This window comes from Phocoena sinus, chromosome 14 (assembly GCF_008692025.1).
Source record: "Phocoena sinus isolate mPhoSin1 chromosome 14, mPhoSin1.pri, whole genome shotgun sequence".
Lineage (NCBI taxonomy): Eukaryota > Metazoa > Chordata > Mammalia > Artiodactyla > Phocoenidae > Phocoena > Phocoena sinus.
The window spans coordinates 24,303,228-24,879,943 of record NC_045776.1 but is presented as its reverse complement, the minus strand read 5'-3'; the positions used below and the strand labels follow the sequence as shown (position 1 = coordinate 24,879,943).

The 576,716-nt window shown below is 42.3% G+C and overlaps 5 protein-coding genes, 2 long non-coding RNA genes and 4 other non-coding genes across 21 annotated transcripts; 1 reads left to right on the top strand and 10 right to left on the bottom strand.

The window, feature by feature from the left end:
• Window positions 1–25,039: 25,039 nt before the first annotated feature.
• LOC116738990 (protein dpy-30 homolog) lies at window positions 25,040–25,560 on the top strand. The gene has a single exon (XM_032603010.1). The coding sequence runs from the start codon at window positions 25,166–25,168 to the stop codon at window positions 25,463–25,465; it is 300 nt and encodes a 99-aa protein (XP_032458901.1). The 5' UTR covers window positions 25,040–25,165; the 3' UTR covers window positions 25,466–25,560.
• A 9,929-nt stretch (window positions 25,561–35,489) lies between these two features.
• On the bottom strand, window positions 35,490–65,334 carry SMAD7 (SMAD family member 7). Its single transcript, XM_032602643.1, is given in 10 exon segments — window positions 35,490–37,543; window positions 57,689–57,724; window positions 57,727–57,762; window positions 63,265–63,321; window positions 64,685–64,823; window positions 64,826–64,879; window positions 64,882–65,040; window positions 65,042–65,158; window positions 65,160–65,225; window positions 65,227–65,334. Coding segments are annotated over 10 exon segments (1,287 nt in total). The 5' UTR covers window positions 65,311–65,334; the 3' UTR covers window positions 35,490–37,004.
• A 17,878-nt stretch (window positions 65,335–83,212) lies between these two features.
• LOC116764959 lies at window positions 83,213–84,215 on the bottom strand. The gene is made up of 2 exons (XR_004353098.1): window positions 84,128–84,215; window positions 83,213–83,382 (listed from the first exon to the last, which is right to left on the bottom strand). It is a non-coding gene; the product is annotated as an uncharacterized LOC116764959 (long non-coding RNA).
• A 7,283-nt stretch (window positions 84,216–91,498) lies between these two features.
• LOC116739325 lies at window positions 91,499–93,697 on the bottom strand. The gene is made up of 3 exons (XR_004345531.1): window positions 93,615–93,697; window positions 92,498–92,556; window positions 91,499–91,815 (listed from the first exon to the last, which is right to left on the bottom strand). It is a non-coding gene; the product is annotated as an uncharacterized LOC116739325 (long non-coding RNA).
• A 47,454-nt stretch (window positions 93,698–141,151) lies between these two features.
• On the bottom strand, window positions 141,152–523,524 carry DYM (dymeclin). Its single transcript, XM_032653952.1, is given in 19 exon segments — window positions 141,152–143,400; window positions 208,124–208,152; window positions 208,155–208,236; window positions 220,618–220,647; window positions 220,649–220,801; window positions 269,538–269,640; window positions 359,954–360,048; window positions 361,028–361,141; window positions 382,623–382,748; window positions 384,591–384,769; window positions 388,207–388,389; window positions 420,443–420,585; window positions 422,037–422,162; window positions 448,546–448,618; window positions 460,013–460,146; window positions 461,703–461,796; window positions 468,645–468,697; window positions 502,101–502,292; window positions 523,239–523,524. Coding segments are annotated over 18 exon segments (2,007 nt in total). The 5' UTR covers window positions 502,241–502,292; window positions 523,239–523,524; the 3' UTR covers window positions 141,152–143,250.
• A 19,946-nt stretch (window positions 523,525–543,470) lies between these two features.
• On the bottom strand, window positions 543,471–547,557 carry C14H18orf32 (chromosome 14 C18orf32 homolog). Of its 4 annotated transcripts, none has more exons than XM_032603060.1 (3): window positions 547,422–547,557; window positions 544,788–544,978; window positions 543,471–544,187 (listed from the first exon to the last, which is right to left on the bottom strand). In XM_032603060.1, exons 2-3 carry the CDS (start codon window positions 544,950–544,952, stop codon window positions 544,122–544,124), a joined length of 231 nt encoding a protein of 76 aa, XP_032458951.1. In that variant the 5' UTR covers window positions 544,953–544,978; window positions 547,422–547,557; the 3' UTR covers window positions 543,471–544,121. The 4 variants fall into 4 exon arrangements, with proteins under 4 accessions (XP_032458951.1, XP_032458948.1, XP_032458949.1 ...); XM_032603057.1 differs by having other exon boundaries at window positions 544,788–544,975; window positions 547,422–547,556; XM_032603058.1 differs by having other exon boundaries at window positions 547,361–547,523.
• A 987-nt stretch (window positions 547,558–548,544) lies between these two features.
• LOC116739017 (60S ribosomal protein L17) lies at window positions 548,545–552,489 on the bottom strand. 8 transcript variants are annotated; one of them, XM_032603056.1, is made up of 7 exons: window positions 552,463–552,488; window positions 551,689–551,880; window positions 551,457–551,497; window positions 550,790–550,924; window positions 550,434–550,532; window positions 549,316–549,507; window positions 548,545–548,655 (listed from the first exon to the last, which is right to left on the bottom strand). In XM_032603056.1, the coding sequence occupies exons 4-7, from the start codon at window positions 550,889–550,891 to the stop codon at window positions 548,608–548,610; spliced, it is 441 nt and encodes a 146-aa protein (XP_032458947.1). In that variant the 5' UTR covers window positions 550,892–550,924; window positions 551,457–551,497; window positions 551,689–551,880; window positions 552,463–552,488; the 3' UTR covers window positions 548,545–548,607. The 8 variants fall into 8 exon arrangements, with proteins under 8 accessions (XP_032458947.1, XP_032458945.1, XP_032458943.1 ...); XM_032603054.1 differs by having other exon boundaries at window positions 551,588–551,880; window positions 552,463–552,483; XM_032603052.1 differs by lacking the exon at window positions 551,689–551,880 and adding an exon at window positions 551,588–551,640 and having other exon boundaries at window positions 552,463–552,483.
• On the bottom strand, window positions 549,203–549,266 carry LOC116739406. Its single transcript, XR_004345578.1, has one exon. It is a non-coding gene; the product is annotated as a small nucleolar RNA SNORD58 (small nucleolar RNA).
• Window positions 550,624–550,688, bottom strand: LOC116739405. Its single transcript, XR_004345577.1, has one exon. It is a non-coding gene; the product is annotated as a small nucleolar RNA SNORD58 (small nucleolar RNA).
• LOC116739407 lies at window positions 551,312–551,376 on the bottom strand. Its single transcript, XR_004345579.1, has one exon. It is a non-coding gene; the product is annotated as a small nucleolar RNA SNORD58 (small nucleolar RNA).
• Window positions 551,717–551,782, bottom strand: LOC116739408. The gene has a single exon (XR_004345580.1). It is a non-coding gene; the product is annotated as a small nucleolar RNA SNORD58 (small nucleolar RNA).
• Window positions 552,490–576,716: the final 24,227 nt, after the last annotated feature.

Here is a 576,716-nt window from a genome sequence, read left to right as displayed (position 1 = left end):
CAGTTTTTAAACCCTGTAGAAATCCCTACTCTAAGAGATAATGTTCCCGTAGTTGCACATACTGAGGACCAAGCAAGAAGGCCCTCCAGACCTCAGGCTGGGGGAGAGCCAGGCCCCAGAATGCAGCCTGTGACTCCTTCCCGTCCCGTCTCCATCAGAGACTCGGGGTCCCACTTCTTCCTCCTCCTATGGGCTTCGCAGTGGTGAGCTGGGGCCCGGGCATCCCCGCCCCAGCCTCACAGGGCTGCTGCCTCAGAAGCAGGAGCCACACAAATATGCCGCTCAGCCGGCAGGATGGCTTTCCTGTCAGGAGAGACCTCCATTATTCACAGGCTTCTGGCAAGTGATACCCACCCCCCTTGCTCCAGAAGCAAGCTGGAGTGCTCTGGGCACTGCCCCATCCACCCAGCTTTGGCTGTGGCAAAGGGTCCCCTTCACACCCTGGCCACCTCTCCAGACAACCCCCAGCCATCTGGGGTCTTCAGGAAGCCCCTCCCTGGCAAGAGCAGACAATGTTGGGGGACAGACAAGGAACCAATCCCCATACCCAGGCTCTTTTAACCCCCTTCTGGGGGTCCCAGACCTCTCTGAGAATCTGAGGAATACCATGGATCTTTTTGCTAGCAAAACAATCACACGCTTGCAGATTTCTTCTCGAATTTAGAAGGCTTTCAAGTCCATCCCTCAGTTCCATGTGGGTCCTCAGACCCTGGGGAAGGGCACCACAGCACCCTGACATCAAGGAGGAAGTGGTTTTAGATGGCAGGGGACTCAGCTAGATCTCAACACATAAAAGGTGCTGGATAACTCTGAGATGGAGGAATGCATTCCCTCCCCAGCTGTGATGTGAGTGACAAGGATGGTGCACTGAGAGCAAGGACCTGGATCTGGCCTCCACCATGAACAACGCTGGGACCTGAGGCTTGGTTTATTCATTCCAGGTTGGTCGTCTCACCCCCACCCTACTCTGTGCCAAGCATGGGCACATGGTAAGGAATAAGACAAGACATATAAACATGTCCCCAACCTTGCATTGCTTAGAGTCTGTGGAGCACAAGAAAATTAACAAGTAAACAGAAATAAATCTATATTTTTATGAGATGGTCAGGAACTCTGACTAACCCTCAGCTTCCTCATCTGTAAAATGGAGATAACTCCAGTTATTTGCTGGTGTTTCTAAAGGAAGAAGTGAGACAACCTATGCTAAGCACTGAAGCCTGAGCCTGGCACCACAGGGCTCAGTCTGTAGAAGGTGCAGCTTGTGGGTGGAGCTGGTCAGCAGAGAGAAGCAGGCCCGCTCCCCACGGTGGCAGAGGTTCTACAGAAGCCAGACCACCACCATCCTAACCAGCCAGCCACAAGGCAGCCTCCGGGCCATGGATGACATTAGGTAGCAGTCAAGCCCCACGTGAAGGGCAAGCAGGTGCACAGGGCAGGGGGAAGATTCCATGCAGAGTCAGGCCAGCCCCTTGAAAGGTCAAGGTGAAGCAGTGGACTAGAATTATATCTTTGCAGGGATGGATTCTATGGCCCGTGCAGATTTCTACTTCAAGCTACTGTGAACTAGTTTATCTCACACCAACTTTCCCACCAGAACAGCTGGGAAAAAAATGGATACAATATATTTAAAAAATTTGTCTGAAGGCATCAAAGGGGTCTAGAGGCCATGATGTTGGAGAGAAGAGAAATCCAGAGAGATGATTTCAACATTTGGCCTTATTTTTCCCCTAAGCAGTAGCTGTGAAATTGAGAATATGAACAGAAAGTGGAGACTGAGTTTTCGCAGTCTCATGGGATTAGGGATAAAGGGGGCCGGGGGAGTTCAAGCATCTCCAAAGAAGTGGGGGGGCTTATTTTTTTTAAAGGCTTTCATTTGAGACCTTTGAAGAGCACATTAGAAATAGATCAGTCTTCACAAGGATTAAAACCCAACTTCAAATAAACTTAATTCCAGATTGGATTAAGGTGAGTTGCCTCTACTCTAACTCCCTTCCTGAAGCAAGACTATATGCTCTCTTGATCTGTCAGATTACCTCTACAATTTTTCCATACACAGTGTCTTATATACACACAGTCAATAAAGTTTACCAGGCATACCAAGAGAAAAGACCACATGACTGAAACCAAGATCAAAAAAACAAAAAAAGATAATAGCAACAGACACATAGGAGATCCAGATATTGGCATTTCAAATAACAGACTTTAAAATAATTGTGCTAAATGAATTCAAAAAGTAGACAAGGTAAAGAATTTAAGCAGAGAACTGGAAACTTTTAAAGTTATTAAATGGAAATGGAATTCTAGAAATGAAAAATACAATGATCATAATTAACAATGCAATGAATGGGCTTAATAGCATATTAAATGTAGCTAGTAGAGAGTTTGTGAACTAGAAAACAGGCACTATAAAATATTGAGCATTGAAGCACAGTGAGAAAACTTGATAGAAATAAAATCAGGGCATAAGAAGAAAGTCACTTTTTTGAAAAATCCCTAAATTTTCCCCCCTTAAAGCACAGTACACATTGTTTGCATGTACAACATACTGAAGTGTTTGTGCATGTATGTGATAATGGACAGTATGTTATAAAGAGAACATATGTAAAATTTACTTACATCATTTAATTGCATAAAAGTTAAGAAGCTGGAAGTCTCATGCATTAGATATGAATTTGATGGACTCCATGGTATATCAGACTGGAGGAGAGAATGGGCTTTGGGGCCTGTTACGCGAATCCTGCCTCTGTCTCCTACTATGTGTAGACCTTGGCCCAAATCACATAACCTACCTGAAGTTGTTTCATCATCTATAAAAATGGTATGGTTTGTTGTGAGGATTAAAGGAGATAGTGTATGTGCATGGTACCCAGTGAGCACCTAGTGATAGGACAGATGGCTTTGTTTAGGTCATCAGATGCTGACTTCCCCTGGATCTCTCCAGCACAGGAGCTGTTCCTCCATGGAAGTGTCTTGATTTTAGGTCCCCCGCCCCACTGCAAATAAAAAAAACTTTCAGCTCCCCACCCCACCCTAGAAAAGCCTCTGATATATTCATTTATACCTAGTAAGCCATTACTGAAATGTTTTGGAAGGAAAAGTGCAGGGAGAGGGCAACACCTAACTCTAACAGGAATGACTCTCAGATGGTGGGACCTTCGGGCACAGACAGTTCCTCTAGGAGAGGAGCTTTGAGTAAGGGATTCTTCCTCGTGTTTCTTGACTCACAGCACACAGGTGACCTCCCCAACTCCCACCTGTGGCTCTCACCCCACTGGCCACTCTGAGCAGTCACCAGTCTTCTTTCAAATCTGTAAGCTGCCAATCTCTTTTTCCACTTTCAGGCCTTTTTACACGCTGCTCCGTGTGCCTAGGATGTGCTCATCCATGCTCTTCTCACAATCTACTCCTGCTCGCCCTTCAGGTCTCAGCTCAAATATCACATCCCAAAGGAGCCTGCCCTGATGGCCCTGTCTTAATCATGTCCCCCTTCATGATACTTACTACATTAACAAGTCACTTTACTTTTCTATTTTCTTATCTCTTGTCTATTAATGGCCTCTACTACTTGAAACAGCCCCTATGGAGCCCTGAGTATTATCATCACTATTAGTTTGAAACTAGAAGTGTCAACCCTCATTCATTCATTCACAAAATGCTTATTAAGCACTTACTCTGTGCTGGGCATGGGGAAGGCACTGGGAACACAGAAGAAACAAAATAGACAAAGTCCATACCCTTGTGGATCTGGGAAGAGACAGACACAAACAAACATAAGACCTGTTGGAGGTGCTGGGAGCAGTTGAGCAAAGTACAACTGTAGAAAGGGAAGGGGAGATGCAATTTTGCATGCAGGAGACCCCAAGACCTCTCTGATAAAGTGACATTTAAGCAAAATCTGGAAAGAAAGGATGGTGCTGGCCATGAGGATATGGGGGATGAGGCTTCCAGAGCTTCAGAAAGGGGTTGTTATGCTTGGCAAAGTAGGAGATTGTGTTGATGTTTATTTGGCTTCCAAAGCGAATTGTCTCTTGTGATTTAATAATATAAATCAAAAGCCTTAAAATATGCGTACCCTTTGAACCATAAGTCCACTTAGGAATTTGGCCGCAAGAAAAATAATGTATGCATATGTTTATGTATAAGGATACTGACTAGGGAATTTTTTTTTTTTTTTTTTTTTTGCGGTACGCGGGCCTCTCATTGCCGTGGCCTCTCCCGTTGCGGAGCACAGGCTCCGGATGCGCAGGCTCAGCGGCCATGGCTCACGGGCCCAGCCGCTCCGCGGCACGTGGGATCCTCCCAGACCGGGGCACGAACCCGCGTCCCCTGCATCGGCAGGCGGACTCTCAACCACTGCACCACCAGGGAAGCCCGGGAATTTTTAAAGTATGGAAATAATATAAATGTTCAATGTTAGGGAAGTAGTTAAGTAAATTAAGGTCATCCATACAATGGAATACTGTGTAGCTATTAAAATATTTAGAAGAATATTTTAAAATGTAGAGAAATGTTCATAACCACTTGTTAAGTCATAATCTCTATCTAGTACCACTTTGTGAAGAAAAAAATATATGTGTAGAAACCTTTGAAGGCATAAATACCAGAATGTTGAGAGTAGTTATTAACGAGTGATAAAGAATACGGTTAACTTCTACCTTTTCTTCTTTTTACTTTTCTATTGCCTTGAGCTTTCTGCATTGAGTGCTTTCCATATTAATTTAGCAATTTGAAAACGTTATTACATCAACCTAACTGTCCCTAATACATACTCATCTGTACACTGAATGGATGTGTATTGAGTGCCCACTCTGTGCCAGGCACTGTGATGGAACCTTCCTAGTGGTAACGAACACATAGATAACAAATCAACTACGCCGCTCACATACTGTGAAAAGTGCCAGGAAGACCCAGGTAGAGGGGTTGAAAGGTACCCGAAGGCTTCCTCTCAGAGGGTGGAGAGACAGAAACTACAGGGGGTTGTGAGGACGTTGTGGAGGCCAGAAGGAAGTTCTGCTTCTCTTTCCTCAATAAAGTATGAGGCAAAGTCATCAACCGAGAGTGGGCAGGGGGTGGGAGGTTGGAGGGAAACGTGAAGTCTGGAGGGACAGCGAATTTCCCCCAAAGCACAAGACTTTCCAGGCAGTGGTGAGTCCCCGACTTGGAGGTCTGTGATGTGTCCCATCGGCCCAGCTACAGGATTTTCTCTGTCAAAGTTCAACTCTTGGGGAAATAGCTGGATTCAGCTAAGGGTGGGATTCTCCAAAGAGACACAAGAGAGGGAGAGAGAAGCTAAAAATGGCAGGGTTAAAGCAAAAATGGTGAGGTTGAAGAATGACTGCTGTTCAGGGTCAATGGACAGAGTTAGAGACCTGGAGGGCAGGGGTAGGGAGGGGTGGTCAGAGAAAAAGAAGCCTGAGAGCACGTTTCCCGAGGCGAGGCGGTGCAGTTCCTGGCCATGACACGGGTCAGGCTGTGCCCCGGCACTAACTGGGGAGGACGTGTGTGCTGGAGGTGAGGCAGTCGAGGAACTGAGACTTGGACGATGATCACCCCCACGGAAAGTCCCAAGAAGGTTGGTGACAGAGCCAGCATCCCAAGGAATGAAGGGGAGTGACCGTGACCAAGAAATCAGCAGGTAACAGCCAAAAGGAGGCAGAGAGAGTGTGTGACACAGAGGATGGTCTTCAGAAACAGCTGGAGGGAGGAGAGAGGGTCGGAAGCGACAGTGTGAGTAAAAATGGTGTCCGCCCACCTGCTGGTTCTGAGATGGATGTGCAAGAGAGAAAAGCAGCCTCCAGTGGGAGGACTTCAGGAAAAGCAGAGTCCTCGGGGAGCAAGGGACATTCATGGAAGAGGTTGAGGCTACCGGCACGTCTGTGATCACAGATCTTGAGTTGCAGAGTCCAAGGAGGGGCAGGAAGCTGTGTCAGGACAGGGATGTCGGGAAGGGGTGAGAGTCCGGGTGATAATGGACAGTCGTAGAAAGCTGGACCCCTTTCAGGATGGAGAAAAAGAGGGATGTGAGGGAATCGGATGGAATAACCCCAATTACTGTCTCAAAAGTCCAATTCGAGTTCAAGGTCCAGAGCAGGGAGGGGGCTCATAAGGGCTGGCTGCCAGTGGGGGTGAGGGACCTGAGTCAACACTGTTGGCTTTTTCGAGGCTCAACCTGCAAACACGTGCCAGGTGTTTGGATGAATACCCAGCAGCAAGGAGGAGAGCCACAGCCCTTAGGGTCACCCAGAGCGGTGAAGAACTGGAGTCTGCGGAGACCCGGGGAGGTTCACTCCAGAGCAGGGAGCCCAGGACTCTGGGCCCCCCACCTCCCAGGAGAAGGAGACGGGGCATGTACGGCCTTCCCTCTCTCTCTGCGGGAGGCACTGCTGGCCCTGAGGAGGCTGAGCCTGGCAGTCCTGACTCATTGGCCCTAGACGATTTCCCCCCTTCCAAAGCATTCCATTGTGTTTTAATGCGGTGCCAGACTTGTTAACAGAGTAAATTTTTTTTTTTTTTATGCGTTACGCGGGCCTCTCACTGTTGTGGCCTCTCCCGTTGCGGAGGACAGGCTCCGGACGCGCAGGCTCAGCGGCCATGGCTCACGGGCCCAGCCGCTCCGCGGCACGTGGGATCCTCCCAGACCGGGGCACGAACCCGCGTCCCCTGCATCGGCAGGCGGACTCCCAACCACTGCGCCACCAGGGAAGCCCCTTAACAGAGTAAATTTAGCTTTTATGGGGAGAAGCAGCCAGGCTTGGTCAGGGGGCCAGGGGTTCCACAGCAACCCTCAGCCTCTGAGGATGAGCCTGGGAAGAGGCCTCCCGGCCCCTTCCTCACCTGCCACCTCCTTCCCTTGCCCCTTCTCATTCTCCCACTGAAACCTGAGGGCAGAGTGAGGTGAGGGACCGGGGACAGATGCAGAGGGCCCTTCCACGAGGTCCCAACAGCTATGCAACTGCATGAGGACAACCCGCGGCTCCTCCCCGGGCCTCATCTGTAAAGTGGGTAGAATGTGCTGCCACCTAACGCAGGGTCTCCGGGCAGAACTGGAGAGAAACCCCTGGGGCCAAGTCCCCTGGCTTCTCAGCTGTGTGAGTCAGCCGCGGGGGGAACACCCCCTGCCAAGACGGGACTATGATGAAAGAAAATGGGAGAGATGTTGGGAAAGCGTGGGAGAGCCCTTGGACCGGGGTGCACGTCATGCCCGCGTGAGAGTCAGGCAGGAAAGTTTGGGCGGAAGCACCCTGGACCATTGTGATGTCTAAGGAAGGCTCAGCCACGCCGTCAGGAGTCCTGGAGGCAAGGTCAGCCACTGCGAGTCGCAGGCCTCCCAGCGATGAGGCAGGCTGGGGGCGGCCCGTGGGCCATACGGCGGCGAGGTTCCCAGTGTGCAGCCCCTAAGGCCTGGGTCAGTTCTGCTCCTGTAGTTGGAGAACTAGAGTCAGAGGCCCAGATCAACCCCGACCACCCTCCTAACTCCTGCAGGGCCAACAGCAAACGGATCAGCCTCTCCATGCCTCCGTTTCCTCGGCAGTAAAACCCCACCCCAGGGGGAATTAGCGAGGAGTCCATTACAACTAATGAAGCAGCTAGTCTGGGCCTAGCACGTTAGCACTTGGGTACCCCCTCACCCACCGAGACTGACACAGGGGTTCCTCAGCTACGGAAAGAGACCAGTACCCCGGGGGCCACCCCTGCTAACAGGGGACACACAGACCTCTCTCTCAGTCTCTCCCATTTCTTCTCCTCCTCCCTTCCTACCCACCTCGCCGTTTCCCGTCAGAGCATCCCTGAGACCGGCAGCCACCGCCTCTGGGAAGCCCTCCTGGCTTTCAGCCACACAGTCCTCTCCGTCCTCCTTAGAATCTCATTGCCTCTTACAACCCCACCGCACAGGAAGACACCTAAATGCTTTGAGCGGCTCATCCCTGCTCAGCACTGAGCTCCCGAGAGGCCTGTCTGGCCTTCTGCCCACCTCAGCACAGGCGGAGCACACGGAAGTCCCTGGACTCATGGGCAATTCCCCAGCATGCCAAGCCAGCCCTTGGCATGGCCGCTGCAGTGGAGGCAGGGAGAGACTCTTTCTACGTCCTGATTCTATTAATTAAGCTCATCGCCTGTCTCTCTGCCTCCCGAGCCTGCGTCAGTGTTCCAGTCTGCTCCGTTTACACACATTAACACAGAGCAGGTGAGTACTAGGCAGCCCTCCGAGGCCTGGGCACTTTGCCCAACCGGCAGCATCGTCAGGCAGGGGGCATAGCCTCAGGGGCTCAACCTACCCACCCCGTGGGCAAGAGATCCGAGGGCGACGGGCCCCACCTCTCTAGAATGTCTGCTCCTACCTGAATGGGAGGGCAAGCCTGGGGCCAGGGGAGCTGTGAACCCTCACCCCTGCCTTCCCCGGCCTGTGGGAATAGGGCCAGAGCCCTTGCGAGGAGATCCTGGCGCAGGAGGGACCCAGGGGTGCCTTCCCTCCCCTGTGAGGAGCAGCAGGCATGGGCTGCTGGGCCAGCCCTCACCACGTAGGCCCCAGGACACTCTGGGGAGGAAGACAGGAACAGTACAGCTGTCCCCAGACTACAGATGAGAAAACTGAGGCCCAGAGAGGGGAAATCTTTTACCCAAAGTCACGAAGTCGCAAACAGATCTGCACCAAAAATTCTAAATCCAAGTGTCCTTCTGGTGCCCTACTGACGGCTGGCAGGTGCCCTTCACAAGACACAGGCTCCCGCTCCATCCCTACTATCTCTTATTTGCGACTTGTCTGCCCATGGCCTGTGTCCTCACCCGTAAAGCGCTGTTGGCGGCACCCGGGAGCGTGGTGAGGCTGGCATAGAGGAGGCACCTCTGGAGACGGACATTATTAGTCAGAGGTGCTTTGTCCTCCCCAAGGCCGTCCAGCCGCAGCTGGATGCCTGACCTCGGGCTGCAGGGTGGGAGGTGAGCTGTCATTCTGGCAAGCCCGACACCAAATCCGGGGCTGGGGAACATGGCTGAGCACAGGGGACTCATTTCAGCTCACAGAGCTTTGTTCAGGGACGCTGAGAAGACGTGGCACAAGATTTGCCATGTTCTGAGGAAAATCGGGTTCACACTTCACCCCCTGGCCTGCTGCCCACTCAAGAAGGGCCTCTGCTCCACTCTCTCGAACACTGGAAATGCCTGATCATAGGCCGGAGGGGAGGGCTCACTCTTCCCCCACCCTGGGTCCCCAAATGAGGGAGGCTAGCCACCTCCAGCCCCTGCCACAGTCACATACATCCCTATGGAAACAGAACTCTGTTTCTGAGGGTGGGCTGGACCTGGAAGAAAGTTAATGCAGTCATCCCTCGGCCTCTCCCTGGCTGTGTGACCTTGGGCAAGTCACTTCCCCTCTGTGGGTACCACAGGCCAAGTTCCTGTCCCTGTAAAGAGAAGCTGGGGCTTGGTTTGGGAGGCCTGGTGGGGCTTGGGAGGAGTTTCCTCCTCCTGTAAAAGGAGGCGGGGGTGCGAGTCGCTCTCTGCGGCCCTGAGGGTGCAGGCAGCCCGAGCTGCCATCCAAGCCCTAAGGTCCATCGGGCCCCAGAGGCAGGGTCGCTGCTGCTGGGAAGACGCAAGGGGGATCGGGAGGAAAGCCAGGATCCTCCCCGGCCTGAGAACGGCCCGGCTCGCCCGCTCCCTCCCCTGCCTGGAGCTGGGCCTCCCGAGGGAGGGGCTCCGCCATCTGACCCACTGACTCCCTAGGGCTGGCGCGGACGCGTCGCCGCGTCGGTTCCCAGGCAAGCCGGCGGGCCATCCATCACCTCGGCCTCCGCTCCCGCGCTCCGTCCACCCGTCGGCGGGGCGGGCGCACCCGCACCCCGCACCCACTCCGCCTCGACGCCCTTCTGCCCAGGGTCCCAGACGCGCCGCCGCAGCCCGGAGCTTTGCCCGCACCCCGCCCGCCCCACACAGGCCCGCGCCCGCGGTGCCCTCGGGACGCTGGCCGCCGCTGCCGCTTTCCCAGACTACGGGGGTCCTGCCCACCCCACCCCAGCCCAGGCCGGGAAAGGTGAGCCTCAATCAGCCACAGTGGTTTCACTCCTGGCCCCCCGTGGTTCTCAAAAAAAAAAAACACAACAACCCCAAACTGGTTCCTTCTGCCCGGCTCTGATTTGCTCCAGCAGCATCAACAGAGGATTAATTAAGCCCAGTTAAGGCTGGTTTCAGCGCAGCCCCTCCCACTCTCCTCTTCCACTGCCTGGTGTCCCACTCTCTACCCTGCTATCAGCCCCTGCTCCCAGATATCCGGGCTCCTCTCAGTTTCCCTAGTGTCTGCCCAGTCACTGCCCGTGGAATGAATGGATGAATGAATGAATGAATGAGGACATTTACAGCTGAACAGTTTGGGCACACTGCCTAGGCCCTCATACAAAGCTACTGCGTTAAGCCAAAGTAAGTCAAGGTAATCAAACACCAGGGAACTGGGTGGGCCAGGACTGGCAGGTGACAGAGATATTGCGGGGCAGGGAGTGGGGAACAATGGCCTTCTGGAGGAGGGGGTATCACAGTGCAGAGGTACTTGTTTCAAGACCCAAAACCACCTTGTAGTCGAGTATCTGGCCTGTGCTGCAGCAGTTCTGACTCTGCCTAGAATAAAGCCTATGGAACAATGCAGGGCAGCACAGCTAGTCTCACAGGGGACACTGTGAGTACAGGATCCATTTCACTATTTCGTATTATGTTCTTTTCTTTTATCCCACCAGAACTCTGTAAGGTAGGCCTTATTATCCCCATTTACAGATGAAGAAACTGAGGCTCAGAAAATTTACTCTACCCAAGAGCACTCAGAATGGGGTTGAGTCGGGATTTGAACCCAGGTCCCATCTTACTCCGATGCCCTTCCTCTTTCCTCTGTACCTCCCTGCCCTTTGCCTCAAGTATAGTCCTTCTACCCGTGGTTCCTCCCTGTGATCCTGGAGGGCACTGTGAGGTGGTCGTGTGTGGCCTCAGGGTCTGTGGTCACGCTCCAGATGAACACGCTCTGAAAGGGCCATGTTCTCTGACTAGACAGTGGAAGCTGTCTCCACCACGGCCAGCCACAGGGCCTGGGATCCTCCCAGTCTGATGCATAGAAGATCCCTGGGTGGAAGTTAGGAGCCCTACATTCTCATCTCATCTTTGCTGCCAGCTAGCTTTGTGACCTTCCATCTCTGCTGTCTCTTGAAATAACGCCCACAGGTTTGTGGGTGCAGCCACACAAGCACACACATACAGACACACATATACACACACATGCAGGACTTTTCCTCTGGGCAAGCTGGGGTTGTCACTTCTTTAGCTGCACACACTGGGATCCACTATGTGGCAAAGAAGTGGTCTTTGGCACCAAAGGACCCCTCCCAGACCCAGAAGTCTCAGCCCTGTGTGCCTGCAGGTGGAGTGCACCCAGGGAAGGCCAAGGCCTGGGCCGGAGATTGTCACAGGTTCTGGAAAGTTCATGTCTCTCAAACCAGTCCTGAACAGCCAACCCTGAACCGGCAACCTTCACCTCCTTCCTTCCTTTGTGGACAATTTCCTGAGCATCTACTACACCCAAGGCTGCAGGAAGGCAGGCAGAGGAGCACAGTCTCCCAGAGCTCACGGGGAGAGCGTGAGCCACATCAGAGGAGTTGGGACGGGGCGAAGGGGGGCGGGTAGCCAGATCACCGCTTTAAAAAGGCTTTAAAGCCCAGCTTTGCAGGGCCTGGGCAGATCACCTAATTCCACTGGGCTACAGTTTCCTTATCTGTGACACTAATACTAATATAAGATTTACTTCATTTTAGATTTAAATGGTTTCGAAAGGTGAAATGAAATAATGAACATGAAGTATTTTGCACCAGACTTGGTGCATAGTAAGGGGTCAATAAAAGTCGGTCATTAGTAGGTGATCACAGCTTATGAGCAGGCCTTTGCCCAGCCATGCCTCAGGGCCACCAGCGGCAGAGACAGGGCTGGAAGGCCCCTGGCAACTGTGGTGTGCGCTGAGTCAGGCCCACCCTGTGGGGTATGCAGGGAAAGACACGGCCTGGGGATCCGGCCTGTCAGCCCACACTCCCCGAAGCACGTGCTGATGTTCAGATCCCCCAGCTGGACCCGCAAGCTCAGGCCCCAGAGCTCCCTGGGGCTCCTTCGGGCTGCTTTCCCCTCAGGGGCACGCCTGGACCTCACCTCGCCACACTCAGAGTGAGAGGCAGACACACACAAACAGGGCCTGCGCCCTGCAGAGAGGTGGACCCTCGTCTTGGCGGGTGTGTGCGTGGCCTCATCCATGGGATGGGGCAGATGCCAAGATGGTCATGGTGGAGGTAAGAGCGCATCTCCAGACGGCACTGCCAGTCCTCACCATGTTCCAGCTTGTTGACACGGTGATGGCATAATTACAGTTTCAATCACAGATTAATAATAAGTCATTTTTGCAAACGAGGAGGCAGGTCTGCACTGGAAAGGGCCCCATAGGGCCTGTCGCCTCTGCTCTCTGAGGCTGCTGGCCGCTGTTTGATGTTTTCTGCCGAGTTGAGACTTTTCTAAGTACGATCATAATAACAACAACCACCCAGGTAATAATACCCCTGCCTGCCCACTGGCCTCTGAATGGAAGGAGATGATAATGGAATTTGCTTTGGAAGAGTCATCTGCCTGTGTGCGTGTGCGTGTGTGTGCGTGTGTGTGTGTGTGAAGAGCTGGGGGGTGATGCTCATGGGTGCTGGTTTGTGTCTGTTGATGTGTCCGTGTGAGCATGTGTGTATATTTGGGAGTGTGTGTGTCCATGTGACCTTAGCAGTGCCCAGAGGGACCAGTCCCCACACAGGCAGGCTGAGGCCCCTCTCGCCTCCCTCGTCCACCCACAGCGGGTCTGTGCAGAGGACTGGGAGGGACAGGGGAGGCTCTGGACCCCCACGGTGCCCCCCGGAGAGAGCTTTGGGTGTGGCAGGGCTCAGGCCAGCCTGACACTCCGTGGGGCTCCCAGGTAGGGCTGAGAAGCTGCTGGATGGCTCTGTTCCGAGAGGGGTTGGCGAGGAGCTAATAATAACAACAGTGACAATATCAACCGCTTATACGTGTTCCCAGCTTTCTTCTTCTCTCTTCTGTTACCTCTGTGATCTCATTTGATCCTCACGACCACCCTGAAGGGAAGAAGGACAAACCTCATGCCTCCCACTGGCCCCAGTGGAAATGGGCTCAAGAAGCAGGAAGGCCTGCCTGGGTGACACAGTGCCGGGTGACAGAGCTGCAGACCGTTCTGGGTGCTGGGCTGGAATCCTGGCCCTCTGTGTGGGCTTCACACAGGCCTCCACCAGGCCCTTCACCCTCTCCAGGGCAGCTTGCAACCCGGGCCAAGGGGCAGGCAAGGTTCAGAAGCCCGATTCACATTTGCCAAGTTCTCTTTGGAGGCAAAGGGATGCTGTGCCCCTGGGGATGACTGGGCTACTGAGAGCTGAACAATCCTGGGCCGGCCTCGGACCAGCCTCTGCGAGCCTGGCTCTGCACCTGGCTTAGTCTCAGGCCAGCCCAGCTGTGCCACATGAACCTGGCCCCTCATAGGACAGCGACATGGTGAGCTCATTCATTCCCCACGGCCAGGCCGGGTCCAGGTGGTTTTAACAACCCTGTGGGTGTGGCCCCGCCCAGGTGGCTGCCTGCCTGGTGCCTTAGGCGAGAGCACAGCGCCCCAGAGGAGGCAGGGGCCAAAGTGGAGGCACTCACACAGGCTTGGTTTCCTGCTGTCCAGCCCTGCCCACTCCCCAAGGGGCCCTTAGCTCTTCCTGGGGCCCCTAGTTCCCGTGTACCCCTGAAGGTCAGGCCTGGTGTCTGCTCCACTAGCAAATGTCGGACTGCCATGGAGTTCAAAGCACTTGGAGGCAACGTTCAGTTATGCTCAAGTGGAGGGAGGGCCCAGGGAGGCAGGTGGGCACTTCCATTTCTCAGCTGGAGAGACAGGTGGACCATCAGTCAGGGGGAGCAAATGAGTCAGGCCAGGGCCCAGCCCGGGCAGCCGGACGGGGCTCTGTTCAGGGCCCTACCCTGGGGCTGGGGCAGGAGTAGGAACCCAAGCCCAAGCCCTGCCTGAAGGGCCCACCCCAGAGCCCCTGACATAACCAAGTCCCTTCTCTCCCAGGAGCAGACCTGGGGTTCCCCAGACCTCTGCCTCAAGGACTCCGGAATAAAGGGCTAGTGTGTCGCTACCCTGGTACTCAGGGCTCCTCACAAAGTGACCCCCATCCACCCCTCTGACTACACAAGGCTTCCAGAAATTCACATTCTCAGGGCCTTTGCCGGATCAGCTCCTACCACTACCGTCGCCCTGTCCGTGGTCAACAGCGTTCTTCCTCCTGCTCTCCTTCTGCGTGAAGCTTGGCCAACTTGCAGACCACTGCCCAAATTCCCGCTCCTTCCGGTGTACCAGCACAGTGTCTGGCTCGGAGGGGCCTCAATGAGCATTTCCCAAATGAACCAATGAGTAGCCAGAGAACAAGAGCCTGGCCGGTCGGCCCTGGCGTTACCTGGTTGCTCTGTCCTCTGACACCTTGAAGAGAAATGTAAAGTATCTGGAATATTACTCGGCCATAAAAAGAAACGAAATTGAGTTATTTGTAGTGAGGTGGATGGACCTAGAGTCTGTCATACAGAGTGAAGTAAGTCAGAAAGAGAAAGACAAATATCGTATGCTAACACATATATATGGAATCTAAAAAAAAAAATGTCATGAAGAACCTAGGGGTAAGACAGGAATAAAGACGCAGACCTACTTGAGAATGGACTTGAGGATATGGGGAGGGGGAAGGGGAAGCTGGGACTAAGTGAGAGAGTGGCATAGACATATATACACTACCTAACGTAAAATAGATAGCTAGTGGGCAGCAGCCGCATAGCACAGGGAGATCAGCTCGGTGCTTTGTGACCACCTGGGGGGGTGGAATAGGGAGGGTGGGAGGGAGGGAGACGCAAGAGGGAAGAGATATGGGGACATATGTATATGTATAACTGATTCACTTTGTTATAAAGCAGAAACTAACACACCATTGTAAAGCAATTATATATACTCCAATAAAGATGTTAAAAAAATAAGTAAATAAATAAAAAATAATAATAAAGTATCTGGGCTTTTCTCTGAGTGGAGTTAAGCCCCAGAAGCCAGGCGGGGCTGAGTCTCCCTCTCCCTGGGTCATCGGGGGCCCCAGCACACCCCTGCACACCCACAGGGCGCTCCAGATCCACATTCTGGTGAATGGACCCAATAATGGGAGGAGCTGGGCAAGCCAAAGGCGGAATTTTTAAAATTCTCTTTAGTCTCTTCCCCTCTTCATCACAGGCACTACTCTCCAGTCACTACGGGCATTAGATATGTTCTTCTGGGCTTAACTTCTGTTTTCCATTTTGTCTTTGCCCCTGTTCCTTGCCTGTAATAATAACAGTAGATAAGAATTACTGAGTGATTCCTCTGGGCCAGGCACTGTTCTAAGAGTATCGTGTATATTAACTCACTTAAGTCCTGTATAAGCCAGTAGTTCTCAATCGGGGTCAATTTTGCCCCCAGGGGACATGTGGCAATGTCTGGAGACATTTTTGGTTGTCATGACTGGGGGTAAGAGGTGCTACCGGGATCCAGTGCTTAGGGGGATAACGGTACACACAGGACAGCCTCTCACAGCAAAGAATCATCCCGCCCCAAATATCAACAGTGTCGAGGTGGAGAAACCTTGCTCTAATCCTTAAAGTCTAAGACATTGTCTGTGATTATCATCTTATTTTCCCACTGAGAAAACTGAGGCCTGGAGAAGTTAAGTAAATTTCCCAAGGTCACTCAGCTAGTCAGCAGGTTGTTTTAACCCAAGCAGTCTGGGGCCACTGTCTTGCCTCACTTTGTGGCATCTCACGTCTGCCCTGTGGCCAGGATCCCCTTCCTTGTGGGCAGCCCTATCTGCTTACCCACTGACATCACCTCTCAGTCAGAGGGAGGAACGGTCCCATCAGGGCCCGGCTGAGGGACCCAGAGTGTTTAGCCACATTCCACGACCCCTGAGAACCTGGGACGTCCTGTGTCAAGCCAGCCCCAGCCCTGCAGCCCACGCTGACCTCCCTTCCCTGAACTGGGTCACAGCCCCATGCATGATGCCTGGCCATCTTATGTGCAGGGATCTTACGGAGGGCAGAAAGATGCTGGGGGCAGAGGCCACACCTCCTCCTGCATCCCCACGCCTCCAGGTGCAAGGCCCTGCGCCCATACTTGGGCCTTACTCAGCCCTCTGTGGTTTGACATATGACATGAGGGTGTGGGTATGGAGGTTCCAGCACAGACGAAGATAGGGATGACTGGTGAACAGACGTGAGGGCAGCCATCAGACCACCTCCAGGCGCCATGGGGTCTGGGCTGGAGAGGAAGTGGCGGTTGAAATGAGGAACCTGCAAGGGCTTTCCAGACAGCAGGCAGGAGGAAGAGGCCCTGTGCAGAGGGAAGGAGAGGCCAGGACTGACACCATCCGTCTCAGGATGCAGGCCCCTGTTTGGCCAGGCCTCCAGCTACTCTCCCACTTGTGAGACAGTTGGCCAGGGTGAGGGGTGCAGGCTGGAGCTGCACACAGGAAGGAGCCAGCAGGTGCGGTGGGAAATCTCCCCACGTGCTAGCCCATTGCTTCTGGGGGGGATGGCAGGGAGGGAGGCACCCTTCCTTCTCCCCACCCAACCTGATGGGCAGGACATTACACAATCCAAGTGCTCCCAGCAGATCCTGCGGCCCATCCCCTGCCTGCTAGAGAAACATCGGAAGAGACTCAGGCCAAAACCAGGAAAAGATCCTCAAGGGGAGGTGAGAATGAGGAGAAGCCCACAAGATGAAAGATGAAAACCCCTAGAGGAGGAAGCCCAGCCCAGGGGTGGGAGTAAGTCGCTTCCTGCAGGAACCCCTTACAGGCAGCAAGGGCCTCCACTGGGCCCCTCACCCTGGCTGCTCCCAGACCTCCCAAGAATGCCCATTTCCTGGGAGCAGCACCCTTGGCCTCCCTGGAGTCTTGCTCTGGCCTCACAGCCACCCAGAGTGAGCAGGTCTGCTCCCCTTGTCAATGGTCAGGTCCTCCAGCTGCTCCCAGATACATCAGCTCTTCTCTTCCTACAGTTCAACAGCTCCCTCCTGCCTCTGCAGGAGACCTTCTTAAGACACACTTAAGGAAAAGGGGAGAGACAGGAAAAGCAAAAATAAAAAGTACCTTATTGTACTTTAAGATATTATCGCATTCATCCTCATAACATGCTCATTGCTATATCCCCAGCACCTCTCACAGGGCTGAGTACAGTAAGCATTTGTTTGAAAGTGAGTGGGCCATCCAAAAGTGAAATTAAGGAAACAGTGCCATTTACAATAGCATCAAAGAGAATGAAATACTTCGAAATAAATTTAACAAAAGAAGCACAACAACTTATACCCTGAAAATTACAAAACTTTAAAAGAAGTGAAAGAGGATCTAGATAATTGGAAAAACATTCCACGTTTATGGATCAGGAGACTTAACAATGTTAAGGTGGCACTACCCCCCACATTGACCTACAGATGCAGTGCAACCCCAGCTGACGTCTTTGTAGAAACTGGAAAGCTGATTCTAAAATTCAGATAGAATTGCAAGAGACCCACAATAGCCAAGATAATCCTGAAAAAGAAGAATAAAGTAGGAGGACTCACTCTTCCTGATTTATAAACTTACTACAAAACAACTGTAATCAAGACAGTGTGGTACTGGCACAAAGATAAACATATAAATCAATGGAATAGAATTGAGAGTCCAGAAATAAACCCATACATCTATAGTCAACTGATTTTCGACAAGGGTGCCAAGACCATCCAAGCATGGGAAATAGTTTTTTCAACAGATAGTGCTGGGACGACTGGATTTCCACACACAAAAGAATAAAGTTGGACCCTTACCTCATACCATATATAAAAACTAAGTCGAAATGGATCAAAGACCAAGAGTTAAAACTATGAAACTCTTAGGAGAAACACAGGGATAAGCCTTCATGACCTTGCATCTGGCAAAGAATTCTTACATATGACACCAAAAGCATGAGCAACAAAAGAAAAAATAGATATGTTGGACTTCAACAGAATAAAAAACTTTTGTGCATCAAAGGACACCACCAAGGGCTTCCCTGGTGGCGCAGTGGTTGAGAGTCCGCCTGCCGATGCAGGGGACATGGGTTCGTGCCCCGGTCCGGGAAGATCCCACATGCCATGGTGCAGCTGGGTCCGTGAGCCATGGCCGCTGAGCCTGCGCGTCCGGAGCCTGCGTGCTCCTCAACGGGAGAGGCCACAACAGTGAGAGGTCCGCGTACTGCAAAAAAAAAAAAAAAAAAAAAAAAGGACAAATAATCCAATTTAAAAATGGGCAAAGGAGATGAACAGACATTTCTCCAAGACACGCAAATGGCCAATAAGCACATAAGATATTTGACGTCATTAGTCATCAGAGGAATGTAGATCAAAACCACTTCATACCCACTAGGATATCTAGACTCAAAAAGTCCGATAATAGCAATTATTGGCAAGAATGTGGAGAAATCAGAACCCTCATACATTGCTGGTGGGAATGTAAAATGGTGCAGCCACTTTGGAAATTAATCTGGGAGCTCTTCAAAATATCAAAGATAGAGTTACCATATGACCCAGCAATTCCACTAGTAAGTATATACAGGCATACCTTGTTTTATCACACTTTGCCTCACTGGGCTTCACAGATATTGTGTTTTTTAGAAGTCAAAGTTTTGTGGCAACCATACATCGAGCAAGTCTATCAGCGCCGTTTTTCCAACTGCATTTGCTCATTTTGTGTCTCTGTGTCACATTTTGGTAATTCTCAAAGTACTTCAAACTTTTCCATTACTATTATATTTGTTATGGTGATCAGTGACCTTTGATGTTTACTACTGCAAAAAGATTACAACTCACTGAAGGCTCAGGTGATGGTTAGCATTTTTTAGCAATAAAGTGTTTTTTATTTAAGGTATGCACATTGTTTTTAGACATGAGGCTATTAAACAAGTAATAGACTACAGCATAGCATAAACATAGCTTTTGTATGCACTGGGAAACAAAAAATTGTGTGATTCATTTTATTTCGATATTCACTTTAGTGCAATGCACTGGAACCGAACCCTCAATATCTCCAAGATCAGCCTATACCCAAGAGAAATGAAAACATGTGGTCACACAGAAACTTGTACATGCATAGCAGCATTATTCATAAGAGGGAAAAGGTAGAAACAACCCAAGTGCCCATCAACAAGTGAATGGATAAACAAAATGTGGTATATCCAGACACTGGAATATTTTTCAGCCAAAATTAGTGAACCTTAATGGAAATTATGGACTTTGGTTGATGATGATGTGTCAACGGTGGTTCATTGATTGTAATAATTCGGTGTCACACTGTATCACATGGGACGTGTGGGATGGTAGGGGAGGCTGGGTTTGAGGGTAGGGGTATGTGGGAATTCTGTACTTTCAATTTTGCTGTGAACCTAAAATTGCTCTAAAAATGGTCTATTATTTTGAAAATAAAAAAAAAGGTGTTGCTACGTGCTACAACATGGATGAAACTTAAAAACATGATTTTAAGTGAAAGAAGCCAGTCACGAAAGACCATAGTACATAATTCCCTTTATATGAAATATCCAGAACAAAGGAAATCTAGAAAGACAGAAAATAGATTAGTGATTCCCTAGGGCTGGCTGGAGGGAGGGAGTTGGGGGAAGAAAGTGGGTGATAGCTAAAGCATACTGGATGTTCTAAAGTTGACAGAGGTGGTTGAACACATCTTTGAATATTCTAAAAACCATTGAACTGTACACTTTAAATGGGTGAATTCTGTGGTATATGGGCTATATTTCAAAATATAGTTGTTATTTTGAAAAGCTGTTAAGAAAAAGACATTTTTTAGACAACTGAAACTAAATATAGACCGTGGATTAGAAAATTGGTCAATATTAAAGCTTTCTGACTCGGATAACTGAAAAAAAAATTGATGGACAACTCTGTAAAGTAGGCACTATCATTATTCCCATTTTACAGATGCAGAAGGTGAGGCATGGAGACATCAAGTTACTTGCCAAGGATCACACAGCAGTTTAAGAACCCATAGTCTTTACCCTCTCCTTGTTTCTCCTGGCACCCTGATCTTATCCTTTACAGCACTTATCACAATTTGTAATTTTATATTTTTTGTTCTACCAGACAATAAGCTCCCTGAGGGCAGAGACAGGTCTCTTCTTTTTTTTTTTTTTTTTAATAAATGTATTTATTTATTTATTTTTGGCTGCGTTGGGTCTTCGTTTCTGTGCGAGGGCTTTCTCTACTTGTGGCGAGCAGGGGCCACTCCTCATCGTGGGCCTCTCACTGTCACGGCCTCTCCCGCTGCGGAGCGCAGGCTCCAGAGGCGCAGGCTCAGTAGCCGTGGCTCACGGGCTTAGTTGCTCCGCAGCATGTGGGATCCTCCTAGACCAGGGCTCGAACCCGTGTCCCCTGCATTGGCAGGCAGACTCTCAACCACTGCGCCACCAGGGAAGCCCTGGAGACAGATCTCTTCTGTTCATCACTTCTCCATTTTTTTTTTTTTTTTTTTTGTGGCCGTGCCGTGCGGCTTGTGGGATCTTAGTTCCCCGACTAGGGATTGAACCCAGGCCCCCGGCATTGGAAGCACAGAGTCCTAACCACTGGACCGCCAGGGAATTCCCTCCATCGGTTTAAACAAACATTTATGGAGCCTATGTACTATAAGTGAAGCCTGAATGTGTAAGAGTCAGTGAAAATATTTAGTACAGGTCTTGGCTCATTGTGGGTGTTTAACAGATATTTGTAGTTTGGATGGATGGAAGGATGGATAGATGGATGGATGGATGAATAGATGGATGGATAGATGGGTGGGTGGATGGATGGATGGGTGGCTGGATGGGCAGATGGGTGTGTGGATGGGTAAATGGGTAAATGAATGGATGGATGGATGGATGGTTGGTTGGATGGATGGGGATGGATGGGTGTCTAGATGGGTGGAGAGGTGGGTTCTGGACAAAGGCTGACTGGGCCTGCCCAGGACCACTAGTTCCTGGCCTTATGCTTCTCACATAGCTACCCTTTCCCTCCCACACCGACCCTCTGCCTCTGCCCCAATCTTCAGGCTCATCACATCCAGAGACCCCCACCAAGTGCACAGCCTCTCCTCTCTTCCTCCATCAAGGTTATCCAAACCTTCCCCATTTTTCAAGGCCTTTTCAGACCCTACATCCTCCAGGAAGTCTTCCTAGCCTGCCCCTTTCCTACACTCCTTCTAATGCATAATATTTGATGGACGTGCCCTCTCATCCCTGTAGATGTCCCTATCCTGAGATGCAGGCCTGGAACTCGGGGAGGAGAGAGGCCTTTGCTCCCTCCTCCTCTGCTGTCCCAGGGGCTGGTCAGTGGCAGGCACTGGGTAAAGCCTCTGCATTGGCCACACAGGTAGGAGTCATGGCTTCTCCCTTGGTAGAGAGGGAGTTACTTGCCAAGGACTCCCTCTGGAGGGAGGGAGGAAGGCCCTCAGCAGCACCAGCTCCACAGGGACAGCCAGGCCCAACCCAGGTGGAGGCTGGTCCAGAGCCTGACCCCTGGACCAAGCCGGGGTTGGGCTGGCAGGGGGACATAGGCGAGCTGGCCACAGCAGGGGCCAGGCGTGGGCGCCCGCCTCCCCACCCAAGCCTGAGCTGACCAGCCCCCAGGCAGGCTGGAGGCCTGTTTGCCTTGGCCCTGGGCCAGGGCCGCCCCGCCAATGAGTAATGCGTGAGGACTGCCTGGCTCCAGTTCAAGGGAAACGGGCTGGAGACAGGGCCTCCTCGGCCTGCGCAGGGCTAGGCTCTGGGGGCGGCTTCCCAGAAAGTGTCTGCTGAGGCTGCCTCAGGGCCACTGCTGGGCCTGACACACCCCCTTCTCCCTCCCCCTCGTCCCCTTCCTCCTCCAGAAAGACCACAGAGAGGCAGAGCTTGAGTTCCCAGGAAAAGATCCTTGAGCGTCGCCAAGGACCCCAGCAACCCACCCACACCCCAGCAGAGCTGGCCCTTCCCTGGTGCTGTCAACTCACACTTTTAGAGCACCTACTGTGTGTATAGCAGGGGCCTGCTGTCAGGGAGTTCATGGGAGTTCAGCCGGTGGGGCAGGGGGCAGGAGGGGAGAGGAGGCCCCAGAGGCTGTGGGTACTCATACTGGAAGCACGAGTACTAGGAGAGACCTCTCGGTTATCTGTCCATAGCCCAGGCTTCCGGGTGAGGCCCAGAGAACAGGAGTGACTTACCCAAGCCACACAGGGAGTTAATTACAGCAAGATAAGAACCCAGGCCCAGGCCTCCTGACCATGGGTGCCCAGCCCCTGGCTGCTCTGAAGGGTAGCCCTGGCTTTAAAACTGCATGGCTGTCATGGTTGGAGGGACACTGCCTAGGACATTTCTATTTCAAGGCTGGGTCCTCCCGGGGCTTTCCTAAGGGCTTCCGTAACCTTATGACTCTGCCCCTGCTGAGTGGCCTCTGCTTGCTTAGGACCCTAGTGACCACCCAGGTGGGGAGCGTGCCGTGGCCATCATCAGCGTCAGGAGGGGCAGAGATTCCCAGCTCTCCTGTCCCAGTGGGATGGCTTTGCAGCCAACCACGTCCTGTGCCCCTCCCGGCCTCTATCTATGGTCAGTCTTTGGAGTTGCAAACTACAGAAGATCATTCTAGCTGAGTTAAACACAAAAGAAAAGTCCTGACAGGATCCTGGTAGGAGTCCCACAGAATCAACAGTGGGCCAGAGAACTTCTCCATAGCAGGGAGGGCTGGCAAAACCCCACCACAGAGCTGCCTCTTGAGATCCCACTGGCCACCCTCACCCCAGCCCCGGAGCTCCAGATCACTCTCCTCTCCCCGCTGACATGTGCACTGGACACCAAACGCTGGACTGTGCTGTTCGCCCCACGAATGCTGCTGCTCCCCAGAAATGGGATGTGGCCACTGCCCACCCCTAGAATCACTCTCCTGCCTCCGGCGCCTCTGTTCCCTCACTCTGACTCCAACACCAGAGCAGGGGCATCTGATTGGCCAATCCCAGGTCACGTGCCTATACTTGGCCACTAGGGAAGCTGGGAAAGCAAGTGTCTTGCTCTTTAGTCTCTCAAAGAATTTCCCAAGCCAGGTAGAGAGCCCAGGTGGCATACAGGCAAATCAATAACAGACGTCCTCTTGCTCGCATTCCCCCACCTCCCAGTCCTGGCTTACCCCACTCCCGCCCAGACTGTCAAAGGTGCACACACGGGCTTCCCTGGTGGCGCAGTGGTTGAGAGCCCGCCTGCCAATGCAGGGTACACGGATTCGTGCCCCGGTCCGGGAAGATCCCACCTGCCACGGAGCGGCTGGGCCCGTGAGCCATGGCCGTCTGCGCGTCCGGAGCCTGTGCTCCGCAACGGGAGAGGCCACAACAGTGAGAGGCCCGCGTACCGCAAAAAATAAATAAATAAATAAAAATAAAAGTGCACACAGGCACAGAAGGGTGTTGCTGAAGGGCTTTGAGTTCAGTTTGTAATTGTATCATGTATGGAAAATTCTCAGCATAGGGCGTGGCACACAGTCCGTGTGGAATACAGTAGGGCTTTTCTCCCCAGGGGGTGTGCAGATGTAGGAGCTGAGGGAAGGTGACCTGTGGTTTAGCTAGCTGGTGTTAGGATCTGGCCCAAGGCAGATAAGGATGGGGGTTATAAGAAAGTGTCATATAAAGTGCTGCAGAATCTGGCTCATGCCAACAGAAGAGACTGGAAGGCTTCTTGGAGGAGGAGATATTTGAGCTGGACATTGAAAGAAAAGAGTTCATCAGCTAGAGAAGGGGGGAAAGACATTCTCAGCCAAGAGTCTGTGGGAAAGTGTGGAAACGTGAAAGTGCATGGCTTTTACAAACAAAACTCAGATCTGGGTTTACAGAATGCCCTCTGCCATAACCAGGAGTATAAATCAGCAGGGCGACAAGCATGGGTACAGGGAGAACGGCTAGGAGGCCTCCGAATTACTCAGGCCAGAGGCCAGGAGTGCCTAAGTTAAGGTACTGGTAGGGAAAAGAAAACGATTTGATATCCAGAAACTTCCAGGGAATTCCCTGGCGGTCCAGTGTTTAGGAACCCACGCTTTCACTGTCAAGGGCGTGGGTTTGATCCCTGGTCAGGGAACTAAGATCCCGCAAGCCGTGCAGTACAGCCAAAAACAAACAAAAAACCCAACAAACAGGGCTTCCCTGGTGGCGCAGTGGTTGAGAGTCCGCCTGCCGATGCAGGGGACACGGGTTTGTGTCCCGGTCTGGGAAGATCCCACATGCAGCGGAGTGGCTGGGCCCGTGAGCCATGGCCGCTGGGCCTGCGCATCCGGAGCCTGTGCTCCTCAACGGGAGAGGCCACAACAGTGAGAGGCCCGCGTACCACAAAAAAAAAAAAAAAAAAAAAAAAAAGATAATTGGCACCAAAATGATGGACTAAACCAAGGAAGATGAACTCGTGGGATCCAGGGAACGAGAGACCCAAGCCAACAAAGGGGTGGAAGGATGCTTCAGGGTGACTGCTGTGCATCAATGAGGTGCATGAGGCAACCCGTCCAGAAGGAGCAGAAGGATGGATACTTGAGTAGGAAAAACATTGAACTGACAAATTGTCTGATAGGTTTGACCTTAAGGAAAAGTCAAGAAGTGCTTGAAGTATATTGAGAAGTGCCTGAAGTGTATGGAAAGCAAACTACAATGAGCTCTAAGGCAATGAAAAGAACCTAGGCAAGTCTTAACTCCAGGAATACCAGAGTTGTGTAAGGAAAGAAATGCAATCATAGTACACTCCACGGCTCCGCAGTGAACAAGACTGGCATAGTTCCAATAGTGTAAGTACTGACTATTGATGAGAAGGGAAGTAGTATGAAGATTTAAGACAGTGATCCCTAACTAGAAAGTTAATAGAAAGTTAACCAATAATATTTAAAAGTAATGCATTAAGAAATATCAGACTTAGGGCGGAAGTGGTTCTTGGGAGTACGGCGGAGCTTCCGGACCTGATGCGGGCGCCCGGTCGTGGACTGTCCCACCCTGTTCCTCTACTGCTCAGGGCGCTCCGTGCCCAGACTGGTATCCGGGAACTGTGACTTGCAGGGTCCACCATGGAACCAGAGCAGATGCTGGAGGGACAGACGCAGGTTGCAGAAAATCCCCACTCTGAGTACGGTCTCACAGACAACGTCGAGAGGATAGTAGAAAATGAGAAAATTAATGCAGAAAAGTCATCAAAACAGAAAGTGGATCTCCAGTCTTTGCCAACTCGTGCCTATCTGGATCAGACAGTTGTGCCTATCTTATTACAAGGACTTGCTGTGCTTGCAAAGGAAAGACCACCAAATCCCATTGAATTTCTAGCATCCTATCTTTTAAAAAACAAGGCACAGTTTGAAGATGGAAACTGACTTATTGGGAAGAACAGAAAAATTTGGTTTCCACTGTAGATTTACATGATTAAGAGGCAACTTTAATTGCCATGATTCCCGCCCCCCCCCCCCCCCCGCCCATTTTGGAAGTATAAGAAACATCAGGAGAGCAGAACTTATTTTGGAGTTGCAGAAGAAAACACATCTCCCTTATTGATTTAATCACATACTCATTTAATGAGTGTGTTCTGTGCAGTTTTTTCTCAGATTGTCTTTAACTTTGTTTTTAAAATGACCTTCAAAATAAACTGTTAAAACATCAAAAAAAAAAAGAAATATCAGAATATTATTTAGAAATATGGTGATATAATCACAGCTGTAATGTAAATTACCCCTGAACAGCAGCACTGAAGAAACTGAGAAGGGTTTAACATTTTTTCTTAACACACTTTTGAATATTTGATAATGAATATATATTACTTTTACCACATTTTAAACCAATAAAATATGTTTAAATACCAAAGAAAAAAAGAGATATGGTGATAAATACCAAAAGAAAGAGCTGGAGGAGTTGAAAAGGTTATTTCTGGGAAACTCAGGGGAAGAAAGAAAGGGCAGGGGACTGCTGTATTTCATTGTAAGGCTTTCAACTACCTTTTGACTTTTAAGATTTTGTGCATGAACTTGAAAAAAGTTTTTAATTCCTTAAAAATAAACGGTCACAAAGAATAACAAATCAAGAGAAAAAATAGGCAAAAGATATAAAGAAATTCACAAAAGAAATGCAAACGTCCCCCAAATACATGGGAAAAAATTACATCCACACACACCATTCCACTCCCTGATGATGAAAAAAAAACATCAGAAGTAGCTGTGCATTCATGGACCTGGAGCATGATCTCATTAGATTATTAAGTGTCTGGAGGACGGTACAGTTTACAAAACAATATTATAGTGTCATTTTCATAACAATTTAACAACTTTTCTTCGAGCACCTACTACTATGGTAGGCACATAAGAATGTATTGTTTAAAAAGTCTAAAAGGGATGTGCTAAGATGTCAGCAGGTTCAATGTGATTGTGGAACTAAAGATAATTTTTAAAGTTATTTTCCCTTTTTCTTAATTTAGTCTAATTTTTAGTGAACCTAGCTTGCTAAGTTTTGCTGAACAACAAAACAAATGAAGTTTTATTTATCCATTTACCTATTTGGAGCACCCTAGAATGTGAAATAAAACACTGAACGTTGGTTTGGATAAGCACCCAATTACCAACCCGCTCAGACACTGCAGAGAGGGTATCATGCCAATTTGTACACCTCAGGGCTCAATAGAGTCTGGCACATAGCAGGTCCTTAAACGAACAACTAGACAATCAAAATTAAGCAGGGGCTGGTGGGATATTGTAGGCAGGGGGCTTACTGTACATATGTGAGCCTCCAATACGTATGTGGAACGCAATTAACTACATGCTAAAAGGATTAAGAGGAGCGATGTATATAAAACACTTAGCATAGCGCCCGGCGCTTTGTAAGTGCTCAAGAAATATTAGTTACTCTTTGTAATAATAGTTGTAGTAGTAGTTATCATTGTTCTGATAGTAGCTAGGACCCCAGAAATTCCACCACTCATGCAGCTGCCCAGCCACAAGGCTCTTTGTCAGAACCCTAAACAGTCATGGGGACAGGAACCGCTTTACCTCTTCCCACCACTCTCCCTCCTCCTCATTCTCCTCTCCCTGCTGCCCACCACCCACCGGAGCAAGCCTGGGGGGCAGTGCAGCCTGAGTGGCCCCCCGAGGCTGGCCACCAGGTCCCAGGGATCCCACAGCTAGAACGTCTGGCTCATTCTCTCCCTGCCCTACAGGACCAATGAGGACATGCCACACCTGCTGTGTGCGCTCCTTAGGTCCTGGAAGAGAGAGAGAGAGAAAGGGACAAACCTAGGGGAAACAGGACTGATTCAGGGGGAAGGGATTGCATGCCATTGATCCTCTTTTTAGAAAATAGACTCTAACTGAAGTATAATACATACAGAAAAGTGCACAAATCGTAAGTGTACAGCTCAATGAATTTCCCTGTAGAGAGCCAGTTGATTAAGAAACAGCATCCGTCAGCCCCCAGAAGTTCCTCTCATGCCCTTTCCTGACATCTAACACCGTAGACCCATTTTGCCTGACGTGGAACTTTATACAAATGGAATCATACCTCTGTGGGTTTTGTGTGTCTGGCTTCCTCAGTTCAGCACTGCGCCTGTGACTTTCACTCTCTCGCTGTGTGCAGTTGTAGTTCTTTCCTTCCCATGCTGTACGACACCCACTGTATAAATAAACCACATTTAAAAAAAATCCATTCTACGTTTGATGGACATTTGAGTTGTTTCCAGTTTATGGCTATTCAAACAGTGCTGCAATGAATATTCTAATATTCAGAAGGCTCAGGCGTTTTGGTGAATGGACGTCTGCATTTCTGATGTGAGTATGATTAGCTTCAGTAGATACTGACAAGCAGTTTTCCAAAAATGGTTAAACTAATTGATACGCCCACCATCCTCACGAGAGAGTTCCAGTTGCTCCACAGCTTCGCTCCTGTTCAGTATCGAGTGGTATATCTTTTAAATGAATACGAGCATCCTTTAAGTTCAGCTCCAACGCTAGACCAGCATGAAAATGAATGATCTACAGAAATGTCTGTGATGTATCATTAAGTGACAGAAGCAGGTTGCAGGCCGATGTACATAACTTGATTCCATTCATGAAAATTGTGTATGTGCATAGGCAGAAGCAGAGACCAGGTTCAGAAGGGGATGAATCAACGCCTCCTGTGATCACGATCATTTCCGGGGAGTGGCATTGGAAGGCATAATTTTAAACGTTGAGATTGAGGATAATTTTTACTTTTGTGTTTTTCAGTATTTTTTGAAGTTTGGGGGAAAAGCTGCATAAATAAAATAAAATTCTCCATTCCCCATGCCCCATGCCCATGGCACACCGTTCCATTACCTAAGACTGGCAGCCTGACCCCGTCTTTCTTGTTATGCCCAGCATTCTCTCCTGCTCTGGAATTACCCTGGGCAGGGTCTCTGGGACAAGTCTCCTGGGCACGGTAATTTCTCAGGCTGCAGTGTGCCATTAGAAGATCTGGTGCTGGTGACATGAGGCCTGGACGCAGCAAAGATTCCACACCCTGATGGGACAGGACAGCCCAACCACAGGGCAAGTCTCCTGGCAGAGATACCCCTGGAGTCTTGAGCTGCCTCAACAGAACCTGGGCCTCAGGATGTATCTTAACCTCGAAGAAAGAGGCCAGAAAAACTGCTCTTTCGCAGCTGCAGCCTCCCATGGGGGCTCAGGACTCAGAACAAGAGCTGTGGAATTAGGCAGACCTGGGCTCCTGCCCTACTCCTCCCTGGGCCTCCATTTCCTCACCTGTAAAATGGGCTAATGACAACCCTTACCTTAGAGACAACACCAAGTGCCTTGCTGAGAGTGCCTGGCACAAACTTCGCCTTCAATAAACACAGGCTGCTGTTATTATTATGATTGCGGTGGCAGCTCTTACCATCACCCCAAGAGGCAAAGTTCTGCACATACCTTTTGGGGGAAAAAATATAAGAATGCACTCTTTCTTTTCACAAATATTATAAAACAAGTACAAACCTACTTTTCTTGGGGGAAAACTAAATTCATCTGAAACTTGAATGCATTTATTTCAGTTGGAAAGTTGAGTAGTCATTCAACACTGATTCATCCAAGGAATATTTGTCAAGAGCCTACTATGTCCTAGATACTGGGGATATAGCAGTGACTAGCGCTTCCCAAGTACTAGGGGAGTCAGACAATAACCAAATCAATAAACAGGTTATAATAAAATGCTAAACATGTATATAATACAGTACAAATAATGCCAACCAGTGCTATGGAGAAAAGCAAAGCAGGATAAGAGGAGCTATGGGGCTTCCCTGGTGGCGCAGTGGTTAAGAATCCGCCTGCCAATGCAGGGGACACGGGTTCGAGCCCCAGTCCGGGAAGATCCCATGTGCCGCAGAGCAACTGGGCCCGTGCACCACAACTACTGAGCCTGCGCTCTAGAGCCCATGAGCCACAACTACTGAGCCCGCAAGGCACCTAGAGCCTGTGCTCCACAACAACAGAAGCCACTGTAATGAGAGGCCCATGCACCACAACAAGGAGTGGCCCCCGCTCGCCGCAACTAGAGAAAACCCGCACACAGCAACGAAGACCCAATGCAGCCAGAAATAAGATAAATAAATAAATTTTAAAAATAATTAAAAAAAAAAAAAAAGAGGAGCTATGTGCTGGGAATGCTATCTGATGTGTTCAGCTGAGCCAGGGCTCTGCTCTGGAAATTTCTCTCTCCTTGGCTGAGTGAGGAGGCCCAGGAGGCACTGGTCTTGGCCGGGTCTCCACTGACACTGGCCTGGGCTGAAACTGTCTCTTGTGCCCGGGGAGTTGGGTGGGGTTTGAGGAGGAAGGTGAGAGGGGCTGCCAGTGGCTTTTAGGAGGTGAAGCTCCAGCAAAGGGGCATTTCCATGTAGCCTTGGACCACATGGGGAGACTGTGCCCTTAGAGGGCAACCAGCAGTCCCTCCAGGGACACCACTGCGGGAGGCCCCTCAGTTCGTGTCAACCACAGCAGGTAATTACTAAGCACCTACTAGGAGCCCAGAGCTGGGCTTGGTGTGATGAAAGATGTGATTCAAGTAAGTATGCGAAAAAAAACAAAACAAAACAAACAAAAAATGTTAAGTAGGCGAGCTGGTGCCTGACCTCAAGGAGCTCCAGTCCCGCTGGAGATACGAGACCAATCTCCACAAAAAGAAGAAAGCAAGACAGATTGGGTCGAGTGTCTGGGTGGGTGGAACAGGTCACGGGTTCATCAGGATGGCAAATCACCCAATCTCCGTCCGTGGCACCATAAAGCTGTACATTCACACAGCCTGCTGCAAGCCCAGTGGCTTTCCAGGGCAGCGATTCAGGGATCCAGGCTGTTCTCATCTCATGCCTCCATCTTCCAGTTCCCTGCGGCAGAGGGAGAGAGGGAGAGCTGGATCACCTCTCACCAGTTCTTTACGAGGCCCCTCCGCTTGCAGCCCCTCGGCCGGAGCTAGTCACATGGCCCCAAACAAACTGCAAGGGAGGCTGGGAAATGGGGGCCACATAGCTATGGATGAAATGTCTGAGAATGAAATGTCCGGCCTGGGGTACGTGTGTCTATGGGATGACCTCGGAGCTGGGGTCTGAGATCCTGCGGCTCTCAAATCCCAAGGAAGTCCCATCATACAGGCTCCCTAGAAAGACGGCCCCAGCTCTCCTCGTCTCTGTGGCTCTAGTGGGCACTAAATAGACCCCAGAGTGAGCCCAGCCTGGCACCCAGGCCAGGCACCCTCGCCCACCCCTCACCCCCAGCCATGAACCGTTCCTGATTAGCCAAAGCACTTGCATCGGTCCGAACTCACCAAGGGCCTCCTGCAGCGGCCACTTCGTGTTCGCTAGATTAATTGCAGCTGGGGGAGGGGAGGGAATCCATTTTTAGAAAATCATTAGTTTCAGAAAGAGAGGGGGGCGCTTCTGGTTGGGGAAAACCGCTGAGCTGGCAACTCGGGCCTGCTGCTTCAGTGCCAGGCAACCTGGGGCTGTGCACGCTGCTCCACTTGGTGGCACCGTCCGGGGCCCATGCCCCCTCCTCCCGAGGCCGGGCATCCCAGCCCTCCTGCCCTGGCTCCCACCGGCGTTCGCTTCTGCTCTGGCCTGGACTCCGCGGTTTGCTGGCGTTCCGAGCAGCAGAGAATCATCCCGATATTGACCACCCGCCCACTGCCTTCTCTCGGCCCCCTTGCCACGCAGCCCCCGTCTGTGGCCCCAGGGGAAAAAGAAGGTTGGGGACCCCTAATCACCACCGCCTTGAATTGAACATCTAGTAGATTAAATGGCATGAAATTGCCATTTTTGTAGGTCTAAACAGTCAGATAGTAGCAACCCCGCGTGGTTCAGCCTCACCGTGCTATGCCTGGCTCTTCGATGCACTTCCTCACTAATCCCCCTTCTGGCCCCCTGGGGCAGATATAATGCGCATTTGATGTTTCAGAAATTGAGGTTCAGAGAGGTTAAGTGACTTACCCAAGTGAGCACTCCAACCTTGGTCTCTCTGACTCCAAAATCCAGCGCGCTGAGTCATATCCCCTGAGTCACCCACCTGCCCTGGCACTAGGCTCTCGAGTGTCTAGAGCTGTGCTTCCACGTGGTTGCGTTGACAACACGCGGAGGGACAGAAAGCTCCTGGGGAGGGTGAGTGTGCAGGCCTCACCGTCAGGAAGTCTGTTTGCTGTGGGCTTGGGTGCAATTCCATCCTTCCCTCCCCCAGGCCGCATGTGGGTGTCCTGGGCAAATCACTCACCTGTGGGAGGGTCTCCTCTTCCGGAGCTGGCCAAGGCCTGCCTGTGTGGTGCCGCAGTGTGGGCCTGTGGAGGACATGCGCTGGGAAGACCCTGGGTGCACACAAATCTGTACGAACCTCAGGCGCTGTTTCTACTGTTGAGCAGTCCGATCAGCCTGGTCCTTTCAAACCAGAACTGGTTTTAGAAAGAACATATGGCCGATTCAGTCACCCTTGACCCAGGCCTGCCCATAGAGGTGAGATAGCACAGAGGTGATGAAATCTGACGCTATCACTTACCAGCTGGGGGACCTTGGGCAACTCTCTAACCTCAGTTTCTTCATCTGTAGAATGGGGCTCATGATAATGCGTCTACTTTTAGGATAGTTGTAAGGATCATAAGGCACAACCCCAGTGTAAAATGCTTGGAACACTGCTACCACATAGCAGAATACAATCAGTACTGGCCATTATTATTATTACTATTTCCATCCCAAGCACAATTCTGCCTCCCCCTCCCTCATCAGGACAAGCCCTGTGTGAACACCGTACCGGAAATTTTTAAGGTAGTGGATCCTAAGAGGGATCCCAGAGTGCCGAAAGCTTACTGTTCGGTAGGGAAGAGAGAATCCTATACCACTGTTGTCTCTTTAGAGCAGAAATTTTTGAGAGGCTTCCTGGAGGAGGTGTGGTCTGAGTTGCATCCTGAAGGATGAGAAGAAGACAGCCAATTGAAGAAGGAGCTGGAAAGCGCTTGCTTGGAAACGCATAAGCAAGGCGTGTTTGACCAATTGCAAGTTACCCTGCATGCTGGGGACCAAGATGGGGGTGGGGGATGGGGGGTGGGGGTGTGTGTATGTGTTGAGGGGGTGGGGGGTTAAGGCATGAGGTTGATGGAGGCAGATGCTGAAAGGCATCTGGAGTAGAGGAAGGAGGCTCTAGAAGGTCCCAGACTAAATCGTACTAGTGGAGATAGAGCAAGGGAACATACGTGAGGACTGTTTGCACTTTTTACCTATGGATGGAACGAGGCAGGGAGGACAGGATCTTGCTGTTTATTTCATGTCGGGGGACAGGGCAGGGGAGATGGGAGAACCCAGGTTTCTGGCTGGGGCAGCTGAGGCATTGCAGGTGAGGAGAGATGAAGGTACCGGAGTGACGTTGCCACCCGGGGACAAGGTGTGGCCCAAGAAGAGAGGGGAGGACAGAACCCTGTGACACACTGCAAAATCTGACTGGTGAGCTGAGAGAGGAAGGAGAACCAGGTGACAGTAAAACTTCCCTCCAAGGGGGCATCTTCTCCTCCTCTCCACGAATCCAGACTCCTTGGCTGGAGGTCCTCGCTCCTCACTCAACACATTCTGCCTGGGCTGCTGGCCACCCTCAGGCGCGGGCGTCTTGTCCTCCAGCACCACGGAGGACACGTGTCCCCTGCAGCAGTCCTAGCACATCAGAGGTGCCCAAGGGATGTCTGCGGTGACGGCAGCTTAGTGCCGTGTACTGCAAACATGGGGTTTCCCCTAAATGTCCTTCTTTCCCTGACCCAGGGTCAGCCACCCAACGGGGGTCCACACGCCCACAGCCCAGTTCCAACCTTGTGGGGCTGAGTCAAGTCCAGGTGACAGAGGAGAGCGTGAAGGTGCTGCTGCCACAGCCCCTACCTCCTGGACCCGGAGGCCCTGCCCACGTAGCTCGCCGGGCAAGCAGCTCGGGGCCCACCTTCCCGCTGATTTGAGGTGGTGGGACTGGAGTCCCAACAGACTCCACCAAATAACATCTCTACAGGGTTTGGACCAAGGAGTAAGGCCAGAGTCAGCCCGTGAACACCACCACTCCCAGCACTTCCTTGCCGAGTGAACTTGGGCAAGTCTTTTAACCTCTCAAAGCTTCCAGTTTTGCAGGGGGTCCTAGGGAGGATTAAATAATTCCCTTAAACGCTTAACATCATGCCTGGCAACTAGCTAAGCCTTCAATAAATGGTAGCTATTATTATTATTAAAGAGCTTCCTGGCATGCTGATGCAAGTTAGAGCAAACGAAAATGCCTTTGACAGCTCCCTAATGCAACACCTTCCACCCCACCCCTCCTCCACCACTACCACCTGGGAATTAATTATAGCCCTCCTTGGGTGTTTTCCAGACGTGCATTTTACACTTATTCTAGGTTGCAGAACTAGAATAAATGGAGGCAGGTTTCAGTTCAACTGATAAAAAAGCTGCCTCAAGTGGTAGTGAGCTCCCCGCCACCTCATGTGAACAAGCTGGCCCAGATGACCATTTGGCACTAAAGCTCTAAGTTAACATTCCTCGCTATACAATTGTATTAGAATTCCCTCGCATTAAACAGTGGTGCCAGTAAGCTGTAATTCTTTGTGTCATTTGGCAAAATGAAAAATTGGCAATCCTACTTTGGCCCTCCAAAATTTTTTTTCTGAAATTGTACCAGTTTGTGATATCTAAAATCTTAACTCCCACTTCAAAGAGCCCCTTCCTGGGTCTAAGGTTTAAGACCCCCTGACACAGACACCTCAACAGCCCCATTTGGTGCCCGATTTGAAGCTATTTCTTGTGCAAGAGGTCTTGAATCCAAAACGTGGCTCAGGGACTTGCCTGGTGGCGCAGCGGTTAAGACTCCGCCTACCAATGCAGAGGACAGGGGTTCGATCCCTGGTCCGGGAAGATCCCACATGCTGCGGAGCAACTAAGCCTGTGCACCACAACTACTGAGCCTAGAGCCCACGTGCTGCAACTACTGAAGCCTGTGCGCCCTAGGGCCCGTGCTCTACAACAAGAGAAGCCCCCGCTGCCAGCAACTGGGCAAAGCCCGTGCGCAGCAACAATAGACCCAACATAGCCCAAAATTAATTAACTGAAAAATAATAATAAAATAAAACATGGCTCAGATCAGTGAAAATCCCAGGGGCGATACCAGCAAGTGTCACTGGGGCTAAGCTGGGCTGGGCCAAGGGAATGGAGAACTGGAAGAGTGTCAAGCAGATGCAGAGTAGGGTCTGCCCAGACTCCTTTCAGCCTACTCCACCCCCCCCCCGCCCCCGCCCCGGTGAGTGCCCAGTACAGAACTCGGCGGACCCAGATCCTTCCCTCCCACCATCAACACTCAGCCCCAGCCTCATCTCTACTCCAGGGCTTCAGCCCTCAGGGAATCTCTCCTGGAACCCAGTGCGGCAGTGACCTTCCTCTGGGAAAGGTGCAGTCCTCTCAGGACTTAATGTAAAGCAAAGGAGTCAGCAAGCAGGAACTGGATGGACCCCAAGTTCTTGGGACGTTACCTTCCCATCTTATCTCCCAGTGCAACCTCCTTCCCAATCATTCAAAATGATATTCCCTTTTTTCAACTTTTCAGACTTTGAAAAATCAGCTGCCTTTGTAACTCAGGGCTCCCCGAGGTTGACCCATTACAAATTCAGGACACCCACCAGCTGCACCCTAAGGTTCCTGCCTAACAAGAAAGGTGGTATCTGTGTAGGTACGGGTCTTTCTAGGATGCAAGGAAGAGCAAGCCGTTCTGGATCGTCTCTCCCTTTTGTGGTCCCACCAACCGAGCTTCCTCCCCAACCAAGCTCTGGGAGACCCCAGCTGTCCCAGATTCTGATGGCTACATCCCGCTGCCCACCCACCAGAAGAAAAAGGAGCTGGAGGACAACATGGAATCAAGTATACATTTTAAAAATTGTTTAATGGAACATAAACTCCTTTAGAAAAACATTCAGCTAGGTGATAACACCCATAGAAAAAAACATCAATCTTGTGTTTCTTTTTTTAATTTGGCATATTTGTTATTTGCATTTATATTAAAGCAAAGTGCATCTTTTATTTTTGTTTATACACATTGCACAATACATAAATAATGATGCTTATAAAACGTCTTTATATTTACAAGTAATAATATATTTATATATAACATAAAATACATTTTTTCTTTAATAAATCTCAGGGGTTTTTTTTCAGGAGTCCTTTTTCTCTCAAAGCACTACAATGCTAAATTTCCAATGAGAATGCTTCTCTTGTTCATTTAAACCTTTGTAGTTAGAAAAATAGCTTATGTTAAAGTCTAAACATGCTCATTGAGCTAAGAGCAGTGTCAACGTATCATACGAGTGTATGAGTTGTAGAAGAAACGGAAGAGTTAGGTGTCAGCTCAGGATGGTACCTTGGGTCAAGATGGACCGAATCCTTCTTGGTGGGGAGTGGGGCGGCTCCCCTCGCTGGTCTAACAGCAGAGCTCAACACACAGGCTGCAGAGGGGAGGAAAGTGCTGAGCTGGTTTTCTGAGTCCAGGAAAAACCTGATGTAACCAGGGCAGGGGAGAGGCGGAGGGGCCTGAGAGGGCACTGGGTGAGCAATACTGTGACGGGGCTGCCCCGGCAGCCCTCGGGAAGGAAGCCCATCTCAGAGGTATCCAGGAGCAGATGGCCAAAAAGGAAAGACACGACAACGGCAGCAGGGTGGCCAGAGGGGAGTGAGACAGCATGGAAAAACTGGCAGGGTGGCTTCTAAGAAGCCTGCGGACAGGCCAATGTCCTAGAAGGGGAGAGGCGGGATGGGGGCTTCCCCAGGCTGGGGGACAGAGCCTCGCTGCTGGCCGCTGCTGGGACACCCGCTGCCCCACTGTGCAAGTCCAAGGAGCTCGAGGGACACAGCTTGGGAGCGCAAACCTCTCAGCGGTCAACATCCGTAGGAAACACAACAGAGCACACCGCTTCCCCCATCTGCGTACACACACACACACACACACACACACACACACACACACACACACACTCACTCTCACTCTCACACTCTCTCTCTCTCTCTCTCTCTCTCTCTCTCTCTCTCTCTCGTACACCCTGACGAGGGCAACGAGGACCCCGAAGTCGAGGCCTGCCCCCCCATTTACACTGTGTTTGGTGGTACTGACTTTTGCTTCCCCTTTTCACGCCTCGGTGTTCTGCCAACCATACCACCCGCCCCCGCCAAAACCCCGACAATTCTTTTCATAAGCTATTTCTCAAAGAACAAAACAGAACATAAACAAGAACGAGGGGAAGGAGGGGAGAAAAAAGAAAAAAAAAAAAAAAACCCGACCAAAGAGTTTGCATGAAAAGCAAGCACTCAGGAGGAAACTATTAGCAGCAAAGTAGTTTGGACCGGGCCCGCTAGGCTCCCGCTGTCCTCTCCCCACGTGGCTACCGGCTGTTGAAGATGACCTCCAGCCAGCACGGGCAGCTGCTGATGAACTGGCGGGTGTAGCACTGGCCCCAGCCCTTCACGAAGCTGATCTGCACGGTGAAGCCAGTCCACGGCTGCTGCATGAACTCGTGGTCGTTGGGCCGCTGCAGGCTGTACGCTTTCTCGTAGTCAAAAGCCTTGATGGAGAAACCGGGGAACACTTTGTGTACCAACAGCGTCCTGGAGTCCGGGTTGTCCAGTGTGGCTGACTTGATGAAGATGGGGTAACTGCTGCGGTTATACACCCACACGCCATCCACTTCCCGCGTGAGCTGGATGCCACAGCCGATTTTGCTCCGTACTTTCTGCACCAGCTGACTCTTGTTGTCCGAATTGAGCTGTCCGAGGCAAAAGCCATTCCCCTGAGGTAGATCATAAAAGATATCCAGGGAGGGCTCCTGGACACAGTAGAGCCTCCCCACTCTCGTCTTCTCCTCCCAGTATGCCACCACGCACCAGTGTGACCGATCCCCAGGCTCCAGAAGAAGTTGGGAATCTAGAAAACAAAATGGCGGACATGGTTGGTGGTGATGGAGACCGTCCTTTTTCCTCTTCCTCCCGAAATCAAGATCACACACACCCCCATGATCAGCTTGTCTCTCGGGGCAAGACAGAAGGAGGGAATGGGGTGCTGGATGTGCTGCAGGCCGAACAGTCCTCCTACTGGGGCTTGGAAATCTTCACCCAGTGATGGAAGAGCCTTGCCTCTAAGCATGGGGCTTGCTGGGGAGCCTCTTCCCTCCACTCCCCACACCCCGTCAGAGACCCAGGATACCAGCACGTGTGCCCACCCGGCCAAAGGAAAGCCCCATCGCTCGCTGCAGAGCTCAGAAGCCAAGACCACTTAGTAACTTGGCTGGTCCTAGTTTTAGGGCTAGAAAAGGCCTTACAGTTGGATGGTCTAGAATTAACAATTCTTTAAACTGGATGGAACCTTGAAGGCCAACTGCTCCAGCCCCTTGTCATCCTCACGAGAAAACCTGGACTCAGAAAGCTTGTTGCTCAGGCCCCAGGGATGATGGAACCAGACCTAGACCCCAGGACCACCTGCTAAGCAGTCTTTGTGCTTGTTGTCTCCCAGTTCTCAGATCAGTGCCTTGGTCATAGGAGGCGCTATCCGGGAGGGAAAAAAACTTTTTTTTTTTTTTTTTTTTTTTTAAAAGGAGGAGCCGCTGCAGAGTTTATTCCCTGCCACAAATATTTATTTACTTATTTCTTTCTTTGGCTGTGCTGGGTCTCAGTTGCAGCACGTGAGATCTTCGTTGCCACGTGCAGGATCTTCGTTGCTGTGTGTGAACTCTTAGTTGTGACACGTGGGATCTAGTTCCCTGACCAGGGATCGAACCCTGGCCCCCTGCATTGGGTGTGTGGAGTCTTAGCCACTGGACCACCAGGGAAGTCCCATATCCAGGAAAAATTTTAAAGGACGTGGTTTGGGGTAAAAATATCTATCTTCCTAATAGAAAAATAACTCTCAATGTGTCTGTCAGCGGCAGCTCTGTACACGTGAGTTCAGGTAAAAAATGCCAAATCACAACCTGCAAGTTGGTGTCAGCCCAGACTACCTTAACTTCCTCCAGCCCAGACAGAAGACGATGTGTTTAAAGTGGGTACCGCCATGCTTGCAGGGTCCTGCCTGCTGCATCTTCCTTTCTTCCCCTTCCCTACCTAGAAGCATCTAAAGTCGATGCCCTGCCCCCTTCCTCCCCTGGAGGGCCCACCCCGGCTTTCCTAGACATGCTTCTTCCTGTGGGCAGCAGGGGAGACTGGGGTGATTCTGGTAAGGTGACTCTCAAACAGGCGCTCAGAGATCTTTAAAAGGGGGGAGTATATGAAAGGAAAGGGGGCCCTGGAGGCTGGCATTCCGACTCCTCTAACTCCTCCTTTAAGCTGGAGCCGGCAGGGCAGGACTCAGACTGGGAACTGTAAGTCTCCCCAGCCCAGCCGGGCTGCAGGAACACTGTGGTTTGTCGTGGCAGGGCGGAGACCGGGAAGTCTTGTATTTGTTAACGAAAATGGGGAGAGACGGGGGGAAGGCCTGGCAGGCAGCGGAGGCGGCCTCCTGCCCTCCCTGTAGGCCCCTGCTTCTCACTTACTGGGGTGGGGGGCTTGGGGCATGAAGTTGGGGGTGGTGTGTGATGTCTTTGGGTTTGATTGGCCTTTTTGATTTTGGAACCACTGGGTTTAGAGCCTGGATGATGATGGGTTATACAGCACAGCAGCTGGGGGTGAAGGAGGGCTCGGGTCTCGATTGTCCTGCTGCCCCAGCAGGCTGGGTAACCAGTGCAGCTCAGCACACCAACTCCTTCCAACGTTAACAGGCACGTAAGGACCTGGGAACCAGTCAGCTGCATTAACTTTACATGGAGGTGTCCCGTGAATAAGTCTGTACAAAGGCGCTCGGTGACCCACTGAGGCGGCCACCCTGAGCACTAGTCGCCTGGACGCCCCCCACCTGGCCTTCTCAAATGCCTGCCCCGCCAGCTACACAAGACGGGGAAGCTGAGGGCTCCTTCCTCCCCTCAACCACCACCCCACCGAAAATCAACACCAGAAACCTGGCCCATCACCCCTGACCCCGACATTCATCTCTAAAGCACAAGTGTGAAAGAGGCTGTGTGCATGGACATGAGCACACTTGGAGAGTGTGCTATGTGAACGTGTGTTTGCACGCGCATACACAGGAGCATATGGAGAAACGAGAGAGGCACAAGAGCTCCAAGCAGGTGAGTCATGAGGCCTCAACTTGTTTCTGCAAAGTATCCATCAACTGCTAATAAACTCGCGAGCGCTGGCCATCCTCTGAACCCTCTTGCCGAGGGAGTTCAGCTCTGAAGGCTATACCAAAGACCCATAAACACCCACGTAAATAAAAATGCTCTGATGTCCAGGTTTGCCGGGTTGGAGAAAGCCCTCTTCTGGAAGGCACAGGGCGCCCACCTGCCTGCTTGTTTGAGGCGGGAGAGCGTTTCCAAATGTAAGAAGTTCTCACTTATTATCCCAACTCAGGACAACAAACCGGCCTGGAAAGGAAGGCTCAGGAGTCGCTGGGAGGGAAGTTCAGGAGACCCTCAGCGGAGCCTCACAATACTTTGTTTCATGGAGCCCGGCTCCCCTGAAACCTGGCACCCGCCAGAGTATGGGGGTTGGGGGAGTGGGAGGAAGGGGGTGGGAGCCTGAAGATTGAGTTGCCCCGTGCCAGGCCCACCGGCAAGGGGGTAGGGGGGCGTGCCTTGTCTGCCTGGGGGCAGAGGAAGCTGGGCGGGGCGGGGGGGGGGGGGGGGGGGGGGGGGAGACTGGGGCCTGAGGTTGGCCAGTAGAGAGGAGGGGGAATGGGGCGGGGGCGGGGGGGGGGGGGCGTTCTGGCGGGTTTCTCTTTCATCTGCGCGGCCCGACAATGCATCCAGTATAATTTGCTGCCAGACATCCCCTGGAAAAAGAAAAAGCCTTTTTCTGTTGAGGTTAATGGCCCGGCCCAGATAAACGGCAGCGTGTAGGTGCCCCTGGATGTGAACAAGGCCCCTGAAAGCCCACTAGGTGCCCTAATCAGGGGCAGCAGGGCCCCCACGTGTCGCCCCACCATGTCACCCTGCAGTCCCCTAGTGCCCTGATACTCCTTCTCCTTGCTGCTCCTGAACTCCACAGCTCTGAGCACAGAAACAGGCTGTCAGACAAACCCATCACTGGAGCGAAGGCCCCTTTTACACAGCACGCTTCTGGGGGCCCAGTACAACGCCCCAAATGGCCAGTTCAGACTCCGCTCCTTAGCCCTGAAGTACCCGCCGTCTGGGCTCATTTCTAGGAAGCGCTCAGCGTCATCTTCAGAGAAGCACAGTTCCTGGAATTGGGCCCATAGCCCACAAGCATCTCCCCACAAAGGTTAGGGCAGACGCTTAGCTCCTGGGGGCTTCCCAGGCCTCCGAGTGAGGAGCTGGGAGGACCCTGCACAGAAAAAAAAAAGGCCCCCTCGTTACAAGGACTGAGGAAGGGTCTTAGTATCCTGGTTGCCGATACTTAACCTCTGAAGGCAAAACTCGCGGTCCCTTGTTAATTTCCCTCAGCTTTTATAACCTTTTCTGGTATTTTCAACTTCTCCCTCCTCAGAAAACTGTACCAGGGGCCTGTTTTAAAACTGTATTTGTGCATTTTAAAGCATCCAAAAGAAAAGCTGTGTTGTCAAAAGCTACCTAATCAGATGCCTGCTCACAAGTTTTTCTTTTTATTACAGTTCAGGGAACTCGTGGACCAACCCCAGAAAAGCGCTGAATCAGCCTAAAATTCCTTTAAGGTTGTTTTTCCCCCTCCCCTTCCCAATTTCCCTTAAAGCATAAAATCTACCCTTTAAAAGCAAAGCGGGAGGCCGTGTGGAGAAGGAGAAGGATTGTGCCTCGTGTTTGCACTTGCATTAGGGAAGACCACTTAACAAGGAGCTCCATGCCTCATACAAAGAGTTATTTAATTACCCTGGTTGTGAATGAACAGACCAGACCCCCCCAGAAGACCAGAGGCTCATGAATGAATCTCATGCCTGGGATCGCAATGGCACAGGGTGACCAGACCCTCAAGGCCTAGGTAAGAGAGGAACTTCCCCCTTTTAAAATTTTTGATTTGAAGGCGTAGGAGATGAAGAAGAAAAAAACTGGAGGGAGGGGCTCCCCTGGTGGCGCAGTGGTCGAGAGTCCGCCTGCCGATACAGGGGACACGGGTTCATGCCCTGGTCTGGGAAGATCCCACATGCCGCGGAGCGGCTGGGCCCGTGAGCCATGGCCGCTGAGCCTCCGCGTCCGGAGCCTGTGCTCCGCAACGGGAGAGGCCACAGCAGTGAGAGGCCCGCGGACCGCAAAAAAAAAAAGAGGGAGGGAGGAAAGGCCAAGTTCAGTGCCTCGACGGTACCATGTCCGGTCTCCAATTTAGGAAGTTGACCGTGAGGCCAGAGAGGCAGAACTGTTCCAAAACACCCAGTGGGATTCTGAGAACGCTTCAAGTGAGGCCACCTCACCCTAGCTGTGTCCACACACAGAGGTGGTGCTGATGGGACAGGGGTGGGGGGGGTCCCCAAGTTTCTGACTTTTCAGGACAGGGACATACTTGGGAAACGAAGCAGCACAGAGAAAGCCACAGAAGCAGGCACCCGCTGAGTCCAATATGCCCACTGCCAGGGCAACCAGGGGGCTGGAATAAAAGGCAGGCGGGTGTGTGGGGGGCGGGGGTCTCAACCCACTCTCATCTCCGCAAGGCACTTGGATTATAGAGGGATTATTTCTCTTATTCAATATTCTGGTTATCCCACGGTGGGATGGGTCTGCGAGCCCCCTCCCCAGCGGTCCAGCAGAGCACACGGCTGGGGATGGAACCTGGGCAGAAATGGCTGCCTCACGCGGGCTGATGAGGGCAAACGAAGGGCACACATGCAGACCCAGAAGTAAAGCCGGCAACCCTGGAACGCAAACGTGGCCACGCCTCGCCCTCTCAGGTCCAGGGTCCTCCCTCCTCGGGACTCCGGCGCCACCAAGGGTTGCCTCATCCTGTCCTTCCCCCTACATCAGTCGTCCCAAAGGTTAACAGCTTCATCAGCCCGGCTCCCCACACCCCGGTCAGGAAACTGTTGAGAGAGCAACCAGCTCATTTCAGGGACAAGGACTGAGATAAAAGGGGACTTGGTGCCAACCCGTCCCATCCACTCTCATCCCAAACACAAGTAACCAAGTCTCTCGCTGGTCTCTAGTTTTCAGGAGGAAGCAAACACATAAAAACTTGCTTCGGTGTCTGGGCTCAGTCTGGGTTCTGGGGTCAGCTCTAATCAGCCATGCTTACAACCTCACCCGGGACACAAAAGATGACGCCAGAGCCGCCCCCTCGGATTCTTGGGGCAGCGAAGACAGCTCTGGGGTTTAAAGCAAGCTACCATGGGGGTTGAAACTAACTCAAAACGTTTCAGGTTAACTCTCAGTTACCCAGAAAATGCTCACACCCAACCCATCACCGCTACCCCCAAGCTCCTACACCAAACGGATCAGAGAATGAACTCTGGCTGGTAGAAAGCAGGACGGAAAAGTTGGATTTTTTTTTTCAGAGCTCTGCAACAAGGTTCTCCGCTGAGGTGGCTGGGCTGGGGGGTGGGCAGGGGGTGCCACAAGCTCTCCTTCAAAGGCCAGGGTGCTTCTTCAGGTCCCTGGGCCCAACCTCACTCCCTCACAGCGAGTTCTACCCGCCACGGAGCTGACCAGCTACGGAGTCAGACACTCCCCCTTCAATCTGCCTCCCATGTCACCTTGGTGGTGGCTTGAGCTCATCTCTAAAATGGAGCTCCCAGTACTGGCCACGCTGGCATTGTGACAATTTGATAAAAAGCAGCCAGAGGCCAGGGCCCGGCCAGCAGCCACAGCGGAGGGTCTCAGCTCTTAGGGGCATATTATCTCTTAGGTTCTCCAGATGCTCGGAAAATGCTGACAACTCTTCGCCCCACCCCCCCACCCCCAGGTGGGACAACAGTTCTGGGCTGATACCTTCACCTAACGAGCATTTACTATGTATAGTTCTGTTGAAAGGGGCTCACAGAAAGGGGACCCTGAGAGGCTGCACGGTATTACCATTCCTCTGTTAAAGGAGGGGCAATGAGACACACATCACCTGCTGCAAAGCAGAGCTGGGTTCAAGGCCAGAACATTGGCTGGTGTGAGCTGTGTGTGGGCGGCCACCTCAGGCCTCAAAAGCCACCAGTCCTCTCCAAACACTAGAGGGGAAAACAAGTGTCCTTCCCAGCCCACTGTGGAAATGCTATGCCTACCGTGGCCCCCGAGTATGGGGTCCAGCTCCGTCGCCCCAAGCAAGCCAGGAGTGAAACGGCTTCTTTGCCAGCAGGCTGCTGCTCTGTGACCTTGGCCAAGCGGCTTTGCCCCCTCAGAGTCTCAGTCTGACCAGCCCACAGCTGGGGCAAAGGCGGCTGGGGCAAAACACCCCCATGGGCCCCCTTCTGGCTCTGATGGTCTCTGGCTACACTGTGGGTTTCAGTATTCAACAACACAGGTTCCATTTATTTCTACTACCTTCTGGAGAGCAAGAAAATCACTTCGGGGAGGAGGGCACATTTTTGCATTTCATTTGCAACAATAAAACAAAACAAAATCAAAAGGGAAAGGAGATTTGAGTCAGATTTGGCCATGTCCATCTATAAACCAACTTTTTTTTCATTGCAAAGAGTTACAAACTCGTGTTCTTTCTGTGTCGTCATTCATGGCCCCCGAAAAGGTGAGTGTCCGGGGAAGGGTCTCCTGTATCACCATCTTATTTCCAATGCCCACCCATGCTCGGCGCCCTGAAGCTTCTCAGCCACCATCACCCTCCTTCCTCTTGCAAACTCCCCTGGGCTGACATATTTGGCAGGTCCTCCTCGTCTAGAAGACTGATTCGTGACTGTGCCTTACAAACTGTGCCTTACTAGAGCTAAAAAGTACTTCCCTACTCCCCGCAACAGGCCACAGCCCCACCTCCTAAAGCCCCTCAAACAGCCCAAGTCGGAGGCCCCCAGCCCAGGGGTCCCTCCTGAGAGCAGTGTTTTGCCATCAGAGAATATAATTAAGGGTAGCGCCGGGGAAGGGGGGAAGCCACACAGATCAAAAGCTCCCATCTGTCTCGCCAGCCGGGCTGACGCGGCTTCCTGTGCCCCAGCCTTCAGCCATGCAAATTATAGCGTGTACCCGGCTGCCTGCCTTCTGAGGAGGCCAGCTCTGCCCAGCTCCGAGAGGCCTCAGAGGAAGGGTGGGGACTCCCAGCCCGGCCAACTCCATTCATAATATTTACAGTAAATGGGCCTCCCTGGCTGGTCGTTAGCATGCATCCAGCCTTATCCTTTTCAAGTCTGAATTTCAAGTCTCTTCCACCCCAAGCTCCCACCGTCGTCCCCCCCACCAACTTAACTCAGCAGCTCCCTTCAGAAAGGGGGGTCACACACTTGCATACAGAGCCCCCCAGACCTGCCTGCACGGGGGCATTATCTGCTCACCTGCCTGGCCCCTGGGTAGGATCCTGGCCACTCCCCGGAAGACACAGCAAGGAGGCCGTGCACACAACAGAAGGGTGTGCACGTCACATCTCTAACTCACCCACCCCCAACCCGGGGAGAGTCCAGAAATCCCCCCAAACTCCACACGTGGATTCCCAACTGGCGGTGCGCCTCCCCTCGCAAACACAGATCCAACAAAGGAAACTACTCTTAAAAACCACCAGGAAGTCCCTCATTTTCTTCTTTTTACTGACCACTTGTAAGTACGCTGGCTACGCGTTAAAGAAGCTTAATAAACACAGATGCACATTCAGCCAGCTTTCTGAAAGGACACAACCCCCAGAGGTGCAGGTCTGGGGGCTCTGCGGAAGCAGCTTTTGCTGTGGGTCTCAATTTAATAAAGCCCCCGAGCTGCACGGACCCTCCAAGCTCCCTGCAAGGTATTCCAGCCCCAGACGCGGGCCCTGCCCCACCCCGTCCTTCACACAGCTCCAGCTCAACTCTCGTTTTTCTGGAGGGCAGAGAATCCTTCCGAAGAAGAGGAAAAATCCAGTGAGATACAAAAGTCCTTTTCATCCCTCCCCTCCCCCAGCTCCCCTTGTTCCATAACAATTATGAAAACTGTTGGATGGGATGGCATTTTGAACACTTACTGCATTCCGGCCAATAAATTCCAGCGCTGGATCTGATGGAAAAGCCTTCCCTCTCCGGCCAGCTCCCTGGCTCCCCGCCCCCTGCTCACTCCCAGCCCTCATTCCTTCTTTCTTTACAACCCAACACCAGGGCCTGGCCAGGGCCGCACCGTGCTTACAGGGAAAAACAAAGTACGACAGAGTGGAGACAGTGTGCAGACTGGAAAAGTTAATCATTACTTCTGTCTGCCTCCGTAATCTAATCTCCCTGGCTTTGACACACTCACTGCTCAGCCATCCCAGCCCTTTCACCCCCAAAGCACCCAGGACCTCCTAGGCGTGAGGCCCCCCGCGCCTCTCACGGGCCCTCCCACCCCTTAGCCTCCAGTGAGGAGGCCAGGGGTATGAAAGCCCCCCTACCCTGGACCACCGTCACAAGGCCACCGCTGCTCAGTGCCGTGTGCCCCAGATTTTGGAGGACTCTGGGCCTCACGTGAACGCGGGCTCCAATCTGGCCTGTATTCCTGCAGAGAGCCAGGCCACCCCTCCTCCGCTGTCCTCCTCCCCCCACCCCATGCCACTCTCCTCTCACTTCCCCTGCCCCAGGGCTCACCCTCAAGTCCACCCAGTTGCCCCACGGGATCTGTGATCCATCTATGCAGACACTCAAGTCAGGATGGCCCTGCCTCAAAAAACTCAACACAGAATTACCACATGACCCAGCAATTCCACTTCTGGGTATATGCCCAGGAGAACTGAAGCAGGGTCTTGAAGAGATAGATACCTGTTCACCCATGTTCACAGCAGCATTATTCACGATAGCCAAAAGGTGGAAGCAACCCAAGTGTCCACTGAAGGATGAACGGATATCTGTACACATTTAAAAAGAAAGGCAAGTTTGACACCTACTACAACATGGATGAATCTTGAAGGCCTTACACTGAGTGAAATAAAACAAATACAAAAGGACAAATACTGTATGAATCCACTCATATGAGGTACCTGGAACAGTCAAATTCATGTCAGGAGCTGGGAGGAGGGGGGATTGCGAAATTAGTGTCTAATGGGCACAGTTTCAGTTTCGAAAGGTGAGAAAGTTCTGGGGGTGGATACCGGTGATGTTTGCACAAGCACGGGATGGACTTAATGCCATTGAACTGTACACTTGACAAGGGCTAGAATGGTAAATGGTATGTATATTTTACCACAAAAAGAAAAAGGCCCTGCCTCTCCTAATGCTCTCGTGTACACCCTGCCTTCTCGAGTACAAGGGATTCCATGGGATGGGGCTAAAGGACCCCTGGAAATGTATGCACATGCATTTTTCTGGGGAAAGTTCCTTCAGCTTTCATTCGTTCTTGGAAAAGTCTGCAAACCTCAAAACGTAAAGAACTACAGCCTTTTCCTTCGCCGGTGGAAGAGGCCATTAGTTACCCACCACCTCCGCAAAAGGGGTCTTATTCTCACACACCTTCAAATCCAAGAACCGAAGATCACAGGATTTCATTCAGTACTGCACGGGACTTGGAGACCAGGTCCAACTGCTTATTTTGTAGATGAAAAAACTGAGGTCCAGGACACAAAAATGGCTCAGTGAAGGCCATGCAGCCAGCTGATGACTGTGCCCCCATCCTCAGCCCAGGAAATCAGGCCAGCCCCAGGGGACTGAAATTTGGAGGGTGGCCGCTTTCCCTCCCATTGTAATTCTCTCCAAGCCCCCTCCTGGGGCATCTGACAAACACTTGAAATGGGGGTCGGCTTCTGAATCTTTGCAAGCCCCTCCAAATCCAGGCCTTTTCCCAGGAAACACCGCCCCCCATCCACAGTGGGCATTAACTGTGATCCCACTGAGCTGGAGATGAGGCCCATCTGTTTTTAAGAACTGTATACTGTGCACCCAGATCACAGGAAGAACCCAACTCCTGCTTTTCCCTCTTGGTTACTGATTAATGAGGGGGAGGGGCCGTGCAGGCTACGAGGCTGCCCTGGGGCTGGCAAGGTCCCCAGGCTCTTTCTGAGCCGAGCGGCTCTTCCTGGCCCTCTCTAGCCTCAGAAGCTCACTGGGGAAGGTGACCGCAAGGTGGGAAAGGGTGACTGGAGATGGTAATTTAACCCTCCAAGTGGCAGATGCAGAAAGGTGAGTTTACTGACAGTACAGTCTTTTCTTGGCATTGTCTTTTTTTTTTTTTTTTTGCTGTCCAAGGGCCTCTCACTGTTGTGGCCTCTCCCTTTGCGGAGCACAGGCTCCAGACGCGCAGGCTCAGCGGCCATGGCTCACGGGCCCAGCCGCTCCGCGGCATGTGGGATCTTCCCGGACCGGGGCACGAACCCGTCCGTGTCCCCTGCAACGGCAGGCGGACTCCCAACCACTGCGCCACCAGGGAAGCCCTTGGCGTTGTCTTTTTTTGTTCCTGTTGAACGTCCACCCCAAGTTAAAAAGTAAAAAGGCAACACAGAAATGAGCAAACACGAGAGACACCAACAGTCCCTGGCCTGGTGATCTGAGTGCTCACGTCTGAATGACAGAAACTCCCCATTTTGCAAGAGGAAAACTGGAGTTGAACTCAGTTCTTCCCTTACTACCCAGGATCTAACCAAAGGCCAAAAGAGCTCTCCCGACTCCACAGAGGACCAAGGATGATTAATTAAATCAGTGAGCTCCGAACGAGCCACCAGTAGGCCTCGGGGGAATGGCCAGGGGCCAGGGGCAGGATGCGCGGTGAAAATGAAACCCCTTGGTAACTGGGTATTAGATTACCTCGCGTAAACCCACCCACAGGCGGGCCAGAGCTTCACACACTGGCTGGGACCTCAGAAATGAACTTGACCATCAGATTTTAAATTAAAAAGCAAGTGTTGCATCCCCAGATGGTCCTCATGGGAATCAAGCCCACCGGAGTTATAAAAAAAGTCCAAGTCCTGGGCTTTGAAAATGTCCCACCTCCCCTGTGGCTGTAAAGACATAAATGCTAACATTCCAGGTGCCCATGCCACCCCCGCCCTGCCCCTTGGCTGGTCACCTCCACTCTGCTGGGCTCCCAAGTACCACCAGGGTCTGGATTATAACCCTACCTCCTGCTGTTGCAGCTCTTATCTCACAATCAACAAGTGGGGGGGCGGGGGGGGGGGGCGGGAATAGAAACAGAACCGGAGGAGGCAGACCTCTGTTTATCCACAAGCTTTGCTTTATCTCAACTCTCAACAGACCACACAACCGAAGCAGAGAAGCTGTGCTGGCCCTGCGTGCTCAAACAATCTCCCCAGGGGCCCATCCCTGCACCTCCCCCATGTCTTACAACACCTCACCCCATGGCTGAGAAGCTGCCCCGTGCCTGACTCCAGACAGAGCCACATCCTGTTCAAGGACCCTCCATCTCACTGACGCCAGAGCACCTTCAGACAGACCATTACGTCTGCAGAGTCCAAGAACTACATCCTCCATGCCTGGCAAAGCGTGGCACATAGTAGGTGCTCAGTAAATAATCGCTAAATGATTGGACCACAGGAACACGCTGGTTTCTCCCAAAGCAGCTGCACCACCACCGCCCCCCAGGCCCCAGCTTTACACCTGGCAGAGCGAGGCCCGTGAGAACCCACCTGGGAGCGGAGCGTGCCTGCCAGGCAGGGGTCAGCCAGAAAGGCCTAGGTCTGACCCCAGGCTCCCCGTGGAGGCGGGAAAAGAGCCCCTGTCCTCAGCTACTTCCCTGCGGGCTGCGGCTGATCCCGGGAGGTGTTTCCAAGCCAGGCGCCGGCCAGGCAACCTCTGTGGGCTCACCACCTGCCCACAGCATTCTGCCTTGGCGTCCTGCTCTGTTTGGACAAGTTAGCCTCACCGAATGTTCAACAATGCTTTTACACACCCCAGGGCTCTTGTTGTGTTATGAAAACAAAACAAAGCCCACTAAGGAAAAAAGTTGGGGGTTGGGGGAAATGGGGAGCAAGCCAGCCACACACAGATCTCTTTCTTTCTGGCCTCCATCCTAAAGATGGCTCCTTGACAGCCCGGGTCGGGGCACTGTCCCATGTTACGAGAACAATGACATTGTCCAAGAGGGGACTTAGAAACCCAGAGATGAATAAATGAAAACTGTTTTCACACCCAGCACAATACCGCCTTCTGCACATCACTGTGGGGCTGCACAAGCCCTCTTTCTAAAGGCGGAAGCTTCTTGGTGACTGAGGACTGAGTTATCCCCATCCCCCAGGGCTAAGCACAGCTGTACCAGGGGAGCTGTCTTCTGTCACCTCTTTACCGCGCACCAGAGTCCTAGCGATAGGCAGTCAGGAAGCTAAAGGAGGGACTCCTTGGGCAAAATGAGGCCCACTGCTAGTAAATAAAGGCAGCCCCAGCCTGCCAAATGCCAGGCACCTTGGTTAGGGGAAGGTCATGCTGGGGTGAACAGGCTAAGGGTATCCGTAAATTCCCACCCCCCCCCCCCCCGAAAAAAGAGATTTTTTTTTTTTTTTTTTTTTTTGCAAGTTAAAACTGAGCTAATGACACTGGGTGGGGCTCAGTGTCGAAGACTGCAGCCAAACCAAAATTCACTTCCAGCCAAGAGCTGCTTGGCCTCACCATTTGGGGAAGGAAGCTGAAACACTCATGAAAGATTCTTTAGTATACTGGGCAATAAGGCTGCAGTTAACATGTCAACTGAATGTGACCCTTCTGGTAAAATATTTTTTTAAATAATAAAAATAACATAAAGTTCTCAAACAGCCTCTTTCTTAAAGAAAATGGCCCAGAAATTCTCATGGGAGTGGAAGGAAAGAAGGGGGGAAAAAAAAACAAAACAAAACCGGGCCGGCCTCCTCTCAGCCACTACCTTTCACGAACAACTTTTTTTCTGGAGTTCTTCTCATAAAAGGAATGATGCAATTTCCTGTCTTGTCCCAATACTTCCTGTTCACTTACAAGGTGAAAGTTATCACCCTGTTTTAAACAGCTGTCCTAAACTCCACAGAAAGTTCCTTTTTCCATCCAGTGCCCCATCCCTGTCACAAAATCTCCCCATTTTAGAATATAAACGCTATCATCGCCTACACCTTTAATGAGTTGGCTTTAAGAAAAAGCCTCCTTCTCTCCATGGTAGACACTGAATCTTCAGTCGGAGCCGCCCCAGAAAGTGGGTCAGGGCACAGACCCCCGTGGGGAGAAGCGAAGGGGGCTGGGGCATCACCCCCAATGAGCCACCGTGTTTAGGTAGAGTTGCCGCCACCAAGGGAATGTTCCTTTCTTGGTGTGTTAGCCACTAAATTGAGAACCGTGCCTCAGCCGTTAATAATATCTTCCCGCTGAAAATAGCCCAGAGAGGAAGCCTGTCTGTGACAGTAGGCACACAGCCAGACGGGGCTAGCCATTCAGGACTGAGCGAGAGAGATGGTAGGGCCAGTGGTGACCTCCCAGTGGCCACGCTGTACAGTATCCTTTCACAAGGCTCCTGCAAAGGGAGGGCTCCCGGGCGAGTCACCAGCCTCCTCTACCCTGCAGCCCTATAACCTCGGTGAAGCTGTCACATCAACTAGGGTCTTAGGCAGCGGGACCAGAGGAGGGGGCCGATCACTCAGCAGGGTGGGTCAGGACGACTCCAGGCTTAGAGAGGCCCGCCCCTACATGGCTGGTTACCAGTCCCCGGGCTGCCCAGAGGAAAACAGCATCTGAGGCAGAGAAGGAGCAAGGGCGCTCACTTCCCCTGCAGAAAGGTCAGCCTCGGAAAATGAGCCACAGGGAACTCTCCTGTCTCTCCTTTCTGCAACCAGGATGGAAAAGAAAAGGTTGAAAAATCACGGAGACAGACAGGCCCGTGACTGTGGGCCCATCCCTGGAGACCTCAGAGGTGCTCTGGAAACAAGTGTCTATCTACAGATCTCAAGCACCTAACTGAAGTCTCCATTTTCATTCTCCAGAGCCAGTGTTTTTTATTGAATATCTAAATACCTGCATGCATTTAAAAGCTACCACAGGTCACTACTTTTTAAAACTGTGGCAAGATATGTGTAACACAACATTTACCATTAGTGACATTGAGAGCACTCGCAGAGCTGAGCAACCATCACCACTACCTAGTTCCAGAACATCTTCATCACCCTGAAAGGAGACCCTGTCCCATGGGTCACTTTTACCATGTCATCCACTACAACAAAGCCAATGGGAGGAAGAGGCAGAGTTAACACACCTTGTCAAGTTTCTACAATCGAGTGAAAGTCTTAGTTGAGAAGAGGCTCAACAAGCGAGGTACTTGAATTCTTCCCTATAGGAGCACAGGCAGAATCACAGAACCTGCACAGCCACCAAGAGAAGCCACCAAAGATATTCTCCACAAAAAAAAAGAAAAAAAAAAGATACTCCCCCTCAGGAACACAGACCCTTTTACCCCTTACACTAGGGGCTCCCCAACTTGTCTGCACCTTGAAATCATCTGGGAAGCCTCAAAAAATACTGATGCTGGGATCCTGCCAACAGACTGTGATTTGGAAGCTCCCAGGGGTCCCGATGTGCAGACAAGTCTGGGGACCACCACCCTGCGCCTTTTTTTCTCCCACCAGGTTAAGACAACCTGCTGTGAAGTGGCCTGGCGATCACAGCACTGTAGGTGCAGTATCACGGGACAGTTAACAGCAGTAATAAAGCAGCAAAGGGAGCCAAACTTGATCGTGACTCCTTTGGCATTCCCTCCCTTTTCACTGCCCCCCTAGCTCTGGGCCACAGGTTCAGAAGTCCACGCAGCTACTGCTGGGCTCTGCTAAGAAAAAGCCTCCCTGGGGAGAGGGTGTTAGCGCCCCAAGACAGTGGCCAAGAGCTGCACCGGAACCTGGCCCTCACCTGGCCCCTGCCCCTTCGCGGGCCAGCCCTGCTCTGCTTCAGGGACGGGGTGCATGAGGCAGTGGCCCGTGTAGTCCGGCTGGCAGAGCAGCCCCAAGTTGCTCCAGAGACTTTAAATGCTGTCACCCTGCATTTAACCCCTGCCTGACTGCCCCATTCTTTCCAGGATAAAAGGCGTTTAACAGTGAGCCCTTCTCCGGGGTTGAGTGCATGACCTCAAGCCTTGCAGAAGAGGCAAACAGCCTGAGCTGCTGTCCCTGACTGGCCTTCACTGGGGAGTGGGTGTGCACCAGGTGAGCCGGCCGGGGACTGAGTCGTCAGCCTGGCATTTAGGGACATATGGGTCCCTAGAGATTCAGACTGTCACTCCTCACCTACATGGTTGGGGAGAGGAAGGGGAGAGGATAGGTAAGGAGCTCGCTCATGGTTACATGTGCTGGTGCTTCTGCCTACCCCCAAGCCCATGCTCAAGGCCACTTGGATGAACTCAATCCAAGCATTAGAGACTCCAGCGAAACCACAATCTGCTTGTTCCCAGGCACGGGAAGGAGAGATATAAAAACACAGCAACAGGCAGCCGAGGAGATTCCCAGCTTGCCATCAACCATTCCCAACCAGACAACAAATGCAGCTGAATAACCTTCCTTAAAACAGGATGGGGCACTCCTTCCTAAGCTACTTGGTTTGAGCCCAAGTTGACTGTGGACTGAGCCAGGACCACATTTTCAGATTATGTAGGTGTTTTGAAGACTCTCCTCTGAGGCTCTCATAGATGCCAGCAGAGATTAAAGAAGAGGAAAGACCGTTCCTGGAATGGATGCTGATAAGGACATTCCCATCACCCAGGAACTAGAAGCGAGACACGGATCTGAAGACCTTAGCAAAGGAGCTGGCCTCCCTTGGGTTGGTGGGACGGTGTCTCTCCGATAAGCATGATTTTGTCCAGCCAAGAGATGGGTTCCTCAACACCTCCCCCAGACACATCGGTACTACACTTCCACTGCCTCGCACCTCCCCTCCCTGAAATCCAGGGTGGCACCTCTTTTGAAGTTTAAAGGACTACAAATGGGGGCTCCCTGGCGGTGCAGTGGAGAAGAATCTGCCTGCCAATGCAGAGGACACAGGTTCGATCCCTGGTCTGGGAAGATCACCACATGCCGCGGAGCAACTAAGCCCGTGCTCCACAGTACTGAGCCTGTGCTCTAGAGCCCGTGAGCCACAACTACTGAGCCCGCGTGCCACAACTACTGAAGCCTGCATGCCTAGAGGCCCGGCTCTGCAACAAGAGAAGCCACTGCAATGAGAAGCCTGCGCACCCAAAGAGTAGCCCCCACCCACCACAACTAGAGAAAGCCTGCGTGCAGCAACGAAGACCCAACATAGCCAAAAATAAATAAATCATTTTTAAAAATGGACTACAAACGATGCTGGCCTCAAATCCCTGCCTTAAACAGCGAGGCCCATATGTCTGAGGCCCAACCAGCTTTAGACACCAATATACAAAGGAGGTATTGGTCTGCAGCTGAAGAACCTGGAATTCACAAGTGAGTGGTATTTCTTCAAACCCCTCCCACCCCACCCCACTACCCCGAATCAGGACAGCAGACAAGCTAAATGAAAGCTCCCCCCTAGAAACTCCAGATGGAGGCTGCAAAGATGACAGCTTCGAACACATGCTTTTAATTACCAGTGACACAGTGAAAGCTCTGGGAGCAAATCCTTTCCACTTCCACCATCGAGCTGAACCTAGAAGCTTCCCATCTACGTAAGACCTCTCCCAGGTGGGTATTCTTGAGCCAGGATACGTGCCAGCAACGAGGGTTTGTCCTACACGCCTTTCCAAAAGCACCATATCCAGAATCCAATTCAGAACCAATCCCAAACACGCCCCGGGGCCCAGAGCACATATCCTCATGGAGAAACTGTCTCTGAGGTCCACCTACCCCGCGTGAGAGGACCCAGGCCTATCCCAGCGCCTGCCCGCTCATGTGTCAGTGCACGTGTCTATCTGTAGGTCTGTAGCACGCATACACACGCGCGCGTGCACACACACACACACACACACACACACACACACAACCAGGCACCAAGCAATCCATCTGTCCCCGAGAGCCGGCTGTCAGAAATGAAAGTACAATCTCCTGGAACCGAGTCACAGCCTTCTAAAAATGTGCCGTTTTCCCAGACTGAGGAAACTTGCAGGGGTGGGGTCTGTTTCACTGCGAGTCCCAGAGGCCTGGCCTGTCGTCTCCCCGGCCAGCCCCGCGCTGCAAGGCTGGAATTCCAACCTGCAGCCAGCGGGCTGGCTCCCAGCGCTCCTACCCACCCACTCCCCTTCCTCGCAGGAAAGGGAAGGGCCAGCCTTGGAGTCACCCCGGCATCTCGGGAGGGGGCGAGGGGCGTGCCTTCAAGCACACCCTCACCCCCACCCCCGAGGCACCACATTTCACATTCGGCTGTTTTTTCTTTCCCTTCTTCCCTTGCCAAGAGAATCAAGCCCTGGCTCCCGCTGCCGACCTTCCTCCCACCTAAACTGAGCCCCATTCATTAAGCCCGATCTTGGCCAGGACAGGAAGGAAAACAGCACACAGGGCCCGTGAAAGAGACACTCAGAGAGGTGATTTTCCAGCGGGGAGGCGGGGGCAGAGCCCTGTGGGCACCTTCCCTGCTCCCCGCCGTGATGCCCACTTGGCCTGGCGCTCGCCACAGCAGGCTCCCCGCTCCAGCCTCCCTCCCCTCCCTGGCCCAGCCCCCTTCAGCCACCACAGCCCCCCACCGGCCTCATCCTCCGCCAGGCAGACACACCCCGGCCTCGGCCACCTCCACCCGCGCCCCCCCCCACCATGGAAAGATCAACTTCTTGGAAAGGAGGTTTGGGCTTTCTCCATTTGCAAAAACCCTCCGCCCTGGGACTCGAGCCACTACCACCATCTTTTGGGGGGGCCTTCTCGCGGCAGAGGGTGGAGCCCTGGGTTTTCTCAGGGCCTATTGCCTCCCTCCCAGACACCCCCAAACCTCTGGCACCAACCCAAAGAAACAGTTTCTTCAACTTCCCCCCACGGCACATTATTAATAAACTACTCCAACTCTGAACGGAAAGAAGAAGAGTTGAAACTTTGAAGCCTTGGGAATTAGTAAATCAAGAGCTAAAATTCAAAACAAATGCTCTTTCATGTGGAGTCCCCCCGTCACGTTTTTTTCTTCTGGCAGTTTTGTTGAACGACGCTATCCCTTCAGAGACAAGCACTCCTTCCTAGCAGCTCCTCATTCATCGAAATGGCTGCAGTTACTTGGGGGTAGGGGAGGAGTTCATCATTGCTTACCCCCAGTTTCTTTCTAGGACTAGAAAAACTCTTGGAAGCCCACCCGTTCTCAGAAAGGGCTGCGCTGTCACACTTTTGGCTCTGGGGGCCGGTAAGGAGGCTGATGGCTCAGGCGGGTATCGTTACTTCCTCCAGCAGAGGAGACAGACAAGATGTGTATCAATAAGACAAAACCTTCCGAAAAGCCCCCTTTCAAAAGCTACCACTTCCCTTGCCTGTTTCATGTGGTTCAGAGGGGCTGGGGACTCCTCCCTGCACATTCAGAATTTAAAAAATAAAACCCTCTAACAACATCCTGAGTGTGCTATTTTGCCCAGACCCTTTCCTCTCCTTGGCTTTCTTTCTTTCCGGAACTCTCTCAGCCTTAGAAAGCAGAAAAGACACAGCTCTCGTGTCCCGGTATGTTTCTTCCCTCCTCCACCGCCATGGTCCACTCCCATTCTCACCCCAAGCCCTGCCCTTTCTGCGTCCCTCTTTTTCCTACTCAGCTCTCATTAGGAGCTTTGAGTAAACAATACCCTCTGTCTCTGATAACAGCCAGAGTATATACTGCACTGAAATCAAAACAAACAAGGGTCTCCCTGAAGACATTCTCAGCAAGCTCAATTCCTGCAGAGGGAACTGGCTAGCATGAACCGAGCCGAGGCTTGAGCGACACCTGACCAGTTAAAAGTCGCAAAAGACGGTGCACCACGGTCCCCCCAAAGACTTTTGTTTATGTTTTTTTTTGCGGTACGCAGGCCTCTCGCTGCTGTGGCCTCTGCCGTTGCGGAGCACAGGCTCCGGACGCACAGGCTCAGCGGCCATGGCTCACGGGCCCAGCCACTCCGCGGAATGTGGGATCTTCCCGGACCGGGGCACGAACCCGTGTCCCCTGCATCGGCAGGCGGACTCTCAACCACTGTGCCACCAGGGAAGCCCCAAAGACAGTTTTATAGCTTCCATCGGAGCTGCCATGATCCTACACCAATGTCCCAAGGGTCAATGTCCAGAACTCTGCTGGATTTTCTTTTCTTTTTTTTTTTCCTGGATTACTTCCCTCTTGTTTAGCTAGTTCTTAGAAATCCAGTGATGGCATACTGGGGTGGGGAAAACAGGTGGAAAACAGGACATATTTAGAACAGAATGGAAATGTCTCCCCACTTACATTGCTAATGAGTTCTCCAAGTTTATCACTCTGTTCTCCTGTCTCTCGGGGACAATGATGTTTAGGCTCTCCAGTGCCCCTCACCCAATTCCATAACTCCTCCAGCCTGGGGAGTCCAGGCCCCTGCTCACACCTGTGGGCCCTCAGGGACACCTTCCCTGCTGGGTAACAGTATTAGCACCTACTGTCTGCAGTGTCCCCAACCCTGGGCCCTCCCATCCCCACCATGCATTGCAGACTTCTGCACAAAGCTGGACTGGGAAGCAGGATTTTGCAAAGAAGCATCAAGGCCATCTACTCTAAACTCCCATCCTACACTTGGGGGTCTGTCTTCTACAAGTTCCCAAAAGGTGGATCCATTCCCTTCAAGGCAACCCGATGCACTGAGAGTGAGAGCAAAAAAGGGCTTAAACCCGTGACGAGTGACACCAAAGTACACCAAGTGGAAGCCCCTCAAGTCGGGAGCTGCTTAACAATAAATACGAAACGTGCCCAACACCAGCCCGCCGGCTGGCCCCCACACTTCCAGATCTATGGCCCAGAAGGATGAGCTGAAGGGCAACAGAGTCATCACGGATACATCCAGTTTCATGCACATAAAAGGTGAGAATTAATTCCAGACCAGCTGGGGTGGCAGAAGGCCACCTCCATTCCTCCAGTCTCCAGTCATTTCAGGAGGTCTTCGAATTGCCAAGAAAGTAAGAGAAAGCAGCTCACCTGAAAGCCCCCCAGGGGCCAGATAATTCGTTCCCCTGTTTCAGCGGAGGAAGGCACAGCATCTGGACAGTCTGCTGTGGATATGAAGAGAGAAAATAAATAAATTAAAACACCAAGATTAATTTTTAAGCACATTCTAAACAGCATTAAAGAGAAACCACACATTCCAAACGGGTGACTGCCGGCCGCGATGCCGATTATTAATGGGCTGCCCAGGCTTCGCCACCCATCATAAGACAGGACCACAGCACCTTGTCACCCGTCTGGGCTCCGGGCGGCCAGTTAATCATTAGTCAAGACAGACTGGCTGGAATTTCTCTTTTATTGCAAGTCCCCCATTGAGGAAACCAGGTAGTTCCCAAGGTCAAAGGACGCCCGGTTCTTGTCTCTCCACCATCTTTCCCATCTTTTCCCAAAGCATGGCCTCTCTGCTTGGATCCAGTGGCCTCGCTGCCACTCTCATCTTTTTAAAGACAGACTTCCCAGTTCTTTAGGAAGAACTGGTGCTGGGCTGAAGGGACTTCTTCCTTTTTAACTGAGGTATAATAAGTATAAAAAAAATACAAATCTCAAGTGCAACTCGATGAAATGAATTTTACTCACGTACACACCTGTAAACAACCCCTCACGCCACATCAGGACAACAGAGAACATTTTCAGCAAGGCTCCCTAATCCAAACTCCCCATCTCTGGAAACCCTCCCAGGCAACCCCAGGCCTGCAAGGCTCCCTGCCTCAGTTCCTATAAAATCTTCCTGGCACCCAGTACTCGTGACTTCCTTCTGCTGTCTTTATTGATTTTTTACCTTCAGATCCTGTCTGCCTGAACTAGACTATAACCGTCTCTTCAACGCCTTTGTCACCCTCAGGTACTCAGCACAATGACCTATCATGAGGATAATGCCAATTCCAGATGAGAAATATATAGACTTCTCAACCTCCCTCCAAGCAATGAAAACAAAAATAATGGCCACGAACCACAACGAATTAGTCCCTCGAAACAAAATACACAAGACCCCATAAGCATATCACGCACCATTGCCAGTGCCAAACTTACTGAAATCCATAGAGAAAGGCCGGCTCAGGAAAGGAGCGTCCCAGCTCCAAAGCAAAAAACACCAGGTCAGATGGTGCAAAATGCCAGTCCCTCCACCCCAGGCCACTAGCAGGATGTCCCTGGGGGGGGGGGGGGGGTGCGTTACCAGTTTCCCCCTGGAAACACTTGGCCGAGAGGGCGAATAGGAAGCCAAGTGAAAAGAGTAGTCCAGGGCAGGTAGCCACAGAGCTCTCTAGGGGCCCAGCAGCTGTCTCCAGTGCCTGGTAAAAGGGGGGAGGGGCTGGGCCACTCAACTCTGAGGTCCTCTCTCTAATCCCTCTCTTGCATTCTCTCTCAGGCTGGAAGAACTTTTCAAGAATTCTTCTAAACTGGGAAGGAGGAAGACAAAGGAGTGGCAGCGGCGGGCAGGGGAGAGAGAGAAAAGACTGTGTGGGTAATTTCACTGTATCAGGGTAAAGTTTGATTCCTAACAGGAATATACAGGTTTTACAGGATACACTTAATCACATGGAAAACAATAGGGGGGGGCAGGAAATGGAGTTGCTGGTTAAAGAGTGTAGAGCCTGCACTTTCTAAACTACTTAGATGGCCTTCACTATGTTGGAGATTGGCTTCTACCTACCCCGCAAAGGGAAAGACACCCCCATGGTGACTTATCCGCGGCCACTCCCTCCCTCCCCCACCAGCTCTGGCTGGCTGAATTCCCAGGGACAAGGTGTGTTTCAAAGGAAGAGCCCACATCTCGGACAGGAGCTGGGACCACATTCGGGGTTGTCACGCCTGTCTCAGATCAAAGGTTAAGCCAGCTCCACACTGGAACCACAAGCATTTCTATGAAATGGTGCTCTGCCCTTTGTGCAGCGCCTTTGATCTCAGAAGGGATTTACGAACGTTAATTAGGTCTCCTTACCACCCCTGTGAAGTAGCAAGGTATACCTGTTTGACAGGTACCCAGGTAAACTGAGGCATCACAGAGCAGCCCAAGGGGCCACCCAGTGAGCTGGACCATACCCAAGGGTTCAGCCCTCTCCCTCCCAGGGTAGCCCACGTCCTCACTCCCTTCCCTGAAGGTAACTGGGCTGAGACAGTCTTCAGTACCCAGACGGGCCTCAAGCTCCTGACAAGTTAGTATAGGTCAAAGAGGGCCACAGCTCAGCTCTGCTGAGGTAGCTCTCCGAAGGCAGGGTTCTCAGCTACTGCCTTGTCGTCTGCTCCCCAGAGCCCAGGCTGGTACACTCAGAAACTCTAGGCTACTCCTGGCTCTTCTCCACCGCTAAACACTACCAAGCACCCAGTGAGTGAGAGCTTTCAAAGATGCATGCCTGGGGACAGCCAAGGAATGAGCTGCTGCAAAGGGTACAAGGCGACAGAGCTAGGGACCCCACTTCTCTCATTCGGAGAATGGTTTTCCAGACAGCCAGGATATTCCTGTCAACTTAGTTCTGAGCTACCTAAGTACCTACCGTCTGGGACAGAGGAGCCTCCACCACCACCACCATACCCCAGCTCTGCCCCAATCCACAACCCAGGTTACAGAATGCATTTCAGGCAGGCACATCAAGTATGTAGAATGACTGAATGAGTGACCCAATAAATGAGTGAATGAATGAATCATCTAACCTAACTCCTCCTTGATCATGTGGGTTTAAAACCAGGCCTGGAAAAGTTAAGAGTGGCCTGAGTTAAAAGGTAAATGCAGGACTAGGTCCCAGACTTCTCAGCTAGGCTTTGGAGGCTCGATCTGCCAATGGTCACCTGGATCCCCAGCCCAAGCAAGTAAATGTACCCAGCAACATCCCCTCCCCGCCAAGCCATTCTTCAAATCTTTCAGACCTTCCGATACAGAGGACACAGGAAGCAGAGCCTACAGAGCAATCCCTCCCAGCATCCCCACTCCATAAACTGAGAGCTCATTCTAACAGCCTGCTCTCTTACTCCTGGTGTGATGGGGCTGGGGGTGGGGGGTGGGGTGTCCTGACTTCTGAGAGCCTCAAGTCACAGCCACCCTACTCCTACATCCAGCCATGTCTAACACTCCTTCCCAGAAGATCCTGCTGACTTCGAACCACAGAGTACCCAGGCCTACCTAGTCAGGCCATGCCAGAGGCTGCAGTGGATCGGCTTGAACCATAGCAAAACGGAGCTCCCAACTTTCAGCTGGAGCGTTTCCTCCAAGGCTGCAGGGGGACCAGGCCCCAGCCTCTTCCCACCGCCTCTGCCCAAGCTGGAGACTTCACAGAAGAGATTCCCTTAGCTGTGCAACTGGTTAGGATTTTAACAGCTGTCCACTGTAAACCTTACAGCTGGTTCTCACCTAGTAACCCAAGACTAAAAATGCAACCTACGACTTAGAAACTTAAGAATGTAAGCAGCTGATGTAACTTCCCCAGCCAAATACTCTCCCCCATGTGCAAGACAGAGAGAAAAACCTGGGGCAGCATCCCATCTGTGTGTCTGACCTCAACATCTCTGGCTACAGCAGCCAACAAAACCAGGCCCAGCCCTGGCAGCCCTCCAGTGCGCCAGGAGATTCCCACCACAGGGGCTTCACCGGTTAGCACCCTCATATCCTTACACAAAGGTGATGTTTTTCACTCCTTTTTTTTGTTTGTTTTGGGGTTTTTCTGGTTTGGAGGGGGGAGAGGAGGGTTAGATTTTTGCTTTGGAGTGTTTTTTGGGTTTTTTTTTTTTTTTTTTTTTTTGGTTTTGTTTTACAGAAACGTTTTGGGTGAGTAACCAAGCTGTGAGTTTCCGATTGGCAGGTTAATCACTTCCTATTGGCTGATCTTGAGAACTTTTCTCCCCCTTGGAAATGGCACATTCCTGTCTTTGTGGCTTCTCTGTTTGCACACATTTTGCTACCTAATGTCAACACTTGCTAATGAATAAATATATCACTCCACTCGCTGAAAATGAGGTCCTGGCCTGAGAGGGTGACTGCTTGAATCCGGTGAACAGTTCTGTCCAGGTATCTCTGCAGGAAACCCAAGAGAATGTGGTCCTTCTTTCCTATGACTTTAGGAAATTTCTCAGAACACTTCGCCCTAGTCTTCTTTAACCCTGGGGCCAAGGTAACTAGCCTCCCTCTTTCTCACTTTTAAGGAAAACCTCCAAATTTGAAGACTATGGAAGGGAAAACAAAAACAGGATAGAGAGAGCCCTTGGAGAACTAAGCTCATAAAAGAATTCTTGAGTATTGATGCCAAAAACCCAGTCAAACTTACATTCTTGGAGAAAACAGAGCTTGGTAATTCCAGTTAACATTTGTTATAAATACAGAGCTGCTTATCTCCTCATTAATGACTATTTATCTGGTGTTTTGTAAATCGAAAGCAAAATATCACATGCTTTGCAGGCCACTTACTAGACAGGCACCAGGCAAGCAGCAACGCCTTCGGAGACTGGAGGGAATCGTGTAGTTGGGGAGGGCTGGCTGGAGAGCACGGGCTTCTCTTACACCGGGGCTTCTCTTACACCGTTCATTAAAGTATTTAATTCTGGACAACGCCCCCAGCAAGACTTTTAATTAGTGGGGGAAAGGCCCACAGCCAAAACTCATGAGGCGGAAGGACTTGTAGAATTCCAAGAGGGAAATGGGGCCCAACCCTTCACTTTTCCTTCTCCCAGAACCTTGGCAAAATAAAAATGTCGAAAGCGTTGCATTTGTCCGGCACCAGTGTAGACAAAAGTCACAATCCCTACTTTCAAGCAAAACGAACCTCCCGCTGCAAGAAGGGGCTCCAGGAAACAAGGGCCCATCGAAGTTGTCACCCTCGAGTCCCCGTTTTTCAGACCCTCCTCCCCTGGCACTGTCAACCTCTGCACTGCCTGCCAAAAGTTGAACGCAGACAAGCGCAACTGAGGTGGTGCCAGTCTCAAGTGGGGCTTCTGCCCTGGCCCCGTGCCAGCCTGTGGACAAAGCACCAGGCAGGCAGAGCTCTGCTAGAAACTTTTATAGCCCTCACCAGGAACTCCGAGAAAACCAGGAGGGGGCTGTGGACTTTACTTCTTAAATTTTCTAATCTCTTGCTCCAAACCAAGGTCCGTCTCTGCACTTTTTTAAAACTGTCTTCCCTCCCCCATCGGGTTATCCATTCTTCCCACTGAGATACTTCTGGCACTCACAAAGTCTCCGACGTTGCCCATCAACCTGTCCTATTTGGCTCCCGAGATGCTTCGGCGTGGATCAAATTCCACGTGTTAAAAGCTGAGCCAACTTGGGTTATGGAGTGCAAATACATGAAAAAAGGAACAAAATGGAAATATCTAGGAAACAAACACCTTTGCAAAAAGATATATATGTGTACACACACACACACACACACACACACACACATTATCGCCAGCTCCAGTCACAACAAAAACAGAAAAAAACCCACCAAACTTTCAACATCGGCAACCTATAACAACCTCGGGGAAAGTCCAGCGTCTCCCCACGCCGCTGCCTAGGCATACACATCCGCGTTCTAGAGACTCCATTTCTAACTTAAGATAGGAAGGATATTTTTAAAAGCATCTACTCACCAGTTGGTTGAGAAAATCCATCGGGTATCTGGAGTAAGGAGGAGGGGGAGACTCTGGAATTAAAAAAGAAAGAGAAAATAAAGACCGAGCCATGAGAAAGAGATAGAAACTTATGATAACAGAGGCATTCTTTTAGCCCAACTGTTTGTCTTAGCTGTGGGGGTTGGAGGCAGGGCCGCGGGGCGGTGATTGCCTTGATATTTAGCTGTCAGATAACAAAAGAGGCCGCCTGGCGCCAGCCTCGGCGCTCCGCTCCTCCACGTCTGCGGCGGCCGCCGCCGCCGCCGCCGCCGCCGCCGCCGCCGCGCTCGGCCGGCCGGGCTGGAAACCACCCGCTCGGCCGCAGGTCGGCCGAGGCCGCTCACTTCACAGGGCAGCAGGGCCACAAAGCCCCCTCCCCGTCCCAGAACTTCACACCCCACTCCCACCGCCCCACCCCACCCCCGCCCCGTCCCCCAGGGGTGCAATTCACCTCCGCCACCGCTGCTCCGCTCCGCACCCGCGCGGGGATCACGGGCTTCCCCTTTGCCAGCCCACCCGGGAGGTGCACCCCAAGAGCGCTGGTGAACTTGGATTTGTGGGCGCCCGATGTGCACCCCGCCCCCGCACAAAGACGTAGAGAAAAGGGAATCAATGGAGGCCGGGAGGATAAAGAGGAGGAGGCTGGGGTCTCAACCGAGAAGCAGCCCAGGCCCCAGGGGCAGCATCCTCACGGAGGGCGCTGGGGGCAGACCATTCTACAGTCAGTAACTGTGCTTACCTGTGCTGGAAAGAATGGAAAAAGCAGGGGGCACCCAACTTCTCCTGACTGCTTCTTCTCTTTCACCCTGGGGTGGTACAGTTTGGAGCAGATATCCAAGCGCGACCTTCCATCCTAACTCTCTTTGCCTCAAAACCCAAAGCTGCGCCGGCCAGGGCAGTCTCCCAGCCCTTGTGCCCGACGTGACCCTCTTTATTTACTAAAGGAGAGCCTTACTCTCTAGCCTTTACAAACTGCTTCTCCCAGCCTTCCTTGGCGGCCTTGGACCGAATCCAACTCGGCCACACACCTCAACGCCTTTCCCAGAGGGGGGGAGGCGTGACCCCCACTTCTCTCTGCACCCCTTGGCTAATCCGGAAATGAGGACATCTAATCTTTAACCCCCTGTGTGTAGAGTGTGTGCGTGAGCAATGCCCAAAGCCTCCCCTGCGCCCCGGAGCAACAGAGAAGAAAAAAACTGAAAGGGAACCCCCAGGGAATACCTTTCCAGTTTCCCCTAGTCCCTTCTCGACCCTTGCCCCTCAAGTCTCTTCTCAGGGGGAGATGTACACTCCCCTCCGGCGAGGTAGCTGCACAAACACACAGCCCAACGGGGCTTTTCTTGCACCACCTGAGCGCCAGAAGGAGGGGAGGGTGGGCGCAGAACAACTTCCTACCTAGTTCGCAGAGTCGGCTAAGGTGATGGGGGTTGCAAGCACACCAGCTCGGGGTTGATCTTCCGTAAGATTCACAGCAACACAGCCTCTTGACTTCCGAGGAATGCCTGAGATCCGGCCACCTGAACACTTTGCACAGGCTAGGAGGGGGAGCGAATAGGACGAGGGCGGCCTGCGCGGGCTGCGAGCCGGAGGGCGCCCCCAGAGCCCAGCCTGCAGTCCAGGCGGCCAGGCAGCAAGAGGCACGCGGTTGCGTAGTACCGCCGGCGGGACTCCACGGCCTGCAGCAGCAGCTCCAGCTGCCGTTCCTTCAGTTTCTTGAGCACCGAGTGCGTGAGCGCCTTCAGATCCGCCTCGGGCGCCCCCGGCCGCGCCGGAGCCCGCGGCTGGGGGGTGAGGATGGTGGTGACCTTTTGGCCTACCTCGCACCGCCTTGCCCAGGCAGCAGCCAGCCCTGCCTGCGCCGCCGCCACCGGGCCCCATGCGCCCGGCCGTCCGTCGCCCCTTCTCCCCGCAGGTCGCCTCCTCCTCCGCCTCCCCCCCGCGCCCTCCTCCTCGTCCTCGCCGCCGGGCGCACGGCTCCTCCAGAGACGCCGGACGAGCGCAGATCGTTTGGTCCTGAACATGCGGGGGCGAGGAGGCGAGGAGAAAAGTCGTTTGCCGGCTAAGGAGCGAACATGACCTCCGCAACACCATGAAGAAGTCGGGTGCCGAGTTGGGGCAGCAGGCGCAGGCGACAGCAGCAGCAGCAGGGGCCCTGGCAGGAGCGGCGGCGGCCCGAGGGGCGCTCCGTGGCATGCGCCAGTCTCCCGGAAGGCCGGGGCGCGCGCGGGGGCCCGGGGGCGCCCGCCGGGGCTCGGGGGCCTGCGCTCCGGCTGCCCCACCCCTCGCGGCCCGCGCCGTGCGCCGCTCTCGGGCCCCGGCGCACCCCGGAGGAACGCGGCCGCCGCTTCCCTGGGGGCGGCGAAGCCTACCCCGGTCGGCGCCTCCCCAAAAAGAGGTCCCCCCGCAGCGGCTCCCGAGTGTCGGGCTCGCCAGCCTCGGCTGCCTACATGGAAGATCCGCGAGGGCAAAAAAACGAAAGGCGTTCGGCTGAGCTGCTGGAGGGAGGAAAAAGCCTCTTTCCCCCTTGCTAAGCAACTTAATTTGGGGGTGGGGAGAAACTGGCAATTAAAAAAAAAAAAAAGCAGGCACGCGATTTATTTTTTCCTCTATATCCTTAGTAACCGGATCGCCTTGAATTCCGTACACACGAAGGCTCGGGGGAGGGGGCTGAGTGGACTTCACCCCGCATGAGATGTCTGGCGAAATAAGGAAGCTCTCTCAAAATCTAAGAACCAAACATGCAAAGCCCCAAATGAAAAACACCACCTCCTCGCACCCCGGAGGCCTGGGGGCGTCCGGCTTGGACCTGGGGTTTAAAAAAAGAAAATGTTTACAAAGTAGAACTAGACGTTTGAGGGGTGGAAAAAAACGTATCCACGAGTTACATCCCCCTTTTTTCCTTGCAGAGCCCCGCTGGTCTTTTGCCTTTTCTTCTGCCAACAAAAAAAAAAAAAAAAAAAAAATCGTATTTTTTTAATCCACAGAAAGCTTTGGCTAGGCTGCTTCAATCCTTCGCATCTGGGTGATTTAGGGTAGTCTCTGGTCTTTCCTCTTGCGCTCCCGGGGGCCCCAGTCCTCAGCGGGGACTTCCTCGGAGCTGGCGGGGGCGCAGGGGCAGAAGATGCTGCGGCGGCGGCTGCGCCCCGCGGGGCTGACAGCGCGGGGGAGGGCGGCGCGGCGGGCCGCTGGCGGGTCGCGCGCTCTCGCCCTCTGCTCTCTAGTGCGGGAACCGCCGGCGCCCCCTCCCCTGGCCGCGGCCGGCCGCTGGGGCTCCCCGTGTGGGCTGCTCGCCCCGACTCGGCTGCGGCGGCTGGAGGCCCCGGTGTCCCTCACGCCGCCTTCTCCTCCGAGACTCTCCTCGTCGCGGTCGGAGCCTCCTTGTCCCCCGTCCGCCTCTCCTGGCGCTCGGGTCCTTCTGCCGCCGCTGGGGGCTCGCCGCGCCGCACTCAGGGGCTCCTGGGCCGTGCGCTCGGCAGCTCGGCGCCGGCGGGCTGGCTCTGTCTCGGGCAGCTCTCTCCGGCGCGGCGAGCGGACCGAGCACGGCGCCCGGCTGGCTCGGCTGGCGCGGCTCGAGGACAGGTTCCTCCGTGCGCCGAGCAGGCGAGCGAGTGTGCTCAGGGGCTCACAGCCTCCGGCAAGGCCTCCCGCCCCCGCCCCCTTCCCTCCCCCTTCCTCCCCCCTTCCCTCCCCCGCCCCCAGCCGCCGCCGCCGCCGCCGCCTCCTCCCCGCCTCCCCCCCCCGGCCCCCCCCAGCCCTCTGCTCTGCTGGTTCCACTGCGCAGTGGCGCGCCCGGCTCCGGCCTCGTCACGTGGCCGTCTAGACACCCTGTCGCTTTAAAAAAAAAAAAAAAAAAAAGCGATTGTGTTTCGCAAACAACAGATCGGGTTTCTAAAAGCTATTTCTCCACCCCGCCCCCCGCCACCGCCACCCCCTCCCGGGTCTGCAGGGGTGGGGGGGGGACGAATAAAGGTGGGGGAGCATAGAAGCTCCCAGAATCGACTGAGACATGGCGGAATCAGAGGAGAAATGGAAAGACCCAAGAGCACCGAACAAGCTTCGCCGGCGAGTTATGGAGCGAAGCGAGCGGGTCGGTGGCGGATTTAGACCCGGACCGCGGAGCTTCTCAGTGGCTGTCCCGCGCGCGCTCGCCCTAACGCTTCATTCATATCGTTTTGTTTTAAAGGCCCTGGTGACGGATCCCCTGGCCGCCGCGCGGGAGGGAAGGGGGAGGAGAGCGCTGTCTCCGTTTAAAAGACATTTACACCGGACTGGACCAAGGCCCTAGGAAGTGTGCGCTGGAGGGAACAGCCGGGCCGCCGAGGGCAGGGAGGCGGCGCGAATGTGACCTCAGCGGCTGCCGCGCGCTCCCTCCCGCCCTCTCCCGCTCCGGGCTCGGGTTTCTAGGACTGCCTGGAGAAGTGTGTCTTGTGCAAAGCTCTGGAATGCATTTGGCTGGCTGACGAGTTGCAAGGGGCAGCATCCTGGCCGGGGGTGGGGGGGGCTTGCCCGCCCGCCGCGTGCAGGTTTCCTCCGGAGCCCGGAAGACCTCCGCCACCCCGCCTCCCAGCGCAGGAAGGTTACCTTCCGAGCAGACCTGCCTAGGGCATGCATATGCATGCAGGGCCTGTTTCTTCGCCCTCCTCTGCCCCGTAGCTTTCAAGGCGCTTAGAGTCAGAGAGTTTATCCCCTTACCCGAGGCTTTAGAGAAGCGTAGACCCAGCAGGCAGACTATTGCATGGAAATGGGTAAAGCATTGGTGGGGCAAAGGACCAGATTACGTTTACTTCGTGAAAACTGTTGACAGTAGAAACGTAATGATTTAAATATATACGCATCGTTATTGAGGAGGCCACTAGTTGGCATGGTGGTCTAACCCTCGCATCTTATTCAGTGAAATAAGATTTTTTTTAAAAGCCATTTAGAATTGTGAGATCAGGACGACTATGAAACTCACTGGGGATTTTAACGAATCTTTAGAAAAGGTGAAAGAAACTATTTTCATTTTCCCAGCTAAGTTATGCTCCTTTAAAAGGAAAAGGCACAAAAATAATAATAGAAATAATAATAATAAAGAAAAACAAAAAAGGCAATAAAAGTAATAAAATAAAAAGGAAAAGCACAGATGAATCTCAGCTTTATAGCTCAGCCCCTTCCCTTCCAGCAACTTAAAAGGTGTCTGTATGCCATAGGTGCTTATAAATATTAGGAATCAACAGACTTGAATAGACTCATTGGACCATTTCCCCCAAACCCACCAAGAGCACCTTTGGAGATATAAAAGTGAGAGAAAAATCATGATCATCTCTAGGCAAGGGACCCTGAAGCTCACTGACCTAGAAGACCCAGAAATGCCAAGCAGTGCAGAAACGTGTAGGACAGGGCAGCAGCTGGCATTCTAAACCTTGTAAGCCACGTAGGCTGCAATTGTATAAGATCATAATTTTGTTACAAATAAAAATATTGCTTATTGAAAAGGGCATTGAAACCTCTGTGTGTGTGTGTGTGTGTGTGTGTGTGAAATTTTCTGAACAAGCAAGCTGCAAAGACAGCAGGAGAGAAAGCCCAGGAGAAAATGGATTTGGGTGATCCCATCATCATTGGCAGGGAAAGACAAAACAGGCAGAAATGGGATTTTTGAGGTATCTGGGAAATGTATAATACACTCACCTCAGAAAGGCTTACAAAGAATACCTGATTCCTGGCTGAGACTCTGCCACTCACTGGTTAAATAACACACTAGTGGTGATATTAGATGAGCACTTGGCAGGGTTAAAAAGCTTTTCTGGGCAAGTTTCCTGCCCTCTCCGGGGTCTCATTCCCTCTCTCTGCTCTGGGCCTAGCTAGAAGATGTTCACTTTCCTGTCGAGGCTAGGCCAGACTGCAAAGTGACAGGAAGGACTTAAATAAGCAGTGAAAACAAAAGGCATAATTCTAATTAAGCTTCTTGGCTAAATGGAGAATCTGAAGACTGGGAAATCTGGCCAATGGTGCTAGCACTATGGCATACGAGGCCGGAGCACACACAGGGCAGGTAGATTTAGCGGGTGTTTCAGGAGTTGAATCTGACGTCACAACTTGTCTGGGTGGAGCATGCATATTCTTGCAAAGATATGTTACCATACAGTGTAATTGTGGGTGCTTTTGCTTCAGGTGTCACCCCTGTCTTGCCCTCTCTACATGGCTTTCCTCCTCCATTTTACTGCCCTAGGTAGACAATGGGTGGGTTGCTGGGCAAGTACCTGCAGTGGTTGGTGCTGCTTTATAGCTCCCTGGCATCCCCTGAATCAGTTAACATCCCAAGCCTTCCTGAGATCCAGTCCCACCCCATTCATATTCTTATTCCTTCCTTTCCAAGAAAGAAGCTGGACAGTAGAGGAACTCCTGGCTGGCTGGCGTGCCTAGAAAAGGAGTTCCTTTCCTTTCCACAGGCACAAATGAGACTGACAGGCACCGCATTTCAAACTATTCTGATCCTTGGAAAAAAAAGTTTAGGAGTTCACCAAACTATTGTGAATGAGTTTGATTTCTAATCATTTGCTGGCAGGGAATATGGAATAAAATATCTCATTTGCAGTTGTTTATTCCTGTTGTGGCTTCTATTTTCATCTTTTAGTCACTTTGGTGATAGTAATCAACCCTAATCATGGTGCAGCCACAAGTCACAGAGACCAAAATAAACTTGCAACAGAGTTATGACAAACAAGGATGGAGACAGCGAAAGACCTGGCTACTTAATCACTGGCCCCTGGCACCCGAAGGACTGCGGGGGCCGCCATTTGACTGACCGCTGGCTAAGCAGCTAGAGGAGAGAGGAAGCTGGGGGGAAATTGCTCCAAGGCCCCCCGGTCTTGAGCAGTCAGGGCCCCAGGGTGCATGAGGAAGGAGGGCAGCAGACTGCACAGGAAATGGAGGAGAAGCAGGTAAACCGTCCACAACTGCTGGGGGGAAATTGACATGAAAGAGAATGAGGAGGACAGAAAAAGAGAACCTGAAAACCTCTTGAGGACGATAAGCAACTCTAAGCAAAAGCTTAAATAAATAAATAAATACCTCCTGTCTGGGCAAGACAGGATTCTTCCTTTCAGTACTTTTCTCATTTCCAGTGGTTCTTAGAAGAGAAGGGCAGAAGAGGCCCCAAAGGACATGTGGGTGTGTTGATGCTGGGGGCCAAGGGCCGACGAAGCGAGGCAGGGGTGAGGATTTTTCCTTGCAGAAGCCAAAGAAGAAAACAATCGAAGAGGCAAAAAAGAGTGTTGGAAAATATCGACATTTCTTGCACAACCGTCCCTCGAAAAATGTGTGAGTGAGCCCTCAACCATCCTGAACTGGCAGCGATACAAATGGAAGTGATGGTTCATGAAAGGAAGACGGCATGAGTGAGGCTGATGTGACAATCAGCCCTTCTTGGCGTATGTTAGAAGAAGGAGAACGTTAGGTGAATGAAATGCATCTAATTCACAATCAAATAAAGATGCTATAAGCACTGACTCATCAAATATTCTTGTATTACAGACAGGCTGTCAACTGGTCTGTAACATTTGCCAAGGTGGCTTCTCCAGGACACTCAACTGGGTACTGGGGGCTAGAGGGGGAGGGGCAGGATAAAATGAATGTTCTTATGAAGGAGACAAGAGAAACACCCAGCAAAAGTAAAGATCTAGGACAACAGAGACATTCAAATATATAGTCATGTAGATACAGTTTCTCCAGGGAGGGACACTGGATGGCTGATGAAAAATGGCTGGGAGGGAAACTTCACCGTACATAACTTTTTGTACCTTTTCAACTTCATACCATGTGAATTTGTTACTTATTCAAAAATATACAGATTTAAGGTTTTTTTTTAAATCCCTGCTGCTTTTTCTTATTTCCTGAAATTGGCTGTTCTTATGTCCTTGTAGAAAAGGATGAGTTGGCGATGGTCCCATGTGGAAGTGAGGCTGCAGACAGCTTCTCCCTCTGTGGGGCAGTTACTACAGGAAGGCTGATGACAACAGAGACCAATGTGTCATCCCAGACGGCAAGGGTGGAGGCCGCCTTTTCATGACCCCGGCAAGAGTCAGCGAGGAAACGCGCCAGTCCTAATCAAAAGTCATTCTAGATATCAGTCAGGCGCAAGTCCTAACCCGGGGAGGACGGCCTCACACACACCGGCGTCTCTCGACCGCAGAGGCACAGGAAGGAGCCTGCCCCATCCGAGAAAATGAGAGCTGCAATTTTTGGAACAGAAATGTGTTCACATGATTCTCAATCCATTTAGCTAGCATTGATTCAAGAGGTGGTGCCAGGTACCAGGCGCGACCTCTGAGACATATAACGGTATATTAAACAGCCTCTGTTCTCAAGAAATGCACAATCTAGGAGAGGGCTAGAAATATAAAAACAGCCAGCCCTCAAGAACGGAGGCCCCTGCTCAGGAGAACGGAAAGTCAAGGGATTTATTCTGTCTGGGAGGGGGTCTCAGAAAGTTTCCCAAAGGAAGAAATATCTGGAACTAGACTGGCTGAGTTGACAACCAGGCTGAGGTGCTCATGAGGTCAATGATCCTATTCAAAAGGAAAGCACGACGGAAAGAAACAATTGGTAGTTTTCTGTCCACTTCGAGCTAAGTCTTCAAAACTCAAGCCACACTTGTCACTTTGAGACTATAATTTTATAAACACTCTTAAGCCTCAAGGGGTTTAGGGATGGAGGTGAGGCCCCTGCAGTGGATGTTCAGGGAGATCACCTCCCTCAGCGTGAAGTTTTCTTTGTAGAAAGAAATTGCAGGCACAACGCGACATCATCTGTAACCGCAGAGAACTTTCTTCTCGAACGACTGGGAAAATCTCCATGATCTCCACTCCTCAAATCAACGGTCAGGCCTCACCTGTGGCAAACTGCTTCATGTCTGGAGGCGATGCCAGTTTTTAACACAAGGGAAGGGAAGAGCCTCCAGCGTGAAGCTGGCCTGTTGATGGCTCAGCCATGGGGGTGCTTAGGTAATGGCCTCAAATTCCAACAATGAAAAACTAGGATTCACCATTGCAGTATAGATAGAGAGACATACAGTTTAGCTGATTTCCACGGGCATTAAAAACACTGATTTTAAAGACGGCAAAGCAAGAAAATAAACGTTGCGCCTGATTCAGAAGCACCCCCATGAGCCCCGCTGTTATTCCTCACTCTCCAGGCTGCAGACAGGGTCTTCATCTGAACTTCAAGACACAATGAAATGGACTTGAAGCTACCAAATTAGCCTCACTGTTTTTCTGATTTTTTCCCCCTATTTTTCCCCCCCTAGTTTTACCTTTCCCATTCCCCTGTCAAAAGTCTTTAAAGGATGACTTTGGTACTGAATTCTGCATGGTAAGTGCCAGTTAGCATCTTAGTGACGAGACATCCTGTTAATGGTGAATCAGAACTGGGCAGCCTGCAGAAGGGTAATGTTTTGTCTGTAGGAGAGCAAAGAGTCATAGGTGACCACACACGCTGCTCCTGACACGTCCTGGGACCCGCCAAAGCAGCCCGGCCCCATGAGTGATGGCCAAGGCATTTCCACTGTGAGGACCTGTAAGAGCAGACAGGACCCTTAGCCCAGTTTTCAGACCGAAATACTTTTCTGCCATTCCTAGCTCCAAGGCTTTAGGAGAGCTGTTTCCGTAGTCTGTCTGCCTTCCTCATACAACAAACACTGAATTAACAACGTCGTGTGTGTGCCAGACCCGGTGTGAGGCTCAAGGAACAAAGCCTTCACCACGGGGTTGCTCGGGGGCACACCGGACACATCGCCAGCACAAGTGCTATGTAAACTAACTGGTATACAGATGCTAATCATTATGATTATCATGGATTTGGAGGTAGGAGCCACCCAATAAACGAATTTTGCCTAACATTCCAAGCCTAGGAAATGAATTTTTACAGAGATAAACGTCCAAGTGATAGGGTAATGAAGAAGGAAGCCACTCGTTCTAGTGTCTGGGACTTCGTGTGGGTTTTACTAGGACCAGTTGGGATGGTGTCAAAGAAGCAAGTCCAGGATCAGGGTTTAAAAACAAACTCATAAGCCTGGGAAATCTTTTTCTCAGGTTGAGAGAGGGGTAAGTGAGAACACAATAAAAAGTGTTTCTCATTCTTTGCTAACATTACTGTGAGTCATGAATATTTTCCTATGTCCTAGAAATAACTTTCTGGTAATTATGACAAACAAGGAGGGAGTGGGACGGGGTCCACTTTTTTGGGGAAGGATATACCCAGTGCAGTCTCGATCCCACCTTTCTCCATAAACGTTAATTTTGAAGCCTTTCAAGGTGTGTGGAATATGATGTTACCTAGCATTGCTCACGTCTGGTAGACCCATAAGAGAAGACAAGGAAAACTGCGGTAAAATGTGGTGAGAGCCAGAAGGGATTTTAAAGGTTACATGGCTCAGAGTCCTCCTCTCCAGTCCAAACCCCAGAACCTGTCATCCATGGTCAAGTTTGCATAATATATGTTTTCTCAAATGCTAAATTATTGGGTATATTTAGTTTGCTTTCTCTATTTTATTGATTTTTGAATAGGTAATATATGCACAGTGGTACGTAACTCAAAGAGGACAAAAGGGCGTGAAGGGAAAAGTAAGGCTTCCTTTCACCCAGGCCCCCAGCCACACGTTTCTCTCTCAGGAGGCAGCCCCATCACAGCCAAACAGACAAAGTGAGTCATGTGAAAAGGCCCATCTCTGCTTTGAACTCCAGTCCCACGTAGCCACCTGCCTTTTTGACTCCTCCCTTTGGATGTCTCAAAGGCACCTTGAGCTGATTATGTCCCAAATAGGGCATCTTCCTCCGAGAATCTGCTTCTCCTCCAGACCTCGGCCCTCAGAAAACTCAACCGCCTCCATCCAGTGGTGGGAATCGAAACAGAGGACCAGCCCAGACAGCAAACTCTTTCTTCTTCATCCCGCATCCAAACCAGCCTTAACATCCTGTCAGTTTCACCTTTGAGATGCCTCTCAGCCCATCCACTCTTCTCCAGGTCCCCCCACTGCAGCCAGCCGGACACAAGCCACCAGCATCTCCCTGGTGACTGATGCACACAGCGCTTTCCTCACTTCCGCTCTGGCCTCACTCGGACCCACCAACCCCCCTCTGCTGAGGTTGGTCTTGGTGCTGGCCTGACTGCACCACCACCCAACAGTCTTCCTATAGCCCTTGGAACAAAGTCCCTTCCTTGACCTACAAGCCCTGAGTGGCCTGGCACCCCCTCCTTCCCCTTGCTGTCACCTCAGGATCTTCCTCCCGCTCCAGGGCCTGGGCAAGTGCTGTCTCTCAGCCTGAGATGCCCCTCTCTCCTCTCCAGGCTCCTAAGCTTTGAGTTATGTCACCCCCGCCCCGCCCCCACCATTATGCACCCTCACAGCCTCAGGCATCTCCTTGTGCAGCATTTACTACACTGGAAATTTTACCTTGAATTCTGATTCCTTGATTAATGTCTCCCCCCCACCTAGCCAAGTGTAAACTCCTTGAGGGCAGGAACCCCATATTACAGCACATCAAGCACTGTGACTGACATAAAGCAAGCACTCAACCAATACTGGCTGAACAAGTGACTGCTTGACCAATAACGAAAGAATAAATCATTTCTTTTGAGATGATGTCCTTCTTAGTTTGAGGAATCAGTGTGCCCTATCTTTTATAAAATGGTGGTGATAATAGACCGTGTTTACTTAAAGATTTACTTAGGAAAGTTAAATGTTGGCAATTGAACTCAGGGTACCTCAACTCAAAACCGACAAATTACTGCTTAAAGCCCAAGGATAGAATCTCAGATCGAGAGACCCTGGAGGAATCTAAATACCTTCCTGAGGAATAAGTTGCGCCGAAGTTAAGGGGGCATAGTTAACACTCTCAATTACTTCCGATTCTGTGCCCGTCCCTCCTGTCTGAGGATCATCACCTGCATTCCCTCAGCCAGAGCTCCATGAAGATGGAGAGAAGATTCCCTAAAGTCGCCCACCTGGTTAGCGGCACTTTGAGGTCCAGCACTTGCCTATCACTCCATCAATATGTCTCGACACCCAGCAGTGTGCAGTGGTCCCAGATGTCTAAAAGGCAGCATAGCAAATGCACAGGTAAAAAAGAAACAGAAAAAAAAGCAGTCCAGGGGCTTCCCTGGTGGCGCAGTGGTTGAGAGTCCGCCTGCCGATGCAGGGGACACGGGTTCGTGCCCCGGTCCGGGAAGATCCCACATGCCGTGGAGAGGCTGGGCCCGTGAGCCATGGCCGCTGAGCCTGAGCGTCCGGAGCCTGTGCTCCGCAACGGGAGAGGCCACAACAGTGAGAGGCCTGAGTACCACAAAAAAAAAAAAAAAAGACCTTTGGAAAACATGAAGTAGAGTGAGGGACGAGGGTTGGTGTGCGCTGAGAATGGCTGTTTCAGGTCTGTGATCAGGGAAGGCCTGTCTGGGGAGGAACAAAGATCAGGTAAGACCCTTTCAGGAAAGAGAGACAGCCAGGGCCTGGACCCTGAGACAGGTGAGCTAGCAAGTTAGAGGAATAGCTGCGAGGCCAGCGTGGCTGGCATGGTGACAGCATGGCGAGAGGGATCGGCATTGTGGAAAGAGAACTACTGGGGGAGGGGGGCTAGATCATGCAGAGGCACCCAGGTGTTCATGTTTGTTGAATGAATGTGCCGACAAACCCAAGGTAACGGAGACAATTATGGTATCAGAGGAAGCACAAAGCACCCCAGCGCTGGAGCCAGAAATACTGTGTTCAAATATCAACTGTCACCATTAGCTGTGTCACCTAAGACCTTGATTTCCCCATTGATAAATGGGGATAATAATACTTACCAACGCAGAGCTGTCTCGAGATTAAATGAGATGATGTAACATACAATGGAATATTACTCAGCCATAAAAAAGAATGAAATAATGCCATTTTCAGCAACATGGATGGACCTAGAGATGATCATTCTAAGTGAAGTAAGTCAGACAAAGACAAATACCATATGATATCACTTATACGTGGACTCTAAAAAATGATACAAATGAACGTATTTACAAAACAGAAACAGACTTGCAGACTTAGAGAACAGACTTTTGGTTACCAAAGGGGAGAGGTGCGGGGGTGGGGGGGAGGAATAAATTAGATGGTTGGGATTAACATACACACACTACTATATATAAAATAGATAATCAACAAGGACCTACTGTATAGCACAGGGAACTCCACCCAATACTCTGTAATAACCTATAAGGAAAAGAATCTGAAAAAGAATATATATATATATATATATATATATATATATATATGACTGAATCACTTTTCTGTACACCTGAAACTAACACAACATTGTAAATCAACTGTACTCCAACGTAAAATAAAAATAAAAAATAAGATGATATATCTCAAAGAATATTGTAGAGATGAAGCTACAGAATCATGTAGCTTCACCATTTAGGCATTTCTGAACCTAGCATAGAATAATTTTGTGGTATCTAGGCCTTAAGAGGGTCCACTTATACAGGTTGATTGACCAGTAAATGTTCCGTTTGTGGAATCACTGCTGAAGGCATTTGTATATAGTAAATTTGTTATCAAGTCATAGCTATATATATATATATATATATATATATATATATATATATATACACACACACAAATATATAGCTCGTGTCCATTCCTCGTTTTCTCCTTGATTAACAGGAGTATATTAAGTACAATTTGTTGATGAAGATGCTGAGAAAACTCTCTGACACCAAAACCATCTGAAATTGACCATTTGCTTAAAATTGCACAAACTCACAAATTTTACTTTTAAGAAAACAAAAGAAAAACTGCCCAAAGAGGCCTAGGAAAGCAGATATAAGCTCACTCGTAAACACCCCACGTTTAGGGTCCTAAACTATGAGCTGGGTTCCGGTCTTTCCAGGGGAGCCCCATGTTCCTTGCATGTGCTTTTGCATCTAACAAATCCTGAGCAAAGAGAGGGTGGTCGCAGGCACCAGGTGGGGTTAGAGGTCCCCACCTCCCCTTATGGTCCTCCCCGGGATGAGGAAGGAGGCCTTCTGGTACATCAGCCATCTGGGCAACAGCCCTTCCTCCGAGTGGCTCCCCAAGGGTTCCCTACCCAGGCCTCTGCCTCACTCATTCCCAGCCCAGCTGTCCCCTCTCCCAGACCCTGGGCTTCAGGGAACACCAGCTCTGCCTTCTGGAAGCCACCGTGGGCTCAGACCAGGGGAAAGTCTCCAACAATTACCTCTGTGCTCAGAACTGCTGATCTAAATAGACTTCTGCTGGTTCCCTGTCAAGCCAGAGACACTTAACAGGCACCTGCATCCCTCAGGATGCCAGAGGAGGGAGGCACACCCATTCCATTTCTCACCTATCCATCCCCCTCCACACCCCACAAGTTACATTCATCCTTAACCCCAGCCAGCTGTCTCCCAGCATCTCACACTGGCTTGCGACAGACATAGAGGTAGAGGAGGAACAGAGTAAATCCCACCCAGCTAGGAAAATACAGGTCCCAGAAGGCTCTGAACAAATGTGAGTTCCCTTCCTCCTTCTCTCCAGGTGATGGACAGGGGCCCCCAGGGGGTATTTTCCTCTTCCAAGAGAATATGCTCCCTTTGTCCAGGGTATCACTATCCTCTCTGCCTCCACACAGCCTTCCAGCCCAACACTCAATCCCTCATGGAATATTCTTGACACTTTAAAGGATCTGGTCGGCATGAAAGCCAATGTGGCTGCATTCTTTAATTAATATTTATTGAGTGTTCCTATTAGGTACCTGGCAAGCACACTGTGTTGTGTGTGGCTAAAATATCTATTCCCTTTCCTCTCCAAGAAAGTACATTCCTGGACAACCTAGGAACGTTGACATGCCAAGTAAAGGAACAGCACACTCTAGCAACAGCAAGAGTGAGCTGGGAATTAGTGAGAGGACAGGGGCAGTACAGGAATCTGGAGATGGGAACTTGTGTCCCAAACTGGCTGTGTAAGTTCCAGCAGATAGCATCATTTTCTGAACCTGTGTCTACACAAATGTGATTAACAATATCACCCTGCTTGCCTCCTGGGGCTGAGGATGTTGTAGAAACCAGGTGAGATCCCGTATGTGACGCCCTTTGAAAAGTTTAATACGCCATACGAACGCCAGATGTTTCCTCCCAAATAAAATCTTTGGTGCCTTTCTTGGAAGGCACAAAAATTGAATGAGATTTAAAAGAATGGAACTCTGGGAGGTCAAAATCTGACAAATGCCATATGGCATGAGTTTAGATTCCGAGGCTCTGATCCAAACTGTAGACGAGCTCCTTTACCCTTTGATAAATGCTAAATACATTCATCTCCAGCTCTGTGTATGTATATGTGTATCACACACACACATGCACACACACACAAACACTAGGAAGGAAGGGAGTCCTTTGGGGGGTCCCTTTGCAATAACTTGGGGTTGCATATCGGCAAATGGAGAAAACCCTATGCAGGCATGATGTGAGTAAATTAGACCATGGTTACTACAATACAGTGTTAAGTGCGTAAACTTTAGAATTATAATTTCGTGCATTCCTGGCATAAATTGGTGTGATCTTTCTGGAAAGTAGCAGACAATTTGATCAAAACAAAATGTCCCTCTGGGGCTTCCCTGGTGGCGCAGTGGTTGAGAGTCTGCCTGCCGATGCAGGGGACACGGGGTCGTGCCCCGGTCCGGGAAGATCCCACATGCCGCGGAGCGGCTGGGCCCGTGAGCCATGGCCACTGAGCCTGTGCGTCCAGAGCCTGTGCTCCTCAGAGAGAGAGGCCACAACAGTGAGAGGCCCGCGTATGGCAAAAAAAAAAAAAAAAAAGTTCCTCTGGATAAACAAAATGTGGTATATACAATGGAATATTATTCAGCCTTGAAAAGGAAGTTCTGCATCCATGCTGCAACATGCATGAATCTTGAAGACATGCTAAGTGAGATAAAATCATCACAAAAGGACAAATACTGTATGATTTCACTTACATGAGGTATCTAGAGTAGTCAGATTCATAGAGACTGAAAGTAAAATAGAGATTACCAGGGGCTGGGGGAGGGGGGCACATGGAGCTAGTGTTTAATGCGTATGGAGTTTCAATTTTGCAAGATGAAAAAAGTTCTGGAGATGGACTGTGGTGATGGTTGCACAACCATGTGAATGTACTTCAGGCCACTGAACAGCACATTTAAAAATGGTTTAAATTGTAGATTTTATGTTATGTATGTTTTACCACAAGTTTTAAAAAATGTTTCCATTTCTGACCCAGTAATTCATCTAGGAATGTATTCAAAGGACATAATCAGAGAAGAGGGCAAAGACGTTTGTATCATCTTTGACTTAAGTCTTATTGTGGAAAAACTGGAAGCAATCCAAAGGTGAAATAATAGTAGAATGAGTAAATAGATTATAAAATATCTGTGCTAGGAAACACCATGCCACCAATAAAAAGCTTGCTTTTGAAGAATATATAAGGACATGGCAAAACATTCATGAGAAACAGGATTCAAAACGGTCTGCCCAGAGTGATCTCAATCTTGGCATATGTATACCAGTACATGCATAAGGAAGAAAGGTCATAAGGAAACAAACCATTGGTTATCTCCGGGTGGTAGGGATTAGAGATTATATATAGGGATATATTATATTTTTATGATTTTTATGTTCTTCTTCATGTTTCCTAGTGTTCTATGATGAGTATGTATTAATTTTATATCAGAAAAATGATAAATCATTATTAAAAAGACTGTAGAGCTTGCAGATGTGTCTCCAGATCCCCTGTGGATCTGGGTACCCTCAGGAAGTGGGTGGCACAGGCAGTGTTCCATGGGGTATGCTTCCAATAAGCTCTCCTGAGGATGAATCAGATCTGTAATGTACATTGTCTGCAAAATACCTAGGGCACAACGGAGACACCTGTGATAAATATTTGTGATTAGGTAACTGTGGTCCAAACTACTTTACAGTACTTTGGGGCGTCTGTAGCAGTTTTCTTGAAACTTTGGGGATATACATAGCAGTGGCCTAAAGATTATATGTCAGAAGTACGAAAGAAACATAAGGTCGGATATGTATGTCATGTTTGAAGAGGATATGATTCACATGGGTTTAGCTGAAATGTCCAAAATACAATCTTCGTTATATGTTAAACAGAGGTATTAGAAGTTGCCCAACTGAAAGGACAAAATATAATTGAAGAAAAGATCCCATGATCAGCTCAGTGCTGTGTGACCACCTAGAGGGGTGGGATAGGGAGGGTGGGAGGGAGATGCAAGAGGGGCGGGGATATGGGGATATATGTATACATATCGCTGATTCACTTTGTTATACAGCAGAAACTTACAAAAAATTGTAAAGCAATTATACTCCAATAAAGATGTTAAAAAAAAAAAAGAAAGAAAAGCTCCCATTTTCAATGCAAACCAAAAAAATAAAATACTTAGGGAAATTATTCCAAAAATAATGCATGATCTAAATGAAGACATTTTTCAAACACTAAGGAAGACCTGAATGAATGAAAAGACGTACTCTTGGGCTTCCCTGGTGGCACAGTGGTTGAGAGTCCACCTGCCGATGCAGGGGACACGGGTTCGTGCCCCGGTCCGCGAAGATCCCACATGCCGCGAAGCGGCTGGGCCTGTGAGCCATGGCCGCTGAGCCTGCACGTCCGGAGCCTGTGCTCCACAACAGGAGAGGCCACAACAGTGAGAGGCCTGCGTATCGCAAAAAAAAAAGACACTCTAAAGCTTTAGTTATTAAAAGTTTTTACTGATGCATGCATAAATAGAGAGATCCATGCAACAGAACGGAGAGGTCAGACATAGGTTTAAATACATTTTTTTTTCAAAGAATCAACTTATGGCTTTGAAAATTTTGTATATTATATGTCTATTTTCTATTTTGCTAATTTCTGGGTTCTGGGTTCCGTTAGCCTTTTTCCTTTGGGCTTAACATGTGCTTTTTTCCCCCTAACTAATTGAAATAGATACTTAGATCATTGATTTTTTTCATCCTTCCTTCTTTTATAACATATGCATAAAACTATACATTTCTTTCAGTATAATTTTAGCTATAGCCCATAAGTTTTGATATATTTTAATTATCGTTCAGTTAAAAATATTTTCTACTTTCCATTTGACCCATAGGTTATTTTAGAAGTGTGTTGCCTAGTTTCCAAACATTTGGGGGATTTTCTAGCTCTCTTTTTGCATCTTAATTTCAGAGAACACGCTCTGAATGATTTCAAATATAAATATGGAATTTCGTTAAATACAAAAATGGTTCTTCAAATCAGCCGAAAGAGAACGGATATCCAATAAATAACATTGGGACAACTCAGTGGGGACTTGGAAAAAAAAATACTGGTTATTCATTTCATACAGTAAAGGAAATTCCAGATGGATCAAAAATTTCAACATAAAAACTAAAGCCATAATAATATTAGAAGAACACAAGAGGAAATTCTTTTAAAATTTCACAGTAGGGAAAGTTTTTCTAAATCCAACCTTAAAAGATTGATAAATTTAGCCAACATAGAAATACTCAAATCTTTGCTGGCCCAAACTACCATGGACTGGCTCTTACAGGTTAGGTGAGAGGGCATGTCCTGAGAGGAAGGTGAGGAGAAGTTAAGCACTGGCAGAGTTTGGGACTCGGGAAGTTTCGTGGCCAATAACTGGGTCTTCGACCGTAGGATATATATAGACAGGGAGGAAGTGGGGGAAGTATTTCAGATCCTGGGAAATGAGGACAGACAAGCACCTCACCATGTTAGCAAAGCATTCGGATTACCACAGCTTTGTTTTCAACTTGCTAGGAGATCTGGGGCATGAGCTTCAGTCTTCAAGGAAGAGTCATCTCATTCAATGCAATACATTGTCCAGGACCCTAATCAGATGTGTGGGTCATAGGTGATAAAAGCTTTCCACAGTGAGCACATTGGGGTTCCATCCAGATCTACATGCCACCACTCACCTAGCCCTGTGACTGTGAACACATCACTAAATCCCATCGGGTACCATTTCCTCAGCTGTCAAAAAGGGGTGGCATGAGAGGTAGTGGTTAGAAGCACAAACTCTGGAGCCAAACTACCTGGATTCAAATCTTGGCTCTGCCCCTTACTAGCAATGTGCCTCAGTATTCACATCTGTGAAATGGGGACGATAATTGGTCGTAGGATTGTTCTGAGAATTAAATAAATTAATACTTTTATTAGTATATGTAAGGCAGTTAGAAAAATTCCTGACACATGGCTCTGTGTTACCTGTAAAATAACAATCATCATTGTTACTAGTATTTAAATTGACTCATATATGAAAAAGACCCCTTATCTAAGAGGTAGATGACTTCATTTGTAGTTAAAGACGAAACTTTAGATCCTGAAATAAGAGTTACTGGAAAGTCTCTTTCCTATAATTTCTCAGGAACTATAGACTCAGGATTAGGAAGGACATTAGAAATGAACAATAGGAGATCAGATCATCCAGCCTGTTTGAAGGCTTTCAGCGACTGCGAATTCCCTGCTTTCAAGGAAACCTGTTCTTCTGTTACTGAAATTTCTAGTTAAAAGGTTGACCCCAAACTGAACTGGTTTGCCTGCTTATAACTTCTCCCCATCGATCCAACTCCTACCTTCAGCAGCCACGTAACAAATGTAACCTACTTCTACCAACCAGCCTCTTCTTGAAGATTTTTACTATGTCTTCCTTTACCTCCTTTCCTAGGAACTAAACATGCCCTGTTCTGGCCCAGAACAGGATTTCCTCACCATCGTGGTCACCCTGCTCTGGGGGCCCTCAACTGGTCAACATTCCTGTTTAAACTTGGTACCCCGATCACAGCATTTTGGGTCTGGAATGTCCTACTCATGAATGTTGAGTGAATGAATGAATGAATGAATGAAGTTCTCCAATTAGCACCGTAATACACCAGAACTATCATCTCCCTTTTATTATCACAACCTCAGATTACATTAGCTTTTCCAAAAGGAGCTTCCAGAGCTCGTTGACTTGGGGGTGCAGGCATGCTTCCAAAGATCTCTTCCCTCCCTGGAGAGATAAGGCTGTAGGACCCACTGTCGGGAGCCTACCTGCTCTGGGAATCTGCTAAAGAAGAAGGCAACACCATGGGAAAGGTGAAATCCAAAAACCAGCACTCTAGTCATACAAAGAAAGAAGCTTGCCAGTGCCCGACGCAGAAGGTCCTATCTCTCCTGTTGGAGTGAGGGTGACTGGGGTGTTCCTTAATGCTGCTCAACAATAATTTCTGGTTCCATTTACAGGCAAAAGACAGAAACGCACTTCCCGGCCTGCTAAAGTTAGGTGTAGCCACATGACGTGACAATGAAACGTGAGTGGAAGAGACGGGTGCAATCACCGTGTTCCTTTATCCTGCCTTTGGCGATCGCGCGCGCACAGACATGGAACCGCCCCCAGTGGGGACCTCGGGGAGCGGAGCCTGAGACAACGCACAACAGGCATGGAACCTGAGTGAGAAATAAGCCTTTGCTGCTTCACCAGTTGGGGTGGGGGTCGGGAGGGGAGATCAAGAGGGAGTCTACCTCTACCTGCCAAACCAACCTAATCCCAGGTATCTTGGGAAACAAAAAATGAAACCCCTTGTGGATGGAGCCATGGAGGCCCAGAGAAGGAAGGTCCAGACCCTGCCAGTCCCAGGTGTGAGCCTGGGTAAGCCACTTGGCCACCCCAGACCTCAGTTTTCTTATCACTAATAGAGGAGGATTTCTCTAGATGATCTTCCACTAAGCCTCCTAAACTTCAGATCACATCAAAAGACAATCTTAGTGCAAGATGTCAACACTGGGGGAGGTTGGACAAAAGGTAAACATACAAGATCTCTCCAGAGTATTTCTTGCAACTGTAGGTGAATCCACAACGCTCTAAAATAAAACGCAGGGAATTCCCTGGCGGGCCACTCGTTAGGACTCCGTGCTTCCACTGCTGGGGGCCCGGGTTCCATCCCTGGTCAGGGAACTAAGATCTTGCAAGTGGTGCCCTGTGGCCAAAAAAGAAAAAAAAAAAAAAAAAACAGAAAACAGAAAAGTGAAAAAAAAAAAGACAACCTTAAAGCTGAACCCAGTTCTCTTTTTTTCATTTTTATTTTATATTGGAGTATAGCTGATTAACAATCTAACAATGTTGTGTTCATTTCAGGTGTAAGGCAAAGTGATGCAGTTATACATATACATGTACCAATTCTTTTTCAAGTTCTTTTCCCATTTACGTTATTTCAGAATATTGAGCAGAGTTCCCTGTGCTATACAGTAAGTCCTCGTTGGTTATCTGTTTTAAATATAGCCTGAACCCAGTTCTTAAAGCGCTAGTGAGTTTGATGTTTGCTGGTATAATTCTTCCGGAGAAACCCCTCCAAAGGCCTCCATGGGATTTCCTGGGCATAAGGCAGGTTGGCCATGTCCTCCATTCCTCCTCCTTCAGAAGACGCATTTAACTCCCAACAGTGTAAACCAAGAGCTCCCGTTCTCCTGCTTAACTTAGCCACAAAAATTAAATATTAAAAAACTACAGGGACTTCCCTGGTGGCGCAGTGTTTAAGAATCCGCCTGCCAATGCAGGGGACACGGGTTCGAGCCCTTCCGGGTCCGGGAAGATCCCACATGCAGCTGAGCAAGTAAGCCCGAGCGCCGCAACTACTGAGTCTGTGCTCTAGAGCCCGCCAGCCACAACCACTGAGCCCACGTGCCACAACTACTGAAGCCCGCGCGCCTAGAGCCCATGGTCTGCAACAAGAGAAGCCAATGCAATGAGGAGCCCATGCACAGAAACGAAGAGTAGCCCCGGTTCACCGCAGCTAGAGAAAAGCGCGTGCGCAGCATCGAAGACCCAATGCAGCCAAAAATCAATCAATCAATAAACTACAAAAACGTTATGTCACAATAGGTGTTCTTTTGCAATGTAAAACGTTCCAGGGAGGGAGACACAAGAGGGAGGAGATATGGGGATATATGTATATGTATAGCTGATTCACTTTGTTATAAAGCAGAAACTTAACACATCATTGTAAAGCAATTATACTCCAATAAAGATGTTAAAAAAAAAAAAAAGAACACAGAATCAAAAAAAAAAAAAACTTCCAGACAGTTGCATTTTAAAATGCTGGAACAAGTAAATTCTGGTTGTGTTATGCTTTTCACTTTTCTATGTTTTCTATATTTTATTTAATGAAAGAAATTGTGGACAAAAACTTTAAGGAAACAAAATGCAGCAGCCTGTTTAGTCCAGATGTTTCATGGATGGTACTGAGCGAGGAACCTTCAGGGAGCCCATCAGCCAGGTGACCTTGGGCAAGTCATTTTACCCCTATGGGGCTCAGCGATCTCTATGCTGGACTACTCGTCCATTCTCTGAATGACCCTTTGAGGTCATTCTAGTTCAAGACAGAGTCCTGGGAAGACTCCATCCTTTCAGCTCTGGTCAGCTTCTCTCCCCTTAGTCACCCTGAGCCAGAGCTGCTGTCACCAGCATTTCTGCCACGCCCCTATTTTCCAGGCACAAAATTCCGGGGATCTAAGCATGCAGTGGGATCTGAGGATGCTGACAGACCACGACTAGTCTAACTTAATGACAGGGCAACAATTTTGGCTGATCTACACATGCAGTAGTCAAGATCCTCTTTAACAGTAGGTAAACTGAGGCACAGATGAACAAAAGTTTGATCAAAGTCACCCAGGTTGGTGCTGGTGCTGCCCCTCATTGCAGTGCCCTCCCCGAAGATGCGCTTGTACCCAGCCCTGTGCTCTGGTTAAAGAGTTCTTGCTGCTCCACAGAGCCATCCAGCACGAAAGCCCTGGTTAGCAGGGACCCACACATCAGGGCTCTGGGAGGGCCTGCTGCATCTGCCCTTAGGCAAACTATTTGACTTTCTAGATTGTGCTTCCTGGAAGGAGGAGAAAGAGATGTTGGTTTCTCCCAGCATTAAAGCTTAATGCTTAAAATCAACTTATTTTATGATTTATAAACTTTTTCTTGACATATAACCTACGTACGGAAAAGTGCACAGATCATAAACATACAGCTTGATGAATGTTCACAAACTGAACACACCCATATAACCAGCTCCCGGGTCAAAAACAAGAACATCACTGGTACCTAGAAACCCCCCTCCTCATTCCCTCCCAGTTGCCGACCCCAACAAGGGTAACTAACCATTTTCCTGACTCCTCACACCTGGGATTATTTTTGCTGGCTTTTGAACTTTCTATAAAAGGGATCACCACATTTTTAAAAGCACTTTCTTTATAAGCAACTGAAACTTTAAGTTCACATGTAGAGGAATTTGGAGATGGCATTGTTTTTGATTTGGGCAACCTGCAAGCGGCTTTAAATTCACTCTATATGGACCATGAAGCGATTTAAAAACCAAAGTATTTTACTCTACCTGATCAACTCACCAAATGAGTCTCAGCAGTCTCTCTCAGGGTCCCTGGGGCTCCTTTGCTAGTCCTTTCCCCTTCGTAGAATCACCTAAATCCTGTGATTCTAAGACCCAAGCCAGACTAGCTTTATTTTTTTTTTATTTTTTATTTTGGCTGCTTTGGGTCTTCGTTGCTGTGTGCAGGCTTTCTCTAGTTGTGGCAAGCGGGGGCTACTCTTCGTTGCAGTGCGCGGGCTTCTCAGTACGGTGGCTTCTCTTATTGCGGAGTACGGGCTTTAGGCGCGCGGGCTTCAGTAGTTGTGGCTCGTGGGTCTAGAGCGCAGGCTCAGTGGTTGTGGCGCACGGGCTTAGCTCCTCCACGGCATGTGGGATCTTCCTGGACCAGGGCTCGAACCCGTGTCCCCTGCATTAGCAGGTGGATTCTTAACTACTGTGTCACCAGGGAAGTCCCCAGACTAGCTTTAGACAAAAGAAAAAAAACCTTTTCCTTTTAGAATAGTTTTACATTATAGAGAAGTTGCAAAGACAGTGCAGACAGTTCCCATATATCCTGCACTCAATTTCCCCTATTGTTAATATCTTACATTACTATGGTACCATTTTGTCACAAGTCAGAAACTGCATTTGTATATTACTATCAACTCAATCTCATACTTTATTCTGATTCCACAGTTTTTCCCTAATGCCCTTTTTCCCTCCGGGGAACCATCCAGGGTACCACATTACATTTAATCCTCGTCTCCCTAGGCTCTTCTGGACTGTGACAATTTCTCAGCTTTTCCTTGTTTTTGATGTCCTTGACAGTTTTGAGGAGTACCAGTCAGGTGTTTGTAGAATGCCCCTCAGTTGGGTGTGTCTGATGTTTTTCTCATGGTTATGGGTTTTGGAGAGGAAGGCTACAGAGGTGAAGTGCTGTTCTCACATCAAATCAGGAGTACACGCTGTTGACATAACTTAGCCCTGATGATGCTGACCTTGATCACCCGGCTGAGGTTGTGTCTGCCAGGTTTCTGCACTGCAAAGTAACTCTCTCCTACCTTTCCACCCTGTAACCTCAGCAGCGAGTCACTAAGTGCAGCTCACACTCAAGGGGAAGGGGATTAACTCCACTTCTTTGAGGGAAGAATATCTACATAAATTATTTGGAGTTATCTGTGTGGGAGATTTGACTCTTCTCTCTCATTTATTTATTTATTTATTCATTCAGTCAATCAATCAATCCATCATTTCTTGTATCAGTATGGATTCATTCATTCATTCATCAGTATGGATTCATTCATAAACTGTATTTATTTTACAAGGGATTAAAATCCAATATGATGTTATCTATTCTTTTGTTTGAATTGTTTCAGCCTTGGCCATCAGGAGCTCCTTCAGGTTGGGGCTCCTGCGTCCCTTCTGCATGCACCATCCTTTTGATCTTTCAGTACTTTCCTGCTTTCTGGCACTACAGGATTCTCTAGACTTATTTGAGTATTTCCTGCCCCAGCCTTAGAATCAGTCATATGTTCAAAGAGCAGATTGGCCAGTTTTGACCCATCTTTTCCCCTCAAGATGCAAGCAGTCCTCATGGTGGGAAATAGCCCAGCCTTATTATGTGGCACAAACCAGCCATTTGCAAACAACTTTAAATCTAGTTTGATGTGTTGTGGGTTTTCCCCCGATTTTGGTTTGTTGCTATGGTTCGAGTATGTGCTCAACCTGTATGCCTACCGCCTCTTCTCCCAAATGGTTTTCAGTTTGCTTGAAGCCACTTTCCTCACTCACTTGACTGAGACTGTGATGTAGACCTGCCCCAAGTAAGTCAGGATGCAGAGCTAGGAGAATAAATTAGAGAGGGTCTCCTCCTTCAAGGCCTCCGAACTGCCAGCCTGGAAAACTGCTATGTAAAGATAGGAGCCAGCTAGACATACACACACGCACCACACACACACACACACACACACACACACACACAGAAGAAAAGGGAGAGGGCACCACAGGGAGGGCAAAAGAGGCCTTTGCTCAGAGAGCTGGTGTTCAAAGGGGAAAAAACCGGGAGGCGCTTGGGCAATCCAGAACTGCAGGTCTGAGCTGGCCTGGGATTTTAGCACAGGAGGAGTGAGTTCTTCACAACAGGACCAATGAAAACCTTTTAAAGTAAGTGTTCCCGTACCTTTTTTCAAGGCTGAGCACTAATCACCTTCTCTTTCATTCTTCTCACCATTCCATCATTTAAAATTAAACCCTTTGCTTTTCTCCCAATGCTGCATGTGGCCCATCACAAAAGTGATACCACGCATGTTTGCAGCTGGCGGGGAGGGGTGGGGGGGGGCTGTGGAAGGCGTCCCTGACACTTGCTTGGCTTAGCACAGAATGAACATGGGCTCTCTCCCACTCTCACCACCACCTCCCACCCCCGCAGAGCAGAGCAGAGGGGAGGGGAAAAGGAGTCAGACAGGTTCCCAGAGCACATGACCAGGTAGTAAAGCTTCATGGCACTAAAGCTTCACCCGAAATGTGACACATCAAGGTGACATCACCTGTCCACCTTCATTCTTCTCTCCATCTAGCAAAAGTCCCTCCTTTCAGGACCTTGGTGCCCCTCCCAGAATGCCCCTTTGGGGGACTTTGTACAAATGTCTGAAGGTTCTGAAGCCATGTGGGAAATAGTTCTCAGGGGAGGTTTCCCCATAGAGGCAGGGTAGTATATAATTAATGGAACTGCACAGACCCTTGAAGGTTACCTTGACCTTGACTGAGTGATAAACATAACTGGAGTTAGGAACAGAGCGCACCATTCAGAAAGCAAACTTTCACCTTTTTTATTCTTAACCTCATCTCCACTTTGCCTCTCTATAGTAGCAAAGCACTTTAAGAAAGGAAAACCCACCTGCTCTGTCTCTTAACGGTATAGACAGCTCCTCCAACCGCTCCAATCCGGGTGAGGGGCGTTGGCCTTACACACCGAGTCCACTTTCCTAACTGGCCGGGAGGGGCAGCGAGGTGACCCAGTCACTCAGCCAGTTGGTGGCAGGGCTGTGACAGGCACCTAGGCCTCCAGACGCCTCTCACGTCCAGGCGCTTCCCATAATGGAAGGCTTTGCTCCATTAAAAGTTATTTTCAGGATTCCACAAGCCCACCATCATCTCCCCCTACCCGGCCCCTTAACGGAAAATTTATGTAAACCAGTCAAAATACAGCAACAGTTTCTTAATAAGTATGTTTAGAGTTTCACTCTGGACTCAGGCGAGAGGATGAGGACTTAAAGGTTCCAGTGTTCTTCTCTATACGGCCAGACAATTTTTAAACACTTAAGGACGCATTCAGGTCCACACCCCTCAGGTTAAGCAGGGTGCTGGTTCCGCCTGACCCCGGCCCCACCATGCTCGCGGTTCCCACCCGCTGGACACAGGCCCATGGCCGGGTCCCTTCCTTAACTGCATCCTCCCCTCTCCCCACCTCCCCCAGCTCCCACAAGAGACCAGGCATCTGGGGAGGAGTTAAGGAACGGGTCAGTGGCACCGGGGTGCCGCCGTTGCCGTGGCTGGCAAGGAAGCCGGGTTAAAAGACGGGCTCCCCCCAAAACGAATAGAAAAATAAAAAAAGACGGTGCCCAGGGTAGGGGGAGAATATAAGGAGGGGGAACATCATTCACAGCGGGGTGCAAAGGAGGCGGAACCACCAAGGCTGGGGTGAGAGGGGGATTCTCTTGTAGGACTGAGGGAGATGTTCGCTGCACCTCTAAAATAGCTGCAGGGAACATCCCGGGGACTTCCATTCCCCTTCCGGGCTGCGAGGGTCCAAGGCCCGAGTCACCCGTGACTCAGCCGGGTGGTGGTGGTGGTGGTGGTGGTGGTGGAGGCGGCGGCGGCGCGAGGCCTGGGGATCCGGGAGGACTAGCTCGGCGAGCGCCCGAGAGACTGAGTTGGGGGCCGGCTGAGGAGGGGGGCCGGCGGCTGGGAAGGGGGATGGGGGCGGCTGGGGAGGGGAGGGGAGGAGGCTGGGGAAGGGGAGGCGGCTGGGGAAGGGGGAGGAGGGAGCGGGGCGGCGAGAACGCGCCTGCAGCGAAGGCGCCGGGCGGAGACCGGGGCCCGGCCGTGCGCCGTCAGCCCGGCGCCGCGCTCCGAGCGCCCGCGCCGCCTCCCGGGGCGCCGCGCGGGTGGCGCAGGTAGAAGCCGGGGCGGGGGCGGGGGCCACCCCAGGGTTCAGGTTGCAGCCGCCGGGCTCGGCCCGAAGCAGCGCGCTGCCAGCGGGCGGACGGGCGGGCCCGGGGGGAGCCGGAGAAGAGGCGGAGGCGGAGGCGCGGCGGCGCGGGGCGGGGCCGAGAGGGCTCGCGCCCCCCCCCCCCCAACCCCCGCGGGCGGCCGAGCTCCCGCGGCTGCGCTCTGTGCGCCGCTGGGGGAAGTTAGGGCGCCCTCGCCAGGCGCCGAGGCGTGGTGGCCTGAGCGGGGCGCGGGAAGGCGTGCCCGCGGCTGGGACTCGGGCGGGCGGGCGGGCGGGGCGCGGGCCGTACAGCCGCGGTGGCGGCGGTGGACCTGTAAACCTTAATGACAGCAGTCTTGCCTGTCTGCGCCGCTGACTCACGCGGTGACCCAGACTCCAGTCACCCGGCGGCCTCCCTCCCGCCCTCTGGCCTCAGTTTCCCCGGCCGCCGAACAAGGAGGCCACTGTGTCGTTATTCATTCCTCAGAGCGCATTCACTACGGAGCGTCGCCGCCTCCCCGGGGAAGCGACACAGGCGACGAGGTTTTAATTATCCCTGGTGGGGTCGGGGGCGGGGAAGGCCGAGCTGGGCTGGGTAATTGGACACAGGGACTATTCCCAGGTCGGCTTCAGCTCTTTATTTTAAACCTTCCTTTCCACTTCATCATATTAGAGTTTTACCTTCTCACTTCTTCTCCACTCTGGTGGAGCTGCCTGAAAAGCAATGAAGTGACTCACCACCTCGGTCCTGGCGGATTAGGCTTCTCCCAAATGTTGCATGTTTAATTAATCTCCTCGCTACAAACTTCAGCGCCTACTAAGGGCCAGGCCCTGCGTGGTTAACACCGAAGATACAGTTGAGCAGGAGACTGGCCAGTTCTTGAGCGCGCGCAGCCTGTCAGAGGAGCCACCTTGAAGCAACCGGCTTACTTGTTAGATCCTTGTGTAGGAATAAAATGGATCAAATTACTGACGCAAGAAACAGTGGATGAATCTAAGCTAGACACAAAAGAGTACATACTGTATGACCCACTTGTAAAAAGGCTGGAAAAGACAAATCTAAGCCATAGACCACCGTTGGTTGTCAGGGCCTGGGACAGAGGGAGGGAGGTGACTGGGATGGGGACAGGGCAACTCTGGGATGACGGAAATGTTCCATATCTTGATCAAAGCAGTTACATGAGTGTATATAGCTATCAAAACTCACCAAACTCTAAAATGGGTGCATATTATTGTATGTAGATTATACCTCAATGAATCGAGGCCATTAGTCTCAGGAGTCTGGGAGCTTTGTCAGCCTTATGGCTAATCAGCCTTTGGCATCATTCTTAACATTTGAAAATGCATTGAAAGAAATAACTTAAAATATACCCATAAAACTTTGGCTATGGAAAGGGATTGAGGAAGGAGTAATGTTATTTGTTGAGAGCTCCAAAAAGAAGCCTTTGCTTATGTTATTTACTGAAATTGTAGAACTCCTGAATATTAGTGTTACTGTTATTACCCCCATTTTACAATGAAGGAAACAAGCTCAAAGAGATAAAATGATTCACCCAGCCTCACTAGACTAATCCCGGCAGACATCACTTAGAGGGACCATCTGCATTTCTCAGTGGACTTACCTGATTTTATAGCTGTGTGTGGGACACCGAAGTTTGAGGTTCAGGGTCACCTGCAAGGGCTTTGGAAGCAGAGGGGACCCTGTTAGAATGCGGCCCCTCCTCTTTCTAGTGGTGGGACCTGGGGCAAACCATGACCCTCTCTCAGTCTGGGTAAAATGGAGACAGCTCCCTCAGGAGTTGGAATGAGAAGCCGGGAAGTGCTCAGCCGGGTGCCTGGTTCAACACGCGCCCATGAATGTTGGCACCACCGTGACCTCGGCAAGTCCCTTTTCTGTAAGGGCCTCAGTGTCCTCACCTGTAAAATGGGAGGGTGGGCTCTAAATTCCCCTCCACACCCTGACAGCCTGGAGTATTTGCAGGGAGGAGGGTGGGAGTGAGGAAGTATTAAGTAATTTCCAGGGATTGAGAGCAAAAGCAGTTCCTGGGAGGCATCCCGAGAGGCCCTGGTCCCTTTTCAGAAGCTCAGGATGGAAGGGATCTGTGGGGTTTTTCCTTATCCACGCCCTGCCCCAGAAAGGAGAGAATCCTCTGACACCACGGGGTCCTCAGCTTCTGCTGGAACAGTCCTGGGGTGGAAGGCTCAGTCCCTTATGAGGCCGCCTCCTCCACTATTGGGCATCTCTGGTTTCCAAAACATTCTTCTACCTTATGTGGACCCCCAGTCTGTCCTCCTGGGTCTCCTTTTAAGCCACAGCTTTGGTGACCAGGCCCCGTGACCCCATTGGGAACATTTTCCTCCTTTCTCTCTGTCCACACCTTTCCCCTCACCCACTAAGGAATAAGCCGAGGGAAGGCAGGCAGGCTTGTGGCCTGCCCACCGGGGACCGGCAGCCTGCTCTCGGCACCTTGCGGGATCCGTGTCAGCCCCGTTCCCAGGGAACAGGGTGAAAGCCACCGTGACCTCCTCTGAAAGACACCCCGCGTCTCTGGTTCTGGGAAGCAGGACCCTCACACCCCTCATTGTTCAGAGGCCAACCAGCCGAGGAGATTTAGAAACTGCAGTGCAAATTCACACACATCAGAAACACACACACACGCACACCACACACACCACCCTGTGCATACAGCCCAGGCAGCCCCAGAGGATCTCACATGCAGCGCACAGCTTGTGTCCTACCCGAGGGGCCCAGATGAGGGGTCTGGACAGCTCCCAAGGTCCTGGGCAGGGCTGGGCACCCCCGAGGGAGGAAGGGCACCTTCTCTTTTGCACAAAGGAGGCCTCTGGCCTCCCCCGCCCCCCCTTGCAGCACAGCAGTCGCCCCACCTGCAGGCTCTCTGGACTGTTAGACCGCAGGGCCCTAGGACCCCCCAGCCCTCCCCACTGGAAGTCCCTGTCCCATGTGGGGTCCCCACCCCTCCGCTGCTCTGGGTGCCCCCCTCCAGGACCTGGCTCAAGGTGCACCTCAGCTCTTCCCTCCCCAAGCCCCTCTGTCACTCATTACCCAGACCTCGCTGTCATGGTTCACCTGTTTAGCACCCGCATGCGTGTCTGGCGCCTGCTTGGGCCAGGCCCTGGGCTCGGTGCTGCAGGTGCAGAGCGGACGAGGTCAAGCTCACAGTCAGTGGGCGTCGGCCACCTGCAGGCCAATGGTCACACACAGCGAGCTGGGCCATGGCAGAGGCATCTGTGGGAGCTGTGGGAACCCAGAGGGGGCACCTGTGACCTCAACTGGGGGAGCTGTCATGGAGAACTTCTTAGAGGAGATGCACGCCCGTAACTCCAATCACTGTGACTCACTGCATGCTGAGCTCTGTCCCCTGTCACCATAAAGGGAGGCCTTGGCGTGGGCTGGAGACTGGGCTAGAGTCTTTAGCCTTGGGAAAGGGTATCCAGCTCAGCCTCAGTGTCCTCTTCTGTGAAATGAGGGTGTCAACCTTGTCCTTGTGAGAGAACAGTTGAGGTGATGTGGTGAGGTGGGCACCGGAGCCACACAGGCTGCCTTCACATCCCAGACTCATCACCATGAACTACGCTGTTCGACCTTGGGAAAGCTAGCTCCCCCATGACTCAGTGTCATCTGAAACATGGGAGCCAGAACAGGAAGCTAGAACAGGGTTGTTGGAAGGATTTAAAGCATTTCAGTCAGGCAAGGGTTTAGAGCAGTGGTTGACACATGGTGAGCCCTGTGTGTACAGAATACGTGTACTTGCTTAGCAGCCCCTGGTACATAGTTAGGAGCTCAACCAATGTGCCAGCATGGACAGGCCCTCAAAGAAGTCTCTTCATCCCACCAGACCTTTATCTTTATCTTTCACTGTGTCTGAAGGGAGAGATGCCCGGCTGGGTGAAGATGTGTTTGCTGTGCTACTTTCTTGGAGAGTCAGCCTGGGCCTTGGTTTTTGGAGGGTGTGGCGGTGACAAGGAGGTTCCCTCGGTCACTAGGTGGATGGCCACATGTGCTGGCCCTGTGCCCGTCTTCTCCCAGTTGGCACTGTCACTTGGAAGACGGCAGTGGCACTCACAGTGATCTGATTGCTTTCCGAACGCCTCCTTTTCCCAAACATGGGCTCACGTTGGCTCTGAGCAGATTTCCATGATCACTGCCATCTCCTCGTTCGTTTCCTTCTCCTCAAAATAAATGTATAAATATCAAACATTCTGGCCATTCCTCAAACAATTAGAGCTACCTTACAACCCAGCAATTCTACTCCTAGGTATATGAGAAATGAAAACATATGTCCTCATCTGTAACATGGGAGTCATAACAGGAAGGACTTGTATGGAAACTCCTACAAGTTTGTTTACAACTCCTACAAGGAATGTTTACAGCAGCATTATTCACTACAGCCAAAGCGTGGAAACAACCCGAATGTCCATCAAAGGACCAGTGGATAAGTAATATATGGTATATCCATACAACGGAATATTATTTGGCCATAAAAAGGAGTAAAGTATTAATGCATGCTAGAGCGTGGATGGGCCTTGAAAACATTATGCTAAATGAAAGGAGCCAGATGCAAAAAGTCACGTATTGTATGATTCCATTTATTTGAAATGTTCGGAGTAAGGAAATCTATACAAACAAAGTAGGTTAGTGGCTATGTTGTTGAACCCAAGTGCGTGTGCCTGACGCACAGTGAGGCCAAACAAACAAACGCCAGAGTCTGGAGTGGAGAAAGGTTTATTGCAAGGGCCAAGCAAGGAGAGCGTGGTGACTCAGGCTCAAAGGGCCCAAAGTCCCTGATGGTTTTCGAGGAAGAGTTTTTTTTTTTTTTTTTGAGGAAGAGTTTTAATAGGCAAGATTTGCGGGGAGGGCTGCAGGGTGTGTGACCTGCCTCTGACTGTTGGTGGTGAGGTAACAGGGCCGTGTTCCAGGAATCTCAGTCATCAGCCTTCTGGTTCCAACCAGTCTGGGGTCCACGTGCTTATGCTTAGCTTGAAGTTACCAGCCTCCACCTGGGTGGGGGCCTCAGTTCCTGCAGAATATCTCAGAGATCTTTATCACATTGTTATGCACATCCCCGCAGGAGGAACCAAGACCAGGCCCCATGCTGCACTATTGTTTCTTTCTGCATTCCCTCACTCCCTTAATTAGTAACTGTTTGAATCTGCCCTTTGGAACTCTGGGAAGGTCTTGGCGGCTGAAACATTTTTCCTCCAAACAAGAAATGGGGGACACGGAAAGGCTTTTGTACACAGGAGGGCACCCCAGTGTCCTACTTGGTTTCAATGCCCCCCTTTTCTTTGATACTCCTCAATCTTGAGGGGAACAGGTGTTGGACAAAAAAAAGAATAACGTTTCGGGAAGAGAGGTGGATCATAACCTTGGCAGAGGAACTTGGTTTTAAGGGGACTCAGTTTTGGTTCCTTAGGGCCGGGGTGGGATGGGGGTCTGGGGTCGGGGGATTGGAGGGTGATAGCTAAAGGATATGGAGGGTCTTCCTGAGGTGATGAAAATGTTCTAAAACTGACGGTGGGGATGGTTGCACATTATCTGTGAATAGTCTAAAACCCATCCGATTGTACACTTTGAGCGAACTGTATGGTATGTCAGTTATATCTCAAGAAAGCTGTTAAGTAAGTACTGGATAAGTGCAATGTGTTCTTTCCACACAGGGGATTTATGGCACTGACAGAGCTCCCACACCACAGGTGGGGACAGTGTCAGGTGCAGAGGCCCAGCACGGAGTCCCCGTGGTGTGCTCTGGGCACCTCTCCAAGCCCATGGCCCCCCTGCAGACCAAAGTGCCCCCTTCCCCTCTTCTGTGGCTGCGTACACCCCACAGCTTCTGCGACCTTCCTGTTTCCTTTTCTCATCACCACAGCCCGGGAAACCCCTCCTCACTCACTGTTCGGTGCCCAAAAAACATCACCCCTCCGCTGCCAGCCTCACCCAGGACTTGTCACTCCCTGTTGGGGTTCCTGGGTGTTTTGCTGCTGGGGAGTGAGACTGTTTACTTGTCTCTTTCCCCAGCTGAGCAGAATTTCCATGAGACTATCCCACACCCATTCCTGGAAGAAACTAGGTGCTAAATAAATGCCGTTGAGTTGATCTGAACAGCAAGAGACTTAAACTGAACCAATGAATGAAAGCCTTCCACCTGAAATGTTCAATCCTGAGCTCAGATTTTTTCTTTTACTGACTCATTACTTAAATCCATTTTTTTTTTTAACTCAAAAAGTACCCAATGAACCAGTTTGAGTTGGAACCCCAGCTATGCATTTTCTGAATCCGTTCCAGTTGAACCAGAATACAATAAGAACATAATGTTTTCCAGGCTGAAGCTGAAAATGTCCCAACGTGCAGAAAGGTCTACCAGTCCTTTTCTGGGGGCGGGGTGGAGAGACTCCGGTTCCTCACACCCTCTGCAGGTCAGAGCCCCTCCTGGCTCAAGGGTCTTCAAGTTTCTGTTAGGGGAAACACTGACTGAAACCGCCCTCCCTGGCCAGGCAACATGGTAACCACTTGCACGAGTTCTCTTAAACAGTAGGTCCTGTTTAAGGACCACCGAACTAACAAGCTACCGCCAACCGGAAGAATTCGAGAAAGGTCAAGAGGAGAGAGGAGGCGCCCATCCATATGTCCTTCCAACCTCCCAGAATCCTTGTCGCTGGAATCCGTCTTGGCTGAGTGATGCGTGCGCCACCAGGAAGGACCCTGAGTCAGAACGATTGGCCAGAGACAACCTGGAAACTAACCCCATTCCCGTAAAACCGGAGACTGCGAGCCACGTGGCAGAGCAGTCCTCTGGGTTCCGTTACCCTGCTGCTCTCCACCCAGGCACCCCTCCCCAATAAAATCTCTTGCTTTGCCAGCACGTGTGTCTCCTCGGACAATTCATTTCCGAGTGTTAGGCAACAGCCCACTCTCGGGCCCTGGAAGGCGTCCCCCTTCCTGCAACATTTCCATGAAGCTTGGTGGCAGGGGACAGACAGGGAGAGGGTAAGGCTTCTGTCAAGGTCACACAGGCAGGACTGAAGGCCAGATCTTCCCCAGCAGTTATTCACCTTCTGGGTAGGAAAAACATCTGCCCAACAAATTCCTTTAAGAGATCACCATAAAAAGGCTTATGGTATTAGTCCTCTCTGGATTATTTGCAGACAGTCCTTGAGAAATAGCTGTTTGTAAAAAGAGCTCACTGTTTACAGGCCTGGTTTTTTTCTGGTGTTTGTTTTGTTTTCATCGCACCTTCTAAATTCTAAACTCTTGGCAGAAAAGCACCTGCCATTGTTTTTTTATTCTTTACAAGGAGCTTCAGGTGTAGGACCCGGCCCCCCAGAGGTTCAGATTCAGGTGATCTAATGGGTCCGGAGGGGGGTTCTGCATTTTTAACAAGTCTTGTGATTCTGGTGCTCACAGTAATTGAAGAACAATTGCTATGCAGCACGGAACACTTAGTAGGCAATCAGGCTTTGCTTATGAAAAGAAGGTAAAATAAAGAAGAAGGGAGGGTCTGATAGCTCACCTAAGTATTTCAACAGATAAGCTTTTTCTGCTGGGCACAAAATAGGTGCTTAATAACCGTGGCATGTGTAATGAATGAATGCCTGCGGTAGTCCAGGCCGACAAGGCAGTGAGCCGCTTCTCTGCGCAGCCTGAGGGGACCCTGTGGAGTCCCTTAAGGGTAACTGTGCTTTCCGGAAAGGGTAGCCGCTAGCCTCCTGTAGCTATTTAAATTTAAATGAAAGATGAACTTCCACTGTTGCGCCAGCCACGTTTGGAGAGCTCGAGAGGCCCCGGGGCCTGAGTGCGGATGGGTCACTGATGTAGGCTTGAGGGGCAGGAACCCCATTCCTATTCTTGCTTCCAGGGGTGCTTCCGGGGAGCTTGCTGGCATCAGAGCTTCGTGCAGTAAAATTTCTGCTCCCAGCTCGGCTGGAGGAGAAACCTGTTGCTCAGTGAGTGTTTATCCCTTTAAAATGTAGAGCTACGTTCATTGTAAAAAGCTGTGTTCAGTTTTTAATAGAAATCTTTCTTAAATCGGTCACATCCTCCCCTGAGCAGAATGGAATGCTTTCTTTTCTTGGTGACTGTGGTCCCCTATGTGAATCTTGTTATTTCCTTGGGCCATGACTTCAGAGCAACTATGAAGGCGAGCCCCTCATCCTATACCAAATAATCCAGACAGCTGAGTTTGGATCACTTTTTTCTTCTAACAGTACTTTTCTCTCCTTTCACCTTTTACTCATCCACTGGTTTGGACACTAGCTCGCGCAGGCAGTTAACAATTGTATGTAAAGGTTCAAAGGTTTTGACCAAGGTCTCACCAACTAGTAAAGATCTAGTGTTTTGGAGCATGGGTTTTTGACATCTGTTGAGCTGCTCAGAAGTCTTTTCTATTTAAATCCTGTTCCTATGGGGTATTTTGGATACTCGTATTTGACTAGTTGATGTTACCACTCATCATAAATACAGATACTGAAGAGATGTAGTAGCTCCTGCTTGCAGAGCTTATCTTAAACTACCCACAACTACCCTCTGAAAGTGGGGACCAGGCCTAAGACTGTCCTCAGCACCTTCTACCCATCCTTTTCTTCCTTCCTTCCTCCCTTCCCCAAACCACGGGCTTTGAGAGTCTCCTTCCGTACAATGAGCCACCAAATGCTGACTTTGAGTTCCATCGGGGAGAGTTTTGGGGAAGAGTTGGCTCTACCGGAAAGGGGAACAGCCGACCCAAAGTCCCCTGGGAGTTGGGCCAGGACCATCCCATCCTCCTGTCTCCAAGGAGCTCAGTCAGAGGCACATTCTCGGAATCAGCCTTCTCCAGACTACCTGCATTTTCAAATAAGAACTTGGAGAGAACGGTAGAGTCACTCTCAGAGGGTGGAATGTCATGTCAGGGGATAGATATATTTGTAGGCTGAGTCCACAGCCCTCCAGCAGGCCCGCCAGCACTTCAGAGGTGGCAGCACTAAAAGAGGGGGGGTTTCCCTGGTGGCGCAGTGGTAGAGAGTCCACCTGCCGATGCAGGGGACATGGGTTCGTGCCCCGGTCCGGGAAGATCCCACATGCCGCGGAGCGGCTGGGCCCGTGAGCCGTGGCCGCTGAGCCTGCGCGTCCGGAGCCTGTGCTCCGCAATGGGAGAGGCCACAACAGTGAGAGGCCCGCATACCGCAAAAAATAATAATAAAAAAAAAAATAAAAGAGGGGGACCTGGCGCTTCAGGCTCAGGCCGCCCCAGACAAAACCCAGACCCAGAGCCCTCCAGCCCTCTACTTTGTCCTTCCCTTGGAAGACAAGAACCCATCATTGTTTCTTCCTAGAGTTTGGGGTGCAGGGGAAGAGTGCGAATTCACTCCCCACCCCACAGACCCCCTGGAGCCTATCAGGCACCCACTTTTGAGGGAAGGTCTAAGAAATGCAGGAAGTGGAAAGAGGTCACATTCTTGCGGCCTGACTTTGGGGTTAGTTAGGACTTTTCACACCCCAAGATGACTGTCCACACCCTTTGACCTGTAACCTGGTAAAAAGTTGGGGATTTTTGTCCCCAGGCCCCGGGGTGGGGTTTAACTCTGCTCTCCTGCCATCTTCCCATTTGTTCGGACCATCCACCCACCCATCAGGCACACCTTACCCTCCCTGGAAAAGACCCACAGCATCAGACTCTGTATTTCCTCCGTTTATAAAAATCTGTTCCATTTTGACCGGCGAGCCTCGGTTCAACTCTTCACCGTGGCCCTGAGTATTTTTCTGTCTCGGTTTCCCAGCACTCTCTTTTGCCCTTGACTTTCTTAACTGTCACCCAGAGGGGCCTGCAGAGCTGCCGTTGCCCCTTCAGCCCGCAAAGCCCACGGCCCTGGCCGGGGCCCCAGGGCACTGGGCTCCTCCCAGCCTCCACCCCACAGAGATGAGAATTTGCTCAAGCAGACGCGAGGTGGGAGTGTGAGAGCTGAGGGAGGGCTCTCGCCCCAGTATTGTTTCACACAAACAAGACTGTCCAATGGCTCTGGGCTCTGTTCGAAAATACTGGTCTTTCTGCAATTCTTTTTTTCTTTCTTCAACCAAAATATGCTCTCTTCTGTTTTTCCCCTTCCACACCGGAAACTCTACTTATGATTTTTAAATGGTCCTAACGGGGGAGAGGAAGTTGATTGGCTGGGGAGAGAATTCCACACTCGTCCATATCCCACTGGGCTGAGAGTCAATAGAATGGCCCACGGGGCTCCAGGCGGCAGGAGACCGGACAAGCCACGAAGTATTTATTTTCTGTGGCTTTGCTCAGGCCTCTGCAGACAGAGTTTTTATTGAATCTGGCCCCAAAACTGCTGGGATTAGGCCTTGCTTGGCTACTCAGAGAGAAGTAAGTGTTCTCAGAAAAAAAGTTGCCCTCTCCTGCCCTCCCCTTCTTTTCCTTTTCCACTCTCCCCACGTGGTTTCTTTGTTTAAAAGTTTTCCAAAATTTGCTCGTACTGAGGAAGAGAGTCATGTTTTGCTGAAAGCCCAGCACGGCTCCTCTGGACCCGTGGTTGGCCTCAGTCTCAGGAGCTCCCTGCTGCCCAGCGCCAGGAGGAGGGCCTGTCTTGCACTCACTGCATCCGCAGGAAGGCCTGGCCTCACTGCGGCCTGCCTGGTTTGGAGGCCCCGCAAGGCAGGCAGCAGGGTCGTTCCCAGGCCTTCCCTTACAGCTCAGAGCCTGGAGCAGTCCCCAGGCCTCCGGGGAGCCTCAGTCATAGCGAATGCAGCCTCCCTAGAGATGACAGCTAAGGGAGGATGCTGAGGGTCCCACGCAGGTGGCAGGTCTTTCCAAGGTCCTGGGCCCTTGCCTGGCAAGGCCAAGCTCAGAATCAGGCAGAGCTGAGCTCCCCAGCAGGGGTTCTGGGCATTTCTGTTAGAACCTAGAAAGTAGGCTACTGAGTGTTTCAGGGGGCTCCTGATCTGACCTCCCAAAACAGGCTCCCTGGCTTGCCCCAGATCTCAGTGTCCTGAGGAGGTCTCTCATGGCCCCTCTGGGGCCACGAGAGGGGATGGATTCCATCTAGGAACCTCTGAGTTGTTAGGGCACTGAGGTGCTAGGGCAGGTGGCACCCTAGCCCCTGTCTGTGCTTCACGCCCATTCGCTCTTCTTTCACAAACTTGTCTGCATGTGATATGATCACTCTTTTTTTTTTAAAAAAAATTAATTAATTAATTATTTTTGGCCGCGTCAGATCTTCATTGTTGTGCATGGGCTTTCTCTAGTTGCGGCGAGCAGGGACTACTCTTCGTTGCGGTGCGCGGGCTTATCATTGCGGTGGCTTCTCTTGTTGCAGAGCACGGGCTCTAGAATGCAGGGGCTTCAGTAAATGTGGCGCGCGGGCTCAGTAGTTGTGGCTTGTGGGCTCTAGAGCGCAGGCTCAGTAGTTGTGACGCACGGGCTTAGTTGCTCCGCGGCATGTGGGATCTTCCCGGACCATGGCTCAAACCCGTGTCCCCTGCACTGGCAGGCAGATTCTTAACCACTGCGCCACCAGGGAAGCCCAGTATGATCACTCTTAAGGCGCCATCTAGCAACCAGGTGGGTTAACTTCTGTGACTCATTCATTCATTTGTTTATTCACTCAACAAACAACTGCAAACAAAATAGCTCTGGGAAGGTAGTGCTTTGGACCCCTAAAGGGGAGCGGCCTGGCTTCTGCTCCTTCAGGCGCTTGTACCCTGAGACACTCTGGGGAGAGCTGTAGACCATCACCCGAAGGCAGGCCTCTGACTGGGGGACACAGGGAGCCTCCAGGCCCAGGTTGGCTCTCTGCCGGTCGCAAGAGACGGGACAGCATCACTGGAGAAAGCATGGAGGCTGCATGAACACTGCAACTGAAGAGCAGAGAGACTGTCCTGGCGTGTTGGGTGGACCCGCGAACATGAGGCCTCTTTGGATGTGGGCTGTGGCATCAAGCCAAGGATCTGTTACACGGACAGAGCCCGGCTGTGTTGGGTCCGGCAGCTTCTTCATCTGGCTCCTTGCTCCAACCAGGAAGGACTATCTGTGCTGCTCCGGGAGAGGCCGCTTATGGCTGGCGTTGTACTGCGGGGCTTTAATAACGAGTGTACCCCTGCTCCAGGGTAGGGGAGACAGCTCGGGCCCAGCCAGCCAGGTCCCTGGAGCCCCTTCCTCTTGCCCTGCCAGATTCCTCAGTGCCCAGTGGATTAGATCAGCAGTTTCTACTTCGCAAAGGCCCAGGCCTCGAATTCTTAGCCAGCTCCAGTCTCCCTTAACTCAGGTGGAAGGGGAGCCAGCCTGCGAGGGCTGGATGCTCAAAGGTCCCAGAGAGGGGCCGGTCAGGCAGGGGAGACGCCCCCGTTCAGAGGTGGCTTGAGTCCCGAATCCTTGGTGCTGCGCTGCAGAGCCTTCACCCCCCTCCCCGCTTCCAGACCCCTGTTACTCTCTATAGTCACTACCCTAAAGACAATTCTAAAGGTGCAAACCTGGATGCCCGCCCAGCAATGGGCAGGAGGGACAAAGGGGCAGGGAAGCTAGGCCTGCATACAGCCTGAGAGGTCCTGCCTGTCCTGGACCCTGGGTCCTTTCCCTCTCCCTCTGCCCCCGTGTCCCGACAGCTGCTCTTTCTCTAGTGTGGTGGAGCCTGTAGCTGGTGCCCCCAGTGACCGCTCATCTACCCTCTGCCCGCTCCGCTGCTCACCTGGTCTGTGCAAGGGTCCCCTCCTCTGTGAGCTCACGGAGGGCTGTCCAGCAGAGCACCTCCGTGCCACACGAGGCCCTGCCTGGAGGCTTTAGGTTGATTTGTGAGTGTGCAAGAGGGGTCTCCAACACCCAGCTGCTGGCTCCCGGGCTGCACACACACAGACAGACATGCCCCTCCCCTCAGTGAGCTTCTAGGAGGGATGCGGGGCTCAGTATTCCTCGACTGTGAAATGATTCATGTGGTGGTTTTAAATTCCCTGAGAACACACGTCAGGAGCCTGGATTCTAGAACCGGCCTCCCTACCTCGTGCTGTGTGACCTTGGGAAAGTCACCTAACCTCTCTGTAGAGTTCTCATTTCCTACTCCGGGAGTTGATTAGATTAGTCTGTCTCTGCAGAACCTGTTAAGAAGGAGGCCAGGAGGAGGTCACAGGTTACAGCAGAGTCAGGTCTTTCCCAGATGCCTCCAGGCAAGGGAGGAGTGCTGTGGCCGCCCCGCCCAGGGCAGGGTGGGATCCTGGTTCTGCCTACAATCTCCAGATTCCAGCAGACAAGTCTCTCCTGACCTCTCAGAAGCTCTCCTCCAGGAAGGAGGGCAACCACGACTCGGACCCTTCCCCTCTTTCTCTTGAGCCCCTACCCGCCAAGCCTGCTGGCTTCTCAGCCCCCTCTCTGTGCTCCGATTTAATCCAAGGACAGATGTAGGCTGAGGAGCCTTCAGATGATCTTCTACTTTCCTGACACTGGAGAGGGGCACTGGGGTTGATCTGTGGGCCAGCCACGGCGGTGACACTGGCCCGCACAAAAGCCCATCCAGGGAGGTTTTCTAGACGTGCTGGGATTGCCTGGAGGCCTCCCGAGTAGCAAGGCAGGGAAGGGCCTGAGTGGATTTTGCTGGGTCAGGACCCAGGGCTGGGGGTGGGACGGGGTGCCCTTCCTGGAGCAGACAACACCTGGGCTTCTGAGGGTTAGAGGGAGAAGGAAAGGCTGACCTTGCGATACAGCCATTTCAGCCCCTCAAAGTCCTGCCTCTTCTTGGGGTTCCATTGTTCCAGTTACTAAAATGGACATGAGAGGGCTTCCCTGGTGGCGCAGTGGTTGAGAATCCCCCTGTCAGTGCAGGGACACGGGTTTGGGCCCTGGTCCGGGGGGATCCCACATGCCGCGGAGCGGCTGGACCCGTGCGCCACGGCTGCTGAGCCTGCGCTCTGGAGCCCGTGAGCCACGACTACGGAGCCCGTGTGCCGCGACTGCTGAAGCCCGCGTGCCTACAGCCCGTGCTCTGCAGCAGGGCAGGCTGCCGCGGTGGGGAGCCTGCGCACTGCAATGAAAGAGTCCCCCCCCCCCCCCCCCCCCCCCGCTCGTCGCAGCTGGAGGGAGCCCGCGCGCAGCAACGGAGACCCGGAGCAGCCAAAAATAAATAAGTAAATAAATTTATTTAAAAAAAAAAAAAAAAAGTGGCTTCCGCGGTGGCGCAGTGGTTGAGAGTCCGCCTGCCTATGCAGGGTACAGGGGTTTGTGCCCTGGTCCGGGAAGATCCCACATGCCGTGGAGAGGCTGGGCCCGTGAGCCATGGCCGCTGAGCCTGCGCGTCCGGAGCCTGCAGCTGTGAGAGGCCCGCGTACCGCAAAAAAAAAAAAAAAAAAATTGTACACGAGAGCTTCTGCTCACCCCAGCCGGTGGTTTTCAGCCCTGGAGGGGTTGGATCACCTGGTGCCCAGGACTCGTGGTAGAGTCTCTGATTTCATTTGTTGAGAACCTCTGCCTTTAGAGCCTTACTTGTCTCCAAGTGAAGGGTACCTTCTCCATCACACCTCCCCTCCCCCAGTACCTGAAGGTTCTTCCTGCCCCCAGCTCCTGCCAGGAGGACACCTTGCTCACCTGGGATGAGTGTTGACACAGCTGGTCTCTCCTGCAGGTGAGGACCTGGCCACCTCAACCAGGTAAGTGAAGTGGCAGCTTCTGCTCAGGTGGGAGGAAAGGCTCCTCACACGTCTGCCCCTCAGCCTCAAGTCCAAGTCAGACACGTCGGCAGAGTCATAGGTCTGTGCCCCCTCTGCTCCCCCATCTAGCACTGCTTGGATAGTACCCCTGTCCCCCACTCTCCGGACAAGCACCTGCCTGGTAGGAAGAAGTGTGGGTGGTGATGGGCGGCGGCTACTAGGCAGGGCCAGTTCTGCAGCCAGGCCGGCCTGGGGGGGTCCACTTTTCTCCTGGACGGCCTCCAGCCTCGCCGTGACATCATTCAGTGGCTACTTCTCAGGACCTCCCACTGAGGACCTCTCCATCACCATCCCCTCCTCTGGCTCCTGCCTTGGCTTCCAGAATGCTCCCTCCCACAATTCTCTTGATGAGCTCCTCTGTCTCTCCTGCCACTTTCCCCAAAGGCAGGGTCCCCTGGGGACTGTCCTCGGCCCTGTCCTGGCTCCAACTCTCCCAGGAGTGGCATAGCTTCAAATGCTGTGGGCACCCAGACTCCATCTCTAGCCTGGACCTCTCTTCTGAGTTCCAGACCTCCGCAGCCAGAGGCTTACTGGACCTCTCCCCTGGTGTCCCACAGACACATCCAATCCTTCCACACCCAAGCTGTCCCTCTAGTTTCCCTGTCTCAGAAAACCTGGCTTTATCCAGCAAATTGTCTCCTCCTTGCCCTGGCCTCCTTCCTGCCCCACACCCCAACCAAGCCCCTACCTCATTTCACCCCGTAGGTCTCTACCCATCTACTTCTTTCCACCTCCCTCCACCAGCCTGGTCTAGGCCACCATCATTTCTCACCCAGACCCTGCAATAATCTCTTCATTGCATTTCCTGCTTCCCTTCTTTTCCCCCTTCAAACGTTTCTCCACATGGCAACCATTGGGAAGTCTGAAGCACAGGAGCCTGGATCTGCACTTCTCTGCCTAACACCTCCCCAGGGCTCCCCAGTGCCCTTAGACAAAGTCCTCTTTAAGGAGGCTGACCCTTCCTGCATCCCAGCCCTCTTCTGCCTCATCTCCTCCTCCCAACTCCTTCCCCTGTACCCTTCCATTCACATTCCAGTCATTCTGTCTCCTTAGAGTCGGGGAGTGATTGACACTTTGGAAACATCGCCCTTGCTCTGGAATGCCCTTCCCCACTTTATCCGGCGAACTCCTATTCAGTCCTCAAAACCTCACTTGAGTGCCACTGCCCCTGGAAAACCTTCCAGGACCTCCTGTCTGCGTGCAAGAGTGACTTGGACTGTGATGGAGCACATCTGCTCTGGCTTTCAAGGTGGCAACTCTTCTTGTTGCCACAGCCCATGGGAAATTCGGAGCCCTGAGAGGGAACCACAGAGTGTTCAGATGAGGGGAGAGAGATCATCACACAGCCCTTGTGCTGGGCAGCCTGCACTGAGTGAGGCTTATCCGGGGGACTTGTCAGACTTTTGTGGGACACAGCGGGCAGAGCCTGCAGTGAGCTTTGCCCACACATCTCAGGAGAGAAGTTGGTAAGGGGTCATCTCAAGTAAAAAGCAGAGGCCCACCCACCAAGGAGCTTTCTGGGGTGACGTACATGTTCTGTCTCTTGCTGAGGTTTGGGTTACGTGTTGTGTTCATTTGTCTAAACTCAGTGAGTATACACTTATGATTGGTGCATGTTGCTCTCTCTCTCTATTTTACATCAAAAGAAAACACACTTTCAACAAATACTGAAATCTAGTGAACGATATGCACGCTGAAGTATTTAGGGGGAAGTGACCGATGCCTGCAATTTATTTCACAATGTGTCCTGAAGATCACAAGGGATGGAGAGAGGGGTGACAGCGTGAGAACAGTAATGCGTTAGCGGTAGAGTGCGGGTGGCTGGTAAACAGGTATTCCCTGTAAAACTCTTGCCACTTTGCAGTATGATTGACATTTAAAAAACAGTTTCTAATAAAATGTTGGCTCAAGAAAGCGGCGGTCCAGGGCTGGAGATGGTGCAGGGCAGGAAGAGCCACTCTGCCTTCTTCCAGAAGAGGCAGCCCAGGCTCCCGGGTGGAAATCATCCCAGCTCCTCCCTGAGGGTCCTGGAGACTCTTGGGGTTTATAGTTTGCATTTACACTAATGGCCTAAAGTGAATCTGCTTTATCCCAGAGTGTGAGCCCTGCCACTTTCAACAGATCCCTTAGTGGTCCCCACAAACTCCCATGTAAAGCACTGTAAAGCACGACAGTGCAGTCAAGGCCAGGGGAGTGATGCCCCACGCCACGCCCAGCACCCAGCAGAGGCTCTTTATTTATTTATTTATTTATGGCTGCAGCGCATGGGCTCAGTAGTTGCGGCACACTGGCTTCAGTAGTTGTAGCATGCAGGCTCGGTAGTTGTGGCACCCGGGTTTAGTTGCTCCACAGCATGTGGGATCCTCCCGGGCCAGAGATCGAACCCGTATCCCCTGCATTGGAAGGCGGATTCCCAACCACTGCGTCACCAGGGAAGTTCCCAGAGGCTCTTTTAATGTGACTTCTTTCTCCTCAGGGGTGACGGTTACCCATCAGGATTCTCCATGTCCTTGAGTCCCCCCACTGCATGGTGAGCTCCAGGGGGCAGGGGCCATGGCTGATTTTTCTTTGCATCCCCAGAGCTTGGCACAGTGCTGGCATGTGGTGGGGCTCGGAACTGTTCGCTGGGTGAGGGAATGCTCTCAGTTGTTCACGTCACCCACTGAATTCGGCCGGCCTGGGTACTCTGACGGTACATGAAGCTAAAGGTGATGCCAGCCCCCAGTAGCTGCCAGCGACGATACCCTAAAATTGCTTCCTGGGTGGAGGGAGAGGCGTGTTAGAGCTCAGAGTCCCTCTGTCCTACGTCAGGATGGAGCGATCCAGTCTGGCACTGAGTGACTCAGAGCCTGCCCTCGCCTCTCTGGCACGATTCCTGCGGCTCCCAACAAGCTCCTTTTGCCCCAGCGGCACAGCTCTAGTCCTGCCCTCTACCTCGGCGCCTTCACTCGCCCGGTGTGCCCTGCCTGGAATGCCTCCTCCACCTCTCCCTCCTGTCGGAACAGCCTCCTCAGCCCTCTGCCTCCACAGGCCGGGGCAATGATTGTTTCCTTTAACTTGTCCATCGCCCACTGGCCTTTCTGCTGGCCTAGCACCAACCAAACAGCATTATTAATTAGTTATGTAGCATGACCGGTGACTTCTTTCCAGGTGTCCCACTGATCTCCAAGGTCTACCTGTATCCACACCCCTATCCCTCCCCTAGGGCTTAGCACCGTGCCCGAGAGGGACGGAAGACACCCCAGCGAGCCTGGCTGCCAGAGAGTGAATCTTCAGGGCCGGGTTTCAGTCCCAGGCCCAGAACAGAAGCCATTTTTATGAATGAAGCACCTGAGATTGAAATGCGCCAACATGAAGACAGAGCGACGGTGCCCAGACAGAGAGGAGTGGACGGTGGGAGCCAAGGCTCCTGGCTCTCCTTTCTCCAGAGCTTCATCTCCATCCCCTCCTCGGCCTCAAAGGGGTCTCACATCAGCCCGCTCCGCCATCTCTTCCCGAGCCGCCTTCTGTAAAGTGATCTTTCTATATTTACTTAAACTTCTATTTAAAGAGGAATTCCTCATAATTACTCAGCCGCAGAGAGCTGACACTGTTTGGCTGTGTTTATTTAGTTTCTCCTAGTGATTGGCAAAATGTCCTCAGTGGCTTTAAAGAGCAGATATAGACGAATGACCCGCTGGTCATAAAATAAAGTATGATGTCCTTTTCTGTCCTCATGGGAGATGGCATGCGGAGGGGACGTGAGATGCCTCACCGCCTCATCCCATGGAAATGCTAAACCCAGTCATTTCTGAGGTTGGATCAATGAAGAAGAAGTTTTATAATTTTTGAAAGGCCCCTGTATCATCTGGACATGAATATGTATGGGTACGCAGTGTGTGCTCAGCGCACACGCTATAAACACTTCTCATGTACAGACACAGACATTCACACCCACACACAGCGTCACAAACAGCAAAGGGCAGACATGCCAACCAAGGGATGAAGCAGGGATTAATACATCTATTTTTTCTTCAAAAAAAATTTAATTGATATTGGCTTTTAGCCCAGTAGTGGAACTAAAATAGTAAGTTGTTTATGTAGAGATGATTCCCAAGGCGCTTCCCTCTCCTCTCCCTCACCCCTTCCACCGCACTCCGCCACGCAGTGACCTTCCGGCTACAGCAACCCAGAGGCAAGAGTGGGCTGAAGGTCATGCGTCAGACTGTGGCCAGGAGCTGGGGCTCCGAGATGGTTGGCAACTGGGGGGATCTCGGGGGGAGCATTGTGCCGTGTCCTCTCCAGTGAATCCCAGTGAGTTCAGAGCTTGCAGGCAGCAGGGACAATTGTCATGCCTCCCAAAAGTGACCCGACCAACCTAACCCACCACAGCGCCACCCTTCGCTTCCCATGAGCCCTCCAGGACCGTCCCACCACAAGCCCTCCAAGACCAGCCTTCTTGGGGGACATCCTATCTCCTGCCCGGTATCTCCCCTCCAGCAGCCTTGAGCTGACCCCTCGGGCTTGGGGCAGCCTTCAGAGGCCTCCGCTGCCCACCTTTCCCTAAGTGCTCTGCAGAGAGTTTGTGGGGCTGCCTTTCCCTCTGCAGTGAGACTGCCCCTTGGAGGGGGATGGGGCCTGTGCCTTGAGCCCCTGCAGTGTCCCCATATCACCTGGCACACAGAGTGGACACCGGCGTGGTGTCGGTGGGGACAGCACGTGCTTGTGGCCTTACAAGGCACAGCTCAGGAGCCCGAGAGATGTCTGCTGTCAACCAAGGGCCCTTCTTGGAAACGTCCTTTCTGCTGGGCCCAGACCGGGGTGAGTGGGCCTCTCTTTCTGGATCCGCCGCAGCTTCACCTCAAAAGCCAGCAAGCAGAACTGAAAGAGCCTGGCCAGACGCGATGCCTGCCCAGTACCGACTACGCATCAGCCGAGTAATACGTGACACATCCGCCGTTGCTCCTTTGTTCCAAAAATTGTTGACAAGGTGTCCCGAGCCCCAGGCTAGTCTATAGTTTGTGGTGATCCACCTTTTACTTCCTGCTCTTTCCATGGCCTTGCTTCCCAGAAAATCAAGAGGACCGTTTCTTTCTTCTTTTTTTTTTTTTGTATCCTGCTGCGCGGCTTGTGGAATCTCAGTTCCCCGACCAGAGACTGAACCCAGGCCACAGCAGTGAAAACCCGGAATCCTAACCACTAGGCCACCAAGGAACTCCCAAGACCACCATTTCTATAAAAGAGATTAGACAAATAAAGGCAACGTGAGAAGCCAGGACCTCCCCTATTCCTAAAGCTAGCTGTCCTCAGACACAGCTGACGGGGCTCCGCGTGTGGGCTCCGCCGCCCCTGGGACACCCTGCCCAGCCCGCTAGCCACGCCAGCCAGCTCTGGGCCTTGCGCCTCCATGGTGTGAGCAGCCCCTCTATCACCCACTTTCCCTAAAGGTCAGCTAAAATGCAAATGTTAATAGAGAGAGCCACCAAACCGTTCCCAGTGGTTAATCTCCAGCTTGAATTAGTATAATTCCAACAAGCATTGATGGAGCATCCACTGTCTTCCAGGAGCTCTACTTACGCGTCAGTAAACAAAGCAAGTGGATCACTGCTTTCACGGAGTTTACAGCCTAGCAGAGGGGTTCCCAGATTTTAGGTGCATCAGAATCAGCTGGGGGACTCGTTAAAACACAGAATGTTGGGCGCCAACCCCGGAGTTCCAGATTTGATAGGTGTCTGGGGTGGACCCTGAGAATTTGCTTATCTAGAAAGTTCCCAGGCCACGCTGAGGGTCCAAGAACCACACTCTGAAAACCACTGGTCTGGCAGATCCCCAGAGGAACAGGACCCAGGGCAGTGATTTTTTTCTTCATTTGTTGATTTTTCCCCCCATTTGTTGATTTTTGCCTTCTTCTTCTTCTTTTTTTTTTTTTCATTTTGCATGCGTCACGCGGCTTGCGGGATCTCAGTTCCCTGACCAGGGATTGAACCCGGGCCACGGCAGTGACCGCACTGAATCCTAACTACTAGGCCGCCAGGGGAACTCCCCAGGGCAGTGATTTTTAAGGCAAAAAGACTGGTGGTCCAGAAAAACAAAAGCGTGGCTGAGAAGCCAGCAGCACGCGGCCCGCGGGCTCTCTGCACGTCAGAGCCTTGAGATTTCAGCCGAAAAGCCACTGGGCTCGATGAGCTCCAAGATTCTTTCTGGGTCTCGTTTTCTGGAGGACGGGTGATCAGCAAGAGAGGGGGAAGTGGGCTTGTGAGCAAGGGTGGGGAGGTGGGGCATAAGATTCTGGAACCCACTGGGGTTGGGCCGGTGTTGGAGAAGAGGAGACTCTGGGCCTTCCTCGGCCTCCCCAGCTTGTCTTGGCTTCAGCGGCCTCCTCCTGGGCATCCCCCACCCCCAGGCCCCAGACACTGCCGTGGTCTGGCTGGGGCCATTGAGACCTGGGAGCCGCCACTGCCCACGACACCTACAGTTTTAGAATCTGGAGAGCAGATGCCTCTCCTTGCTAAGCAACTCATGAAACAAACAGTTTGCTTCAGGCCTTTCTGTTTTGAAGCTGACTTTGTTGTTGGAGTGGTGTGATGTGTGCACAGATAAGCTTCTCAAAGTGATGACATCACAAGAATAATAAAAAATGCCACTTTGCACTCTGTGTCTTTCACCTCTGAGATGTGTTCTTCAAAATAATCACAGGTCCATTCCCCTTCTGAGCAGCTCCAGGGGCTGGGGTGGAAGCAGGGAAGGGGTGCCCACTGACAGACAGTGGCTGTGCTGACAGCTCTCTGAGGGGCTGGAAGCCAACCACCTTACCTCCCAGACCCTCAGTTTCCCCATCTTAAAAATGGGCCAAGCTTAGGTGGCTTTTAAGGTCCCTGCTCGTTCCCACCTATAAACTGGGCGTTTAACCAAAGCTTTATTCAATGGAGTTTTCACTGCAGTGGTGTTTGTTGTAAATGAATTCTACCTGGATACGTATAAGTAAATTTTTTTCTTTTGTTATGGTAAGGGTCAGAGGTTGCTCCAGGTTTGGGGGGACCCTGAAGCTTCCATAATTTGTGAGGGCATCTCCCTAAGAAAATAATACAGATGTACTAAACAAAATTAGGCAGGGGCCCCGGCTGTGAGGCACCCTGAGGCTCAAGCTTCTTAGTTCCAGGGTATCCCCACTCCATGTGGTTCAAGGCCCGCTGTTGTCCTGGGCGAATATCAGGGTGCAGAGTAGCGGAGACCCTTGAGATCAACACGCGCTTGCGTCTGCATTTGTGCCCATCCCGTCCTGGCCCGTGTTTTGGCCTTGACACTGCAGTTGCCGGGCAACCGTCTATCCTATAGGAATTCACACTCGCTCTTCCAGGCAGACGCACATTTAATTTCAGACCCAGAGTGCTCAGTGACGCGGGGTGTCAACAGTCTGCGGCCTCACAGAAATAACCTGAAGCACTCAGTCAAAAGTAGCTGGGGGAACTGATACCGCATTTGATCTTACTCCCCGAAAATAGCCTGGTCCCGTTTATGGGGCCACTGTGAGAGTGCTGACGCGGGAGGCTGTCTGTGCTCCCAGCTTCCTCCCTCCCGCCGGGTGTTTTCCTCTCCATGGCCATCCCCAGGGACCCTCGCAGTGACTCAGGGCCCTGAACATGATGTAACACCTCTGGCCCCCGGGCAGGGTGATGGGGAACGTGCGACAGCCTTGGAATTCCAGACGGGACCCTTAGTGCCAACCTGCCAGTTCTTGACCAATGTCAGGTGTGGCTGAGAGCTGGGCTCTCGAGCCTACTGGTGGGGCTGGGGAGGACGTCCCGGGCCCTGGGCCAGAGCTCCCACTGAGGACAGGCCCAGATCTTGACCCCAAAGGACCGCACATCAGTCCATTCTCTCGAGTAGTGGTTCTCAACCTTGGGCCCACACTGGAATCACCTGGGGAGCTTTAAAAAATATGGATCTGGGCTTCCCTGGTGGCACAGTGGATAAGAATCCGTTTGCCAATGCAGGGAACACGGGTTCAAGCCCTGGTTCGGGAAGATCCCACATGCCGCGGAGCAACTGAGCCTGTGCACCGCAACTACTGAGCCTGCGCTCTAGAGCCCGTGCTCTGCAACAAGAGGAGCCACGACAATGAGAAGCCCGCGCACCGCAACGAAGAGTAGCCCCTGCTTGCTGCGGCTAGAGGAAGCCTGCGCACAGCAACGATGACCCAACACAGCCAAAAATAAACAAAACAAAACAGTCAGGTGCTCAAAACTCCATCCTTGGGCTCTGCTCTCTGTCGGCTACAGGAAGGAGACCTGGTGGCCTCAGCCAATCTCAGCTGTCTGCTGACAACTCCTCTGTTCATCCTCCAGCCCAGCCATCTCCCCTAAACTCCAGACTCAAATATCCAACAGCTTCTCTGACCTCTCCATGTGGACATCCAATGACCTTATCAAACTCAACAGAACAGGATAAACCGCAACTTCTGAGCTCCCCCGAGACTGCTCCCTGAGAGGGTTCCGCAGCTTGGCCAATGGCAACCCTGTCCTCCTGTGACTCACTAACCCCTTGCTGTCATCACGAGTTCTCCTTTCTCAGATCTCACCTCCAATCTGTCAGAAAATCCCACGGACTCTGCTTTCAAAGTATAGTCAGAATCCAACCACTTCTCATCCCCTCCCTTACTGTGGTAATCTCATCTGAAAGTGTCCATTACGCACTGGTGTCCCTGTGTCCGCCTTGTCCCCCTGCAGTCTAATCTCAACACAGCAGATAGAGTAGCCTTTTAAAGCGCAAGCCTCTGCTCAAAACCCCAAACCCTCCGATGGCTCCCCACTTCACCAGAGTAAAATTCAAAGCCCTGACAGTCGTCTGTTACAGTGATTCTCAAAGCAGGGTCCCCACACCAGCTGCATCCACACTTGTTAGAAATTCTCAGGTCTGCCCCCGACCTATTGAATCCAAGGACCTACTTCATCTGGTCCTACCACCTCCCTCCTCAATCGATGGGTTACTCCATTCCAGCCAAACAGGCCTCCTTGTTGACCCCCAAACAGTGCAGACACACCTCTGCCCCAGGACCTTTGTCCTGGCCGCCTACTCTACTCCTCAACTTCCTTCAAGTCTCCGTTCAAAGTCACTTTCTCAGCTGGGCCTTCCCTTCCCCCCATATTTAAAACGTCAACTCTATTTTTCATTATAGTATTGGTTACCTTCTAAGGTTTTGTATAATTTACTCATTTATGATGTTTCTTGAGTAAAGGCTAACCTCTCCCACTAGAATGTCAACTCCGCTTGGGCAGGGATTTGCCTCTTTGTTCACAGAGGCATCTTGAGTACCAATAACGGTGCCTAGCTCAGGGTGTGTTTGTTGAATGAATGAGTGAATGAAAGAGAATCCACATAACCCCAAAGAGCAAAAACTACCATCTATTGAGCACATATTTTGTTCTGATCTTTTTTCAAACATCAGCTTTAATTCTCTCAAAATCCCTGCAAGGTATGTAGCACAATCTTCATTTTATGGATCCAGAACTCTCCTCAGAGGACTTCCCCGGTGGTGCAGTAGTTAAGAATCCGCCTGCCAATGCAGGGAACACAGGTTCGAGCCCTGGTCCGGGAAGATCCCACACGCCGTGGAGCAACTAAGCCCATGTGCCACAACTACTGAGCCTGCACTCTAGAACCCACAAGGCACAACTACTGAGCCTCCGTGCCATGACTACTGAAAGTCTGCATCCCTAGAGCCCGTGCTACACAGCAAGAGAAGACACCGCATCGAGAGGCCTGTGCACCCCAACGAAGAGTAGCCCTTGCTCACCGCAACTAGAGAAAGCCCCTGCGCAGCAACGACAACCCACTGCAGCCAAAAATAAATAAATAAGTAAATTTATTAAAAAAACAAAACAAAACAGGTTGACTTAAAAAAAAGAACTTAACTCAGAGAGGTTAAGCAGTTTGCCAAAAGTTGCCTAGCTAGAGGGGCTGGTGTTGGTCTCTTTCTGATTTTGAAGCCTCTGCTCTTTCCCTGATAACAGGCAGCTATTCCCAAACACCCTCCCCCCGTGCCCCCCAAAGGCTGATGCAGCCCCCCAGCAGGAGACGACACAGGCTTGCAATGCTGCAGCATGGGTAAACCCACTCTGTCTGGGAAACATACAGTAAAAACACAGGACCTGGCTGACTGGGACCCGTCCATCTGTGGATCAGAGCGCAAAGAAGGGAACGCCTGGCTCCTCCAAGTCTGCTGGTGGCAAGGAGGGGGCTGGGGAGCCAGTGGGCTGGTGTGGCAGCAGGGCCGCCATCCAGCTTTCCCCGGGTTCTCATGCAGTCCTTTAGAGAATGCACCCCTTCACCCAGTCTCTAAGCAGCCGCCTTCTCGCCTTCTGCAGTGGGCGGGAAACGATCCATTAATGATACATTAGGAAACCCTTACTGAAAATAATCACACCCTCCTCTGAGCAACGTGTCAAAACACGTTGGAGGATAGTTAGTGCAGGCAGGTCCCGGAGGCCAGCCCCCTCCGGCCAGCCCCCTTCCTCCCGCTCGCTCTTCTCAACCTGCCACGTCTTCCGCTCACAGAACCTCTTCTTCTTGAGATTGGCAAAGTGGGGGGCACCCACAAAACCCACACCCCATCTCTTTCATAAACCACACCCTTTAGCTGTCACAAGGCTCAGAGGATGGACGTCATGCTTACAGAAGGTTTGGAATCAGGGCCACCCTGGGAACCCGGGATGGATGTCATTGCAGCTGCCGGCCCCCATCCTGACTCCTGCAGTGGGGTTTGTGGAATCATCAGGGGGCTTAGCGCTCTAGCAGACCCAGGTTTCAATCCCTGTGTGACCTTGAGCCAGGCATTTGACCGCTCTGTACCTCAGTTTCCTCATACATAAAACGGCCGTAACAACTTTGTAGGGTTCTGGTAATTAAGAGACATTTAACCGATGGGCCTTACTCTGTGTCCTGGAATGTGGCACATTGTAAGGGTTTCATATAGATGCTTGACACTCTTTAGGACAAATGAGACTTAATAGTGAAAGATAAAATACAAAGCACCACTTAGTAAGCAGGGAAGAACTTTGGAAGAGGAGAGAGGTCGGGTGGGCTGAGATAATTAGGAAGAGCTGGCCTGGAAGGATGCAGAAGATTTGCAAAGTCAGAGGGACGGACGGGGAGGCAGGGCGGCGGTTCTGACTAGAAGGAGAGATAAAAACTTAGCAACATGCAAGCGTATCCCCTTCCCTTACTTTGCTTCTCCCTCATCAGAATTCAGGCTCCTTGCGGACTGGAGTCTGTCTGTCTGGTTCCCAGTCCTCCTACGGCCTGGCCAGAGCAGTAGATAGTTACTGAACGAAGAAAGGAAAAAGATGAGGTGTGCCAGGAAGACCCATCACGCAGGATCCCAAAGGCCCAGGAGTTGACTTTGGAGGCGGTGGGAAATGGACACGTTTTGGTTACAACGGGTATGTGTATAAAACAGTGTTTCTCTGTACATTCCTTGTAGGGGAAAAGGCATGGTTCCAGCCTTGCAAGGCCATGACAAAATGGTGGGCTGGGGGAACCGTCAGAGGCAGGCAGGGCCAAGGGCAGATGCATCGGGGCACCTTCCAGGTGAGTGGGGTTCACCTGGCAGAGAGGGCGGAACCATTCTGGGAAGGGGAGCCCAGAGGCCGAGGACAAGTCCTGCTCAAGCAGTGGGTCTTGGCAAGAGGTTTAGGCAGGGTGGGGACGGCGGGCTTCAGGGAGCCTGGCTGGAGAGCTGGGAACCGCCCAAGGGCTTCATCCAGAGGGCGCCGGGGCGTTTCAGAAAGGTGCCACATGGAGGCGGCCTGCTGAGGAGGGCAAGCGGCCCGCTTTCCCAGGGAGGACTACACCCCGGTACCTGTGGGAGTGTTGAGGAAAGCGGCTGTGCCGCTGTCCTGCAGAAGGGACTCCAAGGCACGGAAAGACTCAGGCGTTGCCCCATTCCTGCCAGTGACCCGCCACCTCACCCTGAATTCCCACCCTTTGCCACCAAGAAAATCACCTGCAGCTGACTGCGTTTGCCGGCTCTCTCAAGATATCTTTTTACTTAAAAGTTTTCTCTATTAGTTTTCAGAATATCAAATTATATGTGTTTGCTGAAAAATCATTAAAAAGCACAAAAGTATTGAAATAAGAAATGAATGTCCACCCCATCCCCAGCCACTTCCTTCTTTCAATCCCACTCCCTGGAGCTAACAGTTTCTCTCTCTCTCTCTCTCTCTCTCTCTCTCTCTCTCTCTCTCTCTCGTACTCATAGTGTTTTTATTCTGTATTATTGTTCAGTTTTGACTTGTTTTGCTTCCACAAATTCGGGCTGACCTTTTATATATTTCTCTGTAATTTGCTTTTTCACTCAACAGCACAATATCATGGAAATTCCTTGGAACGAGTGTGATGCCTGAGGTGGAGTGTGAGGGTCTATACTTTCCTGGAACAAACTGTCATTGATGGGCATTCAGGTTGTCTCTAATTTTTTGCTAATTCAGACAAAGCTGTATAAACATCTTTCCAGAAACATCCTTGTGAGCTTGTACCGGTGATTTTGTGCAATATTTTCCCACACGTGGAATTGCTGGGTTGAAAGTGAGGTGTATTTAAGCATTGGATCACTGTTGCTAAATTAACTCCCCTCAAAGACGGCCTGATTTATTTACAAATTGACAGTGCCTGCTAACTGTTCTCATATCCCTCCCAGCACTGCCTAGTATTAATTTTTAAAATTTTTTTCCAAGCTGATAGAAGAAAAATGGACCATTTTATTTTCTTTGGGGAATTTCTTCTCCCCACCTTTTGCCCATTGGGTTACCTTTTGCTTGTGTATAGATTCAGGACACAAATCCTTTATATTTTACATCTGATGCAAATATAGATTTTCTCCTGCTGTGTCATTTGTCTTTGAATTTTGTTAATGAGGTCTTTTTTCCCTCTTTCAGTTTCTAAGTAGCCAAAGGATTCCTTTCTGTTTTCTGGGTGTCCCCGCATCCCCTAAATACTACACTTCAGGGTAAAATGATGGGGACTGAGACCTTGTTGGCACAAGAGCCTAGCCTGGAGGCGTTACCCTGGGAGACGTATTTTATCTGGCAGAAGCCTGGGATGGAGGCCTCTGGCTGCCCCTGGCTCCTGCCCTCAGGAGCCTCCTCCAGGGCTGCAGACTCACTCCTCAGCCCTCCACTGGCCCAGGAGGGAAGGCGAGCAGGAGACAGTTCCCCCCCGCCCCCCACGACCTCCAACCCCAGACGCCATCCTGCTGGGAGAGGGGAGGGCAGGGAAGCATTGGCTCCAAAGCCCAGAGAGGGGAGATATGTTAATGGGCTCTTCCGGAAAGAGTGGGGCTCGGGCTCCAGTGGCCAGACCGACTGACCCTAGCACAAGTCCAGACGCCGGCCTTATGGCTGGGGCCTCTGGAGGGCGCCTCAGGAAAATGGGTCAGCGGAGGTGGCCTCTGGAGCACACGGCTCCACGCACCCACACTCCCGCCACCCAGGCCACCACGCTCAGTAGTAATGACCACAGCTGCCCTTTAGCTGTGAAACATTGGGTTTTTTCCCTGTTATGAAAGTACTACACACTACATACAAAAATCACAACCATCCTGGAAGTGAACCACGTGGAACGTGCCAGCCACTTGGGGGACCGCCCCCCCCCCGCCAGGCCTGGAGTCTGTCCAGAGCTGATCGGAGTTTCTCTTCCTTCTTGAGTCTCCTTCCCCAGCAGTTCCGAAAAAGCATCCATGTGATCTTGATGTCAGCTGTTTTGGCAGAATGCTGCACACAGTACTCCCTAATGGTCTAAAAGTCTCATGCTTTTCTGAGGTCGGGCTCCTTTCCCCGGTCTTACTGTTGTGGGTTCCCCCCCACTTTTTAAAAACCTTTCTTATCATGAAACAGGCATAGATAAATGTGTATTTAAGACAAATGTACAGCTGAATAAAGGGTTAGAAAGGAAATGCCCACCACTACACGGATCCTGGGAATGTTCCACACCCGGCATCCCAGGGCCCCTCCCAGCCACAGCGTCCTCTTCGCCCCACCACCCTGACTTCCCCTCATCACTTCCTTGCTTGCCTTTGTATTCGTCCCACCGTTGGTTGTTTGGCTTTGCTCTTTGCGTCTCTCTTTATGTGCTCGGTCAGGCCTGCTGGGCAAGGTCAATGGCCGTGTTTTTTCAGGGAGGGTCTACCGGGCCAGTTCCAGACCCCCTTCCCGCATCCCCCTTCCCGCCTCCCCAGGCTCTGCCAGTGCCCACACTTCACCTGCGGAGAGGGCCGCCCTGGCCTCCAGGCTCACCATCCACAGGTGGGGTTCCTTCCCCACCCCTCACCACTGCACAAACTCGGGCAGGTTATTAAGCGCTGAAAGCTTCAGTATCTTCTCTGTAAAGCGAGCTATTGGGAGCACTGGATGCGTTGATCCCCTGAAGGCGTCTGGCCCAGTTTCTGCCATTATTGATAGTAAGCAGGACACAAGTGTTGGCTTTTACTCTCGAACCTTCCCACCTCACTGCCATCCATGGCTACTCCTGTTCCCAGAGCCTGGTATTGCTTTTCCCTTCTCTTTGCATGGGAATCTCTTTCTTCTCCATCACGGCCCAATTCAAACGCCTCAGCTTTTATGACACACGCTGGCCAGTTACTTGCTCCTCCGGCATTTCTTTCTCACCCTGCATTCCTACGTTCTAAAAGGCTAATATAAATCTCTGTCATTTATTGGGCAACTACTTCATGCAAACTCTTTCTGCATGTTATCTGTCATCCTTGCATCATCCAGGAAAAGTCAATTATAGCTCTGCTTTATAGATGAGCCAGTTGAGGCTCACAGAGGTTAAGGGGTTTCGCCCAAGGTCACAGGCTTTCTAAGAGATGATGCGGGGAAACAAATCAAGGAGGGAATCAAATCAAGGTGCGCAGAGGTCACCTAGTGCTACCGCCAGCCCTTGTGGTGCCTTTGGGCATTTTAGCAAAGGCGGCTTTTCCTTGGGGCACACCCAGCCCCCAAAGTGGTAAAAGTCATGGAGATGGGGTACGGGGGGGATATGGGTCCCACCGACCCCTGGCATACTTCGATAAGACACAGACAGGAGGGATCCATAGGAATGGCAGGTGCCCTATGCCCCAGAGCTGGTCTGGCCGCGCCTGGGGAAAAGGGGAGGGCCCTGTGGAATGCATGCTCAGAGGCCCCAGAATCTACCCTGGAGGGCCCAGAACCTTCTATGAACCTTTTGTGTCTTTTGAGCTTTTAGCATAGGCAAGACCCTGAGGGGGGGTGTCTTTTTTTTTTTATTATTAATTAATTAATTAATTTTGGCTGTGCCGTGTCTTAGCCGAGGCATGCGGGATCTTTGTTGCGGCATGTGGATTCTTAGTTACGGCATGCGGACTCTTAGTTGTGGCATGCGGGATCTAGTTCCTCAACCAGGGATGGAACCTGGGCCCCCTGCATTGGGAGCGTGGAGTCTTACCCACTGGACCACCAGGCAAGCCCCCCTGGGGATCTTATTACTCAGTTTGTGGTAGCTGTGGCCATTTTAAAGGCAGCTGCATTTACCCCTTGACCTCGAGGGACTGTGTAAAGAAGTGGCCAAGGGCTCCAGAGCCAGACAGTCTGGATTCAAGTCCCAGCTCAGTCATGGTCTGCCTGTGCTACCTCGAACAAGTTACTTCTCGATGCTTCAGTTTTCTAATCTGTCAAATTGTGATTAAAGATCGTACTTACCACCTCTATAGAATTGTGATTAAAGATGCTACCTACCTCATAGGGTTGTTATAAGGATTAAAGGAGTTTACACATGCTCAGCACTGTGTGGGTTTGTGTGTGTGGAGTGCTTACCCTTCAACCAATGACCAAGGATCCTGAGGGCTCTGGGAGGCCCCAGTGGGCCCTAGCTATTCCATAGGATATTTCGCCACTGGGCAACATCCATGAGTATACACCCCCCTGGGTCCCAAGCCTTCCCTAGGCCTGGACCTACCCCAAGGCAGGTGTACCCATTTGACCCAGGAGCATAGAAAGAGGAAAGAAGGAACGTGTAGGAAACTAATCCTGGTGTGTGCTGGACCATATGTGAGGTGCTTTGCAAACATTGATTTCATTTGTTTTTCACCACCCGGTGAGATAGGTGGTATCAACTCCCATCTTGTGAAAAAGAGGCTCAGAGAGGTTAAGGAACATGCCCAAGGTCACACAGCACTGGGATTTATTTTAGGTCTGTCTGGCTCCAGAGTCTGGGCTTTCCTTCTGCAACTAACTTACTGCCCTAAGGTGGGCAGCCTTCTGGTGTGGTTCTGAGGGAATGACTAAGGTGATACCCCTTATTATAAAAAATTCCCGTTTTACAGAGGTAGACATTTCAGAGCCTTAAGAGATGGGGATTCCACTGACTCTCTAGATCATTTCGGGGAATATTGGCATCTTAACCATATTAGGCTTTCCAATCCATGAATGTGGGATGCTTTCCATTTATTTAAATCTTTTAAAATTTCTTTCAATGTTTTGTATTGATAGTTTTCAGAAGATAAGACCTGCATTTCTTCTGTTAAATTTATTCCTAAGTATTTTATTATTTGTTTGCGATCGTAAATGGATTTTCCCCCCTTAATTCCATTTCGAATTGCTCACTGCTAGTGTATAGAAATGAGTTGGTTTTTGCATATTGATGCTGTACCCCGCCAACTTGCTGAACTTGTTTACTAGTTATAATAACAGTCAGCTCACTGCCCCTGGATGCCTGGCCTGCTCTGGGATGACTTTGACCAGAGGACGGAAGAGGGGCTGGCAGGGGAAGACCTGGGGGTGGATTTGGGGACTATGGGTCACCAGCTCAGAACGTGCTGATGGGCCTTGCCCCTCCCAGATGGGGAGCAGCGGGGAACAAGGGGTGGCGCCTCACTTGATGATCTTGCACCCAGGGCCACGGGACGCACATGTACACGCACGCCAGCTCTGCCCTCAGAGGAGCCTTGGACTCCAGGCCCATCCCTGGCCCAGGGGTATCTCAGCCGACTCTCTTCCTCAGCCCACCTCTACCTTTCCTCTCCAGTTATAGGGCCCACTGCTTCTTACCTTCTTAGCCTCCCTCCCTCTCTCCTAGTCCTTCCTCAGGACTCCTCTGCAACAGGGCGCCCCCCTGCTGTCCTTTAGGGCCACCCCGGGCCCTTTAGCACCCATGGGCGGCATTATGCGCTCAGTAAGTGCTCCTCTCTCTGGGTATACAGACAGAGGCGTGTGTATGCTGGGGTGGTGGAGGATGGGTGAGAGGGGTGGAGGGGCTAGGGGAAGGCTGCTCTGGGGCTGGGACCCTGTTCTCCCACTTCCCCAGTCCCCGGGAGAGGCCCCATTCTTCTGGGACGACTCACATGCCCCGCCCTCGCACCTCTGTTCCGCCTGGGCTCCCAGGCCCTGATGAAGATGATGAGATGGAGGAGGTATTTATGGCGCGTCGTCCTGGAAGAGCCTTGTGGCTTCCCAGCAATGACGGCACTGCTCACGGGAACAGCCTCGGGTGCGCCAGGCAGGTACCAACACGCAGGAGGGAAAACTGAGGCCCGGGAGGGAGAGGGTTCACCTGAAGATGCCTCCCTGAGGGCCAGAGGGTTTCAGGAAATGGAAGCCTCCTTCCTCCCCTTTCGCCAGACCCATGGGAATTAGGGCAGTTTGAACAAAGAAGCCTAGTTAGGGCTTGTCCATTCCTAGGGCGAATCTGGGTGCGAGCCCACCCTGGTCTCCACCCTCCCCTGCCTGCACCCTGTCCCCATCGTCAGGCACGTGCTGGTAGCCACCCTCTGTGGAGCGCTCCCAGGGTGCAGCCGCTGCTACATGCCAGACACTATTGGGGAAACCGAGGCAGAGGCTTTGCCCTCACCCGTGGGGAGTCTGAGAGGTGGGGTGAACCAGCAAGGCCAAGAGAGGGGACGGGGGCAAGCGGCTGTGCACAGGGCCCGTGGCAGCCGCTGATCAGAACCCCGAAGGGGCCTGGGCCTGGGGCTTTGAAGGAGGGGTGGGCCTTTTGCACCCCTGGACTCCTGGTGCCCTCTCAGCAGGCCTCGATGGGACCAGAGGACTTTGGTCAGTGCCGTTGCTTGCCGCCCCCTGCCAACGGCCCTGTTCAGGGTGAGGGTGACAGACACAGACAGTCCCCCTTTATTTCTAGGGCCACCGTCCACCCAGCTCTGGGTGGCTTTGCAGTTGGGGGATGGTAGCGCCTGGGAATCCTCTGTGTCTCCTTGGCAGTGCTCTGTTGGCCTCTCTCTGGGCCTCTGGGCATCCCGGGCAGGCCCCGCCCCTCAAACCCTGCACACATCCACGGCTGGGGCCCGGGTACCTGCCGGCTGGGCTGGCTCTGGCAGCGAGGTTTCCCCCTCCCTGCTGCCCTGACTTGGCTCTTCCTATCTGAGCTCAGCTTGCACAGCCAGGAGGCAGGGCTCTGGGGGCTCCTGGGCTGGCCGCCATCTCCTGGGCCTTGGAAAAATGGTTTTGCCGGCTGAGCCTCCACTGCCCTCTCTATGCGTCATCACATCTAACCTCCACAGCAGCCTTCCGAGGTGCGCACTTTCATTAAAACCATGTCACGAGGAGAGGGCGAGACCTCCTTACCCAAGGCCACAAAGCTCGCAGACATGGTAAATGACAGAGCAGGAACTGCTCCCTCACCACCATGCTCGCTGTGTTCCTGGGCTCTGCCAGCGCCCTCCCCGCTTCTCCGGGCCCTGCGGAGGGGTAGCTGACGGGCTGTGGTCTGGCGGTGAGCTTTGTCTGGGGTCTCTTGCAGAGGGAGCTGACATTCCTGTTGTAGCCTCACTGTCTGTTCCATCTCTTCCTCACTGCTCAGGTCACAAGGGTGGAGCACAGCTCAGCCCATGTGTATAGGGGGGCGAGTGGGAGGGAGACCCTGTCTGCCCAGGATCTGATGCTCAGGGCGAAAGTTGGGGCAGCCAGCCCTGAGTTGGGGTCCTCGGGAAGGGGCCTCTGGCCCCTGGCATCAGGCGTGTACCTGTGGAGGGCCCAGCCTGGCCCAGAGGGGAGCAGGGGCCCCAGGGGCCAGCAGGGGAAGTGTGCTGGGAGTCCTGGGCAGACGCTGGGGGCGTCTGCCACCTAGCCCTGGCCGAGCCTGACAGGCTGGGTGACCTTGGACGAGCCTGCCCTCTCAGGGCCACAGCCCACGGCTGTGAAGTGTGACCAGCCAGGGTCACCCCCACCTGCCCTCCTGGCTTGCCCCCTGGTCCCAGGACATAAGCCCATGTCTTGGCTGCAGGTGTGCACGTGTGTGTGAGCACGTGTGAGAGTGTGTAAGCATGTGTGATGTATCTGGGTGTGAGTGTGAGTGTGCGTGCGTGCGTGCGTGTGTGTGTGTGTGTGTGTGGAGTATGCCTGCGAGCTCTGAAGTGAGTTAAGACGGCTGCCCTGCATCCTCCCCAAGCCAAGCCACCGCTTTGCCTATAGCCAACCTCCCCACTTGCTGTAGTGCTGAGGGGAAGGGCTGGTTCCCAGGCTGCACCCCAGCGTGACCAGCACGACCCGTGAGGGGGCCGGGCAGACAGGAGAAGGGCCAGAACCCAGCAGGTTTCACCGCCCAGGGGCCCACCGGGCAGCTCTGCCACTGAATCCTCACCCCCAGCCCCTCCACAGCCCCCTGAGCAGCTTGGGGGAGGGAGGAGTCCTGCGCAGGCCTAGGGCTGGGGTGCCTTGGGGAAGAAGAAGCAAGCCCCTCTCCCCCCAACCCCGTGCCTCCTCTTTGACCACGGCCGTAGATCATCCCAGCTCCAAATCCAGGGCTCTGGGGTGACTTGCTATGGTCTGGTGTGAAGTCTGATGACCCACAGTCCCCCCAGGATGACACCTCACCCTGGGCAGCTCTGCTCTCCAAACCCCCTAAATTTCTGAGGGCTCAGCTGGTCTGGGGTCATACTTTCTGCTTCTGGGCAGGTGGCATCAGAAGCCCCAGTCCTGGCCTCTCTCCATTCCAGACCTGTGTTTCCAGTAGTTTCTACACGTGTCGGTGGATGTGTCATCCCCATCAGAAACTCACAGCTCTGAAAGCAGTCTCTTCATCTTTGCTCGCCCCATAAGCAGCCCGCTGCTCACCTTCCTGGTCCAGTCACCTGAGGCCGAATCTCACCACCTCTCAGAGAAGGGGGAGCATGGCGAGCAAGGGGAGAACTGCTCTGGGGAGGGGGGGCTTGGTCAAGCCCCTGGGGTCCCCTACGACCCTGGACGTAGGGCTACATCTTGGAGCCTCAGCTTCCCCCGTGAGCTGTGGCCTGTTTCAGGCAGGTGGGAGGATGGATGACATGATACGAGGTGCACAGTGCCAAGTAGCTGGGTGTCCTGCACTGCCATCCACCGTCCATTTTCCATCTGTGCCCCTGTGGCCATCAGCGCGTGGGTCTAACTGCCTTCACAAGGATGCCTCCAGCCCTTCAGCACTGCCTCCAACATGGTCCTTGGGTAGGGCAACCCTGAACCTTGCTAAGCCACGCCCGGCTCAGAACCTACCCCGGTGTCCAGTACTGCCCACACCAGTCATCCTTCCACCCTGACCCCAGCGTTTCCCTACAACATCCCACTCCCCCAGGGGGACAGCCTTAGTCTTTCCCCACCCCCTGTCTTGGTGCACGCAGTCCCTCTTGCCTGAAGGACCCTCGCTGTTCTCTCCCATCCTCTCATGGGTGTCCCCAGGCCCCTGGCTTCTCTGTCAGGTGGGAAGGTCTGGAGAGGTGAAGGGGGCTTGAAGCCCAGGAGATGCAGCACCAACAGGGAGCCTCCCACCTGAGTCTCCAGAAACAAGAGCTCAGCTGCCCTGCCCCAGGGAGGGGCGGGCCCCTGCAGGACACGACCCATGACCTCACCTCTCCTGGCTCCCGGCAGCAGCCCTGCCCACCTCTGGAGAATTCCATGACTCAGGTAAGAGGGGCGGGGCCCTGCCAAAGTCTCAGAGCCAAGGGAACGCCGCCCTGCCACCCGGCCACCTCTGCTGTGTCTATAGAGGTGTGCCGCCAGGACCAGAGGGCACTGCCTTCCCCGCTTAGCCAAGGGACCAGCCTCACCAGGAGGCAATGAGGGGAAGTGATGGGGCCCAGAGGGGAGTTTGGGTGATCTGCGGGGGTGGGGAGTTGGAAGCTGGAAGCTCCTACCTGGTTCAGCCTGCAGGGTGGGGAACTTAGGGAGCAGCTCTTGCAGGCAGGGCTAGCGGGCTGGGGGCCAGGCCTGGGCCTCAAGGGCTTCCTTTAGCATACAGGAGGTTACACTCAGGGCAGCCAGGTACGGCTGCATGGGTTGTGCACTGCTTAACTCTAGGAAGCACCCCCCGCACAGACGCTGACGTTGATATGATGGCTGGCCAATGTGTGATGGCTCCATTCTCTCTTTCTCTCTCTCTCTCTCTCTCTCTCTCTCTCTCTCTCTCTCTCTCTCTCTCTCTCTCTCTCTCTCTCACACACACACACACACACACACACACACACACTTTGTTGAGTGATTTCACATCGATGTCCTCATGTGTGCACATTTCTTTTTGCCCTGTTTAAAGATGGCAGCAGCACCATAACGGTGAGTGTGGCCTGGGGCTCCAGTAACTGGGCGAATGGGTTTAAAATGGAAGAGCTGAATTGCCTTTCTTCTGAAACCCCTTTTCTAAGCCTGCTCCATGTTCCCCAAAGTCAGAATTACCATCCCCTAACTGAGACCCCAGGGACCAGGCCTGGGGCCTCCACCCTTCTTTCAGCCCGGGTCTCGGTGGATTGGAGTCACTTTCTGTTCTCAGGACCTGCCTCTTGCTTTCGTGTTGGCCGGGCCCTTCCTCGTGGTGTCCCCCACGCACACTTTGAGGTCCAGAGGAAAAGTGACCTTGTCCTCGAGGCTCCCGCGATCCCTGGAAGCCCTCATGCCACCCTGTGATCTTGACAGTCTTTGATCCAGGTGGTCATGTGACCAGTAGAATGAAGTCAAAGTGGTGCTGTGTGACCTCAGGTCTGAAAAGGTGATGCACTCCTGCTTTGTTTGCTGGACGCCTGTGGTGGCGCTCTGACCGCCATGTCCAAGCCCAGCTGCCTGAGGCTGCCAAGCTGTGAGAAGCCCAGGCCACAGGGCGGCCACGTGTAGATACTCTAGTTGCAGCTCCAGCTGAGGTCCCAGCCAGCTGTTGGCACTTGCCACCAATGACAGTGCAGACACCCCCAGGTCACTTTGGCCCCCTGCTGTTGAGTGTCTCCCAGCTGTGGAGTCTTACCTGCCGAGCTTCAGACCTCATGGAGTAGAAACAAGCCTTCTCCTCTGTGCTCTGTCCAAACTGCCGACCCACAGAATCTGTGAACATGATAGAATGGTTGTTCTGAGCTGCTAAGCTTGGGGGTTATTTCTTATGCAGCAATAGATAGACGGAAGCGCTGCCATCTCTTTCCTGATCCCACCCTTGCACAGAAACCGCTATCACCAGGGTCCCCTAGGATCTCTGGGTGGATAAAGTTAATGGGCTTATTTCTGCCTGGCCTTTCTTCACCTCTCGGCCACCATTCAGGCTTTCTAGAAAATACCCTGACCCTTGGCTTCCGACGCCTCCCTCCCTCCCGGTCTCCGCCTTCTCCCTCATTGCTGGGCGTCGGTTTCCCTGCTGGGCTTCCCTCTGTCAGTCACCCCTTGAATGTGGGTGTTCTCCAGGAACCCACCTTAGTTTTCTGCTTATCTTCCCTGTGGCCTGGCCTGGAGGCCCCCCACCCAGTCCTATCCATCTGGTCATTATCCAGGCACTGTCTGAGCATCATGGTTTACAGGTGTGGAGCTGGCCTCTAGGGCTGCAGTGGGAAATGGTGCAAATCGGGCTGAGGGCGGAGGTGCTGGGAAGGATATGCAGACTTGACCGCGCGGTGTGGGCTGTGGCAGTGCTCCCCAGTAACCAACTCATGGCTTTCGGGAGAATCCAAGTGTAACTGCAGTTTTCCCTTTGATGCCCATCAGCCTACTCAAGGGTGCACTGCCCAGATGGATTTTTTGCTCACCATCTGCAAGTCAGTTCACCCCCAAAGTGTACGAACAGAGCCTGCTGTTTCCAGTTATTCTCTCTCCCCTCGCCCTCGTCAGCTCTGATTCTGCCTGAGCGTGTAGACAGCGGGGTGAGGCACTGGGCAGCAAAGGCTGGAAGTGTCCCTGAGCGCGTGCCTGGGGTCTGGTGCTGCCCTTACTGAGTGCCCCAGTGGACGGGCAGAAAGTTCAAGGTTAACAGTCAATGAGCCAGCAACGCGCAGGATGCGGGAAGGGATGGAAGAAGCAAGGCTGATGAGGAACTGACTGAGGGTGGTTCCAGGGAGAGAGGGGTCCATCTTCCCAAGCCAGAGCCAGAGGATGGCGGGGCCCTGCCCTGGGTGTCTGTGTGTGTGTGTGTGTGTGTGTGTGTGTGTAGGCAACTGTCTGTTGTACCCAACAGAAGAGGGAAGCAAGGAAATGGAGTTGAAAATGAAGGGGTTGCTTGTGGGACCACACTGGGAGCCAACTCATGGATCCAGGGTAACGGACTGGATTGTGTCCCCTTCCCCACCTCCGCCCCAGTTCATATGCTGAAGCCCTAACCTTAGAATGTGACTACATTTGGAGATAGGATCTTTAAAAGAGACGATTAAGGTAAAATGAGGTCGTTAGTGTGGGCCCTCATCCAATAAGACCGGTGTCCTTAAAGGAGGAGATTAGGACATAGACACACAGAGGGAAGACCGTGTGAGGACACAGCGAGAAGGCTGCCATCTCCAAGCCAAGGAGAGAAGCCTCAGGAGAAATCAACCCGGCCGACACCTCGGTCCTGTTCATCTAGCTTCCAGAACTGGGAGAAATAAATGTCTGTGGTGTAAGCCCCCCAGTCTGTGATACTTACTAAGCAGCTCGGCTGAGCAGACTAAGGCATCTGGGCTCCAAATCGAGACAGGAGAAGGGGCGTATGAGTGTTGGGGGGCACGGCAGCGACTTCAGATCAGGCTGTGCTTCAACACCCCGACCCTGCACGGGAGGCCTCCAGGGCTGCCCATAGCCCCCTCTGCTGGCTCTGAAGCGCCACCCTTCTCTCCCCAGTTCCTGAAGGCTCAGCTCCTTCGAAACACACAGTGAACGTGGAAGTGAACCTGGACATTCTTTAGAAAACACCCCCAGCCCACCCATCTCCCAAGATGCTGTGGTGGCAGTAGCTTCCAAAGGTGCCCAAACACGCGTGTGCAAGACACACACACACACGTGCCCACATGCTTACACGCATGTCAATCTGTCATCTATTAAGATTCCAGTTTTACAAACTTGTTTTAAAATTGCCCAGAGGACATGGAAAATAGCCCTGCTTTGAAGATGTGTGCATTTTGGAACGGCCGTCCCAGCCGGTGTCTGGTTTCCTGGTCTCTGGACTGAGGAGCGCGGCTGGGTCTGGGCCCCCTGCTCTCCCGTCTGGACTGAGGGTGAGCTGGTCTAGGGGGTGTTTTCACCCCCTGGACACCCCCTGCTCCGCCAGTGCCAGTGCCACCCTGCGTGGGTGGTTGCGCGGGCCTCAGGCTGGCAGGGTGCAGGGGGTTCTGAGGCCCAGTCCTGGGAGGGCCGGGGGGCCAGCGCAGCAAGGGGCTGGGTGAAATGTCCCCGCACAGGACTCTCCCTTCCAAGGGTGTCCCTGCCCCACACACTCGGAGCCCTGCTGGTTGGCCGGCCTTGGCAGACAAACACTTTCCCAGTAGACAGCAGGCCCTTCAGCCTTCTCCAGCCCCAGTCACCCAGCGTCCCTCACTCCACAGCCCCCTGCCATCAACCCCTCCCCAGCGTGCTGCCTCTCCTCTGAGGCCAGTTCTCCCCACAGTCCACTGGGCAGAAGAGGGGCGGGGAACGGACAGGGAGGCAGAGTCAGGAACAACAGGTCTGCTCATTCCCTGTACCTCAGTCTCCCCTCTGTAGAATGGGGACAACATCAGGAGGTCTGCACTGAGGAGGGACTGGGGGCTATGGTGGCCCAGAGGGGAGGTTGGCTCACCAAGGCTCGGAGGAAGCTGCCATCTGGCAGGGGCACGGCCCCCCGGAACACCTCCTGGGGTGGCAGGGCTGTGGTGGGGCTATGGGAGCCCAGGAAGGGAGGGATACAGCTTGGTCTAGTCCAGGGTGACTTCCTGGAGGAGGCTGGATTCAAACGGGGCCAGTGGGGTGAGGCCTCCGCAGAGGCAGCCAGGACATATGCTCTGCCCTGGCCACGTTCAGAGCTACTTCTGCTCCCTCCACCCCTACCCAAGGTCCCCCCAAGGCCCACTGTGCCAGGCTCTGGGCAGAGCTTTCTGGGGCTTAGGTTCTCCTCCCTTCCCACCCATCTCTGCAACACAAACTTGGGGAAGCTCCTCCTATGGGGCTGTCATCCAGGTGAATTCAGTTCCCAACCAACGTGGCTGGCAGCCTGCCCGGGGCCACCCGCTGAGCTCCCACTGCCCAGGCCTCTCATCGCTAGTGTTCCTGCAGCCCCACCCTTGGCAGGCTTGTCATCCTCGTTACAGACTGGGCAAACAGGATGCACAGATGCCCACCAGGTAGCCAGGCCAGCTGCTCTGAAGCCAGGTGTTTTCAAGTGGAGCCGGGGGACCGCCCTGGTCTCTGCCCCAGAAATAGTGGCCCTGAGGTGGGGCCGTGTGTGTGTTGCCGTCAACTTCGCCTTTTGGAGGCCGTGGGCCCCAGCCTCCTGCCACGCCCCCTTGGTCCCAGGTGTGTTTAGTCACTGCTCCTGCCCCCAGATGCTCACTGGGGGCCTTACAGATACCAGCAGGGCGACGGGGTGCTCCTACAGTGCTGCCCTGAAGAGCTTCATAGTAAGGGGCCCCAACCGGGACTCCGTGGGCACGGGCGATGGGTGTCGGGGCTGCCTGGCAAAGACAACTTTGAGCCTGGCCTTAAAGGGAGACAGGGAGACCAGGAGAGGAAGGGGGTCCAGGGAGAGGGTGTGGGCGGAGGCAGTGGGATTGAAGCTAGAACATCTCCCTGCCCAGCCCTGGCCCCCAGGGGGTTAATAAAGTAAAGCCAGGGCTCCTTTGGGGTCACTGGCTCTGAATCCCCCCATGGCTTGGGGTGTGGGCAGTGCCGAGGTCTGCATGATGAGGTTGGGAGACTGTGAGGCTCTGGGGTTCAAGTCGGGAGGCTGGAGACCCCTCCCAGGCTGGGGGCTCCTCTACGTGAACCCTCAGAAGGTTCTTGAGTTCCCCAGCCTGGCCGGGTTGGGCCCCCTCAGGAGCCAGGCTGGGCTGGGCTGGAGGGTTGTGCTGTGGCGAGGACAGATGTTTCTAGTTTGAGGGCTCGGTTGTCATAAATTGTTCCCCACCAAACCCTGTTTCCTATTAAGCCGACTCTGGGGGATGGAGGAACCGCCATTCGTCCGCGTAGCCTGTGTGTGGGAGCCCTGGTGAGGAAGTGGCTATGTGTTCATCCACCCTGCACACCTCCTGGCCTTCCATGAGCCCTTGCCCTGGGAACTGTCCCCTGGCTCTAGGGCAGCCTCATGCAACTGTAGGATCTGAGAGCTGGGACACAGGAGACTTCCGGAGGGGGGTTCTCTGCCTTTCCCCTCTGTCCCTGATCATAGCCTACCCTGTTGGGTAACTGTCCACCCTTGCTTTCCTCTTCCTTCTTCCTAAAAGAGCCTGATTTACATTCTGGTATTCTCTCTCCTTCATACAGCTGATCCATCCAGGTTCCAGATCCTGATTTGTTTGCCGTGATGGTGGAACTCTCTCCTTGCCAATGATGCTTTAGGAATGGGTGTGGGAAGCAGTCCTGGGCATGGAAATGTGAGGGGACCTCTGGGAGAGGAACCCCACTCCAAAGCTGTGCCCTAGATGAGATCAGGCCTTGATGCAACATCAGGAACTGCTGCAGCCCTCTTGTGACTATGAGCCGAGCCAGTCAGAGGGTGTCAAACCTACAGATGGGCAGAGTTTGGGTCCTTAAGATGGCATTGGGTGCTACATTAGCCCTCTCTGGGACTTCCTATTATGTGAAATTATACTGGCTATTATTTTTGTCCCCCTAAACTATAGTTTTTAGCATTTGTTCTGTTTCCTTGACTTTTTTAAAAAAATAATTAATTATTTTTTGGCCGAGTTGGGTCTTTGTTGCTTCATGCGGGGCTTTCTCTAGTTGCCGCCAGTGGGGGCTACTCTTCCTTGCGGTGCACGGGTTTCTCATTGTGGTGGCTTCTCTTGTTGCAGAGCACGGGCTCTAGGCGTGCGGGCTTCAGTAGTTGTGGCTCACAGGCTCTAGAGCGCAGGCTCATTAGTTGTGGCGCACGGGCTTAGTTGCTCCGCGGCATGTGGGATCTTCCCGGACCAGGGATGGAACCCATGTCCCCTGGCACTGGCAGGTGGACTCTCAACCACTGCGCCACCAGGGAAGTCCCCTAGCTCTTATTTATTGAGTGCTTATCATGTTCTAGAAACTGTGCTAAATGCTGGCATATTCAACAAATATTCCTTGAGGTCAGGTACCGTTATGGGTGGGGTACAGACACACAGAAATCAGACATAAACCTCTGACTTAGAGAATTTACATTCTCCATGCTTTGAGTATTGTCTCACTTAAGACTCAAACAACAGCGTGAGGTAAAGTGACAGATGCCACAGTGTGGCTCAGGCAGCACACTCCCACCCCTGTGGACTGGGCTTTCCTGACACAGGCTGGAGAGCAAAAATGCTGCACTTTCTAGGCTCCCCTGCAGCTGGGGTTCTGCCTGCACCCAGCTTTCCCGAAGTGCTCCGGCTGAGACTTGGAAAGTGAGACAGAGCATTGGGTGGTGGCAGGTGCATGGGCATTTGGGCTTGGTTCCTCTTGGGCAGCTGTGGGCAGAGTTTAGTGGCTCGTCTCTTAGCTGTGTGGATGGGTGCTGAGCACTGGGTGAGGCCGCAGTCAAGCTGCCTCTCAGTCCTGGGGAGCAACTGGCCATTTCTCCTGGCTGTGTAGCATGTAAGCTTAGTTCCCCAGCCCAGCCCGGAATTTGGTAGCTACCTAATATCCAGAAATAAATCTTTTTCTGCCTAAATTAGCTCACATAGACTACATGATTGCTGCAAATAACATCACCTAAAATGTGCCATTGAGCTTGAGGAGGTAGTTGGGCGGTAGATGGTTAAGAATCCACCCATTGTGGCTGAAAATCCAGTGTCCCCCGTTAGGCAGTGGGAAAGTATTAGGCCAAGCTGCTTCCTCCCGTGCTTAGGAAGGAGGGCTACGGCCAGGCACGGAGTTTGGGGCAGGGACAGGGTGACTTTGGGCTTATGTTCTTTGAGGAGTGTGTGTGGTGCTCCTTGTGGGGAAACGAGACTGTATGCGGATGTTGGATGAGGGAAGGTAGAGACCAGCAGGTGGAACCCTCCTTTACTCCCTTTGCAGCTGCAACAGCAATGTTGAGCCTTCCAGCCCGTGAATCTAATACGCTTCCGCTTAGGGCTTTAATTTCACTCTTTCTTTCTTTTTTCTTTTTTAGATTGATCTCTGGGAACTTAATGGATTTTTAAAATGCTACTGTAAATGGTACACTTAAAACATTTTCATTTTCTAATTGTTGCTGGCATATAGAAACACAGGTGATTTTTGTATATGACCTGGCATCGTTCTGCTAGTTTATTGGTAGATTCTTTTAGATTATCTGAAGTAACCATGTCATCTGCACAGGGTGACAGTTTTTCTTTCCGTCTAGTCCAATCTTACCTTTTTTCTTTTTTAAAAAAACACTAGGCTAAGACCTCAGGTACTATTTCCCCCCAACACACAGTGAAATTGAAAGAATTGTACAGTGGACACCTGTATACCCACCACCTAGATTCTACCATTCTAGATTTTACGAAGCTTACCAAACTAGTTTTATCACACATCTCTCCATCCTTCTATTCATCCATCATTCCATTCTCTTCCCCTTTTTGTGATGCATTTCAAAGTAGTTGCAGACATCAGTATACTTTCCCCTAGTACTTTGGCATGTATATCATTACCTAGTACCATTTTGAATAGAGGTGTTAATGGACATCATTTTCTTGCTCCCAATCTTAGGAGGAAAGTTTTTGATATTTTAAATATGATGTGTTTGCTGTAGGTTTTTTGTAGCTATCTTTATCAAACGGACATTTCCTTATTTTTCTAGTTTGCTTAAACACATCACCCAATGATTTTTGAATTTTATCAAAAAATTTTGTCCACACCTATTATCATTTACTTTTCTTTTTTTTCTTTTTTTGCGGTACGGGGGCCTCTCATTGTTGTGGCCTCTCCCGTTGTGGAGCACAGGCTCCGGACGCGCAGGCTCAGCGGCCATGGCTCACAGGCCCAGCCGCTCCGCGGCATGTGGGATCTTCCCGGACCGGGGCACGAACCCGCGTCCCCTGCATCGGCAGGCGGACTCTCAACCACTGCGCCACCAGGGAAGCCCTCTTTCTTTCTTCTGGTAATGTGAATGACTCACTGATTTTTGAATGATAAGTCCAATTTAATCTTTTATACATTGCTAGTTTCCATTTGCTAATGTTCTGTTTAGACCTTTCGCAACTACAATAACGAGAAAGACTGGCCTGCAATTTTAGTTTCTTATACTGTTCCTGTCAGATTTTTGACATCTAAGTTTATGCTGGTCTCATAAAATCAATTTGGAGGTTTTCTATTTTCTGGAAGGGTTTGTGTAAGATTGGCATTATTTCTTTCTTAGATGTCTGGTTGAATTCACTGGTGAAGCCATCTGGGCCTGTCGATTTCCTTGTGAGGAGATTTTAAATTATGTATTCAATTTAGGCAATAGATATAGGATGATTCCAATTTTCAAGACCTTCTGATGTCAGTTTTAGAAAGCTATTTTTTTAAAAACAGAAATTTTTTCATTTAATCCAAAGCTTTATTGAGGCATAATTGACATACAAAAACTGCATATATGTAAAGTGCACAATTTGATTCGTTATGACATATGTATACACTCCTGAAACATCACTCCATCTAGATTTAGAATTTACTAGTATCTATAACATCCTCTTAAATGTTTTTAACGTCTGCCTAATCTGAATGAGTTCGTCCATTTTCACTTCTGATACCGGCTATTCCTCTGTCCCATTCCCACTCTCCCACTCGTTCCCCTTCCTTGTCGATCAGTGTTGTTACAGGGTTGTCAATCCTTTTAAAGAACCAACTTTTCACTTTCTTGATTCCCTTTGTTGTATATTTTTGTTCTATATTTTGGCTTTTATTTATGGGTTTCATTTGTTTTGTTAAATTTAATTTCTAGGTGGTTGCTCAGATAATTGATTTTCAGCCTTTCTTTTATTCGAACATATGCAGTTAAAGGTATAAATTTATAAGCATAGTTTCAGTTGCAACTCACAATTTTTCTTCTCCCTAAGTTTCAATATGTAGTATTTTCATTATTCAGTTTGAAATAATTCAAATTATCTTTATGATTTCTTCTTTGACAGGTGGGTTATTTAGAAATCTATTTAACTTCCAAATATATGAGGATTATTACATTATCTTTTTGTAATTGATTTCCACCTTAACTGCACTGTGGTCAAAGAACATATTTCATTGGAATTAACTCTCTTGAAGTTTGTTGAGACTTGTTTTATAGCTCAGCATACAAATTTTGGCACATGTGCCATTTGTGTTTGAAAAGGAAGCTGTTGAATGTAGTGTTCTACATGTATCTCTCTGGCCAAGTTTTCTAACTGCATTGTTTAAATTTTCTATAACTTGATTTTTGTATGCTTGTTTTTACTATTACTGAAATAGATGTGTTAAAATCTCACTATGATTGCATATTTGCCAAAATTTCCTAGTTCTATCAACTTTTAATTTTGAGATTGTATCACTAAGTGCATAAAATTTAGAATTACTACCTCTTTCTGGTAATTGAATTGACTGTTTTTATTTCTAATAAAGTTTTTGCCTTAAAGTTTGCTGTAATATTAATATATCTACACCAGTTTCTTATAGTTGCTGTTTGCTGGGTGTATATTTCTCCATCCTTTTCTTTCAAAATTCGTATTTTTTAATTAAATTTTTTATAGATTTCATTAAAAAATGTTTTTTATTATTTATTTTTGGCTGCGTTGGGTCTTCGTTGCTGCACATGGGCTTTCCCTAGTTGCAGCGAGCAGGGGCTACTCTTTGTTGTGGTGCGTGGGCTTCTCATTGCAGTGGCTTCTCTTGTGGGGCACAGGCTCTAGGCGCATGGGCTTCAGTAGTTGTGGCATGTGGGCTCAGTAGTTGTGGCTCGCGGGCTCTAGAGCGCAGGCTCAGTAGTTGGGCGCACAGGCTGAGTTGCTCCACAGCATGTGGGATCTCCCCGGACCAGGGCTCAAACCGGTGTCACCTGCATTGGCAGGCAGACTCTTAACCACTGCGTCACCAGGGTAGTCCTCAAAATTCGTATGTTTTAAAAGTGTCTCTTGTAAACAGCATATAGTTGTTTTAATTTTCATCTTTTACTGTTAAATTCTTTTCTGAGTTTTATTGAGATGTAATTGACATACAGCACTGTACAAGTCTGAAGTGTACAGAATAATGATTTGACTTACATATATCATGAAATGATGACCACAGTAAGTTTAGTGATCACCCATCATCTCATATAGATACAAAATTAAAGAAATAGAAAAAAATTTTTTCCTTGTGATAAGAACTCTTAGGATGTATTCTTTTAACAATGGTCATATATAACTTACAGCAGTATTAAATTATATTTATCATGTTGTACATTACACCCCTAGATCTTATAACTACTACGGTAATTCTTTTTAAATCAAGCCTGACAATCTTTGTCAACACTTGAGTGTTAGTTAGCCCATTTACATTTAATGTAATAATGGATTTATCATGTATATCTTACAAACTGCTTTTTATTTGTACCACCGATTCTTTTTTTATTCCCTCCTTTTGCAGTTCTTAAACCTGTTCATTGAATTATTCCATATTCCCTCATTGGCTTGAAAGTTATACACCTTTTAACTAATATTTATTACAATACACATCCTAGACTTATCAAAGTCTAACATTAAATTGGATTTTTAAAAACTCTCTTCTTGGATGATGCAAGGGGCTTAGAACACTTAAACCCTATTAAAGCCCTCCCCACCTATATACCTTTACTTGAACACATTTCGATATATATTTAAACTTCACAAGACATAATTATTTTTATGTAGTTAGTATTTATGTTGACCTGTACATTTCTCATTTTCATTGCTCTTCAATCTTTCCTGAAGCTCTATCCTTACGTTTGGGATCATTCTCCTTCTGCCTTTAGAATACTTTTAATTTTCCTTTAGGGTATGTGTGCTGATGAATTCTTCCAGCTGTTTGTGTAAAAATGTCTTTATTTCTTCTGCATCCTTGCAGGATATTTTCACCAATTAGAAAATTCTAGGTTGGCAGTCATTTTCTTTCAGCACTTCAAAGGCTGCTTCTGCTGAGAAGTTAGCTGTCAGTTTAATTGTTGCTCCTTTGATGGTAATCCCTCTCCTACCCGTGCCTCACCCCTCAGTAGCTTTAAAATTTTTCCTTTTCTTTGGTTTTCAACAGTTTTACTGTGATGTGTCTAGATGTGGATTGTGTTTTATTTATCCCATTTGCGATTTGTTGGGGCTTCTTGAATTTATGGTTTGAAATCTTTCATGAGTTTTAGAAAAGTTCTCAGCCAATATTTATTTAACTATCCCACTCTTTTATGCTTTTAATATCTTCACTGTATCCTTCATGTCTCTTCACCCTTTATTTGCTATCTTTTTAACATTTATTTATTTTTGGCTGCAGTGGGTCTTTGTTGCTGCACGTGGGCTTTCTCTAGTTGCGGCAAGCGGTGGCTTCTCTTGCTGTGGACCACGGGCTCTACGCATGCACGCTTCAGTAGTTGTGGCATGCGGGCTCAGTAATTGTGGCTCACAGGCTCAGTAGTTGTGGCTCATGGGCTCTAGAGCACAGGCTCAGTAGTTGTGGTGCATGGGCTTAGTTGCTCTGGGGCATGTGGGATCTTCCCAGACCAGGGCTTAAACCCGTGTCCCCTGCATTGGCAGGTGGATTCTTAACCACTGCACCACCAGGGAAGCCCTATCTTTTTGATTCTGGTTTTGCTCTGGCTTTTCACCTTACTCAAGTTATAGAATTGCAAGTTGCAAGTTTTCTAATTGCATTGTTGAAATTTTCTGTAACTTGATTTTCTATAACTTTGAGTTTTCACCTCTTCTTGAGCCCATCCACTGAATTATTCTGCATTTTTGCTATATTTTTCAGTTCTAGAATTTCCATTTGGTCCCTTTTATTGTTTCTAATTCTCTGAAATTCTTGGGCATGTGCTTTTTTTTCCTTTAACACAGAAAGCACAGGTGTTTCAAATTCTGTGAGACATCTGGAGCATGGGCATCTGGAAAATGCCCATTTTCCCCCTCTGGTTTTTTTTTTTTTTTTTTTTTTTTTGTTGCTGTACGCAGGCCTCTCATCGTTGTGGCCTCTCCCGTTGCAGAACACAGGCTCCGGACGCGCAGGCTCAGTGGCCATGGCTCACGGGCCCAGCCGCTCCGCGGCATGTGGGCTCTTCCTGGACCGGGGCATGAACCCGTGTCCCCTGCATCGGCAGGCGGACTCTCAACCACTGTGCCACCAGGGAAGCCCTTCCCTCTGGTTTTAATTCATGTAATTTATATTATTTGGTCTCCTCATATACTTGGATATTTGATTGTAACAGAAATAATTTGAGGCCTTGGGTTGTGCTCCTCTCTTAAGTCAGCTTGGGCTGTTATAACAAAATACCATAGACTGGGTGGCTTAAACAAGAGACATTGATTTCTCAGTTCTGAAAAGTATGAAAAGGTTGGAAAGTCCAAGATTAAGGTGCTGGTTGATTACATTCCTGGTGGGGGCTTTCCTCCTGGGTTATAAACAGTGGTCTCTTCGCTGTGTCTCCACATGTTGGGGAGAAAGATTTCTCTCATGTCTCTTCTTATAAGAGCACTAATCTCATCATGGGGCTCCACCATCATGACCTCATCTAAACCTAATCACTTCCCAAAGGCTCTACCTACTCATACCATCACACTGGGGGTTAGGGCTCAATACGTGAAATTTGGAGGATACATTCAGTCTGTAACAGTCCATGTCTTCCAGAGAGAACATACATTTGCTAAGCACTGGGGGCACTAGTAATCTGGTTTCACCTCAATCCACATTTGGTGACTGAGGTGATTTAGAAGCTGGGTCACAGTACCCATGAAAGATAGTCTGCTGATAGTAATGGAGCACCAGGTAATCCAAACCAACCCTCCAACTAAGGGGAACTTGGAAATCTGGACGAAATATTTTAAAATTTTGTTGCAGTCAGCCCAGAGCCAACAGAATCGTGAAGCATTACCTGGTCATATGAGACTGCTTTCCTTCTGGAGGGGAGCTTCTGCTACTTCCAGAGGCTGTGTCTGAGTAGCTGGCACTTTTGATAGCTTTGTGAAGTCAGGACGGTAGGGGTTGCCATATATGACCTGATCAAGTGGGTGGGGAGCTCCCGATGAATCTCCCTGGCTTTGGGTGGGAGATCCCAAACGGATGTACCCTAATGAGATCAAATTTTATGCTTTGAATTCTTAAAAAATAAAAATGCTTTATTTGCTGTGGCTTGTGCTATAATCCATTCCTCAGCTGTGTCATATTCATAGGAAGCATGGCTCTTTGTCAGAGACTAGAAGCTCCCTGACTCCTGGAAGCGACGTAGGACACTGGAATAGCCCTGAATTTGGTGTCAGTATGCCCAGGGATCAGCCCCTAATATCAAATGGCAGCTACAGAAACTGCAGGCATAGTGCTTAGGAGGAGATTAAGAGACCAAAGGGTTGACCTTGCAAACTCAAGCTTATAAAGTATCAGAAAGTACCACAACTCTAATTTATGGCTCTGGAAAGCAGTGACCCAGTTATGCAGAGAGCTATAACGTCTAATGCAAAACCCTGGCTCCACAGAACCTACAGGGCAGTATGTTGCCTAAAGAATGATATACTAAGAAATTTAGGGCCTAAAAGCACCCCCCACTAAACATTCCTCTTGGGGGTACCCTAAACAAGCTGGAGGAAGCTACTGAGTGTTCTGATTGACACTGGTCCTATGTTCTTTCCTCTCTCCGTCTTCTACAGTTCCTGCGATTTCCTTCCGAAGGAGAGGACTGTGTGTGCAGTGTACTTTCTGTGCTCCGGGGATCTTCTTTTCTTTCTTTTCTCTGTCTTTGTCCTTGAGCTGCTCCACAGCCTTGCTTCCGTCTGCACTGTTGAACGGTGGCCATCCTGTGACGCCAACCTTGCGAGGCTGCTGTTTACAGATCCTGTGACACCAGCCTCAGCGGGTGATGTGGGAACCAGAGTTATAATTCTGAAGCTTTTTTGCATAGTGCCTTGAACTCTCGATAGGAAAGGTGCTATTGAAAGGGGGCACATTCTTTTAAAAATAAATATTATGACAGAACCCTTTGTTGAAGAGATGACACGTTGCAATAACAGCTCTGTATCTTGGGTAAAATCAGATGTTAATTTACATTCAAACACAGGATGGTCCTGTATTGCCTCATTCTACACATTTTTACTTTGTGGAAAACCAAACAATTTCTAAGCAAATTAATGCAAGCATAATTCAAGTTTATCATTTAAATTTATTGTCATGTAATAAATCTTCCACAAAAATAAAGAGGAGACTCGTGGCGGATTTGCAGAGTGGAAGCAGTGATGCAGTGGTGTCTGGGAGTGTGTACTCACACACTTCCTCCGAGGCTGTAGCCCCAGCTGAGCTTTTAGGCCAGCGAGCACTTCTACTGTGTGATTAATTAAAAGTGGCGGGGAGGGAGGGAGAGGACACTGCCAGAGAACGGGGCTTTGGGGGCACCTAGTGAGCCAGGTGGCCTGAAGAAGAGACTGCAGGACTCCCTCGATCAAGGCTTCCTTGGTAGTTTGCGCTCGATGACCAGGTTCTGGAGGACCATATCTCCTCCTGTCACAAGAACTGACGGTCCTGCAGCCCAGTGACTCTTAGTTCTGGGGTCCTACCAGGGGCTCAGCTGCTCCATGTGACCCTTTAAAAATTGTGTTTTGGTTTAAATGAAGGAAAGCAGATCAAAGCGCTTTGGAAACAAATTAAAGCTATATATCACGTTCCCATATAGGAAATAAAAATAATTGCTACCTGAAATGATAATCCGAGCATTTCCCCTTTCTGACTGGAGGATTCCTCCTCCTTCCACCTTCCAACTGCCTCTCCCCACAAGCCAGACTACGCAGAAGCGCTTCACATGACTCGTCTGCGGGTCTGAGGCCCTGTCCGTGCGACCTTAGGCAAGAACCAGAGTCCCCAGCCACTCGTGGAGACACGTCAGAGGCCTGAGGCCGAGGAAGCAGCGGGCAGGCCGCACACGCCTCCTGGGTCCACCCGCCAGTGATGGCCCTTCCTCAGTCAGTCAGCCACAGGGAGCTTCGGTTTCAGCCCCTGTCCTGATGAAAATGAAACCGCCTGGCCGACCTCAGAGGCTGCTGAGGGGATGGAGCGGCCAGGCTTTTCATGAGCGGAAACCACACGGACGTGCACTGACACATCATGCTTTCAGCCTTTCCCAGAGCTCGGTGTGACAGAAGCTGTCTCCTCCCAGACCCTCAGAAGATGGTGATGAACCAAAATGACTCCAGCCTCCAGGCCGGGGACACAGGGACAAGGGAGAGAAGCTGCCTCCGATACAGATTAGGCAACGGCAGGCTGAAACGGGTGCTCGGTCGGTCTCATCTGGGATTATGTGCTTCCTATGCAGAAAAGCAAATACTTCTTGTGTCTTTGAGAGTGAAACTAGGCCGTGAAGGGGTGGCCATGGACCTAGAGCATGATTCGAAAGGCCTGTCCCCTCTGTCCTCAGTGCCCACTGCTCTGCTCAGGGCGACCCCAGCGGCTGTTTCCCTCAGAGAAGCTCAGGGAGACAACTGCGATCACACAGGCCCCAAAGAGTTTAAACAAAGTCAGAAGTGGAGAGAAAAACATGTGTTTACTCTCATGTGGAATACTGTATTAATCAAATTGGTCTCCTTTTTCTCCTATTAGTCTAGACTCCAATTTAATTCAGCTACAGCTCAGAGGCCAAATCCACAAAAAAGCTAATCTGGGCTTCATCAGAAGGAGCCACTTCTTTCTTTGAGGGAAAGATTCCAGGATCTAAAGGCTTATATCCAACCGCCCAGGCTTATATCATGGGCCTTCTGAAAGGCAACTGCATGCATACACGGCTTCATTTCCTTATTAATTCCTGTCTTGTCATCTTTTCAGGTTGGTATTTCTCAATGTTGAAACACACGACCAAAACAAAAATCCTGAACGTGCGGGGGGCGGGGGGGGAAGAAAAGAAAAGAGAAAGAAGTATGTACTGGTAAAGTGTTATATGCCTAAGGCATCAGGTTCCTGGAAAAGCTCTAGATTTTTGGTTTAGAAATAAAATTGCATGTGAAATAGCAGGTTTTTACATTTATCATTGTTGTGTAACTCCCCTCCCCTTTTTTGCACTATAATCTAAACTGAGTGATCTACTGCCAACTGGCACCAATTCTCCAAACCCAAGTGTGCAAGGAAAACACGACTGTGTGATCCTCTTTAATAGAAGACGCACCAGGGAATCTCTCTACCTCTGTTCCCCAGAAAGAAAATAACTAGAAGGGCTGCTTGGCTGGAGGGGGTCAGGGTGGGAGACGGCGTCCCGTCCTCAGTCGGAATCCATCGTGAACAGCTGGATGTCCTGAGGGTTCCAGTACAGTCCTACCGCTGAGTTGTACACCAGGGACCAGACATAGGGGATAAAAAACTCCTCGGGCTGCTCCTCTTCCACATATTTGAATTTCAGTTCTGGAAATTTCTGCAACGAAAACAGGATGATGTAATCAATCTCACAGCCCCACTGGAAAGCAGCAGCAGTTTATACGCGGCGTGTGTGCAGGGTGCAGGCAGCCCACCTTCCCTGACTGGTCGGAGGGCCTGTGAGCCCTGGGGCCACAGATCCAGCTTCCAGATGACTCTGGAGGACACGTGAATCACCTGTAGGAAGGGCACAACCCCACCGGCCCTGGTCAGGGACGTCAGTGTGCTGAGAGGAGCAGGGACCTGGACGGGACGAGGTGGGGTGAGAAACCTCAGGGAGGGAAACAGGCCCCGCCCAGGTACAGACAGCATTCAACAAAGACTATCTATCTACTGCACCACTGGGATACTGATGGCTGGGCCTCCTCGAGATGCTTCCCTCTCAGGGCTGCGTCACCGTGGAGGTGAAGACTTCCCTTCACAGATCCTCAGCCTTGACTGTGCGGGCAGGCAGCGCCCACAGAGGGCCTCGGTCAGGGCTGGGGGCAGCAGCGGCTCTGCACAGCTCAAGCCCTCTCTTCCTCCTCCTTGCGGAGGGGGCGGTGGGGATGCTCCGGCTTTGCGGCGGCGGCAGTGGAGGTGATTCCTGGCTCTACAAAGGCTTCCAGGCGACCGGGCCGCTCTCTGCAGTCCCGGCTGATAAGTGAGAACACATGCAGTTTTGAGGTCCTGTAAGTAGCACTTCCACTGCAGCGTTTCACCAGGATTCGGGCTTTTGATTTTCTAATTTTACTCCTGACCTATTTATTCCAGCCAGGGCGGAGGAAGTGATTCCTCCTTCAGCAGCCTGAGGGGCCGCTGGCATCTACTAAAAGCCCCCGGGCTGCCTCCCAGGCGAAGGTGACTCTGACAGGAGTGGCTGCAGTTTGGTGACCTGTGTCCCAGGTGGGGCGGGGAGAAGGGGGCAACAGTGTCCTAAGACGAGGGGTATGGCGGAAGGTTGCGGGAGGGGGCTGAAAGGGACAAGAGGGGAAACACACACATAGAACGCGTGGCCCACGAGGGCAGAGATTTCTTTGCCCGTTGTGTTTGCCGCTGTATCCCCTTAAAGGGTGGCCAGACACTTAATAAACAATTTGATGAATGAATCAATGAATCAATCAACCGTATAAGGACCAACGAGGTCCCAGGCACAATGATAAATACTTTAGGTATATTATCTTGTTCAATCCCTCTTACGTGAGTCATTCATTGATTATCATACTGGATGAATGTCTGCTTCTCTGCACCAGGCCACGTGTGCACCAGGGCCTGGGGATACACAGTCCCTGTCCTCACAGAAGGTGCCTTCTCGTGGAGCAGAGGGACAAACAGAAGCAGCAGCAGCAACAAAACAATGATAACAGAGTAGGAAGAAGGGAAGGACTAGGGGCTTGAGGCCTGAGGGAGGTGGGGAGGGGCAGCCAGATGAAGAGGGAAGCGTGTTCTTTCTGAGGGAACAGCACGGAGGGAAGGCATGAGGTGCTTGACGCTGCAGGGAAGAGGAGGGGCGGAAGGAGAGTAAGCCCTGGTGAGCAGGGCCCGGAGGGGAGGACGCTGCCATGTGAAGAATCCTGGCCTCCACGTGAAGGGCCCGGAAGCCTTTGAAGGGTCTCAGAAGGGGGCCAGGTGAGAGTGGCTCTGTGCAGGGACCACTCCGAACACAGAGTGGAGAAATGGAGGGCATCCAGCTGGGACAGGGCCTGGTCCAGGTGAAGGGCAAATGGGCCTGAACTAAAATGACCCTAGTTGGGTGGATTTAAAAGATTTTAAAGAGAAAAGGGGGTGGAGGGAGTAGGGGAGCCACACACACACCCAGAGTTAGAGATTTTTTTTTGCGGTACGCGGGCCTCTCACTGTTGTGGCCTCTCCCGTTGCGGAGCACAGGCTCCGGATGCGCAGGCTCAGTGGCCATGGCTCATGGGCCCAGTCGCTCCGCGGCACGTGGGATCTTCCCGGACCGGGGCACGAACCCGTGTCCCCTGCATCGGCAGGCGGACTCTCAACCACTGCGCCACCAGGGAAGCCCCAGAGTTAGAGATTTTTAAGACATTTGCAATGATTAAGACTAAACATCTATAGGGAGGGTGGGAGGGAGGGAGACACAAGAGGGAAGAGATATGGGAACATATGTATATGTATAACTGATTCACTTTGTTATAAAGCAGAAACTAACACACCATTGTAAAGCAATTTTACCCCAATAAAGATGTTAAAAAAAAAAAAAAAAAGACTAAACATCTAAGTGCTGGATCCTCAGAGTTCCAGAATGATGCCAGAGGGGCGGCGTTAAGCAGGAAATGCTTTGTGGCAAGGTGAGTTTTGAGCTAAATCTTAAAGAAGTGTATAGGAATTCGTGCAGAGGAGGGTCCTCTGGTCATGGATGTTACTTCAGCATACCACAGACGGCACAGCCCCCATCTGTTATGGCTTTAACGAAAACCAATTCTATTCCACAGCTCCCAGGGCATCAGTAAATATAGAATATACACAAATGGGTTTTATAAGTGGCCCAGACTCCAGCACTACCTACCCCCTATATCCTCCCTCATACACTTTTTACCCCATACTTTGCAAAACTACTCAGGTTTCATGCAAACCCAAGCCTTTCCAGACCAGTGTTTCAAATCAGTTCTTTATTATCATCTGTGTAAGGCTGAACGTCTCCGTGTGTGCTGAGGGCCACACTGATCACAGTGCAGAGGACAACTTCTCCCACTGCGCTCGTGGGGTCAGCCTGGCTGACAAAGTGTGATCAGCTCAGGGATATGACACTACTTCCAGCACGTACTGACGATCTGACTGGAATTCAGCTAGGTCCCCCAGCTTTCCATTCCCTTGTCATCCACTCAGTAAGTCTCCTTGAATCCCTCCCACCCTGGGCCGAATCCCCCCCATTCTCTGGGTGCACCGTAGCCGCTCAGCAGCTGGGTGGTCTCTGGGGGCCTGGGGCATCCTTGATGAGCCTCCTCACATGTTCTGTGCTGCTTCCAGCCTGGCATGGGGTTCTCAGGTGTGGGGACAGGGTTCCTGGAGGCGGCAATAGGCCTCTGTCACGGAGTCAGGTGTCTTATAGGTAGCAACACAGTGATCTTCTTTTCCATGAAAAATCTGCATTTGTAGCGGTAGGGTGCAGCAAGCAGCTGCCACCAAGCGAGCACTCCCCGAGCACCAGGTCGGTCTGGAGGCTCCCCACTCGTGTCATGGTCAGTCACCACGGTGTCCTGCTGAGGCCCACGTGGCCAACCCCACCAATGGAAGGTGAAGCGGGGCCTGGAGCAGCTAAGCGGTTGGTTCTAGGTCACACAGCCTGTGGGCTGGAGTCAAGATTGAAGCCTGGGTCTGACTGGGTGGGAAGGTCAGTTTGAAAAGATACCACAGTCATAGCCACCCTAGTGCTTCGTCCTAAAATCCAATTCTCCAAGGCTCCACGGGGCCCTTCGGGGTTAGTCCTGTGCCCTTTCACCGTATGGACAGAATGCAGCACACACACTACTGGTCCTGACAGAAACGACCGAACCCACAATGATGTCTAGAATCAAGCGAGTCTGGGGGACTGTGTGTGAAGAAGAAAAGAACTTTACCCCCTAATAATGAGGATGCAAGTCCTAGTTCTTGGAATGGCCTCAACTTTAGAAAACTTCTCACGCTGTCTTGGAGAGAAGTGAGGGGCTGGGCGAGCAGAGGCGGTGGTTTGAAAAGGCCAGAGCCCCCCGCATTGCCTCTTTCAGCTGGAATAATAACCTCCTACATTTCTAAGTGGTAACGTCACCAATAAGGCTTCTTGCTCATAGTGGTAAAAATTACTAAAAGATGTGAAACCTTTTCTCCAGCGAGTGACGTATTTAGGGGTGTCCCTAGGAAGGCAGGCCTTAGGAAAGGGTGTGAGGCAACTTACCCGAGACTGCTTTCTGCACCTCCAGGGAGGGTGGGATGGGAAGTAAAACGAGCAAGCTGCTTTCCTAAGAATTCCCTCCAACTGAATTCAAGAAACTTCGGCAAAACCTGCTCAGTGGGGTGGCACTAAGTCTACCCGTCCTCACGGGTTTGGGGAAATTCTGATGACTTTCCCGTTAGGAAGAGTAATGAATCAAAGACTGCCTTTACATCACACACTGGCAGATCTAGGAAAAGGCCACCAGGAGAAGCACCTGGAACCCCCATGGTTACCCTTCCCACCACCTGGTAAAAACGGAGCTGACAATGCCTCGTTTTTAGTCTTGGCTAGAGTTTAAGTCAAAACAATAACCCATCTTACTCTGGAGTAAGTGTCGTAAACAAAATCTCAATGTAGGGTGATATCCGGAGTGGCAAGAATATCCATATATAATATAAAATAGTACATAAAAAATACTATAAAAAAGCATCAACTTTACCTGACAACAGCAATGTATTTCATTATGAAGTTTTTCAAGCTGATCAATGATTATTTCTCTGGAAGTTCTCCGTAAAAACTTAATTAATTCTGAGATTATGGGTAACGTTTATAGCTACCATAACTGATTACGTATTACATAGCAGGAATGTTCAAACACTTGACATATAGTTACTTATTTAATCTTCGAAGTAACTAGAAAAAGTACCTGAAAAGCAGGCATATGATCTGAGCCCTAGCCCCACCTTTCCTCATTCATTCATTCATTCATTCAGCAAATACTTACTGAGGGCCTACTGTGTAGCAAGCACGGTACTAAAAACATAGCTGTGAATAAGATGTATACAATCTCAGCATTTAAGAGCTGAAAGGAAGTCCAGTCCGTATTAACCAGGTGACTTGGGACAAGTCTTGTACCCTCACTCAGACTCAGGCTCTTAAAAGGTAGAGTTTACTCTACTTTGAGATTTTGAATTTAACCGTTCTATTTCACAGAAATGAGATGAGCCATGTAAAAGCGCCTAACACACTTTTGACGAAGCACTCAATAAATGTTGGCTATTATGACTGACGTTGAAGTGATATGCAAATGTAAGGTATGCTCTTATTTTAGAACCTTCAGTGATCAAATCTAAAGACTAGAAATACCCCCTGGCCTGGTCCTAAGCCCATGTCTCTTATTCTACCCAACTGGACACTTCTCACTTGGCAACCCTGTTTCCTGACTCTGTTATTAATAACAGAAACATAGGATTTCCCTGGTGGCACAGTGGTTAAGAATCCGCCTGCCAATGCAGGGGACACAGGTTTGAGCCCTGGTCCAGGAATATCCCACATGCCGCGGAGCAACTAAACCCACGCGCCACAACTACTGAGCCTGTGCTCTAGAGCCCGCGAGCCACAACTACTGAAGCCCACACGCCTAGGGCCCGTGCTCTGCAACAAGAGAAGCCACCGCGATGAGAAGCCCGCACACCGCAACGAAGAGTAGCCCCCCCGCTCGCCTCAACCAGAGAAAAGCCCGCACACAGCAACGAAGACCCAACACAACTAAAACCCATAAATAAATAAAATAAAATAATAAAATAAATAAGTCTATTAAAAAAAAGAAACATAAAGAACCTGGGCCTCCCCACGTGAAAACCCAGGAACAAGTGCTGACAAATGGCTTAAAAACGACAGACTCATCTTCATTAACATTTTTTTTTTGCGGAGCACAGGCTCCGGACGCGCAGGCTCAGCGGCCATGGCTCACGGGCCCAGCCGCTCCGCGGCATGTGGGATCTTCCCGGACCGGGGCACGTACCCGTGTCCCCTGCATCGGCAGGCAGACTCCCAACCACTGCGCCATCAGGGAAGCCCCCCATTAACATTTTTAAAGAACTAAGTTCTGTCACTGCAAGAAGCTAGGTTCTGAAGAACTGCCTTCTGTCCGTCTCAGAGTCCTCACTTGGTGAACGGTGAGTTAAGTGAACGAACGCGTGGCTTCACGTCTGCCCACAATCGTGAGACGTAGCTGTTTAACTCAACTGGAGCTGAGGACTGGCTCTGAGGGGAGCGTGAGGCCGTGTGATGAGATGAGAAGGGTCACCTCTAAGCCGTATTTGACACCAGGCTCACCGTCTCCCTGGCTGATTGTGTGGCATGTTCAACAACCCCCGACAGGGGTGTGGCATCTAACCCTGAGGGGCCCTGGCTGAAGCGGCTGAGGTGACCAGGAGCGAGGACGCCGACGCCGGGCCTTCTGCTAGCTCACAGGGCCCACCCCGCTCAGGGGAAGTGACACGCTGACAGTGCCCACGTGCCGGTGCTTTTCACTTCGCCCACAACCACCCGGGTAGCAAAAGCGGCACCTCTCAGCTCATCGGCGTAGCTCCTTCATGGCAATTGGGGCTTAGCTTGTGCATGTGTTTGTTTACTCGGGTACCATCTGTTTCCCCACTAGAATACAGGCCCCAGGAGGGCAGGGACCTTGCGAGCATCTGGCATACTACTGACACTTAGGAAATGCTTGTTGAATGGTGAGTTAAATGAACAAGCGCAGGACTTCAAATCGGCACATAATCCCGTGACACAGGTGTTATTAACTCTATTGACTAAGAAAACCAAGGTTCAAAAGGATAGATAACACGCCAAAGAGGACAGAGCTAGGAAGTGGTAGAGCCAGAGGCCGAATGAAACTACACCTCTCCTCTGCGGCCTCTCCAGAGTCAACAGGTACTCAGCTGCGTGCCTCTTGAAAATGTCTATATCCTACATGGACGGGAGGCTTCCGTGTCTTTCCAGTAATGACAATGTGCCTCAAACACTTCCTCCATGTCCCCCGGCCACCAAGTTGCTAGCCTTTTGTGCCTGAGTGTCCTCACGGGGAAGGGATGGAACTGATCTCCGGCTCTGGAGTCCAGGTGACCCCAGGCTGGGGGTCAGGAGGCCTTGGCTCTGTCTTGGCTCAGCTACTGGCAGGCTGAAGAGTTTGGGGCCAGTCACAGCATTTCTCCAGGACTCAGGTGTCTCACCTTGTGTAAAATGAAGGACCTTTAAGCTCCTTCTGATTCCGTTGGGTGTGGTTTTACGAGATGACCCCAGTAAGGTCTACACACTGGCATTCTCTGCATGCCTCCCGGGCTCTGCTGGGCCCACCTGGAGAAAGGGCTGAATGAGTTGGGTTCAGCGGGAACCCCCAAGTCAGGCACTTGCTGGTTTGCACTTAGCCAGGCTTCACCTGGGGGCAGTCTCAGCGGAGAAGGTCAATATCTGAAGGCTCCTGAGCTGTCCTGTGGGTTGACAGCAGTTGGTTTTAAAGGCTGAGACTTCCAATTGCTTAAAATCAAGACAAACGAGAGACCATGGTTGAGCTGCTGTGGCCTGAGAGCTCGTGGCTAAGTGGGCTGAGGTCCCAGGCGTGGCCCCGTCTGTGCTAGAGAATGAAGGCCCGGCCCCTTCCATGGAGCGTGCACCACTGGACATGCGGGAACCCAAAGAGCAAGCACAAACAGAGCAGCAGGGACACACTTCTATTACGAGCAAAACCCGAACACTGCAGACAGCACGCTCGCACGCCCCTTGAGCTCCAGCACCAGTTCCTCTTGCCTCAAGGCTACAAGTGAGCTGTGAGATATATATATATATATATATTGCAACTTTCCTGTAACTCTATTTTTTTTATTCTTTATACAATTTTTTAAACATCTTTATTGGAGTATAATTGCCTTACAATGGTGTGTTAGTTTCTGATATTATTTCTTGAGTTACCTGCATGAAACTTTTCACCAGCACTTAAAAGGTTCATAAAGGGGGATAAAGCATAATTAGCAAGAAAAACAGAGCATGTTGTCTAGGACGGGCTACAACAAAGTGAACATAACAAAGCACAAGGTAAAAAGATTCCTTTTTCCTGCAATGAGTTGTTTTTAAGACAGTGTACTGGGAACAATTTAAAAGGGTGAATAATAGGCATAAATTGCAGAAGAGTTTGGAAAACACTGTTCAGTTGACCTGACTGAATGGAAATGCAGCCTCGGCGTAACTAGCTGTGTCCAAGCTGCACCAAATTTGACACCCCCCAAGTCTCCCTGCCTATCTAGCCAGAGAGAGAGCCCACATGGGCTGAGAGTGAAACAGACTTTCTTAAAAACATGTGCTCCTCGGGACTTCCCTGGCACTCCAGTGGTTAGGACCCAGCGCTTTCACTGCCGTGGCCTGGGTTCTATCCCTGGTCAGGGAACTAAGATCCCACAAGCCGTGCGGTCAAAAAAAAAGAAAAAGAAAAAAAGTGCTCCTTTAATCCTCTTAGAAGTCTGAGAGCTAAGGAAAAGAAAGGCAAAAGGTTTTATTTAGCACTAATGACACTGGGGACACACTTTGTCAGAATTCAGCCCAAGAAATGTCATAGTCTGAATGCCAGCTCAACAACCTAGAAAAAAAATCACTCTTTTCTTGACGTTCTTTTTTTTTTTTTTTTTTTTTTTCTTGACGTTCTTTTCAAGCCTGTGGAGAACGTTAATGCCACCCTGTGATGGCTGGGGGAAGCCCAGCTTCCTCACTTGAGAGTGTCTTCACTCCTGACCCGGCCAGCAGGGCTCAGGCCACCTGGGCCTTCCCCCACCTCTACCTCATCTCCCCTCTCCCCTTCTCAGGGTCCTGTGGGCTCCAGCCAGTGACTGCTGGGTGGATGTGCTTGAGGACCCATTAAGGCTCTGGGAGAGCGGAGGAGGGAGGTCTGGGGGGACGGGGGCTTTGATTTGACAGTTACGGCAAGCATTCATCTGGAAGGGGCTAGCAGAGGGCGGGGTGCTGGTCACCACAGGCCCAGGCTTTCGCCCCTCTCTTTCTGAGACAGTTGTCTTGTGACTCAGCTCAACAAGGAGGGAAAAACCATCTCTCAAGCTTGGAGCTTGGTCTCAATCCAAAGCTACTTACAACAATCTTGTTGTTTTGACTTTTGGAGCCAGAGGTAATGCTAGACTCTCAAGTTTGGCCGGAATGTTTTTATCAGCTCCAGTGAATCAACCCACCGCAGTGGGACCTCCGGACGCTCAGCCCAGAGACAAAGCAAAGGTCTGATTTGGTGGTTGAGGCTCGGGTATAATAAGCAGACCAAAAGCTTTAGAGACTGTCTCTGCTTCAGTCACGTGATCTGGTGAAAACCCACAGGAAGTTCAGTGAACAGATGTAGGGCTCAACTGCAATAATTTTATTACCACAAAAGTTCAATGGAGTTTTCCCCCTTCCACCATTATATAGATAGCATCAGAAACTCTAGCAACCCCCTGGCATGTTTCCAGAAAGTTTAGTGCAATTTAAAATCAAATAGCTACATAGCACATTACAAAAAATTATTTCAAAGACTGTTTCAAGCCTTTGAACAGACAAGTGATGGGTGATGGTCAGTAGTGAGGCAGGCCAGCACTGCTGGGAGAGGGCGTGGGACAGGATGGACGAGGTGAGTTACTGCTGGCAGCACACACGTGGGCTGTGGTGGGCAGGCTCCACGCAGATGGAAAGTACCTTGTTTCAAGCTTCTGTCATAAGATAGCCAGGTAGGCATTTACATGCAATTATTTTATTCACAGGTGAATTTGGGATGAGCCAGTTTCCCTACCATTCCTTCCCTCATTTACTCTCATTGTGTAAACGCTGGTCCTTCAGTGATGGGTCCTTACACTAAACACTGGTAAGAGCCAACTGTATACGAAGCATTGTGCTTGAGGCCATAGAGGAAAGAAAGAGGAATAACTGCTGCTCCTCTGACAGGGGGGTATAATTTAGCAGAACAAATAAGAACAGTGGGAGCATGACACAACATGGAAGGGCACTGCCCCGGAAGGCTGCTCTCCCAGGCAGACTGGCCAACACCGGGGTTGGAAGACTGCAGGTGGCTTTGAACAGCAAACTCTAGGAGAAGAATCTATCTATATGATCAGTTCAGCTAAACTGAGCTTCCCTGGTGGTGCAGTGGTTAAGAATCTGCCTGCCAATGCAGGGGACACGGGTTTGATCCCTGTTCCAGGAAGATCCCACACGCCACGGAGCAACTAAGCCCGTGCGCCACAACTACTGAGCCTGCATGCCACAACTACTGAAGTCTGCACGCCTAGAGCCTGTGCTCTGCAACGAGAAGCCACCGCAATGAGAAGCCCACACACCGCAAGAAGAGTAGCCCCCGCTCGCCGCAACCAGAGAAAAGCCTGCGCGCAGCAACAAAGACCCAACACAGCAAAAAATAAATAAAATAAAAATAAGAATTCAGCGAAATTATGGTCTGAACAGGCCTGATCTGCAGGCTTTTCTCTGTGTGATGGAATGAGCTGCAAACGGACAAATATTATTACTTAACTTGACAAAAAGGAGATAAGCACTGGTCTATGAATAACAGCAACACTGAATGTGGAGCAGTCCCATTTTATGCAAATCAGTTTCAAAATTAAATCCAAAATACAGAAAATTATAAAGGGCCATTGATTACAAGTTACAAATGAAGAAATACAAAGCTAAAGTTAAGAAGCCCACCATGAGGTGGCTCAGAAGACAGTTATAATACTTTGCATATCTAAGAGCACGATGGCTGGCTGGGCAGCGGGGACCTCAGGGGCTCCCTGGGAAGTAAGTTACCACCAAGAAGAGAGCTACAAGGTGAGCGGACACCTGTCCTGAAAGCTCAGGCCAGGCGACCACCTCTGAGTATTACAAGTGACACTAATGATGTCTGTGACCGGTGACAAAAAATAAAAAAACTCTTAGGAAAACAGAGGATACAACAGAAGGTTGAACCCACACTTGTGATGAGCTGTCCACCATCATGCCATCGGCCGGAATCGGAAGCCCACTGGAATCTGAAGCCTGAGCAAATGTCCTTGTTAGACCCTTCTCTCACAGGTCCAGGTTAAGGTGGGTCATGAAAAGGAGGATGTCTTCAGTTTGAAATTTCTCTCTTTTCTGGGGGCTGCTGGGGCGGCCCAAAGGAGAAGGAAGTAAGGGCAGGTTCTCCCGCTGCAGGGGAAGTTTGAGAAAGGCTTTGACAGATGGGTTATGACCTGTGGGGGAGGGACTGGGGGGCAGAGAGGAAGCTGGCCTTGCATGGGGAGAGACCCCTGTGAGCAAACAGCGAGGCCGATGGCTTACCCGTGGGCCTGGCGAGTCGTGTGGGACCAGCGCCCAGGCTCGAAGGCCAGCAGCCGGGGACGCTGCTGGAAGGACAGCGCGCAGACAGGGAGGGGCCTTGAAGGCTGGGACAACAAGCGTCCATTCGGTGAGCTTAGAGTTGAGAGAATAGGTACGCTGCGGTTAGAAGTGTCTAATTTAAGTCATTAGTTCGGGCTTCCCTGGTGGCGCAGTGGTTAAGAATCCACCTGCCAGTGCAGGGGGCACGGGTTCAAGCCCTGGTCCGGGAAGATCCCACATGCCGTGGAGCCCGTGCACCACAACTACTGAGCCTGTGCTCTAGAGCCCGCGAGCCACAACTACTGAGCCTGTGCTCTAGAGTCCGCGAGCCACAACTACTGAAGCCCGTGTGCCTAGAGCCTGTGCTCTGCAATAAGAGAAGCCACTGCAATGAGAAGCCCACGCACCGCACCGAAGACTGGCCCTCGCTCACCGCAACTAGAGAAAGCCACGCACGGCAACAAAGAAACAAAGCAGCCAAACGTAAAAAAAAAAAGTCATTAGAGCTGAGATGGCAGTGGAAGTTGCCAAGTGTGTAAACTCGTCAAGAAGACTGAGCTGCAGTATTGAGTCAAAGCCCCTGTTTTGAAGGCAAATCAATTCCAATTCAGAAGCCTGGGAAGAGGAGAACGTTTTGATTCCACGATGGCAGATGAAGGGCAAAGGTAGAGAATTTACTGGCAGAACTTTTTGTGCTGAAAGCGAGCCCAGAGGGGGAGCCACAGATAATTGGCATTGCTTGCCCTTCCTGCAGTGGGCTCATTATTTTGGACAGGGCTCAGATACCTGGCCAAGAGAGTGAGATGTCAGAAAAATAAATGCATTACTATGAAATGAAAGTCTAAGTAGAATATAAGCTCCATGAGGGCAGGGATTTTTTTTTTCTTCCCCGCTGATGCACCTACCAGTGCTTAGAATATGGCCAGGAGCTTAACAGGTATTTGTTGAGTGAGTGAATAAAGGAATGAATGAACAAAGAGGTAAAAACTGCTGTTTGTAGAAAAACTCAGAGTTATGGTGGGGGGGAAAATGAGTTGGGAAAATTGAGTCCTGCACTGGGTGAGTTAGTGGAATAACTGCCCAAATTTATTTGGGATAAAATGAGCCAAACTAAGCCCATGTCACTTTGAGAAGCAAATGAACTGACTTAACTGGGATTTGGGGGCAATACTTCAAACCTAATAGATTAATTTACTTCTCAAACTGCCTGTTCTCCTCGCTTACCACTATCCTACCACCGTCATATTGCCACTTACCTAGGAAAATCAGATCCCGAACAATGGATGACATTAATCTAGATGGTGATGGTCATATTTTATATTTCAATATATCTGATTATGGAACATAAAGTGAGCTCATGTACCAGTCACGAACTGAGGTATAATATGTAAACGGAGACAAGTTCCATTTTTAATGAGTCCTTTACTTTTTACTCTTGTCAAGACTGTAATGTTTTTTTTAAAAAAGGGGAGGATATGGCCTCAAAATGTAACACATAAACCCTAACTACCGTGTCTGTGACAATATTTCTTTACACTAATTTTTTTTCAGATTAATATGTGAATTAAGTGGGAGTGGGAGATGCAGATTTGGAGAAAGATTCTGAATCATGTTTAGGCAAATTCTGGCAAAGCAAGGATCTCTGCCACGTATGAAATGTCCATGCTGGGAGTTACAGGTGGGCGACATGTGGCGGGTATGGGGGCAAGGGTACATGAGAGGCTTTGCTGGCGTGCTCCTGCCCAGACTGATGTGTCTCTGAGTGAAGGAGAGTTTGTGTGATTATATCAGGCGAGAAGACAGACGGTGCCACAGTACGTCAAAGAGATATCCGGGAAACAGAATCCCTACTAAGACGAATGCACAGATAGGAAGTTGTCTTTGATTTCTTAAGAGTTATCTCCTTTGAACATTCTTAGGATTTACGTTATCAGTAAATGTGACAGTTTTTCAAGCCTTCAAGGGGCATCACCCATTCTTAGAAAAGTCATGCCTTAATTACTCCTTAGCAAGAAGTTGAAATGAGGCTCTGAGAATCAACGTCCCATGCATCTACTATATAAGAGGATTTTTTTCCTCTGCTTATGGAAAGAACAATCTATTCCCAGTGTTATATGAAAGCCTTGTGGTTGCTAAACCAATGACATTTTCGTCAACCTCCTTGGAGAAAATCCCACTTAAATCCCATGATTCTAAAGGTAAGCATTTTATAACATAAAGGTCAGTCTCAGTGCTTCCTGTGGCTGTATCTCCCAGTGATGCAAGCATGATCCATGAGTGGAAGAGCCGGACCTGTGACTTACTGTCAGATGCAACAGTCCTGGCCCCGTGGTTACTCCAACATGTGTGATCAATGAATCAAAAGCACAAAATTAGGTTTGTTTCCTTCTCTACAGTCATGAGGACTAACAAAGGGAATTAGGAAATCTAGAGGAAAAGGAACAGAGGCAGAATGCTGCAGATGACTCCTGATAATCCTATTTGCTGTTAGGAAGTGAGTCCACCTTAGATGTCACTCAGGGATGGTTATGTCAATGTCAGGCAGAGCAATCTAGAAGATGGGCTCCCCCAGCTTCAACGAGACAGGTCTAGGTAAGCTAGAAAAATTCTTATTACTTTCCTGAGCCTTGACACTAAGAGATCCTGGAATCACAGAATGTCAGCACTAGAAGAGGCTCCCAATTTTGAAAAGAAGGTACAAAAATGTACAAATAAAACCACAAAAATCCTTAACAGTCATAAGTCCACCAAGTTAACTGGAATTCATATTAAATGACTAGTGTATAAGTTGATTTCTTCAAGAAATTGCTCTAAGATAGGGAACACATTCATTACCTCAGCCCAAAATGCCCTCAGACTCAGGCTCGTTCCTTTTTGGGAAACAGTTGACACTTTCCAAAAATTAAAAAAAAAATGCTATTGATAAAATAGTTGTGTTTTTTTATCCCCTTGAAGTCAGTAAACATATTAAATGACTCAAAAGCTTGATTATTTTTTTTTTTTTTTTTGCCGTACGCGGGCCTCTCACTGCTGTAGCCTCTCCCGTTGCAGAGCACAGGCTCCGGACGCGCAGGTTCAGCGGCCATGGCTCACGGGCCTAGCCGCTCCGCAGCATGTGGGATCTTCCCAGACCGGGGCACGAACCCGTGTCCCCTGCATCGGCAGGCGGACTCTCAACCACTGCGCCACCAGGGAAGCCCCAAAAGCTTGATTTGGTGTCATGCATCACATTGTAAGATATCGTCTCACCGTGTTCTTTTTTCTTTTTAATATAAATTTATTTATATATATTTTATTTCTGGCTGCATTGGGTCTTCGTTGCTGCATGTGGGCTTTCTCTAGTTGCGGTGAGAGGGGGCTACTCTTCGTTGCGGTGTGCGGGCTTCTCATTGTGGTGGCTTCTCTTGTTGCGGAGCACGGGCTCTAGACGTGTGGGCTCAGTAGTTGTGGCACACGGGCTTAGCTGCTCCGCGGCATGTGGGATCTTCCCGGACCAGGGCTCGCACCTGTGTCCCCTGCATTGGCAGGCGGATTCTTTTTTTTTTTTTTGATGTACGCAGGCCTCTCACTGCTGTGCCCTCTCCCGTTGTGTAGCACAGGCTCCGGACATGCAGGCTCAGCGGCCATGGCTCATGGGCCCAGCCGCTCCGTGGCACGTGGGATCCTCCCGGACCGGGGCACGAACCCGCGTCCCCTGCATCGGCAGGAGGACTCCCAACCGCTGCGCCACCAGGGAAGCCCGGCAGGCGGATTCTTAACCGCTGAGCCACCAGGGAAGTCCTCACTGTGTTCTATTTGTAAAATAGCTATCAATTGTGAAACACTCAATTGGTTGAAAACCTCAAGACAGGAGATGAGCAATGAATGCATCAGAAAGAACTAATCAAAGCAGTTTGTCTAATTTTTCTCAGGGAAAACATGAACAGGAAGAAGCAAAGACAGAGCAAAGTGGGTGGTGGGGTACATCACTGAAGGGCAGGAGGTGGAATGAGAGAAACACTAGCACACCAGAGTTATGTGATTTGAGAACTAGGACCAAAAAAGAAAACGGAGGGGCACCTACCTGACTCTACATTAAACTGTAAAGCTAAAGTAACTGAAATGGTGTAATACTCCTCCCTCCGACTTGGACCATCACAGATGTATATAATTTAGAATTTATACCTGCTATGTTATAATCACAGAAGAACTAACTAAAAGATCTGTATAAAATATCTCATCTACGGTATACAGGATACATTTTATTTTATAGTTTAAAAAAAAGTGGTTGCGATTTAAACTTCCAAAAGTTTTGATTTTGAAAGTTTAAGATTTAGAAATTTCAAAATATGCACAAGTACACGAAAAGGCCAGAGGCTCCCACATTCACCAAACTTCTTCCTCGTCTCTTCTCACTCCATCTTAATCAGTTAACCAATTTGTTATGTGGAAAAGACTGTGGGCTACGGCAAGTATAAAGCAAAGTTCAGACTCTCAACGGGCTGAAAATCCAGTAAGGAGACAAAATGTAAATGTACAAACTAAACATTTAAACATCAATTTCATTGTTAAATACCGAGAAGAGTGATACAGAGAGTGAACTACTGAACAGTTTTCAGCAGGAAGAGATCAATACATCTGTCACGTCTGGGACAGTCTTCATGGAGGCAGGGGGACCTAGGCTGTACAGGCATGTAGAGAAGGGGCAAGGAAGCCACTTCAGGCAGGGACAAGCAAGGCAAGAAGGAAGAGTGGGTTCAGGGGCTGGGGGGCAGACAGTAGGCAAAGGAACATGGGGGTAGGCAGTGAGGGCTGAGGTTCTTAAGGTGGGCTGGGCTCAGAGTTTGAATTGTACTTTATTCTTTCTGGACTCTTCAGAGGCTGTACAGCCTCTGTAAAGAAGGTAAGAAAGAAAGAACTGTAAAGAACGTAAGAAAAGTGGTGAAGTTTATTCAAATGACTGGGGGTAGAGGTGGCAGTGATAGCGGTGATATATACGTTTTGTGTGTGTGTGTGAGACATTTCCCCCAACAAACTACACCCATTCCTTCTCACCACCCAAATTCACGTTAGAGAAAGGAGATCCACAGACCAGTAGCATCACCGTCACCCGGGTAGGCACTTGTTAGAAATGCAAATTCTTGGGTCCCAAATATTCTGTGATTCAGGAAGGAAGAAGGGAAAGAAGGACCTGAGAGAAAAAGAACTTCGATTCTGGAGGAGCCATGTGTGGGAGTAAAGTTCTCACGAATCGGGAAGGGTGGAGACTGCAGAATGGCAAAGGCATCCCAGCACAGTGGGGCTGGAAGGACTCAGACACCATCTTGACAGCTCCCTCAACTGGCATGTGGGGAAACTGAGGCTTACAGTAACAGTCATTTTATTTCAGGTGGCAAGACTAAAACGTGGCGGAGACCTAACAAGAAATAAGTATTTTGGGCCACTGGTTATGCTGGCCCTAAGACACAGACAGAAGCTGGGAACCATCTGTGTGGAGCCTGAAAACAAAGTAAAGGTAATTAGGGAGGAAAAAAAGGGAGAGGATGATTAAAAAAAATGGTGCTTCAAGGCGATCTAGTAAGTGCAAATTTTGCTAGGAGCTTCCTAGTTCCACTAGTATGCAATCATTTCACAAATAACTAATGACTCTTAGGTTACTGCTGTCTTCAATGATGCTGACGTTAATGGGAGACAGATTCAGAATACGAAGTGTCAAGAGCTCTTTCTAGTCCACAGTAGTAACATTCTCTTTGGCTTGAAGTTCTGAATGGGTCATGTAGGATCCTACTCTTGGCCCATCTTCTTAACAGCTCAGGGCTGTGTGCACAACTCCCCCAAAGGGCAGAGTGGCCAAACAGGCAAGTTGCTCATGGGCTTTGGGTCGATAATTTTAATCCCATTACTTGGACAAAGGTCTCCCTGCAGCGAGAACGGGAAGGCAAAGATTATGACGAGCTGAAGAATGGAAAAGGCTAGACACAGAAATGTTTCCCTCTAGGGTTCCAAGAAATACCCTGGGAGGGCTTATACAGAATGAATGAACCAGCGGCCAGTGGCTGACTACTAAGTAACAAGCACCCCTGCCCCGCCCCCCTCAGCCCCTCCGCACTCCCCGCCAGCCAGTGATTGCGCTGGTGCTGGCCCTGCTGTGAGGGTAGAGAGGGACTCCCAGCCCAGCCAGCAAATGAGAAATGCGGAGGGAGGGAGGGGGCTGAAGAAGATGTCAGAGTTTCCCAAGTCATTCCAGTCACGTTCCCATTTCTTCAGCTATCACTCTCTGTTCCCACTTCCCTGAAATAGAGGCAGGACCTTTAAGACAATTCAGAGAGACCTGACAGCCACGCAACAGGCTCAGGGTCCTTCTTAATTCTAGCACCATAATGAAACAGAACAACTAAACAGCCCACTAAAGAGAAGGTATTTTTATTGTCAATATTATGGCAGAAGAGAAAAATATTTCAAATTCTCTGCTTTCCAAAACCAACACAGAGAGAGGATACTAAACAAGGCACAGGTGATGTGATCACAAATCAAATATGACCTGGATCTCAGATCACATGCCACTGAGGAAGACACTCACGGAAAGCTAATGAACGTGAAGACGTTAACACTTGGAAGCTGAAACACAGATCAAATCTTCCATCTGCAAAAGCCTATTTTTTGCCATTTATGAATCCTGCTTTTACCCTTTCCTATACCAAAAAACACAGGTTTTAAGTTCCATGTCTTAGTGTGTTGTTAGAAGTTTAAAAACTGGCCCCCGTATCTAAAATGGAGTATTGTGCAGGCTTCAGGGCAGGCTGAAAATTTAACTGCACTGGTATAAATGCACGTGACTTCAATTTTTTTCCCATAATTTTCTTATAAAAGGAATGTTTTACAACTTTATGAATAAGCAATAACACTGCAGGCAGATTAAAAAAAAAAGTGCTCAGAGGTGGCAAAGCAGTGGTAATAACCACCACGACCAGGAGGCCCAGAAAAGAGTGACTCTACATGCTGTGAAGAGGGCTGCTCCCGGAGCCCCAGGCTTTCCGCTAACACAGCTCATGTACTGGGTCAAAGCATCACATCTACCCGTTCACCTCTGTACAGTCTTGAAAAGGGGTATTTCGCAAACTGGAAATGTAAAATAAAAAGGACGTCCTGGGGCTTCCCCGGTGGCGCAGTGGTTAAGAATCCGCCTGTCAATACAGGGGACATGGGTTCGATCCCTGGTTGGGGAAGATCCCACATGCCGTGGAGCAACTAAGCCCATGTGCCACAACTACTAAGCCTGCGCTCTAGAGCCCGCGAGCCACAACTACTGAGCTCATGTGCCACAATTACTGAAGCCCGCTTGCCTAGAGCCCGTGCTCTGCAACGAGAAGCCACTGCAATGAGAAGCCCGCGCACCACAACGAAGAGTAGCCCTCGCTCACCATAACTAAAGTCCGTGCACAGCAATGAAGACCAAACGCAGCCAAAAACGAAAGAAAGAAAAGAAAGAAAAGAAAGAAAGAAAGAACAGAAAGAAAGAAAGAAAGAAAGAAAGAAAGAGAAAGAAAGAAAAAAGAAAAGAAGAAAAAGGAATGTCCTTTGTATATGGAGGCAGTAGTCCTGGCCCTCAGCCTCGTTAACGCAGATCCTTTTAGGTGTGCGTTTTTCTCTGATCCAGCCACACACCTTCACCTGGTTCCTCTCAGGAACACGGGCGTAGGATTCAAAAGGGACTGGTTTCTTTACTGGCTTGTGGCCCCAGAACAGGGAGGGGGACCAGGTAGTGACAAGCGACTGTCATGAAACATTCTAACCCACGGCTTTCTCAGCCGCCCCCAGACCCCTTCCTCCACACTTTCAAGAAGCTGGAACTTCATCCTTCGTCTGGGCCCTCACACTCTCTCCCCCACTAAATGACACTATTTTTTTTAAAACCTTGTGAGGATGCAGCCTCTTCTGGAATTCCTCCAATTTCAAAGTTTCACTCTCAAGTTCTTGAAAATGAGGGCAGTGCCTGAAAGGCAGGGATAGCAACCGAGGACAAGAGACAAATCATAGATTGTTTATTCGTCAGAAGAGCGGTGCTAAAGATGCCGCAGCTGCATTTCAGCCCCATTAGGTGCAAAGCAACCTGAATAAAAGATTCAAATGTGTTTTGAGCTGAAAGGAAATTCTAAAATTGAGGAGAAAGAGCTAAATTATCTGCAAGTCTTAAACAGCAGGACAGGTACCCAGAGGGCCGAAGACCTGGGGAGAACGGTGGTCAGAAAGAGCAAGGCAAGGAGGCTGGGAGCTGCGCTTGTTCCCGTTTCCTCCGCGGCAGTGGCTCTGTGTGCTGTGGGGACAGGCAGAGGTGGGACAAATGCAAATACCAACTGAGGGGGCCGGCAGGGGCCTCGGGGGCCCCCTGCCCTCTGTCATTCACACTCTGAAAGCCTAGACTGGGCCAGGCAGGTCATTGGGACTCCGGTCCCTTTTAATTCCCCAGCTCAGGCAGACTGGAGGTTGTAAAAGGCAGGCAGTTGGTACTTAATGCTCCTCACGGCAGTGGTCATACCTACCAATTATTTGAAACTGAAATAAACACTATGATAAGGAAGCAAAAACCTTTCAGACTAATATGTCTCTCTCCCATCTAGGCTCTGACGGGTATAATGGAGGGAAAATTCAGGATGTCTGAATTTTAGACTTGGCTCTGACACTAACAAACTTGGACAAATAACGTCACCCCTTTGACACTTAGTTACCTCATCTGTAAACCATTACTGCTGACGAGGCCTGCTCTGCCAGTGGCGGGGAGCTGATGTTTAAGTGACTCACGCGGGGCTGGGGGCCCAAAAAGGGCCAGGCAGGGCTGCTGGGTCGATCCTTGCCTTGTCCACAGAAGCAATGCCACAGAAGGGCCATAAAAGAGCCTGTCTCCTGCCCTGTGACAAAGGTCACACAGACAAAGGAAAACTGGGAATAGAGGGACCCCTCCCTTCTCCATTTTGGTTGGTTGCTTGGTCTATCTATTTTTCAAAGCAATGCCTCAGAAGGCAAGTAAAACATCTGTAGGTGAAGCATTTGAAGATCTGTAGTCATTTCCAAAACATGACAATGGTTTACGAGGAGGAGTCTTATGCTTTATAACACAGGCTCTAATTATTCCAAATTTACATATTTCAATAAAGAAACATGCATTGTTGGGACTTCCCTGGTGGTCCGGTGGGTAAGACTCCTCGCTCCCAATGCAGGGGGCCCAGGTTCGATCCTTGGTTGGGGAACTAGATACCGCATGCATGCCGCAACTAAGAGAGGTCCGCATGCCGCAACTAAGAAGTTCGCATGCTGCAACTAAAGATCCCACATGCCGCAAGGAAGATCCCGCATGCTGCAACTAAGACCCGGCACAGCCAAAATAAATAAATAAAAATAAATAATAAATAAAATAAATATTAAAAAATAAAGAAACATGCATTGCTTATCTCTTAATTTACTTTCAGGGACTAACCACGGATAACTCAGTGTGTTATACACTGCAAGCATGAACATTAACTAAAATTAGAATTTACCTTGAAAATATTCCAAAACATTTTTTTTTTTTTTTTTTTTTTTTGCGGTACGCGGGCCTCTCGCTGTTGTGGCCTCTCCCATTGTGGAGCACAGGCTCCGGACACGCAGGCTCAGCGGCCATGGCTCACGGGCCCAGCTGCTCCGTGGCATGTGGGATCCTCCCGGACCGGGGCATGAACCCGCGTCCCCTGCATCGGCAGGCGGACTCTCAACCATTGCGCCACCAGGGAAGCCCCCAAAACATTTTAAAGGATATTTCTAAGGGAAATTCTAAATTTAAATAATCAACATGCTATATTTTAGAACTTGGATATAGGGAACACTTAAATAATAAAACACTTTTATACTTGGGGTTTATTTAGAGAAAGGAATGTAGAACATATGTTTCATTTTCTTAAAAAAATCAAAATTTGGGATAAATAAGAAAACAAGGTGGAACATAAATTTCCCCTAAAGAGAACTATTGTATGCTCAGCATGAGAGGGATGACATCTGAGTTCCGGGCTTTTAAACTACTGCTTTACTTTCTTAAGGGAGAGAGAATGTTGTGTTTTATTGCGAGTAATTTACACTGTTGATACATCTTGCACCGTTTCTCCATCCCAGTGAACATACAAAACACTTTCTGATGAAGGATGTTAAGATAAAACTTCTGATTAAATCCCTCTTGTAAGGTGACCTGTTCACCCATGCATCCTTCCTTCCTTTGTGTTAATATTTACATTTTAATCATAACCACCGATGATTTAACAAATACGGTATTTTAACACAATGGTCCATACAAAAATAATGGTCTCCTTTGCCATCTGGCTGATGGGTCTGCATCATCTGTTGTGACTATACCAAGAGCCCAACCAAACGGTTGACTCCTGGCTGTTTTCCTGGTTGTCCCGGTGGTCAGAGCTGCAGCAATGCAATGTGAGGCACAGATGGCGGCCACACAGTGCTGCCGTGAGGGCGCTCAGCGGGGAGGCTTCCTCAGTCCCAGCCAGGGTCCAGCGTCTCCCCCAGCATTTTTTTTTTTTTTTTTGCGGTACGCGGGCCTCTCACTGTTGTGGCCTCTCCCACCGCGGAGCACAGGCTCCAGACGCACAGGCCCAGTGGCCATGGCTCACGGGCCCAGCCGCTCTGCGGCAATGTGGGATCTTCCCAGACTGGGGCACGAACCCGTGTCCCCTGCATCGGCAGACAGACTCTCAACCACTGCGCCACCAGCGAAGCCCCTCCCCCAGCATTTTATTAGAGACGCCCACATACACAGCAGTGTGCCCTGAGCATCACGGTCAACTTACGGTCATTCTTGCTTCAGCTACCTCAAACTTCCCTCCTCTGGGTTGTTTTGACGCCAGTCTTATAATTTTATCTCTAAATGTTTTTTCTTTTTTTAAAAAATTAATTATTTATTTTTGGCCGCGTTGGGTCTTCGTTGCTGCGCAAGGGCTTTCTCTAGTTGCGGCGAGCGGGGGCTACTCTTCGTTGCGGTGCACTGGCTTCTCATTGCGGTGGCTTCTCTTGTGGCGGAGCACGGGCTCTAGGCGCGCGGGCTTCAGTGGCCGTGGCACGCGGGCTTAGTAGTTGTGGTTCGCGGGCTCTAGAGCACAGGCTCAACAGTTGTGGCGCACGGGCTTAGTTGCTCCACAGCATGTGGGATCTTCCCGGACCAGGGCTTGAACCCGTGTCCCCTGCATTGGCAGGTGGATTCTTAACCACTGCACCACCAGGGAAGTCCCTTTATCCTTAAATATTAACCTGTATATTATCAAACTGGTAAGAACTTTTTGCTCTACTTTTAAGATAACTCAAAATTAAGTTACACGGTGTTCCTTAGTATCATAAAAGTATTTGATCAAAAATATGTCATATAGTCCCTGGGCTCAAGTAATCTTAACAATTACTTGGACAGTTAAGATGAATGCAAATGAAAAAAAGAAGCACTAAAAAGCAATTCTCCAATATAACATATTGTTAGACTAAGCAACGTACTAATTGTCAGTCCTGACTTAGATGGATTTTAGGATGTGCACAAACAATCCAAGTGACCTCCTAGGTTTATCTGCTTCCTCTCCTTTACACAAACCATCAGCCTCTGCCAAAGTGAACTCCCTGAGGTCCTCTGCAAACTCCAGGCAATACCCCTCTCCATGCTGCTCCATTTCTGAGACTGTTCTTTATAGCTAAGATATCCTTCCCACCACATTATCATTTCCTACAGAGCTGGCTCAAATGTTTCCCCTCCTCCTCAAAGTTCTTCATGGTCCCCTCCAGTGCTCGGTGTCTGCCTGCCCACCCACAGGCATCTGTCTGTATATTTCCCACAAGGTGCCTGGACTGGATACGGGTTTGTATATGGTTTTCACTCGCTACCGGATATAAATGTTTTGAAGGCAGGCTTTGCTGAGTGAGGAACGTATCCACCCGTCAGGAGCTATGGAGGCTTAGGAGAGACACAGACTCTGCACATGAGGCTGACGCAACGGTGCATCTGAGTAGTCCTGAAGGAGAGGGGAGAGGTGGGAAAGTATTCCAGGCAGAAGAATTATTCAGAAGCCTGGCCAAACAAGAAAATGGCTCGAACCCTCCCACATACTGACCCCTCGGAGGAGCTCCTGGGTGCCCGTGACGGCTGCATCAGCAGTGATGAATTCTGATCATGGGGGACTTCCCTGGCGGTCCAGTGGTTAGGATTCCGCACTTCCACTGCAGGGGGCTCGGGTTCGATCCCTGATCAGGGAACTAAGATCCCACGTGCCACGCAGCCAAAAAAAAAAAAAAAAAAAAAAATCTGATCATGGTTCTCTGTGGCTTAAAGAAGATCCTTGATGGCTTCTCAATGAAAACTACTGCCACAGAAGACACCAAAAAGAAAAGACAGAGACTCTGCACCAAGGTGTTTATAACCTACACCTGGAGATAAAACATCTATAGAAATAACTATAAGACAAGGCAGAAGTGGTAAGTATCATGTGAAGTATACAGATAAGCAAATTATGGGAGTCCAGGGAAGGGAGAAGTTACTTTAAATGGGGGCATCAAGAAAGACTTCAAGGAGGAGGCGGCAATTGAGTGGTCTGTACACAATGGGTAGAAGCCGGGCATGTGAAGGTAGGAAGAAGGGCACTCAGGGCAGAGGGGATAAAAGAAGAAGAGGCATGGAGGCAGAAAAGCACAAGGGTGCCCAATGGCCAGCCAGTGTTCAGGCTGTTTGGAAAATGGGGAATAGGAGTGGGAGTGATGTGAAAGAAAGCTGAAAGGCAGGTTTATGGATCCTTACTGAGCCTGATTCTAGACTTTAGTCTGTGCAAAAGGAGCCACTACGTGTATGTGAGCAGAGCAGTGACCAGGACCTTAATGCCGCTGTGGAGGATTACTTGGGAAGCAATGTGACCCATTTGATTGAGGGGGGTGGTGAAGCAAGCCCCAGGAGAGAAGAGGCTGGGCGACTAGAGCAGGGGTCGAGGCTACGGGATGAGGGCGTGAACCTGAGATGATGGTGGGAACAGCGGAAGGGATGAATAGAGGATGGGCGGGGGGGACGCCACCCACCTGGGTGAGGGAGGGAGGGAGGCTTCGCCATTCTTCATGGCTGCCCCTCCCCAGAAAGGGAGATGAGCGCTCAGAAGTGACAGATCCAGAAATAAATCCAAGCGTCTCCTCTGTTGATGATCCTATGTTGAGTCCAATGACCTTTTGTTACTTTTGTTTTTCACTAGAAACAAAGGAGCAGACAAATAAAATCCGGTTCCATCCTCCGTCTGGCTCCATTCTAATGAGTCTTTATCTTTGTGATATGGTTTCTTCGAGCCCGAGCCCAGTCTGCCTCTGGGAAACAGTCTCTGCGTAGCTGACTTCACAAAGCCTTTATATTTAGGTCAGCAGTAGCTGCTGACACCAGCCCCCAGTCCCGAAGCTTCACAGATTAAGTACGCTGTCTGGAAGGGTTTATCACCATTCTGATTCTCTGGCCTCTATCTCTGAAAGTTAGAAAAGGGAAACAGAGCCTAGAAGGAAGTCGCAGTACCTATTTCTGAAGGGAGATGTTTTCCTTAATTTTGTCCATTTCAACCTTTGATCATCAGCCTGTGAATACTGAGAGCAGTAACGACGGTTTAGGAACAAGGAGAGCCTGGCTGTGAACGACTAACTTTCTGATTCCAGTTCAGGAAAATGCACCCATATCCAGCTCAGGTTTCAGGACCTGTTGACAAACGTCCTGGTCAGTCCCCAGGCCTTGACTCTAACATCTCCAAGGCCTGCAGATGCACACTGACTGATGGACGGTCCTCCTGCCGGAAGCCCGAGCCAGGAAACTACCTCCCACATCTGGGGAAAAACAGCGAGCCCTGAAGGTTCCAGGGACGAGAGTTAAACTGGATTGGACCCAAGGTGCTTCATGGGACCCTGTTCCCCATGCTCGGAACACACGTGGATGGTCACGTTGCTTGACATGTGTTCTCCCCCAGCTCTGTCCTTGAATTATTTGAAAAGAAAACAGAGGAGTCCTTAGGACACACTAGGGTCAAGGGTTCCAGCTTAGAAAAACCAATTCCAATGACAGGTTCATCCTCTATACAAAGTTTAGGAAAATGTGCACGCAAGTTTCATTCCCAGGATTCTGCCCCATTGCGTTTCCTTTTTTACTTCTGGAAATCAGGGATGGGAATGGAGTGGGTGACAGGAAGGAGGAGATTAGAATAAACTTGGAAAGCCAGTAAGGTAACCTGACTTCATCTAAGGGCAAAAGGTAACAAAATGCCCTCGTAGGAGCTTTCTGTATCTGGAATATTCTGTCATCATCAGTTTTTACTCATCTCTCATTTCCCCTTTCCCCAGTGTGACAAATTCTAGACTGAACTAGACCCCTACTAATTGGAACTTTCATGACAGCACACTTATTTTTAGGACAAAGAAACAAGAGAATGAGCACCATAGTAAGTTAGACAAAACACACATACTTCCAAGGAACACTCCCACTAAGACTATTGATATACTCTGCATGATTTCTCACACCTTACACAGGACTATACATGGAGAACTCATATTACAAGGGTGATGTAAACACAATAAGATCCTGAATTATCCACAAGAGATAAAAAGCAACACGTTCCTCATCTAAGCCTAAAGAACTTCCCTCTGAACTATAAAAAGCTTTAGGATGTAAGTTGTATTGAAGGTGTAGTTTGTAAGTAAATGAAAACTAAAGAAACAGTATGTAAATGAAAGACACTATACCACAGAGCCAAGAAGCTGAGTGTTGTGGTTTAGGACAGTTCCTGACCCAGAGGAGCCTCCGGTCTAGGGGACAGCCATGACACAGTGATAATTCAAGTGGGAAGGGCTCTAATGGCTGGGCTAACAAAGTGGTGGGGAGAGGCTTTGCTGAGGAGGTGATAATTTCTATATCCTGAGAGAAAGGAGTGAGTTTTGACAGGGAGGAAGCACTTTAGACATTGGGAAAAAATACAAATAGGATCATACATGTAAAAATAGCAGAAACTTTATCTTTAGAGGGGATTATAGTAAAACTAGATCACTCCCCAAAGGACTAGTTTTTTTTTTTTTTTTTTTTTTTTTTGCGGTACGTGGGCCTCTCACTGTTGTGGCCTCTCCCGTTGCGGAGCACAGGCTCCGGACACGCAGGCTCAGTGGCCATGGCGCATGGACTTAGTTGCTCCACAGCATGTGGTATCCTCCCGGACCGGGGCACGAACCCATGTGCACTGTGTCGGCAGGTGGACTCTCAACCACTGTGTGACTAGGGAAGCCCCTAGGACTAGGTTTTTAAAAAATTTTGTTTCATATGTCTTATAAACTAACAGTTTAGAATTTATAAACCTTTTATAGACTCTTATCATAAAATGGTATACTTCATTAAAAAAATTATCAGAATTGCAGTGCCTAGAAAAGCAGCCTTTTAAGGGAGATTCCAGCTTGGAAATATAAATTCTCTGATTTCAAAATGGGATGTTTAATAAACCTGGTCAATAAAAATTAACTTCTGAGATTTCAATTATTTTAAATTACTCTTTTTATCTATTCTCCCAAAAGCCATTTATCATTTACAAAGAAAATGTCTTTAAAAACAAACATGCAAAAATTTATATCAAATACATAATTCTGAAAATAGATTAATTTTTGTGAAGTCCTCCATAAAAAGCTCTATGACTTCACATTCCCTAAAGAAATTGTCAACAGTAAGAAATTTTACATTCACTTTTTGAGGGCCACTCTGAATTTTTAGCTATGATCTGTTTCATGAAATACTACTCGAAAGTTAAAAATAATAAAAAAAACTATAGTAGGCTGATTGATGCAAGGGAATTTTTAGGCTTTGCACTCATATGTAGAGAGGCTAACATGCATTTGAGATCTCCAGCAAGAGTGTATTAAGTTCTACTAATAAATCTGCTGGGACACCGTGTTCTAAATATACATTTTTCCTTTTTAGACTTCTAAATCTGCAATTGAAATAAACTTAGTTTTAATTTTTCCCATGTTCAAAACTGTAGTTTCTCTCTTAAAAAAAAAAGCAACAACTTTTATTATGGAAAATTTCACACACACACACACACACACACACACACACACACACACACACACACGTAGAATAGTATAGTGAACCCAATGTATCTACCGGCTAGCTTCAAAATTATCAACAGCTTGCCCAAATTCTTATCCACCATATTAAAAAATATAACCACAGTAATGTGTCAGAATTGAAATAGTTAAAATAATTACTATTATATAATACCTATCAGTGTGTATAGGTCCCCAAATGTCAAAAAGGCCTTTTTGCAGTTGGCTTATTTGAATCAGGACCCAAACAATGTCTACACATTAAATTTTTTTCATTTTCATTCTTTCAAATATTTATTAACCACCTGAGAAGCATTAGGCGATGTGCTACGTGCTAATCCCAATTTTATTTAACAGTTTTATTTTCTCTTTACTTTCAAATGCTGTTTTGTAATTCAACCCTTGGTTGCTTTTTATCTATCTGGTATTAATCTGTAGTCATAACCAAGTATTGACTCTTAATAACACAGATGCCCAATTTCTATGGGTTGCTAAACTATAAAAATTATTTTCTCAACTTTTAACTTACTCGTAGGATTGAAATTAGCTGCACTCTTATTTCTGAAAGTACCTAACTGTTTAAAGTATACTTAAAGTTACTTGTTTAATTCACTGCTAGATCAGAGAGACTAACTTAAAAATACAAATTGTCTGAAAGTGCTCACAGGCTAATCACAAGCCTTGGCTTGGGGTTCTATGTACAGCACATCACTAAAATACCCACAGAAGACTTGGGCCTTTGTTTTAGAGAAAGAAGGGATATAATCTATTTTCCCATTCCCGTTTGCTTTAAAACCATTAACTCCCAAGTCCATACATTCATCATAACACCCGCCTCTAACTCATACTGGCAAGGCCATCTTCCTCTTTTCTTTCTTTCTTTCTTTTTTTTTTGTGCTAAACAACATAAAATTTACCACGTTGACCAATTTTAAGTGTACAATTCAATACTGTTAACTATATTCACATTGTTGTGAAAAAGATCTCAAGAATTTTTTCATCTTGCAAAACTGAAACTCCACACTAGTGAACAACTCCCCTTTTCCTCTCCCCCCAGTGCTTGGCAATTACTGTTCTCTGTTTCTATGAATCTGACTCTCTTTAACTACCGCATGGAAATGGAATCGTTTGACTTTTTGTGACTGGCTTATTTCACTTAGCATAATGACCTCAAGGTTCATCCATGTTGTAGCGTGTGAGATGATTTCTCTCCTTTTAAAGGCTGAATAATATTCCATTGTATATTTTGGCCACATTTTGGCCACATTTTGTTTACCCATTTGTCCACCTTTTGGCTATCATGAAGAGTGCTGTTAGGAACAAGGGTGTGCAAATATCTTTTTGAGATCCTACTTTCAATTCTTTGGGCTATATACCCAGGAGTGGATTTGCTGGAGCATCGATAGTTCTATTTTTAATTTTTTGAGGAAACTCCAAACTGTTTTCCATAGTGCTTGCACCATTTTACAATCCTACCAACAGTGCACAAAGGTTCCAATTTCTCCACATCCTCACAAACATCTGTTTTTTTTTTTTAATAGTAGCAATCATAATGGTGTTTTTTTTAAATTAAAAATTTAACAAAATTTCTACTACATGTTTCATAGTAAAATATTCACTGAAGAAAAATTTTAAAACAGGGATTTAAAAAATTATCATTAGCTCCACAATCCAAATACAATAACTGTTAAACATTTTGATATATATTCCTCTAGCCCCCCTCTTTTTTTGTGGGCAGGGGGGGCAGAGATCATATTTTAGGAGAGGTAAACAATTTGACTTCTATATGCAAATGGAAATGGAGAAGAATCTTACATATTGATAAAAATATTTTTACCTTCATTGAAATCCCCTTGTTTAACATTTCTATGACTTACCATACTTTACTCATTTTTAAAATAAAGGAGTCTTCGGGGACTCTCTCACTTTTTATGCCTTTTCTATTATGAAATATAACACACATACAGAAAAGTCCACAGACACAAATACATGACAACTAAGTTAGTACAAGGCAAACACTCCTGTTTCCACCGCTCGATCTGCAGAAGACACTCCCACGGGATCGCTTGTTACCACTCTCCTGACTGATGGCAATCACTTCCTTGCTCTTATACTTTTACCACCTACACCAGCATTCCTTATCACTATCGTTGAGGTCTGCCTTCACTTTAACTTCATATTAATGAAATTACACAGTATATACCCTTTTGTGTCTGGCATCTTTCATTCAGTGTTATACTCGTGAGGTTCAGACACAGTGGACTTGCTGTGGTTCACTCATTTGCACTGCTATCCAGTACTCTATTGTTTAAATACACCACAAGTTTTAAATTAATTCTACTGCTGATGGACACTGGGTTGTGTCCAGGGTTTGACTATTATGAACAATGATGCTATGGCCATTCTCATATGTGTCTCCTGGCATGCAAGGGCACACATTCACATTAGGTGTACACCTAGGAGTGAAACAGAGTGTACATTTGTTCAACAGTGTACATTTGCACACAGGCCAAACTTCTATTGAAGGTCTTCAATAACCACATCACCCTCGTCTACTGTTTTTCTTATTCCTGATCCTGCCCCTTTATCAAATCCTCAATGGAAACTGTCAAAGCTTGTCAGTGGCCATCACACTTGCATCTTGGCCAACATGGCCTCCTGGAACAGACTCATACCTTCCCATCACATAGCGGTGAAGACACACGTGGTGAGTGCATACTGTATGCAGGGCCGCAGGCTGAGTGTTGGGGAAATAAAAGGCAGATGACAGGTCCTGGACATTAGATGTTACAATCGAGTTGGGAAAAAAGGCAGAGAGATAAGAAGGGAAGTCTTAACAGAGGTGGCATGCACTAAACAGCAAATAATTGGTGTAGATGATGAGAGCTACAGAAGTAGAGGAAGGAGTAGAGTGACGTGTGAAAATCTTGGGGAGGAGACCTGATCTTGGCTGGGCCTTGAGGGAAACGCAGGACTGAAACGAGCAAAGGCCATGGTTGGGAATGTTACGTTTAGAGAACAGGGAAGGATGAGTGCTTTCCTGAAACAATGGTCCATACCACATTCAGGTGCACAGGCGTAGAATCTGTCTCTTAAATGGCCCGTTAAAGAGTAAACTTGCAGCTAAATAAGATATATAACATAGTAAGAAAATTAAAGTCTGCCAGTTAAAAACATTACATTTAGTCACAAATGTGGCATTCAAAAAACAACTGCAAAATGCAGTACTAAAAAATACTTATGGTACTAGAACATGGAGCCCCTGATGCCTAGCCTGAGAATGTGATCCCTTAAGGCCGAGACAGATCTGCGATGTCACTGTCACAGGCCATGCAGTACTCTGAAAGTGGTCCTGTAGTAAAGACATTCTGTTAGTCATAAGGAAGACAGGTCAGGGAAAGAGTATTTGAATTAACACAAACACACCATCAACAGCAAGCACAAACTCATGGTGTCATCTTTCTATATAAAGAACAGCAAGGAGCCAATTACTAGTACTGTAATAGCTGGATCTTCAAAAATTTTGAGGCTGCTTTGATGGACGATTTAGCTGATGTTAGGAGTTCCAGCGCCCCTTGAATGCAGAGAAGTGTCACGTAGTACAGATGGATCAGGAAACCTGGCTCTGGGCCTGCAACTGCCCCTGCAGCCTTGTGACCTTGGGCCATGAGTCAATTCTCCTCATTTTCTCTATTCATAAAAAATAAGGGGGTTGAAACAGGGTTTCTAAATTATCTCTTATCTCTCCATTCTAACAACTAAATGCTGAGAGAAGGCATTTTTTTTTTGTCCACTTCCTCAAGAATGAGAAAAACTCACCCCTGGCTCCTGCGTATCTTTCCCACAAACCCTAAGGCTTACAATAGAGAAAGGGCACGGTCTGATGCTGTTCCTGAGGAATGAAGTAACTCCAGAGAGGATTGTTCTTTAAATCATTTGAACACAGTTTTTGTTACCCTGGGCTGCCGGAAGTGAGAAGTGTAAGACAAATCAAAACCACCAGAGAAATGAACTCTGGCACCTGGCTGCTTTTGTTACAGCTTAAACATCACGTGCAGCTCTCATAGGCCGAGGATACGAGTGGAAATTTAAAACAAGGAAGTGGCTTCTCCTATTTCTTCTCCGGGAGTGATTCCATTCCAAACCATCTTTTTTATTCAACTGGAAAGTGGTACACTGTGAGATAGAGTCAGGGCCAACTCTAACAGTAAATGTGAATACAGCTGCATGGATTGATAGGTCTTTTCATAAATACTTCCACTAAAGTGTCTTTTTTTTTTATTGGCTGCGCCGCGCGGCATGCAGGATCTTTGTTCCCTGACCAGGGATCGAACCCGTACTCCCTGCTTGTAGTCTTAACCATTGGACAGCCAGGGAAGTCCCTAAAGTGTCTTTCAAAAGTACTGGAATCAGGGAAAACATATGGAATACCAGGTTTTTAGTTTTTTTATACTGAGAATACCATGTATACTGAGGAAACATGGGCAAAACAAAATAGTAGTACAATAAGTTGGCTATGGAAAGAACAGAGCTTTAGAGTTAGATAACCTGGCTCAGCTTCACTTTATAACACGGAACTTTCTAGATGGAGTGATCTGTGAGTTAAATGAGATAACTTAATCCTGACAGAGCTATTGGTGTGATCACAAAAAATGGTGTCTAACCTGTAAATTATTATAAATCAAATCACTTAACTATTTAAAAGAATTTTAAAGTTACTATTTAAGAGGATCTGGCTATGATTCCTTCCAAACTAAAATATCAGAACAACCAGCCAGTTAAATAAAATCACTCAGGAATTTATCTGTTTTGAGAGTTCACACTAGTGACTTGAGGCTTCTTTGGGCTTAGGTCAGTGATGTGCTGTTCTGAAAGATGAGCCCTTACATTTCTCAAAGACAGAGATGATCTCAACTTGGTATCCTATAACCGCCCCACCTTTTCCTTGGGGTCATGACCTCTACGGACTTGCAACTTCTCCGATGAATAGTATATAAAAGTTCATATAACATAAAGAAAAGTAAGGGCTTCCCTGGTGGCGCAGTGGTTGAGAGTCTGCCTGCCGATGCAGGGGACGCGGGTTCGTGCCCCGGTCCGGGAAGATCCCACATGCTGCGGAGCGGCTGGGCCCGTGAGCCATGGCCGCTGAGCCTGCGCGTCTGGAGCCCGTGCTCCGCAACGGCAGAGGCCACAACAGCAAGAGGCCCGTGTACCGCAAAAAAAAAAAAAGAAAAAGAAAAGTAAGATTCACATGTGTTGTTCTTCTGCTCCTTCCCTTGTTATACCAGGACAAGTGGCCCTTGATTTTCACTACTGTTAACGTACTAACTTGTGGAAGTTCTTTTAAGTTGTGTCTTCTAATCTGTCATAGACTTGAGAACCAGATGGCCAAGCTTGTTAAGATCGTGGATCAGGCTGTGAGCAAAGGGCTTGTGGCCCTTTCCTAGTAATAAAGTGCACAGAATTTGACTGTTTAGAACTTACAGCTTGAGTTCTTGGTTTTGTTCTAGAAGAGCGAGGTTGATAGATAAATGGGAAAATGATATCGGCTAACAATTACTGAGAGCTTACTTTGTGTTAGGAACTTTGCATTCACTGTCTCTTTTAGTTTCCCCAGCCACCTCAGGAGGTAAGCAAGGCTAAGAGACAGACCTACCCTGGAGGTGAGAAACTGATGCACGGTGAGGGTTAAGTAACTTGCCCGAGATGCAGCTGTGGAGACGTGATTCACTCTTAAGCCCTACAGCATCCTGCCTGCTTCTCCATTTATATGCTTCAGGGTGCTGGGGTGGGGTCCGTATTCTGTTTGTAGCCACTTCTCATTGCCAGTCAGGGAGATCAAGGTATCTCAAAGCCCTTCAGGGTTCGAGCTGTCTCTTTCCTTTGCATCGCCTAATTTACTTAAGATTCCTCATTTGAGAAAGAAGAGTTGAGCAGCTTTTTTTTCTTTTAATCATTTTTACTGGAGTATAATTGCTTTACAATGTTGTGTTAGTTTCTGCTGTACAACAAAGTGAATCAGCTCTACGTATACATATATCCCCATATACCCTCCCTCTTGCATCTCCCTCCCACCCTCCCTATCCCACCCCTCTAGGTGGTCACAAAGCACCGAGCTGATCTCCCTGTGCTATGTGGCTGCTTCCCACTAGCTACCTATTTTACGTTTGGTAGTGCATATATTTCCATGCCACTCTCTCACTTCGTCCCAGCTTCCCCTTCTCCCTCCCCATGTCCTCAAGTCCATTCTCTACATCTGTGACTTTATTCCTGTCCTGACCCTAGGTTCATCAGAACCATTCTTTTTTTTTTGATTCCATATATATGTGTTAGCAGTGTTTTTCTCTTTCTGACTTCCTTCACTCTGTATGACAGACTCTAGGTCCATCCACCTCACTCCGAGCAGCTGTTTCTTGGACTGCTATTTTACAAACTGTGCCCTCCTATACGGGAAGGCTCTTTCAGGGACAACCTCTCGAGGTCTGCTGTGCAGGCTGGAGTTGCTCAATCAATGCTAGTTGAACAAATAAATGACAGGCTAGAAAATGCCAATTGCAAATAGTGGCTTTGTAAGAAGAGGAACGTTAGCCACTGGATGCTGGAGATATTTATTCAAGGACTCAGAGGTGTAAGGATTTGCAGGAACAACACAAATAAATACAATGATCAAGAGCCCATATGGTTCCTTGTACCCCACTGTACCCCTGACCTGAAAAAACCTCAATATTGCCTCAGTGTTCTCCTTCAACAGGGATTGTTAACCATGAGAAGCTCTATGACAGAATATGGAGAACGTGTACAAAGGACTAAAATACTCCCTGACTTTTCATTTTCAGATCCTGTAGGTTAGAGCAGAGATACAGATGGTCAGAGAGGAAGGAAACTCTTTTACAGAGCCTACCTGCTATTATTTCTCATCTCTGTACCAACAGGAAGAAGGCTGAATGCACAAATTTGATGAGACTGATGTTTATTTAATGGCAGAGGTTGTTAGAAACAAGAAAAAAAAAACTAGACACACTATTTGAATACTTTCCTTGTGAAATTCCTCTAACGCACATTTTTAAAGAAAGACTGTGTTTTCAATGCCCCAGATATGGTCTTTTGCTACAAACATATTGAAACCGAATGGAGAAAAATAAGATCCCTCTTGACTACAAGTAACCACCCACTTCAGTCTGTGTAACACTCTGTGATACAATGGAAACCATGGACACAATGCTCTACGTGCAATTCAAGTTCACAAAAGCTTAACTCCGAGTGATGAATAGAAAGAATGAGTCATTCATTTACCCTTTATGGAAACAGTGTGTCTCTTTGGGGTTCAGATTATGAGCAAAGTCATCAGTCTGCACAGGCTAAGGGTTGGCTTTGTGACTTTAAGTATATTTTTAGCAAACAGGAGCCACACCAGTCAAGGGAACTAGTGCCCACTGCTAGTAATTCTTTACTAACTTGGGGGCTTAAAATAATCAGGGCTAAAAGCTGAAAGAAAAGTATCTCCAAAGAGGGGGAAAATCAGAGCTTAAGGAATTCAATCCTAAATATTATCAAGTACATACATTAAATATCAGATATTTAATGTCAGAGAAAGGACAATAATGGTAAGACTACAAAGGTTCTCATTTATAGCGTCTCGTCATAGGGACTACTGAAAATTAAATAAGGCTGTTTCTAGCTGCTACTGCTATCAATTACCCAGCAGCCAATTCCACAGCCGTACTAACCGTCACATGCTCGCTGTGTATTACCTCTGGGCCTGCTAATTCCAAACACAGGAGGTCGAGGCTGCACTGAACAGATGAGCCTACAGCCGAATGCCCTGCTAGTCAGATTCTGTTTTACAAAATGAAATGATTCAGTACGTCAGAATAGTTTAGATAATTTAGCCTAGCTCCGCTCCTTAAACATGTGAACTAGATTACGTACTTTGTAATAATTTAACCTTCACTTACCCAAATGTTCTCTATGGCATACAACTACATGCTTCTCTTTATTTTTGTTTCTTCCAGTTCACAAAATTTAAACAATGATCTCTGGTCTAAGTCACAAGGTTATGCTGCCAATAAGGTGGCTCGTGTCATGTTTAAAAGCTTTCATTTTTTCAAAATGAAAATAAAAAATCAGTTCTCTGAAACTGACACTTCAGTTGCAAAGATGAAGGTATCAACATTGAAAAAGAAAATCCTATCCCAAAGGGTCATCTTTTATACCTATGGAAGCAGCCCCCAGACCCACTCCACGGCCTGCTCCCTGCTCCAGCCCTTTCCCTGGGGCGGGGGCACTCCTCAAACCCTAGTATTGACAGGGGTTCCCATGGATCAAGACATGAAATGCTGGACAACAATAAAGAGTTAAGGCTCTTCCTGAACTTTGGAAGAAAGCAGATTTCGTCAGTGAGGTTTGGCAACGTGAGAAACCCTGTAACCAATTTCATTTCCTGATAAATGAATGGTCCACAGGGGAAAGTCGGCCAGTGAGTTTCGGAACTGCTGGGAGTTCAGACTTTACTGTGAGACTCCTTGAAGGAGCCAGCCTGTCTATTGCTTATCGCTGCTGAGCCAGCCAGCCCCGTGCAAACAGGGCGGCTGCCAGACTCCATTCACAGCTCACTTAAGTGCCAGTAAGAGGTCTTCACAAACATGTGGTATCCCTTTAAGAAGTGATGCTGCTATCAGAGATGCTTTCCATTATACTGGGCCTTTTAACCTGCACGACTGCAAACACAGGCCTATTAAAATTGTTTTAGAACAGCAGGTTCAATAGTCTTCATCATTTAAACTTATTCCCCCTTGTCCAACCAAAACCAAAACAGCCTCAGCATTCAGTTTAGATTTAGAACTGGGGCAATGCAATGTCTAAAACCAACAAATCCTCAAATAAATAAGAGTAAAATGCAGAAAGTCCATCTGAGGGGAGTTACATAGAAAGTACCTCAAAGCACTGAAACAAGTTTACCGGAAATGTAAATAGCATAATTAATCTCAAGATCATTTACATTTTAAGCTTGAAATGAAATATCTATATGTTTAAGTAAACGAAAAGGCAATTCTCATAAATATAACCATAGATGCTGTATTTATGCTTAAAATGTAAAAAAAATCTTAAAAAAACATTTTTCACATTAACTCAGAATTGGTCAAAGCATATACTTAAAAATTTGTTGACTTCAAGTAAATTATCAAAGGTTAACTTGACAGATTTACAATCTCTAATTTGGGCTTGCTTAGAAAACACACACAATTACCCTACATAAAACAGTCAAATGAACATCTGAAGGCGAAAGAAGGAAAAAAGTTCTAACTACTGGTTTCAGGCTCTTAATTATAAAACATAAAGAAAACAAAATCTGAAACTAGTGAGCTTTCAAGAGGCTTGCAGGCTTGGACTGGCAGTAAGGAACCTGGACCTGATTAGGTTCACCCTTACAAATGCACGTCACAGCAGCAATGCTCAAGGTTTATAGAGATGGAGAATGTTAATTTCATCCACCAAGAATAACTCATAAAACAAGGACAGAGGGAAAGCCAGTGAGCCCTTTAGCTTCCTTAAGCATTCAATCCAATTTTTTCTTTCCCTCATGGTTTTAGGACCATAAGATGTATTCTTCCTTGGACTTCAATGTTAGATTCCTGGTGACATTGAGTTGGGCTGTCTCCAGGGTCAGAGTAGGGAGAGAAGTCTGTGCATTCACTTACAGGGAGTCAGTAAAGTTTGCTTTGTTTAGGTCAAATCATTCGATAACAGAAAGACTGAAGGGAAAGGGAGCCTCCTAGGTTATTTTAAAACCCTCTGAGTTGTGACTCTGATCAGTCACGTGACAGTTTATAAATCAAGGGCAAAAAACAAATTTCTAAATATTACGTTTATGAACCACTTCAAATTTTAATTATCTCATATATAGTAACTGTGCATGGTACTTTCAAATTCAGAAAACAAGCACAACTGAAAGGTTTAATTTAAAAATAGAGCTCATTACCTGTGGTAGGAGACAATTAGTCTGGTTCATTACATGAAAACTGAGTTATTTAAAGGGTAATCGTCAGTGCTTTGTGGACAGAGCTACAAATGACTGAGTTTAATGGCCAAAATCACATCTGAAGCCTTTAATTAATCTCAAGAACTGTTTCTTGTAAATATTCTGCAAAGCACGTGAGTTTCTTATACAGTAAGTTCCAAGAGAACTAAAACATTTTTCTGTTTTCTTCTGGATGTGGCTGCTTCCAGATGGTCTCAAGTTCAGAAGCTGGATGGGGTGGGAGTCAGGGAGAGGGGAGGGGAAGGTTTAGAGAGCGATAACGTTGAAACTGCTGTGGAAAAGGCCTGACTGACGCACGGAGTCCTGATAAGAGAGGCCGTCGATGAGCCTGGGGGAGGCAGGCAGGACAGGGTTTCCTTCAGATGAGCATCAGCTCAGAGTCCAGGAGGTCAGGGACCCAGCTTCAACGCTGCCTCCTTGCCGGAGAAGGATGGACAGCATGACCTTTACTGCTGGACAATGGATGAGGACCCGTGATCCTAGGGTATGAACGAATCTGAGGTCCTTATTCTGAGGAGGAGCCAGGGAAGTTCCCTCTTTCACAGTACGCTTTTCCTTCCTTCCAGTTTTTTTTCCGTCAACATGAGTCACGATACCTTCCCCTCTGAGAGCAGAGTGTGCAGCTTCTAGGAGGGGGGTTTACTGGCTCGGCTCGGCCTGAATGGGGGATACTTCCCGATGCCCACTACTCCTCACACCTCTCCTCAGACTTCCCTCCACGGATCAGAGTCACTCAGAAATGTTTTAAAGTGAGAAAAACAGGACCAATACACAGCTGAGTAAATGCAGGTACTGAGAGATTTAGTGAAGAATGAACAGGGAGGCAATGACAGGATCAAGAGGAAAACACACATTTCTGGATCCTTACTTGGGAAACTGGCAACGGGCATGATAAGCTAAACTACAGACGTGAAATTTTATCCACATTTTGACGACGGGGGTAGTGGGTAATGCTAGAAAATATCAGAATTTTTCCAACACTGGGAATTCAAAACATTTACTGCTGTGAGTCTTGGAAACAAGGAATGGTAGTTTAAGTTTTGAGGTAGGGAAGCAGAGGGATCAAAAGAATGTTTACTCTGTTTTCTAGAAAAAAAAAAGTTTTATGAAGTGCTCTTTCCAGTGGAAGACATAATTATTATTTTCTGCTGGGAAACATTCTGGCTAGTTTACAGTAAGGATCTGATATAACATGGGAAGAGTTTAAACCCTATACACTTAAAAGCTTGCTAACACATATTTTCCTGTAGAGGCTGTGGTAATGTTTATCCTCCATTTAGATAGAGCAATGTCAGAAATGTGCTAGCAGGAGCACCCTGTTACTGTAGCAGCAGAACATGAAAGGGAATTTTTAGAAAGCAAAGCAAAGCAAGCAAGCAAGCAACCCAACCCAACCCACCCTTAATCTTACCACTCAAAGGAAGTAAATATTTTCATTTTGGGGAATAATCTTTCTGTCTGTATTTGTGTGTCTACATTTGGATGGGTGAATACACACACACAGTAAGTGTGTATGTATAAATATAAATATGAACATAGTTACAGCCATATGAAAAGTATTATGATGTTTTGAAGTCTGGGAGACACATTAAGAAAAACAGCCATGCCTTCCTACTTCTAGATGGCACTATAAATTATTTCCTACTTTTCGTTTACTCTCCATGCGACAGAGATCATGCCAGAAGTAAATGGTTGAAATATGTTTTGGTAAAACATACTATTGTAATTGTTCAAGTAATTCACAACTCCAATGTAATAACAAGTGCTGTGTTGTCTAGGTTTTAAGGCTACAGGCCACACAAAACGATTTTTCTGGAATCATTTTACTTTTTGTATGAAGAGTTACATAAAGATGTAGTAACAATACAAAGTGCAGAATGTTCATATCCTGAAGACACCTGGGAATAAGTGAGTTGTCTGTTCTGCTTTTTAAAAACCTTTGGAAGTACTGCATGAATATGGCACTGGTTACTCCCAGAATCCTCCCCGAGAGAGCCACAGACAGGCTATGGATGTCACAGTGCACACCACTGCTGCCGGTAGTGAGAACTTTTTGACAGATAATATGCTTAGATGGAAAATCTTTTTTTTTTGTTCCACCGAAGGAAGCTTGGTTTTTGAGGATGGCATTATGTAGCTTTTGTTGTTGCAAGGACTGGGTCTGGACTGTGTGAGAAGGGACATGGAGAAAAAAATGCTCTTGAGAACTCTGAACTTCAAATCTGAGCTCTTTAAATGATCTAACCATAAATTAGCTCTTTGCTGAAGTGGTGAAAACATATGGTACCCTGCACAACAGGGGAGATTCACGGAAGGACCTCTTTTCTTTTTCCTTTTGGCAATGTTCTTCTAGTTTCCAATTACATTTTTGAATTGAACTCTGGTATTCGTTAGGTGTAAATGACCAAACCGATTATTTCCTTCTTTTTTGCTTGAGATTAACACCATACAATTAAAAGTCACTAATTTTAATGTTTAATTTGATGAATTTTGCTGTTTGTATATAACCATGTAACTTCACTACCGTCAAGATATAGATGAGAAGCCCCTCCTGCCCCTTTGCACTTGATTCCCTGCCCTATCCCCCTTGGCCCAAGGCAGGCACTGATCTGTCTTTGGTGACAATTTTGCCTTTTCTAGCATTTTATTGATTTCTAATTATCTAATTTAGCTTTAATGATTTTAATGTTTTAAAAATTATTGAGATTTGTTCTATGGCTCAGAATATGTGCCATGTGCATTCCAAAAGATGAATTCTGCCATTGTTGGGTGAGATGTTCTATGAATATCAATCAAGTCAAAGTGATTTCCTATGTTTCTGCTGATTCTTTTTTGTCTAGTTGTTCTACCAGCTGCTGAGAGGAGGCTGTTAAAATCTTCAACAGGGCTTCCCTGGTGGCGCAGTGGTTGAGAGTCCGCCTGCCGATGCAGGGGACTCGGGTTCGTGCCCCGGTCCGGGAAGATCCCACGTGCCGCGGAGCGGCTGGGCCCGTGAGCCATGGCCGCTGAGCCTGCGCGTCCGGAGCCTGTGCTCCGCAAGCGGGAGAGGCCACAACAGTGAGAGGGCTGTGTACCGCAAAAAAAAAAAAAAAAAAAAATCTTCAACATAATAGAATTGTCTGTTTATCCCTTTAATTCTGCCAATCTTTTGCTTCATGATTTTGAAGCTCTGTCATTGGTGCATATACATTTACAACTATCATGTCTTCTTTTGTTGAACTAACTTTTTGATCATTTTGAACTCTCTCCTTCATCTTAGGTTTTGTTTTGAAATTTGTAATAGCTGATGTTAACAGAGCCATATTAACCTTCTTATGCTTACTGTTGGCATGGCACTTCCTTTTCCTTCCATCGTTTGCTTTCAAACCATCTATGCTTTCATATTTAAAGCACATCATTTGCAAACACTATATAGTTGGGTCTTATTTTATCCATTCTGACAATCCCTGCCTTTTAATGAGTATTTAGTGCATTAACTTTTTTTTTGCGGTACGTGGGCCTCTCACTGTTGTGGCCTCTCCCGTTGCGGAGCACAGGCTCTGGACGCGCAGGCCCAGCGGCCATGGCTCACGGGCCCAGCCGCTCCACGGCATGTGGGATCTTCCCGGACCGGGGCACGAACCCACGTCCCCCTGCATCGGCAGGCGGACTCTCAACCACTGCGCCACCAGGGAAGCCCTGCATTAACATTTAATGTAATTATTGATATGTTTAGGTTGGTCTATCATCTTATTTTTTGTTTCTGTTTGAATCCTCTGTTTTGTTCCTTTGTTCCATCTTTCCTACCTAGGGAGGGGGAGAGGTAATTATTTGAATATTTTTTAGATTTCTATTTTAATTTTTCTGTTGGTTTTTTAGCTGTTGATTTTCATATTTTTAAAATAGTGGCTACCCTAGGTTTGCAATGTAAACCCTTAACTTTTCACGGCAAAATTACAGATAACAATTTAGTACTTCATGTAAAATACAGAACGTCATACAGGACCACAACACACAGGATCATATTCATCCTCTTTTATCCTTTATGTTACAGCTGTGTGTGTGTATATATGATACATCTACATACATTATAAATCCTACAAGACAATGTGATAACTTTGGTTTTAAGAATAAGTTTATTTAAGACAACTAATAAGGACCTGCTGTATAGCACAGGGAACTCTACACAATACTCTGTAATGACCTCTATGGGAAAAGAATCTAAAAAAAAGTAGACATATGTATATGTATTCACTTTGCCGTACAGCAGAAACGAACACAACATTGTATACTCAATTATACTCCAATAAATTTTTTTTAAAAAAGGAATTTATGTGGTTTATTTAAAAATTAAGACAAAAAAAGCTAAGCAAAAAATGGGGGGGGGGTGGAAGGAAGAGAAATAGAGACAGAATAGATATGAACGTTTTGCATTTATCTAGATAGTTGCCATTTTTGGTAAATATTCATTCTTTCTGAAAATCTGAGTTTCCACCCGATATCATTTCCATTCAGCCCAAAGGACTTTCTTAGCATTTTTTATAATGCAAATGCGCTGGCAACAAGTTCTCTTAGTTTTCTTTTACTGATTATGTTTTGTTTTAATTCTTGAATGATCTTTTCACTGGATACAGAATTCTGGGTTGACTGTTATTTTTCTTTTGCACTTTAAAGACGCTGTTCCGTTCTCTTCAACACTATACAGTTTCTAATAAGAAGTGATGTTAATTGGATTGTTGTCCCTCTGTATGTACTATACCATTTTTCTCCTGGTCTTTATCGCTGGCTTTCAACAGTTTTGACAATAATGTGCCTTGATGTGGGATTATTTGTGTTTATTCTGCTTGGTATTAGCATCTCATCTCTGCAAACTACTGACTTTTTTATTGTCATTATTTCTCAGCTGAGTCTTCTCATGTCTCTGCTGAGATTTTCATGCACTGAAAACATGTTTCATGCAATGAAAACATTGAGCAGAGTTATAGTAACTGCTTTTAAATCCTTGTCTGTTAGTTCCAACATCTGGTTTGTTTTGAGGTTGAACTCAATTGATTTTCTTTTATGTAGAGAACATGTTCCATTTTCTTGGTTCTGTGGATGCTGGGAAATTTTGGATTGCATCCTGAATAATATTAAGTTGTGGAGATTCTTGTCTGGGCTTAAACTGCAAACTCTATATTTTTAGTAGCAGCACCAATCTCTGTTCAGATCTTTTGTCTTTATCTAGGCTGCTTGAAGTTTGGTCTACAGATAGGTGGTTCACGATTTAGTCAGAGGTGCGGGTAGACAGAGTTTAGGGATCCTCTTCTCTGATTCCTTCTCTTCTGGGATTCCTCCACTATTTTCAGAGTTCATAGATTCTCAGCTTTTTTTTTTTTTTTTTTTTGTTCTTCAGCCCAGAAAGGCTACAACTTTCCCCATGTGTCCCATCTCTGCTGTATGTGCCATGGACTGCAATTAGCCTCAGGCTAAAAGACCTCAGAGATATGGAGTTTGCTATTTCCCATCCTCCAAGTGAAAGTATACTCTTCACCAGAGTTTTCTTGCATCTGTTCATTCTTCTGTATCTTCAGGGTGGCAAGTCTGGTCTTAGTTTAGAATTCTCGTCTTTGGCCGAGCTGCTCTGAGTCTGTTTTCCACATATGGTTCAGAGATCAGTCAGAGGTGTGGACAGATACAGTCTGGGGGCTCCTCCTCTGGTTCTTTCCCCTTCTGGGATTCCTCTACTGTCTTCAGTCCTCATGCTTTTCCAGCCTCACTTCTGGGGTTCCCCAGCTCAGAAAAACTAACAGTTTTTCCATGTGAGTCCCTCGCCACTACAAAGTAAACCCCAAGGACTGTGCTTAGTCCTGGGCTAAAGGCCACGGACATGGAAACTTACTTATATAGCTTCCTATCTCCCTCTTCTAAATGAGCATGAACTCCCTGCCAGAGTCTGCTTCTATTTGCTCTCCAGTACCTAAAGGCAGCTGTGTTTTGTATTATTTGTCCAGGCTTTATGGTTGTTTTCTGCAGTGGGTGTCATCTGGTAGGGTCTTAGTCTATGATACCTGGAAGTATTCTCAAGCTGATTTTCAACCGTGCTGAATGAATTAATAAATTCATTCAATAATATTTAATAAGTAGCTATTCTGTGCAAGGCAGTGTGTTATGTCAAACACTATGGAGGAGATATAAATATAGAAAATACAGCAAGAAACTTAAACTCAAATGAGATTAAAATATATACATACGTATTTATATATAAAGATAGCATGACAACTTTTTTTTTAGTAGCTTAAAATTGGAAATAATCTAAACGTGTACCATTAGTAAAATGCATAAATCGTGGACTATTTACACAATGTAATACTAATCCATCAGTGGAAAGGAACAAACTTTGTGTAACAACATAAACATCTTTCATAAACGACATTGAGTGAAAGAAGAAAGGTGTAAAAGAAAATAAACTGCAAGATTCCATTTACAAAAAGTTCAAAAACAGGAAATCATATTGTTTGGCACTATACACACACAGATGGTAAAGTTATAAAGAAAAAGAAGACAATCATCTTCAAAGTCAAGACAGTGTATATTTATAGTGGGACAGGGTACATATATCGAGACTTCTGGGCTGCTGGCAATGTTCCATTTCTTGTTCTGAAGAGTGATTACATGGATATTCACTTTCTCACAATTTAAAAAAGTCAAAAAAGAGGGGGGTGGTGGATTTATCAGTAGATGGAAACTTGGCTACATTCTAGGTATGATGTCTGACTATGAACAAGTTAGTTACTATTCTTGTGACCCAACATACTTCTGAAAATGGGTATAAAATATATTCCTTCCAATCTCACTGAGCAAAAATATAATCTGGTACTAAACACAGGTCTGGCTTAACTTACCTAGCGCCAGAGAAAAGCTGACTTTAAGTGCTTTAAAAAAACTCTTTCCTATTTAAATGTAACGGAGTCAGTTCTATTTGAAAGATCATGTGAGAAGTCGTTTTGGTGAGCCAAGATCCTTCCTGAACACAACTAATTAGTCTATAACTTATCATTTTTAAAGGTTGGGGTTTTTGTATATTAGGTTTTCTTCAAGAGCGGCATACGGGTAGTGATCTTGACAATCTAATAATTGGCACTATATTAGTCAGAGATTAGGAAATCCCCTCAACTATTTGTCCAAATTCATATTTTAAGCTGTGCTTGAGCTAAACACTATATCAATATTTCCAAGTTTCGAAATGGATTAGATTTCTACCAATTAGTGTTCACTGCCCAAGGTACTTCCTACTGCCCTCAGAGCTCCCAGGCAAGAATCCTATAAAGCAGGGGTCCCCAACCGCTGGGCCACAGGCTGGTACCCATCTGTGTGGCCTGTTAGGAACTGGGCCGCACAGCAGGAGGTGAGTGGCGGGCTAGCGAGTGAAGCTTCATCTGTACTTACAGCCGTTCCGCATCCTCTCATTACCGCCTGAGCTCCGCCTCCTGTCAGCATTATGGTGAGCTGTATAATTATTTCATTATATAGTACAAAGTAATAATAATAGAAATAAAGTGCACAATAAATGTGATGTGCTTGAGTCATCCTGAAACCATTCCCCTCAACGCCCCTGGTCCGTGGAAAAACTGCCTTCCACGAAACCAGTACCTGGTGCCAAAAAGGTTGGGGACCACTGCTACAAAGAAACTGGGTGTGCTGAATTGACAGGAAAACAAAAATTGTTACATTAGTTAATTAACTGTCTCAAACTCACTGTTAAGTATCAATCATATTCAGTCTTCATAGAACTATGTTAGGGTTTTAGGGCCTCAAATCCTCTAAAACCAACAAACCCTGTACGAAAAAAACTTTAACTGTATGGCCAGATGCTTACCAGCTACCTCGATGTGATTAGTTATATGCCAATCACTGCCCCTTCCAACTTGCCCCAGAACTGAAAGCCATCATAACAAAAGCAGTTTTGTTCCCTCAAATGACCAATTTTGCTGTGTGTAATGAACTATATTAGTGTTTAATAAGACTTTGGTTTCTTTAAAAAGCCTTATATCACCTTAAAAGTTTTCAGAAACTTTTGGGATATATGCTCAATTAAGAACATCCCTTTGAGGGCTTCCCTGGTGGCACAGTGGTTGAGAGTCTGCCTGCCGATGCAGCGGACATGGGTTCGTGCCCCAGTCTGGGAAGATCCCACATGCCGTGGAGTGGCTGGGCCCGTGAGCCATGGCCACTGAGCCTGCACGTCGGGAGCCTGTGCTCCGCAATGGGAGAGGCCACAACGGTGAGAGGCCCGCGTACCACAAAAACAAAAAAAAAAATCCTTTTGAAAAATCATAAGAACCAAATATCAATACAATTATTTAGTTTTTTTATTCTTTTACTTAAAAAAAACCCAACTATGTAGAAAAGTTGATTTCAGAACACTAATAAAATAAGCAGAACCCACAGAACAAATCGTTATAATTCGTTAGTCACTCTTTTTATCAGAAATAATTCAGTCTTCACTTATCATCCATTAAAGATAAACAGTTCTATAACTATCTGGGAGCCATTATTTCTTGGCATAAATCAGATTACAAAATACTTTGTAAGGATTGCAATAAATGACTCGAACAATAATTGTAGAGGCAATGAAACAATCTCAGTAACTTTCATATGGTCAGCCTAACAGAAGAGTCAAGATTGGGACAGATGAAGAATGGTAAATGGTTCTATTTTTCAACCTACATAGTAGAGTCTCTTTTAGGAAATTTTAGTTTGTGAATCACAAATTTCTGATTATACCAAAGAAAATAATTCTATCAAAAGTAATAGCAGAGACAAGGACTTCCCTGGTCGTTCAGTGGTAAAGAATCCGCCTTCAGATGCAGAGGACGCGGGTTCGATCCTCAGTCGGGGAACTCAGATCCCACATGTCGCGGGGCAACTAAGCCCGCGTGCCACAACTACTGAGCCTGAACAAGACAGCCTATGTGCCGCAAACTACAGAGCTCACGCACTCTGGAGCCTGCGCACCACAACTAGAGAAGAGAAAACCTTGCATTGTGAACTTGTGTCCTTCGGTCATCGGAAACCACGGTTTGGAGAACTGGGCAAAAATTTTTTTGCTATAGAAAAATCAGATATTCATCATTTTTCAGTTAAGAGTTTTAGTTTTCATGACTATATTCAAGATGTAATGATTTGTAATAAAGACCATATTTTTATACTCTTTGAGATCACAAAGTAAAAACTAAGTTTAATCTAATTCTTACCCATTGAAAGGAAGAGAAAATATCCTGTAAACTGCTTACAAATCTACCGTATGTTTAATTAAACAGAAATAACGAAAGACATTATAACAAATACCAGAGTTAGTTTGCTTATCAAGAATGGCTATCCTAAAAGTAAATATGACATGAAGCCACTGCATGTGCAGTGCAGTTTCATTATTATGTATGAGAAAAGCCTGAGTTTTCTAATACTCCCTGAAGTAGCAACGGGTATAACTGTTCAAACATTCCAAAGACTACAACACTGTATACAGATACTGTCAAAACCAAGAACTTAGTTATATTATGAATGCTTTAGGTTAAACAAATTGATCTAATAGGCAAATGGATTTGTGAGGCAGGAGGAGACAAAAATTTAAGATTTCAAGGAAAGAATAGCTTTTTTATGGCTCAAAGGTAAGAGGGACTGAAATAATCTTGGACAAGCCATTCTCTTATCTCTAAATTCTCTTTAGCCTGTTTCCTCACTTGCAAAATGTAAATTATCCTTACAGTTCATATGGCTGTTGGGAAGACTAAATGAGAACACCTGTAAAAAAAAATACCTAGCAGAGGGCCTGGCACAGAGCAAGTGCTCAATAAATGTAACTAGATGATAAACAACAAAGAAAAAGGAGTTGAGTCAAAAGAGGGATACTTAAGTCAGACTGAAGAGCAGATGCTGGGACTTCCCTGGTGGCTCAGTGGACAGGACTCCATGCTCCCAATGCAGGGGACCCGGGTTTGATTCCTGGTAAGGGAACTAGATCCCACACGCATGCTGCAACTAAGAGTTCGCGTGCCACAACTAAGGAGCCCTGGAGCTGCAACTAAGACCCGACACAACCAAATAAATAAATACATATTAAAAAAAAAAAAGAGCAGATGCGACATTTTAAAAGACCATAGCCTTTAATATTTTTTGCTACTATTTGTTTAATTTACAAAATAATTGTGATAATTCTCATATTTGGGCTACATGTCAAAAATCTACTTAAAAGGAATCTTCTATTTTAAGGTTCATGAAGTGAAAGTTCTCTTGTCTTTTGTAGGAAAGGAAGATAAAACAGTTCCAATCCTATCAAGGTTACTGTTAACCCTAGCCATCATTTCCTTGGTTTAAAAAAACATTTTTTTTAAACATCTTTATTGGAGTATAATTGCTTTCCAATGGTTAGTTTTTGCTGTATAACAAAGTGAATCAGCTATACGTATACATATATCTCCATATCCCCTCCCTCTTGCATCTAGGGCAGGGAACTAGAGAAAACTGGGCCATACAGTAGTGGTTCTCCAATCTGGCAGATTATCGGGATCACTCAGAGAACTGTTTCAAAAGCCAGATTCCTGAGTTCATCACCAGACCACTGAATCAGAATCTGAGGTGGAATCCAGAAACCTGCATTTGAAAACAATGCTCCAGGCGACTGTGTTCATTCTTTTGGAATCCTCTCCTTGATGGAAGGAGAATCAGTGTAAGCAGATTCGTTCTTACGTAAGACCAGTACAGAAGGAATTCTAATAACAACATTTAAAAATTTCTGTGCTTCCTACAGTCCTTGTCTTGTCCTGTCCTTGGTTAAGCTTTCCCATTTGCTTCCCTCTCAATGTATAAAATCGGTGACTTGGGGCTTCCCTGGTGGTGCAGTCGTTGAGAGTCTGCCTGCCGATGCAGGGGACACGAGTTCGTGCCCCGGTCCGGGAAGATCCCACATGCCGTGGAGCGGCTGGGCCCGTGAGCCACGGCCGCTGACCCTCCGCGTCCGGAGCCTGTGATCCGCAACGGAGAGGCCACAGCAGTGAGAGGCCCGCGTACCGCAAAAAAAAAAAAATCAGTGACTTGGAAAGCTAGAACGGCACCCTGCACGTGTGCGGGGTTGTGTGAGTGCGCACGCATTTGTGCATGTGAGGTCATGTATTTCATACTATATTCCTCATAGGGGATTGAATGGTCCTAAAAATAAGGTGCCAGCATTATCCCCGCAGTTTCTGAAACCATTTATGATTGTGTTTACTGTTCCATGAGAGGCACTGGTAACTCATGAGTAGGACTTGATCTCTGTCTTTAGTGGACAAGAAACTCAAGGAGGGTTAGAACGGGAGAGAGAACCACTCTACTGGTCAAACTTCTGCACAGATCATTTGGGGTTTGAAGGAAATGGCAGGAGTGTGCTCGTCTCCCCTTTTAAGGAGAGAAGCCCAGCACAGAGCTGTCCCTTTTATGCTTTAGTGCTTCCTAGTCGCCACCTAAAAGTAAAAAGTAATTAAGATAACAATATTTCAGAGAGAGAGAGAGAAAACAGCCAGGGGAAAAAAGTCCAAAATGAGTTTTAAAACAGGAGGAAAAAAAGCCTTCCTATGAGCCTGATAATTCCAGCATGTTCTTCACCCTCCGAGAAAGACTCAGAAATAGAATAAAATAACGTCACCTGAGAAACTTTATTCTAATAACATAAATCAGAATATTTTACTCTGCTTGAACTGTAATGAAATCCTGGCAGGTGAGAGCCAAGAAGAGAACCCCTGAGAAACTATTAAAAATTAAGTGAGGCCAATTTACATAGTAATTAACTTACTGATGAGGAGTACTAAAGTGGAGGTCTTTAGACCAGGGTTTTGCAGCTATAAGAATGCATGAGCATGGAACAATTATTATACGCTTAAAAAAATGTAACTATTTCAGCAAAGTGACCAGGGCCTCCACTCTTTTTTTTTTTTTTTTTTTTTTTTTTTTTTTTTTTTTTTTTTTTTTTTTTTTTTGCGGTACGCGGGCCTCTCACTGTTGTGGCCTCTCCCGTTGCGGAGCACAGGCTCCGGACGCGCAGGCTCAGCGGCCATGGCTCACGGGCCCAGCCGCTCCGCGGCATGTGGGATCTTCCCAGACGGGGGCACGAACTCGTGTCCCCTGCATCGGCAGGCGGACTCTCAACCACTGCGCCACTAGGGAAGCCCGGGGCCTCCACTCTTAACTTAGCTTCTCTAATAATATTTTGGCAAGAAAGTTGACCTTGCAAGAGTCTGTGGAGAGCTGTTCTCCAAAAAACAATGTTTACTTGAAGCAGCATCTGGAACCATCACTCAGTGGTCAACAGCTCCCCTCCTCTCTGCCTCTCTCTCTTCCATTCAGCAAATATTAACCCACTATGTTCCAGATATGACCTAAGATACATCAGTGCACAAAATACGCAGAGCTCTGCCTTCCTGGAGCTTATATTATCTGAAATAATAATAATAATTACATAGCATGCTAGGTGATAAATGCTGTGGAAAAGGAAAACCTAGAGCAGGATTAGGGGGATTGGAAGTGCTGAAATTTAAACAAAGAGGTCAGGCAGGCCTCACTGAGAGAGAGGCTTCATTTGCTCATGTGAGTAAAGACCTGAAGGAGGTGCAGGGGCGAGGTGTGCAGGGATCTGGGGGAAAGCAATCGAGGCCAGAAGGAGAAGCCCGAGCAGAGGCCTTAAGGGTGGAGAGTGCTGGTGTGTCTGGGGGATTATCTACTGCTGTGTTTCTTAAACTTGAGCCGACATCAGAAGACACTTGGAGGGCTACTGCCGGGTCCCAGCCCCAGGGGAGGAGGCTGGCTAGTCGTATTCCCATGGGTGGAAACTCACACGTAAGGACGCAGAGAAGTGTGTCTCTGGACATGAGCATTGGTTATTGTGGTACCCTGAGGTGGGGCCGTCCAAGGGGAGGTGGGCATACCACAGTGGCACTCAGTATTCTGCTCTGGAGACAGAGAACTGACAGGGAAACAAAAGACACTTGGGCTGGGAACAGAGAGAGACTCCTAATATGAGATGGGGGAAGATTTTAAGCGAGTCAATATTAAGAGGCTATGAAAAAACTCTTGAAATTTCATCAACTTTCTATATGCAACTAACAACAACCATGAAAGTATTCTAAAAGGTGGATATAAAATAAAGGCTTTAAAAATCACTCAGCGTGAAACCACCTAGCCACTCGAATCCTATGATTTGTCAAGTGTCTTAAGTGAATGAAATGAAAAGTTCAGTTAGTGCCAGTAACTTCTATTTTCCCTAGTTTCCTATTTACACTAAAAGAGAAGTTATCTTCTGGCTCATTCCCCCTGAAAAGCATGACCTTTGTTTCAAACACTAGATATGGCAAAGTTCTTAATCCTCAAATGACATGGATAATTCACTAAACCGAAGAAAAGAAGGGCCCAGGAACCCTTACATCATTACGTACGAGGTGGTGTGATGGTGGCTGAGAACCTGCACAGATGTGGATGAATTCTGACCCATCATCATGACATTCCAAATGCTCACTAGTAGGCCAAATAGGAGCCAGGGGCAGGCCCTGCTGTGGACGCAGACAGTGAGAACTTTGAGCTGCATCTTCTAACTGAGCTCCTGGAGGACACACTAACTTTATTTATTTCCTTCCAAACTCGAAAGGAGAAATAAGCATCTTAGGGTTTCAGAGCCTCTTCTTTATGTCTCTGTTTATGCAGGAGGGTCCCCCCAAAACTAATTACCTGGTATTGCCTTTCCCAGACTTCACGCAATACCCGTAAGAAGAGGATGTTTAGAATGATATTAATACTATTTACTCTGAATAGCCAACTTGTTTAACTGTATAGACAGATTTATCCAAAGAGTATATATTCCCACACAGGATATTACACAAATATTTTACAAGGCTATGTCAAATAACATTCGATTGAAAAATATTTTATTTGGTTGAAAGTCAATTACTGTGTCATGGGCTTCCAAATCTTAATGTTTACTTGCCCAAAATTGGAAGAATAAGTCTTCTACAAATTTGGCTTCAGTGCTGCAACTCAAAGGAAACTTCAAAAACTTTTGGCTCATCTTCTTCAGTTGACATTAGCTGGCTAGTCTCAGGAGTAAGAGGCAGTGTGCTTCTCTTAACAACCCAAAAGGTCGTTCTAAAATTTCTAAATGTTTAATTTATATTTTAAGAAAGAACAAATCAGTAAGTACACACACTATTCTACACTTTCATAAAGACCTTACTAAAAAGCATTTCCAATTTGAAACAAACTCTTTTACATCAATCTCATGCACAAAGCTATTATTACATACCCGACAATTATTTTATCAGGATATATTAGTGAACCACCCAAAAGACTATAATGTGCTGTAATGTGGTATAGTACAAATATTATTCAACACACAGCTTGAATTTTCAATCAACTTTAGATACAGCAGAATTCTGTGAATTAAACTCTAGAGGTTTTAAGTGATTCGTTTTATTATAAACAATCCAAAAAGATGATTAAAATAATTGAGATAAGGCTTGATTATAAAGATAAACAGTCTTTTTTTCTAGAAACATCTGTGGTAATAATGTGCTATCATTTAAACCAACTGAGGATAACTCACCATCTGTGAGTAAATGTAATTTTGGTTTCTGTTCTAGTACTGGGGACGGATTTCTTTCTCTCTCTCTTTTTTTAAACGGAATCATCCATCCTCCATCATCTGTCCCTCTTGCAACCACAGAGTGAGATGCTAAGCTGCAGTCAGGAATTCAATTTCTTGCTATGTTCCTGAAGAAAATTAACCGGCCTACCTAAAGAATTTACTCATGACCTTGGCTTCAATGGGATCTTGCTCTAAATTACAGTTAACCGGCCTGGGACCTCCCACAGATCAATTAATTTCTGCATTTATTTAGCCATAATCCTGAAAAAACAAGAGTTATATTTCTCATTTACATTTTACTGTCTCAAATATAAAGGGCATTTTCTTTCCGAACATAGTATAATAAATGAACAACACAGTAACATTCAAACATATAGCTTGTACACTGTAATTCATTTTGCTTTAAGGTAAGTATTATAGTGAACTACAAAATTAACTTTCAGTACCTGCTATGGCCCATGGAGTGCCAGGAGTGCTCACTAAAGGAATTAGGAAATAAAATTTGGGACTGGAATTCAGTAGGAAAAAAATGGACTAAAGACGAAACTAGTGAGAGACAATCCAAAAGAGAGGAGCTAAGGTTTATCATAGGGGAGGGAGAGATACAAAAGAAGAATACCTGGGTATAACAGCAGAGTGAGGAAGCAGTAACTGTCCTCAGAAGAGAAAGGAGGTGGGAAAGGACAGGCGAGTGGAAGGGTCCAGAAAGTTCTAAGAAGAAGGTGGCCTAGGGCTTCCCTGGTGGCACAGTGATTAAGAATCCGCCTGCCAATGCAGGGGACACGGGTTCGAGCCCTGGTCTGGGAAGATCCCACATGCTGCGGAGCAACTAAGCCCGTGCGCCACAACTACTGAGCCTGAGTGCCACAACTACTGGAGCCCGTGTGCCACAGCTACTGAAGCACGCATGCCTAGAGCCCGTGCTCCGCAACAAGAGAAGCCATGGCTATGAGAAGCCCGTGCATCGCAATGAAGAGCAGCCCCCGCTTGCTGCAACTAGAGAAAGCCTGAGCGCAGCAACAAAGACCCAATGCAGCCAAAAATAAATAAAATAAATAAATTAAAAAAAAAAAAAAGCAGCTAGTTTAAAAAAAAAAAAAGGGGGGCCTAGTGCCCAGGTCTTGTTTCCTAAATACCATTGAAAAAAAAAAAAAGGGACCAGGGCTCATTGAAGAAATCGTTGATTCCAGGGCTGGGGAAGATACAGGAGCCAACCTGGAGGAGCTCCCGCTGGCCAAAGCTAGAACAACTTGAGCAACAAAATAAATAAATGATAATATTGAATTATCATCTACAGAATAAAATATAAAATTATCATTCATTAGGTAAACACCACAGTAATAACTGTGTAGGGCAGCTCCACTGATGAATGATATAATCAAGGCAAAAGTTTGAGGAGAAACAGGACACTAGCAAAGTCTCACTCCCAAGATAGTAATCAATAACAAAGGGAGAAACAGTGACTTTCCACTGGAGAAATCAGGTAGCCACCACATTAACCGAGTGATCAAGGATAACATCAACAGCAATGAGAGAGGCTGACACCAGGTACCTCCTGATATGATGAACTGAGAGGGGCACAATGCCACTTCTGTGATATTTTTGCCAAATATGTGTCACTTCAATATAATCATGAGGAAACATTAGAAAAACCCAAGTTGAGAGACATTCTACAAAATAAGTGACCAGCACGCATCCACAGTGTCAAGGTCATGAATGATAAGGAAAGCCTGAGGAACAGTCTCAGGTTGGAGGAGACTAAGGAGATACAAGAAGTAAATGCAGTGTGGGGCCCGGAAAGGATTCTGAAACAGAAATAAGCATACTGGGAGAAAAAAAAAAAGACTGGTATAATTCAAATAAGGCCTGTAATTTAGTTAAGAGTATTGTACTCACGTTAATTTTCTGGTTTTGATAATTGTACTATAGTTTTATGCAGTTATATGTGTTGTTAGCATCAGCGGATCCTATTATTGAAGGGTTTACATGAACTGTCTCTACTATTTTTGCAACTTTTCTGTAAGTCTAAAATTATTTTAAAATAAAATGTAAAAAAAAAATCAAGGTGGCATTGATTCAAATATCTTCTCTTCTGGACAACCTATCTAAAACTGCTCCCTTCCCAATGTTATCTATCCTCCTCTATTTTTCTTATTTACTGCTACCTAAAATAGCAAATATTATAAAATAAGCTACAAGGATATATTGTACAACACAGCAACTATAGCCAATATTTTATAATAATTATAAACGGAGTATATGCTTTGAAAATTGTGAATCACTATATTGTACACCTGTAAATTATATAATATTGCACATCAACTATGTCAATTAAAAAAAGAAAACAAAAAATAAAAAAATATTATTTTTTTTATTTATAGAGCACATATTTTACCTCCTTCTCATTGTCTATCTCCTCCACAAAAAACAAAAAAACAAAAAACCAAGCTCTATGAAGAGGCAGGGATTTTTGTCTACTTTGTCCATTACTGTATCCAGAGTTTAGAACAGTGCCTGACACATATAGGGAGAGACAGTTAAGTGAATTAAAATTGCAAAGAGGATGGTAAAATAAAAATTAGAAAAGCAGGTCTGGAGATTGAAAATTTTACTCCAGAACTCTTGAATTCTAACAAGTCCCCATTTCCTCTTTAGCATATATAAAGTGAGCTTTTCATTCATCTACTTATTACATTTACTGAGCAACTCCTATGTACCAGACATCAAAGGGATGCAGATGACTAAGACATGACCCCTATTCTCAAGGAAGTTACAGTGAGTGGGAGAGAGAAAACATTTAAATAACTACATACAAGGTAGAAGAGGAGAGGAGTCCCCAAAAATGTAAATATAAAATGCAATTCAGAGCAGGGAGGCACAGGTAGGTTGAGGAGTAAAAGGAAAGGCTTCCTAAATGTTGTTAAATTGATCAAGGGCTTCAATGAATGCTTAGAATTTGAATAAGCAAAAAGCAAAGGTGGGAGAATGGTATATTGCGAAAAGAAAATTGTGTCAGTAAATCCAAAACTGCAGGAAGGAAGAAAGCACAGAGATAGTTCCGCTCGGCTAGAGCACTGGGTGGGGGTGGGGTAATGGGAAGTAGGGAGGCAAAGGACTGGAATGGCAGGCTGGGGTTAGACTGTGAATGGTCTAGAATTGCAGCCTAAGCACTCCAGACCTTGTCAGGGAGCAACAGGGCTTGACCTCTAAATAGCAGAAGGACGTTACTAGAGCACTGCTCCACAAAAATTCTTCATGGAATTTTAGAAGACAGAATTCTAGACTCATAAGAATTGCAAGAAATCTTTCAGATCATCCTGTGCAACTTTTTTTTTTTTTTTTTTTGCTGTACGTGGGCCTCTCACCGCTGTGGCCTCTCCCGTTGCGGAGCACAGGCCCCGGATGCGCAGGCTCAGCGGCCATGGCTCACGGGCCCAGCCGCTCCGCGGCACGTGGGATCCTCCCGGACCGGGGCACGAACCCGCATCCCCTGCATCGGCAGGCGGACTCTCAACCACTGCGCCACCAGGGAAGCCCCTGTGTACCTTTTTATTAACATGAACTCTTTTCAATCTTTTCCCCCTATGTTACAGATTTGAGTTCCTTTGTCATCTGGTGCTCTTTTTACATTTACCATCCAGACTTTATCGTGAAGACGACACTTCACTACTTCATGAAGCCCCATATGGACTGCTGAACAACTTTACCCATCAGAAAACACTTCCTTAGGTGGAACTAATACCTGTCTTTGTTCAGTTACTACCCATTGCCCTTGGCATAAAACGAGGAGCTTAATTCCTCTTTCACAGTACTAATCCTTAAAGTAGCTGAACACAGTTTTTATATCTTTCTCTCTTTTCCAGGTTATATATCCCCTACTCCTCACCTTAAGTGACCTACAGGCTCTTTACTATAACGTCACCTGCTTGTGCACACATCTTGGTTTACCAATGTGATGCTCAGATGGAACCTAACGATCCTAGTGCGGTCTTACTGGCACGGAAGGGGATAGTACAGGACAGTGGTAAACAAAATGGACGCTGGAGAAAGACTGCCTTGGTTTGAAGCCCAGCTTTGCATCTGGGCAGTAATTTAACGTCTCTGAGCCTTAGTTGCCTCGTCTAGAAAATCAGGATAATAGCATCAACTCATAGTGCTACAAAGCGCTCAGAAAAGTGTCTTGTAGCATGACTAGTATTATTGTTGAGCTTGAGTTCTCAAATTTTACTCACAGGTTATATCTGCCAGCATCGTGAGAAACTGTGCATCTGAGCCTTAAGATGAAAAAGGCTGGCAGTGCTTATACCATTCTTTTTTTTTTCTTAAGTTTTATTTTATTTTTTTTATTGGAGTATAATTGCTTTACAATGTTGTGTTAGTTTCTGCTGTACAATGAAGTGAATCAGCTATATGTATATCTATATCCCCTCCCGCTTGGACCTCCCTCTCCCCCACCCCATCTTATCCATCTGGGTCATCACAAAGCACTGAGCTGAGCTCCGTGTGCCATACAGCAGAGTCCCACTAGCTATCTATTTTACACATGGTAGCGTATTTATGTCAAACCTAATCTCCCAATTCGTCCCACCCTCCCCTTCCCCGCCCACCCCATGTCCATTCTCTACGTCTACGTCTCTATTCCCCCTGCAAATAGGTTCATCTGTACCATTTTTCTATATTCCACAAATATGCGTCAATATATGACATGTTTTTCTCTTTCTGGCTTACTTCACTCTATATGACAGACTCTAGGTGCATCCACATCTCTACAAATGACCCAATTTCATTCCTTTTTATGGCTGAGTAATATTCCATTGTATATATGTACCACATCTTCTTTGTCCATTCATCTGTCACTGGACATTTAGGTTGTTTCCATGTTCTGGCTATTGTAAATAGTGCTGCAATGAACAATGGGGTACATGAGTCCTTTTGAATTATGGTTTTCTCAGACTATATGCACAGTAGTGGGATTGCTGGATCATATGGTAGTTCGATTTTTAGTTTTTTAAGGAACTTCCATACTGTTCTCCATAGTGGCTGTATCAATTTACATTCCCATCAACAGTACAAAAGGGTTCCCTTTTCTCCACACCCTCTCAGGCATTTGTTGTTTGTAGATTTTCTGACGATGGCCATTCTGACTGGTGGTGAGGTGATACCTCATTGTAGTTTTGATTTGCATTTCTCTAATGATTAGTGATGTTGAACATCTTTTCATGTGCCTCTTGGCCATCTGTATGTCTTCTTTGGTGAAATGTCTGTTTAGGTCTTCTGCCCACTTTTTAATTGGGTTGTTTGTTTTTTTGATATTGAGCTCCATGAGCTGTTTGTATATTTTGGAGATTAATTCTTTGCCCATTGCTTCATTTGCAAATATTTTCTCCCATACTGAGGGTTGTCTTTTTGTCGTGTTTATGGTTTCCTTTGCTGTGTAGAAGCTTTTAAGTTTAATTAGGTCCCATTTAATTACTTTTGTTTTTATTTTCCTTACTCTAGGAGGTGGGTCAAAAAAAGATCGTGCTGTAGTTTATGTCAGAGAGTGTTTCTCCTATGTTTTCCTCTAAGAGTTTTATAGTGTCTGGTCTTACATTGAGGTCTTTAATCCATTTTGAATTTATTTTTGTGTATGGAATTAGGTAGTGTTCTAATTTCATTCTCTTAAAAAGTAAACAAATAACTTTATTTATTTATTTATGGCTGTGTGGGGTCTTCGTTGCTGTGTACGGGCTTTCTCTAGTTGTGGTGAGCGGGGGCTACTCTGTTGCGGTGCATGGGCTTCTCATTGTGGTGGCTTTTCTTCTTGCAGAACACAGGCTCTAGGTGTGCAGGCTTCAGTAGTTGTGGCGTGCAGGCTCAGCAGTTGTGGCTCGCAGGCTCTAGAGTGCAGGCTCAGTAGTTGTGGCGCACGGGTTTAGCTGCTCTGCGGCATGTGGGATCTTACCGGACAAGGGATCGAACCCATGTCCCCTGCATTGGCAGGTGGATTCGTAACCACTGTGTCACCAGGGAAGTCCTAATTTCATTCTTTTACATGTAGCTGTCCAGTTTTCCCAGCACCACTTATTGAAGAGGCTGTCTTTTCTCCATTGTACATTCTTGCCTACTTTGTCATAAATTAGGTGACCATACGTGCGTGGGTTTACCTCTGGGCTTTCTATCCTGTACCATTGATCTATATTTCTGTTTTTGTGCCAGTACCATACTGTCTTGGTTACTGTAGCTTTGTAGTATACTTTGAAGTCGGGGAGCCTGATTCCTCCAGTTCTGTTTTTCTTTCTCAAGATTGCTTTGGCTATTCGGGGTCTTTTGTGTTTCCATACAAATTGTAAAAATTTTTGTTCTAATTCTGTGAAGAATGCCATTGGTAGTTTGATAGGGATTGCATTGAATCTGTAGATTGCTTTGGGTAGTAGAGTCATTTTCACAATATTGATTCTTCCAATCCAAAAACGTGGTATATTTCTCCATCTGTTTATGTCATCTTTTTTTTTTTTTTTTTTGCGGTACGCGGGCCTCTCACTGTTGTGGCCTCTCCTATTGCGGAGCACAGGCTCCGGATGCACAGGCTCAGCGGCCATGGCTCACGGGCCCAGCCACTACGCGGCATATGGGATCTTCCCGGACCGGGGCATGAACCTGTGTCCCCTGCATCGGCAGGCAGACTTTCAACCACTGTGCCACCAGGGAAGCCCTATGTCATCTTTGATTTCTTTCATCAGTGTTTTATGGTTTTCTGAGTACAAGTCTTTTGCCTCCTTAGGCTTCAATTTTATTTAGAGGATATACTCTTTTCCAGTTGGAGATTATTGTCACTAAAGGAGATAAACTAGCATTTGAAAATGGGAGAATGCATAAATCAGTCAATCAATCATGTAATCTTGTCCACTGTTCCAATGCTGAAGGCCCACAATATCTTATTTTCTTTGCTTTCTCCTCTCAGAGGATCAAAGGCCCCTTCCAATTCTAGTCTTTGACAACGTTTGTGTAAGTTCATGCCACTCCATTACTTTTGGCCTCTGTACCTACCATTCTTTCTATCTTTTGCAGGTATCCTTCAAAAAAAAAATCCATGCTCATCAAGGAACTTCTCATTCTGCTTCTTTAGTTTCTTTTGATCGTATGCCACGCTGTTGGCAACTCAAGCACCTTTCTTCCCCTTTCATGCTGAAAGCCTGGAAACTACATGTCCTAGCATCTCTCCCGAAGGGCTTTGGGTTAGACTGTGGCAAGGAGAGGAACTTGTATTTCAGAAGGCAGAAGAGAAACAGAAGCCACTGGTGCTCTGGTAACAGTGGTGGGCAGACTGTGGGCTTCAGCAAACGTTTTGACAGTGGTTTCTACAATCTTCCTGCAGATCTCCACATGGATGTCTGCAGGCAGGCCAGACCATCAGTGACGACATTCTTGCCACTTCTGATTTCCTGAAAGCCAGCACTGTTTTTTGCTGGCTTCCTCAGTCCTTTCAATGACTTTCAAATTTCCTATATTAAATTGCTTTCTGTTCACAATCAGGGGTTTTATTTCTCTGACAGGTTTGGTAGGGAAAACAGAAGGTCCTCTCTATAACTCGAGTATAAAGGATTTTGTAAGGAAAATAGAGGCTTATGCAACTGTTGAAAAGGCAAGATCAGGGAAGCTGCAACAGAAGACTGTCTTCAGCACTGGAGTAGGAGGTTCTCAAGAGCTCACTGCAAGCTGCTGCAAACCTCAGTATCTCTGAGGAGACATCGACGACCCTGGCTGCCTACAGCACCAGGCCAGGCAGGAGCTGCCTCTGGAGAATAATGGCTTCTTCTCTTCTGCTTTCCAAATTGCATGCAAGTGTGCCTCTCCTTGGCCGACTGCAATTTGGAACTACACAGACAGGAGGATTCTGGGAAATGTACTCTGGATGCTTCTCTGTGACGCAGAGGAGACTGGAGAAGGAGGCGAATGTGATACAGAGTTGCAAACAGATACTTCAGTACAAACGTAGTTCTCATATTTGTTTACACAGAACAATCAGTGATTGGATAGTTAATATTTTTTATTTTATTTGTTTTCCATCCCACTTGAACTACATTTTTTCTTGTTATGAACCATATACAACTTTTAGCAATTTATGTTCTTTTGGCATACAAAACTGACTATGCCCTCTGCTATTATGAACTGAAAGGTGATCTCTGTCATAAAAAATCCACAGATTAATAATATTTCCTTATTGTTTCTTGCATCTTCTGAGAGTAAAAACTGTTATCAAAAGTTTATTCAGTTTCCTGCTTTGTGGAGAATGATAATTTTAGTATATACACAGACAAAATTATACTCTTAGGAATGGAAACGTTCTTAGAAGTCACACAGTTGGTTTTCCCCACCAATATTTGAGTCCTTACAATTGGAATGGCAAATAACTGCACATGTGCTCCTGGCTTTCTGCTCCTGTTGCCAATGGCAGGCATTGCTAATTGATCTCAGCACTTTTCCTGCTGCACCTGAACTCAGCCTTAGAATCCTTCTCCATTTACCGTGCTGGCCAGCTAGTACCAACAGATAAGAGCTTCATGTAAGATGGAACCTATCTGCATCCCTGTCAAGTGGCCATCGTCCTATTACTCTTAATACCTCCAGTGACAGTGAATGCACCACTTCCCAGAAGTTACCTATTCCATCTCTAAATACAGTTGACCCTTGAACAACAAGGATTTGAACTGGGTGGATCCACTTATGCATAGATTTTTTTCCAACAGTAAATACTACAGTACTACACAATCCATGGTTGGTTGAATCTGTGAGTTCAGAGGAACTGTGGATACAGAGGGCTGATGATAATTATATCTGGGTTTTCGACTGTGTGGAGGGTCTGCACCCTGGACCCCTACATTGTTCAAGGGTCAACTGTAGTTCCATTTCTTAGAAAGTTCTCCCTTCTATGGGACTGAAATGCAAGTTCCTTCTACCCATTGGTCCTATTCCTGAGACCACACAGAAGTCCAAATCTGCTTTTGTAAACAATTCTTCCAGTACTTGAAGACAAGTCTCTTCTGCTTGGATCCTGTGAATTCCCCTAATCATTCCCTGTGTTCTTTCACAATTTTGGTGATTCTCTGATAGTTTTCCAAATTGTCTTATGGTGTGTGGCCTCCAAAGTTTGCTCTGAATTGTCTAGTACAGACAGCCTCTAGAAACTAGTAGCAGATCGACTCACGTATACTGTTGAGCCACACAACATTTAGCAAAGCAGAGCCAGGCATCTAACGATGAAAGACTCAGCGAGCCAACACCTGAAAGCTGTCCTTGAGACCGCCTAGTCCAAGTCCAAATCCACTTCCATAAACAGTTCTTCCAGTACTTGCAGACCAGTTCTCTAACCAGTCCATCAGAACCTACGTTCAGCCACCATTCCCTGGAGCTTCTGTAATCAATGCAGACTATAGCTGTCTCCTAAAAGGCCTAAGTGCACTCCTCTGCCCACCAGACAATTTCTTGGACGAATTCTGTTAGCACTTCCACCTTTCCACTGTGGTCCAAGTCGAGCAATAGTCTAACTGATCTCTCTGCTTTCATTGTTGCTCTATAGTCTACCCTCAACACATCAGCCAGAGTGGTCCTATTAAAACTGAAACCCTGGGCTTCCCTGGTGGCGCAGTGGTTGAGAGTCTGCCTGCCGATGCGGGGGACACGGGTTCGTGCCCCGGTCTGGGAAGATCCCACATGCCACGGAGCGGCTGGGCCCGTGAGCCATGGCCGCTGAGCCTGTGCGTCCGGAGCCTGTGCTCCGCAACAGGAGAGGCCACAACAGTGAGAGGCCCGCGTACTACAAAAAAAAAAAAAAAAAAAGAAAACAAAAAAAACACAAAAAACCCAAAAAAACCCAGCATAGTAGAAGAAATGGAAGTTGTGATTGGAGAGCAGTATATTTAGACCAGAGATGTTCAAAAGGAGATCTCCATGACAACATGATCTGGATTCGGCCATGAGTGGGGGACTGAAATGACACAGATGTGAATGAAAGTCAGTGTGACTGAGCCAGTTAATGAATTGGATGCCAAGGATGGGCCATACACATGGGCATCATAGGCGCCCAGGATGATAAGCCATGGACGGAAAGAAAGACTGAGCCAGATGCTATAGTAAATGAGAGAGAGGCCTAGGAGTCAGTAGGTGGCAGCTATAAGGAGGAGAAGAAGCTGGTACCAGCCTCATATGAACAGAGCTTTGTACTTAAGGGTAGAAGGATAATAGCTAAGCAACAACAGTGGAAACAAAGAAGACACCAACTGCACCTCCAGACCCCGAAGGGTGGGGAGTGTGAAAGAACAAGCAGCTTTTACTTCCAAATGCTGCAGGGGTTTGGGAGTCCTGAGGGGAGAACCAGGTTTCAGTTAAAGAGGTGGTGAAGAGAGAAGATTCAGTGCAGGGACTGAGAGTGTGGGGATACATCCTAACCATGAAATTGGGGTCTAAAAAGGCAGTGTAGGGTATGGGAGGCAGGGAAGTAATAGGAGGCTGCATCTGGGGAGAGAAAGCACAAAGAGGAATGGGGATGAAAGTACAAAAGAAGATGGCAATGACCAATGATGAGAACATATGACATTAGGTTTAAGCTTGCCACAAGGTTCCATCAACACTGAGCAAGTCTTTCTCAAGAAACTGCTCTGTGACAATGTTGCTGTAAGTGCTTGGGCACAGAGTAAGCAAAGGTCCCTGCCCTTTCAGGGCTCATAGTCTAGCAGGAGGAAACAGACAGTGAACAATCAGCGTAATATAATAAATAACAAAATGATCTAGGGTACTAGGATGTGATAAATGCTCTGGAAAATACAGAAAAGGTAGAGCAGCTTGAGGGGGTCTGGGAGTGTCCGTGAGGATGTGGTGGGAGAAAGTCTTACAGAGAATGGTCCGGGCAAACCTTTAGCAAAAAAAAAAAAAAAAAAAGAGGCGAGAGAATTAGGCATGCTTATTCAGAGCAGAGTCCTAAGCAGTAGGAACAACTACTAAAAAGGTCCAAAGCCAGGAGGATGCCAAGCATGTTGAAGAAATAATGAAAAGAACAAAGCAGCTAGAGCTGTGTGAACAAGGGGAGAGGAACAGGAGGTAAACAGGATGCTGGGGGTGGGGAGGTGCAGTGAAATGGGAAACCAGTGCAAGAGGAGAGACACGATGGGGTTTCAGTTTTGTTTTTTTTTTTTTTGCGGTACGCGGTCCTCTCACTGGGGTGGGCTCTCCCATTGTGGAGCACAGGCTCCGGACGCGCAGGCTCAGTGGCCATGGCTCACGGGTCCAGCCGCTCCGCGGCATGTGGGATCTTCCCGGACCGGGGCACGAACCCGCGTCCCCTGCATCGGCAGGCGGACTCTCAACCACTGTGCCACCAGGGAAGCCCTATGCTGGTTCTTTGATCTCATCAAAATCCCGCTTCCCTTGACTCCTCTGCATTATCCTTTCCTTATGGTTTCTTGATAGTTCCACTTCTTTCTTGACTAGCTTAAACACCACGATCCATCAGTTCCTATGAGTTGCCAGTCTAATCAGCATGGATTTTTGTACTGGTTAACATGGTAGAGTTCAAATAAATTTGAAACAGTGAGAAAAAACCCGAAAGACCTCAGATGTCTTACTTTAGGTAAGAAAGGAAATAATATGAATTCTCTACACTTCAGGAATTGTCAGGAAAAGAGAGTAAAGTCAAAGGTGGAGGGTCTGGTGAACCGTAATCAGGTTTTATGCTATAGCCACATGGTGGTGCCATTTTAGCTGATAAGCAGAAACCCCTCCTTTGCTCGGCACTGCGTGAACTGCACGGCTGTTTACGGACAGTGGAACTTCTGCAAGTGATTATGACTAATGTGCTGTTGCTTTATAAACTGTTATTATAACTGAAAATATTTTCATATCCTACAATGTTCATTAAGCAGCGGTTCTAGTGAGAGTGCTGAAAAACACAGCCCCCCAAACAGTAACTTTGGAACAGAAGCTAGTTCTGATTAAACATTATGAAGAAGGCCAAACATTCACTGTGACACCCTGTGTGCTGTTCATTTAGGAATGAGCACTCTAAAAACATGAGAGGTAATGAAGGAAAAAATTAAAAGAAGTATTAAGGTAAAAATAGGCGACAATGCTGTACATTCACGCATCTTCCCCCAAATATCCCCCTTACATATGTTCCTATGGGAAAATTAGTCTTGAAGTATGAGTTTTACATCATGAGATCACTTAGAAACATATCTAACACACAAATGTAAATGCCTCCTCAAAATACAATATTTCCCCTACCTCCTCCATGAGGCGATCCTCTTCTACAGCTACTCCCGGGCACACAGTAAACAGTGTGGTGATTACGAGCGTGGACTTTGGAGCCAGATGGCCTGGGTATGAATCTCCTAGTTTCCTAATTTTCTAATTATATGGCTTTGGGTTAATTACTTAACCTCTCTGTGCACCAGATTCCTCATCTGAAAATTAGGGTGATGACACTACTTACCGCCAAAGGGCTGTTGTGAGGATTGGTCAGGTTAATATACGTAAGACACTTAGAATCTCCCAAAAGCACTGAGTAAACACTATGTAAACATTAGCTACTGTTGTAGTGATCATCATCGCCATCACCACCACCACCATCTTCCCATCAACCCTTGATGATACTTACAAGCCTGTATTTATTTCACTGGGTTAAAAAAGTAAGGTGCTCCTTTGTTCATAGTATATATATGAATTACTCATAGTATATACAGTGGCTACTCATAGGCTATGCAGTGGTGTGAAGACAGTCCTTTTGCTAGTTCTTCTAGAAGACTGTCAGAATCCTTCACCACAGTTCTGTGTGTCAATATACAGTAGAGTAGGCAGCGCAAGTTTAGAGAGCCTTTTCCAGTGCAAGTGCTGGGTAAGTGGTATGATTCTGAATAGAGTCCACTCAGACACCAATATTTACAACAAGTGATACAACAGTATGTTTCTTCCCCCAGTCTTACCTTCAGCCTGTCCTTGGGCAGTGCGACGACCCTTGCTTGATGATTTCCAGAACCCGTTCCACTGACAGCTCAGCTCCAGCTTGTAGCAACCTCGAGCTAAAGAAGGTGATCACCTGGAATGTAAAGTGTTATTTTTTTAAACAAGTACATGTATGAGAGGTATTTTCAGTAGATGCCTTTCTCACACGGCGGTCAAAGGATCATCGTTCCATTTCTTTGAGTGACCTGGCTTTCAATTCACTAGCTCTCCTAAATAAGTCCTCTGTATAAAGGGTTTGATGGCTGAATCAGAGCCAACCCCTGAATGTTCAGGGTCGATGATGCATTCTGTGAATTAAGCAGGCCCCTGAATTCTGCACTTTCTTGTGCTGCCTCACCTTGCATTCATGTTTCATTCAGAGAGCAGCACCCATCAGAAGGTAGGAAGAGAAGGCTAAAGCTTAATGTCTGTTAATATTGAGGCTTAATAGTAGTTGACCAGAAAAAGTCTTGGTAAGAAAGAAATTTGAAGCTAATGGCTAAAATGATGTTTGGGGGATTATTTATCAATTTAATTTATCCACAACACTCTTACCTCTGAGCACCGGGGATAATCAACAGCAAGCTGTAATTTTTTGGTTTCATGTCACAGCACAGCCTGAACTATGTAGTAAGGTGCTAACACAGTAACATTTGGAAATAACACTGTCTCTTAACACTTGTCATTAAAAACTAAAAGATTGTCATCATTTTTTAGGAAATCACTTAAAAACCACAATGTCAATAAATCAAGAAGACCATAAGTCACTTTTTATTCAAGAGACTATACACTACAGACAAGTGTTTATAGTCAAAGATGCCTACAAAAATTTATGTTTCTTAAAAAGTTGAGTATTTCCATTTACATGTTTTCTATTTTATAGGTAAATTATTTTAAGTTAACTAAGAGTTATTTCCAAACAGTTTTCTAGATTTTCTTTCAAGATTACTCTCCTAAATATTAATTGTTCAAATGCACAATAACTTTTCTCCTAACCATTCTAGCGGAAGGTGCATGATATGACAAAAATGCCACTGAAATAGATTTATTCTGGAAAGTAGAGACCCAGCTGGAGCCAGAACCCTAACAAGCTTGTGCCTTGAAGGACTGTGGCAACGAGCGAAAACAAAGGCAGCCAATGCCTGGTTACACTGCTGTTGATTCCAAATAAATCATTTCTTTATCTCAGGCAGTTTGCTGGCATCAGCTCCTTTGCAAGTTGCTTATTTTGTCCACGACAGGTTGGTTTTCAACATGTGCCTATGGGTCTTGTTTTTTCCAAGTCAGATTTTAAGCTCTCTGGGATAAAATTTTGTTCACAAGAGTTTAGACACAGCAGGTACTATAATTGATTTTCATAAATTGTAATTAAGTCTCTTTTTATTTATTTATTTTTGGCTGCACTGGGTCTTTGTTGTTGCGCGTGGACTTCCTCTAGTTGCGGCGAGCAGGAGCTACTCTTTGTTGTGGTGCGCAGGCTTATCATCGCAGTGGCTTCTCGTTGCGGAACATGGGCTCTAGGCACGTGGGCTTCATAGTTGTGGCACATGGGATCATCTGGCTTGTGGGCTCTAGTTGTGGCTTGCGGGCTGGGCTCTAGAGCTCAGGCTCAGTAGTTGTGGCACACAGGTTTAGTTGCTCCGTGGCATGTGGGATCTTCCCGGACCAGGGATCGAACCCATGTACCCTGCATTGGCAGGTGGATTCTTAACCACTGCACCACCAGGGAAGTCCCTCTTTTTATTTTTAAATGGACATTTTATACGTGTAAAATAAGTAAATTCGTGAAAATATTTTTTTGAATTTTGGCTGTACCTGAAGTTTTTGTGTTTTACTTAAGACACCGATGATACCCTTGACAACCTATTCAGTGGAAGGAATAATCAGAGAATTTACAAAGGAAATAGATGATACTTTTTGTCTGCAAGAAAGATGCAATGTGTACAGCAACTGAAATTCAATAAAAGGGAAAAAAAAGAGAAAGATGCAAGGTAATAATTGGGGGACAAGACACTGATCAAACGTATAATTAAATGGATTTAAGACATCATGGTAGTGTACACTACAAAATGCTCAAAGTCAGAGGCCTAGTTTGGGTCCTGCCTGTGACACTTACTAACCATGTGACTTGTAAGATGCTCAACTTCTTCCAGATGTAGAATTGTGCAGTGGTTTGGAGCACTTATCAGGTGTCAGATTGCTTGCATTTAAATCCCAGCTCTCCTTATAAACTTAGGCAAGTTATTTAACATCTCCATGCCTGAGTTTCCTGATCTATAAATGAAGAAAAATAAAATGCCTGCCTCATGGGTTTGTTCTTAGAATTAATACTTGCAGAGCACAAAGAACGATGCCTGGCACATGGTAAGTGCTCACAAAATGTCAGTAACTATGATTGTCATTAGGTGTATCTCAGTATCTTTGTCTATAAAATGAAAAAGTTGCCCCATCTACTGCATAGGAAACAATCATAACACATGTAAAAGTAGTCTGTTAAGGATGAAACCCATGAATGTCAGTACCCACCAATGTATCCAATCAGTAACATTTCTTTGTAGTTATATTCCTGATTTTATGCCTGATATAGGCGAAAAATTTGTAAGAACTGAGTTTGGTGGCACAGGTCATCTCACCCAAACCAGTCAGGCCTATCGAGTGAAATCTACTGAAAGTAAATTTTAGGAAAGCCTGCAGGTTAAAACCTACATGATCACCGTTAGTTTAATACATTACTGAGGGTCAACTAACAACCACTCTTCTCTTTTTTACTTGATGAATTTATGTACAACTTTTCCCAAGAAATTTATATTAATTTTATTATTTTCAGAAAAATTAAACTTAGTACCAGATTGAGGAAGCTTTCACAGTTTGCTTAGGTTGCATAGGTTGCTTTGGTATCTTGGCAGTCATAAATAATGCTGCTGTGTACACTGGGGTGCATGTATCTTTTTGAATTAGTGTTTTTGTTTTTTTCAGACATATATGCAGGAGTGGAATTGCTGGGTCATACGGTAGTTCTATTTTTCGTTTTTTTGAGGAAACTCCATACTGCAGATATTGAACTATCCTTGCATCCCTGGGATAATCCCACTTGATCATGGTGTATGATCCTTTTAATGTATTGTTGAATTCAGTTTGTTAATATTTTATTGAGGATTTTTGCATCTATGGTCATCAGTGATATTGGCTGTAATTTTCTTTTTTTGTGATGCCTTTGGTTTTGGTATCAGGGTGATGATGCCTCACAGAATGAGTTCAGAAGTGTTCCTTCTTCTGCAATTTTTGGGAATAGTTTGTGAAAGACAGGTGTTAATTCTTCTCTAAATGTTTGGTAGAATTCACCTGTGAAGCCATCTGGTCCTGGATTTTTGTTTGTTCAGAGCTTTAAAATGACTGATTCAAGTTCATTACTTGTAATTGGTCTGTTCATATTTTCTATTTCTTCCCAGTTCAGTTTTGGGACACTGCATTTCTAGGAATTTGCCCATTTCTTCCAGGTTGTCCATTTTATTGGCATACAGTTGTTTGTAGCAATCTCTTACGATCCTTTGTATTTTTGTGGTATCAGTTGTAACTTCTCCTTTTTTGTTTCTGATTTTATTGATTTGGGCCCTCTCTCTTTTTTTCTTGGTGAGTCTGGCTAAAGGTTTATCAATTTTGTTTATCTTTTCAATGAATCAACTTTCAGTTTCACTGATCTTTTCTATTTTTTTCAGTCTCTATCTCATTTATTTCCACTCTGATCTTTATGATTTCTTTCCTTCTACTAACTTTGGGTTTTGTTTGTTCTTCATTCTCTGATTTCTTTAGGTGTAAGGTGAGGTTGTTTATTTGAGATTTTTCTTGTTTTCTGAAGTAGAATTGTATTGCTATAAACTTCCCTCTTAGAACTGCATTTGCTGTTCCATAGATTTTGGATCATTGTATTTCCATTTTCATTTGTCTCCAGGATTAAAAAAAATTTCCTCTTTGATTTCTTCAGTGACCCTTTGGTTGTTCAGTAGCATATTGTTTAGCCTCCACGTGTCTGGGTTTTTTGCAATTTTTTTCTTCTTGTAGTTGATTTCAAGTCTCACAGCACTGTGGTTGGCAAAGATGCTTGATATGGTTTCAATTTTCTTAAATTTACTGACAGTCATTTTGTGGCCTAGCGTGTGGTCTACCCTGGAGAATGTTCAACGTGCACTTGAAAAGAATGTGTATTCTGCTGCTTTCGGATGAAATATTCTCTATATATCTATTAAGTTTATTTGATCTAATGTGCCGCTTAAGGCCAGTGTTTCCCTACTGATTTTCTGTCTGGATGATATGTCCATTGATATAAGTGGGGCTGCACAAGGTGATCTGAAGGTGAACAGATGACCCCTGCAAATGCCGTGGGTTATATTATAGCAACAGAACCCTGAGCTTAGAGAACCCAAATCTCTTATAATGGTCAGTAAAAGTGTCTACCTTTTGCTTCAGAGGGAGACAAAGACATGCTCCCATCTTTACCGCATCTGATCCCAGGTATCTGCACAACTCATTTTCTACCTCCTTCAAGTTTGAGCACAAATGTACCTTCTCAGAGAGGTCTTCTCTGATTGCACTCTTTAAATTTGCAATATCCCAACCCTATTCCAAATAGCACTCATTATTCCTCTTTCTTCTTTTTTGGCATTTTGGCATAAGCAACTAGGTAGATATTGATGTCATTTACAGAGCTTAAGGAAGACTGCAGAAGAAAAAGCAGATTCATTTTGTGTTTGATTTTTTTTTTGAAGAAAATAATGAATTCTCATTTAACCTTGTTCAACATTTGTGGGACTGTTGTATAGGCAACTGAATGAGCTAGTTTGGAGCTCAATAAGAATGGTCAGGTCTGGAAATACAGAAAACCTAGTGTAAATTTTACACTGTCAAGAGATAAAAATAGTTCTTGCCTTTACCATACCACAAAACTATTGTTGTTCACTGTCTCTGTCCTATACTTATATTCAGCCATGAAATTTCTTTCACGCCCTCTCTTGTTTGGTGTGGTATTTCTATTTTGTCCTGTTTATTAATTCAGCCAGATCATATCATCTTATGAGTTAGAGTGGAGGGTTATGTACAAGTGGCTAACAGTAATTTGGCTACCTGAAAAGCACATGTCTAACTCCTTCAGCAGAAGTTAAAAGTACTCCAAGGTTAGTCACTCCTGTCTCAGACATTCAACATTGCTTAATGTCTTAATGAAAAACATCAACTCTCAACTCCCTGTCAGCTACAAATAACAGCAGATTCATAGTCTCCTCTACCAACATTTTTCAAGGTTAACTCCCTGAAAGAAGAAATAGCAAAGGTTTGCTTAAGCCAAGATTTCAGAAGCATTTAGGGGAGGGAAGGAGAAGGTAAAGTGCTGAAAGAGGCAAAAGTAGAGATGTTATTTATATCTTTCTCACGGTATTCTTTTCAAAATATGTAAAAAAGGGTTTAAAATGATTTTGAATGAATCTCCAGTGTGTCCAACACTATTTTAGATGATAGTATTCAACAAAAAGTTGTTGGAAAATCTGCTCATTTGGAATCTTATTTAGGTTTATCCAAGTGAATGCTGAAAATATGGAGTTTATAATGAGAAGATCTGGATTCAAGGCTGAGTGATTTACTAGCTAAGTGACCTTGAGCCAACCATTTCACCTCTGAAGACTTGCTCTGCCTCCTTCACAAGGATAATTTAAGGGTCAAATGACATAGGGCATATGCAAATTGCCCTCAATGATAAAGCCCTACGCAAACATGTGATGACTATTTAAGAGGATTTTTTTTTTTTTTTTTTTTTTTTTTGGTCTTGCTGCATGGCTTATGGGATCTTAGTTCCCTGACCAGGGATCGAACCCAGGCCCCGGCAGTGAAAGTGCCAAGTCCTAGCCACTGGATGGTCAGGGAATTCCCTAAGAGGAATGATTCTTAGGTGGGGATCTGTGTTAAAATCACCTGGGAAGGCTTCTCTCAGCCTGCTGGTTTCCTTATCTGTAAAGTGGGATAACAATAACTAATTTCCTGGTTTAAGAAGAATAAATGAGTAATATTATGTAAAGGTACTTAGTCTCATTCCCAGCACTTAGTAGGGACTCAAACATGTTTAGGCATATATTTATCTAGTTTTAAGAACTACACAACAGCACACAGTCAAATGTTTACCCAGAGACTGCATTTTTCACGAATACAGTTGGAGTGTCAGTAAGTGGCCAATTACTGACAAGGACAGGAAAGTGAGCACTGGATATAAATCCAGTTTAACACCCTGCTTTTATTTCCATGTGGTGATATACTGTGAGAAAAACAAGTGAGGTCCTTTCTATTTCCTCATCTTTACTCTAATTTTCACCTCTTCCAAAGGAGACTAAGTTTCAAATGGATGTAGTTTAAATCCTTTGCATGGTTCTTGTGTGTCCTTTCAAAAAATAATATGGTCCTTCAGGGTTATTTTTAAGGATGTCAACAGCCTGGTTACTAAGAAAAGAACGTCACTCTCACCACTGGTGGAGTAAAGACTGATTTGACATTATTAGAAGTGAACTTGAAGGAGAAAGTAAATTTCCGGGTTTGTTTTCAGATGTTTTCAGGCAGTGAATAGGCAAACCAATGAGAAACTGTAGGAACGCTTAGTGAATGGGGATAGTAGTCAGGCATGATGACTACAAACAAGGGTTTTATTATCAAACTGCCTCGGTTTGAGTTCTGGCTCTATCACTTTCTGAATATGTGATCACAAGCAAGTTAAATCTTTCTAAATTGGTTTCTTTAACTGTAATTGAAAATAAAAATGAAATATACCTCAGTTTGTTTTTTAATGAAGATTAAGAGAGATCATTCACATAAATGCTTAGCAAGTATGCAATAAAAGCTAGCAACGCTAATGATGAGATGAATAGAAAAGGAGCAAATGGTTTTTGATGTGGTTTAAACATTTAAAACTAAATAATCCAAACAATGTATTACAACATGATCATTTATCATCTATTACAGTTATGACCACAGGAAAAAAGAAACTTTGGTTAGTCTTTTATCAGAAACAAAAAGAAAAAAAATGCACTATTATGAAAAGAGGTATTGGTACTTAAAGAGAAAACATTTCCAATACACTGCAGATATAGATTATCTGACCTATGTTGTGCACAGTTCAGGTGACTATCCAGAGAAAGAAAGGTAGAATGAGTGAGTGAGAGAGAAGGGGGAGGAGGACGAATGGAGGAAGGGAGGAAGGAAGGAAGGAAAGGGTAAAAGGAGAAAAGAGACAGGAAGGAATGAAGAAAGAAACTGAAATCAGAGAGGTCCAGAGAAAGGCAAAAGAGACAAGGGGTAGGGGTTTGCCATAAGGGCAGACTGAAACGATCAGGATGATGCAGGTTAGAAATATGAAAGCTAAAAAAGGACGTATTGGATAGTTCTATAATTCAAAGATCTGGATAAACCTTGGAAAAACCAGGATATCCTCCACCCTGGAATGTGAAAGAGATACATTTATAAGTATTATAAGAAGATATTATTTTAGCACTTCAGTGCTCTTTCCTGAGTGGTATTCTTAGACCCAATGAGACATCGAGAGGCTCAAGAATATAACAGCGGTTCTGTTTACTTTGTATACACTTGAAATTTTTCATAATAAAAAGTTTTAAAAATTAAAAAAAAAGGGCTTCCCCGGTGGTGCAGTGGATGAGAGTCTGCCTGCCGATGCAGGCGACATGGGTTCGTGCCCCGGTCCGGAAGATCCCACATGCTGCGGAGCGGCTGGGCCCGTGAGCCGTGGCCGCTGAGCCTGCGCGTCCGAAGCCTGTGCTCCGCAACGGGAGAGGCCACAACACTGAGAGGCCCACGTACTGCAAAAAATAAATAAATAAATAAAAAATAATAAAAAAGAGTGTAATAGGCCACACTGGGCATAAAATTAATTTAAAAGGACAGAAGGCCAGGAAAAAGAGCATGCCAACAGCACAGCCCCAGGCTTTTGTTTTCCCTGGGAATACTCACAGCAGTCTCGGGGCTGGTCTTTGGACCCTCAAATGATAGCTCCAATGTGAGAGAATGAGACTACCATGGACAGATCCTAGCTTAGAAGCCATGTCCCAAACAGAAACCAATACCCCTTGTGATAGTCTCAGCTTCTAGGTCCCTGAAAAGGACATGCCTGGTTATGAATTTTTTCACTCAGGGAAGCCCAAAGCTATAGTCCTTTCAGTCCAGACTCAACTTACCATTCAAATGTCATTCTATCATATTCTCATTTTATTACAGCAGTGTTACCTAGTAACATGGCTGACATTCCACCTTCATCAGATTTCCAAGGAACAGAGCTAAAAGCAGCTTAACCCAAGGCCAATTTCCCATGTAAAAGAGAAAAGGGTTTTGTTGAACCTTTCCTCACATGCACAGTGAATCTTAATCTCAGTATTCTACTCCCCAAAATGGTACAAGCAAGAAACTAGAAATGAATTTGGACAAATCCATGAACAGGTTGGCTAGAAATGGCTTTTTATTTTTAAATTTTTTTGGCCGCACTGCATGGCTTGCAGGGTCTTAGTTGACTACCTCGTTGTCAAAAAGCATCTAGCCAACAGAAAAAGGTAGAAATAAGCTCTGATGGATGTCCCTTGGGCATTCATTTGTTTCATAATCTTGTTACCACTACTTATCAATTTTAAAAGGAGGCGCTTTTCCCATTAAACAAGAAGGACATGGGGCCAGAGAAGAAATATTTGAGAAGCAGCTTGAGGATGCTCTCACACATCCTAAATATCAACAAATCTACATGGGAGTACTGGTTCATAATGGTGAGAATTTAATTAAAGAATATAAATGTCAAGTCTAACTCTAAGATATAAACATGCTCGTTTGAAATGATGTTTCTGCTTTATCCTAACTGCAAAGATGACAATAGTACCCAGCTGCCCCAGTTCTGTTAATGAAATTTAAATAATACTGATAGTAGTTTAGGAAAATGACAAGAGTGTGTGTGGCAAAGTAATTTGCTATAGCTGCAACCATTAGGTATATAGTTGAGGCGACTTAAGGAAAGCTCATGAAAACGCTAATTAAACTGACAGCAAAGAGGGTTTTTTGTTTGGTTTTGTTTTTAACATATTTATTGGAGTATAATGGCTTTACATGGTTGTGTTAGTTTCTGCTATATAACAAAGTGAATCAGCTATACGTATACATATATTCCCATAGCCCCTCCATCTTGTGTCTCCCTCCCACCCTCCCTATCCCACCCCTCTAGGTGGTCACAAAGCACCTAGCTGATCTCCCTGTGCCATGTGGCTGCTTCCCACTAGCTATCTGTTTTACATTTGGTAGTGTACATATGTCCATGCCACTCTCTCTCTCACTTCATCCCAGCTTACCCTTCCCCCTCCAATGTCCTCAAGTCCATTCTCTACAACTGCGTCTTTATTCCTGTCCTGCCCCTAGGTTCTTCAGAACCATTTTTTTTTTAAAGATTCCATATATATGTGTTGGCATATGGTATTTTCTCTTTCTGACTTACTTTTACTCTGTATGACAGACTCTAGGTCCATCCACCTCACTACAAATAACTCAATTTCGTTTCTTTTTAAGGCTGAGTAATATTCCATTGTACATATGTGCCACATCTTCTTTATCCATTCATCTGTTGATGGACACTTAGGTTGCTTCCATTTCCTTGCTATTGTAAATAGAGCTGCAATGAACATTGTGGTACATGACTGTTTTGGAATTACGGTTTTCTCAGGGTATATGCCCAGTAGTGGGATTGCTGGGTCATATGGTAGTTCTATTTTTAGTTTATTAAGGAACCTCCATGCTGTTCTCCATAGCGGCTGTATCAATTTACATTCCCACCAACAGTGCAGGAGGGTTCCCTTTTCTCCACACCCTCTCCAGCATTTACTGTTTATAGATTTTTTGATGATGGCCGTTCTGACTGGTGTGAGGTGATACCTCATTGTAGTTTTGATTTGCATTTCTCTAATGATTAGTGATGTTGAGCATCCTTTCACGCTGACAGCAAAGAGGTTTAATTTTTATTTCTGTTTACCTGCAATCATTACACAGCAGTGATATGGAGCAAATCAATGAACAGATCTGCAACAGTATACATACTTGTAGTTAAACTCATGTAACTGTGTGGGTTCCAGAGTATTCAGCAGTTTACAGAACTATGCGTTAAGAGTCTGGAATGGGAGCCTGGTTATAGTTCAAAGCTGATTTCAATTAAGTACTGAACAAGTACACAGGACTCTATTGGGATGAGCAAAAATTAACCTACTTGGGTAAACTGGCTTAATGAGAATGGATAGAGATGTTCTGAAGTATCTTAAACTTAATCAGAGTCCATGTGTCCATTTATGTATTGCTGTTATCCTGAAAGAAGACTGGGAATTTTCACTTCAGAGGTCACTCTCACCCTCTCTTCCCCACCCCCAATTTTACCCAGCCTCTCTCTACCTCAGCTTTTAAAACCCTCACAGATGGGCTTACGGACCCCAGGCAGGAGCCTGGAGGACTCTTAATATGATGACACTGATCAGGCCAAAAATAAGACTTAGTGATATTGACAGGAGGGGGCTCAAAAGGAAATGGCCATCTAATAGGAGTTTCATAGAGAGGAAATAGCAGGAGACACAGAGAGAGAGAGAGACAACCGGGAAGAAACAATTAAAATGAACATTTGAAAGTTCCGAGCTTGAGCCTCTAGACTCAAAGGACCCTCCAAGCGCCAAGTACAATTGACCAAGGCACAGCAAACCATGAAATTTCAGGACACAATAATAGGGAGATCCCAAATGCTTCCCAAGACAGCAGGTCATATGTAAAAAGAGAAGAAAAACATTTTCAGACATGAGAAACTAAAAATAAAAAACCTACCTCACATACACCCTTTCCCCAGAAAGCTACTGTAGTATATGCTCCGCCAACATGAAGCAGTAAACCAAGAAAGAAGAATTCACAGGAGCCAAGATCAACCAATGGAAACAGGTGAAGGAAATTCCCAGGAAGATGCTGCAGCTGGGCAGGAGAACCAGAGCACAACCTGGTTGGAGCTGGAAGCAGCTCTCCAAGAGGAGAATGGAACTGAGAATTTGATGTTCGACTATTTTGAGAGGAGTTTTAGAGTTACATCAGAAAGTCTGTATTTGTGTTAGTGACTGGATATTTGCAAAACATAACCAAGAAAGGCCTAGAATCCAGAACATACAAAGAATCTACACACAGATAAATAACTCAGTAGAAAAAACTGGCAAAAGACTTGAATTAGCTTCAGAAAAGAGGAAATCCAAATTAAAACTATAATGAGATGTTACTACAAAACTGACCAAACTAAGTGTTCATGAGGATGTGAAGCAACAGGAATCTTATACACCACCAGTTGAAGGGTAAAATGACAGCACTCCAAGGGAAACGGTTTGGTACGATACATGTTATGCAGCAAATCCACTATGAGGTGTACACCCTGGAGGAAGGCATGTACATGTGCTTACTTATGCTGGAAATTATATATTCATACTTGTGCAATAATTAAATTATTAAAATCTTCCTAAATGTAAGTAACACAAGGACAGGGATAGTGGCTCTTCTGTTTCCTCTTGTGCATTATGAATCTGATTAGCTATGCAAGAAATTTTTGTGGAATCAAACTGAACTGGGAAACACTAATACAACAATAGAAAGTTTAGCAGAAAAACCTTTTTAAAAAGGACAGGAGGTGAAAGTTCATAGACCTGTGAAAAATGTTCAATCACACTAATAATGAAAGAAATAAAAATTAAAAACAATAATGAAATACCATTTTTGATATAAAAGGACAAATATTAAAATAATTATAATAAAGCTGTAAAAGTATAGTGAGATACATCCTCTCATACATCACTTGTAGAAGTATAAGATGACACACAGATGCATTAATTGTACAATATTTCTGGAAAGCAATTTGACATGGGTTGCGTCTTGAAAATACTGATTCCTCTGACAGCAAAAACTAGTACAATTCCAGTTTTAAGACTACTTCAAAAATAGAACTAAAAAAGGTGAGATACGATGTATTTACAAACTGATAATTATAAATTAATACAAAATATGAGAAATAACTAAATGAGCAATAATGAGATAAGAGTTAATATATTTTAGGACCTCCATAATACAGGTTATGCAAATACTAAAATGTGAGATTTTCAAAGAATTGATGATATCACAGAAAAATGTTAATAATGTTAAGTAAAATGGCAGAATACAGAACTATATAAAAGTATGATCTCAATTCTACTAAATATATAATGCGTGCGTGTATATATATGTCTGTATATAATGCATACACATACGGAAGGTGACAACTGTTATAGCAGAATAGACAGCAAATAGAGTTAACGTTCAAGAGACTAATTATTGCAGTTTTTTTTAATCAAGGTTGTTAAACTCCCTCTACTTTAATATTTAAAAAAGAATCATAATAAATATCTCCATTTACACTTACCAGATCAATATTTTGCATGATATCCTGAAAATGAAGGATGTGTTTGAAATTGTTCAAAGAGATCTCGTTTGTAAAGAAGTGCATACACCAAATTTGGATTGTGATGAAGAGAATTTGTCAGGCAGGAGTTGATGATCTCTAACATCATTCGAATCACTTCTTCGATGACATTTAGGTCTTGTGCCTGATAAAGAAAGAAAAATCCCCATATAGAGTCTGTGTTATTTTCCTCGACACAGAATTAATTAGAATGAGGGAAACTGCTTTGCAATTCAAACAGCATTGGAAAGACCGTGCAAAAGAGCTCTTCAAGATTACTTCTGTCAAGAATTTTTACAATTAAGTTTATCAGTTACTAAAGGATTTTAAATCTTTTGAACTTAGTATGGTGATAATTATAAATTTCACATAATAAATTATAGACTTGCCAATCTAGAAGGAAATTTGGAGCTTATTCAGTCCTTTGATTAATAGATCCAAATTTGTACTCTTATCACTGTATCACCCTAAATCATTAGACTTGCACAGTACAAAGTGGTGGTAGGGTCTTACCAATTCCAAGAAAAGTGTCTAATTCCGAATATGACCTCATTTTTCTGCACTGTCATTTCAACGTCCATATTTACAGATAAAGAGCCTACTGTTTTGTTTCTGCTTCCTCAGAGTCAATAGCCTTTGGGAATCTGAATGTGAAATAGTTATAAGAGCAAAACTCAAAGTAAGCAATCAATATCTCTCTTGAAAGAAAGAACAATGGAAAGCAAAAACACAGGTGAATACAACACTTTCCTTCTCCTCTTGAGTTTTCTAAATTATGTTTGACAGCTGAAGCAGAAATTATAACACTGTCTGATGTGGTTCTCAATGGATGTAAAGGAACACCTAAGACAGTTACATTATAAACCAGGGAGAGCAAAGGGATTTAAAGAGGGGAAGGTTTCTACATCTCACTTGAACTGGTAAAATGTCAACAAGACTAGACTGTGGTAAGTTATGTATGTAAATACCTAGAGTGAATTTATACAAGGAGATAGTATACACAAAAATACTACTGATACAGGAAGGCAGTCAAATAAGACAGATGAGAAACAAGGACAAACAGGAAGCAGAAAGTAAAATAGGCAGACTTAAGTTCTAACATATCAATTATTACATTAATTGTATACAGTATAAATACAATAATTAAAACCCAAAGAATGGCAGAGTGGATAAAAAACACATGACCCAACTATACGCAATCTATAAGAATCTTCAAATATAAAACTCACTTTATTAAATAAAGTTAGATAGAAAGTAAAAGAATGGAAAAAGATATAACATGCAAATATTAACCTAAAGAAAGTAGGGATGGCTATATTAATATCTGGTAAGGTACACTTCACTTCAAAGACTGTATGGCCTACAAAATAAAAAATACTAGCTGGTTGCCTTACAGAAAAGTTTACCACCCCTGGTCTAGCAGACAAAAAGGTATACTTGTTTCCATACAATTTACCTCCACCTATATTGTTTTAACCATAATGTCCAGCATTCAATCAAAATTTATGAGATAAACAAAAAGCAAGTAAAAAAAATCCATGTCCAAGAGACAAAGTAATCAGCAGACTCAGAGATACACAGATATTGAAAATATCAAATAGGGAATTTAAAAAGAATTATGAATATACAAAATCTACTACGAGTCTATAATATGCTTGCATTGATGCGGAATTTTAGCAGAGTTGAAAACTATAAGAGGGAACTTCTCTGGTGGTGCAGTGTTAAGAATCTGCCTGCCAATGCAGGAGACACGGGTTCGAGCCCTGGTCTGGGAAGATCTCACATGCCACAGAGCAACTAAGCTTGTGTGCCACAACTACTGAAGCCTGTGTGCTCTAGGGCTCATGTGCTACAACTACTGAGCCCACTTGCTGCAACTACTGAAGCCCGTGCACCTACAGCCCATACTCCACACGAGAAGCCACCACAATGAGAAGCCTGCGCACCGCAACGAAGAGTAGCCCCCACTCGCAACAGCTAGAGAAAGCTCACATGCGGCAACGAAGACCCCATGTGGCCAAAAATAAAATTTAAAAATTACCTAAAAAAAACCAACTATAAGAAAGTAAACACATGGAAATGTTAGAATTAAAAAAAAAAAGTAATAGCAGTAAAGAATATCTAGATAGGTTCAACAGTAGACTTGAAAAGAATCTTTTAGAGATAATGGCTGAGCATTTTAAAAAAAAATAACAAAAGAAGCAAACAACAGATCCAAGAAGCTCAGAATAACTCCAAAGTGTTCCCTAAACACCCCCCCCCACCCATACAACAAAAACCCACACAACTAGATGCATCATATTCAAACTACTGAAGACCAAAGAGAAAGAGAAAATCTTGAAGGCAGCCCAAGGAAAAAAACAGATTAAATACAGAGGCACAAAGCTAAGGAAATTACAGTAGAGACTCCTCATGAGAAATTATGCAAGCCAATCTAAATGAAGCAGCATCAATAAAGTGTTGAAATAAGAGTCAAGCAAGAATTCTATCACTAGCAAAAATATCTTTCAAAATAGGAAGGTAAGATAAATACTTTCTCAGACTAAAAAAAGTTGAGATAATGTATGACTTGTACACCCACACTATAAGAAATGTTAAAGGAATTTCTTCAGACAGGAGGAATATGAAACTAGACAGAACTGTAGATCTACACAAGGAAATAAAGACATTTTTATTTTAAATCATTCTAAAAGAAAACGGATTCCAGAAAACAAAACAGTAACAATGTATTATAGGTTTATACGTGTAAACATGTAAAATTTATCAAAATGTCCTTCTACTAATGGGCATCCAATTAATTTTGTTTCCTTGTTTCCATAAACAAGAATGCAATAAGCATCCTGGTAGCTCTGTTCTTATATATGGGCACTTTTGTTTCTCTGGGAGAGATTCCAGGAGACGGATGGCTGAAAGGTTGTGTTTGTAATGTTAATAGATGTTGCCAGACATTGCTTAAGGAGCTATAACAACCCATTTACAATGACAATGTAGGAAAGCTCCTGCTCTCATTTTCTCATGAACAAGTGTATTGTTCTTTTTAATATTCACTGCCTGAAAGACTCATCAGTTTTTAATAACATTATATCACAATTTCCCGTAGTGATTAAGTATTTATCAATTCCTCTGAGTGATTCTTGTATTCAAAGTGACTGTAGGTTCATGATTGGCCTCTTTTTAAAAACGTTATCATTATGTATTGCTTCTCTTTATTCATAAGTGTATGTTTTACTGATATTAATATTGCTGGGACTTCTCTGGTGGCGCAGTGGGTGAGAATCTGCCCGCCATATACAGGGGGACACGGGTTCGATCCCTGGTCCGGGAAGATCCCACATGCCATGGACCTACTAAGCCTGTGCACCGCAACTGCTGAGCCTGCACTCTAGAGCCCTCGAGCCACAACTACTGAAGCCTGTGGGCCCTAGAGCCTATGTGCTGCAACTACTGAGCCCACGTGCACAACTACTGAAGCCCCGTGTGCTCTAGGGCCCGCGTGTCACAAACTACTGAGCCCACGTGCTGCAACTACTGAAGCCCGTGGTTCTGCAACGAGAGAAGCCACCGCAATGAGAAGCCCCTGTACCGCAACAAAGAGTAGCCCCTGCTCGCTGCAACTGGAGAAAGCCTGCGTGCAGCAATGAAGACCCAATGCAACCCCCCCCAAAAGAAATATATATATATATTGCTATACCATCTTTATTTTGTTTAGCATTTGCTAGGTATATCTTTAATTTTCAAACTTTCTGTGTTACTGAAAACAAATATGGTTAAAAGCAACTATGCTGCTAGGGTTTATAATTTTTAAATCTAATCTAATAGTCTGACTTTTGAGTTTAATTCACTTACATTGTTATTACTGATATCTTTGGAATTTATTCCTACCATCTTGTTTTGTGACTTTATATCAGTAATCTATTGCTGTATAACTAACTACAGGCATACCTCATTTTACTGCACTTCACAGATAACTGTGTTTTTTTACAAATTGAAGGTTTGTGGCAACCCTGCATTGTCAGATGATGGTTAGCAGCTTTTAGCAATAAAGTAACTTTTAATTAAGATATGCTCATTTGTTTTTTTAGACAGTGTGTTATTGCATACGTAATAGACTTAGTGTAAACATAACTTCTATATGCACTGGGAAACCAAAAGATTTGTGACACACTGTATTGTGATATTTGCTTTATTGTGGTGGTTTAGAACTGAACCTGAAATTATCTCCAAGGTATGCCTGCTCTTCGAAGCTTAGCAGCTTAGAATAGCAATAATCATTTGTTTTGCTAACAATTTGGGCTGGCCTTGGTGGGAACAGTTTGTCTCTGCTCCATACGCTTCACATGGGGCTGCTTGAGTGGCGGTTGGAGAATTTACTTTTATGACAGCTCTCTATCGTAATATGGCTGGCAAGTTGGTGCTGGCTGTGAGCTGGGGGCACAGCTGTGGGTGGGGACCAGAGCCTTTGATTCTTTGCATGGTCTCTTCTGGGCTGCATAAGCTTCCTCACAGGTTGAAGGTTCCAGGAGATTCAATGTTGGAAATCACTTACTGTCACTGCCATTTAGTGTTTCTATCAAAATGGTGCCACACACAATTTACTGAGGAGTGGCAAAGTTCTAGAAGAGCACGTGAAGCAGAAGATGTTGTGGCCGTCATCTCTGGAATGTATATAACCTGCCATATTTTTTTGCCATCCTTTATAAGTGTACCTCTTCCAAACCTGTCTTCCCTTTCCAGCTTCTGTTGAATTAATAAAGCTTTTTGTTATCCTGGCCCCTCCTTTTCCTCTCTGATGGTTTACAGGCTAAAGATAGCATTTCTATTCTTATAGGGGTAGCCCTTAAAATTTTAACATACACATCCAACTTTAAAAATACTGCTGTCTACCTCCTGAACAAGATCTAAGGAGGTTAACATACTTTCGCTGCTCCTTGAACTGCAAGCCCCTGACCCCATTCTTCCTTGTTTTGTTACAGTGGCTTAGATTTTTAATTTCATCTTTTAAAAAACCCCATAAATTGGTTTTTAAAAAGTCAATGGTTAACTAAATTTACATATGAATTTCAGTGTACACCACTCTTTCTTGCATTCCACTTCTTTACAGATCTATTCTTCTTCTATTTGAAGTACATCCTTTAGTGGTGCTTTCAGTGAAATCTATGGCTAATAAACTCTTTTAGTCCTTGTGTGGTTGAAATATGTCTTGATTTTACATTCACTCTTACATTATATTTTAACTATATATAAATAAGAATTATAGTTAGAATTACAGTTACTTTCTTCTGCACTTTAAAGATATTGGTTCACTTTATTCTGGCATCTATTTTTGTCATGGAGAAGTTTACTGTAAACCTAACTACCGTTCCCCTGCAGAAAATCTTTCTGATAGCTTTTAAGATTTCCTTTTTATCCTTTAACACTCTTGAGTTTCACAACCACGTGTTTAGGTGTTGATTTATCTTTATGCATCCTGCTCGGTATTCAGAGCATACTTTTCATCTGACAACCTAGTCTCTTCCATAAAGATAATTTGGATAATTTTTTCTTGTTACCTTCCAATTTACTAACACTTTTTGATAGTACCCACTTTAGAACTTATTTTGTCTACTGAGCTTTCAATTTTAATGACTATAGTTTTCATTCTAAGCTTTCTAATTGAATAGTTCTCTGAGTCATGTTCTTATTTCATTTCTCCCTGTTTTTATTTCATAATTATTTATTCATCTCAATGAATATTATATCCTTCATTTATCTTTGAGGGTATTAAAAATACTTAGTGCTTTCAAAATTATCCTATTAAATTTTCATTCTCTTTGGGTGAATTTACCTTGCTTATGATCATGACTATGTTCATGGCTGTCTTTCTTAGCATTAAGTTAGATTTTGGCATGTATTTTGGAACTTTGGTTGTGTAGGCTCATCTGATGTAGCTTAATCCCCCCAAATCTACAGGTCATGCAGCAGCTTCCTAGAGCCCCCAGTCTGAAACTAGGTCTCACTGTTGGTATCTCAGGGCTGCTGCCCTGCAGTCACATTGAAGGCAGTATAGGCAGGGTCCGTCACCAAGCCACATCCCTCACAACGGGCTCAAGATCCCATCGTGAAGCTGGTCCTGTGTCTTCCCACCTCCCTAGGCATAGAACTTAACCGTCATTATTAGTACTTCTATTCAGGCTCCTTTCAGTAAGTGGTCTATTCCAGCTCTCAGTTTCTAGCAGGGAACCTGGCACTAGCATGCTGCCTCTCACTGGGCCCCTTAGTGCTACGCCTGCCCTGCAGCAGTTGAGCTCCCAGCCACTCCCGCCTCCTTCCAGGCCTGAAGCTTGGCAGCCTCACTGCTTCAGACCTTGCTATCTGCATTGACGGCTTTTTCTATTTCTGGTTGATCCTGAAGTATCTATCTCATTTTGGGGTAAGGCTATATGTTTTAAAGGTTCTCTTGTTATAGTTCATCTATTACTTTTATGTTTTTGGAACAAAGGGAACTATCAAAATAATCTTGACTATAGCTCTCTCAATTATATTTTCATCTCACATTGGTACTTGAATTAGTAGAAGAGGAAGAAGAAACTTTGAGTTTCAGAATTCTCTCTCGAAGTCATCCAAGAGCAACCCAGTGCGATACTATGACTACTGTAGTAATACAAGTCAGAATATTAGCTTCTGCAGAATTTTATGTTCACAAGTATTCACATCCATTTATGTTAAGTCCTAATATATTAAACTTAAATATCAAAAATTAACTACCTCGATAGCTTACAATTTCTGCTTTCAAACATATTGGTAGTTTATTCTCAATGTTTTAATAAGTAATTTGCCGCAACAAGCAGGGTAATATACTCAACTCCCAAATAGGCACCTGCTCATTTAAACCCAAACCAAACTACTGACCATTTATTTTATTCCCAAGTCAGGTGAAGTACAAACTGGAAACTTTACATCAATAAGCATACTCCACGGTAGTTTTCTTTCTTTTTTTTTAAATATTTCTTTTTTATTTATTTTCCTTATTTTTTTGGCTGCTTCGGGTCTTAGTTGCAGCACACGGGATCTTTGTTGAGGCACGCAGGATCTTTCGTTGTGGAGTGCGGTCTCTTCGTTGTGGCACTCAGGCTTCTCTTTAGTTGTGGCATGCGGGGGGTTTTCATGGCGTGCGGGCTCCAAAGCGCGTGGGCTCTGTAGTTTGCGGCACGCAGGCTCTCTTGTTGAGGCGCCTGAGCTCAACAGTTGTGGTGCGTGGGCTTAGTTGCTCTGCAGCATGTGGGATCTTAGTTCCCCGACCTGGGATTGAACCCGCGTCCCCTGCATTGGAAGGCAGATTCTTTACCACTGGCCCACCAGGGAAGATCCTCCACGTTAGTTTTCACTTTTTGTTTTTTGGTTTTTTTTCCGGACGCGCAGGCTCAGCGGCCATGGCTCACGGGCCCAGCCACTCCGCGGCATGTGGGATCTTCCTGGACCAGGGCACGAACGCGTGTCCTCTGCATTGGCAGGCGGACTCTCAACCACTGCGCCACCAGGGAAGCCCTTAGTTTTCACTTTGCATTAACCAATCTGACTGAGGCTCCTTAAGGGTTATACTAACCCTCTTACACTTATAGGAGTTACTAGGTATTTTACTTAACTTCTTTTTTATTGTTTCTGTGACAAGTCCTAATTCTAATGCTATCTTTTAAAGATTATTTTCAGCTGCAGATTTACAAATTAAATGACAAGGACATAAAGCTTCTCTGACATTACTCAAATCAACTGAAAATATAATGTAAGAAGCTACAGCAAAGACATTTTATATGATATCATATTTTGTCATATTGTCATCATACTAGAAAGCATCCTGTATATTTTAATGTTATAAAACAATTATAAAACAAAAATGAGAAATTAAACATAATTTAGAAATTAAAAATAAGTTTAAATTAGGGAGTGGTTGATTATAATTTTCTGACAATATCTATTTTAACATGTAACACTGTAAATCATTTAGATTTTAGACATTATTACAAAAAGAACACAAAATAACTGCCTTTGCAAAGTGGATAAATTAATGCAATTACTATAACTGCAGAGAATCACATCTCTTAGTTTTAGATATAACTGCTAAATGACACTTTTATTAATTTACAAAACTGGTCCTTTAGGGAAGTGTATAAAAAAATGGACTTACATTTATGGAATAAGTTTTTTAAAAAAAAGACAGGTTTTAAAAAAAACTAACAAAAATTAGCTTTGTCAGAGATAATATCAGATGGCTAATTGGTAGAGAAGCAAAATACGTGGAGAATATTGTGCCTTTTTCATTCATGGTATTTTCTTTTTAGTACATATAGCTTCCGTTCCAGGAATGGATTCCTCGTCAAATAGACTCTCTTCTCAAAAAAAAAAAAAAGGCAAACTTATTTTATTGTAGAAAATTTCAAATGTAAAAACAAGGGCCCTGAGAAAATGGCTCCATTTTCAGATGTTTCTGATGGTTTTGTACACGTTGGTAATGAACACTGAACATGATCTGTGCTAAGTAGTGAATTTACGTCAAACGGACAAGCTGGCAGTTGTGGGAGTATCTTACCCTGTCAACAGCAGTCATGGCTGCTTCATTATATAAACTTCCTTTTCCTTTCAAGAGGGAATTTATACAGTTAAATAGTTTCAAATAATTTATTTTTAGTTTCCTTAAGAGAAGCATATGTATCTTGTTTGTATTAGTTTTGGGGGGATTCCAAGAGAGTTGTCTAAATTTCCTGCATTTTCAGCAGAAAATAAAACCTTCAACAAAATTAATGGGACTTTGCCGAAGTGGGGAAGAGGGGGGAGGAAGCGCACAAGCAAGACTCTTTTGAAAGTTAACGTGCAAATGGCCTTCAAAGCCAATCATTCGGTGATGGAGTCTTGTTATCTCTATGTTGTTAAAATTCACTGGCACACATGATGAAAAGCTTTGTGTCCACCATGTTATTTCCAGCCAGTATTGGATTTTTCCCAGAATATCGAGCTTCTGATAGCGAGAACTAGCTTTCTATTACATGCAAAATCACAGCTGAAGAATCAATCCTGTGACCAGAGGAGATAATGCGGGGAGGGGGGGGGGGGGAGGAAGGGGGCAGGCAGAAGGCTGTGCTCTAGCACCACCAACTTGGGTAAAACGACGTGGTCGTTTTCTCCATTCCTTGGGCAGGGTCTGAATGTGGCCCACAAGCCTAAACTAGAACCCTGGGAAGGCTGTTATTTAAAACATGCTTACTGGTGGCAGAAAGGCAAGATAATGGTGGCTGCCAGGGGCCATGGGCTAACTTCACATGTTTTCCCATACCTGGAAAACAGCCAGAGAACACACAAAAAAGGAACATTCTGATTGAAATCCAGCTAGGCTGCAGCCCCCAACAAGCAGTTACCCTTAGCAGGCTACTCATACTGGGCAGCAAGTGGGGTGCCTAACAGTGCTTCTTACCCCTCCCCAGGCCCTCCCACTGGCAGAAGAGAGGAAGCACACACCCGAGCTTGGAGTTTTTCATATTGTTTTTAAAAATGCAAGGCTTTGCATCAAGAATTAGTGTTCACTTCCATTCCCCAAAATACATTGGTGTTGGGACTTCTCTGGCAGTCCAGTGGTTAGGACTTCACCTTCCAATGCAGGGGATGTGGGTTCAATCCCTGGATGGAGAGCTAAGATCCCATGTGCCTTGTGGCCAAAAAAACCAAGACATAAAAATAGACGCAATATTGTAACAAATTCAATAAAGCCTTTAAAAATGGTCCACATGAAAAAAATCTTAAAAATACAAAAACAAAACCAAAATACATTGGTGTTTTATTATAAAACCAAAGTCCGTCCAGATCCTATAAAAAGTAATATCTAAGTGAAATAATTGTCTATGAAGATGTATTGCATTTTTAGAAATGGCTTTGACATTGTACTGAGTGCCTCCCATCACCCCACTCTGAGATACAAGAGTCCCGGTTCCAGTGCCAATTCTAACAGTAACTAGCTGTGTGACTTTAGGTAACCACTTAACCTGAGTTGAAGTTTTTTATTTGCAAAAATAAGTGCTTGTTTTTATTTGCAAAAATAAGTGCTTTAAAAAATCCCTTCCTAGTCCTAGCTTCCTTAAAGAATGTAGAAAATACTGAATTTAGAAAGCACATTTTATTAGACTAGCCAAAAATGTAATTAATGTAGAAAAATCTTAGGGTGACCTCAAACTTCACTAAAATTCAGAATTTACTTTAGATTATCGCAGCACCTAAAATAGTGTCACCGTTCGTTTAGAATGGAAAAAAAAGTCCCAACAAACTTTGAGAATAAAAATGTATAAGGCGAAGCTTGAAAATAATCAGTCTCTAAACCAAGGAACCTACTGATTCTTCTATATCTCATTTTTTTCAGTGTTTGTTAATTATCTTTGATATTGTTAAGCCACAGAAGGGAAATAATCTCTAAATTGTATGTCAGGGATTTCACATGAATGTCAGACACCTAATGATGCTTGGTGCCCTTTTTTCATTCATTCTTGGGAAGAAGGGTAGGTGGTGCTAAGAAGGGCAGTAAACAATCACATATAAGAGAGCTATTTACAAAGCAGAAATAGAGACACAGACGTAGAGAAGAAACGTATGGATTCCAAGGGGGAAAGAGAGGGTGGGATGAATTGGGAGATTGGGATTGACATATAAACACTATTGATACTATGTATAACATAGATAACTAATGAGAACCTACTGTATATAGCATAGGGAACTCTACTCAGTGCTCTGTGGTGACCTAAATGGGAAGGAAATCCAAAAAAGAGGGGATATATGTATACGTATAGCTGATTCACTTTGCTGTACTGTAGAAAGTAACACAACATTGTAAGGAAACTATACTCCAAGAAAAATTATAAAAAATAAAATAAAAAGAGGGCTTCCCTGGTGGCGCAGTGGTTGAGAGTCCGCCTGCTGATGCAGGGGATGTGGATTCGTGCCCCGGTCCAGGGAGATCCCACATGCCGCGGAGCGGCTGAGCCCGTGAGCCATGGTCGCTGAGCCTGCGCCTCTGGAGCCTGTGCTCCGCGGCGGGAGAGGCCACAGCAGTGAGAGGCCTGCGTACCGCAAAAAAAAAAAAAAAGAAAGAAAGAGCTGTAGTGCTGATATTTAAAAAAAAGGAAAAAGGAAAAAGAGAGGTAGCTACAAGTTAGTAGAGAGAAGCTCTAGAATGAGTTCTAGTCTCAGTTTTGCCATAGACCAGACAAGTCCCTTTCTGTGCCTCAAATGTAAAACAATGGGCTCTTTGGGGCAATGCAGGGAAGCATTAAGGGACTCAGACTGACTTCTGCTTAGGATGTGGAAAGCTGCAAAGAATGTCATCTCCTACCCTAACAAGGAGGAATAGACAGATAATTTAATAAGTCAAAAGTCTCCTTAAGGCCATCAGAGAATAGTTCTGCAAGGTAATGAAGTGAAATGAATTCCCAAGAGGGACGAGTCCCTCTAAGGAAGGAAGGAACACAAGCACTCCCTCGCTTTTGGCAGAGTGCAGGCAGAAGAGGTGGTCTCCACAGAAAGGGGTAAGAAGAAATAGGCTAAAATTTTAATGAATTCTTAAAAGCTAAGTGTGGTCTAATGTGTCAGTCTGGAAAGCGAGAAACTCAGATGCAGTGGAGTTTGCACTCACCCAAAAGTTCTTTTCCACTGGACTCCACCGAGTGCTCACGAGCCCCTCTGCTTGGCTCAAGCTTGCAGAAGGTGACCAGCTGCAGCTGGGGGCAGGCACCAAGACTGTTACTTCCCAGGCATTCTTCTCATGCTGAGCAAAAGCCTTAAGCTACTGGGACAGCAAACCCTTTCGGCCTAGAGCACAGGCAAACTTCCACTGTTTCTAGGGGAGAAGTAGGAACATAACCCACCTGCCTCCGAAGAGAAGCAAGAAACCCTCTCACTCCCAAGGCACAGGCAAAGATCCATTTTTCTAAACATCTTTATTGGAGTATAATTGCTTTACAATGGTGTGTTAGTTTCTGCTTTATAACAAAGTGAATCCGTTATACATATGTTCCCATATCTCTTCCCTCTTGCGTCTCCCTCCCTCCCACCCTCCCTATCCCACCCCTCTAGGTGGTCACAAACCACCGAGCTGATCTCCCTGTGCTATGTGGCTGCTTCCCACTAGCTATCTATTTTACGTTTGGTAGCGTATATATGTCCACGCCACTCTCTCACTTTGTCCCAGCTTACCCTTCCCCCTCCCCATATCCTCAAGTCCATTCTCTAGTAGGTCTGTGTCTTTATTCCCGTCTTACCCCTAGGTTTTTCATGACATTTTTTTTCTTAGATTCCATATATATGTGTTAGCATACAGTATTTGCCTTTCTCTTTCTGACTTACGTCACTCTGTATGACAGACTGTAGGTCCATCCACCTCACTACAAATAACTCAATTTCGTTTCTTTTTATGGCTGAGTAATATTCCATTGTATATATGTGCCACATCTTTTTTATCCATTCATCCGATGATGGACACTTAGGTTGCTTCCATCTCCTGGCTATTGTAAATGGAGCTGCAATGAACATTTTGGTACATGACTCTTTTTGAATTATGGTTTTCTCAGGGTATATGCCCAGTAGTGGGATTGCTGGGTCATATGGTAGTTCTATTTTTAGTTTTTCAAGGAACCTCCATACTGTTCTCCATAGTGGCTGTACCAATTCACATTCTCACCAGCAGTGCAAGAGTGTCCCCTTTTCTCCACACCCTCTCCAGCATTTATTGTTTCTAAATTTTTTGATGATGGCCATTCTGACCGGTGTGAGATGATATCTCATTGTAGTTTTGATTTGCATTTCTCTAATGATTAATGATGTTGAGCATTCTTTTATGTGTTTGTTGGCAATCTGTATATCTTCTTTGGAGAAATGTCTATTTAGGTCTTCTGCCCATTTTTGGATTGGGTTTTTTGTTTTTTTTGTTACTGAGCTGCATGAGCTGCTTGTAAATTTTGGAGATTAATCCTTTGTCAGTTGCTTCATTTGCAAATATTTTCTCCCATACTGAGGGTTGTCTTTTGGTCTTGTTTATGGTTTCCTTTGCTGTGCAAAAGCTTTTAAGTTTCATTAGGTCCCATTTGTTTTTTTTTGTTTTTATTTCCATTTCTCTAGGAGGTGGGTCAAAAAGGATCTTGCTGTGATTTATGTCATAGAGGGTTCTGCCTATGTTTTCCTCTAAGAGTTTGATAGTGTCTAGCCTTACATTTAGGTCTTTAATCCATTTTGAGCTTATTTTTGTGTATGGTGTTAGGGAGTGTTGTAATCTCATACTTTTACATGTACCTGTCCAGTTTTCCCAGCACCACTTATTGAAGAGGCTGTCCTTTCTCCACTATACATTCCTGCTTCCTTTATCAAAGATAAAGTGACCATAAAGATCCATTCTTGCTGGTGGAGGGATAGAAGCAAAAACCTTCTAACACTGGGGTTGAGGCCAGGATCCCATACCTATACCAATACCAAGCAGAGGTCTGCTATCACTGGGGAAGGGGCAGAAAACTCCCAGTCAAGGCCCACCACAGATACGAGGCAGTTTGGTTGCCAAGGGGAGGAGGAGCAGAGATGCTGAGAAAGCTCTATCTCTAAGACCTGGATGCACCCAAGGACTCCTCAAGATTGAGGCTGGACCAGGACAATAGAAATATTTCTTCTCTTCTCTAACTCCACTGCAAGGACTGCTGAAAGCAGAGTATGATAAAGGAACACTGAGAAAAACAACAACAACAAACAAACCCAGGCCCACTCTTTAAGCACAGGTAACAACTGCTGGGGAAATTTGAAGTTGGTGGTACAATGAAGATACAAAACCCAAACCCAACTCCAGTCCCAACTAGAATGATCCAACTCCCTATTAGCAGCCTAGCAGCAGAGGTGTGACCATTTACAGTCATAAATACTTTTTGGTTTAGACTCTGCTGTCCTATACACAATGACTGGCATGGAACAGCAAATTATGAGACACATAAAATACATTATATGGTCCAAAAGTAAAACAGAATATATGATTTGGTAAATGCTGGGGACAGAGTAGTGCTCCAGACATGTCCATACCTTTACACAGGTTATCATTTAGAGGAGATACACCCTGAGAAGTATTTGGTGCTATGGGAAACTTGGAGGTTGGTGCTATGGGAAACTTGGAGGTTGGTGCTATGGGAAACTTGGAGGTTGGTGCTATGGGAAACTTGGAGGTTGATGCGGGGGCAGGCAGGAGAAAGAGGCTTCCCAGAGGAAGTACAGCAGAGTGGTTAGGAACATAAGCTCTGGAGTCAGGGCTAAGTTTGAACCCCAGCTTTAGCATTTACTAGCTGTGTGTCCTTGGGCAATTTACTGAACTTCTTTGAGCCTCAGCTTTCTCATCTGAGAAATTATAATATTACCTGTTTTATAGGATGTGATTAAATAGTACAATGTACTTAACAACATTTGCTGTCTTGCCTAGCAGATGGAAAGTGCTCATTACCTGGTAGTTACTATGATTACTTATTATTAATAGGCAGATACCTGTACAAGTTGGTGGGAGAGGTGGATAGGCAGAAGGAACTGCATGTACAAAAGGCCTAATAGTGAAGTGGACCATGGAACAGTAGGGACATCCAGTTTGGCTACAATGTCACATATAAGAAAGGAATAACAATAGGTGAAACTAGATCAAGTAGGCCTCACAGGTCAAGGCAGATGAGTTCAGGACTTCCCTTAGTACAAAGAGGACCTTTAGGGCTCCTTCCACCTGAGAAGTACCCAAAGAGAGAAGGAAAAACACTTCTGGCTAAAGGACAGCACTGGAGAATTTCAAGTAGCTCTCAGAGAAGAGACAGTGAAAAATACCCAGAGAGGTCCAGGGAGCACATTCTGAAAACCTACTGAGGTAGAGATTCAGGCATGTTACTTGCTAGTCATAGTGCCAAGAGCATGAGAAACAGAAAGGAGATAGCAGAGACTGAAAGTTAAGGGTGTACTTTGGAACTACTATTTACCATTTTGAAAAACAGCAAAGGGAAGACATTTTCTAACAGAATGAGACACAGTACACAAAGCTTTACTAATTAATATATTAGAAATGGTAGCATAGAAATATATTTGCTCCTTTCAAGAGAATATCGGAAGAAAAAGAATCCAGAAACATATCCAAGTATACATGGGAATTCAGTAAATTATATGGAATTTCATATCAGAGGGGATAAATAATTGAATCATTGTTACTGGGTTAACTGAGTAATAATTAAGTAGAAAAAGAGTAAAGGCAAGATCTCTAATTCATTCCTCTCAACAAAAAGAATGCTAGAACACTGAAAGGTGAAAAATAAATCTTAAGGCGGTAGAAAATATACAGGTAAATATTTTCATAATCTCGACCCAGGGATGAGATAGTGAAGACAGGGAGGCTTTTCAAAGTTTGGGGAAAAAAATCCAGAGTTCCCAAAAGAAAAAACACACAGCTTTGAATACAGGAAAATGTAAATCTCTTAAATTGAAAAATGCTAATCAATAACAGAGATGCTACCAATGGCGTACTTACAGAAAAGGCACAGCCTCATAGTTAGTCATCCATAAGTAAATAAGTAAAATTTAAATAGTAAACATTATAAACCCATAGAAAGCAGGACAGAAAAAAATAATAAAAAATAAAAACCTAAATGAATAAATAAGAAAACAGAAAAAACACCACAAGAGAATAAGTAAATAAATTTGTTCCTTTTAAAAGCAAACAAAAGATAAGACAAAATGCTCATCAGGAAAAAGAGGAAAAACACAAATGGACTGTAACTACAGATATGGAGGACATTTCAATTAAAATTCTTCATACAATTCTCTAAGAAAATAGACAATCTGTGACAATGCAAAATTAGAAAAACGAATGATATACTCTATTAGCGAGATTGTAGGAAAACTGGAACTCTCATGTTATGTTAGTGGGAATGCAAAATGGTACAACCTCATTGGAGGAACATTTGACAATATACAGAAAAACTAAATGGGCATTTGCACTTTGACTCAGAAATCGCACCTTTAGGAAGTGATTACAAAGGTACATCTGCACAACTATGCAACAGCATACGCACAAGGCTATCCATTATGGCATCATTTGCAATAGTGAAAGAAAACAAAATGTCCATCAAAAAACTATGGTATGTCCACATAGTGGAATACTATGCGGTTGGGAAAAGCAACGAAGATGGCTTTACACTAAGATGAAGTGACCTCTGGGACTTACTGTTTAAATAGCAAGGTGTAGAACAGTACACATGGTATGTTATCTCTTGAGTAACAAAGGACTTAGGGGAGAGAGAGCGTGTGTGTATGCAAACAGAACAAAACAAAAATCAAAACAAAACAAAACCTCTGGAAGGGGCTTCCCTGGTGGCGCAGTGGTTGAGAGTCCGCCTGCCGATGCAGGGGACACGGGTTCGTGCCCCGGTGTGGGAGGATCCCACGTGCCGCGGAGCGGCTGGGCCCGTGAGCCATGGCCGCTGAGCCTGCGCGTCCGGAGCCTGTTGCTCCACAGCGGGAGAGGCCACAACAGTGAGAGGCCTGCGTACCGCAAAAAAAAAAAAAAACCTCTGGAAGAATAAACTAAAAATAATACAAATAAAAATAGTTACCTTTAGAAGAAGGGAAGAAACAAGAAGAGGGAATAGGGATGAAAGCAAGACCTTCCTAGGTACACCTTGTTACACAGTTTTGACTTTGGAAACATATACCTTACATAACCCAAAATAAAATTAAATCAAGAATTAAAAAGAATTCTCTAAAACCTGACAACAAACTTGAATGATGTATCAGAAGGATGACACAAGGATACAGACATAAGAATTACTTCATGTGGCTTTGGAACATAGTAGTTTGACTGTATGTAAGTATAATCTTAGTAGAATATTAAGTAGAATATATTCTAAGGACAAATAGAACTGAAATATCAAACTTTATTCAATAGTCTCACTGTTAACAGTCACACTGGTGGCATTATTTTGAGGCTATAGGTTACTTAATGCAAGTAAATAATTACGTTAATGCTTTTGAGAATCAAGGTTTTCAGTGTACGAGAGGAGATACAAACATAAAACCGAAGAAATAAAGCTAAAAGTTCATAATGTTAAATGTGAATTTAAAATCATAAACAAATGACTTTTTCTTTGGAAAATGTATATATCTTTATTAATAGTCCACTGAAAAGGTCTAGTAGTAATGACAACCAAATAGCAATGGGAACATCAACTGTCAGATTATATTCTCTAAACACCATTCACCACCAAAAAAACCCAAACAAACCCAAAAGAAAAAAACCCCCACCCAACCCAAGTCTTCTTGAAAAGGTGACTGATACCAGGTCCGTAGCGGAAAGTACAGAATATTAGCTGGGACATCTTGTGCTGGAAATCAAGGAAGCTTTTAATGACTAGTGGACTGTGTTAAAGGGACCCAGAAGTCAACATGATGTGATAAGAAGTAACCAAAGATAAAACTTCAAAGAGCTGAGCTTCAAATATGAGATTTCTGGAAGGTGGAATAGATGTTTTAGACCGACTCTCTCACCCGAGAACTGCTATAAAAGCTGGATATGTGCATGTACATATCCATACACACTGTTTAATGTCCTCAGAAAGTCACCATACACATTTAATGGCCTCAGAAAGCTATCAAGGCAGTAAGAAATTATTAGTGCAAGATTTAGGAAAAAAGGAAGGCCCAGAGGATAAATCTGGCATTTAGAACAACTTTTCCCGTAAAGGTGTATGCTGAAGTATAGCTGAGAGCCTGAGTAGCGGAGTAGCTAAGAAGCTTAGTGTAAAGTTCGACAGGGTCAAAGGACTTGAAGAAGGCAAGGACAAAGACTGGAATTCAGGGTCTGTCAAAGAAGAGGGGCCCAGGTAAATTCCCTCAGGCTTTCATCTGAAAGTCCAAGAGCTACACATGAATTGTCAAGAGTAAAAAGAAAAAGATCACCCCTCACAGAGACTCAAATCCAGCTTTGAAGCATCTTAATCAGACAGGATTAGGCCAATCTGGGTGTAAAGCATTCCTAGCCTAGACAGTTGCCACAAGCATAAATCTTCTCTGGAGGAAGAAAACCTTACCCAGGGCCTCTAATTATCTCCAGAATTTTTCATATACAGTGTCTCCCACTTAATAAAAATAACTAGGCACTTCTAAAGAGAAGCACATAACCAAAAGACAAGAGAAACAATAGACAGTAGAAACAGACCCACAGGGAAACATCAGACATGTACTTTAAAATAACTGTGCTTAACAGATTTGAGGACAAGACTGAGAATTCTGGCAGAGAATTGGAAACTACATAAAAGAACTGCATGAAAAATCTGGACATTAAAAATACAATAACTGAAATTAAGAACTTAATGGTTGGGTTAAACAGCAGATAAGACACAACTGTAGAGAAAATTAGTGAAATAGAAAATAGTTGATAATAAAACATCCAGAATAAAGACAAAGGAACAGAAACAATATTTCAGAGGTACTAGCTGAGAATTTTCTATAACTGAGGAAATACTTCAAGCAACAAATTCAAGAAGCAGTATAAACACTAGCAGGATGAATCTGACCAAAACCACTCTAAGTAAAACTGCTAAAAAAACCAACGACAAAGAGTATCTTAAAAGCAGCCAAAGGGGGACAATCTGTGATAAATTCTTCTAACTATGTACTTATGATTTATGCACTTTTCTGTACGTGTGCAATACTTCATTAAAAAGTTTTTTTTAAGGATAAGAATGCAGTGGGTGTAAACATATTCAATATGTAAAACTCCATGAGTTAGACAAGCAACAAAGACTGACTGTATAACACAGGGAACTATACCCAATATCTTATAATAACCTATAATGAAATATAATCTGCAAAAAACCCTCCAAATCACTATACTGTACGCTTAAAACTAACACAATATTGTAAATTAACCATATTTCAATTTTTAAAACCTCCATAAGTTTACTAATAATCCTTTAAAAGATGAGAGAAACCTCTCACCCCTAAAACCCACCAATTCATTGGAAAACATTATAAGTAGACCACCAGCTTCTTACTCTGAAAATTAAAGATTAAAAGGGAGTAATTAAGCCTTTCCTTTATGAACTGTATTTCACCTAGCCCCATCTGATGGAGGAATATACTTCTTTATAGAAGAACTACAGCTAGTAACTATAAAAAGAAACAATTTTGAAAAATCAAAATATTACAATTCTTAATCAACTAATTTTGGCAATAATATTCAATGAACTGTAAACTATTAGATAAAAATCTGAAGTGAACCTTCACAATGGAGAAACCAGGCTGTCCCCACCTGAAATCACTGATCTTAGCATCACTGAAAGTAAGACAATGTCTCCTGATGTATGGGGCAAACAGTTCCACCTATGAAGTATTCTTGCCAAGAAAGATGAATCTGAATCTATTCAAGCCTTTAGAGCTAACGTCAATGTACAGTAAATATGAGGGACACAGAACAAGTTAAATAATACCAAAGAAAGCAAAAGGACATATTCAGAATATGGAAGAGTCTACAGGACAAATGGCTGTTTTTGCAACTTGAGAATGGTATAGGAAAAAAGAAATGGAGAAGGAACTGCTCTAGATTAAAAGAGATTTAATAGACATAACAGCTAAATGTGTGAATTTTATTTGGATTCTGATTTTAACACATTGCCAATAGCCCTATTTGAGACTACTGGAGAACTCTGATTATGCTGTATATTAGATTACAAATGGGAAATATTGTTACTTTTGTTAGGTATGATAATGATATGTGATTATAAAAGAAGCTGTTATTTTTAGGGATGCATACCGAAATATGAAGGAGTAAAATTCCAAGATGTACTTTGAAATAGTTCAGCAAAGGAAAAAATAAAAGGTTCAGATGAAGGACGTATGACAAAATCTAATCGTCAAATCTAGATAATAGGCATATAGGGGTTCATTAAACAACTTCTGTAATATGTTTGAATTTTTTCATAATAGAATATTTTTTTAAGTTGACAATTTGAATGAAAAAAAGTTATCTTTGTAAATACAAATTGTTCAACTTGACCTATAATTAAATAAAAAATGTGAAGAGAATAACATGAAAAAAAAGGGAAAAATGTGTCAGAGGTAATGCTGTTAAAAAGGATTGTGCTTATATAGTTTTATAAGTAACTCCTTTACATCTTTAGGGAATATACAATTACTATGCCATTTAAGCTTTTAAATCAGAAGAAAAAGATAGTTTCTCATTTTTTTCCTTAAAGGAGAGTAACAATAACTGATTTCAAAATATGGTAAAGTTAGCTCAAAAATGAAAATAAAAACCAGTGTCACCAAAATACTCAATGAAACATATACTTATCAAAGTCAACATCATACAAAAAATTCTACAACCCAAATAGTTTCAAAAATTCTAGAATGAGGCAATATTAGGAAATCTATTGATGTAATCATGTAAATACTCAAAGAAGAAAAAAGTTATGATCACCCTGGTCGATTTTTAAAAGGAACTTGAGAAAAATTAATTATCATTTCTCATCTGAAAAGTTTTTTGGTAAAGTAGGAAAAAGGGGCTTCAACTGAAAAATGCACAATGGACACAAACACATAATTCACAAAAGATAAAATCATTAAAATATGTTCAACTTTCTAGTAGTTAAAAAATGCGCAATAAAATTATAACGCTGTATCTTTTTTTACACCTATCACAGTGATTAAAAATAACAAATAAAGTAAATTCCCAGTATTGTCAAGAAGACAGGAAATGGACATTCTCAACAGAGTACTGATGGAAGTGTAATCTGAAACAACTTTTCCAGGGATGAATGTATAAATATGTACTAAAAGTCTTAAAAAAATAAGACTTTTTTTTTTGGTCCCTGCAATTCTTTTTTTTTTTCTGTCAGTGCCAATTAAATGTTTTTTTCACAAGGATGTTTCTTATAAGGTCAAAAATCGGATTAAATTCGACGACCCTATGGTCCCTGCAATTCTAATGTTAGAAATTCATCCTAAGGAAATAAGTAAGACTGTGCTCAAGGATTCAGCCCTGTGGATGTTTATTGTACGAGAGAAAAAAATTCTCATCATCCCTGAATTAGTTTTCTATTGCTGCCATAACAAATTATCACAAATTTCGCAGTGTAAAACAACACAAATTTATTATCTCATAGTTCTGCAGACATTCAGGTAGGTTTGGTTGGTTCCTCTGCCCTGGTCTCAGGAGACCAAAATCAAGCTGTCAGCTGGGCGAGGCACTTATCTGGAGGATCTGAAGGAGAATCCCCTTCCAAGTTCATTCAGGTTGTTGGCAGAACTCAGTTCCTCATGGCTGCAGAGCTGAGTTTCCTGTTTTCTTGCTGGTTGTCAGCTGGGAATCTCTGTTAGTAACTTATGTTGCCTGCATCACATTGCCCCCTCCGTCTCAAACCAGCAACGGCGTGTCAAATCCTTCTCAGCTTTGAATCTCTCCGACTTCCCCTTTTGGCATTTGTCTTCTGCTCCAGATGGGGAAAGTTCTCTGCTTTTAAGGGTTTCCGTGTTTCGATTTGGTCCACCTGAATAAGCGAAAATAATCTCCCTATCTTAAGGTTCATAAACTTACTCACACCTGCAAAGTCCCTTTTGCTGTGTAACTTAACATATCCATGGGTTCTGGGGATTAGGACATGGACACTTTACCGCAATTCCTAAGGGTCATTACGCCTACCACAATCCCAAATGTCCAACAGTCAATGACTGGTTAAATAAATTATAGTCCATCTGGACAATGGAATACCATGTAGTTATTAAAATGATGGGTACTGAGCAACTCACTATGACATGTATAAAAGATGGCAATGGATTGATAGAAGGTCAGAGATGAATAGGTAGGTAATAAAGCAAGTTTAGTAAAATGTTCACTGTAGAATTTAGGTGGTAGGTATATGGGTGTTCACTGTAAAATTTTTCAACTTTTTTGTATATTTGAAAAATTTCAAAAAACAATTAACCCAGTGATCTTGCAGGCCCTCCTCCCCACTCAGTCAATGGTCTTCAGACTGTACTGGGTGAAAATCTAGGTGTCTGTGAGATTTCTAGCAAAGCAGCAGCAAATAAGCTTTTGTGTAAGGTTTGTACAGAGACTAAGTCTCAAATAGCATTAAATAGCACTCCACTTTACTTCTCAGATAATTAGCAAATTAAAATAAAAAAGCAATAATATAGAATGCATTTTTTGAATTGTTAATGTAAAAACCAAAGTATATCTTTTTTTTTTTTTTTTTGCGGTACGCGGGCCTCTCACTGTTGTGGCCTCTCCCATTGCGGAGCACAGGCTCCGGATGCACAGGCTCAGCGGCCATGGTTCACGGGCCCAGCCGCTCCGCGGCATGTGGGATCCTCCCAGACTGGGGCAGGAACCCGTGTCCCCTGTATCAGCAGGCGGACTCTCAACCACTGTGCCACCAGGGAAGCCCTATCTTTTTTTTTTTGCGCCACAGGGAAGCCCCCCAAATTACATCTGACACTTGAGGCATTTTTATTTTTAAAATGGAAGTTCTCTCTAACATGTAAAACTAATGCTATCTCTATTAATTACTTCTAGTTGGGAATAAACAAATCTATCCCACGGTTTAACAAAATTTGACAAAACAGATTCTCAACTGATTGAAACAGACAGTGAAATGAACATAAAATAACCACAGAAGGCAATGATTTCACAAACAGTAACTGAAGGCCAATGTCATGACATGTAGCATCGTCTTAAGCACTGAGAACAGATTCTAAGGCTATAAAATAAAATGCAGTCCTTGCCCTTTATTTGTTGCTTTTACTAACAGAAGCAATAGTAATAATAAATCGAAGTTTCCTATTACATACAGATGTAATTGGGATGTATGTTAACTCTAACGGGCACTAAGTCATATAACTGTATTGTTTTCTGACTTGCACTTTTATGTCTATTTACAGAGAAGTGCTTCCATGACACTGAAATTTGAATTTTAGAACATTTGTGTGCATTACAATGAAACGCTCTGAGCTAACTGTGAATCTGAGCTCTTTAAGAACCTAAATGCTATTGTTATACTAAATGGTTAATCCTTTTACGAAATAGTATGTTCAAAAATATTCCAAGTTGGGCTTCCCTGGTGGCACAGTTGTTAAGAATCCACCTCCCAATGCAGGAGACGCAGGTTCAAGCCCCAGTCCGGGAAGATCCCACATGGAGCAACTGAGCCCGTGTGCCACGACCACTGAGCCTGAGTCTGCGCTCCAGAGCCCGTGAGCCACAACCACTGAAGCCCGCGTGCCTAGAGCCCGTGCTCCGTAACAAGAAAAGCCACTGTAATGAGAAGCCTGTGCACCGCAACGAAGAGTAGCCCCTGCTTGCCGCAACTAGAGAGAGCCTGCGCGCAGCAATGAAGACCCAACGCAGCCAAAAATAAATAAAATTAAAAAAGAAAAATTCCAAGTCTACTCCTGAAATATAGGTGACCCCTGATTGAAGACAGCTTGATTTGAAACCCACTGCATTACAACCATATTCCACATAATGGCCAAAGGTTGTATTTATGGTTGCTTAATGGCTGGGACCAATGCCTACATTTTGTGAAAACAACTGCCAATGCTCACGATTCAGTCAAGGTCAGTGGCAGTGAAGGTGACTCAGTCTGCTGCTACAATTAGAGTAAGGGAATCACTGAAGAGTTGCCATGGCAACTACCTATCGCCCAGCAATTACCATTCAAATACTTTGGGAGGCAATCCTGTATTAAACTTGCAAGTTATTTCTTGTGGCAGAAACTAATTTTAGAAGCAGTTTGAAGGTCCTTAGAGTAATGAACAATGCTTACTACAGGAAGAGTTACTAAAACAAGATGTCTTCAGTCTAAATGTTATTGGACTTATATTTTCAAAAGCCTCAAAGGCACCCAAAAGCTTATACAGAACCCAATTTTTATCTTGCTGTTGTTTGTGATATAGGGTTATAAAGTGCAAATTTTTCACTCACTGCAATCTGTTTTTCTGTTTCTATAACACGAAATTGATTTGGGGGAAAGGAACTTAACATGTGTAACATTTATAAGGATCTGACTTAAAATGGCCCACCTTAGGATCACAGTTTAGCAATCGAGTCATGAGTTGGGGCTGCCTGTCATTTTGCTATTTGGTGCTGATTTCTTGGCAAGAGATGCTTAATTTTATTTTCTGGACATTTTTCCTGGACAAAAGTTTGTAGAAACAACTATCAGCATGTAAAAGATAAAATCAAAATGGGGGGGGTAATGTAATATGAAGGAAATCCTTCTTTGAGAGGCAAAGGAAAGGTGATGTGAACATAGAAATAGAGAAAAAGGCTATTAAAGGAGTCTCTTCAGTCAAAATTTACTTGACAACAAGGAATGTGATTCCCCCTTTCCTTTTCTCTATTGCACGTCTTTATCAATTTGGGAATAAGGAAAAATTTTTGTTAGGCGGAAGATACAAAATGCAAGCAAAAGACATTTTAGGGTAATGAGTAGCTTGTAACAAGAAAACTTTCTAGTACTAATGCTAGTATCATTGGCAACAAAGCTAAAATTTGCTTGGTAGCATTTCTCACTTAAAAAAACCCCACGGTGACAGTACAAGGAAGTAATGTAATGAAGATGCAGCTTCTTCTACAATGTGTAGACCATTAAGTGGCAATTTAATGGTAATTCTCTTTGGTCAGCTGTCCTGTAGGTTTGTAAATAAGAGACAGACAATTTTAGTTTTTCTTTAGTTAAAGGAAAACCATGGTTTCCTTACGGTCCAAAGTCAGAAGTGTTACTGGATGCGCACCAGCTCAAGTGGAAGAGACTGAACACGCTGCTGCATGTGAGCAACAGTCACAGATGTGAGTGCAGGAGAAAGTCTTTTGTGATTGATGCCATTCACTTAGCTCTGGCAAGGACCTAAATGTGCACAGCTACGATTACAGAGGAACCTCTGCCTCACTGCATCAATAAAGTCAACGATCAGTTCAAACTTTCCTGATAATCACCTGGTTTTACCGCAAGATCATACTGTGAGCTAGGTGAACAAGAACTTTCAAATAGCCAAAGAACAAGGCAACGGCAGTATAAAATCAATTTTAGCAATTTAGTTGCTTTCTTAATAAAAATGCCTCTCCAACCAAAGTGTTTAGGAAGCAGTTTTTCTCCTCGTATGTGTGTTTGATTTATATTTAAGAAACATGTGGTGACATTATTTCAACTAATTTACTGGCTATTATCCAACAGTCACTGCTAACTCTAATTCTTTGGGGTGCCAACAAACTAGATAAAAGAATGATTAGAACCTTCTTAATGGCTTCAACTTTATGTCATTCAAAATTTGAGTAAATTGGGAGAGGAATTGGTCGTGTTGAGCAAAAAGAATACAGAAACTGCAAGACAGACATATAAAGACACAGAGGGAGAAATTAAAATCTCATTAACTGCACACACACAAAAAACAGTTACAAACTGCCTTTTACAAAAGATCTCAAAAACAGTTTCTATTTGAATATTCCTTATGCCTCCTAAGAGCTTTGATAACAGCACGGATACTGAACACCTGCCCAGTATTCTGTGCTCCCCTGTAATTTAGTGGCCTTGGAAGGTCTGGTTCAATGTAGCCTTGGCAGCTGGGGAAATTTTATTAACTCCTTCAGGTTACCAGGCTAACTGGTACAATTTAATCAATCCTCCCAATAGCTATTTATTAGTTAACTCAACATTCCCAGATGAAATCTGTCATTTACTTAAAAATACTGAATGACTGGCACTGTGAAAAGGCACTGGATTCAAGCAGTGACCAATGGATGTAATCCCTGCCTATATGGAGCTTAGACCCCAGTGGGAGATTACTGTGAATTGTGGGAAATCCTTCAAGGCAAAGAAAAAGGGGGAAACGGGAGGATAAAAAAAACACAATTTAGACCAAGACTTGAACACAAAAGCACAGGAAGTGTCCCATTTAAGACCACATTATAATGCTTTCAAGAGTTTCAGTCAATGTCATTAGAGATTTCCAATTAAATAAAGAAAAATACCAGAAGTAGGAGAAAATACCTAATTGTGGAATGCATAATTTATTGGCAGTTTTAGCCAATCTCTCTTGAATTACCAAAAATCAGACTCGGCGTTATAAAGCGAGGGTGCTGACAAGCTTGTTATTACTTTAAGACTTAGAGAATAATATGTTAAACTCAGTTTTGAAAATAATCTCAAATGTTTATTGTACATGTGTTTGGTTTCCTGTTCTTTATTTCTTTCCCCCTAAACTTCTGTTTTAATTTTTATCAAAGTAACAAATGAACATAGTGTGAAAGTTAAGACTACTACTAGATTTGAAACAAAACAAGAGCAATCCCAGGACCCATCCTCCTTTCCCTTCTCCTAACTCCCACTCCCCAGAGGTGACTATTTTGAACCATTTTAGCTACTTCCTCCAACATCTGTCTTCTTATTTGGAAATAATAATGTGTGCTGGTATTTCTTAATTTTAGAATTTTCAAATATCTATTGACTTCTTGAAAAATGAGAGGCTTTTCCTCTTCTAAATTCATTTTAGAATCAGCTTGAGGCTCTCTGATTTACTGAACTGAAAATATCCATTTTTAAACCACCATATGAAGGAGAAAACTAAAAAGAAACATGTATATCCAAGCTAAAATGCTGAAAGAAATGAAACAAGATTTAACTGGGAATCTCAGAATAAGATCATGCTTCAAATTTTATGACACTGCTTTGAGACAATGGCAGTTAACCGACTCCCCATGTATCTGAATATCTTATCTGTAAAATGAGGGAGAGAGAATAATAATTTCTCTTGCTTCATTACTAGAGTAGAATCTGAGTCTGTTTAAGAGTTGGACCATTTTCCAGAGCACCCTCTAAATTCAATTAGGCCTCTTAACTGTACCCTGTGGCACTGCTTTTGACCTGACATTTATTTTGTAACTCTCAGAATATAATGAATCTTAGGTGGCTGTTTTATTCCTTCTCTTTTTCTCTTTTCTTTCTTTATAAGAGTCTGGCGTTCTCAATAGTCACAGCAGTGATCCTGCTGGCATTCTCCCTTGCTCCTGTGCTATTACATTTAATTTGTGTGCTTTTATAACTTTGTACTTACGCCCACGGGCTTTTGAACAATGGGCCCCCATTCAATAAATCCAAGAAATAAATGACTTAATGATTGTAAGTGCTTTGAACTCAATGGACAGAAGGCTTTACATAAGTAATATAATAGTAAGGACACTAGGATGAAAGATTGAGAAGAAAAAAACAATCTAAAGCTTTTTCAGACACACATACTCCCTCTCCCTCTCTAATTGTCATTCTTTGTTACATAGCACACGTTTTCCTCATTTGTACTCGATTCTCAAAACCTCTTCCTCAAGTTTTTTGAGGGGAAAATGACAAACATTTGTAAAGCAAAAATACATTTATACATGCTTTCAAAGAGTATTTCCTCTGAACCACGGATGGGATGGTGAATGCACCATTTATTATATAAGGTAAGAGATACTTAAAAACATCCTGCAATCCCATGGAAATAATATCAGTGCTATGAGGAAACCATTTGGAGCTTCCTATAACCTGAGTTGTGGGAATACTGTACATTTTGACTTTAGTACTTTTCACTTGGTTTATTAAGCATAACTTAATTTAAAATCTGATAATGTGTACGTATAAAGAAAAGTAATCAGGATATTTAGTTATAAGTTTATTATGATGAGTTGTTATTAATTACAGCCCTTATGTATAACCTGCATTTTTTTCCCTGTTTTTTGGCCTCACTGCGTGGCTTGTGGGATCATAGTTTCCTGATCAGTTTCAACCCAGGTCCCAGCAGTGAAAGTGCTGAGTCCTAATCATTGGACTGCCAGGGAATTCCCTAACCTGCAGAGAGAGAGAGAGAGTGTGTGTCTATTCACCCAAATGAATTTTATTATCACTTTATCAATTTGCATTGAAAAATTAAATTAACTTTGACATATTAATTTGTTAAGGATGAAATCTTCAGAATTTCAGAGCTTAAAGTTTAGAAAGACACATTATTTCTCCATTGATTTAGGCCTTATTTTATCTCTTCGTTAATATTTAAACATTACCTGGGACATCCCTGGTGGCGCAGTGGTTAAGAATCCGCCTGCCAATGCAGGGGACATGTGTCTAAGCACTGGTCCGGGAAGATTCCACATGCTGTGGGGCAGTTAAGCCCCTGCACCACAACTACTGAGCCTGTGCTCTAGAGCCCGCGAGCCACAACTACGGAGCCTGTGTGCCACAACTACTGAGCTCATGTGCCGCAACTACTGAAGCCCGTGCACTCTAGGGCCTGTGTGCCACAGCTACTGAGCCTGCGTGTTGCAACTACTGAAGCCTGCATGCCTAGAGCCTGTGCTCCGCAGCAAGAGAAGCCACCACAATGAGAAGCCCATGCACTGCAATGAAGAGTAGCCCCTGCTCGCCGCAACTAGAGAAAGCAGTGCAGCACAAAGACCCAATGCAGCCATAAATAAATTAAAAAAAAATTTTTTAACATAACCTTAATATAATTCCTAGGTATTTGTTGTTAATTTATTCCTAAATATTGCCTAACCTGCAGTTTGAACAAGCTTAACTATTATCATTAGCCCACACAAAAAAATGCATAAAGTTGGGTATGCTAAGAAGTAGGAACAGGGGTAGACACATATTCTAAGGTAAGAAAGGTTAACCAGGAGACTGAGAATAAACAATGTGGTACTCTTTCTTTCTTAGACCTCGGTTTAAAAAATCTAACCCATAAAAAAATCTTCTCATTATTAATCTAGCTACCTGTCAGCTTATACTATTCAAAATAATTCCCATTTTTACACGCCCAGATACCATCTGTGTTTTGCCAAGTCCAGTGCATATGTTTTAATCCTCATCTCATCCTCAATCTTCAACCCACAGTTGGTTCACCATTTCTTCCTCTTGAAGACGTGCCAACTTCACATCATGCATTTCCTCATCTATCCAACTTCTGAAGGTTGGGGGCCCTTCAGGGCTCCGGACTGATCCCTCTTTCCTTCTCATGCTACTTTCTCTCTCATTGTGCTCTCATCTATCTCATGACTCTGAATATCTCATTCTGCATTTCCATCTCCACTCTAGACTTCTCTGAGTTCCAAGCCATTATCATCTCTCACCACGTTGATTTAACTGGACTCTCAGTCTTAACTCTCACCTCTTTAAATCACTTCTCCACAATATTCTTTTCAAAGGCAGATTGGGCCAGTTGCTCCATGGTTCAAAACCCTTTAATGACTTTATGCCAAACGATGGATAACATCCGAACTCCTTAAAATGAGGAGTCCGTCAGGCCTGGCACGGGCTGACGCTGACCTGTACCTCCAATCTCATTTAATGCTACTCCCTCTCTACCTCTCACATCCACACTCTAAGACATTCTGGTCTGCTTACATTTTCCTGAATAAACAGAGCCCTGTCCTGCTTCAGTGCCTTCGCATTTGCTGTTCAAAACACTACTCCCACTCTTCTTCTGGCTATTACTCATCTATCAGGTCTCAGTCAAATATTACTTTCTCAGAGAGCAAATACCTGATCTCCCCCATATCCCAAAATCTAAATTAAGATTCTCACGATCCTCTTGCATTATGTTGCGGTTATTTTCCTTAACCCTATTTATAATCTTGCATTCACTTGCTTGCTAATTGATGGGGCTCTTCCCTCTACTAGCTCCCTGAGGTGGGGCAGCGTCCATGTCTGTTCATTCATGACTGTATACTCAAAGCCTGGGGCACAATATGACATGAATAAAATCATATGTTTTGAACGGATGATGCCCTTCTTGAATTTATGCTGTTTTACTTTTGTATTCACTGTATTTAATCCTATTTAGAAACTAACAAGTAACTTAATAGTAGGACTGTTATGATTATTTTCAGAAGTGGAAATTAAAACTCAAAAGATTGTCATTTCCTTACTATTACACAGCTACTAAGAGAGAGAAGCAGGATTCAAATCCAGGTATGTCTGATACCAGAGTCTTTGTTGTTGGATGGAGAAACTGAAGCTCAGACATATGACTGATCAGACTTATGTAATAAGAACTTGAATGTTTTCTTTTTTTTCTGGGAAAGAAAATAGATGCATATTATTACTTACACATTGAGAATACAAATTTTCTACAATCAGTTCATTAAAAAAAATCTCTGTGGCTTCCCTTTGTGATGCTACTGACTGATAAGTTCCTTAAGGACAATGACCAGGTCTCCCAGCATCAGGCAAGTTCCATGAAGCTTTCTATATTGCCTTATCTCTTGTGAGTGCTCTGTAAGCAATAATGATGATACTGCAATGAAAGGAATGTCATGCTGAGTTACTCAGTGAGAAGAAATAAAGCAGTGAGGATGGCAATAAATAGAGACAAAAAGAATCACAGGGTACAGAGTTAGGAAGAGATCTGAGTAGTCACCTCCGTTATATTTCTGGGATCAGTTCTAGAGCATTTCTGTTAGATGCGGACCTCACCTCTGTTGTATTTGAATCTCTAGTGGGAAAAAGAGAGTACTTTTCTATTACATCTGGTATCTAACAAGAAGTCCTTTTTGGTGTAGGATTTTCATATGTTACTAGAAAAAAAAGCAAGTTAACACTGGGCATCACTATTCCAGTTATCTTTAATCTGCCACAGTCACCAACAACAGAGCACTCCTCCCTCGGAACATTCATTCCTCTAAACAGAAAGGTGATAAGGCTCTATTGATAAACAAAACCCAGTGAAAAAAAGAAAAGATACATACTGAAATTTCAAAAGTTGAGAAAAATAGATACGATTCAATAGTATGTTCTATTAAATCCATATTAAATCTAAGGCCATAATTAAATCAGAAATAGAATATTCTTATGTTCAGATAAATTTTGGCCAGGAAGGATATATGGAAAAGTCCGTCTTACCTTCCATTCCTGAACAATGATAATCATATATGAATGAATACAATCATGGATGATAATATCCATCATTTACTGAAAACCTACTATGATCAATGCATTCAGTCAAGAACATTATATGTATAATCACTAATATTCAATCCAACTTAAAAAGTAGGTATTAGCATCCTCATTTTGTAGATGAGATAATCAAAGCTCAGACAGCTACAATAACTCCCCTAAGCTCACTAAGTAAATATTTACTAACCAAAGTAGCATCTCAAGTAAGTGCTAAAACTTAAGTTAACTCAAGTCTGTCTAACTTGCACAGTAAGCTTATTCCATTACACCACAGCACGCTGAAAAGAGAATTTTTAACAGGCTTCCTCAGTAATAAGCTAAAGTTTTCAGTGATGGGAGAATAAAAGATATATTTTCCTACTGTAGGTGGCAGAAGCTGTAGTGGTGGTAATAATGGCCACTAATATTTACATAATACGTATTTATATAGTTAAAGTTATATGCCACATATTGCGCTAAGTGCTTTCTATGCATTATCTCATTTAATTGGTACAACAATCCCATAGGCAAGGTATTATTGTTTTTATTTAACAAATGAGGAAACCAAAGATCAGAGGGGTTTAGGTCAAGGTCACATGAAGGTTAAATGTAGTTTTTTCAGATTCCAAAGCTCATATTTTTTAACTTATTTTCTAATTAAAAAAAACTTTCCCCATCTTTATTGGAGTTTAATTGCTTTACAATGTTGTGTTAGTTTCTGCTGTACAACAAAGTGAATCAGCTATATGTATACATATATCCCCATATCCCCTCCCTCTTGAGCCTCCCTCCCACCCTCCCTATCCCACCCCTCTAGGTCATCACAAAGCATGGAGCTGATCTGCCTGTGCTATGCGGCTGCTTCCCACTAGCTATCTATTTTACATGTGGTAGTCTATATATGTCAGTGCTACTCTCTCACTTTGTCCCAGCTTCCCCTTCCCCCCCCCCCACCCCCGACCCGCCCCCGTGTCCTCAAGTCCATCCTCTACGTCTGTATCTTTATTCCAAAGATCAGAGGGGTTTAGGTCAAGGTCATAGGCAGGTTAAGTGTAGTTCTTTTCAGATTCCAAAGCTCATATTCTTTAACTTAAAAAAACTGTGGTAAAATACACATAATATAAAATTTACCATCCTAACCATTTTTCTACCATGTCAGTAGTGTTAAGTATACTCACACTGTTGTGCAACCTCTTTAACTTCTTTAATTGGAAAAATTCAAATATATACAGCACGAAGACAGGACAGTATAATGAACCTCCATTCACCTTTTACCCAGCTCCAACAATTATCAACTCAGGACCAACCTCGTTTCCTTATACTCACTCACTTCCTCCCCTCAAGTGTCATTTTGAAGCAAACCCCAGATATACCTTTATTAATATATTGCTAAGTATCTCCAAAAGATAAAGATTCCTCTTTTAAAACTGTAACCATAATGCCATTCTCACACATAAAAAGTTAATGGTAATCTGTGAAAATTATCAAATATCCAGTCAGTCCTCAACTTTCTAATTAGGCAAAAAAATGGTTTTTGTTCTTATTTTTAAGACAGTTTGTGAGAATGAGGATCCAAATCAAGTCGCTACGGTGCAACTGGACTTTATTAAAGGGTGTTTCTCTCTCTCTCCTTTTTCACTGCAATTTATCAGTTGAATAAACCAGGTTATTTGTCCTATATAATTTCTTGCAATCTGGATTTTGGTGGTGGCGTTTCATGTTTCTCTGTTCTAGATATTTCCGGTAAATTGGTAGATGAATCTAAAGGTCTGATCAGACTAGATTTTTGTTGTTGTTTTCGTTTTTAAAACAAGACTCCTTCATGAATGGTGGTGTGTTCTACATCAAGAGGCACATAATGTCTGGTTCTCTTTTTGTAAGTATGAGGCTATTCATGTCCACTGCTTGGCTCTACTAATTTATTAAGGTTAATTAAATGGTGATATTCTAATTATATCATTCCCTTTTCAGTTATCAGCTATAACATTTCTCTAAAGAGGAACTTTCACATAACTACTGTTTTGTTACCATCCTATATGAAAGGCAGGATAAATTCCTTGTTCCTTTTAGTGGAAATCTGGTTGCTAGCGATGTTCAATGCTGTGCTACTGGGCTGGTCACTGTTTCTGTGAGTTCAAAGGACAGAAGTAGAATGACTAGACATAGCTACAGATATTCAAAAACAAAAACCAGAGTCCATACAGAGTCTTCCTATTCAAACTAAGATCAAAGAGTTTTTATTCAATCTCTTCTATTTTATATCTGCATATACTGCTCCCACGCCAAGAATCCAGGTTCCCAAGGCAATGGGGAAAACAGAATTAGAATATTGTACAATTACTCATTTGCTTTATCTTACATTAAAAGCCCATGTCATGAAATAACAATACCAAGGTTGCTACACAAACGTGATTAGTAAAAACAGTTTAATTTTTTTTTTTTCAGTTGTGTCTTAAGGTACAGCCTCCTAGGGATAAAGAGTCACTTGGATGTTTGGTTATACCACCTACTGGATATATATTTAGGTTTATGTATTTCAATTTATTTCAATTTTAGAGACTGTCCTTTTAAACTGTTTTATAATCATGTTATATGTATAATCACTAATATTCAATCCAACTCTACTGAAGGAACTTTTTCTTAGGAACTATTTATGTAGTTCGTAAGTTAAATCTAAAATCAAGAATTACTCAAAATCTAGCTTTACCCTTCTCAGTCACTTTCATCCTATTCTTTTACTCTCTTTATAGGTAACAATTAAAAAAAAAATTTTTTTTATAGTTTGTCCTTCCATTGTTTTTGTTTTCAAATAAAAATAGATACAAATCGATATCACCAACCTACCCTAGGGAGGATGATTATGTGGCGACTTATAGAACTTCATATAGAAATACTTTTCATTCATTTTTATAGATGGATAGTACTCTACTGCATGAATGTACCAAAATTCTTCAACCAGTTCTTATCAATGGAGTTTTAGACTGAAGGTCAATTTGTTTGGTTTCAATGCTCTCACATATAATTTTATGTTATATTTATATATATATATATATATATATGTATATATAGGTCTTTTATATAACTAGCCTTTCCATATGCGGTATATTTTATTTGCTTTCTTTTTATATTTTATTTTTTGGTATTCAGGAAATTTGTATTTTTCTTCTAATGGTTACCTCTAGGTGAATAACTATATAATTCCTGTCTTCTTATTTTTTTGTCATTTTCTATTGGTTTGCTGCTGTAAACAATATCAAATCAGCTAATTACCTCTTCTTCTTTCTCCCACTTCTCTCCCAGCATCTGACCTGATATAATATCCTTTAACTCCCAGTTAACCATCAGGCAATCAGCAGTTTATTCTACTTTTTACATGTTCTCACCATTCCCCTTCTCCATATTTTAATAGTTGTGATGTATCTGCATTGCCAGAGACACAGCCTTTACATACTATACCACACTCTCTCCTTCGTGAATATTGTTTCATGCTAGTTCTACAAGTAAAAATATAGATAATGCTTATCACCAGTCTTTATGTTTGTATCTCTCCAGTCATTGTGGTTGTCAAAAGTTCTTTCTCTAGTACAGGGGTTGGCAAACTACGAACCACGGGCCAAATGAGATTTGTGGCCTGTCCCAATATGGCCTTTGAGCTAAGAATGGTTTTTGTATTTTTAAAGGGTTGTAAACAAAACAAAACACCCCACACAAAGATATGTGACAAAGATAGCAATGTAGCCTACAAAGTCTAAAATATTTACTGTCTGGCGCTTTATAGAAAACCTTTGCTGACCACTACTCTAGTAGAGCCCTCAGGAAGGGAACAATATTCTCGGAGTTCCTAGATTTCATAAGAGTGTGTTTCTTATACTTGCAAGTCAGTCTGGTGGATATAAAATCCTTGGCTCACATTTGCTTTCCTTGAGTATCTTAAAAATGTTATTCCATTTTATTGTGGCATAAAACACTGCCCAAAAGTCTGTTGACAATTTTCTTTTCTTCCCTTAAAAGTGACCTGGTCTTTTTGCCTGAGTACCCCTCAAATTTTTTTCTCTCTAGCTTTGTAACTCTGCAGTTTCATTGGAGTATGTGTTGGTATTTGTTGTCCTAGGTTGATTTTCCAAGGCATACAGTGTATGCTCTTTCAACATGTAGTTTCAAATCTTTTTCCTTCATAATTTTAGGAAAGTTTCCTTGAAGTATTTTTTTTCTCTTGGGGGGATTCCTATTTTATATATGTATTTTATAAATACTATAGGATTTCTGCCTATAGTATTTAGTCACTTTCTCTCAAATCCTTTTTCTTTCATTTCTTTTTGCTTTTAAGCTTTTCCTCCTTTTTACTTTCTATTTTTCTTAAGGCATTATATCTATTTATTTACTAAATACTTTCTCTTTATGGATAGTTTACATGTCCCAAATAATTTTTTTATTTCTAACTTTATTTAGAAATAAAATTTGTCCATTTGAATATTTGTAATTCTGATTTGTTGTTCTGTTATATCCTGTATCATTTTCTTAGTTTCTTTTAGTTGTTTTGAAAAGTTATTTAACAGTTCTCATCTAATTTATTTTTTTTATTTTTGGCAATGAACAAGCACTGATATATTTGTTTTTAAAAAAAAAGTTTTCTTTTAGTCACGTTAATATCAAGACAGACAACTAGTTGTTAGCTATGCAATTCTAGACAATTTAGTTACATTCTCTGAACCACTGTTACTTCAAATGATTAAAAAAAATTTTTTTAACATCTTTATTGGAGTGTAATTACTTTACAATGGTTAGTTTCTGCTTTATAACAAAGTAAATCAGCTATACGTATACATATATCCCCATATCTCTTCCCTCTTGCGTCTCCCTCCCTCCCACCCTCCCTATCCCACCCCTCTAGGTGGTCACAAAGCACTGAGCTGATCTCCCTGTGCTATGCGGCTGCTTCCCACTAGCTATCGGTTTTACATTTGGTAGTGTATATATGTCCATGCCACTCTCTCACTTTGTCCCAGCTTACCCTTCCCCCTCCCCATATCCTCAAGTCCATTCTCTAGTAGGTCTGCGTCTTTATTCCCATCCTGCCCCTCGGTTCTTCATGACCCTTTTTTTTTTTAGATTCCATATATATGTGTTAGCATACGGTATTTGTTTTTCTCTTTCTGACTTCACTCTGTATGACAGACTCTAGGCCCATCCACCTCACTACAAGTAACTCAATTTTGTTTCCTTTTATGGCTGAGTAATATTCCATTGTATATATGTGCCACATCTTCTTTATCCATTCATCTGTTGATGGACACTTATCTATTTTAAAAGCATGGGTAAATATCATGCTTTTATTTACAAGACATATTATTCTCCTTACTCTCTTTTTTTCTTCTCTCTTTGCACTGAATTTGACTGAGCTTTTTCTCTTCGCTCACTTTCTTTTTGGCTGTGTGGCATGTGGGATCTTAGTTCCCCGACCAGGGATCGAACCCATGCCCCCTGCATTGGAAGCGTGGAATCTTAACACTGGACGGCCAGGGAAGTCCCTCTTTTGCTCATTTTTAATGAAGTTAGTTTTCCCGACTTCTTTTCTCATGGAGGGTAGGTCAAGGTAGCACTCTCTAGTTCCAAGACCACCTTTTCTTTGTTTATGTGAAGTGCTCATAAACATGGTCATGCACTTTCTGGGATCTCCTGGCTCTCTTCTCCAACCCTACATTTATCTGAAACCTTCTTTTTTCTTTGCTTATTGTCCCTGACCTTCTCTGGGGGCTCCAATTCTAGCAGCTTCACTTCAGTGTGGGGCTTGGTCCTAGGAGAGAGCTTCAGCTATTTAGTTTAATTTTTTTTTTTAAGATTTAATTTTTTATTTATTTTTGGCTGCACTGGGTCTTTGTTGATGCATGCGGGCTTTCTCTAGTTTTGGCAAGCGGGGGCTACTCTTCATCGCAGTGCGCAGGCTTCTCTCGTTGCAGAGCACGGGCTCTAGGCACACAGGCTTCAGTAGTTGTGGCTCGCAGGCTCTAGAGCGCAGGCTCAGTAGTTGTAGCACACGGGCTTAGTTGCTCTGCGGCATGTGGGATCTTCCCGGACCAGGGATCAAACCCGTGTCCCTTGCATTGTTGACAGGTGGATTCTTAACCACTGCGCCACCAGGGAAGCCCTCAGCTATTTAGTTTTAAGAGTCGATAGGGCCCACATGCTGGAACTGTGGGGCCTTTAGGGACTTTCCACCCCCTCACTTGTTCCCGTAAACCAACCTCTTGCGCCACTCCTTCTCCCTATCGAAACCAATTCTTCTCCCTATCGTGCGCCACTCCTTCTCCCTATCGAAACCAATTCTTCTCCCTATCGAAACCAATTCTTGGAGTTTTTCAGTTGACGGGGACTTTCCAGCCAGCGGGTAATTTTCCAGTTGCCCGTAACAGGTATACGCCCTAACCGCCACAATGAACAAACAACTGTAACGGCCAGAAGGTGGGGCAAAAGTTCCTAAGCCAATGAATTCAAAAGTCACCACATTTACCCAATCATTGTGAGAAAATACCCGCCCTATGAGTAAATAAACCTATAAAAAGTATGTGATTCCGCTTTTAGGGGTTCCCCATCGGCCTCCTGCGTGAGGTTCAGGGAACCCCGGTGCATCGGCTCCTAATAAACCTCTTGCGTGTTGCAACGGCTCTCGACTCTTGGCGGTTCTTGGGCGAGTTGGAATCCCTCGTAGACCGTTTGGGTCTAACAGAACCCCTTCAGATCTTACAGCAGACCCCTGACAATCGACTCTGAGTTAGGGTATGCAAAACCCCTACCAGTTTCAGGTGCTTTTCTCAAACTGGCCTGTGGACTTTCCAGTGAATACCTTTTGGCTACTTCTCAGATCCCTTGGAGGTCTCATTCCTTCTAGTTGCTCTCACACAGATACTGCAAGGATCTTGTAGCTCTTGGTAGTTTGTACCTACCCTCTGGTATTTTGGGTTTCATGTGGCTACCCTGTCACCTAGTTTTGTTGTAAATGTTGTGTTTGTTGATGCATTCTCTTTGTTTTCATGGGGAAATTTCAAGAAAACTAAAAAACTATGAAGCTGGGTTTATGTTCCAAGAATTCTCCTCACAAAGCTTATATGCCTAACCACCATATATACTGACTGTTAATTAAAGGCCCTTCCATTTTGTAAGACTCAGAATAAAACCACTCAAAACTTTTTATGATGTCTTCTCAGAGGAGCCTTTTATTTGTAGCATTCTGTAAAACATAAGCTGGTATCTATCTCGTCTATAAATATGTACATCACTCTGTGACATCTACAAATGGCTGTCTCAAATCCTTAAATACTGTATTCTAGAATATGTTTCAGGGGACACGGTTCACACAGAATACGAAGAGAGTGGAGTCCCCTATAATTGCTGTGTATTGCAGCAATACAAATCCCTTTCTATATAACCAGAGAATGCCAATCACACTGGAAAAGGAAATCACACATAAAAAGTCTACTTGAAGATACACTTTAAAGGCAAGGAAATCAAGGGTCAGAATGGCCAAAAAAGTTGCCCAAGCCCACAGCAAATTAAAGGTAAACAAAACAAAACAAAACCCCAGAAATAGGTCTTCTTATTTTCAGGCTGTTGCTCTATTCAAAACTTTTCTGGATCACTCGTCGATATGCATTTATTCAAGATGATTATAAATACAGTCCAGATAATCTCCTTCCCAGTCACTATACCCTGTCACGGCTCATGGAGGCTCCTGTCTCAAGCCCTGTGCACTCCCTGTTCCATCTTCCTAGAACACACTGACCTCTGCATGACTCATTGCTTCTCCTTCCTTAGGTTTTACTCAAATGTCACCTTCTCAATGAGGCATACCCTCCACTAACCACCCATTACACTGCTACCTTCCCATGGCCTGTGCTCCCAACCCCTTTATTCTGCTTTATTTTCCCATGGGAACTTCTTACATTTCATTCACTTGTTCATTCATTTGCCCATGAATACAATCATTATACATCTCTCTTCATTAGAATGTAGGCTTCATGAGGGCAGAGATTTTTATCTCCACTGATGTCTTAAAGGGCAGAGGAAAGTGCCTGAGAAGACAGCAGTTGCTCACTACTTGCTGGATGCAAGAAGAGGGAATTTCAAGTACCATATGGAGTTTTCTTTAATGCATGTACTACTCTTTTATAACTGATATTACTGTTAACCTGGATGATATTAGTAATTATATGAGAATTCACAATGGGTATGGGGAATTTAGGACTCGGAATTGGTTAATGAGCTAAAGCGCTACTAATAATGAAACAAAAGTTACTCTAATTGGAATTCACTGACCAGTATGATACATAAGAGAGAACTTCATAAGAGAGTTAACACTGATTATTAAAGGCTCAGTATGTTTTAGGCTTAGAATTTGACCCTAAAGAGGATAAGTCATTAATTCATTCGCTAAGTTGATCAATTAACATTGTACGTTCAAGAAAAAAAGATATGTTTCAGAGTAACACAATATTCTCCTTATGACCTCAGTCAAAATACAAATTTGAGATCATAGAAGATACCAGGTGAGAGATAAGACTCAAATGCATAAAAATAATTAACCATGCCTGCCCTATTTATAATCAAACATGCTAAGTAACTTCATTTCTGTGGTACCAAGTACACTTAAGAACTGAAACTTAGTTCTTATGTGTCAACTATCAAAAACAAATACTATGTTGTGTTAACAAATTAAGAAAACCAATACACTCCAATCATGGAATAGCCTCTAACAACTGTCAAAGCACAAATTAACTTGACTTCTGTTTCCCAAAGCATACTGCTTCTCAGGACTGAGATCTCCAAATTCACATCTCAGAAACTCAAGTAATGTATAAATAAGTTACGCAACAATTTAGGCTTAACTTTATCTGGTGTTAATTGAGTCTTCCAATAAAACCTGAAGCCTAGATAAACTCTGATGCTTTCATGTTCGTTTTTGCATTTATAAGGTAATCCCCAAATACACTTGTAAGATTTCTTAAGAATTTTTCAGAAAGCCATGAATTTTCCAGGAAAACAGGCAAAGCTGAATTCTCAAATACAATTTGTTTTCAGAAATTAAATCCACTATGGAAAGAGTTGAATTTCCACTCATACAATGAGTAAGATTACTAGTTTTTTGGGGTCTTATTTGGAGAAACTACAATAAAGTGCCATTTATATTTGCAGCTTTGACTATAATCAACTGTAATAATAAGATACCAGCTCAAAAAAATTCTTTTCATTTAAACCTCTTTTGTAATACTGCTTTTTAATAACCCTCATAATAGCCGAATTAAAGGACCCCAACAGAAATCATTCATCCCACATAAAACAAACATTGCCTTTTCTTCTTAGCTTTGTTTTACAAGCTACATTATTTCCAGATGACGCTTGAGGGGACTATGGTTTCAAGAATTAGATGCTTAAATAGACAGCTGCTTTCTATTTGCCATGTAAATCAAGGATATATCAAAGAAAATTCCAAATAGTAGACTTCTTTTCTTCCTATTAGAAACTATGAACTCAGGCAGAAAGGGAGAAAGAGAGAGAAAAACAATAAAAATTCGAGCAAACAGAAAATTAAAATAATGATGTTTTTAACATCTTTATTGGAGTATAATTGCTTTATAATGGTGTTAGTTTCTGCTTTACAACAAAGTGAATCAGCTATACATATACATATATCCCCATACCTCCTCCCTCTTGCGTCTCCCTCCCACCCTCCCTATCCCACCCCTCTATGTGGACACAAAGCACCCAGCTGATCTCCCTGTGCTATATGGGCCGATTCCCACTAGCTATCTATTTTACATTTCGTAGTGTATACGATGTGTTTGCACTGAAATCTGGCAATGATTAATTAACCTTCTAAGAGAAGTTTAAATAATATAGAAAACCCATGCATATTAAATTCAGTAGCAATGTGTGATAAATTTGTAAAAACCAGTGATTTTTTTCATTTTTTCATTTTTTCCCCCCTTCCCATTGTAGTGAAAGTATTCTTATCTGCTGCTCTACAGAGCTAATATAAAAACAGCTTTTCCTAAGATTCTTCAAACTTTCTTTGTTATTTAAGAAATCACTATGATTTCTTAAATTATCACACATTGCTACTGAATTTAATATGCATGGGTTTTCTGTATTCTTTAAAGTTCTCTTAGAAGGTTAATTAATCATTGCCAGATTTCAATGCAAACACATCCTATTTCCTTTTAGAAGGAACATAAAAGTTATTTAAGTATTTTTAATGATAATTTTTAAAAATCCTTAAAAAGAATATTCTACCACATTCCATAAGAAGGAACAGGACAAATTTCCTCTCTAGGAATAAAGAAAGGGCAATATTCTTTACCTCAATTCAGGTGTGCTTTTTTTTTTTTTTTTTTTTTTTTTGCGTTACGCGGGCCTCTCACTGTTGTGGTCTCTCCCGTCGCGGAGCACAGGCTCCGGACCCGCAGGCTCAACCATGGCTCACGGGCCTAGCCGCTCCGCGGCACGCGGGATCCTCCCAGACCAGGGCACGAACCCGCGCCCCCTGCATCGGCAGGCGGACTCCCAACCACCGCGCCACCAGGGAAGCCCCCGCAGGTGTGCTTTTTAAGAGTGAAGAAATTTTTCTTTTTTAAACAAGAGGGGATCCCTCCAACTAAAACTGTCCTTAGAAGCATACTCAGAACATTTCTGGAACTCCTAGTTCAGAAATGCATCCAAAGCCAAGTTATAACACAACCAAGAAAATCAGTCTGATTATGTTAAAGTCAGGCCTGGTTTTTAATTAGGAAGAAAAGTGGCAGGGATAGGGTGTGGAGCTTGCTCACTTGTTAGAGGCCTCATTTATTAGATTTTTAAAATCAACTGTTCTAAAGAAGAAACCTTCTGGGACCTAATCAGTGTGGGGCTTGGAATCTGTTAATACTTAAGTTCAAAGCAGTTGTTTCTAGGGATGTTCACAAGATTTGCAACCCTATTCACAAGATCAGGCTCTGTTTTTTACATTGGTTTTGACATTAGGAAAGTAACTATCAATATAAAGATCTTGATTCAAATTTCATGATCCTCCTTGGAGAAATGGTTGATTTTAGGGCTGGAGCAGTGGAAATACAAGATGAGTTGGAGCATCTTGAAGACCGCAAAAAAAAAAAAAAAAAGGTTGACGCATATTCAAAGGGCAGAGGATACACCTGAAAGAGCTCCCAGTGCCTAAAGTTGGAACAACCTGAGTAACAAAATAACAACACTTCTGGATGATAAGAAGAAAATTTGTATCCAGGAGTCCATAGTGATAGAAATATACAACTGCATAGATAAATACATCAGGGAGAGGGGACAACTCTTCCTTGCAGAAGAATTCTAATAATAAATTTAGAGGGAATGAGACAAACAGAAAATCACTAATAAATCAGTAAAATAATGCTGAAGCCAGATCAATCAATGGATGCTAAAATTTGTGGGAAAATGTATAGGAAGAAACAGGATATCGGCATCATCTCAAAGTATCTCCCCCATATACTGTTCCAATATAGTGGAAATATTTAATAATCTAATAAAGTATTTCCAATATAGTGGAAATAACTACTATATAAAACATACAGGGGGCCTCCCTGGCGGCGCAGTGGTTGAGAGTCCGCCTGCCGATGCAGGGGACACGGGTTCGTGCCCGGGTCCGGGAAGATCCCACATGCCGTGGAGCGGCTGGGCCCGTGAGCCACGGCCGCTGAGCCTGCGCGTCTGAAGCCTGTGCTCCACAACGGGAGAGGCCACAAAAGTGAGAGGCCCGCATACCACAAACAAAACAAAAAAACAACAACAAAAAAACATACAGGAATTTCAAGGGAAAATCAGCAAGTTTATGGTGAAGAATCTGGACAGACATCATCCCAGTGAAGTGATCAATACCAGTAATACACACCAACACCATGTATTCTCCGAAATGATGTACTGAGAAGGGCATATCACTTCTGTAGTATCCTTCCCAATAATGCATGACATCATTCTAATCATGAGAAAATGCCAGACAAACCCGAACTGAGGGACATCCTACAAAATAACTGATTAGTACTCTTCCAAGGTGTCGAGGTCATGAAATCCAAGGAAAGACTAAGGAGACGTGACAACAAAATGCAATGTGGGATCATCCTGGATTGGATACTAGAAAAGAGTAAGGGCATTAGTGTCAAAACTGGTAAAATTCAAATGAGATTTGTGTTTTAGTTAACAGTATTGTACCAAGGTTAATAGTTCTGAAAAATGTTCAATGGTTATGTAAGATATTTACAAAAGGGAAAGCTGGTGAAGGATATATGGAAATTCTTGAATACTCTTTGTAAGTCTAAAATTATCTAAAAATAATAAAGAAGAGAAGGAAGGACTGAGGGAGGGAATAAAAAAAGGGAAGGAAGGGAGGGAGGGAGGGAGGGAGGGAGGGAGGGAAGGAGGGGAAAATAAGTCATATACTTGACAAAAATGTAAAGATCTATACCTATAAAGAAGAGTATAAGGCAAAAAGTGTTAAGTTCTATTTTCCCTTCCCTTCAGTCTGACTCCCTACAGGTAACCACTATTTAATAGTTTATGAATTATTCCAGAAAAATTAAATGCATATTTTCAAACATACATGTACATATAACCTACATACTATAAAGTATGGTTTTCTGTTTGTTTCTACTGATTTAAGTGTTATGGATATCTTTTCAGATAAACCTATATGGACTGAATTTGTTAAAAAAAATGTCTGCAGAATAACTGCATTGGATAGATTTAAACTTTAATCAGTCCCCTATTGATAGATTTTGCTCTTAAGCCAGGCTGAAAAATACACATATCTTTTCGTAACTGCATATCTAATTGACTTTAGCAGTTTCTAAAGTCAAGACACTACTCAAGAATCATTTTCCCTAATTGAAAATATTAACTTTCTCAAAGTATAAAATTTATTTTTCTAACTTTCACCCTCATGCCATAATGCCAGCAAAGCTGGTATCTATATGCTATTACGTTCAACAAATAGTTCTTTTTTTCTTTTTCCTAGTGCTCCAAGTACTACTTTTTTCTAATGGCTTCACTGAGACAACATTCACACACCACACGTACTTTGTCAATTTAAAATGTACAATTCAATGGTTTTCTGTACATTCAGAATTGTGCAACCATCACCACAATCTAATTTTCAAACACTTTTATCATCCCCGAAAGAGACCATGTACCGTCAGCAATCACTCACCATCCTACATCAATCACATCGTGGATTTTTTCCCAATAAATATACAGTTGGACCTCCATATTGTCAGGTTTTACTTCTGTGGATTTAACCAAACTTGGATGAAAATTTCTATCTGTGGTTGGGTGAATCCTCAGATTCAGAATCTGAAGATATGGAGGGCCGATTGTACTATACCACTTTATATAAGGGACATGAGCACCCTTGGATTTCGGTATATGCGGGGGCTCCTAGAATCAATCCCCCTCAGATACCAAGGGACAACTGTATACTACGTTTTTTCCTATACATGCATACTTACGATAAAGTTTAATTCATGAATTATGTACAGTAAGAGAATATCCAAATTGCTCGCACCACTACTCTTAGGCTTTGGGGTCATTAAGTAAAATAAGGGTTACTTGAACACAAGCGCTGCAATACTGCAACAGTCATCTGATAACCCAGATGGCTACTATGTGACTAATGGTCGGGATATGCTGGACAAAGGGATGATTCATGTCCCAGGCAGGACAGAACTGGATGTCAAGAGATTTCATCACACTACTTAGAATGGTGTGAAATTTCAAACTATGAATTGTTTATTTCTGGAATTCTCCATTTAATATTTTTGGACCGCTGTTGACCGTAGGTAAATGAAATCTCAGAAAGCAAATCGTGGCTAAGGGGGGAGTTGACTGTACTTGCTTTTAGCAAGCTGATGATAAACTCTTAGTTACTGTTTATACTTCTGCTGATTTTTCTGATTTGGCTCCTTACCCTTTGGCCAGGGTCTTTTTCGCTTGTGCCTTTGCGTTTACGTTTGGAATGAGATGGGAAAGTTGGTCCTATGAAAAGGTTCAAAAATTCTTTGATGATCATGGGGCAATAAATTTTGGTTCCTTATGATTCCACCTAGAATAAAAGTTAGATTCCTCTCATCTCAACTAGTTGCTACGATAATTGTTAGAAATTAGGGAAACAATGGTTACATGACATGTGACAACAGTCATAATTAAAAGCCATGCTTATCTTTAAAAAGCAACTATAACTCACTTATTATTTTTGCTTGTCTATATTGTCTATATTCAGGTTCTGTTTTATATGACCAAAGTTGTTTTAGAGGTTTATTCTTATTAAAAAAAATGTTGGGACTTCCCTGGTGGCGCAGTGGTTAAGAATCTGCCTGCCAATGCAGGGGACACGTGTTCAAGCCCTGGTCCGGGAAGATCCCACATGCTGCGGAGCAACTAAGCCTGTGCACCGCAGCTACTGAGCCAGTGAGCCACAACTACTGAAGCCCACGCACCTAGAGCCCGTGCTCCACAACAAGAGAAGCCACCGCAATGAGAAGCTCACACACCACAACGAAGAGTAGCCCCCGCTCACCACAACTAAAGAAAGCCCGCGAGCAGCAACGAAGACCCAATGCAGACAAAGATAAATAAAAATAAATAAATCTATTAAAAAAAATTGTTGATTCTTCTTTAACAATTTTCTCATGTCTCTTTAGTCATTGAATTAAACTTTATGAAACCCTGATATAAAGACACCAAACTCAGCCAAGTCAACTGAACTTCACTAGCTTTCCTAGACAACTTTATCACTCTCTGTAATGAGCATTCTCTCTCCCCATGGAGAACTTGAGTATAATTTTTTGTTTTATTTTCCCTTAAGCAGTCAGGGAATTTACTCACTCTCTAGAAGCTGGCTGAAGGCTTCAGGTTTCCCCTGAGATGTTCAGACAAACATGGCTGTACTAAAGTACTAATACTAATGTTTTTGTAACTTGCTATTTGCTTTCTATGTTGTTAGTCAATTGACTGGTGAACTATACAGTATAATGAGAATAAACGTTTTCTTAATAAACTCAAAATTCTCTAGGTAGACTGAAAGTACTCTATGTACTACAGTGAGAAGAAAAACATATCCTTATTTTTACACAGTTATTCAAACTCTGCTACTATAGTTCTCTCAATCCTGCTGTAGAAAGTATACATTCAGGAATCCACTGCTGCATTAAGACCCTTTCGTTTTCCTGTTCCATCTTTTACAAACAAGTTTTCTAAAGCATTAGTCAAGGACACAGAATTTTATGTGGTTGTTGGCAGAGACACTTAACAAGTAAAATTTCTGGGGAAGAAAAAGGGAACATACTGTATTTGCCCAGTTAATGACCAAATTAAAAGAGAATGGTAGTGAGAATATGGTTTCAAATGTTCCCTCACTTATACGTAGTATTTTGAGCAAAAGGAATGACCAATAAAACATCAGTTATCACCAAAGAAGAACATAGTGTAGTACTTACTTTTAAGGTTGCTATTGTTTCTTTTAATCACCTTTCAGGTCAGTGGCAGGAGGAGTGATTCACAGTTATCAATACTACTACTGAATCAGTGTTACCCATCCTCTGCACCTAGCTCCGAGGAAAGGCAGCAAAATTCAAGTTCATAAACCCATTTGGAAAATGCTGTGATTTGCAAAGTCTCATACCCACAAATGTTATAATAAGGACTATCAATGGCAGATTCCAAATGGAATTTTCTTTGTATTTCTAGGAAGCGGATGCCTCAAGAAATTCAGTTTTACTCAGTGAAACCTTCATGCAAGAGGAAAACAGTCAATGACCTGTAAAGTTCAACAGAATTCATATGTCCATTACGAGTTCAACTTGTCCTTTCACTGCATAATCACCTCCATGATTGGCAAATACTGTTAAACATGACCTGTTTTCTCAAAGAAATACCAATTTTCTGGCCTCTGATTAAAGGAGAATACTGCTAGGGCAACCTCAGTACTACATACATTCAACACATTTTTGTGGAATTAACAGGAATACTACATAAATCAAATAATATGTGTATAAAAATGACAAAATACTTACAGATGACCAAAATTTAAGTTCTTAATAAACGTAATCCCCATTGCCACTCTGGCCCCAACTGAGGTTTCCAAGGAGCAATTAGAAAGAATTATTTTTCTTAGAACAAGTCATGACAAGGATAGAATTAAGTCAACTATAATGCTCATTTTTTTCAAGAAATTGAGAATATTCAACTGACAGGAAAATCTTAAAAGATACTAATTTGTTTGGTAGGAGAGAAGTACTTTGGAATTTTAAACTTCATAATGGGAAGACAGATCATAACATCTCTCTCACACCCACACTAAATAAATAAATAAAAGAGATGAAAAATAGCACCAGTCAGGTTGTGGCTGCACACAGCTATCTCTGTTTATCAGCGTCTGATATCTGGACTGGGTGCTGTTCCCACAGTCTCATATCAGCACAACCATTTAGAAATGAAACAAATGACAGCAGGAAACAAGCAAAACAATTCTCCGGCTGTCTGGTACACATCACCACCTCAAACTTAGGATATAAAAATTCTCTCCTAAAGTTTCTAATTATCAACTCATTAACTTGTCCCCAGACAAACAAACAGGGAGGTCCTTATTAGAACTGGATGAACTACCTCTGTGGTCCGTGACATGAAAGTTTTTAGCATCCTCATCTAAGGTATGTTCCAAAACACAAGAGGTGTCACAGAGAGCGGCACAGCCCTAAAGGAACTCATAACGAGTTCCCCCTCCTATTATATAATGCTCATCCCTGTGCTGTGTTCTATTCCATCATCATCCCCTGAGGTCAGGTGGTAATAAGCTCTTCATCTTTAAAGAGGAGGGAACAAATGCAACATGTTATGCTATTCTCTGCTGACCATGACTGACGAATTGGAGCAGCATACTGACCCAAGCAGAGACAATTAGATTCTCTCTCCCAGGATCTGAGAATTAGGACTCTGATCAGTCAGCAAAAGGCATGACACTCCCAAGGACATGTTAAGGGTTGGGAGGGAAAGGGGGTGGGGGAGGGGTTGCTATTTCAGTCAGCAAATAGGGAAAACGGGCCTACGGGAAGCAGCGGCAGAATAAAACTGAAGCAAAAAGAAGCAGATAATAGAAACTAAATGCCCCAGAAAGAGAGGCTTTTTTTTTTTTTTTCCTAATTTTAAGAATTATCATTCCTTATTTATGTATGTATGTATGTATGTATGGCTGTGCTGGGTCTTCATTGCTATGCATGGGCTTTCTCTAGTTGCGGTGAGCGGGGGCTACTGTTCCTTGCGGGGCACGGGCTTCTCATTGCAGTGGCTTCTCCTGTTACAGAGCACAGGCTCTAGGAGCATGGGCTCAGTAGTTGTAGCGCGTGGGCTTAGTTGCTCCATGGCATGTGGGATCTTCCCGGACCAGGGCTCAAACCCATGTCCCCTGCATTGGCAGGCGGATTCTTGACCACTGGACTACCAGGGAAGTCCCAAGATAGGCTATTCTGAATGAATACAATGGCTTTTCCATTTCAGGTTCTCATTCTCTGAAATCTAAGTGTACATCTTCCCCTTGAGTTCCGTGAGAAAAGTTTGCACACTTCTTATAAAATCCCTCCTTTTGTTTCTCTGTAATTAGTTTGAGTGGTTTTCTTGACTAATAAGATTTCTAATTATTAACAATCATTGATTTAGGGTTGACTTTCTTCAACGACTTGTTAATAATCATCAAAATTTTTTCCCCTTGATTTGAGATGTCAATCCTTTATTTACCTATCATAGGTTTCTCAGGGAACAAGATCACAGCCAGATCTTGGGAAGAGAGGGGTATTGTTATTTTTAAATTTAGCAATGAAAGGAAAATTTTTTTATTGACAAAGTAAGGTAACTACTTACATAATCTGGTAGAGGAACATCATTGGAACTCAGCGAACTTCTCAAGGACTGTGTGGCTTGTTCCAGAACTTTGTTGTGTTTTTTAGACAGCAAGGAAAACAAGCTGAAAAAAAAAACAAAACAAAACCCCAATTATATTAAAAGAACTAAGTGTCTCCTTTTCTAGGTTTTATATTGACATTCCACAGAATGTCGATTATTCTAAAAGATTCTTCTTTTCGTGCCTGTGTTAACAGCAGGATTAACAATACTATTGATATAACAAATAATAAAGTGAAAAGAATGTTTAAATTATAAGGGTTCTAAAATAAAAGTTTGCCAGTTTCAAATTGTACTTCAAACAGAGGAGGAATTTTCAGAAGACTACTATCATGGACAGGACAGCGGACAGATATTAAGAAAACCTGAGATATGGACTGACTTTATGAGTAACTCATAGTGCAATCTGTTACAAGTTACTTGAGCTTGCTGTATCCCAATTTTCTCATCTTTTTTTTGTATCTTACTGCACGGGTTTATTTAATTTTTTTAACATCTTTATTGGAGTATCTCATCTTTCAAATAAGTGCACTGGATTATTTCTCTAGCATAATACAGAGTCTATGATTCTATATTATAGCTTTATATTCTTATTCTCAAAAAGAATGGCTTTAAACATATGTATTATAAGAGTTTTACTTTACTGGTACTGAATAACTCCCCTGTGTAAACAACTAAAAAAAACTGAACAAAATACATAAAATAACTGTTTTCAGATGTTGAACATCTGAAATGTTCAAAACCTGCCCCAGTGTCTTCTTGAACGTTTGGGTAAATGCAAAGAAAAGACCCCACAAGGTGTGGCAGTAAACCACCATCCAGGAGCCACAAACTGAACAGAGATTTTGGAGATCACAAAAGGCTGGATGTATGCTGAAGTTCCAACCAGCCAGAGTGGATAAAACTCACTGAACATGAACACTCAGTTGAATTCTCAGAAAGGCCACGCTTTAGGAGTAGGGCTATTCTAGCCCAGAGTAAAGACGATTCTAAGATGCATCCCAACAGACCTAAATGAGCAATTTTCAAAGTATAAAACAAATTTACATTAAATGTAAATGGATTAAACACTCTCGTTAAGTGACAGAGATTGTCAGACTGGATAAAAAAGCAAAACCCAGTAACATGCTATTTATAAGAGGCACGCTTGTAAATTTAAAGATCCAGATAAGTGGACAGTAAAATGATACAAGAGAGATATTGTATAAACACTAATCATAAGAAAGCTGGAGCGGCTATATTAATATTAGACAAAGTAGGCTTAAGGATAAGAATATTATTACCCGAGATAAAGAGAGAAATTTTATAGTGATGAAATGGCAAATTTATCAAGAAGCTATAACAATCCTAAATGTGTATGTACCTAATAATAGAGCTTCAAGTACACATAATTATATGATCCTAATGTTAAAGCTACTATATCTAGTGAATAAAGAATTCTTCCTTGGGCTAGCTGACAAGTTAAAAATACAGACAATTCTGATTCCATGTACTTTTCCATATAAGTATGACCTGTAGTATCTTCTTTAATGCCCAAAACATTACTCTAGTATTTCTTAGTGGTATCTTTCTAAACCGAATATTGATTTGAATATCAATTTATGAAAATCTCTACTTATTTCAAATGGCTTAAATGGGATAATTACTGAAAACAAGACTACTAAGTATTCTTTCTAGATTAAGTTTTAACATTAAAATGTTAAAAAATGAATGAAAAAAATTCCTTAACACTTATTGGTAATGCTGGATGTGTATAAAGCAAATGTAACAAAGCCAAGAATATTCTCTAAATCTATACTCAAATACAGCAGGAAAATAAGTGAAATAATTATTAAGTGAATAAGTGTGAAATCATATGATACTGATCAAGCATATGTTGATAAGAGAGACTTCTTTGAAATGGAATAGTTCAGCAAAGCTTCATGAAGGGTTAGACTTTATGAAGAAGGAAAAAGATTTGTGCAAGAGAAGAGAGAAGCATTTCCAAACAGAAGGCAAATCACAGAGGCAAAACAGGGGACAGTGAGAAGAGTGAAGTGGAAGTGATGTAAAGAAGTAGGGAAAAAGACTCAATCTGTAAGGGTATGTATATTCTTTTCAATCATTTTACTTTTCTGGGTCTTCTCTATTTGAGGTTTAGTTTTGCTTGTTTTTTCTTTTTTAAGGTTAAAAGTAAACATCACACTTTTTCCTCACATCCATACCCATGACCCACTGGTAACAAATGTTAGCAGTTTATTATCTATGATTCCAACAATATTATATGCATCAAGGCATGTATATGAATGAACACTGTACATGTACATCCATGTTTTCTTCCCACAAAATAGGTACTGCTCTGTACCTTGCACTTTTTCCACTTAACAATATAATCCTTGATTCGTTCAATAAACACATATTGAGTGCCATTTAACTGATATCCAAGCATATGGATATACCTTAATTTACCTAGTCCATTAGAAATGAATCACTGCAATGTTTCCAGATTTTTGTATTATAAATAGCACTGCAATGAACACCCTTGTACATAATTTTTAGTATATCTGAGGTGAGACTGACTATAGATAAAGTAAAACTGCTGAGTAAAAGAATAACTGAACATAGTACTAAACTGCAATGGGGGTATATATTCTTAAATATGCAAATTATTTTGCAGGCCATGAAAAATAAAAGATAAAAATATGTTGGGATAGTGCATAAAGCATATTCACATGGAAATGCATAAAAGAGGGCAATTAGTAAGATTCTTTTAATTGGTTGTAGTGTATTTTCTGGAATAAATGGAGTTTCAGAAGTTTTTTGAGACTGAACGGACTTTGGTGGTTGATTTTAGTATAGGGCATGGCAAGACTCAGAGGCATCAATTGGATGCCCAAACAAAAAGCAAAAGCAATAAATATACCTGGAAGAAGTGAGCTTTTTGGTGTTAGTAAGAGGGAAGGGGACAAGTGAAGTACAGCAGTGCACTTTAAGTTTACAAAATACCAGAACTCAGGAGCTGTTTTATGGGTTCAATGAACCTGGGATTTTCTCTGTCAGTGTTCTAAGAGTGTACCCTTCAGAGAAGGATAACAGAGGTAACCTATGGTAACTTTTATCATCACTTTCAGAAATTTATGGAACGAGTCCTAGGAATCAAAGCAAAAAGGATTTGATATTGTTTCCTTTGGAGAAGAAAGCCTAGTTTGTTTATTTTAAAAGAGAATACTAACAATCCTTTTTCTTTGTTGGTAAAAGACAAAACAAGGAAGAGAGCTGCAATTCAAACATAAGCTCTTTCAGTTGGACATAACAGAAAATTTGACTGTTATGGGCACAAAATGTTGACATGGTCCACCTCAAGAAGCTGTGGCTACTGCTCCCAGCTGTTTTTAAGAAAGCTGGTGTAAGAACAGATGATTTGAGGTCACTCCCAGTTTTCTATCATGAATTAAAAACAGAATTCACACTTACTCAGGCTGTTATTCTTCTACAATCTAATATGCTTTTTTCCTCAGGTCTGCTAGCCAGAGCTCTCAAAGTTGTTGTTTTTTTTTTTTTTAATTTTTAAAAAACATTCTAATTTTGTCTCCTGTTTAGCATTTGTAGGGCAAAATGACCTAAATTTATATGAGACATGACTTTCAAATTGCTGAGAAAAGTAACTTTTGCATAAAGCTTTTGCATTCAAAGTACCAGCCCCAGCTAAATGCTAGAGTGAGTGACACATGTGATGTTTGTATGGAAGGGGTAATTCCGATTCTGGACATAAGTGAAACTGATTCATTGATCTTCACTCAGGATACTTTTTTATTTAAATTAGAAAAAGACTAGATTTTCCTTTTTGTACAAGAATGTTCATTGTAAATTGGTTTAACAGTGAAAATTTAAAAACAACAAAAACTCTCAGGAATGGAATGGGTAAATAAACTGTGGAAGGGTCATACAATGGCATACTATGTAGCAATTTAAGGTTATCTAAAACTATGTGTAACAAGAGGGATAATCCTCAAAAACAATGTTGCTCTACAAGCAAGGACCCTGGTAGAGAATGTGAATGAGGTATTATTTATATAGTGTTTTTAACATGCAAAACATTACATATCTTCTACAGATAAAACATTTGAAGTAATAAAACATATACGGAAATGATAAACACTACATTTAGGATAGTCATTATTCTCTGAGAAAGAAGAGAGGAAATAGGATCAGGGAGGAAAAAATAAGAGGTTCAGCTCTCTCTCTCTAAAATGTTCTTTCAGTAATACTGCATATATACATAGGTGACTGCTATATTACTGGGTTTTTTTTGGTGTATACCTGAAATATTACACATTTTAAAAACTGGAATAAAAAGAACACACTATCCTGAAGAAAACAGAGCCCCGGCCAAAAGCCAGCGTTTCACAAAAGAAAGAAGCATATAAATATGCATGATGAGTCCAACCTGGAATGTGCTCAGAAAACCACTGGCTGCTGCCAAGGGCTGTCCTTCAGGGCGCCCAGCTGGTGGCAGGAGATGAGGACAGTTTAAAGACAGACTGTGAAGGGCCGCTTGTGGCACATCAAAAGTCCTGGACCTTTCTGTATGGAGTAAGAAGCTAATGTTATAGTCTTACAAAATGAGTTAAAGAGACATGATTCCTTGCCCCCAAGGAAATCAAGTCTAATGGAATAAGGGGAAAAAAATGTCTACAATACTGAAATCAGAGAACTCCATGGGTCTGAAGAGAGTGCCATGGGAGTACAGTTGAAGGTTAGGTACGTTTCACAGAGGAAATCTACCTTGATGGTGGCCTTGAAGGTTAGGGGGTTTGCTTGTTGGGAAAAGGAAAGGGGGAGGGAGAGCCATTCTGAAAGGGGGAAAAGTGTATAGAAAGGCACAGAGAGACTTCAGGGAAGTACCAATTGCTTATAAGGCCAGAAAAGTTGCAAGTCCACTGCGGCAGAGGGTTCGAGATGGCGAGAGATGAAGCTAGCGAGGTCAGCATGGGCCTGTTAAAGACCATGCAGGAGGTCTGCACTAAGTCACTGAGACAGACAGTAACTCAAACAGTTACCAAGAACCTACTCATGCCAGGGAATGAGAGAGTTGTCTGCCTGGGATACAGCAACAAGCAAAAGCCGCACGATCTTTGTTCTGTGCTCCTGGAGGGTGCAGTCAGGTCAAGGAGGCTATGCCTACACAGAAGTTCTACTGTCACTGTGATGATGGAGACAAGTATGGCTTGCACTGGGGACAAAGATGAGGGCTGCCTGACCGTACCTGAAGTAAGGACAGGAAATCATTTCCGGAGGTGATGCCTAAGCTGAACCTTAAGGAACGATCCGGAGTTAGCCAAGCAAATCAGGCAACGGGAAAGGTAATGTGGCCAGAGAAAAGAGCGTGAGGGTAGGCAGAGAAATCTGCGCACTGTGGGTGCAGCAAACATCACAGCACGCACACTCATAAAGAGTTAAGTATCTGGAGCACCACGATATGGTCAGGGCAGTAGCGGGAATAGTTCATAAAGTGCCTCTTGTGTCTTACTTAGACCCTGGACTTCATCCTGAAAGCCAGAGGTGTTTTCTGACAGCAGGACTATAATGATAAGTAAGAGGGACAGAAGCAAAGCTGCTATGTTCGGTGTCCAGGTGGGAGGTGGGGGGCAGGGACGGGCAGGAGGGGTGATGGAGCAACCTTGCTCATCTCTGTCCTCTATCTCTCCCTGACGCGCTCTCATCTTGTGGTGGCCGCAGAGGCCCTGTCACGGAACCTGAAAACCACATACCTGTGCAGAGAGGTATAAGTATATAACAATTACGTTCGTTTTAGAAAGATTCCTTGGCTCCTCAAGAGGATGGGAAGGATGGACAGGGGCTGGCAAGGGAACAGGAGTGGAGACAGAAAGATACTTTGGGTAACTTTTATGCCACTAAAAGTGAGAGGTGAGGAGGGCTTGAACTGAAGCAAATATGAGCTATTTGGAAAGCAAAGGAGGCAACACAGAGTGAAAAAAGGGGATCATGGGTGACTCTCAGGTTTGGGAAACTTAGTGGCTGCCTGAGAATGTGACTGAACATGCCAGGGATATACAGAAGAAGAGCCAAAGAGTAGGGAGAAGACCCAGGAAGACAAAGAGCTGTGCCTCAAAGAAAACAAGAGCAGCAGCAGCTCAGTGGCAGGGTGCTTCCTGCACATCAGACACTGTTCATCAGATCATCATCTGACAGATGTGCTATTATTCTCCATGCTCTCTTTATTTTGAAGGGATGACGAAATTGAGGCTATGGTTAAGGCTCATAGCTACTAAGTGGTGGAGTCAGGAGACAAATTCAAGAGCTCCAAGAGCTGTGCTCTTAACAATTCTGCCACGAAACGCAGAGGTGCTCGGCAATATCCAGACGGAGGTGGTTAGAAGTATCCAGATTCAGGGGCTTCCCTGGTGGCACAGTGGGTAAGCCTCCGTGCTCCCAATGCAGGGGGCCCGGGTTCGATCCCCGGTCAGGGAACTAGATCCTGCATGCCACAACTAAGAGTTCACATGCCAAAACTAAGGAGCCTGCGTACCACAACTAAGGAGCTGGTGAGCTGCACCTAAGGAGCCCTCAAGCCACAACTAAGGATCCCATGTGCCGCAACTGAGGAGCCTGCTAGCCACAACTAAGACCCAGCACAACCAAATTAATTAATTAATTAAAAAAAAGTTGCATTTGGAAGAGATTTCTTTTTTTTTTTTTTTTTTTTTTGCGGTACGCAGGCCTCTCACCGTTGTGGCCTCTCCCGTTGTGGAGCACAGGCTCCGGATGCGCAGGCTCAGCGGCCACGGCTCACGGGCCTAGCCGCTCCGCGGCATGTGGGATCTTCCCGGACCAGAGCACGAACCCGTGTCCCCTGCATCGGCAGGCGGACCCTCAACCACTGCGCCACCAGGGAAGCCCTGGAAGAGATTTATTAAAAAAAAAAAGAAATATCCAGATTCAGGACATACTAATCTGGTGCTCAGGAGAGAGGTAAGAAATTTAAGGGCTATTAGCATCAGTCGAAATCATTAAAGTACAGGTGATCTGATCACCCAAGGAAAACATGTAATATAAAACAAGAGAGATAAGGACAGAAATCTGGGAAACACCAAGACTAAAAGAGTAAACACAGTAAAGGGTATTCAAAGAGCTAGCAGCAGAACAAGAAGAGAAAGACATTCTTCTCTAAGTCAGGAGAATAATCGTAAGGATGGAGCACTCACCACTGTTAAAAGGTAAAGAAGGATTGAAAAAAAGAAACAAAGTCACTGGATGTGACACCAGGAAAGAAATCAACGGTTACTGTACTCAAAACTGTTTTCAGTGGGGAGGAGGAGGCAGAAGCTGGCCCTTGGTGGTTGAGAGACAAGCGGGATGTGAGGAAACAGGTGGTGCTGGGGCGAGGAGAGTTAAGAGTAACCGCCTGACGGGGAAGGCAACGCAGACAGAGGTCAGTTACTGCGGGGTGGCATGGGGTTCCCTCCTTGAAAACTGCAGACATTCCTCACAACTTGCAGTCACTTCCTCTCCACGCCCCAGTCCTTCCCGCTGACACACTCAAACGGTAGTCACCAGAGAAGTGAGAAGCACCTCAACTCCACACTACAATGGGAGCAGATGAAGAAGCTCAGCTACAGAGCTGGTACTTCACCCAAGGTCAAAGTTCCGTAGAGTAGCGAATACAAAAGTTCTTTACAAACCCTAAAGAGCTATTTAAATGCAGAGAAACACAAAATATTATTAAGGTTATTAAAGGCAGAGCTCCAGCTAGACACCAAATCTCCTTCTGCCAAGCTTCGGGCTCTCTCCTCTGCAGACACGGACTCTTTCTACATGCAGGAAGCCCTTCTTGCCCCCTCCACCCATCTAAGTGCTGCCTCTCTTTCAAGGCACAACTTCCTACCCTCTATGAAAGAGTTCTCTAACCTGCGCCCATCCTGCCTCTGAACCATACTAACTTCTCTACCACTCGGTTGATATTTAAATACGGTCTTACACTGCTGGTTACTTTATTTTTATTTATTTTTTATTTATTTTTTTTTGCGATACGCGGGCCTCTCACTGCTGTGGCCTCTCCCGCCGCGGAGCACAGGCTCCGGACACACAGGCCCAGAGGCCATGGCTCACGGGCCCAGCCGCTCCGCGGCATGTGGGATCTTCCCGGACCGGGGCACGAACCCGCGTCCCCTGCATCGGCAGGCGGACTCTCAACCACTGCGCCAGCAGGGAAGCCCTGGTTACTTTATTTTTAATCAGTTTTATTGAGGAATGATCTCCATATGATAAAATTGGCCAATTTTAAGTAGACAATTCAATGAGTTTTGAAAAAGACAAACATTCATGTGACTCATCACCATAATCATGATAGAGACTATTCCCATTACCCCAAGAAGTTCCCCTGTGCCCCTGTGAAGTCAAGTCCCTCCTCCAATATGCCCACCCCGAGACCTCACTCCAGGTAACCACTGGTCTGTTTTCCGTCACTATGGTTCTGCCTTTTCTAGCTTTCATGTAAATAGAATCATACCACATGTACTCTTTTGTGTCTGGCTTCTATCACTCAGCACAGTGTTTTTCAAATTCATCCCCATTGTTTTGTGTGTCAGTAATTCTTCCCTTTTTATTGCTGAGTAGTTTTCTATTGTATGAATGAACCTCAATTTATTTATCAGTTGGTGGACGTTTGGGTTGCTTCCAGTTTTGAGCCATTATGAATAAAGAGGCTATAAACACTCTCGTACAAGTTTTTACGTGAACATATGTTTTCATTTCTCTTGAATAAATACCTAGAAGTGGGATTGCTGTGTTGTATGCTCTGTTTTAACTCTATAAGAAACTGCCAAGCTGTCTGTTCTACATTCTGGCTAGCACTTGATACTTCAGTCTTTAAGTTTAGCCATTCTAGCGGGTGTGAAGTGGATCTCACTGTGGTTTCAGTTTGCATTCCCCTAGTGAATTTCCCTGTGCTCAGGTTTCCTTTGTTGAAGTGTCTATTCAAATCTTTTGTCCATTTATTAAAAAAATGGGTTGTTTTTGTTCTTCGTGAGTTGTGAGAGTTCTTTATATATTCTAGACACAAGTCCTTTATCAGGTATTTTTTTTGGTCAGCTTTAAAATATCTTCTCCCAGCTTTATTGAGATGTAATTGATATATGACACTGTGAAAGTTTAAGGTGTGCAGCATGCCGATTTGATACATACATATTGCAAAATGATGACCACCACAGCTTTAGCTCACACCTCCATCCCATCCCATAACTACCATTTCTTTCCTGTGGCTAGAACGTTTAAGACTTACTTTCCGAACTACTTTCAAGGATGTGCTAGAGTACTATTAACTGTAATCACCATGCTGTACATTATATCTCCAGAACTTATTTATCATAAAACTGGAAGTGTGTACTCTCTGACCTTGTTATCAGCTAAACATCAAATCGGTTGTAGTATCATTTTTTAAACATCTGGGTACTGTCATTGAGATAAAATTACAGTCTACTCAGAGGCAGCTGTCTCTTAGGACCTATAAACTATAAATATGAAAATACACCCTAAGTACAACACAGAGTAGGGTGGGTTATAAAACTAAAGGAAGAATTTAACATATTGGTGAAGATTAAACAATGATCTTAACTACGCTGAGAAAAGGACCTACATTTCCTTACTTTGTATCTCATTATCAGGTATTATTTATTTTTGTAAACAACTTCTCCCATACTGGGGGGAGGGGTGGGAAGTGGAAGAAAGTTTTAAAACTTGATGAAGTCCAATTCATGAAATTAAAAAGAAATTATTTGTAGTTTTTGCATCATAAATCTTTGCCTAACCCAAGATTCCAAAGATTTTCTCCTATAATTTCTGCTGGAAGTTTTATAGTCTTAACTCTTATAATTAGGTCTGTGCTCTATTTGGACTTCATACGTATGTATGGCATGCAGTAAGAGTCAAGGTTTACTTTGTCGTTATTGGGCTTTTTGGCATGTAAATATTTAATTGTTGTAGAACCATTTGTTGACAAGGCTATCCCTTTCACCCCTTGAATCAGCTTGGCAGCCTTGTCAAAACTGCATTGACCATATGTGAATGGGTCTATTTCTGGACTCTATTCTATTCCATTGGTCTAAAAAGCTACCACATACTACCTTGGTTACTCTAGCTGTAATTGAGGGTAAATCTTGAAATCAGGTATTCTTAAGTCCTCCAACTTAAGCTTTCTTTGTCAAAATTGCTTTTGGGTATTCTAGGCCCTTTTTATATCCATACAAATGTTAGAATCAACTTTATCAATTTCTACCAAAATCTGGTGGGATTTTGATTAGGATTACTTGAATGTATAGATCAGTTTCAGGATCTTAACAATACGAAGTCTCTGATCCACGAGCTGGGATCACCCTGTTTATTTATGTCCTCTTTAATTTCTTTTAGCAGTGCTTTAGCTTTTATTGTACAGATCTTGCCTGTATCTTACTATGTTCGTTCCTAAATTATTTCGTATTTTTTTATGCTACTGTAAATAGTATTGTTTTAAAATTTCAATTTCTGGCTGTTTATCACAAGAATATCAAAATACAATTATTATCATATACTGACCTTTTATCCTACGACCATGCTAAACTCATTTATTAACTCTAGTAGATTCATTAGGATTTTTAAACATATGACCATGTTTTATGTGAATAAAAACACCTTTAGATCTTCTTTTCTAATCTGGATTATTAACATTTCTTTTTCTTGACTCACTGCACTGGCTAGGATCTCTAGCACAATAATGAATAAATGTGAGAGTGAAGATCCTTGTTATTTTCCTGATCCTAGGGAAGATGCATTCAGTCTTTTACCATTAAGTAAGATTTTAGCTGTAAGTTTTCTCATAGAATTTCCTCAGTTGAGGAAATTCCCCTCTATTTCTTGCTATTCCTTGCTAACTGAATTTTCTTATCATCATGAATAGGTGTTGAATTTCATCAAATGCTTTTCCTATACCTATAAAGATGACCATACAGTTTTAAGTCTACTAATACAGTAGACTGTACTAATTGAGGATGGTATGTTAGCGCAGTCTTACATTCCTAGGGCCGATCCCACTGGTTATCCTTTTATATGCTGAGGATAAATAATAAGAATGACAGTAGTTGTCATTTACTTAGAATGTACTCTATGTCATGCACCTTTCTAATCTTTCATATTTTTAACTAAATTAACATCCAACATGCTTAATAAAAAGGGTATTAATGCTATCATCACAACATACAAGAGGAAACTAGGGCATTAGAGAGGTAAATTAGCTTGCCAAGGATTATGCTGCTTTTAAGTGGAAGGCCTAGAATTTAGACCTTGGTAATCTGACTTCAGAGCCGGTACTCATAACTACCTTATTTTATTATCTCTTATCTGGGGTGGTCTGTTTTGTTTTTTTTTTTTCCTGCCCAGCATGATTCACTCCCACTTACTTCGTTTAGGAAAAGAACTGACTCTCCCGAAAAAAGTGAGTTCATAGCACACGGTGAGTCAGTTATAATACCCCATCCCCTGGGTCACAAAGATTGGTCAATGGATACGTGTTTTAAGTTGAACCAGTTGAAAACTCTGCCTAAAATTTTTCTAACTAGGAATGGTGAGAAAGACTGTTTCTCCTCTTTGGTTAGACGACTGTAGAGATGTACGGTCATGGTTTAGTTTCGTGGAGAAAATCCACGTATAAAAGGAGAGAATGAACCTAAGCTAAGAGAGTGAAAGAGAAAGACAGACCATAGACACAACACACAAACAGGCATACAGACACAGACACACAGGAAGAAAGGGAGAGGGGGAGGTGGGCAGAGAATATGCCCTGGAGGTGCTGACTCCCCAGTTCAAGTCTCTGAGGTTCCCAACATCTCCAGCATTTCTTTTGTGAGCTATTCTCCACTAAGTATCCTTAAGACAAACCTTTCCTTTTTCACACCTGCTACAGTCTGGTATGGCTTACTCCCTCATCCTGAAGTTTATGTCCAAATGTCACCTACTCTTTGAAGCCGATCATAATCCAACCCTGGAATGCCTTATTTTCCTTCCTGCTCTATTTTTTTTCCCCATACTACTTATCAATTTATAAAATACTATATGCTTTACTGATATGTTTTTACTGCTTCCATCCACTAGAACAGAGGCTGGCCAACTACAGTTCACAGACCAAATCTGGTCCACCACCTGTTCTTGTAAATAAAGTTTTATTGGGTCTCAGCCACATCCATTCATTCCTGTACTGTCTATGGCTGTTTTCATGCTACAATGGCAGAGCTGAGTAGTTGTGATAGAGACAATCTGATGTGCCACGCCTAAAACATTTGCTATCCAGTCCTTTACAGAAAAAGTTTTCTGATCCTGCACTAGTATGTAAGCTCCACCACGGCAGAGATTTTCACCTGTTTTGCTCACTGCTACATTCCTGGTACCTAGAACAACACCTGGTGCATAGCAGGTACTCAATATTGGTTCACTGCATAAAATACAAAGTAGAAATTCCCTGAAAAGTACTTTTGCTAAGCTTAAAATTTCAAAGTTTGTCTGGTTTCTGATTCTTTACACAAATACCTGAGATTTTTATAGTTAGGCAAATATCTCCTTTCCATATCTTTACTGCACTTAAAAAAAAAAAAAGCATTCTCTCCCATTTACCTGGAAATACAACTGTCTTACACTTTTCAGTTTCTCCTGAGAGCTATCCTCCAATATCTTTCCTTGGTATACACACCTAGCTGATGCCAAAACCAAAAGGATTTGTTGCCAGCCTGGATTTGAGGTAAAAGAGAAGAGTCAAGGATATGATCAGGGTTTTTAGCATAAGCAAATGGAAGGGTAGGTATACCATTTACTGATATGGGAGATTATCCACTGGGGTGGGGGTAGTTCCAGGGATATCATCAGGTGTCCCCTCTTAGATATGCTCCGTTTGAGATGCCTACTCACTATCCAAGTGAAAGTTTCGACTAGACATCTGGATGTGTGCATCTGGCTTCAGGAAAGAGATTAGGTTAGAGAGATGCATTTGGGAACTGTAAACATACAACCAGGAATGAAAGCCATGGCAATGGATGAGAAAATTCAGTGACTAGTATAGATAGAGAGCAGAAGAGAGACTAGAAAAAGCTGAAACCTAAGCTGGAAGTGAAGGAAGACCAGACGCTAATGAGTTTATACTCTAGACCTCCAGCAAGGTACAGATCTTAAAAGTACCAGGTATTAGAAAGTAGGATGCAGATGAGGCCCAAAACAGGAAGACTGACTTAAAGTCTGTATTACAAAGTCAGACTTTCAGTCCCCTCCCCTCTCCCACTCAGCCCAATGAATGCCTCCCTCCATCCTAGCAGAAGAATAGAGGTGTTCACTCTCCAGAGGATGAAGCAGGCAGACTCTAGACTTACGGATATAACACCCAAGTGAGGATGGGAGCACTACCCTGAAAGTGACTAAGTAAAAGCCTAGATGCTGAACACTGAAACCTCTGGCTTCATCCCCCGATCAGCTCAGAGAATGCCATCAGTGAGGTGTGTATACTCAAGAAAAATACTGGAGGATTACTCTCAGGAGAAAATAAAAAGTGGGGAATTCCCTGGCGGTGCAGTGGTTGAGACTCAGCGCTTTCGCTGCCGTAGGCCCAGGTTCAATCCGTAGTCGGGGAACTAAGATCTCACAAGCTACACAGTGCTGCTCAAAGATAAAAATTAAAATTAAAAATTAAAAAAAAAAAGTGTAAGACGAACCCAAAGATACCAACATTTGGGGATTCTCCAAAAACTTAGTCCAGCTGGAGCACTCTGAGATGAAGCCACCAGCCAACAAAGCCCAACCCAAGGGGTTTTCCTGGTGGTGCAGTGGTTAAGAATCTGCCTGCCAATGCAGGGGACATGGGTTTGAGCCCTGGTCCAGGAAGATCCCACATGCCGCAGAGCAACTAAACCCGTGTGCCACAACTACTGAGCCTGCGCTCTAGAGCCCGCGAGCCACAACTATTGTGCCCTCATGCCACAACTGCTGAAGCCCGCACGCCTAGAGCCCGTGCTCCACAACAAAAGAAGCCACTGCAATGAGAAGCCCGCACACTGCAACGAAGAGTAGCTCCCGCTCGCTGTAACCAGAGAAAGCCTGCACACGGCAATGAAGACACAGCACAGCCAAAAATAAAAATAAATAAAATAAATAAATTTATTAAAAAAAAAAAATCCCAACCCAAGCACAGAGAACTTCCAATTCGTTCTTTAGTGGCTCACTTTAAATATCAACTCTGCCAAAGATCACCAAAAATGACAAACAAGTGAAAAAAGAAAAAAGGAACCTGGATGAAACAGAGAAAAGGCAGGGAGGAGATGAAATTCCCAAAATGTTACAATTACTAAGCTAAAGGAAAAAGTAAATACACTGCAACCATGAAACAAGAAGGAAGTCATATAAAAAGAAATATCAGAGAACAAAAAAGAGCTCTTGGAAAATGTAAATATGAAAAATTCAACGGAAGAGTTAAAAAATAAATTTGAAGAACTTTCCCAGGAAGTGGAACAGAAAAGACAAAGAGATGGAAAATAGTGGGAAAATGGCAATCAGAGAACTGGTCCACAGAGTTTAACACAGAATGTTTTAAAAGAGCAAAGAAAATGGAAGGGGAAAAGAAGGAAATTATTAAAGAATTATTCCAAGGAAAGTTCTCAAAACTGAAAAACATGAATTTCCAAACTGAAAGAGCCCTCCATGAGTCCAGAAAACAGGTAAAAACAAAGCATAATAGCATATGACTGGAATTTTAAAACACTGGAGACAAAAGATCATAAAAACTGAGAGAGAGAGAGAAAGAAGGAAGGAGGGCCATATACAAACTGTCAAGAATTAGTAGGGCATTAGACATCTTAACAGCTACAAAACAATGAGCAATGCCTTCCATATGCAGAGTGAAAATGACTCTGAACATAGAATTCTAAACCCTGCCAAATTTTTATGCTAAAGATTGAAGATATTTTTAGACAAGTTGTCTAAGAAAGTAAACTATATGGATCATCTATACTATATGGATCATCTGTGAATAATATCTGGTTATAACCATGTAAACATTCTATTGATGCAGCATGAAATGACTGTTGACCTGTACTGGGAGAGTGGGGAAGAGGCACCTTGGAGTGTGTGCATGTACATGTGTGTAGCTGTAGGGGAGTTGAAGATGATGACTACTACTTTTGAAATACTGGTCTGTTTATATATATGTCTGCTTCTCGTGAAAAATCCCTCGATCTATTCAGAGAGAGTCAAGCAGAGCAAAGACAAGATTCCCTGTAGTCTTTGTCAAAGACAGTCAGATCAAATCAGAGGTCGGGGGAAAGGCCGAGGGAGAAGTGGATGGCTCTAATAAACATGGGGGAAATCTGAGGATTAAAACACTTCTGAGTGATTAAAAACTCAAAGTCTATGAAGACTAGAACAAATTCGTTTCATAAAATGTGTCCCTTTATATTTGTAGAATATAACAGAAATAGAAAAAAAAAAGTAACTTCCCAGGCTTTTCCTCTCTATCAAATTACGTACTCCTAATTATTTGTTTGTTTTATGCTACTGAATTCCTATGCACCTACACACATACATATGTAAAATATATACATGTATAGCAAATATGGTTTCCCTCCAAATGCTAAGTTCACGTACAGCCTTGATTGTAGATCTTTTTACAGTGCTCTACGTATAACAGGGTTGAAAATACGCTTGTTACTAATGTCTTTCTATTTCTCTTCCATCTTTCTTACTCCAGTAAAAGAAACTTCAAAGATATCCATAGGGCTTCCCTGGTGGTGCAGTGGTTGAGAGTCCGCCTGCCGATGAAGGGGACACGGGTTCGTGCCCCGGTCCGGGAAGATCCCACATGCCGCGGAATGGCTGGGCCCGTGAGCCATGGCTGCTGAGCCTGCGTGTCCGGAGCCTGTGCTCCGCAACGGGAGAGGCCACAACAGTGACAGGCCCGCGTACCGCAAAAAAAAAAAAAAAAAAAAAGATACCCATAATCCTGCCTTACAAAATTGGAAAGGAGAGGTCTTTGTTTATTTTTAGAACACAAAAATCTTATTTTTAAGGATGTAAAATTAAGATGAAGGAGACAACCAACTACATAATTATCTTTGCTAAAAACACTGACATTTACAAAAAGAAGCAATGTTAGAGCAAACCGCCCATTCATTCACATGTAACTGACTTAATAACCATAAACATTATTTTAGATATATAATAACTAGTTTAAAACTCATTTCCATCCAGGACAAGTGCTAAACTGGCATTGATTTTTGTGGTTTATAAGGTAGAGTACAAAATAAGAAACCTCAGCGCCACCAGCTTGTTGATTTTCAAGTAAGGCTTGTCAAAATGCAAATGTTTAGTGGACTAGCAGTGCGGAGCACAGTGCATGGGAAGATGTGTCCATCCACACTGAGTGCAACATGTTCCATCAGGTCTACATTATTCCATGTTCCAGCACTCTAAGGAAAAGGCAGTAACTCATCTTCAAAAACTCTGAAGTACAAGCAAAAGATACAGACACCCATTTATAAAATCTAGTAAGCCAGGGCACATCCTGAATTGCAACTGGAGAATCCAATCTCTTTGCCATAAAAACACAAAAGGTATCTTGGAAAGAACGTGAAATTACGGTTACAATGTCCAGGACAATCTGCATTGTATGCATGTCATGTAACGTGACCAACAATGTAACTAAACAGCTGCTTTAAAAAAAAAAAAAAAGCTTAAAACTCAAGAACTGAATTTCCCCTGGTTATAGTAACAACGTAAGGAAGACACAGAAGGAAAACTGAAAGATCACTAACAACCTTAAAAATAGTGTTACATGACTTATAAGTAAAAATATTTTGAAAATAATGGATAAAATACATGATCTGGTAACTATATTAACAAAAATATAAGTGCATGAAATAAAATAATCTATCATTAACTTAAAAACAGTTACTTTTATTTTTCACAAAGGCATGTACGCAAAACTTCTTGCATGTTTTTAACCTTTGAAGTAATTCAGTGGAAAACTAATAAGTGGACATAATGCAAAAGGGTTGTTTTCTTAAGCAGATATTTTTCAATTTTGACTAAATTTGGTCAGAAATGTTACCGAATAAGAATGACCTAACTAAATTTAAAAATTGCTAATTTATCTCAAAAGAAAAACTTTATCCCTAGTCTTCACTTCACTTTATACTTCTTTCATGGCTAACATACTTAAAAATGTATATCCGTATATAAACTCAAGAACAGCACAAGACAGAAAGTATTTTGTAATTAGTATGTAATTCTAAAGATATCAAGTTTATCAGAAGTTTTATGGTATTTTTTCTGTTAGAAAATATATTCTATAAAGAACAGAAATGCATCTTCTGACTTGAAAGAAATTAGGTTGCCTTTTTCTGACACCCTTTCTTAGTCCCTTGAAAAAAACTGCACACTGAGCAGACAGCAAACCTATCCACTTAAAAACAAAAATTCTGTAGCAAAATGTCACTAATTTATGGCAACAACTAGGACTGAAATGATATCTAATGAGAATATTCATTTGAAAAGTGGGATTATCTCATAGTGAACACAAGAGGAGCCAGAGTGAACAGTTTATAAGTTATTATCACAAATTGTAAGGCACTTCCTAAGTGTAAAGAAATTTCCTCCCAGGGGAAACCTACCAAATGAAGTATGTTTACTCTATGTCAGATTTTACAAAGATAGTCAAAGGAAACACGACACTAATAACTGTATTTAGAAAATGATGCAGAATACCTACTCTTATTATTTTTTTTAATTTTTATTTATTTTATTTTTTTGCCTGTGTTGGGTCTGCGTTGCCGCACATGGGCTTTCTCTAGTTGCGGCGAGCGGGGGCTACTTTGCGTTGCACTGCGCGGACTTCTCATTGTGGTGGCTTCTCTTGTTGTGGAGCATGGGCTCTAGGCGCGTGGGCTTCAGTAGTTGTGGCCCACGGGCTTAGTTGCCCATGGCATGTGGGATCTTCCCAGACCAGGGATTGAACCTGTGTCCCATGAATTGGCAGGCGGATTCTTAACCACTGCACCACCAGAGAAGTCCCAGGATACCTACTCTTGTAAACAATTTATCAGGAAGGTGGTGGTAGACCCTTAATTTGAGGATCCCAGCTAGAACTTCAAGATTTCTTTTTGCTTAGCCCGTAATCTTAATTTAGCAAATACAATCAGTCTTTGGGAGGGCTATAGGAACAGGAAGTCTTAATTGGAATTACAGGTCTTTACTAGTAAGTGCCTTTTCTCAACATCTGTCAGCCTCATTACTATGAAAAATCTTAAGATTTGTAAAAACTCTATCCTCTTATTTCAACTTCCTTTCAACCTTTGTGTACTTAATTACTAATTTATACTTGTTCTACACATTTTAACATACATCTTCCTTTATTTTTTGCTTGTATATTTATTCCATTTCTTTTGTGAACACAGTTTCAAGGGCACAGATGTCCATTCCTCTTCTTTTCTTTCAACTCCTTTGCAATGCCTCTCATGTATACACAGTGACTAGTTATTTCCTCCTCCACTTTCCTTTTAAGAAAAATATCCACTGACTGATTGGTGGTGGATAAAATATACTTTGAGTTAAAGTTTAGAAATACTTTTTTAGAATAACCAAGAAACCAAATACGTATTCATAGTAACTTCATAAGAAACCCTCCTCTACCGTGACTCATCCTCAGACAGAGGAGCAGCCCCCTTTCCTAGCTGCCGAGACAAACCCAAGCCAGTAAAGATGTAGACGTAGAGAACGGACTTCAGGACATGGGGTGGGACGGGGAAGCTGGGGCGAAGTGAGAGTAGCATTGACGTGTATACACTACCGAATGTAAAATAGTTGGCTGGTGGGAAGCAGCAGCATAGCGCAGGGAGATGGGTTCGGTACTTTGTGATGACCTAGAGGGGTGGGATAGGGAGGATGGGAGGGAGGCTCAAGAGGGTGGAGATATGGGGACATGTGTGTGCATATGGCCGATTCCCTCTGTTGTGCAACAGAAACTAACACAGTATTGTGAAGCAATTATACTCCAGTAAAGATTAAAAAAAAACAAAAACCCAAACAGCCAAAAAAAAGATTTCCATGCAAGAAGTGGTTATCAATGCCCAAACAAAAGCTATGAACTTAACTCAAGGTCTTATTTGTCTGATTTAACACAACTATCAACAAGCTAAATTATTAGCTTCCTCAGCTAAAACTTCTAAATAATAAAATTAATGAAGAAGGGAAAACCAGGATGGTTTCCCAAAATGGTTAATAGCGTAACCAAAAAAGAGAAGAGCGTTTTGACATCAGAGTAGGAGCAAACTCAGAATTCCATTACTTTTCAGAACAACAGTCCATGTTCACAGCAACAAAAGTATCAAGAAAAAGACTCAAATGGGCACAAGGTCCTGTACTTAAGAACCTGAGAAAGTCTGCAATAGCAACATCTCTTATCTGAAATACTTTTAAACCATTTTAAGGTAGTACTTTTATGAAACATGCTTTTGTTATCTGGAAAATATTTGGAAATCCATAATTCCAGGGATGGTAGATAAATGAGGTATTACTTAAACAGGACTTTTAAAAGCCTGTAATATTTGAAGCCACAGTCCCTTTTAACTCTGGGTTAAGTTCAAACAGCAGAGTTATTACAGTATCAACCAGAATATTTCTGATATGATAGAAATTATGATTTTTTTTGTTAAATATATTTAACAATACAGAATATAAACCACAGTAATCTTCACGAATAACCACTATTAAATGTCATTTTAGAACACAGCTCTTTATTATAACTACCAATAATTACAGAGGTAGAGTTCTATCAGTAGTTGTAAAAATGTCACCATTTCAAGACAGTCATAGCTCAAATCAAGTCGAACATAACCTGATAAAAAATAATCTTCTGTTTTAAGAACTGTGGTTAATGTTTAACCATATGACCCTCCCCCCCCCCCCACAATCCCCCAATTTTCCTAAAATCCAGACATAAATTCATGCCTTGTGCTCCCTCTGCTGGCTATATAGCTATAGTTAATCCCATTCTTGGGAGATATTTTGTACAATGCAATCCTATTAACAACACACTGAAAGGCAATGGTACATTATATGTGGGATCTTAAAGATATAATACAGCTCCCTCCTTTGGGCTTTGAGGAAAAATAAAAACATAACTTGACCAAGGTCACACAGCGTACCGAGAGACAGAATAATTCTGGTCTGACTCCTAATCCAGTGTTCCTCCTATTCCGTAACAATGTCAATGTCTTCATGTACAAGACTATATTTTGCTACAAGTACCTAAAATCTGAAGCTTGATATCTTTGGGCCACACACAGATCTTTCACTGAGCTGTAATTACAACTGGTAAGAGCATCTGACCAATATTCACTGCAGACATACGAAGAGTGCCCCTGATTTTAATTTTCTCAGTGCCCAATTAAAAATGAAAGCTTTAGGGAAAAGATAGTTTATTAAAAACAAGAACCTGTTTAATTTCTTTTAAAATTTAATCTAAAGTGGGGAGGTTAATACTTTCCTTACTTTTAGTTGAATAAGGTATATGACCTATGCCATAAATGTTCCCAAAGAATAAGTTAGTATTTAATTCCAATTGACTTTTGTAGAATAGATGTAGCATAATTATTTGTCAAGTAGTCTGTGTGTGGAAAACTGGAAATACTAGCTCTAGTCTGATAACAATACTATTTAGATAGACACAAACAGTCTGGGATTAAAGAATCTAATCTATTCAGACAAAAAGTAAATATTTATTAAGCTAGAATATACAAGTCTATCTTTGCAGGGAAGAGACATTTGTTTCTTGATGAAAGATATAAATTGTTATCTAAATCAAGAACAATTTTTATTCAAAGTCAAGTTTAAATTCTGTGCTCCTTCTGAAAACAGAAAACTAAAGGCATCAGCGCCCATCCTTGTTCTCTGGCAGTGACTAGTTGTTATTTTCATGGAAGGGAACTATGTTAAAGTATTTAAATAAATAGGAAAATAGTGTTGAAATGAATACATTTCTCAATTACCTACTGGTAACCAATTTGGACAGTACAAACAACAAATGTCAACATTTTAGAAATGAGAAAGTAGCCTGGGTTAAATCCAGCCTTAAGGAATTTAGGGAAAACTGACAGATGAATGTAAATTTTAACCTTGCACAATTTAAATAATGTGATAAACCTGTTACCCAGGGCTCTATAGCTATCATCATATAATATTTATGGATATTGATTTTTCAACTGAAATGCCAGATAAAAATTACCTTGTTTTTGATGTTATAAGGAAAGGCATTTAGAATAATTCAGATACACTTCTGTCCTCCACTTTCTAGCGATGTGAACTTGGTTACTTAACTTTTCTGAGACTCAATTTCCTTACATATGGTGGTGATGATGGTGAAAGCTACTGAACAAGAATTCCTGTGATGACTAAATTAATTCAATTAGTGTAAAAACACTTAATAGGGAGTCAAAGGAAAAAGCCACCAGTCAGTTCCAATTGATTATTGGCATGGAGAAATGTGGGCCCTGGGTTACCAGCTATTCCATTTATCTGTTATGTTTTAGCAACAAATGCTAACTTTTTAAACATACTGTGCAAAACCAAACACAGTACCTCTCTGGGCTGGATCCAGACCGTAGTTTCTGTTTTGGAGAATCACTGGAAATGCCACATGTCATGAAACTGAGCAAGGCATCGGGAGTCAAGGCTGTGTTGGGGTTAGATGGATGTTCTAGAAGAAAGAGATGTGCTCCGGCAGGAAAAGTCAAGGGTAGAGGTTAAGAAGATTTTATGAGAACAACTCAAAGCAAAAAGTGTGCTTTTCCTGGCAAACCATAGTTTTGAGATAGCTCAGTACTATACTTACATTCCAATTTAAAATCTTTGATTTTTGTATAAATGCATTTCCATTTAATCCCTGATTCTCCAGTAAAGAGAATATGTTCTATCAGAAATAGATCAGTTGGTTTATGGTAGAATCCAAAGTCTCTACAACATAACATTCATATGTCCAGGATACAGTATAAAATTACTGAACATACAGTCCTGGCTAGAGGTATACCAATTTTATTGATCTTCTCAAGGAATGATTTCTGGTTCTACTGACTTTCTCTTCTGCTTTTCTGTTTTCTATATCATTGATTTCTGCCCTTTATTATTATCTTTCATTTCCTCATTTTGGTTTAATCTGCTCTTCTTTTTCTAGTTTCTTAAGGTGAATACTGGGGTCACTGATTTGAGACCTCTCTTCTTTTCCAACATAGGCATTTTAAGTTATAAATTTCCCTCTCAATATTGATTTAGTGGCATCCCACACATTTTGATTTGTTGTATTTTCATTTAGTCTAAACTACTTTTTAAATTTCCCCTGATCCATGGGTTGTTCAGAAGTATGTTTTTAAATTCCCAAATATTGGGGGATTTCCCAGAGAGCTTTCTATTATGATTCCTTTATGGTGAGAGGATATGCTTTCCATGACTAGAACCCTTTTATTTAAACTCACTGAGACTTGTTTGACGGCACAGAATATGGTCTTTTTTGGGGAAAATTTGTGAATTAGTTTTATTCTAAGTTAATATTAAATTTGGAAAAATCTGTAAGTTCTATCTCTCACCTAAATGAAATACAATAAGAAATTAGACCTTTAAGAAAAAGCACCATATTCAGAAAAAATACCTAGTAAGACTTGAAATACATTTTCTCTTTTTTTCCTTTCAGTATAAAGCCTTCAGCAGGTAAATATTACTAATTTCAGCATGAATCACGATCTACTTAAAAGAAATGGTTTAGGGCTTCCCTGGTGGCGCAGTGGTTGAGAGTCCGCCTGCTGATGCAGGGGACACGGGTTCGTGCCCTGGTACGGGAAGATCCCACATGCCGCGGAGCGGCTGGGCCCGTGAGCCATGGCCACTGAGCCTGCGCGTCCGGAGCCTGTGCTCCGCAACGGGAGAGGCTGCGACAGTGAGGGGCCCGCGTACCGCAAAAAAAAAAAAAAAAAAAAAAAAAAAAAGAAATGGTTTACAGTTTAGAGTGTTAGTAAATGAGAATGTAAAGCAAAAACAAACAAAAACAATAACAACAACAAAAACTCCTTAATTTTTAAAACCAGATAAAAGAATTATTTTTTAACCTGTTTTTTCTCTCAGAGATCTATGTGTAAGTTTAGTATCTAAGCCAGAGGGGGAAAAGAAAAGATATCTCTGTTCAGTTTTTGCATTTATATAAGGGCCTAGAAAGTCCAGTCTAGGCCCCAATAGCATTGCAAGCTAACACTTTAAACCATTTTCACCCACTGATATTGTGGCATGAGTCAAGTTTATCACGTTAACAAGTCAGGGTCATAGCAGGACTCTGATGGTCTGGAACGTAGCTCTGGCATGTTCTGATTGGGAATATGGTCTTTCTTGATAAATGTTCCTGTGTGCAAATGAGAAGAAAGTGTATTGGGATGTTATTGGTTGGAGTACTCTATAAATATCAATTAGGTCAAGTTGATTGATAGTGTCGTCTGAGTCTTCAATATTCGTGCTCATTTTCAGTCTACTCCTTCTATCAACTATTGAGAAAGAGATATTTAAATCTCCAACTGTAACTGCGGATTTGTCTATTTCTCCTTGCAATTTTATCAGTGTTTTGCTTCATGTATCTTGAAGTTGCTATCTATTGGGTATGAACATTTAGGATTCTAACAGTCCTCTTGATGAACTGACTCCTTTATCATTATGAAATGGTTTCCTTTATTCCTGGAGAGTCCATGCTCTGAAGCCACTCCCTCTTGCTTTTGACCAGTGCTACTGATGGGGTTAAGTTTATGTCTATCATGTTGCTGTTAGTTTTCTATTTGTCCCGTCTCTTCTTTTTTCTTTCCCTTTTCCTTTTTTTTCTGTCTTCTTTTGGATTAATTGAGGGTATTTTGTGAGTCCACTTGTTGATTTATTAGCTATAATTCTGAGCAGTGGTCAAGAAATTCTCTTAGAATAGTAAGCTGTGATTTTCGCAGGGATTGCTTCCTTTTGTTTCCCATCTCTCAGGGATTCGTTCTTTTATTGCCTCATGCTCAATGTCTTGAAAACCACTGTTTCATATATTTTGTCTGTTTTGTTGTTGTTTCAGGTAGAAGGGTAAGTGCACCCTCTGCTACTCTATCTTGGTGGGAAGTGAATAGTGATTTTTAAATATTTATAGGAAAAAAACACATAGTTTTACAAATTTTATATAGAAACTTAAGGAATATTGGAGAAAACCAAAGAATTTTAATCTAATATTTTTCCTTACTTAAGCTGTGATTGTACAATTTTTCCCACCTCTAATAATCATGGTATTTTAAATTTCACCCTGATTTCTCAAATATGACACTGAGTTCACACTTAGTTCAATCTGTGTGGAAACTGTACTCCCTCAAAATAATCCCACTAATTACATGCCTTGTACTAACTCTACTTTATTTGCACTACTAGTCTCCTTTGTAGATTATAAGTGCCAGTCATTCCTAGTCTTTTTCATTATTCTTCATTGTAGAAATCAACATACTAGGTACTCTCTACTTTTTCAGATAATGTTGTGACACCATTAGGGAAGACAAACACTACAAAGCAGTTTTACATTTCTAGTTCAAGTCCATCACCCCCTACTTCATTCCACACACTGTTCATTGTTCTGCTCATCATTTCCTGAATACACCATGCCTTTGTTCACACTAACCTCTTTGCCTTTACATCCCTTTCCTACAAAAATCTGCCTCGCAAATTTCTACTCACCCTTCAAACTTAGAAAAAACATCAATCACGTTTTCTAGTTAGTTGTATCCATGTTTATTTCCCTCACTAAAATATGAAGTTCTTGAGCATGGAATAATTCACTTTGGCCTCCCTGGTACCTAGCATAGTGCCTATGTATTTAACAGATTCTCAAAAAGTGGTTCTTTAAATAAAATATCTAAGAATAAACCTACCTAAGGAGACAAAAGACCTGTATGCATAAAATTATAAGACACTGATGAAAGAAATTAAAGATGATACAAATAGATGGAGAGATATACCATGTTCTTGGATTGGAAGAATCAACATGGTGAAAATGACTCTACTACCCAAAGCAATCTACAGATTCAATGCAATCCCTATCAAACTACCACTGGCATTTCTCACAGAACTAGAACAAAAAATTTCACAATTTGTATGGAAACACAAAAGACCCCGAATAGCCAAAGCAATCTTGAGAATGAAAAACGGAGCTGGAGGAATCAGGCTTCCTGACTTCAGATTATACTACAAAGCTACAGTAATCAAGACAGTATGGTACTGGCACAAAAACAGAAATACAGATCAATGGAACAGGATAGAAAGCCCAGAGATAAACCCACGCACATATGGTCACCTTATCTTTGATAAAGGAGGCAGGAATGTACAGTGGAGAAAGGACAGCCTCTTCAATAAGTGGTGCTGGGAAAACTGGACAGCTACATGTAAAAGTATGAGATTAGATCACTCCCTAGCACCATACACAAAAATAAGCTCTAAATGGATTAAAGACCTAAATGTAAGGCTAGACACTATCAAACTCTTAGAGGAAAACATAGGCAGGACACTCTATGACATAAATCACAGCAAGGTCCTTTTTGACCCACCTCCTACAGAAATGGAGATAAAAACAAAAACAAATGGGACCTAATGAAACTTAAAAGCTTTTGCGCAGCAAAGGAAACCATAAACAAGACCAAAAGACAACCCTCAGTATGGGAGAAAATATTTGCAGATGAAGCAACTGACAAAGGATTAATCTCCAAAATTTATAAGCAGCTCATGCAGCTTAATAACAAAAAAACAAACAACCCAATCCAAAAATGGGCAGAAGACCTAAACAGACATTTCTCCAAAGAAGATATACAGACCGCCAACAAACACATGAAAGAATGCTCAACATCACTAGTCATTAGAGAAATGCAAATCAAAACTACAATGAGATATCATCTCACACCGGTCAGAATGGCCATCATCAAAAAATTTAGAAACAATAAATGCTGGAGAGGGTGTGGAGAAAAGGGAACCCTCTTACACTGTTGGTGGGAATGTAAATTGATACAGCCACTGTGGAGAACAGTATGGAGGTTCCTTGAAAAACTACAAATAGAACTACCATATGACCCAGCAATCCCACTACTGGGCATATACCCTGAGAAAACCATAATTCACAAAGAGTCATGTACCAAAATGTTCACTGCAGCTCTATTTACAATAGCCCAGAGATGGAAACAACCTAAGTGTCCATCATCGGATGAATGGATAAAGAAGATGTGGCACATATATACAATGGAATATTACTCAGCCATAAAAAGAAACGAAATTGAGCTATTTGTAATGAGGTGGATAGACCTAGAGTCTGTCATACAGAGTGAAGTAAGTCAGAAAGAGAGAGACAACTACCGTATGCTAACACATATATATGGAATTTAAGAAAAAAAAATGTCATGAAAAACCTAGGAGTGAAACAGGAATAAAGACACAGACTTACTAGAGAATGGACTTGAGGCTATGGGGAGGGGGAAGGGTAAACTGTGACAAAGCGAGAGAGAGGCATGGACATATATACACTACCAAACGTAAGGTAGATAGCTAGTGGGAAGCAGCCGCATAGCACAGAGAGATCAGCTCGGTGCTTTGTGACCGCCTGGAGGGGTGGGATAGGGAGGGTGGGAGGGAGGGAGATGCAAGCGGGAAGAGATATGGGAACATATGTATATATATAACTGATTCATTTTGTTGTGAAGCTGAAGCTAACATACCATTGTAAAGCAATTATACTCCAATAAAGATGTTAAAATAAAAAAAAAAGTGCTTGTTTAATTAACTAAACTCAGAAACAGAAATAATTTGGGAGGCAGCATGTCATGGACTTAATGTATGTGTCCCTCCAAAAGTCCTGTTGAAGCCCTGACCCCCAGTGTGGCTGTATGTGGCGTAAGGAAGTAACTAAGTCTAAATGAGGTTATAAGGGTGGGGCCCTGATCGGAGAGGATCATTGTCCTCAAAAGAAGAGACATGAGCTCCCTCTCCCTCTCCCTCCAGGTGGGCACAGAGAAGAGCTCACATGAGCACACAGCCTGAAGGCAGCCATTTGCAACTCAAGAGCAGAGCCCTCCTCACCAGACATCAATCCTGCTAGTACCTTGATCTTCAACTTTCAGTCTCCAGAAGTGTGAGAAAATAAATTTCTGCTAAATAAGCCACCCAGTCTATGAGATTTTGTTATGGCAGCCTGAGCTGACTAATGCACATAGGGAGGTGGTTAAGATGAGGCAGTTCCTCTCTCCCAACCAGAAGGCAGGTTAGCGTTCTTGAGTCTCAAGGACCAGCAGTAGGAACTCTCTCTTCTGTTTAAAAAGAAATTTATTTCTGTCTTTCCTCTGGAGGGCTATACTTGAAAACAGTGCTGCTATTTCACCCTTAGCCACTGCTACCACACAACTCACTCCAAACCAAGAAGATCAGACATTCTATAACCTGGTGTATAAGGTTAGAGTTTATAATTACTCCAGCAATATATATATCTCAGAGGTATGGGGATGATCACAGTGCTTCTGAAATAACTGTCCTTTACAAAAATAAAGCTAAAGAAAGAATAAATAAAGTGGAGAGAGGCTCTGGTTTTGGATGGGGTAGTCAGAGAAGGCTTCACTGAGGAAGTGATATTTAAGTAAAGACCTGAAGAAAGTGAGGTTGTGAATTGAGTAGATATCTGGGGAAAGAGCATTCTAGGAAAAAGTAATAATAAATGTAAGTGGACCAAAGAAGGGCATGTTCAAGTTGCATTACTGGTAACAATCTCAAGAACCTCTCTAAAGAATTATTTAAAGCATAAAAGATCTAAAACACATCATTATTTTTAGTTGCCAAGGCCACACCCCACCCCCAGCAAAAACTAAGTTTAACTTTTTTTTTTTTTTTTTTTTTACCTAAAACAGAAAATTAAATGATTATTCTTCAGCCAGCAGTCTGCTGCAGAACAGGAACTGGATTTGAAAACCACAATCCTACTGAAAACATTTTTAAGACTTACTTGAATACAAAATGAGAGTTACTGTATTCAATAATATGACTGTGACAATCAATCTGTCTACCTCTGGCAGAGATAGATAGAAGGTGAGATGTGAGTTGTATTATATTAAAGCTGGAATGCAAAACAGTTTTCCAAACTTATTTCTTTAATTACTGAATTGTCGTTACAAAGAAAAGGCAGAAAGCTACCAGCAACATCAGTATTTGTTACTTTAAATTAGCTTAAATTGAAAACATGCTAACCACCAATACATAAATAGTCGTGGTGGCTGTAGTAATCATGGGAAAAACGATAATAGCAGAATTTGGTTGCTTAGTATGTGACATCAGCATTGTGCTAAGTGTTTTGCATACATCATCTCATTTAAATCTGACCTCAACCTAGAGAGGCAGGTTCCCCTATTATCCCTATCTTACTTGCTCAAGATTACCAGCTACTCAGCGGCAGAACTAGCAGTCAAGTCTAGGCCTGACTCAACACCTAAGCATCATGTTATGGAAACACCATGGAAACGCCAATATCTATAAATCAACCTCAGTGATGGGTCCTGCTAGTCAGGGCCAGAATCTGATACAACTACTGACACTTTACTTTGTTAAGGAATATTATGGTGTAGCGCTCTCAAAGCTCAGGATTTTAATGCTTCCTATCTTTATGATCTATCTATGAATGAACTCCAAGTAAATATTCAATAATAATGTGAGAACCATATGTCCTGATTTGCCCAGGACAGTCCCAGTTTATACGTTTTGTCCCACTGGAACTATCAGGCAGAGTTCCCTTTCACTCTATTAAGTGTCTTGGTTTGAATGATAAATTCCATGGTCATCTACTTCATAATCACTTCATTTTTGCTCCACCCATTCACTGTCTTCCTTATTAAACGATGAAACACAGTAAACTGCCACCACTCTTTCTTTTGGGGGCGTAAGTTCATGAGATCTTTTCTTCTAATCGGAGTGTTGGCTTTCTCAACATATAAGTACAACTTTGTTCTTGTCTCCAAATGGTCCCACAACTCTTTCCCAATTTATATGTCTGATCTCATCTCCTCCCACACCCTGTCCCATTCTCTATTCTTGTCTCCTAAATGAACCTTTTGTCTTTCTCGCCTACTCTTGCCTATATCTTCTTTCATGCCACCCCCTACGCTTGGAACAACCTACTAATCCGCCAAATCTCTTAACTCAAATCACTTTTTAAGAGTCACTTTAGTTAGTAAAGCCTACCTGAGACCACCCATGCACCCACCTGTCCTATTTATGGACTGAATCCATCCGATTCAAATTTGAATTGTTTTTGTTATTACACTACTATAAGGTTCACCATACTCACTGACATCAAAGAGTATGTGAATCCTGACAGACTTCACAACTTAAAAGTAAGGCTTTTAGATATATCTACATCTATTAACCAAAAAGAATGCACAATCCAGACGGATCTTACTAAAAATTATAAATGAACCATTGCTTTTAGAGGATACAGGGACAAAAAGTGATATGTGGATAATATGATTGTCAAAAAGAAGACCACAGTCACTGGTAATACACAATAAAAAAAATTACTCTTAGGCCTCGTGGGGAAAAAAATTGGTGAATTGGAACACTGGTCTTACCCTGCTGCTATCACCTACAACTCGCCCAATTCTGAACACCAGAGCTCTGTTCGTCCACACTGACAATAAGGACAGAGATATCTGCTACAGAGAAAAATCAGAAAAACAAAATGTCCCACAAAAAACCATCTCTTTTAGGCCAAAGACTAGTGGTATTTAGTGAACCAGTCTAAAGAATTAATGTATAATAACTCTCATTTTCATATTATTTTTTCAGTGGTATTTTACATTCAAGGAGGAAGATAATTAGTTCTAGGTAATATTGTAACTTTTGAACATCACAGTTTGTCTAAAACAACAATGAATTAAAATTCAAGGCTGAAACGACAACACCAAAAAGATATTTTTAATGAGATAACATATCTAAAAAGAAAATGAAAACTAAACTCTCCTCAGAAAAATATTTGAATAACAAATATTAATAAGCAAGGAAATAACTACTGCATTTATACAAGTATAGGTTATCGGAAGAAATGTCATTTGATTGTGTAAGAGGGAAAATCAGCTTCTGATTTTCGTGTATTTCGTAAATACACGAAATCAGAAAAGGCACCTCCAGAACCAGATTAGGAATACCATGATAATACATACAGCATAATACATAGCTTCATTATGCTAAAGAATGCTGTAGTACATGTGATGGGAAAGTGAGTTCTATGGTTTTGGTTATGGGGAGGTATGTCAAATTTCCACATGCTGTAAACAAATAAGGCCACATCACCTTCTGAAAAGGCTACTTATTGATTCTTTTTAATTTTTCAAGTTAAAGAACACTGACTCATATAAGTATGTACATTCCCCAATACATAAAAAGCAGTGATTCAAGCCATGTGCCAACAAATTCAAATCCAAGACTACAAATACACCAGAGCTGAGTTAGTTAACAAAGCAACAATTTTAAGAGTTCATTTTACTGTTTGGGCTAATATTCCCATGACAGCAGAACAAAACCACCACCATTTTGGCTGTAAAAGGCATTGCAAATTGAAGCCAAACTGACTTCGGTCTCACTTAAAGAAAAGATATATACGTGAGTTACATTTACAAGTTTGCAACCAATGCCTCTGAGTTGAGTCACAATTCTAGCTCAAGTGGATCATCTTTCAGTGGAACCACAAGTAATTAATGTATATAGATCCACTGTATAAACAGGTTACTATTATCATTATTATATTCACAAGAGGAAGGGAGGGACTAGAAAACCGGACAGTGAGAGTAAAATAAAATCTCTAAACCATGGTAACAGGAAATACCCCATCACCATAGTCACACCAAGAGTCATGCAAAATTTGGTAGATTGGATACCTCTTGCATTTGCTGCTTAGTGCCAGGCACAAAAATCAAGGCAGCACTTCTTGAGAAAGAATATTAAAAAAAGGAATGAGAATCAAAGCTCTTTCCTTTCCTTTCCTATCACAACACATTGCCTCAATATCTTGCCGGCTACAGTAATATGTTGTTATGCAAGACAAGAAAACAGCAAGAATTAAAAAGCCCACAGAACAGATGATTGCCCATTGTGTCTTACTGACCCGTATTTAATCCATAGTGATGCTCTCCACCTGACCACTGAAGGACAGTAAGAGGAATCTTGAGGCTATTACACAATCTTCTGAACTGTGAACAATATTCCCCAAATGCACTTTTTTCACTGCACACTCAGAAATAAATTTACCTGTAGCTATTTATTTACTGGTTTTAGATTAATTTGTTAACCTTTCTTTTATTTTCTAACATTTTATAGAAATGCTACTGAAATGTTATTATATGTACTTGCATCCCTATCTTCAAACGTGATTTTGGAAGTTTAGGACCAAAGGACATTACGTATACCCTAAAAGGTGGACCCACTGCAACAAGACACACACTGCTCTTTGCCCAGACTCCCAGTGCTGCCACAGGCACTGCATGCCAGGACGTAGAGCCCATACAGTAAAACTGCTACTGCCATGCATGACAGGGACCTGAGCTTCCTATTGGCTTCTAGTATGCGCTACCTGAGAATAAATGCACACAGGAAAAGGAACTACTGGTATCAACATGAGATACACCAAGAATAAACTTAAAAATAACAAACATTTTTAAGCTGATGTAAATGTTACCTGTAAAAAAAAATGTACATATATAGATGGTAACTATACTTCTAAATCCCCAGGAAAGCTTCTGCTTATTTGTTTATTCAAAGTTAGAAGGACGACCCAATTGTTAGTCACTAAACAGAGGAGTAACATGGAAGCTATAAGACTTTTAGTCACTATTGGAAATTATATTCAGCTGCTACCTGCACTTATTATTTCTTTTCCCAGTGGTAACTAAAATGTAAAACATATCCTTTGGGTTACCTTGAAAATATGCCTATAAATGCTTACTTTGTGAAATCTGGTTAAAAGCCTTTTGAGAATAGCTTGTATCTTTTTTTTACTTTGAGAAGGAAAAATTATCAAACCTATAGCAAAAATTAAAACCTAACTTAGACATTTGGGATACAACATTATGAAACTTTTATAAGGATTAGTAGCTTTGAAAAACAGGAGACACTGCATGTTTAGAGAGTAGAAACCAGACTAAATGGTACCTACAGAATTTAGAGAACCAAGAAACACAGTTCTGAGTTTCTTCTGTTTCTACAGTCCACAGTTCAAATTTGAATTTTAGCCAGTTTTATAAACTATCTCCAAGTGAAATTTTGAGCGGGTAGAGAAGTTCAAGAATTTAAACATAAATAGTTTAAAATGTATAATCATCAAATAATATTGGATTTGTATTGGGCTCTAAGATGGGCTGAAATGATTTCAAGGGCAAAGTTACTTAATAAAATCATACTATTATTAAAAGGCTTCTTGGGAGGCAGTATAAGGTTACCAGTGTAGCTTTTACAGCTAGAATAATCTCAGTTTCAATACTGGCTTTACCATCTTCTAGCAAGGTACTAAACTCCTCTGTGCATCAGTTTCCTCATCTATAAAATTGAGATAACAATATTAACTACCTCACAGAGTTGCTCTGAGGATAAAAACAAAAATAGTTAATAGGGACTTCCCCGGTGGCACAGTGGTTAAGAATCCGCCTGCCAATGCAGGGGACACGGGTTCGAGCCCTGGTCCGGGAAGACGCCACATGCCGCGGAGCAACTAAGCCCGTGCACCACAACTACTGAGCCTGAGCTCTAGAGCCTGCGCGCCACAACTACTGAAGCCCCTGCACCTAGAGCCCGTGCTCCGCAACAAGAGAAGCCACCGCAATGAGAAGCCCGTGCACCGCAACGAAGAGTAGCCCCTGCTCACCACAACTAGAGAAAGCCTGCACGCAGCAACGAAGACCCAATGCAGCCAAAAATAAATAAATAAATAAATATTAAAAAATTAAAAAAAAATAACGGGATTGAACTGAAATTTCAAAATCTCAAAACATAAATTTTTTTTAAAATTGGGGGAGCTATCTATTGAGAATAATTCATTAAGCGCATGTATATAGCGAGACGCATTTCTCACTTTATAATGCTGTGACATTCAGTAAGATGAAACTCTGATCTCCAGAGACTTGGATTCTACTTCTAGCTTGTGTGATCTTTGCCAAACCATTTAACTTCTCCATATTCTCCTCCAATTCCTCATTTTTGTAAGATGGAAATAAATTTGTTGTCAATCTCACTTAGAGGGATAGGATTAGAGTAAATGTCATTCCCACTCTGTGGCCAAACTGAAAAGGATTTACCTTTCTCATCATGAGTACAAGGATTTAGTTACTTACTGCCAGTAGGTGAAACATTAACTTCTGATTTACATCACTGCCTATTTAAATTCTGGAAGTCAAATAAATGTAAGGCTGGAATCGTGACGTGCCAAGGCATGGAGAATGGGTGAAATCATTTTTCTTCCATATATGGGAAACCCTGTATATTTAAGTCTGTTAGACATTCAGTAACCAAGAATATTTCTATAATAAGCAGTTATGCAGGTCTGCATGTCTGAATATGTACATGAAATTCCCTGCAAATGGCAGCCCCAGGGAAAGAGCATCCAACTTGGGGGATTTTGTATCCATTCCAAATCCTCCATACATTGTCTAAACTGCAAGAGAAGTTTTAATTTTGTTGTTTAGAGTGTTCATCTTCGGGAACTCTTGTTACACCTACACATCACAGGTACATTAACTAAGACTTGAGTGCCTCCTTTACCAATGAAATCTATACCAAGAGCATTTGGTGGAAAAAAAGATCTATTACTACTTGGGGGGATCAAATATGACTTTCATATTGTTGTTTCCTTTCTTTCTTATTTTGTTTCCATATGGAAAAATCTTCATGATATCCTTCTTAGACTAAAATTTTACTTATCTGTAATGCGTAACTTTCCTTTTTTTTAATTAACCATTTTAATATCTTCTTTTGGAAGTGTTTTTACATATATGTACATTGAATATTTTCTCGCAATCATTATTCTTACCAGTGTCCTTGGAAGAGCAGAGAATTTTAATTTTCATTAAATCCAATTTACCAGTTAAAAATTGTTTTTTACTTAGTTAATAGGTATCTTTTGTTATATTTTACTGACTTAATCTACGTTTCTTCCCTCTGGACAATAAATTGTACAATGCGACTTGGCGACACTTTAGTGCCAATCACTATGTCATGCTAGTATAACAATTTATTTTGAGAAGGGTTTTAATGTTACTGTTGATCTTCAATAAATCTTACCAATATTCTTATAAGTAACACACTGAAAATATTTTCCTAAATGTTTCCAATTAGGTATAGTGTAATGAATATGTTTGCTTTTCTACTAGGTAATTTTGAATTAAAAAGGAAGTTAAATAGAATTTTTAATACACACAGTGATATATATTTTTTTACTTATCTATATTTCTGAAACTTCATTCTGTTACTACTATGACAGCTACTAGCCTCCACAATTTATTTATGCCAAAGGACAACTTTTCGGTGGGAGGTTGGTAAAGCTTGTAAGAACTATTCTAGCTTCAAATTATTTGAAATGCTGTGTATGATTATGGTGTATAGTATTATGTTTAAATTTCAAGAGACAAAATTTAACGTAAAATAAGCTTACTGCTTCCTCTGAGTGTTTTTCTGCTTAGCGATAGCCACCAGATAAAATATTTTTGCATTTTTACGAGTCATCTTTCAAACCATGTTGATATTGCTTTGATGGTCATGGTTTACCATATAAATCCAAAAGCTGAGTGGAAAATTTGTAAAATATTTAACTGAGAGCAAAAAAGCAATGCAATTTCACATATTCAAGAATTAAGGAGCCTTCCTTTGGCAGGCAGTTTTACTGCATATCTGTAGAAAGTATGACAAGAATACTTCATTATCTAATGATGCTACCTTGAATGCCATTTTGAAGATACAGTAGCATTAAAACAGGATTGTCATCTTACTGCTTCTGGTCAAGTAATCGCTGAAGAAGTGGTCATTATTAGACTGGGCTAGTCTGCAAAAAAGTTAATTGTAATAAACTAAAAGCATCCGTGCTCATCAAATATGAAGCACCTGTTGCATACTTAAGTATGATATTAGGTCCTAGGGATTAGTGGATAAAAAAGCATATATTTTCTGCCCTCAAGGAGCTTAGAGTCTACTCTGAGAGAGACAGAGAGAGAAAGAACATGTGTGAGAGAGAAAACATAGTACAATATTAAGTATAACAATGGATTTGGGGATAAGGGAAAATCTGAGGAAGGAACAAGTGTAAGAAATACAGAGTTGGGGAAAGAACATCCTAGACGGGGAAGAGCATGTAAAAAGCCTAAAGATGGAAATAGGGTCAGCAAATCCTAGACAATAAAAGAACTGGTGTGGCTAGAGGATGTGCCATCCTCAGGGCAAAGGGAATCCACTGAAGGATTTCGAGCAAGGAAGAGCAGTAATTGGATTTAGAGTGCCTGAACATGCTTGCTAGGTGAGGCATTAGGGGTGGGAGTGGGAGTGATAAGACTGGAGGAGGAAAAACCAGATAGGTTTTCTCAGTCTAGGTGTAAGAGAAGACAGTTTGAGCTAGAGTGGCTGGCAGTGGGCACAGAGAAAAGAAGGCAGATACTACTTACATTTTGGATACAGAAATGAAATGAATAGAGTCAGGATGGATGTAGGGGGTGAGGGAATGAAAATGCTGAAGCTTTTCATGGGATGGGCCAAAGTAACTTGATGGATGGAGACACCATTTACTGAGATGGAGGAGACTAAAAGAAAAGGTTAATGGAGAAAGGTTAAGAGTTCACCTGAAAGATGGGGCCTGTGAGAGCTGTGAGTGGTGATTATAGCATGAAGACGGCTGACAGTATGGGCCTGGAGCTCAGAATTTCAGCTGGCGTTATCCATTTGAGAAGTAGTGGCACTTGCATGACATGGAAAGTCATAGAAATAGACAAAAATGCCTACGGTAAGAGTTTAAGTGAAAGGAGAGGAAGACCTTAGGATCAAGCTTTAAGGAATTCTAATATTTTTAAAAAGAACCTAGAAAGAAATGGCAAAATGGTGGGAAGAAAGCCAGGAGTGTAATGTCACAGAAGCAAAGAGAAGGGTGTGGGACAAAGCTCTCTACACCTCAGCTCTGAGACCAAGCAAAGATGGTGGCTAGGTTTGTCAAGCTTTGCCCTCCTCTCTTCTCCAGAATGCACGGTGATGATTCATTCCTGTACGTCTTGAGAAGAAAAAAGAAACCCCCAAATCTCCGGATCGGAACACATACTAATTTAGAATAGTGATTTAAAAAAAATTTCACTGCCTATTGTTTATTCCTCCCAACTTTTCTGATCTGAATTTACCTGTCCTATTTTGATTTATACAGCACTGAGTACTAAGGCAATAAATCTTAAGACTGAACACCACATTACAGAAAATGGGATAAGCTTGATGACAAGATCAAGTAGTGAATATGTAACTCGAAAGGAAACCGTAATGGTTTAAGTGGGATAATACATTTCACTCATGCCACAGAAGTGGCACAAAAATCAATAAAGCACATAGCCACAATGGAATTATTAAGACAGTATCATATGCATGAAAAATTATGACTATGGCTTCAAATATTTATTCATTACAAATTTAGTGAACAGCATACACTATGACAAAACTGTTCTACTAATTTAAAAAAACCTCTCTTGAGGAAACTCATTAGAATATTATCTTAGGTTTAGATTGAAGAGGCAATCCTTTCAAAGCAATAAAATGGCACTGGATGTGATTTTTAAAACTACAATATAAAAGACATACCAAATAGGGTAAAAGCACTCCTGAATGTGAAAGTCAGACAGAGAAATGACTTAATGTCGTGCTTAGAATTATAGACCCATTCTCAAAAAGAAAAAATAAAGAATTAATAAAAATTCTAACATAAGCCATGGGAGAAATTTTCTGTGATCACAGATCAGGGAACTCCTATCTATTCCCATAAATCACACTGCAAGTCTTTGTCAATTAATAAAATGACATTATAATATGTTGGTAGGGGGAGAAAAAAAGAAAAGCCAAAGACATAGATTTTATTTGGGCAGTGGAGAGAGGGCACAGAAAAGGGAGAGAAGAAACTTACAATTTAAATTTGCATAATTAAAAAGTATTTTTAAATTAATTTTGCAAACTAAGCAAACTTAAAAGAAATGTCATATATATTTTACTAACGTTCCACAACTATTTTTATACATTATCTAGTTTTTGTCCACGTGCATATAATTTTACAGTTGTATTAACAGCAGTACATAACTTTATATACCTTTTCCACTTAACACTGTACCAGATGTTTTCCGTATTTCTACTCGTTTTTCCTTATAATATTTTTAATCGGTGCAAAATATTCCATTGAGTTGATAGGATATAGTTTACTTGTGGTTACTAGTGATTAATTAAAATTCTCAAATGCTCACTCAAAATTCTAAATATGATTTCTACAGATGGCAACTCTTAGGTTAGTAATCTGAGAGTTGCTCTCAAGGCTTGTGTGGATAAACAGGAGAAGCTACCAGGTCTGAAAGCCTTCTAGCTTCATAAGGTTTGACTTAAGAGTAAGATGGACCCAAATCAATACATTAAACTAAGAATAAATGTAAAGCCCTGCAGTTAGGTTAAAAAAAATTAAATGTGCAACAGGTCTAAGGAGATGTGTGTTCAGGTGAAAAAGATCTGGGAATTTTACATGAACTAAGGTGTGCCTGCTTTAAAATGTGTAGTTTGTCTTAGGACAAATTAACAGAGTATAATTTATAACTATAATTCAGTTTATAATTTATATAGTTTTCATTTATAAAGGCCAAAATTATAAAGTACAACTGGAATATTACGTCCAATTCTGGGTACCAAATTTTGTGATACGTGCTCACAAATATAATTATCCAGAAAAAGAAAAAGAGGGCTGAATAACTGAAAGCTGATTTGTCTCTGTAACGGTTGATGGAATCAGGCTATTTAAGTTAAAGGAAAAGCTTTAAGGGGAGTCATGACAGATGTTTTCAAAAACCGGAAGGCCTCTGATAAGCAGCAAAGTTTATACATTTATGTGTTTCTCTCAAGCAGAGCCAGACCAATACATGAAAGTTACTGGCAGGCAGACTTCACATATGACAACCTTTCTAACAATGAAACAGCAAGAACCCTACCACCTCCCGAAGTAGGAAGCACCCAGAAGCTCTCTCTCAGGGATGCTATAAAAAGAACTCTTACACTGGAAAGAAGTTTACAGTAGAATGACTGAAATTTCCATCGCAGTGATTCGTGTTAGACTAAGGTAAAGTTCCTTCCTAAGGAACAGGCTTATATTTCTCTCTAGGAATTGAATTACATTTTAAACAGTCTGCATGACCAAAAGCTACTTGAGGTTGTGAACTGAGTCTGAGATTGCTCCTTTCAGACATTTGGCTTGGTTTATCCTTCCATACAACATAGTTGAAAGAAAAATCTTTCAACTGCAGCGACTAGATCACACTTGACCACGTGTTACTGTGTATGCAGGATGTTCATCACTTGCAGATGAACATGACACAAAGGAGACCAGACGTCTCCTTTTATGCGAATCCCGCCCACATTCTGAAGTCTGTCCCAAATGGAAGCGTTTCCTGTCCACTGTCTCAGCCTGCAAGTGGTGGATGTTAAGCCAGTGGGAGAGGAGGAGGGGCCCAAGGCCCTAACCTCTGCACTTGAGGAAAAGTAGACAGGGCCAGGCAGAAACTGGATGCCAAAAGACAGCACACAACTCTGATGCAAACGCCCTGTTACAAGATGAGAGAAGACGGGAGATGTCAGGGAGGAGACAGGCTTGCAAGGGGGCAGCATTTCAAAAATGCCGCAAGTATTCCTGGCATCAGAATGTTTCCTTACCCAGGTACCTGGGCCTGACATTGCCTTACCAACGTGTCCTAAAGGCTTTTCAGTGCTGACGAGGACGTTGGATTGAAAAACAGTCCCTTTGGAGGACTGATGCTTTAAACCTCTGCTAAGAATACTGAGCAACCTCCTGAGGATGAGAAAGGATCCGGAGTAGGGATGGGCTGAGGTGGCCCTTTGAGCAAAGGTGGTGAATGAGGACAAGGAAAATGGGAGAGAAATGCTACAGCAACTCAGAAACTGAGGGTGGACTTAACTCTGCCAGGAATTAGCTGAAGGGGGCTTGGGAATTGCACGCTGCTTTCGTTAGCCATGTGGTACCTTCATCTTCCTCCTGTCAACTTTTCACTTTTGTTCCTTCCTACTTTGTCTTCCTCGTCCTTTTCCTTCTGTTTTCTTTCATCTTCCCAGTCGACTGTGTATTTCTGTCTCCTGTCTGTTCCTGAGGTGAGGGGTGTGACTCCAGAGTACAGTGGCACATTGTCACACGTGGCAGATGGTAAAACCTGCTGCAACTAGTATTAGTGAACAATGCACCAGGCATGAGGTGCTATAAGATGTATAATAAGGAATAGGATTCAGTGTCCACTCCCAGGAGGCTCACAGTCCGGTAGGACGGATACGATGCACGTGAAGACACACAGAAAAACAGAAGCACAGTGTGGTGGTAACTTTGTGTGCCAACTTGGCTAGGCTATGGTGTCCAGCTGTTTGGTCAAACACTTGTCTAGACGTGGCTGTGAAGGTATTTGGGTGTGTGATTAACATTTATAATCAGTTCACTTTAAGGAAAGCAGATTACCCTCTGTAATGTGGGTGAAGGCCTTAACAGCAAACACTGAGGTTTCCTGAGGAAGAAGGAATTCTGTCTCAAGACTGTAACATAAAAATCCTGCCTGAGTCTCCAGACCGCTGGCCTGCCCTATGGATTTAGGATTTAAGACTGAAACATCAACACCTGAATTCCCACCTAATTTCAGACTCACCCTAAAATAAATCTCAACTATTCTCTCTCTCTCTCTCTCTCCACACACATACACCCCTATTGGTTCTGTTCCTCTGGAGAACCCTGACTAGTACACTAGTAAACAAGGGCAAGGGCAATTATGGTGTCCAATTCAGAGGTTCAATGATTAGTAGCTGCTCTCTCCATTCTTTGAAACCAGACAAGTTCTGTCTCCAGGTCCAAAGAGTATTCACTTAACTGATATTCACTCACTTTATAAGCCAGTTGAAAGTCACTGGCTTTAGTTTGATAAATTCTCCTATATTATACACATAACAGTTGATCTATTATTTCCACTTGCTTTTCTATCTGATTTTTTTCATTTCTTGAAAGTGCCGTTACTGACTCAGTAAGAGTCTGACCAACATCATTATGAGCGTCTAAAATTTTTCTGCTACCAAGAAAAGGATCTGTCACCTTAGTCGTCACACTGTCTTCAATTCCTAATAATCAAAGTGTTTTCACTTACATATACTGTGTAGTCTGAAGCTTTCCTATGCGTCTTCACCTGAAAAGATCTATTTTAATTCTAAATGCTTGCTCTTTTCTAGAAGGTGGTCATGGAGTTTTTTCCGTCTTCCTCTAAATCAACTGGCAGCGAAGACACTGCCTTCAGGCATCATACTTGGCTAACAGTATAGTGCTGGTGTGCGTCATCTCTGACTTACAGAAAATCTGTGTTAGAAATGTCAACTTCAAGTACAAAGCAGTAATGTCATACTGCCCCTCTACTAAACAACAGGAGTTGATTTTCTCTGATACTTGAGATTGATGGCTTGTCTCTTTCTTACTGCTCCCATCTCCATTAAGTTTAATCTAGATTCATCTATGACACGTTGCAACTTGCTGATTTTATAACCCCTCTGTATGTAAATGAAATGAGTGAGAAATACAAAATCCCAATGAGTAATTTCTACCTTCTTATAAAATCAAACCTGCTCAGCTGAATGTGCCTCTATCAAAACACGGGTGCAGCCTCACAGCCAGCTCTCAGCTATACGAGCAGAGCAAGAAAGAGACCTCAAAATTCATATGTAATTTCATATATAAACCAGACAGAGCCCTCCCAACTATTGTAAGTTAAGCCTAAAGATTTCCAAATGAAGTGAAGTAGAGAAAAATTCTGTCAAGTTTACATGACGACTATGTGGCTAAAAGCTTTTCTCTCTCCCATGAAACATAACAAAGTACTTAAGACATTTGTTTTAAAAAAAAAGTCCCAGCCACTTTTTAAAAGAAATATTTAGTATCACTTCAAATATAAATTTCCTCCTTAATCATTTAATTGACATGTATCCCATTAAAGCATGCAATTATCAGTCAATATACAGCATGCAGCATGCAGTAAATGGACAGCATAGGTTAATAACCTGGAAGCATAGGATCTGAGAATGTGAGAGCAAGTTAAAGACAAGAGTTCCTCTCCATTGTCACTGAGGGTCGAGAAGCAATGTTGAAGCGTAGAACAGTGAGAGTGGGGAAAATACAGTTTGTCCAACACATAAACATATCTCCGCAAGTGGCGGCAGGTATAACTGAAAGACAAGGGTAAAAGGAGAAAAACAGAAAGAGAGGAGTTTTCCTTTGAAAAAATAAATCATTCTCAATGACCTCAAAGCTTTCTGTGTATTTTCACTAGATGGTGCCCAAGAAAAAAACAACTGTAAAAGAGAATATTAAAAAGATTAAAAACAAGAAAACAACCTGATTTTTTTTAAAAAATGGACAAGACCTAAGCAGACACCTCACCAAAGATTTACAGATGGCAAATAAGCATAAGAAAAGATGCTCCACATCATATGTTTTGAAGGAAATACAAATTAAAACGAGATACCACTACATACCTATGAGAATGGCCAAAATCCAGAATACTGACAACACCTAATGCTGCCAAGGATGTGGAGTAACAGAAATTCTCACTTATTGCTGATGGGAATGCAAAATGGTACAGCCACTTTGGAAGACAGTTTTAGTTTTCTTACAAAACTAAACATACTCTTACCATATAATCCAGCATTTATGCTTCTTGGTGTTTACCCAAATGAGATGAAAACTCATGTCCACACAAAAACCTGCACATGGATGTTCATACCAGCTTTTTCCATAATGGCCAAAACTTGGAAACCATTAAGACGTCCTTCAGTAGGTAAAAGGATAAATAAACTGTGGTACATCCAGACAGTGGAATGTTATTCAGCACTAAAAAGAAATGAGCTATCAAGTCATGAAAAGACATGGAGGAAACTTACATGCATATTACTGAGTGAAGGAAGCCAATCTGAAAAGGCTACATAATGTATGATTTCAACTCCATGACACTCTAGAAGAAGCAAAACCATGGAGACAGTAAAAAGATCAGTGGTTGCCAGGAGTTGGTGGGGAGGAAGACAGTGCACAGTGGATTTTTAGGGCAGTGAAACTCTTCTGTATGATACCATAATGGTGGATACATGACATTATACACATATCCAAACCCACAGAATGTACAACACCATGAGTGAAACCTAATGTAAACTATGGAGTTTGGGTGATAATGATGTGTCCAAGTAGGTTTACCAATTATAACAAATGTATCACCCCTGGTATAGAATGCTGATAGCGGGGGAGGCTAAGTGTAGGGGCGAGGCAGGGGTATATGGGAGTTCTCTGCACAATCTGCTCAATTGTGCTGGGAACCCAAAACTGTTCTTAAAGAAAAAGTCTATTTAAAAGGAAAAAAAGCTATACGGACAGAGGGAAAAGTCTCAAAATATCATGTCATTAGTTAACCATATAAAATTTGCCTTGGTAGAGCAAAGAGACGTGAGCTATTTTCTCTTTGCAGGATTACAAATACATCCCTGGAAGATAGGTAATACTACTACAGCAATGTGGAAGATGCCATGGTAGAGGGAATACTAGGGGTCAGAAAACTTAGAAATCTAGATCCAGCCCAGCCACTGGCAGCTTTATAACAGCTGGTACTTGATCTAAGTCTCAATTCCACAAATTGCAATATGAAAGTAAAAAGTTTAAATTACTCCAAAACTTTGAAGTGATATTATAAAAAGGTAAAATAGTAAGAACTTTTTATTATTATTGCCAGAGCAATTTCACTTGTATCACATTTCAGACCACTTAAAAACAACAAGTTTGAAAGAGGAAAATGCCAAGTCAATCAAGGTCAATTAACTAAATAGTGAATACATCAATTGATATGCCTAGACTATTTGCCTTTGAGAACCATGTCTGAAAAACCATACCAAAAGTCTATCAAAGTTCCTAAGGAGGCAATGGTGATTTTTAAAGTGTAGTGGAACTCAAAATAAAACTAAGAGACTGAAAGATTAGAAACAGGGAAATTTCCACAAATGGACAATCCAATCATCCAACCAACCAACCAATCAATCAACTAATAAGCCAAGCAGTATCTACTATCTACTGCATGTAGGAACAGTGCTCGACACTAAAGACAGGATGAGGAAGAAATACACACAATTATTACCCATATAGAGCTTACAAGATAGCGGGAAAGAGAGATGTTAGACAGTAACAAAATTCCACCATAAACTGTAAAATTTCAAACTTTGAACTGCAATAAGCACTCTAAAGGAGAAGTACAGAATGCTTCAAGAGGAGTAAAATGGGGATCTCCTTGAGATGTGGAGGTTGAGAAAGGGCTCTTGCAAAGTGAACTTTAAGCTGACATCTTAAGGAAGAATGCAAGTTAGCTAAATAAAGAGTGTGGGCTGGGAGGAGGGGACATGAGTAAATTAAAAATCTATTACAAATAATATATGAATGTGGCAAAAAGAGTGGGCTCAAAATTAATAGCCTTCCTCTATTCAAAAAACAATCCGTTTTTTAAAAAATACCATGATTCCATTACAATGACACCAAAAAATGATGAAGTATTCAAGAATAAATCAAAAGTTATGTACAAATATGTATGAAGAAAGCTTTAAAATGGTAATAAGGAAAAATTTTAGACTCGATAAAATGGAAAAAAATTTTTTTAGACAGGAAACTCTAGGGTTGTAAAGCCACCAAATGTTCATATGTTAATCTAAAAATTTATATCCTCACAAATATCAGTAAGAGTTTTTAGAAACTAGACAAGTTAATTCTAAGGTTCATATAGGAAACTGAACATTTAAGAAGAGCCAGGGTGGGGGGACTTCCCTGGTGGTGCAGTGGTTAAGAATTCCCCTGCCAATGCAGGGGACATGGGTTCGAGCCCTGGTCCGGGAAGATCCCACTTGCCGTGGAGCAACTAAGCCTGTGCGCCACAACTACTGAGCCTGCGCTCTAGAGCCCGCAAGCCGCAACCACTGAGCCCGTGTGCCACAACTACTGAAGCCTGTGCACCTAGAGCCCGTGCTCCGCAACAAGAGAAGCCACCGCAATGAGAAGCCCGTGCTCCGCAATGAAGAGTAGCCCCTGCTCACCACAACCAGAGAAAGCCCGTGCGCAGCAGCAAAGACCCAACGCAGCCCAAAATAAATAAATTAATTAAAAAAAAAAACGGCCAGGAAATTCTGAAAAACTAGAGTTATAAGATGGGATTAGCTCTGCCACCTATTAAAAAATACTCTAAAGCGACATTATCAGAAACAGTTTGGTATAGTGCATGAGCAGACAGAACACCAAATAGACTCAAATAGGACAGGAACCTAGTATAAGATAAAGGTGGCACTTTAAAACAGAAAACCAGATAAGTTATTCAATAAATGATAGTTAACTGGGTAAATAACTAGAAAAAAATATAGCTGACTTTCTACCTCACCTCTTAAAATAAATTCCAAGTTGATCAAAGCCTTGAAAGAAAAACACTACTACAAGAAAGTTCAAAAACAAACCAAACACCTGAGAGTCATTTAAAAACAAAGACATAAATTTGACCACACAAAAAAAAAGGAAAACATGAATGGAGGAGACACTTTTCACTCTTTATCTTTTGTACTGTTTGCACTTTTTGCCATTTTCATGTATCACAGAAATAAATTCATAACCAATTAATTTTTAAAAATTTAAAGGGGCACAGGAGTGATACTTTCAATCAGAGGGAATATTCTAAAGCAGGGAGATCTAGGCGAGTTCATGGATCTGAAAGTTCAGTACAGCTGCTGTAACAGTGAATACATGGTCAAAGGTAAGGCAGGCGCATGCAGGCTATGTGCTATTTTACAAGATTTATCCTATCATGGAAAATTAATGAAGGGATTGAACGGAGAGCCACTATATCTGATTTACATTTTTTTAAATAAATTTATTTATTTATTTTTGGCTGCATTGGGTCTTCGTTGCTGCGCGCGGGCTTTCTCTTGTGGAGAGCAGGGGCTACTGTCCTTTGTGGTGCGCAGGCTTCTCACTGTGGTGGCTTCTCTTGTGGCAGAGCATGGGCTCTAGGCACATGGGCTCAGCAGTTGTGGCTCGCAGGCTCTAGAGCACAGGCTCAGTAGTTGTGGCACACGGGCTTAGTTGCTCCATGGCATGTGGGATCTTCCTGGACCAGGGCTCAAACCCGTGTCCCCTGCACTGGCAGGCAGATTCTTAACCACTGTGCCACCAGGGAAGTCCCTGATTTACACTTTTTTTTTTTGATTTACATTTTTTAAGATACATTTCTGCAATGCAAAGATAAAACTGGAGAGGGGCAAAAGTTGAAAGATAAAACTAAACAAGGGCAGGAGTAGAAAAGCAAAGACCAGTAAGAAGCTACTGCAATAGTTTAGGCAAATACTGCTGATGGCTTAGAGGACAGGTATGGCAGAGTAAAACCAGTAAAACCTGCACACTGATTGGAATGGGGGACAGTGTCAGTGTAGGAAGATATCAAGAATAACTCCCTGATTTCTGTATTAGGAACTGAATGAAAGTAAACTTTCTGAGATACGAGAAACTGAAGGAGAGACAGGTTTTATGGAAAAGATCATGAGTTTGGTTTTGAACATGTATGGTATCAGATACTGTAGTTGTGAGATGTCAGTAAAAGTTGGTATATGGGTAAGTTTGAAGCTAGGAGAGGTGTGGACTAACTAACCTAGAGATACAGGTAGATAGAGACATAGACACACAGATGGGAATCAAAACTCTGAGAGCATGTATGAGATCACCTATAGTCAAAGTGATGAGACAGAAGCATGACCCAGAAGATACAGCCTTGCCAGGTGAGAGAGAGAGAGAGAGAGAGAGAGAGAGAGAGAGAGGGAGGGAGGGAGGGAGGGAGGGAGGGAGGGAGGGAGAGAGAGGGGAAGGGAGGAGAGAGGGAGAGAGAGAGGGAGAGAGGGAGGGAGAGAGAGAGGAGAGAGAGGGGAGGGGGAGAGAGAGAGAGAGAGGAGAGAGAGGGAGAGGGAGGGAGGGAGGGAGGGAGAGAGGAGAGAGAGGGGAGGGAGAGAGAGGGGAGGGGGAGAGTGGAGAGAGAGAGAGGGGAGGGAGGGAGAGAGAGACGGGAGTGGGGAGAGAGAGAGGGGAGGGGGGAGAGAGAGGGGATGGGGGAGAGAGAGAGAGAGGAGAGAGAGAGAGGGGAGGGGGGAGAGAGAGAGGGGAGGGGGAGGGAGAGAGAGAGAGAGAGAGAGAGAGAGAGAGAGAGAGAGAGGGAGGGAGAGAGAGGTAGGGAAGATGATAATGAATACTAAGTGGTAACTAGAGTGGCAGGAAGAAAATCTAAGAGTGTTGTCAGAAATCAAGAAAAGGAGTGTTTCAAGGTAGCCTTGGTAATAATACACCTTTAAGATAATTTCCAAATATGCTAAATAAATAATGAACTTTTCAAGCCATATGATTGAAATAGTTAAAAATATTTTTATAAACAGAGCTACTGTTCAATTTAGAGAAGCTCCTTCTTATTAATTTAATCATCTTGAAATATTCTTCCTTATTTTTAATAGAGAGTGAATGGAAATAGCCCAGGTGACCAGCAGCCATGTGACAGATGTATTCTCATTGCGTGAAAAATCCTTTAGCTTCATACTTTTAGCTTACAACAACAACAACAAAAAAAACCCAAGAAATGAACAAAAAACAACACAACTAGCTTTTCGGAATTACCTTTTAACCACTTACAAGTCTATCATGAAGTCTGTCTGAATATTTTCACAATAATTGTAAAAATGGTAAAAAATGAATTCAAAATTCAGTAGACCCTAGACTTTGAAATTGCTATTTTGAATTCAGCTCAATCTGTAGTCCTTAAATATAAATCAAGGCACAGAAAATTGGCTTTTAATTATATTCAGTTGTCATTATTAACTAATTTTTATGAGCATCCACTGGATAAATAATATTTATTGGTTGCTGAACAAGACTTCAGTTATGAAATTATTTTAAAGGCATGTAGTCTACGTAAAATAAAAATTCAAAAGGTACAAATATGAAAATGGATAAAAAGATATGATGTTGTATTTACTTCAGCATTTTACACAAAAGAATACCTTCTAATCATTACTGAAAAAGTTATATGGCGTCTGACTGAAATCTTGCTGAGACAAAAAGATCAACATCTTGGTTACCTTTTTCTAGATGCTCTAATTTTTAAATATTCTTAGAACACAGTGATAATATTACTATTACCTTCCATGAATGGAACAGTATAGTATTTTTGGATGAGCAGAGGTTTACATTAGGATTTTTAGCAGTTGCTCATATTAAGCTGGTGACCAAATGTAACGCATTATAGGACAATCTTTCCAATCCTTTATTTTACAACTGATCTTTGGAACTTAAATTAGGAAATGTCATCTTGCAGTGCTTGGTTTCATTCTAATATGTCAAGATAATTTTGAATATGAACTCTGTGACTTTGTCATCTACTAAACTGAGAATATCTCTCATGATTTCTTCTAAGAAAATCATTAATAGAAGCACTGAATAGAAACAGGTCAAGGACAGACCTCCTAGAAAAATGCACTAGGGATCTCTGTGTTGGCCATCAGTGCATAGAGAAACACTAATCAACAGCATTTTCATGTTTTTCAGCCATAAATATATGAAGGAGGAATGTGAAAAAAAATACTTTCACATTTATGACCTACTTATGTTTTTTGTCCCCATATTCCACCACGGTAATTAAAAACAGGTATCAGAATCCCCATTTAACAAATGATAAAACTGCAGAATAAAGAAGTGACATGTTAACTATCCTGTCAATTAGTAATGGAAGAATTCTACCCAGTGGAATCCACCAACAATGCTGTCATGCTCCAGCCCGAGGCTTTCTAACTCTATAAATGAATATCCAAGCCCAGGACCCATCTGCTCTGGAAGTTCTCCAAGTCCTATTCCTGCTCACTTCTCCCATATAAAAGTATTATTAAGAAGCTGATGGGCTTCCCTGGTGGCACAGTGGTTGAGTCCCCCTGCCGAGGCAGGGGACACGGGTTCGTGCCACGGTCTGGGAGGATCTCACATGCCGCGGAGCGGCTGGGCCCGTGGGCCATGGCCCCTGAGCCTGCGCGTCTGGAGCCTGTGCTCCGCAACGGGTGAGGCCACAACAGTGAGAGGCCCGCATACCGCAAAAAAAAAAAAAAAAACAAAAAAAAAAAGAAGCTGATAATGTCCAAGATATGGTAGGGTTAAAAAAAATTTTTTTCACAGGTTTACAATTAAATAGATATTGTTACTGAGTCCTAAGAAGGACTCCAGGACTCAATCCACCAAAGGAAAGCAAAAACTTAAGAAAACATAAAAATTGTGCTCTTTAAAAACGCGAATCACCACCACCTTAAACAAGCGATCACAGTGAATATTAACATCAGTAAAGTAAACCTTATGTGTCTCCTGATATGATCACAGTAGAGATTAAGTCTAACCACACGGAATCATCAGGCAAATCCAAACTGAGGGGCATTCTTTATTTAAAAAAAATAAAAAGGGTCTGTGTTTTTCAAATTTTGAAAGATGAGGAAAAACCAAGGGGCTGTTCTGGATTAAAGAAGAATAAAGAAGACAACTAAATGTAGTATGTGATTCTGGGATTGGATCCCAGACTAGGGTAATAAAAAGGCATTTTTTTTTTCCTAGAAAGGAAATTAATGGGGCAAATGACAAAATTTGAGTGCCTGTAGATTCGACAAGAGTATTTTCTCAATGTTAATTTCCTAATTTTGAGAAATATCTTTTTATTTTTAAGAAATACACACTGAAGTTCTTGGTGGTAAAGGTACATCTTGTTTATACACTTATTCTCAAACGTTTCAGAAAAAATAGGACACACAATGATACAGCAAATGTGAAATTTTTACATTTTGGGAATTTGAGTTAAAGGTAAATAAGAAATCTTTATATGATCTTTCCAAGTCTGCAATTTAAAAGGTTTTTAAAAACAAATACAATATTATAACATCAAAAAACTTATTTATTTTTAATCTAGGAAATAAAGAAAACCAAACTAGCCTTTTTGATATAGTGAATAACATCCATTTTAAGGTTATGGAACGCAAACCTAGAGTCCTCAAATGTCATCCTGACCTCTATACTTAAAGCTTAGGACATCAGAAAAACTAGAGTGTGGGAAGTAAGCAAATGTGGTCTGGAGCTATCCCATAAAAAACAGTCACTGTTACTTAAGAGCTGCACTTTCATAAAAAATAAATTCTCTTTAGTGCCTTCTTACATGAAAATGTCCAAGATTATGCAATGTATAGTTCTGAAACGTTACTTGATATGGTTATGCCTCACCAAAGTAAAATAGGAAAATTTCTGTCCTAGAACAACATTTAAGTCTGTAAAAGATCCCCAAAACCACAAGCAAAAAGAGTGATGCTCTAAAAAGAACCTAGGGTCAGGCTTTCTAATAATGTATTTTACAATACTTTGACAATAAAATTACAACATAAAAATGAGGTTGCCAGGGGCAGGTTAAACTTTATGGACTACCCAGAATATTCTGTGTATCCCTTTCCAATCTCCACTTTTGTTTCTCCCTGCCTCCCTTCCTTTCTTTTGAAAAAGCTTGTCAGCAGATTCACCCGTAGGTTTAAAATACCGAGAAAACTAAATTAATAATAAACGTTTAGGACCAATATGAAGAAAATTACAAAAATTTACTATTGTGCATAAAAGAAGTCTTCAATAAATGAAGACACACCAGTATGCTTCTGCATGGGAAAACAAAATACAAAGAATGCCATTATCCTCCACAGATTAAAAATCGCAATAGGAATGTTTAATTTTGACAGTGTAACTCTCTTACAGTGATTCCTAAATTTCTTTTATTTAAGTGTTCATCTTAAAAGCCAATAAAAGATATGGATCCCCTTACAGGAAAATGCAGCAAGTCACATACACACAAAATTTTATATAAAATTTCAAGATCTTCATGGAATGCCTGAAGCCCATTCATATGATCCCTATGTCCCAGATTTATGAACTACAAGTACTGAGCTCCTGTGTAGAAGAAGAAATAGGTAAAAGAGCCAAGAAAACTTTGAAAAAGAATAGTAATTAGGAGGGATTTAACCTTATGCTATTCAAATACATAAGTCTATAATAATAAAAGTGGAAAGAAAAGTGCTAGAAGAAAAACAGACATGTGAATCAATATGACAGCTAAGAAAACCAAAAAACAGAATCTAGTATGTGCTAAGGGTTGCATTTAAACTTTGTAAGGGAGAGGGATTTTTTTTGATATGTGTCTGGAAAAACCAGTAACATATTTGAAACAAAAACAAAAACAAAAAACCCCAAACAGACATATTTCTTATATAGCAAATCAAACAAAATCCACCAAAGGACCAGAAGAATAAAAGAGGGAAGTGGGAGATGTGGCCATAAGAAAAAGGATTATTGATGTTACTTTATAAAAAATGTCAAAACAATCACTAAAATTAAAAGGTAACACATATATTTATAACATAAGACAGTCAATTTTTCCTTGTGTCTATAAAGAACTCTTTAAAATCAATAAATGAAAGATGAAAAACACAACTGATAAATGAACAAAGTATATATGCTGGTAATTCATAAAATATACAAGCAATAAACATTTGAAAACAATTTACTCTCACTAGTGATTAAAAAAACAAAATTTCAAGAATGAAGCACCAATTTTTGGCTATCAAACTGGAAGACGTGTTTTTTTAAAAAAGCTGATGGGGATGGCAAGAATACAGGAATATGGACGTTTTATGCACATGGGCTCTGATCTCACAGAACATACATTTGAATAGGAAGGAAGACTGAGAACAATTGAATAAAAAAAAAAAATAACAAGAAAATTTCAGTTAATGAAATAAAGAAAATATGAACAAGGGTGGTGGGAGAGGGGCCAGAGGGGCTAACTTGTGTTGTTCGGAAAGGTTTCACCAATGGAATGACATCTGAGCTGAGAAATGAATGCCTAAGAGAACTACAATTTCAACTTCTCGAGTATTTCATAATATTATGAGCTAACTTACATTCTTTACTCCATAGCTGAATAAAAACATTTGATATTTCAACTGAAAGAGATATTAATAAATCTGAATAGGGCTCAGACATGAACAAGATAATGAGTTTTTTCAGTGGATGGGACTGGAAAAATGAGGACTCCTGATAATGCGGATCTGTGATTTCATAGTCACAGGGCTGGGAAGAGCCGAGCGGTCATTTTATCCAATCTTCTACCCACAACAGAATGTCCTTCTAAGCACTCCTGCAAGTTGTTCATATTGCTCTTACTATATACATCTTTAAGCAAAAGGGAACTCTCTAATTTGACAGACAGCCCCATTCCACAGATAAGTGTAACAATTAGAAAATTGTTCCTTAAAGTAAGTTAAATTTCTACCTAGTTATGACATCTGGAATTAGATACACAAAGTCTAACTTTTTTCTCTACGTAATAGCTTTTGACTGTATAAAGAAATTGTGAACCCCTTAATTTTTTCTTCTCTCATTGATACTAACCATCTGTTCTTCTATCTTTCAAGAACTACAGTTTCTAAATTCTTCATCAGTCTTATTACTCTTCTTTGGACATTCACATTGATTAATAACCTTCTCAGCAATGTAAGAAAGGCAAAGAGGAGTATTTTCTCACTGACAGTATTTACAATTGATAATAAAATGGAGACCAACTTTTAGTTGGTCTTACTGTAGTTTTAAAATTCTTTACAGGCATAGACAATACACTCCCTTATTGCCTAAACCACTGATATCATCCACTGCTTAGTACGCCACTGGTTATTCTTAAAATACGGCAACATAAGTGAACTCATCATATTAGATGTGTTGTGTTTCGGGCAATGATGAGAAAATTATATTCTATCAGTAAAGCTCAAAATAATTTCAAAAACTAAAATTAAATCAAAAAGAAAAAATTCTCTCAAACTGAGAACTGAACTGAATTTAACTGTATATCAAGTGATGATAAAACTACACAAATAATTATTTTGTATAACTTTAAAATGTAGAATTGATCCTACATACTCAGTGGGATATACTCTAAGGACAAAGAGACACCAAAAATCCTAAACTTCATTCACTGACAGTAGTAATATTAACATTATTTTGAAACAAATATACATACATATATACACAGAGAGAGACAGACATGAGAGAGACACACAGACATATAGAGACATATTTAGTAGGATAAAGAGGAAAAATATATTAATGCTGTTCAAACAATCAAATCAGAATTTATGTTAAATAATCTTAAATTTGAATCAGAACTAACAGTATAAACTTTTTCCTTTTCAAGAATTTATATTTTCCTAGCTTTGTCCACTAAAGAGAGCTATAAGAAATGACAGTCTCCTTAGCAATTAGCACCCCTATCACCTACGAGCCAGATTGTGGTTTCTAAGTATCATTCCCGCTAAAAGAAACCAGAGTCCTTAGAAGAATGGCTGTTTCTACATCTGAGACAGGAAATGTGCAAGATGGCCTGAGACATCTTATTGGCCTAAGAGCAAGGAAGCAAGAAAACTATCAAAGACAAATGGGGTCCTATCAAAAGGACACAGAGACAATATCATACGAGGTCTGCCATTGGCCAAAGATGGCACAATAAGATATCAGAAAAATTACTCTGCAAGTGATTGAAACACATTACACACACACACACAATATATATACACTGAAACATATTATATATGTATATATAGAGACAGAGATCAAGGAGATCATAATAAAATAAAACAAACAAGAAATAAAAATGCATTAGTTATGACTGGAGGTAACAAGGGCACTTAAAGGGAAAGAATTAATTAAGCATTAATCCTGTCTTTCTAACTAAACCTAACTGGAAAAGAATCCTACCTAAAAATATGCATGTACTATTATAATTAAAATTTTTCCTTCTGGCAGCCTATAATGAAACAACTAATTTGGTCAATCATCAAGAGATGAAGCCATCACATATATCAACAATGGTGAAAGTCAAAACAAAGGGAACACGTATCCTATGCAAGTAAAAGACAGTGTGGCAGGAGCTGACCTTGTGGGAGAAGAGAGGTAAATCGGGCCAGATTACCCAGGAGTTTTGTCTTTATCCTAAGAACAATGACAAGCAACTGAAGTCTATTAAGCAGAAGAGTTACAAGATAAGATTTGCTTTTTGAAAGGATCAGTCTGGCTGCAGACAGTTGAGGGAAGAGTTGGTAACAGACCAGTTCAGAAGTTACTGTAGGGAACTAAGGCAATGGAGTAAAGGAGAGAAGCGAATGGATTTGAGACAGAGTTACTAACAAGACTTGCTACTCAATTGGATGTGGCAGGTAAGAGAAAGGGGGTGTCAAAAAATAACTCCCAGCTTTCAGGCTCACATAAAAGGTGATGTCATTCACTAAGGCAGGAAACAAGAAAGAGGACTGGGGAGCGCTGGGAAAGGGCAAGATTTACATTTTGGACGTGCTGTGTTTGAGATGACTCTGAGAAACTTGAAAGATGATACCACGTATCTGATTGGACCAAAAGGTTTCAGAGGTCTGAGGACAGGTCTAGCCAGGAGATATGCGTTTGGGAGTCATCCACATATAAGTGGCAGCGGCTGAGATCACCTACCAAAGGAGAAGAGGGAAGGGGATCTAGGATTTATGTATTAAATGCCAACATTTAATAGTGTAATAAGATCACGTTAAAGCTAGACTAGAGGAAGACAAACTTCCACAGAATTTTGAGGAGTGGCAAAAACAAACAAACCAATCAACCCAGATGGAAGATAAGGAAACCAAGAAGAGACTATCTTAAGGAAAGAGTAGTTAAAAGTGTCAAATGCAACTGAGAGGACAAATAAGACAGAAAATGTCTCCTCGATTTAGCAACATGGAAGTCATTGGTGACCAACAGTCTCTTTTGTTAGCAACATAAAAAAACACCATTCATTAAAACATAACTCTGGATATAAGACTTCTGTTTAATACCACTGATTAGCTCATTTAAGTGCATTAAATACCATTAAGTTGCCAGGGGTGATTTTTGCAAACCAAAAAATTTAAAAAATAGCTCTCATACACATAATTTTACATAGGATAAAACTTACAATACAGTGTGGATATCTAAGGATATCCAAAAAATTAAGCAAAATAAAATCTGGGACAAGTGTCAGGAAACTACACAGCAGTGGTGGAAGCACAGCCCTTGAATCATTTAACTCCCTGGCAGCAGAAGCCATTTTTCCTGGAGCGAAATCTATTGCCAGCAATGAAGATCCTGGGAATCTCTAGTATGAAGGATTAACAAACTGGCCCAAACACTGGAAAATACATTGAAAGGAACAATCTAGTACTAGCTCAGCAGGGATGAAATGACCTAATATCCCACTGCCAGGTCTAGAAAGTAATAGAGATTGTAATAATAATAAATAAAAGGACCTCTTCAACAACAATATAACACTATGATATAAACTTCTGTGACTTGTTTTATTCTCATTTGCTGAAGAAATTAAAAATAAGAAAATCCCCTGGATTTGCAGTGTAACACAACATTTTAATCAGTTAGAATTTATACTATCATTGATACTTGAAATTTAATTAAATTCTCTGATTTAAAAATCTTCTAATAAGCACTTTCATCCTAAATTAGCTACTTATTTTGGGATATAAATGCATCAATAAAGACCTACAACATGAACATTTTTAGAAATTTTAAAAATAAGCCAATATTTCAGGTCTTCTACCCATTTTTTAATTGGATTGTTTTTTTTATGTCGAGTTATTTGAGCTGTTTATATATTTTGAATACTAACCCCCTATCGGTTATATCATTTGCAAATATTTTCTCCCATTCAGTAGGTTGTCTTTTCATTTTGTTGATGGTTTCCTTTGCTGTGCAAAAACTTTTAAGTTTAATTAGGTCCCATTTGTTTATTTTTGCTTTTATTTCCTTTGCTTTAGGAGACAGATCCAAAAAAATAGAGGACATTCAGATGGCCAACAGACACATGAAAAGATGTTCAACATTGCTAATCATCAGGGAAATGCAAATCAAAACCACAATGAGATATCACCTCACACCTGTCAGAATGGCTATCATCAAAAAGAACACAAATAACAAGTGCTGGTGAGGATGTGGAGAAAAGGGAACCCTCCTACATTGTTTGTGAGTATGTAAATTGGTGCAGCCACTGTGGAAAACAGTATGGAGGTTTCTCAAAAAACTGAAAATAGAACCACCATATGACCCAGCAATTCCATTCCTGAGTATATATGTAAAAAACACCCAAAAACACGAACGTAAAAAGATACATGCATCCCAATGTTCATAGCAGCATTACTTACAATTGCCAAGATATGGAAGCAACCTAAGTGTCCATCAACAGATGAATGGATAAAGAAGATGTGGCACATATATACAATGGAATATTACTCAGCCATAAAAAGAAATGAAATTGAGTTATTTGTAGTGAGGTGGATGGACCTAGAGACTGTCATACAGAGTGAAGTTAAGTCAGAAAGAGAAAAACAAATACCGTATGCTAACACATATATATGGAATCTAAAAAAAAAAAAAAAAGGTTCTGAAGAACCTAGGGGCAGGACAAGAATAAAGACGCAGATGTAGAGAATGGACTTGAGGACACAGGGAGGGGGAAGGGTAAGCTGGGATGAAGTGAGAGAGTGGCATGGACATATATACACTACCAAATGTAAAATAGATAGCTAGTGGGAAGCAGCCACATAGCACAGGGAGATCAGCTTGGTGCTTTGTGTCCACCTAGAGGGGTGGGACAGGGAGGGTGGGAGGGAGATGCAAGAGGGAAGAGATATGGGGATATACGTATATGTATAGCTGATTCACTTCATTATACAGCAGAAACTAACACACCATTGTAAAGCAATTATACTCCAATAAAGATGTAAAAAAAAAGTAGGTACACACACACACACACACACACACACACACACACACACACACACGTGTGCAATGGAATACTACTCAGCCATAAAAAATAATAAAAGTTTTGCCATTTGCATCAACATGGATGGACTCGGAGGGTATTATGCTAAGCAAAATAAGTGAGACAGAGAAAGACAAATACTGCATGATATCAGTTATATGTGGACTCTAAAAAATACAACAAACTAGTGACTATAACCAAAAAAGAAACAGACTCACAGATATGGAGAACAAACTAGTGGTTACCAGTGGGAAGAGGAAAGGGGGGAGGGGCAATACAGAGGTAAGGGACTAAGAGTAAAAACTACTGTCTATAAAATAAGCTACAAGCATATATTGTATAACACAGGGAATATAGCAAATATTTTATACTAACTATAAATGGAGTATAACCTTTAAAAATTGTGAGTCACTATACTGTACACCTGTAACATATAATACTGTACATCAGCTACATTTCAATTTAGAAAAGGGTAGGAGGAAGCAGTAAAAAAAAAATAGGCAAACATTTTAGATGGCAATTTCATGATGTCTTTGTAAATGTACTTGCTTCCTGATTTTAAAATATTTGTTATAGGGCTTCCCTGGTGGTGCAGTGGTTGAGAGCCCGCCTGCCGATGCAGGGGACGTGGGTTCGTGCCCCGGTCCGGGAAGATCCCACATGCCGCGGAGCGGCTGGGCCCGTGAGCCATGGCCGCTGAGCCTGCGCGTCCGGAGCCTGTGCTCCGCAACGGGAGAGACCACAGCAGTGAGAGGCCCACATACTGTAAAAAAAAAAAAAAAAAAAAAAAAAAATTTGTTATAATCAGATATATATTTGGTAGTATCTATAGGATTAATCATACTAACTTTTAGGGGCAAACTTTATTTCCAAGAATGTTTCTGAGAATCTCAACTTTGCCTTTGATTACAGCTTACAGAATCTCATTCTCCTTTTTGTAGAAAACAAAGTAGTTAAAAGCACTGATTTTCATATACTATAAAAGCAAAGGGGATAAGGCACTTGAAAATATATATTTTTAAGTTTTGTAAACATTATGTGTCATATGTACCAAATATCTAAAAATATTAGACTAAGCAGATGGAAACTTACACGGTACTCATTAAGTATAACATCATCCCTTGTATTAAAGATGATGTGACAATCTATATTTACAGGTGTGGATAAACAAATCACTTTATTACCGGCATTCCTTTTTACATGGCATATGTATTTTAAAAAAGTCTTTTGACTGTGGACAAGGCAACCATTTAAAAAGAATGTCGCCGTGGCTCTCCATTATGGACATTTGCTCCTACAAGTATCCAATATGGCCATGCAGCAATGTGGAGCTGGCTTGTTCCCAACAATGCACAGTTATCCTATATGGCCTGAAGTTGTATTTCAACGTGTTAATAGTGTGCTGTTCTCTACCCTACTTGTGGTCTAATAACAAGGTCTAAAAAAATCTACAAATGCAGACATTCATTTCAAGTTCCTAACATTTTCTTCCCACGAACTTAAGAGTTAGGAGGAAGGGAACACTGATGGAAATTTCATAAGGAAAGAAAATTTACTTGAAAACAATTTCTTGATTGGATTTCTTTACAATTTATATTTTGAAAGAAACATTTCTATATGTTATTATGTTCCTTCCTTGTGTTGGGGGAAGTGGTAGATTGACAGAGCACACGTTAAAGCGATGACACCCACAGATTCCAAATTGGTTCCAGTGGGGGTGGAGTTGATTGAAGGAAAGGAAGACCTGAAGCACATGCTCATTACAGAAATAGCTATTAAAGACAGAGAACTTAGCCTGAAACTTTAAAAATTTATCTTTACATATCATCTTGAGAAATTAAAAGACTTGTTTTCAAAAATCTAGTCTTCAGGGGACATTCATAATGACTATATACTAGATTCAAAAGTGTCCCTCAGTCCACACACATCTGTCTACACTAAGTAATCTGGGGTATAAACACTAAGAATGTAATAGAAAGACTGGGTTCACAATGAAATAGGTATAAAATAGCATATTCAGCACATTTTATGACCATCAAAAAGCTTGTTCACTTCTATGGTCATTATATTTTACAAACACTCTCTTGACAAAAAGGCACAGAAAGATTTACAGCTATTGTGAAATTATTCTGAAAAATCTGAGTTCTGAGTCTTAATTCTCAACATATATGCCGTAAGTATTAGATCAGTGAAGTTAGATCATCTGGAGCCATGAAACAAAGGCCAATTCTGTTAAGACTGATTAAGTATGTCACATCCTTTCTACAGCAGAGCTAGAAAAATACACACAAGATAAAATGCTATACAATCAAGAGTTGGAAATCTACTGAGGTCATTAAAAATAAGAACAAATCTTCACATATAGAAATTATGCTAATAACCCATCATCAGAAGACCATTTTGGAGTCATTTTTCAGTGTGCTCATGGATATACACTGGAAGAACCACATTCCCTCAACCTTTCAGCCACATGGGTGTGGTGACACACACCATACCCACATCTGTGAGCTGGCAGGCAAGGATCATGGGAGTGGTCTGTTACAGGAATGTGGTCATCATGAAATTGAAGAAGTTCACTGGCGTAGGTGGGTGGAGATGAAAAGCTTGATCTTGGTCTCACCAGCTCAATGCTCTCATCAGCCTAAATGAAGTATTATCCTTACTGCCACAGTACCCGACAGACATGCCAGGACACCTATTCCTGGGGGAAAAGACAGGCATGTGTTCTTTTGCCTCTGGGTCTTTGCACCTGCTGCCAACTATCTGGAGATGCTCATTCCATCTCCTTGTCCTTTTGGCAAACTCCTCTTCCTCCATTCTGTAAGTGTGACTCTCCCGTGAGGCTTTCCCTGACTGCCTCAGGCACATTCTGGGGCTTTCCGTTCTAGGTTCCCATTTTGCCTTGTGCTTACTGCCAATACACAACTTAACAAAATCCATTTGTAACTGTCTTCGTATCTATCTTCTCTCTCAACCCTAACCTCTTTGAGGGCAGATCCTGAATTTCTGTTTCCCTAGCACCCAGCGCAATGCCTGGCGTTAAGAAAGCACAATATTTACTGATTCACTAGAGGAAAACTGACAACAATTAATGTTCCATATTCAATGATCCACAAGTCACTCTGCTTATGAGGGTCTCTCTGCATTTTATACTACACTGACAATCACGCTGTATGCTGGGCTGGGATTCAGAGTCATAACCATAAACATAAAATTCCTTCCTTCCTTAGAAGTGAGCAAAGGTCTATAAATCACTAGCAACAGGAACTTACACAATAATTTCTCTCTAAGGCCCTAACTTCTAAGTTTTTAAAATTTTAAAGGAATCCCATGATTTGTCCACACGGCAGAAGTGCAAAAGATTCAACCATTTTAATCACTTCCACCCTCCCCAAACAAACAAAAACTTCTAATTTTCTTTCCATGGAGTAAAGTACTGGATCAAGATGATTAACTTCAGAGCTGGCCATCCTGAAATAGTTCTGAAGACCTTACTAGCTATCACTCTATTCATTCTGTGAATTACTTTACATTATTTTGGATCAAAATTTGCAACAATCTACCAACTTCTAGAGCTAGGTGCCTTATAAAAGGCTTCACATGCTTTTTTTAAGACAAAAGTTGTAACTGTTGGATACAGGAAATGGCCAAGATGGGATGAAAGAGATCAAAAAAGGAGGGAAAACGCTTACTATGATGTGTAGCAACATGGATGGACCTAGAGATTATCATACTACGTGAAGTAAGTCAGACAGAGAAAGACAAATATCATACATAGCTTACAGGTGGAATCTAAAAAAAAAAAAAAGATACAAATGAACTTATTTACAAAACAGAAATAGACTCACAGACATAGAAAACAAACTTATGGTTACCAAAGGGGAGAGTGGAGGAGGGAGGGATAAATTAGGAGTTTGCAATTAAAATATACACACTTCTATATATAAAATAGATAAACAGGGGCTTCCCTGGTGGCACAGTGGTAGAGAGTCCACCTGCCGATGCAGGGGACATGGGTTCGTGCCCCGGTCCGGGAAGATCCCACATGCCGTGGAGCGGCTAGGCCCATGAGCCATGGCCGCTGAGCCTGCACGTCCGGAGCCTGTGCTCCGCAACAGGAAAGGCCGCGACAGTGAGAGGCCCGCGTACCGCAAAACAACAACAACAACAACAACAAGGACTTACTCTATAGCACAGGGACCTATACTCAATATCTGGTAATAACCTATAATGGAAGAGAATGTAAAAAGAGAATATATATATATAAAAATAACTGAATCACTTTGCTGTACACCTGAAAGTAACACAAGAATGTAAATCGACTATATTTCAATTAAAAAAAAAGCTTACTATGGAAAGACAGACCAAAGTACTTTTTGTTTTTTGTTTTTTTTTTTCAAAGTACTTTGTTTTTATGACATCACAGAAGGAGAAAACAGGGTACAAGAAAGATCTATATCATGATGGAAGTGACATAGGTGCTTATTTATCTAGCATCTGAATAGTTATTAGTTCTTTGACTCTTCTCATCTCTCTTTGGTATGTAATCCATAAGAAAATTAACCAATGGTTACCCATCAGGCAGTTTATAGTGTAGCTGAAGATTCAAGGTATACACAGCGTAAAAATTAAATGACAAAAGAAAACTACCTAAGATGTATCACAATTCCATATATTTACTAATTGACAAAATAATAAATCTATGACAATAAGAGGTTACGAACAGGACAAAAGAGAAGATTGTAGACTATAAAGAATTAAGTATCAGGAGAAAAATATAACGTAGGTATCATGGATTGAATTGTATCATCCCAAAATACATGTTTAAGTCCTAATCCCTGGTACTTCCTGGTACTTCCACATGTCACTTATTTGGATATGGAGTTTTGCAGACATAATTAGTTAAGATGAGGTTATACTGAAGAAGGGTGGGCACTTAATCTAATATGACGGGTGTCCTTATGAGAAGAGAGAAGAGAGACAGAAACATACAGGGAGAAGATGGCCATTTGATGACAGAAGCAGAGACTGAAGTGATGCATCTATAAGCTAAATACTATCAAGGAATGCCAGCAAACAGCAGAAGCTAGAAGAGAAAAGGAAGCATTCTACCCTTCAAGTTTCAGAGGAAACATGGCCTATGCTGACATCTTGGTTTCGGATTTTTAGCCTCCACCACTGTGAGATGATACACTTCTGTTGTTTTAAGCTCCCAATTTCTGGTACTTTGTTACAGCAGCCTTAGGGAACTAATACAGTGGGTGAGACGTGTCCATTCAATTGGCAGTAACGAGAATATGCATCAACACATCATCAAAATAAAAACATTCCGCGCTTTGAAAGGTGCCATTAAGGGAGAAGACAACCGCTGACTGGTAGATGAATATCTGCAAAACATACGCCTGTGAGTTATATCTAAGACATATTAAGAACTCTCAAAAGTCAAAATTAAAAAGCCAAACAACCCAATATGAAAAGGACAAAAGGTATGAACAGACATTTCAGCAAAGAAGATATATGAATATGAGTTACAGGAATACATGAATATAAAGAGGTTATATGAATTATAGGAACATAAAGCTGCTCCATCATCAGGGAAATGCAAATTAAAAGCACAATGAGATACCACTATGTATTTATCAGAACGGCTTTTACAAAAAGACATTATTAGCTATTCGGTGAAAATGAACACTCACACACTGCTAGTAGGAATGCAAACTGGTACAGTCACTTTGGAAGAGAGTTTGGCAGTTTCTCATAAAGTTAAATATACACTTACTATATAACCCAAAGACGCCATTCTTAGGCACTTACCCAAGAGAAATGAAAACTCACATTCCCACAAAATTCTCCACACAAATATCTGTAGCAGCTTCATGCATAAATGCCCCCAAATGAAAACAATCCAAATGTCCTTCAACTGAAAAATGGATAAACTGTAGTATCCATACAATGAAATACTACTCAGTAATAAAAAGGAATGATACAACGACATGGACGAACTGCCAGACTCAAAACATATCATATGATTTCACTTACAGGGGAACAGGATAAGGCTTCGGTGACGGGAAGGGTATGACTATAGACTCCTACAGAGGAATCTTTAGGGAGATAAAACTTTTCTTTATCTTGATCATGGTGGTAGATACATGACTATAATTGTTTGTCAACTCAAAAAGCTATACACAAAAAAGGAGAAATTTTCTGTAATAATAAAGCAATTTTTAAAACTGTCCTAAAAAACAACAATCATCTATGGTGAAATATTAGCCTTTGCTAGTCAGACATACCAAATGTATTCAAGGGAAGAAGAATATTAGGTTATAGATTCCAAGCTCAGTTCTATATATCCTGTTCAAGCACAGACCATTTGTCTTGGTAAAAACCTTTAATGTCAAGCCCTTTTTAATCTCTGCACACTTTTAAAGTTCTTATTCCATGCATCATCAAAAACTTCTTACTATTCCCAAATAAGTACTACTGTCTCCTGAGAACAAAAACCAAGTGTTTCCTACTGTGACCGAAACTGAACATCTCACCAAAAATGAACTATACTGAAGTTAGATATGTTATCAAGAAAAGCTTACCACACACTAAGTATTACAGCAATGGTTCATTCCATACCAATCTGCATATTGGTCCAAAACAAACAAAAGGCTTATTAGAGAAGAATTATTTCTGGAGGTCTTAATGGAAGTCAGAGGAAACAGTCAATAAAACACTAAATATTTAATTCAAAACACTCAGTATATTTGGTTTGGTAGTCTGGGATATATGCCTTATAATTAAGAAAACAGATTTTCTCCATAAGAATCTACATTCTATCTTTTAAGAGATAAAATTCTATGGAAGGCAGAGAACAAGAGAGAGTAAATGATAGGGCCAAGTAGAAAAACTCAATAACCTATAGGTAGAAATAAAAGACAAAACAGAATGTTTCTAAATTATAAGTATATAAGAAAATGCAGAGTTTAAATTACCAAATAAACCCATTATTTATTTTAAAAAAACATTGACTTCACTAACGGTACTTAAAAAATGCTATTATTCTACGGCATGATATTCATTTTGTAGATCTTTTAGATGGATATCATATGTTAGAATAACATACTGCCTTCTGAGAAGTTCGAGGAACCTTAAGATCAACCTCATTACCTCATTTAAAGAAGTGTTTTCTCATTTTCACCTTAGTTATTTATTCATGGAGGTATGTATGCATGCACGTATTTAAAGCAATGGAAACCCTTTCTTCAAACAAAATCTGGTGTGAAAGTGCAACAAGGAACACAGACACTAGTAGAGCACTGCTGCTCTGGGATGAGTAGGGCGGCATGAGAGCCCTGGTGGCTCATGTGGCCACCACCAAGGAAAACATGAGATCTACGGGTGAATAAAACACGAAAGCAGAACCATAGCATCTTGGATTTGAGAGGGACCTTGCTGTTCTTTACTTTCCATCAATCTCGTCTATGCTGCCTCCAAAGGTATGTAGCCACTGTTGAATAGCTTAAGTTATCTTAGCCTTTTCCCAGGTCAAGCTGAAATGTAGGTCATTGCTACACAGTTCAATGTGAAAGATACTGAAATGTATGAAAGCTACCACACCCCTTCTAGTTATTAGCATCAGCATGCCCACTTTGCAAAACAGAGCAGGGTGGGGTGAATTTACTTGTGTCCAGTTCCTTTGAATTAGTGGCAGTCTACATCCAAAGATAATGACATTCAACAGCCATTAAAAAGTCTCATATGGTAGTAGCACATCTAGAGCTGAAAAATTACCAGCAGAACCTTAGTCAAAGTCCAAGTGCAGCTTACAGTACTGGCTAGTTTTGAAGAGGGCCACGTCAACATGGCTCCTAAAATAGTGTCTGTATCTGATTTTACTTCTGCTAACAGGAAAAGGACTAGAGGTTGCAGACCAGAAAAGTTCCGAAGTAAATATTCATTGATATAAAATAAAAAAACAAGTAATTCTTCTATAATAACAGGCAGTTCTAAATACTTCCCGGAATTCTTCTCCCTTGTCACAGCCCATTGATATTTTTTAGTTACACATATGAATTTCCTGTTTCCCTGCCTTTACCTGTAGAAATATTATTCATACTTTTGCAATTAACTGTCAGGTACTTCATGGAGTCTTCCGTTTTATCCTAGGTTAGAATTACTCTCCCCTTCCTTCTATGTTCCTACAGCACTCTGAGCAACTACTTTACAGTTGGCCTTATACAAATTCTACTGAATTGAAACTGAATTTCTTATTCCTAAACTACACTTTCACATTTTTTTCAGTAGATAAGATACTTAAATGTTGTAGGAATTAAGGACTACATAATGCAAAAATGGTCGGATGGGTGATATACTGAGGGGATTTCTAGAATGTATTTTCACAGAACAGCTGGATTCACTGTAGCTTTATGAAACAATCTTACTCCAAGTGCCACATGAGTACTAACATTTTTTATTTATTCCAAAAGTACTTACTAAAACTCACTCTGTAAAAGCACTGTGCCTGGTACACAAGAACAGACAAATAAATCCAGACTAGATGCTCTGCTAGGTATCGAAACTTGGTGCTCTGCTTATTTAAGGATTTTGCTTCAATCTGCCCCTAAGGGCCTTTAACTCACCCAGGAAGCCACTGTTGCCCCACTCTTAAATATGGTAGTTGTGCTACTATAATCCCCTCTAGTTCCTTGTTTTCCAGTAATTGGAAAAATGTAACTGTTGGTTGTTCCCCAGTGGTTGGTCCCCAGTGGGAACACCACAGTGTTCCCCAGTGGTCCTTCTATAGCAAAAGATTCTTTTAGCAGAGCACATGGCTGCAGTGAATGAAAACGACACTTCTCAGCTTCCACTGCTGCCCATGTGGTCAAGTGACTAAGTTCTGGCTTACTAGATACTGAGGCAGCTTCTGGGAACCTTCCTTAAGAGTCACCTGGTGCCTTGCCTCACCTTTTATTCTTTGTCTCCTCCTCTGTTCTGTGGCTTAAACTCAGATGCTGACTGGGACCATAAGAAGGAAGATCAGACCCTAGGGATGGTGGAGGTACAATGAAAGGAATTTACCCAAGATGCCCATGCCCTAATCCCTGGGACCTGTGTATATGTTATAAGTCAAAGGGGAATGTGCAGATGTAATTAAGACTACAGATCTTAAAATAGGGAGATTATCCCAGACCATCCGGATATGCCCAATCTAATCACATGAGCCCTTAAAAGCAATGAACTTTCTCTGGCTAGAGTCAGGGGGATGTGGCAAAAGAATAAAAGAGATCTCAAGCATGTGAGCCACCTGATGTGCCGTTAGGCTCTGAGATGCAGGGGCCCATGTACAAGAACCAGAGAGAAGCTACTGGAGCTAAGTGCAGCTCCTAGCTGAGTATCAACAAGGAAATGGGAACCTCAGTTCTACCATCATAAGGAACCAGTTTTGCCAACAACCTGGAATCTAGAAGCAGATTCTCGCAGACCCTCCTTCTCAGGAGAAGGCTGCTGGTCAGGCCAGCAGACCAACAACTTGACTTAGGCCTTGTGAAATCCGGGGCAGAGTTACCAGCTGAGCCAAGCCGGCCTTCTGACCCACAGAACTGTGAGATAATACATTTGTGCTGTCTTCGGGAGTTAAGTTTGTGGTGATTTGTTACAGCAGATAAAGGAAACTCATACAGACTTCCTGTAGTAGAGCCTCCTTATCAGCCCTGAAGGTCTGCTTTGGACTTTTACCTGGAGAAAAATAAAATTCTTTCTTCTTTAAACTACTAGGATTGTCAGTTTTTCAGTTACTCACAGTTGAACCTAAATTTGACTGATACACTTGACGAAATCCTTTCAACCTAGCACAGCATCATTATCAACTGCTACAAAGTGGAAGAGGCTAAAGGGAAATACTATTTCAAGCTGTGAACACTTTATATAGGCAATGATAATAGTTAGTCCTCAGTGAAGTTTATTTTCACTTTTTTATTTGTAACAGATATATCATTACTTCAAACTTCATAACACTTAGTATATGATCCAATTTTAAGAAAGTCTGAACAAAATGGCATAAAATTACATTGCTATCAATGTCTAGACCAGTCAGGATTCGTAACTACTTATGGATACAGTATACATGAGCAAAATAGATACAAACAGTTTGGTAGGAAAGAAAAACACAATTTCAAGTAAGTACTATATATCACTGTGAAAGAAAAAAAAATATCTATGGCTTGAAAAAAATACCTAAATCTTTTAATTATCACAAAATACTCCATTTCATAACTGTAATATAAAGAACACATACTACTATAAAACCTTCACACTATTTTTCTTCATAAGGAAGCAAAGACTTCTGCAAACCAAATCTGTTTAAGTTAATTCAATCTTAACATGAAACGTTTGATTCTAGGCATGAGGAAAACAGAATCTGTGTAAAAGACTTGAAAATTTAGTTAAAAAATTTTTTGGTTGTAGAATGCTTTATTTACATTTCAGTTGTCACTTTTAGATAATCTAAAAATTAAAACCTTCTTTTAGAACCTATCAGAAAGGACTTCCAGTTTCTCCTTTCTATGAGGGTGGTCTGTGAAATATCCATTAATACATAAATGAAAAAAATATATATCAACAGCCATTCTCAGTCATGTTATCTGTATTTCAAAACTACTTCAATGTGATCAAGTATATCCCGCTTCAAGAGAACCAATATGTGGAAAGAAGAAACTGCTTTATAAATGGTGCGACTCAGGAAGGAAAATAGGCAGGGATGAATTCTAGAAGCTAATTAACAATAAATAAGAAAGAACATAAAAACTTAAAAATAGTAATCTAAGGAGATGGGAAAATGTGAACTGACTGCCCCAAAAGGCAACTACGTAGCCTCTGAGGTGGTGGGAGAACACAGCACATAACCAAGCAGAGTCAGGTTAGTCCAACCAGGTCTTCTCTTTGCTCACATCATCTAGCAAGGTGAATGAGGAATCCGGGATCACCCACTTTCAACGTGCTCCCCCCAGAAAGACGCTGAACAACTTTCCCTGATACGTAATGATGCGTAAGACACACCTGAGATTTGGAAGCATAACTAGATTCACCTCCTTGAAGTGAAGAACTCCTCTGCAGCTGCTCATTCTGGGTATCTTCATGCAAATTATCCATAAGGGCCTCCTGCTTGTGACCCCAGGGATCGCTTTAGGGGAGAGTACCTAAAGGACCAGCTATAAACAAATGTTTGTGAAGAGTTTTGAGGGTCATTAATAATGAACAGTAACAGTCACTGAGAACCAAGTCTGCCATTTTATCCCCACATTTGGAGAGAAGAGGCTAGCTAACAGTTAAATGTGCTAAACATCGTTCTAAAAGGTTTTCATATTTTTATTGATTTAATCCTCACAACAATGCTATAAGATAGGAATTATTTTAATCCACATTTTACAGAGAAGCCCACAGCAAGGTTAGGTAACTTGTCCAGGATCACACAGCTAGCAAGCGGCAGAGGTGGGTCTCACTCCAGTGTGACTGCTAACCACTATCACGCACTGTCCCTCAGGCACACGCTGTATGTGTACGTATACGCATGTGTGCCAACACCTTAAATATCCAATACGTGACATTATTGATTTTACTGGATAAACTCAATGATATTTTGAAGCTGTCATGCTACGGAACTATATCCTCTCAACATAGTGGACACACACATACACACGCGCACACACACAATGTGGCTACTAAGTGATACACTGGAGAGAGGGATGTCCTGGGTGGGACAGCACAAGAATGGCACACAATTTAAAACTTATAAATTGTTTATTTCTGGAATTTTCCATTTAATATTTTCGGCCCGTAGTTGACCACGGGTAACTGAAACCGAGGAAAGCGAGGAAACCATGACTTGCTTTTTCACTTAATATATCTTGGAAAGCCTCCTATCAGTACCCTTACTGCTTTTTTGTTGTTTTTTTTAAAAGCTACATGCTGTCCACTGTATCGGTGTACCATATTTACTGAAATAAGTCTCTACCGATGGACATTTGAGTTGTTTCTAACCTTTTCGTATTATTAAAACATACTGCCAAAATAAACTTGTACATTGTCATTTTGCACAAATGCAGGAATGACTGTTAGGTCACAGGGTAATGTATTTAGAATTTGTTCACATATTGCCACACTGTTCTTCATAGGAGTTTGTACCAATTTACACTCCAGTGTCTGTTTCCACATAACCATGCAAAGATTTTCTAATCTGATGGGTGGAAAGTGGCAATCTCAGTGAAGTTTTAAATTGCATTTTTCTTATTAGAGTGAAACTAAGCATTTTAAAGTTTAGTTAAGGACTCTGATATCCTTACCAGAGTTAAAAACTCTGATAAGTTTTTAACTTTTAAACTTTGTGAATACATCATCTTTAGGCAAATTGGTTACTACCTTCAGAGCATCTACAGGTAGCTATGGGCCTGGCTTGAATTCAATTAGGTATTATTTTTTCACTTTCCAGAAAATGTCAAGAAAGTGAATGGCAAGGATTAGACTATGAGGACAACAGCCACGTCTTAGTTCCCCTAAGCCTAGCACAGGGCCTGGTGCACCTTAGATGAACAATAAAATGTTTGCTAAAAAAAACTGGCACCGAAAGATGTTTTCTTTGGACGTTGATAGCGCAACAGCACCACCAAGGGGAGCTTTAGCTAAAGCATCCCCCCATCAGATGTCCTTCAGCCAGGTCTCAAAGCCACAGCAAACACATAATCGGCTGGAGACAGTGCAACCGCTGTACAAATTCCACCTCCGAACAATCTCCAAGCTCTGCCCTCCAAATTTAATGCTGCCACTCAACCTCCCTTATATAGGACTTCTGCAGCTGCTATCATTGGAGTGCCCCTCGGGCCAGTCACGCTGCCACAGGGTAACAGAGCCCTACATTTTCTCGGCCCAAAGCCAAGCGTTGGCTGTCGACAGCCGCTCAGTAACCAGCAAGTGCAGCCCCACGAGCATTTACAGGACAGGAATTCCGCCCACTTGGTATAAGTAAAGACACCATTACGCAAAGTGGGCATTTCCTTCTGAACAAAAGAAACCAAATACAGGCAAAAGTCAGGGGAGAGAACTCTTAGCATTTGAACAGGTTCAGCTTAATTTTCTCTTTTGAATAGAAATCTAGACATTTATCTTAAGCCTAGAATTTGAGAATGAAAATACTTGTTCATGGGCTTCCCTGGTGGCGCAGTGGTTGAGAGTCCGCCTGCCGATGCAGGGGACACTGGTTCGTGCCCCGGTCTGGGAAGATCCCACATGCCGCTGAGCGGCTAGGCCCGTGAGCCATGGCCGCCTGCGCATCCGGAGCCTGTGCTCCGCGACGGGAGAGGCCACAGCAGTGAGAGGCCCGCGTACCGCAAAGAAAAAAAAAAAAACTTATTCATTTCTTCAGCTACACTGCGTAATAATTTATGACAGTCTTGTGGCAGCTAGTATCCAAAGATGGCCATAAATGAACCAGGCCTCCCAGAGTTTATGTCATTTGTGGTCCCCTCCTCTCCAATCTGTGGTGGTCCTGTGACCCGCTCCGGATCAGTAAAATGTGGTGACAGCGAGGTTCGGAGACAGCTGAGCTGGGTCCTAAGAAACCTGAGTTTCTGTCACTCTTGGGATGTTCATTCTTGGGAGCATCCCTCTTGGGAACCGATGAGAAGACCAAACTTTGTGGACAGGTCACATGGGAAAAATGAGGTGCTCCAGTCACCGTCTAAACAGACCCCCCCAGCTGACAACTGGCATCACCCGCCAGCCAGGAGACTGGGTCACACTGGATATCCAGCCCAGCTGCTGTTTGACTGCAAGCGTGTGAGAAACTTGGAGTGAGTATCAATCACTCGGCTAAGCAATCAATCCACAGCACTGGGAGAGAGAATCGTATGCACTGTTGTTTTAAACCACTTAGTTTTGGGGTGGTTTGTTACATAGCAATAGACAACCAGAACAAATTTATTTTATAGCCACACCCTGGCAAGAGGAGCAATAAACTTATAAGACAATTTAGTACAGTAACATCTCCATCTTACCACTTTTGGGAGGGGCGGGCCATGCCGCATGGCTTAGTTCCCCAACCAGAGATTGAACCTGGGCCCTCGGCAGTGAAAGCACCGAATCCTAACCACTGGACCGCCAGGGAACTCCCTCCATCTTACGACTTTTAGAGATAGGAACCATGTCCTCTTACAGGGAATAAACATGGTTTATATATTCTGTATATCCCCTTTCTCTTCCAACCTCTGATAACTGAGTTCTCAACAGATATTTATTAAATGGAAGCATGAATAATACAAACATAGCTAACTACTGATTATACTGATGGAAGTAAGGGTATAATTAATTCAGAAATAGATATTTGAAAGTATGTACAGTGACCTCTGTGATACAGGCACGCTCACATTCACTATTTCTACCCCTTCCTCTGAAAGGGCATTAGAACAGTGGTTCTTAAACTTATGTCAGGGCTCCTTTAGACTCTTAAAAAATTACTGAGGACCCCAAAGAACTTTTTTGTATGTGGAATATACCTACAAACATTAACTATAGTAGAAATGAAACTGAAAAAAATTTAAAATACTTATTAATTCACTTAAATGTAATAATGAACACATTTACACATTAACATAAATATTTAATGAGAAACAACTCTTTTCCAAACCAAAAGAATATGTGATGAAGAGAAGCATTATTTTCTATTTCTGCAGATCTTTTTACTGTCTGGCTTAACAGAAAACAGATGCTCATTCCTGCTTCTGAAGTCAGTCTCATGCTATATGTGTTTTGGCTGAAGCATATGAAGCAAATGCAGCCTCAAAAAGATACGGACTTGGGAAAAGGAGCAGTCATTCAATGCCCTTTACAGAAAATTGCACATACTCTTCTTTGACACTACAATAAAACAAGTGGTAGTTTCTTAAAGATAGGCAAAAAGGTAGAATCAGACACCATAACGAAAAGCTTTTTGGGTCTGTTGCATTAAGATTCATTAGTCTATTCTGTATACTTTTTTTTTTTTTTTTTTTTTGCGGTACGCGGGCCTCTCACTGTTGTGGCCTCTCCCGTCGTGGAGCACAGGCTCCGGACGCGCAGGCTCAGCGGCCGTGGCTCACGGGCCCAGCCGCTCTGCGGTATGTGGGATCTTCCCGGACCGGGGCACGAACCCGTGTCCCCTGCATCGGCAGGCGGACTCTCAACCACTGCGCCACCAGGGAAGCCCTATTTTGTATACTTTTAATGAATCTTTTCACTCATGCATAATTTGTAACTTCATGCACTGGTCATTTGAAATATACCACTTCATTATTTTTTTGAGTGGTATAATTTTTTTACATGGTAAGCTTATATACACAAGCATTCAAGGAAAAGTTGCTAATTTCATGGCTCTTGTGACAGTCACAAGAAACAGACTGCATTAATCATGCTGCACAAAAAGACAATAATAAGCAAAGGTTGAAACATTAAACTTTCAGAGGTGAGTCATAATTGTAATGCTATTTGTCTTCAAACTTCTTCACAAAATGAAATAACTTTCTTTCCATAGTCTCAATTATATTAACGTCTTTCAGAGATGTTGGAATTAAGGCAAACATTAAAAGGAGTCAATTCAGACCAAGAGTGGAAGTCAACTTTTTGAGAATCAAAATTCTCTTATGAAAATACCACTTTATTGAGTTATACAGATCTTCCAAATGTCAACACATTGCATCATACAGTATCCAAAAAATCCCACATTTATTAATATAATCATCAATGTCATCACAAAAGTCTTTAATTATTGGGAAGCTGTCAAACTGATGGTGCCAAAACAAGTTTTTTAAAATTCTAATTTTTGCTTGTAAGTTCCAATTTTATCATTGGCAACCAACACCGGCAGCTGTCTTCTTGAAGTGACAGGCTCACTTTATTAATTTTCAAGAAAATGTCTGCATAGTCTAAATAACCACAGACTGTCACTCGTTCTTTCATGGAAAAATTGTATCCTATCAAAAAAAGGGCTACTTTAGCTCACAACTCAACCACACACATAATCGCTGTAGTTTAGTATGCAGTGGAACTGTTTTCATGTGAACTTCATTTCATCACATAGAATATTATAAAGACATGGGTTCAAGGATCAAGATTTATTACAACTAATCATTTTTACTGTTTCATCAAGGACATTAAGCAAAAGTGGCTTTTTTTTCCCCCACTGCAAGCGTGTGATTGTGGAAAATATAGTGATTCCCAGGATAGTTTGGTGCCACTGCCTTGATTTATGCTTAAGGCACCAGCAGTTTTACCCCAACGTAGCTTTCACAACCCTGGTGCAAATGTCAGCACACTGGAAATGGCTTACGACGTCCTATTATAAAAAATGGTTTAGACCCCACGGAACCTCTGTGGTCTGTGAAGTACACTTTGAGAACCTCTGCACAGGTGTGATTCAAGAAAAAAAGACTGTAGTAACTCTGTACAGTAGACATCTCACTCATTCATAACTGAGAACTTGAGTTTAAAGTGGCTGACATCTGTTTTTCCTTTTCAGTATGTATCAATGTCAGGTCTGCCATAAAGAGAAGAACGAACACTTCTAGGCTAGGGTTACTCAAGGATTCCGATTTCAGCTCCATCACATTATGAGCTGTGTGATCCTGAATGAGTTTCCCAGCCTCTCTGAGCCTCAGTTTCCTCATCTATAAAGTAGGAATTATGTACCGCATACAGGGCTAGTCACACTTGGACAGTCTCCAAATAACAATGGCAAGCACTGTGTGTGACAAAGAGTAAGTCCTAAACTGAACAGGATTCTAAATGACTAAGAACCAGAAATATGGCTAATGTCCATATGTGAATGACAGTGGTAACACTGATTTTATTTTTCTCTCTACCACTTGTGGAGGGACCAAATCATAACAGATTGTCATAAAAACTCATCCTTTAACATAATGCAATTTTGATAGATGAAATGTCAGTAATTGCTTCAAAATAAGGAGGAAAAGGTAGAGGTATAAACAAAATAATGCTGGTCATGAATTGATATATTTGTTGAAGCTCAGTGATGGGAACCTACAGGCTCATTATAGTATGCTCTTTAAATATGTTTTGAAATTTCCAAATTAAAAAGGAAAACACTGGTCACTTATTTGAAAAGTCTCTAAACGATACTTAAGTCTGTCCACTGACTCTAGCTAATTTGACAATTTACAGATTCACAGGTTCAACAAGTCACTTTCTATGCTAGTAGTTTTCCCACAGTAACACACACCACACGCTTTCTTTGCCCCTTCCCATCCCATTCCACCTGGGAAGTGCTGATGTTATCTGCATCTTTAGTCAAACCAAATTTTAAAGTCACATGAGTATTCCAATAACGTGACAACTGTAACACAAGTTGAAGAGTTTTCTGAATAGGAAAATAAAGTTGCTCTAAGGTCAGCTTGCCAGATGGCTTTTGCAGTAGTAGTTTTTGTTTTAATACATATTTTAAAAAATTTAATCACCTTCCTATAGGAATCGAGTTAGATGAAGTTGAGTTTTGTGAGTTTTTCTGTAGGTAGCTAAATGGGAGCTATATTTATATAAGTGAAATCTTACCTAGGGTTTCTAAAGGAAGTTTAGGGAGAGCAAGACAGATGGAGAAAAGAACTGTCTCCCTTATCACCAATATAAAAGAGGGTAGACTGCTCACCTCTTCAGATAACGCAAGCATCACCTCACCAGTGAAGGGTGCAGTGGTGTTCAGGTTAGCTGCTCTCTCCCTTGTCGCCCTGTCATCAGCGTACTACTCACACTGCCCGATGACTGTTAACCCACTGCCTCAGCCAGATGAGAAGCTCTTTGAAAGCAGAGCACAAATATATGGCGCGAACCTCCAATGACCAGCAATGTCTAACACAAGCAGACGTACAAAATATTTGATAAACGATTAAATGACCCCAAAATACCTACCCTTGTTTTAAAAAATCACAATCGTGTTATAAAACACTCCATGAAGAAAACATTATTAGAACCCAGTTACTCTAGTTTCTCAGAGGGTATATGTAGAATCCCAGTGATTTATTTAAGACTGAGTGATTCTAAATGGGAAATGTGTAATGATATGAAGGTCTTTGATTACCTTATGTACAAAGGTACCATGATTATGTTTATAGCAGTAAATAATGACAGGGTTGTGTACACTTCTGAATTGCCAGGACTAATGGGGTCATGAAAATTCATCAAGTAAATAATATATGAATGTTCCTGGGCTTCAGTGTGATCTTCATGTTTGACTAATGAAGGTAAGAAAACAGGCACATTTTAGATGGAAAAACATCACTAACAGGAGTGTCACACTGGTTTTTCTTAACTTATGGGTTTCAACCCCAAAAAGCCCTTCAGATTTTTTTCAACAGAGTTCCTAAGAAGGTGTAAATCTGGTAATCAACCAAATTCTCTGCTACATGTTTAGGAAAGTGTTGTCTATGTGCCACCCTTGGAAGAACTGAAAAAACTGTCACTCATGTCATTCTCCACAGGGCTTGACTCCCTCACAGAACCCCAATTGAGAAAAGCTGCTACAGTATCACGAGGTATGTGAGACCTCACAATTCACTCTGGAATCTTCTCAGTTCCTAAAAGTTTATAAAAGTTTATAAAAGTATGTCAACAAGGGGATCACATGCTTCGGAAGGTCAGAAACAACTCACCCAGGGCAGGATGCGATATTAAAATTCTTGTACACAAACTATTTGCATGCTTTTAGTTTAAAACCTCATTTACAAGAAGCATTTGACAATGGAAGGTAGTACAGTATTGTGGATGGAGGACAGATGAAGGCTTAAACCCCAGCATTGTCACTGTCCAGCAAGGTGACCTTAAATAAATTACTTCTTTGAAATCTAGTTTCTTCACTTTAAAATGGAAATAATAATACCCATATCATCAGATAACACAAGTAACATGTTGTATAGGGCCTAGTATGTAGCATGTGGCAGATACCAGCCATACAAAAAACCAAAAATAACAAAGGCAGTCTACATGGCATGTTGTTTCCTCTTCACCCAGAGCTGTAGATTTTAACTATTTTTCTTTTAATCCAGTTAGAGTGTCAGAATTTCATCACTTGTTCCAATACCTACTGAGCCACCACAAGCAAGACATGGTGCTGTCTGTCCTCTAACAAGCAAGATTGTTTTTTCCTCTGATAATTCCTAGGTGATAGCTATTGAAAAGACTCTATTCTAAGTGCTTTACGTATAATAACCCATTTATTCCTCACGGCAGTCCTAAGGGGATATTCCCATTTTGTAAATGAGGAAATCGAGGCCCATTAAATGAATAAATAAATGTTAAGTGCTCAGAATACTCATCAGTATTGTTGATAGGGAGTATTTACCTACCTTTGCGGCAGCTACCTTTTCCCAACTATCCTCCTACCTCTCCTAAACAAGCATTCTCCCTTCCCTGTGGGTCCCCGTCTCAGGTACATCCGATCCTGCATGTGTTTATATGGGACACGTGAGTCATTTAAAGTCTCTTTATCCTTCTGTTCACTCTCATTTCTCCTGTTAGCACAGTCCTTGTTTTTTTGTCTTGGAAAAGGTGCTCTTTACAAAGTCCGTGAAGCATGTGCAATATTCATCAAGAAAGAAAATGCTTTATTAAGTCATTTTATTTCTCTTACCTGGCTTAGCATTTTAAACATATCAGGTATCACAACTATGTAAAAGAAAAAGGGAGAGAGAGAGAGAATATGTGTGCGTGAACACACACCTTTTTTCTCTTTTGTTCTGGGAAGAATATTAGGCAAGGAGCTGGGAGGCTTGATTTCTACATCTGCTTCTGCAATAGTGTTCACTTAGACAAGTCACATAATAAATCTAGGTGTCAATATTTCCATACGTAAAATGTGCAAACTTCTCTTAGATGTTCTTTAAAGGCCCTTCCAAACCTAAAATTTTATGATTTGTGTTTAATACAAAAATATTTGGGTTATGTCAAAGCCACTCAGAAACAAGGCTTTAAGGATTGCATTAATGACATTGACACCTGAGCAGGAGACTCATTATGACACGTGGACAAAGCAGAGGCTAGCGAGGCCCGTCAGTCCTTTACTACTTCTTCTAAGATACATAAATCCCATGCATTAGCTAGAACAGTATCAACTAGCTACCTTAATGACTTGGTGACAGGTTTTTCCAATTGGCAACAGAAAGGCATAACTAGGTACTAAGACTATAGGGAGAGTTCCCCATGGGTCTCTGGTATTTCTGTACATCTTGAAAGCAGAGGCATTAGCAGCCTTGTGCTCTGGATTCTCTTTTCATGAATTTTGTAGAGTGAACAGATGTGGAAAGTAGAGACAGTGACTCCCTATACAGCAGAGGGCAGTTTGCTGCTATCAAATATATGAAAGGTATCTCCATCCAAAGCAAAGTTTGGGCAGGTTTGCTTGAAGCCTATTATAAAAGATGGGGTTTCCTAAGCTCAGGGTTCTCTCCAGTAATGCAAGCCACTGCATGTTCAGACGTCACCTGACCCTGGTCACACTGCCCAGTGGGCATGGGGAACCACACAAGAAAATGATGATACTCTGCCTCCCACTACTGTGAGCAATAAACTGTCCTTTGTCTCTGACCCAGCAATCTTGAGTCTCTAAGAGGATCCTCAAAACTGTGGCAGGCTTATCTGTTAGCTTGAGAGTACAGTAAAAGTCTCAGATTCTTCACAGTAGTAGACAGAAATGGAGACTTAATAATTCATGGCTAAGAGGACAAGGTATGAACCCTCCCATTACCTCTATAATATGAATGTAACACTTTATAAAGCTCTATGCCAATTATTTTAATGTTTACTTTCCCATGTGACAGTTTTGTCCACAAAGGTCTTTACTTACAAGAAATCAAAATTCAGATAAATGTATAAGATGCTTCTTTAAAACTTGACATTTTGAATGTGCCAGCAGTCTAAACTGAAACGAAACTTCAAATTATTAACATTTCACATGTCCGATCAAGTCTACAAAGACCCTTTGCTGTATAATAATAATCTCTGAACAGTTAGAAATTTTCTATTGAACACTTACGAATTTTCAACTGGGAGCTATCTAAGTGCTCTCAATATAACTTCTAAATAAAGGGCTAAGCTGAAAAGCAAACCATGTCACAGGGGTTCCTGAAAAATGTAGCTACCTTCAAAGTATCACTGGCTGTAGGAAGTGTAGGAAGCCAGATTTTTTTTTTTTTTTAGGAAGCCGGATTTTTAAGGCAAAACATTCCTCCTTCCTTTCTTGACTACTGCTTTGTTAAGAGCAAACAAGGATCAGCAAAGACCAAAAGCAATGAAGAAACTGGAACTACTTTATGGCCCAGGCACTGGGCAAGAGAAAGTTAACTCTGCCTTTTAAAAAATAAATCACATAAGTTTAAAAGAAATAGTTACGGCTTCCCTGGTGGCACAGTGGTTGAGAGTCCGCCTGCCGATGCAGGGGACGCGGGTTCGTGCCCTGGTCCGGGAGGATCCCACATGCCGCGGAGCGACTGGGCTCGTGAGCCATGGCCGCTGAGCCTGCACGTCCGGAGCCTGTGCTCCGCAACAGGAGAGGCCACAGCAGTGAGAGGCCTGCGTACCGCAAAAAATCAAAACAAACAACAAAAAATAATAAAAGAAATACTTAAACTGCAAATCATTGCTCAGACCTCCAACCAATCCAAAATAAAACACTATCATTAAAAACTCCCCATCTAAAAAACAAAACAAAAACTCCCCATTTATATTCAATGAGGTCTTCATTGAGGGAAATATTTGGGAAATATAGGCAATTCGATGATCCTTTGGGCTAGGAATCGGAATCTAGGAATACTCTGATTCTTTGCCCAATTCCTTGCCCAATTTCTAGAGAGCAGGAAAGTTTTTGTAAGGATGTTATCTAGATTTATTTTTAGATTAAAATTACTTCAAAATGTTATAATACAGCTACAAAAGACGTTATAAGCCATTATTAACTCTCAAACACTACAATGAAGTAGGTATCATACATCATCTTAGAGATGGAAAACAGAAGTTAAACAACTTAACAAGATTTTAGAAACAAAACTGAGCTACTTGTTATAACTCCTTTTTTTTTTTTTTTTTTTTCTTTCAGTACACGGGCCTCTCACTGTTGTGGCCTCTCCCGTTGTGGAGAACAGGCTCCGGAGGCGCAGGCTCAGCGGCCATGGCTCACGGGCCCAGCCACTCTGTGGCATGTGGGGCCTTCCCAGACCGGGTCATGAACCCGTGTCCCCTGCATAGGCAGGCAGACTCTCAACCACTGCGCCACCAGGGAAGTCCATAACTCTTAATATCACATAACTCCTTCCCTAAAGAAACAAATTCCTAGTGTTACAATATGAACAGACCAATCACAAGCACTGATATTGAAACTGCGATTAAAAATCTTCCAACAGGGGCTTCCCTGGTGGCGCAGTGGTTGAGAGTCTGCCTGCCGATGCAGGGAACCCGGGTTCGTGCTCCAGTCCGGGAAGATCCCACATGCCGCGGAGCGGCTGGGCCCGTGAGCCACGGCTGCTGAGCCTGTGCATCCGGAGCCTGTGCTCTGCAACGGGAGAGGCCACAACAGTGAGAGCCCCGCATACCGAAAAAAAAAAAAAAAAAAAATCTTCCAACAAACAAAAGCCCAGAACCAGATGGCTTCACAGGCGAATTCTATCAAAACAGAGAAGAGCTAACACTTATCCTTCTCAAACTCTTACAAAATATAGCAGAGGGAGGAACACTCCCAAACTCATTCTACAAGGCCACCATCACCCTGATACCAAAACCAGACAAAGATGTCACAAAAAAAGAAAACTACAGACCAATATCACTGATGAACACAGATACAAAAATCCTCAACAAAATACTAGCAAACAGAATCCAATAGCACATTAAAAGGATCATACACTATGATCAAGTGGGGTTTATCCCAGGAATGCAAAGATGCTTCAGTATACGCAAATCAATCAACGTGACACACCATATTAACAAAATTGAAGGAGAAAAACCATATGATCCTCTCAATAGATGCAGAGAAAGCTTTTGAAAAAATTCAACACCCATTTATGATAAAAACCCTCCAGAAAGTAGGCAGAGGAGGAACTTACCTTAACATAATAAAGGCCATATATGACAAATGCACAGCAAACATCATCCTCAATGGTGAAAAACTGAAACCATGTCCACTAATATCAGGAACACAACAAGGTTGCCCACTCTCACCCTTATTATTCAACCTAGTTTTGGAAGTTTTAGCCACAGAAATCAGAGAAGGAATCCAAATCGGAAAAGAAGAAGTAAAGCTGTCACTGTTTGCAGATGACATGATACTATACATAGAGAATCCTAAAGATGCTACCAGAAAACTACTAGAGCTAATCAATGAATTTGGTAAAGTAGCAGGATACATAATTAATGCACAGAAATCTCTGGCATTCCTATACACTAATGATGAAAAATCTGAAAGTGAAATCAAGAAAACACTCCCACTTACCATTGCAACAAAAAGAATAAAATACCTTGGAACAACCTACCTAAGGAGACAAAAGACCTGTATGCAGAAAATTATAAGACACTGATGAAAGAAATTAAAGATGATACAAACAGATGGAGAGATATACCATGTTCTTGGATTGGAAGAATCAACATTGTGAAAATGACTCTACTACCCAAAGCAATCGACAGATTCAATGCAATCCCCATCAAACTACCACTGGAATTTTTCACAGAACTAGAACAAAAAATTTCACAATTTGTATGAAAACACAAAAGACCCTGAATAGCCAAAGCAATCTTGAGAAAGAAAAACAGAGCTGGAGGAATCAGGCTCCCAGACTTCAGACTATACTATAAAGCTACAGTAATCAGGACAGTATGGTACTGGAACAAAAACAGAAATATAGATCAATGGAACAGGATAGAAAGAAAGCCCAGAGATAAACCCATGCACATATGGTCACCTTATCCTTGATAAAGGAGGCAAGAATATACAATGGAGAAAAGACAGCCTCTTCAATAAGTGGTGCTGAGAAAACTGGACAGCTACATGTAAAAGAATGAAATTAGAACACGCCCTAACACCATACACAAAAATAACCTTAAAATGGATTAAAGACCTAAATGTAAGGCCAGAAACTATCAAACTCTTAGAGGAAAACATAGGCAGGACACTCTACAACATAAATCACAGCAAGACCCTTTTTGACCCACTTCCTAGAGAAATGGAAATAAAACCAAAAATAAACAAATGGGACCTAATGAAACTTAAAAGCTTTTGCACAGCAAAGGAAACCATAAACAAGACCAAAAGACGACCCTCAGAATGGGAGAAAATATTTGCAAATGAAGCAACTGACAAAGGATTAATCTCCAAAATTTACAAGCAGCTCATGCAGCTCAATATCAAAAAAAAAAACCCAACCGAATCCAAAAATGGGCAGAAGACCAAACAGACCTTTCTCCAAGGGAGGTATACAGATTGCCAACAAACACATGAAAGAATGCTCAACATCATTAATCATTAGAGAAATGCAAATCAAAACTACAATGTGGTATCATCTCACACCGGTCAGAATAGCCATCATCAAAAAAATCTAGAAACAATAAATGCTGGAGAGGGTGTGGAGAAAAGGGAACCCTCTTGCACTGTTGGTGGGAATGTAAACTGATAATAGTCACTATGGAGAACAGTATGGAGGTTCCTTAAAAAATTAAAAATAGAACTACCATATGAGACAGCAATCCCATTACTGGGCATATACCCTGAGGAAATCATAATTCAAAAGGAGTCATGTACCACAATGTTCACTGCAGCTCTATTTACAATAGCCAGGAGATGGAAGCAACCTAAGTGTCCATCGACAGAAGAATGGATAAAGAAGATGTGGCACATATATACAATGGAATATTACTCAGCCATAAAAAGGAATGAAATTAAGTTATTTGTAGTGAGGTGGATGGACCTACAGTTTGTCATACAGAGTGAAGTCAGAAAGAGAAAACAAATGCTGTAGGCTAACACATATATATGGAATCTAAGAAAAAAACCAAAAAAATGGTCACGAAGAACTTAGGGGCAAGACAGGAATAAAGACACAGACGTACTAGAGAATGGACTTGAGCACACGGGGAGGGGGAAGGGTAAGCTGGGACGAAGTGAGAGAGTAGCATTGGTAGTTTGGTAGCATACACTACCAAATGTAAAATAGCTAGTGGGAAGCAGTCGCATAGCATGGGAGATCAGCTCGGTGCTTTGTGACCAGCTAGAAGGGTGGGATACGGAGGGTGGGAGGGAGGGAGACGCAAGAGGGAAGAGATATGGGGATATATGTATATGTATAACTGATTCACTTTGTTATAAAGCAGAAATTAACACACCATTGTAAAGCAATTATACTCCAATAAAAACATTAAAAAAAAAACCAATTTCCTAACTACAATGAAATCAGAAAATGATACGAGGTTGAAATCGAATGTTAAAAAATAAAACCAACATGACTATGACACTTAATTTCTAGATACAATGAATGGCATTTGTCTGAAATTAAAATGTAAACAAATATGAAACTAAAGATGACTTTGGCAGTGGTATGGTTACAGCAAAAGCTCAATAAGTACTTATTGAATTAAAAATAAAATCTAACATCAGGGACTTCCCTGGTAGTGCAGTGATTAAGAATCCACCTGCCAATGAGGGGACATGGGTTCGAGCCCTGGTCCAGGAAGATCCCACATGCCGTGGAGCAACTAAGCCCGTGAGCCACAACTAATGCCTGCGCTCTAGAGCCCACAAGACACAACTACTGAGCCCATGAGCCACAACTACTGAAGCCCGCGCGCCTAGAGCCCGTGCTCCACAACAAGAGAAGCCACCGCAATGAGAAGCCCGTGCACTGCAATGAAGAGTAGCCCCCCCTCGCCGCAACCAGAGAAAAGCCCGCGCGCAGCAACGAAGACCCAACGCAGCCAAAAATAAATAAAATTTTTTATTAAATAAATAAGTAAAGTCTGGCAAAAAGTTTAAAAAAATGTAACATCAAGGATTAGATGTAAGAAAAATATTAAGTTTCAGGCTGAAATATATACAGTTCTTATCCTTTTTTCCATGTTTATTTTCCAGGAGAATACCCATATACTTTGTATTGCAATACCTGACACATCCATACCTTTCTCAACTAGCCAGTTCAAGGAAGAAAGAGAGATAAAAGGAAGGAAGGAAGGAAGGAAGGAAGGAAGGAAGGAAGGAAGGGAGGCAGGGAGGTAGGCAGGGAGGCAGGGAGGGAGGGAGGAGGAAAGAAAGAAATACCCAGTCTTTGCTGCTATAACTTTAGGGGTTTAGCTATACTGGAAGGAAGCTGGAATGAGGGGTGGGGGGCAGCAAACTGAATAATCAACAAGGGTTTAGCTACCCTAGATTGCAGAGAACCATCTGTTTCAGAAAACCCCAGAGAGCTTGGATTGATGGTCCCATGGCAGGTGAATTACTCTCATTAATAATGTCCTGCCAGTCTTTCCATGACAATGAAGTGGAATAGGCACAGGCTTTTAATCTGGACAAACTTGTCAGCCAAGTGTCTGCATAGCCACTTGTCAGCTGTGCAACACCAACACCTTAAATTATATAAGCCTCCAGACTTTTACCAGTCTTAAATGTAACAAAAGAGAGAGAAGCGATGAAACACTACAGGTGATAGGTACGAATTTATCATTAAATGGACCTTATTTTTAAAATAAGACAGTATTCCTGAAATATCAAAACCAAGAAATAACCAATATTTCTCAAATACTGGTTATTTCTCAAACGAGAGAAATAACCAGACATGTTACTATATCTGAATATTTTACATTGTATAATATAAATGTATCCCAACAAGAAACAGGCCATTTTGCTTCTTAACATTCTCTTGTATTTTTTCGGTTCAACGTATTATTTGGTTTAGAAAAAAATCAACTCCAGAAGACTTCATTCAGTGGGGACAAAAGTGAGGAAGCCTGATGTGGTAAGCTAATACCAGGAGGTATTAATTAAAAGCAAATTGTCCAACTTTCTTTGATTCCACGGGACATTCTGAAACATCTATATTTGTCCAAATTAGAGGAATTAACCACCCAGAGTTAAATAAGGCAAACTGTGTTTTTGTAGTCTTCAGAAAAAGGCTGGGTGACAACAATATGTACCATTACATGTGTAGAGCAGAACAAGGCACCTTACATAAAATGCCAGCCTGGGGCTAGACAAAGACAAGATGGACAGCAGTGAACTTGGTTAAAATCTCAAGAGTATATATTCACTACTAGTGGCTATTAACAGTCAGAAAACGTGTAAGCATAAATTATGAATTGAAGTATTTAAAAGTTCTTAAATTACATGATTAGATTTTACCAAAAAAACCAAAAAACAAGGGCTTCCCTCGTGGCGCAGTGGTTGAGAGTCCGTCTGCCGATGCACGGGACGCGGGTTCGTGCCCAGGTCCGGGAGGATCCCACATGTCGTGGAGCGGCTGGGCCCGTGGGCCGTGGTCGCTGGGCCTGCGTGTCCGGAGCCTGTGCTCCGCAACGGGAGAGGCCACAACAGTGAGAGGCCCGCGTACCGCAGCAAAAAAACAACAACAAAAAAAACAAAAAACAAAACCAGCACTGTAATTAAATAGCTTTAATTAAAATCTAATCTATGTTTTTTTATTATTTTATTCTCAGGAAGTTTGAAAGACCATAAAGCTTTCCGTAATGTGCACTGTCATCGACTTCACTAGTTTCAAGCAGCAGCATATATCTGCAAAATGGGATGAATCAATTTAGGTTAAGTCTCAGAATGATGGGTGCCACAACTAAGCTTAAATCCCAGATGCCCGCCCATCTTCTAAGAATCAGTGGCTAGGTATTTATTAAAATTCTCTTGTGTACCTACTAACAGCTACTCTTGTAAAGTGATGCAAAGAAATCCAAGACAAATCTTTTATCTCCAGCAATTACTACTCTGCTTGAGCAATGAGACTTAAAACTTCAGGCAAGGCCAGTGTGTCACAAGCAACTACACTGGCCAGGGCAAGACTCTGAAGTTCTCTCTCCCTGACACCTTCTCTGAGAGAAACCATATTTCTAACATGTGATATTCTTCCTTTCCCTGCCGTCTCCTCTCTGCTCCTACCCCAGAAACTAGCCCCTGGGCCAGAAACTGGCTGTGTGACTCCTGGCTCGCCACGGAGGAGCCGAGTAGAGCCAGCTGGGCAGACAAGGCCCACTCTAAGACAAGGCTCCTCAGCCCCAGCACGATGACACTTGGGGCTGGATAATTCTTTGCTGTCCTGTGTATTACAGGATATTTAGCAATATCTCTGGCCTCTACCCACTAGATGTCAGTAGCAACCTCCTCCCCAGTTGCGCCAACAGAAAAAACAAAAACAAAACAGCAAAAAAAACCACCCCAAAATTAAAAAAAACACAAATAAACCACCTTGACTCCTGTCCCCTGGGGGCAAAACCACCCATGTTTGAGAGCCACAGCTTTAAGGAGGTTGAATTTTAACCTGCTGGCAACAGGAAGGCATTTAATGATTTTAAGCATAGGAAGCAATACAAAACGGATCAGATTTGCTTCTCGAATGAATGGAGCAGTGCAGGGGTCGACTGCAGAGGGGCAGGGAGGGAGGCAAAAGGACTGGGCTGACTAAAGACATAGTTTTGGGTGAAGATGATGAATACGTGAACTAACGCAGCAGTAGTGGAGACAGGAACGGTAATGAATGCAAGTTACAATGGTAGAGTTAGAACACCAGGGCCCAGTCAGATAGAGCATTTGAGGGGAAGGAAAAAAATGGCACAGAATTACTTGTAAGTTTCTGACTTGGCAATTTAGATCGTTGTAGTGAGAGTCATTACCTAGGATAGGGAATTTAACAGGAAGAGCAAGTTTAATAATGAGTTCCGGGGACTTCCCTGGTGGCGCAGTGGTTAAGAGTCCTCCTGCCAATGCAGGGGACACGGGTTCGAGCCCTGGTCCGGGATGATCCCACATGCTGCGGAGCAACTAAGCCCGTGCACCACAACTACTGAGCCTGCACTCTAGAGCCCGTGAGCCACAACTACTGAAGCCCATGCACCGAGAGCCTGAGCTCTGCAACAAGAGAAGCCACAATGAGAAGCCTGTGTACTGTAACGAAGAGTAGCCCCTGCTCACCTCAACTAGAGAAAGCCCGCAGGCAGCAACAAAGACCCAGAGCAGCCATCAATAAATAAATAAATGTATTTTAAAATAAATATATAAAAACAAGTTCCGGGGACTTCCCTGGTGGTCCAGTGGTAAAGAATCCGCCTTCCAATGCAGGGGACGGGGGTTCGATCCCTGGTCGGGGGACTAAGATCCCACATGCCATGGGGCAACAAAGCCTGCATGCTCCAACTACTGAGCTCGCACGCATCAACTAGAGCCCACATGCCCTGGAGCCCATGTGCCACAACTAGAGAGAAGCCCGAGTGCAGCAATAAAAGATCCCGCATGCCTCAACAAAGATCCTACGTGCCACAACTAAGACTCTACGCAGCCAAAAAAATAATAATAAGAAGAAAATAAATAAATAAAAACGAGTTCTGTTTTAAATGTAAAGAAGTTTGAGGTAAGTGTGGGATATCCAGGTAGGGAGGTTAGCAGTTAGGTTTCAAGGGGTCAACACTTATATCGTGAGCGTTATGCGCCAGGCCCTTTTCAAATATTAATTCGCTTAATCTTCATCCTATTCACTGAGATAGCAACTACTGCCACCCCATTGTATAGACGGGGAAACTGCTGTACAGAGAAGTTAAGTAACTTCTCCAAAATTCCATAGCTAGTCAGTTTTGAAGCTGGGATCCCAAACTCAGAGTCTGTGCTCTTGTAGAGTAGGTGAAGTCACAGGCAAGGAAAATGAGCAAAGATGAGAAGAACAATCTAGGATGAAATACTGGAGAAAAGTATAAGTACCTGTTAAGCCAAAGGTGAAGGGGGAGCCAGAGGAAGGAGCCAGTGAGGGGGGTGTGAGGGGGGGGAGGGTAAGACAGGCAATAGGGGAAGTCTTAAGGGCAGGAAGTAAGTGATGATATATTTGTAACTCACAACAATCCCTTGCATATAATCTACTCCACATAAATGTTTTAACTGAATTAATAGCCCTATAATACCAAATAATGATCACATCAAATATCCATGCTTACAGCATATTCAAAAAATTTCATAGGTGAGCAAAACCTATATCATGTATGTCTGTGATTTTTCTAGAATACCAAGAGTTTGTGGAAGACACTGTGTCATTTAATATGAAACAATAGCTTAGACACCATATGAAATCATTCCGTACATTTATGTCCAACTAAGAAGACTTTTGTTTTTTGCAGAACGCGGGCCTCTCACTGTTGTGGCCTCTCCCGTTGCGGAGCACAGGCTCCGGACGCGCAGGCTCAGCGGCCATGGCTCACGGGCCCAGCCGCTCTGCGGTATGTGGGATCTTCCCGGACCAGGGCATGAACCTGTGTCCCCTGCATCGGCAGGCGGACTCTCAACCACTGCGCCACCAGGGACGCCCCAACTAAGAAGACTTTTTAAAGCTTTATTCACATCCTACTTTCACAGCAATGAAACACGTTACTCTGTTTTGCATTTTGTTGAAGATCACATGAAATACTGGCTCCTCTAAGTTTTGCAAATGACAGCTACAAAATTGTGTGGTCTCTTCCTAAAAAAGGATTTAGAAACCGTGTATACGAAAACTAATTACTTCTCATTTGAAGGAGTTACTAGAGCATCTGGTGAATCTTGAGTTGTGCTGCTATAATAAACCTTCTGTGTATCTAAACAGTCTTTGGTTATGCATTCCTTATTATACTTTACAATTTTATACCCTAAACACAAACATTTAGTAGAAAATGAGTTTCCTCACAAACATTTAGTAGAAAATGAATTTCCTCAAAATACAAAAATGCTGGCCTCCACTTCCAATTCAACACGAGTGTTTTCTAAGTGTTTATTAATCTTGATTTCCATGCCCAAACTCAAAGTACTTTCCCAACTTTAATGCATGTACAAATCTTTCAGAGATCTTGTTAAAATGGAAGATTCTGATTCAGCAGATCTGAAACCAGGCCAACACTCTGCATTTCTAACAAGCTCCCTCCTGCATGATGAGATGCTCTGATTCACACTGGCTACTCCACTGTGGCGCTTGGACCAGAAGCACTGGCACTACTGGGGGACTTTGAGAACTGCACGGCCCTCAGTGTGACAAACAACAGACCAATAACATCTGCTGAAGCTGATAACTCTAGGCATTTACATTAAAGTATTTCTTTTCAAATCCATTTACAACTCATTCACTGACATTTTCATTTTTGTCGGTAGGAAAGGTGACATCTTCTTTTCTTTCTATTCTTTCCATGATCCTAAACCGTGGATCTAATAGCTAAGCCCCTCCACAAGGAGGCCCCAGCTGGTTCTTTCAGGCTTCTCTCTAATAATCCCTGTACTGGGGGCTTCCCTGGTGGCGTAGGGGTTGAGAGTCCGCCTGCCTATGCAGGGGACATGGGTTCGTGCCCCGGTCCGGGAAGTTCCCACATGCCGTGGAACGGCTGGGCCCGTGAGCCATGGCCGCTGAGCCTGCGCGTCTGGAGCCCGTGCTCCACAATGGGAGAGGCCACAATAGTGAGAGGCCTGCGTACCGCAAAGAAAAAAAAAAAAAAAAAAAAAAAGCTGATAATCCCTGTCTGTACTGGTCCACAACATGCCAACTGAATGGACTGGTTGTTTTCTAAATATAAACCATGCTCTCTCACCACACCCCCCCCCACCCTTGTTTTGTTTGGTTTGGTTTGGTTGATGCTTTCCCCTATCAGGCCAGTCTCTAGAGCCATCTCTCTCTGCTCACCTTGCCTGATTTCCCAATGAGATGTGACCTCACCATTCTCGGAACCACCCACTCGCCCTCACCACAGGAATTTTTCTTTCATTATAATATTTACTACATTCTGCTAGATATGACATATGTTGGTCTTTGCCTTATCTCAGCTATTGAATTACAAGCTATTTAAGGGTAGGAATTTTTATAACTAATTTTGATATTCCCTGCATTGCATAACACAGTTCCTCACTAAATGCTAAATAAAGCTCCAATAAAATTGAAGTAAAGCATTATTCCTTAATGATGATAAACTTGATCTAAATAGTCTCAAATCACAAATCTAAATTACATTTCTTATTTCTCCAAATACTATTGGTTTTCTACTTCAGTCATCACAGAAAATTGGGCTTTATTTGCATTTTTCCAACTCTGACACCTAGAAAATTTTTATTTAATCTTACTTGAATCATTTTATCAGAACTTAAATTCTGAACCAGTTCACCTGGCATTTTCATATTGAACAGTCCAAATGTTTATATATCAGTTGAAGAAAATTTTGTAATGAAATCTTCCTAAAACCATTATAAAACTCTACATACACACAAAGAAAAATAGACCACGAAGCAGCACAGATATCATTACATCTGTCATGCTGAAATAAAGCATGGTGACAAAGGTCAATTTTTAGAAACTAAAGGCTCTTCAGAACACCTGGAAGAATCTGAGGTATGAGGAGACACTATGTTTACTTTCAATCACAAAGTTGGTGTTAGTCCAAAGTCAGTCAACTGGACAATTTCTCAAGTACAAACAAATAAACAAACAAATCCAAAATAATATATGACTAAAGTAAACAGTGAGTCAAAGGAAAATATCCTGTGCTAAATTCTGAGGATAAATAAACAGACTAAGAACATAAGTTAATTGTAACTGATTGTTAAAAATGAGCCCAGGTCAATAAATGTCTCTAACCAAAGGGCGGAAAGTGAGATCAGAGTTTAAAAAGTGATATGGGGTTGTGATAACCACCAATGACTGGAACACAACAACTAATTATCAGAGCTGCATTGCCCCAAAAGCAAGAAGTAAAAGAAAGGCTCTAATGTTACTGACTACATAAAAAATGTTCTACTTGAGAGCTGCTAGGGCAATACTGAGCATCCTACCTGAAGACCAAAAAGTAACCATACTCGTTAAATCCTGCTAATGACAGTCATTCATTCGTTAATTAGCGTCCTAACCTTAAAGATTGTGCCTTTGGCAAAGAACAGGTAAGGGATGGGAGTTTCTGGTGATGTTCTGACAGCCAGAATCATGGCTCCCCCAAAATATCCACATCCTAACTTCCACGAACCTATGAATATGTTACCTTACATGGCAAGTGGGACTCTGCTGTGGTTGTGATTCAGCTAAGGACCTTGAAATGGGTGGATCATCCTGGATTATTCAGGTAGGGCCAAGGCATTCACAAGGATCCTCACAGTAGAAGAGAAAGTCAGAGTGATAAGATGTGAGGAGAACTCAACAACCTACTGTTGCTGGCTTTGAAAGGAAAGGAAGGGGCCATGAGCCAAGGAATGCGGGCAGCTTCTAGCAGCTGGAAAAGGCAAGGAAAGAGACTCTCCTCTAGAGCCTCCAGAAGGGAATGCAGCCCTACTGACATCTTGATTCCAGCCTGGTAAGACCCTTGCTGAACTTCTAACCTACAGAATTGTATAATAGATTTGTGTTGCTTTAAGCCATTAATTTGTGGTAATTTGTTACAGCAGCATTGGGAAACTAATACAATGGTTAACTGCCACAGAAAGAATTCTCTAAAACAGATAACTGCTTTTGAAAAGGGTAGAGTGACGCTCTATAAAATGCTCAGCAAATATGTGAATTAAGATTTAGCTTGTATTACTAAGACATAGACCTGCTCTGCTGTAAAAGGCTAACACACAAATCTTAAAACTAGATTTTATAAAAGGGTTGAAAGTAAATACAATTAACTTTGATAGAAAACCTTGGGTTAGAAAACAAAGCAGAACAAGGTATTTTCAGTCAGACAAGAAGGTGATAAAAAGTAAGTAGGAAAATGTGATATTCCTTGCAGATAGCATTTTAAAAGCAACCACCATAGTATCCTTTCCAATAGGCCAGCTAAAAGGCAAGAATCAGCATGTCTTTTAAAGCTCATATTTACCTGATGATCCTCTGGGCAGCATATTGATGGAGAGAACGAAACTGTGCCGACATATTTGCTAAAGCTGCCAAACAATTTGTGTGAAGGTACTTGTCCTGTCAGAAAACAGCAAGTTTAAAACATACATCGAGTCTTCTCAACATTTTAAGCAAGGTTAACTAGAAGCAAATGTAAACTCAATTGTCACTGATTTTAGAAAGTGTAGATCCACAATCTGTTTTCTCTAATTCCAAAATCCATAAAGCACTGAAAATCCAAAGTTTTTTCACTGCTAGTTTGGAACCAACGTCTGGCACAAAAGATAATGATGCTATTTATGGTCTTCATTAAGCCCACCCTGGAGAATACTGAACTATTTTGCTGCAGAAATATTAATGTTTCGTTACAGTGCGTGGCTCCAGAACCTCATGGTTACATATAGTGTAGCATACAAACTATAATTATCTTTCTAAAATCAAAAAATTTTCTGTGCTAAAACATATGTGACTCCAAGAGTTTCAGATAAAAGACTGTGGAAAGGCTGACCTATGTTAGCCTCCCAGAGGGGCGTAACTGAAAACGGTGCAGTAAATTTGACCACTTCTCTAAGCTATGAATTCTGTATATCACTTCTCTAGTGACTGGAACTGAAATTTGCTCCCAGGCATAGCAAATACAATCTAGTTGAAATTTTCCTTTTACTCTTTAAAGTATTCTCTTTTTCTCCATTTCTTTCCCATCTGAATTCATATTTGCTTGTGCTTGTACCTTCTTACAGTTCGTTGTTGCTACTTTTAAAAGGTAAACCAGTTTTATCAGTCCAGCAAAGACATACAACACCTTTTAACTAAATGTGCTCCACTGCTTATTTTCTATTACATGTAAAATAGCTCTGATCATACCACCTATGAAATATTAAGAAGCAAACACTTTAAACATTACCTTAGGATCATAATACAGTGACTATATGTTGGTCTATATTTTTCCACCATATTCCATGAGAACGTTTGCACTCTAAATATTGAGATTGCTTTAAACTATAGTCTTCATTGTACTGTATGTATAAAGGTAGAAAAATAGCTACGGAATACTTACTCTTGTCCTTGTCATGTTGTACTGAATAGTTCTTATTACAACCAGTATCAGGAGACTCCCCAGTGAAATTTCAGTTAAAACCCGTTCTGAATACCAAGTAATATTTTTTAACATCTGTAATAGGGAAGAAAAGTTTAAGTAAATATGATTGCTTTAGGGAAAAAGGGATTATCCATGTCTACAATTTCTGACAAGCTGTGGCTTTGCTCTGAAGGTGAGTTAAACAGTATATAAAAGTAAACTGTGAGAATTTCAGTTCAAGATAGTGAAACTGTGCTGATGTATTTTCTTCTTCTTCCTTCTTAAATATAAAAGAAAAAAAACAGACGATGCTATCATTAGTAGACAAAAAGGAGCTATATTTAAAACGGTATGGCACATAGAACAAGTCTGACAGAAAAACCATCAGAGGTCAGTAGTTTGAAAGCAAAAATAAGAAAACTGAGGAGTCTCTTGAAAAAGTGGAGCTATCGTAACAACCACAGAAAATCTCTACCCTTGGGTCGAGGAGAGGCCAAGAATGCAAATTAGCCAAGATCTTCAAGAAGAGACGCGCCCATGCTCTGCTCCAGCTCCGGTGCTCACCTCCAGGCCTTGGTAAGCAAAAACTGTCTAGCTTCAGTTGGTGCAGTTCCACAGACTTGTAACATGGGCACCAGAGAGAGAAAAACTGGGCAGCACAGCAGCCAATGCTGGGTTGCCACAATGAAGGAGGCAAAATGCACAAAAACCAACAGGCTCATCTGGCACCAGAACTCCTCGAACGTTCTCTTCCATTGAGGTCACCCTACTTCTTTTCTCCTTGACGCATGAAGCCAATGTGCCACATTCTTTCCATCCATGCCTGAAAAAGGACAAGACTTCTGGCTGATTCCCACCCTCTCCACTAAGAAGATAAGCCCCCCTGTAGAGCACAGGAGACCTCCATCATTCATACCTTCCAAAGGAGGTCTCACCACCTTTCAAAATAAGTGAATCTAGACTTTCATTTATAATTATGAACAGACAAGAAGCCACCAAAAACGTAGAGAAATCCAACAGTGAAAAAGATATGCTGAATCTAATCAAGCCTCTGTTCTAATTGCCAGCATATGTGAAATACAGAGGACAGAAAAACACGATAAATAACACAATGATATAATCATCCAAAGCCAAATGTATGAAATTCTACTAAACAAATAAGTCAGTTTCTACAAAAAGTGAATGGTGTAATAAGGTGGGAGAGGGAGAGACTGTTACAGATAACAGTCAAGAACTAAATGCTTCGGAAACTCATTCAAACCAACCAACTCAAGGAAGACACTTTAAAGATAATTGAGAGAAAACTGAATATTAGTAGGAATTTTAAAAATATCGTTGGGCTTCCCTGGTGGCGCAGTGGTTAAGAATCTGCTTGCCAATGTAGGGGACACAGGTTCAATCCCTGGTCTGGGAAGATCCCACATGCCGCGGAGCAACTAAGCCCATGCGCCACAACTACTGAGCCTGCACTCTAGAGCCCGTGAGCCACAACTACTGAGCCTGTGCTCTAGAGCCCACGAGCCGCAAATGCTGAGCCCACGTGCCACAACTACTGAAGCCCGTGCGCCTAGAGCCCGTGCTCCGCAACAAAAGAAGCCATCGTAATGAGAAGGCTGCAGGCACCACAACAAAGAGTAGCCCCTGCTCGCCAAAACTAGGGAAAGCCCGCACAGCAACGAAGACACAATGCAGCCAAAAATAAATTAATTAAATAAATAATTTTATTTTTAAAAATAATAAAATAAAATATCGTTGGTTTTGTTGGATGTGATAATGGTATCATGTTTATTTTTTTATGCCTATATTTATCAAAGTGACATACTTAAATATCTACAAATGAAATTATATATATATAAATACGATTTACAAGATTAAAAAAATATATTTTAGCCAAAATATAAAAAGCAGAGGGGGTGGGGTGGGTAGATGAAATGAGAACAGAAGAATATTGATGAATCCATGGGGATTCATTATACTACTTTTTCCAATTATGCTTACATTTAATGTGTTCATAATTAAAAGTTTATTAAATAAATAATAAGAAAATGAATAAATGTGAAACTAAACAAGCAGAACAAACATACCCCCAATTAAACAAAGATAATTTAAGAGGCTGGGGAAAAGTTTTTGAAATTCTAATTAGTATCTTCGGTGAGAGTTGACAGAATACTGTATCCATAAAATAAGAACAGGCTACTATGAAAAATGCAAATCACAGAATGAAGAAAAGCTACTGAACATTAAAAATATGATGACTGAGACTTAAAAGAGAGAGAGGAGGGCTTCTCTGGTGGCGCAGTGGTTAAGAGTCCACCTGCCAATGCAGGGGACACAGGTTCGAGCCCTGGTCCAGGAAGATCCCACAAGCTGTGGAGCAACTAAGCCCGCGTGCCGCAACTACTGAAGCCCATGTGCCTAGAGCCCATGCTCCGCAACAAGAGAAGCCACTGCAATGAGAAGCCCGTGTACCGCAACGAAGAGTAACCCCCACTCGCCACAACTAGAGAAAGCCCGCGTGCAGCAATGAAGACCCAACGCAGCCAAATAAATAAAATTGAATTAAAAAAAAAAAGAGAAAGAAATTAGCAGAATGGGTGCTATGGAAAACAGAACTTGGGATGTGAAAGACAAAACTGAGACGTTCCCTCAGATAACAGCAGTATAAGGCAAAAAGACAAAATATAAGAGAAAAGTGGAGATCCAGTATATACCTAATAAGAGTTCCAGAAGGAATAGACTAAAATCAACCCTTGAACAACATGGGTTTGAACTGCATGGGTCCATTTATATGTGGATATTTTTTTCAGTAAGTATATAGTCAGTCCTCCATATCCACAGGTTGCATCCTCAGATACTGAGGGCCAACTATGGGACTTGACCATCTGTGGGTTTGGGTAACCAGGGCAGGTCTTGGAACTAATCTCCCGCCGATACCAAGGGAGGACTGTAGAAGCAAAAGAGAAAAATTAGTAATAGGGCTTCCCTGGTGGCGCAGTGGTTAAGAATCCGCCTGCCAATGCAGGGGACACTGGTTCAAGCCCTAGTCCGGGAAGATCCCACATGCCACAGAGCACCTAGGCCCGTGTGCCACAACTACTGAGCCTGCACTCTAGAGCCCGCGAGCCACAACTACTGAAGCCCACGCACCGAGAGCCCATGCTCCGCAACAAGAGAAGCCACTGCAATGAGAAGCCTGTGCACTGCAACGAAGACCCAACACAGCCAAAAATAATAAATAAATAAATGTATTTAAAAAAATTTTTTTAAAAAAGAAAAATTAGTAACAGAAAATTTCTTTGAGGGGAAGAGAAACTTGCAACACTTTAAGCAAAAATATTGAAAAAAAAATCAAAATTTATTCTGATAAGATTTCTGAATCAACAGTATATGAGAAAATCCATTGGCTTCTAGCCAGAAGAAACATGCCAAAATCTATTGGCTTCTAGACAGAAGAAACATGTTATCACCAAAAGAAAGAAAGGTAGACTAACATAAGATTTCTCATCTTGAACACTATATAATATCTGAAGGACAACAGAACAATGTCTACAAATGTTTGAGGAATAGACTATCATTCTAGAATTCTATATCTAGAGAAGCTACCACACAAGGATACAGAAAAGTGAAGACTTAAGTATGCAAAGACTCAGCATGAACCACCCATGCACTGTTTCTGGGGAAAAAACAAACCACCACACATGTAAGTGCTTAGCTGCCCCTCCTCACCACTGTAATGACAACGACAAAACCGTAACAGCCAGATAAAGTCAAGGAAGGAAAATATGGACTACTAAACAACAACAGCCGCCCCCCAAAAACACCACAGTTATAATTCTTGAAATGAGGAAAATATAATTAAATCTAAATAATATGGTTGACCTTAATTCTTTGCTAAGATAAAATAAATATTTCTCTGCTAAGTCTGCCTCCCTGCAAATTCCAAACAATATTAAAAATGAGGAAGGGGGCATGGAAGCAGATAAGCATTAAAAAGTAAAGAAATACTGTCTTCAACTTCACGTAAGTGCCCACAAGTGCCTCCACAACAGATTCTGACGCAGTTCAACTCTTTGACAAGAGACCCATGTCACCTAGAATCCGCCATTTGGGTTACAAATAACCTAACAGTGACCTGCGCTGGAGGCTCCACTCAGAGGATGGCATGTACAAATGCCCACTACATGGTAGCTGAGTACTGTTTGTGAAGTAGAAAATGTAACACTTTAAGCATTTCCATTTATTCATGACTAATAACGACCTTAATCAACTAGAAGAGACAGCCTATGTGTAAAACAAATGATAGTAGCTGAAAATACTCAGAACAATGAGATTTGCCAGTTGAATCTTTATAAAGGAATGATGTAATGCTCAGTCCCTCTGATTTACTCTGTAAGGCTGCAGTTCTCAAAATGTGGTCCTGGGACCTAGGGGTCCCTGAGACATTTCTGGAGCATTCTCAAGGTCAAATCTATTTTCACAATAATACCAAGACGTTACTTTCCACTCTCATTCTCTCGTGAGTATATAGTTCAGCTTTCCAGAGGCTACATAACATGTCTAATAGCACAACAAATTTAATACAGAGGGAGACATGAGAATCTAAGGCAAAAATGTAAAACAATGCCCCTCTCTTGCTAAACTTTTGTTTGTGGAAAATAGTTACTTTCATAAAAATATGTCACTGATGCTAACACGTAATGGGGTTTATTATCATAATAATTATTTCTAAATGAACTAATCAAATATTTTTAAAATATGTCCATTTTAATTTCCAATACAGTAAATGTAGAGAACAATAATCCACATAAAGACATTATTTGGTGTCCTAAACTACTTTTAAGTGTAAAGACCAACAAGGTTAAGACCACTGTTCTAAGTCTCCAAGGGAATACTAAGCCAGGACACTCGTTAGGCAACTTTACTAGTGAGAGGAGTCTCTGTCTTTTAAAAGGTCACACTTGAGCATACACACATTTGAGCATAGTTTGGTTTCTCCTCTCTCTTGGCTCCTGTGTTTAGAAATAAATTATCATAAGCCACCTTATTTGAAGCCAAGGTCATTGGCTCTTAGTGTTTACTTGTGCGTGTCTACTATGTAACTGGATGGAAGAAGTGTTTTGAATAAAAGTAGTCTTATTCATTTAACATTCAACAAATATTTAATGAGTATCCACATAGTAAACTTATGATGTTACTATGAAAATCAGAAATCCAATTTGGCATTTACATAAAGGTCTGTCTTTTCTTCCTGTGAAAAATAAGTCATTATCTGTAAATTCTGGTAGTGTTTAAGAAAAATTAAAAACAACTAGCTATAGAGCTCACACAGCTTCCCAGGGGACATTAATGCATACTAGGCAGCATACAGAAAATTTTCTTGGTAACCTGGCTGTAGTTCTTGACCTATTTATTTGGTTCTTATAAAAAAAAATTCCTCATCTCTTGCATTCAACATCCATACAGTTTAATAGCTGTAGACTGTTATCATCTTGATTACACATTACATACATTTAACATTTTATGCCAAAATAACTCAAACATGTAGAAGGAAACTCCTCAAGGATCTGAAAATATCTTCCTTCTCAAAAAGTATATGAGAATTGTTTGTGGTTCTAGGTCTTCTTTTCAGCTTCTTCCCCCCATAGGATTTGTTTTTATTGAACATATCTCTTCCATATGTTACAAAGGCTACAATATTATATAGTAACATATTATATAATGTCAACTCTTTAAAAAATTAAATATATATAGAAAAGCACAAAGAATAATGAACTTCCATACTCCCACAAATGACATTAACATTTTATTAACATTAACATTTAACGTTAATGTTAATGTTTTGTATTTTAAGATGAAAATCTCATTTTATTCCCCCAAAGAGGGACAACCACTATCTTGAGTTCAGTATATCTCTTTCCCGTACATTTCAAATACTTTATATGTACACACACACACACAACCAAAAACCAGCATTCCTTTGTATATTTTCTACTTTACATAAACAGTATCATAATGTATCAGGTTGAATAGTGGCCTCCAAATTCACGTCACACAAAACCTGTGAATGCGACCTTATTTGGAAATAAGGTCTTTGTAGACACAATCAAGTTAAGATGGGCCCTCAAGTTTAGGGTGGGCCCTAAATCCTATATGACTGGTGTCCTTATAAGAGAAGGAGGAGAGACAGAGAGGTACATGAGAAAAGGCCATGTGAGACCAATGCAGAGGCTGGATGCAGCTGCAAGCCAAAGAACACCAAGTAATGACAACCAGAGGCTAGAAAGAGGCAAGGAATCACTCTCCTAGATCCTGCAGAGACAGCGTGGTCCTGCCGACACCTTGCTTTTGGACTTCTAGTCTCCACAACGGTAACAAGCAATTTCTGTTGTTTTAAGCCACCCAGTTTGTTATGGCAGCAGTAGTAAACTGATACATTTAAGTATTCGTTTGCATCCAAATTTTTTCACTCAATACGTCTTTGCAACTCCTCTATATTGATAGATATATATAAGAAGAATTATGTTTACCACATACGCCAAGGTCTAATAGTACTAGTTGTTTTTTTTTTTTTTTTTTCTAGTTGTTTTTTTAATGAACTGCTTCTATACTAGTTAGTAAATAGCTGCTGCCCCAAGACACTCCTCCAGGACTTCCTCGTGGTTTGGCAATTAATGTACGGCAGAGGACAAAGGATATATGGACAACAGCCATTTTTACTGGATGATTTTGATGCCATGACAGTTAAATAGTTGAAAATCACCTCTACTTCATTCCATCCAAGCACGGTACAGTCTTGTGCCAATAGGTCACATTTTTTTATCCACTCTTCTATTATGGAAATTTAGATTATTTCCAGTTTTTTCCCTATTAAAATCAATGTTACAATATAGATCCTTACCCTCATTATCCAAAATCTCAGGACACTAAACTCAGAAACCAGGGAGTCCTTACTCTCCATACTTGTAGTATCTGGCCATTAATTACCTAAAGTCAGGAATTACACAGATTTTGAAAACAAAAATATCTGTAAAATCCCTGTTATACATTACCCAGTGTGTGGTACTCAGTGACTTCACAAGCACTTCGGCAAGAGTTTGTTAGGAAGCAGAATTACTAAGTCATTGAGCACCTCCTTTTAAAAAGATATGCATAGAGGCTAAACAATACACTACTAAATAACCAAGAGATCACTGAAGAAATCAAAGAGGAAATCAAAAAATACCTAAAAACAATGACAATGAAAACACGACCCAAAACCTATGGGATGCAACAAAAGCAGTTCTAAGAGGGAAGTTTATAGCAATACAATCTTACCTCAAGAAACAAGAAACATCTCAAGTAAACAACCTAACCTTACACCTAAAGCAATTAGAGAAAGAAGAACAAAAAACCCTCAAAGTTAGCAGAAGGAAAGAAATCATAAAGATCAGATCACAACTAAATGAAAAAGAAATGAAGGAAACAATAGCAAAGATCAATAAAACTAAAAGCTGGTTCATTGAGAAGATAAACAAAATTGATAAAACATTAGCCAGGCTCAACAAGAAAAAAAGGAAGAAGATTCAAATCAATAGAATTAGAAATGAAAAAGGAGAAGTAACTGACACTGCAGAAATACAAAGGATCATGAGCGATTACTAGAAGCAACTATAAGCCAATAAAATGGAAAACCTGGAAGAAATGCACAAATTCTTAGAAAAACACAACCTTCCTAGATTGAACCAGGAAGAAACAGAAAAAATAAATAGACCAATCACAAGCACTGAAATTGAAACTGTGAGTAAAAATCTTCCAACAAACAAAAGCCCAGGACCAGGCGAATTCTACCAAACATTCAGAGAAGAGCTAACACCTATCCTTCTCAAACTCTTCCAAAATATAGCAGAGGGAGAAACACTCCCAAACTCATTCTACGAGGCCACCATCACTCTGCTACCGAAAGCAGACAAAGATGTCACAAAAAAAGAAAACTACAGGGCAATATCACTGATGAACACAGATGCAAAAATCCTCAACAAAATACTAGCAAACAGAATCCAACAGCACATTAAAAGGATCACACACCATGATCAAGTGGGGTTTATCCCAAGAATGTAAGGATTCTTCAATATACGCAAATCAATCAGTGTGATAAACAGTATTAACAAATTAAAGGATAAAAACCATATGATCATCTCAATAGATGCAGAAAAAGCTTTCGAAAAAATTCAACACCCATTTTTGATAAAAACACTCCAGAAAGTAGGCATAGAGGAAACTTATCTCAACAAAATAGAGGCCATAAATGACAAACCCACAGCCAACATTGTTCTCAAAGGTGAAAAACTGAAACCATTTCCACTAAGATCAGGAACACAACAAGGTTGCCCACTCTCACCACTATTATTCAGCATAGTTTTGGATGTTTTAGTCACAGCAATCAGAGAAGATAAAGAAACAAAAGGAATCCAAATCGGAAAGGAAGAAGTAAAACTGTCACTGTTTGCAGATGGCATGATACTAAACATAGAGAATCCTAAAGATGCTACCAGAAAACTACTAGAGCTAGCCAAAGAAATCGCTTGCATTCCTATACACTATTGATGAAAAATCTGAAAGAGAAATTAAGGAAACACTCCCATTTACCATTGCAACAAAAAGAATAAAATACCTAGGAATAAACCTACCTAAGGATATAAAAGATCTGGTTGCAGAAAACTATAAAACACTGGTGAAGGAAATTAAAGATGATACAAACAGATGGAGAGATATACCATGTTCTTGGATTGGAAGAACCAACATTGTGAAAATGACTACTACCCAAAGCAATCTACAGATTCAATGCAATCCCTATCAAACTACCACTGGCATTTTTCACAGAACTAGAACAAAAAATTTCACAATTTGTATGGAAACACGAAAGACCCTGAATAGCCAAAGCAATCTTGAGAAAGAAAAACAGAGCTGGAGGAATCAGGCTCCCAGACTTCAGACTATACTACAAAGCTACAGTAATCAAGGCAGTATGGTACTGGCACAAAAACAGAAATATAGATCAATGGAACAGGATAGAAAGAAAGCCCAGCGATAAACCCACGCACATATTGTCACCTTATCTTTGATAAAGGAGGCAAGAATATAATGGAGAAAAGACAGCCTCTTCAATAAGTGGTGCTGGGAAAATTGGACAGCTACAGGTAAAAGAATGAAATTAGAACACGCCTTAACACCGTATACAAAAATAAATGCAAAATGGATTAACGATCTAAATGTAAAGCCAGACATGATAAAACTCTTAGAGGAAAACATAGGCAGAACACTCTATGGCATAAATCACAGCAAGATCCGTTTTGACCCAACTCCTAGAGAAATGGAAACACACACACAAAATAAATGGGACTTAATTAAACTTAAAAGCTTTTGCACAGCAAAGGAAACCATAAACAAGACAAAAAGACAACCTTTAGAATGGGAGAAAATATTTGCAAATGAAGCAACTGACAAAGGATTAATCTCCCAAATATACAAGCAGCTCATGTAGCTCAATATCAAAAAAACAAACAACCCAATCCAAAAATGGGCAGAAGACCTAAACAGACATTTCTCCAGATAAGATATACAGATTGCCAACAAACACATGAAAGGATGCTCAACGTCACTAATCATTAGAGAAATGCAAGTCAAAACTACAATGAGGTATCACCTCACACCAGTCAGAATGGCCATCATCAAAAAATCTACAAACAATAAATGCTGGAGAGGGTGTTGAGAAAAGGGAACCCTTTTGTACTGTTGATGGGAATGTAAATTGATACAGCCACTATGGAGAACAGTATGGAAGTTCCTTAAAAAAACTAAAAATCGAACTACCATATGACCCAGCAATCCCACTACTGGGCATATACCCTGAGGAAACCATAATTCAAAGGGAGTCATGGATCACAAGGTTCATTGCAGCACTATTTACAATAGCCAGGACATGGAAGCAACCTAAGTGTCCATCAACAGATGAATGGATAAAGAAGATCTGGCACATATATACAATGGAATATTACTCTGCCATAAAAAGAAACAAAACTGAGTTATTTGTAGTGAGGTGGATGGACCTAGAGTCTATCATACAGAGTGGAGTAAGTCAGAAAGAGAAAAACAAATACCATATGCTAACACATATATATGGATTCTAAAAAGAAAAAGAAAAGAAAAAAAGGTTCTGAAGAACCTAGGGGCAGGACAGGAATAAAGACACAGACATAGAGAATGGACTTGAGGACACAGGGAAGGGGAAGGGTAAGCTGGGACGAAGTGAGAGAGTGGCATGGACATACATACACTACCAAATGTAAAATAGATAGCTAGTGGGAAGCAGCCATATAGCACAGGGAGATCAGCTTGGTGCTTTGTGACCACCTAGAGGGGTGAGACAGGGATGGGATGGTGGGGGAGAGACACTAGATGGAGGGGATATAGGGATATATGTACACATATAGCTGACTCACTTTGTTATACAGCAGAAACTAAGACACTGTTGTAAAGCAATTATACTCCAGTAAAGACGTTAAAAAAAAAAAATGTATGTTTTGATCAGTATTAACTAAAAACCACAGAGCAACACAGTAGCACCAGCCACAAGTGGGGATTTAAATTCAAATTTAATAAAATTAAAAATTCAATCCCTCAGTCACACTGGTCAGATTTCAAGTGCCATTATCAGACAGCGCAGTTGCAGCAGATTTCTATCAACACAGAAAGTTCAACTGAATAGCCTGGTATAGAGAACACCACTGTATCCATCATCCAGTTTTAGCAAATGTTAATATTTTTGCTTTTGAAGCACCTGAAGCCCCCCAGCTACTCCTCCCTGACCCTCTAACCTCTGACAACACTCTCCTAAATTTGGTACTTCATTACCATGAAGATTTTTGAATCTATTATTGTCAATACATATAGCTCTGTTTCATCCACTGTAGCTCCTCTGCAGTATTTCATTTATGTTATCAGGTGTTTGCAAGTTTTGAACACTACAAACAATCCTACAATGAACACTGCTTCAAACGTGCTCTTGTGAATCTATGGAAAAGTTTTTCCTAGGACTCAAACCAGGAAACGGAATTGCTCAGAGGTAGAGTATTTACTTCTGCAGGTAATTTGAGGAATGTGAAAGGCCAAATTCCTCACAAAAGTGGTTCTACCAGTTTATACTGTCACCACCAGTATATGAGAGTTCTCTTTTTCTGTATTCTCACCTGATATATGAGATCTCATAATTTTTGCCAATCTGATGAGTACAGAATATTTCAGTTATCTTAATTAGCACAATCCCGAAAAATCATCAGGTTGAGCATTAAAAATGCTCAAATTAAACCTTTAAAAATGCTTAGTGGGAGAAATTCCCCAGCAGTCCAGCGGTTAGGACTCCACGCTTTCACTGCCAGTCGCCTGGGGTGAGGGCCCGGGGTCAATCCCTGGTCAGTGAACTAGGATCCCACAAGCCTCACAGCACAGCCAAAACGAAACAAAAAACTTGTTTAAAAAATATATATATAATAATAATGTTTACCAGTCATTCAGGTTTTTTATTGTTCTTCTATTACTTTGCCCATTATTCTAGCAATACTTTGCTTTTGTGACTGATTATAAGGATTCTTTATAAATTAAAAATGCTGGGACTTCCCTGGTGGCGCAGTGGTTAAGAATCCACCCGCCAATGCACTGGACATGGGTTCGAGCCCTGGTCCGGGAAAATCGCACATGCCGCGCAGCAACTAAGCCCATGTGCCACAACTACTGAGCCTGCGCTCTAGAGCCCGCATGCCACAACTACTGGAGTCTGCACGCCTAGAGCCTGTGCTCCGCAACAAGAGAAGCCACTGCAATGAGAAGCCCCCACTCACTGCAACTAGAGAAAGCCTGCGCACAGCAACGAAGACCCAACGCAGACAAAAATAAATAAAAAATAAATTTATTTAAAAAATAAACTAAAATGCTAACCCTGTCTTCCTGTCTGTGTCTTGTTTTCACTTGCTGTAACAGTGAAAATTTTCATTTTCATGAAATTCATTCATTTTAATGTAGTCAAACTTATTAATCTTTTCATTCATGGTTTATACATTTTATGCTTAAGAAATTCCTTTCTCAAGTTCATAGTAATATTACCCTTTAATTTCTCTTTGAAGATTTTAAAATGGAGCTTTTCACATCTAGGTCTTATTAATCCAAGTGGAATTCTTCTTTGTATGTGGAGCAAGATAATCTAATTTTACTTTTTCCATTTGGATGAGCCATGTTCTCACTCTCAGCATAATTTATTTATTACTTCTGTCACAGTTCATGTGACAAACAGTTCATGTTTGAGTGTGTAGTTTCTGGACTGTCTAAGTTCTTTTCCATTTATTTGTTTTCTATTCCCTTGTTAATAAAACACAATCTTAAGTACTAAAGTTTTATAACTAGTCGATCTGGTAGGGTGAGTAACTCCACAATGAACTGCTTCAAAAACTTTCTAGGCTTTTTGCTTTTCCCTTCGATTTCTGGGATCAGCTTCTCAAGTCTCACAAAAAACTGCTGAGATTCTGATCAGATGAACATAGCAATTAATTTGGAGGCAAAATTAACAACTTTATGACACTGAGTCTTCCCATCTGTGAACATGGTATCTTTCTCCATTTATTAAGCCATATTTAATATCTTTCATTTAGGTAATTTATGCCATTAAAATATTGTACTTCTTTTAGATTAATTCCTGGGTTTCACTGTAGTTTTACTGCCATTGTAAGTAGTATCCCTATATCACATTTTGAAGTCCTTTGTTACTAGTACGCAGATACAGTATTTATTTTGTATACTGATTTCTGACCCAGAAAATTTGTTCCACTTTCCTAACAGTTCTAATATTAGAGTCTTGAATTTTCTATGTAGTCAGTCATAACATCTGCAAATACTGACATTTAGATTTCCTTTCTTTTTAATTTTAAAATCATTTATAGCTTGTTCTAGTCTTAATGACCTGCTTAGAATTCTGGTACAACATTGAGAAGTGGTAATAAAGGGCATACACACTTTGTTCTGACTTTCAAGGGAAGACTTTTAAAATTCCCCAGTCAAATATAATACTTAACTATAGGTTTTGGCAGATATCTTCTGTTGAGACAAGGAATTTCCTTTCTACCCTTATTTTGTTAAGGTTTTTTAAAATCATAAATAAGTACTGACTTTTATCAAATGCTTTTCCTGCATCCGTTGAGGTGATTATATGTCTTTTTTACTCTTAATAAATTACATTAAGATATTTTCTAATATGAAACCATCCTTGCATCCCTGCAATACTTGGTATTGACAGACATACTCTTTTTCCTATCTTGCTTTATTCCATTTTACAATATTAGATTTATAAGCTTTGTGACTACATTTGTGTCAGTATTGCTTCTCAATTCGAAATCCACTCTTCTTTGCCCGCTTTGTGATACCAAAGCTGAACACTGTAGACATTTCTCCTTTGTTGGCTGTCTTGATGTTAAGTTTCATCAATAGAGGACATTTGGAAGGACACCTCAACATCAGAGCAAGAGGAAAGCTCTTTCTTCCCTTCTTCAATGTAGTGTTTTCCATGCAGTAGCCAATGACAGATCAGCATGAGGGACCCTGTAATGTTTACCTAAGTGACCTTCACAGTTCCACTTTGGCCCACATCCTCTGACATGTTTCTTCACTACTGGCAAACTGCATATTCCTGGGACAACCAGGTCCTCTTCCTCAGATATCTGGCCCTCAGCTTTGGAAGCATATGGGGAAGCTTCCTTTAAATTTCTAAACTCCTTCCTCCTCCTCTGTCAGATTAATGATAACAGTTACTTTTTGCACTTGTCTTTTCTATCTCTTTAGAGTTGGCAGCTTCTTTCTTAAAAGACTAAATATACTAAATATTTTAGGCTTGCAGGCCATATAGTCTCTGTCACCAATGACTCGACTCTACTGTTGTCACTTGAGAGCAGCTGTGGAGACTACATTAACAAATAGTTGTGGCTGTTCTACAATAAAGTTTTATTTACAAAAAACAAGCAGCTGGCCTGCTGGCCATACTTTGCTGAATTCCTTCAATAGTCTATTGGTGCTGATGGTAATGATGACAGGTAAGAATGACTTACAATAATTCACTATCTGTCAACTGAAAATTTGATATGAATACCACAGCAATGTAGTAGATCAGTAGAATAGTGATATGCAAGAAGTGATTTTTTTTCTTATTAGAAATAGAAAGTGAAGCAGGTAGTAATTTTGCACATTACAGTATTTGGGTTTAATATGAAAAGTTACCAATTTAGAACAAGTTGAACACATATATTCAACATGAAAGATACTTTCGATTGTATTAGTACATAAGAAATTTCAAATTTCCCAGCTTGTTTATTATTTTACTTTATTTTTCATGTTCAACCTGGTTTGAAGGATAGTTATTCTACTTTAATTACATATGATCAGCAATTACACTTGCATGGTACCCAAGTGCTCAAAAGCTTTATGCGCTATGGGATTTTTCTATATTTCTTAATGAAACTAGTATCTTAAGACTCATCAGCATAGTCATGACACTTTGCTGTAACATATAACCTTCTGCATGTCTCGTGGTACATAGGTACATACATTTCTTTGCATATATATCTAGTAGAATTTCTGGATATTTGTTCAATATGTTCAAATTAGGTAGAAAATGACAATGAGTTTACCAAAGGAGTTGTAACAATTTAAAACCCCACCAGCAGCTCCTCATCCTACCCAATATTAGGTATCATCATCCTTTTTAATTTTAGTCATTCTGGTAGGTGTATACTGGTACCTCATTGTGGCTTTAATTTGCAATTCCCTAATTACAAATGAAGTTTTTAAAACACTTTTTAATATGTTTATTGACCATTTAGATACTGTCCTTTTTGAAGTGCTTCTTCAAGCCTGTTGTTCATTTTATTACTGTGTCTTTTTCTTACTGGTTTGTAGGCGTTCATTATATACGTTAAATATAAGCCATTTGTGAGTAATATATATATAGCAATATCTTCTTCCACTATCTGGCTTGATTTTTCATTCTCTTACTAGTATTTTTTGATAAATAAATTTTAAATTTTAATCTAGCTTGGTTTATTAATCTTTTCTTTTATTGCTAATGCTTGCAGAGGCCTGTTTGAGAATCTTTCCTTGTCCCCAAATCATGAAGATATTCTCCTCCATTATCTTCCAGAAGCTTTACTGTTTTGTTCCTTATATTAACATCTAGAATTCATCAGAAATTGGTTTTTGTGTATGGAGTGAGTAGGGGATCAGGTTCATTTTTTCCCCATATGGATAACTAATCATTTAATGAAAAGACCTTTCTCTGTGGCAACCTTTGAAACAAGCTGTGTTCACATATAGAGTTCTCATATCCAGTAGATCAAGTTCTCCTACTTTGTTCCTCTTCTACAAGGGCATCTCAGCTATTCTTGGCCCTTTTCACTTCTAAGTAAATTGTAGAATTTACACATACATTTACACTCTCACATTCAAAAGAAAAATACTTCGAAGGGGGGAATTTCATTAAATATATATATCAATATAGGGGTAAAGATATCCTTGCAATAGTAATATTTCTAATGCATTAACATAAAAGTCTACATTTATTTCAGTTTTCTTTAATCTTTCTCAATGTTTTAGAATTTTCTAAGTAGAGATCATACACATCTTTCACCACATTTATTCTAAGGTGTTTGATATCTTATGATGCTATTGTAAAAGGTATCTTTTAAAAAATCCATATTCTACTTATTGCTGGTATGAGAAATACAATTTTTTTAAGATTGATCTTACATCCACCAATTTTACTAAACTCACTAACTCTAACATTTTATATATAGATCTCTTTGAATTTTCTATCTATACAATCGTATCATCTGAAAAAAGTTTTCTTTGCTTTCTAGTATTACATATTTTAGTTATTTTTCTTTCCATAATACACTGAATAGACCTCCAATCACATGCTCAATAGAGTATTGTTAGCAGATATCCTTGACTTGTTCATGATCTCAGAATGAAGACTTTTAACATTTTATCATTAGATATGATGCTTAACACAGTTGTTATTTCTTTTTTTGGTAGATACCCTTCATCAGATTAAGAATTTTCCTCCTGATTCATTAAGTTTTGTTTTTTGTTTGTTTGCTTATTTGTTTTTTTTGCGGTACGCGGGCCTCTCATTGTTGTGGCCTCTCCCATTGCGGAGCACAGGCTCCAGACGCGCAGGCTCAGTGGCCATGGCTCACAGGCCCAGCCGCTCCTCGGCATGTGGGATCTTCCCAGACCGGGGCACGAACCCGTGTCCCCTGTATCGGGAGGCGGCCTCTCAACCACTGCGCCACCAGGGAAGCCCCTGCTTACTTGTTTTTAAAGAATAAAGAGACTGAATTTTACACAATACTTTCTTGGTATCTATTTAGATTTATCATTTGACAGTTCTCCTTTATTCTGTTAAAATGATGAATTACATTCATTCTTTTCCAAATGTTAAGCCAACCTTTCATTCCTGAATAAATCCACCTTGATTATGACATGTTATCATTTCACATATTGCTGGTTCAGTTTGTTTATATTTTGTTTCTACTTTCCTGTCTATTTGCATAAATGACATGTGCCTGCAATTTTCCTTAAATTTTGTTAAATTTGGTATCAAGATTATGTTGTCCTCCTAAAATGAGTTGGAAAGATTTCCCTTTTTTCTACCATCTAGATGAGCTTCTATAAGACTGGTGTTATTTCTTCCTTCAATTTTCAGAAGAATTCATAGGTAAAAAATCATCTGTGCCTACAATTTTCTATTTAGGATGATTTTACATTACAGAGCCAATTTCTTTAATATAAACAATTATTTTGATTTTCTGTTCCTTCTGTGAGCTTTGCTTAGGTTTTTTTCTAGAGGGGGAGGGGATGTGTCCATTTCATGTAACATTTAAATTTTATGGTATAAAATTACTTGTATCAATAGTATCCTCTGAGGATTTTTAAATATCTGTGGAACCTTTCCTGATCTCCTCTTATGCACTTGCACTCTCAATAATAAATGTTTGTAGCTTTTTTTTCTTGATCATCTTTCTAGGCATTTATCAATCTTACTAGTTTCATATATTTTGCTTGTAATAGAAAAGCAGAAAGATATAAAATCAAAGATCTAAGCTTCTACCTAAAGAATTGAAAAAAATAAAGAACAAGTAAAGCTTAAGCAAGCAGAAGAAAGGAAATAAAGAGCAGACATTAATGACATTTTTAAAAATTGAGAAAATTCAATGAAATCAAAAGTTGGTCCTTTGAAAAGATTTTAATGGAGGGAAGGAAGAAAGGGAGAATGGGAGGGAGGGAGAAGGAGAGGGAAAAAAGAAAGGAGAAGAGAAGAGGAGAGAGAAGAGAAGAGAAGAGAAGAGAAGAGAAGAGAAGAGAAGAAAAACCTCTAGACAGAAAGATGAAGAATAAGAGAGAAAAGACACACATTTCAATACCAAGATTGAGAGAGGTTAACATCTCTATGGCCATTACAGATATTAAAAGGTAGTAAGTTTTAAAAAAAGGTAATAAGAATGTATTATGAACAACTAATGACACTGAATGCAATACCTTAGAAGTGTACAAATACCTTGAAATACACAAAGTACCAAAGCTCAAAACTTAACCAAATTGTATATGAAAATATATATAAAAGGATACTACATCATGGCCAAGCGCAGTTTATCCCATGAATGCAAGGTTGATTTAATATTCAAAAATTAATCAGTATATAATTCACTATATTTACAGACTGGAAAAAAATCCACGTGATTCAGAATATATAAAGAAGCCTTACAAGTCAATAGTAAGACAAAAATCCAATTTTTAAAAAAAGAGGTATGGGGGGCTTCCCTGGTGGCGCAGTGGTTGAGAGTCTGCCTGCCAATGCAGGGGACACGGGTTCGAGCCCTGGTCTGGGAGGATCCCACATGCCGCAGAGCGGCTGGGCCCGTGAGCCACAATTACTGAGCCTGCACGTCTGGAGCCTGTGCTCCACAGCAAGAGAGGCCGCGATAGTGAGAGGCCTGCGCACCGTGATGAAGAGTGGCCCCCGCTTGCTACAGCTGGAGAAAGCACTCGCACAGAAACGAAGACCCAACACAGCCATAAATAGATAAATAAATAAATTTTTTATAAAAAAGGAGGTATGGCTAAACAAGGCAACGTGAGGGACATCCCCGTGGTGATGGAAATGCTCTGAATCATGACTATTTCGAAGTCCATGTCTTGGTTGTGGTACGATACTACTGTTTTGCAATTATAGCTGTCACTGAGTGAAAACAGGTAAAAGGTACATGGGATCTCTCTGAATTTTTCTTACAACTACAATTTCAAAATAAGTATAATTTAAAACAATGGGAAAAAACTTGGAAAATACTTCACAAAAGCAAATATGTAAGCACATGAAAAGTACATGAAAAATGCTCAGTATCACTGGGTATTAAGAAATGATAATTCTAACCAGAATAAGATACCAGAATATATATCACAGACAGCTAGGTCCACAGTGGATGATTCCATGTAGAGAACTTTGTAAAAACACTTGACTTACTCATTTTTACTATTACACATAAAAAGGAAAAGGATAAAAGTAAACAGATCAACAAGAAAGTTAGACTCTAGAGAAAAGAACAATTTCTTTAAACACCTGAATGTCATCTAGAATATCCTGAAATCCTTATGGAATGGACTTGAATGTTGACTGAATCTAATGCCTTCCCTATCTTACCATCCCTGTTTTGGCAGTCAGTAAAATTTAATTTTAATGCAAAATCCTGTGCTAACTTAAAATTGTTTTAATTACCAAATGTAATGAAGATACAAAAAAGTACACAAAATAATATAATAAAAAGTATATCCACTGTTAAATTATGTCAAATCTTAATATTTTGGTCAGATATGGTTCAAAGTTTTGCGTGGTTACTTCTTTTACTTTTGTTTTTGCTGCTGTTGAAGTGAAAAGAATACTACAGACCTAGGGGAAGCCCCACTGTGCACCCTTCCCCATTTTCACTCCCCTTTCTTGCTCTGATATAGCCAGTACCCTGACTGTTTTACTTTGCATGTTCCACACATTTTCAATATTATAAACAGTGCTTTAGATGACCACTAATAAGCATGTCCTCTCTGCAAATGTGCAAGAGTCTTCCTAGATAACCTTGGAGTGAAATGCTGACTTGTGGGGTATACACAGCCTTCAATTTTACCTGTATCCCTTAAAACTAAACACACACCTGTCTTATGACCCAGCAATTCTACTCCTAGGTATACGCCCAAAAGGATGAGTGCGCATGTCCACCAAAATACATGTTCAAAAATGTGCACAGCTGCTTTAGCGAAAATAGCCCCAAAGTGGGGAACAAAAGCCAAATATCCACCAAGAAGGGCATGAATAAATATACTGTGGCACATTCATACAACGGAATAGTACACAGCAATAATAAGGAACAAACTAATGATACAGTAACATGGGTGAATTTTAGCAACACTGTCTTCAGTGAAAGAAGCCAAAATAAAAGGGAACACCCTAATTTCATTTCCTAATGCCCAGTAATAGTAAAAGCATTTTTCGTGTACTTTGCATGTGCTTACATATCTTCTTTTGAAAAGTATTTTTTCCAAATTTCTCCCCAATGTTTTAAATTATACTTTTTTATTTTGAAATAATTGTAGTTTTAAGAAAAATGCAGAGATATCCCATGTATCCTTTACCCATTTTCCCCCAGTGACAACTATAATTCAAGGAGAAGCAAAAACTAATCTATTAGGAGGGAATTCAGAATGTAGTTTGGTGTGGGATATTGACCAGAATAGGGCAAAAGGGCGTCTTCTACTATGCTAGAAATGTTCAATAACTTGATCTGGGTGGTAATAATACAGGTATATATATATACATAGAAACTCATAAGTTGTACCTTTAAAATTTGTGTACTTTCTGTTTTATACTTCAATTTTAAAATGTTTTTAAAAATCATCTGGTTTTTCAACTTATCAAAGGAAAGATAAATGCTAGTTTAAAAAAAAAAAACTAAGTCAGTGCAAATATTTTCCCTCATGGTACTTTACTAAATAAAAGAATCAAAAAAATGTGTATGTTTTATCCTCTTTCTACAGTGTCAAGATCCCTTAAACCTTAGCTGAAATGATGGTCACGCTATGTAAGAGGCAAAAATCGTTTCAACAGGAACAGTAAAGAAGAGTAAAGACGACATGAAAGCTCTACTGAAGAAGAAGGTGTCTGTACTCAAAGAAGAGTGAGACCCCTATAGCCCCATTCTCCCAGCCGACCCCCACACCAGACTGGAAGAATCACTTCTCAGAAATTGATCAATTACCCCAAAAGAAAAGGCCTACAGTGAGTAGGACACCCAGAGAAATAGAATATGTAGAGCTCATTACGCTAAAGAAGTCTTGCCCACACACAGAACTTGCAATCAACATTTTAGTGCATGCTCCTCGATAGAAACAGATAAGCAAGAATCACCACACATTTCAGGAAAGCCTCCAACGAGGACTAAGACAGGAGCCAAAGACGAAAATGAAACGGAGAAAATATGCAATATGTTTTAATAGCTTTAGGGGGGTTCTCGGTTCTGCTAAAGTTGGGAGTTGCATTAGTGATTGGTATATGAATATAAAACAGGGTAATGATGTGCTACAGAAAAATTAAAACATGTACAAGAAAGGAAATACAATTATCAATCACTCCATCTGAGGGTAGAATAATAGTTAACAAAATCATAATAATGTAAAAGCTGAGTTAACCAAAAATGATAATAAGATGGAAGAAGGAAAAAGTCTCTGTGCTGGAAAGGGGTCTAGGAACCCAGAGGGAACACTCAAGATGTGCAGGAGGGAAAGCAGTTAATCTCTAAATCTGAAAAATCAAGAAATAACAATATAAGCATGTTATTTAGAAACATGGAAAGAGCTGACAGCATTTGTCTTTGGAGAGTGGTAATCAGGTATGGGGTAGACATGGGGTCTGCTAGTTTGCATTAAAACCTAGTACTTCTGTGTAAGTTTTAAAACCATGTACATGTATTACTTTGACACAAAGAAAATACCAAAGAGGAAGATAAAATCAGTTTGGGAATGGAACTCATAAACAGGACTAAAATGTAAAGAGTTAAATTATACTACACTATTTTACATTGTTTTACAAAACAATTTTCAGTCCTCTTCTTCTTCCCTATTCTTTCACTCATTCTACATAAAAGGAGCAAACCTGTTTGATAATTTCTGCCACAACTAAAAAGTGGAAATGGAGAGGAAAAGTGATCTCACTGCAGCAAAAACATTCCTATCAATTACTAAAGAAACTATTTTGACAGTTTTTAATAGTAGCTAATCGTCATTCAAAAAAAAAAAAAGCATCACTTCATAAATCTAAAGAAAGGCACACCATTTCTAAGTCAGGGACTTGCAGAAATATCTACCAGAAGCAAAAGAAGGAAGTAGGGTACTAAGGGTAGTAAATTTTATGGAGTGACATATCTGTTCTGTAACTCCGATTAAAGTGAAGCTAACTTACCACTTCGTGAATGGATCTATTGAAGCCATCATCTTCTGTAAGGATCAACAATACTATAAGGGCCATATAGACATGGTGTGAATTTCTTTCTTCCACATGATACAGAATCTCGAGAATTGGTAAAACCTAGTGAATAAAAATTTTAATTTACTATTACCATTACTTTATTATAAAACCAATGTTTTAAACCTCTATACTTTAATCATGTACCCTTTGCTTTAATTTCATAAACCAGCCTGTGACTGAAAGTACTTTCCATTTGTATAACTAAAGGACCACCAGAGAAAAGCATCCTCTTCTGCAAAGGTGCCGCCATGTACAGGCTGGGTTTACAGAGACCAATGGTCAACACCTGACACTCAATAGAGGCGATTCGGCCTCCAGCCTAGCAGGAACTTACACAATAAGGTATTCTTACAAACAATGCAATATATCAAGCATTACCTTCTTAACAGCAAAGATTGTAGGATAAAAGAACTGTTAACAACAAAATCAGATCAGCATAGTGAATTTCCTACCAGTAACATATTTTCTAATCACAGACTCAATAAATTATAGAAGAAAAAGGAAAGGGAAGGACATCAGTTAAAACATTATGAAAGTAATCTATGCAAGACATTAAAAACTAATATACAAGCCCCACCTCACCCCATCCCAGCCCCCCAAAAAATCCCCAAACAAAACCTTTTAACTTTTCACTGGTGTTGTCATCATATACAGACAACTGTTCCCCTGCATGATCTTTTGTACCAACATCCTTACCATGGAACTTTCTAGAGCCGATGATGTCATGGGCTTTCTGCTTATTCCCATCATTTTCCTTAGGCTACATCATGTTCAGAATTGTCTCTGCTTATATTCACTCACCCATTAGTAAATAAGCCTTTTCTTTACAAGCTTTTACTCACATGAGCAGTCCACTGTCACACCCAATTTTGCTATTTAAGCCAATGTTTTCCACATATAGCTGGTGTGCAGATGGGTTTGTTCATCACATTTTTTTGTCCTTAGTGTCACTCTGACATAGAATATGCTCTTCAATAAATTCTAATATTCCATGTTTACTCATTATTTTCATGTTTAATGCTGAAAAAAAGTGGCCACCAAATCGCTGGTGAATCCTGCTATCACTCTATAAAAACTGGTGCAGAGGGGACATTCCTGTTGCCACCAGCAAGCTGCCAGCTATTTCAGAGATGTTCACAATTTTATTAATGCATGAACAGTCCAACGTTATCTATAATTACGTATTTCAAACATGACATCAAAACCTTAGTGAGGCAGCTTACTTTTCATAGAAACATTTTTGTTTACACATTAGTTATAATGGAAATCAATAATTGCCCATAGGAGTTGTTGTCTATGAGCAAAAACTTGGAACCAATTTCACTCACATAGTAAAGGGTAAAGTACATTTATATGATATCTGGCAATGGTACCTTAAAATAACTATAACACTCCAGGAACTGAGTTCAGACAGCCTTAGTGTCAAAGCCTGTTGAAGGGATAGGACACTTGGGAAAGTGAGTTGAAAAATCACCCTTCCTTTTAGCCATACTCATCAGGAATATGTGACAACTGTGATCAGCTACTTGAATTTAGTGACCAGGCACTTAGTAGCGGAAAGGAACCAAAAGGGTATAAAAATCTTCTTGACAATGGCAGCCAGTGCTTCTTGGAGGACTTCATCCAGGCTGAATCATGGGCAGTGGGAGGCTGTTAAGGACCTGAAGGACAGGGAAGTTTGCTGTGCTGTGTGCTCTCCTGCTCTGCACTGTGACGCCATCTCTACGTACACTGTCTCCTACACTGTAAAACTCATACCTCTGCCTTTGCCTGGTGGCATCTCCCTATCAACCTCTTGACTAATCACCTTTGCAACCAGGCAAATATACATATCCTCTTAGGAAAAGAAATTACTCTTCAAAATATTATAAAATATAAAACCATGTTTAATATGATACTTACAAGATTTTCCATATCTGTGCGAGCCAACATGTATGTTCTAATATTACTATTCTGATGGAGCAATGTATACAAAAGGAGAGTTGCTTGATCAGATGTCTGCTGTTCACACAGGGCCATATACAAACTGTTAAAGTTAATCTGGAAAGCATGTGGAATTGACGAGGGGAAAGGACTGCTATCTGGAATATGGAAAACACAAATTTTTAAAAAATATTACATCTATTTTCTAGACTGTGCCTGATATTAAATAATAAAAGTATTGTTAATGTATACAATTCAGTTCCCATTAATTTTGTGTAAGTTGCTACATTTCAGGCTCAAAATTTCAATTTGTATTCTAAATTCTACCTAAAAAACAACTACACTAAAACATGACTACAGTTGATAACACAGTACTGTTCATTTGAAATTTGCTAAGAGAGTAGAACTGAAATGTTCTCACCAAAAACAAAAGAAACAAAAAAAAACAACCACACACACACACACAAAACACAAAAACCCAACCCAACCTAAACTCAGACAATTTATTTCTCTGTACTATCTAAACCACAGCTTTCCAATGATTATAAATATATGAGCAAATACCATGAAACAGAGTGACTTTTTTTTAAAGCCAAGTATAAAAAAAACTAAGTCACGCAGTTTGACTCCACTACTATTTTTGCATTAACATAGCTGAATTAAATTGTCAATAAAAATATGAGCTTAAATAAATACAGCTATGGGGGTAGGAAAAAAAAACCCATACAATTAATACATACAATTTAACCACAACATTGAAATGTTTTGTTACCAAAACTAAATGGTCATCAGTCCTAAATAAAAATATCTAGAGACAAACAGAAAATTCTCTTGTAAGATAAGAGTTTAAAAGAAAAAAAAACTGCCTTGAAGCTAAGTTAATTTTTTTCAAATGAATTATCACGGCTGAAGTATCCATCAATGTCATCAATCCATTTATGAAGAAAATAGCTAGGATAACATATAATTTAGATAATTTTAAAATGATATCAAAATCAGTATGTTCAACATTAGCTTCTATAATAGAACATACCAAACCTAAGACAACTCTTGGAAAACATAAAACATTTTTGTTTAAAGGAAAACTTAAAACTAATTGACTACAACCACTAAGAAACTTTTTTTTTAAGTAGAGTTACTGGAATGATGAAAAGCATAAATTACAACCCACATAGGGAAAATTCTTGATATTCCAAAACTGACATAGCCCCTTTCCTACAGTTTAATGGATTTGTTTAAAAACGGAAGCAAGCAAGGTTAGGAAGTTTAAAAGGAGGTAAAGCTAGGTCAACTGACTTAGAGAAAATTATAGTCTCATCAGATAAAACATTGGAACATAACAGCACAAAGAGCTGATATTTTAATGTGTTTTGACAAGTATGCAGAAAGAATTGTTTTTTTAAAGACCCAGAACCACTAGCAAAACAAAACAAAACAAAATTTTAAAAAACCACTGCTTTAACATTTCCAGAAGCTGCGCTCTTATGGAAAAGAAACGTGTGCCAACAAAATCTTTATGATAGCACAGTCCTATGTCTCTCAGATTTTCCTTTTTAACCTTTATATTTGTGGGAAGAATGCATCTAAAAAATGTCTTCAACTTTACTACAAAGTGCCCTCACTTATCCTTCCACATTCAGAACATAGGTTATTTTTTCAATCCTAGCACTGTATTTTTGACACTTACAAAAATAATTGTTTTGTAAGACTGACCTATATTTTTGCAAAGGATGGCAAAAGGAAGTGTTGGATATATTGTGAGTATGCAAATATTACAGGATTTACAGAAGACTTGCTGGAGGAAGATGCTGGACACACTACACCTCTTTACAATGGAAGCAGAATAATACAGGTTCATCAACCTGTATTATACCTGACTACAAATGGAATACATATGTTGTGTGTCTATACGTTACTAGCTAGTAAGCGCTATGAACCAGCCATTATACTGACAGCTTTACGTGTATTATCCTTTATTTAACCCATATGACAACCATGTCATTACTCTGACCAGTTTTACAAAGGATGAAATAGAGGCTTAGAGAGATTAAGCAACTTTTCCAAGATCATCCCTGAGTAAACACAGATCAGCTCCTGTCGTTTTCACCACATTATACTGTTTCTTACAACAGCAGCAATAATTTAGTGAGTCCGTCCTATGATAAATGCTCATTTAATTCTTCTAAGAACCTTATGAGGTAGAGATTATAATCGCTGCTTCACAAATAAGGAAACTAGTATATAAAGAATATAATCTGGGATATGAACCCAGGTCAGTCTAACCCTAAAGCCAATGCTCTGAATCACACTGTTCTGTACCACAGTCTCCCAAAAGATGACTCTCCCAAGAAGGTTCAACCCTAAACAGTATCATCTGGCCAGAGCAGCAAAAGTAATAATAGCAGATACCATATACTGAACACCTGCTATGTTGCAAAATCTGAGCTAATCATTTCAAAACCCTACCTTGTTTGGTACTTATACAAATCCTATTAGGTGATACTATCTTCATTTTACAGAAAAGGCCATCGAGGCTTATTGAGATTAAGCAAACCGTGAAAGGCCTCACAGCTTTGAAGTGACAGGAGTGTGACATGAAGTCAGGTCAGCTTGACTCCAAACCTTCCTTTTTTAACCCTAAAGTCACACTGTCACCAAGAAGAGCACAGCAATGAGAATAGAAAATACTATTAGATACATGAGTCTTCATTTCTTATCTATCTAATTGTTTGAGACTCATATCCCCCTGCAAATAATAATGCCAGAAATGGCAAAGGCTCAACAAACACTGTCTGTAAGAAACGTATACTAGAACAGCTCTGGAAAGGAACAAAGCAAAGAGCACCAGAAGTGTTAAAAATCTTCCTAGCCAATAACTGCACTTCTTACCCAACTTAATTATATTAGTGTTGGATGTATTTTGAAAATCTAGCTACCATATTAATCTTGCTTTTAGAGTATAACCTTTTGATAAGTGATTACTGCTTCAACATGGAACTATCTGCGTGTGCTCTACTTCAGGGTTTTGGCAAATTACAGCCCACAGGCACCCCACCACCTGTTTTGGAAATAAAGTTTTACTGGAACCCAGTCATGCTCATTTGCTTATGTATTACCTATGCTGCTTTTATGCGACAATGGCAGTTAAGAGGTGGTGACAGAGACCACAAAAGCCATCTGCCCCTTTGCAGAAAAAGTCTGCTGAGTTCTGCTCCTATCTTTAGTTATATAAAACCCTAAATGGAATATAGATTTTAAATTAAAAATTTCAAATAATGTATCATTTGGAGTTTTCCAGGTTAATTCCTATCCCTAATAGGTAGGACAGGTGGATCTAAATTAAGCACATGATGGCTTGGTTATCTCTGAAAGAAATGTAAATATAAATGGATATAAAGAACCACAGCCCTCATCTAAGATTTACTTGACCTTCCTGAGAATATACACAGAAAATTTAGTTTTTCTCATCTTTAACCAACATGAAAATATACAACTTGACAGTCATCTCCACAAGTGAAAGTACACAATATGGGGTAAACAATACCCTCTTTCCTCATTAGAAAGACTATTCAGAGGAAAAGAAAATACCACAAACCTTGTGTATTCTTAAAGGACACGATGGCCTGTCTGTAGGGGTTTGGTGCATCTGCAGCGTCTGTCAGGTTGGCCAGAATCAGCAGAAGCAGGAGACTCTGGTTGGCCAGAGGGGAAGAAACTTCTGGAGCAGCAGCCGCTTTGCTGCCCACACCGCCCAGTGTGAAAACAGTCCAGAGTCCAGCTTGAGAAGAAAACACACAATTAAAATGTGCTGGGACTAGGGGTAGGACAGGAATAAAGACGCAGACGTAGAGAATGGACTTGAGGACACGGGGAGGGGGAAGGGAAAGCTGGGACGAAGTGAGAGAGTGGCATGGACCAAATGTAAAATAGATAGCTAGTGGGAAGCAGCCGCATGGCACAGGGAGATCAGCTGGGTGCTTTGTGACCACCTAGAGGGGTGGGATAGGGAGGGGGGGAGGGAGACGCAAGAGGGAGGAGATATGGGAACATATGTATATGTATAACTGATTCACTTTGTTATAAAGCAGAAACTAATGTACCATTGTAAAGCAATTATACTCCAATAAAGATGTTAAAATAAATAAATAAATAAAAATAAAAATACAACTCAGCTCTGGTGGAAAACTACAAAAAAGAAATGTGCTGGGACTTGTAAGATGAATCTATTTCTGTACAATATTCTATACTTTCTCACATTTTAAAGTTTGAAATAACACTCCCTTTTTTGATTATGAAAGTAAAACAAGTCCATAGTTTGGAAATTCTCATATTGTCCAAGGACATAAAAATTTTAAAGACTGTCATTCCCTATTCCCATAATTCCACTTCCATTTCCCATAGATAACCAAGATAATATTAAGTTTCTTATGCATCTTTCTAAATTTTTCTTTACATATCAAAACATACACATAATTATAAAAAAATTTCACGTACAACTTTATACCAATATATTTGAAAACCTAAGCAAAATATTAAAATATCTAGGAGAAAACAAAATTGTCCAAAGAAGATGAAAGCCTGAATGGACAAATAACCTTATAAGAGTGTAAACCAGAGTCAAAGAGCCAATCCTTAAAAACCATCCAAGTCCAGATTTTTTTTTTTTTTTTACAAATAAGTCTACCAAACCCTCAAAGTACAGATAATTCTCATACTATATACGCAGTGCCAAAGTACAGAACAAGAATCATAGCTACATACTCATTTGACAAGGCCAGAAAAATCTCCTTGATACAGAAACTGGATTAAAAAATGCATTTAATCACATTAAAAAACAACTTAGGAATAAACCTAGCCAAGGAGGTGAAAGACTTATATGTAAGGAGGCTCATCAGAAAACTAAAAATAGAATTACCATATGATCCAGAAATCCCACTCCTGGGCATATGCCCAGAGAAAACTGTAATTCAAAAGGATACATGCACCCCAAAGTTCACAGTGGCAGTATTTACAATAGCCAAGACACGGAAACAACCTAAATGTCCAAGCACAGATGAATGGATAAAGAAGATGTGGTACATATATACAATGGAATACTACTCAGCCATAAAAAAGAACAAAATAATGCCATTTGCAGCAACATGGATGCAAGTACAGATTATCATACTAAGTGAAACAAGTCAGAAAGAGAAAGACTGTCACTTATATGTGGAATCTAAAATATGACACAAATGAACCTATCTATGAAACAGAGACAGAATCACTGACATAGAGAAGAGACTGGTGGTTGCCAAGGGGGAGACTGTGGGGGAGGAATGGAGTGGGAGGTTGGGGCTAGTAGATGTAAGCTGTTATATATGGAATGGACAGACAACAAGGTCCTACTGTGTAGCACAGAGAACTATATTCAATGTCACACGATAAACCATAATGGAAAAGAATATTTTAAAAAAAGAATGAATATATATGTATAACTGAATCACTTTGCTGTACAGCAGTAATTAACACATTATATATAAATCAACTGTACTTCAGCTAAAAACAAACCAAAAAAATAAGTGATCACTACACATCACAAATTTAAATTTATTCAAAACAATGTTCATGATACAGTTGGGAAACCTGAGGCATTTAATAAGAAAATCAAAATTATATAAGAAAGTAAAACCAGTAGCCAAGTATTACTTGCTTTGGGACTGATTTGTTGTTTATCTTAACATTTTTTAAAATTTCCAGTCACTTCCTTCCACTCAGGGTATGCTCCATGACTGCCTACCCCTATATCCACCACTGTGTGTTCGAGGATAGTAAGCAAAGAAAAACACAATTAGAAAGTTCAATCTGCAAAAAAAAAATCACAAAATGCTCTCCAAGGTAAAATATAAGTGTTTTATTTTGGGGGGGATTCTCTTCACAGCTGTGCATCTTCATTACTAGGAGAAATAAGAGTTGACTACCACTGGACAAATTTCACAAACAAAATTCTGACTCGCTTTTAACAGAACTTGAAGTCTCCTTCCCCCCCACCCCCCTTCAAGTTTTTTCAACAGGGCTGCAAAGCTGCTTATAATGTCAACAAATGAACATTTTATTGAGAAGCTATCCCACTCCACCCCCACCGGACAGACAGCTTTCCTTCCTTTCTCTGATAAATATTACTGCTATGTGGCCTTTCCTTACAGGGAGAAATGAGGCAGCCTGCCACTGCCTACACTGTAGTTTAAACTGGCCATAATACTGGACCAGAATTCTTCCAAAAGTTTGTTTCTTTTTGCTGATCCAAGCCTCTGATCTATGACCCAAGAATCTTAGTGGAACTGCATTTTCCTGTTGGCAAAAGAAGCTTCTCTCCACCACAAAAAAAGGGAAAGTTACAGTGTATTTCCTTCTGTTCTAAAAACCAAATTAAGGATGGTCTCCAAAGTTTTTTAATTGTATCCCTCAGGTCCTCCGAATAAATGCTTAAAATAAAATTCACCTAACTAAAACTAAAAAAGTACTGAAATTAACTAAAAGAAAAAATCTAGTGCTGATGATTCCACCTTTTAAAAGTAGTGACTTCAAGATTATTTATCCTTAACAATAAAAATGTGAGAAAAATATAAAGTATGACAAACTGAAACATCAATAAAATAATAACCAAAGGAAAAAGAACTCTCATTTTAAGAAATTTTGAACTCAAAAGTAAACTATTAAGACAACGAAATTAAGGTAAATTACTGTTTTTTATATTACTAAACATGCCACTTGCCACTATAACTGATTTCTTATGTCTAAAAAATACATTACAGAACACTAATTATTCAAGCAAAACTATACAAAAAAATAATGATAACATACTATACTGTCATCCATAGTTATAAAAATCTGCTAAAAGGGTCATATTCATATATTTTGAGACTGTAATACTGTAACAAAACAGAGACCATGAAGAAATTAAGGAGAAAGCAGGTCAGCTATTACAAATACTTATGAAAATTCTGCTAGAGACATTTTAATTAACACAGATAAAAGGGTAATCAGTCAATAAATAGGTAGTGAGTGCCTAATTAGGGTTAGGCTCTATGCCAGGTATAAAAAATACAAAGAAGAAAAAAATTATACTTTGTCTTTGAGGAGGTTAGAGAAAGGGGAAGCAAATATTCATACCAATTTTCATTGTCATAATGATCCAACAAATATACCTAACTCTTCAAACATCTATACTTTTCCTATATAAGTACAGAGAAATAAGGGAAGACAGTTTCACCAATAAAGTTACTGAACATGCATCCCAGGGCAAACATTGGGGCAGAGTAACTATCTGATCCCAATACCATGCTCTCTTCCCTTTTATTAATAAAACGCCCTGAGATTTAGCTGGGCAGAACTACATTACCCAATCTTTCTTACAGGAAACTATGGCCATATGACTAAATTCCAGCCAACGAGATGTGACTGGGAGCAGCCCATGTGAGTTTTAGATTATATCCTTAAAAGGAAATTATTTTCTCTTCAAATCCTCACCTTTCCCATGGGCTAGAACCCAGGTAGAGTGGTGGGCCAACAGATTTGACTTTGTGCATGAGGATACCACCAAGGGAATGGCAAAACAAGACAGAAGGAACTCTGGTCCCTGGATGACCTCAGGAAGCAAACCTGCCTACACCCCTGGACTAGCGTAGACTTCTACATGAGAGAAATATTAATCTTCTATCTTTTTTAAGCCACTGGTATCTGATTTCTATTAAAAGCCAAACCAATATCCTAACACAATTATGTGTTATAAAGTTCCAAAATATTATTGCTTGGTTAGAGACCTTTTTTTCCCCAAACAATAGTTTAAAAAATTTTTGCATATCAAAAATTTATTTAGGGCTTCCCTGGTGGCACAGTGGTTGAGAGTCCACCTGCCGATGCAGGGGCACAGGTTCGTGCCTCGGTCTGGGAAGATCCCACATGCTGTGGAGCGGCTGGGCCCGTGAGCCGTGGCCGCTGAGCCTGCGCATCCGGAGCCTGTGCTCCGCAACAGGAGAGGCCACAACAGTGAGAGGCCCGCATACCACAAAAAAAAAAAAAAAAAAATTTATTTAAGTTTTTAAGATAATTATAGATTCATGTGCTCTTGTAAAAAAATGCACACCTTTTTATCCAATTTCCTCTAAGAGTAGCATCTTACAAACCTATAGTACAGTATCACAATCAGGATTTAACACTGACACCATCAAAATACAGAACAATTCCATCACCAGTTAGGAACATCTGTATGGGAAAAAATATCTGATGATCACTAAACTTCTTTGAAGTTAATTTCTTTTAAGGGTCACATACCAGCCACAGAGGAAATGTACCATCATGGATTAGGCAAAGTGCAAGAAACTGGATTAGACACTAAAGAACCCAAAGACCATGAAGTTTATAGTCTAAAGGAGAAATGGACATGGAAAAGACAAGCAAATAAATGGTAATGAGTTTGCAGGGAGAAAAAGAATGTTACCTAAATGTCAGGATGACCCTGGAAGAAAAAACAGTTGAGAAATAACTCAGAAATCAATGTGTAGAACTGACCATTGGTTTAGACTTTTTCCAAGTTTACAATTAACCAGAGAAGCCATTCTACTTCCCCCCAGTTTTAAAAAATTTTCTTTCATTTCTTTTTCCTACTTTCTTTCTTGCTTAGAGCATCCTTCAAGGTTCAAATCAGACTCGTCTATTCTAATGAAGCAAAAACATGACTGCTTTTACAGCACTTTGATTATATAGCTCTCTCCAGCATTGTACTTACCACAGTCTGAAATTGATTATACTTATGTATGTAACTTAGGCACAGATCTTCCTGTGGACTCCTTGATAGAAAATAGCTACATCTTTTTCATGTTTCATATTCCTTAGAGGGCTCCAACTTACAAACTTAATTTGTTCCTTTACTTCAACTTTACTTTCTTTCTTACTTCAGTTACTTACCAAAGGTTATTTTTACAGTGTATAAGACAGATTTTATATTTGATATTTTAAAAGTATATAAATAATATAGATTTTATATTTGCTATTTAAAGGAAAAGCATGCTCTTTTTAAAGTGCTAAATGTAAGTGTCAAAAGTTGGCTTTAGGGCTTCCCTGGTGGCGCAGTGGTTGAGAGTCCGCCTGCCGATGCAGGGGACACGGGTTCGTTCCCTGGTCTGGGAAGATCCCACATGCCGCGGAGCGGCTGGGCCCGTGAGCCATGGCCGCTGAGCCTGTGCGTCTGGAGCCTGTGCTCCGCAAGGGGAGAGGCTACAATAGTGAGAGGCCCGCATACCGGAAAAAAAAAAAAAAAAGTTGGCTTTAGTCCTATATTTTAAATTATAATACTTTTTTTTTTTTTTAGCTGTACGCGGGCCTCACTATTGTGGCCTCTGCCGTTGCGGAGCACAGGCTCCAGACGCGCAGGCTCAGCGGCCATGGCTCACAGGCCCAGCCGCTCCGCGGCATGTGGGATCTTCCCGGACCGGGGCACAAACTCGTGTCCCCTACATCGGCAGGCAAACTCTCAACCACTGCGCCACCAGGGAAGCCCCTAAATTATAATACTTTAATGCTGATGAGAATACTAGGAGACAGGTGTTTTCAGACACCAGTGGTAGGACTGTAAATGGGTACGCACCATCTTTGGGAAAGGCAGTCAAGTAACGTGCATCACAAACATTAACAATACGCAGATTATTTGGCCTAATAAGTCCAATTCCACAATTTATTCTAAAGAATGAATACAAAGATCATATTAAAGAGCTATCCATCTTAAAACTCAAGAGAAACATATACACTTAAATACTGAATAAGAAGAAACTGGCTGAATTAATTGTGACATAACTCATCAACACAAGAGAAAACCAAGCCCGTGGTTAGAAATCCAGACATATCACTCAGAATGTCAACAAGGTTAACATTTTCCCAGTAGAATGTCAGCTAGTTTTTAATATCTAAACTTCCTAGAATATATCACTCAGTTTAATCCTTTTCAACTAGTGTTCATAAAATAATCTTTTATATTTGTATCTCTAAAACTGAAAACATTTTAAACAAAATAACGTACTGGGGGAGAGGGGGAATCAAATTTCATTACAAAGATAACTGGTGTGACAGAATTGTTGACATTTTGAAACTGAACTGAGTGTTTAAAAAAAAAAAAAAACGAGATGAATGTCTCAGATGTTGTTGATAACTAACAGGGCATCTTAGTGTCATGCCCTGTGTGAGCCATTCTCCACCACTGGGCACACATACTAAATGTGTTTCCTAAGACCTTTCACACTGAGCCCTTGATTTTGCTAAGTGTTATACAATAAGAGGTAAAAGTTGAAAAAGTTGTAAAGAAGAGTGAGGAAAAAAATGACTAAATGGAAGAGAAGAGATTACTATTTAAATCATCACTTTCATCAGGAAGCCATGTTTTAAGCATTTTATATAAAAACACACTACTTTGTTAAACACTGGCATTTAATGTGGTTTAAAAAACTGGTTGAGTTATTATATACACTATAATTTTTAAAATTTAAAATAATGGTATTTAAATAGGTTCCAGATCAGTATTTTTGGAATAATGTCTGATTTTTGTTAATTTTTGTGATTACTGATATTAAGTGGTAGATACCTGCATTGTATAACTAGTTTGGAGGGTCAGTTGTTAGGGTCTGACTACAAAGGAACACAAGGAGACTTTTTAAGATGATGGAAATGTTCAAAATCTTATGGTTATGGTGGTTATTACATGACTATACATATTTGTTAAAACTAACAGAAGGTAAATTTTACTGTGTATAAATTATATCTCAATAAACATGACTCCTTCCTTTCCCTCTCCAAAAACATGTTGGGCATGGAGGTGGAGCAAGTTGAACTCTCATATACTCTATAGTGAGAGAGTAAATTGGTGAAAATAATTTGGAAAACTGTTTAACTGTAACCACTACACTTGAATGATGCACAGCTAGGACCCAGCAATTTGCCTAATTATTATACCTAATAAAATGCTAACATTATGTGCAAAGACATGTACAAAAATACACATAGCAGCATTATTTTAACAGGCAAAAGTTAGAAATAATCAAATGTGTAATAATCATATACATTACAGTATGAAGGATAAATAAATTATGGGATAGTCTTAAGATGAAATAATAATCAAAATGAACAAAATATGCTTCCTGCAAAAACACGAATGAACTTTACGAACCAAAGAAGATGCCAAAGAATACAGAGCACGTGATTCCGTCTACATAAAGTTCAAAACTAATCTGCTGGAGTCACAACCGTGGTTTCCCGTGCGGCTGGGAGAGGACAGCGATTAGGAGAGTGCACGAGCGGCTTTCTGGGACGCTGGCATCACTTGACCTGACTGGTAATGACATGTATGTTCATTCACTTTATGACAATGAATTGAGCTCTACACTAATTGTACACTTTTCTATACGTTAAACTTACATTAAAATGTTTACCACTAAGAAAACCCAGTATGCATTCCTTTTTGTTAGATGATAAGTATACACCAGAATGCTCACAGTGGTTACCTTTGATTACTGGAACTAAAGGTGATTTGTTTTTCTCATTAGAATGCTTTGATTTCTAAAATGATAATGTAGTAAAAGAAACCATAAAATGTGAAAAATAGTTATATATCTTTAGAACAATATTTCTTAAAAGAAATATATTAAAATGTTAGTTTATTGAGGAAAACATACCCTATTTGATATATCTTATATATAAGAATATACATCTTATATTATATCTTTATTAAAGGGCACAGTCCTCAAGTACCTCTCTATGTAATCAGCCTATATGTTAAAAAAACATTCTTTAGCAATTTATTTTTTTCATTTGAAAATGAATATAAAACAGCAACATACACAATCTTGAACTACAGCCAATCATACTACAGTGCTAGGAAAGGGGGAAGGGTGGTGGGAAGGTCACTAATATTTTCACTTTTTTACATGTGTTTACATTTAAAGCACTCTTAAAATATCTGGTGACTGCTAGTTCCTAAAACAGTTCTGAGTCAAATTCAATTTTCCTAACACAAAACAACATGATATTAAAACCCCCAGCCTGTCTCCCAAAAGGAATGCTTTGACCATCTCAAAAAAGAGAAAAAAACACACCACAAAAGAACAGAGGAAAAAAAAAAAAAAGAACAGAGGAAAATGTTTTAAAAACTCATAGCACACTAAAACATTTTATCCACCTTTGTAGTCTGAAATCTTTCAGAACCTCTGGTTTATAATCCAGCATAATATAAGCCATATGAAACTTTAAAAGTCTTATTCCTTTAAGAACAGATTAAAGAAAAATTGAAAAAACATCCACTGAAATAATTCAGTGTTTATGAAGATAACACCTGTTTTCAAAAAGGAGAAACAATGAAAGGTAACAGAATTCATTGGTCTAAGTAAAACTCTAGAATCACATATCCTTAAAATAAACATTTATGAGAACCTAAGATGAGCCAGGTACTATAGTAAAGTGTACAGTATGAAGGGAAACAAAATGAATAAAAAACCTAGTGTCCTCTGAGATAAATCCCATCTCATACCCCCATGCAAAAACATTAAATAAATTAAATCTGATGCAAGAAATAAGAAAGGGGCACTGTGCCTGTACGCTCAGAGGACAGATAGCCCTTCCCTTGAACAGGTCCATATCTGGTTCCCCAGTAACCTCATTCCATCTGTCCTGAGGTTGGCCCCTAAAGCAGTGTTTCCCAAACTGGTGCACAAACCACTGATGAAGTGAGAGATGGTTAAGTGTGGCACTTCTTAAAAATCTTCAAGAGTTATGTATATTATATTATGTATATTATATATTAGAAATATATAAACTAGGATATCAATCTCAATTTTCAAGGACTTCACCATGTAATATAAGGATAGAGTAAACAATATGCTGAAATTTTTGAAAAAGTGAGGTAAGTAAACTGGAATTCAAGCTGTACTCATATAAGACAAAATCATCGTGGTTGCATGGATGTGGGTGAAGTTGGGGAAATATTCCTGTAGGAAAACAGAGAAGTCCTCACATCACAGCTCTAAGCATCTGGCAGTGTATACTTACACAGAAGTCCCACTCTTCAAACCAAAAAAGCCCTGTTCCCACAACATTTTCCCATGGTACATGATCTCTAACCCCTCAATACCCTGGCCACCTTTCCATCTGCTGGCAATGAGGCATCCCCAACAAAACATAAGATAGAGGTATGTGTGTTAATGGTGAAAGAGAAACATAAGTACCTTTCAACAAGCTTTAACCAAATATAACCATTCACCCCTCCTTCAGCTGAGGAAATCCAACAGTGTAGTATGTCAGCCCTGTGATAATTAAAGGGCCTTATTAGGGCTAGAGCTCTCACTGTTACTGCAAACTTCTCTCTCTTATACACAGCTGTACTACTTCATACACTTGGCTTGCATGACTGTCTTCCCTGCTAGACTGTGGGTTGCTTGAGATGGGTGTCTCCCTTCTTCACTGTGGTTTGATTCCTTTGCACCCTGACAATGTAATTTTTTATATTACATTAAATAGGAAATGAGTAATTTTTAATTTTACAAACTGAATTTTTTACATTTTATGTAAAATATTCATACAAAATTCTTTACTTTCTCCAAATAAAAATCAGGATTGAAGTCTGAATTATGCAAGAGATTTTGTCAAAAACTACCTATACTAATAAGTTTACTAACTTTAACAGTATCAATAACCAAAAAGAATCCATTTGTAATCTACAAATAGATTTCTAACAGTACAATCTTAGAATGAGTGCCTACATTAGCATTCAACTTCCACTTGTGAAGGAGTAAATATAAATCAAACGACTATAACAAAATATGCAGAATAGATTTATTCCCACCTCAGTAACAGTCATTTTTTTCCATATAGGTTTCCAGCTGTTACTTTCCTGGGCATTAAAAACTGAGGATCTATGAGTAACTATTACTATTTGGTTGAAAGTGACATTCAAGGAAAGATGGGAAGAATTTCTTCCAAAACTCGGACCACTTTGAAATGAATTTTTAAATGCCTTAAAGGCAGCAACAGCAACGTCATCTACCATCAAAGGATAAGAAGAGTAAGATAAGAGCTTAGGAGGGACTAGGAAAGTAGAATCTATGAAAAGAGAGCACATTCATAAATATTTGAAAAAGACGATTCCAAATTAATGAATCCAGAGAGTACCCAAGATACAAATGGTCCCCAAATGAAAGCTACAGGTAGTAAATGCAAGTAAGAGTGAACACTAGATCAAATGGTCTGAAAGTACTCATGAAATTGAAGAAATATCCACAGAGCATTCAATACAATCCAACCAGCAGTTAATAAACACACACTAACACTAATGGTCTCCAAAGTGGGTGAGCAAAGAAAATACCAGAACTTTGTGTTTCATCTAAGAAATATGAAGACCCTAAGCCTCAGCAGTACACATTACTCAGACTGGCACTGGTGCTCACACTCAGCCCACCTGTCAGAAGTCACAGGCCATGCCAGTAATCCAGGTACCCTGAGTGGGGTCCTACCCGCAACAGCGGGGAAAGAGGCACGTGCTCCTTCCTTCCCTTGCAGCATAAGGAGACATACTGTGGTTTAGTATGCTTGATTATCTACTTTTAACTAAACTGACTCTCGTAAAAATCTATTTTAAAAATAATGGAACCAGGGATTCCCTGGTGGCGCAGTGGTTAAGAATCCGCCTGCCAATGCAGGGGACACGGGTTCAATCCCTGGTTCGGGAAGATTCCACATGCCACAGAGCAACTAAGCCTGTGTGCCAAAAATACTGAGCCTGCGTTCTAGAGCCCGCAAGCCACAACTACTGAAGCCCACGCGCCTAGAGCCCATGCTCCGCAACAAGAGAAGCCACCGCAATGAGAAGCCCACACACCGCAACGAAGAGTAGCCCCCTCTCACCGCAACTAGAGAAAGCCTGCACACAGCAACGAAGAACCAATGCAGCCAAAAATAAATAAATTTTAAAAAACAAATACCGTATGCTAACACATATATATGGAATCTAAAAAAAAAAAAATTGTCACGAAGAACCTAGGGGCAGGATGGGAATAAAGATGCAGACCTACTGGAGAATGGACTTGAGGACACAGGGAGGGGGAAGGGTAAGCTGGGACAAAGTGAGAGAGTGGCATGGACATATATACACTACCAAATGTAAAACCGATAGCTAGTGGGAAGCAGCCGCATAGCACAGGGAGATCAGCTGGGTGCTTTGTGACCACCTAGAGGGGTGGGATAGGGAGGGTGGGAGGGAGGGAGACGCAAGAGGGAGGAGATATGGGGATATATGTATATGTATAGCTGATTCACTTTGTTATAAAGCAGAAATTAACACACCATTGTAAAGTAATTATACTCCAATAAAGATGTTAAAAAATAAACAAATAAATTAAAAATTAATTAATTATTTTTTAAAAAATGGAACCAGGGAATTCCCTGGCGGTCCAGTGGGTAGGACTCGGCGCTTTCACCTGGGTTCAATCCCTGGTTGGGGAACTAAGATCCCACAAGCCACGCATGTGGCATGGCCAAAAAAATGAAAATTAAAAAAAAAAAAGGAACCATAAAACTGTTTTAAACTTTCTGGTAAAGAAATCACAGACTGAAAAAAATATATAGTAAAGATCTAGTACAAGCAAACAACAGTAGAGCCTACCATTCTACTCCCTGTGTCGGCTCTTTGTTAAGTCATTTTTGTAAGTTAAAAATAAGACAATGTTTATCAAATCTCTGAAGAAAATTGCCTCCCCATCCGTTACCAACCCTCTCTGAAATAAAGATTTATAGCCACCATTATTAACAATGAGCAAGGCTATAAAATATACTGTTCCTTGAGACATTAAATAATGACACTATGAAGCCACTGTGATTAGCAACTGAGTTTAAAAACTCATCCAGGGCTTCCCCGGTGGTGCAGTGGTTGAGAGTCCATCTGCCGATGCAGGGGACATGGGTTCGTGCCCCGGTCCGGGAAGATCCCACATGCCACCGAGCAACTAAGCCCATGCGCCACAACTACTGAGGCTGTGCTCTAGAGCCCACGAGCCACAACTACTGAAGCCCGCGCACATAGAGCCCGTGCTCCGCAACAAGAGAAGCCACCGCAATGAGAAGCCCACGCACCGCAACGAAGAGTAGTCCCCGCTCACCGCAACTAGAGAAAGCCTGCGTGCAGCAATGAAGACCCAACACAGCTTATCAATAAATAAAATAAATAAATTTATTAAATAAATAAGTAAAGACTACTATACGCAAGGGATTGTTGTGGGGAGAGGCAGTGAAAGAAAGAGGGGAAGAAAAAGAGCAGTTTCTGCCATTAAACGGTGATCTATACAAATTATCAAATTTGTAACACCAAGAATTATCATTCACCTAATTTTACACATAAAGAAATTACACTCAAGGAGGCTAAGTTCCTTACGCACATAATAGAGCTAAGCAGGTCTGCACCCACAGTGCTCTGAGTCTATAGCAGATGCTCTCCCCCACTACCTTCACTGCCCCTCCAGCTCCAAAACAATAAACGGGGTCCCCTGGCCTCCGCTGGGTATTACAAGTTTAACATTTACCACAAGTCAGATCTTCAAGCACTTGGGATATAACAGGCCTAAATTCAATCTGTTTGCTATAAGGAATAGCATTCTGTGGTTTACAGTGAGTCTGGTCCCAAATTATCTTGCCAGACAGAAGTCTCTCCCGCTCTTCAGCCTCATCCACGGAACCCTACATATATATATATATATTTTTTTTTTTTTGCTTGGATTGTGTTTTTGGCTCTACTGCCTTCTGTTCATCTTGGTACCACATCTGCATTTCTTTACATCCCCCTAAGGAACCATCTCTCCCAGGCGTTTTGCCCCTTTTTTATGGTGAATAAACATTTACTAAATTATCTCTTTGGCAGGCATGCACAGGTTCTTCAATGAATAAATTGTTTTCAATACATTCAAGGTGCCCATAATCTTCTTAAGACAGGCAGGAATGTCTTTATAACACAATGTTCTGAGAGTTTCACAGAGTCCTGTGCAAAGAAAGAGGACTAGCTTTGCTTGGGCATTCCAGGAGAGCTTCCCAAAGAAGGCTGCCTGTAACCTGGGGTGTGACGGTGAGTGACAGATCTGCAGGAGGAGAGGAGAAGGGCATTTCGGTGCGTGGGATGGTATCAGACAAAGCTGGGCAGGGGTGAACCTTCGGTGCACCTGGCGCTCCAGCTGGAGACTCTGAGTGAGGTAAGGCTGGAAACAGAGGGCAGATTGTGAGGGGCCTACATGACGGTGCTTCTGAAGGTCACTCCAACTGCCAATTCTGAAGGACCCCAAACAGACCAAGAATTCAAGTCCTTTCTGGTGATCTTACAAATGAATGACATACAATTCATACATACATACAACCTTCACTTTCAGTTTTACCTAGGATTAATACTAACCTATTAACTCACTAAATCAGTTATGGGATATTGTATTTTCATAAACCTAGAAAAAACCAGAGCTTACAGGAGATCCTAATAACTAAGTCTCCTATCAAAAAGTCTGGCTGCTGTGCAATGCTTGTTTGTGCTGCAAAGCTCCTTGTGCACAAACACGCACGCCGACATACATATCACAGGTGCCTGGAATTCCGGCAGCTTGGGAGAAGGAAGTTCTGTTAACCATTTTGTTCTGAATTGGTCATGGTCTTCCACTGATGCATTTCAAGCTTTTTAAGTTATAAATTTCAGTTAAATTTAGCTTCAAAATGAGCAGTTAAGATGATTGTAGATTCTCTAGTTAACCCTACACAATACAACAATGCATAACTATTAAGACCACACTACTAAGATACCCTTTCCCCTACCAGGACACAACCAACCAGCGGGATATAAGGGAGGTTCACGGAGCTCTGAATCCTTCAGGAAGACACCTCCTTCTCAGGCCATGAGGACAAAAGCCTCACCATGACAAACTGTCCAAAGCTATCATTAGAATTACTACCTACCTTCCCCTAAAGGATCATCAGGGCTAATTATAATTATGCCTTATATCCCTGTTTACCTTGATCAGCAAAGAGAACTAAAGCTGCTACATACCCTGGCCCAGTGCCGTACGATTCAGTACAGCCCCTAAACTAACAGTCTCCCATAGCTCTCCCCATCCCCTCTGGAACTCACATATTTCATCAGAAAAAATCCTCAGTATTTTCAAGCTTAACCTCTTTGCCCCTGGTCTAACAGAAACCTGGGTGTCCCCTGAGAACAGTTCTTTCTCTGGAGGCTTTATAAGTGGTAACTTGTTTTTCTCTCTCCACAACCCTTGTACCACAGAGAAGCAGTACAGCTTCCAAACTATTTCTCCTGACACCCCAGTTGCCCTGAAACATCCCATCAGACTATACTACCCATCAATGCTTCTTGCTACAGTCATTTATAGACAGCACTGTCACTCCTGGTCATTTTCTAATCATCTGAGCACCTGCTTCACTGCCCGCCCCTCCACACTACTCCAGCCCTCATTTTTAAAATATCAACATACTCATATTCAAGCCACCCAAAACTATGGTCTCTAAGGCCTTGATCTGCTTGTTCACTTCCTCTAACCTACCCCAACTACCCATTCCCATGGTCATGCCCTGGTTGCACGTTCTCTTTGCTAATAATTGCACTACCACCACAATTTTGAATTCCTATATTCCACTCTCTGAATACCACCACTGCCCAGCCTTCCAGACCATTTCCTCTAGTACCTGACTCAAACAATTTTTGACCTGGTTGGCTCTCTCTACCACTTTTTCATTGTCTACCACCAGCCCCTCCTAACCCAGCTAGGATTCAGCGCATCAGCAACAGGATCACTCCCTTGCTTACTCCTTCCCAACTCCCTCACACTCCCGCTTTCCTCCATCATAACTGCCTAGCAAAACTCCAGCCTCGATTAAATCCAATTCTCTAACTACTCCATGTTCCAAAGCAGCTATACACAAGAACAACATACAACCATTCTGACTGCTTTTAAGTTCATCCCCATAAATTTCAAGTGGGCCCTCAGCTCTGTCCAGCAATCCTATTATGCTTCTCTAGTGTCCCAGGGGAATTAGGCTCCTACAGCTCCCTCTCTTGGTAAACTTCCAACACCAATCCCCAATCTTCATGCTCAGCTGACTCTCAATAGAGTCTATCAGATAACTACCCTGTCTTTCCACTTTAAAATCCAAACCCACCTGCATCAACATGTACATACTCTGCCTTCACTCCTGTTATAAAGGAATGAAATATCCCTTCTCCAATCTTTATGAATAAGAATTTCCCCATCTGTAATAGAATGTAAGTTCTATGAATGCAGGCATTTAGTAATATTTACAGAATTGGAATGAATCATTCCTACCACAGTATGTAAACATGTTGCACCATTTCCCAGCCAAAAATAAAAAGAATAAAACCTCCCTAGAATCCATGTCCCCTTCCAGTGGCTGCCCTATTTTTCTGCCTGTTCTCTGACTCTCATTCTCCCCTCAACCTACCCTAATTAGTTTCCTAAACACCATTCCACCTAAATGATTCTTCACAAAGTAACCAACAACTTCCATCTTACCAGATTCCAACAGTCATTTCTAAGGCCTCTCCTTAATCAACCTCTCACTTAAATCTGCATAAAGCTGTACATTTAAGATTTTGTACTTTACTGCACCTATGTTATAATTCAAACATTAGAAAACTTCAGTGAAACAATTTCATGGATCAGATACAACTGGGAAGAGAATTAGTGAACTAGAAGATAAATCTGAAGAACTTATTCAGAGTTCAGAGAGACAAATGAAATTCTAAGAGAGATTAAGAGATATGAAGACTATGACGATATGACAGAAATTTCAGAAGTAAAAAGAATAGCAGAGGTGATTTCCTGGTGGTCCGGTTGTTAGGACTTGGGGCTTTCACTACCAGGGCCCAGGTTCGATCCCTGGTTGAGGAATTAAGATCCCACAAGCCGCACAGCATGGTAAAAGAAAAAAAAGAACAGCAGAGATATAACACAACAAAATAAAACTGCAGATCACAAAAGCTACCAGAAAGTAGAAATTTAATGATCCCAATCACTACCCCCAAGGTCACAAAACTAGCAGGCTTAAATCCAGGTTTCAGGCTTTTTGCAATATATCACAACACTCAGAGAAGAAAGAAAGAAAAATCCAGTTAGCTAAGAAACTCCATTAGGCTCAAATGATACATATGCTATTTCTCCAAAAGGTATGCATGAACTTTTGGAGACAATCCATGATGTGCCAGGAACAAGCAAGGTCAGAAAACAAACATGATACTTTTTTCTGGATCACTAATCTTACACTAAGATTTCTAGATAGTTAATTAAGTCACTGGACTGTCAGGTAATGCCATCTTAATAGTAATAAAACAAACGTGGATATGATTACTGAAGTAGAACTTAAAATGTGCATTAATTTATAAGATAAAATATGAAACCTAAGCATGGCTAAGAGGCTTCTGACAAACTCCTAGATCTTTAAGGTTATGACTCATTTACCTCAGCTGTTATGGGCTGGCTGAAAAAGCACCGTTAACGGCGCTAATGGTTTTCTCAATAATGTGTAAATTACTATGATTGGCAGAATTCAAAAACAACAAAAGATTATTTGTGTAATTCACTGTTTTTGTTGTTGTTTCTTTTACTCTGAACTTAAATGTTGTATTTTGTGAAGAGTATAACAAAAATGCTGGGGGACTGAGGACAAAATCTGGTATGCAGAGAGGGAGAAGTACTAGGTTCTGCCTCATCCCACCGTCTTCTGGTCTCTGTGAGATTATGCTGATAACTCGTACAAATAACCTACCCTAGAAAGCTAGTTTATCATATTACTGCCTCGTCTTCATCCACTATACATTATCAACCAAGTATAAGTCAGCATTAGGGTGAGTTACAAGTAACAGACCTGTATTAATTATGGCTTCAACAGAAGTCCAAAAGTAGGTGTAGCAGAGCTTGCCCATTACTCCATGACATTCAAGAGCCAGGCTCCTTTTCTCTTGTTGCTTCACTGTGTACAGTCTCCATTTCTAAATTTACTCATGGTACAATGTGGCTAATCCAGCTCCAGCCATCACATTTTCATTCAAGTCAGCAGACAGAGATGAGGACATGCACTTCCTTTGAGAACTCTACCTGCAGGTTTGCCCATACCACTTGTGCTTACATTCCCTTGGCCAAAATATAGATCATATATGGTTGAAAAGAGGACTGAGAAATATAACCTATTCTTGGCATCCATGTAGTCAGCTAAAATGGGGGAGGAGACAAACTAGCAGTCATCATCATGACACATATGAATAAATCCTTTGCAATGTCTCCAAAATATATCCCTTCTACTTGAGATGATGGAACTTGGCCTTAGGTCCCCTGTCTTTAGAGCCCTGTCTTTACCTTTGCTCAGGGAAACAACTGTGCCCAGATAAACCAGTGAGCTTTATGAACAACATGAGAACTGGCAGCAGTATTGGTAGTCTTACCATGACGTCTTCCCTTTGAATACTAGCAACCGGACACCTCAAAACATGCGCTATTAACCATACAGCCAAAAGTAGGAGGTAAGTAATTTTAGCTGCTTTACAGCAAAAATCTGCCTGCTCTCCTGATCTGACCAAGTCAGGAAATGAAATTAACAAAAGTAACAGCTTGGATTTCAACCGCACCTTTCTTGATTAGGGCTCAAACTTTTCAAATACGTAGCAATATACTATTTTATTTTCATAACCCTAATAACAAGATAAAACTTGATTATTATTTGCACATTTTAAATGCTTCCTACTTTACTATTTAATTTGCTCTAAGTATATACCTATACGTAGGGACAAGCACTGGAAAAAGAATGAAAAAATGGAAACAGTTGATTTGTTACAGTGGTAGAACTATAGCTAATCTTAGTTTTTAAAATTTTCATAACTTCTAGTGCCCCCTGTGCGATAATATTTAAGACTTTATAAACACACACTCACACTCATATGTATCTTACATACATACAGCATACAGTATGGAGAAAGATAGCCACACATGATTTCTACTAGCTGTGTGACGTTACGAAAATTACATAACCTCTGTAAAATAAGGTCACAGTACTAGTAGCCATTTCCACACCCCTCCCATCTATGATCTTGTAGTGCAGGGGGCTAGAAACCTGCAAACTATATTTTCCAAACTTCTTTGCCTGCTGGCTTCAGATTAGGGCAGAGAATCAGAGACACTGGGTTGGGGGTAGGGTGGGGCGTGAGAACAGAGAAGCCATTTTTCCTTCAGCTTCTGGGGGGATCTCTAGGAGATTCAATCAGGATTCCAATGGCTTCCTGCTCAGGTAGTAAGGCTCCTACTGTGGTGGAGCCAGCAGGTTCTCTTGCAACATATTGTATAAAGATGTTCACTAGGGTGTTATCTGGAATAACAAAACAGTGGAAACCACCAAAATGACTAATCATTTTAACTGATTAAGGTGAATCCATATGATACATGATTAAAATTGTATTTATGAAGAAATATTAATGGCATGGAAAATACAACATAATGTTACATGAACAAGACAGGATTCTTAAAACTACACTTGCCATTAGCATCAGTTAGTGTTGTGACTGCAGAGCATGACAAGGGCATGAGGGAAGTGCAGATCAAACTGTATATCATTTAAATATCTATGAGAGTTATGGCCCAGCCAGATAGAAAGAACATGAAAGAAGAGAAAATGTATTCCAGCAGTAAAAACATAGGGAGGAATTTGGCTCAGCCTAAGTGGAGGGCTGCAGACTTTTGCTTATATTACACATTGCAAAGTTGGCAATATCATCTCAAGGGGACAAACTTTGAAAACTTGATTCGGAAGACAGCAAAAAATAAAAACCCTCTTTTTATGTATGAAGCACAGATACATACAGTACATAAACAGATATACAGTATATTTGTAGTTTTAATTTTCCTTTGGGAGTGGCAGTGGCAATTAAGAAAAAACAGTCTAACAAGGCTCCTGGGACTTCCCTGGTGGTCCAGTGGTTAAGACCCTGTGCTCCCAAAGCAGGGGGCCCAGGTTCACTCCCACATGCCACAACTAAAAGAGCCCACGTGCCGCAACTAAAGATCCCATACGCCGTGACTATAGATCCCACACGCTACAACTAAGACCCAGCACAGCCAAATAAATATTTTTTTTAAAAAATATTACAATAAAACTAAAAATAAAAAGGCTCCTTAGAATGAAGAAATGGGGAAACATGTTAAGAAACACCTGCAAACAGAAATCTCCCTGAAGAATAAAGTACATGTTAGTGTAACTTCAGTGAACGCATGCAGGAGAGGGTTGAAACAAAATCCCATCTGAAGGGCGTGGACCTTCAGTGTCCAGGTATCAGGGGGACAATATAAATGGTTCAGTGTACAGCAGGAGAACCACCATGGATGTATGCAACACCAAGACATAAGAGAATCTAAGTTTGTAAATTATACCAAAACATTTCAAAGAACCAGAGATCCACTAAATTGAATATACAAGAGGAGGAAGTGTTCTGTGTAGGCATTTCAAATGATTAATATGTTGAAAGGATAATATGATTATAAGGCAGGAAGGACAAAAATAAAAGTAATGAACAAGAGCAAGTAAGAAATTAATATAAGACTGCAAACCAAAGGCATCTGAAGAATAAAACTCTTACACACTGCTATCATCCATGGTAAATCGAGGAGGATAGGTAGTTTACTCCTTATCAAATATTATTATACAAATTTATGATAATCATTTCCTTGCTTTTCTTTATAGTTTCAAACACCTACAGACCAAACTCTAAACAATTTAGTTTAGTTTTGCCTGGCTTTTTTGGTGTAGTTTTGCCTACTTTTGAACTTTCATACTGTGTATGTTTTCTTTTAACTTGCTTCTTTCACGCCGCATGGTGTTCTAAGAGTCATCAGTTTACATGGGGAGCTGCAGTCCCTTCAACTGCATATAATGAACATAATACTCTTCATCCATTCCACTCTTGATGGTCATCTGACGTGTTTCCAGTTGGAGACGATTATAAACTATGTTGCTACGAAACTTTTTTCATGTTTTCTTGCACTCAGGTGTGCAGGTTCCTTTAGGACATATACCTAAGAATGGAGCTGCTGGGGTACAGGGTATGTTCATATTCAGTCAATATTTGACTAAATAATGGTCAAATATATTCCAAAGTAGCTATACCTAATTACACTCTTAGCAGAGTTGTCAGAGTTCCCACTGGTGTACCAACACCTTCTTTCATAATTAAAATTATGACATTCATCTCCAGTGTTAAACCTCTAAAAGTTACTGGCTGCAATTGTAACTACTTTCATATATGTCTGATTTTGAAACAAATTTAATTCACGTTCACTTCATGCAAAATAAGGGTAAAACTACATTTACAGTCTAATAAGCAGCACCTAGCTCCACACAGGACCAGCAGGGTGAATTAAGATATTCATACCCTATCCTTTGTACATCTCTGGAAAGTATCCCAAGCATCCCAAAGCAACTTACTAGTCTCTTCTCCTGCTTGGCTAACTCCTGTTATGTGTTGTAATAATGTTTATTAACATTGCTTATTTCTTTAGTCATTTGACATACAGTTTTAGGCTCCATAAATCTACACTCCCATGCAAAAAAATACTGAAGGGTATTTTTATCGAACAGAATTTTATATATATATATATATATATATATATATATATATTTTTTTTTTTTTTTTTCCTATACGCGGGCCTCTCACTGTTGTGGCCTCTCCCGTTGCTTAGCACAGGCTCCGGACGTGCAGGCTCAGAGGCCATGGCTCACGGACCCAGCCGCTCCGCGGCATGTGGGACCCTCCCGGATCGGGACAAGAACCCATGTCCCCTGCATCGGCAGGCGGACTCTCAACCACTGCGCCACCAGGGAAGCCCCAGCAAATCCACTTTAATTCCTTCATTTTTCAAATAAGATTCAGTCCCCAAAATTAGAATTCCATGCTTTTAATATTCTTATGTTTAAAATATCTTTAATATTTTAAATTCCACAATAAAATAAATTACGTTAGTGGAGTCTCAGAAACATTAAATCGTCGATGCCAAATAAACAACATTTATAGCAGTCTTAGAAACTTATTCCTAGGATTTCATCTGAAATTGACTGCATTATTCTATTTTCTTCCTGGTGAATATGAATGAATTCATTCCCCAACGATTTGTGGCATAAAAAAAGCTTCAGTCTTCCCCTCAAATCTGTTAAGAAGAAAATGAGACTAGAGGGCTGGCATACTGACTTTCAAAACCATTTCTAGAGGGCTTCCCTGGTGGCGCAGTGGTTGGGAATCCGCCTACCAATGCAGGGGACGTGGGTTCGTGCCTCGGTACGGGAAGATCCCACATGCCGCGGAGCGGCTGGGCCCGTGAGCCATGGCCGCTGAGCCTGCGCGTCCGGAGCCTGTGCTCCGCAACGGGAGAGGCCACAACAGTGGAAGGCCCACGTACCACAAAAAAAAAAAAGAAAAAAGAAAAAACACAAACCATTTCTGGAAACTGGTTTAGGAGCGGTTGTCAGCAAATTACAAGGATAAAAGATAAACAAGTCAATACTATATTTTGACACTTCCAACGAATATCTTTTAATAAACATTTTTTACAAGTCTAAAATCTGAAATAATGCTTGTTTCAGAGAGCAATTAAAAGTAAAATAACTTATATTATGACCCTACAACTAAATATGGTCAGTTTGTATTGTAGATACTAATTAAACGCTCACTCTGGGGCTTCCCTGGTGGCACAGTGATTAAGAATCTGCCTGCCAGGACTACCCTGGTGGTCCAGTGGTTAAGACTTCGCCTTCCAATGCATAGGGTGCGAGTTCGAGCCCTGGTCTCACGGCCAAAAAACCAAAACATAAAACAGAAACAATATTGTAACAAATTCAATAAAGACGTTAAAAAATGGTACATGTCAAGAATCTGCCTGCCAATGCAAGGGACACAGGTTCAAGCCCTGGTCAGTGAAGATCCCACATGCCATGGAGCAACTAAGCCCGTGGGCCACAACTACTGAACTTGCGCTCTAGAGCCTGCGAGACACAACTACTGAAGCCTGTGCTTCGCAACAAGAGAAACACCGCAATGAGAAGCCCGTGCACCGCAACAAAGTGTAGCCCCCACTTGACGCAACTAAAGAAAGCCCACGCGCAGCAATGAAGACCCAACGCAGCCAAAAATAAAGTAAATAAATGCTCACTGTATGCCTGCAAAGAACCATTACAAGTAAACAGTAAACTGAAATTAACTATATTTTAAAAGTCACAAAATGAGTTCAGTCCTGAAAATAAAGAAGGGGAGAAAAGTCATTCTTTCACCTGGTATATAAAAAATCTAACAGACCATTCCAAATAAAAATGAATTGAAATGTAATTACTGTTTATAAAGCACTTTCTTTCTTTGAAAATTCAAAGTGCTTTAATTAGAAATGCTTTCACAACTACGCCTGTTTCTGAGTGCCACATACTTTTTCACTTACTGTAGTTGTTCTTTCTCTCAATGAGTCAGCCCAGAAGAAGCCAAAACTGAAGAGAAAAACAACCGTCACGTAAAAAAAAATTACAACTACTTCATACCGTACCTATCATAATGAATTCAGTAACTTTCTCAATAACACCAATTGGGAGAAATGAGTTTTAATCTTCAAATTCAACTTTATTAATTTCTCTATTATAGCATTTACCTAAACAAATAATCACTACTTTGGCTTTATAATTTGGCTGGGACACCCACCACTGCAAGCAAAGGAAAAAAAAAACATTTTTGATGGCTCATTCAAATGGAAAAGCCATATATCAGAAATTATCGTGTGAAACCTCAGTAGTTGCGATGGAAAGCCCAGCTTGGCAGAACACATTCAATTAGGCTTGGCTCTTTAAAACGTTAAATACTCAGTTATAATCACATTACAGCTCTGTCTTACAATGAAAAAACACACAAGAAATTTCAAGGTCAATGCTTCCTTTGCTTCACCCTTTTTTTTAGGTATTAGAGGCAATTTAGAAGCTTTAAAATATATTAAAAGACAGGGTCAAAGAAGGATAGAATCAAAAGTAAAACAATAAATCTTATAACTGTTTTTCCTTCTCACAATATAAATTTTCAACATAACTCCTGTAGTGACTATCTGAAGTCTCTATTATAAATGTGTATACCAAATATCAGATATTTTCGTAATTTATTTACATAAAAAATCTGAGTAAACTTGTAAATCATTATAAGGTCACTGCCTTTTTTGTATTTATTTTAAACAAAAGTTATCTTTCAAATACAACTATGTAATATTTGTGACTAACAGTGACCATTTATTATGCACCTACTGGGTACGAGGCTCCTTCTTACACTTTTGCTCATTTCATGCCCTCAGTAGCCCTATAAAGGAAGGTATTACCCTCATTTTGCCTTGAAGAATTTGAGTCACTAAGGGGTTAAATAGCCAAAGAACATCTAGTTAGTAAATGGCAGGACTGGCTTTCAATTCTAGGTCTAATACCAACAGCCAGAGTCTGATACTTATGCCTCTTCCATAATACCAAATTATCAAGATCTAAAGCTAGTCCCTCCCAAAGGACAATATAAGGAGGGGCCTCCAAAATCAGAACAGAAAATAACTTGTTTCAATCACAGGACTATTTGGTGGTGGTGGTGGTGGTGGTGGTGGAATCCTTATGCATTCTGGAATGCCTTTTCCTTCTTTATTTTTTAAAAAAACATATTAGTGAGGTTGGAATGGGCTGTGACTGGGGCTAAAGAGTGCCTTAGCTGTTGACATAAAAAAGAGACCAATGGCCTCCCAAACTGAGAATTTTAGTGAGGGGAATTCCAGCAATGACCTATTTAATACCTATTACTAACTGAATGTTTGTGTCCCCCAACCCCAAATTCATATATTAAGCCCTAACCCCAATGTGGTGGTAATAGGAGGTAGGGCCTTTTGTAAAGTCATTAGGTTTAGATGCAGTCATGAGGGCGGAGCCCCCGTGATGATATTTGTGCCCTTATATGAGGAAAAAGAGACACCATGTAAAGATACTGTGCAACCATCTGCAAGCCAAGAAGAGAGCCCTCACTAAGAACCAAATCTGCCAGCACCTTAATCTTAGACTTCCCAGCCTCTAAAACTGGGAGAAATAAACATCTGCTGTTCAAGCCACCAGTCAACATAAGGCAAATTCTAACAGCTATAAAAGAGGAAATCAAGAGTAACACAATTTAGTGGGGGACTTTAACACCTCACTTATATCAATGGACAGATCATCCAGACAGAAAATTATTGGGGAAACACAAGCTTTAAAAGACACAATAGACCAGATAGATTTAACTGATATTTTTAGGACATTCCATCTGAAAACAGCAGATTACACTTTCTTCTCAAGTGCACACAGCACATTCTCCAGGATAGATCACATCTTAAGTCACTAATCAAGCCTTGGTAAATTAAAGAAAGTTAAAATCATATCAAGCATCTTTTCTGACCACAATGCTATGAGATTAGAAATCAATTACAGGGAACAAAAAACGTAAAAAACACAAAGACGTGGAGGCTAAACAATACATTACTAAATAACCAAGAGATCACTGAAGAAATCAAAGAGGAAATCAAAAAATACCTAGAAACAAACAACAACGAAAACACAGTGATCCAAAACTTATGGGATGCAGCAAAAGCAGTTCTAAGAGGGAAGTTTATAGCTATACAAGCCTACCTCAAGAAACAAGAAACATCTCAAATAAACAATCTAACCTTACACCTAAAGGAACTAGAGAAAGAAGAACAAACAAAACCCAAAGTTACTAGAAGGAAAGAAATCATAAAGATCAGAGCAGAAATAAATGAAACAGAAAGAAAGAAAATAATAGCAAACATCAATAAAAGTAAAAGCTGGTTCTTTGAGAAGATAAACAAAATTGACAAACCTTTGGCCAGACACATCAAGAAAAAAAGGGAGGACTTCCCTGGTAGCCCAGTGGTTAAGAATCTGCCTGCCAGTGCAGGAGACACAGGTTCGAGACCCGGTCTGGGAAGATCCCACATGCCATGGAGCAACTAAGCCCGAGCACCACAATGACTGAGCCTGCGCTCTAGAGCCTGTGAGCCACAACTACTGAAGCCTTCGTGCCGCAACTACTGAAGCCCACGTGCCTAGAGCCCATGCTCTGCAACGAGAGAAGCCACTGCAATGAGAAGCCCACGCACTGCAACGAAGAGAAGCCCCCGCTCACCGCAACTAGAGAAAGCCTGCACGCAGCAACGAAGACCCAGTGCAGCCAAAAATAAATACATTTTAAAAAAAGAAAAAAGAGAGAGAGCACTCAAATCAATAAAATTAGAAATAAAAAAGGAGGAGTTACAACGGACACTGCAGAAATACCAAGCATCATAAGTGACTACGACAAGCAACTCTATGCCAATAAAATGGACAACCTGGAAGAAATGCACAAATTCTTAGACAGGTATAACCTTCCAAGACTGAACCAGGAAGAAACAGAAAATATGAACAGACCAATCACAGTAATGAAATTGACACTGCGATTAAAAATCTTCCAACAAACAAAAGTCCAGGACCAGATGGCTTCACAGGTGAGTTCTATCAAACATTTAGAGAAGAGCTAACACGGATTCTTCTCAAACTCTTCCAAAAATTGCAGAGGAAGGAACACTCCCAAACTCATTCTATGAGGCCACCATCACCCTGATACCAGAACCAGACAAAGATACTACAAAAAAAGAAAATTACAGACCAATATCACTGATAAATATAGATGCAAAAATCCTCAACAAAATAGTAGCAAACAGAATCCAACAACACATTAAAAGGATCATACACCACGATCAAGTGGGATTCATCCCAAGGATGCAAGGATTCTTCAATATACACAAATCAATGTGATACACCATATTAACAAATTGAAGGAGAAAAACCATATGATCATCTCAATAGATGCAGAAAAAGCTTTTGACAAAATTCAACACCTATTTATGATAAAAACTCTCCAGAAAGTGGGCATAGAGGGAAGCTACCTCAACATAATAAAGGCCATATACAACAAACCCACAGCCAACATCATTCTCAATGGTGAAAAACTGAAAGCATTTCCTCTAAGATCAGGAACAAGACAAGGATGTCCACTCTCGCCACTCTTATTCAACATAGTTTTGGAAGTCCTAGCCACGGCAATCAAAGAAGAAAAAGAAATAAAAGGAATACAAATTGGAAAAGAAGAAGTAAAGCTGTCATTGTTTGCGAATGACATGATACTATACATAGATAATCCTAAAGACACCACCAGAAAACTACTACAGCTAATCAATGAATTTGGTACAGTTGTAGGATACAAAATTAATGCACAGAAGTCTCTTGCATTCCTATACACTAACAACGAAAGATCAGAAAGAGTAATTAAGGAAACAATCCCATTCACCACTGCAACAAAAAGAATAAAATACCTAGGAATAAACCTACCTAAAGAGGTAGAAGACTTGTACTCAGAAAACTATGAGACACTGCTGAAAGAAACCAAAGATGTCACCAACAGATGGAGAGATGTACCATGTTCTTGGATTGGAAGAATCAACACTGTGAAAATGACTATACTACCCAAAGCAATCTACAGATTCAATGCAATCTCTATCAAATTACAAATGACATTTTTTACAGAAATAGAACAAAAAAATCTTAAAATTTGTATGGAAACACAAAAGACCCAGAATAACCAAAGCAATCTCGAGGGAAAAAAGCGGAGCTGGAGGAATCAGACTCCCTGACTTCAGATTATACTACAAAGCTACAGTAGTCAAGACAACATGTTACTGGAACAGAAACAGAAATATGGATCTATGGAACAGGAGAGAAACCCCAGAGATAAACCCATGCACCTATGGTCAACTAATCTATGACAGAGGAGGCAAGGACATACAATGGAGAAAAGACGGCCTCTTCAATAAGTGGTGCTGGGAAAACTGAACAGTTACATGGAAAAAAATGAAATTAGAACACTCCCTAACACCATACACAAAAATAAACTCAGAATGGATTAAAGACCTAAATGTAAGACCGGACATTATAAAACTCTTAGAGGAAAACATAGGAAGAACACCCTTTGACATAAATCACAGCAAGATCTTTTTTGACCCACCTCCTAGAGTAACAGAAAAAAATAGAAAAATAAACAAATGGTACCTAAAGAAACTTAAAACCTTTTGCATAGCAAAGGGAACTATAAACAAGATGAAAAGACAACCCTCAGAATGGGAGAAAATATTTGCAAACGAATCAACAAAGGATTAATCTCCAAAATATATAAACAGCTCATGCAGCTCAATATTAAAAAAAACAAACAACCCAATCCAAACATGGGTAGAACACCTAAATAGACATTTCTCCAAAGAAGACATACAGATGTCCAAGAGGCACATGAAAAGCTGCTCAACATCACTAATGATTAGAGAAATATAAATCAAAACTACAGTGAGGTATCACCTCACACCAGTCAGAACGGGCATCATCAGAAAATCTACAAACAACAAATGCTGGAGAGGGTGTGGAGAAAAGGGAACCCTCTTGCACTGTTGGTGGGAATGTAAATTGATACAGCCACTATGGAGAACAGCATGGCGATTCCTTAAAAAACTAAAAATAAAACTATCATACGACCCAGCAATCCCACTACTGGGCATATACACAGAGAAAACTATAATTCAAAAAGATACATGCACCCCAATGTTCACTGCAGCACTATTTACAATAGCCAGGTCATGGAAGCAACTTAAATGCCCATCGACAGACAAATGGATAAAGAAGATGTGGTACATATATACAATGGAATATTACTCAGCCATAAAAATGAACGAAATTGGGCCATTTGTAGAGACATGGATGGACCTAGAGACTGCCATACAGAGTGAAGTAAGTCAGAAAGAGAAAAACAAATATCTTATATTAACACATATATGTGGAATCTAGAAAAATGGCACAGATGAACTAGTTTGCCAGGCAGAAATAGAGACACAGATGTAGAGAACAAAAGTATGCACTCAAATGGGGGAAAGTGGCGGGGGTGTAGGTGGTGGGATGAATTGGGCGATTGGGATTGACATGCATACACTAATATGTATAAAACAGATAACTAATAAGAACCTGCTGTATAAAAAAATAAATTAAAAAAAAATTCTGATAAACTGGACCTCATCAGTAAGAGAGTAATAAGAAGAGAAAGCAAGATAATACTGAAGGAGAGTGTCAGTTAAACCCATTAGAGCTGCCTCAAAACAATGTAATCCCCAACAGTTAACAGAATTGGCTCAACTATCTGCCATGATGGGCCCACAGCAGAACAGATACAAGCACAGGAAAGGGACCCGCACCACAAAGTGGTGCAGAAATGGACCAGCTTTTTCAGAACCATCTAGAATGCTTACTGAAAATATGTATGACCAGGCCGCACTTCATATCTAACGGCTCAGAAATTCCAAGGTGTAAGCACAAGCACATGTGGGTGGGAATGTGAATTGGTGCAGCCACTATGGAGAACAGTACGGAGGTTCCTTAGGAACTAAACATAGAGCTACCATATGATTCTGCAATCCCACTACTGGGCATATATCCAGAAAAGATGAAAGCTCTAATTCATAATATCATAAGATACACGCACACCAATGTTCAAAGCAGCACCATTTACAAAAGCCAAGACATGGAAGCAACCTTAGTGTCCATCAACAGATGAATGGATAAAGAAGATGTGATATATATATATATATATATATATATATGTGTGTGTGTGTGTGTGTGTGTGTGTGTGTGTGTGTATACACACACACATATACACATATAAATATATACATACATACACACACAAATATACACAGACAATGGAATATTACTCAGCCATGAAAAGAATGAAATAGGACTGCCCTGGTGGCACAGTGGTTAGGAATCTGCCTGCCAGTGCAGGGGACACGGGTTCAAGCTCTTGTCCAGGAAGATCCTATGTGCCACAGAGCAACTAAGCTCATGTGCCACAACTACTGAGCCTGCATTCTAAAGCCTGTGAGCCACAGCTACTGAGCCTGTGTGCCACAACTACTGAAGCCCACGCTCCTAGAGCCTGTGCTCCCCAACAAGAGAAGCCACCACAATGAGAAGCCCATGCACCGCAATGAAGAGTAGCCCCCACACCGTGATGAAGAGTAGCCCCCCTCGCTGCAACTAGAGATAGCCCGTGCACAGCAACGAAGACCCAATGCAGCCAGAAAGAAAAAAGAAAATGCATTAATTAATTGATTTTAAAAAAGAATGAAAATACCATTTCCAGCAACATGGATGGATGTAGAGATTATTATACTAAGTGAAGTCAGACAGAGAAGGACAAATATCATATGATATCATTTATATGTGGAATCTAAAAAAATGATACAAATGAACTTATTTACAAAACAGAAGGAGACTCACAGACATAGAAAACAAGCTTATAGTTAGCAAAGGGGATGGGGGAGATAAATTAAGAGTTTAGGATTAACATATACACATACTATATAAATGCGTAAACAAGGACCTACTGTGTAGCACAGGAAACTACACTCAATTATCTTGTAATATATTCTAAAAAGAATATATATATATGAATAACAGAATCACCCTGCTGTATGTCTCAAACTAACACAACATTGTAAATTAAATAACTATACTTCAATGTTTTTAACAAAAGTTAAAAAAAAAAAGAGATATCCCCTTATAGGAAATACACATTCAAGTACTTAGGGGTAAAGGGCCATGATCTATATAACTTATTCTCAAAAATGGTTAAAAAAAATGTGTGTGTGTGTGTGTAGATTTGGGGGGAGGAATACAAATACAATAGAAATGGGATAAAATGTTAACAATAAATCAGCCTTGTTAAAGGTATATAATTTGGGGGATTTTTTTAGTTTTGGTATTTTTATATATGTGTGAACTTATTTCCAAATAAAAAGCTCTTTCAAAAGAGGAGGAGAGGGGCCTCCCTGGTGGCGCAGTGGTTGAGAGTCCGCCTGCCGATGCAGGGGACACGGGTTCATGCCCCGGTCCAGGAAGATCCCACATGCCACAGAGCAGCTGGGCCCGTGAGCCATGGCCGCTGAGCCTGCGCGTCCGGAGCCTGTGCTCCGCAACGGGAGAGGCCACAGCAGTGAGAGGCCCGCGTAAGGCAAAAAAAAAAAAAATTATGTGGAAATAGTGTCAGAGATCATGTATTCCAACCGTGATCGACATCTGGTAGACAAAGAAACTGGGAGCTAAGAAAAGGAACTTCCTTCCGATACGCAGAGTAGATCTAAAGTTAGCAAGACAAGTTTTTTGGCACCCGGTACTGATGACACCACACACCATACTGGACTTCTTTATGATGACACGTAACTGCAAGAAAAATCAAGAACTACACACAAGTCTGTATTTTTAAAAACTGTGAAGCACTGCCACTGTTTTGAAGAAAGCAGGTAATGAACTTCTACTACCTCCTCCAAAAAAAATGTCCAACCGTATTGGAGAATGGGAAAATACTCAGCTTTTGAGTACTTACACCAGTTTAATGACTGAAAAAAGGAAACACTAATGGATTAATCAAGCCTTCCCACAGGACACCCGATTCCCACAGGCACACAGGATTCCTGTGCTGCCTTCAGAGGCCGAACATGAGCAAGCCTTGTACAGCCCCCTCATCGGAAACAATGAGGGCAATGGGAGGGGTGACTCGGAGAATGAACCTCTGCAGGTCTGGTGGGCTAGGGAGCATACTCAGCACCAAAGACAGCCATGAGCGATTACAAATGTAATTCAACTCATAACATTGAAAGAAGTCAAAGGTAGGCAAACCTAGAACAGAGGTCTTCTCATCCAAAGAGGTTCCTGAGACTCCTCATCCCATAAATTATCACACAGTATTCCATTTTCCTAACAAACTGACGCCCCTGCCTGAGTGTGGAGAGCACGTCCCAGCCTAATTCAGCTGTGGAACTCAGCCCCATTTAAAATTCCTTCAGACAGCTGAACTCTGCACTATGTAATTAAGCAGACTGTATACTGTTTCTTTAGTAAGAGCACCCAGGCAGACCTTACAACTGCCAAAGTGCCAGTCTAGTTTTTGTTTCTCCTTCAGAACAAAGCACAAGTTCAGTTGACGTAACCTCACATGACCCAGGTCCTCTTGTATTTCTGGTCTCTTTAGGTCTAAACGCTGTGAAGTAGAAATGAGGCTTTACTGGATGGTGGGAAAGGACTTTGTTCAGTTAATGAAATTTGCTTCCAATCTGATAAAACTCACATTTGTGCCACTTCAGAATTTATTACAAGACTCTTCAAAATGTGCTAATTTGTCACCGAACAAATGAAACATTGAGTATAATAAGAAAACCATACCTAATTAGTCACGTAAAATCCTAACCAAGAAAGCCCCTAAAATAGAATAATTTCCTCATAAAACACAAGCGGTAAAAAGTTCCCAAGAGCATGACTGTATTTATATTGTACAGCTAGAATGCATGCAATATGCATATTTATAAATATTCTTCTTGAAAAATGTCCTCTTATAGGTAAACAATCTATTCATGATTTGCATATATTTCCTTGTATAAATCAGTGCACCAAATGGAAAAAATATTTTAAATTATTTCCAATATTTCACACATTTAACCAGCTGCACAGATGCAATATAATAGTTAGTAGCGGCAGCCAACTGAACAGAGTTTCTTATGACTAACTGGGCAAAACCTACATATAACAAAGACCTGACAAAATCTGGTAAGACTTACTTGCTACTCCTGATGCCAGTCCATACAGCAGCCCTCCCGCATCTGACTGCTGAGGGAAAACGTGTGCTCCTGGAGGAGGCGGCTTTTCTTGCCTGATGAAGTTATACAACAAGGTCTTTACAAGTTTGCTGGTATATGGGAGGCTACACAAAAAGAAGAAAATAAACTCAGATTTGGGGGAGTCAACTGACTTTGTATCGTGATAAATATAACCTATATAATCTACCGACATAAAAGGGATTAGCACAATTCAAAGAACTCTGGCACTGTCACAACAGTGAAGACCATGGGCTTTGAGATCAGACTTGAGGCTTAAATCTGGCTTTCCTCTTACTATGCTGTATGTCATTCATCAAATCGCTTCAACTCCTAAGCTTCAGTTAGCTTATTTGTAATCTGTATAACAGGTGAAATATTATAAATTCAGTGTATAATACAGTACTTGGCATTTGAAGGGAGGTAGTAACACAGAGTCAGGAGGAAAACGCAAGAATTTAAAAGTATGGAAACTGACTTGAATAGTATATTTATTTGACTTAACCCAATATATCCAAAATATTCAACATATAATCAATATAATAATTGTTAAATATCTTACATTGTTTAAAATAAAAGTATGAAGTTATTCAATCTATGCATACATATAAAAAACATGTCCATATATATACAGATTTCTTTTAATGTTAATACCCTTTGCTTTTAAGTAACAGAATGAGAGGAGAAGGCAGAGAAAACAGGTTAAAAGGGATATGTGTCCACAAATTGGTGATAAATCAATTCCTGCAATCTGGAGAAAACTTTTGAATAGACTCTTCAGCCAACGCTTAAGGCCTTTTATCCCTATTATCAGTGATTTTCAAATATGTTCTAAAAGAGCTCTAAAGGATTCTGTGAATGTGCCACAAGTATAATCAAGGTAGCAAGAGGGATGTGAAAAAGACAAAGGTGCTTCTCTCTCTCTCTCTCTCTCTCTCTCTCTCTCTCTCTCTCTCTGTGTGTGTGTGTGTGTGTGTGTGTGTGTGTGTGTGTGTGTTTAATATTTATCTACTCCTGTCCCTACCCACCAGGAGACTGTAAGCTTCTGCTGTGCTCAGGAGCACAGCTCCACATCCTAACACATGCCTGGCACATGGTTAACACACAATAAACATTTGTTGACTACATGAAAGTAGGAACAGTCAGTTAAGTGGCTGCTGGTGAAGTCCAAACACATGGTGACAGGGCATCCACTGCAGTAGTCGTTTCAATGGGACTGGTGGGAAGGGGAAGATACAAATAATTTCAATGAACAAATGTGACTGGATGAATGCTTAGACATAGAGAATGATGCAGAAGGAAGAAAACATGGCTTCAAAGTTTCAACTCTACAAAGAAACCACTAGAGAAGGTAATGAAGCTAGGGGATGAAAGGGGCAGGGAGGATGGATAGTTTAGACAGGAAAGCAGATCCTTATGTGTTGGGTTTGAAGTTCTGACAGAACAACCAGAGGAAATGTCTGGTTGGAGATATGGAACAACACTAAGGAAAGAGGACAAGACGAGAACTATAGATTAATTCAATAAAAAACTTGACAAATTTAAAATAGAAACATACCATCGACCTCGCATCAAATACTTGTGACTGATGCTCTGTCGCAGAACTTCCTTGTGGAAGAGTTGGCAGGAAAGGAAGACCACCATTGTTGACACAGCTTCTACTGATATTTCATATGTAATATCTCTGGGAAAATAGGAAACAAATCAGAATAATGATCACTTTGGAAGATTAAGATATTGCTCTTTTCTAAATAAACTACAGATTTAAAAACTCAAATCAAAATATTCAATATGCTTCCAGATTATTAAAAAATACTAGTATGTTTAACATAAAAATTAAGTCAAACAAAAATATGAAACCCTTCCTTGTCATTAGTTTTTGTACTTGGGTCAAATATCCCATTACTTTCCTATTTTCCAGGGCCCATCTACTAATGAATGACAAGTATCAATACATTAGTGTATAATGGAAACAGTTACCAGCAGTGTTCTACTTCGAAGGTCCACTCTAAAGCCCTTATGCTCATTCCCTGTTTAGTTATAACACAGAAACAAATATTCAGATTGTAAAACTGAAAAGAAGTCACAGTGTAGGGAAGACAACAGTGTCTTTTTGAGTTGATAATAACTTTACAGTAAGAACTATGGTATACCCTAGATCTTCTATCTCTAAGTGTCTACTTTCTCAAGGCCAACTCTGCCTGCTCAGCAAAATATGAACAGTAAACAAATTGTTCCTGTTTTATTAAGCGTATTTCTTTTATGAAGGACTACCATTGTCCTCCGAAGATCATTAATCCCTTTTAGAAACAAATCTTAGAACAAATAAAAAGGAAACAAAATTTTGGCTGAGCACGAACAGGAACAAATGCATCAAGAAATCTTCAATTATTGCAAAAGTTTAAACACAATTATCATGGGGAACAGTAACATGTTAGCCCAGGAAAGTGAAAATCTCAACAGCACAACAAAAAGCGTAACAGCTCCAAAAGAATATCAGCTATTTTTACAGATCTGAAATATTCATGGAAAGCCCAAAGAAAAATACTGAACACCTACTTAAATGAAGCTCATCAAACAAATTAAAGAGGACTTGATTCTAGAAATGGAGAAGCTTACCAGATTTTTAAGTTCTAATTCTACCAGATATTTACAGAGTGATTTTGCTGATGAAATATCTTTTAAAAGCAAAGTATACAAAACAAAACACAAGAGACCCGTGCAAATGATCTTATTATGTAACGAATAAATCTCATTTCTACTCAGAAATCTGACTAATACTGTAGAACAATTCTCTTTCCTGAAATTTCCATAATTATTGCTGTAAAATATTAACCACATAAAAGGCACATCTTACATTTGTACTTATTTCTTGAATTGAATGAAAAACAACCCTGATGTGTTGTATCAGGATTCATTAATTCTTCAATAATGATGATTTGGGTGCTCAAAACCCAAAGGATTTTGAATCACAATCATCATTTATTCATACAGCCTATGCCTGTCAGGAATCCATACTCTGTAGTCAATTTGCTAGGCTTTTCAGTTGGGTCAGGGCTTAAAGCCAAATACTGAAGAACAAGTATCTTGCCACAGTACATGCTATCTAGGTAGGTGACTACCTCCAGTGCACTTGTTAATGCATTTAGTCATTGCATCAATAAAAAAAAAAAAAAAAAAAAAACAGCAGTGGTTTACAATTTAACATCTTACACTAGGTTCCTGATCCAGGAAGAAACTGCTTTAATTTGTTTAAACTAAAAACTATGGGGCTTCCCTGGTGGCGCAGTGGTTGAAAGTCCGCCTGCCGATGCAGGGTACACGGGTTGTGCCCCGGTTCCGGAAGATCCCACATGCCGTGGAGCGGCTGGGCCCATGAGCCGTGGCCACTGAGCCTGCGCGTCCAGAGCCTGTGCTCCGCAACGGGAGAGGCCACAACAGTGAGAGGCCCGTGTACCGCAAAAAAACCTTAAAACTATGACTATTAATAAATATTAATAAATAAATAATAAATTATTAAATAATTAATAAATAAAGTCTGACAACTTTAATGAAAGAATGTAGATTTAGAACAGAGGGCTGTTCTCCTTCAAAATAAATTGGACCAAACAACATCACAAATGGGAGGGATCTTTACTGCTCTGATTCTGACTGGAACTAACTAGGACTTCCTGAACAGTCATCAGCATAGTGTACCAGGCATACATAACTGAGAACAGCAAAAAGGAAGAGATATGTTGAGGCCATATAATACACGATCATAATACAAAAGGAATACTCTTTGCAACAAAAATGTAAAAGGAATTTCATGAAAAAAGGATCCAGGATGCTGTTGACTGACTTAGAGGATATCTTCTATTCATTCTGCTGGCCAGCATCCACTTATTAGTATTAAAACATTAATAAAGGGCAAACAGGATGATCTGAATGGAATGACTAAATACCATGAAGATAATTCTACACAAATTAATCTTAATCACAACCAAAATTCTCATTGAGTTTTTTTCAGAAACTTCATAAATTGACATTTTTATGAAAGAATAAACATATAGCCAAGTCAATCTTGAAACTGAAAAGTGAAGAGAGGGCTCCCTATCTTACAACATATTCAAAGACCGACTACAGAAGAATTAAAGACCTACATTCACTTGGATGTGAATGGCAACACTAAAATTAATAGAAGAAAATGTACAATGATAAGTTTGTAACATAAGCACAAGAAGGGACTTCTTAAATAAAAGCCTAAGAGCACAAAGCATAAAGTAAATAAATAAAAGCATTTAATTACATCAAAATTAAAGATTATTGCTCAACAAATGAAACCCTGAACAAAGTTAACTGGCAGATGATAAAATGGAAGAAGAACAAAGAACTAATATCTAGAATATTACAAGCAACTCCCGCAAAAAGCCAAGAAAAAGCCAAGAACTTCACTAGGAAAAAAAAAGAGCAAAAGATAAAAAACAGTCTGTTTAAAACAGTGTAATATCTCTTGATGTCCTAGAAAATGTAAAGTATTGGCAGGTACATAATGATATATAAACCCTCATGTACTGCTGATAGTAATATTAACCAACACAGTTATTTTAGAGAACAATTTATAACCCAGTATATGTATATGCCAAAGAAAAATTCACAGAAATATGTCTGAGGACTGTGGTAAGCAAACCTCCAAAATGACCCTCAATAATCCCTGCTTCCTGTTATTCATGTCCTTGTGTAATTGCCTCCCCTTGAGTGTAGGATGGACCTAGAGACTTGCGTAGAAGAGAATACAGTAAAAGTGAAAGCATGCCACTTCTGAGAGGAGACGGGCTTACAAAACAACCGTGGCTTGTGCTGGGCACCTGCTCTTGCTCTTCTGTTTGCTTTCTCCAAGGGAAGCCAGCTGCCTTGTTGTGAGCTGACATACAGAGAAGTACACCTTGCAAAGGACTATGGAAGGCCTCCAGTCAACAGCCAGTAAGAAACTGAGTCCAACAGCCCTAGAGAAATTGAATCCTGCCAACAGCCAAGTAAGAAGTCCAGGAAGCAGGTCCTTCCTAGTTGAGCCTTCAGATGAGACCACAGCCCCAGCTTCATGAGACACTGGAGTCAGAGGCACCAAGCTACACAGTACCCTGATTCCTGATACTAAAAAACTGTGAAACAACGTTTTGTTTTGTTTTTATTGAAGTATAGTTGATTTACAATGTTGTGTTAATTTCTGCTGTACAGCAAAGTGATCCAGTTATACATATATATTCTTTTTTATATCCTTTTCCATTATGGTTTATCACAGGATACTGAATAGAGTTCCCTGTGCTATCCAGTAGGACCTTGTCGTTTACCCATTCTATATATAGTAGTTTGCATCTGCTAACCCCAGACTCCGACTCCATCCCTCCCCCAAACCCCATGCCCTTAGGAACACATGACTGTTCTTTATGTCTGTGAGTCTGTTTCCGTCTTATAGATAAGTTCATTTGTGTCCTATTTTAGATTCTGCATATAAGTGATATCATATGGTATTGAAACAATGTTGTTTTAAACTTCTAAATTTTAGAGTAGCTTGTTGTTCAGTAATAGATAAATAATATAAAGACATTCATTATTCGTGGTGTTGCAAAGTTGGAGGCACCCCAGGTGTCCAGCACTGAGGAACTGGATAAGTAAAATGTTGTGGATGTACACAATGGAGCAGTTTTAACAGCAATAGACTAGGTGTTCATTTAGGACCACAGGTAACTTTTAAAAACAATTCTGAGGGCTTCCCTGGTGGCACAGTGGTTAAGTATCCGCCTGCCAATGCAGGGGACACGGGTTCAAGCCCTGGTCCGGGAAGATCCCACATGCCACGGAGCAACTAAGCCCGTGCACCACAGCTACTGAGCCTGCGCTCTAGAGCCCACGAGCCACAACTACTGAGCCTGCAAGCCACAACTACTGAAGCCCGTGCGCCTAGAGCCCATGCTCCGCAACAAGAGAAGCCACCGCAATGAGAAGCCCGTGCTCCGCAATGAAGAGTAGCCCCCGCTCGCCGCAACTAGAGAAAAGTGCGTGTGCAGCATCGAAGACCCAATACAGCCAAAAATAAACAAACAAAAAACAATTCTGAGAGGAAAAAGCAAAAAACAATGAGTTCTATAACACAATTCTATTTATGTATATTAAAAATACATGTACACTATAGCTGATTCACTTTGTTATAAAGCAGAAACTAACACACCGTTGTAAAGCAAATATACTCCAATAAAGATGTTTAAAAAAAAGAGAAAAACACATGTACACATAAGTATAACATCTTGTACTCAGACATATACATAAAAAATGCATGCATTAAACCTAGTAAGATGGCTGTTTATGGGAAAGAAAAGGAGTAATGAATGGGGATAAATGGGAAGAAGTAAATGGATTAATATTAAATGGAGGGGGAGATGGGCCTTACACAAACCAACGATGATAGTGACCCTTGAACTGAAGAATGTGACTGACTCAACCCTATGCCTGATGTGTCCAAAATCAGGGGTTGTGGAATGAAGGGAGGCATAAGAGGTTGGAGGACATATTGAAGTGGGAGAATGCTCAGATTAACCCCAGAAACAAAAAATACCAGCAATAAATTATCCAGTTAGGACATTATAAGGACCATCATTAAAATAATGACAATGGCAATGGAAAAGAGCAGTAAGACTTAAATGACGCTTAACAAAATAAAACTAATAGCACTCAGTGACAGATTGGATGCTTAAAGTGGGCGAGAAAGACTAAGACTAATCAAGAAAGACCAAGGTTTCTAGATTTAGAACTCAGAGAAGGTGACGTTATCAACCTAAATCAAGAACACAGGAAATGGAAAAATCACTTTACATGTATAATCTATCGATGCTCTTTATTCACAGATTCCATGTTTGTGAGTTTACCTACTCACTAAAATTTACTTATAACCCCAAAACAATTTTCTGCAGCACTTCTGCAAGTTGAAATGATCTACATAATTTTCTAACTCGCACCAAAGGAATCCTAGGCAAAATTTCATGACAAAAAAATAGCTAACGATTGCAAATGAACTCACAGATGATAAAGTTACTTTGTTAAAGATGATAAAATTAAAGTCTGCACTTTTCTAATGTCAGCGGGGAACAGGAAATAACTACATAGCAAAGCTTCATATAAAACTGACTATCCAGATATGATATGATGTCTGGAATTTTCTTAAATATAATCTGAGAAGTAGGGGAGGGTAGCTGCGGATGGGGTATAATTGAAATAAAAGTGGCCATGAGTTGTTAATTACTAAAGCTAAGTGATAAGCATATGGGAGTTCATTAGTCTCTCTACATTTATATGCTTAAAATTTTACATAAGATTAAAAATATAAAATTAAAAATTGACTGCACAACTGTAGACCAGAGTTTGGTGAAGACAGGGACCTCTCTTATTCCTAGCTCCTACCACATTTCCTGGCAAATAGTAGGCACTTAACAGATATTATTTGGAGTGAATGAATCATCCAAAATTCTATATTTAACAAATTTCATTTGCTAAAGTTATCTGCTTTGAGAAGTTGGGTATGTTTCAGTAGTTTTTATATTGTTGTCATTAGCAAATCACCACAAACTTAGTAGCCTAAAACAGCACAAATTTATTATCATGCAGTTCTGTAGGTGCAGTACAGGTTTCACGGTGTTAAAATCAAGGTGTCAGCAAGCTGCTTTCCACTCCGGAGGCTCTGGGGAAGAATCCATTTCCTGCTCACTTGGGTTGTTGGAAGGATTTAGTTCCTCATGACTCTAGGATCCAAGTCCCCATTTTCTTTTTTTTTTTGCGGTACGCGGGCCTCTCACTGTTGTGGCCTCTCCCGTTGCGGAGCACAGGCTCTGGACATGCAGGCTCAGCGGCCATGGCTCACGGGCCCAGCCGCTCCGCGGCATGTGGGATCTTCCCGGACTGGGGCACGAACCCGTGTCCCCTGCATCAGCAGGCGGACTCTCAACCACTGCGCCACCAGGGAAGCCCTAAGTCCCCATTTTCTTGCTGGCGGTAAGATGACGGCACTTCCAAGGCTCTACAGGTCACCTCATTCTTTGACTCAAGGATCCTTTTCCTCCATCTTCAAAGCCATTAGTGGCTTTGAATGACTCATGCTGCATCTCTGTGACCCACCCTTCTGGTTTCCTCTTCTACCTTTAAGGACTCGTGTGATTAGACTGTCCTCTATTATCCTAGTGGGCCCAATCTCCCCTTGAAAAGCCCTTAACTTTAACCACATCTACAGAATCCTTTGGACATGTGAGGGATCTATTCACCAGCTTTCCAGGGATTAGGAAGTGGACATCCTTGGGCTGGAGAGGACATTATTCTGCCTACCACTAGCAGCTAGTAAGAATTAGACGCTAATTTCAATAAGAACCAAAAACCTCCCTACCAGCCAACATGAAAATATTACTCAAAGTTATACTAATCTACCAGATTTGGGGGCTGGGGAGAATATAATGTTCAAATAAAGCAGGCTCCAACAAACTGGCAGGGTAGAAGATAATTTAAGTACACAATGAAGCACAGCTTCAAATGACATAGCAAAGATACAGATACTAGAAATGGCTAAAACAGAATCTTTTCCTTTTTTTTGGCAAAGATGTCAAGAACCCAATTTCCAATTTTCATTGTATGAAGATAGTGCTTATAGCCACAAAGCAGAAGAAAATTTAAATGCACAGAGTAACAAATATTCAAAACAGGGCAATAACCATCCACTAGCTGCCCATCCTGCTCAGAATAAAATGCAAAGTCCTTAACCTAGCCTCTAAGACCCTACATGACTTTTGACTAACCATCCAACCTTGTCTATCACTCACCCATCCTTGCTCATTTGGCTCTAGCTCTACTGGACTAGTTACTGGTCCCTGGACACACCAAGCATGCACCCACCTCAGGGCCTTGCATCTGCTGTTCCCTCTGCTTAGAATGCTCTTCCACCAGAGAGTGACAGGACTCCCTCTCTGACTTCCTTTGGGTTTCTATTAAAAGGTCCAATTCACAAGGAGCCTACCCTTACAATCTTGACTAAAATAACACGACATTACTTTTTTCCATTGTACTTGTCACATTCTAACATTAAGTAATATATTAATTTGTTTATTGTCTGTCTTACCCTATGCACAACTAGAATCTATATCTTATTCACTATTGTATCCCTGACACCTAAAACTGTGGCTGGCCACAAGTACACACATATTTGTTGAATAGTCTCTTTGTGCTCTTGGGCACAGTGAGAAATTAATATTATTTGGGGTTTACCAAAACCAAGAAAAATACATTCATTCATGTACGAATTTTACATGACAAAGTATATCTGAAACTCCCAGCTTCCAGAAACTAATTCATGATTTAGTGCTCTGCATAAAAATTCACACACACACAAAAATGGAATTCCCTGGCAGTCCAGTGGTAGGGCCGCACACAGGTTCCATCCCTGGTTCGGGAACTAAGATCCCGCACACAGGGCAGCATGGCCAAAAAAGAAAAGAAAAAAAATAAAAGAAAATTCACTAGACTCCTGGGGCTACAGTTACAGAACTAGTAGCAACAGCAAAAGTAATTACTCAACATGCCCTCAACATGTAATTACTCAACATGCCCTTATAATATTTTCTATTATAAATGGTATTGAAAATGACTGGACTTCCCTGGTGGCGCAGTGGTTAAGAATCTGCCTGCCAATGCAGGGGACATGGGTTCAAGCCCTGGCCCAGGAAGATCCCACAAGCTGCAGAGCAACTAAGCTGGAGCACCACTGCTACTGAGCCTGCACTCTAGAGCCCGCAAGCTACAGCTACTGAAGCCCGCACGTCTAGACCCCATGCTCCGCGACGAGAAGCCACTGCAATGAGAAGCCCGCGTACTGCAACGAAGAGTAGACCCCACTCACCGTAGCTAGAGAAAGCCCATGTGCAGCAACGGAGACCCAACGCAGCAAAAGTAAATTAATAAAATTTTTTTAAAAACTAAAAGTTTAAAAAAAAAAAAGAAAGAAGATGACATATTTTTAAAGTCAGTTTCAAAATAAGTTGTGAATATAAATTTGGGCTCTGCCTATGGGGAAAAAACTGATCTAAACAGGAAAACCTCTGAAATAGCCATTTAAGAAATATGTTTTAAAGACACACATGGATAAAATGCAACTATCCATCAATTAACTTCCTAGTTACCTCCTTCCCGCACATCTCCCAAGTCTGTGTGAGGGCTTCAGCTCCCTCTACCCTTGCCCCCAAACTGCTTGTCTGACTCATATTCATCACTCAAGACTTTGGACTATGCTTTTCATAGTCTATAGTCTACATCACACAAGAAAATATTTGCTGAACCAAAAAAAAAAAATCAACCAATATTAGAAAATGAAAAATGTAATAAAGCACAGCTTATATATTAACTTACACAACCACATAATTTTTAAAGAGATCACAGGAATTGAGGCTACCTCCATTTCCAGCAATGACAGACAGAAAATTCAGAAGAATATTCCCAATGAGGTCAACAAAAATCACTGATGGAGGGTCTGGAAGGGCACTTTCTAAAAGGACCAAAGAGCTAGTAAAATACCGAAGAATTACAAGGCCAAGATTCAAGGCACTAAGAAAACCTAGAGAGGTCAGCCTGACATCTGGAATTGCTTTGGCCTTGGGATGCTTCCTGATCCATAAGCGGTGGCTGGGAATCCAAGCAGTGCTTTTGACAGGGTTGACAATCTAGGGCACAAAAACTGGAGTCCAAGCCTACCAAGGGAGTAAGCCCTAGTACTCCATTCCACACACAGGGTAGAGATCCTCAAGGGGATCCTTACCTTGGAAGTAAGGGGGAGCAGGAAGTAAATCAACAATCTCATGGACTAACAACCCAGCTTTAAGTTCCCTGGGTGGCCAGAAAAATTCTGAAATGGAATTAAGAAGAATCCAAGGCACCCAACAGAAACAGACAATCCCCTCTGAAGAAAGATAAAATCATCCTATCAAACTACTTCTACAACTTTACAAATATAAAAACTAGCAAACAATCAAAAATAGGCACATAAAGAGATAAAACTACATGAACAAGAACCACCATACACCCCTAAAACAAACAAAACTCTCCCAATAATAATATTAATTACCAAGTACAACTATGCCTACTCTACCTATGGCATAAAAGCCAAAGTTTTCAAATCAAAAATTTCTCAAGGACCTGTAAACTATATAAATATAGCAGATATTTCTTTTTAAGAAGTTCTAGAAAAAAATTCTGGAAATGAAAAATACAATAGCCAAATTTTAAAACTTGATTAAAAAAAAATAAGTAAATGAGAAAGAAAGAAAGAAGGAAAGAAAGAAAGAAAACCTCAATGAATGGGTTTAACAGCAGATTAGACTCAGCTGAAGAGAGATTTAGTGACTTGGACATAAAGTCATAAGAAATAACCAAGAATAAAGTATAGAGAGACAACATGATGATGTTGAGAGGCATTTGTTTTCAGATTGGGGTTATTATGAGAAGGTTTATGAAGAAAGATTTATAAACATTTGCATACAAGTCATTTGCAAACATATATTTTCATTTCTCTTCAGTGAATACCTGAAAGTAAAATTGCTAGATGAGAAGAGAGGTGGATATCTGACTTCATAAGAACTTGTCAAAACTTTTCCCAAACTGGTTGTACCATTTTATACACCACAGCAATTTTTTACATAGATTTTATTTTTCAAAGCAGTTTCCAGTTCTCAGCAAAACTGAAGGTATAGAGAATTTCCATATAACCCTTGCCCCCACATATGTATACCCTTCTCCACCATCAATATCCTGCCCCAGAGTAGCATATATGTTAAAAATGATGAACCAACACTGACACATCATTATCACCTAAAGACCCCATAATATACATTAGAGTTCACTACTGCTGTGTAATTTCTATAATCGCTGTAAATTTTGACAAAGGTAATAACATGTATCCTTGATTATAGTATCATACAGAACAGTTTCATTGCCCTAAAAATCCTCTGTGCTCTGTCCATATATCCCTTCCTCCTGCCAAACCCTGGCAACCACTGATCTTTTTACTGTTTCCATAGTTTTACCTTTTCCAAAATATATAGTGGGAATAATACAGTATTGCAGCCTTTTCAGACTGGCTTCTTTACCCACAGCAATTTCTGAAAGTACCAGTTGCTCCACATTCTCACCAACATTCAGTACTATCAGTCTTCTTAATTTTAGCTATTCTAGTTGTGTGTAGTAATAGCTCACTATAGCATTTAATTTGCATTCTCTGATGACTAATCACACTAAAACTCAATGTGCTTATTGGCCATTCATATATCTTTTTAGTGAAGTAGCAATTTAAATCTTTTTTCCATTTTTAATTGGGATATTTGCCTAATTATTTTTAAATTGTAAGAGATCTTTATATATTCAAGAATAAAGTCTTTTGCCAGCTATACGTTTTGGAGACATTTTCTCCCATCTGTGGCTTGACTATTCTTTTTCTGAACTGTCTCTCTTGAAGAGGCAAGATTTTTACTTTTGAAGTAGTCTAACTTATCAAGTTTTTCTTTTTTTGGCTATTGCTTTCTGTATGTTTTCTAAGTTACCTTTGCCTAAAACAAGATTGTGTGTATTTTTCTAATTTTTATGTTATATGTGAAAGTACGAGTCAAAATTTTTTTGTTTTGCTTTGTTTTCCCATATAATCAGCTTTTCCAGCACCATTAGTTTAAAAAGTTTTCCCTTCCCAACTGAATTGTTTTGCTTCTTTTCTCAAAACAAAACAAACAAACAAAAAACAATTGACCAGAGAAGTACAGATCTATTTCTTGGCCCCCTATACTGATCCACTGATTTACTTGTCTATACTTAGGTCAGTACCATGTTATCTTCAAAGCTGTAGCTTTATAGCACACTGTGAAGTGATATAGTGTAAGTATTCCATATGTTCTTCCTTTTCAATTATTTCTTCAGATATTCTAGGTTCTTTGCATTTCCATATATATTTTAGAATCAGCTTGTCAATGTCTATGAAGAAAACAAACCAGCAAAAAATACTCTGGTACAAATGTGATGAACTGACTCTGTAGATCAATCTGGGTAATACTGACATCTTAACAATATTGACTCTTCCAATTCATGAATATGATGTATGTCTACATTTAGGTCTTCTTTGACTTCACTGAGCAATGTTTTTTAGTTATTAATATATAAGCTGTACACATATTTGTTGAATTTACTAAGTATTTCATATCATTTTAAAATGGAATTTTTAAGGTTTTAGTTTCCAATAGTTTGCTACTAGTATATGATTCTTGTACAATCATCTTGCAACGTGCAACCTTGCTAAACTCATTTTTAGTTCAAGTAGCTTTTGTATATTCCTTAGGGTCACCTACATAAACAATTATGTTGCTGGCAAATATAGTTTTACTGTTTCTTTTCTAATCTCTATGTCTTTTATTCTTTGTTTTGCTTTACTGAACTGGCTAGGGCCTCATACAGTAGCAAACAGAAATGCTAAGACCAAACATCCTTGGCTTGTTCCTGATCACAGATGAGGTAAACCTTCAGTCTCTCATCATTAAGTGTAATGTTAGCTACAGGTTCTTCATGGATGCCCTTAACCTAGTTGAAGATGTTTCCTTCTATTCCTAGTTTGCTGAGAGGTTTGTTTTTTTTTCCATGAATAGATGTTGAATTTGGTCAAATGCTTTTTCGACATTTACTGAGACAATCACATGGCTTTTCTAATTTATTTTGTCAATGTGGCATATTATACTGATTTTCAAGTGTTAACAATATTGTATTCCTGAGATAAGTCCCGCCTGGTTATAATGTATTATCCTGTTCTTACATTGCTGGATGAAATTTGCTAACTTTTTTAAGCTTTTTCTCCTGTATTCATGAGAAATATCAGTCTGTAATTTTCTTTTTATGGAATGCCACTGTTAGGTTTTAGTATCAGGGTTATGCTGGCCTCATAAAACAAGTCATCCCATCTGCTTTTGAAATACACTTTATTGAAAAAATATTTGCTTCATGATGTGATGTTGAGCAAAGATAGCAGAATAGTATGCATCATATGAGTGAATACACATACAGATGTTAATATGCAAAAAATAAAAAGAGCAATCCTGGAAGATGAGATTATAGGTGAATACTTTTATTATTAATTTAAATTTTCAAAATGGGAAGGGCATAAAGAAAATGAATGGGAGAAATATTTACTTCAAATTGGCTGTCTCCACCAGGAAATTTCCTGAAAAAAAATAAAATATCAGGAGAGATGGTCTGAGGACAATCTCTAATCCCATTCTGACCATAGGTTTTCTTTTTCTGTTTTGTTTTCTTTTTTTAATGTTTATGTATTTTTGGCTGCATTGGGTCTTTGCTGCTGTGCACGGGCTTTCTCTGGTTGCAGCGAGCAGGGGCTACTCTTCGTTGCGGTGTGCGGGCTTCTCTTGTTGCAGAGCACAGGCTCTAGGCACGCAGGCTTCAGTAGTTGTGGCACATGGGCTCAGTCGATGTGGCTCACAGGCTCTAGAGCACAGGCAGTAGTTGTGGCACATGGGCTTAGTTGCTCTGCAGCATGTGGGATCTTCCTGGACCAGGGCTCGAACCCATGTCCCCTGCATTTCGCAGGCAGATTCTTAACCACTGTGCCACCAGGGAAGTCCCAGGTTTTCTTAATTATTCCTCTCTCTCTCACTTCACTGTAAACAATCAAAGTAAAGAGGATTTGCAACTAGGAAAAACAATCTAAGTGTCTCATTCCTTTTGGACTGTAATAACAAACTAATACAGACTGGGTAACTTATAAACAACAGAAATGTATTTCTCACAGTTCTGGAGGCTGAGAGGCTAGGTCAAGATACCTGCAGATTCAGTATTTGATGAGAGCTGGCTTCTGGGTCACAGAGATTAAGCACCTTTTTGCTATGCTATCCTATGATGGAAGGCAGCAAGGAAGTTTTCTTGGGTATCTTTTATAAGGGCATTAATTCCACTCATGAGGGCTCTGCCCTTATGATCTAATCATCCCCCAAAGACCCCATACCTTCTAACATCATCATCTTAGAGGTTAGGTTTCAAAATACGAGTTTGGGGAGGACATGAACATTCAGACTGTAGCAATGAATTAGACACACTTGCTGCATTATTTAGGGCTCTCCAGAGAAAGAGAACCAACAGGATATAAAGAAATATATACATAGAAAGTAATTTATTATAAGAGATTGGCTCACACAATTACAGAGGCTCAAGGTGGCATTATCTGCCATCTGCAAGCTGGAGGCCCAGGAAAGCCAGCGGTGTAGCTCCAGTCCAAACCCAAGTGCTGAGAAGCAGAAAAGCCCTGGTCCGAGGGCAAAAGCCCAAGAAACCGGAGTGCCAATACCCGGAGACAGAAGGAGATGGATGTCTCAGATTAAGCAAGAGAAAAAATTCACCCCTCCCCCACCTTTTTGTTCTATTCATGCCCTCAATGGACTGGATGATGCTCACCTACAGTGGTGAGTATGATCTTTTTTACAAAGTCTACCTATTCAAACGCTAATTGTTTCCAGAAACACACTCACAGCCACATCCAGAAAAAATGAAATAATGTTTGACATCTGGGCATCCCTCAGCTCAACCTGTCACACAAAATTAACCATCACACTTGCCAAAGACATAAGTTAAGTGTTTAAATACTGGCAAAGGGCACAGAGTCACAGATTCAGTCTCATTAAAAGCATTTAGTCATTAAAAGCATTTAAGCACTATTTGAAATGTTTTACACTTAGAAATTTTTGTTCCATCATAAAAAACAAACAGCATTCTAACACTCACCTAATTTGTTATAATCATTAAAAAGTGAATTCATATTTCAGTACCCCAAAATTTGACATCCATCACGGGTGTGTTACAATTTTAAATAGGAAGACTCAACAAGAAGTTCACATTTGAACAAAGACTTGAAAGAAATAAGGAAGCAAGGGAAAAGTCTTCCAGGGAGAGGGACCAGCACACACAAAGGCCCTGAGGTAGGAACACACCTAGCATACTTAAAGAACAGCAAAGAGGTCAGTGGGGTTAGAATGAAATCTGCAAGAAGGAGAGTAGTAAGAGATGAGCCCAAAAAGATAACAACAAGCCTGAAAGGCCTAAAAGCTGTAACAGATTGATAAATTCAAATTCTTTTTTTTTTAATTATTATTTATTTATTTATTTATTTTTGGCTGTGTTGGGTCTTCGTTTCTGTGCAAGGGCTTTCTCTAGTTGCGGCGAGCGGGGGCCACTCTTCATCGCGGTGCACAAGCCTCTCACTGTTGCAGCCTCTCTTGTTGCGGAGCATAGGCTCCAGATGCGCAGGCTCAGTAGTTGTGGTTCACAGGCCTAGTTGCTCCACGGCATGTGGGATCTTCCCAGACCAGGGCTCGAACCCGTGTCCCCTGTATTAGCAGGCAGATTCTCAACCACTGCGCCACCAGGGAACCCTGATAAATTCAAATTCTCAAAAATAGTTTTTAAAAATGTATCATGGCAAAAACAAACATATACTAAAAGCAAATAAGTCAAAAAGCAAACTTAGAAAAAAAATGTACTTTAAATTAATGTCACAAAGGACTAATCTTTCTAATGTAAAACTGGTCCTAGAAATAGATACAATAAAGGTGCCAAAATGAGAAGGAGCACAGGATATTAGCAAAAAATGTTAACAATTCTAATGTCTTTCAATAGGGGGATGATTAAATATAAACTGATATTGACCTACAACAGAATATAATGCAACTTTTAAAAACAAATGAGAAAGGATGTAGAGCAATCAAAACTCACATACACGGCTGGTGGGAATGTAAAATGAGGGAACCACTGAGGGAAAGTTTGGCAGTTACTCAAAAAGTTAAATACAGAGTTATTATATGACCTAGCAATTTTACTCCTAGACACATACCCGAGAACTGAAAACTACGTCCACACAAAATCTTGTACATGAATGCTCACAGCAGCACTATTCAGAAAGTAGAAACAACCCCAATATTTATCAACTGAATGAATGGGTAAACAAAATGTGGTATATACATACTATGGAATAGTTTTCAGCAATAAAAAGGAATGAAGTACTGGGGCATGCTATAACATGGATGAACCTTGAACACATTACACTAAATAAAAGAAGCCAGATACAAAAGGCCACACATCATATGATTCTATTTATATGAAATGTCCGTAAAGGGCAAACCTATAGAGACAGGAAGCAGATTAGTGGTTACTGGGACAGGAGGGAGGGGGAAATGGGAAATGACTGCTAATGGGTACAGGGGTTCTCTTTGAGGTAATGAAATGATGGAATTAGAGAGCAGTGATAGTTTCCCAACTTTTGTGAACATACTAAAAACCACTTAAATATATACTTTGAAAGGGTAAATTTTGGGGTATTTGAATTATATCTCAATAAAGTTGTTACTTGAAAGACAAAAATGAGAAAGCTCTCTGAATGCTTGTATACAGAAACTGCCAGGATAGATTGCTAACTGGAAAAAGAGGAAAATTCAAAACACTATGTATAACTTCCAACCTTTTATATGAATACAGGGGGAAATAAAAATCTAAATTCGTAATTGAATATATATGCATGAAAAATTTCAGGAAGGATACATATGAAACTAAGAATGAACAGTGGTTACTAGGGAGACAAATGAGAAGGCTGGAGAGATGGGGAACAAGGACAGCCAGGAGATTGTTCATGTACACTTTTACGTGTTTGGTATCTGAACAACATAAATGTATCACCTGTTTGAAAATGAAATTAATCAAGAACTAAAAACAGAGGATTATCATAAATTATAAAATCAAAATTTACTGATTAAAATCTGATGACACTGAAATAAGAATAAACAAAAGCTAAATCATATTGTGGTACGCTGAAAGAGTCACTGACCCCAAGTGAGAAAACCTAGGATCTGTTTCTAAGTTCTCTATTAAACTCACTCTATTAACTTCAAAAAATAACTCCTCTGGGTCTCAGTTTTCTTATTTGTAAATAAGTACATTGGGCAAGATGACCTCTAATGTCAATTCTTGCTGTAACTTTCTATGATGCTCAAAAAAAGGAATTCAAAGCAACGTTTTATTCCTGTGGAAACAAAATTTTAAATCCATTAATTGGGCTATCTTAAGTGCCAAATAATCAAGGAAAAGAGCCAAGACAGGCCAACACTTGAAAGAAACCAAAATTCTACCATGCTGAGTGTGGTGGTTTTTAAAAGATGAAAAATGTTTTAAGCCAACAGATCTTTCTTGTTTAATGTCCTTGCATAATCTTCAGAAGATTTTCATTACACAATCGCCAAAACAAAGTCAACTTTAAAAAGCCAAAATGTTGCTTCGGCTGCCATATTATCACAAGAACTTTCCACCATCTGGGCTGGAAATGTCCTAGAACAAACTACTGTTGGAGCAAGTTATTAATTCATGTGAAGAAAAAAAAGGCGCCATGACCTTGCAGTGCTCTGCTAGGGCAGAGTGGAACACTTGGATAAAGACAAAAGCCTTCATGAAATGGGTGTTAGTGTTGGCTAAGGTCAAAGTCAACGAATATGCAGGAGAAAAAACCATCCTCCTTTGACTTGCTATTGGATAAGAAACTGACAGTACTGTAAATGGAACGTAAGTTTAACAAAAACAACTGACAAGTTCAAAGGATTAAGACCAAAAATTAGAAATATCAATGTCATGCCAACAGGGAGATTCCAAAAGTAAAATGTGAGGAAAGACTACAAAGTGGTACCGTGTATTACAGATACGGTCGACAGCAGTAACGGCTAGTTTTAAAAGTCAACAAAATCGAAGACATGGTAATACTCCTCATTTATAAAAGTATTAACAATGGAACAGAAAGTGCCTGGAGGTTAGGCACCAAGAAATCTGCATTCTAGTATCAGAACTGTCATTCGTTAGTTACCTTTATCAGTCACCTTATCTGTCAGCTTCATCATACATAAAAATTAATGGAGCGGATCAAATAAACTCAAATATCCATTCCATGTTTTTACAGCTTCTCAAAGAACTAATGCTATATATGTAACAGTGCATCAAATGTATAAAATATAGCCACATACCTTCTTGAAATAAAGCTCAACCAAAAAGAGGTTTTAAAAACATTCTAAAAAATCAAAAGTTAAGATGGATTGATAAGGTGGATACATAATAATAAAGCAAATATACCAAAATTGTTATGTGGGTGTCCAAATTGCAATTATGCCAGCTTAAACAAAGAACATTCATAAACAAAGAACAATCAGAGAGAAAGAGCTCTCAAGAACTAGAAATGATTGCTAAACTTTCATCGAAAGTTATGAATGGCTTTTAAATATATGAAATGTTCAGCCTCACTTGTAATGAGTGAATGCATATAAAGATCACAATATGATTTCCATTTTCAGCACACGAAAAATTTTATAATACACAATATTGGCAAGGCTCTGTTAAACGTTTTTGGTGGGACTATAAATGATATACTCCCTTTAGGGAACAAGTTTTTACCGAATTTATTATATTTTTACCAAATTTTAAAGTGGTCACACTTAACTCCAATTCTAAGACTTAAATGAGGACTATATCTGTATATATGCATTAAGTGAATGTATGTATATGTACTACATCCAGACAATGGAGTATTATTCAGTGCTAAAAAGAAATGAGCTACTAAGCCACGAACACAGAGGAACCTTAAATGCATGTTGCTAAGTGAACGAAGCCAATCTAAAAAAGCTACAAACTGTAGGATTCCAACTATATGACACTCCAGAGAAGGTGAAAATATGGAAACAGTAAAAGGATCAGTGGGGTGACCAAGGGTTAAGGGCGTGGGAGGGATGAACAGGCAGAACACACAGGACTTTTAGGGCAGTGAAAGTACACTTATGATACTGTAATGGTGGATACGTGTCATTATGCATTTGTCAAAACCCACTGACTGTACAACACACCAAGAGTGAACCCTAACGTACACTATGACTTGGGTGATAATGATGTACCAATGTAGGTTCATCCACTGTAACAAATGTACCACTGTGGTGAGAAATGTTGATAACAGGGGAGGCTATGCGTGGGAGGAAGGGTATGGGAATACTCTGTACTTCCTGCCCAATTTTGCTGTGAATCTAAAATTGCTCTGAAAAATAAAGCCTTTAATTAAAAAAAAAAAGAAATAGTGTCATATTATTTACAAATACATATAAAGGTAAGATAAGGGTAAAGATTTATATAAACCACCAGAATAGTCAAAAACGAAAAATGACTGTCTCTGGAGAGCAAAGGGATATAGGACAAGGAGATTTGTTCTCATCATAAGCCCTTTATGCTATTTGATTGTCTTCCCAAACCATGTGCATACATACGTTACAATTTAAAATAATTGCATCAGCATTAATGACTAGCATGAGATATCCAAAGGTAATGCAATCTGGATTGTGCCCAAAAAAGAAATCACTCTGTAAAGAATTAACTTATGTAAGTAACACAAAAAATTAAAAAGGAAAAGAAAATCAATTGTTTGACTGTTGGTAGAATTAAAAGTTGTAGTTATTAATATCAAACCACCTCATTCATATTTTGCTATACGTGTATTAATAACAGCAAAAGAAATTAACAAAAGCATCCTGTACCAGTCTTGCTTTCATAAGAGTAAAAATTCTTTGAAGGCAGAGATTCAACATTTTCAGGGCTGAGCTACCTAAGAATCTTGCAAACTGACCTTAGGAAAGTCACTTCCTTTCTCTCTACTTCAGTGCCATTATACATAAAATGAAAATGTATAAAATAAGCTTAATTCCAGTTCTAAAAAATTCAATGATTATACGCCTCTAAATAGTCCACAACTTACAAGGAAACAGGCAAACACAGGCAAAGTGAGAGTCAGGATTCAGGACTCTGCTTTAGCTGCTGCTAATCTCTCACACCTAATGCCAGCCTAGAACCAGTCCTCCAAAGCAGTCAGAGAAGCTCCTCCAAGCAGCCTGACCCAACAGGAACTTACTTCGGTTCCCACACAAACTATTCAGCCTCGTTCTTTTGAATCTCAGACATGCTGCGTCCTATGACCACTATACTTGTTAATGACCAAGTGCTATTACTTTTTACTGAGAAGTTTAGAATAGGAAAATTGACTCAGAAGCAAACATATTATTTTTCTTAAGTACTTAGTATGTGTAAAGCAACACAGTTTTATAATCATAAAGCATTTTAAAATTTATAAAAGCATTTTCGAGTGCATTACTTTGGTCTTCAACGCAATCCTAAGCAACAGAGTAGGCAGTGAGAGCGCTAGACACACCTCATCCCAGGATGAGATGCTCCCTCTCAGCTGCAGGCCCCTCTACTGCAGCTCAGGACATGGTGTATTAAACTAACAACTTGCCTGGCTGTTCCTTCAATGGCTACATGAGTTGATCTCCAAACTCAAGCACTTCAATCTCCACATCTAAACTATTAAACAACTGAACCAGATGTGTTCAAATGTCTTTTCCAAGTGACAGTCTATGATCTACGAACCCCAATTTTAAAATGAGAAAACTGAGGCCTGGAGTGACAATGCTGATGAGTGGTAATGCTAGGATTCAAACACTACCTTCTGGATGCAGAATTAGTGGTGTTTTTTCCTAATACATAATGTCTCCTACACTTCTTGGCAACACTCAATAATGCAATTATGAACAATCTGAGCACAAAGTTTATAATATCAACATTTGTGGTACTGGATATATCTCAGTCAGATTTCTTCAATAAACCTGGTAAAGGCTTACATATTAAAATTTTTTAACCGGGATTTTTTCCCCAGAGGCACCAGAAATCAATTTTCAAACTAATAAGCTATTGTGAACTTAATTCTGTTTTGGTATTTGAAAATGCTATCATCTTTAATTCAGTGCTTGTAATGTCTTAAACATCTAATTCAATCAGAAAGCTACACCAGATATTTACTTTACAGCACCTAAAACTTAAATGCTGTCTTGTTTTAGCTACCCACTCTGCTGAGGCTGGATTTGAGAAGAGTTTGGGTATCAACATGAAGGGCCGTACAAAGACATTTTCCCAACAGTTAGGCCGTTCACTGCCAACGTGGGTCTCTCCAGTTCCTTCACTCTCAAAAACTTGCAGACTTCATAAAGAAACTGTTTATGGCTCTTCAGGTTCTTGAACCACCTACTTCACCATTGCCACCAAAAGTTTTCAATATTCAGATTTTCCAAAGTATAATATCTGAGCCAATACCAACAACTATGGGTCGAATAAATGTGTATTTTATATCATTTTATTACATTTCATAAATCCAGTAAAAATTTTACCAATAAGATTCTTAATCAGTTTCATCCCTCCCCAAATACATCCAAAATGGATTTCAGAGAACTAGCTCTAAAATATATATATTATGTTCTTTTATATCTTAATAAAGAGAACCCTAAACCTAATCAAACATTTAGTCCTTTTAACATTCAAGTCTTTACTCCATCAAACCACATAGCTTCTCCAGCCCTAGTCTCCCACAAACCCTCCACTCTAATCAAACGAATACACTTGTGATTCTCCAAACACATTAGACGCATCCAAGAGGTCCCTATGCAGCTCCTTTCTGCCTCCTTGAAGACCTAGCCGCTGCTCATCACTACAGCTCCCAATGACTGCAGCATGTATCAGTTGTTCCTCTTACTGGGCTATCTTTCTACGCATCTATCCATCTCTAAGCTCTTCCAAAGTCATGCCTTTCTTTGCCCAGGGCCCAGTACCGTAAATACACATAGTTTAGTATATTCATAACATATGTTTTTGTGGATGAACTTAATGAAAAGGAAATTATTATATTGTGAAGGGATCATCTGGGGTACTACTGAGATACAATGCTGACTGTCCATCCCTAAACTAAATGGCTCCAGACTAGTCAGCATTTATAGCTAATTAATATACCATTTCCTTAAATATTGTCAGATGTAATTTCTCAGTGTTTCGGTTTCTAGTAGCCTCTTTCCACTGCTAACGTCTATAAGATACCTAGTGTTTATAATATAATGTACCAACTGCAAGGGGCTTTGAGCCACTATATCCGCAATGGAATATGCCTTAGCACACTACTGTGTTTCCATATAGACCAGGTGATGAGAAACAAACAAAATATTTAAGCACGTTAATAGGCTGTGCTCCCACGGATTTACTCATTCAACAAATATTTTTTGAGTCTTCCACTTGCCAGGCTAACCTGAGTACTAAGGGGACGGCAGTGAGCAAAACAAATGTTAACGCAGGAAGAGCCCTTGTTTTCATGTAGCTTTCATTCCAATTTCTTTGAGAAATAACAGGTAATATGAAAAGCAGTGATATGAGCTTCCCTAGTGGCACAGTGGTTAAGAATCTGCCTGCCAGTGCAGGGGACACGGGTTCGAGCCCTGGCCCGGGAAAATCCCACATGCCACAGAGCAACTAAGTCCATGCGCCACAACTACTGAGCCTGCACTCTAGAGCCCACAAGCCACAACTACTGAGCCCGACTACTGCAACTACTGAAGCCCACGCGCCTAGAGCTCGAGCCCCACAACAAGAGAAGCCACCGCAATGAGAAGCCCGCGCACCGCAACGAAGAGCAGCCCCTGCTCGCTGTAGCTAAAGAAAGCCCGCGCATAGCAACGAAGACCCAATGCAGCCAAAAATGAATAAATTAATTAATTAAAAGCAGTGATAAGTATTAGGACAAAAAAATAAAGCATGATAAAAGGACAGAAAGGGACTTCCCTGGTGGTCCAAAGGCTAGGACTCCACACTCCCAATGCAGGGGCCCAGGTTCATTCCCTGGTCAGGGAACTAGATCCCACATGCTGCAACTAAGGATCCCGCATGCTGCAACTAAGACCAGGCACAGCCAAATAAATAAATAATTTTTTTTTTTTTTATGGACAGAAAATGAGAAGCGTGCTATTTTAGGGTAGTCAGAGCGGCTGTTTCTAAGAAGCAGAACTTTGAGCAGAAGGAAGCTTGAAGGAGGTCAGGACAAGAGCCATGCAGATGTCTGAAGAGAGATATGCAAGGCAGCAGAAGGAAGGTCGAAGGCCTTGAAGACAGCAGTGGGTTGGCATGTTCCAAATTAGCAAGGACACCAGCATTATTGAAGCAGAATGAGTAACATGGACAAGGTCAGCAGATGACATCAGATACCCCGGCACTGAAGCAGCAAAGTCCCACTACACAGACATACACACACTCCTGGAAAAGGCGGTGAAGGCAATCCAGTTTGAATATGGTATCTTTATCAATATATAACATGAAAAAACTAAAGTTTCTTAAATTATAGAATTAAAAAATCTGCCCATCAGTGCCAGGCTGAGAATTAAGCCGTCCCAATCCTCCTTACTGAGTTCACAGGTTGATAAAGGAGAAGACACATAAATGGATCTCAGAGGAAGAGGCTGGAGCCCACAGAAAGGCCCACTCTAAGCAGACCTCTCACGACGTGTCCAGAGTGAGGGCACAGAGGCAAGGAGTAGGGCCTGTTCTTGACAATGGCATCACTGTAAACAGCTAAGAGTGATAGCTTTGACAAAAACAATAGCAACCAACAGAGACAAAAAGACAAGGAAAGACATCCAGTTCAAGTTCTCAAAATAAACTCTATTTCATAATAAAAAAGAATCATAAGCAGTCCTCAAAATGTAAGTATTAGGCCCATACAAGCTGCTTATGCTGCTAGGGCCCCACCTAAACTCCATCACTGGGAAGAATCACGGGGTCTCGTTCAACCTTCACGGTAACACTGAAAGAAGCAAACCAGTGTCACAAATTCTAAGTGTGTGCTTTCAACCCTGGCCTGCCGACCATGTTCCATTACACTCTCCATTAGTGTCTTGAGGGTCATACCTTTATCGTACCTTATTCCTCTCTCATTCAACTCCTTGAGATCAAGAAGGTATAACAATTAAAGACAAGGTTTTACTTTTGGAAGACATTTCAATTCTACTGGATCAACCCAATATATACTAAAAAATGTCAAGTCACAAGACGGTGCCTGACTTAATCTTTCTTTTAAATACATATATAAACGCTGAGAGGTGTGGTGTTAAGGAAGGATTCCTGGAAGGTGTGTAATTTGAATCTGTCTTTGGAGACTAACACCTCAGAGAATTAATATTTTATCAAGAAATCCAAACTGAGAAGCAGTATCCACTTACTACTTAAAGGTCCATTTTCATTACAAATGAATTCCTACAAATTCTGGGAGTTTAAGCTTCCACAGTTGATCCTGTTCTCTTAATGATGAAGTATCAGTTAAAATGTATAGATTTCTAAATGTCTATCTACCTCTGTTCTTGGTAATCATTTGCTTTCAATATTAATAGAGTGATTTCATAGTCTCAAACAAAACGTTTAAGCTAGTTTTGCATTACCCACGATGGCGATTAAAATTAGTTTCCTCTTGCTGTTCACCCGCTAATGTAGCACTGGCATGCCAACGTTAAACTTCAACGTTTATAGCGAGACTGATGATAGTCAGGTGTGTCTAGACCATCCTCAGTTTTCACAGGTTAACATTCCTCCTTAAATTATAAGCTGATCGGTAACACTGCACTATGGTTATAGTAGATGAAACATTTAAAGAGTAGGTTGGTTTCACATGGAAACTGTTACCAAGACAAACCTTTTTGTAGGATGGAGTTCCAAGAACATTAAATCATAAGAAATTGTTTCAGCAGCTGGTTAAAGCTGAGTGTACATAATACAAGACATCTGGTTGTCTGTGCATTTTCAGTTCATTTAAAAAGTATAAACACATAAAACACTAAAATGTTTGATTTATTACAACACTGCTTCCTCCCCAAGAGTGTTTAAGTGGCTGGTCTATTTATTGTATTCACAGCTTATTTACTATCTAAAGGGATTTATCATTTCCATCCCCCTTAACTTTACCATGACATTTTATCAACAACAACAACAACAAAAGGCACTCATTCAGGATATATACAAAATTGCTGCTATTTGGTAACAACAAATGTAATAGAGGTAGTGCTACTTTTGAAATTAAATCAGGAACACATGAAGCACCACACATACTGTGATATGCAAATAGCAGGCAATATATGTGTTCCCCTTCCCACATCTGACCATAAGTAACAGAAAGCTAATAGCCACAGTGGCTTAACCAAAATAACTGTTTGCTCTTTGCACATAAGGAGAAATCCAAAGATAAGCCATCTAGGGTTGGTGTAATGGTTCTATAACTTTATCAGTATCCCACACTGCTGGGACGCTGTTCTTCGTGTGTGGCGCCCATCTTCATAGTTTCAACATGGCCCAAACACTGCCTCCACATCCAGGAAGGAAGAGAAGGGCCAAGGGCAACGGGCTGAAGGTACGTGCTCTGCAAGTTCATGACTTCTGCTTACGTGTAATTGGCTCAAACTGTGTCACAGAGCCATATTTAGTTCCCAAAGTGCCTGAAAACTAAGCTGGGCACACCCTGCCCCCAACAATATTGGAGAGGAAAGGGAGAAAGGATACCAGGCATGCAAAGACCTGTGTCTGTCACAAGAGTTCAACTTGCCTGGGACATTTTTCCCGTGCCCGTCCCTGTCAGTGATTCCTCAGTTGTCTCAGCCCTACCTTCCAGGCTGCACGTCACCAGACCAAGTCACAACAGGCTTTGGTGGCTCTCATTCCTAAATCTATATTACAATTTTGGATGCTGCACTTGTGCACAACAGAGGCCAGGAGCCTGTTTTCTCACAAATACCTGTCTTTCCTTTTTGGGCCACAGGCAAGTGGTACATTTCCAACGATATCCCCACAAAGACTGAGATTCTGTGATGATAAATCTTAAAAATCTACTTTTTTATTTCAAAAAATAATTCCTTTAAAATATGCATTCTCGGGAATTCCCTGGTGGTCCAGTGGTTAGGACTCCAAGCTTCCACTGCAAGGGGCATGGGTTTGATCCGTGGTCGGGGAACTCAGATCCTGCATGCTGTGCAGTGTGGCCAAAAATTAAAAAATAAATAAAATAAAATATGCATTCTCGATGGGGGGGTCGAGATCACCCTCAAGAGGGTGAAAATTGGTTCTTAAGAGGTGAAAAACTTCATAGATATTATGATGATGTGTGGCCCTCAAAAAGGCCAGAGCACAATACACAGATATTCAGTGTATCTGGAGTATTCAAATTTCATTAGGACTTCAGAGAGGCAATTAAGAAAAAAAGGTTGAGAGTAACTGCTTTAAAAGTAACAGACATTTTGAATCACACAGAGACTGCATTCAGCTGTAGTGACAGAAATCAAGTTGTAACAGTGTAAACAAATAAGGGTCTAGTTTTCTCACATGAGAATTCCAAGGGTGGGGTATGGGGAAGGGGGAGGAGGTGTAGTAGTTGATGACTTTGGTTCAGCAGCTCAATGACATCAAAGCAGAATTTTCTCTGAGTCTCTTAGCTCTTGGTGCCAAGATGTTCAACACAACTCTAAAGAGACCCTGTCCACATTCCAGAAAGCAGGAAAGTGGGCTCTCACAAACAAAAATATACGTATGCCTCCTAGACGAGTCAGGTCCCCTTAAAAAGCTGCACCCATAAGTTTCATTTGAGGACTTCCCCCCCACATCTCACTGACCACACATAGCTTCAAGAAAGGCTAGAAATGGAAATCTGACCTCTCCAAAAAAGGCCAGATACAGCAATAAAATCAGGAAGCAAGGAAGAAGGGGAGAACAAATAACGGGTGGAAAACTAGCTGCATCTACCACATATTTACTAGATTTAACTGTTTCCCTCTCAAACCCTTGTTTACAGAGATTAATTCTGTGCCTATCATATGCTCAGTATTGCTAAAGAGCTTATTTTCCCCTCAACAACATAAAATTCTTGTGTTGATGACAGGTCGTCAGAGTCTAAATATTAGGCAAGAGAGATAGAAGAAGCCCATGGATGTACACGGAGGCATACATAAAAAGCATACATGAAAGTACTACACCACAACCCACAAACTCTTCAACATGATCAATTACCATCTTCAATATACAAAGAAGATAAAACTAATCCTGGCTTAGCCAGAACTTACAAGAGTGGAATATCAGTGATTAACTGCATCAAACAGCACAGCAATTCTTCCAAAAGATCTTCTGAGTCAGAACCTGGTAAGACACATAAAACGTTTTTGAACACAGTGTAAAACAGAATTCGGTTGTTCAGCTCATAATTTGTTTTTTTTTTTTGGCCACGCCATGCGGCATGCAGCTCCCCAATCCAGGATCGAACACGGGCCCCCTGCAGTGGAAGCACAGAGTCTTAACCAGTGGACCACCAGGGAAGTCCCTAGAATTCAGTTATTCAGAAGTTTAGTTTTCATTCCTAATGAAAATAAGAATATTACAGAAACTCGAACACTAATGTTGACCTCTGAATAAAATCTATGTCATGAAGCAAGTCAGCATCTATTATAATCTTCATCTAGTAGAGGAACTGTTTTTTTTTTTTTTTTTTGTGGTACGCGGGCCTCTCACTGCTGTGGCCTCTCCCGTTGCGGAGCGCAGGCTCAGCGGCCATGGCTCACGGGCCCAGCCGCTCCACGGCATGTGGGATCTTCCTGGACCAGGGCACGAACCCGTGTCCCCTGCATCAGCAGGCGGACTCTCAACCATTGCGCCACCAGGGAAGCCCTAGTAGAGGAATTTTGATCACCAGCTATTTATTCTATCTCTTTTAATGCTTGAAGGTTAACTATGGCTTCTGTAGGCCAGTAGTTTTCAAGTTTCTTATACCGTACTACGTTTTTTCAAATAAAATCTGATACTAAAGTCAAATAGATAAAAATTCAAGCTGCTCCAGCTGCTCTGTTTGAATCAGGAATAGACTATCTGCACCTTCTCCCCCAACGAATATCTGACCTAACCCTTGATCTCCTTGATGAGCCTCAAAGTGCCTTCTCTGAACCCATGGAGCCCCACCAATCACAGAATGAAACCCGCTAAGAGGCCAACCACCTCTTTACAAAGAGCCAAAGACAAAATGGCTTTCCCAAGTCACAGAATAAGTAAGCAGCGAAGGTAGGTTACAAATTACTGTTCCAATAGAAATGCTCCTCTGTCCCAAACTTCTCTAGGCCAAGTGACCTTCTAACTTCCAAAGCCAATCAGGATCTCACATGGCTCCTGGCTTTGGACATTATTGACACCTACTCCTTCATGAAGTTCTTTCTTCTCTCAGTCCCTATGCCTTCTTTCTAACCTACTACTTTTCCTATTCATTCCCAGTATCTGCTACCTCAGAATGCCTTTCAACATTGACATGTTCCCCCAGAATTCCACCACCGGTTTCTTCTCTTCATGTCTCACTCCCTGTGTTCTCCCTTCATCAACCGTCACTTACACACTGGTGATTGCTAAGTCTATGGTTTTCCTCTCAGCCTCTCCACTGCACGTCATATTTTTATATCTACTTACCTCCCGGCCACCTCCACCTAGATACTTCACTGGTACCTCAACCTCAACACACTCAAAACTGAACTCCTCTTTCCCAACACTTCAAATCCAGTTCTTTATTCTTTATTGTCCTTTTTGGTGACTACATCAGTAACCCAAGCCCCAAACCCAGATGATTCTCTCCTACTCATCTTTTTATAACCAATCAATCTCTAGGTCCTCTCAATTACACAGTCTGCCCCTCTGATATTTCCTCTTTCCTTAACTCCTTGTCATTCTTTCGTTCATTATGTCATCATTTTAAACAAATTTACTAAATTAAAACTCATTCTGGAACTTCTTTAAACCTTCTTAACTAGTATTCCTACCTCTAATTTTACTCCTCTCCAATCCAAACCCCAGATCGCTATCAGAGGGAGCTAACTAAATTCCATCCTTTCATTCTCCTGGCTTAGAGCTTGTCAATTGCTTTAAGCTGATTACTACACATCAGAAAAAACTCAAAGCCCCAGACTACAGTATGTCAGACCCTGCAAGATACAAGCCCTGAATCCCTTTCTATTTTTATCTCCCACCATTACTCCCTTCGTGATTTATATTCCTGCAGTGCCAAGCTGCCTAATACATGCCGTATCATGCCTCCCACAATTACATTCTCTCTTCCTGGAATGCCCAAAAAACCTGATTTTGTTTTTTTTTTTTAAAGCCCAACTTTATCTACCTGAACCATCCTCAGTCTTCATCTCCTCCATAAAATCCAACTCTCTTGCCTCACCCTGAATAAAAATAATCATCTACACAGCACCTATGCCTTGTGCATCTGTCTGTTATTATAAATGTTGGTTGCAATATCTTAGTTTCTGACTACATGTAAAGCTGGCCCCTATTAGACTTTGTCCTTCTTCAGGGTGATGACTGACAAAGAACTTGGCACATGATACACACTCAATACGTGTTCACTGAAGTGAACACAGGTGTCTAAGTCCAAATCTAGTAGTTACTTCCAAAACATCAAAGCACTTGGAATCCCAAAACAAAGTTTAGCAATTCTGTTTTTCTAGACCACAGTATCTCCTGGTATCATTAGAAAGTATGAAGAAATTCCTTCCTGCCTCGCCAAAAATAGAACTGGCACAGTAGCCCTCTGAGAGGTCAGTGCAAAGCTCGAAGAGATTACTCTTTCACGCTGAAGACACGAATCAATGCTAAAAAGAATACACAGCAAGAATCAAGTTCAATAACCACATTAAATCTCATTCTAGAAGTGGTAGGCTTATAGCTCAACTAGTGAAGAAAGTCAGGAGAAGATATAACTAAATCTCTCTCTGCCAAAGCTGTCCAACAGGATCACCTTACAATGCAGCGGACGCGGGTTCGATCCCTGGTCAGGGAATTAAGATCCCACATGCCGCCGGGCAACTAAAGCCCGTGTGCCACAACTACTGAGCTCTCGCACCTCTACTAGAGCCCACGTGCCGCAAACTACAGAGCCCTCACGCTCTGGAACGTGTGCGCCACAACTAGAGAAGAGAAAACCCACACACCACCACTAGAGAGACGCCCACACACCACAACAAAGAGCCCGCACACTGCAACAATAAAAGATCCCACGTGCCACAACTAAGACCCGACGCAGCCTTAAATAAATAAATAAATAATAAATACATCTTAAAAAAAAAAAAAAAAAGCTGTCCAACATAACCCAAACGAGTTAACAACCGATTCCAACAAGTTGGTTTGTTGGCATATAATACATAATACTTATTTTCTTAACTGTCATTCCTTGGCTTACCCCAGAGAATGTGGTGACCCAGACCCAGCAAGAACATTTAAAGTCACTCACTGATTCCCTAGAGAACATTTTAGACCAAATAAATTAGCCAGTTTAATAATATACCCCTGGTTCAGCCAAGCAGCCAGCACAAGGTTTTTTTTTTAATATTTATTTGGCTGTGTCAGGTCTTAGCTGCGCCATGTGGGATCTTTTGTTGCGATGCACAGGCTTTTCTCTAGTTGTGGCACATGGGCTTCTCTCTAGTTGTGGCACGCGGGCTCCAGAGCAAAAGGGCTCTGTAGTTGTGGCACATGGGCTCTCCAGTTGTGGCGCGCAGGCTCAGTAGTTGCGGCACGCGGGCTCTACATACTCAGTAGATCCCACAGTATGTGGAATTTTAGTTCCCGATCAAGGATCGAACCAGCGTCCCCTGCATTGCAAGATGGATTCTTAACCACTGGACCACCAGGGAAGTCCCCAGCACAAGTATTTTAATTACAGAAGGTGAGGGAACAAGTACTCAGGACACACAGATGGTGCTTGATTGGATTTTTTTCCTTACGGGGTGTAAACACATCTAATTTTCAAATCTTAAAATGGCGACAAGGATCCTCTCTTTGGTTCCATGTGCCATTCACATCATGACCTCAGCCAAGTTTACAGCTGGTTAATTAAGGAGTACATACACAGCTCCGTTATCAATGTAATTCAATACTAATGAAAATAATGATAAATCCATTTCATACAAGTAAAGAGTAGCATTTCAAGGCCAAAGCTCTAACAAAACTAAAGGCAAGAATAAGCAAATTCCAGGTGAAATCTCTGACAACTTCCATTTACTAAAGCAAAAACATTCTTGCATAATACTATATTCTTATTTCTGGGGCTAATCTAGAAGCAAATAATTTCACAGCAAGTGAAGAGTGACTGCTTAGCAGGTTTTACATTAAGCAAGTCACTCATATTGCATTAGTTTCCAAGCATTTATATCACTTAGCTTTCATGTGAGGCCAAATATCTTCCTTAGTTTCAATAAAAACAAGTAAATATAAAACTCACCTGCCAAAAATTATTCATGCATTTCTCACAGGAAAGAGAATCTTAAAAGTCCTTGAAATTTGCAGGTTCATGACAAAGTAAATTGATGTTCTTTGAGTAAAGAAATTTGCAGAGGTTCAGCGTGTTTACTGTGTTGTGAACTTTTATAACCTAGAGCTGTTTTTTTAATCTCTTAAAGGGTTTTTAACTGCCTCTATATCTCCAGTTAAATATTTTAATATTTTAAATCATGAGCGTTCCATTCTCTCTAGCTCACAATAATCTTAACAATAACCCTTAAGGAGCAGGTATGATCATCATCATTTTACAGATGGGAAATCAAGGCTTAGAGAGGTTAGCTTACTTAGAGTAAGTGGCAGAATTCAGATTTAACCCAAATTCAGACTTCCAAAGGAGAAAAAAAAAAACAAAACCCTTAAAAATTACTTCTATAAAGACCTGTTTCTACAAGCTGGGAAAAAAATCCAGTCAACCAATCCATGTTTCACTGAAGACCCTAAATACAATCCCTGGTAAGTGAGTACTCTGAGCCATGTTAGGGGACAGATTGGAAATACCACATATCACTTTACACGTCAAGGTGACAGCCTACACATTCGCCTACACATTCATCAATACATACTCAAGTTCTTGACTTAAATATCCAATTTACAAACAATCTCAAACAACTAATAAATACATACTCTTATTACGAATAGCTTGCTGATCAACGTCACTGAAATCCCACCCCTATCCCTGAGGTTCTCCCATTTTAAAGCCCAAATGCTACTTCCCGGGTCCCTATGAGCGTCAGCAGAGGAAGGTGCAAAGAAAGAGAAAGTAAGATAAGATTTATGGTCCCTCACAGCTCTAATAAATCTACACCTGAAACTAAGCTGTGGCCAGTCCCTGTCAGTGCTTTCTGCTCGGCACCCATTCAGAATCACGGACTAAGATTCAACTCTCTTATTTTGGCCTTAGGGAGACAATCAGAGATAATAAAATACTGTCATAACCAAACGCCTTCCATCAGAGTTGGGGGGAGGAGGGGTGGGGAAGAGAGAGAGAAAAGAAAAATTTTTAAAGCACTCATTCGAGGAAGGGGAAAAAACAGCACTGACGGAAAACAAAGCAGCAGCCAGAAAAAAAGAAACATATGGGTCAATTAAATCAGGTTACACATAGTTATTAGAAGGAATATTAAAAGACAGAGAGCTAATCATTGTTTTCCTTGCATTCAGAAAGTCAAACTGTCAGTTTCTCAATGCTGCCCAATACTGTGCTAATACAGGTACTTAAAACTTAAGAATTAACAGAGCTACACTGCAAAGAGTGCTTGAAAGTTCAGAGCAAAAGACTTCCTTAAGATGAAGACACATAGCTAGATTATACTTACTATAAACTTCTACTCAGAAAAAACATGACAGAGTCTAGGTTACTGTCTATTTTAACTGTGAAGCTAATACTGGAATTATTCTAACGTATTAAAAATCATATTTAAACTTCTAATTAGCAAAATCAAATATGCCTCCATGAATTAATTAAGGAAAAGCAAATGGATTCAGTCTTTTCTAAAAATAAAACCGGTCTACATTTCCGTGCATCACAATATTTATAAACCTGTGTCGCACAACCATTCCAATAAAATCTGCAATAATTTTGGTCAACTGCTATTACTGCAGTCGAACAGAAATGTTTCTAATTACTCTCAAGGATAATATACTCTATGAGGTTTCATTATAAAATGTGCCAATTAGTAAAATTTAATTCATTTTGTTCCACTGATTACATAAAAGAAAGAAGGGGAGAGAAAGAAATAGCGCGAATCACACTATCACCTATTAAATAACCAAAGAACAAGTCAGGAGTCCCTAGAAGCACTTTATTCTTCTGCAAAGTCAGATTATAAATCTTATATGCTAAATATTTTAAAAGAATAAATCTGCGCTTTCTTTTTTCTCTGAGTCACGTTGTTCAACTATCGTGGAGTTTTTTTGGGGGGTTTTGCATTATTTATCTATAACTAATGAGATTAAACTATTAAGTTTTATATTAAGACAAAAATAAAACCAAAATCACTCACCTCCCCCCACAATACAATTTCTGGTTCACCTGTTGAGCGACAGCGGCCCCAGGCCCTAGGGAACCAGCTCAAGTGGAGGAAAGAGCAGTAAAGCCCTGCCATCATGGGAGCCAAAGCACCTCGGCCATCAGAAAAAATCAAAGCTACTTTCAAAGGACAGAGATTTACCTCCACTGCATTTAGTAAAACAAATACACCAAGGATTGGGAAGGTAATTCCAAACAGTTTCGAAAAGGTTTTAAGCCAGAGGGGAATAAAAAGGAAATTGGTTGTGTTGAAGAGGTGTGATTAAGGATTTTTTTTTCCCATAAATTTCTATCTCATGTAATTTTTTTCTTCTGTTTGTTTTGGTCTCTCACAAATTATAAGTTTTCTCACCTGTATGGGATCCCTGACTCCCCATCTACCAGCTAGAGGGAGACAAACGGCACAGCCTGCCATGCGGTGGTTCCCACAGGTGGGTTGTGAGCTGCTTCACTGAGGGGCATCTAAATGTCCATTTCTATAAGTCTGTCCCTGTTTTGGGTTCATTTTCTCCAGAAGAGTATCCACTCGTCTTCTGGCAGGAAAGAAAGTGGGGTGGGTAAAACCCCAGTGCCAGCATTCTAGAAGCCAAGTCAAGATGCCTCACTCTTCCATTTTGTAGCCTTTTCTCTTAACCCTGTTCTCGGTACACCACTGCCTCCACTGTGCCCAAGAGCTCACTAAGGGAGGCCCCACTGGTCCAGCCTCTACAGAGAGCAGATTTTAGTACTAAACTGGGGAAGGGGTGGTCCCATGACTGTACATGACAGGGGAGATATCTTTCCATCAATCCCCCTGGTTGTCTGCCTTCAGAGACACCTGGCACTTCTAATTCCTAAGCATCTCCAGGATTCTGCAGCAAGAACTGGCTTTTCTCTGAAGTTCTCCAACCCTGAAGGCATTTAGCTCCCAGCTTTCACTGGTCAGTTTAATTCAGCATTACTCAGTTTTCCAACTTGCAAAATGTTACTAATATTGTGGGGACTTCCCTGGCGGTCCAGTGGTTCAGACTTTGTCTTCCAACGCAGGGGGTGAGGGTTTGATCCCTGATTGGGGAGCTAAGATCCCACATGCCTCACGGCCAAAAATACAAAACATAAAACAGAAGCAGTATTGTAACAAATTCAATAGACTTAAAAAAAAAAAAAACCAAAAAACATTGTGTCCCCCTCTCTTTCTCTTTAACCTAATAAATTCATAACTTATTAAAAATCCCTTTACTGATCTTTCAGCAAAGATGATCATGTATGTTTAATCTACTATGCTTGAGATCAAGTCCTACAAAATAAATGATTTTTAAAAATAAATATATATTGAACTATTCTGCGCCAAGGAAACGTAGTCAAGCAAGCCTTTTACCTGGACTTGACAAGTGCCTAGTCTCTTTTTTTTCTTTTTGCAGTACGCGGGCCTCTCACTGTTTTGGCCTGGGATCCCGTTGTGGAGCACAGGCTCCGGACGCGCAGGCTCAGCGGCTGTGGCTCACGGGCCCAGCCGCTCCGCGGCTGTGGCTCACGGGCCCAGCCACTCCGCGGCATGTGGGATCTTCCCGTACCGGGGCACGAACCCGTGTCCCCTGCACCGGCAGGTGGACTCTCAACCACTGCGCCACCAGGGAAGCCCGTGCCTAGTCTCTTTCTACTCTGCACAAAGCTGTGCTAACTGGTTCCCAGGCTCCTCAGGCCCACACGTCTTGCTCCGCCCAGCTCTCGGCAGGTGCCATTCCTCCTCCCCCTCCTTCTCACCTGCCCCTTCTGGGACACAGGCGGCACGTTCTTCCAGAGCAAACCTGTGTTCCCTCTCTGTGCTCCAGATCCTAGTGCCTCTTACTTCCCTGGACCTTTTTACTGCTTCTCGCCCATCTTTTTTTTTTTTTATCTTCAGTCTCTCAATCTCCTAAGGTATCTTCCCTCATTTAAAAAATTAAAAATATCTGTAAAGAAACTCTAACTGGCAGCAGTATTGTGGAGTAGTTACTCCAAAGGGCCCTCTTGTACAAAACAACGAGTTCTTGGTTAAAATACACTCTTTAGTGCACTGATGGGCTTCCATAAAGTAAAGGAAATCTCCAAGGACCCCAGCACCATAACCAAAAAGAAGCACCGCTACAAGCAAACAAACCGTGGCTTGAATCCAGAGTAAAACACTGAACAATAAGCAAACTCTAAGGGTAGGGTGTCCCTGAGGATGAAGCCAGCTACTGGGAGACTAAGTCTTCAGACTTGCCACTGGGAAGCTGAACCTGAGAGCCACATTAAGCCAAGAGCTGCTGAAGGAGACTGAAGTGGCCTATGGTGCAGCCCCTGGATCCCGTTAGAAGCAAATGCAAATCCTACCCTTATTTGGGGCCTCTGGTTAAGATCAAACAAATAAAAGCTCACAGTCAGCACCATCAAAGACATAAGGAAACAAGTTACCTAAGTGTCTGCAGAAGCCAGCAACAGATTTAGGCCCCTAAGGACTTAAAAGATTGGCTTTATGCATTAAAAAATGTAAAATAAATATCAGTTATTGTATCAGCAAAAATAGGACATAATACCAAGACAGAGGAAAGGAAAACTTGCATTGAAGGCAAAGGGAATGCAAACAATTTTGTAGTACTTCACAGTTTTGCCTAGGGCTGGCTTTGTCCCCTTGACTATTCTGGAAGGCATGGAATAGTGGAAAGAGCTATGTTTGCATAACGATACAAATTCTCTCTAGCAAACAATCTACTACCACATCATATATAGCCTATAGGAAAATGTTCAAATATGAAATCCTCACAAATTTCAATTACAAACTGAGAGCAGACTAAGAGTCATACAACCCTCGTAAAGATGGCTTCACTGAATATGGCAGCAATATCCATCTGATCATGGCAGTATTACAGTGAGTTGGGATAAACAAAAAATTCAGTATGCTGTAATAACCCAACAATCCTAAAATGCCTTGGTTGATTTGCTCAATTGTTTGCAGATGGCCCTCTACTTTTGTCAATTCAACCTTCAAACAACCCTTACCACTGTATCTTACCTATCCCTGAACAGTCTTTTACACACCTAAGTCAGATATTCATATACTGGCTAACAAATGGATGTTTTCAGAGTGAGGTTCCATTTTTTACCGTTCAACAGTACCTGTGCAATCATTTAATTTTATCACACTTTTACAAACTGTAAAAAGACGTTGACAGAAAATATAAAAAAGGACTTATACTAGTGATGAGAAGTAGAAATCTCAAACTAACAACCTAAGGCTACGATGAAAATAATTACACATGCCAAAAACAGCAAGTCTTTAACCTTAAGGAGACGTTCACTGGACTTAAGCTGGTGGACAAACAGCAGCTCAGCTGCAAATGAAAAGAACAAAAGAGCATGTATAAAATCCTGAATTGCCAACCGGATAAAGGAACAGGACAGTCTGTCAGCACACAAAATCACCAATTACCAAACCTCACAGGCAGCTCTTTCAGTGAGACGACCATCTTGATAGTGGCCATGGTTGAAGAGTGTCGTTTTTGTCCTGCCTCTACATGAGGCTACCTGGGATGTACAACAAAACCATGCTTCTCAAGCCTGGATGTGAGCGAGGAGTGCAGGTACAGAGAGGGTACTGTGGCAAGACGTTTGGCCCCCAAATAAGCACAGTGTATCTCTCAAGTGCATCAATTTGCTCAATGGTAATGGGAAAAAATGATCTTATATTAAAATAAAAATGATATTGTGTTAAATAAAGCACAATATTTGCTTAATTTTTGTGACATAATGCAAAACAAAGTATTGGGTTTACAGGTGCTGGTTGGACTATGCTCTCAGGCCCAACGGGGATAAACATTCACTCCATTCTTGCTGACAGAACTTCCTGGAAAGGAATGCAACTCACTAAACAGAACTATGTTTTGGCACAAAAACAAAGCCTAGCATTAACAAAACTAACACATACAAGATACAATCCTGATTAAAACCTCTAACCATTGAGACATCAGTATATATTTAACAAATATAGAAGGCTGATTATCAAGGTAGTAAATTAAACATATTCAATGTATAAAGCTCTAGGTGGGCGAGAAAGCCTGATGAAGGCAGAGGTGTGTTTTGAAAAATGAACCCAGGAAACTCAGAAGCAACAGTGCCTTTGCCTTGAGGAAGGGAGAAGCAAGCGTGAAGAGTAGGTGCAAAACTGCATTCCCTGTATTTGAACTGTTAATAATCCCATTATGCCCTTTTATTTTCCAGGTTGTAACTTTTAATGCTAAGAAATGAAACACCAGCAGTTGATCTTGAAAACTATAGGCTCTCCTAACTACCGGGGAAAAAAAAAATTTCGGCAATATCAGGAGAAAAAAGTAACCTTTTTCTGTATCTTTAGAAAAAGACAATATACTTTGGCATCATAAAACTATACTTAAAAACATTATTTCTGATCAAGCAGTCCCAGAGATACCCAGACTCAGAGACAGTTATGTCCTATGAAAGTAACCTTTAACATTTATAAAATCTGTAATTCTGATTGGTTGTCTCCCTTAATAATGTGTTGGCCTAGTAATGGTATTTAAATTGACATTTGTTTCTTGAAAGGAATATTTGTGATTTTTATTTTTATTTCCCATACACATAGAAGTCAAAATAAAGAAAAGTCTCAATCTTACCGGCACCCTTATTTAAAAAAAGAGAAAAAAGAAAAAATTATAAGTGTCTCGGCTCTTTTATTTTTTTTTTTTTGCGGTACACGGGCCTCTCACTGTTGTGGCCTCTCCCGTTGTGGAGCACAGGCTCCGGACGTGCAAGCTCAGCGGCCATGGCTCACGGGCCCAGCTGCTCCATGGCATGTGGGATCTTCCCAGACCGGGGAACGAACCCGTGTCCCCTGCATCAGCAGGCGGACTCTCAACCACTGCGCCACCAGGGAAGCCCTCAGCTCATTTAAATTAATATAGGGGAAGAAAGAGTGATGGTGTCAGGTCACTTAAAAATGAAAATTGGGACTTCCTTAGCGGTCCACCGGTTAAGACTCCATGCTTCCACTGCCGGGTTCACGGGTTCGATCCCTGGTCGGGGAACTAAGATCCCACGTGCCACATGGCACGGCCAAAAAAAAATTATGAGGAAAAGTAGAATTTTCAAAATTATACTTCTAATTCTTCAAATTCTATCCTTATATGTTACACACATTATCCCAGAACATCTTCAAAGGCAATACTTACTGTAACTGCCAGGAGATTTTTCTTCATAAGTAAAATGAAGTTGTAACTCTTCCTCTGACATCTCATAAATGAACACTTTCAGCAAACAGCAAATAATAAACAAAGCATTGTGTGTCTGCCAAATGAAGATGTGGCTAGAAAGAAAGAGCAAAATTACACAAGAATCAGTATTTAATCATGAGCACAATCACTTTATTTCTAGTCCACTGATTTCTCATTTTGCCCATTTTGTTTGTAATATTAGAACAATGTCCATACTTTTTTTTTATGGCTCATGATTTATGACACTGGACCAACGATATCTACTATAATTTACCTCATATTTCATCCTGTGTATTTTACATAGTGAGTCAACTTTAAATTTTTTTTCCTTTAGGCATGACTGCTCTTTGTTCTTAACTTTATAGTTGCCCCATAAACAGGCAATTCAAAGAAAAGAAAACTAAAAATAGAAAACATGAAAACTATAGTAACATAAAGAGAATATATGCAAATACACAACCAAAAAAAAATTATTTTTTTTGGCTGCATCCTGCAGCATGTGGGATCTTAATTCCCGGACCAGAGATTGAACCCATGCCCCCTGCAGTGGAAGCTCGGAGTCTTAACCACTGGACCGCCAGGGAAGTCCCCACAACCAAAATTTTAAATGGGGCATCACCAGCTGCACAGTACAATACCTGGTATTTGTATTAATAATCATAGACTCACAACAATTTTAATTGGATTCAATATAAATTATTTGGAAACAGGGCAATGAGCAATCTTTTAAGAGACTACCCTCCAAAAATGGTTTCAAAAAATGCTCGGGTGGATAAAAGGTGAATCTTCCACTATATAAATAAAAAACCATAATATCTAATCTAAACCTTCGTTCACCTAATATGAAAGAAATAAAGGAAACAAATGTGGAATGAAATAATACACTAAGTCATTACAGTAAGTCCCCTACATACAAACGAGTTCCATTCTGACTGCATGTTCATAAGTCCAACCAAAGCTAGGCTAGGTACCCAACTAACAGACTCAGCTAAACAGTACTGTACTGTAATAGGTTTATAATACTTTCCACACGCCTTGCTCCACTCTCAAAATTGTTTTCACTTTTGTTTCCATCGTTATCACTTGGCACTTCTTAGCAGTACCAGCTACATCACCACTGCTTTTATGCTTGCTTCCAGACATCCTGGGCTTGAAATAAAGGTACTGTACTACGGTACTCTATACAGTACTGTAAAGTACACAAAAGCACGACCACTTGTAGAGCATGCACACATGTGACAATGTTCGCCACATACGTGAACTAACTTACGCGACTGGACATGCAAACACACTTTCGCATCTTTGAAAGTTTGCAATCTAAAGGTTCATATGTAGGGGACTTACTGTATTTAAATTAGATACAACCAGCAGTGGAAATGGGAGAAAATTACCTTTTTTTAATAATAATTACACAATTAATCTTCTTAAAGAATATATTTCTAAAGATTGTCTAAAATGCTGAAATCAGATTCCAGAATTTATAATTTCACTACAATGACCTGGACAGTAAATTAAAACCTCTTTTACTTTTTGCCTTAATAATGAGAACAATTCCAAGACCATACCCTATTTCTACCAATGAATGAAAAATCATACTGTTAAATATAAATTAAATATAGAGAGAGTGTGATTTAATCATCCAGCTTACTTCTGACATTCTGCTGAAAGTTTTAGTTCTTTGGTTCTAGACAGGAAGACCTTAATTAGTGCACCAAGGTTTCCTGTTCGAGGATTGTTTTCAACTGCAAGAGAAGAAAAGGTTTTTAAAAGTTAAAGTTAAGAACCGAAATCAAAATGAGCATATCATAACATTTACAAAGCCAAATGTCAGATTGAAGTTGTTCAGGGATGAACCTTATTGTCAATTTCAAATCTAATTGGGAAAATTAGCAAAGAGAGAGATTGCTGCTTGGTCTTAATTCTAAACAACGAAACATGATTTACAAATGGAAATAATAGAAACTGTAGGAGAAAACAGCCACCTCATCTCAGAATCCAAAACTGTAAAGAAAAGATATACATAGGAATAAGTACACCATTACAGCCCACCTGCTTAGCGCTCAGTAACTGTCCAATTAACCCAGGTCTATCTGCTGGGTATGTGTTCTTGTCACAGCTTGAGAGTAGATGCAAGTAACTGTATAATCTTCTCATTGTGATAAAATGTATAGCACCTTGCTAATCCAAGTGTGGTTCAGCAGCAACAGCATTACCTGGGAGCTTGCTGGAAGTACAGAATCCCACGGCCACCCTACACTACTGAAGTTGACAGCGCTTCTCAACGTTTAATGTGCATTTAAATCACTTGGCATTCTCATTAAAGTTTAAATTCTGATTCTGCATGTGTGAAGTGAGTCCTGAGATTCTGCAGGTGATGCCCATTGCTGCTGGGTGGAGAGCCCCACTGTGAGTAGCAAGGGGCAACCTGTGTTTTAAGTTAGGGCAGGTTTTTGTCCAGATTCCATAATTCAGAATAGACACGTGATTAGATATTGTTAGAGTTTCACTCTGAATCAAAAACTGCCTACTTTTAAGCTTTGGGTTTAGCTTAATGAAAGACTATCCTGAGATTTCAAGACAAACGGCTTTTTAAAAACCAGTTAATGTAGGGGACTTCCCTGGTGGTCCAGTGGTAAAGAATCCTCCTTCCAATGCAGGGGATATGGATTCAACCCCGGGTCAGGGAACTAAGTTCCCACATGCCGTGGGGCAACCATGCCCACGCGCCACAACTAGAGAGAGAAAATCCGCAGGCCACAACTGGAGAGAAGCCCGCACACTGCAATGACAGATCCCGCATGCCTCAACAAAGGTCCCGTGTGCCACAACTAAGACGCGACACAGCCAAAAAAAAAAACCAAACTAAACAAAAAAAAACCCAGTTAATGTGTGCAAGTGTGTCTCTGTATGAATTAATATTTCATAGCTATTGTAAATCAAAACAAAATGCTGAGGCTGACAGGACTTCAACCATATTTCTGAATCTCAACTTCACAATCTTGTGTTCATTCAACAGCCCCTTCATTATTGAATGGCTTTATAAGTAATCACTTGAATTTTATGGTTAGCCATTAAAATATCAAACAAAAAAACCCTGTGTTGTTAGAAAGAACAACCAAGACCACTAGACTGATGTAATTAAAGTTTTGTGTACCCTTTTCATTCATTCAGCATGTCTTCATGGAGCTACTTACATGTGCCCAGCACTGTGTCAGGTACTAAGAAGATACTTACAAACGGAACTCCCTCTCTTAATGTGGATGACATTCTAAGTTTCCAAAGTACTCTTTTGGACAAGATGTAGATGGGGTAATAAATTTATAAAATTAAGTACACTTAATGATGTTTCAAAAACAATATTCAATGGTAGATTCAATATTCCAAAATACCTCAGTGGAATTTAACAGGATCAAACTTAACTGGCAAAAATCAAATGCTACATTGAAGTTGAAAGTGCTTCAGGACCAGAGTAGGAACAGGGGATGTCTGACAGGAAGGCAGAAAAGCACGTGGAACTGGACTACAGAACGTGACTACGTTCAAAGCCCAGCTCCAGCACTGACTAGCTGTGTGACACCTGGCAACTTACTTAACCTCCCCATGCCTCAGTTTCTTCATCTGTAAAAATTCAAGTAACGATAATACTTCAGTAATGGAAAACTAACTCATTTAACTCTAGAGCTTGAACTTGAAGCAATCTGTTAACTGAACTGGCTTTGTGAAAAAGGAATTCTCCATCTCCACAGGAGTTCAAGCAAATTCCAGGTAATACTCAGACAAGGGTATTATAAAGAGGACTTCCACCTGGGGTGAGAGGTTGACCTTGCTTCCAGCCCCTGAAACAACCTTTCCCAGTATCTCACTAAAATACCCACGATCTCCAAGATCCAATAACCAATATACCATAAATATAAAAGACAGAGACATGCTAACAATCCATAAGGATGCAATCGACAAAATTACACTGTGGGAAACTCTTACTACCCACTTTCTTCAATAAGAAAATTGAGAGGGGAAACAAGGCAAGACAAATTCAGGAGGAACCTGCGCTGAAAAGAATGTAAAGACATATTAACCAATAATAATGTATGGACTTATTTGTCTCCTGATTGAAACAAACTGAGACAATTAGAAATTTGAACAGTCAGTGGATGTTTTGCGATATTAAAAATTGTTTTTAGTAGATAATGGTATTTTTTCCATTAAAAAATTGTTATTATGAGATACATATCACAATATCTATGGATGAAATAATATAATGCCAGAGGTTTGTGTCAAATTAATTATGTGAGGATACGCTTTTTCTTTTGTATACACTTTTTACTTGTGCACTTTTCTGTACATATCCATATGTCAATAAATAGGTGAGAGATACAGATGAAACAAGACTGGCCATTAGTTGAAAATGATTGAAACTGGGAGATGAGCATACAGGAGGTCATTATTCTGTCTGCCTCTGTATGAGTGAGAAATTTTTTAAAGAATTAAAAATAAAATACCCATGAAAAAATACAAAAAGATACAAGCTCATGAAAAGGCTGAGTAAGGATAGTCCTTTTCCCCTAAAAACAGGAAACACTTTAACTAACTACAAATTTTATAGAACTGGACTAAAATTTTATTTGGTAATCAATGGATCATTCACAAGCCTAACTGCCTGAAAGTACTTTTGTCTACTCCAACCAGAAACCTTACGTTAACCGTCCCACCCAATACCTTGCTATACAGATTCAGAGGCGACAAGTCCCAGAAAACAACTGGTAAGAATTAAACAAGCCAAACACAGAGCAAACCTCACCTCCTCACATAAAACAACTGACCTGGCTCTCATAGCACTATCCCAGCAGGTAAGAACTAGGAAAAAGTGGGGGAAATGCACTTAAAATTCACTGTGAGATATTTAATAAGAAATCTGTTTGGACCCAGAGAACCCCATGTGCAGATTCATAGAAGAAAGTAATAAATATAAAAAGCCCAACAAAAATAATGGCCACAAACATCCCCAAAATGATGAAAAACATCAATCTACGTATCCAAGAACATCAACAAACCCCAAGCAGAATAAAGAATAAATTTTAAAATTTTGTAAAGGCAAGGACAAAATCTTGACAGCAGTAACCAAAAAATGACTTATCAGAAGGCAACAGAATGATATAGTCAAAGGGATATGAAAAAATAAATGCCAACCAAAAATTCTGTATCCAGAAAAACTCTCCTTCAAAATGAAGGCAACAGCAGGGCAGGGGCACAACTTTACAGTGGAGAAAATGGACAAAAACAACCCTGGCCACATAATCAAGGTCAATATCATCAGTGAAACTCATGTTAATAGCATGTATCCCTGATATGATGTGTTGAGAACAGTATGTCACCTCTATGATCTTCCACCTACAAATCCATAACCCCCACCTAGCCATGAGAATAACATCAAACGAACTGAGGGACATTCTAGAAATACTCTACCAGTATTCCTCAAAACTCTTAAAGTCATTAAAATTGAGGAAAATCTGAGACAAGAGGAGGTTAAGGAGACTTAATGACTAAACGTAATGTAGTATCCTGGAACAGAAAAAAGTCCAAAAGGACATTTGGGAAAACTAGTGAAATCTGAATAAAGGGTCAAGTTTAGTTAATAGTAATGTACCACTGTTGATTCCTTAGTGTAACAAATGTACCATATTAATGTAAGATGTTGACAATAGAGGAAACTAAAGAGGGTTATATGGGAACTCTCTACATAGCTTTGCAACTTTTCTATAAATCTAAAGCTATTCTAAAATTTAAATTTTATCTTAAAAATCTCAATAGATGTGTTTACCAGAAAAAAGATTAGTAAACTAAAGACAGATTAATAAAAAAATATCCTACGGAAGGTCAGAGAGAAAGTAAAAAAGAAAATAAAATACAAAAAAAAAAAAAAAAAAAAAGAGAGCAAGCGAGCCTAACAAGCCTATGCAACACAATGAAAATGTTAACACAAATATAACAGAGACCCTAGAAGGAGAGGAGAGACAGAATAGGACAGAAACAATGTATAAATCGATAATGGCTGACAATTTTCCAAAACTGATGAAAGACATCAACCCACAGATTTAACAAGCTCTACAAACCTCAAGCAGGGAGGGAGGGAGGAAGGAGAGAAGAAAGGAAGGAAGGAGAGAAGGAAGTAAAAATACTCCTCAGCATATTCTAAGATGTTGAAAACCAAAGGACAAAAAGGAAAAACTTAGGGCTTCCCTGGTGGCGCAGTGGTTGAGAATCTGCCTGCTAATGCAGGGGACATGGGTTAGAGCCCTGGTCTGGGAAGATCCCACATGCCGTGGAGCGGCTGGGCGCGTGAGCCACAACTACTGAGCCTGTGCTCTGCAACAGGAGAGGCCGTGATAGTGAGAGGCCCACGCATCGCGATGAAGAGTGGCCCCCGCTTGCCACAACTAGAGAAAGGCCTTGCACAGAAATGAAGACCCAACACAGCAAATATAAATAAATAAACTCCTACCCCCAACATCTTCTTTAAAAAAAAAAAAAAAAAAAGAAAAGAAAAACTTAAAAGCATCCAGAAGAAAAAAACTCCATTGTTTTCAAAGGAACAACATTAACACTGACAGCTTTTTTTTTTTTTTTGGACAGTTTTAATCTCAACAAAAATGAGAGTAACCAGAAAAATAACAGAATGGTATATTTAAAGTATGGAAATAAATTAATGCCAACCTAGAATTCTACACCCAGCAAATATATCCTCCAAAAGCAAAGGAAAAATGAAAACATTTTCAGACCAAAAAAATTTAAAAAAGAGAGAATTGTTACATACCCACATAGCCCTTAAAACTGATATACATTTATATCTATTAACATGGAAAGAAGTTCCTGAATACTGCTAAGTGAAAACGTAGAAATAATACCACTTACATAAAATTGCGCATATAAGTCAATACACACAGAATTACTGATAAAATTTTGATCTTACCACAAAAGATTAGCAATGATTTCCTGCACTGTTTAATATGGGAAGACTTTAATTTTAACTATACCACTATATTGTTAGAATATGGGGAATTAAATATATATATATTATATATATATATATATATATACACATACACATATTTGCTATTCTCCAAAGTAGTTTTAAATATAGAATGACATACTTAGATACATAATATCAAGTGAAAAACACAGATTAAAATAATTGAGTATGTGTATTTAATATGCATGTAAATGTATATCCAAAGAATAAATAACAGAAGGCAAAATATTACCAATAGCTACGTCAGGGTTGTGGAATATGAGCAATTACTGCCTTTTTTACACTTTAGTATGCTTTCCACATTGTATTAATAAGTAACTATTACTCCCAATTTTAAAATGTTATTTTTGTAAAACCCCAAGGTCACATTAAAAACCATCATCATAATAACTGCATAATATCACTGTTACATAAAATTAATTTTCAGCAAACTGTCATATAGGTTTTTGATAGTCAGCTCTGTTTAGCGCAAAATCCTCAAATCTATGGTTATAACTGCAGACAAAATTCAAGGTAACTATTATAATACCACCTCTATCATTACCAACATAATTTGTTTTTAAAAGCAAAAATATTTCATCAAAGACTGTTTTTGGCAGAGTAACTTATATGGGAGTTAGCCACATAGCTTACATGGAGCACATCCATAAGCTTGATTTAAAAACAAGCTCGTCATCACTTATTAAGCTCCGGTCCACCAGTCGTTTCACAGATACGTTATCTCTAATTTTCAAAGCAACAATGAAATGTAAGTATAATCATTCACATTTTTTAAAGCATACATTTCTTTCCAATTGCTACCAATTTGAAAGCAAAGTATTTGAGAAATGAGGTCCAAAAAAAGGTAACATTTGTTGACATAAATAATGAATAATGACGAGATGCTAGGCACTATACTGGATGTTTCGTATGTTATCTGACTTCTTCCCATGAGAATCCTGCAATTTAGATGAGGAAATTAAAGCTCAGCTACTAAGTAACAGAGCTATAATTAAGACCATGAAATAATTCCAGAGCCCATGCACTTTACCATAATATCAAGTTGTTATTACTAATTTGAGAAGATTCCTAATATATTTTCCTATTGAGTGATAATTATTCTAGTTAACAAATCCAGCAACAGCATATATAGTGCATGCAGTTGGCAAAGCAAAGGATGAATGATCCATATTCTCTAGGAACTATACATGCAACTACAAAACAAAGAATATTTTGGGTTTTTCTCAGTATTTCAAAATTTGTAAAAAGAATAAGCTCTACGGCTTAGTGGAGTCCATTACCACTACCGCAAATAAACCAAGCATGTGTCTCATTGCTGTTAACTGAATGAGAACCTCTAGAGGCATCAATAAACACCAAGAATATAATTATTAGTACAATTATAATTATCATCATCAACAAAAATATATCACTTCATTAATTCAATTCACATTGCACCAGCAAAATCTGTAACAGAAATTTTGAAATAACTGTCTCCACACACATACATATATATACACATTACACACACACACACACACACACACACACACACACACACACACATTCATTTTTCCTCCTTACCTAAAGACCTGCAGACTGAAATGGTTGCCTCCTCCAAGAGCTTCAACTCGGTACTGGAAAATGAGAAAAAAGGTAATTAATAACTATAACATTAACTATGTACATACTAACCAGTTAAAGGAATACATAAAAATAAAGACAAGAAAGACAATTTAGAAGGAAAATAAGGTGTACAGTGGTAAACAATAATATCAGCTAAATAAAGCTTCTATTCTCAATGTAATTAGAAAATTTACTATAATTCTCAACATGAGACTCCTAAAGAAAAGCACTTGGGGCGCCTTGCCTTTTAGGTATTGAGGCAGGGAGGAGAGGTGGGGCTGGTGGGACTTAGAAAAATTCGAGAAAGGTATTCTCAAACACAGAGCACAAGGCAGGGGCCTCATGTGCCCATTTCCAAGGAAGTACTGATCACAGGATTATAGTTATTTAGAAAAATGCCATTATTTTTCTATAATACTTTCAAATGGTTCAACAACAACAAAAAAGAAACAAGGCAAGAAAAGAGAGAAAACACAGACATAAGCTTCAATAATTTATAAATATACAGAAAAACAGAAGCCAATGCAAATTGACACAGAGACAGGAGAGAAAGACATAAAACTCTTAGATTTAAAAACTGGGGAAGCTACAGGACAGTGGATCCAGCAGTAATTTCTTACATATGACACCAAAAACACAGGCATCATCAAAAGAAAACATAAATAAATTGGACTTAACCAAAATTTAAAACTTTTGCACATCAAGGGATACTACCAAGAGAGTGAAAAGTCAACCCAACAGAATGGGAGAAAATGTTTGCAAATCACATACCTGATAAGGCACTAATATCCAGGATATATTTTTTAAAAACTCTGACTCAACAACAACAAAAAAACCCGAACAACCCAGTTTAAAAATCTGCAAAGGATTCAGATAGACATTTCTCCAAAGACATAAAAACGGCCAACAGGTATATGAAAATATGTTCAACATCACTAGTCATTAGGGAAATGTGAATTAAAACCACAGTGAATACTACTTCACACCATTAGGATGGTATTATTAAAAAAAAGAACCGGGGGGGACGGGAGAGGAGGGGAGGGAAGGGAAAAGGAAAAAAAGTGTTGGAGGGGATGTAGAGAAACTGGGACCCTCATGCATTGCTGATGGGTGTGTAAAAAGGAGCAAGTGCTATGAAAAACAGTATGGCAACTTTTCAAAGTATCAAAAAGAGAATTATCATATGATCCAGCAATTCCACTTCTGGGTATACATATACCCAAAAGGACTGATATTTGTACACCCACATTCACGGAAGCATTACTCGCAATAGCCAAAAGGTGGAAGCAACCAGTGTCCATCAACAGATGAATGATGGCACAAAATGTGGTACATACATACAATGGAATATTACTCAGCCTTAAAAAGGAAAAGTTCTGACACACACTACAACATGGATGAACCTTGAAGACATTATGCTAAGTGAAATAAGCCAGTTGCAAAAAGACAAATACTGTATGAGTCCACGTCAAATCCACAGAGACAAAGTAGAATGGTGGTTGTTATTGGTGTGGTTGGGAACAGGGAGGTGGGGGGATGGGGGAGGGATAGCAAGTTAGTATGTGATGAGTATGGAGTTTCAGTTGGGGAAGATGAAAAAGTTCTGGAGATGGACGATGGAGATAGTTAAACAGCAATGTGAATATAGGACTTCCCTGGTGGCGCAGTGGTTAAGAATTCGCCTGCCAATGCAGAGGAAACGGGTTCGAGCCCTGGTCCGGGAAGATCCCACATGCCGCGGAGCAACTAAGCCCGTGCCCCACAACTACTGAAGCCCGCACGCCTAGAGCCTGTGCTCCGCAACAAGAGAAGCCACTGCAATGATAAGCCCGCGCACCGCAATGAAGAGTGGCCCCCCCTCGCCCCAACTAGAGAAAAGCCCACGTGCAGCAGCGAAGACCCAACACAGCCAAAAATAAATTAATTAATTAATTTAAAAAAAAAAAACAATGTGAATGTATTTACTTAATACTACAGAAGTAAACACTTAGAAATGGCTAAAATGATAAATCTTATGTTGTGTGCGTTTTGCCACAATTTAGAGAAAAAAGTGCATTCCAATTCCAATTCAACTAGTTACTAGCTATATAACCTAGGGATCGTTTAACCTTCTTTTAGTTTTCTCATACATAAAACAGAGATGATAAAAACAGTACCTGTTTCAAAAGGTGTGGTTATTAAGTTATGTAATATGTATAAGGCACTTAGAACAGTGCCTGGCACAAAGTAAAACCTCAATAAATGAGCTACTATTGATTCCAAAATGCATTGCTTTTTTCCCAGTTAATAAATTAAAATAATGCTTTACACCTATGTAACCCTTTAAAAGTTTTTCAAAGCACTTTCAAATTTATTAGCACATGAGAACCTCTTCTAATGAGCAGGACAGTTATAAACCCTATTTCAATAGATAAGCAAACTGAGGCTTCCAAGGAGTTTAAGTAACATTCCAGGAATCAGCGGAAGAACAAGAACCAGCTTTACAGCCTGGTGACTGGTTTAAAAATTTTGTTCTTTTCTGCCAACACACATGGCACATAGCAAATCCTCCAAATGGGCAACTCTTTCAAGGGCTAGTTTAAAAACCCCTACCTCCCAGGGTTCTCTGCTGTTGCTGCTGAAGCATACTTTTTAAAAAAAACAATCCATAAGCACCAATGCTTTTGACAAGAAAATTTTAGAGAAACTATGAAAGAAAATGGATTACTTCAGCTATTTCTAGAACTACGCTGTCCAATATGGGAACCACTAGCTTACATGTAGTGGCTGACCACCTGAAGAGTGGCCGGTCCCAACTGAGATAAACTGTAATACAAAATACATACCAGATTTCAAAGATTTTTTTTAAAATAGAAAATACTTCATTATTAATCTTTATGTTCATGAAATTATAATATTTGGGATATACTGAGCTAAATAAAACATACTGTTAAAATTAATTTCATCTGTTTTATTTTACATTTTTAACATGGCTACTAGAAAACTTCAAATACATTCCAATCTAACCTTTTATTTCTATTAGAGCTACTCTAGAACTTGTCTCCCAGCAACTGAAGACAGTATCATGTGTAAGAAGTACTGTGAATATACACAAAGCTAAAACTAATTACTTCAGTGAATATGCCATTACCTTAAGAATCTCAAATTATATTCATATTCAAAAAGATAAATATCTTTCCAAAGTAATCTTTAAGTTTCTAAGATTGAAAAATTTTTAGCCAAAAGTACCTAGAAATGATTCTATAGTCAACTGTTTGCATGTCCCTGGTCTTTATCCCTGTATTAGATATTTTTGGAGAGTCTGCCCACCTCATATGATCTGTCTACTGTCCTCCCCCTCCCTTTCTTCTACCTTCCCACCTACTCCTCAGGGGTGAGCAGAAGCAGACATGGCTTGTTCAGCCTGACCCCCACTCCCTGGCCATAGCTGATGGCTCAGAGATAGGCATCTAACAAAAGCTATGCCAGAGTCTTGGGGAATTTGGAATTGAGATGTAAAGACAGGTTCTCCGTATGGCTGGAACTGGCCTGCCATGCTGAGGGTTATAGGAAGCCATCCTCTATCCACTGAGCAGCAGAGATAAACAAAAAGGACAGTCAGGATTCCTGCTGGCCTTGTAATTCTTGGGACCAGTTCTTCCTGAAGCCTAGCTGTGTTTCTCATCTGGGATTCTATGAGACAGCCCTTTCTCTTCATCACATAAGCCCCTCTTTCTGACATATGCTAAATCACATTGATTTTTGTTAATAACCAAAAGACTTCTATTATAATAAATCACTGTGGTCAGATTTAATAATATACATCAGTAGTTGGCAAGAAGTGAAAACTATGAATTACTCAGTTTATGGGTTACTCGGGCAAAAAATAAAAGTAAAGACGTATAAAATGCAAAAGACTGTAAAGAGTTTTATGAGGCTAATAACTAGACCACATGCATAAAGTCTGTTTCACTGGTGCTTCTACTTTGAGTCAATAACACTCTCTTAAAACCAGCTGGAACCAAGAGCTTCAATTATATACATGTGGCTACAATCTTCAAAAGCTTTGGAATTTGCTTGTTCAACAAACATTGCCTGGGTGCCCAGGACATGCTGGGCTCTGTGAAAGATGCTGCCTCTGCCTCCAGGCTACACAGAGGAATGAAGAATCAGACAGACTATTTAGTGCAGGGGAAGTACGCAGATCAAGCCCGGCCCTGTCCCAACCTACCCTCTTAGCACTCAAGGAAGGCATCCTGGAGGAAGTGACTGTCTGTCCTGAAGGAGGAAGAGACTGTCTGTCCTGAAGGAGGAAGAGAAGGCAGTTGGGCAGACAAAAAGGGACGGCTTTCCAGACACAAGGAATGCGTACGAAAAGGTATGGCAGTCACAGAGAGCCTGGAAGGTTCTGGGAAGCAGAGGTTAATCAACACTGGAGAATGATCAACTACAAGCCTGGAAAAATATACCAGATGGCTGGAGTATGGAGTTCAGTTTCTCAACTCATTCTCAACAGAAAGGTATTGAGTGTTCCCAAAACAAAAGCAAAAACCAGGTTCTGATTTCTTTTGAATACAATATTAGCCTGAAAAAAAGAATTAATCCCAACATGTATTAGTGAGGTTGGTTTGGACACCATTTCCTCCAGGAAACCACCTCTGATCACCAAAGACCAGGTAAGAAGCCCTCTTTCTGTCCCAACAGCACCCAATCATGAAACTGAGCACCCGGTAGCAAGACTGCCAAGTTATGTCTGTAGCCCCCCCTAGATTGTGTGCTCCTTGCTCATCACAGCATTCTCAGCCTGGTACAAATCAGGCACTTAATAAAAATGCACTGAATCAATGAAAGCCTTTGTCAGACACTTCACTACCAGAGGACAAAATTCCTTCCCCGTCCCTCAAGAAACACTTCACACTCCCCAGATTTCAAGGCAACATCTGCCCCCAAGTTTACATTTTTATTAAAATATTTTTAAAGACACTTATTTGTTTCTAAATGTAAAATAATATAACTTTTTGAAGCAGGCTGGTTTCTTTGTCACTCAAGGATGAAGAGACAGGAAAAGCTGGGAACTATCCCACCTCTGCTAGAAGCTCTGGCTTGTGGTTAGCCAGCCAGCACCTACCATTCTGTAATTAGGCCCCTCAAGCCTGCGTCCCCTACACATGGCCGTGATCTGAAACAGCACCACAGCTACCACACTTCCTCAACAATCACCACTGTCGATCAGAAGCATCTTGAGTATCCAGATTATAACCTCCGTGAGAACAGAGAAAATGTCTCATTCATCCGTGCCTTCCCCCACCACGCCTGGTACAGTGGCTCAGTCAAAAGAAGAACACATGGCAATTACCTATTAAATGAAGGATTCATAAAGCTCTGTTTGTTGCAGTGTTATTTCTACAAAGGAAATCAGCCAGGCACACCCCTGCCAAAAGCAACACACTGACTGTTATAATAGAATTCCTTTCCTCCCATCCCTCCATCCTCCAATTTTCTAAACTTTTCGGAACATTTTAAGAATAATGTTTCCCATGTGCTTGATGTAGAGCTAAAATGAGGTGGTAAGCAACCGGGGTGGCTGGTAACTGTTGCTGCGTGTTTATAGGCATTTTTGCACAGAACTGTTTAGTTAAACAAATGAACTCAGACGTTCTGGTAGCAGGCAACTTACAAATCATCATTTGCAGTAAATAAAAGTAAAATTGAAATGCAAAATATGCCAATGTTACAATTAGAAACCAAATGCTGTTTCTGAAGGCAGATTTGGGGCACTGGAGGCATACAAAAGGGGGGCAAAAAGGCAGCAAATATTCATACCAATACAGATTAAATAAATTAATATCACAGAGGTCTTCAAACTTCCTGTATACATAAACTCCACAACCAGGTCAATATGGAAAATGTCATTAATGAGAGATTAGGGATAAATACTTAAAACAAGTCATCTCTTAATCAAACATTTGCTAAAGGAACTAAACTCTAGATAAACAATCATATTGCTCCAACGGCCCGGTGTGACTCTGTCTGAAGCAATCCTTATATGTGACAGCAGACCAGGCTCCTCCTCCTCAGAGCTGCTATCATTCCAGCAACAACATAAACAGATGGATTCACAGAACAGGAATCTCAGTTTTGCGAGTGACACCCCGATGGACAATGAGACCTATGGGACTGGAGAGCCATGCCCAAGAAGCTCTCACACACACTGCAACATTTGAAACTGGTCTAAGCGATTTTTCCAGTTTTAAGAACCTTCATTGGGCTTCCCTGAAAATAATTCAGCAAGGAAGTGATTATCAAGATTTTCACAACTATAGGGAAGTTCTTAAACATTATGTGGCCATTTCTGGGCTATATCCTAAGTCTATTCCCTTCCTTATTTAGATTTCATGAAGGGACTCTCCCTCGGGAGAGAACATCAACGTCAACCTCTCACTCTCCACATGTTCCAGTGACCGTTTCCACAACAAAATTCCCCAATGAATACCAATAACACAGCTGGATTACTTCTAAGTTATGTCTCAAATAATCATTGTCATCTCTGCCACCTCTGCTGCCTCTGCTGGGACGTGTACGTAGCAGAGAAGACTTACAAGGTAAAATAGAGCAAAAGAGAGAAGAATCTTAATGCCATCTAAAGGAATTTGGATTTTATCCTACATAAAATAGGAAGCCAATAAACATAGAATCAAAAATATACACTAACTGGACATCTCTGGTGGCACAGTGGATAAGAATCCACCTGCCAATGCAGAGGACACGGGTTTGATCCCTGGTCCGGGAAGATCCCACATGCACGGAGTAACTAAGCCCGTGCACCACAACTACTGAGCCCAACTGCTGCAACTACTGAAGCCCACACGCCTAGAGCCTGTGCTCTGCAACAAGAGAAGCCACCGCAATGAGAAGCCTGCACACTACAACGAAGAGTAGCCCCCACTCAGCGAACCAGAGAAAGTCCGCACACGGCAACGAAGACCCAATGCAGCCAAAAATAAATTTTAAAAAAATCAAAAATATACACTAACTGGACTTCCCTGGTGATGCAATGGATAAGACTCCACGCTCCCAGTGCAGAGGGTCCGGGTCTGATCCCTGGTTAGGAAACTAGAACCCACATGCATGCTGCAGCTAAGGAGCCCTGGAGCCACAACTAAGGAGACAGCCTGCTGCAACTAAGACCCAATGCAACCAAATGAATAAATATTTTTTTTAAAAAACCCAGCTGGAATATTATAATATATATAGAGACACACTAACAGAACTCTTCACAGAGCAGCGAGGTGCCCCAGGTGTACAATCGTTAAATGTCTTCAATCATCTTCAAATTTTTAGCAAAAAACAAAAGGACAATGTGAACAGCAACAACAATAATAATGCCTCTAGTAGTACATATAATAAAGCCTAACCAGATACAACCACCACTATAATTAACCACTGCTGCCAACTGTTGGGCCAGCAAACTTGGATAAACTACTATTACTAAAGCAGAACACAGTCAACTACCTAATCTTTAAAAATTCTAGTTTAGGGACTTCCCTGGCAGTCCAGTGGTTAAGACTCTGCCCTCCCAATTTAGGGAGCACAGGTGTGATCCCTGGTCAGGGAACTAAGATGCCACATGGTGCATGGCGTGGTCAAAAAAGAAAAAAAAAATTCTAGTTTAATTCCACTAAAATAATATACCAAATTGGAACACTAGTAAGAAACAGTAACAGAAATAATATAGATGATTCTGTTCCCACTAGATTCACAGACTGGTCACTTTCAATTCTTATACTCCAAGTGTACTACCCTCTCGATTTAACCATTACCATCAATTAACAAACTCATTCCTGCGTACTGCTCGCATGGATTTCCAACCATTCCCGTTACTGAAGACAACATATGCTCCCATATAATGGAAAGATTCCAAAGCCACATATTTAAATTCCAGCTTCCTCATTCCTATTGGTATGACTAGCCAAGATACTTAATTTGAGCAGCTCAGTTTCCTCATATGTAAATGGATATAAGGATGCCACCATCTGATAGGATAGTTGTAAGGACTACGTAGCAACATGTGGAAAGTGCTCAACACTCCGCTCAATGAATGTGAGCTCCCTAACCCCTCAATGACAAAATGAAATGAATCTACAAGTGTTAAACTGTCAAACTTTGCATATATTTATTCCTTAATACATCTTATAAGTAATTTGCCAGTCTTCACCTTTCTTCCCTCCATGGGGCAGAGGACAAGTATAAGGCATAATTTAGTAATTTTTGAAGTAGTTTTACATTTTGAAATAGTATCAAAACAGCTGTGTCAATCTGTAGATGATCTGCTTTGATTTTATTTCCATTAATATGTTACTACAGAAGTATAACACTAGTGGATTACAAAGGAAATCAATATTCCTTATTCACCTAGCAAAACTTCTCAGTATTAAGTAACGTTTAATAACTGGCAGAAAAGAAACTTATGTCTAAGTAATTTTTCTTTTTTAAAAAAGAAAATAATTTGTATTTATTATTGTAAAAATGAACCATACTAAAAACCACCAGGAGGAAACACCACACACCAATCAGAACTGTTAAAATAAAAACCAGTGACATCAAATGCTGGCAAGGATGCAGAGAAACTGGTTATCACATATATTACTGGTGAGAATGTAAAGTGATACAGCCACTCTGGAAAACAGTTTGGGCAGTTTTGTATAAAACTAAGCATTTACCATATAACCCAGTCATTGAACTCTTGAGCATTTATCTCAAAGAAATAAAAACTTATATTCACACAAAAACCTGTACACAAATGTTCATAGCAGCTTTATTCATAACAGCCCAAAACTGGAAACAATCCAAATGTCCTTCAATAAGTCTTTAAACAGAAACAAACTACAGTATACACACAACACAGAATATTACTCAACAAAAAAAAAGGAACGAACTATGATACACAGAACCACCTTAACAGATCTCAAAGACACTATGCTGAATGAAAGAGCCAATCTCAAAACGTTACATATTGTATGATTCCACTTACACAACCTTCTTGAAATAAAAAAATTATAGAGATGGAAAACTGATTACCGGCTGCCAGGGTTTAGAGATGCGGAAGGTAGAAAGAATGGGTGTGGCTATGAAGGGAAAGCACAAGGGAGCCTTGCTGGTATGAAACAGTTATGCATCTTGATTGTGGTGGTGGTTACACATGTGATAAAACTGTACAGAGCTATACATGTGCACACAAATGAGTGCATGTATAACTAATTGCTGAAATCTCAATAACTTTTGTGTGTCAATTTCCTGGTTTTGGTACTGAACTAGAGTTACGCAAGATGTCACCATTGGGGAAAACAGGGAAGGATGCAAAGAACCTCCCCTGTACTACTGTGTGTGCGTGTGTGTGTGTGTGTGTGTGTGCAACGTCCTGTGAATCTATAATTATTTCAAAATAACAAGTTAAAAAAAAGAAACATAAAAATAAAGGTATAAAAACTTACACAGAAGAATTATATAAATATACACATTTTTAAAATTAATATTATATAACACAATTTTGCTTCAACGAGATTATGCTACGTGAACGATTTTATAACTGGCTCTAACCACTTAATATGCTGTGGATTTTTCCATATCTATAAACACATAATCATTATTAACGACTACATATTGTTCCAGTGTGCAGATGCACCATTTTTGTTTGTTCATTCATCTGGACACTTAGGATTGTTAGCAATTTTCTGTTATAAACATTGCTATCAATGTCTTCATACATACATCTCTGAACTTGTCCAATCATCTCTTTAACATAAACTCTAGAAGTGGAATTGCTAGGTCAGTGACACTTCTGTTCTGATGAATACTGCAAATTACATTCCAGAAAGATTTAACCAATTACCATTCCCACCAAAATGTATAAACCAAAATGCATAACTGTGGCTTAACCCATACATATTCCTAAATCTGCAAAATTACAAACCCAGATCTTTTGACACCAAATCCAATGATTTTTATATTCAGATAAGCATGTGTTGACAGTAAGCAAGCATAGGAACCTTCATGACAAATACAGATTTTTTTTTCCCCTTTAAAATTGCCTATAGAGAGGAATTCATAAAGGATGTGACATCTAACTGGCAAATTATCATGTCACTGTAAATTTAAAACAAATTCTATTCAACACCACCTAAATTCTTTCACTGTACCAGGCAGACAATTTTTGTATCAACTAACATGGATGGTGGGGCATATCAAGAAACCACTGTACAGAGAGTTTACAGCTTCTTCGGATTTAAACTCTGTGTTACAATCCTCTTACATGACAAACAACTCTGGCCTTAACTTGAAGAATGGTATAGTGAAGAGGATACAGAAATGTTCGATTGTGATAGAAAAAGAAAAAAATTAGCAAATATGAAGTAAAAAACTGTGGATATTTTTCAATATAAAGAGATGATCAGGGGCTTCCCTGGTGGCACAGTGGTTGAGAGTCCGCCTGCCGATGAAGGGGACACGGGTTTGTGCTCCGGTCCGGGAAGATCCCACATGCTGCGGAGCGGCTAGGTCCGTGAGCCATGGCTGCTGAGCCTGCGCGTCCGGAGCCTGTGCTCCGCAGCGGGAGAGGCCGCAACAGTGAGAGGCCCGCATACCACAAAAAAAAAAAAAAAAAAAAAGAGATGATCAACTATATCACCCATTTATGCAGAAAATGTGTCCAGATGTCATGAGCCATGATTCATGAGGTGACAGAAGAAAAACAACCCTGGCCTTGATGGTTAGATCTGCTCTCCACCACAACCTCAGGGAGACCCTGCCATTAGTTCGTGTATGAAAATAAAAAGACCAGAGCTCACTGTTACAGCACGCATCCCTTCATTCATCAACAGAGTACCACTGTCAGATGGCAAGTGATTTTCCAAAACTGACAAATAAACAAGAAAGAACATTTGTTGGTAGGGGAAAAAAGCTAATTTCATATGAAGCCTGTAGTTCAAGAATACAAGGGTCCACAACCAAAATAAATATATAAAACGGGTCATCTAATGAACTTAACACCTATTCCTGATAACTGTCACACATAAAAATATATGTAAGAGTTATTTACAGTATTTTAGTCAGCTGGTGTAACAAGTCAGACAGGCTACAGTTGGCAAGTAAAAGACTCACCATGGGAGTTCACAGAAGCAGCATACTTAGGCTGATAACTTAATTGATGACCCAGGACCTAAGCCATGGAGCCAACATACAGCCCCAGAAGGAATTATTTGTGGTCCTTTAGGCAGTTTCTACCATCCAACATTTTCTTTTTCAACTTTCTCTTTTCTTTTCTGTCAACCCATCTATCTCATTCTTCTTCATGTGTCCACACTACAAATTTTTAAGTAACGTAAGAGGTACCAATGGAAACTGCCAGGCCATGGTGCTGGCCCTCCGGGATTAAAGAAAGAAAAAAGAGGTTGAATAATACATAACCTTAGAAAAGAAGCTTACCAAATGGTTGTAGAGCAACCTAAAAAAAAAAAAAATCTTATCATATTCTCAAATGTAGAAGTAACTTAAGTTCCCACATAAACTCAGATTAAAAAAAAAATATTTACACTAGAGAGAAAAATAATTTATTTAACAAAACTCAAAACTGCAACTAAGTATTGTAAACATTTAGCAGATTTTCAGTAATTTGAACTCCACTAACATAGAATTTGGGGTTGTTTGGCTAAATTGAGTTGAAACTAACTTTTAAGTTATATTTTAAAGAAAGTATCTCAACATGGGAGAAGACTAAGGAAAAGAACTGTTTAACCTCCTACAGAAGAAATATATTCAAAGACTTCAGCATATTAATTGTTGATATGCAAATAAATTTGCTGATTAGCTATAACTTGTAATCTGTAGAGGCCTATATACTATTCAAGGTTCTCTCACCTTGATTATTTCATTTGATTTCTTTTAAAAACCCTGAGAAGTTGACTAACGAAATAAGAGTATCCTCAATCTACAAGTGACAGAAATGGAGAAGCTAAGTAACTGGTCCCAGGTCACAATAGAAAAATAAATATGTCAAACTTCTAGTTTAATACTCTTTCAATATGAATATTTAGCTACTTTTTTATTAAGGGAAACCCACATAATATCAATCTAGAACATTACCACTAACTGGAATTTCTATATATACCTAACAGAAGTTATCATAGATGTATTATTATAAAACTTACATCTGTTATGATTTAAATCATTTAAAAATTATGTGAATGATACAGAACTAGAAGAAAACAGAAAAAATTAAGTCTAATAACGAAAGTGGTAAGGTGACAGATGACTTTTTTGTAACTGCTATGAAATCATAAACTATAGTTTGGTAAGAAAGCTAAATTTTTTAATTACATATTGCCGAATTCACAGCTTTCAGTAATTTAGATTGGTTTTATTCTACTTTGTTTTTTAATTTATTTATGGCTGCATTGGGTCTTCATTGCTGTGCGCGGGCTTTCTTTTAGTTGCGGCGAGCGGGGGCTACTCTTCGTTGTGGTGCGCGGGCTTCTCATTGCAGTGGCTTCTCTTGTTGCAAAGCACAGGTTCTAGGCACACGGGCTTCAGCTGTTGTGGCACATGGGCTCAGCAGCTGTGGCTCATGGGCTCTAGAGCACAGGCTCAGTAGTTGTGGTGCACGGGCTTAGTTGCTCCGCGGCATGTGGGATCTTCCCGGACCAGGGCTCGAACCCATGTCCCCTGCATTGGCGGGCAGATTCTTAACGACTGCACCATCAGGGAAGCCCAATTCTTAAGTCTTTTTCACTGAAAATTCCACCATAAAATGATTTCAAAATTGACATTTTATATTAATAGTGTCATTTTCAGCCCACAACATACATTCTCTAACAAATTATGTTTGTCAGTTTAAGACACAACATGAGTAAAATCAACACGTAACTATGCAGAAAAGCACAGAAGCACTTCTAAAGACATTTTCCTCCTTACCTTAGCAAAGAGAGAATTATGGAAATCATTCACAAAACCAACAAGAATCAGCCCATTCAGTGGTTAAACTGTGGAAACATTAATGTTTTAAAAGAGGCTATTCAAAGGAAAAAGTTAAAGGATAAAAACTGCATATAAATTTATTATAGCAATTTTTAATGCACCAAGCAGAACCAAAAAGTATTTATATTCATGTGATTCACAGACAATCCTATAGGCTGTCATTCAACTTCCAAAATGGAAGAAACTGTAACTATTAAAACGTAAAAATTTCAGCAACTATCATGCAAGATCATCCTGCATTTATTTTCTCAAGAAAGCAACAGAAAAAAATGACTTAAAAATTTAGATTCCAACCAACACAGTGAGAAAAGGAAAGAAAGGTATACTTGGAGCAAAACTTACTTTCTCCCTTATTTTAATGCTTTAAACAATGTTAGTTATGTTTTCCCCCACTTAAGCTTTTAGTTTAAGGGAACAATCAACCCTGGGCAAACTCAAGCACCTTCTAAAATAATTTTGTGTAGAAAGGTATAAATAAAACATAGGGAAATAAAGGTTTTTACTCAAGATATAAAAGCTGAACTTCTTTTGGTCCCACAATCTGAGAAAATAAGATGCCACAAAAAGTCTCGAATTATTTATTCCCTTAATAAAATGGCCTAGTACACTATTTTGGTCACCATTCAAGAAAGCATATGATGAAAGAATTAGAGACAGTTTAGAAAATGGTTTAGGAGTTATCCCAGGCCCACCTCAATGACAGAGAAGGTTGTTTCAACTTGAAAAGTTCTAATAAAATTGTATATAAAGTGTGCCAAAGAGAATAAAAATATAAAAGCAGAGACAAGCATCAAAAATGCAAAAAAAAATATTTTACAATCACTTCTTTCTGTCAGTTAAAAACTTGTGACCTAATTCAATCAAAGTTTCTTTTCCTGTTTCTTAGCAGGAAGATGGCAGAGGAGTAAGACGTGGAGATCACCTTCCTCCCCACAAATACATCAGAAATACATCCACATGTGGAACAACTCCTACAGAACACATACCGAACGCTGGCAGAAGACCTCAGACCTCCCAAAAGGCAAGAAACTCCCCACGTACCTGGGTAGGGCAAAAGAAAAAACAGAGACAAAGAATAGGCACAGGACCTGCACCCCTGGGAGGGAGCTGTGAAGGAGGAAAAGCTTCCACACACTAGGAAGCCCCTTCGAGGGCGGAGACGGGGGTGCTGGGTGGGGGGAGCTTTGGAGCCACGGAAGAGAGCGTGACCCAGGGACAACTTCCCCAGGAGAACACACAGCGCACCTCGGGCTATTGCAACGTCATGCTGGCCTCTGCCGCCACAGGCTCACCCCTCATTCCGTACCCCTCCCTCCCCCCGGCCTGAGTGAGCAAGAGCCCCCTAATCAGCTGCTCCTTTAACCCTGTCCTGTATGGGTGAAGAACAGACGCCCTCAGGCGACCTAAACGCAGAGGTGGGGCCAAATGCAAAGCTGAGCCCCTGGGAGCTGTGCAAATAAAGAAGAGAAAGGGAAATCTCTCCCAGCAACCTCAGAAGCAGTGGATTAAATCTCCACAATCAACATGATGTACCCTGCATCTGTGGAACACCTGAATAGACAACGAATCATCCCAAAATTGAGACAGTGGACTTTGGGAGCAACTGTAGACTTGGGGTTTGCTTTCTGCATCTAATTTGTTTCTGGTTTTATGTTTATCTTAGTTTAGTAATTAGAGCTTATTATTACTGGTAGATTTGTTCATTGATTTGGTTGCTCTCTTACTTTTTTTTTAATATATAGATATATTTTTTTCCTTTTTGCTTTTTGTGAGTGTGTATGTGTATGCTTCTTTGTGTGACTGTGTCTGTATACCTTCGCTTTTACCATCTGTCTTAGGGTTCTGTTTGTCCACTTTTTTTGTATACTTTTTAGCACTTGTCATTGTTTTTTGGTTTCGTTGCTCTCTTGTTTTTTTAATTACTTTTTAATTTTTCTATTTTTAATAATTTTTAATTTTCCATTTTAATAACTTTATTTTATTTTTCTGTCTTTCTTTTTTTCTCCCTTTTCTGCTGAGCCATGTGGCTGACAGTGTCTTCACGCTCCGGCCGGGTGTCGGGCCTGTGCCTCTGAGGTGGGAGAGCTGAGTTCAGGACACTGGTCTACAAGAGACCTCCCGGCTCCATGTAACATCAAACAGCAAAAGCTTTCCCAGAGATCTCCATCTCAATGCTAAGACCCAGCTCCACTCAACAACCAGCAAGCTACAATGCTGGACACCGTATGCCAAACAACTAGGAAGACAGGAACACAACCCCACCCACTAGCAGAGAGGCTGCCTAAAATCATAATAAGGTCACAGACACCCCAAAACACACTATCAGACACGGTCCTACCCACCAGAAAGACAAGATCCAGCCTCATCCATCAGAACACAGGCACCAGTCCCCTTCACCAGGAAGCCTACACAACCCAGTGAACCAACCTTAGCCACTGGGGACAGACACCAAAAACAAAGGGAACTATGAACCTGCAGCCTGCGAGAAGGAGACACCAGACACAGTAAGTTAAGCAAAATGAGAAGACAAAGAAACACACAGCAGATGAAGGAGCAAAGTTAAAAACCCACCAGACCAAACAAATGAAGAAGCAGCAAGCAGTCTAACTGAAAAAGAATTCAGAGTAATGATAGTAAAGATGATCCAAAATCTTGGAAATAGAATGGAGAAAATACAAGAAACGTTTAACAAAAAACTAGAAGAACTAAAGAGCAAACAAGCAATGATGAACAACACAATAAATGAAATTTAAAATTCTCTAAAAGGAATCAATAGCAGAATAACTGAGGCAGAAGAACAGATAAGTAACCTGGAAGATAAAATAGTAAAATAGGAAATAACTACTGCAAAAAGGGAGAAAAAAGAAAAGACAGAAAAATAAAATAAGGTTATTAAAATGGAAATAACTAAAATAAAACAGGAAATAACTACTGCAGAGCAGAATAAAGAAAAAAGAATGAAAAGAATTGAGGACAGTCTCAGAGACCTCTGGGACAACATTAAATGCACCAACACTCGAATTATATGGGTCCCAGAAGAAGAAGACAAAAAGAAAGGGACTGAGAAAATATTTGAAGAGATTATAGTTGAAAACTTCCCTAATATGGGAAAGGAAATAGTCAATCAAGTCCAGAAAGCACACAGTCCCACACAGGATATATCCAAGGAGAAACAAGCCAAGACACATATTGATCAAACTATCAAAAACTAAATACAAAGAAAATATTAAAAGCAGCAAGGGAAAAACATCAAATAACATACAAGTGGGGCTTCCGTGGTGGCAGAGAGGTTAAGAATCTGCCTGCCAATGCAGGTGACATGGGTTTGAGCCCTGGTCCGTGAAGATTCTACACACCACAGAGCAACTAAGCCCATGCGCCACAACTACTGAGCCTGCGCTCTAGAGCCTGCAAGCCACAACTACTGAAGCCCGTGTGCCTAGAGCCCGTGCTCTGCAACAAGAGAAGCCACTGCAATAAGAAGCCTGCACACTGCAATGAAGAGGCCCCCGCTCACAGCAACTAAAGAAAGTCCACGCACAGCAACAGAGAAACAACACAGCCCAAAGTAAATAAATAAAATAAATTTCTTTTAAAAAAAAGAAAAATAGAAGGCAATCCCCATAAGCTTAACAGCTGATCTTTCAGCAGAAATTCTGCAAGCCAGAAGGGAGTGGCAGGACATATTTAAAGTGATGAAAGGGAAAAACCTACAACCAAGATTACTCTACCCAGCAAGGATCTCATTCAGATTCGATGGAGAAATTAAAACCTTTACACACAAGCAAAATCTAAGAGAATCCAGCACCACCAAACCAGCTTTACAACAAATGCTAAAGGAACTTCTCTAGGCAGGAAACACAAGAGAAGGAAAAGACCTAGAATAACAAACCCAAAACAATTAAGAAAATGGTAATAGGTACATACATATCGATAACTACCTTAAATGTAAATGGATTAAATGCTCCAACCAAAAGACACAGACTGGCTGAATGGATACAAAAAAACCCCAGTATATATGCTGTCTACAAGAGACCCACTTCAGACCTAGGGACACATACAGACTGGAAGTGAGGGAATGGAAAAAGATATTCCATGCAAATGGAAATCAAAAGAAAGCTGGAGTAGGAATTCTCATATCAGACAAAATAGACTTTAAAATAAAGACAATTACAAGAGACAAAGAAGCACACTACATAATGATCACGGTATCAATCCAAGAAGAAGATATAACAACTGTAAATATTTATGGACCCAACACAGGAGCACCTCAACACATAAGGCAAATACTAACAGCCATAAAAGGGGAAATCAACAGTAACACATTCATAGTAGGGGACTTTAACACCCCACTTTCACCAATGGACAGATCATCCAAAATTAAAATAAATAAGGAAACAAAAGCTTTAAATGATACATTAAACAAGATGGACTTAACTGATATTTACAGGACATTCCATGCAAAAACAACAAAATACACTTTCTTCTCAAGTGTTCATGGAACACTCACCAGGATAGATCATACCTTGGGTGACAAATCAAGCCTTGGTGAATTTAAGAAAATAGAAATTGTATCAAGTATCTTTTCCAACCACAACGCTATGAGACTAGATATCAATTACAGGAAAAAATTTGTAAAAAATACAAACACATGGAGGCTAAATACACTACTAAATAACCAAGAGTTCAATGAAGAAATCAAAGAGGAAATCAAAAAATACCTCAAAACAAATACAATGAAAACACAATGACCCAAAACCTATGGGATGCAGCAAAAGCAGTTCTAAGAGGGGAGTTTATAGCAATACAATCCTACCTCAAGAAACAAGAAACATCTTAAATAAACAAACTAACCTTATGCCTAAAGCAATTAGAGAAAGAAGAACAAAAAAAACCCAAAGTTAGCAGAAGGAAAGAAATCAATAAAGATCAGATGAGAAATAAATGAAAAAGGAATGAAGGAAACAATAGCAAAGATCAATAAAACTAAAAGCTGGTTCTTTGAGATGAACAAAACTGATAAACCATTAGCCAGACTCATCAAGAAAAAAAGGGAGAAGACTCAAATCAATAGAATTAGAAATGAAAAAGAGAAAGTAACAAATGCCACTGCAGAAATACAAAGGATCATAAGAGATTACTACAAGCAACTATGTGCCAATAAAATGGACAAACTGGAAGAAATGGACAAATTCTTAGAAAAGCACAAACTTCTGAGCCTGAACCAGGAAGAAATAGAAAATATAAACAGACCAATCACAAACACTGAAAATGAGACTGTGATTAAAAATCTTCCAACAGGACTTCCCTGGTGGTGCAGTGGTTAAGAATCCGCCTGCCAATGCAGGGGACACGGGTTTGAGCCCTGGTCCAGGAAGGTCCCACATGCTGTGGAGCAACTAAGCCCACGCACCACAACTACTGAGCCTGTGCTCTAGAGCCCGCGAGCCACAACGACTGAATCCATGTGCCACAACTACTGAAGTCCATGCGCCTAGACCCCGGGCTCCGCAACAAGAGAAGCCACTGTAATGAGAAGCCCACGCACCTCAACGGAGAGTAGCCCCCGTTCGCCGCAACTGCAGACAGCCCACGCGCAGCAAACGAAGACCCAACACAGCCAAAAAATAAATTAAAAAAAAAAATCTTCCAACAAACAAAAGCCCAGGACCAGATGGCTTCACAGGTGAATTCTACCAAACATTTAGAGAAGAGCTAACACCTATCCTTCTCAAACTCTTCCAAAATATAGCAGAGGGAGGAACACTTTCAAACTCATTCTACGAAGCCACCATCACCCTGATACTAGAAAAAGATGTCACAAAAAAAGAAAACTACAGGCCAATGTCACTGATGAACATAGATGCAAAAATCCTCAACAGAATACTAGCAAACAGAATCCAACAGCACATTAAAAGGATCATACACCATGATCAAGTGGGGTTTATCCCAGGAATGCAAACTGAAGGAGAAAAACCATACGATCATCTCAATAGACGCAGAAAAAGCTTTTGACAAAATTCAACACCCATTTATGATAAAAACCATCCAGAACGCAAGCAGAGGGGGAACTTATCTCAACATAATAAAGGCCATATGTGACAAACCCACAGCCAACATCGTTCTCACTGGTGAAAAACTGAAACTGTTTCCTCTAAGATCAGGAACAAGACAAGGTTGTCCACTCTCACCACTATTATTTAACATAGTTTTGGAAGTTTTAGCCACAGCAATCAGAGAAGATAATAAATGAAAGGAATCCAAATCAGAAAAGAAGTAAAGCTGTCACTGTTTGTGCATGACATGATATTACACATAGAAAATCCTAAAGATGCTACCAGAAAACTACTAGAGCTAACCAATGAATTTGGTAAAGCAGCAGGATGCAAAATTAATGCACAGAAATCTCTTACATTCCTATGCACTAATGATGAAAAATCTGAAAGAGAAATTATGGAAACACTCCCATTTACCATGGCAACAAAAAGAATACCTAGGAATAAACCTACCTAAGTAGACGACCTGTATGCCGAAAACTATAAGACACTGATGAAAGAAATTAAAGATGATACCAACAGATGGAGAGATATACCATGTTCTTGGTTTGGAAGAATCAACATTGTGAAAATGACTATATTACCCAAAGCGATCTACAGATGCAATGCAATCCGTATCAAACTACCAATGGCATTTTTCACAGAACTAGAACAAAAAAATTGCACACTTTGTATGGAAACACAAAAGACCCCGAATAGCCAAAGCAATCTTGAGAAAGAAAAATGGAGCTGGAGGAAGCAGGCTCCAGGGCTTCAGAGTATACTACAAAGCTACAGTAATCAAGACGGCATGGTATTGGCACAAAAACAGAAATACAGATCAATGGAACAGGATAGAAAGCCCAGAGAGAAACCCACGCACATATATGCTCACCTTATCTTTGATAAAGGAGACAAAAATATGCAATGGAGAAAAGACAGCCTCTTCAATAAGTGGTGCTGGGAAAACTGGACAGGTACATGGAAAAGAATGAAATTAGAACACTCCCTAACACTATACACAAAAGTAAACTCAAAATGGATTAAAGACCTAAATGTAAGGCCAGACACTATCAAACTCTTGGAGGAAAACATAGGTAGAACACTTTATGACATAAATCACAGCAAGATCTTTTTTGACCCATCTCCTAGAGAAATAGAAATAAAAACAAAAATAAACAAATGGAACCTAATGAAACGTAAAAGCTTTTGCACAGCAAAAGGAAATCCTAAACAAGATGAAAAGACAACCCTCAGAATGGGAGAAAATATTTTCAAATGAAGCAACTGACAGAGGATTAATCTCCAAAATTTACAAGCAGCTCATGCAGCTCAATATCAAAAAACAAACAACCCAATCCAAAAATGGGCAGAAGAGCTAAATAGACATTTCTCCAAAGAAGATATACAGATTGCCAACAAACACATGAAAAGATGCTCAACATCACTAATCATTAAAGAAATGCAAATCAAAACTACAATGAGGTATCACCTCACACCAGTCAGAATGGCCATCATCAAAAAATCTACAAACAATAAATGCTGGAGAGGGTGTGAAGAAAAGGGAACCCTCTTGCACTGTTGGCGGGAACGTAAATTGATACAGCCACTATGGAGAACAGTATGGAGGTTCCTTAAAAAACTAAAAACAGAACTACCATATGACCCAGCAATCCCACTACTGGGCAGGTACCCTGAGGAAACCATAATTCAAAAAGAGTCATGTACCACAATGTTCATCACAGCAGTATTTACAATAGCCAGGACATGGAATCAACCTAAGTGTCCATCAACAGATGACTGGATAAAGAAGATGTGGCACATATATACAATGGAATATTACTCAGCCATAAAAAGAAACGAAATTGAGTTACTTGTAGTGAGGTAGATGGACCTAGAGTCTGTCATACAGAATGGAGTAAGTCAGAAAGAGAAAAACAAATACCATATGCTAACACATATATATGCAATCTAAAAAAAAAGTGGTTCTGAAGAACCTAGGGGCAGGACAGGAATAAAGACACAGACATAGAGAATGGACTTGAGGACACAGGGAGGCAGAAGGGTTAGCTGGTATGAAGTGAGAGAATGGCTTGGACATATATACACTACCAAATGTAAAATAGATAGCTAGTGGGAAGCAGCCACATAGCACAAGGAGATCAGCTCGGTGCTCTGTGACCACCTAGAGGGGTTCACCCCTCTAGGAGGATGGGAGGGAGACATAAGAGGGAGGAGATATGGGGAGATTTTATATATATATATATATATATATATATATATATATATATATATATATATATAGGTACAGCTGATTCACTTTGTTGTAAAGCAGAAACTAACACACCATTGTAAAGCAATTATACTCTAATAAAGATGTTTAAAAAAAAAAAGAAACTCTGAGGAAGGATTATTCTGGCAGCTCCCCTTAAACATAGAAGACACAAAGCAAGGTTAAAACACGGGACAGATTATCCATCAACTTGCCTATGTTAATTGTAAATAATACATTTATTACATTTACATTGTAAATAATGGCACTCAAACATAAAGTATGTGTTATTATCACCCTCACTTTGAAAGTGCTTGAAAATGTGAATATATAGATCTGGTGATTCTTTTCTCAAAGATTAGCATGTATAATTTAATGTTGCATCTCTTTAGCCATTATTTGATACTTAGTCATTGATTGGTCTATGCTTCCAAATGGAGACTGTGTAGCATAATGACCAACAGAATTCATCTCTGGAGCTACATAAACCTGGTTTGAATCTGGTCCATGGCAGCTACTAGCCACGTAACCTTGGAATACCTCCCCAGGCCTGTTTTCTCACATACAGGAATACTAACAGTACCAACCCCACAGACTTGATGTGAGAACTAAATGAGGAAATGCGTCTAAGGAATAAGCCCAGCACCTGGCACACAGTAAGTGCTCAATAAATAGCTGCTAAATTAATGCTGCTGTTTACATTAGCCAAGTCTCTCAGCAGAAGGAACATATTCTTTAGAATGCAAGGAGGATCCCTGCAAACAAAATCAGAGTGGTAACTGGAACCTAACAATGCTGAAGAGAAATGAAAGGCATTTATTTAAAAGAATTTATAAGAAAGTACAACAAACTGAAGTTTAAAAAACATTATGTGATGTGGGAAATACATACAGTGGATATTTTTCAGCCTAAAAAGGAAGGAAATTCTGACATGTGCTACAACATGGATGAACCTTGAAAATACTATGCTAAGTGAAACAGGTCAGACACAAAAAGATAAATATTAAATGATTCCATTTATATGAGGTACCTAGAATAGGTAAATTCATAGAGACGGAAAGTAGAGTAGAGGTTACCATGGGCTGGAAAGTGGGGGGAATAGGGAGTTACTGTTTAATGGGTACAGAGTTTCAGTTTGAGATAATGAAAAACTTCTGGAAATGAGAGTCGTGATAACTGTAAAACACTGGGAACGTACTTAATGCCACTGAACTATACACTTAAAAATGGTTAAAATGATATAATTTTATGTTATGTAAATTATACCACAATAAAACAAACTGAGTAAAATCTTTCCATATTATAGGAGAGTAAGTAAATTACAGCAGACTAAATTCCCCAAATACCAACATTAAAGCATGCTCATCTCTGCAACTCCACACATCATAAAAAATCTTTACCATGGGCGAAAGTCCCTATGTAATTTGTTTCCTTGCTCACTGTTCTGCCACCCTGGCCTTTTTGCTATTTCTCTAACATGCAGAACTTATTCCTGCTTCAAATCCTTTACATTTCCTGTTTCCTCTACCTGGTGGAATACTCTTTCCCCAGGACACACAGGACTCCCTGATTTCACTAATGTCTGCTTAAATGCCGCTACCCCAGAGACCCTCTAGCTAAAGAAATTTCCCGCTGGTATTTGTTCCCATTCTATCACTCTTCATGACCTTGCTCTGCTTTATTTTTCAAAACTGACTTTATGTATTTATTTCTCTACTTGTTTATTGCCCATTCCTCCACTAAAATATAAGCTGCTTAAGAACAGGGACCTTGCCCCTCATGTTCACTACAATGTTTCCAGCCCTTAAAAACAGTGCCTAACAAATGCGAGGCATTCAACAACCATTTTTTGGTAAATACATCTTAAAATATTCACATTTACAAAAAAGGAAATATATCAAATACATTAATTTTTATAAGTTACATAACAGTAATACAGTACAATCACATATTTATGGGGGGGAGGGAGACATAAATACACATGTCTATTATTAGGAATGTACATTAAAAAAAAGTATGGAAAAACATATACCAAAATATCAACAGTGGTTATCTCTATACGATGATAATACAGGCCAATTTTCCCTTTTGTTTCTGTATTTTCTAACTTATATACAATGAAAGATTTGTGTGATTTAAAAAGAAAAAAGAAAGACTATTTTACCAGCAAATCAACTACCAAGAACTCACTCCAGTTGTATAGTTAAGGATATGCACAAAGACTTGGCTACAAGGAATTTCAGCATAGTTTTTTATATACAATCGGGAAAAATAAGAAACAAGCAAAATGTTCAACGATATGAATTATGGACATCTGTAAGACAGAACATCCTACAACCATTTAAAATTATGTTGTATGAACACAATGACATGAGGAATATGTGAGTTAAAGAAAAAATGTGTGGAATATGATGCAAATGTTTTTAAATGAGAGAGAACTGACAAGATATACACCAAAAAGTTAACAAAGGTTACTTCTGATTAGTGTTATGTTTATCATTTTTACATTCCTTGAGCTTTTCTGTATTTAAAGGTACTAAAGATGAACGCACATGACGTTGCAACTGAGAAAAATGAGTTTAGTGATTGTGTGACTGTACCAAGAGCTGCCTCTTGCCTTATTTGAGCACCATCTAGTGCTCAGTACACATAATACAATTCTCATTGTGCAGTAAAGGCTTCTAAAAAGTAGCCTTTATATAAAGGACATGGAGTCTGCACAGAGACAAATATTACTATAGTCAGTGTTTGGCCTAATTTTTAAAACAGCTGAACAATTAATTCAAAAGTCATAGAATTTTCAATCAGAGGATAAAGCAGTCATCAGAAAATTGGTTAAATTTCTGCTATTTATTTTCAATCCTCAAATATTTTAGACTAACTCTCAAGACAGAGAGCCCTTGCACTTTTTTAAATTAATGGGTGTTTATTCCTTGTAAGAAGAGGAAAGTCAGACACTTTACGGGCATTATGGTGTTTTATCCTCCCCACAAATCTATATACATGGTAGGTAATATTATTTCCGTTTTACAGAAGCATCAACAGGCTCGGTGAGAATTAAGTAGCTTGACTAAACTCACAGAGGTAATAAGCAGTAGAGCTGAGATGCAACACAAAGTCAGTCTGGCTCCAAAATCTATGCTCCTCCTACCATGTTCCACTGTCTCCATTCTCTACACTTTGCCCAAAATCACCACACCTTTTGGCAAACTGATTCTCATTCTTGGTAAGCACACAAGCTGTCACTACATTGCTCATCACTGCTCTCAAATCTAGAATTCTAAGCTCATTAAGTATTAATGCCCAAGTCAAATATCAATTTAAAATAAAAGAGCTTTTAACGAATAGTGGCTGGAGGACTTCCCATTTCCTGTACAGGCAAAGAAATTCAGACCTTCATTACATGGTGGTTATGTCACTGCAGCTGCCTCCCATCTGGTTTCCCTTCCTGAGTTTCTCCTCTTTCCTCCTCTTTCCAATCTACCACTCACTCCACCCCAAAAGTAAACTCCTTAAAACAATGCTTTCACCAAATCCACTTAACAAGAACCCACAAGGAATCAATTCTAATCCTCAGCTTTCTAACCAGTGTGCCAAAAATGGGCAAGTGGACAGATTGTGATCTTCCCATTCAGTCCCTCGTGGTCAGAACCCCTGCACCCTCAGAGCCTCCAGGCCACCACATACATGTGACCAGCCTTATCAGTTTCCAAACAAACAAAAAACAACAAGAAATATGTTGGGAAGCACTTTCAGTGTTCCATAAAATCTGTTCCTGACCTATTATACTTGTTTCTCATGCTCTACCAACAGACTGGAAGAATTAATGGAAGTCATTTGGCCATACTTTACTCACAGGACAGAAGTCAATTCTACCATACATATAAAGCTACTGCCATATTATATGTAATGGGTTACGTATAAGGCTATTGCTGTATTATTCAATATATGTAACAGGAAAACACTGGAAGCAATCCAAATGGTAAAAGTAAATGGCTACATGAGTTCTGGTATGTTCAGCAATCAACAGACACTTTGGTTTCTTCCATACCTTGGCTGTTGTAAATATGCTGCAATGAACATAGGGGTGCATGTATCTCTTCTAACTAGTGTTTTCACTTTCTTTGGAAAAATACCCAGAAGGAAAATGAGTAGTTCTATTTTTACTCTTTGAGGAACCTCCATACTGTTTTCCATAGTGACCGTACCAACATACATTCCTGCCAACGGGGCACAAGGGTTTCCTTTTCTCCACATCCTCACCAACACGTATTTGTTGTCTTTTTCATGATAGCCATTCTGACAGATGTGAGGGGGTATCTCATTGTGGTTTTAATTTGCGTTGTGCTTTTAATTTGCATTTCCCTGATGATTAGTGGTATTGAATATCCTTTCACGTGTCTGATGGCTATCTGTATGTCTTCTTTGGAAAAATGTGTATTCAGGTTCTCTACCCATTTTTTAATCCAGTTATTTGTTTTTTGATGTTGAGTTGTATGAGTTGTTTGTTCATTTTGGATATTAAACCCTTATCTGATATATCATTTGCAAACATCTTCTCCCATTCAGTAGACTGACTGCCTTTTCATTTTCTCAACAGTTTCCATGGCTATGCAAAAGCTTTTTAGTTTGATGTAGTCCCATTTGTTTATTTGTGCTTTTGTTTCCCCTGACTGAGGAGACATATCCAAAAAATATTGCTAGGAGCAATGTCAAAGAGCATATACTACCCATGTTATCTTCTAGGAGTTTTATGGTTTCAGGCCTTACATTAAATCTTTAATCCATTTTGAGTTTATTTTTGTATATGGTGTTAAAGAATGTTCTAATTTCATTCTTTTACATGGAGCTGTCCAGTTTTCCCAGCACCACTTACTGAAGAGATTGTCTTTTCTCCATTGTATATTCTTGTCTTCTTTGTTGTAGACTAATTGATCATAAGTGTGTGGGCTTATTTCTAGGCTCTCAATTCTGTTCCATTGATCTGTGTCTGTTTTTGTGCCAGTACCATGCTATTTTGATGACTGCAGCTTTGTAGTATAGTTTGAAATCAGGGAGTGTGTTATCTCCAGCTTTGTTCTTCTTTCTCAAGATCTTTTTGGCTATTCAGGATCTTGTGTGTTTCCATACAAATTTTAGAATTATTTGCTCTAGTTACGTGAAAAACACCATTGGTATTTTGATAAGGATTGCACTAAATCTATAGATCGCCTTTGGGAGTATGGTCACTTTAACAATATTAATTCTTCCAATCCGTAAGTAGGATATACCTTTCCATTTGTTTGTGTTGTCTTCCATTTCTTTCATCAATGTCTTACGGTTTTCTGAGTATAGGTCTTTTACCTCCTTGTTTAGATTTATTCCCAAGTATTTTCTTTGATGCAATTGTAAATAGGATTATTTTCTTAATTTCTATTTGATAGTTCATTGTTAGTTCAAACACAACAGATTTCTGTATATTAGTTTTGTAACCTGCAGCTTTACTGAACTCATTTATTAGTTCTAATAGCTTTTTGGTGGTATCTTTAGAATTTTCTATACATAGTATCATGTCGTCTGCAAACAGTGACAGTTCTACTTCTTCCTTTCCAATCTGGATTCCTTTTATTTCTTTTTCTCGTATGACTTCTCTGGCTAGGACTTCCAATACTCTGTTGAATAAAAGTGGCAAGAGTGCGCATCCTTTTCTTGTTCCTGCTCTTACAGCAAACGCTTTCAATTTTTCACCATTGAGTATGATGTTAGATGTGGGCTTGTCATATATTAAGCTGGGTTATGTTCCCTCTATACCTACACTTTGTTGAGAGTTTTTATCATAAATGGATGTTGAATTTTGTCAATTTTTCTGCATCTACTGAGATGATCATATGATTTAGTCTTCAATATGCTAATGTGGTGTATCATATTGATTTGCAGATACTGAACCATCATCCTTGCATCCCTGGGATGAATTCCAATTGATCGTGGTGTATGATCCTTTTAATGTACTGTTGAATTCAGTTTGCTAATATTTTGTTGAGAATTTTTGCATCAGTGATATTGACCTGTAATTTTCTTTTTCTTGTGGTCTTTTCTGGTTTTGGTATCTGGGGGACACTGGTCTCACAGAATGAGTTCTGGAGCATTTCTCTGCAATTTTCTGGAATAGCTTGAGAAGGACAGGTGTTATTTCTTCCTTAAATGTTTGGTAGAATTCACCTGTGATGCCATCTGGTCCTGGACTTTTTGTTTGTTGGCAGGTTTTGGATTACTGACTCAATTTCATTACTGGTAACTGGTCTACTCATATTTTCTATTTACTCCTAATTCAGTCTTGGAAGACTGTACACCCTAGGAATTAATCTGTTTCTTCTAGGTTGTCCATTATACTGGCATATAATTGTTCATAGTAATCTCTTATGATCCTTTGTATTTCTGTGCTGTCAGTTGTAACTGCCCTTTCATTTCTAATTTATATGGGTCCTCTCTTTATCTTGATGAGTCTGGCTAAAGGTTTATCCATTTTATTTATCTTTTCAAAGAATCAGCTCTTAGTTTCATTGATCTTTTTTATTGTTTTTCTAGCCTCTACTTCATTTATTTCTGCTCTGGTCTTTGTTATTTCTTTCCTTCTACTAACCTTGGGTTTTGCTTCTTTTTATAGTTCCTTTAGGCATAAGGTTAGATTGTTTGAGATTTTTCTTGTTTCCTGGGGTAGGCCTGTATCTCTCTATAAACTTCCCTCTTAGAACTGCTTTTGCTACACCCCATAGATTTTGGATGATAGTGTTTCTGTTTTCATGTCTCCAGGTTTTTTCTTTCCTCTTTGAAACCTTCAGTGACCCAACAGTTGTTTAGTAGCATATTGTTTACCCTCCACACGTTTGGGGTTTTCTGCAGTTTTTTTTTTTTTCTTGTAACTGATCTCTAATCTCATATTGCCGTGGTTAGAAAATATGCTTGATATGATTTCAATTTTCTTAAATTTACTGAGACTTGTTTTGTGCCCTAGCATGTGATCTATCCTAGAGAATGTCCCATGTGGACCTGAAGGCATATTCTCATGCTTTGGGATGGAATATATATAATAAACATATATCATCTGGCCTAATATGTCATTTGGACCAGAGTTTCCTTACTGATTTTCTGTCTGGATGATCTGTCCATTGATGTGAGTGGGGTGTTAAAGTCCCCCACTATTGCTGTGTTCCTGTCAATTTTTCCCTTTATGTTTCTTAACTGCTTTATGTATTTAGGTGTTCCTATATTGGGCACATATATATATTTACAATTGTATATCTTCTTGTTGTATTGATCCTTTGATCATTATGTAACGTCCTTGTCTCTTGTTACAGTCTTTGTTTTAAAGTCTATTTTGTCTGATATAAGTACTGCTACCCCTTTCTTTTTGTTTCCATTTGCATGGGATAACTTTTTTATCCTCTCACTTTCAGTCTGTGTCTTTAGATCTGAAGTGAGTCTCTTGTAGGCAGCACATAGATGGGTCTTGCTTTTGTATCCCTTCAGCCACTCTATGTCTTTTGACTGGATCATTTAGTCTATTTACATTTAAAGTAATTATTGATAGGTATGTACTTATTGCTATTTTGTTAATCATTTTCTGGTTGTTTTTGTAGTTTTTGTTCCTTTCTTCTACCTTTAGTGTTATGTTTGGATTCATTTCTCTTTTTTCGTGTGCATCTGATTTTTGGTTTGTGGCTACCATGAGATTGATATATAACTATATATACATAGTTTAGTGTTTTGACATCATATTTAACACCTTTTTGTTTCATGTATCCCTTAACTACTTATTGTGGATATAGATGATTCTACTACCTTTGTCTTTAGCACAGTTTTGTTTTTTGGTTTTGCTGCTATATTTAGTATGAAATCAGCCATGTAAGTAATTTTTAAACACTTTATTAAGACAAACAGTATATTACTTAAACTTTACTCTTGAATTAATATTTATCTATCTATCTATTTATTTATTTATGGCTGCATTGGGTCTTTGTTGCTGTGCACAGGCTTTCTCTAACTGCAGCCAGTGGGGGCTTCTCTTGTTGCGGAGCACAGGCTCTAGGCACGCAGGATTCAGTAATTGTGGCTCGCGGGCTCTCGAGTGCAGGCTCAGTAGCTGTAGCACACAGGCTTAGTTGCTCCACAGCATGTGGGATCTTCCCGGACCAGGGCTTGAACCCGTGTCCCCTGCACTGGCAGGCAGATTCTTAACCACTGAGCCACCAGAGAAGTCCCTACTCTTGAATTAACCTTGATTTTATTTCAGACCTTTGCTTCACAAGGAATTTTAGTAAGGTGAAAAGTTAAAAACTATTGAAGAATCTAAAGATTTTTCAACCATGCTTGGAAACTATAACAAAATCTGGTTATTGTAGTGCCAAAAAACAGTTTATAGTAAGGAAGGATTAGATTAGTCCTGAAGGACTTAGTGCTTCTAAAAAAACTGGCAGCCATCAATTTTTGGCTGCACTTGAAGACAGCACATACAGGATCCAAGGAATTCCAAGAGTGAGCAATCTCAGAAATGTCTGGATTCAGAGTCTTCCCTAAAGATATTCCTCTTAGTCTTGAATAATTCATAAACTAGGTAATTCCATCCCTGACTGTCAATGAGGTGGTGGCACCTTCTACCTCAAGGCCTGCTCAATGTCAAGGTTCACACATCAAATACCAGACTGAGGAGCTGGGGTGGGGGGGTGGGGGCCTCAAAAAAAGTGACAAAAGTGACAAAAGCATATGCACCACCACAAACAAAGCTTCTCTGGATATTCTGAATAGCCACCCATGCCCCCACAATGTGCAGTTTACTCACTTTACAGCTTTTTATACTTTCTAAGATTCCTTTATACTTTTCTCTATAAACTAGGATGAATTAAGAAAAAGAAATGACATCAAAAAGAATAAACACATGAGAACAGCAAAGGATCTTTGAGAAAAAGCAGTAATTAGCAAAACAAACTATAAAGTCATAATAATTCAAACTGCAAGGCACCAGCACAAGTATGTAAAACTTAGAAAGAAATAGACAAAAATGGCTAACATTATTCCCATCACTATTTCTTGAGAAGTTCATCCCTTCCCCAATGCTCTGAATTGCCAGCTTTGCATAAATCAAGTACACGTACACACACACACACACACACACACACATCTTCCTTCCCTTCTTCAGAGTACTTTAGCTATTATTAGTTTTTTTTCTTTCCCATGCAAATTTTAGAATGAGCTTATCAAGATCTCCTCACCCACCCCCCAAAAAAAGCTGTTGGAATTTTAATTGGAATTGCCTTCAATCTACAGGTCAATTTGGAAAGAACTGACACTTTTACAATTCTTAATCCTTAAACATGGTATACATCACCATTTAGTTAAGTCTTCTTTAATGTCTTTTGGAAGAGCATATATAGATTGTACTACAGTTTACGTAAGTGAAAAGAAGATTTATTTTGGATAATAAATAATATTCTCTTTATATGCCCTTTTTTCTCTAAGTCTTATTACTACATGAGCAGTGATACTCAATGACAATTCCTTCAGGATTAATGAAATGGTTTCAAAACTTGCTGATGCTACAGCTCATCTCCAGTTTGACCTCTCCCACCAATCCACAACCACCTTTAATTTTCCAAGGATCTCAGAAGCAGCAGTATGTATCCACTTCCCATAATATACAACTAATCCACATTATCACAAAAACTGCAAACTAAGCCAACCTTGTAAAGTCCAATCCAACTATATCTAAAAGTCAGAAATTAAAATGTATTGCCAAAATATATAAACAATTCACAAAAAGGAAATACCAATAATCCTTAATCCTTAAACATATAAAAATAAACATAACCTTGATTGTTAAAGGACCACAACACACATACATACACACATATTTTATTTACATATATCAATATTTATATATTTTTAAAATTCATACTCAAAAGAGAGAGATAGCCCTTCCAACCCTGGGGTCAGGGGAAAGGGGAAATACAGACTTATTTATCACTATTACACCATTTTCGTTACTGAAAATCAGTAGAGGAAAAGAATTAAGTGTTTACCCTTATTAATAATGTAGTAAAAACAATGTTTTATATATCCTAATTCATGAAAGCACTCCTTCACAGGAGAATTCCAGTTAATAAATGTACAAGAAATGACCAAATTAAAAATACTACCATTTTGGAATCTCTTATGAAACAGGTGATTCAGACCAAAATCATCAATGGATGCTAAAACACACTCAAACCTTTGATCAGTCTTAGCATGATAACTGATATAAACCCACACATTTTCTGTAACCTAATGAAATACAATATAAGGTACCTAGCATCACTTATGAAATACTCTTACCAAAAATGTTTAACCCAAATTTTATCAAACCTTTAAATCTGATGTCCAATTTATAGAAAATACAGTAAATAAAAAAACAAAATATGAGAAGCAATCAGGTAGGTCTAGAAGGTGGAACATTCTACAGAAAAACTGACCCAGTTTGTTAAAAGAAAAAAAGAAGTAACGGCATAGGGGAAAAAATAGTGGCAGGAGTTGGGGAGTACATACCTCTATTCGAGATTAAAGACAGAAGAAATGTAACTACCTTATTGCAATGTATTGCAATGCACTGTATACACCTTATTTACTTCCTAATTGTAACAAATGAACTACAAAACGACTAGGGAAATTTGAAAATGGACTGGGTAAGAGGAATTACTGTTAACTTTGTAAGGTGTGATAACGGTATTACAGTTATAAAAGAAAATGTCCATATTTTAATTTACTTTAAAAAACCCTAAAAAATAGATGAAGTAAATATGGAAATAACCCAAATGGCTATTAACTGATGAATGGATAAAGAAAAGATGGTAGGGCTTCCCTGGTGGCGCAGTGGTTGAGAGTCCGCCTGCTGATGCAGCGGATGCGGGTTCGTGACCCGGTCCGGGAGGATCTCACATGCCGCGGAGCGGCTGGACACGTGAGCCATGGCCACTGAGCCTGCGCATCCGGAGCCTGTGCTCCGCAACAGGAGGGGCCACAACAGTGAGAGGCCCGCGTACCGCAAAAAAAATAATAAATAAAAATTTGTTTAAAAAAAAAAAAAAAAGAAAAGATGGTATATTCATACAAAGGAATCTCACTCAGAAATAAAAAGGAATGAAATATTGATACATGTTGTAACATATCACACTCAAAGATTCCAGGGACTAGGACACAGGTATCTTTAGGGGGCCATGATTCAGTCTACATAATAAAGCTGTTAAATAAATAAAAATGTTTAAAATCTAGATACTGAGTAATGGGAATTCAATATTCTAGTCACTCTACATAATTATGTGTCTGTCAGTTTTTATAATAAATGAGATATTGGTTTTCACCTACCAAATTGACAAAGGCCAAAGAATCTAAAAATGCATTAAACTGACAAAGGGGTGGGGAAGCAGACCTTCTCATACATTGCTGGTAGGAGTGTTAATTGGTACAACTTCCATGGAGCAGTTTGGCAAATTAAAAATGCACATATACTTTGACCCAGCAATGCTACTTTGAGGAATTTATACTGGAGATTTATTTGTATGCTTGAAAAATTATGTATGCAGCATAACCTGTTATAACAAGAAATTAGAAACAATCTAAATGTCCACCAATAAAAAACCGATTTCATATAATCTATGCACACACTGCAGTCATTTAAAAGAATAAGGCAGTTGCATATATGCATATACATATGTTTTACTTAACTGTGGGGGAAAAAAGCAAGGGACAGCAAGCAAAAACAAAAAAGAAAGGTATGTGTAGTATGCTACCATTTGTGTTTAAACAGTTTTGTAAAACTACATGAAATAATATGGTTTTACTACCTCTGGAAGCATTCAAAAGAAACTGCTACCAGGAATTATCTCTGGGCAAGGGAGGTGGCTGAGTGGGGGAAAGGAAAGAGAAAAACTTATTTCCCCCTTTTCATACCTTTTGAATTTTCTACTGGTACATATACAACAAATGGAGGGACAGACAGATCATTAAAATTAAAAAAAAATTTTTTAAATCAGCATACCACACAAGCTTATGTGGCCCTTGATACAAATTTTCAATCTCCAAGTACACTCTTACCTGCTAGTTGGTGCAGGGAAAGAAAATGACAGTAGCTGATTCCAGAACGGGTCATTCTCAGAGACAGATTCTGTGCCTGATAACTTTTTTAAGTACTCATTTTTAGGAAGATCACCAATTCTGCTGCTATTCGATCCCATCTTTTAATCTGGTAGATAACTTGTCCTTAAACCTTCATTTCCACAAGACAACCTATAAAGAATGAAAAGAAATTTCAAACGTGTTCAAAGTAATCATCATACTTTTCTTACCCTTGACCTAAATGTAAGAAACTCTAAACTTAGTAAAAGAAATCATACCTCTCTTTATGTTTAAATATATTAGACATCAGATACAAAGTTATACAAGGTGAAAAATGAGGCTAAAGTCTGTCTTAGCCAACATAACACAAAATCCCAATCTATACTTGTAGATCTTAGAATGGGCTTACCTTGCCCAAGAAAATGTCTCAAAGCAAATTCATAACAATGATAACTGACTAAAAAATAGTCTAAAACAATGGTGCTAAAGAAATAGAGACTGGATGGCTTGAATGTGCTAAGGGCAGAAAATTGTTCAAGTAGTTACCATGTGCTACCTACACTTATTAAAGTGAAAGGGCTCCCAATTCCAAAGGAGTCACACACAGCGCCTCTCTCATCCTGCTGTAATGCACATATACTCCTTGCTGGCATTCTTAGTCTCCTAAATCATGAGCTCTTGTGTTTTGCTGGGGTTTTTTTTTTTTTAAATAAGAACTATCTTATTCATCTTTCTAGATGTCTACATTAGCATATAACAGGCATCCTCTAAACAGCATTATGTTGAAGGAAGGAATGAGTGTAAATAAATTATTACTGTCTTCATTATTTGTTGTGCTTGGTCACGAAGCGGAAAACTAATAGATCAGTTACAAAATGAATCAGTCTTCATCAAATTACACGTAACATAGTTCAAGATCATGTTTTATCTCAACTTGTTCAGAAAAAGTCTCTCACTGACAATAAAATAATGAAGAATAAATTAAACTAAATTAAAATTACCATCACAGGGACTTCCCTGGTAGCGCAGTGGTTAAGAATCCACCTGCCAATGCAGGGGACACGGGTTCAAGCCCTGGTCCGGGAAGATCCCACATGCCACGGAGCAACTAAGCCCATGCGCCACAACTACTGAACCTGCACTCTAGAGCCCGAGAGCCACAACTACTGAAGCCCGCGCGCCTAGAGCCTTTGCTTCGCAACAAGAGAAGCCACTGCAGTGAGAAGACCGCACACCACAACAAAGAATAGCCCCCGCTCACAACGACTAGAGAATGCCCGCGCACAGAAACGAAGACCCAACGCAGCCAAAAATTAATTAATTAATTAATTTTTTAAAAAAAAAGATTACCATCACAATGAAAGGACACTACATGGGTTCGGTGGCTAAAGGAAGCTCAGGTTACAAGAGAATTTACATTAGTAGTGACTTACTTTCTCACCTACGTCCCTCCTCATTCCACAAAGACATCGAAGCCAAGATCAGAATTTGGAAGCACGTCTTCCACATTCCCTTTGGAACTCTGGGACTGGCTTGAGCTGCTTATCTAAGGACATGAGGCTTCCCCAATGCACATGGACAGCTGGGCCTTCTGAATATGAGAGGGAAATACTGATCTGGCTTCTTATCACCTGCCCCTGAACTCAAGGCCACACACTACTTTCCTCCTCCTTAATCATAGGGACAGGGACCCCAACACTAGCTGACTCCAACTCAGACTTCATATCAAGCCAACAGTCAATCATAACTCTAGATTTCAGTTTAATGTCTCAAGTAATTATTGAGCCCAATTAGAAAATGCTATAAAGAAATATTCTGAAATATATAAAGTCCTTACTTGTCATACCCTATTCCAAAGCTACTTTATACCTTTTAAGTTATTTAAAATTAAAAATTTTAATATCTTAGCAATGAGATATAATACACTAGTGAAAATTAATTAACTAGAGCTACAATTACCAACATGGACACATCTCAAAAACAAATTATTTATTAAAGAAAGCGATAGAGGGACTTTTCTGGTGGTCCAGTGGTTAAGAATCCGCCTTCCAATGCAGGGGACAAGGGTTCGATCCCTGGTCAGGGAACTAGGATACCACATGCTGCGGGGCAACTAAGCCCATGTGCCACGACTACCGAGCTCACACACCTCAACTAGAGCCTGCGTGCCGCAAACTACAGAGCCCACGTGCCCTGCAGCCTGCGCACCACAACAAGAGAAGAGAAAAACCCACACACCAGAACTAGAGAGAACCCTGCTCGCCACAACGATGAGCCCGTGCACCACAAAGATCCCGCATGCCTCAACGAAGATCCTGCATGCCGCAACTAAGACCCGACACGGCCAAAAATAAATAAATAATAAATAAATCTTTTTTTAAAAAAGTAAAGAGGTGGAAAAAGATATACCATGCTAACACTAATCAAAAGAAAGCAGGGGGCTTCCCTGGTGGCACAGTGGTTGAGAGTCCGCCTGCCGATGCAGGGGATATGGGTTCGTGCCCCAGTCTGGGAAGATCCCACATGCCGCAGCGCGGCTGGGCCCGTGAGCCATGGCCGCTGAGCCTGCGCGTCCGAACCCTGTGCTCCGCAACGAGGGAGGCCACAACACTGAGAGGCCTGCGTACCAAAAAAAAAAAAAAAAAAAGAGAAAGCAGGAAGAGTTTTATTAATTTTAGACACAGCCAACTTCAGAGCAAGGAAACTTGTCAGGCATAAAGGCCATTATATAATGATAAAGGAGTCAGTTCTCCAAGAAGACATAACAGTACTTACTGTGTATCCACCTAACAACAGACCATCAAAATATGTGAGGCAAAAAACCAATAGAACTGCAAGGAGAAAACAATGAATCCACTATGATAGCTGGAGACTTTCACGCTCCACTATCAGAAATGGTCAGATCCAATAGGCAGAAAATCAGTAAGGATAAAGCTGATGTCAACACCACCATCAATCAACTGGATATAACTGACATCTTTAGCTGCTTCATCCAACAACAGCAGAACATACGTTCTTCTCAAGCTCACATTAAATATTCACCAAGATAGACCACATTCTGGGCCATAATACACATCTTAAATTTAAAGAAGAGAAATTATAAAATGCTTTGAGTGCCCAAAACCAATAAGCTGGGGACAGAGAAGCAAATCAGAGGACCCCATGAGGAACGATTCGGACAAATGCAGAATACAGGTGATGAGCAAGTTCATTTGTGGGACTGGAAAAGTTCTGAATCCTCACTGTGGTGGTGGTTACCTGAATCTATACATGTGATAAAATTGCACAGAACTATATGCACAAAAGAAAAAAAAAATGAGTCCATGTAAAAAGTGGAGAAATCCTAGTATAGTCTGCAGTCTATTCTGTGCTGTCAATATCAGTTTCCTGGTTTTGATAATGTACTATAGTTATATTAACCTTAGGGAAAGCTGGGTGAAAGGTACATGGAATTTCTCCACACTGTTTTTGCAACTTTTTATGAGTCTACAATTATTTCAAAATAAAGTTTTTTAAAATAAAAACAAAATCAAACCCAAAAATCGAATCTATATGTCCAAGAAAGGTGTCAACAAATCAGACTAACAGCTATTTTCTATCACAACCACTAAGTTTATTTTTACATATGAAATTAATTCATCACCTATATTATCACATGAGATGATTAGGATCTCACATTTATTTTACTTGGTGTCCTGGAATGCTCTTTCACTTAGTTTCCCTAAATAAATCTTATTTAAAACTGAACTTTTTCAATAAAAGCAAAATAAGTCATGGTCCTTTGGGGATTCCACACTAACTTCATAACTTGGGAGGATACAACAGATTTTGCCCTCTACCACCTACTTAAAAGAACTATTTCCTTTTTATCAAACCTTCCAAATTATTTTATTTGTCTGATAATCTCTGCAATTCTTGGATATGCCTCAAAGAAATTTTTTAAGAACAAAAAAGACAGCCACAACTTGTTCATAAGTCCTCTGTTTATCGGGGGGAAGCCATGCTAATTAGTGGTTAGCATTGTGGGCCTAACAACAGTTTATTGGATATACACCTAAGTGTGTGGATCAAAATCGTTAGTTAAGAGAGTGCCGGTTTACTGGCAATAAGCACTTTAATTATGGTTTCCCTTGGCTCTGCCATGGACTCAATTTCCTTTCTCTTTGCTTCATTAAAATTAGGGCTTCTCCGGTGGCGCAGTGGTTGGGAGTCCGCCTGCCGATGCAGGGGACACGGGTTCGTGCCCCGGTCCGGGAAGATCCCGCGTGCCGCGGAGCGGCTGGGCCCGTGAGCCGTGGCCACTGGGCCTGCGCGTCCGGAGCCTGTGCTCCGCAGCGGGAGAGGCCACGGCAGTGAGAGGCCCGCGTACCGCCAAAAAAAAAAAAAAAAAAATTAACAGAATAAAAATGGCACCAGATAAAAAGAAATGAGAACCAGAGCAAATTGTTCTCAATTAAACAAACGAGTATTTTACTTTTCTTGTGGTACCTTAAAAGCAATCAATGAAAAATTTAATAAGTTTTAATAAGGTCCATAAATGCTGAATTTTCAAAAGAACAGAATTCCATCCCACCTCTCCTAAATAAGGCAACAATGAGACTATCATCACAGAGTCTATTAATGAAAATTTAAGTCAGACTTGATTTATTTATACTTTTTTTTAATCAGTAATGCACCTGGTACAAAATACAAAGGGTTCAAAGGGTATAGAGTAAAAAGTCTCTCTCCCATCCCTACTCCTAACCATCTGGTTTCTCAACTCAGAGAAAATATTACTGGTTGCTTGGATATCATTCCACAGATTTTCTAGGTATATACAAACACATATTTTCTCCTTTTTACACAAACCATAACACCCTATATATGCCTCTTTACTTTGCTTTTCCCAGTTAATATATACTAGAAATCATTACATATATGTATATAAAGCACTTCATTTATTTTTACAACTCTAACATTCCAGTTTTTAATTCCATAAATCCCGTATCGATGGACATTTAAGTAGCTTATGATCTTTCCCTATTACAAATCGTTCTCCAGTAAGTATCTAGTACATATTTCACACGTGTATCAGTATATAGGTACAATGAATCCAGGGAAACAGAATTGGTGGGTCAAAGATTATGTGCATTTCTAACTTTGGTAGATACTGCTGAAGAGTAGCAGAATACGTCACCTCAAAATCTGCCACTTTGCCACTTTATTTTGAGCTGTAGGCACTTGAAAAATAGCAAATGCAGGGTGAAGCCTTCTCTGAACTCTCCTTATCTGCCTAAAGACAGATTCTCCAAAAGGAACTCCATTATCATAAATTATAAGTTAAGCAGTTTCATCAACCAGGGAAGACTGACTCTTATCACAAGAGCGCCTAGAAGTTGACACAACACTGAGACTAACTTTGTCACAAACTATCATACCTCTCATCTATTCTTCTAAGGCCCATTCATCTTTTCTAAAAATCATTTACTCTCCCTTAAGAGGCCTACGTTCCCCTTCTCCTTTCCATATTAAGATGGTATTAAACTGAATTCTAAGCCACTCATTTTTCCCTAGGTATCTCCCATGTATACATGAGGTACACGTGAATAAACTTCTATTTTTCTCCTGTTGATCTTTTATCACAGTTAAGAGCTCAGAAGGGTAGACGGAAAATTATTTTTCCTCCCCTACACTGCCTAGCTGCCTTCTTTAGAGGTTGCCAGCTTCCACTCCCTTCAGCAATGCCTGTTTCTCCACACCACAGCCACCACTGTTTAATCAAACTTTTTGATCTTTGCCAATTGACACATGAAAATTAGTTTACAATATGGTTTTAATTTGCATTTCATTTCTATTGCTGTGAATGAGGCCATCACCTCTTCATATCCTTTGCCTATTTTCTATTGATTTATAGGAAATAAATTTTATTTTCAAAACTGCTAGGACAGACCACAAAGTACTAAAGTAACTGCTCAATCCAGGACCAATATGAAACCTTTCTAAAACAATATGAATAAAGTCTGTCAGCTATAAGACACTGAACAGAATATTAACAAGGAAAACCAAGACAGCCAACTGAGCACAAAATGCAATGCCTCCTTCCCCTCTTTTCCTCACCTAACCCTAAAATAATGCAAAAAATTTTTGTCAATTATTACACAGCCATGCTGAAAAATTCACAGGAAACCCGAAGCTGTGAGAAATCCCCATAAAATGTAAAACAGCTGGAGATGGACTGAAAAGGAAAGTGACATACAGGGCAGGCTCAAGAGTCTTCAATCAAGGGCACCAAGGGTGGAACAGCAACCCCAGTCCAGAGGCAGCTGGCCAGAAAAGGGCCAGAGCCCAGGGGCAACAGACCTGGCTAGGACACCCTGCCCAGTCACTCCTGCCCTCACTCCATTAGGCAGCAACAACAGGGTACTATCTGCTGAGAACAGAGGGTGAAAGCAGCACCCAAGGCAGCTGCAATGACAAGGAGGAACAAGTCCAGCCAAGCAAAGACAACTAGCCACTGAGGTACTCTTGCCAGAAAGTTCCATCTGCTCCCCACCCTCGCAGAAAGCAAAGTAGAAAACTGAGGCCCAATGGCACCTCTTCTGCATCTAATTCATGCCAAGGATTTCAAACACAAACACACACACACACACACACACACACACACCACTTGCACTCAATGTATTTGGAACTCCCAAGACCCTTACCAATGAAAACCACAATAAAATGGAACTTGAAAAACCCACTGTCCAATCACCCCACCTCCTAATAGTCCTAATGCTCTTCCCTCTCACTGTGCATCAGAAGACTTCCTGGCTTTCAGCTCTGCTTTCTCTCAATGTTTCAATAACTGAGGCTCTCTCCTGGTTTCACCAGTGCCTTCCACGATATTATTACTTATTACTTTCAAACCTCTCCTAGTCCCAACCTCTGACTGGAATGCCAGTACTATCGATATGCCTAAAACAGGAATTTTTTTTTAACTTAAGGGTAATATAATATATATAACATAATTATATATATTAATATATTATATTAATTATAATACGTAACATGCAAAAATTTATACATATATATCCCGTAATTTCGTGGATAACAATGTTCCTTACATAAATCTATACTAGAAATAAGCAGCGTGCTTTTAGCAGTACCTTTCAAAAGACCTATCTTTAAGGCAACGTAGTGAATAATTCAATCTTAATGTGTGTAAAACTGATTCCACCCTCCCTCCCAAAACCAGTCTTCCCTCTCACCTTCCTACCACTCACCTAAAGTTTCCATTATGTAAAAACTACCTTTAAATGTTATGGTTTTGTCGTATATATGACATATCTCCCAAGGTAGATTATTCCTCCTTATCCCTAAGTAACTTACAGCACACTGCTGAAGAGATATTACTCAAAAAAAAATACTTTGAAATAGCCAAGGTCCCATAGCTAATAAATATATGAAAAGATCTTCAGTATAAATGAGGAATAAAATATGCTAATTAAAACAGTGAGGTATCATTTTTACCAATATGATTAGCAAAGGTTAAGAAAAACCTTAATAGCAGTTGTGAGAGTAATAAGGAAACAGGCATCCCCACCATTAGTGTGTAGGTATTTGGCAACACCTGTCAAAATGTTAAGTGTGCCAACAATTTTGGTTTTAGAAATTCATCTCACAGGTAAACTCATACAAGTTGACAAGTTCTATACATACAGATGTTAATCACTATTTGGAATAGCAAATACACAAAATAACCTAAATGATCACCATCTGGAGATTAACTACTGTATGGAATAAGCATATAATGGAATACAACGTAGCCACTGAAAAGAATGAGGTAGATCTTATGTGTTAATATGTAAAGATATCCCAAATACTGCAAGTAAAAACAAACACAAAGACACAGAACAGCTCCTATAGTAAAATCCCATTAGCTTAAATAAACATGTAAATTCTTATATACGCCTAGATAATTTCTGGAAGGAAACATAAGCAATGATCCAAGACTGGTTACCTCTGAAGAATGGGAATGGAAATCTGGAGGGAAGAGACTTTTCACTTTATGTCCTTCTGTACTGCTTGACTTTTTTTTAAACCAGAAACATGTTGTAACTTACAGTAAAAAAAAAAAAAAATCTTAAATAAATGGATTGTTCTCTTTACCTGCTCTCCTTCAGGAAGGCTCTGAATGTGCTTCTGGCTCTATGTGAGTGACCCAGAATTAATATTTTGTCTTGACTTCTCAGTCAAAATCCAAGCATAAATCTCTACATATTGAACATATCAACTGATGTCGTACTATCATCATAAATTTTAAAATAGAATTTAACATTTGTCCCCCAAAACAAGCAACCCTTCCAAAAGTCACTACTTCTATCAATGTCATCAGCATTCTTGGCTCAAGTTACCTCACTCACACACCCAAGCATACATTCCACACATGCCTATTACACACTTACTGTAAATGTAGGTGTTATGATGGCTACCGAAAATGCAAAAATGAATAAAACCAGGTCCCTGCCATTAATGGACTCAAATCCTGGAGAGACAAACATGTCAATAAATTATTATAACACATTTGGTAAGTATTACAATGGAGTTATTACAAGCTTCCATGGAAATACACAGGAGCATCTGAGGCAGAAGAAGCACATATGCAACAGCGCTATTAGCAGATTTATTTACATGGTCTAAAGGCTTTAAATTCAGATTCATTTAGTCCCCCTTAACAACTCTGAGAGGTAGGCACAGTTTTCTCATTTTACAGATGAGGAAACTAAGGCACAGACAGGTTACGTAACTTACCAAATTCATGAGGTCCCAGAGATAATAAGTAGAAAAGCCAGGATTTGAACCCAGACAATCTAATTCCAGAGTCCCTGGTCTTTACCAGCTTACTAGGGTGACTCCCCAATGACATCAACAAGTCCTGTGGGTTCTTCTACAATACCCACAATTCTACATATCAACTTTTAAACCCATCTCTTTATCTTCCCGCTGCTTCCATGCTGGACCAGGCTTCTACAATCTCACATGATTCAGTGCAACAGTATCCTGATTTCTTTGCTCCCAATCTCTCCACTTCGATTCACCCTGCACATTCCACTACTACATTAATCCTTAAAAAAAAAAAAGGAAATTCAGTCCAGCATCAAAATTAAGACCAAAGGTTCTGGGCTTCCTTGGTGGCACAGTGGTTAAGAATCCGCCTGCCAATGCAGGGGACACGGGTTTGAGCCCTGGTCCGGGAAGATCCCACATGCCGCGGAGCAACTAAGCCCGTGCGCCACAACTACTGAGCCTGCGCTCTAGAGCCCACGAGCCACAACTACTGAGCCTGCGTGCCACAACTACTGAAGCCCACGTGCCTAGAGCCCGAGCTCCACAACGAGAAGCCACCACAATGAGAAGACCGCGCACCTCAACGAAGAGTAGCCCCCGTTCGCTGCAACTAGATAAAGCCCGTGTGCAGCAACAAAGACCCAGTGCAGCCAAAAATAAATAAATTAAATAAATTTAAAACAAAAAAAGACCAAAGGTTCTAGTATGAGACAGACCCTGCTAAGTCTGTAGACTCAGCCTGAATCTCCATTTACCACTTATCAAACCCTACTGCATAATGAGAAAAACAACACTACTTACAACTCATATTTTCTGAGGATGAAGCAAGATGACACATGCAAAGCACTCAGTAAAGGACCTGGCACAGGGCATGTTTAGCCAAATAAAAGGTCGAGTATAATCTATTTTTAATATTTGTGAAGTTACCACTTCCATCATTTTACTTAACCAGCTCAAAAATATTCAATGATTCTTCATTACATGAAAAGCCAAATATTGACATTCAAGACCCTCCACAGTCTGAAAGCTCGCTTTCCAACTTTATTTCCAAGTGTCCTCCAAACCAGTAGTTCTCAAGCTTCAAGGTACATAAAAAAACACCTGTGGAGCATGTGGATAAAAATGCAAATGCTTACGCCTCAAAGATTCAGAATGTCAGGCCAGAGCCCAGGCATCTGCATTTTCTAAAAAGCATCCTCAGCGATTTTGATACAAATTGTATGTGAGCCGCAATTTGCAAAAAAGTACCAGAACAAAGTAAGGCAAGCCACGTTCTCAACACCTAGCATGCTCTCCCCTTCCTCTGCTCCTGTTCACACCTGCCTCCCCCGCCACACACCTGTCCCACAGAACCTGAAACCCTACTCACTAAGCATAGTGTGAGCGCTCTTTTTTCTCTACAGTCCTAGAGCACTCATTACCTTCACCATTCATTTATAATTTAACTACCCTTCAAGTAACGCCTTGTTTTGCTGTCTGACTTATACTGCTATTTAACACTTCAGATCAATTATTCCAAGTCAATTTTACTATCATGAGTGAAAAGAACACTATGAACAAGAAATGATATGCTCAATATTTTGTATTTAATTTGTGAAATATCTGATATATACATAAAATAAATCTCCTTCCTCTTCTATATGTACTGATTCACTGTCTCCTGATTTAATGTATCTTAGCTGGAAAGTAAACATTAGTGGATCTGAAAATCCATAATAACCAAATTCTGTCTTAACACCCTCAAAATATACAAATAACACCCTAGTGCACTTTGTCCTGACTTAAGTTGAGACTCCATAAATCATAAAACTATATCCCAGAATCGCCTGTATGTATATATGTGTGTGTACACACACAAACATACACACACACACATTTGTACTCAACAAACTTTAAAGTGAAACCTCATCATTGAAACAGGAGAACAGAGAAATAGTGGGCAGTGATCACTGGCCAAAGGACATGTTAAAACACCACAGGTGCCATTAGTCCAAGTAATGGAACATTCTCTAAAAGGTTACTATGTTCCAAGTGCTATATTAAGTACAGTTGGGTATTCCACGGCAGTGAAATGAAAGCAATGAAAATAAAAAGATGTAAGCCCACAAGTATAAGATCAAAGGAGGTGTGAAAGATGGAAAGGTGACAGAGTGCTAGTAACTGAACTGGTGGAGCTGAGGATGCCCCCAACATACCTGCCTGCCAAAGGAGACCCTAACAAGAAGCAAGCCAATCCATCCCATGGAACCCTGGGAAGGTGAAAGAACTGGAGAAAAGCACCATGAACGACTGGGCAAGGCAGGGGGCTCAAGTCTGTGAGTCTTTCCCACCGAGTAGGAAACCATGTATGTGCACTCTGAAGAAATCTGAATGAAGAGACTCTGGACTCTGAAGCCAAGGTTGCAGAGAGTAATGAAGCAGAGGATAAAAACAGGGGAACGAAGTTGAAGTCGGCCTGCTGCACAGATACACAGTGGGTTTCCCAGCCTCCAAAGCAGGAGACTGGAGGGTTCTTCCCAAGAGAAAATGAAGGGGGAACCATGGAAAAGATACAGACATTTGGGATTCTCCCCATTTAAAAAGCTGGCTTGCCATCTACAGCAATGCTCACCACTCAGCAAAATCCACTCACATGCAGAGCTTTCAATCAATACTGGGACTCTCAATCTTAAATTAAGAGTGGTCCACCAAAAATGATTAGACTTGTGAGGAAAGCCTCCAATGTGAAATAAAGAAACCAAAGAAATTAATCAGAAAACAGATGATTCTAAGAAAAAAATTTTAACTAATATCCTCAGGGAGATAATAAAACTAATAATAACAACTGCAAACATTTATACAGCCTACTATGTCCCTGGGTCCTATTCAAAGTGCTTGACACATATTGAGTCTTTTAATCCGCACCGGGTTAGCAATCATGACCCGAGGGCTAAATCCAGCCTGCTGCATGAAGAATGATTTTTACATTTTTAAGTGGTCAAGAAAAATCAGTATTTTGTGACACATGGAAATCCTATGAAATTAAAACTTCAGTGTCTACAAGTGAAGTTTTATTAGAACACAGCCATGGTCATTTGTTTACACACTAAAGCCGCTTTCGTGATACAACAGCAGAGCTGAGTAGTTACTACAGAGACTATATGTGGTGCGTTCATCCCCTTATACTGCTGCTCAGTGCACTGCAAATCTCAGGGACACATGTGACAATGACAGCATTTCAAGTGTCAGGCATATTGCCATACTTTGACATTTTTAATTACCAGTAAATATCTCTCATATCAAAGCAAGAACAAAGGGCAATTTCCCTGGTGGTCTAGTGGTTAGGACTCTGTGCTTCCACTGCTGGGGCCTGGGTTCGATCCCTGGTCGGGGAACTAAGATCCCACAAGCCCCAAGGCGTGGCCAAAAAAAAAAAAGAACGAAGTAGACTGTGATGTCACACTTCTAAGTCACAGTGGAGTGTAGATTTTTTTATCTAATTAGATATCGAAGTATTATGTTTATCATGTAATATCATCGTAGCTATGTCAGAAGAATACAAGATAGGTAGACATTACCAACTAAGGTAATAACACGACATGCCCTACCACACAGCACTCACTTCCAACTCATCAGAGCAACAATCAAGAAAATTAGAAAATTTAAAACAAGGCATTTCATCACAAGCAAAACGTCTTCCCAAAAATAAAAAATGAAAATGAGGCTACAACCAGAGTAAGATTCTGAATGGCTCATTTGTTAACCAAGCAAGGAAAGTCATTTACCAATCATGATTTAAATTGTGTTTGATTACAGCAGACAAAGAAATGTGTCCAGAGAAAATAAAACATCTTTAAGACTTGTCTCTCAGTGAAAATAATTGCTCCAAGAACAGCCTGTAAGGAACAATTACAGCCATGAATGTTTTCCAAATTGGTTGAGAAAATACTAATTCAGTACAACCTGAAGTGGCATCTGCTAAGATGAATAATGACAGATGGCGGTAAACGTGTGGAGCAGAAAAAAGCTTAGCTGGACAAGTTTACAAATCTTATGAAAATGCAAGGTGTTTACAAAATTTTATTTTACTTTGCAAAATATACTTTTTTTACAAAAATATGTTACTTGTGTTAACATGTGGATTTATTATTTCTATTTTTAAGTAAATTACATAAATATTTCTTAAATGCAAGGTGCTTATAGCCTACAGTGTTCATTATGCTATCTATCAGCAGGTACTCTGCATAAAAATATTCGAATCTATGATGTGTTATTGAACCAGCAGTGTCAACAGCCAACTTCATCCACTCTCAGGAACTTAACTATCAGTTCCATAAAATTTTTCTCAGAAATAAAAACTGAATATCCTGATATGTTCTACCACACAACAATACAATGGCTCAGCAATGGTATAGTTTTATTTAAATTTTTCAAGCTCAGGGTTGAGACTGAAATTGTTCTGAACAAGAAGAACCCCCTCAACCACTGTTACTGGACACTGAATGGCTTTGGAAATTAGTTTTTGCTGCACATTTGATAATATTTCTCAATGAATTCAACCTAAAATTAGAAGGCCAACAGCACTTAAAAATCTGTAAAACCTATACTAAGGTAAAGTCATTTCAAGGACAACTGACATTGTTTGAATCACAGGTAATGTCAAGCTGCTTTATACACTTTTTTTTTTTTTGCGGTACACGGGCCTCTCACTGTTGTGGCCTCTCCTGCTGCAGAGCACAGGCTCCGGACGCGCGGGCTCAGCGGCCATGGCTCACGGGCCTAGCCGCACCGTGGCATGTGGGATCTTCCCGGACCGGGGCACGAACCCATGTCCCCTGCATTGGCAGGCAGACTCTCAACCACTGCACCACCAGAGAAGCCCCTTTATACACTTTTGATGCTGTCAAAAATCAAAATAAGACTCGAGACCTCTACTCCCACACAAGTATGCAGTAGATATATTTTCCAAAGTCAAACTACAGTTCCAACAGCATTTTTCAGACCTCAGTACAAGTACAAAAGTACTTTCCACATTTCAAAACCCATTTAACTGTGCAACGAGGAGTTCCACGTAGTCCTCAATTGGAAGTGATTAGTTGGTAATGCAATGATTTGCTAAAGGGTAAATATGAGAAATGAATCTAACATAATTCTATAGATGTCTTCCAAGCAATAAATACGCTCATTAAAACCACTGGGAGAATTTCCTGGTGGTCCAGTGGTTAAGACTCGGGCTTTCACTGCCGTGGACCCGGGTTCAATACCTGGTCAGGGAACTAAGATCCCACAAACCGTGCAGTTCAGCCAAAAAAAAAAAAAAAAAAATATGTTCATAGATTGATATCAGTATTTGGCAATACTTATCTATGTAAAAAGATATATTCAAAGGTGAAATACATTAAATCTCATTATAAATCAGCATTAAACAGGAACATTTATGATCAATTTTGATGATAGGAAACAGTAACTTTAAACTCCAATTAAGTAAAATGCTATCCCTTCTCCCCCAAGAGACTTCATTCTTCTCATCAGAAAACCTTTATTACCAAAAAAAGAGTTCTCAACCATTATTAGTATTGTATTTTTAATTTCATCGATTAAAAAACTTGAGGAAATTTTTTCTCCCTTGTTTTGCAAGTACCTACAAAATATTCTTCATTTTGCCTCTGGGCCCACAAAGCCTAATTCTTATGATCTGGCCCTTTACACAAAATGTCTGCCAACCCTTGGCCTAGAAGAATAAACTGAGACAAAGAAAGGTTAAGCGACTTGCCCAAGACCAAGACTACAGAGTTAGAAAGTGACAGACCAGGTTTCAGGCTAAGGCAGTCTGGGTGCAGAAACCATGCTCTTAACCACTATACCACATTGTTCCCATGAACCAAGAACAAGATGTCAAGGAAATAATCAAAGAACAAGAAAAGAGGGCTTCCCCGGTGGTGCAGTGGTTGAGAGTCCACCTGCCGATGCAGGGGACACGGGTTCGTGCCCCGGTCCGGCTGGGCCTGTGAGCCATGGCTGCTGAGCCTGCGCGTCCGGAGCCTGTGCTCCGCAACGGGAGAGACCACAACAGTGAGAGGCCCGCGTACCGCAAAAAAAAAAAGAAAAAGAACAAGGAAAGATACTTGAAACTACTAAAAACTGATTTAAAAATTCAATAGGCAGTCTTGTGTGATAATATAGAAGCTGTGTAATTACTTGAAAGATGAGTGGATGTGAAATAAAAGCCATTTTGTGTACTGTTAAAAAAAAAATTCATTTAGAAGGTCTTAATAGATTAGTAACAGGAGTTCCAAACAGAAAGCATGAACAAAACAGAGGAGCATTAAGTTAAGACACTGTCAAGTCGGGAACTGTGAAGGTGTGAGACTGTACTTTACCTTCATTAACAAAGACAATGAAGCCTCTGGGAGAGGATGAAAAACAATTCACTGTCACGGCAACAGCAGTAGCCAGAGTAACATCTTGCATCGGCTTCCTGGGTCCCAATCCCCACAGGTCTTCCAAAGTATTGGGTAAAAATCAGTAATATGTTCACAGAAAAATAAAACAAATAGGGAGGGGGGCGGGGAAGCAAGGTAAACTCAGCTCAGCACTGACATTTATGCAGTCAGGATAATGTAAACACTGAATTAATCAAGAATTCTTAAGTATCTATACTACAAGGGCTGGAAGAGGGGGAGAAGGAGGAAGAGGCTCATCTACCACAACAGGCATCAACAGGTATTACCTAAAATTGATAAATCACAAAATAGCCATTTAGACATATTACTTATAAACACAGTTAAAAGCAGTTATCTCTGGGAACCAGACTAAAAAGGACAGGTAAGGCAGGGTACTGCTGATCTTCTATAACATTATTATAAATTATTATCTTTTCTAACAATTTGCAAGTATTACTTTAAGTAGAAATATTAACTTGTAAATACATTGGAGAGAATGTGCTTTACTATTTCACAATCATTGATTCATACAACTCAATGTGCAAATATCAAAGAATAGTACAGGGCTGAAAAAACAAACTAGCAATACCCAAGCTCCATCACACTGGTTATGTAAGCACAACGACTCCGTCAATATTTCCTGAGTGCCCACTATGTGGCCAGCACAATACCAAGAGCCGGGGTTAAAACTGTGAAGGATAGAATTTATTTACAGTTGAGTAAGAGACACAAATAAAGCAACATGAAATTATAATATGGCAACTATTCAAGACTCAGTGAAAGCTTCCCAGAGGTCATGCCATAAAAGCTAAGACCTAGGACTTCCCTGGTGGTGCAGTGGGTAAGACTCCGTGCTCCCAATGCAGGGGGCCCGGGTTCGATCCCTGGTCAGGGAACTAGATCCCACATGCATGCTGCAACCAAGAGTTCACATGCCACAACTAAGGAGCCTGCGTGCTGCAACTAAGGAGCCTGCGTACTGCAACTAAGGAGCCAGCGAGCTGCAACTAAGGAGGCCGCCTGCTGCAACTAAGACCCGGCACAACCAAATAAATAAATATTTAAAAAAAAGCTAAGACCTGAAGGACTGGCCTGGTTGGGTGTGGAGTTAAGAAACTTTTCAAAGTAAGAGAAAAGCATGTGTGTAGGCCTAGGATTAGGAAAAACAGGCAGGGTCCATTCAAGGAACTGAAAAAAGCTCAACATGGCTAGAGTAGGGAGGGAAGCAAAAAAAGCCAGAAAGCAAGCTGATGCCTGATGGGGAGACTTACTAAAGGGCATGTCTTCTACTTTGCCCACTGTAACTATAAAATTGCATACATCCCTCAGCCTTCTAGACCAGTGAACTCTTCCCCAATACACTGATGATTTCAAAATACCTAAGTCTAGTCCAGAACTATCCTATGGGTGCCAGACCATTTATCTGACTACATGCCATACATTACTATCTGGACCCAGAAATCAAGGGCCATATCCTAGAGATGACAGAGTAAGAAGCTGGAAAAGAGGCTGGGTCCCTGATGACAGCAGAGCCACCATACCAGCCCTGAATTGTCTACCTCTGGACTTCTCTTACATGAGAAACAAACTAACAACATGTTCAAGCTAGCAACGGTATGTTGCTCAAAGACAAACCTAATCTTAACTGACACAGGAGGCTTTGAAAGTATTGTAAGGTGGAGGGTTTGCAAAAGGTATTTTGAAGGAATAACTGTCAAGATTCAGTGATTGACTTCAGGACTTCCCTGGTGGTCCAGTGGTTAAGACTCCATGCTCCCAATGCAAGGCGCCTGGGTTCGATCCCTCGTCGGGGAACTAGATCCCACATGCATGCCGCAACTAAGAGCCTGCATGCCGCAACTAAAGATCCCACATGCCACAACAAAGATCCCAAGTGCCACAACTAAGACCTGGCACAGTCAAATAAATAAATAAATAAATATTAAAAAAAAAAGATTCAGTGATTGACTCAATCTAAAAAAGAAAACTTATTATCTGTCATTTGACATACAAAAAAACTCTTGTTAATTCTTCCAATATTCTTATTGGAGAGTTACAGCCACTTTTGGTTTCTGCATTTTTTAATTGAGATATAATTCACATGTAACATATTAATTTCAGGTGTACAACACAATGATTCAATATATGTATATACTGTATTGCAAAATGATTGCCACAATCAGTCTAGTTAACATCCAGCGCCACACACAGTTATTTTTTTTTCTTGTGACGGGAACATTTAAGATCTACTCTTAGCAACTTTCAAACATATAATACAGTATTATTAACTACAGTCACCACGTTGCACATTACATTCCAGGACTTATTTATTTTATAACTGGAAGTTTGCACCTTTTGACCACCTTCACCCATTTCACCCACCCCCGACCCCTCACCTGGTGTCTGCATTTTTAAAGAATGTAACAAAAACTAGAGAAGACATCAAAAAGTACTGACCAAACTTTCTTAATAAAAAAAAAAAAAAAAAACAGCTTTCAGTAAATAAGAGCTATCTGTAAAGTTGTTTTCAGCCCTATTAGATTGCTTTGTCTACAAATAGACAAACATGAGTATAATTTAAAACTGCAAGCAGTTTTTAAGAAGTTCAAAGCATTAAGCTCAACTAAGAACCTTAGTAGGGAAAATAAGCTTAAAAATAGGCACAGATATATAACAATTCCCATTATGTTTACTGGAAGCCGTAAGCTAAAACACACCACCATCAGAGAGACCAGACCTTCACGCTCCAAGGCAGTCAAGACCTTGAGAGCTAAGCTGGAAAGTGGAACCCCCTCAGGAAGCAGGATACCAACTGCAGGACTTCCTGAAATCCACCTCTAAGATTCAGAGTCTTCTCCCCCATCCTGGGAGAGGAAGAGCAGTAACAGCCATCTTGCCCCTCTGCTTTGCAGGCCCACAGCACTCGACCTCGCCCAGCTGAGTCACATACGGAAAATTCTAGATGGGAATTCAAGCCCAACTCTCACAGTAGCTCATTCTTCCTGAAAATTTTTTCTCCCTTTGAGTCTTCCTGTTGAACTGGAGGTGCCTCCATCACCCACTGGGACACAGAGCCCCTGCCCTCTCACTCTGGGCATGGGAACCGTCATTGCCAGAGTGTCCTGTGACTTCAAGTAGCAGTTGAGCATTATATACACTCTGATTACAAGTAAACAATACTTAAAAAACATGAATATGAAATAAAAAGACCGAAACAAAATACAGAAAAACTTTACACGTTATTACATTGTTTTTATATTTAATCACTTTTAAAGGTCTCATTTTACCAAAGCCTATACTACAAATGTCACAGGTATTTCCCACATATTTGTTTACAGTCACTAAAAGGAAAATGGAACAGTCCTCTCCAGCACTAACTATTCCCATTACTACAAAGTGAAAGAGGACACACTGCATTTGCAGCAGCAAACAAAATCACTGATTTTCTTAAGTCTCAACAAAATATCCCAAAACATACTGTGATAGGGAGAATAACAATTCCCAAAGATGTCCACATCCTAATCTATGGAACCTGTGATTCGGTTATTTTACATAGCAAAAGGGACTTTGCAGATGTAATTAAGTTAAGGACCTTAAGTTGAGGGAAATTACCCTGAATTACCCAGGTGTGCCTGATCTAATCACATGGGTCCTTAAAAGTGGAGAACCTTTCCCAGCTGTGGTCAGATGGACTACAGAACAGTCAGAGAGATGCAATGCTGCTGGTTTTGAAGACGGAGGAAGGGGGTCACAAGCCAAGGAATGTGGCGGCCCCTAAAAGCTGGAAGAGGCAAGGAAACAGATTCTCCCCTGGAAACTTCCCAAAAGGAACACAGGCTTGACACACTGATTTTAGCCCAGTGAGACCCATTTCGGACTTCTAAAATACAGAACTTTTAAAGAATAAGTTTGTATTGTTTTAAGCCATTGAATTTGTGGTGATTTGTTGCAGTAGTCATAGAAAACTAATACACACACATTAAAAAACTTCTAACAATATGTGAAATCATCTGGAGAGAAACAATCAAATTGCCCAAATACTTAGAGCAGTATGAGATATAAGTTATTTGTGCATTTTGTGGTATATTTCACTTCTATTTTTCTCCTGCCCTCACAAAACTCCATCCATTAAAGAGCTAGCCAAAGTGACAATTCTTCAAGCATTCTGCAGAAGGATGAACCATATTAACCAAGAAAATGGAACAGTCAGGACAACAGGATTAACTGGAAAAATCAGGAAACAAACTGTATTTTTCAGGAAGTCAAACATCAAAATGTTTGCACTGCTTCTTCAGTATCAAATGGATACCACATTTTAAAAAATAAGTCCTTCTAGATATAAAGAGCTTATTATTAATTTTTTAGGTGTGACAATCATATTGTGGGTATATTAAAAAGAGAGTGACTCAATCTTCCAGAGACATATACTCAAATATTTACAAATGAAATGGAGTTGGGAATAGGAATTCAGGGCCATAGATGAAACTAAATTAGCCTGAGTTACTGATTGTTAGAGCTGGGTAATGGGTACGTGGGGGTATATTACATTATCCCGGGTTGAGCTTTTCCAAATTTAAAAGTTACAAAAACAAAGTCCTCGACCTACTTATAATAATATAGATTTCTTAATATGTTTAATAGTTGAAACTCCTTCCTGTAACATTGACCCATCTCAATTTTCTGCCACTTAATCCACGTGCATCAATTCTTTCATTCCCACTCATTCTGCCCTGTTTACTAACCTAATGAGCTTCAGGAAGTCACCTAACAGCTAAAAGGTTGATTCTTCATCTGCAGAATGGGAATAGTTATACTTGCCCAGTCTGTCTCTGAGTTGCAGACAAAATTATCTAAGATAAACAATACAAAGCAGGATAACCATTCAAGAAATCTACATTATTCATAACTTCCATGCTCAGCAGCAACCATTCACCTATTACTATAGATCCCCTTCCCTTCCACCTCCAGTTCCTCTCTCGAGCCCTCAATTCATCATCCCAAAGCCAGGGTCCATCTGAAAGGGTGCACTCCTCTCCACCGCCTCCACACACACACCGGTGTTTTCATATCTTTCAGCACCTTCTCTCTACACATCTCTCCCTCCAGCTTTCAAGGATCCTGCTCAATCTGCCCCCCTAGCGAGTCTATCCTGTGTACCCCTTTGCTGGCCCTATTACAATCATCCCATCCCTTCTATTTCAGTACTTTCATCCTATCAGCTTTATTAACTCACTACTGTTCACAAACACCCGATCTAACTTCCCACCCTCTCGCCTTTCAGTTAAAACACAATCGCTAGTTGCCAGGGAGTGGAGAATAAGGAGTGACTTCTAATGGGTATAGTTTTCTTTTTTGGGTGATAAAGATGTTCTTAAATCAGACAGTTGCACAACCCTGTGAAAATGCTTTTAAAAAACACTGAGTTTAAAAAAAACAACAAAAAAAACCACCGCGTTATACTTTAATTGTACTTTTAAAGGGTGAATTTTGTGGTATGTCAATTACATCTCAATAAAAATTTGTATGTCAAAAAAACAATCAATATTATTGCTCACCTTGCCCATCACACGCCCACTTGTCACATCAACCCCATCTTCCGAAGCAACGACTTGCTCTTTGGTATCCCCCACGCCACGACCAACTCCCAACACCAGACTCGGACTGAGGCCCTTCTCACTCTCTTGATTAGCACACCCCCTCACTTCCCGGCTCTAAGTGCCACTGAATCCTGGAAGTGGGGGGCAGCTCTCGTGGCCCCGTCCCCCGCTGGCAGAAGGGACCCTTCTGCCCGGGGGAGGGGAGGGTGTCCCCAAACACGCTCTGACAAGGGGCGGGGGCCCCGCCCGGCTCCCAGGGCCGCGCTGCCAGGGGCGGCGCCACAGCCCACCTGTCTCAGCCGGCGGGGAGATCCGCTTCCAGCTCACGGACGGACGAACGGGTGGCAGAGGGGACAGAACAAGCCGCGGTCGCCGCCGCGGTCGCCGCCGCAGCCGGGTTGGCGCACACCGGCTCAGGCCTCCATGTTTCCACGTCTCTGAGGCTCCGGCTCCGGCTCCGACTCCGGCTCGGCTCCCGCCCGGACAGGATCAGTGCGGAGGGCCAGGGGCGGGGAGAGAAGAGGGAAGCTACGGAGAACGCCCGGGGTACCGAAAGCCCCGGCGCGCTCTAGCCGGCGGTCACGTGGCGCGCGGCGCGCGGACTTCTGGGAAATGAAGTGCTTCCGGCGTTCAGCGTTTCTCCACTCGCCTGCGCTTCCAGGGCAACCGCAAAGACGCGTGGCAAAACTGAGAAGCTGCTAAACCTTCTTACCTACGTGCTGCAGTCCTGGTTCACCCTACAGCACTTGTTCTGGTAACTTAACTTCATTAAGGCTCCTGTTCATTCCAGCACAATAATCACCCCAAAGTCAGGCAGTTCCTTGTAGGACTCTAAAGAATTGGGAAATAGGAAAATAAAGTTTGATGGAGGCAGAATAGCAGATCTAGAATTGCCTGCAATACTGTCAGAAAGGACAGGTCCAACAGGAAAGAGTGTCAATGTGGTGCAGTGGCAAAAGTATGGAATTTAAAGTCAAATGAGGGGAGGTTACCAGATTGACGTCCTTGGGTCCTTATTTCACCTCTCCAGCCAGTTTCCTCCTCTAAAATACATATACGGGATCATGATGATACTAACCATACAGGACTACTAACGACGTCAGTAATAATAACTCACATTATGGGTTGTTTTCTATGTGCTATTCACTGTTACTTTATTTCTTCAAATAGCGCTATGAGATAGATATCACTGTTATTTCCTTAATATGAACAGTATGTGCCAATACACTCTGAAAAGTACCATAGAGGTCTTACATATACTTTTCCAACTTTTATTGCCAACAAGTTCCCTGAACTTGCAGAATAATTACAGGAAAATATACAAAAACACAAGATACCTGAGAAGCCTAGCTAAAAATGAGGTGATAAAAATGTTCTGAAATTAGATAGTTTATGGCTATGCAGCCATTGTAAACAATGCTATGAATATGTGTTCATGATATATTGAGAGGAAATGGTATGTACAGTATTACCCATTTTCAAAAATAAATTATATTTATAATACTTATGTATATATGGCCCAAGGGGAAAAAGGCTAAAGGAATATTAGCAATTATTATCTTTGGGAAATGAGGTCATGCATGTTTTTAAAATAAATTTATTTATTTATATTTGGCTGCATTGGGTCTCCGTTGCTGCACACAGGCTTCCTCTAGCTGTGGTGAGCGGAGCCACTCTTCGTTGCAATGCGCAGGCTTCTCATTTTGGTGGCTTCTCTTGTTGCGGAGCACAGGCTCCAGGCACACAGGCTTCAGTAGTTGCAGCACGCGGGCTCAGTAGTTGTGGCTCGCGGGCTCTAGAGCGCAGGCTCAGTAGCTGTGGCACACAGGCTTAGTTGCTCTGTGGCATGTGAGATCTTCCTGGACCAGGGCTCGAACCCTTGTCCCCTGCACTGGCAGGTGGATTCTTAACCACTGTGCCACTAGGGAAGTTCCCATGCATGATTAAAAATAGTTTTTTCCTACATGTTTTCTAATTTTTCTGCAATAAATATGAATTACATGTATAATTTTATTTTTAAATTACTATAGCGAAAAGAGAGTCAGGCACCAAATCCACCTCAAAGTACTTTTTAATTTTGCCTATACAAAAATCACACAGTCTACCTACCCCAAAGTGACCTAGCAAAAACTGTGAGCATCTCTTCAGAACTTTCTTGATAGACCAAGAAGCAACTTATTCTACCTTGAGGCAATCCTATTTGTGAAATTTAATATTCCCTACCTTTTGTATTTTTTGCATGGCTTGAAATAAAAAGTTTCACTAGAAACCAGTGTTCCTAGGCAAATATCATAATGTTGCTAAGAAAACATCATAAATCAGAAAATAATAATAGGAATGGTTTTAACAATATGTAATGCATTAGTTGAAGTAGCAGTCCTTTGAAAACTACTTATTGTACATGTAATGTGAAAAGTATTATCCTTGGTCAGCAACTTTCAATACTGCCTGTACAAGTATCATGACAACTTTGACTTGACTACTTCAGTGTCTGGTTATTGCAGAAACACTAACAAGAAGGCCATAAACACCCTCCCACTAAATTCAATGGGGTATCTTGGATTGGATCCTGGAACCACAAAAGGCAATAGTGGGAAAACTGATGAAAGCCAGATAAAGTCTGGACTTTAGTTAAGGATATTGTACCAATGTTAATTTCCTAGTTTTGACAATTGTGTATGGTTATATAAGATTAACATTTAAGGAAACTAGGAGGAGGATATTTGGGAACTGTCTGTACCTTGCAACTCTTCTGTAAATTTAAAATTATTCCCTCTGGCAGGCCGAATAATGGCCACCCTGAAGATGTCCACATCCTAATCCCCCAAGACCTATGAATATATTAGTTTACATGGCAAAGGGGAATTAAGGTTGCAGATGGCATTAAGGTCACTAATCAGATGACCTAAAATGGGGAGATTATCCCCAATTATCTGGGTGGGCCCGATGTAATCACAAAAGTAAAAAGTGAGAGGGAGGCAGAAAACATCAGTCATAAATATGGCTCTAGCAGAAGATCAAGTGATTCAATGTGAGAACCAGGCATTACTGGCTTTGGAAACAGATTATCTGCAAGAGCCTTCAGAAGGGAACACAGTCTTGCTGATACCCTCATTTTAGCTCAGTGAGACTGAGTCAGACTCTCACCCACAGGGCTATAAGACAATAAATTTGTGTTGTTTTAAGCCACTAAATATGTGGTAATTTTTTGTAGTAGTAATGGAAAATGAATACATTCAAAAATTTAAAAGTGTAGGGACCTCCCTCGTGGCTCAGTGGTTAAGAATCTGTCTGCCAGTGCAGGGGATACGGGTTCGAGCCCTGGTCCAGGAAGATCCCACATGCCGCAGAGCAACTAAGCCCATGCGCCACAACTACTGAGCCTGTGCTCTAGAGCCCACGAGCTATAACTACTGAGCCCACACTCCGCAACTACTGAAGCACGCGCACTCTAGGGCCTGCGTGCCACAACTACTGACCCTGCGTGCTGCAGCTACTGAAACCCGCGCGCGTAGAGCCTGTGCTCCACAGTAAGAGAAGCCACCGCGATGAGAAGCCTGCGCACCGCAATGAAGAGTAGCCCCCGCTCACAACTAGAGAAAGCCCATGCGCAGCAACGAAGACCCAACGCAGCCAAAAAAACAAAAAAAAAGGTATAATTAAAAACAAAACTTCCAAATGGCTACCTGTCTTGCCAACACATTCCCAATCTGGGACTGTACAAATATCCATGCTACTTAGAAAGAAACTGTAAACCAGAAAATGCACAAAAAATTATACTTCACTTCCCAGCTCATTTTGGTTAGACTATTATAAAAACCAGCTGTATCTGGAAACATGTTGAGTTCCATAGGAAAGTCATTCAAGCAATGAAGTGTCAAGTGAGTCATTGGAAACAGTCTGGTATCTGAAATTGCAGTCCTGCGTAACCTCATCCTCCTCACTACTCAGTGACTTTCCAGCAAGGTACTTAAAACAAGGACTGGTGCTTCTGATTTAGGATGTCCATTTTGTTCATTCATTCACTTATTCCGCTAATATTTACTTAGCAATTTTGTGTGCAATGTGCTTCAGGGCTGAGCCTGACCTCAAGAAGCTGAAGGTCTAGAAGAGGAAACAGGCATTATACAATTAAAAACTGGGTTAAATTGCCATGAAGAACAAGAACAGTCAGCACAAGCTGGTATCCAGCCCCAAGGAAACAGCTTTTCAAGAAATAAATGGTGAAAAATTAACCATTTTCTGGATGAGCAGGGCCAGTATTTTCAACATCTTAATAATAAAATTTATACCTGCAAAATTGAAATTTCCTTTAGGGTTAAAACCAAGAAACAAATAGAACTGAACTAAATCAACAAAAAGTTATACCAGAGGTGCTAAATGCCACCATGGCCCCTCAGTAATAAATGGTTCCCAATGCGATCAAATGGCCTTGGCTATGGAATAATGGAAATTTGACTAGGTTTACCCAGAGAATGAAATACACTGCAAGTCTCTGAATGAGATTATTGTTTCTGATTTTCTCTGAGGTTCTAAACATAATTCCCTCCCTCCATCTCCATAAATCAGACCATGTCCCCCACCTGCTTAAAGACTTCCAGTGGCTTCTCACTTCATTCAGTATTAAAGCCAATGGTATTAAAATGGCCTGCAAAGCCCTACAATATGCCTCAATCCCAAAGCCATCTCACCACTATAATCTCATCTCCACTTGTGGCTATTTCACTATCAGACCTAATTGGAATGGCCTCCTTGCAGCTGCTCCAAGCACGCTCCCAGCTCAGGGCCTTAGGTACCTACTGTTCCCTCTGCTTGGACCACTCTTTTCCCTATTTTTAGTAGTGAATATTTTATTGCGTGCCCTGTAAATGCCGCACATGGATCTAGACACTGGCATGTTATAGATCAGCTGTATTATTTATTGCTTTCAAGGAGCTTACATTCTGGTGGAAGAAGACAATTAAATAAGTAAAACAAATTATAATTAACTTAGACCACTTCTCCTTATCTCCTCCAAGACTCTGGTCAAATATGATATTATCAACCCTTTCCTTGTTCACCCTGCATAAAATAACAACACCTCCCCACCCTCACCTCCTGTCCCCAGACTCCAGCACTCTCCATCCTTTCCCCTCCTTCATCTTCCTACAGGGCTTTTAATCACCCCTCCACACATTGTATAGTCATCTGTTTATTTGTCTCCTTGCTAGTGGAATGTGAATTCCCTAAAGAAGGGATTTTTTGTTTATTGGCATAGCCCAAGGCTCCCATAGGCACGTAGTAAACATTTTTTGAATAAATAATAAACCATTTCACCAGGTATTATGGATTGAATTATTCTCCCCCATCAAAAAAAAATGCATATAGTGAAGTTCTAACTCCCAGTACCTTAGAATGTGACCTTATTTGGAGATACAGTCTTTATAGAGGCGATCAAATTAAAATGAAGTCATTAGAATGGGTCCTAATCCAACATGACACGTGCCCTTATAAAAGAGGGAAATTTACAAACAGACATATACAGGGAGAAGGCCATGTGAAGATGAGGGCAGACATCAGAGTTATGCATCTACAAGCCAAGGAACACGGAAGATTGCCAGTAAACCCTGGCAGACGCTAAGGGAGAGGCATGTAACAGATTCTCTCTCACAGCCCTCAGAAGAAAGCAACACTGCAGACACCTTGACCTCTGACTTCTAGCCTCCTGAACTGTGAGACAATAAATTTCTGTTGTTTAAGACACCCAATTTATGCTTCTATATTACTGCTGTTCTAGCAAACTAATACACCAAGCAGTCCACCACTTGCTTCCCCTACTTTGCCCACGTATGCAAAAATGTGTATTTGACTGAAAAATATCACCAAAGTACTAAATGTTCAATGACAGGGGATTGGCTGAATGCATTATGGCACATCCATCCAACAGAATACCGTGCCTTTAAAAAGAGGATATAGAAAGTTATTTAATGACTTGGAAAGTCCTTCACAACAGGTTGTTAAATGAAATTAAGTTTAACAAACAATATGTAAAACATAATTCCAATTTATTTAAAAGTCTGAAGAACTGGGCTGGAAATGTAACTTTTATTTTTCAATTTTTATGCATTTGTACAGTTTGCATCCATGAATATATCCAATATATATACAAAACTAATATATGTGCATGTATTCAAACATATACAAGTGTATATATGTAATATATCAAAATATATACATAATTGGACCTAATTTTCACAATGCTGTGAGTAAAGTATTGTTGTCTCCATTTTACCCCTGAGAAAATATAATACAAAACAGTTTGTGTTTTTTTTTAAGTTACTGAACGTTATACTCCTAGTTTACTCAGACCTCCAAGAGTTCACCTTCTAATATAAACAACATAAACAGGAAAGTCCAAAGAGAATGGATTTTTATGGTTGTTTTATGGTGATTTAGTTGTGAACTTGAATTTTTATGGTAAAAGAGAGGTGATGGTGGAAGGAGAGACTATAGGTTAGAATTGAACTTTAAGACCCTACAGCCAAAAAGAGTCTCCGGATGTCCCTGGAATTCAGGAAATCCCAGTTGGAAGATCAGGCACTGTGGCCAGAGACCAGATCCACAGACTGGCAAAAATATAAAAAGAGCCAGTTGCCTGGGTAGGAAAATTAGAATTCAAAATTCTTTCAATTAACTACAATAGTGAACAAAAAAAGAGGTGAATGACATTTAAATGAACTCTAAGTTTCTGCATTTGGGTTCAAAATACCACTGCCCAACATAGAAACAGTTAATTGAAAAGGAAGTACTTGCGACTTCCCTGGCAGTCCAGTGGTTAAGACTCCGCACTTCTACTGCAGGGGGCGCAAGTTCAATCCCTGGTCTGGGACATGCCTCATGGTGTGGCCAAAAAATAAATTTAAAAAAAAAGAAAGAGCAAGTACTAATGGCTCTTAAACCTCACCAAAACTCATAACAGGAGAAAGTCAAATGAAAGCTACCCTGAAATATTTTCTCAAATCAGATTGGCGAACATCAAAAAGTTTGATGAGACACTGTTGGCAAAGGTGTAGGGACCAGGCCCCATACACTGCTGGAGAGCATGTACATCAGCATCACCAACAGTTTGACAATATTTTCAAAATTATAAAACACATACCCTTTGACACTGCAACATACACTTCTAGAAATCTATTTTACAAATATGAGTTCACACACAAGGGAATTCCCTGGCAGTCCAGTGACTAGGACTCCGAGCTTCCACTGCAGGGGACACAGGTTTGATCCCCTAGTCAGGGACCTAAGATCCTGCATGCCCTGCAGTGCGGCCAAAAAAAAAAAAAAAAGCACACAAGTGAAATAATTTACATACAAAGATATTTACTACAGTAATTTTTTTGGTAATTTAAAAAACATTTTTATTGTGGTAAGATACAAACAAAATTTACTATCTTAACCGTTTTTTAATGTACATTTTTGTAGTATTAAGTATATTTACACTGTTGTTTAACTGTCCCCACCGTCTATCTCCAGAACTTTTTCATCTTCCCCAACTGAAACTCTGCACCCATTAAACACTAGCTCCCCTTTCCTCACTGCCCCTAACCCCACCAATGCAACCACCATTCTACTTTGTGTCTCTATGACTCTGACTACTTTAGATACCTCATTTATAAACATAGAGTACTTGCCTTTTTGGTGACTGGCTTTTTCACTTAGCTTGATATCCTCAAGGGTCATCCATGTTACAGCACATATCAGAATTTCTTTTCTTTTTAAGGCTGAATAGTATTATGTTAAGGTAGTTTCCTTCTATTTCTGGTTTGTTGAGTGTTTTATCATGAAAAGGTATTAAATTTTGTCAAATGCTTTCTCTGCATCGATTGAGTTGATCACGTGGAGTTTTTTCCCCTTCATTCTGTTAATGTGGTATATTACATCGAGCAATTTCTGTATGCTGAACCATTCTTTCATTCCAGGAATAAAGCCCACTTGGTCCTTTTAATATACTGTTGAATTTGGTTTGCTAGTATTTTGTTGAGAATTTTCGAATCTATATACATTAGAGATACTGATCTGTAGGTTTCAGGTCTCTCTCCCTCTTTTTTTTTTTTTTTTTTTTTTTTTTGGCAGTGTGGCATGTAGGATCTTAGTTCCCTGACCAGGGATCGAACTCGTGTCCCCTGCGTTGGAAGTGTGGAGTCTTAACCACTGGACCACCAGGGAAGTCCCTAGAATTCACCTGTAAAGCAGCCATTAGGTCCAGGGCTTTTCTTTGTTGGGAGATCTTTGATTCCTGATTCAATCTCTTTACTAGTTACAGGTCTATTCAGGATATCTATCCCTTCATGATTCAGTCTTTGTAGGTCTTGTGTTTCTAAGCACTTGTCCACTTCATCTAGGATATTCATTTTGTTGGTGTACAATTGTTCACAGTACTCTCTTATAATCTTTTTTATTTCTGTAGCATAGGTTGTAATGTCCCCACTTTCATTTATGATTTTAGTAATTTGACTCTTCTCTCTCGTTTTCTTAGTCAGTCTGGCTAAAGATTTGTCAATTTTGTTGATCTTTTCAAAAAAATCATCTTTTGGTTTTGTTGATTTTCTCTATCATTTTCCTACTCTATCTCATTTATCTCTGCTTTAATCTTAACTATTTCCTTCCCTCTGCTAGTTTTGGGTTTAGTTTGTTCTTTTTTTTTTTTTTTCCCTTAGTTTCTTAAGTTGTAAAGTTAAGTTGTTAATTTGAGATCTTTCTTCTTTTTTAATGTAAACATTTATAGCTATAAATTTCCCCTTTAGCACTGCTTTCACTGGGTCCTGTAAGTTTTTTTTAATTTATTTTTTATTGAAGTATAGTTGAATCCATGTTTTGCTATTTTGTGTTTTTATTTTCATTTGTCTCAAGCTATTTCCTAATTTCCTTTGTGATTTCTTCTTTGATCCACTGGGTTGTTTAAGAATCTATTGTTTAATTTCCACAAATCTGTGAATTTTCCAGTTTTCCTTCTTCTACTGATTTCTAACTTCTATTGTAGTCAGAGAGGACACTTTATATGATATCTATCATTTAAATCTTTTGAGACTTAATCTGTGGCTTAACATATGCTCTATTTTTGAGAATGACCTATGTGTACTTGAGAAGAATGTATACTCTGCTGTTGTTGAGTAAAGTTTTCTGCATGTGTCTGTTGGAGCCAGTTGGCTTACTGTGTTGTTCAAGTCCTCTCTCTACTTACCTTCTGTCTGATGGTTCTATTATTGAGAGAGGTGTATTAAAGTCTCCAACTATTATTGTAAACTATTTCTCCTTTCAATTTTGCCCATTTTTCCTTCCTGTATTTTGATACAGTATTTTTGGTAATGTTGAAAGACAGAAAACAACCTAATATCCATTGATCTTCAAGATACACTTATTCTTTTTTTTTCTTTCATTTTTTGGCCACACGGTGCAGCATGTGGGATCTTAATTCCCGACCAGGGATCAAACCCGTGTCCCCTGCATTGGAAGCACAGAGTCTTAACCACTGGACCGCCAGGGAAGTCCCAAGATACACTTATTCTTTCTAAGATATACTTTTTTTTTTTTTTTTGGCTGCATTGAGTCTCTTGCTGTTCGTGGGCTCTCTCTAGTTGCGGTGAGTGGGCTCTACTCTTTGCTGTGGCACGCGAGCTTCTCATTGTGGTGGCTTCTCTTGTTGTGGAGCATGGGCTGTAGGTGCTTGGGCTTCAATAGTTGCAGCACACAGGCTCAGTAGTTGTGGCACACAGGCTCAGTAGTTGTGGCACACGAGCTTAGTTGCTCCACGGCATGTGGGATCTTTCCGGACCAGGGATTGAACCCGTGTCCCCTGCATTGGTAGGCGGATTCTTAACCACTGAGCCACCAGGGAAGTCCTAAGATATACTTTTAATTGAAAAAAGAAAACCAAGCAGAGCATATTGTATGTTACTTTTGTCTAAAAAAAGAGAAAGTAAATACATACATATGTGTGTATTTGCTTATGCCTTCAGAGAATAACTCTGGAAGGATAAAGAAGAAATTGGTAAATCTGACTACCTCTTAGGAGGGCAATTGGGTTCTTGGGAACCAGGGTGGGAGGACGAAATCTTTCTCTGTATGCACTCTTGTACCTTGTGAATTTTGTACCTCGTAAACATATCACCTATTCAAAAAAAGTATGATTAAAGATTTTTAAATGCTGTAGACTGAAAATTTTTTTTAAAATGGGTGAGTTATGGTTCAAATTAAAGGGATCCTAGAAGGTATTAGATAACTGTAAGTTCAATAAGTAGGGCAGGCTGCTAAACGAGCTTGCTTGTGTTCCGGAAAGCTCAGTTCAGATATGATGTAGTAAAAGGGAAAGAGCTGGAGCTAATTATTCGTTTGTTAGTTTGTTTATACTCTTCTTTCCCCAAATATTTAAAATGACTTGAAAACACATGAAATACAAAAATTGGAACATTAAAAATAGGAGGAGGGAATTCCCTGGCGGTACAGTGGTTAGGACTTGGTGCTTTCACTGCTGTGGGCCCAGGTTCAATCCCTGATCAGGGAACCAAGATCCCGCAAGCTGCATGGTGCAGCCAAAAAAAAAAAAGAAAAGAAAAGAAAAGAAAGAAACCAACAAAACAGGAGGAAAAGAAGGGTCAGGGCATAAACTGGAGCCAAATGGGTAGACCAGGTGTCTTTCTAAACCTCCTAAGTTGAGTTTTTTTATAACTGCTGGTTTACAATGTCTGGCATGCAGCTTTTCTCTGTTGCAAGTTGAATACAGACTTCATGTGTGAATAAGTCTTCATCTACAGGGTGCTGACTCTTCTTAGAACCTAAAGGGCCAAAAAGGACCTGTGCCTATTAGAGGCCTCTCCACAAGCAGGATCAAAACTATCTCTAGATTATTGTTTCAAGCCTGTCCACAAACAGTGCTGTTTCCAACTTTTCTGAGAAAGAGCAGACTTTGGAGTCAGACTTGACTTTGAATTCCGGTTCCATAATTATGAGCTGAATGATTTGAGAAAGAGACTATCCTAGTCTGTTCTTAGTTAGCTCCTACAACTGAATACCATACACTGCATAGCTTAAACAACAGACATTTATTTCTCACAATTCTGGAGGTTGGGAAGTCCAACCTCTGTTGATTAAGGCACTGGCAGATCTGGTATCTGGTGAGAACACTCTTCCTGGTTTGTCAATGGCTCTTGTCACTGTAGCCTCACATGGTGGAGAAAGAGAGGTCTAGTCTCTTTCTCTCCTAGTAAAGACACCAGTCCTGGGACTTCCCTGGTGGTCTAGTGGTTAAGACTCTGTGTTTCCACTGCAGGGGGGCACGGGTTTGATCCCTGGTTAGGAAACAAAGATCCCACATGCTGCACGGTGAGGCCAAAAGAAAAAGAAAAAAAGACACTAATCCTGTCCTGGGGGATCCACCCTCATGACCTTACCTAAACCTAATTACCTCCAAAAGGCCCACCTCCTAATACTGTCCCATTGGGGTTAGGGTTTCAATATATAAATTTAGGGGGAACACAAACGTGCAGCCCATAGCAGCTACTTAACCTCTGTGAGACTAGTTTTCTATTCCTGGAGACAGTAATACCCCACTCATATCTCACAGTTGCTGTGAGAGTTAAATTAAGTAATGCATGTAGTGTGCCTTTTTCTGTAAATGTTAATTCACCTGCATAATCCAGATGGTACTCAACTCACATGTAGTTGCCAGCTTCTGGGTGCCCCTCCTAACAGGGATGTACTGTACATTAACCAGAACTAGATTAAGGGCAATCAGGATGGTGAGAGGTCTCATGTTCGATGTGGAACGGCTGACAGAACTGAGGATGCACAGCTAGCTAAAGAGAAGACTTGAGATAAATATGGAGCAGGGGGCATGACCACTTATTTTGTGTGTGCCAGGGAACCAAATTAGGACCACAGATCTGAAGTTACAGGTTGCAGGTTTCCACTCCATATAAGAACTTTTTGACAATAAGATCAGTACTAAACCCAGTATCCTGTGTTTTCCATCCTGAGTCTCCTCAGAGTGCACCATTGGGGTGTGGTTGCAGTGGCTGAGGGCTTGGTGGCAGGCATCCTGTCTCCACCCCGAGTTCCTTTAGGGCTCAGTGTTGGGGGGCGGGGTTGCTGGTGTAATGCGATGGCTTGATGGCTGCAGCATCCCTTGTTTACTGATGTGGCAGGCAACATTTTTCATTCACAGCAGCAATATCCCAGAAAGCCCTCTCTGCTTCTCCTTAACTGCATCTCTCTCCCCTGAGGTAACCACCATCCTAACTTCTATGCTAATTATTCTCTAGATTGTTAGAAATTGTTTTACCACTTTGGTAATACTGTTTATTTTGCCTAGTTTTGAATTATATAAAAATCATTCAGCATATACTATTTTGTGGCTTTTTTTTCTCTCAAATTTTTTTTCGAGATTCAGCCATGTGGATGCATACATCCAAGAATTCACTTTTATGTTTACTTTTTTATTGACTTGCCTATAGTAAACTGACAAATGTTAAGCTTGTATCTAAATCTTCTCTTATGTATATCTTCTCAATATATATCTGTATAACCACCAATCACAGGGAGATAGACAACATTTCCAGCACCCTAGAAAGCTCACTTGTTCTTTCCAATCCCCCAGAAGTAACCACTCTTCATACATCATGCAACGTAATTACTTGTGGGTTCTTTCGTTTTTCACTGCTACGTAGTATTCCAGTATACACATATTTTGTGAATTTAGACATAATGTAATTGCTGACTGGCTTTTGGATCCCTTGATCAGGTGAGCTAAAAAAGCTTTCCCCCATTATTTCATTAACCCAAAATGATATTACCCCAAAGCTTACATAATGGAATTCTTTGAACTCTCCTTAAAGCATTATAACAAGGTTTTCATATACCAATTTATTCTTCCTACTTTACATGAACTTTTGTGGGTTTTTTGTTTTGTTTGCGCTGTTACATAAGCAACACTTCTAAGGATATTCTTGAACATCTCCTGGCACACAGATACAGGGTTTTCTCTGGTATCTAGACTCTAGGAATGGAATGGCATAGTGTAAGTGCATGCTCTACTTTACTGGAGAATGCCACGTTGTTTTCCAAAGCAGTTGTACCAGTTGACACTCCCACCAGCAGTATACACAAACACTTTCTGTTCTTCATCCTCCCAACTTTTGATGTTTAATTTTAACCGTTCCTATGTTGTTTCATTGTGGTTTTAATTTGCATTTCCCTGCTGAAACATGTGTCTCCATGTGTTTATGAGCCTTTCTTCTTCTGTAAAATACACTAACTGCCTTCCTCTTCCCCTCTTCTGAAATGATTTCTGATCATCAAATTAGATGAGACTATGCTGAGTAGCTCTTTAAATTTCACAATTATAAATTCCGAAGAGTTTAAAATCAGTGTATCCTGGGGACACTGATAGGTGGAGACCGTGAGATTTAAATCCAAAGTGGATTCTAGGAATAGAAGGACTAGAATCATCAGTCAAGAAAGAGGCTAAGTGCAGCAGGCAGACTTCTCAGATGGTCCCCCTAGCTTCCCGGCCCCTGATGTACGCACACCTTCTCCCAAACAACAAATACTAAACTAGGTGCTGCTGTAAAGATATTTTGCAGATGTAATTAATCCCAAATTAGTTGACCTTAAGTTGGGGAAATTATTTGGACCTGATTTAATCACATGAGCCCTTTAAAAGCAGAGAATTTTCTCTGCTGGTCCCAGAAGTTTAGAAGTCAAAGAGGTGCTCTGCCTGCCCTGGAAGAAAGTGAACATCCATGTTGTGAGCTGCCTGTAGGGGCCAGATGCCCAGGAACCACAGTTAGCCTCTAGGAGCTAAGTGCAGTCCCTGGCTGACTAGAGGAAAGTAGGAACCTCAGTCCTACAGCCATAAGGGAATGAATTCTGCTGGCAACCGGTGAACTTGGAAGCCCAGACAAGAACCTCAACGTCCTAGTTTCAGCCCGGTGAAACCCTGAGTGGAGAATCCAGCCATGTCATACCCGGATGGCTGACCTACAGAAAATGTGGGATAATAAATTTGTGTTGTTTTAAGCCACTAAGTTTGTGGTAATTTTTTATGCAACAATAGAAAATGAATACACCAAGGAAGTGTGAAACTTCATCTGCTGATTTACATGTCAGGAGCAGGACCTCTGAGCAGGATTGTGGATGTGCAATGTGTAGATCTAGGGGCATCATTTACATTGTTGTCCGTGTGAATGGTGCTCTCTGAAGCTGGGCAGTGCACATAGCACAACTGTACATGGCAGTCCTGCAGACCTGCCCTGTTCCAGCATCTAGGCTACCTCTTTTAACTTTTTTTTTTTTTGGCCATTGAGCCATTTTAGTAGAAATGAGAGGATGGGGTTAGTTGTATCTGAAGGTCCATACCAGCTCAACATTTAGAGTTTTTAAGTATACTCTGCAACTACTCCACCACACACTGCCCTTCACAGTCACACCTTCTCAATTTAACCTCTGACTTCATTTAAATACATCTACCCACAGACTTCGTTTCTTTCTTAAGGAACTGTTACCATATTAATGAATATGGCTTTGCAGATAGAACTAGCCAGTAGCTATATGGAGAGGAAACCACAAGGGAACTTCCCTCGTCTTTTTCCTTTTGATTATGAGTGAACCTAGGACATTTAGCTTTTGAGAGTTCAAGAGGCTTAGGATCAGTAGGTAAAAGTTCTTTTCAATCCCATCAGTCTGTTGAGTAGATCTACACATCAGACGTGGTCATTTTGGGGAAGTGCTGACTCACCTGTCTCCTAGGAAGGCCACTTAGTAATAAAAAAGATGAGACAAAACCCAAGTCTTTCAGGTGAGCCTCAGAGAACTATCTGAGAAAAAGAGCCCATCTCACAGAGACAGGAAATGCAATTAAAGTTAAGTAGGGCAAAATAAGCTACTGAAAACTAGTTAAGTTAAAAAGTCATGTTAAAGGTGATCAAAATCAAACACTGAAAACAAGTCCACACTGATTAGTCCACACTCTTCCTCTCCATTTCTTCCCAATTATTCCCACTAAGGTCTTACAAGGTATCAGCAGCTGTGATGGCTCTGTAGGGGATCAATATTTTAAGACAATTTAAGAGTACAGCTTTGGAATCCTAGACTCTACACTTAACATATATATAATATAGATTGACACGACAGAATTGATTTTTGGGGTTGGGGACAAGAGAATAGTTGTGTGGTATAGAACAGTGGCTACCAAGTCCAGACCAAGGATAGGTGATAAGCTTTCACCAACCAGGCTTCCACAGTGGTTAAGAATCCGCCTGCCAGTGCAGGTGACACGGGTTTGATCCTGGATCCGGGAAGATCCCACATGCCGCAGAGCAACTAAGCCCGTGAGTCACAACTACTGAGCCCATGTGCCACAACTATTGAAGCCCACGCACTGCAACAAAGAGTAGGCCCCGCTCACCGCAACCAGAGAAAGCTCGACGCACAGCAAAGAAGACCCAATGCAGCCAAAAGAAAATAAATAAATATATTTTAAAAAAAAGCTTTCACCAACCATAAAAAGAAAAATATGGAGAAGCAAGAACTATAATCCTGCAGCCTGTGGAACAAAAACCACATTCACAGAAAGAGAGACAAGATGAAAAGGCAGAGGGCTATGTACCAGATGAAGGAACAAGATAAAACCCCAGAAAAACAACTAAATGAAGTGGACATTGGCAACCTTCCAGAAAAGAATTCAGAATAATGATAGTGAAGATGATCCAGGACCTCAGAAAAAGAATAGAGGCAAAGATCGAGAAGATGCAAGAAATGTTTAACAAAGACCTAGAAGAATTAAAGAACAAACAGAGATGAACAATACAATAACTGAAATGAAAACTACACTAGAAGGAATCAATAGCAGAATAACTGAGGCAGAAGAAAGGATAAGTGACCTGGAAGACAGAATGGTGGAATTCACTGCTGCAGAACAGAATAAAGAAAAAAGAATGAAAAGAAATGAAGACAGCCAAAGAGACCTCTGGGACAACATTAAACACAACAACATTCACATTATAGGGATCCCAGGAGAAGAGAGAGAGAAAGGACCCGAGAAAATATCTGAAGAGATTATAGTCGAAAACTTCCCTAACATGGGAAAGGGAAGAGCCACCCAAGTCCAGGAAGCAGAGAGAGTCCCATACAGGATAAACCCAAGGAGAAACACACATAGTAATCAAATCAGCAAAAATTAAAGACAAAGAAAAATTATTAAAAGCAGCAAGGGAAAAACGACAAATAGCATACAAGGGAACTCCCATAAGGTTAACAGTTGATTTCTCAGCAGAAACTCTACAAGCCAGAAGGGAGTGGCATGCTATACTTAAAGTGATGAAGGAGAAGAACCTACAACCAAGATGACTCTACCCGGCAAGGATCTCATTCAGATTCGATGGAGAAATCAAAAGCTTTACAGACAAGTAAAAGCTAAGAGAATTCAGCACCACCAAACCAGCTCTACAACAAATGCTAAAGGAACTTCTCTAAGTGGGAAACACAAGAGAAGAAAAGGACCTACAAAAACAAACCCAAAACAATTAAGAAAATGGTCATAGGAACATACCTATACATAATTACCTTAAATGTGAATGGATTGAATGCTCCAACCAAAACACACAGGCTTGCTGAATGGATACAAAAACAAGACCCATCTATATGCTGTCTACAAGAGACCCACTTTAGACCTAGGGACACATTCAGACTGGAAGTGAGGGGATAGAAAAATATATTCCATGCAAATGGAACTCAAAAGAAAGCTGGAGTAGCAATACTCATATCAAACAGACTTTAAAATAAAGAATGTTACAAGAGACAAGGAAGGACACTACATAATGATCAAGGGATCAATTCAAGAAGAAGATATAACAATTATAAATATATATGCACCCAACATAGGAGCACCTCAATACATAAGGCAACTGCTAACAGCTATAAAAGAGGAAATGGACAGTAACACAATAGTGGGGGACTTTAACACCTCACTTACACCAATGGACAAATCATCCAAAATGAAAATAAATAAGGAAACAGAAGCTTTAAATGACACAAGAGACCCAATAAAGTGATATTTATAGGACATTCCATCCAAAAACAGCAGATTACACTTTCTTCTCAAGTGTGCATGGCATTCTCCAGGATAGATCACATCTTGGGTCACAAATCAAGCCTCAGTAAATTTAAGAAAATTGAAATCATATCAAGCATCTTTTCTGACCACAACACTATGAGACTAGAAGTGAATTACAGGGAGAAAAATATAAAAAACACAAACACATGGAGGCTGAACAATACGTTACTAAATAACCAAGAGATCACTGAAGAAATCTAAGAGGAAATCAAAAATACCTACAGACAAATGACAATGAAAACACGATGATCCAAAACCTATGGGATGCAGCAAAAGCAGTTCTAAGAGGGAGGTTTATAGCTATACAAGCCTACCTCAAGACACAAGAAACATCTCAAATAAACAATCTAACCTTACACCTAAAGAAACTAGAGAAAGAAGAACAAACAAAACCCAAAGTTAGCAGAAGGAAAGAAGTCATAAAGATCAGAGCAAAAATAAATGAAACAGAAACAAAGAAAACAATAGCAAAGATCAATAAAACTAAAAGCTGGTTCTTTGAGAAGGTAAACAAAATTGATAAACCATTAGCCAGACTCATCAAGAAAAAGAGGGAGAGGACTCAAATCAATAAAACTAGAAATGAAAAAGGAGAAGTTACAACAGACACCGCAGAAATACAAAGCATCCTAAGAGACTACTATAAGAACTCTATGCCAATAAAATGGATAACCTGGAAGAAATGGACAAATTCTTAGAAAGGTATAACTTCCAAGACTGAACCAGGAAGAAATAGAAAATATGAACAGACCAATCACAAGCAATGAAATTGAAACTGTGATTAAAAATCTCCCAACAAACAAAAGTCCAGGACCACACAGCTTCACAGGTGAATTCTTTCAAACATTTAGAGAAGAGCTAACAGCAATCCTTTTCAAACTCTTCCAAAAAATTGCAGAGGAAGGAACACTCCCAAACTCATTCTATGAGGCCTGACACCAAAACCAGACAAAGATACTACAAAAAAAGATACACCCTGACACCAAAACCAGACAAAGATACTACAAAAAAAGAAAATTAAAGAGCAATATCACTGATGAATATAGATGCAAAAATCCTCAACAAAATACTAGCAAACAGAATCCAACAACACATTAAAAGGATCATACACCATGATCAAGTGGGATTTATCTCAGGGATGCAAGGATTCTTCAATATACACAATCAATGTGATACACCATATTAACAAATTGAAGAATAAAAACCATATGATCATCTCAAGAGATGCAGAAAAAGCTTTTGACAAAAAAAAAAAAAGAAAAATATGGAGAAAATTGTGAATTTCTCACGAAAATAAATATATCTTTTATAAACGTATTCACACTAATGGGCTACTATTATCCTTTATTCCCATGTTCCTCTTCACTCTTTTGGTGTCAAAATGTCTTCTTTTATGAAATAATGGTGATAATAAGTCACAGCCTTTTAATATATTCCCGCTTGGCAAAATAAAAAGTTGGTAACGGTGTAGCAGCCCCCTCAACTTTTTAAAAAATATTTACTAGTATGTGAAAATACAAGATTGGGAACCAGTGCTCTAGTGGGAGACTGCTAGAAGCAGAAAAGGCCTTAGAAGACCGGTGATTCTCAGGAAGGTAGGTTTAAATGAACTGGAGTGATCTGGGGGATCACTTTTCAAAATTATCCATCTCAACTTTTTAAGAGTACTGAATTAGAAAAACTGGTATGCTACAGGAAAAATGAAGGAGTAAACCAACAGAGGAAGATATGGGATCCAGGGAACAAGAGATCCAACACAGGAGTGGTGAAGAAAAGTCCCAAGGACTGCCACTGTGCCTCGGGCCTGGGCAACAGCTAGTCAATAGGGGAAGTGTACGGGGAGAAAAAGGTAAGGAGTGACTGCAGGCAAGCGATGCTCTAAGTGAAGGGAAACTCAATCGCCCTACACGCACAATCTATGCAGTGAGCAGTAGTCACCTGCTCATCCTATCAGTGTCCAGCAAGAAGCAGACGGTACGCTCAAGATAAAGCAGTGACCCAAAGCCAGTAGTAACAGATGCCATCAACCCTAGGCCCAAAAAGACAAGGAAAGGGAGGCATTAGTGGAAACTGAAAGGGGTCATGTGGAGTTGGTCACCATGAGGTACAGTGACTTCTGGCTGAGGAACACATCTGACCTGAAGAGACCTCGAAGGGAAGGAGCCAAGGGAATAAATACCCTGACCTCACTCTTTCCTTCCCTCCCTCCCATCTCCTGCTGCAGATACCACTGGCCAAACCAACAGATCCCAGAGGTCATAGGAAGCCTGTTGATGTAGTCCATACAGCTTTCTTGAGCAGGAGAGTAGGGTGAGGGAGCAGAGATTTGGAGGGGCAAATGGAAAACATCTGGAGTATGCATAATGATATACACACTGATCAATGACTTAACCAAAATTTACAAAAACATATCTGGAGGATGTGTGGGAGAAGCAGAGGGACTACAGTGTAAAACAGCTGTATCTCAACCATGGCAGGAAGTCAATAATGTTTAAAGTTGATAGCTCCAAAAACCGCAGTATACATGTATCACTTAAAATATGAAGATAAATCCTAAACAAAATCAACAGCTAAATGAGTAAAGCCCTTGGGGACTATGGGAGGAAGGACATTATAGACCTTATTTGATTTTTAAAAAATGATATATTTTAAGAAAGTTGCTAGAAGGCTATACAAAAAGCTAATAGTGGTTACATCTGTGGAGCTAGAACAAAGGAGTGAGAGTAGAGAAAGAACATTAACTTTTCATTTAACCTGCCCTTGCATTGTTCTACTATGAACATCTGCTATTTTCATAATATAGTTTTTAATACCTTAAAAAACAAACTAATCAACTGGATTTAGCTGCTAATGAGAATTTATCTTATCCCTCAGGTAGGCTGGGGCAGAAAAGATGAAACACATTGATATCAAAGGAAGTCCAAGGTGGATCAATGACTTGACCAGACACAGCTTAACAGAGCCTCAGTTAGGACCCAGGACTTCCCTGGGGACCCAAGGCAGGGAGTCCTTTCTAACTTCTCCTTGCTTCAGTGAAAATAAATATTCTATGAAGATATGTCTCATCGTCTTTGAATATTTATAGATCCTTACACTAAAATGAAGAGGCCTGGGGATGAAAGATCATGTGGAGAGGCCCAGATCAGCAAATAACTGTGCAGTCACGTCACTGTTGCTGAAAAACATGAATTTTGGTGTCTTATTATGGAACAAAATAACTGATACAATCTAAACTTTAAAAAAAAGAAGAAAAAAAATATCGCTGCCCCCATAACTATCCGGATGCCATCACATTATTACAATCCTGACTTCTGATGTGGTTAAAAAAATCTTACTTTTAAGTATTTATATTTTAAAAGAAAAAAGAACAACAAGCTAAACTGAATATTTAATACATTTGTAGGAACAGAAGGAATGCGACAAGAATTAGAATTTTATAATATACATTAGCCATTTACGTAAAAAATGTTCCATTTTTCAGAGAGGTTACCCCATTTCCCTGTCTTTCCTATCTTCCTCAGAGCAATAAACAGTAATTACTACTCTCATAGATAAGCTGCTCCATTGAGTGAGACAGTAATTCCATCTTTATGTTTCAAGTCATTATCATCTCCAAAAACTACCTTTCATTTCACCGCACAGTCTCCCTGCACTCTTTCACAGTAAAATTATACTCCTCAAATTTGAAGAGCCTGAATAAAAGCTAGAGGCCCAAGGATTTTCAGGGACTGATTTAGTAACAGTGTCTACTGGCACGAACCTTTTCTTTATTCATATTTTTTAAAATGCAATAAAAGAAATGAAAGCTACTTTAATGGAAAAGAAACTCAGGAATGAGGTCATTAAATATAACTAGCTACATTTGAAATACAAATACCAGGTATCTCCTGATTAGTGTCAGGTAAATATCTAAACTATCTAACCCAAATTCTGGTTTCAGGGAAAAAGATCAGAGACAAGTACAAAGAAGGTGCTTCATACTATCAGATCCATTTTTAAAACAATGAGATCCTTTGGGACCATCACATTAGTCTTTCTTTTTATCCGAGATTTCTGTTGGTCCTCTTGTTGGTAATCCATTTATGTCTGCACCCTAAAATGAAAAACCACTTTAGATATTATTACAACAAACAGACATACATTTTAAGACATATTCTCTTTAAAAACAGACAATAACTTCAGAATGAAAAAACTACTTCTAGAAATGTGCAGGATGGCTAAATTTGTGCAATTGAACAGAAAGTTGTATTTAACAATCACCAACACTAAAGACAACAGAGTTGTCTAAATACTCATTTAAAAAAATAACTCCATTTTGTTAAAAATAAAAAACTCTATGATCCTACCAATCAAATCTCTTATCAAAGGTATCAGTCAGTGAAACTTGGCTTATTTTAGAACCATCTCTTGTTATTTATTAACTATTTACCATTACTCTTACCACTCAGGAAATACTGGTTATTATCTCGGCCATAAAGCAAGAAACAAATGCATCAATCAGAGGACTAGTTTAGAACCTTAGTTTAAAGCAAACGTTAATTACAAATAAAAATCCAAAACCCCTATTTTAAAAAAGAAGGGAATTTAGACACATTAATGAAGCTTCTGGCTGGAAGAACTTGCCTTTCCAAAAGCCAAGTATTTCATCCTGCATCCCCACGCCCCCTTATTCAAGGCATTTTAATGTTCTTACCTTACAGTCTATGTTGCCTTTGTTTTTATCATTGGATTCTTGTATAGCTTTCCTAGGCCACACACGACTAACAAAGGGGGAAATCAGAGGGTATATATATGGTTCCAGGAACTTTTTGTAGACCCAGAGCAGAACTGGAATGACAATGCAGGGAATGCACACCATTGTCCCAGGCTTGAGATCCTGAACTGCTGATAAACAAGAAGAAAGAACAAATTAGATCATCATAGAGTAATGACTGAAGGAATTTAGCTAGATTAAGATATATGAAAAGACTATTTCTACACTGAAGGAAAAACTTAAATCACACTACAGGTATTAGCTTAAAGCAAGTCTATTAAATAAAAATGCTGCTATCTACAAGGTAAAAGAATAACAGGTGGTAGACCTGAAAATAATAGTGAGGTGCCTGCCTCCAAACCTCTCCAATCACTGCTCCACAACCATAGATTTGATGATAAAGGAATGACACCATCATCTGCGGGGTGCTAGGCAGTTAAGCCCTTTACATGTATCAACTCATTTAATCTTCAAAACACCCAGTGAGGTTGGGTACCCTGGCATTTCCATTTACGGATAAAGAAAAGGAGGCACAAAAACATTAAGGAATTTGGTAATTTTGACATACGCCAGTTTAGTGTGAATTAACTCCCAGGGCCTAATCATCTCCAGGGACTGAACAATGCTAAGGGCAAATCTTGTAATATGGAACTCACTAAGATATCACTTTGGAAGACCTCTAGGCTGCATACTGGCTGGCCTTTCCCAGCCAACAACTCTCCCTTGACAGATTTGCTTTTTCTTTTTAATGGCAATAAAGGGGTATTGAGTAATAAAAGTTTTATTTAGTATTATTGGTATAAGTCAATTGTCCATTTCCAAAAATTAACACCTAAATTTCCTTGATAATTAGAAGTCAACTTGGAATTTCTCAAGACCAGCAATTTCTTGAAAAAGAGCCAATACTACTTCCATAACACACAATTAAACCGAAGACCTCTTAAATTTACAAGAATTTTTAATCCCTTAGCAAAGGCTTTAAAAACTAAGAAACTTCAGAACAGTGCATAAGGCTAATAATTCAGCATGTTAAACTTATTTTCAAAATATTGTAAGCTAAGTAGTATTTAGTGGTAAATGAGTAAGTACTGCTACGCTCAGGCAATTTAAAATGATTCACAACACAAGTGAAGAGTGGTATACATAATCCAATCTGAATGTGGCTTTGAAATGAATTACAAGAGCCGTAAACAAATAAAAATGTAAATGTGTATCAGGGAATGACCAACTCTTTTATAAGGGATTCATAACTGGAGTCTTTAAAACAGTCCCCTAGACAAATTAAAATAATTTTAGAATTTGCCAAAATATTTTGTTCCAAAATTTTAAAGAATCAATCAAAATAAGCCAAACGAGCAAGAGTCTTTTTCAGCATTTTTCAAGAAATCATAATTTTTGGCTACTAGACATTTAGAATCTGATCTGAAAAGACTTCTTACTGGTTTAGGTACCATAGCATGATAATCAAACAGGATGGCTGGCAGCCGCCTGGATTTGAGCCCTGCTTTCACCATTTTCTAGATAGCGTTCCTGGGCAAATTATTTAACCAGACGGTGCCTTAATTCTCCCATGCGTAAAAAGAGGACAATAATAGTACCGATCTCACAGGGATGTAGTGTGGATGAGATACATTAGTAGGAATACAAAGCTCAGAACAGTGTCTGCATATATTAAGTACTACGTAAATGTCGCTACCATAAGAAAAACAAAACAAATACCAAACACATCCAAAAGTTGTAACCTGTCCAAAGTCCACACTGCAGGTATCAAGTAACTAGAACTGGCTAAAACCAGAATTCCAAATTCTGGTTTCCTAGCTCAGTGCTCTTGCATTTTCTCTCCCCCAAACACGATCATCATGTTATTCCCCTTTCTACCAAACTTTCAAATGCAACTAAAACCCTTTAAAACAACTGGCAATGCTACCGAGCACCAAGCTAATACGATGACAGGCAATCCCTCCATCATAAAGATTCAGGTTTTTACCTACTTGAAATTGCGCTTTAAATGAATTCTCAAGAACAATTAGTACTAATTACTTTTGTTATAATTATGGCTTAGAAAGGTCTAGAAGGTGACTATGATAAATTGATAAAATCATGATTTTATTTACTCTCTCCAAGCCAATTCTCGAATATACAACACAGCGAGAAAGATGGATTGAAACGTGGAGGAGAGGAATTTCTTGCATTCGACTTAGTCCAATACAACGGAACAGAAAAAGGCGGAGGCTCTATGAGAACAAGAGCAGCTGTGGCGGGGGTACGCCACTTCCTCTAAGTGACCAGTCGGCGGATCACTTCACTGGAGACAAAAGAGACCGGGAGAGGCTAAGTCAAAGGCAAGGACTGAAAGACAGGGGAGAGTACGAGCGAATGGTGGCGACGACGATAAAAAGTGATACCGACAATTCAGGCCAGAGAGCGGATCCTGAAGCAAAGAGAGGCGGACGGAGGAAGTTAGGGGTGGAGACCGACGCAGGGGTAGGCACAGGGCAGGGGCGCTGGTGTACCTTGAGGGCAGGAGAACCGCGAAGCCCCGGCCGCAGCCCGGACCCACCCAGCCCCGCTCACCCGCGGCCACCAAGCCCCAGTGACGGTGTCCAGGCTTCCGGAGGGAGGCTCGCGGGGTGACAAACCGCAGCCAACCCAATGGGCACCGCAAGAGGGACCGACAAAGGCACGCCTGCGTCAGCCTGATGACGCACACGACGTAACGGTGACGCCCTGCGGGGACGTCGGCGGCTTCCGGCGCAGCCCCGGCAATCAGCTTAGAGCTTGCGGGCGAGGCGGAAGCGCTGTGCTCCCCAGTTGCCGTCACTGGAACAAGATCTACGACGCGGACCCAGGAGAGGATAAGCGCCTGTACCGGTGACTCACCACCAACAGGGAAGCTTGCGGTGATGGCTAGGATGTTTTCGAACGCAGCTGAGGCTAAGCTACTCACCCTGCTACAAGGGTCTTAGATTCAAGAGCAGGGGAAATTAACATCCTCAGCTTTGAGCGGGTATTTTTACAAGAAATGGGTATACAACTTTCCTCCCACTAGGACAGCTATAATCAGCGAAATCTAAGCGATGAAGAAATTCGAACCACTGCTGGTCGCACTGTAAACGGCACTGCTTTAGGAGTCCTGCAGTTCCTCCAATGTTCATTAAAATTACCATATGACCCTGGAATTCCACTCTTGGTATACATCCCAGTGAAAGGATAATAGGCCCACACAGGAACTTTTATAGTTCACAGCAACGCTAACAGTAGCTAAAAGCCCCAAATGATGATGAACCACAGGTACGTGCTACAACCCTGAAAAAATCATGCTAAGTCAAAGCCAGTGAGGAAGGTCACACTGTGATTTCATTTATATGAATTGTCCAGAATAGGCAAATCTACAGTCAGAAATAGGCAAGTAGTCACCCAGCACTGGATTGGGGGGAGGTGACAGCCAACCACTACCAAGGTTCCTCTTTGGGATCATGAAAAACTCTAAAATTCACTGTGCTGACGGATGCATAAATGAATATACTAAATGCTACTGAAGACTGTAGAGTGTGCTAAATCTCAATAAAGTGGGTGGAAAAGAGATCCCAAAATTTCCCCATGTTCTAATTCCATTTTACGCAAGCACCAAAAGATGCAAAACAGCATGTTTTATGAAAACTCATTTGATCCATTTTGTGATGACACTTGAAATAGATTTACTAATTAAGACAACCAACACTCTGCTTTTACTTTTATTTGCATTTATTTTTTGCAGCATTTATTCCCGGGCCATAAGTTTTTGTTTCTTCAATTTCTTCTGGGATATCTGGGGAAAAGAAAAAAGCACTATTAAGATTCCAGAAGATTGTATCTCAATGAAAGAGTGATCGGAAATTTCAACATAAAGGGAAAAACATGAAGAGTCCTTTGGCGTAGAGAAGTGGTACGGGGAGAAGGGCAGCCAGGAGGACATCACAGTAGTAAGCAGGAGATAACCAAGACGGCAGCCAGGGTGCCCAGCTGGTAAGAACTAAGTGGCAGCAAGGATGGAGGATAATATTTAACGATAAAATCAACAGAAGATAAATCCATTAGGTGGATCACACCATTAGGTGTGAAGAATCACTCCCAGGTTTCAGGCTTAAACATCTAAATGTAATCATATACTGAAAACAAGCTTATTGGGGGGCAGGGAGGAGAGCCCAGTTTTGGACATGTTGCATTTGAACTGGCTATGGACATCTAGGTGGGGACATAAGCAGATAATCACATGGTTTTAACATACTGAACAATACAAAGTTACTATTCACTGTTAATCAAGAAACTAATGAGACCCATGAAAGCCAAAATAAAATGGTTAGAAGAGGTTGCTGGTTGCTCAGAATAGTCTCCTTTCATGGTTATTCCAAAGGTGTCCTAAGTTAGTCATCACAGCAACCACAAATCTAACATACCAAGTAAACAGAGCAGAGACTAAGTAACTGACCTTTTTCTTCTGGGCAACCTCCTCTTCTGGTTTAGGAACAATCTGTTCTTTTTCAGTAAGGATCATCTCAATGTGGCACGGAGAGCTCATGTATGGGTTGATCCGACCATGAGCTCTGTAAGTCCTGCGCCGCATCTTGGGGGCTTTGTTCACCTGGATGTGCTCAATGACCAGAGAATCTACATCTAAGCCCTGGAACAAAATCAGGTAACATCTTTATCTTAATACCACAAACTGCATCATTCAAGTGCCTGCCTGAAAAAAAATAATTTGAAAGGCAATCCTTAGGACTTTAAATAGCGTATTTGTTCAAGCGTTTTTTTTTAACCTTTATTCTAAGTGTCCTTCCTTAAATCTAACTACCAAAACTCCGTGCTAAATGCACCAAGTTTGTAAGCGGTATTCATAAAGGAGTGGAGTTACAGGATCTGGTAGCTTCTATGTCTATTTCTAAGCCTTGATGATAAACAGGATTTTGACAGCAAGGCTTAGCAGCTAGAAGGGCTAAAGCTGAACAGACCCACATTAATTCCAGTTCTGACCCAATTTTCAAAATGCAAAAGGGTAATGGATAATTCCTCAAATGGATAAACCTGTTTTGTTGACACAGGTTTTGTTCAGCTAAACATAGTTGTTTTAACTTCTAACTGAAATTTAATGCCTCTCAACTATGAATGTAGGCAACAAACCACATTAATCATTACTACGGCAATCACAGTTCCTTTGGAATAGTACATATTTTATTATATTTAAAAATATCCTGTGAAGGAATTCACAAACCATAGTGTAAAAAAGCTCCATGGCACAAGAAAGTTTACAAACCCTTGGTAAAATACTCAAGGAAAAAAAAGCGTTTCTTTTACATGCACTGGGATTATAAGGGGGGAAATTCTAAAGACTTAAGCTTGAAGTAACTGCAGACCATGCTCCTGAAATGCTTTACAGACAAAAATTCTGGTCTGTTGGAAACTGGAGGTAGAGATTTAAGAGAATTCTTTTAATGGAGAATTTAGCTACTTGAGAAAGCAAGACAATCAAGGAAATAAATCTGGACAACAGCAACTTTAACTGAATAACAATCCAAGTTACATTTATAAAGATATTTATGGTTTGGGTACCTTAAGTTCAGCATTACTCTCTGCATTTTTGAGCATGTGCAGTAAAAATTCAGCACTTTTTTTGGGCCACCGACCCTGCGTCCAGCCCCACTGTTTGGCCTAAAAAACAAACAAAACCAGAGAGCCCATTCGTCACTTCCCCCAATTTAAATCAATGTTACAAGATGAGTTTATTTTAACCAACACCAAGGTTGCTCAGAAAATGTTTTTTTTCACGGTTAATCCAAAGGTGTCCTAAGACTGTCATCACAGCAACCAGAAAGAGCCTGATTAAAGGCAGACCATGGCCATTCTTACTCCCTCCAATCACCTTCTCTAACAGTTTGTCTTTTTAAATGACAACTATGAATTCTCACCTGGGCACACCTACCAACTCCACCATTGTAGCGACGGAATGGCACACACTGCTTCTTTAAAGTGACATCCTTCAGATACTTAGTGGCTTTTCGGATATGCATACCCTTAATGGCCTGCGCTGTTTCACGAGTGTTCTAAGTATAAATAATATAAGCTGTGAGTTAACCATATATTTTTTTAAAAATCACAAATTTTAAACATTAAATTCTAACATTTTCAACATGTCAACATTTATCAACAGCCAAAACCTTTCCATTATTAGGACGTGAGCTGATACAACGAAGAAAAAAAATCTGTGATTATGAGCCGAGGGAGGTTTGGTTTGAAGGTGGAAAAAAGTGAACCCTAAGCATGTTTATTCACTTTAATACGTTCTCCATCATCTTATGAACTACAATTACGTGTCCCATATCTTGATATGCACACTACGTTCTCAAGCAGTTCTCTGGTAGTTTTACCCAATTCCACAAATCCTAAATCAAAGTACTTATTATATACTGATGATCACGGCCCAAAAGGTGGCTGCTCAAAATCGATTTATTTTCACGGTAAATCCAAAGGTGTCCTAAGAAATGCATCACCGCAGCTACCTTTTTAGAATGGTTAAAAAATACTCACTAGAACTCGTGAAACAACTCTTTTAGAGCATAACTATGATTCACATACCTTAAAGTGAACACGAAGATTTGAACCCCTCGACTTGCATGCTAAAAAATACCAAAAAGAAAAGTTTTGGTTAATTCTGGGCATCTTGTTGCCTCTTACTCCAAAATAAAAAATGTTTCGTGTTCACTCACATTTTGTGGGATTTTCTGGGTCAAGTGAATAGCGAACCATTTTTAGAGGTCACCTGGAAACGAGCAAGTTTAATTCTGTCAACATATTTACAGTAACTTACACGGTTTATGTATTAAACGCTGCCCGCAGCTGCTCAGAGAGTAGCTGTTTTCATGATTAATCCAAAGGTGTCCTAAGAAATGCCATCATCGCAGCCATCCTTCTATCCACTGTTTCTTCCCGTGTGGAACTACCAGTGACTACAGAAGTGGTGACACTAGACTAGTGACAAGGACATCATTCCTTTTACCCTCTGCAAGAAAACACAGCCTGTTTCAATCCAAGCCTGGATCCTTCAGACGGAAGTTAACTCGACCCACTACAACCCTCTACAGGCTCCCCCTACAGAAACCTCCTTTACTCACACAACTTCACACGTAATCCAGTCTTTTTTCCACACTTTCAATTACCCGCTTTAAGCGCCGCTGAACTCGAAACATTTAACGTTCAGCCACTGAATAAAAGCCTCGACCCTACTTGACTTTATTCCCACCCCCCCCCAAATTTCTCTCGATGCGACCACAAATGCGCTGCGTTAGCAGCCACCACTCACCGCGAAGACACTGGGCCTCCGGAGTCGGGAACCACCACAGCCTGCCTGTACGCCCGGCCAACCCCCTTCCCAACCATCGCGCCCCGCTGAGGCCTGAGAGCACCGGGGCGCCAAGCGGGGTACTCCGACACGTCTCCCCGCACAGAACGCCGCTCCCAGGGAGAAATCAGTAGCCGCGAAAGTCCTCTTCCCGAGGGTCTCGAAATCGGCACCGCCAAGGCCAGGATGGCAGCGATAACCAGAGGATTCCCCACTCGGAAGACTCGCCAAAGAAACACTCACCTCAGGCCGCTGACCGGAAAAGGAAGAGCGGTGGTCCATGGGAGAATTCATGAGAACTCGACATCTCGCGAGATTCCCAGCCAAAGGAACGAGATTTGAAGAGGTGGGGGAGGGCGGAGGAGAAAGGGAGTGTGGAATATGTTTCACAAGATCTGAAAACGAATTGCCCCCTTAGGAACCGTCTCAAAATTCTTCTTTTTTGTTTCCAGAAATAAAGTTATGGATTCTAAATATCAATCAATTAAAAACAGGTTTGTTCAGAAACAGACTCAGAGACTTAGAGAACGAACTTATGGTTACCAGGGAGAAAGGTGCGGGGTGGGGGGGAAGGATAGTTAGGGAGTTTGGGATTGACATGTACACACTGCTCTATTTAAAATGGATAACCACGACTTCCCTGGTGGCACAGTGGTTAAAGACTCCACGCTCCCAATGCCGGCGGCTCGGGTTCGATCCCTGGTTGGGGAGCTGGATCCCCCATGCTTGCCGCAACTAAGAAGTCCACGTGCTGCTGTAAAGATCCCGCATGCCGCAACTAAGACCCGGCTCAACCAAAATAAACTAAATATTGAAAAAAAAAAGGGATAACCAACAAGGACCTACTTACTGTACAGCACAGGGGGCTCTGCTCAATATTATGTAGCAACCTAAATGGGAAAAGAACTTGAAAAAGAATAGATACATGTATATATATAACTGAATCACTTTGCTATACACCTGAAACTAACAGAATATTGTTAATCAGCTATATTCCAATATAAAATAAAAAGTTTTAAAGAAAAGGTTTGTAGTTCTAGGACAAGACCACCTATTATTAGGTATAGACAAGACATTTATTCATCAACATTTGTTAGGTTTGGTTATGTGATTATATGAAAATGATTTGTAAAGGGACAATTAGGAAGATGCAAAGGATGGGATGTAATTATGCTAATCAGAAAATTCTCAGTTTAAGACCATCACCCAATCAATTGTAAAGCAACCCTTGTGAAGGATGTAATATCAGAAGGGTCTTGTTCAAGAATGGGGTCTGGTTTCCCCACTGCAACTTGTAGATCTTCATATGGGAAAGGATATCTGTTCCTTGAAAATAAAAATGCCAACGGACATTTTCTTCCTCGCCAAGGTCATCTGTCTGGTTATTCCTTTACAGTCACTAGTGGTGTGACTGCTGTTAGATTTAGGTCTTCCTTTTACGGCCTCTGTGATTTTCCCAAAAAACTTAAATGAACTCTTTAAATTGTATTTGATATACATATATTTCCTTGAATCTGTTTTTAATTCTTTATTTTAATTTTATTATATGTATTGTGCAGAAATTTTAATTATTAAAACAATAGTGTACTGCAGACAGGGGTAATCCTTAGCAATCAATTGATTTGTTCATTCATCCATTCAGTGAATATTCATCAAACACTTATGTGCCTGCCGTTGTGCTAGATGCTATGCTCTAAGAGGTACTAGGAGAGTCTCAGCCATCAAGGAACCCACAGTCTCAGAATGAGGGTAAGGACAGAGAGATAGGGAACTAGGAGGTGAACAGCCAATTAGAATACAGTGTGAACTTGCTAAAGTAGGGTGAGCACTTAGAGTAGGAAAGCCTCCCCTGAGCAGATGACATGGCGGCTGCACCATGAATGACCAGGAGGAGCTAGCTGGCCATGGCAATACAGAAAGAGAAAAGTAACTATTATTACCAGCAAGAAAATTCTGCTATGGGAACTGCAATTGTTTGGATTCTTTTTGGGTGTGGGTGGGGTGAGGTAAGGTGGAGTGGCAAACCTGATCTGGAAGGAACCTATTTGTCTGCCAAGGAGTTTGAAGTTTACCTTAAGGTCAATGAGGGACTTTTCAAAGTGTTTAGACCCTTGGGGTATGGGTGAGGCGACTTGGTCAGATTCACTTTTGAAAAAATCACTCCACAGGGAGACATTTGGGTTGCCTCAGGGGCAAGACCAGAGGCTGGCAAAAGATGGTGGTGGCTTGAACTGATCAGGTTCAGTTTAATATTTTTACAAAGAGAATGGAGAGTTGTGGATGAATTCAAGAGATTTTGGTAAAACTCACATGATTTCCTGATTGTAAGCTGTAAAGTTGGTACTTTTGTACCTTGCCTGGAATCAACTTCTTCCAAATTCCTGTGAATGTTCTTAATGGCAACTAGAATGGTGAATCCTTTACAGAAGGTTTTCAATTGGCTTTGCCCAGATCATCAGAGGAATCACTATCTATGGCAGCTACAGCCTTACGAAATGTATTTCTCAAATGATGAGACTTCAAAGCCAAAATTACCCCTTGATCCACGGGCTGCAGAATGGATGTTCTGTTAGCAGGCATGAAAACAACATCAATTTTCTTGTACATTTTCATCAGAGCTCTTGGGTGACCAGGTACATTGCCAATGAGCAGTAATATTTCAAAAGAAATCTTCTTTTCTGAGCGGTATGTCTCAACAGTGGGCTTAAAATACTCAGTAAACCATGTTGTAAACAGATGTGCTGTCATCCAGGTTTTGTTGTTCCATTTATAGAGCACAGGCTGAGTAGATTTAGCATAATTCCTAAGGGTCCTAGGATTTTCAAAATGGCAAATGAACATTGGCTTAACTTCATATCACCAGCTCCATTAGCCCCTAACAAATGTCATTCTGTCCTTTGAAGCTTTGAAGCCGGGCATTGACTTCTCCTCTCTAGCTATGAAAGTCCAAGATGACATCTACTTCCAATAGAAGCCTGTTTCATCTACCCTGAAAGTCTGTTGTTTAGTAGAGCCACATTCATTAGTTATCTTAGCTAGATCCTCTGGATAACTTTTCTTCTGCTTCCTCACCTCTCTCAGCCTTCACAGAATTGAAAAGAGTTAGAGCTTTGTTCTGGATTAAGTTTTGACTTATGTGATATTGTGGCTGGTTTGATCTTCTGTCAACTATCCAGAGCACTGAAACTTTCTCCATACCAGCAATAAGGCTGTTTCACTTTCTTATTATTGTGTGTTTCCTGAGTAGCACTTCTAATTTCCTTCAAGAACCTGCGCCGCAACCCCCCTCCACCCCATAACTCGGCCAACTGCTTGAGGCAAGAGGCTTAGCTTTTGACTTGTCTTGGTTTTCGGCATACTTTCCTCACAAAGCTTCATCATTTCTAGCTTTTGATTTAAAGTGAGGAATGTGTGACTCTTCCTTTCACTTGAATACTTAGAGGACTTTGCTATTTTTTTTAATTAAAATTTTTTTTATTTTTTAATTTTTGGCTGCGCCTTGCAGCTTGTGGGATCTTAGTTCCCCAGCGAGGAATTGAACCTGTGCCCTTGGCAGTGAAAGCGTGGCATCCTAACCACTGGACCATCAAGGAATTCCCTGGAGGCCTTTGTTGAGTTATTAGTTGGCCTCATCTCAATATTGTTGTGTCTCAGGGAATAGAGAGGTCCCAGAAGAGGGAGAGAGGTGGGAGAATGGCTGGGCAGTGGAGCCGTCAGAGCCCACACATTTATTAATTTTGCTGTCTTATATGGGCGTAGCTCATGGCACCCCAAAATAATTATAATAGTAACATTGAAGAGCACAGATCACCATAACACATATAATAATCATGAAAAAGTTGGAATTATTGCCAGAATTACCAAAACGAGACACAAAGTGAGCAAATGCTATTGGAAAAATGGCGCTGATAGGCCTGCTCCAGGCACGGTTGCCACAAACCTTCAATTTGTAAAAACCTTAAAATCTGGGAAGGGCAATAAAGTGAAGCGCAATAAAACAGGTATGTCTGTATAACAAAGGAAAACTAGCTTTATGAATGACACCTCCCAGAGGTATTGTGTATTGGATTGAATGGAGTAACATGAATAGCTAAAGGAAGTAAGGTGGGGCCATGTTTCCGAGGAGCAGTAGAGTTTGGAGATGGGCCAGAAGAGGATCCTTCCTGCCAACCTCAGAGGACACCACAGTCTGGAGCAGAATAATGCCATTTGAGTAGTGGCAGGATACCCCTAATCCTCTCAGAGAACAGGAGGTTGGCACGGGCCACTTCAGGGGGGCTGGTCAGGGTACATGGGTCCTGACTTGGTACTTGGAATTTGTTTTAATTGTCACACAGAAAACCACTGAAGGGCTTTCAGCAGGGAAGGGATGTGATAAGATTTATGCTTTAAATAAACGACTCTGAGAGCTCTGTGGAGAGTAGAGTGTGAAGGGCAATGGTGAGATCACGGAGAGGGAGGCAGAGGTTCTCGCAAGAGCTAATGACAGCTTAGACTAGGCTGGCCACAGTGGAGATGGTGAAGAGGAATCAGATTCAGGGGATCTTTTGGAAGGTGAGTCAATGGAACTTGCTAATGGATTGGATGTGGCAAGTGAGGGAAAGCTAGTCAAGGACGGCTCCCAGATTTTGGCCTGAGCTGCAGGAGGTGCAAAATGCTGTGCCTGGCGGAGGAGCAAGGAATAATAAAGTGAGTATTCTATTTGGTCCGATTAAAAGCTTAAAGAAGTTTTAATTTATAAAATTTCAAAACACACAAAGGTAGAGGGAGAGCAATAGAGCGAGCCTGCATGTACTCACATTAAACTTCAATGACTGGGCTTCTCTGGTGGCGCAGTGGTTGAGGGTCCGCCCGCCAATGCAGAGGACACGGGTTCGTGCCCCGGTCCGGGAGGATCCCACATGCTGCGGAGCGGCTGGACCCGTGAGCCATGGCCCCTGAGCCTGCGTGTCCGGAGCCTGTGCTCCACAACGGGAGAGGCCACAACAGTGAGAAGCCCATGTACCGCAAAAAAACAAACAAACAAACAAAAAAACTTCAATGGTAATCAATATTTTGTCTTTCTTGTTTTATGTATTTCTTCCTCCCTACCCAACTTTCACCACTTCCTCTCCCTTTTCTTACAGTATTTAAATCCCAAATATATTCTTTCATTTGTATGTACTTCAGTATGTATCTCTAGCGGTTAAGAATCTCCTTCCCCTCCCCTGCCCCTTCTCTTCCCCTTCCCTCCCCCTTCCTGCTTCATCTCTCCTCTCCCCCTTCCTCTCTCCTCTTCCCCTTCTTCTCCTCCTTCTCCTTCTTCTTCATCTTCTTCCTCTTCTTATAACCATTATGCCATTATCATACCTAAAACAACAACAATAATTTCTTAATACACCTCATACCCTACTTTGTGATCAACTTCCTCTGTCTCAGAAAGGCTTTTACAGTTCGGTCAAATCAGGATCCATACAAGATCCAAATATTATGGTTGTGAGATATATCTCCCAAATCACTTTTAATCTATAACTATTTCTCTTTTTCATATTCTCTTTGTAATCCCCCCACTCTCCACCCCATTCCACTTACTTGTTGCAAAGACTAGATCACTTGCCTTATAGAATTTCCCACACTTTAGATTTTGGCTAATTACATCCTCATGGTATCATTGAACATTTTCCTCTGTCTTTCAATTTTCCTGGAATTATACCTTGAAGCTTGATCGGATTCCGTTCCGTTTGGGGGGCAAGAAAACTTCATAAGTGGTACTATGTATTTACCATTACATCACATCAGGATAGACAAAATGTCATGATTGTCTCATTTTTACTGATATTAAGGTGGGTAAGTGAGTTCAGGAGATGTCAGTCTGATCCCTTCATTTGAAAATCCCACATCAGCATTTTAAATTAATTAATTAATTAATTTTTGGCTGCGTTGGCTCTTTGTTGCTGCACGCAGGCTTTCTCTAGTTGCAGCGGGCAGGTGCTACTCTTCCTTGCGGTGCGCGGACTTCTTATTGCGGTGGTTTCGGTGGTTTCTCTTGTGGAGCACCGGCTCTAGGCGCGCGGGCTTCAGTAGTCGTGGCTCGCGGGCTCTAGAGCTCTAGAGCGCAGGCTCAGTAAGGTGTGGCGCGTGGGCTCAGTTGCTCTGCGGCATGTGGGATCTTCCTGAACCAGGGTTCGAACCTGTGTCCCCTGCATTGGCAGGCAGATTCTTAACCACTGTGTCGCCAGGGAAGTCCCCGGGAAGTCCCCCACATCAGCTCTTTACCTAATGGCTTTAGCCGCTCTTGAAATTCATTGCCTAGATGAATTATTTAATCAGATGTTAAAAAGTGGTGATTTTCCCCCCTAATTAGCTTTTTTTTTTTTTTGGCTGTGCCTCGCGGCTTGAGAGATCTTAGTAGTTCCCTGACAGGGAATGAAACCTGGTCTGGGCAGTGAAAGTGTGGAGTCCTAACCACTGGACTGCCAGGGAATCCCCATTAGCATTTTTTAATTGGACTTGTGTAAAAAAGAATTTTCCCTGTTCCCACTATTTGAAATATATTTCACACAGGAAAGGCAGGATAAAACTTAATTTTCCCCTTTATTTATTGACTTTTAGAAAATTGAGCTCGTTCCCAAAGCAACTACCAGAAATGGCTGATTTAGATTTTTACAAATCAGCTTTATTGAGGTATACTTTATATACAATAAAATTCCCCCAATTTTAAGCATACAATTTATTAAGTTTTGACAGATATACGTGGTCATATAACTACCACCACAATCATGATCTAGAACACTTCCATCACCCCTCAAAATTCCCTTATGTCTCTGTTAAAAAAAAAGGTAGTAGGCCCAAAATGGAGTCACTCGTGCTAAGTGACTCCCAGGTCAGCACACCAAAGCTTAGTCTGTAACCTAATTGTAGTTTCAGATTCTTCCAGGAGTGGAATATAAAATTCCAGTCTGGAATTTCCTGATTAACACTAGTGAGGTAATCTACATGATAGACCCCTGCCCGTCCCCCAATGGCAGGTGATCTTGCCTGAAATAATCCTTTCTTTTGTTTTTTACTTCCTTGTCCCACCCTCTCTGCCTTGAAAAACCTTCCATTTTGTACAGCTCCGCAGAGCACCTTTCTACTTGCTAGTTGGGATGCTGACAACTAATTAAATGATTTATTAAATGAATCACTTAATAAAGCCAATGAACTCTTCAAATTTACTCGGTTAGGTTTTGTTTTTTAACATTTCTTTGGAACCAATCTCCTTCTCCCACCCATGGAACCTAACGACTACTGCTCTACTTTCTGTCGCTGTAGTTTTGCCTTTTCCAGAATGCCATGTGAATCCTACAGTATGTAGTCTTTTATGTCTGGCTTCTCTCATTTAGCACAATGCTTTTGAGATTCATTTAGATTATTGCATGTGTCAGTAAGTCATTCCTTTATTGTTGAATAGAATTCCATTGTACAGCTATCTCACAATTTGTTTATCAGTTCAGCAGTAGATGGACATTTCTGTTGTTTCATGTTTTTGGCTCTGATGAATGAACCTGTTGTAAACTTTTGAGTACAGGTTTTTGTATGGACATATGTTTTCACTGGTCTTGGATAGTTACCTAGGAGTGGAATTGCCTGGTTACATGTTAAGTTTATCTTTTTTTTTTTCAAACACACAGACTTTTTTTTTTTTTTTTGCGGTACGCGGGCCTCTCACTGGTGTGGCCTCTCCCATTGCGGAGCACAGGCTCCGGACGCGCAGGCTCAGCGACCTTGGCTCACGGGCCTAGCTGTTCTGCGGCACGTGGGATCTTCCCGGACCGGGGCACGAACCCGTGTCCTCTGCACTGGCAGGCAGATTCTCAACCACTGCGCCACCAGGGAAGCCCTATAAAGCAGGTTCTTATTAGTTACCCATTTTATACATATTAGTGTATACATGTCAATCCCAATCTCCCAATTCATCCCCTCCCCCCTGACACTTTCCCCCTTGGTGTCCATATGTTTGTTCTCTACATCTGTGTCTCCATTTCTGCCCTGCAAACTGGTTCAACTGTACCATTTTTCTAGGTTCCACGTATATACGTTAATATATGATATTTGTTTTTCTCTTTCTGACTTACTTCACTCTGTATGACACTCTCTAGATCCATCCATGTCTCTACAAATGACCCAATTTCATTCCTTTTTATGGCTAAGATTCCACGGTATATATGTACCACATCTTTATCCATTCGTCTGTCGATGGGCACTTAGGTTGCTTCCATGACCTGGCTATTGTAAATAGGCTGCAATGAACAATGAGGTGCATGTGTCTTTTTGAATTATGGTTTTCTCTGGGTATATGCCCAGTAGTGGGACAGCTGGGTCATATGGTAATTCTATTTTTAGTTTTTTAAGGAACCTCCATACTGTTCTCCATAGTGGCTGTATCCATTTACATTCCCACCAACAGTGCAAGAGGGTTCCCTTTTCTCCACACCCTCTTCAGGATTTGTTGTTTGGAGATTTTCTGATGATGCCCATTCTGACTGGTGTGAGGTGATACCTCATTGTAGTTTTGATTTGCATTTCTCTAATAATTAGTGATGTTGAGCAACTTTTCATGTGCCTCTTGGCCGTCTGTATGTCTTCTTTGGAGAAATGTATATTTAAGTCTTCTGCCCAGTTTTTGATTGGGTTTTTTTTTTTTTTTAATATTGAGCTGCATGAGCTACCTGTATATTTTGGAGATTAATCCTTTGTCCGTTGCTTCGTCTGCAAATAATTTCTCCCATTCTGGGGGTTGTCTTTTTTTCTTGTTTGTAGTTTCCTTTGCTTTGCAAAAGCTTTTAAGTTTCATCAGGTTCCATTTGTTTATTTTTGGTTTTATTTCCATTACTCTAGGAGGTGGGTCAAAAAAGATCTTGCTGTGATTTATGTCAGAGTGTCCTTCCTATGTTCTCCTCTAAAGTTTTAGTGTCTGGTCTTACATTTAGGTCTCGAATCCATTTTGGGTTTATTTTTGTGTATGCTATTAGGGAGTCTTCTAATTTCATCCTTTTACATGTAGCTGTCCAGTTTCCCAGCACCACTTATTGAAGAGACTGTCTTTTCTCCATTGTATATGCTTGCCTCCTTTGTCATAGATTAGTTGACCATAGGTGTGTGAGTTTATCCCTGGGCTTTCTATCCTGTTCCATTGATCTATATTTCTGTTTTTGTGCCAGTACCCTATTTTACTGTAGCTTTGTATTATAGTCTGAGATCAGGGAGTCTGATTCCCCCAGCTCCGTTTTTTTCCCTCAGGACTGCTTTGGCTATTTGGGGTCTTTTGTGTCTCCATACAAATTTTAAGATTATTTTGTTCTAGTTCTGTAAAAAATGCCTCTGGTAATTTGATAGGGATTGCATTGAATCTGTAGATTGCTTTGGGTAGTACAGACATTTTCACAATATTGATCCTTCCAATCCAAGAACATGGTATATCTCTCCATCTGTTTGTATCATCTTTGATTTCTTTCATCAGTGTCTTATAGTTTTCTGAGTACAGGTCTTTTACCTCCTTAGGTAGGTTTATTCCTAGATATTTTATTCTCTTTGTTGCAATGGTAAATGGGACTGTTTCCTTAATTCCTCTTTCTGATTTTTGTTGTTAGTGTATAGGAATGCAAGAGATATCTGTGCATTAATTTTGTATCCTGCAACTTTACCAAATTCATTGCTTAGCTCTAGTAGTTTTCTGGTGGCATCTTTAGGATTTTCTATGTATAGTATCATGTCATCAGCAAACAGTGACAGTTTTACTTCTTCTTTTCCAATTTGTATTCCTTTTATTTCTTTTTCTTCGCTGCTGTGGCTAGGACTTCCTAAACTATGATGAATAATAGTGGTGAGAGTGGACTTCATGTCTTGTTCCCGATCTTAGAGGAAATGCTTTCAGTTTTCCACCATTGAGAATGATGTTGGCTGTGGTTTTGTCATATATGGCCTTTATTATGTTGAGGTAGGTTCCCTCTATGCTTGCTTTCTGGAGGGTTTTTTTCATAAGTTGGTGTTGAATTTTGCAAAAGCTTTTTCTGCATCTATTGAGACGATCATATGGTTTTTATTCTTCAGTTTGTTAATGTGGTGTATCACATTGATTGATTTGCGTATATTGAAGAATCCATACATCCCTCCGATAAATCCCACTTGATCATGGTGTATGATCCTTTTAATGTGCTGTTGGATTCTGTTTGCTAGTATTCTGTTGAGGATTTTTGCATCTATATTCATCAGTGATATTAGTCTGTAATTTTCTTTTCTTGTAGTACCTTTGTCTGGCTTTGGTATTAGGGTGATGGTGACCCCATAGAATGAGTTTGAGAGTGTTCCTTCCTCTGCAATTTTTTGGAAGAGCTTGAGAAGGATGAGTGTTAGCTCTTCTCTAAATGTTTGAAAGAATTCACCTGTGAAGCCATCTGGTCCTGGACTTCTGTTTCTTGGTAGATTTTTAATCACAGTTTCAATTTCATTATTTGTGATTGGTCTGTTCATATTTTCTATTTCTTCCTGGTTCAGTCTTGCAAGTTATACCTTTCTAAGAATTTGTCCATTTTTCCAGATCGTCCATTTTATTGGCACAGAGCTGCTTGCAGTAGTCTCTTATGATATTTTATATTTCTGTGGTGTCTGTTGTAACTTCTCCTTTTTCATTTCTAATTTTATTGATTTGAGTCCTCTCCCTCTTTTTCTTGATGAGTCTGGCTAAAGGTTTGTCAATTTTGTTTATCTTCTCAAAGAACCAGCTTTTCTTTATTTCTACTTCATTTATTTCTGCTCTCATCTTTATGATTTCTTTCCTTCTACTAACTTTGGGTTTTGTTTATTCTTTCTCTCGTTCCTTTAGGTGTAATGTTAGGTTGTTTATTTGAGATGTTTCTTGTTTCTTGAGGTAGGCTTGTATTGCTATAAACTTGCTGTTAGAACTGCTTTTGTTGCAAGCCATACGTTTTGGATCGTCGTGTTTTCATTATAATTTGTCTCTAGGTATTTTATGATTTCCTCTTTGATTTCTTCAGTGATCTCTTGGTTATTTAGTAATGTATTGTTTAGCCTCCATGTGTTTGTGTTTTTTACATTTTTTTCCCCTGTAATTGATTTCTAATTTCATAGCATTGTGGTCGGAAAAGATGCTTGATATGATTCTAATTTTCTTAAATTCACTGACACTTCACTTGTGACTCAGTATGTGATCTATCCTGGAGAGTGTTCCACGTGCACTTGAGAAGAAAATGTAATCTGCTGCTTTTGGTTGGAATGTCCTACAAATATCAATTAAATCTATCTGGTCTTTTGTGTCATTTAAAGCTTCTGTTTCCTTATTAATTTTCTGTGTGGGTGATTGTCCATTGGTGTAAGTGAGGTGTTAAAGTCCCCCACTATTATTGTGTTATTGTCGATTTCCTCTTTTATAGCTGGTAACAGTTCCCTTATGTATTGAGGTGCTCGTATGTTGGGTGCATATATATTTATAATTGTTATATCTTCTTCTTGGATTGATCCCTTGATCATTATGTAGTGTCCTTCCTTGTCTCTTATAATATTCTTTATTTTAAAGTCTATCTTGTCTGATATGAGAATTGCCACTCCAGCTTTCTTTTGATTTCCATTTGCATGGAATATCTTTCTCCATCCCCTCACTTTCAGTCTGTATGTGTACCTAGGTCTGAAGTGGGTCTCTTGTAGACAGCATATATATGAGTCTTGTTTTTGTATCCTTTCAGTGAGCCTGTGTCTTTTGATTGGAGCATTTAATCCATTCATGTTTAAGGTAATTATTGATATGTATGTTCCTATTACCATTTTCTTAATTATTTTGGGTTTGTTTTTGTAGGTCTTTTTCTTTTCTTGTGTTTCCCACGTAGAGAAGTTCATTTAGCATTTGTTGTAGAGCTGGTTTGGTGGTACTGAGTTCTCTTTGCTTTTGCTTGTCTGTAAAGCTTTCAACTTCTCTGTCAAATCTGAATGAGATCCTTGCCAGGTAGAGTAATATTTGTTGTAGGTTTCTCCCGTTCATCACTTTAAATATATCATGTCACTCCCTTCTGGCTTGTAGAGTTTCTGCTGAGAAATCAACTGTTAACCTTATGGGAGTTCCCTTGTATGTTATTTGTCATTTTTCCCTTTTTGCTTTCAATAATTTTTCTTTGTCTTTAATTTTTGTCAATTTGATTACTATGTGTCTTGGCTTGTGTCTCTTGGGTTTATCCTGCCCAGGACTCTGCTCTTCCTGGATTTGGGTGACTATTTCCTTTCCCATGTTAGGGAAGTTTTTGACTATAATCTCTTCAAATATTTTCTTGGGTCATTTCTCTCTCTCTTCTCCTTCTGGGACCCCTATAATGTGAATGTTTTTGTGTTTAATGTTGTCCCAGAGGTCTCTTAGGCTACCTTCATTTCTTTTCATTCTTTTTTCTTTATTCTGTTCTGCATCAGTGAATTCCACCATTCTGTCTTCCAGGTCACTTATCCCTTCTTCTGCCTCCGTTATTCTGCTATTGATTCCTTCTAGTGTATTTTTCATTTCTGTTATTGTGTTGTTCATCTCTGTTTGTTCTTTAATTCTTCTAGGTGTTTGTTCTTTAATTCTTCTAGGTGTTTGTTAAACATTTCTTGCATCTTCTCTATCTTTGCCTCCGTTTTTTCCCGAGATCCTGGATCATCTTCACTCTCATTATTTTGAATTGTTTTTCTGGAAGGTTGCCTACCTTCACTTCATTTAGTTGTTTTTCTGGGTTTTTTTTCTTGCTCCTTAATCTGGTACAAAGTCCTCTGCCTTTTCATTTTGTCTGTCTTTCTGTGAATGTGGTTATCCTTCCACAGTCTGCAGAATTTGGTTCTTTTTGCTTCGGCTGTCTGCCCTCTGGTGGATGTGGCTGTCTCTATGTTTAACTTTTTAAGAAACTGACAAACTATTTTCCAGGGTGGCTGTACCTTTTGGCATTCTCACCAGCAATGTATGAGGATCCCAGTTTCTCCACATCTTTGCCCAAACTTGGTGTTGTCTGTATTTTTAATTATAGTCATTGTAATGGCTGTGTAGTAGTATTTCATGTGGTTTTAATTTGTATTTCTGTAGAGTTTAATGATGTTGAACATCTTTTCATGTACCATACAACTCTCTGAAGTATCTGTTTAAATCTTTCAGCCATTTTATTTTATTTATTCATTTTCAAAATGTTCGTTTATTTATTTATTTGGCTGCATCAGGTCTTAGTTGCAACAGGTGCGATGTTCATTGTGAAACCGTGCACCTCAGATTGGGACTTGAACTCACGTGCAGAGCTCGAATCTGGCCAAAACCCACAGCCTTACAACTGAGATCACACACCTGGTTTCAGGACTTAATGAAGCTCAAGTTCTTGATGTGTCATCACAGAAAGAGTTTAGTGAGAGACAAGGTGATATGTAAGAAGTGGATTTATTTAGAGAGAAACACACTCCACAGATATAGTGTGGGCTATCTCAGAAAGCAAGAGCAGCCCCTAAGGTATGGGGTTGTCAGTTTTCATAGGGGTGCGTAATTTCATAGGCTAATGAGTGGAAGGAGCATTCCAGCTATTTCAGGAAGGGGTGGGGATTTCCAGGAAGTGGGCCACTGCCCACATTTTGATCCTTATGGTCAGCCTTGGAACTGTCATGGCATCTGTGGGTGTGTCATTTAGCTTATTGACGTGTTACAGTGAGTGTATACTGAGGCTCAAGGTCTAGTGGAAGTCGACTTGCCTGCCATCTTGGACCCATTTGGTTCTAATCAGTTTATATCATGTCCTCAGGCTATGTCATTCTTTCAAATGTTGTGCCCTGCCCCTTTCCACCTGTTTCAGTTGTGGCACATGGGGTCTTTGTTGTGGCATCTGGGCTTATCCAATCCCCCCCAGCGCCCACCCCCCACCCCCTCCCCGGCATGTGGGATCTTAGTTCCCTGACCGGGGATCAAACTCACATTCCCTACATTGGAAGGCAGATTCTTAACCACTGGACCACCACAGAAGTCCCCTTTTGGGCAATTTTCAATGGGTTGTTTGTCTGATTATTGAGTTGTAAGTGTTATTTTTATATTCTGGATACAAGGTTTTTCTTTCTTTTTTTTTTTTTTGGTTTGGCTGTGCTGTGTGGTTTGTGGGACCTTAGTTCCCCAACCAGGGATCGAAACTGTGCCCACTGCCAGTGGAAGCCTGGTGTCCTAACCACTGGACTGCCTGGACTGCCAGGGAATTCCCTTGGATACAAGTTCTTTATCAGCTTTGCAAATATTTTCTCCCAGGTTCTGACTTGTCTTTTATTTTCTTAATAATGTTTAATAAAGTGCAAAAGTTTTAAATTTGGGGAATTCCCTGGTGGTCCAGTGGTTAGGACCCCATGCTTCCACTGCAGGGGGCACAGGTTCGATCCCTGGCTAGGGAACTACGATCCCACATGCCGCAGGGCATGGCCAAAAAAAAAAGTTTTAACTTTGGATGAAGTCCAATGTATTGATTCTTTCTTTCTTTTATGAATTGTGATTTTGGTATTGTATTTAAGAAATCTTTTCCCATCCCAAAGTAATGATTCTTTTCCTGTTTTTCTTCTAGAAGTTTTATATTTGTACTTCTTAAATTTACATTGATTTAGTTTTGGTAACTCAATTTTGTTTGAGGTGAGGGTCTAAATTCACCTTTTTAGGGACTTCCCTGGTTAAGAATCTGCCTGCCAGTGCAGGGGACATGAGTTCAATCTCTGGTCCGGGAAGATCCCACATGCTGTGGAACAACTAAGCCAGTGCTCCACAACTACTGAGCCTATGCTCTAGAGCCCACGAGCCACAACTACTGAAGCCCGCACGCCTAGAGCTCGTGCTCCGCAGAAAGAGAAACCATTGCAGTGAGAAGCCCACGCACTGCAACAAAGAGTAGCCCCTGCTCAATGCAACCAGAGAAAGCCCATGCACAGCAATGAAGACCCAGTGCAGCCAAAAATAAATTAATTAATTAAAAAAAATAAATAAATTCACCTTTTTACACATGGGTATCCAATTCCTAGCACCATTTAGCTTATTGACGTGTTACAGTGAGTGTATACTGAGGCTCAAGGTCTAGTGGAAGTTGACTTGCCTGCCATCTTGGACCCATTTGGTTCTAATCAGTTTATATCATGTCTTTGAAAAAAAAGGTCTTTATTAAATTGAAAAAAATGTCTTTGTTGAAAAAAATATGTCTTTATCATTGAAAAAAAAATGTCTTTATTAAATTGCTTGTGGAGTAGATGCAGATAGTTTGGTAGATATGGTGGGGGAAGGTAATAGGAAGAAACATGTTTGAAGTTAAGCAGCACTTATTATGAGCCAGGCACAGTTTGAAGTATTTCTCGTAGGTTTTCTCATTGAGAAAATCTTGAGGGTCTTCTCACAGACCCTGTGAAGTAGGTGTCCTTAAACCATTCTCTTAATGGTTTTGGAGATCTCAGCGAGCATGTACCCTACTTATGTGGGTTCCAGAGTCAGACCCTGGAGGGGTTCAAGGGTCTACCTAGAAAGTGGACAATAATAAAATCTGGAGAGGGATGCGGCAATGATGGTGGGAATGAAACAGGAGGGAAGGGGGCAGGGCACAACCTTTGAAAGAATGACATAGCCTGAGGACATGACACAAACTGATTAGAACCAAATGGGTCCAAGATGGCAGACAAGTTGACTTCCACTAGACCTTGAGGCTCAGTATACACTCACTGTAACACATCAGCAAGCTAAATGACAAACCCTAAGGTGCCACCATTGTTCCAAGGCTGACCATAAGGATCAAAAAGTGGGCTGTGGCCCAATTCCTGGAAATCCCCGCCCCTTCCCCAAATAGCTGGAATACTCCTCCCACTCATTAGCCTATGAAATTACCCACTCCTATAAAAACTGACAACGCCATACCCTGGTGCCTTTCTCACCTTCTGAGATGGCCCACACTGTCTGTGGAGTGTATTTCTCTCTAAATAAATCCACTTCTTACCTATCACTTTGTCTCTCACTGAATTCTTTCTGCGATAAGACGTCAAGAACCTGAGCTTCATTAAGTCCTGAAACCAGGTGTGTGATCTCAGTTGGAAGACTGGGTTTTGGCCAGGTTCGAGTCCCAGCACATGGGTTCAAGTCCCAATCTGAGGTGCACAGTTTCAGCAGTGGGAGTGAGTAGAGCCTCTATGAGGAGAATCTGGCTGTAGAAGGTGGTAGAATTTTTTTTTTTTTTTTTTTGCAACAGATGAATTCCTGAAGGCATCTCATAATGCAAGACTAATTTTCCATAGCAATGAACATAAAATAAGAAGGAATGTATTCCTAATACACCTAAATATGCAACTGTCATAACAGTCTACTTATTTTTTTCAGCATTATCTCTAATATTTTATAGCATAGTGTTTAAGAGCATAGACACTGGAGCCAGACTTCTTAGTTTCAAATCCCATCTTCTCTCTCTTTTTCGAGGACTGCCATTCACTAGCTGCCTGACCTGGAGAAAGTTACTTAAGTTACCTGTGTCTCAGTTTCCTTATCTTATCTTTCCAGATAACTGGGAAGATATCTGGAAAGATATGTTTACAGATAACTGTAAGATGGGAACAATGATAATAGAAGCTGCCACATAGGGTTGTTATGAGGATTGAGTTAATATTTATAGAGCACTTAGAACGGTGTGTGGTACACAGAAAGTGCTATTAAGTACTTGTTAAATAAGCAATTACTATGTTTCAGAGAAGGATTTCTTAAATTAACAGCATGGCATATTATGGATTGCTTTTTTAAAAAAGCTTTTCCCTAACATTTCATCACATCTAAATTCTGCTGTAAAGTTACTGGTATTTTGGCATACTTTTCCAGCAGTAGTGTTAGCACCCCATCTTAGTGGAGGACACTGTCTTAGGATACAGAAAATACTTTTTAAGTTATAACAGTGAACAGCACAGTAGTCACTAAGATCACTTATGTGTTCACAAACAGTCACACCTTAAAGATCATATTTCTAAGATTTCATGTATATAAAAGACAAAAACGAATCTTTTCTGTATGAAGTCAGGATAGTGGTTGCCCTCGGAGGGGAACAGGATAACTGGATAGTAGGTAAAACGTGGCTTCTGGGAGCTGACGATGTCCTATTTCTTATCCTGGGTGCTGGTTTCACAGTTTCTTGCCTGCAAGCTGGTGCAGTTTATGAAAATCCACAGTTATACACATATGATATGTGTCTCTCTATATATCATATATGTAATATATTCAGTATTATTCTTCATTTGTATGCTGTTTCAATTCTTTTAAGTAACCATGGCTGTATTAGTTTGCTAGGGCTGCCATAACAAAGTATCACAGACTGGGTGGCTTAGACAACAAAATTCATACAATTTCTTTCTTCTTCTGTCACTCAGTCACTAATGCATTCAACTAAGAAACCATTACATGTACAGGGTGGGCTATGCACTGTCCATGCATAGTAAATGCTAAGCGGTATTCTACTTAGGTAGAGAGCAAGACACAGATACGTTTTATAAAGAAGTAAAGGCAATGCAAGCAATGTCATAAAATAACACAGGATTCACACCCAGAAGAGTTGTGCAGGTCTTAAGTAATGTTGGCGACTGCTTTCTATTGCATAATGGACATTTGGCGGCATAGAAGGGACATCATGCACATACTGGTTGAATAAATGCTTACAGTAGCCTTTAAGAATTTGGCTGACTATATACTGGGTCAACTGAGCTAGGCTGGGAGAAGGGTCTGGCATTTATTACACTGGCATTGTGGCTGGATTCTCTACATTCGCTAGTGGTTGGAACTTCAAGATGGGTGGAGGAGGATATGCAGGTTGGACTCCCCAGGAAGCAGAGTCTGAGACAGAGATGAACAAGTGCTCATGGGTTTAATAATATGGAAAGGAGGGTTAAGAAGCAGGATTGATCCTGAGGGCCAAATCAGGCTCTGATGCAGTCTCCAGTGAAAGATTCAACCAGTATCCCACTCCCAACCAGAGGAGTTCTGGAGCTGGATGTTGTCCCAAGTTGGCTGAAGGGGCTGGGCTTTGTAAGTCCACTGATCAATCTGATGTAGGCTGCCCAGGAAGGGGATGTGACCTTGGGTGAGGCAGTTTTCTTCAGCCAGGTTCTTTTTCCAGTTGAATTCTTGCAGCCGATAATGAACCGTTGCTGAGACCGAAGAGCACGAGCTTTATTCAATGGCCAAAGAATGGAGAAGCGGGAACCCAGTCTGCAAATCAACTTCTCAACCCAATTCGGGAGGAAACACCAAATATATAGGAAGATCGAGGTAAAAGGCAGGGAATTGGAAAGAGTGGGAGGAATATTCATGAGTTATCTGAGAACAGGTGTGTGGTTTGGACCTGGAACTGATGCAACCCTCCTTTTCAGTCCTTGTATGGGCTTTTCCGGTTGTTGTCATGGCAATCATCACCTGTCCTGGTGCTGGTGGGTGTGTCATTTAGCATGTTAATGGATTACAGTGAGCGTATAGCGAGGCTCAATGTCCACTGGAAGTCAAAACCTTCCTCCATCTTGGGTCTAGTTGGTTCTAACCAGTACTTGTTTTTTCTCTTTGCAGCATCCTCCTGAAACTTAGATAAGAGTAACTGGTTTCCATTCGAGGAAGGGGCAGGGGTATGATTTTGGGTCAACAGCCTTGGTAACAATGCCTGTGTTTTTTTCTAGAATCCTGTCTGCCAGTTCTGCACATCCCTGCCTCCCTGACTGCTTACCAGGGACCTCCACCTTTCCTGGTGACCCTCAGCTCACTGTGGCTGGCCTGGCTTCCCCATCCTGCCTCTGGACCATCCGTCTCTTGATTGGCTATCAAGCTTTCCTCCAGCGTTTGCAATGCTCTCTGGTGCCTGGTTCACAGTCCCATTTTCTCAGCCCACTGCTGCCTGCATTCATCAAGATGAACCTAATGAAAGCAATGTTGAGGAGGATTATTCTGGCTCTGAGGCACTAGGTGGATTGGTGAGGCCAACAACCTCGGATTAAATTCTGGAAAATTCTAGGAAATACCGGGAAAGCTGTAGCAGATGAGGTAATACGAGTTTGGCAAGGGCGAAGAAAGTGGGAATGCAATAGCAAACGCCTTTGGACTCCTCAAACACGACTGAAACACGGCTCCCCTGGGACTTTCTTCTATTGGATTCTCTTTGATGGCAACCCCTGGGGCTTCATTTGCTGTGTAGATTCCAGGGAGCCGCAGGAAGCAACAAATCCTTAGCCTCTCAAAGTCATAGCCGTTCTCCTAGCTGACCTGACAAACACAAATGTCAAGTGGGCCCTGCAGGAGTTTGACAGTTTGTCCAAATAACTGTTTTCAGTTGAGGCTATAAATCTCTTAGGAAAAGGTTTATCTGCCTGGCCGTTCAGTCAGTTGGCCAATATGAATTAGTCTGACCATCTTCTCAGAAAAGAATGTCTTTGGGGATTTTCAGATGAGTGAATATTCAATATTCTGTCTTTTAGCTTTACCATCCACCTCCCTGCCCCTTCGTAGAATATTCTTCAGATAGCTGGCTCCCGGGCCTCCAGGAGCGCCTGGGGAAGAAAGCCTTAATCCCTTGGCAGGATTTACTGGCTCTCCTCAGTCTGAGCCTCCCATACAATGCTGTTTGAGCTTCCCTTAGAAATTGGCCTTCTTTGCCAGGAAAGGGGGATTCTTTACATGACAATAAGGAAAATGTAATCCCTTACACCAAGGGTGGAGTCCTTTCCTTTGCCTCTTAGGATGGTGTGCTACTGCCAGCTCCTCCCTACCTCCTGGTTGGTCTTTCCCCAACCACCCAGAGCTAGCACTGGGGGGAGGGGGATCGGGTAGAGGGATACTGACATCCCGTAACTGGAATGGAATTCCACTACTTCCCAGTCGGGTGTCTCAATGCAAGTTACTTGGTTTTGCTGAGCTTTGCTCTTTCATTTGTAAAAAAAAAAAATCAAGAGGTAACAAACCAGTTGTACTGGGTTGCTAGGAAAGTTATAAGAGAAAGATAAAAGACACAGTGAATAGCACAAGGTTAGATATTCAGTAATACTGGCTAATTCCTACATTCTCTCTCCTTCTGTTGCAGGAAGGGGGACACCTTCCAGGGCTCTTGTCTAACACTCGGAAATGAATTGTCCAAGGTAACGCATGTGCAGACGAAGCAAGAGACTTTACTGGGAAGAGGAGCCCGGGTGGAGAGCAGCAGTGTAAGGGAACCCAGGAGAACTACTCTGCCACGTGGCTCGCAGTCTTGGGTTTTATGTTGATGGGGTTAATTTCCAGGTTGTCTCTGGCCAGTCATTCTGACTCAGGGTCCTTCCTGGTGGCGCACGCATCTCTCAGCCAAGATGGATTTCAACGAGGAGGATTCTGGGAGGTTGGTAGGACATATGGACGGGCGTCTCCTCTCTCCTTTTGACCTTTCCTGAATTCTTCCAGTTGGTGGTAGCTTGTTAGTTCCGCGTTCTGTTAGTTCTCGTTAGTTCCTTCTGTTGTAAGAGGTAACTCATGCAAGGGGTTACTATCTTGCCTGGCCAGGGAGGGCGGTTTCGGTAAGTCGTTCCCCTAACACTTCTCCTTAGAATTTATTCTTGGACATCACCTAAACTGATTCTTTTCCCCAGGCAGGGATTTCCTCTATGACATCCTGCACTGGTTATCCTCTGGGTACCTCCTCCAGAACCATTCTCTAATGTCTGTGTCCCGTGAAGCTGAGCCCAACGACTATAACCCACGCCTCCCTGCCAGCTGACTTCTGGTTGAGAGTGGCCCATGGTGAGCATAGGTAGGAGCTGGTAGGTCAGGGAGAAAGGCTAGACTATTTCTTCCTACCTCCCTTGCTGCCTTAGCACCAGGTTCTGGGGTGACTGCATCCCTTTAAGTCTGCAGCCCCTGTCAGATTGCCCGTCCTCCCGAGCTCAGATCTCTCTGAGCTCCATTTCAATACCTCTTTGTCCAATCAGTCCAGAGTATGGAAACATCCTTCTGTGGTTGCTACTCTCTGGGTGCCTCATGTAAGTTCCCTTAACTTTGTCCCCATCCCTTGAGTTCCTTTAAGGCCTCTTCTGGTGAACTCTGCATGGAATTGTTTCCTGCTGACATCCAAACAGAAAATTATCCACCGTCTATTTGAATACTTCCAGGGACCAGAGCTCAATATTTATCTCTTCCCTCCTATTTTATTTTTCTTTCTTTTTTGGCCATGCTGCATGGCTTGTAGGATCTTAGTTTCCTGACCAGGGGTCGAACCTGGCTTGGCAGTAAAAGTGCCCAGTCCTAACCACTGGACCGCCAGGGAATTCCCCTTTCACTCCTTTTTTTTTTTTTTAAAGAAGATGTTGGGGGTAGGAGTTTATTAATTAATTAATTAATTTTTGCTGTGTTGCGTCTTCGTTTCTGTGCGAGGGCTTTCTCTAGTTGTGGCAAGCGGGGACCACTCTTCATCGCGGTGCATGGGCCTCTCACTATCGCGGCCTCTCTTGTTGCGAAGCACAGGCTCCAGACGCGCAGGCTCAGTAGTTGTGGCTCACGGGCCTAGTTGCTCCGCGGCATGTGGGATCCTCCCAGACCAGGGCTCGAACCTGTGTTCCCCGCATTAGCAGGCAGATTCTCAACCACTGCATCACCAGGGAAGCCCCACTCTTATTTTTAAAATAATGATGTACTCAGGACTTTGCTGGCGGTCCAGTGGTTAAGACTCTGTGCTTCCACTGCAGGGGGCACGGGTTCGATCTCTGGCTGGGGAACTAGGGTCCTGCATGCTTCGTGGTGCCCCCAAAAATAAAAAAAAAATAATGATGTATTTGAGAATGGAACTAACTAACGGAACTAATGGAACTAGGGTACATCTACTGTATGTTGAGTGCTATGTACGCTTTGTCACATTTATTCCCCACAGCGACTTTGTAAGGAAGATTGAACTACCCGCATTTCACAGAGGATGGGACCGGAGGCTCGGGGGAGTCCGGTCACTTGCCCTGGATCTTACAGCTAATCAGCAGGCAGCACAGGACAAATTGAGCATGGAGTCAGGTTGTCCTGACCCCCACGTTTGCTCTCTCTCCATTACACCTGCCTGTCATGGGGGAGAGTTCGGAAAGGGGAAGCTGGAACTATGGGAAAATTTGCCTTGGATTTCACCCTTTTGCCAAGGGCTAGCCTGGAAAGGAACTCTAATACTGCTCACAAAAACGTCTCTTGAAGGCCACGGTTCTGTTGTGGCTGAGTGACACCATGGGCCACTAGATGGCACCAGTTCAGCGTTGAGTTAAAGCTTTTTCCCGTAACACTTTTTGTGGGCAAAGGGTGTGCATAGAAAGTTCTGTTTACCTTGAAGTGTAAATACTACTTTGATGTAATGAACTATGTATTTCCTCCAACCTGGGCTGACCCTCAAGCTTTTCAAAGGTGAGATTGTGAATAGGGCAGGAGGGGGAGGCTAGGAGACTGAGAATGATTCAAACTCAGCCCCACAAATGTTGGCTTGTAGTGGGGAGAAGCAGTGCCCTACCTTTGACACCAAACCAAGTAAGACAGTGAATCAAAGGCCAGGAAAGCATGAGAGCTGGAGGGGTCTGGAGGTCTTTTAGCCCAACCTTCTCATCACACAGACAAAGAGGCATTCCTCTGTTGCTTTCTGTGCAAGTGATCCCCAACTTACCCGATTGCTCTAATAAAAAAATATTGGCCTACCATCTTTTCTTTTCTTTTTTTTTTTTTTTTTTGCGGTACGCGGGCCTCTCACTGTTGTGGCCTCTCCCGTTGAGAGCACAGGCTCCAGACGCGCAGGCTCAGCGGCCATGGCTCACGGGCCCAGCCACTCCGCGGCATGTGGGATCTTCCCGGACCGGGGCACGAACCCATGTCCCCTGCATCGGCAGGCAGGCTCTCAACCACTGTGCCACCAGGGAAGCCCCTGGCCTACCATCTTTGCCTTGTGACCCTCCCAGTTTTGTAAGGCAACTAGATAAAGGTTGCAACTATTGCTCCCCTCTCTTTGTTTCTGAAGGAACTTCTTTTCTTTTGTCCATTTGAAATTCTCTAGACAAAATTTTCAAGTTTTGTCTTTTTTAAATTAAAAAAAACACAACGGAATACGTTCATCTGGTTCAAAAATCAAAACAATATTAAAAAGCAATCAATAAAAAGTGTCACTTCTCTCCCTTTCCCCATCTGTCTCATCCTCCTACCCCTCAACCCATGAGTAACCATCAGTTTATCACTTCTTGGGTATTCTTCTTGAATTTCTTAATGCAAATACAATTAAGTGCAAATACAATCAACATGGAAAGGTTTTTATTTATTTCTTTGGGGGAAAAGATTCTCCGCTGTTGGCCCCTGGCTGCCGAATGCCCTTTCATTCCCACCTACCTTCAGGGGGTGATTTCTCTAGTGGCCACATTTTTGGGGGGATAAAAAAAATTGAGACATAGTTCTGACAGATACCAGTGGCTGTGCCTAGATGGTGCTGCTGTTCTGGGAACCGTGGAAGCCATTGTCACTGCAGCGAGTCCATTGCTCCTGGGCCCCAGATGCCCCCTCACTCCTGGAGGAAGGCTTCCTTTTTTTTTTTCAATCGTTCATTTCTACTTTATTTTTTTTTCTTGTCCATTATGGTTTATCACAGGATATGGAATGTAGTTCCCTGTGCTATACAACAGGATCTTGTTGTTTACCTATTCTATATATAATAGTTTGCATCTGCTAATCCCAAACTCCCAGTCCACAGCCAGATGCCCCCCCGCCGCACACCCCCAACCCTGCCACTTGGCAACCACAAGTCTGTTCTCTATGTCCGTGCATTTGTTTCTGTTTCGTGGAGGATGGCTTTGTCTCCTACTCCACGAGCACTCCAGGAGACCCTCCGCCTGCTTCCTTGATTCACAGTCCCTCCACCTCCCCCATTCCTTCCCAGGGCTTCCACTCTCAGCATCCCTGGGGCTCCCACTCTGCCTTTAGACACCTCCAACTCCTCTTTCTCCTCCCTCAACTCCTTTTTACTGTCCCTTTCCTCCCCCTTTTCCCAGCAAAGTTCTGCAAAGGCTAGTTACCAAGCTTTCTTCCCCACTTAGTTCAGTTCATTAAAATTGAATTAGCACCTACAGTGTGTGAGTAACGTGCTAGATGAGGAAGATTCGAAGATAAAAACGATGTGGTCCCTGTCTCTAAACCCCTTCGGCTGGCTCAGACCTAATTAAGGGAAACACCCTGGGATACAAGCAGTAATACAGCCAAGGTCTAAGCAGGCTGAGCACAGCGCAGGAACCGTGAGTTCTGGGGACGATGATGATGTCACCATTACTGAGCCCTCCAGGTGCTGTAGCTTGGGATGTTAAGGTCCTGATGCTGCTTCCTTAAACAGGGTCCATGGGGTAAGTTGGCCTGCCTTTCTTTAGTCCTCTGCCTTCTGCCACCTATTTAGATGCCATTCTTCTCTGAAGCCCTCCAAGTCAGGGCTGTTTCCATATTTAACTTTCTCAGGTACTGCTCCCTGCTCCAAACCACCTTTGCCCAT

What these genes read in the sequence shown, in the direction of transcription:
- LOC116738990 (XM_032603010.1), top strand. Translation starts at nt 25,166, where the DNA reads ATGGAACCAGAGCAGATGCTGGAGGGACAGACGCAGGTTGCAGAAAAT.
- C14H18orf32 (XM_032603060.1), bottom strand. Translation starts at nt 544,952, where the DNA reads ATGGTGTGCATTCCCTGCATTGTCATTCCAGTTCTGCTCTGGGTCTAC. An exon ending in AAGGCAACATAGACTGTAAG is followed by an intron (nt 544,188 to 544,787) that starts GTAAGAACATTA and finishes TTTTCATTTTAG; the next exon opens with GGTGCAGACATAAATGGATT.
- LOC116739017 (XM_032603048.1), bottom strand. Translation starts at nt 551,540, where the DNA reads ATGCCCAGAATTAACCAAAACTTTTCTTTTTGGTATTTTTTAGCATGC. An exon ending in ATCTTCGTGTTCACTTTAAG is followed by an intron (nt 550,925 to 551,456) that starts GTATGTGAATCA and finishes ATTTATACTTAG; the next exon opens with AACACTCGTGAAACAGCGCA. An exon ending in GAGTTGGTAGGTGTGCCCAG is followed by an intron (nt 550,533 to 550,789) that starts GTGAGAATTCAT and finishes TTTGTTTTTTAG; the next exon opens with GCCAAACAGTGGGGCTGGAC.